General features: G+C 45.7%; 1 protein-coding gene across 2 annotated transcripts; it reads left to right on the forward strand.

Moving 5' to 3' along the window:
* The first annotated feature begins 35,126 nt into the window (after positions 1-35,126).
* On the forward strand, positions 35,127-450,594 carry KIAA0930 (KIAA0930 ortholog). Of its 2 annotated transcripts, none has more exons than XM_069228262.1 (10): positions 35,127-35,432; positions 204,540-204,688; positions 259,768-259,875; positions 269,190-269,267; positions 282,765-282,866; positions 301,466-301,606; positions 304,373-304,567; positions 358,953-359,118; positions 382,638-382,793; positions 446,099-450,594. In XM_069228262.1, exons 1-10 carry the CDS (start codon positions 35,291-35,293, stop codon positions 446,137-446,139), a joined length of 1,278 nt encoding a protein of 425 aa, XP_069084363.1. In that variant the 5' UTR covers positions 35,127-35,290; the 3' UTR covers positions 446,140-450,594. The 2 variants fall into 2 exon arrangements, with proteins under 2 accessions (XP_069084363.1, XP_069084365.1); XM_069228264.1 differs by lacking the exon at positions 35,127-35,432 and adding an exon at positions 90,352-90,445.
* The last annotated feature ends 126,122 nt before the right edge of the window (positions 450,595-576,716 follow it).

Raw genomic sequence — 576,716 nt, forward strand, 5'->3', positions numbered from 1 at the left:
AGCACCCTCTGCCAGAAAAGATGGGAGGACATTCGCCGCTGGAGCAAGATGGCGGAGGCCCAGCTGGGGATGGCCTCCCAACGTGGGAGGGGTGCCCGTCGCACCATGACCCCCCTGATGTTCCGGATCCTGGCGGTGGCATATCCGGAGTTGGATGGGCGCTTGAGGGCATCGAGCAGTCACAAGGGGGTGAGTACAGTCACATTCATCTGACTCTGCACGCATTACGAGGGGTCTGGGTGGGGGAGGTGGGCATTGGGTTCCCCTAGGCCAGGGCGAGCTTGGTAGGCAAGGTCCCTTGTGAGGCAAGTTTAGTGGATCCCCAACCCCACTAGTGGTTAGTGCCATCTACACCTAGTCAAGCTCCTGTGACTTCCATGTGTGCAGCAATCGGGCTTAGGCCTTGTGCCCCATGGGCATGTGAATAATCTAGGAACTATAAGTGCATGGCGTAGTGCAGAGGGCTGCTGTGTCTGTAGTGTCCGCCAATGGTAGTGGTGTTGCATGCACTGAACATGTCTTTCTTCTGTCTCCCCCCCACCCTTTTTGTGGTCTCCCTGTTCTTGTGTGCAATATCATCATCAGGCAGAGGAGCAGTGGCACTGGAGCAGGAGGGAGCTGCATCCCACTCGGCCCTGGAGGGCAAGACAACGGAGTATGACGCCACCAGTGGGACAGAGGGTGAGGGGAGCTCCACGGCAGGGACAGGAGGTGACAGCAGTGACAGCGACTCCTCCTCTGATGGGAGGTCCCTTGCGGTGGTGGGCCCCTCTGTGCCCCCCGCATCAACAGGTACAGCCGCCACCCCCCCTACCAGCACTGCCCTCCCAGCAGCCCCTCAGCGTCAGGAGGGTGGGCATCTCCTTCACCCCAGGCACCTCAGGCCCTGCCCCAGTCAGCCCTGCTGCCCTCAGTGAGGAGGCTATTGACCTCCTGAGATCCCTCACTGTTGGGCAGTCTACCATTCTGAATGCCATCCAGGCTGTTGAGAGGCATTTGCAACAAACAAATGCATACCTGGAGGACATTCATTCTGGCCAGGCAGCCCAACAGAGAGCATTTCAGGCTGTGGCCTCAGCACTGATGACAGCCATTGTCCCTGTGTTCAGCCTCCCCCCTCCAACTTCCTCCACCCAGACCCAATCCCCCGTACCTCAGCCTATCCCAAGCACACCATCAGACCAGCATGCACACACCTCAACACACAAGGGTGGCTCAGGCAAACATAAGTACCACACATCCCAAAGGCACTCACACAAGCATCATACCCATGCAGATATACCAGCATCCACTGCCTCCACTGTGTCCCCCTCCTCCACGTCTCCCTCCTCCCTCCCAGTCTCGTCTCCACTCACACCTGCATGCACTACATCTTCAGCCACTACCTCCATCACCCACACGCTCATCACCACACACGTGCACTCACCACCCCAACTTCCATTCACACAGCCCCTGTGTCCTCTCCCAGTGTGTCAGTGAGCCCTCCTCCCAAAGTACACAAACGCAGGCATACACCCACCCAACAGTCATCCACCTTCACCCAAAGTCAGCAGACGTACACCTCCTACAACCACTACCTCTTCCTCGACTCTCAAACCCCCTCCATCTACACATCCCAGTGTGTCTAAAAATCTTTTCCTGGCTAATATTGACCTCTTCCCTACACCTCCCCCCTCCATCCGTCCCCTAGGGCCAGGCTTTCCAGGTCCCAACCCAGCACCTCAGCCACCACATCCCCAGGCACAGTGGTGCCAGAAACTGCGGGCTATTGGAGTGCGCCAACCATCAGGGCTGCCAGTGTGCCACGGAGCAAGGGCAAGGACATTCCGCCACCTGCCAAGCTAAAAAAGTTGCCCACATCCCAGAGGGAGAAGCGGAAAACACCTGCCACCAAGTGGTCAGGCAAAACGAAAGGGGATAGTGGCAAGACAGCTGCGCCACCATCAAAGGTGGGGAAGGGCCAGAAACTGAAGGACAGGCCAGGAGAGGGCATGGTGGCACCGACTGAGGGACCAGTGTCGCACCTTCTTTCCACGTCAATGCCAACCTGTACGGCGGAGAAGACCGCCATCTGCACCGCCACCAGCACCGCCACCAGCACCTCTGCCACAGAGCCCGCCGCCAGCACCGCTATCACAGACCCCGCCACGAGCACCGCCGCCACAGAGCCCGCCACCAGCACCGCCGCCACAGAGCCCGCCGCAAGCACCGCTGCCACAGAGCCCGCAACCAGCACCGCCGCCACAGAGCCCGCAACCTGCACCCCGCCACAGAGCCCGCCGCCAGCACCGCTGCAACTGACACCGCTGTAAGCACCGCCAGCAGCCCCGCGACATCCTGAGCCAGTGGCACCACCGCAGACTTGGCTGCCATTCCCAGTGGTCAGTAGTCCGAGGCTAGTGGTGAGCTCCAGGAGCCTGGGCAGCTTCCATGAAGCATCACTTTCAGTGGAGAAAGGCATCCACTACCTCAGTCCTTGGCAGGATGAAGCACTCTGGGCACAAAGCCCCCTCCAGAACCAGTGGAGAATGACATCCTCTACCTCAGTCCTTGGCAGGATGAAGCACAGTGGGCACAAAGCCCCCTCCAGAACCAGTGGAGACTGTTATCCACTTGAGAGACTGTGGCTTTGCACTCCCCAGGGTAAAGCAGTGGGCAACCCACCCACTGGAAGGACTTGAGAGACTGTGGCTTTGCACTCCCAGGATAAATCAGTGGGCAACCCACCCACTTGAGAGACTTGAGAGACTGTGGCTTTGCACTCCCCAGGATAAAGCAGTGGGCAACCCACCCACTTGAGAGACTTGAGAGACTGTGGCTTTGCACTCCCCAGGATAAAGCAGTGGGCAACCCACCCACTTGAGAGACTGTGACTTTGCACTCCCCAGGATAATGCAGTGGGCAACTCACCCACTGGAAGGACTTGAGAGACTGTGGCTTTGAACTCCCCAGGATAAAGCTGTATCCGTACTTGTGTAGTTGGTGTACATATTTGTATATACTGAATTTGGAGTTTTGACTACTGTATTTTTATTGATTACAATCTTTCAAATCATTTCCTTTTGTCCTTACGTTCTTCTGGGGGGGGTTGGGGGGGTGTATATGTAATGTTGCAGCATGCATTTGTGTGTATGGTGTTGTGGGTGATGGTGGGTGATGGTGGGGGTGGGGGTGTTGCGTGTTGCGTGTGTGTGTCACTCTCTTTTCCCTCCTCCCTCCCCTGTGTTGTAGGTGCCATACTCACTGTGGTCGTCGCCGCCATCGTTGGAGCTCCTGATAGAGGAGCAGGAAGACCATCGCCGGCAGGATCTGCAGTTCTGGCTCCGTTATGGCGTCCTGGTTCCTCGTGGGGTGTGGAGAGGTGAGTGTTTTCCCTTCTGTGTACTGTTTCCACCGTGTTTTTAATCGCATTGGTTCTGCCCCAGAAAAGGTGGCGGATTGCCGTGTTGTGATAGGGTGGGCTGTACATTGTCTTCCGCCTTTCTTTTGCCGGTTACCGCCGTGCTGTTTGTTTGTACTGCAGTGGCGGTCAGAGTGTTAAAGTGGCTCTCTATGTTGGCGGTTTCCGCCATGGTCGTAATCTAATTTGTTTTCCGCCGGCCTGTTGGCGGTATTACCGCCGCTTTAACACCTACCGCCAGGGTTGTAATGAGGGCCTAAGTCTCTTCCCAGTAGAGATACGGGACTTGAATCACACACCACAAATCTATGCAGTCCCTGGTAATTTCCAATTTCAACCTGCACTGGTTCTGTGATTGGGTTTGTCAACTATCTACTTTCCACTCCCACAAGTTGAACTGTCCTACCTGAAAGAGGTAAATTCGGGTCTTCTATACTTCTCACTGTAGAGCATGTGGCTCCTCTATCCACTAAGAATGAGACCTTGTATACCATTACTTTTCCCTTCACAAAAGGTCATCTCTGATCTACTTCTAGGGAGGCTGCAAGCATACAAGCTCCTTCATCCGAACTATCACTCATCCATTCTTTGTTTATTTCATCCTCACTATAAAATGGAAATTGGTGCACTGTGTTAGTACTACAGTCTTGTCTCTGACCTGTGACCTGCTGAGTAAGCATCACCTGTTGCTGCTCCATCGGGGCTTAAGGTATCTGCATTTGCTGTCTAGGTACCATGGGAACCTGCTGCTGTATTGGTTGCAATTGGGTTAATTGTGCGCGTGGCACCTGCATTTGCTGCACCGGTAATAAATTCTGTCCTCGATTCTGAACGTTAGGAATAAATCCTTTAATTCTGGGGACTTTCACAGTTTGAATTGCACTGACATCACCTTGCTGAACAACACCATCCTGCCCCATCAATGGACACTCCCGCTTCCAGTGTCCCACGTTTCCGCACAAATGACACAACAACATCTTTTAATCCACTGCATGTCATTCTGAATGACTACAGTCCCTAACTCCGGACTACGCATCATGTCAACTCCACGTCCTCTACCTCTCACTTGAGGCTGAAACATAACAGCTCTGATTCCACTCGACTGGCTTCTCTCTCAATTTTGGGTAATCATTTGTAAATGACAGTTGTAGGAAGTTGGCTCTGTATTTACTATTTCAAAGTAAGAAATAGCATGCACAGAGTCCAAGGGTTCCCCTTAGAGGTAAGATAGTGGCAAAAAGAGATAATTCTAATGCTCTATTTTGTGGTAGTGTGGTCGAGCAGTAGGCTTATCAGAGGGTAGTGTTAAGCATTTGTTGTACACACACAGGCAATAAATAAGGAACACACACTCAAAGACAATTCCATGCCAATAGGTTTTTATATAGAAAAATATATTTTCTTAGTTTATTTTAAGAACCACAGGTTCAAGATTAACAAAAAAATACTTTAAATGAAAGGTATTTCATTTCACGCAGGTATCTTAGGAACTTTGAATTATCACAATAGCATGTACAGTTTTGGCAAAAATGGCAATAAGCTATTTTAAAAGTGGACACAGTGCAAAAATCAACAGTTCCTGGGGGAGGTAACTAATTGTTAAGTTCACAGGTAAGTAAAACACTTACAGGGTTCAAAGTTGGGTCCAAGGTAGCCCACCGTTGGGGGTTCAAGGCAACCCCAAAGTTACCACACCAGCAGCTCAGGGCCGGTCAGGTGCAGAGGTCAAAGTGGTTGTCAGAGTCACCAGATCCTCGGGGTCTGCGCACGTTCCCAACACGTCCACCACTGAACAGCTCTAAGACTCTGATAGATAAATCACAGAGACTGAGAGAGTTCAAGAGGGGAAGAGGGGATTAGGAAGGGAACAGCTGGGAAGGAGACCTACAGTAAGAAAAAAGGTTAGAACACACAATATGACCTGAAATCAATACTAGACTAAGGTTTTAAGCATAGTCATTCTGAAAACATGAGCAATCTAAGAATGAAGTTTAAAATGACTAGGTTTCAAGATGGTCGGATACCTGTAATGGAATCAAGATGAATTAAATGAAAACTTTCTTATTCAAGCATGAATCAGAAAAAAGAACATGCATAATAGAAGCATACAATATTACATTTAGAAACTCTGACCTTTTGTGTTTTCTTGAAATGTGTTCCTGAAATGTTTTCAAAACAGATTACACTCTTTACAGATATATATATATATATATATATATATATATATATATATATATATATATATATATATATATATATATTAAAAACTATGGAAGAATTGTGTTTCAATGACTTAATACTATATGAGTTCAAGAAATAAATCAGACACTTGCCAACTCGAATACCACCAAACAAATGTCCTAGTATAGTAGTATACAATGAACAACATAAAATAAACTTGAGGAGAAAATCACACGTCCTACTGACTTGAATGCCACCATGCAAAATGTCAAGAAATGGTAGCGCGTGATAAACAACAAGGTTTAAATCATCATGAAACGAATCGTGTGTTTTCCGATTCGTAAACCTTCATGCAAATGTCAAGAAATGGTTGCGCACAATAAAAAACAAGCTTTAAAATTATCTTGAATCGAATCGCACATCTTGCCGATTCATAGCCTCCGTGTAAATGTCAATAGATGGTAGCGCGTAATGAAACACAAGTTTTAAAGCTTCATAAAACGAATTGCGCGTCTTGCCGATTTGTAAACATCCATGTACATGTTAAAAATAGTAGCGCGGAATGAAACACAAGTTCTAAATTTTTAATAAAATGAATCACGCCTCTTGCCAATTCGTAAGCGTCCATGTATATGCTAAAAAATGACAGCGCGCAATGAAACACAATTTCCAAACTTCCACAAAACAAATCACAAGTCTTGCCGATTCACAAACTCCCATGTAAACACTACAAAACACTCAAGTGCACCTTTTCTGAGCTCAAAGCAATATGTTAATCAAATAAATAATTTGACCCTAGAATACGATAGTTCTGAAAATAAACGGTGTTGGGAATAAACCCAACTACCGTCTTACCGCCCAAGAACAAGATTCACCAATGAAGCATGAAAAGCAGAGGACTGGAAAATCAAATAGGCCACTGGGAAAGGAACTCTGGAAATAGCTGCAGTTCTGCACCGGGACCTCTGAATAGTGAGCACTGGGATTTGGGCTGGCTCTTCTTTTATAGAGTCTTGGCCCAGCCCACAACCACGCCCTGGCATGCTGCAGGGAAAGTCTCTGGAAGACCCTGGAAAGGGCCACACCCTAACACACTTTGAAAACCTGCAACAATACATTGCAAAGGAACAGTATTTGTAAGCATATTCAAAATCAGTCTTCAGGATTGAACTCTGCAATGCAAAAGGTTAAACCACAACATATCAGCAAAATGCATAAATTACAGTGTTTTGAGAATGCTGGGTTTTTGCATTCTAGTCGCCAATAGAGCGCGTAATGCTCTGGTGTTGACAGTACTCCCCTCTCCCAGGCGCGCTCTAGGGCCTGGTTTGACTGGATTAAGACGATGAAAGCATCTTACAAGTACTGGAGCATGAACATCAGAGGCGGAAACCCTTGAGTTACTTTCAGACCATAACCTTTCCATGAGATTAAGTACCATAGATTACGCCCTCTCAGTCTGGAATCCAATACTTTCTTGACTTCGTATTCTTCTTCCCCTTGTACTAGAACAGGAGCTGGATGAGGGTGGATCTTTTGGACTGCCTTTTTCAAGAGGGAAGTGTGGAACACTGGATGAATCCGTAGGGATTTGGGTAATTGTAGTTTATAGGTCACCGGATTGATTTGCTGAAGGACAGTATAAGGACCTATGAATTTGGGGTTAAACATGTGCTTCTTCTTGAAGTCTATATGTTTTGTGGAAATCCACACTTTGTCACCTGGTTGATATTGCGGTCCTTCACAATGTTTCTTGTCATAATGCCTTTTGTATTTGTGTTTGGCTTTTTCTAAATGCTGTTGAATCAGATTCTGGGTTTGATGCAAATGCTGAATGGTTTCTGACACAGCTGGAGTAAGAGAACTTTCTTTAGGAATTGTGATGGGCAAAGTGTCAGGATGATAGCCAAATAAACCAAAAAACGGTGTAACGCTAATAGAAGTGTGGAATGAATTATTATAAGCTAACTCAGCTAACCAGAGCATAGATGTCCAAGAATGAAGTGCCTTTTAAGCGAAGGCACGTAGGTATTGTTTCAAAGTCTGATTTAGGTGGTCATTCCAACCTCGGCGGTAAAAGGTGCTTACCTCCGTTCAGAAGACCGCCATAACACCGCCGCGGCCGCGGTAAACCGCCACAGTCATTCTGACCCACAACAGGCAAACCGCCAAAATACAGACATCCACAAAAGTCCACCACACCAAAGGGCAGCAGGAAACTGGCGATGACCAAACCTCCACCGCCACGCCAACAGAAATACGCCCACACTATCACGACACACGAATCCACGCGGCGGTCTTTCAACCGCGGTATTCCATTGGCGGTACACACCGCCGCGGTCAAAATACACACACACTTACAAAATACAACCACATTGGACAATTCAAAATGCACACACCTGAGACACATACACACACCACTCCCACACACCCAATTAAATATAAAACACACACCCACATCACCCACAAACCTCCACTTCTAGAGATTCGTGAACACGCACCGAGAAAAGACATCCGAGCACCCAGACGCCCAATTCACTGTCACCCAGCAATATTTGCACGCACTTCACACAACACAACAATACACATCACCACACTTAGCAGCACACAATCCACCCCACACATCACCCACACCACCCCATGGCACCGCAAAGACACCCCAGGTTCTCTGATGATGAACTCAGGGTCATGGTGGAGGAAATTGTACGAGTAGAGCCACAGCTGTTCGGGGCACAGGTGCAGCACACCACCATTGCCAGGAAGATGGAGCTATGGAGTAGAATAGTGGACAGCGTCAACGCTGTGGGACAGCACCCAAGAAATCGGGACAACATCAGGAAGAGGTGGAACGACCTACGGGGGAAGGTGCGTTCTATGGTATCCAGGCACAAATTTGCGGTGCAGAAGACTGGCGGCGGACCCCCACCTCCTCCCCCAGAATTTACAACATGGGAGGAGCAAGTCTTGAACATCCTGCATCCTGAGGGCCTCACAGGAGTAGGCGGAGGAATGGACTCTGGTAAGGCAAATCTTAACTACTTCTCCCCCCCACCCCACCTGCATGCCAACTCATACCCCTACCCTCACCCTCACCCCCATCACATCCTACTCCTTGCAACTTTCTCACCATCACAACCCACCCATCCCAACACCTAGCCCTGCATGCGTCCACAAAGCATGGACACCCATCACCTAAGCATGCCCACTGCACATACACATACAAACCCCCCCCCCCCAACCACCGTCACAACAGCCCCCACAAAGGAATGCCAGCACTGGGGTACACGGGCACCCACCCATTGCACGCTATGACACACACAGAAGCAATAACCATGCTTTTATACCCCTGCAGGACTCGAACGCCACGTCACCGCGCAGGAGGGTCCACAAATGTCCCCTCCACCCCCAGAAGAGGCCCACAGTGAGGACAGCAGCTCTGTCTCCCTGGATCTAGATAACCAGCCCGGCCCATCGGGGACCTCGGGACAGTCGGTTCCCCTCACACAGCCACAGGCCACAGTAGACCTTCCCCCCTCTGGGAACACCAGCACAGCACCCACCCAGCGGGCCCATACCTCTGTCCCCAGGACACGTCAATCAGCGGTGTGTCCACCACTACAGGGAACCCAGGCTAACCCACCACAACAACAACAGGGACCTGGGGGCAGTGGTAGTGGGCACACGGTCCAGGGGACAGAGGCCCAGGGAAACAGGGGAACTGGGAGGGCTGCTGTGCGACAGGGGGGGGACAGGCCCAGGGAACCCACTCTCCACGAGGCCCTCTCCTCCATCATTGGAGCATACCACCGCTCCCAGGAGACGATGGCGACGGTCCTGGCTAGGTTTCAGGAGATCCAGCTTCTGCAGGAGGAACAGTATATGGGGTTCAGGGAGGAACTAAGAAACATCAGTTCCGCCATGGGTACCATCGTAGTGGCCCTGAATGAGGTAGTCACGACATTGCGGAACACTGTGGCACCTCAAAGGGCCCCTAACACTAGCATGCACCAAGAACTGCCTACCACCTCCGCCGGCGCTAGTGGACAGGAGGCCCTGACACAAGACCAACAGGCCACCAGAACCCCACCCCCTGCAGAAGGAGAACCACCCCGCAAGCGAGCCCTGAGATCCAGGAAGAAGACAGAGTAAGATGTCAAGACCCCCGCCAGCAAAGGATACCGCCCTGATTGTCATCCCACTGTCCCACATTGTCACCCTGTCCAACCTTAAACTGCCCCTGCTCCACTTCCCACAGGCATTTGGACAATGCACCTGTGAAACTGATAGTCTGGACTCTGCCATGGACAATCCTCCACCATCACCCCTCACCGATTTGCAACCACCCATCCAATGTAGAGCACTTGAATAAAAACACTTATTGCACAAAACAATCTGGAGTCTGGCTGTGATTTAGAACAAATGTATTAGACATGACCGTGCCAAAATGTTCATTCACATTGTGATGGTAACAAACCGCTGTCACACAGCTGTAGTCCATGGGGAAACAAAGCAGATGTCACGCAGTGGGGCCCACAGCTCTGAAAACGGAAGGGAAAGTCACAACACAGTTACCATACACTGGGGGAAAAAGTCAGACAGTAGAGAGGTAGGAGTCATTAAGTAAATGTAATATGCCGGTGTCTACTCTTACCTGTGTGTCACTGAAAATACTGCTGTATTACTGTGTTCCTGTTCTCTATGTTGTCCTCTTCGGCTTCCTCCTCTTCACTCTCCACAGGCTCCACAGCTGCTACAACACCACCATCTGGACCATCCTCCTGCAGAAAAGGCACCTGGCGGCGCAAACCCAGGTTGTGAAGCATACAGCAGGCCACGATGATCTGGCACACCTTCTTTGGTAAGTACATTAGGGATCCACCTGTCATATGGAGGCACCTGAACCTGGCCTTCAGGAGGCCAAAGGTTCGCTCGATCACCCTCCTAGTCCGCCCACGGGCCTCATTGTACCGTTCCTCTGCCCTTGTCCTGGGATTCCTCACTGGGGTCAGTAGCCAGGACAGGTTGGGGTAACCAGAGTCCCCTAATAGCCACACCCGGTGCCTCTGGAGTTGACCCATCACATACGGGATGCTGCTATTCCGCAGGATGTAGGCGTCATGCACTGACCCAGGGAACTTGGCATTAACATGGGAGATGTACTGGTCAGCCAAACACACCATCTGTACATTCATCGAATGATAACTCTTCCGGTTCCTGTACACCTGTTCACTCCTGCTGGGGGGGACCAAAGCAACATGTGTCCCATCAATGGCACCTATGATGTTGGGGATATGTCCAAGGGCATAGAAGTCACCCTTCACTGTAGGCAAATCCCCCACCTCAGGGAAAACGATGTAGCTCCGCATGTGTTTCAGCAGGGCAGAAAACACTCTGGACAACACCTTGGAAAACATAGGCTGGGACATCCCTGATGATATGGCCACTGTTGTTTGAAATGACCCACTTGGTAAGAAATGGAGTACTGACAGCACCTGCACTAGAGGGGGGATCCCTGTAGGTTGGCGGATGGGTGACATCAGGTCTGGCTCCAGCTGGGCACACAGTTCCTGTATAGTGGCTCGGTCAAGCCTGTATGTCAGTATGACATGTCGTTCCTCCATTGTCGACAGGTCCACCAGCGGTCTGTACACGGGAAGATTCCTCCATCTCCTCGCATGTCCCAGCGGACGGTGCCTATGAAGGACAACAGCGAGCACAGAGTCAAGCAACCCACAGGTACGTAACCACAGCTTGCACATAGCACGATTCCCAATGCATTGAATGGCTTGTATGAGTGTTGGTGCATGGCCTAGGTATGTGTGACGCAGTTGGTAAATAGGCCATGTGGGCCCTTGAAATGGCGGCTGCCTGACCTGTGAAGTGCGACAGTGGGATGTGAGATCAATGCGCTGGCGTGGCACACCGCGGCGGTAGGTGGTCGAAGACCGCGGCGCTAAGCCGCATTGGTTAACATAGAACCCTATGGGTTTCAGGAGCCAATGATGATGTGCGCCGGCGGTCGCGGTACGCACCGCCGCGGGCGTGACCGCCATTTTCTATCTGCTTAATCACTCGATACCTGATCTTCGACAGGAGAGGACCTACACTGCAAGTGCTGCTGTGACCTCGGTCTGGAAGAGACAGTGGCTCATGCGATTGGGGAAAGGGCCCCTGCCTTCACTGCAGAGGAGTTGGAGAAACTTGTGGATGGGGTCCTCCCCCAGTATGCGCAACTCTACGGTCCTCCAGACCAACAGGTAAGTACACTGGGATCATGCTTAGTGGGCAATGCCTGGGTTGAGTCGGGTGGATGAAAGATGGTGGGGAGGGGAGCGATTGAGGCATGCATCAAACGACAGATGAGAGCATGTGCCACATGGCAAGGGTGGGGATGGGGGGCCACTCACATCGAGCATGCAGAAGGTGATGAAAATGTTTCTCTCCCTGTACATGTCACATAGGTCAGCGCCCACCAGAAAGTCGCGATTTGGCGTGCCATCGCCAAGGACGTCCGGACCCTGGGGGTCCACAACAGACGGGGCACCCACTGCCGGAAGAGGTGGGAGGACATCCGACGCGGGAGCAGGAAGACGGCGGAGGCTCTGCTGGGGATGGCCTCCCAACATAGGAGGGGTGCCAGTCGTCAATTGACCCCCCTGATGTCCCGGATCCTGGCGGTGGCCTACCCCGATTTGGATGGGCGCGTGAGGACATCACAGCAGACACAAGGGGGTGAGTACAAATACATTCTGCTGACTTTGCGCGCAGTGGAGGTGTCTGGGTGGGGGAGGAGGGCTGTGGGTATCCCTAGGCCAGGGCGATTTCTGTAGGCTAGGCCCCTCCGTAAGGCATGGCCCTGTGCCCCCGCCCCCCACCTCTGTAGGGTGCCAAGTACAGGTATCCATGGCCCTGTGTCATCTATGTGTGCAGTTGTCGTCCATAGGCTTGTAGGCCATGTCCCACGGATTGCGTAGTGGACCCCAAGTGCGCGGCGTAGTGCAGGGGCTTCTGTGTCTGTCTTGTCCGCCAACGGTAGCGGTAATCCATGCACTCAACATGTCTTTATTTCTCCTCCCCCCTTTTTTGTGGTCTTCCTGTTCATGTGTGCATTAGCATCATCAGGCGGAGGAGAAGTGGCATCGGAGTACGAGGGAGCTGCATCTCACATGGCCATGGTGGGCCATGCAACTGACTCGGATTTCACCAGTGAGACGGACGGTGAGGGGAGCTCCACAGCGGGGACTCGTGCTGATGTCAGTGACAGCGACTCGTCCTCTGAAGGGAGCTCCCTTGTGGTGGCGGCAACATCCGTGCCCCCCACAACAACAGGTACAGCCGCCACCCAGCGCACCAGCACCGCCCTCCCAGCAGCCCCTCAGCGTTTGCCCCCTGCCCGCTCACCCAGGAAGGTGGGCATCTCCTTCGCCCCAGGCACCTCAGGCCCTGCCCCTGTCACCCCTGCTGCCCTCAGTGAGGAGGTCATTGACCTCCTAAGGACCATCATTGTTGGGCAGTCTACCCTTTTGAATGCCATCCAGGGTGTACAAAGAGAGGTGCACCAGAGTAATGCATACCTGGGGGCTTTCATTCGGGTCAGGCTGCCCATCAGCGATCGTTCAACGCTCTGGCCTCAGCACTGACGGCAGCAATTGTCCCTGTCTCTAGCCTCCCCCCTCCAACTTCCTCCACCCAGACCCAATCCCCTGTACCTCTGCCTATCCCAGACACACCATCAGACCAGCCTGCACACACCTCAACACCCAAGGGAAGCTCATCCAGACATAAGCACCACACATCACACAAGCATTCACACAAGCAACATCCACATGCAGACATACCAACACCCACTGCCTCCACTGTGTCCCCCTCCTCCTCGTCTCCCTACTCCCTCCCTGTGACGTCTCCACTCACACTTGCATGCACAACATCTTCAGCCACTACGTCCATCACCAGCACACCCACCAGAACACTCCGCACACCTGCAGTCACCACCCCCACTACCATTTATACGTCCCCTGTGTCCTCTCCAAGTGTGTCTGTCACCCCCTCCTCCAAACTACACAAAAGCAGGCAGCCACCCACCCAACAGCCATCCACCTCACGACAGCCTCCAGCCCAAGCACCTGCACCCAAAGACACCAGACTTCACACTCCTTCAACCACATCTTCTTCCTCCACTCCCATACCCACTACACCTACCCGTCCCTCTCTTTCCAAATTGATTTTCCTTTCCAAACTTGACCTCTTTCCTACAACTCCCCCACCCCGTCCGTCTCATAAGACTCCAATCAGCACCTCAGCCACCACAAAACCGGGACCAGTGAAGACTGTTGTCCATGGACTGTGGAGTCCCCCACCCTCAAGGGCATCCAGTTCAGCTAGGAGCCAAGGCACGGCCAGCCCACCACCAGAAAAGCATCCTAAGATTGCCAGTGCCCGGCGCGAGTGACCAAAGACCCCAGGGACCAAAATCCCTACATTGGCACCATCAGGAAGTGAGGTGCCACCTGGCACACCGCCAAAGGTGGGAAAGGGCCACAAGCGTGCAGGGAAGGGTGGGAAGGGCAGCACGCCCGACAAGTCCGGCAGCAGGCCAGCTGGCCAGGAGGGCCCCACCAGCCCCATCCCAGGTGTGCAGGAGGACACACACAGGCCCGGTACTGCAGCCCAGGAGGGCCCCGCCAGCCACAGCCCAGCTGCCCAGGAGGACCCCGCCAGCCACAGCCCAGCTGCGCAATGAAGGACCGCCAGCCACAGCCCAGCTGGGCAATGAAGGACCGCCAACTCAAGCACCGCTGAACATGGCAAGGACTGCCAAGGCAAGCACCGCTGAACAGGGCAAGGACCGCCAAGGCAAGCACCGCTGAACAGGGACCGCTGAACAGGGCAAGGACCGCTGAACAGGGCAAGGACCGCCAAGGCAAGCACCGCTGAACAGGGCAAGGACCGCCAAGGCAAGCACCGCTGAACAGGGCGAGGACCACTGAACAGGGCAAGGACCGCCAAGGCAAGCACCGCTGAACAGGGCAAGGACCACCAAGGTAAGCACCGCTGAACAAGGTAAGCACCGCTGAACAGGGCAAGCACCGCTGAACTGGGCCCTTCATCTCAAGCACCGCTGAACTGGGCACCGCCGTCTCAAGCACCGCTGAACTGGGCCCTTCATCTCAAGCACCGCTCCGCTGGGCACCGCCGTCTCAAGAACCACTGAACTGGGCCCTTCATCTCAAGCACCGCTCCGCTGGGCACCGCCGTCTCAAGAACCGCTGAACTGGGCCCTTCATCTCAAGAACCGCTGAACTGGGCCCTTCATCTCAAGCACCGCTCCGCTGGGCCCTTCATCTCAAGCAACGCTCCGCTGGGCACCGCCGTCTCAAGCACTGCTGAACTGGGCCCTTCATCTCAAGCACTGCTGAACTGGGCCCTTCATCTCAAGCACCGCTCCGCTGGGCACCGCCGTCTCAAGAACCGCTGCACTGGGCCCTTCATCTCAAGCACCGCTCCGCTGGGCCCTTCATCTCAAGCACCGCTGAACTGGGCACCGCCGTCTCAAGCACCGCTCCGCTGGGCCCTTCATCTCAAGCAACGCTCCGCTGGGCACCGCCGTCTCAAGCACCGCTGAACTGGGCCCTTCATCTCAAGCACCGCTGAACTGGGCCCTTCATCTCAAGCACCGCTCCGCTGGGCACCGCCGTCTCAAGAACCGCTGCACTGGGCCCTTCATCTCAAGCACCGCTCCGCTGGGCCCTTCATCTCAAGCACCGCTGAACTGGGCACCGCCGTCTCAAGCACCGCTGAACTGGGCCCTTCATCTTAAGCACCGCTCCGCTGGGCCCTTCATCTCAAGCAACGCTCCGCTGGGCACCGCCGTCTCAAGCACCGCTGAACTGGGCCCTTCATCTCAAGCACCACTGAACTGGGCCCTTCATCTCAAGCACCGTTCCGCTGGGCACCGCCGTCTCAAGAACCGCTGCACTGGGCCCTTCATCTCAAGCACCGCTCCGCTGGGCACCGCCGTCTCAAGAACCGCTGAACTGGGCCCTTCATCTCAAGCACCGCTCCGCTGGGCCCTTCATCTCAAGCAACTCTCTGCTAGGCACTGCCGTCTCAAGCACCACTGAACTGGGCCCTTCATCTCAAGCACCGCTGAACTGGGCCCTTCATCTCAAGCACCGCTACGCTGGGCACCGCCGTCTCAAGAACCGCTGCACTGGGCCCTTCATCTCAAGCACCGCTCCGCTGGGCCCTTCATCTCAAGCACCGCTGAACTGGGCACCGCTGTCTCAAGCACCGCTGAACTGGGGCCTTCATCTCAAGCACCGCTCCGCTGTGCCCTTCATCTCAAGCAACGCTCCGCTGGGCACCGCCGTCTCAAGCACCGCTGAACTGGGCCCTTCATCTCAAGCACCGCTGAACTGGGCCCTTCATCTCAAGCACCGCTCCGCTGGGCACCGCCGTCTCAAGAACCGCTGCACTGGGCCCTTCATCTCAAGCACCGCTCCGCTGGGCACCGCCGTCTCAAGAACCGCTGAACTGGGCCCTTCATCTCAAGCACCGCTCCGCTGGGCCCTTCATCTCAAGCAACGCTCTGCTGGGCACCGCCGTCTCAAGCACCGCTGAACTGGGCCCTTCATCTCAAGCACCGCTGAACTGGGCCCTTCATCTCAAGCACCGCTCCGCTGGGCACCGCCGTCTCAAGAACCGCTGCACTGGGCCTTTCATCTCAAGCACCGCTCCGCTGGGCCCTTCATCTCAAGCACCGCTGAACTGGGCACCGCCGTCTCAAGCACCGCTGAACTGGGCCCTTCATCTCAAGCACCGCTGGCCCATTGGCGGAAGGGGCAGGCCCGCATCTGTGTCGGGCAGGGCTGCACGAAGCACTCTGGGCACTAGTCCCCCTCCAGTACCAGTGGAGACTGTTATCCACTTGAGAGACTGTGGCTTTGCACTCCCCAGGATTGAACAGTGGGCAAACCACCCACTGTAAAGACTTGAGAGACTGTGGCTTTGCACTCCCCAGGATGGCACAGTGGGCAACCCACCCACTGTAGAGACTTGAGAGACTGTGGCTTTGCACTCCCCAGGATATGGCAGTGGGCAACCCACCCACTGTAGAGACTTGAGAGACTGTGGCTTTGCACTCCCCAGGATATGGCAGTGGGCAAGCCACCCACTGTAGAGACTTGAGAGACTGTGGCTTTGCACTCCCCAGGATGGTACAGTGGGCAACCCACCCACTGTAGAGATTTGAGAGACTGTGGCTTTGCACTCCCCAGGATGGCACAGTGGGCAACCCACCCACTGTAGAGACTTGAGAGACTGTGGCTTTGCACTCCCAGGATATGGCAGTGGGCAAGCCACCCACTGTAGAGACTTGAGAGACTGTGGCTTTGCACTCCCCAGGATGGCACAGTGGGCAACCCACCCACTGTAGAGACTTGAGAGACTGTGGCTTTGCACTCCCCAGGATATGGCAGTGGGCAACCCACCCACTGTAGAGACTTGAGAGACTGTGGCTTTGCACTCCCCAGGATATGGTAGTGGGCAAGCCACCCACTGTAGAGACTTGAGAGACTGTGGCTTTGCACTCCCCAGGATGGCACAGTGGCCATGGAGGCCCCTCGTGGATCTGGCGTCGTGGACTCATCAGGCTGAGGTGCCCCCCTTCCCTTCCCCCTGAGGTGCCTGTAGTTTTCCTATCTGATGCCCCTGCAGTGTTCTCTCCGTTGGAGGCAGGTATCCTGTGTGGGCTTTGCCCATGTGTTTTGGCCCAGTGGCCCACGAACAATGGCTGATGGACATATCGGACTGGACAATTTATGTATATGAAGTTATAGATGTGTGATATATTTTATACTCAGTCTTACAATATAATTCTATATTTATAATCATTTCGTTTTGCCTTTGCATTCTTCCGGTGGGTTTGGGGGTGTAACTGTGATGTGTTGCTATGCATTGATGTGTGTGTTGTAGTGGTCGAGGGTGAAGGTGGGTGTGTCGCATATGTGTGTCCCCGTAATTTTTTGCCTCCCCCTCCCCTGTGTCGTAGGTGCAGTACTCACCGTTGTCTTCTGCGCCGGCATTCGTGCTCCTGGTAGAGGAGCAGGAAGACAGTGGCTGGTAGGATGTGTAGTTCGGGTTCCATGCTGTCCAGATTCCTCGTGGGGTGTATGGAGGTGAGCGTTTTCCGTTTGAAATGTCTGTTTCCGCCGTGTTTTTATCGGCGGGGCTACCGCCCCGGAAAAGGTGGAAGGTGGCGGATTGGTGGGTTGTGATAGGGTGGGCGTTATATTGTCTCCCGCCTCTCTGTTGGCGGTGACCGCCGCGCTGTTTGTTTGTCCCGCCGTGGCGGGCGGTGTGTTAAAGTGGCGGTCTCTGTTGGCGGTTTTCGCCAGGGTCGGAATTGCATTTTTTTTACCGCCAGCCTGTTGGCGGTTTGACCGCCGCTTTAACACCGACCGCCAGGGTTGGAATGACCCCCTTAGTCTCTCCGTTTGACCATCTGTTTCAGGATGGTGACTAGTAGATAGTGTAGATGTCACTTGGAGTGTTTTACACCATGTCTTCCAGAAATTGGAGGTAAATTGCGACCCTCGATCGGAGAGGATAATCTTTGGCAGTCCATGATAACGAATTACTCTGTTCAGTAAAATAGTTGCCAGTTCACTAGAAGTGGGCAGTTTTTTACAGGCAATGAAATGTCCCTATTTCGTGAGACTATCTACTACCACCAGAATTACTGAATGCTGTTGAACCACTGGCAAACCGGTAATAAAGTCTAAAGAAATGTGCTCCCATGGACAACTTGGGGTTGGAAGTGGATGTAACAACCCTTTTGGTTTTGAATGACTTGTTTTAATGCGAGCACAAACTTTGCAGTTGTTTACCATTGCTTTTACATCTTTTGTTAGGGTAGGCCACCAAAAATAACGTTGGATCAGTTCAAGAGTTTTAGGAGTACCTGGGTAACCTGCCGTAGGTATAACATGCAACCAATGAAACACTATCTTGCGAAGTTTGGTAGTGGGTACAAACAAACAAGCGTTATGAAAGGGTAGTCCTTGCTTGATTGACCTTTTAGGATCTGCTTGGGCCCATTTTTGCCATCTTTCAACAGTGAAAGAATTGCGAATTTCTTCAAAGAAATCTTCAGTTTTTATGATACATAGAACCTTGTCAGAAGCAATGATAGCTCTGAAGGCTTGAAATGCAGGCAACGTGGTAGACTCTTGACGGGACAAGGCGTCGGCTTTGCGATTATCTTTACCAGGCCGGAAAGTTACTACAAAATCAAATTCGCCAAAAAACAGCATCCATCGTAATTGCCGAGGGGTCAAAAGTCTGGCAGAACTCATGAATTGAAGATTACGATGATCAGTATATACTGTAACCGTGTATTTGGCACCCAACAAATGATGTCTCCATTCTTTAAAGGCGTCACGAATCGCCAGAAGTTCTTTTTCAGCAATGACATAGTTCTGTTCAGCTTCGTTCAACTTTCGAGACATATAAGCTACAGGATGAAGTTGACCAGTGTCTTTATTTCGTTGTGATAAGACGGCTCCTATTGCTACATCTGAAGCATCAGCTTCCACTATGAAAGGTCGATTTGCATCAGGATGACTCAAGACTGGGGCAGTGGAGAAAGCTTCCTTCAAAGTCGAGAAGGCTTGATCAGCTTCTGGGGACCATACAAATTTTTCTTTCTTTCTTAGTAGCTTAGTGATTGGAGCCACTGTCTGGGAGAAATGATTTAGGAACCTCAGGTAAAAATTTGCAAACCCCAGAAAACATTGTACATCACGAACATTCTTTGGGGTGGGCCAATCAGATACTGCTTTCACTTTCTTTTCTGCCATCACCATACCTTGAGGGGTAAGAATAACCCCTAGAAACTCAACTGTGGTAACGTGAAACTCACACTTGGTTAGTTTGCAATATAAGTGATGCTTTCAAAGGGCTGCGAGAATTTTCTTGACATATTGGACATGTTCATTTTCATTGTCTGAGTAGATCAAGATGTCATCGATGTAGACTATGGCAAATATGTCAAGATACTCTCTAAGAACGTCTTTCAAGAAAAATTGAAATGCTGCTGGAGCATTACACAGACCAAAAGGCATGACGGTGTATTCAAAAAGGCCATATCTTGTCTTGAATGCTGTTTTCCATTCATCACCCTCTCTCATTCTGACCAAATGATAAGCACCTCGAAGGTCAAGCTTCGTGTAGAATTTGGCTCTCTTTACTTGTTCCAATAAAACCGGAATTAGGGGTAAAGGATATTTATTCTTGATGGTGACTTTGTTGAAGCCCCTATAATCGATGCAAGTTCGATGTTCTCCATTAGCTTTTGTAACAAAAAACAAAGGCGAAGCTGCGGGAGACTTAGAGGGACGAATTAAGCCATTCTCCAAAAATTGATCTAGGTATTTTCGTAAATGTTGGTTTTCATGTTCTGACAGGGCATATACACGACAGTTGGGAAGTATCGCACCTGGGGCTAGATCAATTTGGCAGTCATAAGATCTATGAGGAGGTAGATTCTCTGCTCCTTTCTCATCAAATACATCTTTGTAGATTGAATACTGTTTGGGCAATTGAATTTCTTTCTCCGCGGCAGTAGCTTTGCAAATTTTTGGTACTTGAATCTTTTGGAGACATTATTCGTTACATAGCGCAGATGAGAACACGATTTTTCGTTCTGCCCAATTGATCTCTGGATTGTGATGAGTTAACCATGGCAAGCCGAGGATAATCCCACATTGGGGAGCATGAATCACGTCAAAGATGATTTTCTCATTATGTTTTTTTCTTTGATTCTTATCTTCACAAATCATTGACAAGGGGATAGTCTGCAGAGTTACTGGGCCTCCAGTCAAGAGTTTTCCATCGACTGCCTGGATGATTTCTGGGGTTTTCTTTTCAATACATGGGATCCCCCATGCACGAACCAATTTGATATCAACAAAGTTCCCAGTAGCCCCAGAATCGACTAGAGCCTTTTTGAAATAACTCTTTTTCTTGACCTGAACTCTTATTTCCAGTTTAAGATGCCTAGTTTGTGAAGGGTCCACAGTGACACCCAAGAGCAACCCTTCTCTGCATCTCGGGTGTTTTAGTTTCCCAACTCGACTGGTGTACTGGCTGCGACCTTCTGAACCAGACTTTGCTTGTTCTTTGGTTTGATTGGACAATCTTTGGCAAAATGACCCTTCCGCCCACAATGAAGACATTGTCAATTTTTTCTGCGTAAATCCTTTTCCTCTTTGGTCAAAGGTCTTCTGATGGTTCCAATTTCCATTGGTTCCGGCATTCTCTCTTTCGGAATTCTTGAGTCTATGTTATCATGAATACGCCATTAATATTTTTCAATCTTGTTGCGCGTTCCTTTACGTTCTGCTAAATGATGATCAAGCCTCAAAACAAGGTTTATTAATTCTTGACAGTCTGTCGGTTGTGGGTCAATTTGCGCTAAGATATCTTTTAATTCTTCTTTGAGTCCCTTGTAAAACAAAATCGCTTGTTTTTCTTCAGGCCAGGATGTCTCGGCAACCAATCGATTAAAATTGGCTAAATACGATACTAGATCTTGATTCCCTTGGCGTAAATCTAATAATTCACGATCTGCTGACTGTGTTACAGTTCTACGATCAAAAACTCTCTCAAACTCACAAACAAAATGTCTCCAGTTGTACAACAAGGGACTATCTTAACGCACAAGAGGAATTGCCCAAGTAGCTGCATCCCCAGCCAAATATGATAACAAGAAAGCTACTTTGGACTGGGCATCGGGGAAAGTATGTGGTCTGCAGGTGAAATGTAGTCCCACTTGAACCAGGAAAGATTGCGCTTTCTAAGGGTCACCAGAGAAACGTTCTGGAGGAGCTAAAGGAATTGCGGAAGGAACATTTAGAGAAATGTTTGTCGGATTACTTCCAGAAGCCTGAGAAGAAGTACCTGGCCAAAACACACCTGTGGGACTTTGTTCCTTCTTCTCTACCTTATCTTGCAACTGACTCACTTTCGCAGCTAATCTAGTTGTTAATTCTTTGGATGATACCATCTCTGCCTGGAGCTGGGTGATAGCCTTGACTAACTCGTCCAACGTGGCCATGCTGAAAACATACACAAACCAGGAGGATAATAATTTGTGGGCTCACTATTCTGTCAGAGTCACCAGATCCTTGAGGTCAGCGCATGTTCCCAACACGTCCACCACTGAACAGCTCCAAGACTCTGATAGATAAATCACAGAGACTGAGAGAGTTCAAGAGGGGAAGAGAGGATTAGGAAGGGAACAGCTGGGAAGGAGACCTATAGTAAGAAAAAAGGTTAGAACACACAATATGACCTGAAAACAATACTAGACTAAGGTTTTAAGCATAGTCATTCTGAAAACATGAGCAATCTAAGAATGAAGTTTAAAATCACTAGGTTTTAAGATGGTCGGTACCTGTAATGGAATCAAGATGAATTAAATGAAAACTTTCTTATTCAAGCATGAATCAGAAAAAAGAACATGCATAATAGAAGCATACAATATTACATTTAGAAACTCTGACCTTTTGTGTTTTCTTAAAATGTTTTCCTGAAATGTTTTCAACACAGATTACACTCTTTACAGATATATATATATATATATATATATATATATATATATAGTAAACACTATGAAAGAATTGTGTTTCAATGACTTAATACTATATGAGTTCAATAAATAAATCAGACACTTGTCAACTTGAATACCACCAAACAAATGTCCTAGAATAGTAGTATACAATGAACAACATAAAATAAACTTGAGGAGAAAATCACACGTCCTACTGACTTGAATGCCACCATGCAAAATGTCAAGAAATGGTAGCGCGTGATAAACAACAAGGTTTAAATCATCATGAAACGAATCGTGTGTTTTTCCGATTCGTAAACCTTCAAGTAAATGTCAAGAAATGGTTGCGCACAATAAACAACAAGCTTTAAAGTTATCTTGAATCGAATCGCACGTCTTGCCGATTCGTAGCCTCCATGTAAATGTCAATAGATGGTAGCGCGTAATGAAACACAAGTTTTAAAGCTTCATAAAACGAATCGCGTCTTGCCGATTTGTAAACATCCATGTACATGTTAAAAATAGTAGCGCGTAATGAAACACAAGTTCTAAATTTTTCATAAAACTAATCACGCCTCTTGCCGATTCATAAGCATCCATGTAGATGCTAAAAAATGACCTTGCACAATGAAACACAATTTCCAAACTTCCACAAAACGAATCGCGCGTCTTGCCGATTCACAAACTCCCATGTAAACACTACAAAACACTCAAGTGCACCTTTTCTGAGCTCAAAGCAATATGTTAATCAAATAATTAATTTTACCCTAGAATCCGATAGTTCTGAAAATAAACGGTGTTGGGAATAAACCCAACTACCTTCTTACCGCCCAAGAACAAGATTCACCAATGAAGCATGAAAAGCAGAGGACTGGAAAATCAAATACGCCACCGGGACAGGAACTCTGGAAATAGCTGCTGTTCTGCACCGGGACCTCTGAATAGTGAGCATTGGGATTTAGGCTGGCTCTTCTTTTATAGAGTCTTGGCCCAGCCCACAACCACGCCCAGGCATGCTGCAGGGAAAGTCTCTGGAAGACCCTGGAAAGGGCCACACCCTAACACACTTTGAAAACCTGCAACAATACATTGCAAAGGAACAGTATTTGTAAGCATATTCCAAATCAGTCTTCAGGATTGAACTCTGCAATGCAAAAGGTTAAACCACAACATATCAGCAAAATGCATAAATTACGGTGTTTTGAGAATGCTGGGGATTTGCATTCTAGTCGCCAATAGAGCGCGTAATGCTCTGGTGTTGACAGTGGCGCCCAAAACACATAGGCTTCGATGGAAATAGGGGTGCCCCGGTTCCAGTCTGCCAGCAGGTAAGTACCCGCGACTTCAGAGGGCAGACCAGGGGGGTTTTGTAGGGCACCGGGGGGGACACAAGCAGGCACAGACAGTACACCCTCAGCGGCACTGGGGCGGCCGGGTGCAGAGTGCAAACAGGCATCGGGTTTTCAATAGGATTCAATGGGGAGACCCGGGGATCTCTTAAACGATGCAGGCAGGCACAGGGGGGGCTCCTCGGGGTAGCCACCACCTGGGCTAGGCAGAGGGTCATCTGGGGGTCGCTCCTGCACTGGAGTTCGGTTCCTTCAGGTCCTGGGGGTTGCGGATGCAGAGTGGTTTCCAGGCATCGGGTTCCTTGAAGCAGGCAGTCGCGGTCAGGGGAGCCTCTGGAATTCCTCTGCAGGCGTCGCTGTGGGGGTTCAGGGGGGTCAACTCTGGCTACTCACGGGCTCGCAGTCGCCGGGGAGTCCTCCCTGTAGAGTTAGTTTTCCGCAGGTCGAGCTGGGGGTGTCGGGTGCAGAGTGGAAAGTCTCACGCTTCCGGCGGGAAACGTGTGGTCTTTAAAAGTTGCTTCTTTGTTGCAAAGTTGCAGGTTTGTTGAACAGGGCCGCTGTTCTCTGGAGCTTCTTGGTTCTTTTAGATGCAGGGTAGTCCTCTGAGGCTTCAGAGGTCGCTGGACCCTGGGGGATGCGTCGCTGTTGCAGTTTTTCTTGAAGTGGAGAGACAGGCCGGCAGGGCTGAGGCCAAAGCAGTTGGTGTCTCCGTCTTCTCTGCAGGGCTTCAGGTCAGCAGTCCTTCTTTGTCTTCAGGTTGCAGGAATCTGTCTTCCTCGGGTCTGGGAGCCCCTAAATACTCAATTTAGGGGTGTGTTTAGGTCTGGGAGGTTAGTAGCCAATGGCTACTAGCCCTGAGGGTGGCTACACGCTCTTTGTGCCTCCTCCCTGTGGGGAAGGGGGCACATCCCTAATCCTATTGGGGGAATCCTCCATCTGCAAGATGGAGGATTTCTAAAAGTCAGAGTCACCTCAGCTCAGGACACCTTAGGGGCTGTCCTGACTGGGGAGTGACTCCTCCTTGTTTTTCTCATTATCTCCTCCAGCCTTGCCGCCAAAAGTGGGGGCAGTGGCCGGAGGGGCGGGCATCTCCACTAGCTGGGATGCCCTGTGGTGCTGTAACAAAGGGGGTGAGCCTTTGAGGCTCACAACCAGGTGTTACAGTTCCTGCAGGGGGAGGTGAGAAGCACCTCCACCCAGTACAGGCTTTGTTCCTGGCCACAGAGTGACAAAGGCATTCTCCCTATGTGGCCAGCAACGTGTCTGGTGTGTGGCAGGCTGGCAAAGCTAGTCAGCCCACACTGGAAGTCGGGTATTTTTTCAGAGGGCATCTCTAAGATGCCCTCTGGGGGTATTTTTACAAATAAAGTGCACACTGGCATCAGTGTGCACTTATTGTGCTGAGACGTTTGATACCAAACTTCACAGCTTTCAGTGCAGCCATTATGGTGCTGTGGAGTTTGTGTTTGACAGACTCCCAGACACTATACTCTTATGGCTATCTTGCACTTACAATGTCTAAGGTTTTGCTTAGACAGTGTAGGGGCATAGTACTCATGCACCTATGCCCTCACCTGTGGTACAGTGCACCCTGCCTTAGGGCTGTAAGGCCTGCTAGAAGGGTGACTTACCTATGCCACAGGCAGTGTGAGGCTGGCATGGCACCCTGAGGGGTGTGCCATGTCAACTTAGTCATTTTCTCCCCACCAGCACACACAAGCTGGCAAGCAGTGTGTCTGTGCTGAGTGAGGGGTCCCTAGGGTAGCATAAGACATGCTGCAGCCCTTAGAGACTGTGCCTGGCATCAGGGCCCTTGGTACCAAGGGTACCAGTTACAAGGGAGTTACCTGGGTGCCAGGGTTGTGCCAATTGTGGAGACAAAGGTACAGTTTAGGGAAAGAACACTGGTGCTGGGGCCTGGTTAGCAGGCCTCAGCACACTTTGAAATCATAACCTGGCATCAGCGAAGGCAAAACGTCAGGGGGTAACCATGCCAAGAAGGCATTTCCTTACAACAGTATATCACTCCTGTGCCATGGGACATGAACAAACTGCCCTCCTGGAATCTCTCTCATCTGAAGCATCTTTACTGATTCCCTTTCTCTTTGAACTTCCTCTGACCTTTCTTGTGAATCCCGCTTCCGCTTATCTTTTTTCTTTGTCCATCTACATTCCCATTTCTCTAATGCTCCCCAAATCTGAGCACTTTGCAACAATTCCCTCAAATGTGCCTTAATTCCTGCTGATCTCGTGTTTGAAATCCTTTGCCTCGAAATCTAATCTGTAACTGCGTTTCAAATGCTTCGTTTTCTCAATCTATATGTCATGTTTCTCTGCTAGCTCTGCCAATTTCTGATGTATTTTACTCACTTCCCTTGTAATCTTTGGGCACAAATACCTTCTTCAGTGTAAGATTCCAGCCTGTTCACACCCATTGACCCTCAACTAGTTCGGTTGCTTCTATATTCAACCTCACACAATTTATTTGCTCTTCACCTTTGGATGCATTTTGAGGAGTGTTTAGACTGTCTAACCATTCACTCAACTGCTGAGCTGACAATCCCTGTAATGAAATGTTACTCGCATTTGGCTCTGGTAACTGTTGCACCACTGCACCTGAAGCTTGCGGTGTCAAATGTTTCAAACTCTGACTCGCATTCGGGCCATTCACTGCATCTGGAAGCGCTACAAGTGGACTAAGATCCATTAAAGGTCTAGATCCATTGAAAGTTTGTCCTGCAGACGACATCATCTGTACAGGATCACTCACTCCCCTCCTCACAAGACTCTGTGACATTTCATTCTGCTCTCCTGCATTTCATTTTTTTGCGCAAATAAGGGTACCGCTGGACCAACAGTAATTGGTAGCGATATTGCATCTGGAGCTGCCCTAACACTTGCACCCATGGGAATGTTACCCCCATTGCCTGGTTCATGACTGGTGTAATATCTGACTGAGCTCCTGTCATAGGTGTAAATTTCGGTAAACCCTGCGCCTGTGCTGGAGGCAACAGCATTGGTGTCAGTTCTGTCTGAACTAGCATTTGTTACAACTCTGTCGTCCCATTTCTAGGGGGCGCTGTAAGGGGACTGTCAGAAGCTTGGGAATCACCTTGAACACTTATCTAGAGTCCCTTGCTGACTCCTGTTTGTTTCTCTTTTGGCCATGGTATACTTGTGTAGTACTACAGTTGCTTCCTGTGAATGCAACTCCCATAATGCACAGCCTGGTAGTCAGGAAAACCTGGATTCTGTTTCCCATTGTTTTCTATGGGAGAAGTCCAGTTGTTCCTTTTCCCCGGATCCTCTCCTCCAGGACTTGCAACTGTCTGAAATTACACACACCTGAGACCTCTCCTGTGCAGCCCAGCTTGGAACTGCTTATAAGCAGCCATTTCCTCAAGATCCCCATTGTGCATTGGAGTTCGATTCCTTTGTGTTACAGACCCTTTGTTGGATGGTGTTCCGGTTTTGTTCCTGTTCTGTTCCAGCTTGATCCTGTTTCCTGTTTCTCTGCCCTGCTCCTGATTATTCCAGCCAGAGTCTGCTCCCTATCTCTTAGCCTTGTACCTGTTTGTTTCTTCCAGAACCTGCTCCCTGTTTGTCTGCCCTGCTCCTGCCTTGTTTCAGCCTGAACCTTCTCTCTGTTTCCCAGTCCTGTTTACTGCTCATTTCCTTCACTCTGTATTCCAGCCCTGTCCTTGCCTGTTCCAGCCAGAGCCTGCTCTCAGTTTCCCAGTCCTGTCTCTGTTTGTCCCAGCCAGAAGTTTGCGCCCTGTTTTCAAGTCCTAGTCCCGCCTTTGCTTCAGCCTGAGCCTGTTCCTAGTTCTTGCCTCTGCCTCTTAGTTTGTTCCCTTCTGTTTCAGTTTCTTCTTGGTTATTTGTGTCTGGTAAGTGTTCTATCAGTCTTCACCAGTGTATAAGTGTCCTCCTTTGTTCTGGGGTTGGCTCCTGGTTTCCAGGTGGCAATTCCAGCACCCATCCTTGTCCAGTGTTATACATTGTCTTTCGTGCCTAACAGTGACAGTGTGCTATTGCTGTTTTCTCAGGAATCGCCACTGTGTTTCCAGCTGGACCCATAAGAGCGTGTCTTGTGTATGTAAGTACTTTCCTTGTCTGTGCTCTAGGGTCCAGAGACAGAATCACTTCTGCTGCCTCCTTTCTATGGGGCTGGCAGGGTGGCTATCTGTAAGAGCAAACTGCACAGAGGCATTGACATTCCCTGTCACTGTGGGAGGTTCTACGCCTTACTCTGTGTACAACCCCAGCGTGTTAGTCCATTAGTAAACTGTTTCCTGTTTGTTCACACAAGGGTTGCTCTGCTTTTACTTTCCTGTGTATGTTCATAGCTGTCCTTTCCGTGTATGCCTTTAGCTGCTCTTCTTCCCCAGTATACTACCTCTTTAGGATATTAGGTGACCTTAAGGGGTGTCCCAACCAGAGTCCTGATCAGACCCGCCCGAAACCGTGACAGCATTGGCTTTGGAAGCACTTGCTCCCTCAGCACCATTATGTTTGAGACTATCTCAAGAACTGGTACATCTGGATAAATTCTCTGTACCAAAGGCGGATGTATCTGCGCTTGACCCACAGTAGTAGTTCCTGCATTAGGTGTACTCTGTACTACCCCTGGTATTTGTCCACCATCTGCCTGTACTGCTCCCTGTACTTATGCTGGAGCAGCTGTAGTGGCACTAGTGCCTGGACCCCCTGAATAGGTCATTAAAGGTGGAGGTCGATCTTTTAACAACTGTGTAATGAGATCCTAAACATCAGAATCTTTATCATCAACATAAGACTTTCTCTTTTTCTTTTTTCCTGCACTTTTATCCTCTTTAGCGTCATCTGCCTTTTCTGACTCATCTTCCTCCGTAATGGCAGGAAACAATTCAGCACACTGTAGTGTCTATGCTCTCCATCTCTTACGTTCCCAATCCCATCTAGCTTCAGTCAAAGATTTCTCTACTCGCTTCATTCTCCTTTTAATTTCATTTCTTGTTGCTGTCAGCCACCAGTTCCCATACCGCTAAAGACTCAAACTGTGCTGGTCTCGGTAACGGTTTCATCTCATATAATGCCATTCGCAATTGGTCCAGTATTCTCAAATTAAACCTCCCATGCTCTGGGAATGCTAAGGACCCTCGCTTCTTGGTTAGCTTACACCACTGCTTCAACCACAAACACAGTGCTACACCTCGCTCCTCCATCACAATGTAAGCCGGAGAATTTCCCGGTGGGGTCGGCTCCCCCACTGATGCCTTAATGTAAGAATAACCCTTCATCACACTTCTGAATGCCTTGAAAAACTTCATTTTATCTGTTCTGGTTACTTTAATTCAATAATGAAATGACTTTCCCTCCCGAGATTCCTTTCACCCGCTTACTCAACCAATTACCTCTTGCGGATGGCTGCCAATTCACTTGCGACTCTTCTCACTAACCAACCTATCCCAGTGCGGCACAACCTGACGTCAAACTCACACACAGCAGCTGACAAAGTCTTGCGGCTTGTCCTCCTCAACTCAACTCACACAACTAATGCAAATTATTTGCGAGCACTTACCAAAAACCAATAACTAAAACAAACCTGCTGGGTTGCTAGAAGAAGGGACACAATCGCTTCAGAGACCTTACGGATTTTCACTAATGGTTCTTTTTGCTCATGTAGCTATTCCTCTTTCTCAGTCTCCCACATTCACAAGCAAAATTCGACCCGCGAATTTTACTCTCAACTGATCAATGGGTCTGTCCTGGTGCACATAGAACTCACCAAATCTCAGTCAAAATGTATTTTACTCATTTATCACATACACCGGCTTGTTGACCATGCCCGATCAACCTACTAACTCAGACAAAATACAACATATACCCAAGTGTCTCCTACACTTGTCAATATACTCTGGAGTCTTAGACCACGCAGGGTCTGTACATCACCAACAACGACATGTATAATTTTTTAGCACAAAGCGCCACACACATGTGAAGTTCAACGACTTCCCTACTCTTATACTACGGAGTACGCACACTCCTACTAATCCTCAACTAGAGTATGCAGACTCCCTACTTACCTCACATACATCACAATTCACCTGCAATTTGCTTAAGCCTGTGCAAGCGCAAACTACCACTTTCACACTATCTCAAAAAACGCCCAGAACATACCCAACTCCACTAACAGGATCCAAGATCTGGGAAAGTCATTTCTGGGCTTAACGGGACATCATCTTTGCTACAATTACCATTTCAGAAAAACAAAATTCAACCCTCATAAAAATATGAACAACTAATCCTAACTTAAACTACTACCATAACCAATAATTACCACATAACAAGTTCCCCAAGGAAATTAACCAGAAACTGTTAGCGTGCCTGGTCCTTAGTAAGTAAACTTACAAGGGGACGAGTATAGGTCGATGAATCTTTTGAATCGCATGGAGTATCCTAGTCATGCAGCGACCATTGAATCAATAACTTACATCAATAATCAGGAAAACGCTATGAAACCACAACGTTAAGCCATACAAATCAAGAATAACCACCACTCAGAAAAGTATTTACAAGTTTTATTTCCCTATTGCTTACAATTCTAAATCATCTGTTAGTTCAAACTTTATTCAAATCAAATGAATTCATTAGTTAAAAGACATTATTTCGTAAAGAAAACATATGCGACAATGCAATACCATACGCTATGAATAACAGCATCAATAATGTAATTGAGCAATTAAGTTTGTCAGTCATTTGTCAACGTCACCCCTAACAGCCTACCTAACCAAGATCAGCATTAGCATGGGGGTCTTCATGCGAAAATAATTTAGAGAAATCATTAATTTGGAAAAATCGACCTAAGTAAGAATCTCTATAAACTGAGCAGTTGGTACCTAGAAGAAAAGGCATAAAAATCAACAGTCACATTTTCATACCTACCTTTCCAGGATGGATCAGCAACAAGTCAGTCTTCATCTTCAGGTCATAAATGAGTCAGCTACAGATCAGGCTCACAGAGTATGTGTAGGAAAGTACCATCTTGCCTGGCATGTTACCCCCATATTTCACTGTATATATGTTGTTTGAGTGTATGTGTCACTGGGACCCTGCCAGCCAGGGCCCCAGTGCTCATAAGTGTGCCCTGTATGTGTTCCCTGTGTGATGACTAACTGTCTCACTGAGGCTCTGCTAACCAGAACCTCAGTGGTTATGCTCTCTCTGCTTTCCAAATTGTCACTAACAGGCTTGTGACCAATTTCACCAATTCACATTGGCATACTGGAACACCCTTATAATTCCCTAGTATATGGTACTGAGGTACCCAGGGTATTGGGGTTCCAGGAGATCCCTATGGGCTGCAGCATTTCTTTTGCCACCCATAGGGAGCTCTGACAATTCTTACACAGGCCTGCCACTGCAGCCTGAGTGAAATAACGTCCACGTTATTTCACAGCCATTTACCACTGCACTTAAGTAACTTATAAGTCACCTATATGTCTAACCTTCACCTGGTGAAGGTTGGGTGCTAAGTTACTTAGTGTGTGGGCACCCTGGCACTAGCCCCACATCGTTCAGGGCAAATTCCCCGGACTTTGTGAGTGCGGGGACACCATTACACGTGTGCACTATACATAGGTCACTACCTATGTATAGCGTCACAATGGTAACTCCGAACATGGCCATGTAACATGTCTAAGATCATGGAATTGTCACCCCAATGCCATTCTGGCATTGGGGAGACAATTCCATGATCCCCCGAGTCTCTAGCACAGACCCGGGGACTGCCAAACTACCTTTCCCGGGGTTTCACTGCAGCTGCTGCTGCTGCCAACCCCTCAGACAGGTTTCTGCCCTCCTGGGGTCCAGTCAGGCTTGGCCCAGGAAGGCAGAACAAAGGACTTCCTCAGAGAGAGGGTGTTAAAACCCTCTCCCTTTGGAAAAGGGTGTCAGGGCTGGGGAGGAGTAGCCTCCCCCAGCCTCTGGAAATGCTTTGATGGGCACAGATGGTGCCCATCTCTGCATAAGCCAGTCTACACCGGTTCAGGGATCCCACAGCCCTGCTCTGGTGCGAAACTGGACAAAGGAAAGGGGAGTGACCACTCCCCTGACCTGCACCTCCCAGGGGAGGTGCCCAGAGCTCCTCCAGTGTGCTCCAGACCTCTGCCATCTTGGAAACAGAGGTGCTGCTGGCACACTGGACTGCTCTGAGTGGCCAGTGCCAGCAGGTGACGTCAGAGACTCCTTCTGATAGGCTCTTACCTGTGTTGCTAGCCTATCCTCCTTCCTAGGTAGCCAAACCTCCTTTTCTGGCTATTATAGGGTCTCTGCTTTGGGGAATTCTTTAGATAACGAATGCAAGAGCTCATCAGAGTTCCTCTGCATCTCTCTCTTCACCTTCTGCCAAAGGATCGACCGCTGACTGCTAAGGATGCCTGCAAAACCGCAACAAAGTAGCAAAGACGACTACTGCAACCTTGTATCGCTGATCCTGCCGCTTTCTCGCCTGTTTCCTGGTGGTGCATGCTCTGGGGGTAGCCTGCCTCCTCTCTGCACCAAGAGCTCTGAAGAAATCTCGTGTGGGACGACGGAATCTTCCCCCTGCAACCGCAGGCAACAAAAGACTGCATCACCGGTCCTCTGGGTCCCCTCTCAGCCCGACGAGCGTGGTCCCTGGAACTCAGCAACTCTGTCCAAGTGACTCCCACAGTCCAGTCACTCTTCAGTCAAAGTTTGGTGGAGGTAAGTCCTTGACTCCCCATGCTAGACTGCATTGCTGGGTACCGCGTGATTTGCAGCTGCTCCGGCTCCTGTGCACTCTTCCAGGATTTCCTTTGTGCACAGCCAAGCCTGTGTCCCCAACACTCTAACCTGCAGTGCACAACCTTCTGAGTTGTCCTCCCGCGTCGTGGGACTCCCTTTTGTGTCTTCAGGTGAGCTCCGGTTCACTCCTCTTCCAAGTGCCTGTTCCGGTACTTCTGCGGGTGCCACCTGCTTCTGTGAGGGCTCCCTGACTTGCTGGGCGCCCCCTCTGTCTCCTCATCCAAGTGGTGACATCCTGGTCCCTCCTGGGCCACAGCAGCATCCAAAAACCCTAACCGCGACCCTTGCAGCTAGTAAGGCTTGTTTGCGGTCTTTTTGCGTGGGAACACCTCTGCAAGCTTCTTCACGACGTGGGACATCCATCCTCCAAAGGGGAAGTTTCTAGCCCTCTTCGTTCTTGCAGAATCCACAGCTTCTACCATCCGGTGGCAGCTTCTTTGCACCCTCAGCTGGTATTTCCTGGGCATCTGCCCAATCTCGACTTTGTCGCGGCTCTTGGACTTGGTCCCCTTGTTCCACAGGTACTCTCGTCCGGAAATCCACTTTGGTTGCTTTGCTGGTGTTGGGCTTTCTTGCAGTATTCCCCTATCATGACTTCTGTGCTCTCTGGGAAATATAGGTGCCCTTTACACCTACTTTTCAGGGTCTTGGGGTGGGCTATTTTTCTAACCCTCACTGTTTTCTTACAGTCCCAGCGACCCTCTACAAGCTCACATAAGTTTGGGGTCCATTCGTGGTTCGCATTCCACTTTTGGAGTATATGGTTTGTGTTGCCCCTATACCTATGTGCTCCTATTTGCAATCTACTGTAACTTTACATTGCTTGCATTACTTCCTTTTGCTATTACTGCATATTTTTGGTATTGTGTACATATATCTTGTATAGTAGGAGCTTTGCATGTCTCCTAGTTAAGCCTAAGCTGCTCTGCTATAGCTACCTTCTATCAGCCTAAACTGCTAGAAACACCTCTTCTACACTAATAAGGGATAACTGGACCTGGTACAGAGTGTAAGTACCCCTTGGTACCCACTACAAGCCAGGCCAGCCTCCTACAGTATGAACCCAATATCAGCACCTCGGACAGCATCTCCTGACATCATTGATTTTCTACCCGCAATTCTGATTCCTCGCCCCTTATCATGACTTTTTATTATGGTCCCAGTCCATCCCCGTAATTGCTAATTGGTCAGTCAGCAGATATGACTGTAAGCTATAGTTTTGGTTTACTGAATCTACTAATTTTCATAAATCCCAGATCACAAGAAATGGATTGGTTCTTCATGCGATGCTCTCAGCATCCGGCCCTTCAGTCAGTGCCTCTATTGTTCAAGTCCTGGGAAAGTACATTTAGCCTGCTCTACACACAATTGTATCAAATTGCCTTCATCATCTCCTGTCCGCCTGTACATTGCAGAAAATTCTAGCTAAGTAACTTGAACTTCGAACGGGTCAAGGCTGCAGTCCACACTTTCCAGTCTTTTGCAAGGCATCCGATTTCTCCATGTTCAGAGTGTGCGAAGCCCAGTGGAACTAGGCCGTTAGTTCAGCTAACTTAATAATACAAAACAGAGGTTATGCGTCTCATTATGACATATAACTACATTTTTCTCATATATTTTCATTATTTATCACATTTTTAGATGTTTTAGTACACATGGTGACCATACCCTGAGGGCACATTTTTCAAACATGCACATTATTTTTCTATGATTCATTTCTCTATGCATTTTCTCATTAGTAGCAACTTATAAATCATTAATATTTTTCTTAATTAGCATATCTGCTTCAACAGAGACAAGTACTTATCTGTATGGGAGCAGCTAATAAAAGAGGAAGATGGTTGTTGCTGTGGTTAGATATGGTATAGTAAGATTCCAATATGATATATGTTCACTTTATGATGTATGTTTATTCTTTAAAGGGCTGCATGTTGGGGCAGCAAGCAATAAAGGACTTATGCATAATGAGAGCTTCCTTTCTTGTAATTAAATGCAAGGCATCCAATCAAAAGGGTAGTAAAGAAGCTATGATGGGGTTGGGGCAAACGCAAGAAGAGAAAAACCATACAGTAAGAAAATGAGATCGACTAGAAAGACATAATAAATAATGGCAAAGCCCACAATGAGTGTTAATAACAGCTTTAAAAAAACAGGGGAGACTTGGAAAGACTTCAGGTCATGTGGCAACTCCTCACACAAGACACGGGACTAATTGGCAGCTCCTTCAATATATTGTGTGTATCTTCCTGCGGGAGGAGAAGCTTGGGGACAAAGGGCGATATTCCGCCGCCATCTTGAAGAGGTAATTGAAGTATACACAACGCAACAAAAGTCATGCGCCAGGTTTACCTGGACGTCGCATATTCCCACGAAGAAGCTTTAATGAAGAGGGAGATGGGGTCGGAAAGAGATACCTATAGAAACTAACGTTATTTTTTTTTTACATTCAGCCATTTACAGCCTAGCACGCAATTATAACATTCTAGTTGGTAGGAATCGTAGAATGTGGTATGCAGCAGAAACTGTATTTAGTAAAGCACTTGCCATTATGCTTCCCAAAACCGTATTAGCACTGCTTTCATGATGGCCGACGCCTCTGCACCGGCGCCGGCCCGAATTTTAGTCTCACGTTTATTTCTCAGCTCTTCGGACCGACTTTGCCTGTGATGGGAACAATGAGACCTCACCCAGTCATTCATAGAAGTAGAAGTAGGACGGAACTGTGGCCACCCACTTTGGGCGGCTCGTGTTCTAGTGGTGTGTACATACCCTGGGAGGCGGAAGTGAGAAGTGACAGCGGCTCCCCGGCTGTAGACCTGCCGCTGTTGGCTGCAGGAGTCTATCTGGGTGAGATCACTTAAAGGGAAGATGAGCCGAGCCCACTGGGCGACGCCACTGCCGCGTTCGTATTGACATGCCCTCACCTCTGGCGGCAGCACCATGACATCTGTCCGGAGCCTCAGCCGGGTTGGGCTGCGGGAGGATGAGAACGGGGAAGTGGATGTATCCCTCCAGCAAATGATCTCTGCCATCGCGGGGGAGAGGAACCGCATCAACACCCGACAGGAGATCAGCGGGCTGGGTAAAATACATTTGACATAGTGACATGATAAAAGAGGGGCTGTTGAGTTCTGAGCGAGTGACTAATTGATCCTCAGTGTGAGGAACGGCGAAAACTAAAGAGTGAATGTTGCAAGATTGGGAAAGTGACGGCCGAGTCACTGATTGTTGGATGAGCGAGTGCCTGGAAAGTGAGTAGTATGAGACGATGGTACTGAGCGTAATTGAGCAGAGTAACTATCAAAGAGTAACAGTTGAGACCTTGTGTAGGTGAATGTTGCGAGACGAGTTGATGAGGAAAGTGACGGCTCGGGGAAAGAATTCTGACAGCTCAGAATCTCGTCTGGTGAGTGCCTCTGACTGGTGAACAGCCACAGCACTGACTCCTTCAGAGAGCGGAATCCTTGATGTCTGATTACTTGGAGATCAGTAAATGTTTTTAAGAGATCTAATTACTGGATGAATGACTGCACGGACAGCCCCCTGTGATAGAGCTGAAATGCATTTTTTTAATACGCCTTTTTATTGATGGTTTGAGGCCGAAAGTAGATGTCACATCGTATGGAACAGCGAACCAGGGAAAAAGAAACTTATTTGCGTATTTGGCTAACTAGAGCAAAGTGATGGATGGAATAATTGCATTCATGTTAGTCGCTTAAGAGTTGGCCTTTTAGGGGGCATTTACGGACAATTCTCTGTACTATGGCTACACCAAATAGCGTATATATTTTACTGAAATATCAGAAACAAACCGTGAGCCACCCAGCATTTCTTGAGAGAGCACAGAAAGGAAGTCTGAAACAGGTGTAGGCTTCATTAACAATACATGTGGAAACGTCCAAACATGATCGTTGTGGTGTGCGATCACCTACTGCTGTGCTAAAGAATGTGTGTCACTTCCAGTGAATCAGTTCAGGTGAGTGTCCTTGCTAATTACGTACACCCTCAACTGGTAGCAGGCATGAGCGACCATTCACAGTCCAATGGAAAGAGATTGCCAGAAGAACCCATATGTCCACATCAGGGCTTCAGTTAGTGGGAGAGGGGGCGTTGCACATTGCTTAACATTTGTCTTTGGCTCTCAGTATGCCCTGATTCCTGTAGAAGGCCCTCCAGCCAGCAGCCGACAAACCACTATGTTTTGTGTGTTTTGAATTCAGATTTTTAAGAGTCGAAAGGGAAAATCGAGCTGGGGTGTGTAATAACAGTGGAAAGAACGACGGGCTTGACAGGCTTTCTGTGAAATTTGGTCTCTGGAGTGTCTGTTGTGTTGATGGTTTTGAGTGGAGTAGTCAGTTTACCGAGACAAGAAGCGTGGGTGTATGATCTTTGTGCGTACAATATTTTATTCATGACACTGTTTATTTGATTGGATTTCTAGACACGAATCTGATGTACAGTACATGATTCATGTCCATAAAGAAGCGCATCTTTTCATCTGGCTCGCAGAGAGCAGGTGGCATATAATAAGCGATCATTCCAGTGGTAGCCTCATATATATTCCATGCATGGGAAAGCCGTGATTTCGTTGGTGTACTGTTGCATGGTGTGGAGCAGTCTTTAATAACACGATAATTGTGTTTGCTTTGAGCACACTTTTTGTGGTTTAACAACAAAAAATTCTATGTTTAAACTGCTGTGGGTTAAACCTGAAATACTCTCCCGGATAGTATCGTTTTGATGTGTTTCCCACGCCCGATCGCCTTTAATCAAATTACTAGAAACTTGGTGCTGCGTGCTTTGATTGATGTGATGGGTAAAACTGCATTCGTGCTTGTTGTCTGAAGGCACAATTTGTATACAGTAGATTTGCTGCTCTGCGATGTTGAGGGGAGTCCTGTGCTGCGTTTTTGGTGCTTTATTTTAAGCGTGAGCTCGCTAACACATGTTGTTACGCTTCACGGATTATGCCTGTCTTGTACAATTGTTTACTACGCCTTCTTGGAACGGGACCTCGCTAATAGCACGTTACTCATCCTAGCAGCATGACACACACGCGCTCTAACGCTGCTGCCTGGAAGACAGTGATGTCATTGCATCTCCTCCTGAGGAGCATTGAGTAGCGGAGATGTGCTACCAGTGTTCTCCTCCGTGCGCGCCTGGCGCGTCGTACACAGAACCTGTCAGACGATTTGTTCTTGGAAAACACTCGGAAAGCAAAATATGAAATGCTTCACAATTGGGAGCTGCTTTAACACAAGGCTTGGAGATTCCAGCCATTCGTCACTTGAATTAAATAAATCCCTAGGAGCGCACACGCAACCCGATTTTGTTTTTCTTATCCCGTTTGTTTCTCTGGGTACAAATATAAGTCTTAGCCTGAAGCTCTAGCATTATCACAAAGAACCGTATAATAGCCTCCGTGTTGTTTTTACAAATTGTTTCGCTGACCGTTCAAAATATTTGCAAGGCTTGTTCTTAAAAACAGTATTTTGTTGTTGTATATTAGTGATGTCAAACAAGATTTTAACTTTCCAGCTTTCTTTTTAGTACGTATTAGGTGATTCCTCAAGTGTTCCACAGCGAATACCATTATGTCTTAACATGTATGCTTTCAGAATTGTAATAAGGTAACATGAGCATTTGACACACAACAAAATCCGTTGTCATTCGGCTCTTAAAATGTTTGCTTTTGTTATTTCTAAAGTTTTATAAACTTTGAAAAAGTGAAAAGATGAGTCACCCCGCCGGGGTTCATACCTACTATAGTGCCCAGCCCATTGAGCTTTTACACATAAAAGTGCTTCAGGTACTTCATGGCCTGGTCCTCACTAAATAAAAACACAAAATAAGCATAGTAAATCCAGCTAGTATTGTGTACAGAATAGAGGACAGTGCAAAGATTTTGAAGGCTCTGAATCAGATCCCTAAAATTTTCTATCAGCTCTGGCTTCTTTGAGTTCAGTGTCAGCATAGATGTTACATTGCAGAGAATGAGGATTTGAGCAATAAGGAACATTTTATAAAAGGAAAATTTCGTAACTGGTAGATGAGTGGATAAATGGACATCCGGTACACTAGGATTATATTGTTAGAGACTAGTTCAGATGGAAACTGAATGGGTGTGCTTTCACCATTTTCTGAAGCTTGAGACCTTCAGTTCAGTTTTAATGAAGTAGGTAGGGACTTCCAAAGGTTAGAGACTGCTCCATGGGATTGTTGGTTCAAAACAAGAGATGCCTTGAATTTTATCATTGCCAGATGTAAATTGTTTTTCACTCTTAACTCATTGCGCTCCGTGGATGGTTAGCAGTTTGAGAAGGTAAGGGGTACTTCCTAGATGAAGGCGTTCTTCGTGCAGCATCAGATTTTTAAGCAATAAAGGTCTTTAAGAACTGGCAAGATGTGGTCAGTTTTTCCCTTTGCCAAGCCAAACCGTGCTGTAGCACTGAGAGAAATATTGATCTGAGTGAGCGAGGCTTGGAGGACACCAGCCAAAATGGTATTGCTTTGATCAGGTTAGGATATGGTCAGTGCATCAGCAGTTTTCAGTTGTTCAAAGGTCACAAGATAATTGATTTTCTTCAGTGTGTTGAGTAGGAAGATGACGGATTGGGCTATCCTGTTGATGTGAGATGATAATGATGAATTGTTGCTAATGATAAATCACAGGGATTTTACTGAGAAAGGGGAATGAGGATCAGAAGCCATCCAGATTGCATTTAGCCAGAACTGAAGGATCAAATGATTTATCTTGGATGTGATGAAGATGGCTTCTGTTATTTTTTTCAGATTAAACAGAAAAAGTTCTTTGACATTCACGGTTAGGCCCAGAAGTTGCATGAATGGTTTGCTCATGCTGCAGCCACATTAGACTTCTGAGAGACCCCTCCCGTTTTTATCAGTTTCGGACATACCCAACGCAGGAATGTATGTGTCAGGACTGTTTCCTACAGCACACCTAAAAACTGATGGGTTTCATGTGAATGGCAGTTAACCACATGGATTCAACGGGTGTGTCACATAAACAACTACAGTTACTTTTGTGTTGTGTTTACTGCAAATAGGAGGAGTGGTATATGGAAGTTCTAACGAGCTATGTGATACTGAGCTTGACAACCACTTAAAAGGTGTAATAATTATTTACATTTTTCATATTTTCTATTCTTCTAGTAGATTAACACAATTTTCAACTTCCCAGGAGACCTCAGAAATCCTATCTCTTCCCACAGTCCCTCTATTGTTTCTAAGAGTTAATGACACGCTCACGCTGTGTCTAGATGTACCTTTGTATGCCAAACCAACTTTAGAGATGCACAGTCAGTAAAACAGCTTCATATTATCAAATAAACAGCTTCACACCACGCACGTGAGCTGCACTTCCCAGTAGGGAGGATCCTTTTAGCTCTCAGTTGTGCTTCAGTTGCTGACTATTTTATACAAATCCAAACTGGTACTGATTGGAGGGCATTGAGTATTTTGTTTCGACAGTGGGATTTCTTGTGAGTGTGAGTCTTAGGGCAGACACAAGATGAATGAATAAATCATTTTTTATTGATTAGATTATTCAAAATAGTTGCAATAAATACCTACCATACAATATATTCAGGACGAATGAGAATTAGAGCCTGTAAACAATAGCGGAGCAAAGAAGACTATGGGCAGAATAAATACCGCTTCAGTGCTTTTATGTGTTGAATTTGTGACAATATGAATCATTACAGCCAATGAGGACATCTCCTACGCGTTGCTGTTGATATAAGCATCATTTAATTATTTCCTTTGATAAATGCCTCTTACAGGGCTCCTCTTGTTAAAGAATTAGGTTAGGGTTCCCTGGAGATATTTTTAACGTTTGTGTCCTAAGATACCTTTAAGAGCATTGAGAATATCAAGGGTGCTCCCACCCACTGTGAGGTTGAGCCCACCTGGTGGTAAGCACCTCACCAGGTGAGGACCTGATGATGAAGCATACCATATGGTTAGTATTTGGGTGAGGGTTCTATAAGAACTCATGTACTGTGCCTGGTGAGCACTAAGAAGCAGGACATAGTGACTGCTTGTTTTTAGAGACACACTCCACTATTGGTTTATCTACTTACATTATAGACAGGCCACTGGCATTATGTGATTCTGAGGCCACAGCTTTTTCGCATAACTAAGGATTTACCACATTTGCCACATAACCCATCCTCTGCTGCATTATCTGCAGATTGTAACAAAAAATATTTTCTAGCTCATACAGACCAAAAGTTACTAAAGATGTGGTGATATGTGTTTGCGCACATTGGAAGACATTTCACAGAGGTTAAGTGGATAGCTTTCAGTTGCTTATTTATGTATTTGGTTGTTAAATTGGTACTAATGAGGTGGAATCTTTGCCTAACAATATTACCATGTGTAAAATGACAAAATAATGAAGTATTGCTATAAAAAATGTGCTTCCTTATGCTGCATAATTTGCCTTTTATTGCTCCATAATTTAGTTAACCTTGTAGCATAATTTGGTGCTCCACTGCCACATAATTCCAGCTCCCACCTGTCTATAAAGAATGTCTGCTTGCGTGGAATATCCAGTGAACATTAGCTCAGGTGTGTTTCAATACTGTGTCTATAAAATCAGTAGCAAAATGCAGGAGATTTATAGGTCTGTTAAGTCTCTGATCTTGATAAGAGTTTGCTCTGGCAATGGAAGTAGGGTTTCAGAGGCTGCATTGTCCCTCAGGTCACATCGGAGTGGCAGCACAACAGGTCCCCATCAGCAGGCGGCTGGCTTTTTTCATGGTAAAATGGTAAAGTCCTTGGCAGTGGACAGTGGGTTGCGGAGTTGTCCCTGTCTCTCAGGTCACTTCGGAGTCAAGGCATGGCAGGCCAGCATCAGCAGAAGCCTCCTCCTGGGCAGTTGCAGCCTCTAGGCAGTCAGGGAGTTCTTCAGCTGCAGTGTGGTGGTGTCAGGTCACATTGTTCGGCACCCACAAGTCACAGCAGAGATGCTGGAGGTAGAATAGAGAACTAAACACTCAGCCACCAGACACAATAAGATGCTGTCCAGTCTACTGCTTTTCTTGTAAAAAGAGAAGTACTTTAGTAACTCAACAAAACGTAAAACAATACAAAGTAATGGAGTTCAGGTACAGGTTTTGTCCACTCATGGTGGGCTATAACCAAGGCAGTTACAACCTCCAGGCTGTCGGGGAAGTCTTCGGCTGCAGGAGCAGTGGTGTCAGGTCATATTATTCAGCAGTGGTGGCATCATTCCCCTCAATTCATAGCAAAGATGCCGGATGGCTCCCTGACGTTGAAGACGGTTGTTCCTTCATATAGTTTTCCAAATGACCCACATAAGAAGAATGGTGGAGGGGGAGGGAACTCTGTTTCCACTTGGTTTGGCACTGTGCACACTTAAGTCTACTTCTTTTGGGTGGCTCTGGTTCTACTTCTGGAAAGTCTCTCCCCATGCAGTGATGGGCACTTTACTTCTCTCTTTGAACAGACAGGCAAGCTTCCAAGCTGTAGGGAGACCCAAAGAGGTTCTTCAGCAAGCTGAGCAGACTCCAGCTGATGTCCCTCTCACCTCTGGGAGACTGGTTGTCAGACAGATACCTAGGCGTGGTTGGACAGCAGCTTTTCAAGTACTCTGCAGAACACTCCCTTCCTTAGTCAAGAAGTCATTTTCCAGATGGGAGATGTTGATCCACTCTTTAAGGTTTGGAACTGGTTTTAGATGATTCACTTCCAAATGTAATTTGGGTTACTGGGCCCAACTGTGGTGGGACCCGGCCAACTCTGGATCCTGAGCAGCTGGGCCAAGTACCCCTTCTGCACTTGACTCTCAGTGGCAGCTGTGGATGAGCAGTCAAAGGCTCCCTAGGGTAGAATGTAGATGCAGGCTAGTGAACACAACTCATAACTCACAGAACGCACAGCAATGTCAATAAGAAAATGTCCACTCAAATGTTTATTTTCATCTTATAAAGAAGTATTTTATTTGTAACTCCACGCATTTAAAGACATCATTTGACATTCATAAGCAATGGCAAACCCCTTGAGGTCGTGGCTCTAATGTTTCACCGACAAATCCCTGTCCTATCCTCTCCCTGTAATGTGGTTGAGGTTATCCCCCATTCACTGGTGTCCGCATCCAGGAAATCCTCACTAGTATGCCATATCCAAGAGTACCCTCCGACTCTTAGAAAGTAGTCAAAAGTCTCTTTGGCGTCACAGCACCTTTAGCAGTGAGTACCCCGCGGCCCGGTAGGCCTGTAACAAGTCTTACCCATTCCAGCAGCATGGGAGCGTTTAGTGCCTTAATAGGTGCCTCAACCACTGGTACTCGTGATGCTCCAGGCCTGCTCAGTCAGTTAAGTCTGCACGCGGAGACACAGCAACACCTGGCAGGCGCATGCTCTCCGTGAGCATGCATAGCTAGCTCCAGCAGCGATTGGAGGTGCTCCAGCATGGTAAGTTCAGTTCTCCCTAATGGGGGAAGAGGATTGATCCTTACACCCCATCTGGTCCAATGATGTGATAATGCACTCATGGAGTCTGAGGCAATCCTCAATGTTGATTTAGAACCACGGGTCACATCTTTCAGTTCTCGAGTGGTTGCCTGAACTTCGTAACTCACTAAGTACAGGCAGCTCCTCCTGGTATATGAGGTTGCTGCTGCACCTTCAGACAAGAAGCAGGTCTTCCCTGCACGGAAGTCTATACCACTGCAGCACCTCCTGGCACATGGTGTCCCCACTAAGGCCCTGCACAGGTCTTGACACTTGTCAGCAGTAAGGACTTCCATGACGGTCCCTCCTGGCATACAGGGTGGCCACAACGATGCAGTACAGGCTTCACTCTCCCTGCACGGTACTCGGCTCACAGCTATATTCACGGTGGCCCTCTTCTGGCATATGGCGGTTGCCAACCTGAATCTGCTGCTAACTTCTCATACCAAACGTAAGACTTACGAATAGCAGTATAAGGTTCCAACCTCTGATCAGCTCTATCTACACCTCTCATATGCTTATTATAATCCAAAATGCACACAGATTTGCGCACTTCAGCAACCTGGCCCCAAACAGTCACGGGGGAAGTACTCTCATCATGGATGGTACTTAGCATGTAGACATCCCTCTTGTATGAAAATGTCAAAGCTAGCAGCTTATCATTCCGCAAGGCACTGCACTGTCCCCTCTCAAGTTTTTTACAGACAAGCTCCCTTGGGTAGCCTTTCTGGTTACAACGAATTGTGCCACAAGCAACAGTGTCCACTAAACAATTCCTTGAACAACTGCACTCCAGTGTAGAAGTTATCTACCATATAAATGGTGACCTTTGTTGAACAGTCGTCTACCAAGTTCCCACACAATTTTCTCAGTAACTCCAAAAGTGGGAGGACAACCAGGGGGGTCAATACTGGAATCCCTACTAGTGTAGACACTAGTGTAGTCAGACATCATATACAATTTAATTCCATATTGTGCACTCTTGCTAGGAATGTACTGCCTAAAAACCAAATGACCCTTGAAGAGGACCAAAGCTATTTCTTTGCCTGGAACATAGACCTCTGAAAAACGACCTACAAAATGATCAAGGACAGGCCTAATCTTAAAAAGACGGTCAGAATCAAGATGATCTTGTGGCAAGGATAATGCATTGTCAACAAAATGCAGCATCCTAATAAGAAGCAAATACCGATTACGACTCATGGTTGCAGGAAATATAGCTGTTGCCATCCAGGGACCAGTAGACCAATAAGAAGCCAGTGACAGCTTTCTTATCAACCCCATCAAAAGAGTCAAACCCAAAAACCTTTTCATCTCCTCCAAATTTGTTGGAATCCATTGGGTAGCTCTAGAGTGTGGCCTAAGTCTAGCAGCGTTGTCCCTCAAATACTGCTCCGCATACAAATTAGTCTGCTCAACAGTCTCTCCCAAAAACACATCATCCACAAATAACTCAAAGAAATTGACAGGCAAAAAGTTCTCTGTATTGACTACACCCCGGGAGACCAGTAAAGGCAGGCAAGTCTGGTTGCTCCATGTTTGGGGCAACCCAGAGTTCAGGTCTTCTAACGGGAAACCTTTTAGCCCCAGGTTGCTGCACTAATGGCACATCAGTGACCTCCTCTAAAACAGGCCTTTCATCTGCACTGAGAGTGGCTTCCTCATCAGAAGACTCCTCTCCGACAGAAACTTCAGTGCCAGAATCTCTCACTTACTCCTCTGCATCAGATGCAGAGTCCATCTCACAATCATGAGCAGACAATGACTCAGAAAGCATACCAACCACCTCATGAGCGGTCATCCTGCGGCTAGCCATGATCTTTCCAACGAAAAGTAACTGGACAAATGCACCATCAACAACCAGCACTGCGTAAGATAAGTAATAACGTATAGCTTTTATTAGTAAGTTATAAACTCAAAAACTATGCGCTCACTTGCCTGAAAAAGCTTGACTCACCAGCAACTACTCTGCACAGACACAGCAATCACCAATGATAGCCCACTAAAAAGAAAGAAAGGAAAGCAAATTAGAAATAAGACAACAAAAATATCATTGTGCACAAATCTAAGGACAATTTCACACACAATCCTGCATTTAGTACACCACCTACAAACATGTCATTCGTGCATGGCAACAATACTCCTTTGGAGTAAATTGTTTTTACTTACCTAATACATGCGATTATGCAAACCGCAGGTCAACCACCGCCAAAACCGCAAGGAGCCACAGAAAAGAAAGCAAAAGCTTTGAACTAGAACAAAAAGGAGAAAAAAAAATTAAACACAAATGCAAATACTTCGCTAGTTGACAAACACCCCACCGTCAAGCATTTAGAAATTGGTGCCTAAGTGGATTCTGCCCCCCATAGGAGCAGATGGGCCTACTAAAAAATAGGCTTATCTGCCCCAGAGGGGGCAGAAAATACCTTTAGTAGTGTGTCCCCATGGGGAGCGACCCTTGCCCAAGGAGCCACCCCCCAAACAAAAAAAAAACACGCACACACTATCCCTCGTGCCTAAGTGGCTTCTGCTCCCCTTGGGGGCAATGAGCAACAGTTCTATGCCCCCTGGGGGGGGGGTGCCCCTTGCCCAAGGGGGCGCCTCCGCACATTAATAAACAAATTTAAACAATCCCTGGCGTTCCAGTGGTTTCTGCCCCCCTTGGGGGCCGTTCTGCCCTAAAAATAATAGGCCGATCTGCTCCCAAGGGGGGAGGAAATGGCCTTGGTACACGTGCCCCCCCAAAGGGGGGCGGCCCTTGCCCAAGGGGCCGCACCCCCATCCACTAACACACACACACTATCCCTGGTGTCTAAGTGGGGCAGAAATGGGCAACAGTTCAAAGCCCCCCCTTGGGGGGGGGGCGCCCCTTGCCCAAGGGGGCACCCCCCCACATAAATAAACATATGAATAAAAATCCCTGGTGTTCTAGTGGTTTCTGCCCCCCAGGGGGGAAGAAATGGCCTCAGCAAACATGCCCCCTAAATGGGAATGACCCTTGCCCAAGGGGCCGCTCCATGACACAAAATACATCAAAAACAACAACAACAAAAATCCCTGACGTCTAGTGGACATTGCGATCGGGCAGCAGGAATGCTCAAAGAGACACCGGGGGAAAGGAAATCCCTTTCCTTTCCCCCAGTGCCTCTTTGTTTGAAACCCCCCACCCGCCGGAGGAGAAACTCACCTGTTTCTCCTGAGTCGTACTGGAAGCAAATGGCTTCAAGTGCGACCGGCACCCTGTAATGATGTCAGCGCGTGATCGGTGGGGGGTCAGGGGCAGAAGAGGTGGAAGGGGGTGGGCTTCCCCTTCCATCCCTGCCTTGGGGGGTGGGAGGGAAGCCCACAGAGGGAGCGTTAGCGCTCCCTCTGAGCTCAGTGCAGAGGACATAATGGTTACGTCCTCGGTACATGAGCACTGTACCGGTGGATGTAACCGTTACGTCCTTGGCACAGAACGGGTTAATGGCTGGACCCAATCACATGAACTGAGTTCCACTAATGACTGTTCTTGCAAAAACCGGCCTGAACAAGTAGATTTATGTTAATGGATCTCAGGTTGCACTTCAGGTGTCGTTCAGGAATGACTGAAAATATTTTTGGCAATGGCCATCTCAAGCTTTTAAGGTGTTGCAGAGAACTTTTGATTTTGTACTTTGTGTCACTACAAGCCCATATAGTTTTGTTAACGGTCAGTGTAATATGAAATGTTTTATTTATATTGGAACAGAGACAGATTATTCGTTTTTACATGCTTGGAAGTGTCAGTAGCTCTCTCTTTTTATTTTAAGGCTCTGAAGTGGACAACACTGCCGTAGCCCAGTCTCACTAATATCATTTTGTTGGTTACTTAAGTTTGTTAGGATTGAGCAGTATCCTTTTCAGCATCATGCGATTAATTTTTGTTGTGGTTACTGCTATGGTGTGATGACGAATACAGAGATCCAAGTCAAACCATACACCAAGGTTTTCGTCTGGTTTTGCAGTGGTGAGCATGATAGTTCTGTTTGAGCAAGGATGTCTTCAAGGGAAGGCTGTCGCCAAGGGAATCTTCATTACTGATAATTTCAGTTTTTGTATCCGTTCAGGCACGGATACCTTGCCTTCATCCACTGATGATTAGCTTTTAGACAATGTTGATGCTTCTGTAGTGTCTCTTGTCACTGCCAACCTAAATATGCATATTATCTGCTTCATAGAAACTAGTTGGTATTTCAGTTAAGCCAGTGGTCTAATATGTTGAATAATAGTGTAGATGGAGAGGATCTCTGTGGGATCCTCCCCCTTTTGCGTGTGATGTTTTTTAGACAACGATGATGGACCAAGTTTGCTTTGCGTGCTTTAGTTTGAGAAGGAGTGACACCGTTAAAGAGCCACTCTTAGGATCCAGGACACATTTTTCTTGTTTCTTCAAAGTATTTTTGGTCCACAATGCCGTAAGCTTCAGTCAGTTCATAAAAGGATTAGTGTTATTGTGCAGTCGGCATTTTTTTCTCAAAAGACGTCCAGTTTCCAAAGTATAGGTTAAAAACGACAGGGGCATTTTTATCGCCTCCAACTGCATCGCTCTAGGAAAATCATGAGTAAGTTGCTAATTTGGTTTTGTGCCTGTGTGAGTCTGGTCATAAATTTGACCTTTTTTGCTTTCTCAATTGCTTAACAGCATTCTGTTGTGAGCTTTACATACTTCCCCTCCATTGCCACTTAGTTTCTCCAATGTATTTCTGTGTTTTTTATCTTCCTTACATATCTATGAGTTTTGATTTGAGGCTCTTACTGGTCGTTTTCTTAGTTGAACTTATTTTGACGAAGAGCCATTGCATCAAAAATTCTTGAGATCTTTCTTTGCCCATGGAAGGTCTCTAGGAGAACCTCTGGGTAGTTGTTGTTTACTGGGGGATGTTCTTTGAAAGAGATGAAGACTTTGTTGAACCTATTTGTACCAACATTTGTTCTGAAGCTATGGTGTTAAGGTAAAACAACAAAGTAGCAATAGTTCATATATCAAGACAAACTCATTACTGTAAAGGAATGTTGATAAAATCAGAAAGGAAAAGATAAATGTTTTACTTTATTAGCCTTTTTGGCATGTTCGCTCCCGCCTTTTACATGGTATCTGATGTACTTTCGACTGAAAGTGCACTGGGTTCCTGCTAACCAGGTGCCCAATGCCAGATCTCTTCCCCCGAAACGGCACAGTCATTTCCCAAATTGGCAAAACCTTTAGCACCCTCTGTAAGACCCTAGTAAATGGTACCCCTGGTATGTAGGACCTGGGGTACTAAAGTGTGCCCCTAACGGCTGCAGCACAAATTGCTCCACCCTAAGGGACCCCCCATCACGCACATGACAGCCTGCCATTGCAGGCTGCATGTCTACTTGCATACAAAAGTGAATACACAACATGGCACACAGCTTGTGTGCCATGTCCCCCAACACTGCATGCAGTATATGCAAGTCACCTCTCTAGCAGGCCTTACAACCCTAAGGCAGGTTGCATTATATTACATGTGAGGGCACATTCTGCGATGTCTTTGTCGCTTCTCAGACATATTTAGTGACCAGGGAAGCCATTTTAAGTACACGTGCATACCTGCGAGCATGTATTACGAGTTCCCCAGCGACATGATGGCTTCACTGAAGATAGGGGTCTTTGGTATCAAACATCTCATATTGGTGAACCCACACTGATGCCAGTGTTGGATTTACCAATACATGCACCCAAAAGGGCACTTTAGAGGTGCCCTCTGAAAACCTGCCAGCAGCCAGTGTGTTGACTGGTCCTGACCAGTTCAGCCACCTTAGCCACGTTTCTGACCCTTTAGGTGAGAGCCAGCCCTCTCGGAGGACTGAGACAAAAGCTTGCCCTGGGTGGGGGTTTGACACCTCCTTCAGACAGTATTGACATTCCTGGGCGGGAAGATTCAAAGGCCTGGCCGCCTTTGTAATGCAACCCAGGTCTCTCTAAATGGCGAAGATGACCAACCTCCCTGTCCTGATTCCACTTTGTGGCAGCAATATGGATGGGGAAATTAGTGTGATTAGGAGGTGAATTAGGAGGTGTGCCAATCCCACCCCTAAGGTGGACAAGCTGAAGTAGAATCCACTTTTTAAATGTCCCCATCTTGTTTTGGGTGGAATTAGATCTCTAGGGTCAGGGTTAAGCACACTTCCCAACAGAAGTGGTCATTAAGAGGGGGTAGTCAACCTAAAGGTGGGCAACCCTTTGGCTGCCACCTTGCTCTCCCTGTAACACCCTTAAATTGAGTATTTAGGTGGCACCCCTGAACCCAGAAACTTAGATCCTGACGACCTGAGAAGACCGAGGACAAGGAAGAGTCGCACCTGCAGAAGGAGAGAAAAGAAGCAGGTGACCTGGTACCAACCCCACCAGTCTATCTGCAACCCTCAACATACGCTTCACCAAAAAATGTCTCATCCTTCAGCTGAGCCCCCAGAAACCCCAGAGGACTGCCTGCCTTCGACATAGACTCAAGACTGTTGTGAGCAGAGGACCTGCTTCTCAACCAACTCTAAAGAAACGACTCCTCAGCCTCTGGAACCACAAGGATCCGACACGTGAAGTCACCACTGCACCTCCGGTCATTGACCTGACTGGTACTAGTGCCATCAAGATTTCACAGCTCCCCAGAGTCTGACCCCCATCATGGTTTCGCCCCTCCTGGACTCCCTGAAGTCACCTGCAGTCTCTGCATGCAGGCCCCCTTTCCCGCAACCTCTGTGGTGAGAGAAAGCAGATACGTAAAGCAACCACTGCACCCGTTGCCTATGGCCTGATCTCAAGTGGGTCCCTGGTATCACCAACATCCCCCAGCTCTCCTGAGCTAGAGTCCACTGTGGTTTCACCCCTCCTTAACTCCCTGATGACCCCTGCAGCCCCAGACTAAAGGAACCCCTCAACTGCGAGTGCTCCCTGACACAGAAACCTGAAGCCAAAGGACACTCTTGCATCCGTCGCCCCTGTCCCATGGAGAAGAGGACCAAAGGTTCACCTAGGTCCTCGAGCACCCCATGTTTCTTACCTACTTGTTGGTTTTCCCTGACTGGCTTCCTATTCAGAGTCTGCAGCTTATTTCCTCTGAGACCAATCCCTTTTGAAATATATTGGGCAACCGGTGCCGTAGTACACCTCTGCACCCGACCGCCCCAGTGCTCCCCAGATTGACCTGTTAATGTGATCCTAACCTTTGCCCAGTACCTGCCTTAATTCTCTGAGACTGGTCTTGTAAGTCTTCATAAAGTGCCTGTTTGCTGACTTTGTTTTCCTCCCATTGGTTAACGTTGAAGAACTCAAAAAATAGCACTGTGTCCATTTGTGCAAGTGTAAAGTATTTATGCTTAAAAATGTGCTTACCTTGTAACAAAGGTCTTGTTTTCAAAGTGTATATATAAAAAGCAGTGTTATTTTACCTCAATTGGTCTCAGATTTGTTCTTTGAGTGTCTCATTTATTGTCCCTTTGAATACAACAAATGCTTGGCACTACCCTTCGATAAGCCTTTCTGTTCGCCCACACTACCACAGAATAGAGTGTTAGTACTGTCTTCTTTTGCCTCTCCAAACCAATTGGGCATCCACTGGACTCGCTGCACAGGGTACTTCTTTTTAGAGCACCAGCCAGCTTCCTACAGTCGTGCAGGAAAATATTTCCTAGTGGATTGTCTGCACATTTAAACAAATAAAGGGAGTTAAAGAGAATAGGATGGAGAGAAAGGTGTAGCCTGTGTTTTAGTCAGCACAATTGTAAGGACTATAGAGAATGACACTTGGAGTATATTCCTTGAGAATTGCTTCAGCATTACTAAATCTATATTATTGTATATGGCTTATTTAATCAGTCACTGTTGTTCTGTTTCCTTCCAATAAAATGTTTTATTGTTGCTTTGGTTGGTGGATTGTTTATGCATTCAAATGAAATGGAGGGAAGTTTAAAATTAAATTGTGAGTAGAGGTACATATAGCATGACAGTACTACAAACCGTTCAGAATAGAACACTAACAGGGTTCGAAATCGGGAGAGGGCAGATATGAATCTAACTTTAGTAAATTAGAGTACCTCTCTGAAAGGACTATTGTGAACGATGGGGTTGTATAGTTGAGATCCATATAGCATAACAGATGTGGGGTCAAGGAACGATAAAACTCAAAGAGGTAAGCCACCAGGAGAGGGTAGTAAATGCCAGTATCTTTTTTCTTTTACGATTGATAGGTCTTTGAGGAATGCGACTTTCTGTGATTAAATGTTCTGTAACAGTTATGTTTCCCTTGTTTCAGCCACTGCAGGTTTCATTTGTAAAATGTTTTACATTTTTTTAATGGATTCTTATTCTTCCTCTTCCGTTTTGAGTGAGAAAGAACATATTTCGTTGTTGACCAACTACAGAATTTATTACATTGAAGAAGAATGATTCCGTTACGAATGGCGCGTGTACACAAGTTCTTTCCCTTTAGACCTGAACTAGTGCAGGTGCAGCGTGGGTCATCGCCACAGGTGTTATTCGTGGTTGCCTTTTGAAGCGACAACTGATGGATGAGATATGTTTCGTTTGGAAGCATTAATTGAGGATAGGTCAAGAGTAAATACGTTTTTGGTGAGTTTGTTATAATTATTTAACAGTTAGTTTGTGAAAGCATTCATGTGTGAATTGGTGGTAATGTTTGTTTATTTTTGCTTAGAAATCGGGTCTACGGATAATAAGACTCACATATTCATATGCTCAGGAGGAGGAATCATATACAGAAATTAAATTACTAAAAACTCATATTTTGAAGGAAGAGACAGTTGGATGAGTTACGATGTGATGAAATTTCAATTAAGTTCAGCGGGTGACTATGTGCCTTGAAGTATGGTTGAGCGGTGATGAGTTTTTAATGCCAATGTAGCAGCCATGTGCTTTCTAACCTCCAGAGTCGACGCTGAGGTTAATGGCAGGGTTAATTAAAGTACATTGAACTTGATTTGCTGATATTTTAACTGAAAGAAAACTGAACAGATTGATGATTGCTGAATTGAGATCGTGAGTAGATTTACATATAGCATGATGAGTCTACAGACTGGGCTTGATGGAACACTAACAGGGTTAGATAGTGGGAAAGGGTAGATATACTTTTGTTAAATAAGAGCACTAAATGATGACATTTTCTATATCCTTAAGCGGGTGGCTGTGTCTTTGAGTATGGTTAAGTGATAGAGTGCTGGGTGATGAATGCTTAGACTAATACAGGGGCAGAGGCGTGGAATTTCTATAGCCTAACACTGAGGACGTGTTGTGTGGGGTGGAGGACAACAAGTTTTCATGTTTATTTTTTCCCTGGGACAAGTAGGCCCAACCCCCTGCAGAACAAACCTTTTGGCTGCCAGTTTACAGGGAAGGGAACTGTCTGCAGTTGAGGTAATATTTGTGTCATATTTTAATGCTGTTCAAACTTGTATTTATGGTTAATTAATGCAAACCCTTTATTACTAGAATTAGCGCTCTAAATAAACGTTGTAAGGTCACACTGCACTTCTGACAGTGGTTCAGTAAAAAAAAGTGTACACACATATTTGAAAAGTTTAACAATATGAGGCTTTGTATAATGCTCCCAGAATGCTCTCTGATTAGACGCAGATGTCTGCAGAAGCTTGCAAGCAAGATTGATGATTCTTTGTATTCAAAATAAAATGTCCAGAAAAAAAATGCAATTAGGAAAAAACAGTTTTGCTAAATTACCGTGAAATATTAGGTAATATTTCTTTAAAGCATCATTTAGTAAAATGTCCTGATGCATGCTAGCATTTCCAAAAATATTGATACTGGAAAATCAGTAAAAATAAACAAGCACTGGCACAGCTAACAGATGTTTTGGTTTTGTTAATGTGTGTCTTTGTTTTGAAATGGCTTTTGTAACAATTTATTGTTGTGGGAGTTGCCAGGCCCTCACCATTGTAACCGACATTGTAAAAAAGCAAAAAAAGTTTTGGGGTCTCAAAAGCCACACATTGTCACAGTAGTTCCGGGCACTGAACACGACTACTTTGTGTGTTCTTATATGCTCCTTGCAGAAGAACAGTATGTTGTCACTCACAGCCAGCTGATAGATGGGTAGAGGGGAAAATATAATTGTAATAAAAACAAAATATCTAACCCCAGACCTCATTTAGGGCCCAATTCTTAAAGCAAGCCACAAAAGTACACCCATGGTATATTACTTTGCATTAGTGGCTTTCATGATTTCACAAGAATTTGCAGAAGTAGACCAAGAAATTGTACTCCTACAAAACATTTGTGAACTGTATTTTAGTGTGAGCAAATATGTTTGCTCATGGGAAAATACATTGAGCGTTAACAAGTTCACTTTCCCTCCAACCACTTTGTTCCCTACCCTGGAAGAACTTCTACTTCTGCCCTTTAGGAGTACATTTCCAACTTTTCTCAGTATGGAAAAAGATGAGAAGAGCTGGTGAAAATCCTTAAAACATGCAAGTTAGTAGGTTTGCACAGACACAAAGGGATTGCAGCCCTGGAACTACTGACGACTGCCTACTCCAACCCCAGTATGCAAATCTGCAGAAAGGTAGCAAACTAAGGAAATTGATATAGTAGGGCTTGAAATTGTTAGTATTCAAGCCCTACTGAAGTATTAGCCCTGGTATAATCAGAAAGGCTATTATCAGAGCTCTTATATAAAGAGTTTGCTGCCATAATTTGTCACCGCACTACATGGCACCAAAGGGGCGAGTAGATTTTTTTTACAGGACAAGTAGATTTAAGAAGCAACTTGTCCCATAGACAAGTACATATTTTATTAAATTCCACCCCTGCAGGAGCCACATGCTTTATGACCATGAGAATTGATACTGAGACTAATGGCAGATTTAATTAATGTACAATGAACTCGATTTTCTGACATTTTAACTGAAAAAACTGAGCAGGTTGAAGATTGATAAATTGGGAAACTGCTTAAAATACCCAGATCCTGCATTGTTGTACAATGATGAGAAATGATTAGGTATGACTATTAGTGTTGAGCAGTTATATTTGTTTGTTCTCTGAGCGTATGTATTTATTTCTTCATAGCCTTGATGAAGGGGTGGTCCCGAAATACTTGATGGTTGGCTGTATCTGTTGGAAATCTATGAAACTAGTTTTATTCTTGACGAAAGCTCAATAAATAAAAATTGAATATTTTAGACGGAAAAGGAATATGTCTGGATACATGAACTATTGATGACTTAGGGGGTCATTCCAACTTCGGCGGGTGGCGGAGGCCGCCCGCCAAAGTTCCGCCGCCAGAAGACCGCCCCGCGGTCAAATGACCGCGGCGGTCATTCTGACTTTCCCACTGGGCGGGCGACCGCCAAAAGGCCGCCCGCCCGCCCAGCGGGAAAGACCCAGCAACGATGAAGCCGGCTCCGAATGGAGCCGGCGGAGTTGCTGGGGTGCGACGGGTGCAGTGGCACCCGTCGCGATTTTCAGTGTCTGCTAAGCAGACACTGAAAATCATTATGGGGCCCTGTTAGGGGGCCCCTGCACTGCCCATCCCAGGCCCCCAGGGGCCCCACGACACCCGTTCCTGCCATCCTGTTCCTGGCGGTAAGAACCACCAGGAACAGGATGGCGGGAAGGGGGTCGGAATCCCCATGGCGGCGCTGCTTGCAGCGCCGCCATGGAGGATTCCTATGGCCAGGGAAAAACCGGCGGGAAACCGCCGGTTTCCCTTTTCTGACCGCGGCTTTACTGCCGCGGTCAGAATTGGCCAGGAAGCACCGCCAGCCTGTTGGCGGTGCTTCCGCGGTCGTTGGCCCTGGCGGTCCATGACCGCCAGGGTCATAATGACCCCCTTAGTGCTTTACCTCCTGTGAAAGTTTTATATACAAGACTGCACCTTTGAGGTGACAGTGCTTGGAGGTTGTGTGCACCAGGTTATTAATTCCTTTTCGACCCCAAAGTAGTGAGTGGTCTGAATTAGTACTTTTTTGTATTGTTGTATTCAGCTTTTGTATTAATTGTTCAAAGTAGTCAATCCAGGAGGAGGGTTTAGCCTTTAATTTCGAAATGAGCATATGGCATGTTAAGACCAGATCCAGTGTGTATCCATTCGAATGGATGGTTGAGGAAATTTGTTGAGGGAAGCTTTGTGATTTCAGATAAATCACAAGGTCCTTCATGAATGACTATAGGCCAACAGCACCAGTTTTAAAAGGTCCTCAAAGAAGGAGGGGCAGTGTACTAATTGATGGAAATTTAAAATGTTTATGAAAGAGTCTTTAGTGAAGAAATATGTACTGTTGCCCCTAAAATTAATTATAATCTGAGCCTGGAATATCAGCATGTTAGTGAATCGTGATGAATGAATGCTAGTCTTCCACCTTTGCCATTGGGGTTGTTCTTCATTAGAAGTATGAGCCTGATGAAAGCAGGGAATAACTATAGCTGTATTATTTTAATCCATTTGAGCTAGAAAAATATTTAGTTGAAATATGCAAATTGAGTGTTGTTATCTTCCTAGCCCTATAACTCCACAATAATGTTTAATGTCAAAGCCATAGAATCTTATAATTCCACTGGCCTTGACCATTTTCATTTTTTTTTCTATCTATTCATAAAATATTCTAAGTCCAGTCAGTGATTACTGTTAGCTGCATCTTTAAGATAATTTTACTTTCAACATTTTAACTGTAATTGAGTGTTTTTATGTTTTTACTGACATCCTACATTTATTGTCTAGTATTTCACTTAATAAATTCAATAAACACTTCCCTGTTTGAAAAACACATTTTCTAGCTAATTATCCCCAAATAAACATCCAATATAAAAAATGCTTAAAGCATAATGTATAGTATATTCTCAGGGTTCTGGTAACATTTACAAACCACTCGACCAGCTGCAAGTTTTTAATGTATTTACAAAAACTGAAAAAAATCATGGGATATCTTACGTCGGTTGCTGCCGAATGTGCACATTATCGAGGGCTACCACCTCGCTGTTTCAGACACTAGTTGCCCTGCCGTAATTGGTGGAGAGGTGCCAGTCACTGTTGGGTGGGAGGAGCCTGTCAGAACTTCCCCAGTATTTTATGGAGGCTACAGAGTGGATGCACAGGAGACGTGCACCACTGGCACGCCTAAGCCGCGCCTAAGGCAAGCCGGTCTGTGCCCGTCGCACATTGGTGTTGATTTTGCTCAATTTAAGCGCTGCTTTTGACACAGTGTCTCACATGATTACAGAGCATCGGTATTGGCGGGATGGCACTGTCTTGGTTTGCATCCTTCCTATCTGAACAATCTTTTCAGGTTGTTTCCCCTCCTTTTAACTCCAGCCCACATATTTTACAGCATGGTGTCCCGCAAGGGTCTTCACTAAGCCCTACTTTGTTTAATGTATATGTCCAACCGTTAGCACAAGTCATTGAATCCACTGGAATGACGCTGATGTCTTACGCTGATGATACACAGTTGGTACTTTCTCTTACAGATAACCCTCCACTTGATTGTGCCAACTTCCAAAAAGGACTACTGGCAGTGGCAGAGTGGATGAATGTTAATTGTTTCTGCCTGAACACTACCAAATACTTCTGTTGGGTAAAGGTACACACCACTCTGGGGAGACTATTGGTGGCCTACCCCACCTTGGGGTTCCCCCCCAACACCCAAACATTTTGTAAAAACTTGGGTGTTATCATGGACAACTGTTTGACCTTTGAGGCCCAGGCGTGCTGGGTGGTTGGCACATGCTTTGGGCTCTTAAGGAGTCTTAAACCTATTCTTGGTTTCTTTGTCTCCAGTACGCAATAGATTATCAACCAGGCTACAGGCCTATATCAGATGGATTATTGCAATGCCCTATATTTGGGTGTCATCAAATCGGTTACTGGAAGACTTCAGCTGGTCCAAAATGCTGCAGCTAGACTGTTGTTCTCTCTCTCCCAAAGTTCTGTTCAGTGTCTGGACTTTTATAGAAATTGCATTGGCTCTCTGTGGAGAAGCGCATATATTTCAAGTCCTTGTGTATACAATTCTGTATTCACAGGGGGCCCTTATCTTGTCTATACCAGTGTTTCTGTTCTGGCCCACCTGCGCTTTACGCTTGGCGAATCGTATTTTGGCTGAGGTACCTCATGTCAAGCAGGTAAGAGCCAATGGGCCGTTCCTTTAGCGTTACGGCCTCTGCTGCTTGAAACTCTCTACCTTTCCTTATTAGGAACATTAAGAACCACCTGCGCTTTAGGAAGATCCTGACAACCTGGCTCTTTTCTCTTTAGAATTATATAGGGTACTCTTTCTTCTTTGTCTACTTCCAGCAGTAGCAGTTTTGACTCCTGTTTCAGGCATAGCTCTGGGAAGCTCCATGCGCTCCACACATTTTTTAACATAACATTTGAGCCATAAAATGTATAACCACTGAAACTATCAAGTTAGTGGTATTGGAACAACGGAAACTATAACTTATTCATAGACAGACTCAGAGGAAAAGAACATGTATTTGGTGTATGGCATGGTGTGCGTAATACCTATGGACATAACTGCGTAACTTGAGCATTCTATTAACCTCTAGTGTGGGGCCAAAGGTTCACCTCCCATCATTGTGGTCTTCTGCGTAATGCACATAGACACAGCATTTCATGTTAATGATACCTTGCTACAGGGAATCCACATTTCTAAAACTCAATAGACGGGTGAGCAGTGGCTTATACCACAAGTAATACACAAGTGTAATGATTACAAAATAGCAGTGTTTAAAATCCTAAAGGAAACAACGATAAACGTATGCCTATAACAGACTGCAAGGCAAAGAAGAAGAATTCAGGAGTAACTTTGTGAAAAAACGTTTATAGATTAGGTTTTGAATGTATGGAACAGCCCCCAAGTAGAGATGGTGGAAACGAGAACAATAAATTGTAGAAGGGGCAATGGCATGTATAGTAAGGGTAGGCAAGTAAGTGGGGAACCTACATTGGTCTGACAGCTGTTGTGGGCTCTTACATTGTGTGTTTTATATCATAGCAATGTGCACTGAGCATGCTTCATTTACAAAAAAATGTAAGAGGATAGTAAGTCAATCCAGCCAACTTACAGCCTGAATGGTAGCCTCTGAATAGTTCTCAAAGTGCATGTGCTTGCAAAAGGTGTGTAACATATGTACTAAAACATCGAGTCTAGGAATACAGAGGCAATATCGATGTCAATATGTAACTGTGCAAAAAATGTATAAGACTGAGTGGTTTTGTGCACTAAAGTTACCATTTTGACAGGACATTTATAAAACCTTAATTTAGAAATGTGCAGTATACTTGACCCGTGGTGCTCTTCAGCCCTCGGGGTGGATGAGGAAGTGAGGGACTTTTCACAAATTCGCAAATTATGTGAAAAAGGGGTGGGTTAGTAATGTAAAATGCCCATCAGTATTTATTAATATATTTTAAAATGCTAGCCATTTTAATATTGATGTAAATGGCTTTGGGATCTTACATTCCTGGTTTATGGCTAGAAATGCCAGGGAGTCTAACTGAGCTGCTTACATTCTCACTGTAGATAAATAAAAACACTTTAATTGGGGACCAAACAAGTACCTGTCTGATTACATTCATAAGTGAATGTCTAAAGATAAATGGAGTCTCTTGCAGAATCACAAAGAGTGACTCACTCCAATATTCTCGGAGTGCAGGCTGAGGAACAAAAGCTCCCATATGTACTGAATAACTGACTACTTCAATAGTAGCCAATTAGCTGGAGTAGTACTATTTATAGGAAATGTTGCTGCTATACGAAGTAAGAAAATGTCTTTATTCCAGTACTTATGGGCGCTGCTTCCTGTTGGCCATTGACACTGAAATTCCCCTAATATGTATGTCCCCCTTTTGCACCTGAGGATTATCCATGGTTAAGCCGGGTCTGGTGGCTTAGTGGACTAATGCGTCCACTATAGGGGCCTGTGTTCGACCTCATGGTCACAGGTTCAAATCCCGGCAGGTTCACTCAGCCTTTCATCCAAAATTCTGAGGTCGATAAAATGAGTACCATTGAGTTGGGTAACAATAAACATCTGTTATTCAGCGCCAAGATGCCTGCGGGTGAACGTGCGCTTTACAAATACACATGTTATGTTATGTCCACAATTCCTCTCAGAGACCTATTTCACTCGAAGACCAATTTTAACATGCATCTGCTTGTCGCCTCTGTAGAAAGGGTACTTGGTTTATCTTAATGAAGAGGTGAGTGGTGAAAATACATCATATGGAAAACAAAATGACGTTTCGGTTAGACACAGACAGACACCCACACACACTTTTTTAATACTAAAAAAAAATTAAATTTAATAGCAGGCAGAAAATATTTAAATAGATACAGGACATCCATATTAGGAGTCAGCCTTCAAATTTAGTTCCTGGCAGGTAACGTTTTATTAAGGTAACTAAAGAACCATGGGTTTGATTGCATATTGGAGCCCAGTCTGTGTCTGTGGGCTTCCCCAAGACGATTGGTCAAGTCTATTTCAATGGTTCGCCCATCCACCTGCCCACCATTCTCTAAGACCTTACTGGAAACAGGGGAGGAGTATCTCAGCTGAGTCCCAATCTGTGAAAATCAGTCCCATATACATGTTCACATATGTAGAGCAAGCCTGTCGCCCTACTTCATGGATGTATTGAAGATACCTGTATATGAGGTCGGGGAGAGAGCAAAAACAGAAAAGACCATTGACGCTCTGCAGCCCGTGGTCTGGCCAAGACCAGCGGAGGGGGGTGTGGGGATAAGCGCACCACAGCCTTGAAATAGGGCCAGGGAGTGAAAAATAATCAACCCCAGGCTTACCACATTGCCAGGGAGGATTTTAGTGGCTGAATCTAACATATATTTCCCATCTTCTGACTTGTCCCAAGGTTTTCTTTTTTTCCGCTACTCTGGTTTGGCCTAGGTCGGGGGGATGGGCAATTCACATACCCTTCCCCCAGTCGTGCCCCAGGTTGGTTATATTTGATGCCCTCCTGCTTCTTTAGGGGCAGGGGTGTTTTTTGCACACAGGCGGCATCTGTTGGGTGCCCACTCACCACACTTGCCAAAGGTAATTGGGGATTGTTGAACTGCCATTTCACATCCCTCTTGCCCGGTGGTGGTGTAAATGCTTATCAGAGTCTGAAGCTTGCCTGGGCAGAGGAGACTGACTTTGGACTGAGCTTTAAAAAAAACACAGCAGCTCAAGCAGCTAGAAACTTGGCGACATCCTCTTTTCCTGCTGTCAGCTCGCACATCACTTTGAATAAGAAAAATCTCATAAGCATGATGCTATCATTTCACACCAATGGCTGCTCTAGTTTGAGCATGCAAATCAAGTTACTGTGGACCACTGAAATTACCATTCCTCTGTTGGTTGTTGATTTGCCCATTTGTATTGTTAATAAATCAAAGCATTCATTAATTATTTGTAACAAGCTGTTACACGGTATCCCCAATAAAGTTAAACGGGGTAGGATAGGCTCCACACTTTGCAACCAGGATGTTTTGGGACCTACGCAGGTCTGATCACAGTCGTCCAGTCTTTAACCCCTCTAGCAGTTTCCTTTATTGCAAAGATAACTATTTAGGTTCTCGCAGCCCATAAATCAAACTGTATCTGGTTACCAAACCTCTTCCACATCAAATCTTCGATCATCCACTAACACTGAGCTTAGGTTTTATAGCTCATGCTTCATGCCTACAGGAAACGTTGCAATGATGAAATGGCACCAGGAACCCAAGGAATATTTCTAGGAATGCTTTACAAACCAGCAACTAAAAACACAGTTTCCTTCCCTGCCTGCATAACCTTTCTGACCTTGAAGGCATTTTACTGCCACTTGTCATGTTCCATAAATCAATCAATACTCAGAGGTGGTCATAGCCCCTTCCTTTCCACATTGCTTGAGTATGTTCGAACAGTTTACGAACTTCTAATTTAATGCCACCATTATCTACTGAAGCATTTAGTTGTGATCCTGACTCTTTGATACTGGAGGCACAATACCAGCAAGTAACGCTGTTTAGAAGTTTCCAGATTAAGAGGTTAGCTTCTATTGTCCATAGGAAGGATCTGTTCGTATGACAGGCGGGACAGAATTTCTTGGGCTCTCTTTTTATTTTGCGAATCGGGTACACTTTAGCCATAATGTTACAGAGAATGGATCTGCCTCAGGTAAGGCGAGGGAAGGAGATGGCTCGAGTAGAAGGCCAGTACATTGATCCAGTGTGGGGTGTAGACCTTCGCTCATCATTTAGTGATAACATGGCTATTCTTTGCTAAAATTACATGTGTGCGATTGCTCACATGGGGTTTATTAGTTTGTAGCGGTTTAATAAATAATATATTTCATGCAGAGACCTGCGGTTAGAGCAGTTACAGGCATTGCTGCTAGGCAGCATGAAGGCCACTTTGTTGAGTTTACACACACTCAGGCACGCACGCGCTCTCACTGTCTTTAGTTGGTTAGACAGAGTGGATGCTTCTTCTGGCGCAGATGGGAGGTACAAGCCATAAGTATTTTTAGCTTCAGATCTTGATTGTCACTTTCTTCCAGTTTTAGATTTAAGCATTGTTTTTGGAATGTAAGCTCGTATCTCATAACTGTGACACTATGAATTCTCTTATGCTAACATATTCATATATTAATATGTAAATGAACGTTGTGATTGGCTATTATGCAAGTATTCTTAGGCACCTGAATTGTTGTTAGTTTTTTAGTTTTTTTTTTTAAAAGAAAATCCTGTTTTTTCAATAACTCTAGTTCATTGTTCGATGTTTTGGCGTCGCATGCTTGTGTTGACACCTGACACAAGGCACCGTTTGTGATCGAAGGGCTATATGTCCGGCATACTTGGCAAGGGCAGTTATTGCCTGATGGGAACCCGTGCTTATTGTGAAAAGCTTAGCAGAGCTGCGCAGTGCGATGCGCCAGTAGGTGAGCTCCTCTCTCGGCTCCGCCTCGCTGAAGCAATCCCCGTGGACACAGCAGTCACTCCCTAGGGATGGCTCTGCTAGTAGTGCAGAAATAGGAGAATTAAGGTCGTTTTTAGCAGCCCAGTCTGCAAAGTCCTAATCGGCTGAAGGGGGTGCTAACCACTGCACTCATGTAGGGGAGCTAGCGAAAGTTGGACATTGTTTAAAAAAAAATAGAATTTTAGGGAGACGACCAACATGAGTTACATCCCCTTGCAGTCTGATCAGAGAGGGCCAGATCAGCGATTGACTTAGCCTCCCTAAATCAATTTTAGTTAGATTTTGCTTCAAATATTTGCACTGCATCCAGATGTTGGCGATGAAGACACGGTTTTAAGAGAGGCACAAGTGAGCTGTGCGTTTTCTACTCTCAGCAAGACCTACCATCAGGATTGATGCAAAACCGTCCCTTAAACAAACCAGAGACGGCGGCCCAAGCGGAGATGCAAGCTGAAAATAGCAGCCCCTGCAAAGTCGATACTTCATTGCTGGAGCGGACTGTAGACCAGGCATTGGTGTGCACGGGCCACCAGTGCCACTGCCACAGTGCACTACATTGCCAGCACTCTTAACGTGGCAAACAGTGACTCCAGCCACTGCTCAGACTGCTCTCTGCACCGCAGCCCTTACTGGAACACAATGGAGAGAAGTAGGAGACCGACCACGCTGCTCATTGGCTGAAGTCCAGCTAGATGGAGAATGAAAGGAGGCTGTCTGCGGCACGACTGGGAATCCGATCGGAATTTGTACATGACCATGAATATTTTGCCATGAATGTTTTTTTGAAGTGATAGCATTTGAAAGTTTTCGAACAGACTGGGTGAATTTGGACATCTGGCCCATCCCACCTCCCAATTGCTCAGTGAAGAAAATTATTTCCTTTTGAGAACTGACTGCCTGATCTTCAGCGTGGTAAAACACGATCTTATCAGAAAACCGATAATGGCGTAAATGAGCTTTGCATGTCAACTTGTTATGATGCTGAGCAACATTAAAAAGCATTCCTGGTTTTGCATACTGTTTTTCCTGATAAGCTATCAGGAAAAACAGTATATGCAAAACCAGGAATGAGTTATTCATAAAAGCATCACACATTCTGAATCAGACATATAAAATGCCATCTTTTTCATGAACTGAAGCAAGTGTCTGCGTGAGTTCTTGCTGCTCCTACATGACGCGTGCAATTATTTCATTAGGCAGTTTTGTTGTTTTGTTTGCTGGGCAGAAAAGAGAGCGTGTGAGTGCAAAATACCTGTGTTTTAGGATAATGTTCGGTAGAACAGGCTGGAACCTAATGAAAGCTGATAATGTAAGATAGATCAGTAGATTTCCTGACTGCTGTGGATACAAGTGCATGACCTGCAGGGCGAAGGTTCGTATCCTGACTTGGCCGAGATAGATTTTCAGACGTGGGTGCCACTGAATCATGTAGGCTTTTCAATGAGCCTGAGATACCCCTAACAGCTTTACATCATGTTGTACTCGATCGTGTTGGATCCACCCCGCTACTAACAACCTTGCATTGGGTTGTACCCATCCTGCATACCAGTGCCCACATGATGAGCCTTAAATAGTTTCAGAACCAGGCTAGTGATCACAATACACAGCTCCTGAAAACTTGGGCCCATGTTATGTAACGGGTACACTGTCCCTGTCTGCGCCACGGTGTACCTTTAAATAGATGGCCCAAGCACGAATAGGAACAGTGTACCCAATGACAAGTAATTTGCTGCCACCAGGGCAGCCGGGAAAACTCACTTTCCGCCCCTCAAAGAGGGCAGACTAATGGGGGGCACTGACTGTGCACCACCCTTGTGTGATGCACAGCAGTCCGTGCACCGTATCAGTGTTTCTCTCATTAGCATGAGGCCATTCCCACACTGAGGGAACGCCCTCTGAAGGCAGCGCTGTCACTGTATGTGCACTGACGTTATCTTTACTACAGAAGAGGGAGCACAAGCATCCGTGCCTTCTTTGTAATAATTCAGTGCCACGGGGCGCAGAAAATGAGTGCACGTGTCCGCTGCACCCCCAGGGCGCTGTTTCTAATATGGCCAAAAGTGTTTTGGAAGATGTTGTTATCATTTCCCACTCCAAACTGTAGGAGGCTGGCCTGGCTTATAGTGGGTACCTTGGGGTACTTATACCTTGACCAGTTATCCCTTATTAGTAGATTAGAGGTGTTCTAGCAGCTTAGGCTGATAGAGGTAGCTATAGCAGAGCAGCTTAGGCTGAACTAGGAGACATGCAAAGCTCCTACTTATATCATATAGCACTATATCATAAGAAAACACAATACTCAGAGTTACTAAAAATAAAGGTACTTTATTTTAGTGACAATATGCCAAAAGTATCTCAGAGGATATACTCCCTTAAGAGGTAAGTAATATACACAAAATATATGCACACAAACCAAAATCAAGTTAGTAACAGTTAGAAAAGTAGTGCAAACAATGTAGAATCACAGTAGTATGCAATAGGGAGAAATAGGCCTAGGGGCAACACAAACCATATACTCCAAAAGTGGAATGCGAACCACAAATGGACCCCAGGCCTAGTGTAGTGTGTAGAGGGTCACTGGGAGTGTAAGAAAACACTAAGGGTGTCCAAGATACCCCACCCCAAGACCCTGAAAAGTAGCAGTAAAGTTACCCTACTACCCCAGAAAGACAGTAAAGTCGAGATAGGGGATTCTGCAAGGACAACTGACTGCAAAACACTGAAGACGGATTCCTGGACCTGAGGACCTGTAAAGGAAGGGGACCAAGTCCAAGAGTCACGCAAGTGTCTGGGGGGGCAGGAGCCCACTAAACCCTGGATGAAGGTGCAAAAGGGCTGCCTCTGGGTGGAAGAAGCCGAAGATTCTGCAACAACGGAAGGTGCCAGAAACTTCTCCTTTGGTCAGAAGATGTCCCACGGCGTGCTGGAGGATTCAGAGTTGATTCCACGCAGAAAGACCGCAAACAAGCCTTGCTAGCTGCAAGAGTCGCAGTTGAGGATTTTGGGTGCTGCTGGGGCCCAGGAAGGACCAGAAGGTCGCCCCTTGGAGGAGGAGATAAAGGGGGCGCTCAGCAACACAGAGAGCCCATGCAGAAGCAGGCAGCACCCGCAGTAGCACCTGAACAGGCACTTAGAAGATCTGAGGACGACGGTCGACTCAGAGCAACAAAAGAGGGTCCTACGACGTCGGAGTCCAAATCAGCGAGTTGGGCAGTGCAAGACGGAGTGCTGGGGACCTGGGCTAGGCTGTGCACAAAGGAAGTCTTGAAAAAGTGCACAGAAGCCCGAGCAGCCGCAGTTCACGCAGTACACAGGATTACTGTCTGGCATGGGGAGGCAAGGACTTACCTCCACCAAATTTGGACAGAAGGGCCATTGGACTGTCGAAGACATTTGGACCCAGCTCCTGTGTTCCAGGATCCACGCTCGTCAGGATGAGAGGGGAACCAGCGGACCGGTGATGCAGAAGTTTGATGCCTGCATTAGCAGGAGGAAGATTCAGTCGACCCACAGGAGATTTCTTCTTGGCTTCCAGTGCAGGGTGAAGGCAGACAGCCCTCAGAGCATGCACCACCAGGAAACAGTCGAGAAAGCCGGCAGGATGAGGCGCTACAATGTTGCTGGTAGTCTTCTTGCTACTTTGTTGCGGTTATGCAGGTGTCCTGGAGCAATCAGTGGTCGATCCTTGACAGAAGTCGAAGAGGGAAGTGCAGAGGAACTCTGGTGAGCTCTTTCATTCGTTATCTGGTGAGATACCCACAGGAGAGACCCTAAATGGCCCTCAGAGGAGGATTGGCTACAGAGAAAGGTAAGCACCTATCAGGAGGGGTCTCTGACGTCACCTGCTGGCACTGGCCACTCAGAGATGTCCAGTGTGGCCTCACACCTCTGCATCCAAGATGGCAGAGGTCTGGGACACACTGGAGGAGCACTGGGCACCTCCCCTGGGAGGTGCTGGTCAGGGGCGTGGTCACTCCCATTTCCTTTGTCCAGTTTCGCGCCATAGCAGGGCTGGGGGGATCCCTGAACCGGTGTAGACTGGCTTATGCAAGGAGGGCCCTTCAAAGCATTTCCAGAGGCCAGGAGAGGCTACTCCTCCCAGGCCCTTCACACCTATTTCCAAAGGGAGAGGGTGTAACACCCTCTCTCAGAGGAAATCCTTTGTTCTGCCTTCCTGGGACTGGGCTGCCCAGGCCCCAGGGGGGCATAAACCTGTCTGAGGGGTTGGCAGCAGCAGTAGCTGCAGAGTAGACCCCGGAAAGTTAGTTTGGCAGTACCTGAGCTCTATGCTGGAGACCCGGGGATGCATGGAATTGTCCGCCCAATACCAGAATGGTATTGGGGTGACAATTCCATGATACTAGATACTAGACATGTTACATGGCCTTGTTACGGAATTAGGTATTGACCTATATGTAGTGCACGCATATAATGGTGTCTCCGCACTCACAAAGTCTGGGGAATTTGACCTGAGCAATGTGGGGGCACCTTGGCTAGTGCCAGGGTGCCCACACACTAAGTAACATTGCACCTAACCTTCACTAAGTGAGGGTTAGAAATATAGGTGACTTATAAGTTACTTAAGTGCAGTGTAAAATGCCTGTGAAATAACGTGGACGTTATTTCACTCAGGCTCCAGTGGCAGTCCTGCGTAAGAATTGTCTGAGCTCCCTATGGGTGGCAAAAGAAATGCTGCAGTCCTGGAACCCCATTACCCTGGGTACCTAGGTACCATATACTAGGGAATTATAAGGGTGTTCCAGTGTGCCAATCAGAATTGGTAAAATTAGTCACTAGCCTGCAGTGACAATTTTAAAAGCAGAGAGAGCATAAACACTGAGGTTCTGGTTAGCAGCGCCTCAGTGATACAGTTAGGCAACACACAGGGAACACATATAGGCCTTAAACTTATGAGCACTGGGGTCCTGGCTAGCAGGATCCCAGTGACACATATCAAACCAACTGACAACACAGGGTTTTCACTATGAGCACTGGGCCCTGGCTAAAAGGATCCCAGTCTGACAGTAAAAACACCCTGACATATACTCACAAACAGGCCAAAAGTGGGGGTAACAATGCTAGAAAGAGGCTACCTTCCTACACGAACCAGTTGCAACTTGTAAGGACTTCCTCTTACTCCACTATCAGCAGCGCTCTTTTCCTGCTGGCAGACGATTATCTGCTTGTTATGTCACTTAACTCTCCAAACGTTTCTTAAGCTCCATAAAGAGATTTTATTTTTATTCAGTTGTCCCAAGACCCTTTGTTAGAATTTGGGTCTTTAGATGGCAGAGGTATGCACTGTGTCAAAGCAAGGACCACAGTCCTAGTCAGGGTAAGTCACAACAAAACCTAAGTTATCCTGTGTGCACCCTCTGGTAGCTGGTCTAGAGCAGGCAGGCTTGACGTAGAAGGCAATGTGTAAAGCTTTTGTGCAATAACTCATACAGTAACACAGTGAAAACACCACAGAAAGACTCCACACAAGGTTAGAAAAATAGAGAATATTTATCTGACTAAAACAAGACCAAAAGGACAATAATCCATCCAGTAAAAGCGGAGATACGAATTTTTAAAGATAAAATGTGGAAACGGTGCTTAGAAGTCACTAGCAGTCAAAAGGTTACTTGAGGTCGCGAGGGACCGGTGCAAATCCAAAATCCCCGCCAACCGTGATGGAGGGCAGGCTGGCTATAGAACCCAAGCAGGATCCGCTGAACAGTACCTTAGATGAAGTAAAGCGTTGACGCTGAGGGCATGATGCATTGATATTTTCCAAGCAGCCGAGTCCCTGCGTCGTCGTTGTGCTCCGTGTAAATGAATGGGATGGGTTGTCATCAGGCTGCACAGAGCTTTATTGGCGAGCAACGCAGGCTGGGAATCTGTTGTCGTCGGGCAGCCGCTGTGTCACTGTCAGGGAAGCAGTGCATTCAGTTTTTCTCCCGCACTGGAGGCGATGTGTTGCTTTTTGCAGAAAGCAGCTGTAGAACCCACTTCTGAGGACCAAAGCTTGGAGGAGGCATCTCAGGCAAGGTTAAGACTCACAGAGAGCAGAGTCCAGCAGCACCAGGAGAGTTGTAGGCAGTCTTTCATGCCCTGAGACTGCAGGAGAACGTGGGCAAGCTAGCAAGCCCTTGGAGAGCACTCTGGTGGGAAGGCAGAGTTCTTCCAGCAGGGTCAGAGAACAGCAGGCAGCAGGGGAACAAGCAGAAAAGCAGTCCTTCCAGAAAAGCATTCCGATGGAGTCCTTTGAGCAGCACAGCAGTTCTTCTGACAGAGGTTCAGTTCCAGGTCCTGAAGAGTCTGATTTGAGGGGGTCAGAGACCCAGTATTTATACCCTAAGGTCTCTTTGAAGTGGGGGAGACTTGGAAGAGTGGGTTTGAAGTGCACCAGTTCCCTTTAAGCCCAGTCCTGTTCACCAGGCTATAGGAGAGGGGTTATCAGTCCTTTGTGTGGGGTCATGCCAAAACCCTTTGAAGTGTCAGCCCCTCCACCCTTCCTGCCCAGGAAGACCCATCAGTATGCAGATGAATGTAGATGCAGTTGGGTTGTCCTGTGTTTGTGGCTGTCTGGATGGAATGCACAAATGTAGCTGTCATCCAGCCCAGTCCAGATGCGTACTGGAGACAGTCTTTAAGGCACATAGAGCAGTAAGAGCAGAGAAATACCTACTTTCTAAAAGTGGTGTTTCTAAAGTAGTAATGTTAAATCTGACTTTACCAGTAAAGAGGATTTATCATTACCATTCAGAAGACATGAAACATGATGTGGCTACTCCTTTCTGATCAGGAATTACAGCTTAGAAGTATATTAAGGATTTCCCAGTGCTGGCCTATGAGAGGAGCAGGCCTCACAACAGTGAAAAACGACTTTAGTAGTTTTTCACTACCAGGACATGTAAAACTTAAAAGTGCATGTCCTTCTTTTTAAGTACACTGATCCCTTCCCTATGCCTCGCATTGAGCCTACCTTAGGTGTTGACTTAAATGTCATAAAAGGGGAGTTCGGGGCTTGGCAAAGGGTTTTAAATGCCAAGTCGATGTGGCAGTAAAAGTGCACAAACAGGCCTTGCAGTGGTAGGTGGTAGACATGGTTAAGGTGCTACTTATATGGGTGGCACAATCAGTGCTGCAGGCCCACTGGTAGCATTTAATTTACAGGCCAAGGACACATATAGTGCACTTTACAAGGGCCTTTTAAGTAAATTAAATATGTCAATTGATTAGAAGCTAATGTTACCATGTTTAGGGGAGCGGGCACAAGCATTTTAGCACTGGTCAGTAGTGATAAAGGGCACAGAGTCCTATAACCAGCAAAAACAAGATCAGAAATTGGAGGGAGGCAGGCAAAAAGTTGGGGGAAGACCACCATAGGGTTGTCAAATCTAAAACCCTATTATTTTACCGCTGGAATATCACAATGCTTCTCCAGACCCATTGGTTGACGTTCATGTATTTGTTCTACTGGGGGAGCATAAATTTCCACTTGGATAGTGCCTTGATCTTAGATGTTTCTCTATAGAGACAGCACAGGGCTGGGAACCAGTCTAAATTACTTTACTTCCATTCAAATTAGTTCCCTTGGATTACACGTATTCAAGGTGATCACCTTATTTATTATTCTGATTTTTAACCACTTAAAGTCCTGAGCATTAGGACTAACTTGTACTCCTCCATTCCGCTTGGTAGCAATCCTCTAATCCCACCTCTGCAATACAAGGGTGCCAGACTGCGAGCACACAACCGAAACATCACCACCTTCTCTGACCTGTATTCCGAGGGCAAATTCATCCTGCCCTTCAAGACCACGACATCCTCGACTCCCACCACACTAGACATCGTCTTATATTAGCAACTCGGGGCCAACTGCCATGCATTACAAGGCACATTTCCCCCCCAAATTGTTCCCAGCGTTAGAACACATGCTTACCACCACCTCACCACGCAAATTGATTACCTGCCTTTATACTATAACGCAGTCCTCTGCAACCCTCACAGCACCACCAGCACACCTGGCGTGGGCAGCGGGCAAGGATCCCACTCATAACGAACAAGCAGTGGTCATTCTGCTGTGGTCAGCTGAAGTTGCTCTCCCCCAATTACAGATTGGGGTACACTTAATACACTTCAGATTTCCCTACCACACCCTACTGCAGCTCTATAAAATGGGTCTTACTGCGGATTTGTGCTGCCTCAAATGCGCTTCCTTCCAAGCTTCTTGCATTCACCTTGAATGTCAATGGCAGAGGATGACAGCTTCCTGGGAGGAAGTGTTCTCAACTATACACACTATCACAAGGAGCTATCCCCCTGCACCTCCCTGGTGGGCCTGTTAGGCTGTCAAGGACATACTGGCCAGCAACCGCCAGTCCGCTGCCATGCTACTCCTTCTGGCCAAATGTAGGGTGGCCATGCGCTGGGACCAGAAACCTGCTCCCACTACCCGAGCATGGCTGCGGGATGTTGCGTGCTGTCAGTAACAGCTGTCAAACTTCTAGGAGCAGATGCCCTTGCATTCCTGCCCTGGGAACCTTTTCTATCCTACCCACACCATGGAAACTCTCCCTCAAAGCAACCAGGAGGAACAAGTCCCAGAGACTATCTTGATCATGAGGGTAACCAAACATCTACCTTAGGGAACTGAGTGGCTTCTGCACCAAAACACTATGCCCCCTGCTAAACACTAACCCGGGCATGTGATGCTATTTGTGGCACCATTACATGATACAACAAGTGGCTGTTTTCACTTGTGGGCTAATGTTGCTCCTGCCTTTTCCTCCAATCGGGGTTACTGCAAATGGGAATGTTGTGCACATCTGCTTCACTGTCATGTACTGATTTATCTACTGTGATGTGTTCCCCTCTTCTTCCCCCACTCCAGTCTCCTCCCTTCTCCTTATCCCTCCCACCTTCCCCCTGTGAGGTTACGGCTGTTGTACTGTTCTTATTGCCATAAATGCAAATAAAAAGATATTTTAACAAAAATCCTGAGCATTGGGTGTCAGAGAGCAATGTACTATATCTACAAGTTGGTTGTAGCAGCAACTGTATCACATTTAAGAAAACACTACTGTCTGGAGTGAAGTGTGCATTTATAAAGAAAACTATGGATTATGGGTTTATGGACTATGAATTGATAGGGCTTGATATATGGAATATTATTATTGGAATTGTTAAAAATGTGCATGCTCGTGCTAACCTTCTATCATTATTAATCTGGTAACACATTATGTAAGACCATCATTTTAACCCTTTAAAAAGCACTGGAAATCCTTTACAGTATATCGTGTAGGAGTGGAGAGCCAGTATATTCATCCAATTATATTACATCATAACTTGTAGGTTTATAACCTATATCCACCAAGAAGAGTCTAGCAGCTTAGAGCCCTTACATTCACCAAGCAATGTCACATCATAACAGCACATAGATTTACAACATATGTCCACAGAGAGTAGAGTAAAGAAATTGAGTCTGTATATTGACTCAGTGAAGTAAAATTGTAACACATAAGTGTATACTGCATATGGTACTGCATATGGATACTGCATATGGAGTAGGAAGAACAGGTTAGAGTCAGCCCATTCACCAAGTGATGTCCCATCTTAACGTGTAAGTTTACAACATATCCATTGAATGCAGAGTAACAGGTTTGAGTCAGTGTTCATTCAGTGATGCCACATAATCATAGCCCTCGGGTCTACAGCATAAATCCACTGAGAGGAGAGAAAGAGGTTTAAGTGTGTACATTGACCTTGTGAAGTCAAATTATAACACATAGATTCACTACATATGCTCATGAATTGGGGTGTAACAGGTTAGAGGTAGTACTTTCAGCTCGTGATGTCATCTCATAACACATGGATACAACATATTTCTATGAAGGGGAGAGTAACAGGTTTAGGTCTGTACACTCACACTGTGATGTCACATCATAACACAGGTTTACAGCTTATGTTGATGTGGGAGTAGCAGGTTAGGGTCAGTACATTCTGCAAGTGATGTCACGTCATAATACATACATTTAAATCATGTATACATGGAGTGGCTAGCAAGAGGTTAGATTCAGTATATTCATCTGATAATATCACATTACAACGTATAGCTTTGCAACATATATCCATGGAGGGGACAGTAACAGAGTGAGCATATTTACCAAATGATGTCACATCGTAACACATAGGTTTACAACATATATCCACAAGTGGGGAGTAACATTTAGAGTCAGAACATTCATCAAGTGATGTCACATCATAACACATAGATATACAATATATCCATGGAGCTTGGAGTAACCAGTTAGAGTAGGAACATACATGAAGTGATGTCACAACATAATTATGTACAACATATCTCCACGGAGGGAAGAGTAATCGGTTTAAGTGAGTACATTCATGAAGTGATGTCACATCATAACACATAATTTTACAACAAATTGACGGAGAAGAGAGTAACATGTTCGACCCAGTACTTTCATCCAGTGATGTCACATCCTAAAACCCTTACCGGATCTTCAGTTTGTAGCCTCGGAGGACCTGGCAGCTATAAAATTTATCCAAGCAAGAGGCAACCAACACACGGATCCAACACTCACCATCTTCTCGGCACCAGATATCCCAAAGCGGATCTTGAAAAGAAAGGACCTATTGAAAGCCTGGGGCATTGAGGTAACCACCTACAAAGGAGACCGCTACCCAACTCCGTTACTAGCCTCACAATACCTGGGAACTCCCAAAGGCACATGGTCGGTTCTGAAAGGAGTACATCAGGCCGGCAGACCCATTGAAGGAAGGTGTAGTGAGGAGAATCCACCTAAGCACCCGCTGACAGTCCAAGTATGTAGAGAAGAAGGGAGGGAAAGAGTGGTCTTGGGGCAACAAAAGTATCCAGAAAGGGAACGGGTAGTGACGGTTTTACCCCCAAGACTGATGGGCAACAATTGAATTGGTAAGGATCAACCCGCACACGGCATTTTATCCATTTGCTCCTGGAACGTCGGTGGCCTACGGTCAAAACTGGAGGATCCTGCAGTAATAAAAATTTTCAGCTCCTTCGACATTTTACTCATACAGGAATCCTGGGCAATGGAATCAATACCGATAATCGGATTCATGGAATATCTTAGCCCAGCAACGAAAACAAATAGGCTTGGAAGGCCAAAGGGAGGCCTTGCCATTTATGTTAGCACCAGCCTTTTGGTAAAAATATCTGAGTATAAGGAGGAAGACCAACCTTTCCAATTTCTCCAGCTAGACGATTGGGGGTAAAACACTCAGGAGCCATTGATTCTGGTCAATACATACATCAATCCTAAAAATAAAAAAATTGAAACAAACAAACTTTTAACTCAACTATTAAGGATAAAAGGTACAATAAAATCAGCATTCTGGTTAATGTCCGGCGATTTCAATCTCGGCTTATTCCGCAACCCCAGTGAGGATCACATCCAAACAGTTGTAAGAATGCCCAGCCAAACCCTCCCAAAAAAACTTAGGAAAGACAAAATTGGGGAGAGTTTCATACGCACCTGTGAATTAGTGGGCCTCTTCGCGCTAAACGGACGGAAGTGCCCGGATATTCCACCGGCATGGACAAGATTCTCTGGGAAGTCGGTCTCCTATCTAGACTACACTTTGGTGTCCCCTGCTCTATATAAATTAGTAAACACCTTTACCATCATGGACCGCACGGAAAGCGACCACAAACCACAGGTATTTGGGATCTGTGCATCACCACAAAAACCGGAGAAAGTGGCAGCCCTAAACGGGACACTAGGCACCGAAAATCTAAAGCGACTCAAATGGTCCTCTGACACCATTGAAAAGCAGGCAGAAGAGGCCCTTCGGAAGCTAGAATCAACTATCACAAGTGGGGCAAAGTTGACAACAGTCTGGGAGAACTTTGCCCTCAACCTCATAAAAAAAGATTCCTTAAGTAACACGAGAAAAGGAGCACAATTGAATCACCGCCAAAGTTCACTTTTACCGCTGCCAGTGCGCAAAAGGAAAGCAGCAGTAGGTAAATTATTAAGGTCACTGCGTAAATGCCCAGATAATGGATCAATATTGACCGCCCTTAGAGAGCAAAGGAAATTGTATAAAAGGGATCTATGGACCTTTAAAAAAGGCCAACAGGAGGCCTTGTGGGCCAAACTACATTTTGCGACCAAAACATCTGACTCCAAAAGATTCTGGAAAATCATCAATACAATAGACAATGGTGCAAAAGCAGGCAATAACGCAAACATAACAGAGGAAGTATGGGTATCCCATTTAAAGTCACATCTAAAAGAATTGACCATCGAAGAAGGCCCCCAAATGCAGTCACATATGATTGGTGGGGATCCCAACACCCCTGAACCTTTGAAAGTTACGGCACCAGAACTATTAATAATCATTGGAAAGTCACGAATGGACTGTGCCCCTGGCCCCAATGGCTTACCACAAGCACTATTTAAACAAGACACAGAAAGATGGGCCAATTTCCTGGCAGCAATGTTTAATGACGTGATCACAACAGGCATTGTCCCGGCATCCTGGAAAGGCTCAATAATCCACCCCATATATAAGGGTGGGAGCGCGCTCTCCCCAAGCAACTACAGACTAATCGCTCTTTTAGACGTTGACCTCAAGTACTTTTCCTGCTGTGTGCTAAAACATCTAGAAGCCTGGATTACAGAGAACAATATTCTACCCTTTAATCAAACCGGGTTCACCAAGCACCAAGGAACATTAACAAATCTTATGGGGCTAGGCTTGATCATAAACAGAGCAAAAGCAAAGGGGACTCCAACTTATTTATGTTTTGTTGACTTTAAAGCTGCTTTTGACTGTGTCTCCCGCGGCAAAATGTGGGCCAAATTACTACAGTGGGGGCTGCCACTCTCTATTTTAAATGCCATCAAAATGATATACTCTGATACTTGGGTCAAGGTTAAATTGGGGGAAGGCTCTCACCTATCCAGGGCAGTCAAAACAACAGTGGGGGTGAAGCAAGGCTGTGTATTGGCTCCAACACTCTTCAACCTGTACATAGCAGATCTCCCCGCCAAGTTAAATGGTTACTCATCCCACTCTCCATCACTGGGCGGTCAACAAGTATCCAACCTCCTTTATGCAGATGACCTACTACTGATCAGTAATACCAGAGTAGGCATGCAGAAATTGTTAAAGGCATTAGAAGAATACTCAGGTTCTAATGATTTAGAAATTAATCATAAAAAATCTAAAATGATTACCTTAAACCGCAGGCCAACCACCCAAGGTAAATGGCATATGAATGGGAAAACCCTAGAGGAAGTAACATCATACAGATACCTAGGATTGGTGGTGGATGCTAGAGGTAATTACATGCCACAAAAAGAGGCTATAAAAAAACAAGACGCAGGCCCTTACTTATGCCTTTTGCAAGCTAGCAAATTCAATCTGTGGTCATGCTCTGAACCCATTAACAGCAGTAATGAGAGCGAAGCTACTTCCAACTATCACCTATGGGACCGAAATAATGAGGGGGATGGAAGTAGGTCTTCTGGATAAGCTTCTGCTAAAAACATATAAGCGCGTTTTTCAGCTGCCCGGACGTGCATCGCCAGCCCAGGTCAGACTGGAATTTATGCTGGTCAAACAGTCGTTAGCCCGACCGGCAGCATACATTAAATGCTGCTACAAACTGAGCCGTGCTTCAAAAGGGTCTTTAGCCAATCTAGTCTGGCAGGAAATTATCCTAGAAACAGGAAACCCCAACTACATAAGGTATCTAGAAAAAAGTAAGAATCTTATGAGCTTAGATGAGGTATGGAACCGGTCTCTACCCATCTCCACTTTCAATAAAGCAGTGAATAAAGCAAGTAAATTACAGAGCTTGTTAGAAGATAAGATCTGATTGGCCAAAAGGGAGCATAGTTGGTTGATCCTTAACTCCTACAAAACATTTAAAGAATCACCACTGATGGCTGGCTCCTACTCACGGAAAATAAAGCAATCCTTTCTCAGACTTAGGCTGGGTGAAGTCCCTACTTTAGACCTCATGCCAAAATGGAAGAAGGAGCGGCAAGTAGGCTCCCGGGAGTGCCGTCTCTGTCATCTAGCAGATGAAAACTTGATGCATGTGGTCTGCATTTGCCCAGCCCTGGCGGCCGAAAGGAGACTCCTACTAAAAAAATAATTTAACGGTTTAACAATTAGATCATGCAGACAAGCATTAATTGCAGCCTTTAACCCTTGAAATACAATATTGAACATTAGGCTGGTTCAGTTTTGGGAAATTTTCACTCTAAAAACCACAGCCTCTCGAAATAACCAACTCAGAGGGAGGGCGGAAACGATAGCGAAATCCCTATAACCCACTTTGAACATCTTAAAGAAGGGAAGGCTCCTAGGTAGTCCATTGGGTGTTTAGCTTGTGTCATAATAAAGTCTGGTACCAACAACCAGACTTAAGTAGGGGTAAATAAAATCGATAGAAGGCCTCCTCCCACTTTGTCCCATTTTTACCAATACCTCATTGGGCTGTCACTGTTTTCTTTATATTTCTTTGTGGAAGGAAACTTTATATACCATTTCATTTTAAACACAAGATTTTATTTTGCGTTGTATTTGTCTTACCTTCAATAAGTTTGTTCTGTTGCCCTATTATTAATGCCTTATAGCACTAGTATGTTTTTTTCTTAAAATTTTTATGTGGAAGGAAATTTTACTTACCATTTCACCCTAAGCCAAAGAACTGTAATTGTCTTTTTGCACTAAAATTGTTCTGTTAAATGTTTACGTGGAAGGAAAAGTTTTATGGTTTTAATTAACTAATAAACTTGTTTTTTACTTATCGTTGGAGAGGAGAGTAACCATTTGGAATGAGTGCATTCAACTCAGTAATGTCATGTCATATAACACATTGGTTTCATGGTGTGTACATTCACCAACAAAACACTTAACGTTACAATACATATCTACTGAGTGGCTTAAAACATATATCCACAGAGGGATAGGAGTCGGTATGTTCACCTGGTGATGTTAGATTACAACACACAGGTTTACAACATTCATCTTCGGAGTTGAAAGTAAAGGGTTGAAGTGAGTACATTCAACAAGTGATGTCACATAACTCGTAGATTTATAAATGTGTACATTCACCAGGTGGTGTCACATCATTAACACACAGACTTACAAAAGAGTACATTAGCGATGCCACACAACATATAAGTGTGCAATAGTTATCCACACAGAGAGGAGAGTATGTTTTGCTTTCACGAATGACTGAGCTGACAAAAATCTCTGGAATGCACTTCTCAGTTCAAAGAAGACATTTATTATTATTTCAGCATGAAGTTCCTAAAAAGGAGGTTAGCATGTTAAAAGCACACGTTTAAAAATGGTCACAGCAATGAAAGTAAAATATACCAAAATGATTCTCAACTGCAATGTACACAGCAAAGATATGTAGTTATGATATATTATGCAAAGCAAATAATGAAGTAAAAATTAATCACTGTAGGGCCTGTCCAGCTCTTCATCTTTCTCATGCCAGCAAGACAATGGCCCCTTTCGACTGCAAAAGAGAAAGAGATAACAACCCTCACGGGACAGATATCAGGCATCCGAAGGCAAGAATCCGGGGTATGGCCATCTACTCTTTCGTTGTCGCACCGGGTCTTTTAAACCTTAAAAAACCAGAAGGAGCTTTCTGGAAAAAAACCCTCATTTAGCAATTCAAACATGCTGGCTAATTTAGGTCAGAGTTGAAAGAAACAAGTTGGAACTGGCCAGTTTCCCAAGTTGTCTCCCCCAAGCCCACGCCATTCCCTGCTTGCACTATAAACATCAGTCTGGTACATTCTTATTGTGCTGACTGCCTAAGTCCCCCATAATATGTCCTAGCTCTTCGGTGAGAAAAAGAACGAAAACAAGCACAGATTACAGTGTGGAAAATCACGGGCAGCTTTAACATGGCAGTGTCTAATGCTATGATAAAGTGAACAGGCAGCTAAACTGAATACAAAATGTAGTCTGCAACTGGTGAACACTGGACAACTAATCCAGGTGCAAAGTGGTGGAACACAAAGTCAGTAGTCAAAAACACATATTTCACTACAGAGTAGCAGGTTGGAGTGAGTACATTTACCCAGTGATGTCACATCATAACCCATAGGTTTACAACATATAACTACCAAGTGGAGAGTAGCAGGCTTGAGTGAGTATATTCATTTAGTGGAGTTATAGTGCATTGTTGAGATGTTCAGCGATATTGATAATTTTAAGCCTCTTGCTGAGAAGCACTATGGCATGTCAGAGAAACTGCATGTCTCAGATGTTTACACAGCCTAATACTGAGGCAACAAGGATTTCGAAATTCTGACTGAATACAGCACAAGTGGGTTTGTGTGTTTACAGTCATCAGGTGGTAACAGATCATAAGTTCTTGTGGAGAAAGAATGTGACTGATCTTGAGCTCAGCATACGGAGGCCAAGAGAGTGACGTGATAGTTAACAAATGGTGGCTGAGTGACTCTGGAAGGATGTCATGTAGGAGGTATAAATTTTCTTAGGAAATGTTGCTGTTTCTCTTGAGTAAGGAGATGAACGGGGGGTTTATGAAATGTGCTGGGAGAGCCTTTCCGAAGGGTATTGAGCGTCTAGAGCATAAAACTGAGCGCATTTCCTGGCACTTTTACTAGAAAGGCAGTTTGATAACTTGTTAAGTATCTCTTTCCTCTCGCTACCTCCATCTAAGTCACAAACAGACCAGTTTGAAATATTCATTTGTCCAGAACTGATCTCTTTATGACCGAAGTAGAAGCCACTAGAGCGGCATGCAATCGGTCTCGCATTTGTGAAAGTTAGAGCTTTTGGCACTGAAAATGACAATGTTTTTTTACGTATGTGTTTTTATATGCAATGGAGGGATCATATTTGCATAATGCTATTGTCATTCATATGCCCTCGTGGTGCAGAGCCGTTGTACACATTTTATAAACTAAAATAAGGAAAACAGCTGATAAGGATGAAATTAAATGTTTTTCGCGCTGCTCATCAACCAGGTGTTGCAGTAATTCCCGCCATAATGCACTTCCCCTTCTGGGGAAAACAATGTGGTTGAAAGAAGGACGAGAAAACGAAAGAAGTGGCGGTAACGTGTGTGGATGTGACTAAAATCAATCTGGTCTCTTTGCGACTATGCTGTCTTGCTTTATTTAGTTTTTTTTATCGTTGTTGAAGCAGTGCCTAAAACTCATCTTTGTGTTTTAAAGCAAGAAGATTACTGCCTGTATGCAGCATGAGGGTGTTTAGGGTTTCAAGCATGTGCAGAAAAGCAGGTAACATTAAGCTTGCAGTTGTTGAAACACGTTTAAAATCTTGGTTTTAAACTCTCACAAAGGCATACAGCTGATAAGGATGACACTAAACTTTCCACTGGACCCAGCAGCCAGGTATTGCAGTAACTCCAGGAATGGTGCACTTCCCCTGGGGAAAACAATTTTTTTCAAAGACAGACGAGAAAACGAAAGAAGCGCTTCACTGGCAAACTCACTAAAGTCGTGCTAACGTGTGTGGGTGAGAATAAAACCAATCTGTCCACTTTGCGACCACTCTGTCTTGCTTTATTTTTTATTTTTTAATTTTTTATTTATTGTTCGTTTTCTGAACCTTTTTTTTCTCTCTGTCCCGAGGCTGCACTTTGGAATAGCAAAATGTCAGAAAAAGATTACATTTGCAGGAAAACTGTTCATTTTTTGGATCTGTTTCTTTTGGAAACAAATAAAGGAAAGGAGAGGAAAGGAAAGAGAGAGTAAGAGCTATTTGTTGAAGTCACGTTTTTCAGCAAGTGTAGCATTAATACGACAGATTAAAACTCTTTGGCATGACAGCTGAATGTGAAGGTGGCACCGTGAGGATTGAGACACTCTGTGGATCGAGGCCATGGATGGAGGCTACACCAGAGGCACACCTATTTATTAAGTTCTTGTATCTGAAAATGGCAGAAAAGGAAATACGGTCCCCCGGGGGCAGTGCAAAGAAACTCCCTTTCAAAACCAGCAGCGGTTCAGGAAGGATGGCAGCAATGACTGGAGGGATGGGGTGCAAACGAGGAGGCAACAGATGGCCAACAAAAAGGATCAATTAGTGAAGTCCGCTGAAAGGGAGCAAAGCACCCAAAGGGACACTATTCACCAACCAGAGCAAAGGAATTTGGAAAGGTAGGCCAAACAACCAACCAAAAGTGCTGGGCATGTTAAAAACCCATAGACTAAATACAACATGTCTCGAAGAAACAGCGCAAGTGCAGCCTAGGTGAGACCTAAAAACTGAAGGGAATACCATGCTCCTTTCACGATCTCTACTGAGGTCATAAACATATGAGTTTAATCCCAGAACTGTTCACTTGTCCCTAATGTGGTTTACCACTGATTAGTTACTGATTTTATGAGTAAAGTGTTTTGAGAGTTCGTTAAATGTGAAGGAAAAATGCCCAGATTAAGCTAGATATTCTTGTGAAACACATGTTGGCATATGATATACAGAGTGAGATAATTATTTCGAAATACTAAGAGGTATATGATATAATGGAATGATGCAGCTATTTTGGAACAAAAAGAATAAATAATATAAAAAGGTGTGAACAATGTGCGTTATTTTGAAAAAGATTACACATTATCATTAGAATATTCATAAAGAAATTACAGTATATCAGTGGGTCTCATCATTGACTACTCTATAACCCCCCCCCATCCCTTCCCCCCCACTGAACTACTACAGGAAGCCAGTGACAACTGTATAACTAATGTTATGGCTTGAATATGAAACAGTACACTAAATACAGAGACGAGTATACATCAAACCAGTACATAAACCAGGATTAAATCATGAAATATTTTATTTAGTTCACAAACAAAAAGGCAAAAACCAAATTTAACTTTAATGTGCAGGTTGGAGCTTTTCAAAAAGTACTTTTATTTCCTAAAGATTATGTGATATGCTAGACTCTAGCAAATAACTTTGTCTTGCTCTTGTCTTTTTTGCTCCAATGGATGTTTTTGTCTGTGTATACCACTGTGTCGATTGAGGCAGCCAGTTGTCCCTAATAGATTCTGTTTGCTGTAACTGAGCTGCTACATCGAATCAAGATAATGATATCACTTACTTGTTAGCCTCCAGTTTCAAATGCCTACTCATTTACAGTGTTTTAATTGTTTCAGTTTTGCTTTTTTTATGTATATGTCCTTTAATAATCTCCTACTATTATTTAATTTTATAAGTAATCATTGACCCCCTGAGTAGGTGTCACAGACCCCAAAGGGTCCACTGACTACAGGTTAGGAACCACCGCAATACATATTATGGTGTTCCTTTCCCTAGTGTGCAAATGTCTTTCTATTCACATACACCAACCCTTTTAACCCTCAATTTCTACAGGTTTAGTCATTTCAAGCTTTCCTATAATCTGAGCCCATCTCTGCTAGCCATCATGAGTCGCAAAGTAAATAACATTCTATAATATCTGTGTAGACTAATATTGGACCATATTCACAGTCATTCTATTTTCTTATTTGGTGATGGCATTGTCTTTGGGATCACATCCATGCTTCCAATGATCCCTTTGCAGAATCCCCACCACCAAGTCATTTTTGCCTGTATTAAAATGATTAGTGTTCCTCCTGACAGTCACCCTTTATTATGGAGAATCCGAAATTGAACATCTGGAACAAAAGGGCAAGCTCCCTCCTTTTTTTAAAATACGGAGTTTGCTGATTGGTTAAGTAACTTGTGCTTTGTTGTTTAGCGAAAAATCTTTGGCAGAAAAATCAGGTGGCAGTTTACAGACTGATAAATGTCTGTGGAAAAGAGAATCTCTCAGGTGGGTGTTAGAGGGGAAAGCAAGACGAGCATTGTTTTGCTGCCTGCATTGAAAACACAGACACCCACATACAGCTGGAAACCATCTGTCGGTGCATTTTAATCCATGCTGCAGTGTCACTTCAAATATTTTCCTTGCAGCGAGAGCAGAAATCACTAGCATCCCGCTCTTTCCCACACTACCAATTATCTTCATACTGGTTGAAAATCATTTCTGTGTGTTTGTGAGAAATAAGTAATGCTTAGTTAACCCGCCTATTTATAGAGACATGCCTTAGCGGGCTCAATAGTTCACGTTTTGAGTGCTGCGCTGTTGTCTTTGTTAGTGTTTGGCTGTATTGTTTAAAAAATGAAAGAAAAAATCATTTCAGCATACTGGAGATAAACACATATGTAATGTAGCTTAAAGCTGTCCATTGAATTCCATCTTTTCTTTCTTAATAAATTGCATGTTTATTTTTCAAATACTTTTCACTAATGAAGCTCGAATTTACAACCAGTAAGGAAGTGTCGGAACATAAAGGGAAATGCTTGCCAAGGCCTATTGTCCGTGACAGGGCCATTTAGTCCTATGTAGTATCCCAGGCAGCATGTGTATGGCCCTTCTGGATGTGTCATGCTAAGTACACCTTCTGCCTAAAACACCAGGTTAGTGAGTGCAGAAGATTACCCTTCTGGTTTAATGAAAAAGAAAAGTAGTTGCCTAAATGTGAGTAGTGGAAGGATACAAGCCTGCCAATCAGAAGAATCAAAAGAGGTTATGCTCCATGGGAAGGACAAACACAGGACGAGGGAAGGAAGCCGTCGAACAGGAAGCAAGCAAACAAGAGTGATAATAAAGCCAACAAATGGTAAGCATTGGGCCGGTTGTACGCCCACTGGAAGTTCACAGTAGATATCTCACAACCAGACAGCTTGTTCTGTCTGGTAGGTGAGCCTACAAAATTTATGGTGCTGCTGCTTTGATGTTTGGTCCTTTCTGCCCTAGTGCTGTTGTGAGGACTCATGAAAATGGTAACTGGAATTTGAGTAAAACAAAAATGTCATACTCTTTGTAACATTCAGTGATTAACATTACAATGTCATACGCATTTTTATTTTCAAGCAAATGAACATAAAAAAGAATGAATAAATGAAACCATTTATTAAGTGGTAACAGCTACCCAACTGGGTGCCATGGGGCTACTCACTATATGGTCCGAGCTTAGCACAAGAGTAAAACATTTTAAACATCTAAGACATGTTTTAAAGTTTCCCTCGGCCCTCAAAGTTCAGGCACAGCTTCCCAAATCTTGGGGGCTAAAACAGGAGAAGCCTCTAGCAGTCTTGCATCAGCAGAACATAGTGCTTGCCAGAGAAAATAATGAATCAATCTAAATTTTATGAAAAGCGTCACCTTATAGAATGTCCTGTGACAAAAGCAGAAGACTTTAAAACGTAATTGTTTTTGGTCCTGGAGCCTATGCAGCCTTTCGTAAGAGGTCTGCCATATGACCACAGGGAGGCAGACCTAAAGCAGTCCTGGAAGCTGCATTCTGGACCTGTTGAATACTCTGAATAGCTTTCTTTGGGAGTCCTAAATACAAAGAATTAATCACTTCACAGTAATAATCAATAATTAGTGCACAATAAAATAACTGCACAAAATACACTCTGTTGGGAACCTCTCTGAAGCATCCTTAAATAGTAGAAACATGAAGACCTGATAGCATTGGTTTGTTTAGTAAAAGATAATGTGCCGTCCATTATGATGCTGCTCCGTTTTATCTCTGATAACTTTGAACAAATGATTATGTATCCACCCTTAGACTGCTCTCAACCATTTTTAGAAATTCTGCACAAACACTCCTGAGTCATTTGCAAATTAAACTTCAATTTTCGTGTCGTCTAAATATGGCACTCCAAATCCATGGCTTTGAATAAAGTCTGTTAGGGGCGTCAGACTCTAAGCAGATGTAGAACCCTACACTCTAGAATTTTTGCCTCAGACATGAATAGCTTCATAAATTCTGATTGGGTCCGATTGGACAAAAGCAATTCAAGCCACTTTAGAGCTTGATCATGAATTCCTAGCACACTAAGGGCCTGATTACGGCCTTGGCGGAGGGGATTACTCTGTCCCAAAAGTGACAGATATACCGTCCTCTGTTTCACAAGTTCTGTAGACTATAATGGAGCTTGTAATACGGCGGGCGGCATATCCATCATGTTTGGGATGGAGTAATCCCTTCCGCCAAGGTTGTAATGAGGCCCTAAGTCTACAACAGAGTGAGTGGTGAGAAACTGTGTTGAAAGCCACACTTAAGTCAAACAAGATATGTGCTGCACTCCTCCCTCTGTCCAAATGCACCCAGATATCTTCTGTAACTCCGAGCAAGGCAACCTCCTGCTCCTGTAATGGGTGAAACCCGGGTTGGACAGAATTCAATTAATTGTTGGAGTCAATGTATGATGACAGCTGGAGATATTAACCTCCATTTCCAGTACTTTTTGGGAAAAGGCAGAAGGAATATTGAACGATAATAACTTAGCACCTTTGGATCTGCCTGCAGCTCCTTCAGCAATGGGACCACATATAGCTTCTATCCATGATTAGGAGACTATTGCTAATACCCCCAAAAATATTACAGTTCCATTCCCTGCAGGACAATTAAATCACTTGTCAACTTATATATAGAAGTTAGGCAAGCATCATTAGGGGATCCTGATTTATTCTTGGCCACAAATGTTCTTAATGCCTTCAGGCCAAATGCTTGCAAAAGGCCTAATGTTGAGTTACCAGCCCAAGCACCCTCGATTTCCTTACAGAGGTTACTGTAAGTCTTCTTCTCTATCAATAATGGGCACATTTTTAGTATTTTTTTCCTCACAATAGAAATAAATCGATTTGCAAAAATAAAGAGGGCTTGATCAATGCACTCACTGTTAAAGGTTAAACAATTTATTTTCCCACTCCAAATGCTTCTCTACCAAAGTTTTGTGCAAACTAGATAGTTGAGGAGAAATACGACCCCTTAGCATTCTTACCAAAAGTTTTCTATACTTTCAAGTTCAGAAGAGTATGAAATCCATACTGTGATCGATTTTTACACATTGTCTCTCTAAGAGTTAGCAGTGATGCTTCTCCACTGCCAAGTCTGAGGAACATCGTGTGGTTGGTAGAGGGGCCGTTTTAGAGTATACCTTCTTAACTGGAGTCGTGGGATCTAATACGGTGGCAATCCACTCCCCAAAGTTAGTGACTTTAGTCCCTATATTAGTGGTGACTACTCTTTTAGTCAAGACCAAGGGTATACAGATATACAACTGCCTCCCAGTGTTCATATGGTAAATTTCGAAGTCTCATTAAACGCCAAATAGAATCCTCAGTTAATTGCTGGAAGGGAAAGCTCTTGGGGTATCTGTGACAATATTGTCAGATGAAGAAAACATACTGTCTAATGTATGACCTTCTTGATTTTGTAGGTTGCTGTACTAACTGCTTTAGTCCTAAAAAGTACACATACCTCCGGTTTATCTTCCAGCTCGACAATACATTTACATTACCTGGCAATGCAGAATCTCTCTTTGCAGGCACAATATAAGTTGGGTCCATCATGGTGTGGCAGATTTCTGCTGATGGTCCTGGAGGGCGATAGACAAAAAGCCCTTTGGCAAAGGCTGTGGCTGTTAACATGTATCTGAGAAAACAGCATTTCAACAAACTCAAATGCTGTGTTGTGAGCCACAGGCATTTTTAAATTGGTGTGATAGATATTCACTAGAGGGCCTTAGTTCTATTTCCCCTATTTTTATTTGGAAGGCCATCTGCACTGGTTTGGCAATATCTGGACCCGAAGAGGCCTTGAGCCAAGACTCAGTAATCAAAAATATATCAGTTTTATTTATCTCAGTCAATAGAGTAATTGTTGCTGCGTGGCAGGGTAAGGAGTAAACATTTAAAAACGTACAATTAACTTTCTTAAAAGAACTAGAAAGAAACGTTTGCAAGGAATCTTCCTTGTGTGCCTCGGTCTTCTTTGGTTTACAAGCTTTTTATTAAGTGAAACGCCTCCCCTCACCTTCTCGGAATTTGTGTACCAGAGGGATTTCAAAGCTTACCTGGATTATTATAAATGGCATGACTGGTGCTACCGGGTCACAGAGGGGATTACCTTTGGTGGACTTTTGAAGCATCAATAATGCGGCGACTGGGTGGATGTGAAGCCAGTCTGTTTAAATAGAGAGCTGATGGGCGGCACATAATCACCTTGTAGACTGGACCGCCGACTGCACTTCTTCCAAAACGCAGAATGGTGTTTAGTCTAAGGTGGAGAGCCAAGCAGAATCTCCCGCTTCTTACTCCCACCCTATAGTGCTAATAACATGTAAAAATTGTATCAAGCCCTGACCAGGCCACTAATGTCCCTTGCCAAGTCCCAGTCCAGTTAAAAACCCTAAGAGTATCTTATTAATATATATCTCTGCTACTGGCAAAATAGATTATAAAAATCAAAGTTATTAAGATTGCACAACAAATGGAGCTCATATAACTGTATTTAGTATTTTAGTTTACACTGCCATGGAAAGGCTGGTGGAATGGATGTGTCAGGGGCCCCTGGGGTCCCCTGCACTCCCCATGCACTTGGCATGGGAACTGCAGGGGCCCCTATGTACAGCCCTGTCGCTCATTCCACTGCCCGAAATACCGGACGAGTGCTGCTTCACCTGCAGCACCGCCACATTGGCGTCAATGTTAAGGCCCTGTTTACGGAAACACTGTTTGTTTCCACCCGCCGGCCCTGTAGTGAACTCCTAATAGGGCCGGTGGGGTTCAGGCTGCACAGGCAGCCTGAAGGCGGGAAGAGAGGCCGCCTGCCGCACTCGTAATGAGGGCCATAATATTTGTAGAATGGTTTTACTGTCATAGCCACAGAGCCATCAGTTTTGCCTTCCCCAAACTTTTTTCCATGTGGTGTCCAATGTTAGTTGAAAATATACCCGTTTGAAAGTTAATGCACATTATTTTCACATTGGTTTTTATATTGGTTGAGAAGCGGTGCTGTAAGTATAAATGCCATAGGTCAGGGGTCTCTGACCCTTGCTGTAGTGAGAGCTACGTCTGATCAGTAAAAATCTAAGTGAGCTACTGAACTCACATGCATTGTTACCAGACACCCCCACACCCAGCTTCATTGACTTTAAGCCTAACGTTCAAAGACTCAGATACTATGGTTTGAAAAAAATACTTTGACTTGGGGCACTATGACAGGGCTGCCATGTGGGTCAGTGAGAGTGTTGTCTTTGTGGATGTATGAACATGTATCCATATGGATGGAATATATTTGCATGGGCGACTGAGAGCCTGTATTGTATGCACTTGCAGCATAGGATATACCTTTCACTATATATAGCACCGTTACATGTATAACACAAACATACACTCATGTTTTTTTAAATGGGAGAAATTTTAAATGCAGGAACATGTTCTGCAAAAATATTCATAATATGGAACATTTTTCTGCACTTTAAATTTCGCTCATTTAAAAAAAAAATGGTTGTATTTTTCAGCTATATGAATGGCATAGAGTCCACTGGTCAAGGGAAGCAAGAGGCTTGTTTTTTGTAAAACTTTGAAATACCAGAAAATTAAAATGAAAAGTTAACTTAATCATTTAGGTGACTTTTCATTTTAATTTTCTCCTATTTAAAAGCATTCAGAAACATCATTTTGTTCACAGCTCCAATATTGAGTTGACAAGGACTTTTATTGAAGACTTAAATATTTCAGTGCTTCAGTTGTTCACCTCTGTGCCCCTGTCCCAGACTGAGTCATAAATCTGACTGAGCACTGCTCATTATCAGGCCCTGCTACCTGCATCCTGAAGATAATAATGTGAAATAAACCCAGCCTTCACTAAACCCTTAGAAAGACTTTATGACCTTATGGTTATTTAAAAATGAACTCGGGCTGTGAGCTACTCTGAAGGTGTCTGGGAGCTTCTGGGAGCTCAGATAGACTGGTTGGAGACACTTGTCATAGGTTGTAGTCTTATAATTTAATTACCGACTTCTCATGCAAATCACTTAATTGCCCAGTGCCTAAAAAAAATGAAATGTATTTGTGTAATCCCCAGGTGATATAAACACTCTTGTTGATCATCTCCCCGCTCACCATGTAATCTATTGTGCTTCACTCCTACCTCGCCCTGTTGATGACCAGTAAATCACTTGAACTGTATTTCCATATACCATAGGGTGCCTCTTCAATGGACATTCATAGCTGTAGGCACTCTGCATCTAATGTCTGAGTCTATGGCACCATTTTTTGTTTCTCATGGACTTTTGGGCTGCTCCTTGTTTTTAGTTGTCACTATAACTTAGTGTGCTCGCTCGTTTTATATATGGACACTGTTGTCCTTTCTGAATCATTATGGTGTAATATTTCATAAATTGCTCATTTATGTGACAGTGTGCTTACTTTTTTTCAGTCATTTATTTGATGTAAAAATTGATGTAAACCAGCAGCTGCTTGAATTATAATTTAAAGTACACCTTGTTGGAACATTCTTGATTCAAAATAGCCAAGCACAACCTCTACCTGTTAATAAAGAGGATACTCTTTCTTCTAGCTCCCGTTACATGTAAGGTGTTAACAGTGTTTGGTTCTGAGGGTTGGAGGGCGAAAGGAAAGAGCAGGTGAACTGAAGATTACTATTACAAGATTGTTTATTTAATGCCGGTGCCATATAAGGCATCCACCACATTTTAAGTGAAATAACTCTTTTTTTTAAATTCAAATTTGAATGGACTTTCTACAGTAAAAAGTAGCACAAATATGATCATGTTCACTTACATTCATTCAAACCTTTTTTCAGATCTCATACAAAGACATCAATTATCAGTTTGGCTTCTGTAATATAATATTTCTGTAATTCCTTTTTGTGTCTAAATATTTGTCCTTTGCTTGTGAGACTGGGGTCCTGAACGATGCTATATTAACTGCATAACAAGCGTAACCCATCGCACAGAACACAGGATGCATCTGTAACTCGCGACCCATGGGTTCCAAACCTACAGGAAAGAGACATCTCAAAGGGTAATGGGTGGGGTAAAGATGACGAAAACTTAAAGGAAGAGGACAGGAGGGAGTGGATAAAGAGGGTAGATGGTCAAGTGCGGTGAAAGGAGAGGTATGACCCACCTATGGGGCCAACCGGATCCCTGTGGAGGGACAGGGCATAGTGGTCTCTCAGTATGAGTAATCTAGACTATTTTGTAACCAGAGTTTCAAATAAAGTCAAGGCTATCAACTAAGGTAGAGCGGTGATTAAACCCAGGATCAAGTTGAAGTTCCATCTGATCGTGTGGGCAACAGTATCCAGACAAGGCAAGCCTGCCATTTTGCAACATTTGCTTTCTTCTGTCCATGGACGACAGCTGATAAAAAGGCAGTGACTGATAAAAACGTGTCCTACAACTCCTTAATGGATCCAAGAAACTGTTGCCTATTAAGTGGTTATAGTTAGCTTTCTGTAGTTGCCTAGCCGCCATTCAGGACCACAGTGGCTTCCTGCAGTGTGTCGAACTTGCGTGAAGAGGTGAAGTATTTTTAGCCATGCTTCATAAAATCTCAAATGTTAAAAACCCAAAGGTTTATACTCACCCAACTGCTCACAGCTAACCTTGCTTTTTTCTCCATCACTGTCTTCAGGTTTACTGGAACTGACCATGTGAGAGAAAATGTCTGTTGAATGTGCTCCTTTCTTTGTTTTTTCAAAAGTATTTGGCATCTTGAGATCAATCTATTAGGTTCATTGTGACAAGTGACTGGCTTGGTTCCACTCAAAGATAGTCTCAGTCTTCACTCTTCTACTGATGCATTACTCAAACTGACGTTTTCAGCCTTAACTTAGCCCCTGGTAGAGAGAGAGGGTCGTAGTCCTTGTGTCACTCTGTGGCCCTGCCAGGTTGCCATCTCTGTCTGGATAAATCATTATGGTTGGGGAAATCATTATTGTCCGAAGGCACCAATGCAGGATCAGATGTGCAACAGCCTTTTCTGTCTATCAGAGTTCCCTCTATCTCCACAGCTCTGCTCTCTGCCAACAATCTAGGGCTTACTGGGTGACTTGGTCACTCCTACCCCTCTGAAATGCTGCTCCCATTTGATCGCTTGACTCTGAACAACAATGATTCCCTTTTTCACAGTAGACTGGGGGCATGGGTGTTACTGGTGTAATAAATTAAAGTAGCGGAGCTCCCTGAATCCGCTGTTGTCTCAGCGACATCTTGGCCACACCTTCATGAAAGTACTCTTAATGAGGGTCTTTTGACATCCTGGGCCATTCTACCATTTTAGAAAAACTGTCATCAGTGGCTGTGGTATCATTAGCCTGATCTTACTCCTCTTGATGTAATAATGACATGTTTTTGACTCTTTGTTAAAACAATAAAATTTAATTTTTGCTTGGAACCCCGAGCTATGAGCTGATTTTCAAGTTGCCCAATTATGTTTCTTGTTAATTATGTCTCTTGTTAGGCATAACCTATGGAAAAAAGTTATGTAGGAGTGGAAAACTTTATCAACCTCTTACAGTGGGTCTCCATTTGTTGAAGGATCTAAGGTAGAGTCTGGGTCCTCCCCTTTTTTTTATATTTTTTTTTTTACCCATCACTGTGAAATTAGGTCGTGAGCGGACGCAGAATGTGCTCAGCTAATGGTGTGTGTTGGAAGCACTTTGCTCAAGTGCACTTGGACCGAGATTGATCACAGCATGATGAAAGGGCTTTTTGTTGGTGAGTATTGTCAAAACAAATCGTTGCTCTTCTTGCTTCTGGTGAAACATTTTTACCAACAATTAGCCTATTTTTCTCTTATCGTGCCTGGTGAGTGTGTTTTTATTCAGGGTGTTTATCGCCCATACCGCCCTTTTGTTCCCTCACCCGTCCCCTTCGCCATATTTTTTATTTTTGAATTTACATTGCACATTGCATTGTTTTATTTTTTCCCTTGTTTAGCGCTTTGAAAACGACACCCCTTTACTTTCTTGTGCAACCCAGTAACATAAATGCTTCTGATGGATACAACTACCTGTGGATTCCTCACCTTATGAATTCTCCCATGCGCCAGCATCCGACGGAAAATCTTCTTCCCAGCTCTCCATGTCGACGAGGACGTCACAATTGCACAGCTCCACGCGACTCCGTCTGATATCACTGTGCCAATAAGAGGTCCTCGCCGGTGTGCTGACGTCCGTTCCCTTTTTTCTGTGCCTTCGACACTAACGTTTTTCTCCTAGCTTTCGCTACTGTTGAAGGTGTTGCATCTTGTTACTGGTTACAATCCTGTTTCTGGTTACAATGTCTCCTCCCAAGAAGTAGGGATTTTAGCCATGTCGAGAGTGCGGGGATTGCATGTCGGTTACTGACCCTCATGATGATTGCCTTTGGTGACTGAGCTCCAAGCATGACGTCGAGGAGTGTGTATCCTGCCAAAGCATGAATCCTAAGGCTCTGAAAGAGAGGGATGCCTAACTCTTTTTGGCCAAGGCAAAGAAGGGGCATAAGAGTAATCACAGGTCCTCTTCCCATACTTTGTCGAAGAGACACAAGAAGCAACGTCGTCTTGACTCTCGACGTCGTTCAGTTTGGAGCCGTTCAAGATCAAGGTCTCCATCTCAGCGGCGCCATACGACGTGAGAGGTTAGTCTGACTGTGACTCCACAACATCAGAGCCCTCAGGCTTCTCCGGCGCTGTCGGTTTTCGAGGTAGTTGCACCTCCGGAGAGTCCTCGATTTTTCACCTGCTGTACATGATTTGGATGTTCAGCAAGCGCAGGTGCAACATGGAGACCAGCGGTATCCTGCCTTCCTCCCACTCCTTTTCATATGCCTCAGTGGGATCTGAATCTCGTTTTAACTTTTTTTAATGGAGTCACCGTTCAAACTCATGCATTCTTGCCTGCTAAGGTTTCTAGTTCATAAAACTGTTTTTCTGGTAGCTATAACCTCGGCTAGGCGGGTTGGTGAGCTTCAAGCTCTTTCTGTTAAACCCCTCTTTACCTTGTTCTTTCTGGATAAAGTGGTGCTGAAAACCAGGGCGGCTTTCCTACCAAAAGTTGTCACTCCTTTTCATATAAGGCAAACCATTACTCTTCCATCTTTCTACCCTCCTCCTCACCCCTCGAAGGAGGAAGAGAGGCTTCACCGTTTGGACCCTAAAAGGGCTCTTAGTTTTTATATTGAGAGGACGAAAGACTTTCACCTGGAGGACCAGCTGTTCGTGGGGTATATTGGACAGAGGAAGGGCAGAGCAGTCCATAAAAGAACAATCTCCAGGTGGGTCATTCTTCATATCAAGATTTGCTACTCGTTGGCAAAGAAAGTTCCCTCTTAGGGTATCAGAGCCCACTCCACCAGGGCTAAGTCCGCTACTTTGGTCCTGGCAAGGGGGGTTCCGGTGGTGGATATTTGCAAGGCAGCAACTTGGGCGTTCCTCTACACCTTCGCAAAGCATTTATTGCTTGGACTCAGAGGTTAGGAGGGACGGCCATTTTGCACGATCTGTATTGCAGGATTTCTTGGTGTAATCAGTCAGGCACCCACCTCTGAGTGCGGTACTGCTTTGGGACTCTATTCATAAGGTGAGGAATCCACAGGTAGTTGTATCCATCAGACAAACAAGTTACTTACCTTTTGTAACGCTTTTTCTGGTGGATACAATAGCTACCTGTGGATTCCTCACAGTCCCACCCACCTCCCCGTTGCCTTTCTGGTTACACTAAGATGTGTGGTTTTATAGGTGTATATACATTGTGATGTTTTTCTGTATATATAAATGATAGTTTTGATCCTATTGCATCATGGTGGTTTTATGTATATATGTATTTATTGGAGCTATTGTGAAGTCGGTTTTCACCTGTTCGCCTCAAAGGCACGTAAAAAATGGGTGAAACTGACGTTAGCACACTGGCGAGGACCTCTTATTGGCACGGTGACGTCAGACGGAGTCGCATGGAGCCGTGCAATTGTGACGTCCTCGTCGACGTGGAGAGCTGGGAAGAAGGTTTTCCGTCGGATGCTGGCGCATGGGAGAATTCATAAGGTGAGGAATCCACAGGTAGCTATTGTATCCACCAGAAAAAGCGTTACCGAAGGTAAGTAACTTGTTCTTTTTGTATTTTAATTGCCATACTACGCTGTTTCTAGCAAGGACAACCACAATGAAATTAACACATTATCCAGTGTTACTGCAATACATGTTGTACTACTTTTGTCACAGTGCTCTATTTTTGTGTTACATTTGCATATGTAAACGGGTGTATTCCTGCTTTCCCTCATGCATGTGAGGCCCCACCTGCCCCCTTCCTGGCACCAGTATTTTATTGGTGCAACATGTAAAAAGCACGTATACATCCTTAAACATGGTCGTAGATAGCTATTTGCAGAGATCTCCCAAACGTCTACAGCTCGTTATTAGACAGCGTAGCCTTTATCTTGCTTCACAGGCTTTGTGAACCCTAAATGTTTCGAGGATTAAAGACTCACAAACTGCTGACTTTGATACTCCATCTTTATTTCATACACCGGCAGGGTCCATGTCCCAGTGGTGCCCATCAGAGGCCGTCTTGCTCGCTCACAAGGACTTACTGTGTGCATCTTCACAAGGAGGACAACAGCCATCCGGATAGCTGGGTCACGTTGAACCGCTCTCATTGACACAGAGTAATACAAACATTCCTTCTCTTACTCCCACCCAGTCCTAGATCTGAACATGTGGTATCACTTAGCTTCAGTGTTTCTTTCCTCATTGAGATTCTTAGGGTTCACCTTAGCTCACCTTGAGGTGTCGGCAGCATTGTGAAGAGGCACGACAAGCATATATAAATCTCTTATATTCTTGTGTCTCCTGCGGGTACCTCTGCTGTCTCTTTTTCTTTGTTTTCTGGCCGCAGCCTGTGGCTTAGAACCTGGAGTTGATATGTCTGATGCATGACCCACTCCTTGGACAGGGAGAGGGGTTGCATCTATGCCCTGCATCACCCAACTGAGTTGGCAGCCCTAACTCAACATGTATTGACCGCTTACTGCCACTCAGGTTTCCAGTTGATCCTGATTCCTGGTGACTTCTCTTCACCATCCGTGTTTGCTCTGTTTCCACAGAGCTGCTCTGGGAAGAAGAGAGCCTGGGGAATGTGTCCTCTGGTTTCAAACCAGCGAAGGTCTGGCCTTTTGAGTCTTTTCACTGCTGAATTCCTGTCTATTTCCGAGGAAACCCCATCCGAAGTTATGGATCCCCAAGATAAATATTCTCCTCTCCTTATGGGGCCTTGGCCAGAACTCCAGCACTTCAGGTCTGTCCTACTTGGCAGGTCCCCAGGTTTTCTCTCAGTGAGTGAAAAAACTCCAGTCGCTTCCTGGACGATCTCTCATCGTTCATGCACAGCAAATCACTTGCAGACACACAGTCAATCAGTATCCTGCAAGTACCTTTACACCCTACTCAGGCCATGTATAGAGTAAGCACCTCATCCTCACCAAGCATGGAGGTAGCAGTGTCCCTCTCTCCTTGTGACACTCTTGCCATGGTATGACCTCTGCACTTTCAAAATCCTGCACATACATGAGACCTGGGTCCTGATGTATTAAAACTAATTCGCAAAGCAGTGTGTGCAGTTTGCACAAGTGTTTTACAAATGGATATGCAACTTGTGTTGTGAACTAAGCATTAATTGGTCGTATTGCAAACTCCATTCACAGTGGGCTGACAAATTACTTGTCGAAGTAGTATTAATCAAGTAGATCACAATTTGCTTCCCACTATCACTGCTGCAAGGGGTAGCGGCACTGCTCTTGGATTCCCAAATGGTAAACAATTAAGAAAAAAAAAGACTACAATTGGGATCACAAACCACTGAACCATTTCTTTGAATTTCATATATAGGATTGAGATGCCCCTTTTATGTCCCCTCTTATGTTCAAGTTTGTAAAAACTTGTGCAATTGAGAAAGACTTTTCAAACAGGGCTTTTGTGCATTTTAAAAATCCCTTTTTGCTCTTGTTATTCCTGTGATTTTGTGAAACTCAGAGTTTGCAACTGATAAAGGACTTTCAGCTACAGGCCCCTATTTTACAAACATGCTCTTGCTTGCAAAGGTAAGTAGAGGGTATGTTTAGAGCAAACAAATGGAATAGTTCAGGCTGTTTACATGAGTTGCCGCATTGCTACGCACTTAGCAATGTCTTTCTCTAATTACTTCTCCAATGATACAAAGTTACTTCTAATTACTTCTCTAATGACACAAATCAAAAATGAAAATCTCGGGACAACAATTTATTTACAATGCTGCTGCTGATGAGAATGTATCTACTTTATAATCGGCTAACCCACCATAGAATGGAAAGGTAAAAAGAAAACAAAATGTAATACAAACTACTATTATTTCAGCTGGCTTGACCTTGATTTGTTACAGAAGCACGCCTAACTTATTAAACTACAAAAGTGTCTTTTTTTTTGTTTTTGTTTTGCAAAGCTGTCTGGTTTGCTAAAGACATCTTGTGGACATTCAGAAAGTTGACCTAAGAATGTATTTCGTCTGTTGAATACCATTGGCTTTGCGGTTTGTAACTCACACTTTCTGGCTTTCTGTTTGCTGCCTTTATTTGCTTTAGGCTCTCAAGGTTCAGTTCGCCCCTCCCGTTGCTTAAACCGTGTTTTCTGTATCCTTCCACCAACTCACTTTCTGTTAACAGGCCTTTAAATCTTGTTCTTATCTTGTCACATTTGCTGTGCATTCTAAGAATGAGGTCAAATGTCAGGTGCTACCTTGTAAAGACGCTTGTTTACTTTTCTTTTTTTGACTTCAAAGTGAGAGGATTTATGTGACAATCCTGTTGATTACTGGGGGTAGGAAGAGTTTTTTTCTAACAACGACTAAATTAAATGTGTAAGTATTTCAGAATGTATCAGAATTATGAATGCACAGTGAAGCATATTTTGTGTTATTTCTGAAGTGTGTTGGAAACAAATACTTTAATATGATCAAAACATTTTTAAACTAGGTTATGCAATTTCCACACATTTTCGTCTGTGCATTGTATAGTTTTATTAGTAAAACTGTATGTCTGTGCAAATGTAATTGTCATTTCAATTGATAATGTTTTGTCTGTAATGGCAGTGTGCTACCTCACCATGAATACTCCACTCTATGCCACTCCACTGTACTCTGCACCACTACACAACACTGCACTCTACTCTGCACCACTCAACTTTACACCACTACACACCACTACACACCACTGCACTCTTCGCCCCTGTGCTCTACACCACTCCACTCTAAGGCACTCTACTTTATGCAATACTGCAACACTGCACTCTATGCTCCAATACACTCTACACTCTAACACTCACCTCTATGCCCCTACACTCTACGCCAAACCACTGAATGCCACTCTAATCTACTCTGGACCACTGCATTCTATGCCCGTGCACCCTACACTGTTTTACTCTACGCTATTACACTCTATGCCACTCTACTCCACTCTCGGCCATTGCAATCTATGCCACTCTACTCTTAACCCCACTGCACTCTATGCCTTGCACTCTATGCCAATGCACTGTACACAGCTACACTCTTGTCACTGCACTGTACACCATTCCAATCTAGGCCACAACAATCTACTCTGCACAACTCCACACTGAGGCACTGTGCTCTGTGCCACTCTGTAACACTGCACTTTAGGCCACCACACTCTATGGAAGTACACTCTACTCCAATGCCCCTTACTCTGTAACACTCAACTCTATGCCCCTGCCATCAACTCCAATCTACTGTATGCCACTCTAATCTAGTCTGCACCACTGCACTCTACCCCACTTTAGTCTATGCCATTAGAATCTATGCTATTCTACTCCACCCTGTGCCACTTCAATCTATGCCACTGCAATCGTTGCCACTCTGTCCTTAACCACTGCACTCTGTCTATGCACTCTACACAGCTCTACTCTGCCACTGCACCGCACAGTACTGCACTCTACTCTGCATCACTGTACTGTATGCCACTCTACTCCACTTTACACCACTTCACTCTGACACTCTACTCTGCAACACTGCACTCTCCTCCACTGAACTCCATGCCACTCTACTCTGCACTACTCCACACTACTTTGCACTACTCCACTCTTCGCCACTGCACTCTGTGCCACTGCAATCTATAGCACTACACTCTACTCTGTACCACTTTGTGCTACTCTACTCTGCACCACTCTTTACCACTCTATTCTGCACCACTCTACACCACTGCTGTCTGTGCCACTCGATTCTACTCTGCTCCACTGACCACTGCATCACTCCACTCTGCCGCACTCTGCTCTGTGCCACTCTACTCTGTGCCACTCTACTCTGTGCCACTCTACACCACTCCACTCTACACCACTCCACTCTACACCATTCCATTCTACTCCGCGCCTCTCTACTCCACTCTGCACCACTGCACTCTACTATGCACCACTCTAATCTGTGCCACTGCCTTCTACGGCGCTGCACTCAATGCCACTGCACTCTGTGCCACCATACTCTGTAACACTCTACGCCAGTGGACTCTGCACAAGTCCACTCTACTATTTGCCACTCCAGTGTATGCCAGTCTTTGCAACTCTGCACTAAGCTGCTCCAATACATGACACTTTCTGCCACTGTCACTCTACAGCACTCTGTCACTCTTCGCCATTCCACTCTAAGACACTCCATGCCTCTCTCCTCTATGCCACTAACTTTTAGCCATGTTGAACAGCAGCCATGCTGGTGAACAACATGGCTAAAACCAGTGCTTAATTTCAGGCAGTGGTTTCCGGTGCGGGCACCAGCACTTCTTTGTAAGGGCCGGCACTTATTTTTCAGTCTCAAGCATTTACTGAGAGAAAAAGACACATATGGGAAAGAAAGAGGAAGACAAAAAGGAAAAAGCATCACAAAGGGAGAATGCTGCAAGAGTGAGTTAAAGGGGCAGGGAGTGGCTGTAAATGTATTAAAGAAGTCAGAGACCGATTTAGGATTACGCTGCCTCAGTATTCTGTTCTCGCACATTTAATTGCAGCAGCCACGTGTTTCAGAGGAGAGCTTTTGGCACTGGCACGTTTTTTATTTACAAATTAAACACTGGCTAAAACACATTGGCAAAGCCAATAACTCTTGCATAGGCAAGACCTACTGGCTTTACCAAGGCTTGTTATGTTCATCTGATGAGTTGGAATGCTGTATTGGATGAACCTCGTAATATTTGTCAGTATGTAGTATGTCTTGAGGTACTTCATTAATTCTTTAGGCTATTTTATATGAAAACCAGGGGCTGTATTCCAGTGCCCTGGGGATGCAACAGGTCTTTGTGCACTCCTCTTGTACCCCCATAGAAGGGGCTACCGATGCTTGTGCAGCCCCTTCTGAAAAGTGGAGCCAGAAACCAGACCTACAGCATACATTCTGTGGCCAATGGGTATATATAGCAGGCTCCTGAAGAGGTGAGATGAGCATAGGGTATGGCCTTGTTCCCTTAAGTCTGATGGGTATAGCCATAGATTATGCTAATTGGGCTCTGGGGCTTAGGTTGGTTGAATAGTGCATGCTTGGCTTGGGGGGTGATAGTTAACCACCAAAGTATGCTTAGCATGGCCAGAAGCCATGTCTTGTTGACTGTTAGAGAGGGAATTTGAGCACACAGCCTTACAAAAAATCAGGCCTTGTGCTAGAGCGTGATGGGTAGGATCCAAGTCCATGCCCAGAACGTTGTGCAAAGGAGCAGCTCCTGGCTGAACACCAGGCTAATGGGTTGTTTGGGGCAGGGGTGCTAAGCTGCTTCAGTGATGTAATGTGTGATGTCATGAGCAAAGCATTGCTGGGTTAGTTGTGGATTCCTTAACGATACTTGTAAAATGTCATTGTTTCTTAAGGTTGACTTTTGATTGCTTGGTGATGTTTTTCACATGATTGATCACGAGTACCTGATCTGATCGTGTTCATTGAAACTGTTGTGACGCTTTATTGGATGTGGTTATAGGGAGGTGGAGCTGACAGAAAGCTTTCCATTCAATACTGTTTTGAAACTAACGCTTTACTAAGTGTCATGGGAAAGTGAAGCGTTTAAAAGATATCTGTGCTGCTGAGTATGTAAAGAAAAGAGAAGAGTAATACTTGCCTCCTTAGGTTTAATTGAATTATAGACGTTTTTAGTGTGTGAGTCTGAAACAGTTGCTGATAGTGGTTTATTTGGGGCTGGGAAGTGGCTTGATAGCAGTCACTTTGTGCATATGGGCAGTGTACACAGGAATAATATGTACAACTTTTGTTCAGTAATGTACTATAAAAAAGAGCAACTTTGCCTAACCATCGCTTATACTGTTTATTTACAGTGAATGTTTTAATTTAAGTCAGTAGTAGGCAAGGAGGGTGAGCTTGGTGCAAATTGGTTCCAGGATGTGTAACCCAAGGAAACACATTTGCTCTTTCGCGAGATAAATGGGCAGAGAGGAGGTCAATTTTAGAATAAGAAGTGATATATGTTGATATGGAAAGAGCAGGGAAATTTCAACGAAAAAGGAATGTGTTCCTTCACGAGAAAGCATTAAGGTCATAGGATGATTACCACACTCAGCGGTTTCTAGAACTCATCACTTTGCAAACACATGCCTCAAGCTCTCGGGATTCTTTGGACTGTGTCCAGCGGTTTCAAGAATTCATCAGATGGCAAACATTCCTCAGGGTCTCGGGAACTTTGGTCTGTATCCAGCGGTTTCTAAAACATATCACTTTGCAAACACATTCCTCAAGGTCTCAGGATTGTTTGGACTATAGCCAACGTTTTCAGGAACTTATCACTTGGCAAACTCCTTCCTCAAGCTCTTAGAATTCTTCGGGCTGTATCCCCAAGTAAGGAGCGTTGAGTGTATTTCTCACTGCGAATTACAATTTAGGTGAGCTTTGAAAAGTATTACTTATAAAACTTAACACCTCAAACTGCATCATTATGCCTGAATTAATTGATCTGAATTCCAGTGTAAGGTTTAACTACTCCATTCGTTGTTTACAGACTTGCATCCCCCATTTGTCTCTTCGGTCTGCTGGTTATGTCCTAATAGTTGGAGGGCTAGATGTTAACCTGTACCTGAATTAGATAAATCACCAGAAACTGTTGGCCATGTATTGCACATTTCGGGCAGGGTGTTTGACAGCTATGACAGTAGGTGGAACTGGTGAGCCCTCAATGAATTACTGATCTTAGAAAAGTCCAGAAAGGCCTCGCCTCACCCTGTTGAACACACGTAATTGGTTGATAAGACCAAAATGAGTTCTAATCCAAACATTTAGTTGTGCTAATATCAGTAGAGTGGCATCTAAAATAAACAGCAACAATCAAAGAAAAATAACTTTGTATGTCATAACACAATAGAAAATATATTTCTACTACTGTCAGCTATTTGTATTTCTGTTTCATTTGTCATAAAGTTCACTATGTAAAGCCCCTTCCTACTGTATTTGTCACAAGATTTCACCATGCAAATCCCCTTTCTGCAGTATTTGACAGCTTCTGCGTTAACAATGTCTATTAGGTATGTGCTGGAACTAACTTCACAGGTGGTCTAAATTAACTGCTACCTAATCAAATGCATGTGAAGACAATCAACAAAGGGGTAGAGACAATGCCCCTCTCGCGATATTACTGTTTATTTTGTGACTACATGAGCTCTGGCACTACATGACTGATCCGAAAAACTAACCTGCCCTGTCCCGTCTACATTTCTAAAGAGCTCACACATGCTGTGTCTCCTTGCCTACATCTGCTGGTGTGGCACAGCCACGCCCCTCCGCCGGCCATCTCCCCTCTGCCTACTTTAAAAATGGGAGTCAGTGACCAACTGATACACTGATGAATATCAAATTTTCGCCTAAATAGTAGTTTGGACGTGTTTTTCCTCTGCACTGTACTTGTCTAATGACCTCAGTCGTTCTCTTCCTTCCGGATCAGTCATGTAGTGTGTCGGGAAATCTTGTTGTGACCCTTCCATGGCCCGCCAATCCCCCCATATTTGCTACAGCCGAAAGCACAATCTGCATTTGCGGTGTGACTAATTCTGTATGTGAAATTCACCTGTGAGGAATTTTCAACGGTAAATTGTATGTGCTGAATTATACTAAAATCATTCCAAATGTTTAAAGTCTGTGGCCTCCCATCAGCTACTCCCTAAAGTAACTGCCAACCCCCTCTGCAGAGCCCTCTGTTCCCAAGAGCTCTCTCTCCTGGCTGTCCACGATTTGCTGTAATCTTTCAAGCAATACAAATCTCATACACTTTGGCCCTCTTCGGAAAAGACTGCCGGGTGCCAAAGTACCGCCAGTGCTGGCGGTATGTTTGGCACCCGATTATGACATTTCCGCTGGGCCAGCGGACGGAAACAGCGTTTCCGCCTGCTGGCCCAGCGGAAAAGTCACAACAACATTGAAGCCGGCTCATAATCGAGCTGGCTGCAATGTTGAGGTGCAGCGGGTACAGCATCATCCGTTGCGCATTTCACTGCCCGTAATTCGGGCAGTGAAATGCGCAATGGGCTGTGCCTGAGGGACCCTGCACTAAGTGCATGGGCAGTGCAGGGGCCCCCAGGGGCACCCCGAGTCCCCATTACCGCCAGCCTTTCCAGGACGCTGGTTACCACCATGGACAGGCTGGCCGATGGGTACTCATAATTCCCAGGGCAGCGCTGCTTGCAGTGCTGCCCTGGCGAATTACGACCTTCAGGCTGCCAGCTGTCGGAAGCCTGGCGGTACCAGCAGTATGAGGGTGGCGGATGCGCCATGGTCATAATACGGCGGTTCGCACAGCCAGCCTTTTGGCAGTACTACCGCCGGCGGTCTGGGACCGCTGGGGTCATAATGAACCCCTTTGTCTCTATGAATGGGCCAGATCTCCAATCACATTACCTAGCAATAAACTGTCCGCTTTCATTGGCCGGCCATATGCCTAAACACCAGCTCGCCCTCCTAACCTGGTTATCAAGACATCCACTCGCTCAAGGTTTTGACATCTACTTGTGGTCACATTTGATGGGGACTTATGTATATCCTTGCCAGTTGTGTAAACATGACTGACTGGTACCCACCACACCTCACTACCAGCTGTAGAACTGGTACTTCAATGTTAGTATTTCTCCCTCCTTCATATTCCAGCTCTCAAAGCATCTTTAGGCGCCACTTGATTGTTAGAAAGTGCTTTACAAAATTGCAAAATAAAATAATACCACAGGCATTACCAAGTAATTAATTCTGTAAATCCGCCAATCTAGGAAAGGAAAAAGCTAGGAAAACGGGCATTCTTCTTTGTCCACACACTGAAATAATCTCCCACTCAATTTAAGACTCAACTCCTACCCCCAAATCTTCAAAATGAAAACTCAAGATTGTACTGTTCGCACTCCATCACCCCACTGATCCCCTAATTTCCCTCTCAGATCTAGAAACCTGCGTTTTAATTTATAAATTAACTTAAAGGCTGCAATTGTGCAAGCTCAGTACAGTTTTGTAATATAGAGTAAACCCACTCTAAAGGCTGTATCTGATGCCCGCCCGAAACTCCTGCCCTTCCACTTTCTTTCTCCTCCTTTTGTAGACGTCCACCCATGCCTCTCTACATAGTGTTACTCACTGATGACGGTAGCATGCTCCGATCTTCATAGCAAGCTTCACTAGCACTAAAAGCCTCATTGTAAAGCAGAGATCTCCTGGCATGACATGCTACAGTCGATAACTAGCATACTGTTTGCTACCATCATTATTTTGTTGAAATGGGTGCTAAATAATCCTAGAGGGCATGCACGTCTGGCATCTCCTTCATTAAATAGATTCCTCTTGTGTATCCCTTGGAAACAGTGGGCGAACACCGCGCATGGCCTCATGCCAGCCACCGAAAAACACTGAGAAAGCTAATTGGCAAGCAGTGTTGCTATTCGTTTATTTTGAAATAGAAGAACAGGCAAGGGAAGCCAAATGAAAACTCCTTTGCTATTTAAGTGTTCATTAGAGCAGTTAGTGTAAGGTGTAATTAAGGTGCCAGTGCCATAGACGAAATGCTCATTACAGACCAATCAGACTGTATAGCAGGTGCACACAGTGTGGAGTCTAATGGCTGTGCTTCGAGGCAAGATCAAGAAAGACACTTCCTGAGGTGTGCTTCCCTCCTCTCTTCCTCACTCCGCTCTTGCTCTCTTTTTCAGATTTGTTCTATCTTTCCTTCATTGGTCTTTAATTGTTCTATCAGGATTTAGAAACTCTTATATGGAGGTCAAGATTTGAAGTCCACAGTAGCTTTGTGTCACATTCATGCCCATATTTCTCAGGCCTCCGACTTGGGGTACGATCCACGACCCCAGGGTTCCCATCCTGGCACCCCACATGTATACCTCCTCTAGCTGCCAAAGACACCGAAGTCACCAGGTCTGTTGCCTGGCTTTTTACTGTATCCAGGGCAAACCACACTCACCTGCTCCACTTGGTGATTCTTGCTGATGCTTATGGATGCCATAAGGTGGAGCTTGAGTGCGACCAGTAGACTCCATGGAGATAGAGTGCCTACCAAGGCAGATTGACCCATCTCCTGTCATGTAAACATCCAACTCATCCCAAGAGGGCTGTTGCCATCAGGACAGACGCCATTCGGCCGCTGACACCTAAGAGATTTCTCTAACAGATAATTATTTCTGATACAGGGATATAAAAAGGCTTCGGTGCTTGAGGTCAGCGCCTTTGCAACACTGTATCCAAATTGCATTGACGTCGTCGTCCAGCTCTAGATTTTTTTTTTTTACTTTTCTTTTGCATTATTTTAACTTTCATGACTGGGGCTTTCTGCTTCTTTCTACTTCTTGTTGAAGTGGGTACCTGCTACTGACAGATTCTGTGTTCAGTTGTCGGCTTACACAGCCACTGCCAGATACTTCAGTGGCTTCAGGATTGGGCTGGACTCTCTCAACAGAACCATACAGCTCCTGTAAACCCGGATCCAAGTCCTTCCAGAGTAGAGTACTCATGCTGCATTCTGAGATAACACTCTCTTTTACTGTCCACCCAGAAATGATCAATTGCTGGCTGGTTGAGTACACCAGCCAGCCAATTCTTGCTTTTTAAGCTCCAGTTGACATTTTGACAACATAGGAAATAGAGTGTGCCTGGAAGTAGGTGGTCAAGAAATTGAGATAGAAATAAGGGGCAAATTGGGAGAATGGAAGTCAAAAACTTACACAAACCATGTCTGTTCTCCGCCAGAACTATAGCACATCTTTCTCACCTTCATGTGCAACAGGTAACTGAACTCCCTGGGGATTGTGTTACCTCTTTAATAAGCCTTCAGACGAAACACCAACGCCCTATAATTTGGAGATGTGCATTGTTATTTAATAAAATTTGGATATTAGCATTTTAGAATATATACTTTTATTGACTTGAAATTACTGAGTGATAGATTTGACTTTTCCTTGTAATATTTTCTCTAAAGTTTGTTTATATTGTCCGGGTATTGAGCAGGAACTGGCCCTACTTCTGACAGTACATGCATTACAAACGTGTATTAGTTATGGTTAGTCATGGTTCATCTTCCCTTTTAATTGAATAGCTATATTTTGGTGTGCCTATAATTTTGTCCCCCCATGGGCGCATTTAGGCCAGTTTTCTTGTACTTCCTTGAAGGAGGGAAAAAAGTTGAAAAAGGGCGGGTGAAATAAAGTTGTTTACTCAATCTAAATACCATCGGAAATTTTACTGGTGCTTATAGCAAACTTGGCATGAAATAGAACTTTACTCAGAAAGTGTGCTTTTCTTAGTTTGGTATAAACCCTTTCTGTAGTTTTGGAGATATAAATGTTTAGAAAAAGGGCTGGGTGGGCTGTAAAATGTTGACATTATTGTAGCTCTCTACAGTTTAAAAATGTGATTCTGAAAATTGTGAATCCTAACGTTTTGTGAAAAGTGATGAAGGGGATTTATTTCACTGTCTTGAAAATAAAGATTTTTGGAAAATAAACACAATTATGTATGTAGTATTGTAGTATTTCTATAGTGTAAACTTAGCCAAAAGTCAGTGGAGCAATGGCTGAGGCTCCATCATAGGTGCCCAGCCCCATTGTAGTGATGGAGGGGCACCCTGAGAAGAATAGAAAATGTCAGGAAAACTTTTTTTAAAAAAAGGTTCCCTGATATAAAAAAGCAATTTTCAATAAAACTATGGTCACACAGACACCATGTTGTGCTCAGCAAAAAAGGCACAATATTGAGGGAAAGAAATAAAATGTCATGAAAATCCCTGCACAGCGGGGAAGGCCACATGCAGCTAGATGGGTACAGGGCCGGGCTCTTCAGCTAAATCCCTTTGCACCCAACCGGAGACTGTGTGCAGCAGGATTGGCCACTGGTGATAAGTACTTGCATGATGGTCCATCTGGTGTTTTGATACAACCATTTGAAGATCTTTCGCAGCATGCATAGGACATGGAAGCAGCAGGTAAACGCTGCATTGATTTGAGCCGTCATGTTGAACTTGTCATCTATGATGATCCCTAGATTTGTTACGTGGTCTGTGGATGTTGGTCCTGGCTCTGACAGCCACCAGGTAGAGTCCCATGGATAGGTCTTGTTGCCAAAGACTTCAATCTTGCTGGAGTTGAGCTTCAGGCAGCTTCTTTGCATCCAGTCTGCTACCATGGTCATGCACTTGGTGAAGCTGATTCTGGTATTGGTTGTCTTGTCCGTCAGGGAGAGTATGAGTTGGGTGTCATCATTGTAGGAGATGATGGTGATACCTTGTGATCAGATGATGTTGGCGAGCGGTGTCATATATATGTTGAAAAGCATGAGGGCTGAGGGATGATCCCTGTGAGGCTTGGCATATCAGTTTCTTGGTCTCTGATGTGAATGGTGGCAGCTTGACCCTTTGGGTTATTTTGTGAGGAAGGAGCAGATCAGATCTATTGGAAAGCCAATCCTTGTATGCCAGTCCCATGGAGTCTTATAAGGAGAGTGTTGTGCGAGACAGTGTTGAAGGCAGCAAAGAAGTCGAGCACGATGGATGCTGCTATTTTTTCTCAGTCCAGGTTGATTTAAATGTCAGCGGTCGATGCGAAGCGTGCTGTTTCGGTGTTGTGATTATTTCTGAACCCTGATTAAGTATTGTCTAGTTGGTGGTGAAGTTCGAGGTGGTTTGTGAGTTGATATTGATGGCCTTCTCAATCACTTTGGCTAGAAAGAGGAGCACAGAGATGAGTCAGAAGTTGTTCTGTTGATTTGGGTTGACCTTGAGCCTCTTCAAGAGGGCGCAGATGTCTGAGAGTTTCCATTCATCCACAAAAGTGATGGGTATGATGGATGTGATCGTGATGAGGGCAAGGGTGGTAGTGATTGGTGATGTTCCCAGGTTGTAGAAGTAGTGGAGGCATGGGTCTGTTTGGGCCCCTGAGTGGATGGTCTGCATGATTGCCACTGTATTGTATCTGGTGAGGGTTGTCCATTCTTTTAGGTGGCCATCTGGTTGGTGGTGGTTAGGTTAGCAATGAGTTCTCTGGTGTGTTGGTGTGCAAAGGTGCTGTAGATGTCTGTGATTTTGCTGTGGAAGAAGTTGGATATGCTGTTACAGAGTTGTTGGGAAACAGCAATGTTGTTGACAGTGGCTGAGGGGGAGGTGAAAACCTTGACAATCAAGAAGATCTTGCAGCTGTTGGAGGTTCCTTTGATGAGGTCTACTAGTGCCTTTTTATGCTGTCTTTTTATTTGCTGGTGATACCGTCTGAGTGCAGACTTGTAGGTAGTTCTGTTGGTGGTGTCGTGGCTAGATCACCAGTTCCCTTCTAGTTGTTTACAGTATTGTTTGGTGTCTCAGAGGTCTTTTGTGCTTGTTGGGTTTGATAGGTGCAAGAGAGTACATGCACATCTTGAGTCCCTTGTTTAAGTTGTCGATGTCCTTGTTGAGGTTTTCTGTGGGGCTAGTTTGATCCATGCTGAGGGCGCTGAGCCAGGTGGTTTTGCCCCACATGCCGCTTGGATGGCCAAATCTGTTAGGGGTTTTGACTTGAGGTGTGTTGATTTGGAATTTGATGATGGAGTGGTCAGTCAGTGTGAGCAGTGTGGTGGGGATGCTATTGCTTGTGGTCAAGATGGGATCCAGTGTGTGTCCTGGTGTGTGTGTTAGTTCTGAGACAAGCTGGGTAAGTCTGATGTTGCTCAAGCTTTCGAAGAGTGCTCTGTATCAGGGGTCGTTTTGGTCTTCCAGGTGAAAGTTGAGGTCACTGAGGAGAATGTATACTCTGGAGTCGGTTGAGCGGACGTGGTGATGAGGTTGGTAAAGGTGGCTTGTGGTCTTGGTGGTCGGTAGGCAAGGGTTCCGTTTAGGCTGAAGTCTTTTGAGATTTGCACATTGAAGTGCAGGTGTTCTATGAGTGGGGTGGCATTCTCTGTGGATGTTGTACATTTGATGGATTCCTTGTACATGATAGCAAGTCCTCCTCCTGACTTGTGAAGGCGGTCCTGTCAAGCGATCTTGTAACCTACTGGTATTGCCATAATGATGTTAGGAGCCAGTGAGAGATTGAGCCAGGTCTTTGTGATGAAGAGAATATCAGGTGCGCTGCTGCTCTGCAGGGCCATCAAAACAAGGAACGTCACTGCCTGTCCAGATGGATGATGGGAAATTTAGTGATGTAATTTCCTGTGCAGATGGATGCTGGAAGATGCAATGATGTTACGTCCTGTGCTGAAGGGTGATGGGAAATGAAGTCTTCTTGTTTGGCTTTTTCTTGCACTCATTGCTATTGCCAGGATGTTATGATTTTTTTTTCTGTGTGTTCTTCCTATTACACTTAAATAGTGCATGCTTTGAAATGAGACATCTCCAGGTGTTTATAACAGCCATGAATGAGACCTCTGGAGTTCCCGCAGAGCCTGCCAGTTGGTCAAAAATGTGTTCAGAATGCATGGTGTCCACTCTTTGGCCTCCATACAGAGCGCACACAGACAACTATTGACAAATCCAACAGTCCAGACTGGTTTTAGGTGTACGTTAGTGATTGTATTTTACATCTGGATGCAATTACAGAAAGCTCAGAGAGGCACCAAAATACTGTTCGTGTGCACACTATGGGAAGCATAGAAATGTAGTTTACGTGTGTAAGCTACCCCTATAACTACATAGGCCATGCCACTTCTAGAGACACCCCACACGTTTTTCATCCCACTTAAAGCCCTAGTGACGTGTGCTATTAAATGAGACCTAAGTACGCCAAGAATTAAGTCATCTGTACCTTGCCAGACATCCGTATCCCACTTGCATTCTGAGTGATGATTGGCAATTGGAGCTGACTTCAGGCAAGATACAAATGGACGTAAGTACAAATTTATCTTGCTCCTGTGACAGGCAGAAATCGAGGCAACGGGAACTCGGCTCTTTTCGAGAGTGTGCTGCCGTGTAGGAGGTTCCATTTTAAGGGTCTTATTTTCTGCCGCTTCAAGCATACATTCTAATAGACCCGATTCAGCGGGAGACTGTCGTACGTGAGTTAACGTACGAGACCGGGAGGGACAGAATTGGTCCGTCTTCTATGTTTGGTCGCCTCATGACGTCACGACCAATCCGTATCGAGGACGGTCGTGACGTCAGGGGGCGGCGCGGCCGACACGGGAGAGAAGCGCGAAGAAGCGCAGCTGTTGCGCGCTCGCCGGGTCCTCGTGGGCCTTATTTCTTGCGGCAAGACAATAAAGGATATTACAATGCAACCCGGCTGCCTCGCATCCTTCATACCTGCCACTACAAATGGCGACGAGGGTCACAGCTTCTACCAAGGCCCACGAGTGTAGCCCACCTTACATGATGTTTCGTGAGGCCAGTGAGACGCGCTGATATCTTCTCACTGAGGACTACATGCAATCCCTAAGGTGAGCTGATGCCGGGAGCTCCACACAATTGATTTTGACGACTCCTACCTTCGAGGACCAGGCAGTAGGCCCGCTCCTGGGTTCCCTGTCCACGTATGTACATCTTCTGGGAGGTGTCCAGTGTAAAGCTGATCCCCGGCTATCCAGCGTGCGGGGCTATCATTCTGCGCTGCCCAGGAGCCTCCCATAGTGGATGCTGCACCTGTATCACGTGGTCTCTCCAAGTGTGGCACCCGCTTCCCGGCCATGTCGCAGACCGGTCATATCTGCGTGCCTCCTCTCTTCCTGGACTCTCCTGGTAAGCCATGCATGAAATGGAAAGGATGGCTGCGCGCATTTGAGAACTATATCGTCTCCATTGATGGTCAGGGGTATAGCCCCGAGCGGAAAAAGTCGTTGTTATTCGGACTGTTGGGGAAGGCTGGACAGGAGGTTTTCGATAGTCTGCCGGTTTATGTGAATCCCCATGGGGCCACAGCTCCACTGAACGAATACCAGGAGGCTGTACGGCGACTTGAGCTGCAGTATGCGGAGGAGTGTAACATCATGGTGGGGCGCCATAAATTCGCACTGCGGAAACAAGAGGAAGGAGAGACTATCGAAGAGTATATTGCATGTCTACGAGTTCTAGCCCAAGATTGTGAATTTGCGGTGATGACTGATACGTACATTAGAGATCAGGTGGTGTTCTACTGCCATTCGAAGAAAGTGCAGGAACGTTTGCTTTCATGCAGGAACCCTTCACTGAAGGAAGTGATAGCCATTGCAAAGGCAGTGGAACGCTCCATGGTGTCTTCCAAGGAACTGGCGAGCACTAGTCAGGCTTCAAATGTGTTCTATGTACAGGACAGGCGTAAACATGCGCCCAAGACTCCAGACAGGGCGGCGAGCGATAGAGGGGGAGGCAGGAGGCCGCTCGTTTGTTTTAGGTGTGGGTCAAAGGATCACTTAGCGGATAGCAGGGCCTGCCCTGCCTTGCACAAAAGTTGTTCTAAATGCAGGAAGTTGGGCCACTTTGCGGCAGTGTGTAAAGCCAAGAAATACAGTACGGGCATGAAAGTGAGCTCGGTGAGCGAGAGTGACACTGATGCGGATGCGGACATCGTGTTGTCCATTGATGGTGAGGACGGAAGAGTGAAGGGGCCCATTGGCTCCGTCATGATTGGTGCGGTAAAATTGCCATTTACGGCTGATTCTGGTTCCCCTCTTACCCTGATCTCTGATAGGACTTTTGATTCGAAATGGCAAGATGTACGACTGCATGAGACGGATGTGAGTCCAAAGGCCTTCGGGGAACACGACATAGTGATGAAGGGGTACTTCTGGGACTCCCTCACCTTTCGAGGGCGCACTGTGAGAACAAAGATATATGTGGCTGAAAAAGGGAGGAGCCTTGTGGGATGGAAGGACCTGGCGAAGCTAGGTGTGATGCTAGTTCCTGGGGCAGAAGATCCCATAGTTCTGAGAGATGATTGGGTCAATTATGTGCAGCCTGATGATTTGCATGAAGGATTAGCTGAGGTCCTCGAAATATTATATTCCGTTTTTGAAAACAAGGTAGGGTGTGTAAGAGGATTTGTACATGCCATACGGTTGAAAGAGGGTGCCCTACCAATTAAGCACAAAGTCAGAACGATTCCTCTTTCTGTAAGGGGGGAGCTGAAGGCTGTTCTGGATAAGCTGAAAATGGAAGGAGTAATAGAGGAAGCAGGTGCATCAGAGTGGGTGTCCGCAATCGTGGTGTCCAAGAAGAAGAGGACAGGGGACATTCGGTTGTGTGTAGACCTGCGATCCTTGAACAGAAATATCCTGGTGAACTGCCATCCCCTGCCCAACATTCAGGAGATATTGTCTTCCACATCAGGATCGAGGTTTTTCACCCTGATAGACCTGAAGTCTGCATACCACCAGGTATGTCTCACGGAGGATTCTAAGGAACTGACCACCTTTATTACCCCGTTTGGAGCATACAGATACGTCCGTCTCCCATTCGGCCTTGCATCGGCCTCGGGCGTCTTTCAAAAGCTAATGGACCTCCTCTTCTGCGATATGAAGGGAGTTGAAGCCTTCCAGGACGACATTCTTATACACACGGAAGACGAGAAGGGGCACCTGGAACTGCTAGGCAGAGTGCTGGAGGTGCTAAAAAAAAAGGGGGATGACGGTCTCCAAAGACAAGTGCAAATTCATGGAAGGGAAGATAGAATACTTAGGGCATGTGCTTACCCCAAATGGCATTGCGCCGAAAGATGATTTAGTGAGGGCCATACGAGATGCCCCTTGCCCAGGAGACAAAGACGCCTTGCGATCGTTCCTGGGACTCAGCGAATACTATTCCAAGTTCATGCAAGGGTACGCAACCACCGTGGAGCCTCTAAGGAAACTGCTACGGAAGAACGAAAAATATACGTGGACGCAGGAACAAAGCGCTGCCTTTGAATCCGTCAAGCAGGCAATCGCCGCGGCCCCAGTATTACAGCCGTACAACAAGGACCTCCGGAATGTAATCACGGTTGACGCTAGTGCCAAGGGTATTGGTGCAGTGTTTTGCCAATTCCAAGGGAAGAAGGAGAACACAGTTGCATTTATATCGCGGTCATTGAGCGAAGCAGAGAAGCACTACAGCACCATCGAGCGGGAGACGCTCGCGTGCGTCTGGGCCGTGGAGAAACTGAGGAATTATCTGTGGGGCAGGGAGTTCGAATTGGTCACCGACCACAAACCCTTGATATACATGATGGATGGTGAAGGACGTGGCAATGGCAAAGCCAGCTTGAGGCTCCTACGTCTACTGTCTAAGTTGCAAGAATATCACTTCACCGTCAGACACATCAAGGGGGGTCTCAACTGCAGGGCGGATTGCCTATCGCGCATACCGATCACGGATGAGGAGGATGATTCCCTGGATGACACGGAGTGCGTCGTGGCAATGGTTGACGCAACAGCCATGTGCGAGGGATCCATATCAGAGGAAGAATGGTTGACGGCTCAGGAGAAGGACGTGACTATTCGGAGGGTGATGGACCACATGAAGGCTCATTGGCCCCGATTCGGAACTTGCACGGGGCACTCAGGAGTTTCCAACAGATTAGTTCTGAACTCACCATCGAGGGCGGCTTTGTGAAGAGACACGAGCTGTTTGTACCTCCGGAAAGTTTGAGAGACAAGCTAATCAGGATTGCCCATAAGGGCCACCCGGGCAGTACCGCTACAAAGAATCTCCTCAAGCAGTACTACTGGTGGCCAGGGATGTGCAGCGACGTCAGCAGATTCATTGATCGGTGCGGACCGTGCTTAAGGGCCGATAAGCACTGGAAGACGACAAAAGGAGAGTTGCAGCTGGTGGACATTCCTGCTGGCCCATGGAACAAGATTGCCATTGATTTCGCGGGCCCATTTACCATGCTACCAGACGATTGTAGACATCTCATCGTCCTTACGGATTACTTCTCCAAATGGATTCACTACAAGTTCGTCAGGGAAGTTACCACTGAACGAGTGATCAAGGCATTGACGAAAATTTTCGCGATTGAGGGACAGCCGAAGATCATGGTGTCTGACAATGGCACCCAGCTAGTGTCCAGGCAGATGACGGATTTTCTGTCCAGGTTAGGGATTAAGCAGGAGAAGACCCCGCTGTACAGCCCGAAGAGCAATGGGCAGGTTGAGCGTATGAATAGGTTCCTCAAAGAGGGCGTGCAACAGGCAGTCGCTTCCAACATGAATGTGAAAGCGTTTCTGGCGGACAAGGTGCACACTTTCCATAACACGCCCAGTGAAGTTACTGGACACACTCCGTTTTATTTGATGAGAGGGAGAAGATGCATGAGTGAGCTTACCCCCAAATTCAATAAGTGGTATGACATGAAGGAGGAAATTGAGGCGGTATCTGATGAGAGTTTGAGAGTCAAAGCAAGAATAATGGCTAAACAGGAAAGCAACAAGCGGTACGCTGACATTGGGAATAGAGCCAAAACTAAAAATATAGCGCATGGGGATTGGGTATTGGTGAAGAAACCCAACAGGGTGATGAAAGGGGAGTCTGTGTTCCAAACCCCTATGCGTGTGCAAGGAGTGACAAGAGGGGCAGTCTGTCTGGAAGGAGTGGGGTGGCGGAGCAAGGACGACATAGTCAGGCTCAAGGCTGGTCAAGAGGAAATCATCATGAGAGGTAGTCGTGTGGATGGGGCCGAGAGCATGGACGATGTTGATGAGTGGCAAAGTCACGAAGCCAGGGATGTAGTCACTGATGACGAGGAGTGTGCGAATACGCCTTCCAGGCGAGGACGAATCGGACATGGAAGTGCAGAGCGATGTGAGAAAGCATGGCGTGGCTTGATGGATGCCGAAGGACAGAATGGTTGCAGGCCCGAATCTGCGGAGAGCGACAGTCACAACGTAATGGGTTCAGGCCGAGAGGATGCGTGCGCCGTCAGGGCGAATTCACCCCAGTATGTTACTCCGAGCAGGCCAACTAGGCATATCCGAGCTCCCAAGAGGTTCGAAGATTTTGTTATGAGGTGAAGTTCCTTAAGTTCTCTTGTTCTGTTAAAAGGGGAGATGTCGTACGTGAGTTAACGTACGAGACCGGGAGGGACAGAATTGGTCCGTCTTCTATGTTTGGTCGCCTCATGACGTCACGACCAATCCGTATCGAGGACGGTCGTGACGTCAGGGGGCGGCGCGGCCGACACGGGAGAGAAGCGCGAAGAAGCGCGGCTGTTGCGCGCTCGCCGGGTCCTCGTGGGCCTTATTTCTTGCGGCAAGATAATAAAGGATATTACAATGCAACCCGGCTGCCTCGCATCCTTCATACTTGCCACTACAGAGACTCTCTCTTTTTGAAGCAAAATGGCTTTATTATGGCTTCCTCGTGCCTGTAATTGCAGTGCTTCAGTGAAAGTCAATGGGAGAAATATGTTCTACCGATAATTTTGTCAAAATCTCCCACTTTTCTCTTCTCTTTTTGTTTGACTGCTTCCCCGGTTTTGAATTTGTGGTGCAGTCAAGCGCAGTTTAAGTTGGTACTTGCGGACTACACTGCCTGAGTTGTACATCTGAAATTAATGTTTAAAGACGAGTTATAGATTTCCGTGTTCTGGTGGCGCATATGTAGATCTTTCTCAATTAATTCATCTTTTTCGAAATTCTAGAGAACACGTCCATCAATTAATGTATTTTTAAGTCTTTTTTTATGGGGCTAATCCTTCACTGCCACGATTAGCCAAGCTATTGATATTGCGTTGATCTCGGAAACATAAAAAACTGAAAACCTCACCAAGAATGGGAACAAGAAATCCATCATCCTCTTGAAACTGCACAGCAAAGCTAATACACTGAACAAGTGCAGCATAGGACGCTATAGGGACACTACCGACTTCCCTCACCCATAGGTTGGGCATTTGCAGTTTCAGTAAAACATGCTTCCATCACACGTACAACTTAGATACAATACAAGTGCATGAATGCAAACGTCTCTGATGCGCCCAAAGCAGGTGAGGGCAGGCAGCAATAGCATAAGATCCAGTCACACACATCAAGTGCAGCCCGGCTACCAGTACTGCAGTCTCCCCTCAAATGTAAATAAGCTGAGGCAGCAGCAGTGTGAAATCCCCTTGCACAGAGCCTGACTGCATCTTTACAAGCTTCTTGGGCGAGACCCCAAGAGTTTGGGAACGATAGTTAGCCCTACGCTGTGCTTAATTTGTAAAAAAATAATAATAATAATAATAATAAATAGATGCCAGGAGGACACTGCAGCTTGCACCATCTCTTATCCCTGTCAGCGGCGCCAATGACAGTACCAACACAACTACTAACCGTCACACTCTTAAAAGTGACACTTCATCTTGTTTCAGGCCCCCAAAGCCATAAGAATGGCTTGGATGGCAGGCACTAGTCATTGTTATTGTATATTTTATTAATAAACAGCTGTTGTTGTGCTCATACCTAAATTAGCAGACAACGCCACCATGTGGCAGACTGTCATAAGCGCCAGTGCAAATAATTAAGTGCCGGTGCCGAGCACTGGAAACCACTGGCTCAAATTAAGCCCTGGCCTTACATCATATTAAGGAACATGTGAGCATTACAGTACTATGACCTCTGCCAATGCTAAGTTCTGATCAGGGGTGCTATAATAATATCATGATTCATGCAATTTTCAAACAAGGTTAGTGATACGTAATATTCAGGAATCTTACAATTTTCCTCGAGGATCACTAATTTATGTTATCTAACGAGGGCTGGCTTGTGCTGTCATTACAGCGTGGTTGGTAATATCTGGGGCCTTGCTCACTAAAGTTCTTTCTTCCTGCTTTAATATTTAGTATAATTGAGTTGAATGTTGTTATTCTTTCTTACACATTTGGTGCTTCTGTTGGTCCGTCTTATTAGAAGTGCCAGTTTGTGGTAGTGAGTTTGACGCTGCTGGACCTGCCTGAAGCATTTCCAGGTGCCCTTCCAGGTCCTAGACCATTGGCTGGCAAAGGTGTACTCTTCTTGCCTCGAAATCACAAGTCCTGGGCTCCAGCTGAAGGTCCAGAGCTTTTTGGCCTCTTTGTGACCTGGAATGGACTCATCACCTCACCCGATGACAATCAACGATGCATTGCTCTTTTAGTCGGCTCCGAGAGCCAGAGGCAATGGTGACAGTCTCCACTGATTCTCAAAGTGAAGCACCAGCAAGAACGTTCTTTGCACCAAACTGCGACCATCTGTGATGCCCAAGCTCTCCTTGTACCGACAATGGTCTTCTCGATCGACTGTTGTGCGAAGCTCTGGTGCAGCTCCCCGCGTGGACTTAGGCTCAGAAAAGGTAAAATCTTCAACAGGACAAACCTGGTCTCTATATCCAACCCTCCCTCCATTGCTGTTGTCCTGAACTTGTGACTTTGACACGGTCCCCTGCCTCTAGATAACCACAATTGGTGCTTTCTGCTATTTTATTATAAACTTTCAAAATGTGTAACTCTGGCTCTACTAGTTGGATTTTTATCATTTTCGTGTCATTGTATTTATTAAAATTAACTCTATATTTGTAAATTGGTTTGGGATTTTACTTCTGTTGTGTTTTCACTTTATTACTGTTTGAGTTCTGCATAAATAATTTAAGCATTGCCTTCAAGGTAAGCCTGACTGCTTTTGTGCCAAGTTACCAAAGAGTTAAGCATAGGTTTATTTAGTGACATTTGTGGTTCACCCTGCAAAGCTAGTGTTTGCTAATTCTAATTGCTCAATTTCTAATTGAGAAGGGTGATTTCCATCCTCAAGTATAATTTACAATGAGGCTAATATCAAGTCTAGAAATATACTTACTCTAGTTACCCTTCATATTCTTTATGTATGAATAAAAGTAAGAACTACTCCAGCTATTTTACTGAATTTTAATAACATATTGCTTTGTCCTGTATAATTAATAGGTTGACAACCTTTTTCTAGGTCCAGCTTTGATTTCTAACAATTCACAAAAACGAAATCATTTACAGAGGTTAGGTAATCCATATTCCTACTTCAGGGGTTTTCCTGTGACTAAGTAATGTGAAAGGAAAAGGGTACATTTAATAAAACAATGCAGTGAGCCATCATCATCTACTGTGAAATCCCTCCATGGAGATTCTGAAAATGCCTACCCAGAACACTAATGATCTTGCTAACTGCCCCTTCACACACCTTCCTTTAATCAGTACAATAATTAAGAAAGCAATCTCCATTAAGTTATAGGATATGTTCAGCAAGTACAACTTACTAAAGGACTACCACTCAGACTTCAGACTTAGCTGGAGCACAGAGACATTTCAGCTTATTCCCAGAAATCCCTACAAAACATTTGTCATTGCATGTTCAGTTATAGTTTCTTTATTCCTCAGTGCCGGCTGTTCTTCAACACAAAAAACACAGGTCGGTACCTCTAATCCTTTTAATGACCTCGAGTAGCCGTCCGGCTAAAATGAGAATCGCATATGCTGTGCATATACTGCGCTGCAACGCGGTAGAGTCGATGTACCCATAAAGTCGTGGACACAGACCATACATTTGGATTAGAAGTGCTTTCTGCATAGTCTTACCCCGGAGGTAACGGTCTTGAAAACCATGTGTTGTCTCTAATTCTACCTCTTTGTGTGACTAAATCGGATATTGACTGTGGTAGAGCAGTGCTCCACTCCTCTGAGTAATGGGAAATGAAACTGGTACGTCTCTGCGGTTATCCCTCCTAAAGTCCAACACCACCCCTAATGTCCAACAGCCACCTCCTGACTGTGCTATTGATCAGCCCAGAGCAGGTTTTGCTGTCTAGACAGCAATTAGGATTTGCTCAGTGGGATAGATTAGTGGGGCATGTGCCGCTCTATGGTACTGCAATAAATGAGGCAATCTGATTTCCTGTTTTCTTCTCATTAGGTGTTAGGGAAAATCGTTTTCTTAAATGACATTGATGGGATGGGAAGCTGGAGGAAAGCGTTTACCCTTTAATGTTCTTTCCGTTCCTGCAAGGGGGTGCAGCCTGGCACCCCCGAGAGCGTGCATCTGTAGCCCCAGCAATATGACTCACTTCTGTGGCTGGTGACTCAGGCTTCAGATCTTGTGACCTAAGTGTGCGAGTCCCTTTCGATTGTTCGGGATTGGGGGAAGTGGCGCCTCCATTGTGGGACCTTGGGCATAGCTAGCTTCTGTCACTCTTGGCCGACTTCTCCCTCCACCGGCCGGACGTACAGGCAGCTGACTGGCATTTACACAGGAAAAACTGCGGGCTCTATTCGCCATACGTCTTCAGGTTGTGTTGGACTCGTATTTGCTCTTTCATACTGTTGTCAGTCAATGTGTGGCTCACTGTGGCTTCCAACAGTGAAGAGGTGTAGGCGGGCAGAGCCAGAAGGTCATTGTGGAATGCACGTGAGAAGGAGGCTTTGACGAGGAACAACCGAGTATTTATTACTGGCGCATAGAGACCACTAATGGCTGCCGTGCTTGGCTTTTCTCCAGGTGCTGAATCAGTACAGGATAACTAGGTGATCAGACGTCGCGGATTTCCCCGAATAGTCCCGGTTTTCAGAGAACTGTCCCTGTGTCCCCACACTTTTCTTAATTTTCAGTACATGCCCCGGTTTTTGGGACAAAGGTGAAGTCATGCTGCAAAGCGGAGTTGTAGTAAATACTCTCCTTTCACCAGGCGCCTCTAAAGACTGAAAAAAACAAAGTAATTTATCAATATATGTATAGATCTATCCATATATATATATATATATATATATATATATATATATATATATAGATATAAAAAAAAATCACTTAAAAATACAAAGGGTACAAGGACGTTATAGTTAGGCTCACATTTTAAACATACCAAGCCATAGCAATTCACCTGTTATAGTTATCTCAAGTAACTATAACTCGTGCCCTAAGGTAACTATAACTCACGCCCTCGCCATGGACAGTTCTTTCCTTGAAAATTTTACTGCAAACATTACATTCATATTTTATTGATGTTATCAAAGATGTTGTGAATGCCGTAATTTGTGGGGTAATTAGTAGTCCATGGCGAGGGCACGGGTTATAGTTACCTTAGGGTATGAGTTATAGTTACTTGCGTGACAGTTTCAGTGGGTCTGTGAATGGGTGTGTGAGAGTGTGAGTAGGTACGTGAGTGTCTGAGTGTGCGAGTGGGTGCATCGGTGTCTTAGTGAGTGTGTCAGTGTCTGTGTGGGTCTGTAAGTGGGTGCGTGAGGGTTTCAGTGAGTATGTGAACGGGCCTGTGAGTAGATGCATGAGTGTCTGAGTAGGTCTGTGAGTGGGTGCATGAGGATGTGAGTGGGGCTGTGAGTGGGTGCATGAGGTTTTGAGTCGGTCTGTGAATGGGTGCGTGAGTGACTGATTGGGTCTGGGAGTGGGTGTGTGAGTAGGAGAAAGAGACTGAAAAAGAGAAATTGAGAGAGAGAGGGAGAAAGAGAGTGAGAGGGAGAGAGATGGAGAGTTTTTTAGGCCTGGATGAATGATATACTTAGAATGAGATAGTTCTTGAAAAATAGAAAATAAAAGTGTATTTGTCAATTAAAAAGAATGAGTTTGCCTTTTAGTATGAACGTTAAACTTCTAAAGTTTCAAAGAAATGAAAGAATGGAAATGACCACAGACACACCTGGACTAAACCCTCAACTTTCAGTGTGAGGGTCTGTGACCTTAACCATTATGCCACCAATGGCTTCTTACTTTAACCATTACATGGAGAGACTATTGCAATGTGTCTCTCTCTCTCTCTCTCTCCCTCTCTCTCTCTCTTCTTTTCTCTCTCTCTCTTCCTCTCTCTCTCTCTCTCCTCTCTAGGCCCAGTGGTCTTAGTTGGCTGCCCACATCCTGTGGGAGCTGACATTCCTACCCCTGGCAGGGTGCTGCTTTTAATAGCAGCTCCCTGCTTGTGTGAGCAATGTTTTCATCTGTCTTCCCAACATACATATTTGCGTGCAGGGAAGACCGATGCAAACTCTGCTTTCTGCAAGGGAGAGCTGTTTGACAGCTCTTTCTTGCAGAAACTGGACTTGTTTGCTTTTTTTTTGGTGGGAGCTGTCAGCTCCCACCAAGCAAAACCAAACAGCTGTGTCCCGGAGGTGGGCACCCCAGAACATAGGAGAAGCTGGCCCTGGGAGGTGGCAGTCCCCAGGGCCACCTGTGGCTCCTCAAGGGACCTTTGTCCAGGGAGTGGCGGTCCCTGGGGCTGCAGGGGGTCACGCGCCCCGCGCTATATGAATTGAAATCTCCAGGTAGGTGGTGGATCCCGGGGCTGCAGGGGAAGGGGCAGTGTGGCCCCCCACATTCAACTGGATAATAGCCATGGGGAGGTGGCGGCCCCCGGGCCTGCGGGTGGGCCACACTGCCCCCTGCATTGATTTGGATTCAAGTCCCGGGGAGGTGTGGTCCCCAGGACTGTGGTGGGGAGGGGGGTAGGCGCGCAGCCTCCTGGACATTACTTTAAAGCCCCAGGGAGGTGGCAGTCCCTGGTGCCCCCCCATTACAATTCTTTAACGCCCTGGGGAGTTGGTGGCTCATCAGGGCTGCGGGTGGAGGCGAGCACGCGGCCTTCCTGCATCAAATTAATATAAAGCCCTGGAGAGGTGGGGGTCCCCAGGGATGCGGGAGGGCCGGGTGGATCCCCGTACACATACTTTTTTTTTTTCCATCGGGGAGGTGGCAGTCCCCAGAGCAGCAAGCGGAGCCGGTAGGCCAACCCGCATTAAAATGGGAATGACTCCGGGACTTGGCCCACCCAGGGGCTTCAGAATTAGAAATCGGTCATATCTATATATCCACACTACACAAAAACCGGGACAGATCAGTAAGGCTAAAGCCTTTTCTCTCCCACTTTTTGCTTATCAATACCTGGTCACCCTAAGAATAACACAATTGTGAAGGGAAAACAAACTGGTTTAAAGGAAAGACGGTCTGACATCTGATTGGTCATGAATTAAGATATTCAGGGGCAGGACAGGTGATTTTGTGACGAATCATTTACAAGGATTCTAGATTAACATATGGGCAATATGTATATTTTTCAATAATCTGAATGATTTCTGTGCGCACCCCAGCTGTAGCCATATTGCCATGACTGATGTTTGTAAAATATGATTTTTATTATTTTTTTACATTGTTTGCCTTAATTCATTTACTTGTGTTGTGTTTCACTTTATTACTTTGAGTGCTGCACTAATACTTCACACGTTGCTTCTAAATTAAGCCTGACTGTTTTGTGCCAAGCTACCACACGGTAAAGCTAAGGTTAATTTGGAGTTTGCTTGTGCTTCTCCTTGACAGAGATTGTGGTTGCTACTTGAGTAGTGTTTCAACCCCCTTAACAAGTAACCCAATTTCCTACAACACTCTTTTGTTTCTTTCGTATGAGCGGTTGGCATGCCCGTTACAGTTTTCAAGTTTTCTTTTTGAACTTCTCAGGCAGTTCTGGCAAAAGTGTGAGACTGCCTTTACACAAGCCACAACAATGCACTCTATCGGTTTCCTTCCTGTTACTTATGTTATGTTGCTTTTCCTTAAGTTTAAACTGCCCACCAGGTTTTTTTTAAATTCTTTCTGCATTGCAAGGATGTCTAACTAAGGAGATGTTCTTTTTCACAGTGGTTAATAGTTTGATTCCTCCTATTCAGTATCAGCTTCTTCATCTTGTTTCCAGTACTTGGCTTTTCTAACTTTGAGTTCACAATATGGTCGCCTTCCTCCATCGTTGCTGGTTTTATTTCCTCTGTGGGAGTTCCCTCTCTCCTATGCAGATTTTTGTGGGCTGGTCTTTCCTTCATATTGCTACAACTCAGTGTTGCACTAGGAAGAGTTTCTGTCTCTGTTTTTAGTGTCCATCTCTTTTTGTCTCATCTACACGTTTGTCTCTTTTGTCACACCATGTGAGTCTTTAAACCACGTTAAAAAGGACCCCAAGCTGTGTCATTGGCTATAAAAAGTCCTTCATCGTTTGTCATTTGTTTTGATTTTATATATTTATTTTGCTGGCTTTGTGACATATAAATCCTGCCAGCTTATTGGCTTTTATCAAAATTATGTATGTGGCCTGAGTTTTCACCCCAGACTGAAGCTGGTACCAAAGGAAAGTGATTCCTTGCTGGGTCTTTTTAAGAAATTGGATTATATTTTTGAGTGAGTAACTGCCCACCTCAAGGAATAATTACAGCTCTTGTCAGGGTAAACCCACTGAATCACTAAATTAAACTGAGCTTGACCCCCTGATAGCTGTGGCACAGAACGGACAGGCTTAAATTAGGGACGATGTATAAAGGTTTTTGCAGTTCTAAAACAGTAACAAAGTCGAAATGTAACACAATAAAACTCTAAGTGTGAGAGAGGGGCAGGGCTATGCTCCAGCAAAAATGGCCACACTGTGAGGAAGCTCCAGAGTAACTCAACTTAATCCCCCCACCCCATAAAATCCGGTCAACAATCCAGCTACATTGCGCAGATTGAAGGAGCTTGTCCTGCCGAAAGATTTTGGGGGCTGGAGGAGTGACCCCGCATGTATGCACTCACCCGCACTAGGCTATCATGTGGGGTGGCAGTGACAGGCCGCACAGTGGGCTGAGGTGGGCCAAAGAGGAGTGGAGCGGGAGGGGTGCTTCTCACGGTCGTGCTGATCGGGCACATGCCGTGGGGAACACTGCAGGAGTGTAGGCCCAGCGGAGTGGGCAGCAGAACACTGAGCGCTCCTCGAGGTCCCAGAAGGCTTGGGACCACCGGGTGGGGGGGGGGGGGGGGGGGGTTGCAGGTTATACGGTGCTGGCAGCCACCTCCTCCACTCCACCCCCCTCTTCACCCCTGCCGAAATCTCCGGCGACTGACGTTGGGTTTCTAGAGCTGGATGGAGTGCTGAATTGTGCAGGGCATGGCGCATTGGAGATTATCAGGGTGGACCTCTGCTTTACATGGTGAGGAACAAGGGACAAACAGCTTTGCAAACCAATAAGATTGATAAGTACTCTCTCCCTAAGCCGGTGATGGAGACTGATGTGGGGGTTGAGGCAAGAGGGACTGGAGAGAGGAACCACACCGGAGGTCATGGCAGCCATCCATGACTTCAAAGGATCGTTGGAGCCCAAATTGGATGCCATGACGGTGGATGTTACACTCCTAAGAGCAGACCTTAAAAAATGTAGCAGAAAAGGTCACAATGGCTGAGATCTAAAGATCTGGAGAGCCAGGTCCAGTTCCTCACTAAGGAATACGAGAAAGAGGCAGCCAGATTTGATGACCAGGAAGGGAGGGCAAGAAGAAACAATATTCGGGGGTCCTTGAGGGGGCTGCGGGGCAGAGTGTTGAGCTTTTACTGGAGGACCTTACCACCAAAACGCTTCGCCCCAAACATCTGTCAAACTTCTTCACCATATAAAGGGCCCATAGGGCCCCCGTCCCCCAATGAGGCCAGGGGCCCCTCCCAGAGCCATCATTGTGAGGGTCCTTAACTTCTGCGACAGGGACACAATTCTGCAGGCAGCCAGGACGCGCAGTGATGTTTGGTATGAAAACACTGTTAAATGATTGTTTTTTTTAATTTCACGCGGAGGCGAAACTTCCAGGAGGTGGAAAAAACACTGCTGGAATGGGAACTGAAGTACATGATATTGTACCAGGCCCTCCTGCGGGTGATAGCGGAGGGTAAGACCTGGCATTTCACCCCGCCAGAAGAGACATGGGAGTGGTTGGACAGATGGTGCTGCATGAGCCGCAAAACCAAACGTGAGGAGAAAGCGGGATGTCACAGTGCTGGAAAGGAGGGTTAGGCAATGAATAGCCTCGATCCTGGACAGAATCGAGAACAACAACCACCTACATAGCATCAGTGGTCTTTGAAGGATGGGCAACCTGGAGTTTGGTGGGGTGGATATCTGGTACTCCTTCTACATATGAGGTATATGGGGGATCGGAGACCCTGTTTAACCTTGACCTAGACCTTTCTGTAAAGGGTAGAAAAGATTTGTTCGTTTACTGGAGAGGGCGGGACGAAATATATAATGTCAACATAGACAAGGCATTTAATACTGTTGATTTGGAACAGTATAGAAGGGATTTTACACTATTGTTTGCATCCACATGACGGGAGGGCAACTTGCGGCAGCGCTGGCCCATCTATGTGCATTCAAGTTTATGTATTGGTGACAGGCACTCCGCAGGTTGGATTGGGGAGGGTGGGCAGTTCTACACCTGCTTAGCGGGGTTGCAGTGTGGGGGAGAGTTTGTTTGTTGGGGGTTATTAGTGTATTTTGACTATTTGTTTTTTCAATTTTTTTTACTGTTGCTCAGACACAACACAATTGACCTGGTGGACAAGAAGATGTGGGATGAAGGAAGGGGAGGAATGCTCAGACTGCGGGCGATGCACTAATGAGCTCCAATAGTTTTCCTGGTTCCAGCAATGGCTCATTCCCTGCAAGTGTTGACGTTGAACGTGAACGGGTTAGGAAACCGAATTAAGCGTACAGTGGTCCTACACTATTTGCTGCAGGAGACCCACCTGAAGGGAAACCAGTATAAGGCGCTGGACAGATTCAGATACATCCTACTTGAGCATGCATGCTGTTCTGCTGATTCCAGGGGCGTAGGCATCCTTCTTAAGAAGTCAAAAACCTTTATCCCAACCCGTACTTGGTGGTATCCCCTGGGCCAGTACGTTTCAATATCAGGGACTTGGGAGTGCCAAACGCTGAGCGTATGCTCTAGTGCCCCCCAAAATTGCCGACGCAGACACTTACCAATGCCTGGGCCCTATTGCTGGATTTGCTGAATGGTATGGTGATATTGGGAGGATACCTAAACCTAGTAGCGGACCCTGCTGTAGACAGGGAAACAAAAGCCACAACGCAAGGGGACTCTGGGACACTGCAGGCCTTTCTGGATGCCCTGGGGTTGGTAGACCTATGGCAAGAGCATAATCATGGGGTGAGACAATTCACCTATTAGTCTTTGGCTCATAATAGCTACTTCCATTTAGATTATTTAGTCACTATACAGGCACACATAGGGAACTTCAGAGATGCCCTTCATGGGTCGCGAAGGATCTTGGACCACTCCCTGATGGCTGTGACACTTCTAGGCCCAGCCCGGATATATGTACTACCCACCAGGTTGAATCCCTGGCACTTAAAAGATAAGGGCTTCAGGGACAAGTTGAGGGAGAGGGCAGACCAATACTTTAAAGAGAATAGTGGTTCAGTGGAATCTGCTTGTGTCCTAAGGGAGGCGGTGCACAAAAGAAGGAGCACAGATTGCAGTGTGGGGTGCGGTGGCAGAGCAATACGGTTGGGCATATGCCTTGGCCACGCAGCAATAGCTATATGATGTTGGTGATAAAGCCACCAAACTGGTGGCATGGTTAGCCAAACGGAATCGGGAGAAGTCTTGGGTTGGAGACGGATTATAGACTGAGGGGGCGCGGCGAATGCCAAATGACGATATTGTGGAGTCCTTTGCAGCATATTATAAATGTGTATATGCATCTGGGACGCAGGAGATGGAGTTGGGCTGTGCGGAACTCCTGCAGGATATTGAACTGTCTCAACTGTCGGGGGAAGATGGAGGCCTTAGACGCAGCATTAACAGAAGACGAGATTGCGCTGGCCTTGAGAAGTCTTCATTCAGGCATGGTGGTGGGTCCAAATTGGTTGCCAGTGAAGATATTTAAATGAATGACAGATAAGCGGGCAAAACCTATGCTGGCCGTGTTTTTGGAGGTGAGGGAGAGGAGGGAGGTCTGCCGTTGGATCAGAGAGTTGCAACCATCGTAGTGCTTCCCATAAAAGGGAAACCTCCCACGGAATGTGGCTGATATAGGCCTATTTCCTGAAGTCAAGGTGTTGGCGAAAGCTTTGGGGCTTAGACTCAGGAAGATCATCGCTGACTTAATACATCCAGACCAATCTGGATTTATGCCGCTCAGGAGCACACATGTTAATCTGCCTGCAATGCCTCTACGGAGTCTTGCACTTGAATAAGTTTGAAAGCAGATGCAAATTAGCCTCCAAGAACTTCAGACAGGGAAAAGGTAACTTTCTGAAAGTTATTGTACCTTAATATTTATTTAAAATCTGATTTTACAATTGAATTGAATATTAAAAATAGTTAATTTATTATTTCCTCACCAGTCCCTTTTTTTAAATACAGTATGAGTTTTGTAGTCTATGCTCTGGTTTTCTGCATAGGACAGCTAGAATATTGGGTCTAGAAAAAGGCAAAAGATACAGGGTGACTATGCAGAAAAGGCAGATTTCCTACATTCTTGATTACTGTCTTCAGGCTGCAGACTCTTCGGTGTGTGCATGCTCAAGCTCATTTAACACAATACTTACTATATGGTGAGTTTAGAAGAGGATGTGACAGTTTTTGCAAAGAAGTTGCACAATTGTGTAGATCGTTTTAGCGGGTATTTCAGGACAAACTCACACATCTGCTTCTTTTATGCTTGCTTCTTGTACATACACTAAATTGGACATTCAATCAATCAATCAATCAATCAATTGGAGCGGTAGGGTGTTCTGGGGTGTGGTGGCGAGGTAGGAGAATGAGCGTCACCCTGTTCTTGTTTTTCTGATGCGGGGTACTTCGGCGAGAGAGAGCTGGGCTGAACGTAGGGTCCTGTGGGTATGTGGAAATTGAGTCGCCTGTTCAGGTAAGCTGATCCGGTGTCATGGAGGGCTTTGTGTGCGTTGGTGAGGATCTTGAAGGTGATTCTTTTCTCTATGGGGAGCCAGTTTTGTGTGCGCAGGTGCTGGGAGATGTGACAGAGTTGAGGTAGGTCGAGAACCAGTCTGGCGGTGGGGGTTCTAGATGTTCTGTAGTTTGCTGGTGAGTTTCTTGTTGATTCCAGCACAGAGCGCATTGCCGTAGTCCAGTCTGCTGGTAACGAGGACGTGTGTGACAGTCTTTTTGTGTTCGATGGGGATCCATTTGAATGTCTTGCGTAGGAGTCAGAGGGTGCGGAAGCAGGTGGATGCGACTGAGTTGATTTGGTGGTCCATGTTGAGTTTGGAGTCCAGGATGATCCCGACGTTGGAGCTTGGTTTGTGGGGATGGGTGGGCTTCTGAGGGTGGGGGGCTGCCAGGAGTCGTTCCACTCGTCGGGTTGAGGGCCCATGATGAGAACTTCAGTTTTCTCTGCGTTGAGTTGTACGCAGCTGCTTTTCATCCAGTTGGTGACTGCTCCCATGCCATCGCGAAGTTGTGTCTGGCTGAGTGGGGTTCATTGGATAGGGAGAGGATGCGTTGGGTGTTGTCAGTGTAGGGTATGATTTTGAGTCCGTAGTTTCTGACGATGGCAGCTAGCAGGGCCATGTAGATGTTAAACAGCGTGGGGCTGAGGGAGGATCAATGGGGAACTCTGCAGGTGGTAGGTATGGGGTCCAATGGAAGGGGGAAAGTCTTACTCGTTAAGTTCTGCCAGAGAGGAAAGATCAGATCCAGTCGAGGGCCTTGTCTCTGTTGCCGGCCTCGTGAAGTCTGCGTATCAGGGTGTGGTGGGAGACTGTGTTGAAGGCTGCAAGAGGTCGACCAGGATGAGGGCCGCAGTCTCTCCCTTGTCCAGCAGGGAGCGGATGTCTTGCGCTGCGGCTAGGAGGGCTGTTTCGGTGCCTTGGATTTTTCAGAAGCCAGATTGGGAGGCGTCAAGGATGTTGTGGTTTTCAATGAAAGTGGCAAGTTGGCTGTTGTTGGCTTTCTGGATTACTTTCGCTGGAAAAGGGAGCAAGGAGATGGGCCTCTAGGTCTTGAGGTCGGTGGGGCCGGCCGAGGGTTTCTTAAGGAGAGGGTTGATCTCTGTGTGTGTCCAGTCATCGGGGATGGATGCGTCTGCTGGGGAGTGGTTGATGGTAAGGCAGAGCTTGGGGGCGATGGTTTCATGGGCTCTGTTAAAGATATGGTGGGGCATGGTCCGTGGGGGGCCCCGTGGTGTATGGTCCTCATTGTCTTCAGTGTATCTTTGGTGGTGAGGGGGAGTCCAGTTGGTGATCCTTGGTTTTTTGATATCGGGTTCCGGTGGAGGGGGTTCTGCACGTAGGTTGCCCTCGCTGAAGTTGTCGTAGATGGTCTTGATTTTGCGGTGGAAGTATGTGTTGAGTTTGTTGCAGAGATCTTGTGAGGGTGGGATGTCCGTTGTTTTGCTGTTGGGTTGGGCGAACTCCTTGATAATGCTGAAGGGTTCCTTGCTGTTGTGTGCGTGTGAGGAGATTCTTTTTTGTATTGCTTTCTTTCTGGTGCTTTTGATGAGATGGTGGTGTGCAGTGGTGGCGGCTCTGAAGTTGATTTGGGCTTCTGTAGATTTGGTGTTTCTCCAGATTTTCTCAAGGCATCGACATGTGCATCTGGATTCTCGGAGTTCTGTGGTGAACCAGCTGCCTTTCTTGGCATGGGTGCTGTTGTTGTTTTTGAGGGGGGCTATGGTGTTGGTGCAGTCGGCGATCCATTTGTGAAAAGTGCGGGCTAAAATGTTCGGGTCATCATTGTCTGCGATGGTTGGGTGGAGTTGGCGAGGGTGGTGGTGAGCTGGTCGTCGCTGATTCTTGCACAGCTTCTACGAGATGGTTGGTATTTGGGTCTGAGGATGGTGGGTGTGCTGAAGGTGAAATGGATGCAGCAATGGTCTGTCCATGTAAGTTCGGAGGTGTGGCTGAAGGTGACGGAGGTTCCTGTTGTGAAGTCGAGGGTGTGTCCTGCTGAATGCGTTGGTTCCATCATGATCTGTCGGAACCTGTGTTGTGGAGGTTGTCTAGGAGGGATGCGGTGTTGGGGTCTTGTAGGTTGTGAGGTGGAAGTTGAGGTCTCTCAGCAGGGTGTAGTTGGAGGCTGCAATAGCTGGCATGGTCATACTGTCCGTGATGGAGTCAGAGAAAGGTGCGTGGGGCCCGGGTGGCCGGTAGATGAGGTTTTCCCTGAGGGTGGACGTTGGACTTGTCTGAAGTTTGAAGTGAAGGTGTTCCATCAGGCTTGTGGGGTTTTCGGAGTGTGTACTCAGTCGGATGTTAGACTTGTGGACGATGGTGATTGTCCCCTGCCTCCGCCCCCGCTAGGGGAGGCTGGGGCAATCTTTATGGGTGATCTTGTATCCTTGAGGAATGGCGATGGCAATGTCTGGGCCAGAGGTCGTGTTGGTCCAGGTTTCGGTGAGGAATGCGACGTCCGGGGTGGTGCTGTCAAGGAGGTCCCAGATTTCAGTAGTGTGTTTGTGGAGGGAACGAACTTTGAGGAGGATGCATTTCAGGATCTTCAGTGTGGGTGTGTTGTTGCTGGTGGGTTGTGCCAGGTCGAAGGACTTGGTGGTGGTGTAGGATTGGCGGCAGCGGAGGCAGCTGAAGGGTCAGTGGGTGTTGGCCGGTGATGAGGACCTGCAGTTGTTGTTACGTCCTGGGTTGAGTGCTGCTGGCGTGTAGATGTGGCGGGTGGGAGGTCTGGGGGTCTTGGTGCTAGTCGCAGTTGGGCGCACACAGGCTTGCCTTCGGTGCGCCTTTGACGCACCAGCGGCGCACCCGCTGCGCATCCGCTGCACGCGGCCCCCATTAAGTAGGGAGATGGGGGAGGAGAGGACAGCTGGGAGGCAGGAGCAGGAAAAACGGCACGAAAAAGGGGGGCGTGGGCAGCAGGGAGAGGGAAGAGCGAAAGTTGGGGAAAAAGCGTGAAAGAGAAAAATAAGAGAGAATGCAAGAAAAATAGGAGAATTAGAGTAAAATGCACAGAAAAAGGGGAATAAGATAGAAAAAAGCACAGAAAGCGCAAGGGCACAATACAGCAAGCGCAAAAGCGCGAAAGTGAGAAGACAGAGAAAAAGGAGCCGAGGGCCGGTGGACAGCCTAGCAGAAGAGCAAAGCTCTCCCACTAGACAGCAGGAATGAGGTGCAGGCAGGAGCCTGCGTGTGGAGGAGGGCTTCGAACTTCTGACCGGGATCAGAGTTCAACAGACACGGGCTGTACTTACTGAGAGAGCTACACGGAGGCAGAGCAGTTCACTAACCAGGTCAGTGGGGTTGCTCTTCCTACCACGCAGCGGCCGCCATTAAGTAGTGAGAGGGGGGAGTGGGAAAAACGGCACGAAAAAGGGGGGCGGGGCAGCAGCGGCGGGGAGAGGGAAGAGTAAAAGTTGGGAAATAGCGTGAAAGAGAGAAGCAGAGAGAGAATGTGAGAAAAATAGGAAAATGAGAGTAAAAAGCACAGAAAAAGAAGAATAAGATAGAAAAAAGCAGCAAGCAGAAAAGCACGAAAGGGAGAAGACAGAGAAAAAGAGTCTGAGGGCTGGTGGGCAGCACAGCAGAAGAGCAAAGCTCTCCCACTAGACACCAGCGATGAGGCGCACATTTGAACTGTAAGATTATTTACGTTTTTATATTAAATACAGTTGGTGCCCGTGTGAGTTGTGTAAATGCGGAGCATAATTCTTTGTACTATGCTTTCCACTGGTTTACTTCTCATCAATATTTCCATTCCAAATACAAAATTACCCCAGAACATAGTCCCCAATTTCATAGCAAGGGACAGGAATGTAAGGGTCAATGGTTAGATTAATTCTTTCTATGAAGGGTGTTTGGACATGGCTTTGGATGATGCCTGTAACGAAATTATTTAATTTTGTATTCCGTGACAACACACGCTCTGTTTTGTTAGACATAATAGCAAGTGTCCTTTTGCCTGGACGCAGTCTGGCCCCAATTCCTCTCAGGAATTGTTTTGGTGCCCGTTTCACTAGGCATTGTTTCTCATAACTCGTCCTCTGGAAACACAATTCAGTACATATTTCCTTGGGCACCATGCCTACTGATCTGATCTTGCTCTGTGATACCTATCCCTCTGGCTATAGTATCTGGTGGCCTGTGGATTAGGCATAATGCCTCTTGACCACAGTACCTCTTCGTTTTTGATAGGCACATTATTTTATGTCAATTAATATTTATTCTTATGGTCGCACAGAATTATTTAGGCTTTGAGAGGCCCATGGAGCAAGCGGGAGCTACCAGTTGAGACCTACTCCTGATGGCCCGCGGCCTGGTCTAGTATGAGCTTTGAGCAAATGGGCCAAGTACACTTTCAGCACCTAACTCTGTGTGGTAGTGTGGGTCGAGCAGTCCAAGGCTTCGTAGGGAGGAGGTAGGTCTAAGCGTGCACAGACTAACAACTCAAATTATGCCCAGTAACCACAATAAATAGTTCTCCAGCCAAATACTTGCTTTTATGTACAAAAGGAATATTTTTCTATGTTAGACCTGACGGTGGTAGTCACCCAAACGTTTTGCCTTCATCCCTGGTGAATTCGGGTTTTAAGTCACCGTTCTGAAAATGCCACTTTTAGAAAGGTGGCATTTTCCTGTCCTAACTTTCTGGTGCCTGCAGCCTTGTTTTCTGGGTCACATTAGTAGGTGTAGTTGGCAGTTGACTATTGTGTACCACACAATAGAGGTTCTGGGTATTGGTAGTATGAATTGACGCATGGGGTGTAGCTGTCACCTTTTACAACCTTTTACAAAGACACTGCCTCGCTCACATACAAAGGACTTCACACTCGCCTATATTTCCTGCAGACAGAGTGGGACCAGGGCATGGAGGAAGGAAATTCCAGACAGTTCTGTAGGGGGAAAACTCCAGCAGTTTCTTCCACTTCAAAGGGAGGGGTTAGTCCCAGAAGCAGTGAGAGAACCAGGGCTCTGCATAGCATTGCCATAATCAAGCAAGGCCAGTTACACCTGGTGGGGTCCGACCATCCCCCATTAAACCACCACTACCTTTGAAACTAAGTAGTAAAGTCGGAGATTGGCCATGCCCAGATCACCATCGTATGGTGCCCATTGGCAGTGACCAAGTGCCAGCCGAGGTCTAGAATAATGCCATAATGGTGGCGAGGATTTTGGATTCCCCGTTAATAAGGGAAATCTGCTGATAGTCCACACAGGAGGCGGATTGGGGCTGTCTCTTCAGAATGACCATGATTGCAACTGTATCTGTTTCAGGTGGAAAGGATCCGTGCTCGACTGCTTCCCGGTAGAGAGCTAACAGCCAGTGAATGAGTATTTAACTAAATGCTGCATAATATTCCAGGGGGAACCCATTAGGGTAGGAGTTTTCCCCGCTGCCATTGCTGATATTGTTATGCCAATCTCTTCAGCTGTTGGGGGTTGGCCTAGTTGGCGCTATGCTTCTCCTAAATCTTTGACATTTCCTATCACCAGTTCTGCTGATTGAAATTTTGGTGTCAAATAGTTATCAACTTTTTCTTTGTTTTTCTACATTGGTGTGGGATTTTTATTGTGTTGTGTTTTCACTTTATTACTGTGTGTTCTACATGATACTTTACAAATTGCCTCTAACTTAAGCCTGACTGCTTTTGTGCTGAGCAACCAGATGGTTAGGCACAGGTTAATTTTGTGACTTTTGTGGTTCACCCTGACAAGGATTGTGGCTGTTGCTTGAGAACCACTCACACCCCCCTCAACCAGCAACCCTATTTCTCACAATCTACTAACACAAAGTGCAACACAACACACTGCAAATAATATAAACAGTTTTCTTAAGACAGGTCTGCTTTTGTTACCCTGGGCAACTTTGCAGCCCCATTTATGGATGGTGGTTATTCCCCATTCACGAGTGGCACATGCTAGCTAGGCCCTTCTTCTGAGTTCAAATTTTAGAAGATCCACAAGGGCTTTGAGCAAAATTCAACTTGTCCCCACTCATGTCCAGGTTAGTCAGAGCAATTCTCGCCAGGGCCCGGCAGGCCAGTAATCAGTCTTACCCACACATCAATAAGGCAATAGCCCTGTTCGGATCCTAGTACTATCAAGGGCAATGGCCCTTCCTTCATGAGAGTACGGCACCAGAGCGGCAACCCTTTCTCTCAGCAGTGGCCCCCACCTGGCATTATGGGGGTCACACGATGCACATTGGCAAGCTTCTTGATCAGTGCGGTGGTCCAGTCCTCTTTGTGGCCACCAGTTAGTGTATGGGGGCCACACAGCACATTCAGATGGACTTCCTGATCAGCTCTGTATTCTTGGCAGACCAGAATCTCACATTCCACTCCTCGGATCCTCTCGGTAAGACTTGCACTGGGACTTGTTACCTCCGGTAATCTCCACGCAGAGCCCACTAGTCTTGGGTAAGGCAGAAGCTGGTGCTCCAGGCTCAAGGTGAGTGTTCTTAATTCTTCTAGGTGTTGTTTCCCTCACCCAACAAGGAAGACTAGCAGACCCTTAGTCTCCAGTCTGGGCCACAACAAACTTCTCCACGCTGATCTACAGCTTCAATTTGACAAATTGAGAAGCTCAAGCTTCCTTTTTTATAATAGATTTCCAGATACACTTGTGATTTAGTATCTCTGTTTTTGAAGATTGTGCTCTGGGGAAGGCCACTTTGAAGTTCCCCCTCCTTTGTTGTGCTCTTCCTCCGAAATGTCATCCTCAGTGAAATGTGCATCACAATTTACCTAAGAACCCCAGCCCTACTCTTTGAGATTCCTTATCAGACTAGCTACTTACTAAGATATGTCCAGGCCCATTTGACCAATGACCTCCTTTCAGAATCAAAGAACCCTGATTGATGTGCACCGAAAAGCTGGCTCTTCCTTCGTCCAGTGCCTGTCCCACCTAACTCTCAGGAATGCAGCAATCCACAAATCCGTCAGGGGAAAACATCTCCCTGCTCCTCCAGCAACCCCTGGGTCTCCCAAAATGGAACCCAGTGTCTTCCATGAGTTGTGTTCATTGCAAACACACTCACCTCTGTGCACACACATACACCCGTGTGTAGCCTTCAGTATTCTTTAGCTTCACACAGGCATGTATACATCCCAGTGCGCTCACACAACATTGAGTGCTATCTTCTATGTGCAGTACCAGCTCAAAATCCCGTATTTATCTCTGCATGTACACATAAACTTGCTCTATTTACTGATGCATTGTATCTTTTCAGAGGCACACATGCAGCCCAACACGCAATACATGTATCCAAGCAACCACACACAAACATGTGTGCTATTTCTTGGTGCACTGTACCTTCCCACAGGTACATGTACATCCCAGTGCTGCACACAATCACGTGCAGGCCAACTGTGAGTTAAGCACATAGCAGAGGGCCAGGAAGTGCCACTTCTATGACACAGGAAAAAAGTCTTGTTCACTCTACTAATCTTTAAAAACATGGTATGCTGCCACCACCGTGCTTGTGCTACATAACTCCAGTTAAGTTAAGGCAGTAGCTTAACACCACTTGAGTGTAGTCCTTTGTGCACAGTGCCCGGTCTGAGCAGACCGCAGTCCATGACACAGGCTTGGTTCATAGCACACATGCATTATCTGTGTTGATTTAGTACCACAAAATAGTTACTATGGATCCAGATATCACCACAACTGGGGCACTCAGTGCTGGGGTACACGTCAATCACCATGCAAGGGAGTTTTCCATCCCAACACTATTCAAGACATACACCTATATAGGTTAAAACGAAATCTGTGTGATGACGCAGAATTGGGCAATGAATATGATATCTCCAGTCTAGAGTCTGTTCACATTCCTGTTTACTGACTGTAGGAAAGTACCATCTTGCCTGGCATGTTACCCCCATTTTTCACTGTATGTATGTTGTTTTAGCCCTTGTGTCACTTGGATCCTGCTAGGCAGGACCCCAGTGCTCATAGTATGTGTTCCCTGTGTGGTGCCTAACTGTATCACTGAGGCTCTGCTAACCAGAACCTCACCTCAGTGTTTATGCTCTCTCTGCTTTTGGCACACTGGTACACCCATATAATTCCCTTGTATATGGTACTTAGGTCCCCAGGGTATTGGGGTTCCAGGAGGTCCCTAGGGGCTGCAGCATTTCTATTGCCACCCATAGGGAGCTCAGACAATTCTTACACAGGCCTGCCTCTGCAGCCTGAGTGAAATAACGTCCACGTTATTTCACAGCCATTTTTCACTGCACATAAGTAACTTTTAAGTCACCTATATGTCTAACCTCCACTTAGTGTAGGTTGGGTGCCAAGTTACTTAGTGTGTGGGCACCCTGGCACTAGCCAAGGTGCCCCCACATCGTTCAGGGCAAATTCCCTGAACTTTGTGAGTGCGGGGACACCATTACAGGCGTGCACTATAAATAGGTCACTACCTATGTATAGAGTCACAAAGGTAACGCCGAACATGGCCATGTAACATGTCTAAGATCATGGAATTGTCATCCCAATACCATTCTGGTATTGGGGGGACAATTCCATGATCCCCCGGGTCTCTAGCACAGAACCCGGGTACTGCCAAACTGCCTTTCCGGGGTTTCCACTGCAGCTGCTGCCAACCTCTCAGACAGGATTCTGCCCTCCTGGGGTCCAGGCAGCCCTGGCCCAGGAAGGCAGAACAAAGAATTTCCTCTGAGAGAGGGTGTTACACCCTCTCCCTTTGGAAATAGGTGTGAACGGCTGGGGAGGAGTAGCCTCTCCCAGCCTCTGGAAATGCTTTGATGGGCACAGATGGTGCCCATCTCTGCATAAGCCAGTCTACACCGGTTCAGGGATCCCCCAGCCCTGCTCTGGCGTGAAACTGGACAAAGGAAAGGGGAGTGACCACTCTCCTAACCAGTTCCTCCCAGGGGAGGTGCCCAGAGCTCCTCCAGTGTGTCCCAGACCTCTACCATCTTGGAAACAGAGGTGTTGGGGGCACACTGGACTGCTCTGAGTGGCCAGTGCCAGCAGGTGGCATCAGAGACCCCCTCTGATAGGCTCTTACCTTCCTTGGTAGCCAATCCTCCTTTCTTGGTAGCCAAACCTCCTTCTTGGCTATTTAGGGTCTCTCCTCTGGGGAATTCTTCAGATAACGAATACAAGAGCTCACCAGAGTTCCTCTGCATCTCCCTCTTCGACTTTTGCCAAGGATCGACCGCTGACTGCTTCAGGACGCCTGCAAAACCGCAACAAAGTAGCAAGATGCCTACCAGCAACATTGTAGCGCCTCATCCTGCCGGTTTTCTCGACTGTTTCCTGGTGGTGCATGCTCTGGGGCTCATCTGCCTTCACCCTGCACTGGAAGCCAAGAAGAAATATCCTGTGGGTCGACGGAATCTTCCCCCTGCTAACGCAGGCACCAAAAGACTGCATCACCGGTCCTCTGGGTCCCCTCTCATCCTTACGAGCGTGGTCCCTGGAACACAGGAACTCTATCCAAGTGACTCCCACAGTCCAGTGATCCTTCAGTCCAAGTTTGGTGGAGGTAAGTCCTTGCCTCCCCATGCTAGACTGCAAACCTGTGTACTGCGTGATTTGCAGCTGCTCCGGCTCCTGTGCACTCCTCCAAGGATTCCTTCGTGCACAGCCTAGCCTGGGTCCCCAGCACTCCGTCCTGCAGTGCTCAACCCTCTAAGTTGGCCTCCGACGTCGTGGGACCCTCCATTGTGACTCTGAGCCAGCTCCAGTACACAAATCTTCTAAGTGCCTGCTCCGGTACTTCTGTGGGTGCTGCCTGCTTCTGTGGGGGATCTCTGAGTTGCTGAGCACCCCCTCTGTCTCCTCCTCCAAGGGGCGACATCCTGGTCCTTCCTGGTCCCCAGCAGCACCCAAAAACCTCTACTGCGACCCTTGCAGCTAGCAAGGCTTGTTTGTGGTATTTCTGCGTGGGAACACTTCTGCAACCTTCAGCACGACGTGGGACATCTTCCATCCAAAGGAGAAGTTCCTAGTACTCTCCGTTGTTGCAGAATCCTAAGCTTCTTCCATCCAGAGGCAGCTTCCTTGCACCTTCATCCGGGGATTCCTGGGCTCCTGCCCCCCCGGACACTATCGCAACTCTTGGACTTGGTCCCCTTGCCTTGCAGGTCCTCAGGTCCAGGAATCCGTCTTCAGTGCTTTGCTGGTGTTTGTAGTTCTTGCAGAATCCCCCTATCACAACTATTGTGTCCTTTTGGGATAGTAGGGGTACTTTACTCCTACTTTTCAGGGTCTTGGGGTGGGGTATCTTTCTTACAGTCCCAGCGACCCTCTACAAACTCCCATAGGTTTGGGGTCCATTCGTGATTCGCATTCCACTTTTGGAGTATATGGTTTGTGTTGCCCCTAGACCTATGTTCACCTATTGCATCCTATTGTAATCCTACACTGTTTGCATTACTTTCCTTACTCTTACTTACCTGTTTTGGGTTTGTGTACATATAACTTGTGTATATTACTTACCTTCTTACTGAGGGTACTCACTGAGATACTTGTGGCATATTGTCATAAAAATAAAGTACCTTTATTTTTAGTAACTCTGTGTATTGTGTTTTCTTATGATATTGTGCTATATGTTATAAGTGGTATAGTAGGAGCTTTGCATGTCTCCTAGTTCAGCCTAAGCTGCTAGAAACACCTCTATTCTACTAATAAGGGATAACTGGACCTGGCACAGGGTGTAAGTACCACAAGGTACCCACTATAAGCCAGGCCAGCCTCCTACACTGACTATCAAAGGTGTGTGTGAGCAAGGCAGTGATGGGGTGTTTCCAAGCGCAGGCAGTTGGGTTGACCCTTATAGAGGTATCAACTGTGTTCTCTCGGTACCTCAAGTAACCCGCTTCTGAGTCGAGCCTGCATATTTTTTGACTATTAGTGTTAAGTTGCGGACACAGCAGGAATTGGGTAGTTTTGATAAATAACCTTGATATGGAAGTCTTCCATTTCGTCACACTTCTTTCTGGGAGGATGTTCTGTGAACGTAGAAGTTGAAATGCATTGTTGTGGATACTAGATCTTGTGGTCATTTAGCTATTCATATTATTGTGAGGACTTCTTTAAGGGCACCGCTTCTGGAGGCCTGTGCTCCCGGCATAAGGTTAATAACCAATTCAGTGGAGTTACTCTACTCTAGTGACAATATCTCTTTTGATTCCAGTCCCGGCATGTCTATGTGTAATTATTCCGTGAGTTCTACCATTTGTGGTGCGTTTTTAGAAGCCTGTCATGTTTCAATTACTCAGATGTACAGCGTCATTTTTTTTATGTGCTCACCACAGCTAAGTAAAGTGCTTCATGGGCTCAGGGCATCGGCGGAATCGCATAATTTTATCTTCTGTGTTCAACATTAAGACCTGCTCCAGATTCTGTTGTTTTGACTGCAGCCATAAGTCTCCTTGTCCCTATCACAAGCAATTACTGAGTCGTTGTCATTATTGCTAAAGGAAATTCAGTGTTACCGCGCTTGTTACTTAAGAAGTTGCAGAGGGTTGTACAACACTTCTGCAGTGCAGTAAAGTAAAAACAGCCTCCGGTGACCTTAAAATCCTCCGCAGCTGATAGCGTGCTGTGGCTGCGTGACGCGCAGAGGCGGGTCTCTTCCCCGTGTGACTGCATGGCGTTCTAAGCAGCTCTCTAACCTCCATGTCTCTGTGTGACTTGGAAAGACGGCTCTCTGCTCTAGCTCACTGCATTAGGTGCAAATGCAGTCCTCTCCAGCATGCGACCAACATGACGTGTAGGGCAGCTCCCTCTCCTCCACGTGTCTGCATGACGTTACAAGGCAGTCCTCTCCTCCCTGTGAGCTGTGACTGACATGGCGGACATAGCAGCCCTTTCCTCCGTGTGACTGCCTGACTTGGAAAGACGGGTCTCTTCATGTGACTGCATGAGGTGCAAAGGCCGCTTTCATCTCTATGCTGCCAACATGGTGCGTAGGGCAGCTCTCTCCTCCGTGTGACAGAATAACGTGCAAAGCAGTTCTTTCCTGTACGTGACCAGCATGACGTGAAGCGCAGCTCTCTCCTTCATGTGACTGCAGCACGTGCAAGCTGAGTAAAAACAGTATTTTGTGTCAGCATATGTTATTGCACATGCAAACATTAACACGTTCATAATAAGGCAGTAATAAGAAAGTACGGACATAACTGATTATAATTTTTTCACGAGCATATTTTTCAAATAGATGTTAGTCTAACTGCTCTGTAGTTTCAGGACTAGTTTATAACTGCCATCTCAGGGTGAACTAACAGAGCAGGCGTACATCGTAGGTCTTGCACAACAGGATGTTGTTCATTGGGCTGCTATGATTTCTTCGTAGAAATAACATTTGTCCCTTCCATTTGTGAGTTTCGTGGGCGATAGGACCCTTCTAGAAAACAACGCACAGAGTTGTCATTAGCTTGCTGCTGCTAAATACCACTTATTTCCATGCTTTCCATTTATTTGCTCTTGCATCTGTTCTGCCGCCACTATCTCCTTGGGGGAACTGACTTGTTGCACAGAAGCCCTATTCTAGACTAGAGATGGCCTTTGCAGTCCGAATGGTGGAGAGGATTTAGAAATACGGCCATGATGCATAAAACATGTATCAGTTATGCTTACACATGGCTTCAGTTGAAGAGATCACACTATTTGTATGGTTACTTTTCGCATTAGCATTTTTTGCTAACACTGCACTGTAGGTTCCTGTGTAATTTAGTAGAACCAAATACCTCGAGGCTGGTGTGCTGAAAAAATACTAATGACAAATCTACTCCAAATGTTTGAGGTAGTTTCAGTCTGTGTAGTCAACCTTGGCCATGACCAATAGAGCAGGCTACATAATGAGAAATCATCTACATTTTCCGTGCAACTGCCTCAGGTTAATTTTAAGCGCTTAGTCCCACCTTAGAAATGGGCAGCCACCTTTGTATCCATATCTTAACACATTATACACTTGACTTCTCAGAATTTTCTTGAGTAAGAAGCATATTGAAAAGGTTTAACTTATTGGGTTAAATGCAGATTTGTTGCATTTATCATCTATGCAGAAACAGATGTTAGCAATAACAAACCCCTCCTAGATGGGCGAGTCCCTGTGTACCCCCAGGCCGCTTGCATGCACCGATTTTTCCCTTATGACAACACATGAGTCCTTGCTGGTGCAAAAACGGCTGCAGCTTTATTATCACAAAACAGTCAAACATACTTTTCAAAATCATAATCCACAGACAAAGTCCTATGTTCTCGCCCTCATTGTTTGTGGATCCAGTTCCGTCTCTTCACTTTTTACCCAGCACTTCCGGACATCGCCCAGAGCAAATAGCCCCCTTTCAGAAAGGATCTAGCACTTCCTGTGACTTCTAGGCTGCACCTTGCTGGGGAGTGTTGTGGACGGCCCCTTTTCCTAACCTGGGCTGCAAGTGCCGTGTCCACCCACTGCTGACCAGCTGCTGACCAGCTGCTGACCATTGGCCTGCTCCCCGTGCTCCTGCCGTGAGGCATCCCCACCACTTTCTCTTTGTCTGTAACCTAGCTGCTCCAAAGACCTTCCCATGTTTAGTCGGAACAAGCCCATGCCTACTTCCGTCAAGTGAACCCCATCTGGCTGGTAATAGCCCTGTGTTTTGAGGTTGATGAGCCCATGCCTTACAAATTCCACCCATTTGCTTTGCACATCTTGAACATGGTAATGTTCAGCTTCCTCCTGGATCTTTCAACTGCCATGTTAATCCACTACTCCCCTCCATTTGAAGTGGGGTATGATCTCTGACCAAACTATCTCCTCAGGTCGAATGAGCCTAGCTACCACTGTCAGTCCAGTTATCATTGTCCTGAGTAGGTCACTATGCCCCATGCCTGCTAGGTCGTTCCCCCTAGATGCACTGCTGTAGCTTCAGGGCTCCCTTCCCGCTTCAGTGTGTTGTACAGTGGGCAGCAAGTGTTCCCAATGCATACCTGGCTTGACCATCCTGGATACCACTGTGTTGTGCAACTGAATTCCCATGTAATCCTTTCACGCCAACACCCGCCACTGCCCCCTCGCAACAAAAGAATGGCCCAGGATCCACACCCTGCACGCTTGTGCATGGGGGCCTGCATTGGGAAAAAACAAATCAGCTTAGATCTGGCTGAATGTAACCCCAGTAAGCCCTTGAGGCCCAGCGGCCAATCTCCTTGATGTGATCTGCATTCAGGCCGCTGGCTGCCACTGTTGTTGCAGTACCTATGCGAATGTTGTGCAGCGCGAAATCTTGTAGGCCTGTGGCCCCAATAGCCATTCTAACGACTGCATTAAATTGGAAGGGGTTGAGGTACTACTCATCCTTATGCCGGAAAAGAGACTGGTTGGCTGTGATGCCACTCTGTAGGTAGTTGCACATTCAGCAATTCACCATTCACTGTCTTCCAAGCAATACAGGTGTGTTTGCGTTTGCCCTCGTGTTCTGTCCTTGATCGGCATAGGTGAGAGTCTCATGGAGTTGTCTGGTACGTGCAGATCCCCTCCCTCAGGCACAATGTCCCCGGATTGATTCTAGCTGGAGTTACTAATTTAATGACCCTGTAAGCCCTGAAAAGTACCAGCAACAAGGCTGTCTTAGAGTAATATTTCATGGGCATAACTGCAAATGTTCTGAAGTTCCTTAAGTAGTGTCTGTAATGTGTTGAAACCTGTAAGCCCCTTCTATCTCTCTGCCTTAGTTGAAGGCACCCCCAGCCCTTCATGGCTGTCAGGTAGTAGATTTTGCCAGATCCCTTCTACCTGCAAGCTGTGCATGATAGGAAATTCCAGTAATGTGAGTCTACGTGGTCAGGTCGGGGCGACCAGCGTCCAGAGATCTTGCGGCACCACTGTCATGAGTGCATCCTCATGAGGCACCAGCTCTCTGAATTTTTGCTATTGAAAAGGAGGCACTACATCAGCCACCACATTTCTGCTGCCGGGGATGTGCCTTGCCCTGATCGCAATGTTCACCCTGAGCTGGCAGCCTACTAAATGCCTTAACATACACACCACTATCGGGCAGTGTGCTGTTACTTAACTCAAAACTTGTACCACAACCCACAGAACTATTTGCTTGTTGGCTAGCTGCTACTCCCAGCGGTTGATAGCAACTTTGATGAGAAAGAGCTCCAGAACCAACAAATTCTTGGTGATCCCTTTTTCATGCCATTGAGCTGGCCACCTGGCTGCAGCCTACGCTCAGTGCCTGCTTTAGGGCGGTGCGAGTGGTGCGGCCGCTCCGGTTGCTGACCTGGATTGGGGGGGCGCTGACCTCAGGGGGCGCTGGGTTTAGCAATGACTAACGAAACTTGCGATTCAAAAGCACCTTGTATGTCCTTGTGTGTCCAGCCTTCAGCAAACAATTAAAATGTTAAGATAACTCTTGTGAGTAATGTTCTTTCTTTCTTTCTTTCTTTCTAGAGAGAGAGAGAGAATGAGAGAGAGAGAGAGATAGATCAGAGTTTTGTCCAGTGGCAGCTTTGACTCGCCGTAAAGTAGCGCAGAGGGTTAATATGCCTGTTGCAAAGAACAGAACTATATTTTATGTGAACAGCTGAGTGGATTGGTAAAGCCAGCCTTTACATGCACTTTAAAACAAATGAATGCATGTGAGAGGGGCTATGAAGAGATGAGGGGCTCATTTGCTGGGTAGTAGAGAGTGAATCCGAGGAGGTGGTCATGGGGTGGGGGGTACCAAAAAAGCCTGTTGCAGAGGGCACCACCAGCGCTAAAGCCGGCCCTGCCTACACTGATCCCAAAATGGCACGAAGCCCTCGCCCCCAGCTGCCTCAGTAAAGAGCTCTAGTTGCTTAGCTGATATCCAGGATACCCGCCAAATCAGTGTCCCATTAAAATCAGCCAGGAATAATGCCCATTGATGGCGATCCTCTTTCACACCCTGTGTGAGTCTGACTCTGTGCTTTCTCCTTGTCAAACCTTTGGTTAATCATGTCAGCCGCCTAATGAATGGCTTCCCCTCTACAATCACGTTGTTGACAAAGTTGAGTTTGAATTGTGGCTTTCTTCCTCCCCAGTATTATCATAATAAGATGTTTTATGTTGTCTGTCTTATTTGCTGGCAACCTGCTCAAGCCCTCCACGGTGTCTAATTTGATGCTCGCGTGGTGGGGCATTCTGATTTTTCCTACCCTAGGAGGATCCCCAGTTCCTCTGCCCGTGCCAAAAACTGCCCCATCAAGTCTGCTCATTCAGAGGATCCTGGTATTCCAATAAATAAGAAGTTGTCTAGGTAGTGAATATGTCCCCAGATGGGTGGCGGGACCATAGCACCCATTATAAGAAGCAGCTAAAAGCCTCAAAATAGGCGTATTAAACAGTGCAGGCCATGGGCAGGCACTTGTCTTAATAAAAACCATTGTCCAGCCTGAACCCTAGGAAGTGCTAGCTTTCCAGGTGTACGGGTAGGAGGCAGAAGGTGATTTAATACCAGCCATGGCCAAAAGGGCCCCTCTCCCTCTTGTCCTGATCATGTCTATGATATATCATTGTCTGTCATGGCGTAGGTTACCGAGCCATTGCCCTGATTTAGCCAGTCATTTACGGACTCACCAGTTGAATGTGCTAGGTGGCGAATGAGTCTAAAATGACCCTCCTCCTTCTTTGGCACAAGCCCTAGGGGCAATACCACAGTCATTGAAAGGATGTTCTGTGAAGGGGCCAGCAACACTCCCCAGTTGGACCTCTTTATCAACCCTCTGCCTGACTGTGATGGGGTTCACCCAGGTTGACGGCAGGGTTTTACTAATGTGCTGCTTTAGATAGCCTTGGTATGGTGTAAGGAACCCCTCCATTAACCCTTTTGCCAATAATTGCCTCTCACTGGTCCTGGAATAGTGATTTAGTAAAAGTAACAAGGCTGTGTTTTTTTGGGATGTAGGTAAGTGTGTGGTCGACCAGTGCTCCGTTTCCTTAATCGCTACTACGGGGCCTCTAATTCTTGCCCAGGTTGTTTTTGGTATCCCCTGCTCCTTTGGCCCTCCTGCAATCGATGGCGGGGTGTGACCCCTCCCCCCACCGTTGCTACAGGCGTGCCTAAGCTTACAGTACTGTCCCCATTTACATTCGTCCTTGTCATACCTCCAGCAGGCCATGCTGCGGCCTTTTCCTGGCATTCCCCTCTGTACAGTTTTCTCTGGTGCCAAGGGGAATCCCATCCTGCTTCCCTTTCTGACCTGTTCCCTTGTCTCTCTCGCACTTGCCCCTTCTCTGACTGCCGAAGAAGAAAAAGGAAACCCACCTCCTACAAAGGTTCCAACAAGAATCCTAGAACAATGAACAACGTTGAGCATACAAAGAAAGTCAGACATATAATAGAGAAATGTTATATATAATATATAGAGATATATTTTATTATTGAATTAATCACAAATATCTGATTTATGTATGAAAATACGAGTGCTCTAAGGTCAAGAAGGGGAAACTCTCTCACTGCCAACACTCATACTCAAATGTACCACACACATTCCATCACTAAAAAAAAAGTACGTTAAAGAAGGAAATACATGCATAAATACATATATCATCAACTATTTCATTAGAGAAGGCACCATTATCAATACCAGCGTTTATAGGTAAATTCAATATAACCCAATGTTTTCCAAAAGTCTGAAGTTCATCTCACATTCAGACTTTTTGAAGAAAGATTCAAACAATGTTTACTCCTTATATAGTCCTTTACTGTATCGATTGTAGGCATCTTTTACTGCTGATGCACAGTCCAGGAACTTCCAGTTTCCTCCTCATGAACTAAAGTGCCAATGTACATTTCGGTGTAATGTGGCCAACAGGTCACACACCTTCCTCAGGGCACAAATATAGTGTCCAAAGCTTGTATAAAATATACGGAGAGAGAGGTTCCATCCATAGAGTCAGTCTCTAAACAAATTGACTGCCACCTTGTGGGTAGTAAAGCCCTCCACATACTGGTGTTCCCAGTCTATGATTACCCATGTTTGCATTTTTTCTCTGAAGCCCTTATCATAGTGAAGCCACGTGTCCCCCTGACACATTTGCTGTGACCTATGCATCTTTTGTTCATGTAGAAACAAGGCCGTGGAGTTTTGAGAGAATTTTCCCACAAAGTCGGATGTCAATATCCTAAAGGCCCTTAGCCAATTCTCAATCTTTCGCTCCACCCTGGGCTTCCGCCTTTCTCTCTTGTCCTCATCCTTTTTGTTGTACACTGTTAAGTTAAATCCGGCCTGGCAAACTTCTAACAGAGTGAATATATGTATATATTCTTTATGCCAAATCCTTTACTTTACTGACATTGGGATGGGGCAGGCTAAACCGGTCTCTCTGGCTATGATACGCTGGTTCCCTGGAGAAAGACTTATATATTCACTGATGGGGTTTCCTTACGCTGCCCAGGTGTACTGACTCATGCCCACGCCTTCGTATGGTCAGTGGTCACTAGGGGCATCGGCTCCCTAGCTGTGGTGTTGTTCGCTTCCTTGCTAGACTCCCCCACCATTTTGCGCCCATTGTGTTGATTCCCTGTACTAGTGTGGTTACCTGCTGACCGCTTTGGGGGTTCCGCTGCTTGCTGGCTGAAGTTTGAGTGGCAGCCCTACTGCTCGGGCGCGCCACAGGATAGAGGTTCCCCGGGGCCCAGCCATTGCCACCCCGCAGGGCAGCCGAAAGGAGGCAGGGTGTGCCCCCGCAGCCTGGGCCTGCCCTGCCGTTGCCCAGCATTATGTGGACCTGTTTGCTGTGCTCAGCACCCCGAATTGCATGCCATAATTAGCAATCCCCCCTGAGGTCACCCCAGAAGTACACAGCACTGTGTAGTCATTAACATGACCCCCTGTCCCGGCTGCACGTTTGTGACTCACCATTGTCTCCTGCCAAATCTGTGTTTTTTTCCACTGCAGACTTTCTGGCTTCTCGGTTTCATCAACAGGCGATGTCCGCCTTTTGTGTTTGCTGTTCTCCTCGCAGCCAGAAGCCCTCCCCACTGTGAGCTGCTGTGGTGAAGGGCTCCTCCTCCCCTGAGCCTTTTCCTGCAACTTCCCTCTGGACCCCTCCATGGTTGCCGCCATTCTGGCGATAAGCCCCCTGCTTCTAATACCCTGCTTTTGGGGCTTCCATGCCCTTTTGTTTTCTGCTTCAGCTGCTCCCCTCTGTTTTCCGGTGTTGTCTTGTTGTAGAACTCCCTGCATCTGCTGGTTCACCCAATCCTTGCAGCAGCTGGCCACTAGGCCCCGTGCTCAGCTCAGCAGCTCCTGTGAGTCGTTGTCTACCTCCCGGCCTCCATAGTTGTCTTAGACGTCCGCAACGTGCTTTGCCGGTCTTGTCTGCACATCCACTTCCTTTTCGGCACTCCAGTACCTGGTGGGCTTGCGCTGCTGCCTCCTGGTGCCAGCCATACGGTTGCCAGGTGCCTTGGTCCCGGGCATGGTGTCCTGATACTCTCGCCTGCCCCTTTGCCTTAGGCCCAGTGATGCTTGTGCTGTAGCAGTGTTTGTACACACCTGTCTTATGTGTCCACCGCAGTCCCAGTTGCTCCCCACAGCATTCACACAGTTGCAAATAGACCAAATGGTGCCTTTGTGTCGAGGCCTATGGACCCCTTGCACCTCCTAGCCATTGTGTTGCCCCGTTCACCCAATCTCTCAGGCTCCCTGACCGGGCCCCCCTTATCTCCTCCCGAGAATCTACTTGGCAACCAAACAAAGCAGGACCGAAGCTCCAGCAGGTCTGCGGGCCTTTCTGAGCGTGGGAAAGCTGAGCTGCTCCTGTGGGGTTCTCCCTTTGTTTTGTGACGAGAGTGCAGGAAAGCTGGGCTGCTTCTTCAGTGCTCTCCCTTTTTAGGGTCGAGCCTGCGTTGCACGCGCTCGCGCATGCGTATCGCAGCGAGGCGCTTTAGTTCTTAGAAAAAGGCTCAGAGCCATGTCGACGTCACGCCAGTGTGTTTGATTGGTTCGTGGGCTTGCCTAGTAAAATCTGCTTGCCTTCATTAGTGGAAGGCATCTACACGTCATGCCTTTTCCGGTGGTTAGCCCTACTCGAGCGCAGCGACCAAGTACAAAAAACATGCGAGGCTCACTGTTTTCTGTCGGATCGTGGACTACTTTTTCTCTATTTTCCTAGAGCAATTTCGCTTGGCAGAAGTCGAGCGCTTTACACAGTTAATTTAACTTTTTCCAGTTACAAACATAAAAGCACTTTTGCTGATAAATGAAAAGTCGGGTTAGGAGTTTACAACGCGATCAGCTCTAACATGAGCAAACGCAAGACCCGTTGCATTGCAAATGCTTGTTAATGTGAGCAAGAGCGGCAAGTGTGGGAAGGCAGAGCTGCTCCTGCAGTGCCTTTTCTTGTTTGCCGTAGATAATCTGGCTGCGTTATCGCTGGGGACACCTGGCAGTAGGCAGCGAGTGGAGCTGCTCTGGTAGAGCCACTGCTTAGCGGCAACTCCCTATGGCCTGTTTGTAGGCTGCCGGAACGCTGCACAAGCAGACCTGCCGCTCACCTTCAAGGATCCTCCTTGCCTAACCCAACAGTGCAGGTAACAAAGCGGGCACTCTGTCAACGTGTGGGCCCTTTCAGATGCAGGGGTTGCAGCAGCAGCTTCTTGTGCGATCAGGTGAGCCCCTGCAGTGCTCTCAGTCTTATTCCTCAGAGCAGCTGATGGCTGTTCCTTTCGTAGCATACTCACTCAGTGATCCAATAGCTGGCTCTTTCCAGCGGCAGGTGTCCACGATCGGCGGTGGTCAGGTCCAACATCGAAGGCTTGTGACCCCCTTGGAATTCTGGTGGCGCCTCATGTGGGCCCCGTTGTTTGGTCCCTTAAATTGATGCCGGCCAATCTGGCACACGCATTTTCCCGGGCTTCGGCCTTCCCGCTTCCTGGGTTCTGCCCATCGCTAGGGGTTTGTCGCAGGATTCTCAGTGATCTGGCTGCACCTCCCCAGCCTGTAAAATGTCTCGTCATTGCAGATAAGGGTTGTTCCCTGTACACCAGTATTACTGGAAGTGCTTGAAAATGTATTTGCATTAAAGCCGAGTAGTATCTGATGGTAAATCTGGTGCTATAAGGATCCCAGATCTGCTGGGCCTCAACTTGTCCTACACGTAAGACCTGCTCTCCTTAATCCGTGCTTGGGCTCCAGAGGCACCTCACGTATATTTAGGATTGTATTTGCATCATGGAGGACCATCTCTGACAGAAAAGGAGTATGTAGTGTGAAACTGCTGTACTTGGCAATTCACATAGCATATCAGCGTACCTAGGTTTGTCAGGGGTAGACACGGGCAGCCAGACGACTCTACAAAGATTCCTGAGACTGTCAAGACTATCTGTTTGGGCTCTACATTTAGTAGACTCACTTAGAATTCTTAATTACAGGGGAGACCATGGCAGGTCCAGGAAGACTGGATCGAGGCCACATTTTTAGAATAACCATTACATATGTAAATACGTGCGATTTAGTTTGTCTGTAAATGTATCTTTTGTGAATATCCAAAAATATGATATGGATTGTACCATCCTGGGCCTACTTTGTTCCTTACCTTGGGCACACGGACTAGGTGCACTACATGTTTACAAGTAAAAACCTTAACAATGAACGCCTATGTAATACATTTAATTTTCCCTTGGGTCCTCTTTATAAGAAACCCCCCGATCCTACCTCCTCTCTCACCATATGACGTTTCTACAGTTAGGTGTGAAGTTATCAAGCAGGGTCGCGTTTGTGCGCGCCTTGTCTGTCTTTATGGCAGCACCTTACTTTAGCAGAGCAGCTGAACTGATGCTCAGGCTGGCGCTGTCCCCCAACTCCTCACTCTGTTTCTGACTGATTGGCAGGGATTGTTTTCTCCTGGCTGTTGGATTGTGTACAAGGCCTGAAATTAGTATTCCAGTGAATAATCAGATGCCAGTCAGAGTGGTCTGGCTGGTAATTTGCAATGCAGAGTGTCTAGTTCTGCAGTAGCTGGGGAATCCCTGTCCTTGACAAGCCCACAACAGCTGGTTATTATAGAGCTGCTTCTCGGGAGGTTTATCGCAGCTTTTCTTAAGTTGTGATCGTTATTTAAAAACTGGTGTACTTTATTTGGAAAACTCTCTGATGAGTGCCTGTTATTTAGAGAAGCATATTATGTGCCTGTATTTATAGAGTGCTAACCTAACTACAAAGCACCGGGTTGCTGTAGAGCGGGGGAAGGAAGGAATATGGAGTGATTATTTGCTCGGTGCATGTGGTGGGGGTCAGGGAGTACCCTTTGGCGCTTGTGTCCTAGGCCAGAGTGTCTGGACTGTTCGACTTCTATTAGTTCCAGAAGTAGAGCAGGGAAAGAGCTAGTTGAATCTGTTCTGGGATGTCGTTCCACATTTTAGGAACAGGGAGAGAGAGGGCTTGTTGTCTGGCATTAGTTTTGCTTGAGCTTGACGATGTTGCTGCATGTGGTACATCGTTCACCTGTGATTTTGATTTGCTAGTCAGTTACTGTGGCCGAGTTACATTGAAGTTGATTCTGTCACGTGAAAGGAAATCTGGAGGATATTATGTCTGATAGCAGTGAACAGTTCATGGGAAGTCATGAATTGCTCCAAAAGAGGTGTGTTCAGCCTAGCAAAGGCGTGCAGGGATAATAATGCACTTCTGATTATGGCAGAATCCTTGTTAGCATATACAAGTATATAGCTGCACCATGATATGTGTGTTTCTAATGTTCGCGCGTACTAATGCTGACTGTACTCGCTAAAACCATGCTACTTCTGTTCTGCACATGAATAGCGCATAATAGAGACCTATAGATAGTCAGCTTGTGTGTTTATACTGCTCCGGGGAAATGAGGAAGAGGAGGCCATCTACAAATACTGTACTAAGTCTGGCATTTTTGATTTTTTTGTCCCTATACCGACCTTACCTGCGATATTACCTCCAGGAGAAATAGTGGCATCTCTGTCCAGCCCACCTTCAGCCGGATCCATAGGCTATTATAGGAAACCTTTCGACCAGAGGGATCTACAAAGTGTGACTAAACTCTTGGCACACATCAGAAGGGTTAACTCTGCAGAGGCCCCCTTGGTTCACTATTGTATGGAGTCCTCATCTAAAAGGGAAAATATTAAAGCAAGAAACAGGCAACGGAAACGTACAGTCCAATTGATCATTTCAAATGCTAGCATCTGTGGTTGCTGTGCATCCCACACCCACACAGGGTGATGACAAAATATTGTTATGACCCAGAAATCAGACAATGTCTTATATTTGTTTCCACTTTGTAGTGCATATCGTTGTAGAGCACTAACAATCCTAGCGACAAACAGGTTCATGAAGTGCTGGTCCGCTACAAATGGGGTTGTCAGTTGTCTCATCCAAAATTCCACTCGTGATTGTGTTCTGAGACTTTTGAAGAGCCAGATGCTGGCACGTTATGGATAAGATTTTTTTGTAACATCCGCTGTCGTAGTCCTATTTTTTTTTTAATAGGACAGTTGTGTCTGTTTGCCCTGATAGTCCTTTGTGGCTACTGCAGAAGACACCTAGACTACATATTAAGGGATTTTTTATATTTGCTATTTCAAGCTTATATCTCAAGGCAGAAAAAATACCGTCTTTTGCTGATTTTCCAGATTTTTTTAAAGGTTCTGTCATAAAAATGCCAGCTTTATTGGTAAAATACTTTGGAGGTGTTAACTTTAGCTATAATTAGTTTGTCTCTCCATTTGTAAAGAAACAACATTTCTCCTTGTGTATCCATTAAATCTAATTGTTCAAGAGTTAGCGGTCTTTGTTTTTAAAACTTCTTTTTATTTCAAACGAAGCTCAGCATCCAATTTTAACGCGTCAAGATCACATTTAATAACACCTCGTGCCAGGCACACAGTAGCATCAGGAAACTAGCCAACGTTACGTGACACCTTACTTTCATTATCCCCTGTGTCTATCCCTGTGGCTCCTCCCCCACCCCACCCCAGGCCCATAATGCCATTCCCGCTCCCCCCTGATTATCCCACTGTGTCTCTGTATGCAACCCACGTGGGCTATATTTTCTCATATTTCATCATGCATCCCCTGCTTCTATAAACCACCCGTTCTGCCTGCTGGCACCAGTCCAGGTCCCGTTCCCAGTGTGCTATCTGCGGGAGATCACTTGCTCCCCATCCCCTGGCTATATTTCGCTTGGCAACTCCGGCTGCCAATTGTAACCAGGGCTTCAAGTACCTGGGCCACCCTTCATCTCCCGTAATACCCATTATCAACCATTTTGCCTCCAGTGGTATGCGCAGCCCAGTTTCTTTACTCATGATTCGTATCACCCTTCCCCAGAACCCCTGAACCACCGGACATTCCCACAAGATATGAAAAAAGTATCCTACTTCCCCACAGCCCCTTACACACAGGTTGGAGTCACTACGTCCAATTCTATGCAGCAAGGATCTAGAATAGTATGCTCTGTGTAGGACCCTCAGTTGTATGAGTCCGAAGCTAGCCCTTATAGCTACCTCCCTAGGGCTTTGAACCTCCTCCTCCCAATCCTCGTCTTCGAGTGTTCCGAGGTCGCTCTCCCAGGCAGCCCGCAAGGTTCTCATAGGGTCTGGGGAGTTCATAATTTTCTTATGAGTCAGGGAGATAGCCTTACTCATCATGGGCTCTGACAACAGTCTATCTTTCTGGGGAGAATACTCTGGCAGCAGTTTCCCCTCCAGTATGTGCCTGTGTAGCGCGTGTCTAAGCTGCAAAAGCCTATAGCATTCAGACTGTCCCATCTCATACTCCCTCTCCAGGTCTTCAAAAGTCAGTAGTGCCCCCTACCCTCCATACATCCCCAAGGCATTCTATCCCAGTCAGCTCCCATTTCCTGAACCCTTAGAGTTTCCTGGCCTCATGGAACATTGTACTGTCCCATAGTGGAGTTCTGTTTGTAAGCTTACCTTCCCAGCCCAAGAATCTATTGGTCTCCCTCCAGGCTCTCACCATCGACTGTGTGTGGAACTGTAGTCGGTCCAACCGCCTTCTGCCATATAGCAGTGTTGGGTAACCTCAGCCCCCCCCCCATTGCCTCTCTGTCCATACGAAATGCTGGGTCATCCCCTGCCCCAACCGCCCAGTCATTAACTGTGCATAGTTGCGCTGCCAATAATAGGTATGTATGTCCGGGACCGCCAGTCCTCCTTCAAACACCCCCTCTGGAGTTTAACTAGTGAGATACGCGAGCTACCCCGTCCTATAAAAGTTTCCTCAGTTCAGTATTAATATTTTGGAACACCCCGGGCGGCACCCTGTAGGGGGTATTTTGGAGACCATATAGCAGCCACGGAGGAGCCATCATCTTAAAGAGCATGGCCCATCCCATCAAGGACACTAGGAGTCCCTGCCAGTGGGAGACATCAACCTGAAGGCGTCGTAGCTGCGAAAACAATTTTTTTCCAGAAATCTATTCACATTGCGTGTGACGTACATGCCCAAATATTGGAACCCTTCCTTTGCCACTGGAGCTATGCATCGTGTGGGCAATACAAGGGTGCCCCTCAACAGATCGAAAACCAAAGACTTGTCCCAATTGATCTGGTACCTAGAGTAATTACCAAAAATTTGAAAGAGCTTATCTACCATGGCGCCTGGTCGTGTAGCATATAGCAGAATATCATCTGTGTACAAGGCGATTCGTTCCTCCCATCCCCTACTGCCTACTATCCCGTGTACCAAAGGGTCCTGCCGTACTCAGACGTCCAGGGGCTCTAGCGTCAATGCAAAAATCATGGGTGACAGTGGGGCACCCCTGCCTCGTCCCTCTTTGTAGAGCAAAAGATAGTGTCCCATTCACCCGCACTCTTGGCATGGGGGACCGGTAGAGGAGTTGTATCCACTCACAGAATCTAAGGCCGAATCCCAGCCTAGTCAGGGTCGCAAACAGATACAGCCACTCTATACTGTTGAATGCCATCCTGGCGTCCAGCAAGAGCACCACCACCTCCTCGTGCTGCGGAGTTTGTCATATGCAAGACCCCATACAGGCATTTGAGGTTAAGTCTAGTGCTCCGCTGGGGCACAAACCTTGCTTGATCCGGGTGAATTATTGTTGTAATTACTTTTTTCAGTCTATTGGCTAAGACCTTCGAAAGGACCTTAACCTCTACATTCAACAACGATATGAGCTTGTATGAACTGCTGGTCTCTGGGTTTTCCCCTTCTTTGGGATTACTACTATAGTGGCCATTCTCTGGTCCATTGGAAGGATCCCCTCCGTCTGAGCTGCCTGGAACATTTTTAACGTATATTTTGCTGCATCTTTGGTCACACACTTCTATAACTCGACTGGTATGCCATTCGGCCCGCCCGCCTTTCCGAACTGTAACTCCTGAATGGCCTGGCCAACCTCTTCCTCTGACAGTTCCTCCTTCAACTCACCTCGGTCCTCCATTGAGAGGGCCTGCAGGGAGACATCCTTCAGCAGGTCTGCGCAGTCGACACCTAAAAGCTTGGCCCTGGACTCGTACAGCCTCTCATAGTACTCTGCAAACGCTTTGGCAATGTCCCCACTGGTCATGCATGTCTTCCCTGTCTCGTCTCGGACTGCCACTACCCAATTTCTCCCCCTATCTCTCCCTGCAAGCCAGGCTGTTAATTTGTTGGCCTTATCCCCAACATCGTAGAGACAACGCTGAGTGGCGAGCGCGTATGCTCTTGCCTTATTATCCGCCAGATCCCTCCGCTCCTGCTGGCGGAGCCTGAGCTCATAACACCGCTCAGGACACGGCCGGCCACCCGGGACTGCTGTTGCCCCAAGAGCTATAATTTCCGTTTCCAGCTCCTCCGATCTGAGGGATTGCTCCTTTCTAATCCCTCCTATCAGTGCCTGCACTAGGCCTCAGATTACTGCTTTGTATGCCTCCCAAAGGATAGCTGACAAGGTCACCGACCCATCGTTATCTTGGAAGCACAGAGTAGTCTGGTCTCTTACCCTGTGCCTGAAATTGTGATCTGTAAAGTACTAAGGGTCAACTTTGAAGGCAGTCTCTGATCCCTGTGAAACTGTCTTGCTTGTGGATGCAGCGTGAAGAGGTAGTCTATTCGTGAAAAACTGTTGTGTGCTGTCGAGAAAATATGTATATTGGTTCCCCCCAGTTTATGTTCCCTCAAAATACCTTTGGGCATCCCTAGAAGCTCCCCTCCAGCTCTCGGAAGGTGTCACTGTTTAGCCTGAGCGGTACGTAGAGCGAGCAGATATTTATCAGTTGGCCCTCCCAGGTGCCCGTCTGTAACACAGATCAACCCAGAGGGTCTGCATGTGTGTCGTCCGGGGTATATGCTACAGATGATTTGACCAGTATTCCTACCACCCTTGAGCTAGATGTGTAACCCGCATGCGCAACCAGGGAGTAACCCATTCGATCTAACACCATATATCTATTCCGCTTCTATTGAGTTTCCTGAAGCAGGATAAAGTCTGGTGTATGGCATCTAAAGTATTGTAAGACTACGGTATGCAAAATTTTACTTCCCAGGCCATTGACGGTCCAGGTCATAAGCCTGACCTCTGATTTACCCTTACATTCCATGTCGTGTCAAGGTGTGCCGCCCTTTCCCAATTCGTATTCTTGCCCCCACCCCTGTGCACATTGTGTAGCTGAGTAGAACAAGTAAAGGGTCGCAAACTGACCCAGAATAACATCCCTCATAACCCCCCCTCCCTGCTACCCTGCATTGTGGACCTGAGACCAGCCAACCACCCCATCTTTCAAGAGTGCCTGTCACCCTAGAGTGACCTAACTACTAAAGGACTGGCTGGCATCACCAATCAACTTTTTTGGACAGTATATGTGTGAGCCCAACACCCCTTATCTGATTTAGTTAACCATAGATCGGTTCTGCCGAACATCCAGTTTAGCACCATTCATACTGTAGGTGAATGACTGCCTCCTGGCAATCCTTCATCAATGCCCCTGGGCCCCCTGAGTCAATTACAGTTATTGACCAACTGCCTTACTTGTGTTTCTTCTTCACTCTTTGGCCCTCAATTGCCCCAGCCCCGAGTCTGCCAAAGCACCCTCTCCCTCCCAATACCCACCCCTTTGTTGCCACCAGTCCTCGGCAGGGTTCTGTTCTGATGTGGTCGGTACACGCTGTACCGTTGCGTCTCTGGATTGTTGGTCTATGGTCCCAGCTGACTTCCTGCTCCTTGGGGACATTTTCCCACCGGACGCCATCCCTCAATCCAGTTCCAAGCTTCCGCAGGCATGGCAAAAAAACAGGATTTGCCTTCCGCCACTACTCACAGTCGGACCGGGAAAAGCATCATGTATTTAATGTCTTTCGCTCTGAGTGTCTTCTTGACCTCATCAAAGCTCCGCTGCTGAAGATGGACTTGTAATGTAAAGTCTGGGAAGAACTGCACTGTGGTATTCTTGTAAGTTAGGTCTCCATGCGTACGGGCTGCCTGAAGGATGGCATCCCGGTTCCGGTGGTTGAACACCCTAGCTATGATAGTCCTTGGCGGGGCCCCTGGCTTGGGTGGGGGTATTGGTGCCCTATGCACCTGCTTGATGGAAAAAAATTGATAGTCGTTTCGGGTAGAGGTGATTGACTATCAAGTCTTCTAAGAAGAGGTCTACAGTGGGCCCTTCCGGGACCCCACCACACGGATATGGTTTCTCCTTGCCCGATCTTCTTGGTCTTCCAGCTTGGCCGACATGTGTGCTGGTTGTTTTGTCAGGCACTGAACCTGGTCTTCCAGATTTTTTGTTGTGGATTGCAAAAGGTGAATGTGTGATTCTGCAGATTTGACTTTTTCAGAAATTTTTTGTGAAATCCGCTCGCAAAAGATTGACATCCATCATTTACAGCATCCAACTTGGGCTCAAGCGAGGTCTTGAGATTTCAAATTGCTTGCATTATGGCTCCCAGCGAGGGCTCCACATCCCCTGACTTCTCCCCACCTTCATTATTCTCCGTCGTCTGCCAAGCCACTGAGTACTTGTCCATTTTGTTAGACTGTGTGTGAGTGTGGCTCTTCGGTTTCACCATTTTCCCTTTCCCCCTCCTTGTCCTTTGGAGAAGGTGTCTTAGGGGGCACCCAGGCCACCGGAGTGGGGGGAATGGGGAGAACCCACCACGCCGTTTATACTCCTAGGCCCTGACGGGGCGGCAGCCACACAATGTGCCTCCCAGACTCCGCCTGTAGGCCTCCAAGGGCTGGACAGGTCACTATTGCTCTGCTCTCTTTACTCCTTTCTACTCTCGGTCCCACTGCTCCGCCTCAGGCCCTCTCACTCTGCTTACCTGCGGTGGCAAATCATACCGCTCCCAGCGGCGCGTTCACTCCAGTCCAGCCGACACCCCCGCGCAGGCATTTACCGTCTCCTTCACCTGCTGCCGTGGTAGGTACCGCTCACTGTGTTGGACCGAGCCAGCCCCTCACTCTCCACTCTTCGTCCGCTGTCTTCCTTAGTATTTGGTTGTTCCCAGGCCCCCCGGCTGGGTGCGGCCCACGTCTGGGTCACAATCCGACTGGCCCTGTCATGGCCTTCCCCTCCTTCCCCTCCTCCCCCTCCGACATGATCCACCAGGAGAGGAGGGTGGGGGTGCTGTACCTCCACCCCCTGCCCCCCCCCCAGGCTGCCCTGGATCGGGCCTGGCACCCTCTGCCGGCGACCCGCACTCTCTCCTCCAACCGCCCCAGGGGTCGCCTCGCTCCCCTCAATTGCTTCCACCGCCTTGGTCCATGGGCTGAGCCGGGCCCCACTCGCTTGGTCGCCGCCGAACGCCGGCCCGTGCTACTCCGCTGCAAGTCGTCCTCTCTTCTGCAGCCCGAGCAGCTCACCGGTACTCCTCATGTTGCTGGCGGCCGCCACCAATCTCCGGCTCCTTGTGCATCTCGCTCCTTCACCGCAGTCGCTGCATGAAATCACTGTTCAGCCAGAATACTTCCGTGCTCATTTGGTGTATTATTATTATTTTTTTTAATAAATATCTTCTGTGGGGGCGATTTTTGTGCCGATGTAGTAGGATTCTGTGCGGATTACGAAGTTAATTACTTTAGCTCACCAGAGCTCCCTTACAGTGCGGCCATCTTGGCTGCTGCCAAGCCACGCCCCACAAGAGATAGTGGTCTTGGGCCCCTCATGGGACTTACCAGTCCTCCTTCTGACTGTGGGTCGAGAGCAATAAACACAAATTGCAAAGGGTCCCCACTGTGTCCTAAATTATTTTCCTGTCTCCTTGAAGAAGGGATTGGGTGACTATTTTGGGGGTGGGTAGTCATGGTTACATGTTTTCAGTTCTCTCACTAGTCTGTGGCAGTCATTTCAGGAGGACAGTTTTATCTCCTCGATCAGTATAATGCTGGTTCTGTTTCGTTTCCCATCCGTTACAATCCGATCATCGTGGCTGTTCAGATAGTCCCCAGATCGCAGTGTTTTTTGTCCTGAAAGGAGATCGCACAATGTATAGGAATTTCACGATTTTACTTTCCACCCTCATCATGTCTGCATACTTGATGGTAAATTTCACAATGTTGCTTTGTGGTAGGCAATAGGAGCGGTCCTATTTTGTTGCTTGCTTTCTTTTTAGTTATTATAGGAATGTGTAAAAAAGAGGTCATTTTTGAAGAAAGAAAAAAAAGAAGGCAATTAAAAGCTGGCTGGTGATTTGTTATGCTAGCCAGGAAGGAGTTGGACGGCCCTACTCCCAAAAGCTTGCCACCTTTCCCTGAAAGAACATGTTTGTATTGTCATGTTTTGCTGATCTGTACATTTGAACTGACATCACAATGCTTAAATTTACATAACTAATTAATTTCACCCTGCTGTAATGCTGTGGCTAGCAACCGTGCAACGAACAATACCAACAGATTAAACCCCTTTACAACTTGTATACTGATTATTTGTATTACGTTTATACCGCCTAGGTGCTGAAGGTGTAATTTATTATTGACGTGCAGTCACGGCTAACATCGGTAATGAGGAGGGGGGTGGCATGCGCAGGGGCAGCGCGGGAGCAGTCAAAAAATTAATTGAAAAAGAAGAACTTACCCGCTCCTCACCGCGCCGCACCTCTCCTCTGTTTCCTTGGGCTGCAGGCTTAGGCTCCTAGCCTGCTGTGCGGCCAATCCTGACGCTGCTCAGAGCAGCATCAGGATTGGCTGGGAGTGCCCTGGCTGGGCACTCCCAGGCAGACTGGGAGCCTGTGCAGGCTCTATCCAGCTCAGCAGTTGCTGGGCTGGAGAGAGCCTACAGGGCATGTGTGTTTGGCCGGCCCGAGACGGCCGGCCAAACACATATGTGCACTGAGGAGAGTGAACAGGGCACTCCCCTCGGTGCTTGTCACCCCCATTGCCCGCTCCTTCCACCACAAAGGGATAATAAACCTAGTTTATTATCCCTTTGTGGTGAAAGGTTTGCAGCTTCTGCTGCTGGCGGGGGGTGACGCTCCTCCGGCCTAATGGAGGAGTCACCCCTGTTGAGGTGCCAGGCATGAAACTGCTTGGTTTTGTCATGTTGTTATAATAAAGAAGCATGACATTGATGTGTCTTCAGGGTGCCATTGGTACCAAAACATTTGGTTGGTGAAATGAGAGGGGCTGTTGGACAGCTCGTTATTGGAGAGCGCTAATGTAGACATCATTGATTATCAGGCCACTACATGTGAATTATTTAGCTTCGGTCATGCCTGCTTTTGAGAGTCATGCCACATGTTTTGCATGTGACTAACTCCTCCTTGGCCTACTGGCCTTTTAGAGGCTCGTGTCTGACCTATGAATCGTTCTGACCAGCTCGAATGGGTTTTCAGTGGCACAAGCCTGGCACTTGACTGGCGGTTTCTTTAAGGGTGTGAAACATCTATCTAGAGAGAACTAGACATCCTTATCCAATCACTGTGGCTTCGCCTCCGGTTTCATAATGTATTTTGAGGTAGCTCACCTTTTTATCTACTAGTCTCAGGCCTTGGTGTCACAAGGATGCTTTTAGATTATTGTGTTGTATTACAGGAGTGTGTAACTGAATGGGCCATCAGTGGCTCAACCTAAATACGGATACCACCGAAATAGTAATCACAGATGCCAATCAGTATATCTAGCTTTTCAATCCTCTGCCCATCCAATTATGGTACATGCCCACAACCAGCAAATTAGTGAAAAATATTGACATAAAAATCGATGCCACAGTTCAAATGGACTCCCGGTTGGTCCTGGTTGTTTTCTCCCGTCTATTCTACACAAAGCGTTTTTGACAATCCTACCATTTGTAACCCAGAAAGTAGGCCTTTTTCCATTATGGCCATTATCGGTACCAGGTAAGACTATTGTAATAGTCTTTTTCTGAATTTGAAAACCACCATGACACAAGACCTGCAATATCTTCAAAACCAGGAAGCCAGTAATAATGGAAGGTCCTCATTTTAGTCATGCCACATCATTGATACGGTTGCATTGGCTCCCCATTGAACAATAGGTCATCTTGAAAACTTTATACATTGTCCACCGTATGCCACATTATCTTACTTCTTTTGAAGAGAATGTTTCCTAATAGGATACTCCTCTAGGATCCTCTAACATTCTTCATCTTTGCTTTCCTTAGTTCAGTAACAAAGGACTTTTTGTGCAAGCAACCACTTTTTGAACAACCTCCTCAAGGATCTCCAAATCACTTCCAATTATCGATAGTTTAGGAACTCAACCGAAATGTGGCTCTACCACTGATTAGTGTATTTACTTTTTTACTTGCTTCTCCATATTCTTAACGTGTAGCGCCATGAAATCTCCAGTTGCCGTACACCCTAGCAAAACCTACAATAAAATGAAACACTCGACTTTATTGGGGTAATAACAAACTATTTTATCCTATTAGAAGTAGTTGAAAATTGCTCTGGTATACGCATGAGAGGAGAATGGTAAACACTTGGATTTCAGTGGTCACTAACTGGGAAGTGATTCGTCAAGTTTAACAGAAAAGTGTCTTGTTATGCTTCATTCCATTTTCCCCATCAAGAAATAAACTCATTTTGTAGGTGTGAGGTCACTGAGTATACCTGGGATTCCTTGGTCAGATTGCCAGTGGTGTAGAAACACACCCAAATATTCCAAGACATGATAGTTACTTACTCTTACTCAGGTCTTTGAATATTTGGGTGAAGTTTATGCACATGGATTAATTGTGTTCACTTGCTCAGAAGATGTAATAAGGCATCGAAAGACTGGTACTTCCCACATACAGAACGCCAGTTTTCGTTTTGGAGAGAAAACAGTGCTCTCTCCTTTTCGAATTAAAGTATCTTTAATGTTCCACCTGCCGTGCATGGTTCTGTCGATATTCTAGGGCTGCTAACTGCCTTCAGGAAGCGATAATGTCAACAGCAGTATCTATCCAAGGAGAGCCTTTTAATTAAACAGGAGAGGAGTGAGGAGGTAGATGTATTCGCTTCCATTCATTCTGATGAGTCACTCTTTCATAGTCCGCTCTGATAAGCGTGTTCCATATTGTGAGGCTGAAGGCGGGGGTCTGTTGCGAAGGGCATTAAAAAGAGCTTCAAACAAAGATTAGGTATAATCCTTTTACCTTTGCTTTCTAAGATGCTCTTCATTCTGTAAAAAGGGCAGGCTCTGGGTGGTGCACCAAGCAACAATTTTGTTTGCAATGGATTACATGATACGTTTTTCCGCCTTGATAAACAAAATGGGAGATCATGGAGATCATCGTCAAACTGCAAGATGTGGGAAGAGCAGCTAAAAATAGTATGTCTGGCATCATTGCCTTCTGAAAGGATTCCGATATCGCAAGTGGGTAGGTGGTGTGTTTCATGCCAAAGTTATTTTGTTGTATTTATGAATGTACTGTCTCACTTGTCCTGGCTCTGATTTGCTTTCTCTTACTTCCATTTTTAGAGCACTTGGATTATTTTGAGGGTACAAATGTCCTAAACGGACAGACTCTGCAACTTCTCCTGATAAAAGTTTTTCGAATGAGCAGTACATCTGTTCATTTACAGTAGTTCTGTTTCAAGCCCCAAACACTCCAGGAGCACAGTCTATTTTGATTGCACTCCAAACTGTTTCAACGTTCCTTTGTATGCACTGACATAGTGGAAAAAGGAAGTCTCTTGGAATAATCTGGAGTAAGTAGTCCTCTTGGGTCTCTTCAGGGACCAGACAACTGTGCATTATAGTTACCTCAGGGCACGAGTTGTAATTACTTGAGATAACTCTTACTAAAACAGGTGAATTTCTATGATTTTGTACGTTTAAAATGTGAGCCTAACTATAATGTCCCTGTAACCTTTGTTTTTTTTAAGTGAATTTCAATGTTTTTTCTAAATTCTATTTCCTAACTGTAATGTCCCTGTAACCTTTGTTTTTTTCAGTGAATTTCCATGGCGTTTTTTTACAAAAAGTAAGTTTCATTACTATACGTTAATTCAACCACTGCCGCGCACGGCTTGGCCGCAACCTTGCGCCATGGTAACATTCTGTTTGAGCAGTAGGTTACAAGTTTATAACAGTTTCATGCCAGCACCATAATCCTTTGTTATAGCAAAATACATATCAGGTCTACTTCATTTGTTGAAATTATGTACTTATCCCAAACACCAACAGTTTTTCTTCTGTCTGAAAACCCAATTCACCATCACTTTAGTTTTCTCAAACTGAGCTTCACAATGTGTGGGTGTGAGAGCGTCTGTCTGGGAGTAAGAGTGGGTGTGAGAGTGCCTGTCTGGGTGTAATAGTGGGGGTGAGAGTGTCTGTCTGGGTAAGAGATTGAGTTTGAGAGGGTCTGTCTGAGTGTGAGACTGGGTGTGACTGTCTTTCTGGGTGTGAGTGGGTGTGAGAGTGTCTGCCTAGATGTCAGAGGGAATGTGAGAATGCCTGGGTGTGAGAGTGGCTCTAAGAGTGTCTGTCTGGACATCAGAGTGCATGTGAGAATGTGAGAGTGTCTGACTGGGTGTGAGATTGGGTTTGAGAGTGTCTGCCTGGATATCAGAGTGGGTGTGAGAGAGTCTCTATGGGTGTGAGAGTGGGTATAAGAGTGTCTGTTTGTGAGAGTGGGTGTGAGAGTGTCTGTCATAGTGTGAGGGTGGGTGTGAGAGTGTGTCTGGGCGTGAGAGTGGGTGTAAGAGTGTCTGCTTGATGTCAGAGGGAATGTGAAAGTGTCTGGGTATGACAGTGGAAGTGAGAGTGTCTGTTTGGACATCAAAGTGCATATGAGTGTCTCTCTGAGTGCAAGGGGATGTGAGACTGTCTAGATGTCAGAGGGAATTTGGGAGTGTCTGGGTGTGACAGTGTATGTCAGAGTGTCTGTCGACGTCCGAGTGCACGTGAGTGTCTCTGAGTGTGAGAGTGGGTGTAAGATTGTCTGGGTGTGAGTGTGAGAGTGTCCGTCTGGGTGTGAGAGTGAGTGTGAAAGTGTCTGGGTGTGTGAGTGTCTGCCTGGATGTCAGAGTGTGTCTCTCTGGGTATGACAGTGGTTATGAGAGTGACTGGTTGTGAGAGTGGATGTGAGAGTGTCTGGGTAAGAGTGAGTGTGAGTGTGTCTGTCTGGGTGTGAGAGTAGGTGTGAGAGGGTCTGTCTAGATGGCAGAGGGGATTTGAAAGCATCTGTCTTGGTGTGAGTGTGTGTGTGTGTGAGAGTCTCTTTTGGTGTGACAGTATCTCTCAGATTGTGAGTGAGGGTGTGACAGGGTGGTTAGGAGTGAGAATGGGTGTGAGATTAAATATGTATATATATAATATATATTTTTTTAAATTGACGTTTCCCAAAATCCGTGGATTCTTTCCGGGGCCACGCTGGGCCCCGCAGATCAATCCGTGGATCTTGCAACAAAATAATATATATACGTTTTTACACTATTTTAAAACCTTTATTTTAATGTTATATGACATATAAATACACCCCCATGTAGTCAGGGAACCTCTACGCTGACCCCTTAAGTTCATTTTAAGCCCCCATTTTAGCCCCTGGGACCACCCCGATGAAACAAAATGGCAGCCACAATCCTCCTGAGAGAGATATTCACTAAAAAAACAAAGTTTACAGGGATGTTATAGTTAGGTTTACGTTTTACCCACACAACACCATAGAAATTCAGCAGTGATTGTTATACTTATAGTGATACTTATATTAACCGCTTGGGTGCAGGTCACGACCAGTGGCCGACACCAGGGAGGGAGTTAATAAATCCTCGGGTGCGTCGCACCCGAGGATTATTAAAAAAAAAAAAAAATTGTCCCCTGGAGACACAGAAGGTTTTCCGTGTCTCCCCCCACCCGCCCCTGTCACCATGTTGATTTTACGTCCGCTTCCTGCTCCGATGGGGAAAACGGCCCCAAACGGCCTTCCCACGTTCGGGAAGGCCTCGTAAGAAAGGGGAGACTCTCCCCTTTCTTACGAGGCCTTCCTGAAAGTGTTTCCTGGCCCCTGATCGCAGCACAACTGCGATCAGGGGCCAGGAAACACCACTAGACACCAGGGATTTCACTTGGGGGGGGTCGGCCCCCTCGGAAAACGGGCCACCCCCACCCCCGGGGCAATTATTTTTTTTTTTTAAAGGTAGGTGCCCCCTGGGCAGGGTGGGGGGGAGCGTGGTCACTTTCGATTCGATTGCGCAACCCCCCCCCCCCCCGGGCTAAATTTTATTTAAAAAAAAACAGAAATGGACAGGGGGGTCTATATATGTAGATATATCTATGTAGGGGTATATATATGTAGATATATCTATGTAGATATATCTATATATCTACGTGGATATAGCTATAGATATATATATATATATCTACAGATATCTATGTAGCTAGATATATCTATATAGATCTATCTACAGATAACTATGTAGATAGATATATCTATATAGATATATCTACATGGATATAGCTATAGATAGATTATATATCTACAGATATCTATGTAGATAGATATATCTATATAGATCTATCTACAGATATCTATGTAGATAGATATATCTATATTGAGATAGATCTATATATATATATGTGTGTGTGTGTATATATATATATATCACTTTTGTCAATACATGTGTGGTTTTCCTGGGGGCTGGGATCGGCCCCCAGGAAAACCACACATGTATTGACAAAAGTGATATATATATATATATATATATATACATATATATATATATATTTGCCACCAGTTGTCTTGCAGTTTGCGTCTTCAAAGCAATGCACATACTTCAACTGACGCATTTCACCTGTAGCTTTTAGACAGCAATAAAAAAGTCAAGTAAGTATTGTGATTATGTTTCTGCTACAAAAGGATCATACTTTTGTCTAGTGGCAGTTTCTGATGGATACAACTACCTGTGGATTCCTCACCTAATGAATTCTCCCATGGCGCCAGCATTCGACGGAAATCTTCTTCCTAGTCTCTGCACGTCGACGAGGACGTCACTCTAGCCCACGCGACGCCGTCTGACGTCATACAGGCAATAAGAGGTCCTCGACGACGTGCCGACGTCAGTTCCCTTTTTTCCGTGCATTCGAAACGGTTATCTTCGAGGGAGCAACTGTTACTTTTGTGGTTACAGTGTATTTTTGCTGCGTAGTCTTTCGCTGTGGTAATAATGTCGCAGAGAAAGTCTGGATTCAAGCCTTGTCGTGAGTGTGGAGGCAAGATGTCAGTGACGGATCCTCATTCCGACTGCCTTTGGTGTTTGAGCTCCGACCACGACGTCTCGACTTGTGATTCATGCCAGCACATGAATCCAAAGGCCCTCAAGGAACGTGAGGCGAAGCTGTTTATGGCGAAATCGAAAAAAGAAAAGCATCACAAGAAGTCTTCTTCGCCAAGACATCGGCGTCATCGAGACTCCCGGCGCCGTAGAGAATCTCAGCGTCATTCAAGCAAGGAGACTCGTTCCAGGTCTTCGGATCGGCGCCGAAGGACATGGGAGATCAGTCCCACGGTTACGCCGCATCCTTCGACGCCGTTGCCCTCCCCGGCGTCTCCGACTTCACCTGGACAGGCGTCGGTGATTGAGGTATTGGAGCCTCAGGTGTTATCTCCGGCGTCGCAGACGTCGAGGCCGGCGTCGGGGTCGCCTCCGAGACAGGCACCCCAGTATCCGGCTTTTCCCACCCCTGGAGCCGATAGTTCCGCATTCTTGAATGCGATGTATGCCATCTTCCAACAGATGGCTCCAGGGGGTGCTCCGGCTGGGCCTTTGGCCTTTTCATTGGGTGATCCTGCGCCTCTTCGGCCGGCACCCTTTATGCCCTTTCTCCCTTTTGGGAACGTGGGCTCGGCGCCGGTGTCGGCGCCGGTGGCCGCTCCGGTGGCTTCAGAGGGATTGGCCCCGGGGATTTCCATCCCGTCGACGTCGGGATTTCGGCCTGTGACTCCGGTGGGTCCATCTGAGTCGTTAGGGCTCCAAGCTCCTTCTTCCACGGCCTCTTCCAGATTTTTCAGGAGGTTTCGTGTATTTGGGCGTGGCTCTTCCTCCTCTTCCTTTCGGGGAAGATATCAGCAACCTGCCTCTTCCCATCCCTATAGATCTTTTAGAGGGAGAGGTAGGGTCCGCACCAGAGGAGCCTCTCAGCAGCACTCTGCCTCTTCCTCATCCTCTGGCGGGGTGCAGCAGGGGAAGCAGCCTTAGGCTTCCACCATTTCCCACTCACTCCTCTCCTGTAGGGGGAAGATTACAGCATTTTCTCAACAAATGGAAGACTGTTACAACGGACACTTGGGTTCTCAGTATTGTGGGAAAAGGCTACACCCTTCCCTTTCGGGAGTTCCCGCCACTCATCCCGCCCCGCCCTTCTTATTGTTCAGAAGAACACCTCCTGTTGCTAGAACAGGAGGCACAAGCCCTCCTTTCAAAGGGTGCGGTGGAGTTGGCCCCAGAGCAAGAAAGGGGTCGAGGATGTTACTCAAGGTATTTCCTGATTCCCAAGAAGGATGGTCGTTTGAGACCAATCCTGGACCTGAGGATCTTGAATTGGTTCCTCAAGCAGGAAAAGTTCAAGATGCTGACCCTAGCACAGGTGCTTTTGGCGTTGAACAAGGAAGACTGGATGGTGTCTGTCGACTTGCAGGATGCTTACTTTCATATCCCGATACTCCAGTCACACAGGAAGTATCTCCGGTTTGTGGTGGGATCGCAGCACTATCAGTTTGCGGTCCTTCCGTTCGGTCTTACTACAGCACCTCGAGTCTTCACAAAGGTGATGTCGGTGGTTGCGGCAGAACTCAGAAGGAAGGGGATAGCAGTATTCCCTTACTTGGACGACTGGTTGATCAAAGCCAAGTCCCCGGAGCTTGTGTCGCATCATCTGCAGTCAACAACCCAGTTGTTGTTCGACCTGGGTTTTTCGGTGAACGAGCCCAAATCTCACCTAGAGCCCTCTCAGCGCCTCCTGTTCATAGGGGCAGTACTGGATACAACATTGGGTCGGGCCTTTCCTCCGCCTCAGCGGATTCAAGATATTCAGGATTTGGTTCCAATGTTTCGAAATGGAGCGGTAGTTCCAGTCCTCAAGGTCCTTCGTCTGCTCGGTCTGTTTGCCTCCTGCATTCTGTTGGTCACGCATGCTCGCTGGCACATGAGGGCTCTTCAGTGGTGCCTCCGAAGGCAGTGGTCTCAACACAAAGGGGATCTAGAGAGTACTGTCAAGATCTCCAGAGATGCTGCTGTGGATTTGAAGTGGTGGATTGCAAGCAACAATCTTTCACAAGGAAAGCCGTTCCAGCAGTCGCCACCAGTGGCCACAGTCATAACGGATGCTTCCACTCTAGGGTGGGGAGCTCATCTGGGGGATCTGGAGATCAAAGGCCTTTGGTCTCCAGAGGAACAGATGTTTCACATCAATCTGTTAGAGTTACGGGCTGTACGTCTGGCTCTCAAGGCCTTCCTCCCTTCCCTTCGTGGTCAGTCGGTACAGGTCCTAACGGACAATACTACCACGATGTGGTACATAAACAAGCAGGGAGGAGTGGGGTCGTACCTTCTCTGCAGAGAAGCTCTTCGACTATGGTCCTGGGCAAAGGACCATCAGATTTGCTTGATAGCAAACCATCTGGCCGGAGTCTTAAACGTGCGTGCGGACAGTCTCAGTCGCCAATTCTCGGCAGACCACGAGTGGCGTCTCCATCCAGATCAAGTCCATTTAATCTTCCAGAGGTGGGGGTTTCCTCGGGTAGATCTGTTTGCCACTCGAGAGAACGCGCATTGTCCGTTATTCTGCAGCCTCCAGTATCCGATGCAGGGAGCGTTGAGGGACGCGTTTCAAATAACCTGGTGCGGCCAGTTGCTTTACGCGTTTCCTCCCATACCCTTGATTCCTCGAGTATTGAGGAAGATTCGCCAGGACCGGGCTCTAGTCATCCTAATAGCTCCGGATTGGCCAAGGAGGGTATGGTACTCCGACCTTCTCCAACTCTCAATGTGCCCTCCGCTCGGTCTCCCTCTCAGGGCAGACCTCCTCTCGCTGTCGCAGGGGCAGGTTTTACACCCCAACCTCCAGAGTCTGCACCTACATGCCTGGAGATTGAACGGGGCAACCTGAGTTCTTTCTCTCTCCCGCCTGAGGTAGTGGATGTTATATTAGCGGCCAGGCGACACTCCACTAAATCTATCTACGCTAATAGATGGTCTAAATTTGTTGCGTGGTGTGGAGAGAGGCAGATTGATCCCTTACATGCTCATCTATCGGACGTTTTGTCTTTTGCTCTGTCTCTAGCGCAGAAAGGTTGTGCAGTGGCTACCATTAAGGGTTATTTATCGGCCTTGTCAGCCTTCATATGTCTTCCAGACCAACCATCTTTATTTAAATCCCCTATTGTTATCAGATTCTTGAAAGGTCTTCTAAATAAATATCCTCCAAAACCATTCGTTATGCCGCAATTGGATTTGTCCTTGGTCCTGACTTTCCTTATGGGGTCCCCTTTTGAACCTATGCATTCTTGCCCCTTAAGGTATTTGTTTTTAAAAACAGTCTTCCTGATAGCTATAACATCAGCAAGGAGAGTGAGTGAGTTGCAGGCCTTATCAGTAAAGCCCCCTTATACAACTTTTTATGGGGATAAGGTGGTGTTGAGGACCAAGGCTGCTTTCCTCCCGAAGGTTGTTTCACCTTTCCATTTGGCTCAGGCAAGTACTTTGTCCACGTTCTATCCTCCGCCTCATCCTTCCAAAGAGGAAGAAAGACTGCACCGTCTGGACCCAAAGAGGGCGTTGAGCTTCTTTATTGATAGAACAAAGGATTTCAGGCTGGAGGATCAGCTGTTTATTGGATACGTGGGCAAGAGGAGAGGAAAGGCAGTCCACAAGAGAACACTATCCAGGTGGGTTGTTCTTTGCATTAAAATCTGTTACTCTTTGGCAAAGAAGGATCCTCCTGAGGGCATTAGAGCTCATTCCACCAGAGCTAAGTCGGCCACTTCGGCCTTGGCCAGAGGTGTTCCTGTGGTCGACATCTGCAAGGCCGCAACTTGGTCGTCCCTTCACACTTTTGCAAAACATTACTGTTTGGATTCTGAGGTTAGAAGGGACGGCCATTTTGCACGGTCAGTGCTGCAGGATTTCTTGGTTTGACCATTTAGGCACCCACCGCCAGGCGTGGTACTGCTTTGGGACTCTATTCATTAGGTGAGGAATCCACAGGTAGTTGTATCCATCAGAAGAACGAGTTACTTACCTTCGGTAACGACTTTTCTGGTGGATACATTAGCTACCTGTAGATTCCTCACGGTCCCACCCGCCTCCCCGTTGCCTTTCTGGTCTTACCAAGTAATCCTTGAGTGCGCTCCTCTTGGTCTTCGAGGGTGCAATAGATGTTGTGTATAATATATTTATATATGTATATATGTATATATCTTTGTGTATATACTTGATGTGTATATATATTTTTTTTTAAAGAGAGAGTTATATATATATAAAAGATTTACAGCTATTCATGCAATGTTGTGTATTTTACAATGTTATGGGATGTTGCCTTGCTCTTTCATTGCATTGCCTGGTTGTTCTCATGCACGTAAAAAATGATTGGTACTGACGTCGGCACGTCGTCGAGGACCTCTTATTGCCTGTATGACGTCAGACGGCGTCGCGTGGGCTAGAGTGACGTCGACGTGCAGAGACTAGGAAGAAGATTTCCGTCGAATGCTGGCGCCATGGGAGAATTCATTAGGTGAGGAATCCACAGGTAGCTAATGTATCCACCAGAAAAGTCGTTACCGAAGGTAAGTAACTCGTTCTTTAGTGCCATAAAGAAGCGCAGAAGGTTTATATGCCTACTGCAAAGAGCAAATCTGTATTTTATGTCAATAGCTGAGTACATTAGTAAAGTCAGCCATTACCTGCGCTATAATACAAATGAAATGTATGTGCGGGGTGGGGGGCGGCTATGGAGAGATGAAGGGCACTTTTGCTGGGTGGTAATGAGGGAATCCGAGGAGGAGGAAGTGGGAGCACCAATAATGATTGTTGGACTGGGCGCAGGAGGTGCTAAAGACTGTGACGAATGGTATGTGACAAGGTGTTTTTTGAGTGTCTTGAAAGAACGTGCTGATTGAGGGAAGAAGCGCAGGTAAGGTGTCCTCCACTGTTGCACGTATCTCACACACATCATCGATTTTGTGACTGTCTATGTAGGCTAGTGTTTTAGAGCAACAGTTTAGCCAATAGCAGAGATGGCATCTTGATGGATGACTGCTGCCGTCTTTCGGGTTATAGAGGAATAGCTCTGACATAGGATCAGAGACTGAGACATCAGATACTGAGACAGCATCTGAGGGATAGGACAATGGCACAGACTCTAGGAGTGATTTTTCAGTCGGAGGAGTCCCATTCGATAACTCCTCTTCCAGTAAATTATGAGGGAGGTGATGAGGACAGTCCTGCTGTCCCTTCACAAGCACAGTCTGTGCAACAGGGTAATAGTGGGTTAGCCCAACCCAGAGAGCAGGTGAATGCGGCAGCAAGCAGAGAGAAAGAGAGTGCTCTCTTGGGAGCTCCCCAATTTAGTTCAGCCCCAAATTCCACCGCCCAAATCGTATTGTGGAGACATCAAAATTATCTATCACAAAACAAACTGGTTTTGTAAGGCAGGCACTTGTGTTTTGGTCCTGGGTTCGGCGGCCATATAGAGAAACATACTAAACCCAAACATTTCTGGAAACAAGACATTCAGGGGAGTCCACAGAGGTGTGACTTGTGTGGATTCCCCAAAGTTTTCTTACCCAGAATACCCTGCAAAGCTGAAATGTTGAATAAAAACTCTATTTTTCTCACATTTCTGTCACACAAACTACAGGAATATGCTGGGATCCACAAAATTCCTACCACCCAGTGATTCCTCACCTGTCCTGATAAAAACACTACCCCACTTGAGTGCCTATAGCTAGTGCCTGCATCAGGAATGGATAACCCCAGGGTCAACAGCTGCCTCATGTAAGGACCAACATTGACCGTTGTGTGATCTATTCCTGTCGCAGGCACCAGGCCTACCCACACAAGTGAGGTACCATTTTTATTGGGAGACTTGGGGGAACGCTGAGTTGAAGGACATTTGTGGCTCCTCTCAGATTCCAGAACTTTCTGTCACCGAAATGTGAGAAAAAGTGTTTTTTTTAGCCACATTTTGAGGTTTGCAAAGGATTCTGGGTAACAGAACCTGGTCAGAGCCCCACAAGTCACCCCATCTTGGATTCCCCTACGTCTCTAGTGTTAAAAAATGCCAAGGTTTGCTAGGTTTCCCTAGGTGCCGGCTGAGCTAGAGGCCAAAATCCACAGCTAGGCACTTTGCAAAAAACAGGTCTGTTTTCTTTGGGAAAATGTGATGTGTCCACGTTGTGTTTTGGGGCATAACCTGTAGCGGGCGCTAAGCCTACCCACACAAGTGAGGTACCATTTTTATCGGGAGACGTGGGGGAACGCTGGGTTGAAGGAAATTTGTGGCTCCTCTCAGATTCCAGAACTTTCTGTCACCGAAATGTGAGGAAAAAGTGTTTTTTTTTGGCCACATTTTGAGGTTTGCAAAGGATTCTGGGTAACATAACCTGGTGAGAGCCCCACAAGTCACCCCATCCTGGATTCCCCTAGTAGTCTAGTTTTAAAAAATGCACAGGTTTGGTAGGCTTCCCTAGGTGCCGGCTAAGCTAGAGGCCAAATCTACAGCTAGGCACTTTGCAAAAAACACGTCAGATTTCAATGTAAAAATGTGATGTGTCCATGTTGCGTTTCCTGTCGCGAGCATTAGGCCTACCCACACAAGTGAGGTACCATTTTTATCTGGAGACTTGGGGGAACACAGAATAGCAAAACAAGTGTTATTGCCCCTTGTCTTTCTCTACATTTTTTCTTCCAAATGTAAGACAGTGTGTAAAAAAGACGTCTAATTGAGAAATGGCCTGTAATTCACATGCTAGTATGGGCACCCCGGAATTCAGAGATGTGCAAATAACCACTGCTTCTCAACACCTTATCTTATGCCCATTTTGGAAATACAAAGGTTTTCTTGATACCTATTTTTCACTCTTTATATTTCAGCAAATGAATTGCTGTATACCCGGTATAGAATGAAAACCCATTGCAAGGTGCACCTCATTTATTGGCTCTGGGTACCTAGGGATCTTGATGAACCTACAAGCCCTATATATCCTCGCAGCCGGAAGAGTCCAGCACACGTAACGGTATATTGCTTTAAAAAATCTGACATTGCAGGAAAAAGTTACAGAGTAAAACGTGGAGAAAAATGGCTGTTTTGTTCAGCTCACTTTCAATTTTTTTTTATTTCAGCTGTTATTTTCTGTAGGAAAACCTTGTAGGATCTACGCAAATGACCCCTTGCTGAATTCAGAATGTTGTCTACTTTTCAGAAATGTTTAGCTGTCTGGGATCCAGCATTGGTTTCAAACCTATTCCTGTCACTAACTGGAAGGAGGCTGAAAGCACCAAAAATAGTAAAAATGGGGTATGTCCCAGTAAAATGCCAAAATTGTGTTGAAAAATTTGGTTTTCTGATTCAAGTCTGCCGTTCCTGAAAAGTGGGAAGATGGTGATTTTAGCACCAGAAACTCTTTGTTGATGCCATTTTCAGGGAAAAAACCACAAGCCTTCTTCGGCAGGCCTTTTTTCCCATTTTTTTTTTTAAAAACGTATTTTGGCTAATTTCTTGGTCTCCTCCACGGGAAACCACAAACTCTGGGTACTATTAGAATCCCTAGGATGTTGGAAAAAAAAAGACGCAAAATTGGCGTGGATAGCTTATGTGGACAAAAAGTTATGAAGGCCTAAGCGCAAACTACCCCAAATAGCCAAAAAAGGGCTCAGCACTGGGTGGGGAAAAGGCCCAGCAGCTAAGAGGTTAAGAAACTATACCTCGTAGCCCACAGTTACTTTCCAGCAGGAGTTATAGTTTCTTCAGATAAGTATAACTATACGTACAACTATAACTGCTGAATTTCTCTTTTTTGTGTGGTTAAAATGTGAACCTACCTATAACGTCCCTGTAACCTTTGTGGTTTTTCAGCGAATGTCTATGGGTTTTTTAAATCGAAAATAATATATAAATACTGTGCGTTAATACTGTCACCACCGCACACCGCCTTTGGTTCCCTAGATATCTATGTTTGTTTTCCTTTATTACCTCAGAAAGTACTGAACAGATTTGTAGCATATAACAAAAAGAGATAATTCTGGCCCAAGATCTAGCTTTTTGCCAAATTTGGTGTAAATTTGTTCAGCGGTTCTGGCTGTAGTAATGTTCAGAACTGCAAATTCCTCGTAGACATTGCATAGGGAAAAAGTGTTTTGGGACCCCCCCTTTTTCCTGGTCCCCATTTGACGAATCAGCTTTACAGACAGTAGCTGTACTAATTAGCCTATGAGGTTTAAAGATTTGTCAGGCAGTGCCCAAGTTATTAGCAAAACAACAAAACGCTTCATCTATTGGCAGGCAAAGGGGGTGTGGGGGAGGGGGCAGGATGGAGGGAGGGAGGGAGGGAGAGAGAGAGAGAGATTGATTTTTTGTTTAATTTTTTTCCCCTCAACAAAAATGCACAAAGGAGCACTCCAAAGCAGAATAATGATGGTTTATTGTTGCTTCACAATACAGCCAATGCGTTTTGACCACCAAGGTCTTGATCACAGCTGTTTGTCCCTTTTCCATCTTTACTTTTTATTACTATTTGCAGTAATCCAAATCAAATGTACACGAAAGCCCACTGTTTGACATAGCACATGTTTCCAATTTCATTTCACTGTTCATAATATATATTAATATGAACAATGACATCAAATTGCAAACATGTGCTATATCAAACAGAGGGCTTTTGTGTACATTTGATTTGGATTACTGAAATTATTAATAATGGCGAAGGAGGCATGTATAGGTTTAGCAAAACGACAGTTACCGTGATGCATTTGTGTGGTGAAAGAACCATAAAAGGTAAATATGAAAAAGGGACTAACAGCTGTGATCAAGGCCTTGACAAATTTGGAGCGCACTGCGGATGTACAGACCAAATCCCTCTCTCCTCCTCCTTCTTCTCCCCACCCCCCTTCCTGGAAGGTTGTTGAGTAATCCATCAAGGAATGGCCGAGAAAAGGGGGATTCCAAAATGCATTTTTCCCAATGCAGTTTTCCATAGGAAACTTGAATAGAGATGTAGCAAAAATAGCTTAATAGAATTATTCCAAACTTGGCAGACAGCTAGAACTTTGTCTTGAAATCATGCTTTTGGGGATTTGGTGTAAATCTGTTCAATAGTATTGAGAAATTAAGGTTCAAAATGTATGTATATATAGTAACTAACTGTAGGAAGCTGGCTCTGTGTATATACTATATCAAAATGAGATATAGTGTGCACAGAGTCCAGGGATTCCCCAGAGGCTTAACAGAGGCTAAAGCCGATAATACTAATGCTCTCTTTTGTGGTAGTGTGCTTGAGCAGTGAGACTTATCAGAGGTAGTCCAAAGCATTTGCTTTACACACACAGTCAATAAATAAGGCACACACTCAATGACTAACTCCAGACCAATTGTTTTTGTATAGCAAAAATATATTTTGTTACTTTATTTCTAGAACCAAAAGGATCTTGTTGCAGGTAAGTACATTAGCAAGTAAGTATCAAGCATATTTATCAACAGTACTTTGTTTAGGTTTGGCTTAGTAAACGGTTTACAGGCAAGTAACACTTTTCACTTAAAAGTTGACTGTGCAATTTTCAGAACAGTCCTGGGGGGAAGTGTTAGTGCAGTTTTGCGGTAAGTACTCGACTTACAGTTCCAGTCTCCGGGGGTTAAGATGTCCACTGGTTAAGGTTCAAGTTGACCCCAAACATACACCACCAGCATCATGAGGCCGGCTGAGTGCAGAGGGTAAAGTTGGTATTCGATTTAAAATGGAGACTGGGGCCCTCGGAAACAGATCTGCTAGCAGGTAAGTACCTGTGACTTCAGCGGGCAGAACTGGGGGTTTAGGTGAGCACTGGGGGGCCCACAGGTCAGCACCAAACACACCCTCAGTGGCACAGGGACCATCGGGTGCAGGGTGCAAACACAGCATTGGGCTCCCAATGCTTTTCAGTAGGGGGCCCTGGTGGTCACAGAGATGCGGTTGCTGGGTCCAGGGGGTCGCTTCCAGGAATCCTAAGGTTGGACAAGGAGGAGGGCCATCTGCTGAATGTTACTGGACTGGTAGTCGGATTCCCCAAGGCCAGGGGGCTGTGGGTGCAGGGGTACCTTTAAGCATCGTGAATCTTTGTCCGGTTCTTTTGCGGTCAGGGGGGTCCTCCGGACTTAGGCTGCAGGCTTCATCGTGTTGACCTGGAAGAGTCAACCCAGGGTGGACACAAGGTCTGAAGGCCTGCTCTGGACCGGTGGGCCACTTGGACATGGGCCGTGGGCGTTGGCTGCAGAGTGGGCAGGACTTGTGGATCCGGGGCAATTCTGGAGTCCTTTTGGAGGGTTTCTTCTGGACAAGGCCACTGTCCTCTGGAGTTCTTGGTCTTCTGGTAGGCAGGCAGCTCTCTGGGGGTTTGGAGAGGTTACTGGTCTTGCTGGATGCATCGCCTTTTGGTAGCAGAGTCCTTGAAGATGCAGACAGGCCGATAGGGCTGGAACCAAGTCAGTTGTCATCTGGAGGCTTCACTATTGGGTGGTCGGCTTAATAGACCTTCTTTCTTCTTGTCTTGAGGTCGCCAGGAATCTGGTGAGCTAGGTTCAGGGGAGCCCTTAAATCCTACATTTAGGGGCGTTACAGGGGTTGGTCAGAGGGCAGTAGCCAATAGCTACTGTCCCTGAGGGTGGCAGCACCCTTCCTGTGCCTACTCCCTTTGGGGAGAGGGAGGCACACTCCTAACCCTATTGATTCCTGTCCTCCAAATCAAGATGGAGGATTCTGCAGCGAGGGGGTCACTTCAGCTCTGGGCACCTTAGGAGCGGTCCTAGCTGGAGTTGTTACTCTTTCCTGTTTTACCTAATTTTCCTGTCGAAATTGCTGCCAAAAGTGGGGCTTTGTCCGGCTGGCGAGCGTCTCCACTAGCTGGAGTGCCCTGGGGCACTATAACAGGAGGCCTGAGCCTTTGAGACTCACTGCCAAGAGTCACAGTTCCTGCAGGGGGGAGGTGTGAAGCACCTCCACCCAGAGTAGGGTTTGTTTCTGGCCTCACAGAGCACAAAAGCTCTCACTCAATGAGGTCAGAAACCTGTCTTTTAGTGGCAGGCTGGCACAGACTGGTCAGCCTTACACTAAAGGGTTGGTTACAAATCAGGGGGCATCTCTAAGATGCCCTCTGGGTGCATTGTACAATAAATCCAACACTGGCATTGGTGTGGGTTTATTGTGCTGAGAGGTTTGATACCAAACTTCCCAGCCTTCAGTGAAGCCATCATGGAGCTGTAGAGTTCATGATGACAAATTCCCATCCCATTTACTTAGTATGGCCACATTGCACTTACAGTGTCCAAGCATGCACTTAGACACTGTAGGGGCATATTGCCACTGCAGCTATGCCCTCGCCAGTGTTCTAGTGCACTCTGCCAAAGGGCTGTAAGGGCCGCTATTGGGGTGTCCTACCTATGCCACCGGCAGTGGTTGGTGGGCATGGCACCCTAGGAGGGATGCCATGTCGATTTTTTCTTTTTCTCCCCACCAGCACACAAAAGCTGCTATGGCAGTGTGCCTGTGTTTGGTGTGGTGTCCCTTAGGGTGGCACAATACATGCTGCAGCCCTTAGGGACCCTCCGTGGTCACAGGGCCCTTGGTACCACTGGTACCTCTTACAAGGGTCTTACCTCTGTGCCAGGGGTGTGCCAGTTGTGGAAACAATGGTATAGTTTTAGGGAAAGAACACTGGTGTTGGGACCTGGTTAGCAGGATCCCAGCACACTCCCAGTCAAGTCAGCATCAATATCAGGCAAAAAGTAGGGGAGTAACCATGCCAAAAGGGGCACTTTCCTACACTAATGCATATCTTCTGTGTAGGGATCAATGACACAATAGCATGGTAAATCATACAGTTGACAAAAATATCCGATGAAAAATATAATTTAACACAACATTGTGTTCCTATTCTTATAATAGTAAGGCCAAAAGTATTGGAAAACATTGTGGACAGTAATGTCATCCAAAAGCATGCAAAAATTTTGAATTAGTAATACAAGTACAGTTTAAAGTAGTAAATGTTGAATATTATAATATATAAAACATATATAATGTAAATTAAACTCCAGTAATATTTAATACTATATTTATTTAAATATATAGTTATATAAACACACGTGTGTGTGTGTGTATTTATATATATATATATATATATAGTGCAACATAACGTATTTACATTAAATTAATTTTATATTTTAATATTTTATGTACAATTCATTTTCTTTTTAAAAATAGCATTAAATTGAAATGCGTTTAATTGAATTTGACTTCCCACCCTGTTCCACTACACATCCCAGCAACTAAAATATATCTGAAATAAATCAGTATGAATCTATTTACATAATTAATTCAATTAAATAATTAACAATTAAAAAATGATTTATATATTTTTAACTTAACTAACTTGCTACCCTATACCTCTACAAACCCAAAAACCTACTACTAAAATATAACTTACTATTACTAGCAATACAATTAAAAGAAGCAATTTTCAATTCAAAATATAACACTTAAAAATGTACATAATTAGTAATCAATTAAAGAATGAACATTTAAAACAAAGTAGCAATAAATTAAACATATTTCTAATTTAAATAACTTCCCACCTTCTCCCCTTACAAGTACTTAAGCTGAAGAAGAGCAGGTGTTCTATTGGTTCAGAGAGTGAATGAGCAATAAAGACGCCTTTAGATCTTGTTTTCATCTTGACACATTTACTGTCTGTTCAAGGACAGAGGTCAAAAGTCAGTTTATCATTTTACTAATTGTTGCTTATCTTATACTGGAAAATTGTGTTTGCGTTTTTTTCTCTTATTACAGTTGAAGGTATTTGTCAAATGAGGTGTCTGACAATCATTGTAAAACGAAAGCTATAAGATATCATTTTTTTAACATACAACATGTAAACAGCTTGTAGATGAATAGTACAAGTACTTCAAAATATTTCAGAAATTACAAAATAACTTTTTTTAAATTCAGAAGTGTGATGCAAACAAAGACTTAAATAGAAGCAAACCAAAGGAGAAAGTTGATTTCCATACATTGTACACAATATAGTTTGATCAGTAAAACTATGTCGGTGGGACATTTTGTGGCCATTTCAGCGGAAAATCTGATGATTGCAAATAAGTGTGCTGCCACTTAATGCTTCAGGTATGTATTTATTAAACGTGATAGTTTTAAAACATGATTTGAGAAACATTCCTGCCCCTGCCCTGATGCAGTTAATGAACTAAGAGGCAGGTCAGTGGTCATGTGTATCCTAATGTGGCTAGATTTGTATTGTATATGGAGCAAAGGTTTAGTCCACTAAATCAAGCAAAAGTGTTTTTTGTATAGCAGACATGCTAAACTCATGTATTTGAAGGTCCTCTCGTAGGTGATAAAGAAGAAAAGGGTGGCTCAGCAAATTAAAATATCTGCCCAGGACCAGTTTATGGGACAAGAGGATTATAATTAGGTTGTGTAGATTATTTAAGTCACTAGACCTGCAGGTCTAGTAACATTTTTATGATTTTTCGAGGACTGTTACTGAAAACTGTATTAAAAGCAACAATATTCCCCAAAACTATGGGGGTCATTAGGAGTTTGGCCGCCGGACGAGCCGAAGGCCAAACTCGCAGGTCGCCATTGTCATACTGATGGTGCCCACCTCCCCACCAAGCGTATTAGAAGGTTCCCGCCAGGCTGACCGATGAGAACTTTGTATTACGAAGTCCCGCTAGGCTGAACGGTGGAAACAGTGCTACAATATTGAGATCAGCTCCTTTAAGGGAGCCAAGGCAAATACCCTAGCACACCAGCACCATCGGAATGCGCACTGTCTGTGGCACGTGCGCTGGCTTTCCGACAGCCTTTCTCTGCGGGGTCCACGCCAAGAAAAGGTTGGTGGGAATCTGAGTTGTAATCAGCCAGGCAGGGCTGTGTTCAGCGCAGCCCTAGCTGAGTACAACTCCGACCACCATCACCTGTCGGGAACCATGTTCCTGGCAGAGACAGTGGTCCCCTGGCAGGGCCACCTGCCAGGGATGTAATGTGGCGGGTGTACTGCCACAATTGCAGTGGTCCATCTGTCACCGCGAGGCTGGCAGTCCTTGCACCACCAGCTTTGTAATGAGGCCCTATATTATTAACCTAAAAATGATATATTGTATACTATGATATTTTTACATCACAATAATTTGTTCCCGATATTTATGTGTTCTAATGTTATGACTTCAGTATTTTATTAAAACACCCCGCGGAGGATCCACAAGGCCAATGTAGGCAATCTGATTGACTGGCTTTACCTTGAGGCAAATTAAACCCCCAAGGCTAATATAAAATAAAAAATTGTGTAGAACTGTGGCAGATCCCAGGCACCCAAAAAAAATAAAAAGATGTTGTATGCCAATGGGGTGGAGGTAGGTTAGGGTTTAGTTGGCAGGCCCTACGCACAACCCTACACCTTAGCTCTCCCGTGGCAGACGGGGGTTAGGTGCAGGGCCTGGCCAAGCAGCGCAGGGGAGGCTTGAGCCCTTCACTCACGCAGCCGAAAGCCTCACTTGGCGGAGGGTTGGGTGTTGGCGGGGGCAGGCCCGGCCCTGTACCCAAACCATTAGACAGTGCACGGCATGAGGTTGACCCAGTAAGGTATGGTAACAAAATGGTACTTTATGTTTAAAAACAAATAGAAATTAATTACAAAAACTAAAGTTTAAGTGGCGTCATAGTTTGGCATGGTAATAATATATTACTTTCTATTAAACAAAACATAAAAATTCACTGAAAAGAACAACGATTCAAAGTTATGTTATAGTTAGGATAATATGTCAGTTAAAAAGTCCACTTTTAAACTGAAAAAGCACCGCAGTTCACCAGTTACATTTATTTGAAGTAACGATAACTTGCACCCTTGCGGTTTAATGACTGCCGCCCGGATTGCGATCTTGACGAGAGGTACAGTTTTGGTAGTTACATATATCTGCATATAATGACGTTGTCCTTGTGTCTGATTTTCCATCGGAAGCTTTAAGTATACAATTGATCCATACCGAGATTACAAATTTCTTCAGGGCCAATAAACATGTTTAAAATAAACATTTCTTTCTGAGTATGTGTAAGTAGGGGCCGTGCCTTTTAGCTATGTCATTTTACTCTGGCTTTGTCTCCTGTCTGCCTTCATAGGGTGCAGTGGGGGTATTCCGGACCCACCTGCATCTTCCCTGAGACGATTTACACATTATGCGACTCGAGAGCGTTGTATGCTTCCCGGCTCTCGGGTGAAGTCGCTTCAAAAGAGGAGCTCAAATAACGAGCTCCTACTCTGTATGGAGAGGGAGGGGGAGGTCAGGCTTGTGTTGTGCATCACCAAAACAACGCTTTGTCCATTGTTGCAAAAGAGAAGTTAAAAAGAATTACCTTTACTTATCCAGCAAAGTATATATAATGAAAACCTATGCTGGCTCCAATGGAGTTGGACTTTCGCTCTCAGTACAAGTTCTAGTACACCAGTACGCTGTGGAGAATGGCGGAATTGATTCAAGACTGGGGGCACGTAATGCCGTCATGCAGCACAGCTTCATCCAAAACGTGTAATCATCTGGTTAAGACCAATAAATAATGCCCCTGTCTTCTTTTAATACTTGGCGGTTAAATTATGCTGCAAAGGAAGCAGTACACGGCCATAAATTAGCAGGACAGGCCTTTATTTAGAGGTATAAGCCCAGTACATTTTCAGCATGCATCGTTTGAGGCCACTTAACACTTGTAATTGCTCAGGATTGTTCAGGCTATAAACCATAGAGACGCAGGATTCAATAAGGTAAATTTCTTTTGAGAGCTGCCTTTCTATTAAGTTCACCACCAGAAGTGTGAAATGCCTGTGTTCTAAAATAGCCCTGCTGAAGTGTCGGTCAGACTAAATGAAAACGTACGAGTTTAAATTCGGCTAATATCGCAGGTAGTAAGTAGGCTTTGAAACCAGTGGTCTGCATCCAGAAGAAGAGCTGTGGTGCCCCCGTACCGACGTGACACGTCACACCCGTCCTCGCGCTCTCATACCGGCCGCTGCGTTAGGATATAAATAAAGCTCGTCTGCGCTCAGACAACGCCAGACGCCAGTTGTGTCCTTGCCTCCCTTTTCGGTGTTGCAACGAGGATATCTCAGAGCTGCCCCAATTTTCTAGAGTAAAACCGGAACTTAAGCTTGTGATACTTGAACATGGTGCAGACTTCGCCCATCTGTCTGTGCTTCCCGAACGTAGTACTGTTTCCAAGCATCTGGTAAAATGCATCAGAGAGAGGCACAGAAACATAAATACTGCTGAATATTGCTAGAAGAGGATAATTTACTATTCTAATAACTGCCAATCTTTCGACTAAAGGGGCAAAGTTTAAAATATACGCCTGTCTGTGCGCATGTATGTAATGTGTTAATAGCTGCCCCGTAGCCTGTGGGCGCTGATGGGAAGCGTTAGAGCCCCTTTCGCAGGGCCACGGGGCACGGAGGGTCACCTGGGAAATGGGAAATAAATTAAGGGGAGAAGGAAAGGTCGGGTGGGGAGAAAGACAGAAGGAAAGAAAGAATAGAGCTCAAACGTACAACTCAGTTCATTGTGTCTTTAGCTCTTCGGCAAAATGTTTGTATTAACAGCGGACTCGTCTGCAAACATTTAGGGGGTTATTACAACTTTGGAGGAGGTGTTAATCCGTCCCAAAAGTGACGGTAAAGTGACGGATATACCACCAGCCGTATTACGAGTTCCATAGGATATAATGGACTCGTAATACGGCTAGTGGTATATCCGTCACTTTACCGTCACTTTTGGGACGGATTAACACCTCCTCCAAAGTTGTAATAACCCCCTTAGTCTCTTGTCCCTGGCGCGGGCTAAGACCCATGAATTACCTCCTGGTTATTGTAGCAGTTCAGGCTGTGCGGCGAATACAGTCCTGGATCCCACCCTCACAGCAGTGGCCTCTCTACTGCGGGTCCACGCTGTCAACCCTGCTTAAATTAAAGTTCACAGAGGTCATTGGTGAGGAAGATCTGCACTGCAGCACTTGTCTTTTGTGGTGGTGACTTTCCAGACCAGCTGCAGACAGGCGTTCTGGTGTTGCAGTCGGAACCTCCAGGCTGAAAGCCTCGCATGATATCTTTTTGACAGTTGTATCGTCTCGGCTGATCAGAGGGGAGCAGCTTTCACTCACATCAGCGGCATCATCAGTCTTATAAGCTCATAGCAAACTTCTGGGTAGACAAAGAATACTTGTTGTGATACAATCTTATGCAGCTCACATGGAAACTGTGCACAGGTACTGGGAGGGAGGGGGTTACCCGACACAAATCAGCCGTGGCTTTGGTCTCTGAGCTAGTCACATTTCACTGAGTGTTCCTCATACAGGAACACACGGGGCTTCTCAGAACTGTCCCAGTTTTCTAGAGTAAAACCAGACATTTTTCATGCAGGACTAGGCACACTCCTTGCCTCTCTCAGCAAACAGACAGGTTTACAGGCGCTTAAAGCAGACCCTCAGCACTTCTAGCAGAAAGTGCAGACTCCAGTTGATGTCTTCTCACATCTGGGAAGAATGTCTGCTGGGCAGACAACAACCCTGGTTGCACAGCAGCTTTTTGAATACTCTGATGAGCGCTACCTTTCTTGGTCAGGAAGAACTTGGGACTGGAATAAAGTGGGGTGGCCTGGCTCACACTTTTATATACATATTCCAGCCAGGGGAAGTAAACCCACTGTCTAGGGCAGTGGTTCTTCACCTTTGTGCCCCCCAGGTTAATCATTACCAGAATTCGGGGACACTAACTGAAGCATTATTGGAATCAGGGGACCCTCACTAAGTCATTATTAGAATTAGGGGACCCAGCCAAATTAATTTTGATGATTTGAACCACAAAACAATACACAAATATACAGAAGTAAGCATTCATCAAACAAATACACAAGTGACGGAATAGTTTATTTAATTCAGAAACAAATAAAACAAAACATTATTTTAATTAAAGAGTTGGAGCTTTTCTAAATTCAGCTGCCTCCACCCATCTTCCATAGGATATTCGCTTTGACACACTTGCACTGCTTCCACAAATCAATCTTAGGATACCAACTTAATTTTTATCTCCCAATTTCAAATTCCTTCGCACTTAGTATATGTTTTAAATTGTTCAGTTTTTAATTTTGCTCCATTAATTGTATACACTTTATTAGTCTGGTAAAATTATTTCATTTTTTAAGCAATTGCGGACCCCCAGAGTTGGCATCACAGACCTCCAGGGGTCACCAGACCACAGATTGAGAAATACTGGCCTAGGGTTTCAGAACCGGTTTGCTTTTTCTTTCTGTTTAAGATGTCATTCTCAGGCTGCTCTCCAAAGACGGTCTTTGTGCAAAGTGATGGCTCTCACATCTGTTAGCAATGGAGCTGGCTCCAAGCAGAAGTATCCAAAACATAGCCAGATGCAGAAATCTCACAGTTCATTGTTCCTGTCATAAGCCTTCCTGAAGCCAGCAATCGGTGAAATGCAAAAGGGTGGTCTCTGCTTAGAAACCTCCTTGCCTAGAACAGTTGAAACCGCCTTCCCTCCCTTCACCGCTGCCATCTGATAATTGGCAGTCCTCATGAAGAACTGTTCAACTCTCCTTTGCTAACAATGTGCTCATTTAATTTCTGAATGTATCCCTATCTTTATCCTCCCTCACTTCAACATACAAGAATGCACTTAAATACACTTCTGTTGTCTAGAGGAAGCTTTCCACAGCCCCCATTTTGTGTCATGTTAAAATCAGTGCCAACCCAAATGGGTCCCACTGGCGTCAGTATTTGGACTCACAAGATATGAGTGCAAGGTTCTGGATTTCACATAACAGCTGAACTTTACACGAGAGGAGCCAGTAGGATAGTCTCTCCTAACACATAAAGGCCTGGTCATACTGTAGATTCAAGAGACAGAGTACGATACCAACACTGCTTTTGAGATGCACCCAGGGCATAGGCAGTAGTCCACTATGAAAGCACGCTTAGTGCATCTCTAAAAGTCACACACAGTTTCTATAGATCACATTACCACAGACGGACGTAGGCCTCTGTGTATCGGCTAATTAGCATGAGGCCAGACTCAGATAAAGGTATACCGGTTTAACTAGCAGCAGGGTACTCTGTGGCAGGGTACAAAATTCTTTACCCCTCAGGAGACATTCTAGTTAGAGATGTGCCTTTGTTGCTGTCTGGCTGGAGCACCAGAGAATCTATGTTGTTGGCCATGGGTTGCAGCAGACAGCTAAAGCTAGTGGGAAGCAAGGTGAGACCCAGTCTGCTGCTGACATATGCATGGCTAGTCTGGATACCGAGAAATCTAACATGTATGCTATATTGTGCTGTAACATTATTGTGCTTCTTACCCTATTGCGGGCCGCCAAAACAAATTTTCGGACAGGTACCCGGCTACACCGTGGGGTACCATGTGCTTGGCAGAGTTCCATATATACTGTGCACCTGTTTAAAATAATTTTTTTGTTGTGTGAATCGCTAGAGAAATGATGTGGCATAACAGCTAGAGCTACTAACTTTGGAGCTGGAGAACTGCTCAACATCCTGTGATTCTGGGCAAATCACTTAGACCCACATCATGACAATGGTGGTATAAGCCGCCTACCGCCATGGTGACGGCTGCCAAAAGATCGCCGTTGCGGCTACCATCCGTCTGCCAGATTATGACCACAGCCGGACTTCCGCCACAAGAAGGGTGGAAATCCTGCTGTGGCCATGCTGGCGGATGGTGGTAAGGTGGCACTGCTACTACCAGCACTGCCACACCAGTATACCGCTGCCAGCTGTATCATGACACATGATATGGCCTGGCGGTGTTCTGCTGGTGGGCGCTGCTGGCGGTAGCAGTGCCCTGTCCCGTTCCCTGCCTGGAGACCCACTGGATGCAGGTAAGTTGGGCTTCTGACAGGGTAGGAAGGTAGGATGGTGGGGGGTGTTGTGTGTGTGTGGGGTTGTGGGGTTGTGTGCATGAATGTGTGTGCGTGAATGCGACTGTGTGTGTGTGTTGTTTGCGTGGGTGTATGCATGTGTGAGTATGCGTGTACAAATGGAAATGTGAATGCGTGTCTGCATGTCAGTGTGAATGTGTGTACGGATGTGTGTGAGAATGAATGGATGCATGCATGAATGAATGCATGTGTGCCAGTGTGAGTGGATGTGTGTATGCGTGGTGCGTGTCTGCGAGTGTGTGCGTGTATGGGGGGAGTGGAAGGAGGGGGGTGTGGATGGAGTTGGGGCCGTCTGGGGAGTGTTTGGGGGTTGGGTGCGCCTCCTACCGTTCACAGGGAAGGAATTCCCTGTCACTGGTAGGGCCTACCACCATGGTTTTCGTGGCATTGCGAATGCCATGAAACCATGGTGGTAGGCAGGCTCGAAATGCCGCTGGCGGTAAAATAGCGGCCGTCTGGAGGTAGGAATGGTAAATTGATGGGTTGCTGCAGCCAACCCGCCGGTGTCATAATGTGGCGGTATGTACCGCCAGCCTGCTAGCGATACTATCGCCACATTATCACCTACCACCTGGGTCATAATGACCCCCTTAATCTCCCCATTCCTACTAAAAATGAATGTGTCCTTGTGTAACGTAACTGGTGCTCATGTAAAGCGCTCCAATACCTTCAGGTCGAGTTTGCACTATATAAAAATAAAAAAATATTAAAAAAGCACTTATTTTGTCTTGGAGTGCAGCACTGAGGCAGGGTGATGGAAGAATAACCATGAGAGATAAGCTTGCAAAACATAATTCGCTGGTGGGTACAATATAGTCTGCTGGTCTCCTGTTATGTTTATGGTTTCTGTTACACTATAGGCAAAGGTTTTCATGGTCTATGTAATAGGTAGTCTAGTTGAAGGGCAGGGGAACAAAAAAATATATAGGCTGCAACACAGCACCAACCTAGCCAGAGGGGCAGCTGGATCCTATGTTCGTATACACCAAAAAAGGGATTATCTGAGAATGCCCAGTAACCAAATGACAAACTGAGCACGGTGAGATGTTGTCAAATAAATAAAATGATGCCAAATGGGCAAGAATCGAAGTTTGTTATATGAGCAGCAGTAAACACATTTTTGAAAGACTAGATACTCTACACAGGTGGTGAAAAACACCTCACAGTTAAGGAAAGAAACTGAAGAGCAATGAAGATTGCCAACCACAGTTATTAAAAAGCCCAGATTCCACCTATTCCTTGTAGGCCAAAGGAAGCCAACATTTTGACAAGGGTTTATCTTTCTAAGCCCCTCTCAATTTACCAAAGGCCTTGACCTTCTGGGTGGCTTTGAAAGCAGCTCATATCAATTTATTGTGATTTTAGAAGGCACTAGTACAAAAGGGAATATTTTAGATTAGCTATGTGTAGCCTGCCTTTATAAGCAGAGTGAGGTGCTCCATGTTTAGCATAATTGTTACACTTATTGTTTTTAGGGTATTTCTAATGGAACATGTGTGAGAACATTACTTCATGCTAATGGCAGATCGTAAGATACCACGCCACTAGAAACGCTGTATTTGTTGAGATTGTAACATCCCACAACAGAGACATCTAAGAACATAAAACTGGCACCTCTGCTGGATACGGGAATGGGAATAGTAGCTGTCTGTTGCATCTGTTGCATCCCTGTGCATCAGCTTCAAAGCACTCAGATGACAACTTTCTTGAAGCAAAAGAAGAATCCATAGAATGGAAAATGGAAGCAGCTGTCACAGCTAAGGGAGCTGGTAGCCTTGTTTCTTCTTCAAAAGTAGCAGATTGGAGTCCAGTCCTGAGGTTCCATCCCACTTTATACAGCAGTTGTTTCAGCTTTGAATAGTGCTCAGTCAGACAGTGTCTCTGCTGGCTGAAACCCTATGTGCAGCAACTTTCAGTGATTGCTTTGCCAATACATTCCTTCCCAGAATTGATAGGCTGTTGACCAAGACTGTGCTTGTGAGTTTCAAGCATGCATCGTGGTTCACAGAGACGTAAGGTGATGGACACCTTCTAACTCATGATATGGTCAGTTTGTTCATATCACAGTAAAGTTCAGACCTGCTTCAGCTCTTTAGGAATTCGTAAAATACCATGTTGCTTCCTGTCTTAAGTCTATGCTCCTCCTATTGAAGCATCCTTCAAACAGTTCATAGGTTCTTAATTATATGTGGAAGTCATTACTATAAATGTGGAGATATACTTCGTCAGGTTGAAAAGTCTGTCAATTCAGTTCAAGAAGCTTTATTCGGAGGCATAAAAACATCAATCAAAGCAACAACATCAATGCAAGATAAAATCCATATAGTTAACAGATACAAGAACAAAAGATTGTTAATTACATATGTATATAATTTTAGGACCAATATAAAAACAGAATACGCAAATCACAATGACAGCATAGTCCTACGAGCTATGGATTTAAAAAAAAAAAAAAGACCCATCATACGAAGCTGCTCCTTCGTTACATAACAGCAATAAAAATCTAAAGGCAGGGCTACACTGACTCAAATTTTGTCAGTGCCTTTTTAAAAACGGGATCAAATAAAATCTAGTATATTTTACGTATACATTTAAAACATTTTACATGTTTAGAAAACAAGTAAAATGAAACATTGATTGACCAGATACATTATCACAAGGGCAGGGTACACAATCTAGGTTCCGTACAAAACCTTCTGGGAAGCAAAGCAAGTATTTCATTGTGTCGGATTTAAAACGGAACAATAAGGAACGTTCCCAACGACTACGTACCCGAAATATATAATCTGTAGTACAACCCGACTCAGCCAGATTTAGATGGTCTATCACAGTAGGCTTCCCTACTGCATCCCTAAGCTGTTGGGATTCTGCATAGTTATGAAATGCCTGGGCCACAGTCCTTTTATTTACACTGGTGCATACCAATGGATCTCTAAAAATAGAGTGCATACGGATTTTGCAGTATTCCGCCTTCACATATGCTTTTCATGGGATAAACATCCCATTATCTAAAGACGGCAATCTGTTAAAATATCTTTTGATAAATCAACTTGAATTCTTCCAGGCTGAGCTCCAGTCTTGTCTGCCACATATGACAGCCCCCCGTCTTTATGGCAAATATATTGAGAGGCGGCTATCAGGACAGACAATTTTCTACAAAATCTATTTTCCTTGTATTGGATCTCCTTAGAATTCGAGATGCCCCACACCGCTTCTCCATACATGGCAATAGGTAAGCATTGTGAGTTATATAATTGCAAGAGTGGAGCAAGGGAGCAGTCTCCTGCCGGCTGAGGAAGGCTGCTTAGAGACCCTCTGGCTTAGAGGATTTAGTGCAACAATATCCAATACTGCTAGACCTCACACCACCTGCAGAGAAAATAACACCTAAATATGGGAGGTACTAGTACTACTTAGGCGCTGTAACCCGATGGACACGCTAGGCAGGGGCTTACTACTGGGTCTGCAAGACATAATATGTGACTTAGAAAAATGAGTATGAAGATTAATCGAGGCCATAAAGTCTATAAAATTGTTAATTAGCTGACACAAAGCTCTACGGGTGCAAGCCATGAGCACAGTGTCGTCAACAAATAGAAGTGTTAGCAATAGCAATAGCTTACCCTTTATTTTAGGGACATCAGATGTCGGGCGCACTAAGGAGGGACATAACCCATTAATATAAGGGGGAATAGGAAGGAGCCAGCACGCAGCCCTGTCTCACTCCACTATGAATGGGTTTGCCTCCTGACATCTCACACTGTGCGCTAATGCAATCCCTGGCCCTTGTGTCTTTATGCAAGAAAATGAACTAGTACTTTATCCAGTCCCTGATCAATTAAAAGAGCCCACAATTTTGACCGATTCACACCATCAAAGCTGAAGATAGGTCCATAAATGCTAGATAGAGTGGAGACTGCTTGGCAACTGTATATGTCCCCAAAATCACATTTAAGTTCAGGCACTGTTCAATGGTGCCCACCTTATGCCTGACTCCATATTGGTATGTTACACTACCCCAAATTTTAGTCGTAGTATCTATTAATGAGATCAGCCTGTAACAAGCCGGAAGTGATAGATCACCTTTTCCGAAAATAGGTACAATGATAGAAGAGCCCCATGAGTCAAGCAAGGGAGAATGGGCAAGATGATTAAAAACATTAGTCAGTAGCGCACCCCAAAAAGTAACATTTGTTTTTATAAAATCTATTGGGACACCATTGGGGCCCGGTGCTTTGCCTCCCACACTTTGCTTAATAACATCCTCAACTTTCCCCACAGGTGTCCTAAAACGTGACACAAGACAGGGATCAACAACAAATGTCTCAGAAGTTAAGGGTTCAGCATAAATATTCCCTAAGTGTTCTTCCATGACTTGCTGGAAATGTGACACGCAATTGGGCTGGAGACTTGTTATTGCGCTTCAGTTCTGCTGCGCAGGTCCAAAAGAATTTGCTATTTTTCTGCACAGATGCCTGGAGTAACTGCTCCAACTGATTTACAATTATCTCCTGCCTCCTTTTAGCAGTGGCTTTCTTATAGTTCTTGCGCAAAATGGCCACCATACTAGAATCCTTAGGTTTAAAAGCAAGGGCCAAGCGCAGCACCTTATTTGCTGCAGAGCATTCTGCATTAAACTACCTCGGTGAATTAGGCATAGGGCATATCGGTTTCAAAAGAGCATTCCTTATACAACAGCATAGATCAGTGAAGGCTTCCACTACATGTCCGTGGGGTCATTATTCAGAGACAGCATCACAGTCCCCATGTTTGCCTTTGTTATCATATTAAAAAATTGGGCCGTGTCCTGCAATTTCCATACCAACCTTAGATTATCAGAGCTGATCTGTAGATCATGTGCCTGATATCCATCCTAAATTTACCACTAGAATGCAATCTGTATGGGACTATGGTCACTGTAACTAGAAGGAATCAGTGTGCCATAAATAAGTAAATCCCCCAGGCTGTGCGTAACAAACACATAATCTATGGTAGAGGAAGTACTTCTACCATGAAAAGTTGGAATTGCATATCCTTTCAACCCTGCAGCATCAATTGTATTAACCATATCTAGTGGGTTAAGAAAGGGCAATAGCTCTGCACTGCGAAAGTCAGTGCCAGCAGACAACCCATATAACGTATCAGTGGGGGAAAGGTACACATTAAAGTTGCCGGCCAATCAAAGATGTACTGTCTGTCCAAACGTTATATGCTCATCCACTATTTTAGAAGCAAAACTAAATAGAGGTGGGATCTTCGTGTTAGGAATACCAGTAAAGTCGTTATTATAAAAATTCACAATATAAATGCTAAAGTCAAGCCTTACAAGTAAGGCTTGAAAACTATTACACCCGGTCTCTACCAGTTTTACACAACCGCCTAAAGTAACACTTACCCATATGGCATGTCCAGCAAAAGCCCGCCCCCTGCGAAAAGGTGTGGCTGGAACACAAAAACACTGATACCCATCTATCATTAAACGCAAAGTGTCCCATGTTTCTTGGAACAAAACAATATCCTAGCTCCTAATAAAGTTTATCCAGTCGGGTATGTTAACCTTAGCTTGAAGACCTGCCACATTCCAACTCAATATCTAAGTGGGGCGAGGCCCCCCTCTCGCCGTCCTAGCAGTACAAAGATTAGACACCGGGGTCTCAGTATATGTGGATAAAAATTCAGGCACATACATAGGCTTTCCCGCTCGTTGTCCCTCAGAGCAATCCCCGGCAACAGTTATGGGTAAGTATGATACTATTGCATCGTTACCAGTAGATGACAGTTGTGGTGCTATCAAGTCACCATGTCGTCAGTCATTGCTCTCCAACCCACTAAGTGATGAAAACATATTTGTACAGGGAACACTGAGGGCCCTGACTGAGCCCTCACACTGATCAAAAAAGGGCAACAGGGGGCTTGTAGAAATTCCCTAAGGGTATGGGAATGATCATAGTTTCAGATGAGCTGTGGCATTCCTTCATCCTTAGTATGTTACTCACACATGCTGGCCACTGAAAATTAACAACAATACAATCCCCTTCTATGTTTTTCTTTGATCGAACAAGCCAGCCCACCCTCCTCACCATAATGATCTCGTTCTGTTCCCAGGCATTGAATTGTTTGTGCTTACGTAACCAATGGGCAACCTTGTTCCGAAGTTGGTTCCAGGGCTCCTGCTGGCCAACCTTTAGAGAGGAAACCCCTGCCAGGACTAGGACATACTGAGAAGCTTCATGGGGGAGACTTAAAATAACCTGGCAGGAGCAGGACTACCAGTTGCCTGCAAGGGAGGAACGGAGGATGTAGGGCACGAAGGCATATACGGCTGGTTGTAGAAGTCGTGGCACTAGTACTTGCAGCTGAGGACTTCTGGCTATTCTTAGCCTCCGCAGGGGAGAGTGACACTGTCTCATGATAAGCTAGAGAGTTTACACGAAGGCTGTTGCCCACAACCTTCGTGGTGCTGCTTACCGCATTACACGGAAGTGCAGACATACGTTCAGGCATAACATTCATTCTTTTTCCCAACTCTCAGTTATTGGGTGTTGAAAAATGTTGTCTACAACCCCCTCCATCGATCTAGACAGTCCAGAAAAGGTTTGAGTTTCCCTGCCACAATATTACCTAGTTTATGAAGGAGAGCATCTGATGGCATATAGTTCTGAATTAAAATGTCACAAGTCAGAATTTCAGAAGATCACACTGGCAACTGCGTGGTAGACTTATCCCAAAAAGCAATCCACGCTTATTAGGTTGAGGGGCAAGCTGTTGTTGCTTCATATGCAACGTATTCCCTGGCTGCCATTTCCGCTTTGTCCCTAGACCAGCTGCATAGCCTGGGAATTACTTGATTCCGGTGCAACCCCCTCCTAATTTACTAAATCAGTTAATACATTACTATTGCTAGGAGGTGCATGTCTGGGTGAAAAATCTGTGACTGACAGAAAAACATCCTCTGGGGGTCATAAGTCTTCAACCACATCAGAAGTAAGAGGTATTGGCAGTGCCCCCTGCTCTATAGAGAGTCTTCACTCAGCTAGTTCTGTTTCATTGGAAGTGATCCCAAGTGCCCTTTCAGGCATACTGTCAGTAGCAATGGACGGGCGCATGATGGAAGCACCCGGCAGTTTTACGCTTCACCATAGTTGCCAGACAACAAAGCTCCCCACGCTGGACTGGTTTGCTCAATCAGCACCGATCCCCACAAATGTCCAAGTCAATGTAACCAATCTGTGCGGGCAACGGAGCGCACAAAGCAGGATGAATCCCAAAAAGATAGCAATAAAAAGGATAGGCTCCTGTTAGTTACTTTATTAATCACCTTGTAAATCGGCTGAACATCACTGCACGTCCTGCAGTCCTTATTCAGTAACTGGGCATGGATAGAGTAATATATGAAGTCACCACGTGGATCCAAACCACAGAAACAAGGGCCCAGCCTCCTCTAGGCTCTGATGGGCACGGACGGGCCTACCCTCGGCTCGCTTTAAGTGCTAGTGCTGGCTCCGCTCCCGGCCCAGCTGAGGCCAGTGCTGGCACGGTGCCCCCTGGGACCGAGAGCGCCACCAGGGAGTACCAGGTCACAAGGAGAGTCTAAGGGGCGTCTCTCATTCTGTCATGCAGGAGAACCTTTCTGTTTGATCAAGTGATGAGGAAAGAAGTGGAACATGGTGGTGCAGAGTCCGTGACAGTGAAGAGGTTCTGGTCCTGTGGTCCGAGTTGGACTTGGACATAAAATAGGTCTGGGCTCCAAAATAAAAGTGGGCCCCACAGCGAATCAGATAGCTACAACAGTGCCGCCCGTTTGCAGTTCGGGGCAGTTTAGAACTTGTCACGCGCTGTATAGATGTTTTACAAGGCAATGGAGACTGCGTTCTTTGTGCTTGTTGCACGAAATGTTAGTAGGAGCGGTGGGTGGGTCTTAAAAATATTTGGCTCATAAATCATGCGTGGCTGATTAGGTTCGAAAGTTGGACTAAAAATTAGAAACGTGTATTTCTTTAAAATAGGTAAACGTTTCACCTAAGTACATCAGATAATATCACTGCATTAAAAAAAAAAAAAGGTATAAAAAAGTGACCGTTTTTAAACATGCCCTGAGAAACCTTGTTGCTCCTGCCCTGACCATGATGCTATCAGCGAAGAAAGAGGCAAGTTAGTGCCTATATGTGTTATTGTACAAGTGGCAACATTATATGGTCTTGAACACAAGATAAGGTTTTGTACTGCGCACACCCTGACCTCGCCTAGTTGACGGTGCTCTGATATGAGATAATGATGAAACAGGAGGCTCCGTGAAACAGAGTAGGGCCTTTACGAACCTTAGCCCAACACCAGCCCTCTTTGTTGCCATCTCTTTCAAACATCCAAGATTAGTGCTTTGTCCTGAATTCTTGAAGGATGAGATCAGAGCATGGGTTTCCCCCATGTCTGACTCTCAGCCACCTCCTGTAGATAACAGAGCGTAGCTTCTATTGGTGCAGCAGGAGCAGTAGCACTGGGTCCCTGAGGGGCCCATTGAAACTTGATTATTGCTGTATTTCTCAGTTCAAACAGGAGTCTGGAGGCCCATTTCTTTCCTTCATGTAAAAATTAAAACGAGCTTTCACCAACAAGTGAAAAGACAATTTTCGAATGGCAAGTTAATTTTCTGTATGTATTCCATGTTTTAAAAGTGAAACGTGTAATGCTTGCGTGGACATAATTTTGTAAGTCAACCCACTGCACAATGAGACATCCTTTTAGGAGCAGCACAAAATGAAGAGGAGCATCTGCCTGACTGATGGTACTTCAAACGTTCAATTGATCACTGGAGTAAATTATTCTATTGTTGTTGCTGATAGGAAGTTAAGTATTCTTGTTGCTTAACACAAGGCCTGATCATGCGGAATATTCAAACAAGTTAGAGGAAGACCATTTTTATTTCATTTTCGGATGCAGCAGCCCAACCTCCAAGAAGGAAGTTCTAAATTTAACATGACTACCAGTGGCTTGTCTGCATTCTCTGAAGTGCGAGTACAACTCTGTGCAAGAGTATGCCAAGGAGTGACACGTTTACAAGGATTCCAACATGTAGAAGAGGAAGAAACAGTCAAAATCCCCGACTGCTGTACTGCTTAAACAGCGGTGTAAATTTCAAGAGGAATACACATAGTATGTGACATCAGGCCATGTTGGTTGTTCTTCCTGTCAAAAGATGAAACCAGCAGGTGGTCTGTCAGTGCACAGTAACACAGAGGACTTGCACATAAGTGTGGGTGTGTGACAAGGTTGGTCCCTCCAGTGACAGAAAAGATTTCCGACTGAAACAGTTGCGGAAGAATATTATGGAGCATAAGGTGAGCGCTGCTCTCTTGGCGTTGAAGACATTCTTAAAGCTAAGGAGGGCCATGCATCGGTAAAGGTAATACAAGAAAGCAGCAATGCCAACCACCGGGATAGCATATGCGTGGTGTTTGACACTGCTTACTACTTAGCAGACTAGGGGCCTGATTCTAACTTTGGAGGACGGTGTTAAACCGTCCCAAAAGTGGCGGATATACCACCTACCGTATTACGAGTTCCATAGGATATAATGGACTCGTAATACGGTAGGTGGTATATCCGCCACTTTTGGGACGGTTTAACACCGTCCTCCAAAGTTAGAATCAGGCCCTAGGTCACTAACTCCATTCACAGTCCACCCTATTTTAAGACTCCTTCAGACAAAGACTGGCAGTGCAGTGGGACACATGTGCACAAAAAAGTGACCGCAACTGAAATAATCAGCCCCCTGCACTGGAAATACAATGAAATATGGACTGTTATATCAGAAGCAGTAGACCAAAGATGGCAATATCTGTTGATGAGAGCACAACTGTTAGCAGTGCTTCCACTGTAATCCTCTGTCTTCATGGTCTTTTTGTAATTGGAAGTATCCCGGTAACAATCTTTTGTGGTCTTCTGGAAAAGACAAATACCCTTACTGTAAAGACAGCTGTCCTTAGCTATTTCAAAAAAGTTGTAATCACACAGTGTCAGTTACAGTTTGCAGTGTGTTCTGATGGAGTAGAAGTACTTTTTTGGGGAAAAGGAAGAAGTAGCAGCAGTGCTAAAATCAGAATTTCCTAATTTTCTAATATCATGACACTGTCTGGCTCACAGACTAGAACTTGCTGTGGCAGAAGCAGCTGAAGAGGTTGCAGGAGTAAATCACGTCAAGATTTTCATGGATTAATTGTATGCCATATTAATCATGTCAACCAGATGGCGCTTAACTTGACCACCAGAAATGTGTATACAGCTTCAGAAGATTTTAGAAAAATGTTCGATACTAGATGAGTAGTGTAGGAAAGTGTCACTGCTGGCATGGTTACCCCCCCCTGCCCCCACTTGTTGCCTAGTGTTGATGCCAACTTCGCTTGAAAGTGTGCTGCGGCCCTGCTAACCAGACCCCAGCACCAGTGTTCTTTCCCTAAAACTGTACTTTTGGTTTCCCAATTGGCACAGCCCTGGCACACAGTTAAGTCTCTTGTAAAAGGTACCCATAGCACTAAGGGCCCTGTGGCCAGGAAAGGTCTCTAAGGGCTGCAGCATGTATTATGCCACCCTAGGGCACCCCTCACTCAACCCATGCACACTGACTTGCAGCTTGCGTGTGCTGGTGAGGAGACAAAGATAAAGTCGACATGGCACCCCTCTCAGGGTGCCATGCCCACAACCCACTACCTGTGGCATAGGTAAGTCACCCTCTAGCAGGCCTTACAGCCCTAAGGCAGGATGCACTATACTACAGGTGAGATGCATGAGCAATATGACCCTTCAGTGGCATGTTGCTCATGCATCTCACCTGGACAGTTAGTCCATTATTAAGTGCAGTGTAGCCATATTGAGTATATGGTCTGGGAGTTTGTTAGCCCAACTGCTAGTTTCGGACTAACCTGCCAACCTACCACTTTCAGACATGTTTCTGACCACATGGGGTGAGTGCCTTTGTGCACTCTGTGTCAGAAACAAAGCCTGTCCCGGGTGGAGGTCCTTCACACCTCCCCCTGCAGGAACTGTAACACCTGGCAGTGAGCCTCAAAGGCTCAAGCCTCGGATTACACTGCCCCAGGGCACTCCAGCTAGTGGAGATGCCCATCCCTGACAAAGCCCGACTTTTGGCAGCAAGTCTGGCAGGAAAATTAAGGAAAACAGGGAGGTGTGACCACTCCATCCAGGACCACCCCTAAGGTGTCCGAAGCTGAGGTGACCCTCGCCCTGCATAATCCTCCATCTTGGTTTGGAGGACAGGAACCAATAGGGATAGGAATGAGCCTCTCTCCCTAAAGGGAGTGGGCACAAGGAGGGTTTAGCCACCCTCAGGGACAGTAGCCATTGGCTACTGCCCTCTGACCGTAACACACCCCTAAATCTAGGATTTAAGGGCCTGCCTGAAGCCAGCTCACCAGGTTCCTGGCGACCTACAAGAAGAAGAAGAAGGACTGCTAATCTAAAAACCCCAGGAAAGAAGAAAGAAGACAACAGCTGCTTTGGCCCCAGCCCTACCAGCCCATCTCCTGCTTCGAAGTCCCTGCAAAAAGAACAGCAATGCGTCCAGCAGGCCCAGCAACCACTGCCAACTCCAGAGGACTGCCCTGCACCCAAAAGGACCAAGAACCTCTGAGGACAGCGGCTTTGTCTGAAGAAACCTACAACCAAGGACCCCCACCTCACTCCGGATGCATTAGTCTTGAACACTGTGTGCCCGACGCCCACGGCCCATGTCCAGGTCGTCCGCCCAGCAAGAGAGGGTCCCCAGACGATTGCAAGCAAGTTTGCCACCCTGGGTTGACCTCTTCACTCCTCCACGGCGACGCCTGCAGAGGGAATCCCGAGGACCCCACCTGACCACGAGCTATGGACGGAGATATCTGATGCCTAAAGGACACACTGCACCAGCAGCACCAAGGCCTTGGAGAAATCGACCCCGGCGCCTCATTGTTCAGCAGCCGGCCCTCCCCACTGTCCGACCGGTGGTGTGCCTGAGACACCCCCCTGGATCCCACTTGCAGCCTCTGAGTGACCCCCGGGGTCACCTCATAGACCAGCATTGGAAACCCGACGTCCCGTTTGCAGCCTGCACCCGGCCGCCCCTGTGCCGCTGAGGGTGTGTGTTTGGTGCCTACTTGTGGCCCCTCCAGTGCTCTTCTAATCCCCCCTGGTCTGCCCTCCGAGTCGTGGGTACTTACCTGCTGGCTGACCAGATTCCGAGTACCCCTTGTCTCCATGGGAGCCCACGTTAATTTTGCTCAAATTTGACCTCTGCATCTGGCTGGCCCGTGTTGCTGGTGGTGGGTGTTTGGGGTTAACTTGAACCCCAACCGGTGGACTTCCTAAAACCTGGAGCCTGAGACTGTAAGTGTTGTACTTAGCTGTAAATAGATCTAACGTTTCTTCCCCCCAGGAACTGTTTGAAAATTGCAGTGTCCATTCTTAAAATAGCTTTTTGCCAATAATTAAAAAAACGGTATTACTTACCTATTTCAAAAAAAGTACTGTTGATACCTGTGTGAAATACAAAACTTTTAAGGTACTTACCTGCAACTTGAATCTTATGGTTCTAAAAATAGACTAAGAAAATATATTTTTACTATATAAAAACCATTGGTTTGAAGTTGTCATTGAGTGTGTGCTTCTTCTATTTTCTATGTGTGTACAACAAATGCTTTGCACTACCCTCTGATAAGCCTAACTGCTCGGCCACACTGCCACAAAGAGAGCATTAGTATTATCTACTTAGCCTCTGTTAAGCCTCTGGGGAACCCCTGAACTCTGCACACTATATCTCACTTTGATATAGTATACACATAGCCAGCTTTCTACAGGTAGCATCCAGTTACAGATCCGTGAAAGCTTTTGGAACTGCCCCCCTGCCTTGTGTAAACATTTTGAGTATGCTTCCAAAGACCTATTCAAATTTACAAGAGACCACAGGTAAATGTTTCTTGAAGAAGCTTACATCCTGTCCTTGTATTAAAGATTTGGGGGTATTGTGCGCTGCACTCCATGACCTAGCACTCTCTTTACAGAGGAGGGACATTATATTTATTAATACCCACAGGCATTTGTTCAGTCAAGTATGTATGTTTACTGCAGTGAAGGACTCAGTGGGCTAATTTGCTTTTGTGGCTCAGAGAGGAGTTGTTTAGGGAAACTGTGTTGCACTAATCAAAGGCAGCTCCATCAAAGTCTGTCTGAAAACCTTGATAAACAATGTGCCTCAGATTCTGAGAAAGAACCTAAAGCTAGGTTCAGCGTGCTAGATGCAGGAAACTTTAAGAGAGGTGCCAGCGCAGTTACCTTTATTGCTTCTCCAACAAGGCTCTCTCTTCTTGTATATACTATTTGTTCATACTTGTGGGTAAAACTCAGTGGTACTGTACTTGAAATATTTGACTCTAAGCTGCATGTAAAGAAATGGCTGGCAAAAGGCAGATAAGGTCTGCTGAGGAGAAACCCAGTAGAATGGATGCAATTGATAACTTTTAGGGATTTGGGAAATTCTGCAATAGATTTCCGCTATTTTATTATCCTGGGTTGAATACTATTTTATGAATTTGTTAAGCACACAGTTCTAGTTCTTTTGTTTTAGGCCTGCTCCTGATTGTGTAGGTCTTGTCCCTTTAACAGTTTTGCCAGGCCCCTTTTAGACCAGACCTCCCCCAGTTTTTCCGTATCACTTAAAGCCATCTATTTCAGGATACATTTTCCTACTCTTTCGGTGCCATCTTCTGTTCAATAATCCTTAGGTATATGATGTCTGAGATTGTTTTGCCTCTCTCTGTATATTCAAGAACCCAGGATATTTTCTCTTGAAATTGTTCGATGTTGGGGTATGGAGCCAACGTTGTAAGAGCAGACTCTGATCAAGCTTAAGAGCCTCATTACAAGTCTGGCGGTCTTTAGACGGCCAGACTCGCGGTGGCGGCCCGACATTATGACCCTGGCAGTCAGACTGCCACCACTGCCAGGAACAAGGTTCCCGACGGCGTGGTGACGGTCGGAGTCGTGATCAGCCACGGCAGTGCTGAGTTCAGCGCCACTATGATGATCATGAGTCCAGTTTCTGCCAGCCTTTTCATGGTGGAGACCCCACCATGAAAAGGCTGGCAAAAAGCCAGTGCAGGGGCCCCTCTGACAGGCACCCTCTGAATGTACACTGTCTTGTACTGACTGGCGGAAACCTCAGGCTTCTGAGGTTTCCACCGGTCAGCCCAGTGGAAACCTTGTAATTGACCTTGGGAGGAGACTGCCAGCTCCATGGCGGTCTCCTCTTCGCGGGGCTGGCGGGCTGACTGTCGGCCCGCCAACCTCATAATGAGGCCCTAAATCTTTGTCCTTATCTACCACCCTGCTTGTTGCTTTTCCAAATCAAGAACCATTGGCCAATGGCAGCACTCGTTAAGAGGATCCAATTCACGGAAATGTTTGTAACTATATCTAACACAACTGAAAAATGCATTTTCCTGAGTTTTTTAAAAACAGATTACCACTATACTTTTAAAAAGTGTATTCTGCTGGACCACATCAGTCCAGTCATCGTATAACCAAGTGGCCTTGGAGCTTAGCAAAAATCAAGGATCAGTCAGCTTGAGCAATAGCTAGAAGAAAGTAAATTTAGAGTGTCTTCTTATCTGTTAGCTATTCTTTTGCGCTACTTGCATGCACTCACAGCCAAGAAGCATGATAAGCATGTCATAGATTGGGATATTTAAAAGTTGTAAGCACTCATCCTGGAATGTTTCCTTTGTAAACATAAACACTGCAAGACATTTTTTTCCGCACATTGTTGCACCTTGGGTGCTTATGCTGTGTGCCTGTACATGATACCTTCTGCTGAATCAATGCCTGACACCCATATGAATAGTTTTTGCGGAATCCCTTTCTCATCTTCTTGTTGGGCTCCATTTCTGACTGTAAAAGTACATATCCCCAAGACGTAATGGTACTAAAGAAATCTCAAAGGACTACGGTCCCTATATCACTGTAGAATTTCCTCTACAGCCTTACAGTATTTCCTCTACATCCCTATGAAAATGTTCTTATTTCTGAGAAATATTTTTTGTTCTCCCTCTCTTTGTTATGTTCTTGCACCGTTGTCCATGATGATATTGGTTGTCCTGTATTGAAAGGACTTTTTACTAAAGTAGTTTTGACCTTCCATCCTGGATGCCAGTCTTCTCTTTTTGTTTAAACTCTTTTATTGTGCTTTTTTAGTTTTTTAAACGGAAAGTAATTTCCATTGTTAATAATATATCGTTGGTATTGCCAATGATACAGTAACTCTTCCAGAGCGAGGCTTAGTGAGCGATTCATACCTGCACAGTGATCATCTGGTTCTCGGGGTTGAGAAGGGTCCCCTTTCTCCATTTCTATCAGGTGTCAATTATCCTCTCCCATTCCATATCCATATTTACGGAATATATCTCAGTATTCAGCAGGGGGGACTCACTGGTTGCCCCTTCATCTTGGTCAAGTCTGTAGTAGGATGTCCAATCCCCCCACACTTTTTTGAGTTCCTGTGGTCATCCCCTGGCTTCATGTACTACTTGCTTTATCTCCACACAGGGTGGTATCTCCATCACCCACATACATTTAGAGGGCACCTAAGGGTTTCCCCACCTTTTTGCTATATCCTTCTTAGTTAGCGTGATCTCCCCATTGTGCAGAAGAGGAGGTACCTCCGTAGTAAGTTATTGCCACCCTGGATGCCCCAAGAGTAAACATTGTGGAGTGGATGGGTTGGATGCCTTTAATATCGATGTGAGTTTCCATAACCCCAGACGTCAGTCTTATCCTATCCTGTGTCTCACTGGCTGCTTCATTCCTTCCAACAATATCACTGTGGATGGAAAGGTGCAAGTTTGTCATTAATGTTATCATTGTAAGTGGGGCTGTTTCATTTTTTAATTCCAGAGCTTTCTGCATCTTGTTCTTGGTTGTACAATGTTTAGCATTGCTTGACAGTTGGGGGTTGGCCCTGCTCCCTGCACTCATCTTTTTGCTCTTTAGTGAACTTTGTTTTTCCTCCAAAATATGGTGATTGCCTTTACTAGTTCATGAGCTGTGATCCAGACAGTGTCATGATCTTGTTGAAAGATTATACGACTGCTCGGTAAGTTCAGCACTTGTGTATGGACCACAGGTTATCGGTTTGAGTTCATTTAAGTGCATTATCTTATTGTAATGGCATGTTTCCAAGTTACCTCTGACTCTTACTTTTTGCTGTTTTAAGATCTCTTGTTTGCCTTCTTGTGCTATTAACAGTGTGGATATATGGAACTTATATTCATGTGCCATGGTGAAAGATGTGCCAATTTGAGGGAGCTGCTTACGTTTAATGTCACAGTGTGCTCTGAAACTCTCAATATATGATTTGCTATTCTTTTATTACCTGCCATTTGTGAGAGACAGTATTCCTAGATCATAAGTAAATATTGTTAACAGTGGATTTTGGTGACTCTTAAAGAAATTCTACAATGTAAGAGGTTTTGTAATCATATTCTTGCTTTCCCCCTATGGGTGCTGTTCACTGCGAGGACTTTGTCTCAGCGCATTAACATGGCCTGACACCGCGCCATTGGGAGTCTAGCTAGCCAGTCTTTCTGGTTTGCTCTTGTACTCTTAACAATTACTCTTTCTTCACAGTGCAAAGCGGTTGATGTGAAATATAAAGATCACTCAGCTCTGCTATTTTCTGTACAGTCCTCTAACATTTTACCCTTCCAAGTTTTGTTTTTGCCTAAGCAAAATTCTTTAAATCTTGAAAAAAACACCTTATTCTTTGGGAACTGTTGCCATTGGTGTCAGAGTATTGAATACTTTGAGGAGGTGGTGTTATTTGTACTTATTTATATAGTGCACCAGTTGTGTGGGCACTTTTACATTGAAGCACAGCAAAGCAAAACCTGGACTATATCCAAATGGGAAGAAGATATGAGCAATCAGAGATACAGTTCATAACAGTTACGTATTTGCTGTAGAGTCCATAGAGCCTTTAGAAACTCAGTATTGGAGTTACCTGAAGCGGTGGACCTCAAGCTGCTTTTGTGGGATTTTGAGCATGGTCAAGGTTCTGAAACTGAGTGGCAGAAATTAAAAAACAGTTTGTGCTGTTGAAATTCTAAATTTAGCAATTTTAAGGAGAAGAATTTTTTTTACTTTTGAAATTCCTCGAACGACCTGAGATGTTAAGTAGGTCCATTAGGTAGGGACCGATTTTGTCAATAATAACAAGGTTGGCAATGTCGTTGATCATCAGGGCATTATGTACAGTTGGCTGTCCCCTTCATATTGGTGCAGGGCTATGACTGGGTTCTTTAGGATTAAGCTTGATGGCTCTGTGTACAGATTTAATTGTGTAGGTGCTACGATTGACTTCTGTGGAAAAGTACATAATGTTTGGGCTGTGGCAAAAGTGTTTTTGTCTGATTTTCACCATTTGAGATATGTCAGGGAAGAGTTGGAGCAGTCCCTTGCATTGCTCAAAGGTCTCTTATAGCCTTCCGTGACCAATTGTAGTAAAGGCAGCTGATATGCAGAGCAGCACAATTAAGCAGGAGATGACTTTATTTGGACTATGATATACTATACATTATCCAGCACTTTCTAATTGTTGTGTCAGTATTGAAGCTGGTTTCTATCAAGATCGATAATTAGCCAGCAGACTTTCATTTGAAATTACATTATTTAGCGGGTTGGTAACTCTTTTTCTTTGGTTTTCCCATGTCATTGTTGGGTTGGACACTTTTTGGTAGTTTGTTTGGGTGGTATCCATATTGAGCATTCTGAATTCAGGGATTATCTGACTAGTCTTTAGTGTAATAGCAATATTTCTGGGTCTAGGAAGATGCTTATCAAATTGCATCATTTGTCTTGAAAGTTTTGAAAGTGTTTTCATAACTGTAGTAGAGAGTCTCTGAAGAGGTTAGTAGTTTTGTAGAGGTGAGAAAGAGTCCCAGTTGTGATTGAAGTTAGGAGGTGGTGCAGTAGATGGGGTGGTTTTATAGAAATATCTAAAGGTATTGACTTTTATTCTTTTATACCAAGTGTATGTCATCCTTTGTTAGATTATGGGTTGATTTAGACTGATGTTTTTTCTACTTGAGTTCTAATTGAAAAGAGACAAATAAGAATTGAGCAGAATATACAGTATGCAGTAGAACTAGGATATGGCTTCCTCTATACAGAGCAAGAAGCCATTTCACTTGACTTCCACACCAGAAGACTAACAAATGACTGTCTAGTTACTTCTCTGATTTCAGACTCAAACATCAGAGGATGTAAGATCAGTTGTGGCTAATTAAGAAAAGCAAACATAAAGTAAGAGCAGTGCTTTCAAGAGTTTGCAGACATCATATTTGTGATTATTGTCCAATGAAAACCTACTGAGTGAAATTGAAGGGAATACTCAAAACCTTGTGGTCAGACTCCAGGCTCCAGACTCCAAAATCAATCTCCTGAGACTTCAAAATATTTGGCCAAGCTCTTCTGCAACTGCTTTTGTATCCTTACTTTATTTTATTATAACAACGTTCAAAGTAAGGCTGCAATGACAGAACAACAAATAGCAATATTAGAGAAAATAAAGCAAATTAGTATCAAATAACAAAATCTACTTTCGAAAATAAGTTTCTGATTACTGTACAAAAGTCCTACTTTCCAAATTAAGTTAATTGAATACTAGTTCCAGGTAATGAACTGCAATAGAAAATTAGCTGAGAGTATTGTTAGTTTTAGCAGCAGAAACTGGATTCAAGAAGAAGGTGTCCCCGAATCCAAATGTTATCTGCTTGACGTGACTCTTGACTAGCTTTTTCCTTAAGATGAAAATGTAGTACTTTTCTTCAGGAAGGCAGGTTTTTTCATGAATAAAAAGCATTATACGTAATTGTACAACATGTATAATTACACAGGCGGATATGCCTCTGCATAGGCTAACGAGCATTGGCAATTGTCAATAGGTCTGACTTTAAAGGAATGTTGTTTGGTGAAGCATTACAGCTAAGTAGCATGGGAATGAATATGTATTGGAGTTGAAGCAAGGAACAGTAGAATAATATTGGTGTAGGTTAAGGGGTCATGTAACAGTTGCACTGCCAAGCCAGACCTAAAACTACATGTAGGTCAATGACAGTCCTCCTCCCATCTGTGCTGCTGTGAAAAGAAAAACACAGTAATTTATCTAGACATCAAAGACACATTATAAGCATTACAATGTCATGTGTGCCCCTGCAAGTTCAAACTCAGGCAGATGGATAAATAAAATCATGACAGCACATCTTCTGCGCAATCAAAACATGTACTCAATGGTTTCCAACATGTGAGTCGAGCCAAAGCCATTTTCAAGTGATGCTCACATAATTGTCTGTCTACACCTGCACTGTCAAGCCAGACATTAAAAAGGAATTCACTAAAGATTTCCTGGAGTATGACGAGAAACGTGTGTCTGTCTTTGTTACATAGGTCTAAACAAAAGAGGCCTTTATAATGGACATGGAAGGACGGTTCTGCGAGAGGCATCAGACATTATTACTGTAACCGCCTTATAAGAGTATGGACAACCGATACAAAGCCACTTTCCCTTTTCACTTGTATTTCCTCATGGTGTCTGGCAGTCAAATTCAATGTTGTTTCTTTTTCCACAAGAAGATTACTACAAAAATAAAAGTATAAGGATGTGGTAATTTTGTGTTGACTAAGGGGCAAAAATGTAATAAGCTTCAAGGCATACTTAACAAAGAAGTACATTTTAAGTATTACCACAGACACAAAAATGATAAAAATATGTAGGAAATTCTGGTGGTGACTGCTAAAATGAAAATTAGTTCTGAGAGCATAAACCACATTCCCAGTACCTTAAAGATTTTTCATAGTTATTGTCTGTAGTGCGATGGGGTAGTACCTTTTCTCTTTCATGTCTGTTCACGGTAACAGCCACCCATGAAGTAGCCATCTGGTGTCATGTTGGTTTATACGGGTACACAAAAATAAACGAGTTAGAGCTATTAGTATTTTAAACTCCTAACCAAACTTTTCTTGCCACATAAACTGAAAACTAAAACAGTTTCACATAAGCAAGCTGACGGCCGCCATGAGTGCGAAGCAGACACACAAAAGGAAACAGAAGTTAGCTTGCAGTGAAACATATCAGCAAGAGTGCAATTATCTATGTAACCGGCAAAAGTGCAATTATCCATGTAACAGGGTTGATGTCATACAAAGAGCTCGATTACTGTCCAGCCAAATCGCAATGCTTATGAAATAAAAATAAAAAGTAGTCCAGAAACCATACAGAAAACATTGAGCCTTGTATGTTTTCAGTAGTGGCCAGTGCGCTCGAGGAGGGCTAAACACCGGAAAAGGCATGATGTATGCATGCATTTCACTAATGAAATTAAGCAAATTTTAAAAGGCAAGCCCACGAACCAACCAAACTGATGGGCATGACAATGGTGTGGTTAAAAGCCCATAGAGAGATTACACCAGGGGCAAAGCGCTTTGCGTGCTCGACCCTAAAAACCTAATTAATAGAAGACCTTGCTAGAGCAGTGGTTCCCAACCTGTGGTCCGGGGACCCCTGGGTGTCCGCGAAGCCTTCTCAGGGGGTCCGCGAGAGCCTAGAAAAATAAAAAATATTACCAAATATTGACAAATTAGGTCCCCAGCTTCCAGTAATGACTCAGACAGGGGTCCCCGGTTTCCCATGATGATTCAGTGGGGGTCCCTGGGTTCCATTAATGTTAAAGTGGGGGTCCACAGAAATCAAAAGGTTGGGAACCACTGTGCTAGAGGGGTTTCAGCTTATGAATGTATACTTTAGCTGTTGCGTTACTCCTCCAGCGCTAGCGACTATGAAGTAGTGGTACAAAACTGAAAAACGTGATATCACCTTTTTTTTCTTTAAAGATGTTCTATTTCGTTTATACTGTAGTGTACTCATATGTTAACTAGATTTAATGTCATTCATAAATAGATGAAGTGCCACAATGCGATGTTGTGACTCCTACAAAAAGTGTTACGAGTATTTGATGTTGGGGCTACCTTTTGAGTAAAAGAGCGCCCCCATAGTGATGACTCATTTAGGTCTCAATGAAAGGACTCAAACCCTTCTTAACAATGTTTTTCTTTTCTTTGCTTAGGGTGCTTCAAAGATGACCGTATTGTTTTTTGGACTTCAATGTATTCCATTTATTTCATGGAAAAATGTGCCTCCCGGCAGGATGACATGCTGTTCTACGTCCGGAGAAAGCTGTCGTATGTTGGAATTGAGGCCACTGAGGGAAAGAAGGTAAATTGAATTGCTGAGATTTGAAACATACTTGTCAAGCAATATATGAATGCTGATTGCATTAGGAGCCTGTCCACAAATGCCAGGGACTTATGACACTCGCACTTAAAACCAGACTCATTTCAGCTTCTCTGTCCATGCTTCTATGCGCTTGTCTTTCTGTGGGAAAATAATTGATGTAACAAATAGTTAGCCTGAAGAGGCTGAACCATTCGCTAATTTCAAGGCAGTATGTGCACAAGGGGATGCAAGCAACTGCCACACAAAATTAAAGGGTACCGCAACAAGTTACTGTATAAGAAGCTACGTGATACTAACACGCTGGAAGAACAGCTTTATATCATTATGTTTTTTATTTTTGAGTTTTATATAACACCTAATTTCATCATCATAGTGCTAGGAGAAACATGCATTGGCAAACCAAATAGGTGCCACCTATGTGAGAGCTATTGGCTTTGTCAATGTCTTTTAGCCCTGTTATAGAGAAGTGTGGCCGCTGGGCAGCATGGCTAAAAGTTAGAGACAAAATATGTGGTGGCCAGCAGTGGCCCATCCTAGTACTTTTTTTTGCCTGGTGGGAACTACAACCAAAAGGAGGAAGGTGTTGGGAGATGGGGGAAGCAACAACGTGGTTGAGTGGGTCGGGGAGTGGGGTAAGCCACAATGGGGGTGACGTGGGTTGGGGTGTCCGGGGGAACCGGGCAAGCAACATCATAGGAGGTGAGTGGGGAGATACAGCAGCAACAACGGGGGAGAAGGCAGGAATACTGGTCAGGCAACAATGTGGGAGGGGTATACGGAATGGCTCAAGCAACAAACCAGGACAGGAAATCAAACGGGAGAGGTACCGGACATGTCACAACCTTAGGGCAAGCAAAAACGAGCAGGATTAGGGTAGATGGGCTGCAAACACATGTACTTTTAGGGAGTGCTGCAAGTTAAATAGATAAGAAGCACCACAAAAAGCAAGCAAGCAGTGAAAAGGCAATGCACTGGACAAGGAAGTGGTACTTTGGACATGCTCCAGGGAGGAACAAACACACCAAGAGGAAGCGAAACCGGCACACGCTGACCAAAGAGAAGCAAGGAAATGAGAGTCACAATAAACCCAACTAATGGTAAGCAATTGTTGGACTCCAAGCTCCCTTTTAGTAAACAAAATGTCTCTCAAGCAACAGCGGACGAGACCTAACAACATTCAGAATTAAAAGAGAAAAAGAAGGGATAAAAAAATGCAAATACTGATCCTAGTTCCCACATCTTTCATTTGCTTCACTTGATGAGTCATCCGTCTAATTCTAAGGTAATCTGAATAACTCAGTTTTCAAGAGCTTCCTGAAAGGAAACAATTAGAAACAAATTTGAGCTGTGGTCTAAGAGTTCTAGCATCTTGGGCCAGGAACCCCTAAAGATCACCCTTTACTCTTTAGTCTTTTGAAAGTGCGTTGCTGAATGACATCTAACAAGGCCAGATGTAAATTCATGTTTCATATGTAAAGAAGTTCCATATTATAGAGGTAGTCTGGACCTATGCCCGAAAAGACTTTGGGCCTGATTATGACCTTGGCGGATGTGCTACTCCGTCACAAACGTGACAGATATCCCGTTAGCTGTATTACAAGTTTCATTATATCCTACGAAACTTGTAAAATAGCGGGCGGGAAAGCTGTCATATTTGTGACGGAATAGCACATCCGTCAAGGTCGTAATCAGGCCCTTTGTGTATAATACAGAGAGTTTGTTTTTTAATTTCTTCAGATTATTTTTTGTTGTTGTTGGGATAAACAAAAGAAATACATTGCATTCTTATACATGGCAATATGTTCCAATGCAATGCAGTGTACCATATACTGATGCTGTCAAAGTAACGTCAGTGACAGTAATGTATAAAAGTTAGCCAGATAGTGCATGACAGGAGCAAGAGAAAGGAGGGAAAAGTAAGAAATTAGATAGGAGACAAAATATGAAAAGAGAGAGATAGCGTACGCACACATGAAGAGTCAGACAATGTAAATGGTGTAAAATGATGTTCATGGAGGCTTCATCTTTTTCTAAAGATCTAGCCTTAACCACAAGTGTCAAGAACATTTTGCGCTAAATCCACTGTTAATGTTGTGTGCACTTCTGCTAAAACAAACCCAGGACTATCAGGAGTGATATGAAATGTTTTTGTGGTTTTTCCAATTTGCACGAAAGGTCTGAACACCAATGGGGAGGAATAAGTCTACGAGACAGTGGACCTAATAGTTGTATGATCCACTGTGAGATTTAGGTTGAAAATTTTATTTATGGTCTCTTCAGTCTGCTTCCAGTAAGGATTCATATGTTTACAGCAGAAAAGTTAATTATCTAAATCCCCAAGAGCTTCACCGCAGGGCCAGCAGAGGCCTGAGTCTGTTTGCCCAAGTTAGTGTAATTCTGTGGAGGACCAAATATATCTATGAATGGTCCAGTATTTACACTGGTAAAGTAGGGGGAAGATTTATGGCGAAGGAGAGAGTCCCAAATTTGATCCCATATAGTGGCCATAGCAGGGGTCAGGGGGGCATATATTATGGCAAGAGAAAGATTCTGCCCATTTAGTTTGATTAATTTGTTATTGGAATGTTTTTATTTGTAGCATTCTATGTATTATAGAGGCTGTGTGTAGATTGTTTGCTTGGTTTTCAAGCAACTTAATATAGTTTGCGTTGTGAATGTCCAATTTATCTTAGAGCAACTTTAATCTTTAGAAAATTTTAGCACTAAAAAAACTGGAGGTGATATCTCTTTGACAGCATAGTAAAGGAGAATGGGTTTTTGGCATCACTCAAATCTTTGATAAGCAGGACTCCAAGAGCAGCCCACTCCTTCCAAAACAACATGGTTGTGTCTATTTTTGAGATTGAGGCAGAATCAGATCCTTTTATCTTATTTTTGAAAAAGTTATCAAGGGTTTATATGGTCATATGTGTATCAGATAACAGGATATGAGTGAGGAGCCATGAGTTATTTTATCTTTAAAGTACTTATTAAGAAGTGAGGGCTAACTAGTTCATCAAGGAGGGTGAAAAGAGGAGTCCAGGTTCACCCATCAGGTTGCTTGTTTGACCAGGAAAGACGTTTGGTAGTAGATAAAGTTGTGGAGACCCAAGTCTCCTTTAATGTTATTAATTTGTAGTTTCTATAAAGAGATCATAGCATGTTTGCCCTTCCATGAAAAAGAGGAAATGTGTGCGTTGACGGATGTGTGGAAAGAGTCAGAAAGCTTCAGAGGGAACATACTTAGAATGAAATTAATTTGAGGAGTTATCATCTTTTTAAGTGTCTCCATCTGTCCCCACCATATGATATAGCTTGGTGACTACATATTTACTAATTTCCTGATCTTGGATAACAGGGTGTTTTCAGTATATAATCTAGTTTTGTCAGTTGATTTCAGGAATTCACTACCTAAGTATTTAAGCTTATAGGGTTGCCATTTCAAATTAACTTGGCTACCTGTGTATGAAAGACAAACCAGATTTAAGGGGAAAATTTCTGTGTTCAACGAGTGACCTGATACTTTAACATAATCATTAATAATAGGAAGAATTTCAGGCACCTCCTAGGAAAGGATATACCTTTTTATAGCATTATCATTTCTTATGGCATGGAGTAACAGTTCTGTTGTAAGAAGGAACATTAAGGGATAGGAAGCAGCCTTGTCTAGTCCCTAGCACACAATGAAATTCTTTCAGTAGTTGGCCTGCAATTTTGTTGCAGGCTGATCGTTTGTGGTACAGGAACATCGCCCTGTGGCTAAATCGGTCACCTAAACTGAATTTTTGTAGTACTGCCTTAAGAAAAGGCTATGATACTTTGTCAAAGGCCTTCTCTGCATCCAGAGCCATGACGTTGGAGGGAGAAGGAATCATTTTAGCCTTTCCAGTTATATGACAAAAAGCATCATAATTGTCTGCAGCTATCCTACCCTTTACAAAACCAGTCTGAGAAAGAAGCATCTGGAAGGGAGAATTTCTTTCCAAACTGAGAGCCAGTACCTTAGCGTAAATTGTACAGTCAGCATTGAGTAATGAAATCGGTCTATAGTTTTTGAGTTCCAAAGGGTATTTACCCACTTTCGGACTCACTACCACACGTTTTCTCTGAAGCTGTTCTGACAAGTTTACCTGAAGTTGCAAAATTTTCAAAGAGATCAGCTAGATAAGATAGTAGTATGTCCTTATAGCACTTACAAAGAGAGACTGAAAAACTGTCCGGCAAGGGGCATCCTTGCTCTTAAGGGATTTAATTGCTTTTATAATACTACCTTCCTCAGTTTCTTTAATTGAGACCCCCAGATGATTCAAATAGGAGACTGTGCAGGTTCATCTTGTCCATGTATTTTTGACAAATAACAAAACTCTTTGTAGGATTGTCTTTGTCAGAGTTACACAAGTCATGAAAGTAGTCTAAAATTTTGTTTTAAATATCATCATGCTTATCTCTTATGGCTGAAATGTGAATTGTATTTCTTGGTTCTTCAAGTGTTAGGACAAAGAGTTTGCCTGCCTTGTGCTTAAAAGGTTCTTTACCTTTGTATTGTTAGATCATACACAAGCTATTTCACTTAAAATCTTGTTGAATTTATATTTAAGTAGTTTTATCTTAATGTTAAAATGTTAATCTAGTGATAGGACACTTTCAGATTCTAATGTTTTATTGTTTCCTTTTAAGAAATCCAGCCTCATATTTATATTTGTATTATTTTTTGCCGCAATAGCTAATCTTCTACCTCTGATATTAGCTTTTATTTCATCCTAGACTGCTTCTGCAGAGAGATCCAGGATTTTATTGTCCTGAAAAAGTGGTTACTAGCCAGGAAAAAACACTCTTCAGTCTCAGGGTCTTCAAGAATGGCATGATTTATTCCCCAGGTATTGTTGTTGAGGGCCAGTTTGGAGAGTTTAATATTCAATGTAATATGAATTGGCTACTACAGTTGGTTCAGTGACAGGATTTAGAGTCATATGGAGTCGTATCATATCGAAGATTGAAATCCCCACCCAAAATAATATCACTGTTCAAGGGTAGCTCGCCCAGTTGTTTGTTAAGGGAAGACTAGGAGATGGATTCATCATCAGTATGGACATAAATGTTGACTATGAAGAGCGATAATAAATCTTTTATTATTTTAGAGATCTCGTAACTTCAAGCAATTACCTTGAGTACTTGTAGCATTTTTTGATAATAGCATGAATACCCCATTCTTCTTATTCCCTGCTAGTAAACAATGGACCTAAGAATATTTCATGCTATGACCCTCCATACATCCTGCCCTGGTTTCCTGCAGTAGAATGTGATGACCTTTTAGCTTGTGACACTAATCGAATACTTTCTTTCGTTTGATTGGGTAATTGACGCCTTTAGTATCAAGTGATATCATCTTAAGAGCTTTGGAAGGCATTATGAGGGAAATCAAGTCACGTCTATGTCGACAATACCTAGAGTACTATTTTTGTTGGTGTTCCCAGCTCAAAAACCATGATGTAAAAAGTTGTGAGAGTGAGCAATCAAGTGTGAGCCAAAGGGAACGCAAGAGATTACAATAAGAAAGATAGCCAGATAAAGAAGAGGGGCAAAAACAAAGAGAGAGTTTTGATCATGTGACTAACAGATGCCTTCAAAACCAAGAACCCCCTACAGATCTTGACTGCCACCTAAAAAAGAAAGGAAAAAACAAGGAAACAGAGCCAAACGCCACACGGGCCATCCCACATACAATGTAAGTCATAGTTACCCTGCCAACATAACAATTGTATCATAGGTAATGATACAGACATCCCTGGTTTTACAAAACAAGAGATAAAATGTGACTTTGCAGAGGTTGGAGATACCCTTATATTGACATCAGGTGCCATCCTAACACTATGTTCAGACTAAGCTAGGATACATTGCCACAAATTCCCTTGTGTTCTGGTAAAATGACAGTTGTACATCACTCACTTTAAAACATGAGAACCAACTTCTAAAGCTGTACTCTTTCATAATAAGACATACTCTCAAATGATCCCAAAGAGATCCAAGGTAGAGCATCAAAACATTGCCAATATTTTAACAGTATGAGATGAGTTACTGAATCGGGTTTGCTTTTATTAATTCCAGGTTGGTTTGGATGGTACTTTGCCAATCCAAAGCTGTAATATTGTGCCTGGGGTGGTAAAAGGCTGTTGTCATTTTTGAGCTCTTGTGAATGGCAATGTGCTAATCCTATGCATAAAGACTCTGCTGTAAAAATGGCAAAAGTATTTGTCTCTTTCTAGCTCAGCATAGATGGCACTGTGCTAATGCTATGCTTAAAACTTTGCTAGAAAAATATATTTTTGAGGTGAGGAGATTCAGAATGTTGCTGGTGTTGTAGGGTGCTACCTTAAAAGAAGCTGCTTTCCATCTAAACTTGGGAACTACCCATAGTTCCTTGCATCCTATTTTATGTATATTGTATGTGTGTACTTATAGCTTAGAGCATGCTACTGCAGAAAATGAATTTTTTGGTTTGCTAATAATTTTTGCGCCAGTTAAAGAATCTACACAAAGCTTTAAAAAAAGTTCATCCACTCCAGCTCTTTCCTGCAAAGTTTTGGGGTTATCTGGCAAGGGTGGGCTGAGAAAAACAGGGGAGGGTGGGAGCCATACAGATTTTCGAACAGCGCTACTGAGAAAAATTGTTGAACAGAATCACATCAAGTTTTGCAGAGGACTAGATATTTAGCCAGAAAAGTTGCTTTTTGATTTGGTGTAAATCGGTTCAGTATAGTTTGAGAAATTAAAATTCAAAACTGGACTGAACTGTGGGCATGTAGCTTCAAATAATAGAGAAATCTGATTGTCCGAAGTAGCTTTTTATCCAGTCAGCACTATTGCTCCCACGAGCCACATGGGCCTTGCACTCTTGATTGGCTGGCCACAAAATAAAGAGAAATGTTGTGGCTGCCTTTACAGGTCTGGGAACTTGATGCCAGTGATCTGAAAATGTGGGGTCCCTCAGGGGCCCTCGCTTAGTCCTACACTTTTTAATGTATATATCACTGAGTTCGCCTCATTGATTAAATCACTGACTTTACTTTAACCTCATATGCTGACGACGTCCGCTAGTCGTATCAGCTTTTAATAATGATCCATGAGTGCCTGCACGCCCTCAGTTCATGGAAGAGTAATCGTTGTTTGAACCTTAACTCACACAAAACTGAGGTTATACTGTTTGGAAATTTAGCACCAGCATGAGTTCCCCTCCTATCCCTGTGAACAAGGCTAAAAATGTAGGCATACAAATTGACAACAAGTTGAATCTAGGAAGGCAGGTAAATATGTTGTCTCCTCTTTCTTCACTTTTAAGATGCTAAAAAAAAATCTTGCCTATATCCTGATCTCCTACAAAAAAAACTGTCATCACTGCTTTAGTTCTATCAAAATTATATTACGCTAATGGACTCTACATGGGCTTGCAGGAACAGCACTTAAATAAGCTACAGATGGTTCAAAATGCAGCCGCTAGACTTCTCCTCGGAATTATAAAATTTCTGCTGATTTCACAACTAATCTGTAAGTTACATTGGCTCCCAGTAAGAAGCCTTGTTATGTTCAAAACCCTGTGTATAGCCCATAGGGCACTGCACAATACGGGCCCCGACTTCCTAAAGCATTATTTTCAGCGTACAAACCCGATAGACTTCTGTGCTTTGCTGAAACAAGGAAACTGGCAATCTCAACATGTAGGAAGACTAATTGGGATGGCAGAAGCTTCATCACAGGGACCGCCATGCTCTGGAATAGCCTCCTCCCTCAGATTAGAGCTCTGCCCTTGCTGAACTCGTTTAGAAAGGAACTCAAAATGTGGTTGTTTACCAAATAATCTGTTGGCTTATCCAGTCTTGTTCTAGTTGTAGCCGCTCAGTGCCAAGACACCTCAAGGAAATCATGTGCATTATAAATCATTTAACATAACATAAAAAACATAAAGTAAAAAAATAAGGTATAATATTGCAAGGTCTGGGTATGTTAAATCAGACATTATTACCCAACTTTAACATCACTTTAATCTTTGTTTATTTCAGTGATTTCCTAAGGTTTCATAATGTAAAATAAGATATTATTACCATGCCTAACTGTAAGTCACATTAACCTTTGTTTTTTCAGTAATGTGGTGATTTAGAGCAATTTTAGTGATGAATGTAAAGGATATGGAGATGATGACAATACCAAATCCTCTTCATGCGCAGGCCTATTCATGTGCTTGAAACAATATCCATATGGTGCTATGAGTAGGAATGTGGGAGTTTTAGCTCAGTTGAACCAGATCTGTGGCAGGGGAACACAATCTAGTTCATGTTAAATATCAAACATGGACGAGCCCAATGGACTACTGCATAGGATATTGAATAGGGTGCTTTTAATGTTGTTTGGAGATCAGCCAAGGTCTCTGGCATTGGAAATTAGAGTGTGTGGTAGTAGGTGCCCTTTAGACAGAAGCTATAGCAGCGGAAGCTAATTTGTATGCACATGGTGAAGTGATACAAGTTCTGTATTGCTTACATTTTATTTCGATTCATTTTTTGTACAAACATTTACAAATGAAATACTTTAATGTCTGCACAGTCGTCAATTTCGAAGTGAAAGACACAGACTACTATAGTCTGAGTCAGAGGCCATGCAGATAGTCTAACCCACCCAGCCGGTTTAACCCTAACATCTTATGTATGACATTAGATTTGGATTCTATATGTGGATCCCCCAATGGTACCACAATATTTGAGTATATTTTCAAAATGTAACACCCATACAATACAAATGAAACTCCAATAAAAAGGAATTACTAAAAGACAATTTTTTGTATTAGAATTTCTAAAAACTTTTATCTTTTAACCAATCCATTCTTCTATTCAAAAACTAGAATCACGTTAATTTTCTGAATATTAGTCACAAAACAGGCAAATTTTCCTAATCCATGTACTGAGCATTATTTGTCAAATTGATCCGTTTTCGAAAGTGTCATTATTATCTATATCAACAGCCAACCCTTTTTTTGCACTCTATGCATAGTCGCTTCTTCAAGGAAATGGCTTCAAACTTTGCACTTCTCTTCATTAAGTAACTGTCTCAAATATCACATTCAAGCTTCCAGCAATTACGAAACGACTTTCTTCCCCCTGATACAGAGTACATAAACATCCTTTACATATTTCAGTCAAACTTCTCCATGGGAGGCAGTTACAAAAGGAAGATCGTTGTTGTTTTTGAAGCCATTGCCCCAAAGAAGCAGTCATGAACGGAAACCCAGGGAAACACATGTTGGCTGTGTAGGTAGAGAAGCTCTTGCTGTCGATAGCAGGGATATGATATTACGTTTTGAAAGTTTAGCCACCTGCCCCCAACAATGTTGCACCATTTGCGGATCCACTTGTAGAATACAAAATTACATTAATTTCACTGCAGCAGGTGAAACATTTACCTTCAGTCCTCTCTTACATGTTTTAGAGTTGACCAAGATTGAAAGTCTTTTTCTGTCATTTATCCATTCGTCAGCCTTTTACCACGACACATCATTAAAGTGGCCTTAATGTGCAAGGACAATCAACAAGTCTTCTTTCTGTTTAATGAGAATGTCGTCCTTCACCACATGATGATCCACTGGTCTCAGGCCAGTGCGCCAGAGAGCTTTTTATTTACCTTGCCTACGCTGCAGCGAGACGTCTTGTGGGAAATTGAAATGCAAAGTATCTGCTTATCAGATGGAACATTTGTCTCATGCATTATTCATTGTTACAAACAGAGTGACACTTATGAGTCACTTAGGGACGAAAGGACTTTGAAAGCCTCATAGAGATGCCATTGAGGAGTGCCAGTGTGATACAAGAAAATCAAGAATGCAGAGCATCTATTTCGGAAATTGTTTATAGCTTAATGGAATGTTGGTACAAAGCATATACATCTGTGTTAGTGCACATAAAAAATACTCAGTCTGCAGCTACAATAATTGTATATCGCGCACTATATAGCTGAGGGTTTGAATCCACATTAACAGGATGCACTGTCCACAGTTTCAGTTTTTAAAAGTACCCAGGTGCACCCACATAAAAGGGCTTTCTGACAGCCCCCTTCATCCGTTGATGTGCTGCACTGACATTCACGTTTTGGTTCTACCCTCCAGAGCATAAAGCACAGGGCAGTGGATAAGCTTCCTGGAGCAATTGGCTCACTCTGCTGTGAGGGGCTACATTTTCCCTGAGCACAACATGCACATATTTGAAGAAGCTCCCTTCAGTGCCAGGAAGTGGGCAACCCATGTCCTTCATTTATTATAGTTCTTTTCTCCTTCCATAAACTTTGTGTATATATTTTGCAGGGGCTTGTAGCTTTCCAGACACTGCTACTTGGTTTACAACCAAGTTGAAGGTCTCAGCAGCAGTTCTTAACGGGTCTCCTTCATGCGGCAGTGCAGCTGGCAACTCATTATCTCTGTGTCAAAAGCTACTGGCTGGCCTGTGAGAAAAGGACCAAGCATATGGCGTTGTTCTACCACCGCTCTTTAATTTGGTTCAAATAATGGTTGTGGCTGCACAGGGAGTCATGGCCAGGTTGTATTGGATCTTCCTACGGCACATTGATTAGGCCATGCAAACGTGCTGCTGTGGTGCTGATGTGCACAGAGTCAAATGAACCCCCCCTATGATAAAGGATTCCAGTAGCCAGACTTCTTACATTCAATGTAATAGTAACTTTCTTACAGGCAGCAGTATAGTTCATAAATAAGCATCATTGTTAAAAAAAGAAGACGAAATTACCTTTTTTTTTTAAATACGTTGTTCTGAGCAGATGGTTCCAAACTATCTTCTTATATTTCATTGTATTCCCTTCCAACTGCAAAGTACTATTAAAATCGTATGATCAGAAACTAAATGAGCTTGGTAACTATCAGTCTCCAGGAAATCCGCTTGTGTTGTGCAACCCAATCATATTAAACAGTTATTACAGTCGCACTCCATGAGATCATGTTGTGTGCTTTAATGACTCCTAATAAGCTGATTTAGAACAATCTCCAATGATGGAATTATATTTGTTCAGTCTTTGAAGTTTATGAGCTTCTTCTCCACCAGAAAACAAAAAATTACCTGTTTAGAATAATCCCTTTTAAGATGCAATATATTCGCTGTGATATTTTCAGTAATTCCGAAGAAATGTAAATGGACAATTTAGTTCGTATACCACATAAAGTGAGAAATGTGGTGTAGCTAGCCCCAACTAAAGTGGTACAATAAAGTCTACATTACCAGAATGATACCCATATGATAGTGACTTCAAGTGGTATTCAGACCTGCATAGAGGTAAGAGGATGGAGTAAGTTATTTGAAATAAATGTGTGCTACTTTGGAAGTGTGAGTGTACATACTTTCCACTGGAGTGAGTAGAGTTATTTGCTTTGGATTTAAGATTCCAGACAGGGAATAGCCCTACTCTGATTATCATGCATGAGCTGGGCATGTTGCTAGGTTTGGTGGTTCCATAGAAAGTTTCTGATAGGGTTTGTGAGGGCCAGTAACCTAGGGCCATATGTACAAACACTTTTTCTCATAGACACAGAATGGGGAAAAACCTTTGCTACATCTGGCCCTTAGTTAGCTAGTGTAAATTAAGACACTTTACAGAAGTCTGTTATCATTTAAGTAAATTACTGTGTGGGTCAGTGAGTGGTTGAATCTATACACAATCTACCTCTGGCAAAGTTAGATAATTATTATCCAGTGGTAAATGAATATAATTTACTTAGTCAACAAATGTCATCCATGCATTAGCATAAGTGACCATAAATCAGGGCCACTGGAATTATATAATTTTGTGGCTGCTGTGTTTTTCACAAAATTATGGATTTGACACATTTGACACATAATCAGTCATCTGCTGCATAATTTACAGATTTGACCAAAGAACAACTGTTTTTAGCTCAAATAGATCAAAAGACACCAAGGGTCTCATTACGGCCCGGGCGGCCGGCAGTACACCGGCAGTGTATTATGAGCGTGGCGCATTAGCCACTTCCATACCGCCGGCCCCTCCAACTGACCGCCAGGCTTCCGCCAAGCGGTCATAATCCCCAACCGCTAGCCTGTCCATGGCAGTAAACACCGCCATGGGAAGGCTGGCGGTAAGGGGGACTCGGTGCCCCTGGGGCCCCCTGCACTGCCCATGCACTTGGCATGGGCAGTGCAGGAGCCCCCAGGCACAGCCCCATCGTGCATTTCACTGCCCGAATTTCGGGCAGTGAAATGCGCGATGGGTGCTGCTGCACCCGCTGCACATCAACATTGCCGCCGGCTCTATTATGAGCCAGCTGCAATGTTGATGTGACTCTTCCGCTGGGCCAGCGCCCAGCGGTAAAGTCATGACAGGGAGCCACATATACTGCCACATAGTGGCGCCCGCGGCTTCAGCGGTCTTTTAGTAAGTCTGCCAAAGTCGTAATGAGGGCCTAAATGTGCAGCAGCACTTTGCCACACAGTCTGAGGCTTTGTTCAAAAGTTGACTACTCACCTTTCCATTTCTTTTTATTATATTTGGATGTTAAACTGGTATGAGGGATGTGAAACCTTTGCCCAGACATTGTTAATGTATAAAAATGTCAAAAGTATTATCACTTAATTTGCCTGTTCCTTCTGCATAATTTAGTCAACCGTGCTGCATGATTTGAACCTCCTCTGCCACATAGTTTCAAGGGGCCTAACATAAGTACAATAATTTGCTCAGGAACAAGTGCAACAAAAGAGTAAACAATAACGTCTTCTTTAATGTCAAATACATAGATATTTTCTTTTTGATTTGCTTTACTAGGTAATATTATATTGGATGTCAAAATACTGCATGCAATTGGCAAATTCAAAACGTGTCTATAAGTTCTCATAGACATTAGGGGCCTAATTACGACTTCGGCGAAGGGGATTACTCTGTCCCAAATGTGACAGATATCCCGCCCGCCGAATTACGAGTTCTATAGGAAATAATGGACTCGTAATTCAGTGGGCGGGATATCCGTCACATTTGGGACGGAGTAATCCTGTCCACCGAAGTCGTAATCAGGCTCTCTGTGTCTTGTATGATAAGTGATCCATTCTTCTCAATGGTCAGAATAGCTGAGACCTCTTTCCTTTCCAAATGACACCCTAAGAAACACAATTTATTGAGTCATTTGGACTATTTAGGATGTGTATGAACATATTCAAGCAATGTGCACATAGTTAGTATTATGTAAATGATTGAATACCTAGGTTTGACTGATAGAAACAATTGTACTGCCACACTACACCTTTTGTGGGATCTAGACTCACTGTTTAGTCACTGGAAAAATGGAAGGTATGCTAATGAAAGCAATACTTAGTTGACCGATCTTAGAGTTCAGAGACTGTGTTCCTGGCATGGTGTTTGACTATTGGAGTTATAATTGTTAAGTTTTTCCATTCTAGGTATCCTCTTTTTGAGTTATATGCACTGACTATTTAAATATAAGTGTCAAATATAGAAATCTATTAATGCCATTATTCATTGCAATGTGATAATCAGATCTGCGTGCCTGTATTTATGGTACTTAATCTGAGTTATCCTCACTGGTCTGAATAATTGTTTTTCAGTTATGAACAAGGTTGTAATGGAAGTTGATAACTTAATTTCTTCACTATAATTATTGGAAGGTCATGGTTTCACAGAATGAATACAAGTAAAATGGTATCAGGGCCTTTTTCTGCTAATTGCTTATTTTTAAAAACTCAACAATGAACAGATAATGGTATATAAGATAAGAAGAGAATGTAATGGGTGAGAGAGGAACTTCCTGCCAGAAGACTGAGACTGGTCATGCAGAATTGCCTCACCTGCTTTTGCTCATCGCGGTCGGGAGGTGCATTTAAACCTGTGCTTGCAGGACTTATCATCCTGCTTGCCAAACCAGACAAGAATAGCCAACAATATTATTACATTGAACATTACACATTGTTCAAGACAAGTGTGCAGGTGTGATCCATCTTTGAAACTCAAATTAGTCCCTTTCTTTGGTGCTCTGATTAGTTTAGTCAGCCAAAGGGGTGAGGGTGGGATTGTCAATATTGACAAAAAGAAAGCTTTATTCATTAACCACTATGATGGTATATGTTTTGCCGTTCTTCCTCCTAGTAAATGTTGCAGCTACTATTCTGTTTGTTTTTATCATAGTTACTATTCATGTTGTGTACACTTTGATGGGCTTTAGATTTTAAAATACATCATTAAAATATATCAACTCTTTCCTTGTTTTCTTAGGTGTGCCTCTCTATTGTGAAAGAGGGTTTGGGTTCCACTAATCATCCCTGTAATATTTCATAGATTTGATCGTTACCTGAAACACATCTCACTCAAATACTGCTCAGTGGGTTGCAGTCACAAATGGCATTTTGTCTCGCATTTACACATTGACAAAGTCCTTAGTACCAGGAGGTTTAAAAAGCCTACGCTGGAGCTGTGCTCTGGAAGATCTCGAAAACATATCAGGAAAACAGCATGTGTAAATTACAGATTGGTATTCTTGCAATATTATATGCTAATTTTGAGTGTTTAAAATAGGGGCAAGAAGGAAGGAGTTTGTGCATGTTGAAATCAGTCACACTGATGAAGGTAAAAGGAAACCCTCTATTTCTGTGCTCCCTATTTTTTATCACTCACATACATGTATTAACCAGTATTAAAACACACGCCAGGGCCTTTCTTCCTGCGGGTGAATCATGCTACCATAGATATCAGGGAGATACGTTTAGCTCACCCCTCGTAAGGAAGTTGCTCTTCTTTGGTCAGTCAGAAGCAAAGACAGATCTTGTCACTGTTTGCATCATTAAGTTATTAACTTTTTTCCCTTTATAAATCCATAATGGGATGCTCTTGCAACTTGAATCTCTGCAGCTTCGTAATTAATAGAGGCGATTCTATCCCAAGTGCCTGGCGTGAAGGGGCCAATTGAGCAACCATATTGGTTGAGAATTCATTCTCATTCTTATTGAAATCTTCTGTTTTAGAGAGGAGTGTAACACAAGCTCATCTCCAGCTACCCCGTGCTCCCACGTCAGGATTAATAAAACAATGTACAAGAATTAGGGGGAATATGCATTGTTTGTTTTCAGATGTTACTGAAGGACCTCCATTTACTATGTGTTGGAAGCATCTTGTACATTTACAGAAAAATCATATGAGAATCAAACATGCAAGCAATCAAGAGAAATGAACTCATTAGAATTAGGATGAGGATAAATACTGGATTGACTTTCACATTCAGGATTCATAGGTAAATGCAAAAACTGTATCACTGCAGAATTGCTATTAGATGCATCCCAATAGCACCCATAACACATTTCTTCCAGAACTGAATTTTTAAAGCTTTTTTCTTCATTATTTCTGCAGTCAGTTAATATAAACCTGTGCATTTTGTACTTTATTTGAACTAAAGCTTACTCAGACCTAGCCTGTAAACTACATTTTTCTATTTGTTACCCGACTCCACAGCCTCTCATGGTATCTTGATTGTCTTCCTATAATTATTTCACTTCCCCTCCTAGTTTGGAGCTATAATTGCACTATATAAATAACAAACATAGTGCAATATGTTGCTGCAACTCGTTTTTTGGAATCCTTTTTAATGTTTTCAGATAATTTGTCTTTTTGGTCTACTATACATCCTTTCTCGGGTACAGACTGTGCTTTTCTTAGATGTCTTTTTTATTTATATCATGTATCTATTTGTCGTTTGTCTTTAATGAAAAATAAGAAAAGCTGACTAAAGTCTCCCAGGAACACCCAACTTTAAAAAAAACTGAGCCTTTAGCAGATCTTGCTTGCTAGACAAAGAACACTTTTTCCAGGGGCTCAACTGATGTTTTTAAAGAATGTGATGTTAGAAGTTGAGCATTGACAAGAAACTTGAAACACTGAAATTGAGACCTGTTCATATACTTTTCCATTCAAAGGAAGGGTGAACTATTTAGAACAATCTTCCAGCAGTTCTCTCCTCTTAGTTCTTCTTGCAGAGCCGTTGCCTCACCAATGCTGCGTCAAATGCTGACAAATCTTGTTTACCTTCTAGTTGTTCGACATGACTACAACAGTATTTATCATGTACTTGTGCCTCAGTTTTGAAGTAGCAGGTTCAGTCACTGCCGAGCTCCTCCATGCCTTTGAGCGCTTTGGTGCCATAGGACGCTCTGCACATGGAAAGATCGGTAGTGAAAGATCATTAAGATCTGAGAGTGATTCTTTCAGCTGCTGTATCTGTGGTGTTATACTGATTAGAACAACTGTTATATACTTTTGTTGGTCTTGAAGGGCCTTCTCTTTGAGACGGACAAGTTTTACTTGAATTTCTAGTTTCTCAGACAAAACTCAGTGCAGGCGTATCCCCTGCTGAGATTGCCTCAACAAGAGGTTAACATTAAATGTAGGCTAGCTGTGGGAAGTCAATATGCCTAGTCTGCGTTTTTGTGTGTGAATTGTAAAAGGATATTTATATGATATTCAAAGGTTTGGCCATAAAATATCCCAGCTATTCACTACCCAGACACTAGCAGGTTTGTTGAAGACTCTCCGGTTAAGTCTGAGTAAGCCTGCCTAGTTGACAAGCTGGTTTTGACACCAGAACATATTTGTTGGAAATGGCCTTTCTGCAGGGTCACCCCAAACTTTTTGCCTTCCTCTTTCTATCTTTCTGACCTCATTTTTGCGGGCTTTAGGACTCTGTGCACTTAACCACTGCTGATCAGTAAAACATGGTGACTTTGCTCATACCCAATTGGCATATTTAATTAACTTTTAAGTCCCTGGTAAAGGTGCACTGCATGTGCCCAGGGCCTGTAGATTAAATGCTACTAGTGGGCCTGCAGCACTGATTGTGCCGCCCACATAAGTAGCCCCCTAACCATGTCTCAGGCCTGCCATTGCAAGGCCTGCGTGTACAGTTTCACTGCCAATTCGACCTGGCATTTAAAAGTACTTGCCAAGCCTTAAACTCCCCCTTTTCTACATATAAGTAACCCCTAAGGTAGGCCCTAGGTGACCCATAGGGCAAGGTGCTATGTATGGAAAAGGCGGGACATGTACCTGTGTAGTTTATATGTCCTGGCAGTGTAAAACAACCCCCCTTCCCCCCAGTGCTCTACAAAACCCCCCTGGTCTGCCCCCCGAGGACGCAGGTACTTACCTGCTGGCAGACTGGAACCGGAGCACCCCTGTTCTCCATAGGCACCTATGTGTTCTGGGCACCTCTTTGACCTTTGCACCTGACCGTCCCTGAGCTGCTGGTGTGGTAACTTCGGGGTTGCCCTGAACCCACAACAGTGGGCTGCCCATGCCCCAGAACTGAGACTTGTAAGTGTTTTACTTACCTCCTAATCTAACCTTTACTTACCTCCCCCAGGAACTGTTGATTTTTGCACAGTGTCCACTTTGAAAATAGCTTATTGCCATTTTTACAAAGACTGTACATGATATTGTTTTCATCCAAAGTTCCTAAAGTATCTAAGTGAAGTACCTTACATTTAAAGTGTTTACTGTAAATCTTGAACCTATGGTTCTTAAAATAAACTAAGAAAATATATTTTTCAATATAAAAACCTATTGGCCTGGAATTGTCTTTGAGTGTGTGTTCCTCATTTATTGCCTGTGTGTGTACAACATCTGCTTAACACTACCCTCTGATAAGCCTACTGCGCGGCCACACTAACACAAAATAGAGCATTAGAATTATCTACTTTTGCCACTGTCTTACCTCTAAAGGGGAACTCTTGGACTCTGTGCACACTATTTCTTACTTTGAAATAGTATATACAGAGCCAACTTCCTACAGGGTGTATAGGAGGGGATGCTGTGTGCATACAAAAGTATTAAATTTGTAAACTGCAGTTCGGAATGGCGTTTGTGCAGGAAACAGTGGCTAGTTACAATCACCGTATGTGAATGACCTTATGTGGAGAAGATTATCAAGGTTGTCGAAAGTTCTTTACATGTTTCACAGGATCTAACATAACTTACCCACAAGACACATTTCCCTGTGGAAAGATCCCACAAGTGTTATAACATGGATATATTATGAAGTTTCCAAAACTGTGTAATTGAAATTAAAGAAATACATATCATCTATTTTGTTGCAGGTGCTTCACTGTTTGTATTTAAACAGCGGCGGCTCCTCCGTTAAGACGGAGGTGTGTCACACCCCCTCACCACCACCAAAACCTTTAACAAACGAAACAATAACAAACCATGTTTATTATCATTTTGTTTGTTAAAGGAGCGGGGCTACGGGGTGACGATCAGTGAGGGGAGTGCACCGTGCATTCCCCTCAGTGCGCATGCATGTTTGGCTGGCTGTCTCGGACCGGCCAAACATACATGAGCAGTAGGGTCTCTCCAGCCCAGCAACACAGTTGCCGTGCTGGAGAGAGCCTGCACAGGCTCCCAGTTTGCCTCGGAGTGACCTGACTATGCGCTCCCAGTCAATCCTAATGATCCTCTGATTTGCATCAGGATTGGCTGCGGGGCAGGCTGGGAGCTTGTGCCTGCAGCCTGAAGTGACGACGACGGAAAGAGGAGCTGCGCTGCGCCAACTGAGGAGGTACGTTTTTATTTATTCTGTCTTTTTTTTTTTTATTAAATTTGCCTTGTTGTTTACTTGACATTATGCCTATCATGTGGAGAGGTGGCAGAGGAATACGGCTTCTCGCCTGGGCAGTTCCTCCTCCTCAGGCAACTTGCCACTCATACCAAACACTTTGTGATATAACAGAGGGGTAACCTCCTACACACCTGTCACTGGCCGCCATCTAATTATATGGATCTACAGAACGATACGCGAGTTCATGCACACCCCCCTGACCACACTTCGGCTCAAATGGGAGGCCGATTTTGGTTGGGTGCTGCAAGACAAGGAGTGGGATACATCGCTATGATTCCTTTAATTTGTGTCCCAAAACTCCAGCTTAAAAAAAATATACAGTTTCTTATCCTTCACAGGACGTACCTCACCCTGACGCAATTGCATCGTTTTTCCCCCAAACACACGGCTAAGTTGCCCCATTGCCCTGCACGCACATTGTATGGCCCTTCCCGGCTCTCTGAAGCTAATGGCACTCGGTGCACTCCACATTACAAACCATCACAGAGCTCACGGACTTCAAAACTTGGGAAGTCACTTGAGACAAAGGTGCGAGTCTGCTTTGCATCCTTGGCGCTCCGCCTCTCAAAATGAACTTTGAGACTGCATTGTTGCTCCTCCGCGGCTCCTGCAATACCCACCTGGCACAGAGTTGTACGCAAATGGGGCACAGAGGAATATACCCTCTGGTATGAGGAGGTACACCACCTACGACGGCGAATTATATCCCCACCCCCCCATGCGCCACGCTGTTGGCACACTTCCAACAGGAGATAAATGACACTGCCCTCACCTCATAACCCCTAGGACCCAATACATTACTTGTTCCATGACAAGACGTCACAGCTGGAAATATCGCAGCATTATCTTCCATCCTGCGAAAGTACAGCAACCCAACCGACTGCCTGCCTCACTTGCTACGATACTACCACAATTTAATGTACAAGACTGCCCACCCCCATTACTTCGCCCCCCTGATCCCAGTTCACACACACACACACACTCTCTCTTTTTTTTTTTTTCCCAAATGTTTTATTGGGATGCACAATGCTTACCATAACTTTAGCACAACCCTTCAGTGAGATGTTACACCTTTTCAATACCTTTGAAACTAACTGTTATTACTTGAACTAACCTGTATGATTTTATTTCACTGATATCTAATTCCGCGGCTTGTATTTCACATTCGAAAATTCAATAAAAATATTTGAAACAAAAAAAATCATGTGGATGCAGTACATTGTACTGTTTCACTCTGTCTAAGATGTAGTAACACTTTCTGTTATTTTAAACACCTTTAATAATTAAGTTCAATGTACAGAATTGCACACGTCACAAAACAAAATTCTGCGTGATCACCAGTCACCTGTTTCTAAATAATGACTAGTGCTCCTGGTTTTAAGGTATTTTTTTTATTATTTTCACCTTTATTTATCCATTATTAGTTTGTTTGCCATGTTATCTGTATTTATCCTAATTTATATTGTGTCTTGTAAATAAATTATGCAGCAACTCATACATTTCCACGTTTTTCAACCAATAAATGTACACTCATACTGTGATGCCTGTCCAGTTTTGGCACATTAAGCATCCAAATATAATAAACTTATGAAGCCAAATAAAATTATTTGCATAAGAGCGCAAACTTATGTTAAACTATTCAGTTATTTAAGGAAATGTAATGTGTTTTTCACACCACATGCTCTCAATCTGCGTGACTGTTGGCTGGGAATTCAGTAACAGCATCAAGGAGAATCACTGAGAAGATGCTCAATTTTCTGTATTTTTCCACTTTTACAAATAAATACAGACCGGAAACACGTTATTTTCTGTCTGTATTTATCTGTAAAAATCAGTAAAAACGGAACACTGGGAGCCTTAATAATGATACATCATGTACAGTGTCCCTATAGACTCTAACACTGAGATATCTCAAACACTACAGTCTAAACACAGTTATCCTAGGCAGGGGACATTGCTACCCACTTGGAGCATAATGTCCGTAATAAACAAGGCAACCTCATCTTAAGTAGTTATTTGCTATAGACTGTATGAAGGGGACCCATACCTGTTCCAGCTTTGTGGGAGTGCCATGGATTTTGGCAGTCAACTTCTCCATAGAAAAAACATTCATCCATTTCGATCACAACAGCCTCAGAGATAGGTGAAGTAGAAGGAGGTTTTAAAACTGATCAACAAAGAGCTTAGTAACCAAACCATGCATAATTATTTTACCCATTGGGATCGTAAGTGGTTAGCAACCCTTTTCCTTGGTGAATCCCATTGCTGTGACTAAGGGCGTCTATGGTCAAAGATATAACCGTGACCTCTTCGATCATGGTCATTATTATCCTTCAGTATGTCTGCATGTAATGGTATTACCATCACATATGTGTCATATGACCCTAGTCCTGACAGCCTCTCCAGCAGCGCTTTGAGGAGTCAAACATTGCCCCCAGTCTGGCTGGCATGAAATACAAGTGCAAAAAAATCTTGGGAACATAGGGAGGACTTGGCAAATAACTGACCATGCCTCATCCGGTATTTCCTTACCTAATTTGGTCTCCCTTTAACCCAAATATTCATGTCCTGCAGTCCGTGTTTGTCACATAAAGCTGCATATAGTCTCTCTGTATACTGGACTGCACAGACAATGGATCTGTGGAAGTGTTATCTCTAGTACCCCAACTCTGCATTTATCGGTCCTAGACCAATGAAGATGTTGCACCGATTTCAAATTGTAAGAGGGTGTCTAATTAGTGTTCACTTCACAAGTCTCCTCAATTGTCATTTCTCTTGGTACAAACAAATGTCCAAGGTTGAGTGGGTTATTACTTCTCAAGGTCTAAAATATTAGGACTCATATCCGAGGAGAAAACATAGGATTAAAAGGTGTCGAGGGTGAGGGGTGTAAGCTAACACATTTATTCCTTACCACTACATTCCAGTATCTTAGCAATGTAATAGCTATTTGATCAGGGGCTGGCGACAGAATCTTGGAGGCAACCATTGAAGATATCACAGACCAGGCACATTCTGTTGTGCTCTACCTTGAGCCAGGATTTCTTGTGTGGTAACTACAACAGTTTTGGTTCAGATTAGCCTCTGTCATATAATCGTCAACATGACTGCATGTTTATTTAGGGTATCTTAAGCGGTTTAGTTGATTTATTTCCATACAAAGTTAGGAAGTGTCTTTTGTAAGGAAGGAACAGTGGAAAGAGAGCAGCAGGTGGGTGTCTGAAGAATGTCTAGCAAGCAAGGCATAAAGTTATTCTTAACACTTGCCACTCTGCCTAGCCAAGATACTTTTAATTGTCCCTATCTATACAAGTCTGTATTTAGAACATCTAGTACATGGAGGACTTTTACTTTGTAATGTAAAGTGAAGGTACCGGACTAGGAATGAAAACTTCTTAGTAAAACATGTTCTAACAGATTCATAACTCTCAATCCATGATGCCAGTACCAGGCCACAGCTCTCATCCCTACCTTTTACCCTTAGCGGTCTGGCATTGATTATCTGTTAGTTATTTTTTTTACTAGGATCCTCCAATTAATAATTGTAACGGATCAGTCTTCCAGCATTTCATAAGTATGCTATAAATGTGTTGGTATACCTAGTGCTACGACTGTGGGTTACTGTACGCCTTATGGAGAGTTGTCCTTTGATACCTGTGTCAATTTCCATTTGATCACAAGGGAAATTGCTAGATTACTTCCTGTGTGCAGGTCTGACAAGTAGGGTGCCATGGTCTTGAGAGTAGGGCTGCTTGTAATTCAGCTCTTGTAGTATCAGACATGGCCTGGGGTCAGGATCCCGGTGGTGGTTGTGTTGCATCAACGGTTAATATTGTATCCCTGTTGAAAGTGCATGTTTGGGATATCCTGCATTAGCAAAGATGCCAGTAACAGCACAAGACAAGCTCAGCGCTTTCATTCAAAGCTACGAGCCGAGAACCCCCCAGAAATCATATCTCCATCTGTGCTTCAAGCCTTATTCAAGGTTCTGTCCTCCTGCAGTTCTGTTATTTGTCTTTTGTAGACGGTGTGTACATTGAAAAAGGTGTAGGAGCTTTCACATTGTGACCATCGGGTAGTCCGATCTCACCCAATCTTTACAGTTGCAACCTGACACACAGCTGAGTTAGCCCCTTGAACGTGTTAAGTGGCAGATTTAGAGTTTGATGGAGAGGGTACTCCATCACAACTGCCACGGAGACTAAGTAAACCTGACAGTAAGGGGTTGTGCCACTACAAAATGCCCCCCCCCCCCCCCCCCCCCACCATCGGAGTTAACTCCCTGGGTGTGGCGGCCATTAGTCTTTTTTTATTTTCAAAAACAAAATCCTACTTTGGGATTTTGTTTTTGGAAATGCAAAAATATGTTTGACTGTACTATTATGTTGATGGTACAATCTGTCAAACTTTTAATACATTGATAGGAACCGATGTGACAGCGGTTCCTGCCAATGTTAAGAGTTGTCCACTGGACCGGTGGAAATCTCTAAATTCGGATTACATTACTTCATGAGGGCGACAGAGTATTTTACTTCATCACCCTGACGGAGTAAATAACATACTCCAAAGTCTAAATCAGACCTATTATTTCAATTGTGTTATATTCATATTTTTAAGTGTCTTGAACATGCATCCCCAGACAGCCTAGTTCCTACCAGTAGGCCAAAAATACAGTAAATTATAAATAACAGTTTCGTTTATGGACTCTCCGGAACAGCTCCAGTTTGAGCTAGTTAATGTAACTTCTAGAGACTGGGCAGTATTCATCAAGAGTGAAAAAGCTCCTGGGTAAAAAGATAGATGGCCTGGACTGGTACATTTCTGAAATATTTGTTTCCTGAAATGAGTCCTCATATCACAAATATGCTCTTGTCTGATGTACCTGAATACGCCAAACAATGGTTAATGCTTTTTCTTCCCATGGACCTTAGCAGAAGGATCATTTGTACTGAAAGTTAATTTCTTATAGTTTAATTATACGTAGCTTTTATAATTGCAGGATCAACCTTGCTTTGGTGTTATCAAAAGTTGTGTGTGTCAGTCTGACAACGATGGCACTCAGTTTATGCCCAAGTGGCACAGTGAAAATAGTTGTGCTAAGACAGATTTGTGCAACATTAAATTCTCCATTGCATGAAACCCCCTTTCTTATGTTATTGCACTGACTAATTTCTTATTTACTTCAAAACATTCTGCTATTATTTTGTTTATATAAAAACGTCCAATGCTAGGCCGTAAAGGGCAGTAGCCATGAAACCTCTAGTTATAGCCCTCCCCTTTCCAGGGTGAACCGCTGAATTAAATGTCCAAATATTGATCACTTTTAGAAAAGTGAGATTTCAGCAGAGTCAGCGAGCAGAGTCTACAAATTCATATTGTTCACACCCCATGCAGAACATTAAGGATAGGGATGAGTTTACATTGTTGACGAGGAGGGAGATGTTTTGTGAGAGCTGTGTATAGATAAAAAGCTTACTTGGAATTTGAGAACAGACAATGGAAGGAAATATATAAAGAGCACTAAAAAAGTACCATATCTATTGTTTTTTTATTTGAGACATATTCAGCACTTTTTTATTAGAATGATTCACCAAATGGTTCAATGGTTTCCATCAACAAATGACACGGGCTAAATTATCTGAGATTATTACACAACTTCCAGGCTTTTTAGGCTTGACATTTGGGTTCTTGACATTGTGAGTAACTGATTTGAATTTTTTAAACCCAAAGGTAGTGATTTCTGTTGGTTAAGACGAGGCTCGGACCATGTCATGATTTTCACAGGCCCTTTATTCTCCAGGAAAATTCGTGGCCTGGTGGCAAAAAAATGCTAAAAAACTGCAGTGGATGAACTCGGCAGTGTACTATAGTACTGCAGCAAACAATGAGGAGCCTGTCACTGGATGGTGGGGGTACCGGGCTGTGAAGCCAATAGGAGAGGCCACAACATCCCTACCCTCCCTATCTGACTCATTTGGAGCTAACTGGCTGAATGAGGTGTGCTGGAGCCCCTGTGTGAGTGCAAAAGAGGGCCCAAAGCCCTAAGACTTACGGCCTGATTTAGAGTTTGGCAAATGTGACGGATATCCTGTTCGCTGTATTACAATGTCTATAGGCTGTAAAGGAATCATAATATGGTGGACAGGATATCCATCGCGTTTGTGATGGAGTAACCCCCTCCGCCAAGATCTAAATTAGACCCTTAATGCTCTTGTCTTCTGGGAGTAACATTACTGAAGGTCAGTTGGAAGTTTCTGTGGATGGCTGTGGATAGCACTCAGATGTCAGACGAGAGGCCCACTGTATGAATGCCGAATATGATTTACCCAAGCAACTTCAGCTTCAAGGGAATTATCTCATTGAAAGACCCCCAAATCTGTATGGTATTCTTCCTATTCCCCTTTTTCCAATGCAACGTATTATGCATTTTAGCACTGATAACTGGTGACCCCTCCATAAACAGTACAACTGAAGAAACAAGTATATTGAGTCATGTAAACCGCATCTGCAGTGGAAATGCACACTGTCAAAAAAAACTGGACATCATGTACTACTAATGTAATATTAGGAGGGCTTCAGTCTAATAAGGGTGGCTTGTCTTTCCTAACAAACTAAGGGGGTTATTCTAACTTTGGAGGAGTGTTAATCCGTCCCAAAAGTGACGGTAAAGTGACGGATATACCACCAGCCGTATTACGAGTTCCATAGGATATAATGGACTCGTAATACGGCTGGTGGTAAATCCGTCACTTTTCCGTCACTTTTGGGACGGATTAACACCTCCTCCAAAGTTAGAATAACCCCCTAAGTGCTGATTCTGACTTGTGGTCAGACAACAGTACTGTTTTACAAGTTTCAGGGTGTACTGTAGTGACAAAGATCCAATGTGGAGATCAGTCTTTCCTCCTGATGCTCATTAATGCCTGTGCAGAGTTTGAACCAGGGAAGACGTGGATAGGCTCACATACGACCGCCAGAGATTGGAAAAAAAGACAATCGGAAATACTGATGCTTGGGGAGGTGTATCCCTCCATATGATGGGTACTGAAAAAACGAGGTAATTCATAGCTGTTGTGCTAGATCTCAATGGATGTCCAAGCTCTGGATAGGTTGGAGAAGTGCACAACCAATAGGAGCAGCAAACACAGCAAACACAGACTCGTACTAGGAAAGCCAACAAGTTAACCCTAAGATGCAAGACAGTGAAGAGGGCTCATCCATGATGGAAACAATGTTTCTAGAAATGACAATGTTGGTATCATGATGGAATTCCTTTAAAACCTTCTCCATGAGCCACAATAAAAATAGAAGGCTGGTCTGTCTATATGACAACATGGAACATGTAGATAGAAGCCTACCTGAGGCAGTGAAATCACTTCTGCATAATGTTGATCAGTTTACGGCAAACCTGGCTAAGGTGCAGCATTCTGTGCAGGATATGGCAGCTGAACGTTGATGTCAAAAGACAGACCTGGCCATTGGAATTTCAAATGAAGACCCTTAAACTAAAGTGCAAGGACTTAGAAAACAGTGCATGAAAAGACAGTATCAGAATTTAAAATGCACTTTTAAAAATGCATTATTCTACTCAGTGCTTCTAAATGTAGATTCCTTACCTTGTGAATATACCCCCATGTTTCAGACTGACTCTGGAAACTTAAAAGCAGGATTCCTGTGCGCTGGTAGGTGGCGGTGTGTGGCTACGCACTGACATTGTTCCACTCCGGAAGTGACGAGTAGGGTGCCACCCAGGTACGCTAACTTCAGTTCCTTTCTTTCCGTGCTTTCAGATGTGGATGTGAAGTATTGGTCACCAGATTTCTATGTTTTTTACCAGTGTGCATGGAAACAATTGCCATCTCCCAAAACAACATGAACGGTCACAAACAGATGTCTGTGACAGAGCTTCACAAGGCATGACTGCGATGTCTGGGGTCAGAGTACAACACAAGGTCTGCAACAACTGTACCCACATGCCAACCCAGAACTGGAAGGTGAAACGTTATGTTGCCAAGCATAGGAAGATTCCATGCCGTGACCTGCTGATGTTGAAAAGAAGGTCCTGCTCCTGAAATCATTCCAGCGGCAAGTCCACGTGCTGGACACAGTCTTCGGGTATGTCCACAAAAAGAAGCACAAGAAGTCAAAGTGTGAATCAGACCCTTACTGCATCAACTTGCCTCTCTGTCTCACTTCCCCAACACCTGAAGAGCCATTTCTGAGTTTTGTCCTGATACAACCGGAATTCCCGGGTCCATCAGCAACTCACAGCAAATAGAGGTCTTTAAGGAGGCCACGATGGACATATTTAGCAGGCTTCTGACACCCTCTGCATGCTTTCTGGCCCAAGGATCCGCAGTCGGGGTCCCAACGGCGGCTTTGCCCTCTGCGTTGTTCTCTTGAAACTGCTTCCGGTTCTGCACTGGCTATGGTGTCGACTTCCGGTCCGGTGCCACTGTCGGCAATGGTGCCTTTCACATCAATGCCGCTGTCAACACTGCCAGCACAGAAGAGGAGCTGCTACCTGTAGAGGTCGCAGATTGTCTTGTTTCGACCAAGGTCTTGCTCTGATTCCACTAGAGAACATCCTGTAGCCAATCCTCCTGCCACAGATACCTTTCCTTTCACATGCAGCAAACCTTCTATTTTACATCAGCTCTGTGGCTTAGATTCTGACACTAATGATGATGATGAAAGGGATGAATTCATTCAACAATACGATGAGGACAATTTGTATACTGAATTACCGGATACCAGTTGTCTGGACACCTCCCCAGACACTGGACATGTCTCTCCCCATGCTCTTGTCACATAAGAGAGTGCTTATTTTGCTATGGTCATGTGTCTGTGTAGCTCCCTGACCTGCAGCTCCTTACGATGGACATCAGAACAAACGTTCTGGGGGAGGTTCTTCAGCCTGGTCAGGCACTTACTGAACACCTTTTACCATTCAGGCCTTAATAGATGCCCTCCTGGAAACTTTGGCAAAGACATGCTTTCGGCCCCCAGTCAACAAGCAGGTTGCTGCCACAGAGCGGCACCAGGCAATCCTGACTTCTTTACCCAACACCCTACGCAGAGAGTCTGGTGGTCCTGGTGTCCACCAGCAGAGTCAATCCTAACACCTTTCCTACGAATCCTCCTGAGGATGAGTCTAAATGCATGGAGATCTTTGGCAAGCGCATGTTCTCATCTGTTATTCTTGCTTTAGTCTAAGTCACTGCCAGGTGCCTCCTGGGCCGATATAGTAATTCTTTATGGGATGCTGTTGGTCAGTCCTGCCAGAGTTCAGGGGCACTTATGGGCATCTTTAGCCTAAACCATACAGCTGCCGCGTTGCAGCAAAATTCTTCTTTTTTTTTTTTTTGCTTGAAATCTGTTTATTGAAATAATTTTTTCCCATAAGGCAAGGCAGCACATTGCATATGATTCATGCATTAATGAGAAATGCCCTTCACATTCCACACATTGCCACTGTAAAGCAACAAACAGCTGTTTGATGCAATGAACATAGGCATAGACATGGGCTTAGCAAGGTATGCATAGAGTGCACAACTAAAGAGAGTTACAAATGGGAGGCCCTATATTAGAATGTAAGTGGAATATAAAGAAACAGTGAGCATCGAAACCAAACAGAGGGGTAGGTATGGGTCGAAAGTGCAGGACTTGTGGCTGGCAGAATGGGGGGTGCCCTGTGTCAATATAAGCGGAGGGGCAGTGAGGCTAATGGGGGCACATAGGGGGTAAGACGGGGTAGATAACGTGTATGGAAGTGTACGGCAGTGCCTGTAAGCCAGCGTCTCCAGGGCAGGGAGTTTCTAGTCAGAGTGGCGTGAAGCAGGTATATTCCAGGCAGGTAAAATAGTTGAGCAAAGGTTGCCAAATGCTGGTGAGTTTAGCATCAGTGTAGGGTACCCTATGGGATAGGAGTTCCATCGACTTGACATGCCAGGGGCACATGAACAATTGAGTGATAGGTAGGGAAGTGGGTTTCTTTCAGTGTGGTGCTATGAGCTGTTCTGCAGCACTTAGCATGGGAGTAATAAGGCGCCACTCTGAGTGTGTCATCGCTTCCTATGCAGGTGGTTGGACGCCAAGGATGATTGTGACGTAGTAATCAGGAAGAGGGAATCTCATCATGCCTTTGATGTGGCCTCCAACAAATATGTAGTAATGAGAGAACATGACCACCAGATGTTGTGAAAATCCCCAGGGGCTGCACTGCAATGCCAACAAAGATCAGAGGAGGTGGGGTAACTGGTATGAAGGTGGGTCGGCGTGTAGTACCACCGCGTCTTGCGATTGTGAGCTGTCTCATGTTGTGTTATACTTCTAAAGGTTTTGTTGATGTCATGCCTTAGTGTTTCCCATTGCTTTTTTGAGATGGTCTCAGTAGTACTCATCTTGCCACTGCATTTGATACTTGGGCTCCTGCAATTGTGCAGCGGGCTAAAGCACCTGATAGATGCGTGATATCAAACTCCTAGTGCCTTCGTATGCTTTAACCAGGTGTTCAAAGGGGGTGTAAAGTTGCGTAGCTCCCTGTACATTAGAAGGGTGGAGTGTCCAGTTGTGCAGTTGACAGTATTGTAGACAATAGTTTTCAGGATTTTGAAGTCTGCCTTATATTGCTCAAATGTTTTATTGTTCTTTACCTCAGACAGAGAGAGGGTACGGCATTCCCTGTTCTCCAGCTAGGAAAGGTGTGGGTCTCGAAGGCCGGTGTAAAGTCCGGGTTACGAGCAAAAGGGGTAATGGGAGAGGGAAATGTAATGAGGCCCATTTTGAGAGCAATCTTATCCCAGATCTCGAGGGTGGTTCTCATAGGAGTAGCCATGTATGCAGTTATCAGTCGGGCACACTTCGGAAGCTAGGCTAGGTCCCACAGGGGATGGTACACGACCGCCCAGTACGTGCGTAACCAACGTTTCTTGCTTTCACATGCCACCCATTCAGAAATATACTGGAGATGGGCCGCCCAGTAGTAGTCTAGGAGATTGGGACATGCTAGTCTCCTCCCCATCCTTGGGGAGCATCAATAATGTGTTTGATAGCCTTGGGTGTTTATCCCCCCACCCCCAACAGAAAAAGTGTGGCTGACTCGTTGTAGGTGCACTATATGCTCAACTGAAATAGGCGTGCACAGCATTTGGAAAAGGTAGAGAATTTGTGGGAGGATAGCCATCTTGACTGTGTTGAACTGTCCCAGCTAGGACAGGTATAGCGGTCTCCACTGCTGGAAATGCTCCACAATGGATGTCCGTTAGAGTGACTGGTTTGCTTGCGTCCAAAAAGTAAGGGTTAGGGTCAAATGGAGACCTAGGTATCTGATGGTTCATGGGGCCATCGGAAAGGGGTCAGGGACTTCAAAGCGTGGAGATCTTGTTTGGGTAAAGTAAGGGTCATGGCATGATATTTGGACATATTTACCTTGAAACCAGGAACCCTCTTGAAGGCTATGAGGAGTTGCACCACCACGGAGAGTGAGGTTGCAGACTGGGTGAAAGTGAGCAAGAGGCCATCTATGCAGATTATCTTGTGTGAGCGTCCACCAAAAGAATACCCACAATCAATGCCTCTTTTGGTAATGGCCAGGGGTTCAACCCAGAGGGCGAACAGCAGGGGCGAGAGTGGGCACCCCTGTCTGGTGCCTCTTGCCAGCTGAATCGGTTTGCTGGCTATTGGCCCGAATAGTGGCAGTAAGGCAGACATAAGAGGCCATAATCTTACTAATCATGCCTGGCCCTACGCACATTTTATAAAGGATCGCACGGAGAAAGGTCCAGCTGACTATATTGATGGCCTTCTCTGTGTCTTGAGAGAGGATACAACAGGGGATATTGTAGCAGTGGAATTTCTCCACTAGATGAGCTACTCGGCGGATATCGTCCACTCCTTGCCGATTATAGATGGAGCCCAGCTTGTCGTGGTCAGCCGGGCAGCTACTGCTCCATCTGGTTTGCTAAGATTTTGGGGAAGAACTTAGTATCTGTATTCAAAAGAGCTATGGTGTGATAAGAGGAGCAGAGGGTGGGGTCTTAGCCCAGTTTAGCAATGAGGGCAATCTCAGTTGCTGCCATAGTGAGGGTCAGGCCTGTAACAGATGTAGACAAGTTATATAGGGTCAGTATTCTGGCTTCATGGATGGGGAAGACACTTGATAGAAAGCAACATTAGCCCATCTGGGCCCAGCGTCAAAGCTCTCTCAGAACTCAACTCAATTCTTCTAGGGTAATTGGGGCGTCTGGAAGCGCTGCATGGTGTGGCCTTGAAGATATCCCAGAGTGTATGGACCGAAATATTCAGAAGATCATTAAGATCAAAGTTATCTATGATCCCCTTCTGGATCTCTGCGACATCAACCAGGATTCCGAGTAGTTGTGGGGGGAAGTGCCAGCATGGCAGAGCCTGTCCCGAAGCTCCACCCCAGGTTCGTACAAGTTCCACGTGGGCGTGGTCCAAGAGGGAGATGTCCGAAATGGTTGCAGTTTCCAATTCATGAAGTAGAGAGTGGGAGAGAAAGCGGTAGTCAATGCAGGAGTTTGAGGCATGGATGTGTTAGAAGAAAGAGTAATCTCACGTGTCGGTGTGTATGTACCACCAGCGCATCAACTAGCCCCAATTCTGTAAGGTCTCGTTTGCAGCAGAAATCGCCCCTGTGCCCTGGAAGGAGGCAGTGCTTTGATTGAGCTGAGGGTTCCACACCAGGTTTAGGTCACCACCCGCTACACGATCACCCCTTTTGTCTTTCAGCTGTTCCCGCAAAATATATCTAAAAGAGGAGTCTTGCGCCTAGTTGGAAGCATAGACATTGAGGACAGTTAGAGGTCACAAGCCCCTTTGATTGGCCAATTTCAGGTAGTGGCTGTCATGGTCCTGAACAGTTTTCAGGACACTGGAGAAGAAACCTGCCTTGCACATGATGGCCACTCCCGCTGTCTTTGTGCGGGCACATGCCCAGAAGCGAAATTAGTATTTTGGGTATGACATACGAGGGCAGTCCTCCCACAGCAGGTGTCTCTTGGAGAAAGATAACATTGGGGTCCTGTACCCTGTTTACGCTTGTTAGACGAGTTGAGGCCCTGGGCATTGAGAGTAGTTCAGTATGGCATGTGGTAATCATAATGTCGGGGAGTGGAGGTAGTCGCTTTGTCCTCAAGACAATGCATATGAATTTTAAAACAAAAGGTGTGTGTCAGGTGTCGCCATCTAAAGTTTACCCTCCTCGAGGGCCTAGGGCTGGGATCAAGATCTTGATAAAGTGCAGCTGACAATGTGAGCGAATTGGGGGGCCCCAGTGTTTACATTGTGTCCACGGTGTATATGTTAGTGTGCAGCATGAGTCAGAAGATAGTGGTTCCACATCCCTCGGAGAGGCATTCAACCAAGTGGAGTTTGGAAGGAGGGAAAAAACAAACAACACAAGGCCAGCAGGGCCTAAGCTTCATTCAGGTTTTGGCAGGCCATCCAGCAGGACATATGGCCAGTCATAAGGGCACTATCAGTCTAGCCTCCAGGTCCTTATAACCCGCATGGGCTATGGTTGAGGTCCACAGGTGATGGAAGATGAGTAAGGTGGATATCTGAGTCCACACTTGGAAAGGAAGGTGAAATGAGTCTATCTCACCAGTGGATATTCATGTGGGGAGGGTTCTTTTGGCAGCAAGGACCAGTGTGCCACCCAGAGGTGCAAAGGCTCTGGTAAGGACTCAGCACTACAAGAAGCCACTGGTTGATGGGGCAGTGGAGGAGCTCTTTCCCATATTACATTATTGCATTAAGATGCTGGACAGTGTCCTGTTTGGCCTCCTGGGATGCAGAGTTCTTGCAGCTTTTGTCTGAGCGACGAGGCAGCACTGTGGTCCAGGTGGGGTGCAGGGCCTCTCGCTCGGCAAGCAGGGCAGCTCCATCTCAGTAGAGTAGGCTTTATTCCAAAGCAAAGCCACTGGCTTACCTTTGGGGGACTGACTGGATTGTCTTTGGCAGACTTGTGAGGGGGCATAGCCACTGTTTACAAAGTCTTCTGGTGCAGGTGGGTTGCAGGGCCTCTCGCTTGGCGAGCAGGGCAGTGACAGGTCTCTACCTTCAGAACCCGCTGGTAGTTCCTGAAGGTACTTCACCTCTGCCAGAGACTGTCTGATGCGCTGTTTCCCCTCCCAAAAAACAGAATGGCGAATGGGTGGCCTGATTGGTACCAAACGTTTAGCTGACACAATTTTTCAGTGATAGGCTTACAGTCCAGCCTGCGGCGCAGAGTAACAGAAGAGAGATCTTGAAAAAGCTGGATAGTATGGCCACATGATTACTTCTTTGTCTGTAAAGAAGTAGACCTGCGTAAAGATGTGGGGGCGCAGAGTAGCAAGAGAGATCTTGAAAAGGTGGATAGTGTGGCCACATGATTACTTCTTTGTAAAGAAGTGGACCTGCGTCAAGATGTCAGTGACTGAATGCAGGCACCCTGGTGCAGAGGCCACCCAGTGGGCCCTATCCAGTGCTGTAAGGGGAGCATCTCCATCACCATGAATCACCTGTAAGAGCTCAGCAGTGAATGCCATGATGTTGTTGCCCTCCACCCCCTTAGGCACTCCCCTAATACGAATATTGTTCCGAACACTTCTGTTTTCTAAGTCTTCCTGCATCATTTATAGCTCTGTTTGTTGTTCCTCACATGCTGCCACCATGCACCAGAGAATCGCCTGATCTTCCAAATGTGTGTTGAACGTGCACTCCAGTCAAGATCGTCCACGCGTCCCCCTATCCCAGAGACGTCTCGCTGAAGGTCTTGGAGGCAGGATTTAAAGTCTGATTTAAGGGAGCCTATTTTGGAACAGATTTCTTGTAGGAAGCGATCCATATAATCTTGTGATATGGGCACTAGTGCGCCGCCCACGCTAGAAGACGGGGGAATCCATTGTCTCCATCTCAGTATAGGAAGCTTTATTCCAAAGTGAAGTTACTGGGTTACCTTTGTGGGACCGACCAGATTGTCTTTGGCAGACGTGTGACGAGGCATAGCCACCGTTTATAAAGGCTTATGGTGCAGAGAGCAGCTAGCATCTCAAACTGAAGTCCATAGGTGTGTGTGGTGTGTATACCACTGCCCTACTGCTGCACCACAATGAGGCCACCCAGGAGTTCCATAAGGGTGAGGCTGCACAAGGGTCCCAAGGAGGAAGAGGAGTATCCCTGTGTTAGATTTCGTACCAAAATCTTATAAAGGGATCAGACTTCCAGGGCTGTTACAAGGCCCCTCAAAGTAAGTGAGAGTGCAAGTCAAAAATCCTCTCCGGGCACAGTCGGCTGGTGCTGATCCTGTGTCAGAAACTCTCTGAAGGCTCATATAGCATTTCGTGGGCCTTGGGCCAGGCTTTGAGACAGAGGATGAATGGAGCAGGGGGGGGGACACATTGCCCCCCGGCAGTGCTCTGATGACAGCGGTGCTGTGGCTTGTCAAGATTCCTCTCCACCATAGGGTTGTCAAGGAAGCGGGGTGGCACCAACCGCACCCTGCCAACAGTCAACCTTGTGTTACTTGCGTGTCGGGGCGACCCCGAGTAGGGAGGCTCATCCACATTTCCAGGACCCCCATCCAGTATCCAACAGATTTCCCATATAGGCTCCCTGCGCACCCCACCCATTAGGAATTGCCTGTTAGCCTATCTTTAGAGGTGTGGCTAGTGTCCATGTGCCAGCCGAGCTCCTAAAGCCTCCGGCTTCTAGGCTGTTGTCAAGTCTGTAAAGGGTCACCACTCCAATGACCATCAGATGTGAGGTCATGCCTAGCTGCAGAGGCGGAGACGAAGCAAGATGTAGGGGAGCGCCCAGCACCGATGCGAAGTCCACCGCCGCCGCCGAAGGCAGTGTGGAGCAATGAGGAATGAAGAAAGCATCTGCCTCACAACTGTGTCTCACTCGCTTCTGCCCAGTCGGGAGGTATCTGGCTCAGGGAACCTGTAAGGGGGGTGAGTGCTGAAAAGCTGGCCACTTACTGTGAGGTAGTCCAGTACCAGCTCCACTTGGCTGGCAGCCCCAGGGGAAGGGCCACTGTTTCTAAGGCTGCTGTCCCAAAGCTGTGTGGGACACAGTGCCCCCCCTTGCCCCTTGGGGGCTTCAGTCTGCTGCCCGATTCAGAGTCTGCAGGTGGTACCCAGGTAGGCTGCTCACAGGCAGTGCCAAGTCGAGGAAGCCTTCCAAAGACTCCAGGAATCACCACCAGGGCAGAGCAGGACTTTGATGTCGCCAACATGCTGCAGCTCCTTCTCTGCAACAACTTAAAGGTGTGTGTCAGGATCCAGTGGCGGCCTCGCCATTTACGCCGTGACGGTGTTGCTGGCATTGGCTTGGAGGTGAGGCCAGGACATGCAAAGCGTCTTGCTCCAGTGGTGGACCCCGACTGCCCAGGTCCGTTAGTGCCCCAACAGCCCTTATTTCGCCATCGCCTGTAATCCTGCAGCCTGGGCTGCTACATTTAAAAATGGCTGCAAGGAGCAGATCTGGCCCAATCAGAGCACAGGAGCCTTGGTGCCAGTGGCAAAACCGCAGCTATGGGGAAATGGGCTCCCCCAAGTATGGAGGGACGATTTGAAATCCCTGTTGCCGTTTGTGCTGTGTGAGTGCAGTCCTGATGCCAAGATGGTGTTGGAAGGCCTGCGGGATCCCAGAGTGAAAACAGAACATGTCTTTCTCCATTGCAAAATTCATTTTGTCTGGCCTCCACACAACCTGCTGTTAGGGTTGGGCAACAGACATGAGTATGGTGCTTTGGCACCACTCCTCGTTGAGGAGTCTGCCAGCTTCTTTGGGAATGTCCATTCATCTTTAATGTACATGCTGTTTGATGGCTCTTGCCTCTTTGGTGAGAAAGTGGACTCTTTAAGGAAAGTTGTGTCACAGCGTATTCCCTGAGACAATTTCCCCAACAATTTTGTGTTTTTGTGGTAACACTAGTGGTTTCCAATCCTACCAATGCCAGACCCCAATGCTGGTACAACAATCATATTAGCCATTTTGTGACCAAGGCTGTGTCTCCAAGAGGCAACATTCAGGGCATCAGAGACAATATGCAGCTCAGCCCCCTTCCCCTCTGGCAAAACACTTTTTGATACACCCCCTCATAGGAGAAGGATCAAATATGATCTCTAAAGGTAGCAGACAATCCTTTCAGATGGTTGGGTCCTGTAACATGTCAAGCTGGGCTGTGCCCTCCCATTTATTTCTACCCAGCAACATCTTCCATCCCTATCTGCGCAGATATGAGGTCTCTAGTTGGCAGTGGTTTGCACGCTGTCTAAGTAGAGACCCTCACTCTAGTCAGGCTAAGGGAGTCACACAGCTAGGATAACCCCTCCTCACCTCCTTGGTAGCTTGGCCCGAGCAGTCTGGCTTATCCCAGAGGCAATGTGTAAAGTATTTGTACACACACACAGTGAAAACACAGTGAAAACACCACAAAAGTACTCCTCATCAGTTTAGAAACCTAGCCAATATTTATCTGAGTAAAACAAGACCAAAACAAGACAAATATCCAACATACACAAGTAAAGATATGAATTTTCAAAGATTAAATCTTAATATAGTGCTTAGAAACACAATAGCTCCGACTGGGGCTATCACCACACCTTGACGGAGTTGTCTTCAACAGTCCGACACCACTCGCGAGGGAGTGCAGGCCGATCACGGAGACGCACTGACCCCGGTTACAGTCCCTTGGAAAACGATGGGGAAACAAACATGTTGCATGGAGTCGGGGAGGTGAGGCGTCACTGGAGCCAGTGCGGCGTTAGTTCCTTACTGCCACCGCAAGGTGAGGTGTTGGTTCCTTACTGCTAGGCAGGGGAGGTGAGGCATCTGTTCTTTACAGTTGCAGGGTAGGTGATGCGGCGTTGGTGGCGAGGCAGCAGTTTCCTTACAACAAGGCGGAGTCAATGAATCCAGCAGGTCAAGACGTGAGGCATCGACCGCGGTGTCGCGATCACACCACACGGGCAGGGGTGCTGTGGCAGATTTGGGTGCCACGGAATGCCACAGACGTCGGTGACACAGCGCTCCGGACTCATGCTCTGGCAGGACATCGAAGGCGTTGCGGTGGCTTCTGGCCTGCGGCGTCAGTCGCTGCACTCAGTGGGGACCATAGTTCCGGTGTAGTTTGCAACGCAGGGTCAGAAAGCAGCACTGGTTCCAAGGTCGTTCTGGAGATCGATGCACTTATTTCTTCCTTATTACACCAGAACTCACTCCCAAGGGCCCAGGGACTAGATTTGGCACCACTTGGCAATTCAGGACTCGCAACAAGAGAGACCAGGTGCTGGTATGTGAAGTCTTTGATGTCCCTGAGACTTCTTAATAGGAACCAAGCTCAGTCCAAGCCCTTGGAGAGCCTTAGGAAGCAGGATGTAGAACGCATAGTCCAGTCCTTTCACTCCCAGGACAGAAGCAGCAAACGGCAGGCCTGCACAGCAAAGCAGCAGGCAGAGTGGCAGTACCTCCTACAGCAGCCAGCTCTTCTTCCTGGCAGAATGTACTCAGTTCAGAAGGATTCTAACTATGTGGTGGCAGAGGTCCAGTACTTAGGCCCATTTCTGTCTTCTAAGTAGGCAAACTACAAAGAGAAGTCTTTGAAATGCAAAAGACCCTGCTCTTCCCTGCCCTGGCCCCAGACACACTCCAGGGGGTTGAAGACTGCTTTGTTTGAGGATAGGCACAGCCCTATTCAGGTGTGTCAGCTCATCCCACCACTCTAGCTTAGAAAGAACTATCAGCCTGGTGATGGGCCATCAGGATATGCAGGGCACACCTCGGTTCCCTTTGTGTGACTCTCTAGAGTGAATGCACAAACAGTGCAACAGTCACCTGACCCAGATGTGTATTCAGCAGACAGGCAGAATATGCCCAGTTTCTAAAAGTGGCATTTTCAAACTTACAATTCAAAAACCAACTTCCCCAAAAGATATATTTTTAAATTGTGAGTTCAGAGACCCCAAAAGTCCATATCTGTCTGCTCCCAGTGGTGAATTACACTCAAAAGATATTTCAAGACAATCCCCATGTTACCCTATGGGAGTGATAGGACTTGCAATGGTGAAAAGCAAATGTAGCAGTATTTCATTATCAGGACATGTAAAACACACCAGTACATGTCCTACCTTTTAAATACACTCCACCCTGCCCATGCGACTTCCTTGAGCCTACTTTAGGGATGACTTACATGTAGCAACAGGCAAAGTTTGGGCCTGGCAAAGGGGTGCACTTGCCAGGTTGAAATGGTAGTTTAAAACTGCACACACAGACACTGCACTGGCAGGTCTGAGACATGCTTACAAGGCTACTCATGTGGGTGGCACAACAAGTGCTGCGCTGCAGGCCCAGTAGTAGCATTTGATTTACAGACCTGGGCACACATAGTACACTTTACTAGGGAGTACCTATCACCAATATAGTTTACACAGGGAGCACTTGCACTTTAGCACTGGTCAGCATTGGTAAAGTGCCCAGAGTCCTAAAGCCAGCAAAATGTAAATTCAGCACAGGATCAAAAAATAGCAGGTTAGAAGCAAAAAGACAGGGGAAACCACGCCAGCTGACAGGTGTAACAGCAGCTGATGGAACAACACATTTGTTTTGCAGAAAGAAGTGCAGTCCCTTTTGTCCAAAAGGACTACAGAGGGAGTTCCAGCCTCAGACGTAGGAAATAGGTGTTACTCCGGTGACTTCATTGTGCTGAAGAAGATCGGAGGCCTTTGTCCTATTTTAGATCTCTGAAAACCCTCTGATGGAAGGAGAAATTCATGATACTCACTCTACCGCAGGATTTGTCTACCGTGACGAAAGTGATGATGGTGGTTGCAGCGCTCCTTTGTAGGTCAAGTGTACCAGTCTTCATGTACCTCGTTGACTGGCTGTTGAAGGCAGGCTCACCCCAGGCAGTAGTAGACTTCCTCCAGATGACACCAAACGTCCATAATGTCATTTAGGTTCACTATCAAAATGCCGAAGTCAAACCTGATTCCTTTCAGATGCTCCCATTCAACATAGCTATCCTGAATATGGGACCGGTTTGTGCTTTTCCTCTGGAATGTGGAGTCCAGAACATTCGGGCTATGATCCCAATGGTTCTTCCTCTGTTCTGGTTCTCTGTGAGGATGATGTTGAGGCTGCTGGGACTATTGACCCCTTTCATCGTGCTAGACAGCAACATGAGATTGCACATGTGGGCTCTGCAGTAGAACCTGAGGTCCCAGTGGGCACAACACTAGGGGAACCTATTGAATTCCATTCAGGATTCAGAGGAGACAGCAAAATATCTGCAGTGGTGGCTGCTAGACCGCACTCGAGCCAGTGGCAGACTCCTTGCTACCCCTCAGACCGACCGATGCATTACTACTGGATTGGGGAGTCTATTTGTGAGAAGTGGGGATCAGAAGAATCGGGTCTCCAGAGGACACCCACCTCATATAGAGATGCATGGCGATCTGCTTGACATTGAAGGGATTCCTAGCATCTGTCAAAGGGAGTCTACTACAGGTACTCATAGACAACTGGCATGTGGTACTGCAACAAGCAGGGCGGAGTGGAGTTTTGGATCCTGTGCCAGGAGCCTCTGCACCTCTGGAGAGTTTTCCAGCAATAGAGAGAACCCTGGGTCAATCTATATGCCTCTGTCAAGAACAATGTAGTGTCTGCATTTTTGTGTGCTAGTGTTCACAATAGGGCTTTATCTGGAACATACGTTATATGTAGAGTTGAGCTCAGAACTATCTTATAAATTTCTGCCTCGACCCTTCTTGGCTCAAGCTCTAAAGAAGATCCAGTTTCGCAGAGCTCAACCCATCCTAGTGGCTCTGGATACAGCCAGGAAGGTGTGGTATTCAGAGCTTCTGGGCATGAGCATTGTTCTCCTGAGAAAGCTGTCACTTCAGGAGGATCTACTGTCACAACAACAGGGCAGGGTCCTGCACCCAGGCCTTGACATCTCCATGTGCAGAGATTGAGCTGCAGTAGTTAGCCCAGACGCAGCCTGTCCTTTAGGGCGGAGGAGCCACGCCCCCCCACCTTTTGCCACTCATGAAGAGTGTCTGTCAGGCTGAACAAAGGTCAGCCTGATAGACACTCTTCATGTTCAGGTCAGACAGCCAGGAGCAGACATGCGCAGACTCCTGGCTGCCTGAGCTGAACTTTGCTGGGCTGAGGAGGTCACAGCTCCTATGGGCGTGACCTCCTCGGCTTAGCAAAGGTGCCTCGAGGCCCTCCCCCGGCTGACCAGGAAAGTGTCACCCATTGACTTCGACCTGGGCGCTTCAGGTTTAAGCCCTGAAGTGCCCAGGGTGAGTGTCAATCAGTGACACTTCGTCAGAGAGTGGGGTGGGGTCAGCAGTCTCACTGACCCCATCCCTCTTTGTGACGAGGCTGGGACTGCCGCCTTCCCTCATTGGCTGACCTTAGCCAATGTTTGGTGCGTGCGTGCATGTTTGAATGTTATGAGTGTTGTTAATGGATGTGCGCGTGTGTGTGTGTGTGTGTATGAAAGAATGAGTGTGTATGTGCTTCCCGCCTGCCCCCCTCCCTCCTAAAACTGCCTGCCGCCACAGAGTTAGCCTCCTTCGAACTTCCTCCCAAATTGTTTTGATGATATTCTGGCTGCCAGGTGCTCATCTATGAAATCGTACACCAAGCCCGGGACAAGTTTGTAGCTTGGTGCAGCAAACCATCAGATTAACCCAATAGCCAAGCTGTCCAAATTGTTTTTTTTTTGTTTGGGGCGTTGCCAAGCAAAGGTTTGTGTTGGACACTGTTAAAGGCTATTTTGCCAACTCTTTTGGCTTTTTTGAAGTTGCTTAATCAGCCTTCTTCGCTTAAATCACCTGTTATGGTGAGATTTCTTAAAGGTTTATATCATATGTTTCCACTGAAGCCCTTTCTGATGCCACAGTAGGACTTGAATTTGGTTCTCACTTTTCTAATGTGTACTCTATTTGAGGCAGTGCTCAGTTGTCCACTATGTCTTTTAACCCTGAAAAGTTTTTCGCGTGTGTGTCTGCAGGCACTATCAGTCAAGCCTCCTTATACAGTATAACATTTAATCCAGGGAAACTGGTGCTGAGAACTCAAGCTACACTTCTGCTGAAAGTAATACCACCTTTCCAGGTTGTGAAGGATATCACCCTTCTGGCATTCCTTGCCCTGCCTCTCCCCTGGAAAGAGGAGGAAAGGCTCCATCATTTGGACCATATAAGAGCCCTCAATTTATATATTGATCATACCAGGTGGACTATCAAGCAATCAATCAATCAGTTTTTATATAGCACAACTACTCACCCGTGAGGGTCTCAAGGCACTGGTTGTGGGTCTGGGCCTTATTCGAAGAGCCATGTTTTGAGGTTCTACCTGAAGATGGTGAGTGATGGGCTTTGTCTGAGGTGCCTGGGCAGGTTGTTCTGGCTCTTAGCGATCAACTCTTTGTGGGTTTCTCAGGTGCAAAGAAGGGCAGTGTAGAAAAGTACTCTCTCTAAGTGGATAGCCCTGTGAATAAAAAGCTGTTACACTCTAGTTAAGGACACGCCACCTGAAGTATTAATGGCTCATTCCACTCGAGCAAGGCTGTTACTACTGGATTAGTACTCGGAGTGCCTGTCCTGGATATCTGCCAATCTGCTACTTGGACATCTGTGCACACGTTCACAAAGCACTATTGTCTTGACATTTAGGTCTGTCTACATGGGCATTTTGCCTGGTTGGTCATGCAGGACTTCTTGATATGTGACATTTCACAGACCCTCCTGCTAGAGAGGTACTTCTTGGATATGTGCTCACAAGGTGAGGAATCTGTGGTTAGAAGTATTCATCAGAAGAATGTTCTTTACCCACAGTAGCACTATTTCTGGTGGCTACTGTAACCACAAATTCCTCACTGACCCTCCCACTTCCCTGTTCTGGTGAATGTGCTCTTTTTCCATCTAAAAAGGTCCATACTAAAGATATGCACACTGGTGAAGCCAATTTGCAGTTGGGATCTGCATCTCGGGGTACATACGGGCCTTCAAAATCAGCTGATGTCAGTGTGGTTGGGTGGCGATTATGTGCGGCTACACTTGTCACTTCTGGATTATAGCACATTAGTGCTATTCCACACAACACCACTTACAAGCACACTTTTGAGGTTCTGGATCCAGTCTCTTGCCTGTGGAAATTTTCACAAATTGAGGAATGTGCAGTTCAGTGGAGTATCTACCAGAAATAGTGTTAGCAGAGGTAAGTAAACTCGTTCAGCCTGTATATATGTGATTGTGTTCAATCCTTATTTGATCAAACACAACAATATAAGGAAAGTGAAACCCTGGGGGTAAAGTCCACACAGAGCGGACCCAATGAACCAGGGTAACGTCATCTTCCAGAAGCATTGTGGCAGAACTGCCATCCTACCCACAGAAATAGGAAATCCTAATGCAATAGTGAAAGATTTCCTCTGTAATTTTCTGGAAAGATAGACTGATCTTTCAAGAGGACTTGTCTCAGTCTACACTAGTAAACAGAAAACTATGCAAAGCATTTGTGGAAATTCTTTAAAAAAGGGGTAAGATTTAGGTGGATCTCTTCATGCGATGTGAAATAGAGTTCCAAACAGGAGGTAGGAAATACCATGTTGAGTCACTAGAGGAAAGCTTCATTGTGCTAGATATGCCATTGCTCAGCGAGAACACTTGTTTTACAGGCAGTAAGTGAGATTTTTAAAATAAGCAGATGCACACTATGCCTGCTTTATTAAGTGAATGAGAAGAGTGTGATGCTACTGTGGCAGTCCCATTATTGAGATTCAAAGTTAAAAAAAATCCACTGGCAAGTTCAAATTCATCTCCTTTAGAAAAGAGCTATTTTCATTTATTGATTTTGAGTTTTCCATAATATGGGTGAGATGCCTATTGTCAAGCAGGAACTTTTGGCAAGAGATTGCAAACCTGAGAGTGCAATTGTGAATCTCCTCCTAAACACCTAAGACAACTCTCCAGATGACAGGGTTGATAGAATAGAGAGAAAAGAAATCTGCGAGTTGACCCTTCCTGTGCAAGGTAACATGGATTCCTTCTTGCCAGGTCTGTTTGTCAATAGTGGAACCTCTGAAGCAAAAGATGTCTCTGTATGGAGGCTTGTGGGCTTCCTCTGGCCAAGGGGGTGAGCATGAAACTTTGGGGCGGCCTCTCTTGCGGGTTCCACTATTGATTATCTGAGTACTAACTTTTTCTTTCTGTAATTGGTAAACTCTAATAGGTATGGGCCAAGACTGGCGCTAGGAATTTCCACAAATTGAATTGAGGAGGTTGAGTCCATCTGAGGGGTGATTTATGTATTTGATTAATTTTTTTGGTTAGTTTTATAATATGTTATATTTACATTTATTAGGTTCAGAGATTTGGTTGCACGGGTTACAAAGCAGTGGAATATCAAAGTGCAGGCATGCATTAAGCTCTGTCTATTTTCTATGACTGGCGAGCGCCTGCAAACCATAACTCAGTATCCTGTCTCTCAAAATTAAGGGGACAAAGATTCATAATGATTTACAGTATGAAAAGGCAGACTTTGTTCTAATGCAAAAAACATATCTATGTAGGGATGAGTCACGGAGATTAATCTAAAAGCATTTTGAATTTCATATTCATGAATCCACACCCACAAAGCTCTGTGGGTGCCTATTTTCGTTTCTTGCTCCTTTAACTGTGTGGTCTTGGAGGGTGATGGCTGGAGAAGGCAGGGTGCTAAGGGGAAGGCAATATCTTGCATGGTGTATTGACTAGTGTTGTTCTCTGCACCCCCAATCAGTACCATAATTGTTTGTTAGAACAACAACATGTGAAATGACACAGACGTAGCTAAGGATGTTTTGTCTGGAAACAATAACATTGTGATGTACGTGTATATTATCAGATTCACCTTACTGAGTGGCCTTGTAGGGGGACATTTCAGGAGAGGTTAAACAGACTTTAAAGGAATTGGGGCTGGTGGATATATGGAGATTGAAACACTACATATAATGAAATAAATTACAGCAGGCCTGTCAAAAACTTAAAAGATGTTTTGCCCTTTATATTGTGTATGGTTAGGCAGGTGAAAATAGAATTAATGGACTGATAACTCTTATTAGGGAGTTATACTGGAGGAAAGACATGTATAGGTTGCAAAATGCTCTTACTAGAGTAGGTGTCTCTCAATGTATAATTTAATATATAGAGCGTAATTTGCCTAATACCCCTCTGCCTTGAAAGAATTGATCAAGGGGGGTGGGGGTGATTGCACTCAAAGTGGCTACTACAGTAAAAGGGAACGGGCTCTACTACAGACCTGGTTGGAGACAGATTTAAAGCTCTCTGAGATAAAGGATAATGACTCTGGATCAAGGACGGATTTGAAGGTGTCAAACACTGTGAGAGCTCAAAGTAAAAGGTACTTATTGTTAACAAATCTAAAAGGGCGCTGCTGGCCCTTAAGTGGAAGCGAATGAGTTGGAGACTTTTGATGAGTAAACTTAGGGCTAAACTAATAAAGACCAAATATATGACCTGAGAAAGGGGCGAGAGAAAAGGCAGTCATGTTTTGCACCTTCTATGCAAAATTATTTTTTACTAATAATAGTTTTGAAGGTGAATGCCAGCAAAAATAATTACCTTTAGTTGACGTTAGCACAGACAGAATTAAATTGTTAAGGTAATAAAAGGCTAAAAGCCAACCAGACTCCAGATCCTGATGGCTTGAGTGAAGAATTCTATACAAACTTTTTCTACAGGCTGTCACTGATATTGAAATAAGTTTCCTCTCATTTGCAAAGAATCATAGGGCGTCCTCGTCTACAGTAGACACTAATAAAATAGCAATCCCTAAACTAGGAAAAGATCCAAGTAGTCGGCCTATAGACCCATTAAGCTAGTAAACCTGGACTTAACAGTTTATTATTTTTTTCAAATATTTTTATTAGAGTTTAGTATGCATAGAATAAACACATTCCATAAATATAACCTAAAGGTGCAAAAAAGAGATCACACAGTTTATTGCGATAATCTCCAATGGGTAAAGTGGGATAACTTTCATGCGCGGTTCCCAGACTTGGTTCAGGGGAGTTCTTGTTAACTTGGTTGGGAATGCATAGGATAGTGGGGGGTATGTTTAGGAGGGGGCGGGCAAAGCATGTTTATACTTGGATGTGAAGTTCTTCAGTATGTTGGCTAATGTAGGCAGGATGGCCGTGGAAGTGACAGTGTGTGCTCCTTTAGTGAATCATAGGAAGTTGGGGAGAGGGGGGTTGCAGTGGTGCGGTGCATGGCAGCAATGCCGATGCCAGCGGGGTCGTGGAGCACACATTGTCATGGAAAGGGACTATTCTCGCTCGCCTCTTGGCAGAAGTGTGCCATCAGGGTGCCTCATTGGGGGTAGATCAAGCGCTCGCTTAGGTGTCTCACCTCTTCAAAATAGAGAGTCTCTTCTTCAGCCACACCCCACTTCTGCACTGCCCCCTGCCATTCTGCCTCTGGGAAGGGGGGAAGCGGTAGATCACCAGTGCAGTGTAATAGTATATTTGATCAGTAGGAGTACTAGAAATTCGAAGCGGGCTCCGATTTTTTTTGTCACTTTGTACATTTGAAAATTCCAAGTGAGCTGGCCTCCCGGACATCCAGCCCGGGGAGGACTGTCTCAACCCGTAGGGCGGAATGAATGGCGTGCCAGTAACCATGGAGAGCTGTGCAGGACCATAGGATATGTTTCAGGTAAGCATTGGGAGTTGGACAATGCTGACAGCTAGCTTGCAGGTTAAGGAAGAGACGAGTCTGCTGCTCTGGGGTTAGATATGCCCTGGAGAGTAGGTGAACTGGATGCTCTTAAAGCAGCAATTGCGGATACAGTTTTGGGGGTGTTGAATCACCCTGTCCCATTCTTTATCGTATAATGCCCTCCTGAAGTCTTCTTCCCATTTTTTCCATGGTTGTAGGAGGGAGGTAAGCATGAGCTCACGTATAGCTTTATAGATTCATGTCTGTACATAACAGTTTATATGACATTTTTAACTAACAAACAGTATGTCAATAGTACTTCTTTCCTAGAGAAGTAACACCAGGTGGGATTGGTAGTAGAATGGCAGACGTTTGGTATTGTCTGCAGACTAGCTCACCTTGGTGAGAAAAGAAGATGTGAGTAAGTTAAGGTTGGCATTGTTAGGGCTCGTCACTGAAGCAGCTTTCAGCAGGGTGAGCTGCTTCTTTATGGAGGGGGTGATGAATAGAAGTGGTCTGGGGCAGATATTTATTGATATCATCTTGGCAAGGGTCCAAGGACAACATTTTAAGGCGTTAGCAGATGGACATTTTTACCAGTTACTTCATTTGTACACGGACACCAGACAGGGATGTTCCATGTCTCCCGTGCTGTTTGTCGTATGACAAAAGACCTGGCCATGTGAGTATACGTGGGTAAAGCCATACGAGATATTGCCTTTGGCATCAAAGAAAACAATGTTTTTATTTGTAGCTCACATGAGGTTTTATTTACAGGACCCGGGGAGTTCATTGCCATAGTTACCAACAGTACTACCGAAATATGTATAGGTAACAGTCACTGGGTTTGTGAGTCTCTTCCAGTGTACGACGTGCTGACGAGCAACCGAGAAATTGGATGCAGATCCTGTGGCCACCGTAACAATCTTGGCGAATCAATTAAAAGCTGCGTTAAAGAAAGCTTCCTGGGCGTTCAGCTTTCGCTCGGATATCGAGAGGTGTAGCAAGAGGAGGGATTTTGTGAAAATACATAGTTCAGTCATGTTGAAAAAGGGGCAACCGCACATTACATGGAATTTACCACATGGTTTGAGGCGTTTTTTGATATTATTGAGGTTGGGGATGCTCCCCCTTAATTCCCTATTAGCAAAATGGTATGGATCTTTATAGGACTGTTATTTATGTAATACAGGGGTTCAGGACGTAAAGCACGTCCTTTTTTGTCTGTCCAGCACTTTGTGTACAGTGCCGAAAATGGTTAAGACCTTTATTCCTGTCCTATTCAATATGTTCGCCATCAGTTGCACTGCAGTCACTTTATTTGCCCCCAAATGAAATGTTTTGCTATGGTATTTTTTACTTTTTTTAAAAAAAGTATTTTACATTTGGTTGGTATTGTATGGTTGGTATTGTATGAAATTATTGATGTTTAGCTTTGGCCAAATTTGTTTAGCTATGTAATACTGTTTAGCGTTATCAGTACTATGTATAGGTTTTATTCAAGGTATTTATTAATTGCAAGAATATTCTATGAGGACCTCCACGGAGTTCCATATTCATAAATAAAATAAACATATAAACAAATATGGATATGTGTCAAGAAATAAAACCAATGGTGATAAGTTGTTATTATTGCCTCTCAATCATTCAGAGAAGGAAATTGCTGACCTTCAGTGCATGGTACTTTTTAAAGTTACCATCAGCACAATCAAATATTTATTATATGATTGACCTTTTCTAAGTGCAGCCTACATGCAGCAATGATTCCTGTTCTCTTCAAAGGCAATAAAGATAACTTAAAGATGACTTTTTATTCTTTTTATTATAGCATTATGATGATATATTTCTAGCAAAACAGACTACCTGGTTACTCTCTGCATCCCCTCTTCGTATTGCCCATATCATATCGGAATGTGTCTCTTCACAACAACTGTCATGTGAGGTTTGTCCCACCAAAACGATTATGGCCCTTATTATGACTTCAGTGTTCTTTTACATAGACCGCCGAAGCCGCTGGTGCCAGAAGACCGCCAGTGCTGGTGGTCTTCCGACCGCCATATTACAAGTACTGAGGGATTTCTCCCACAATTTGGGTGAAAATCCTTCAGCAGTCATGCTGGCGGTTGGTGGCGCAGAGGCGGTTCCACAGCCACCACGCCACAAGGACTCTCCCTGCCGTATTACAAGCAGTATAACGGTGTGGCAGTGTCCTGATGGCAGGGTGCTGCGAGCAGTGGAAGAGCCGGGTCCAGTTCCCTGGCGGACGACCTCATTGCCTGACAAGGTAAGTCGATCGTCCGACAGGGGGCAGGGGTGGGAGGATGGGGGGTGTTGTGTGTGTGAGTGGGTGTATGTCTCCTTGTGCGAATGTAAGTGTGTATGAATGTAAGTGTGTATACGTGTGTAAATGCATGTGTGATTGTTGAAGTGAGTGCGTGTTGGTATGTTTGTGTGAATGCGTGTCTGCTGGTGAGAGTGAAGGCGTGTATATATGCGTGTTTGTGAATGCTTGTATGTGTGCGTGTTGGTAAGTGCTTGTTGGTGAATGCATGTATGCAGGGTGCGTGTGTATGTGATGTATGCGGGGAGGGTGGGTTGGTGGTGCTGTCATGGAAGGGTGGGGTGAGGGTATGGGGGTGCTGTCATGGAAGAGGGGGGGGTCAGGGAATCGAAGGGGGGGTGTTGGAGGAGCTATCTCCCGGCGACAGGAAACAAATTTCCAGTCGCCGTCAGCCTTTCCCCCAGGGTTTTTGTGCTGGTGCTACTGTCGCGTAAACCTTAGCAAACAGGCGACTTGTGATACCGCCAGTGGTCTTCAGTGGACAGCCGGCCTGTAGGTGCTGTCCTAGCGCCCTGGCGGTATCAGCGGGGATGTGTGGCGGTTTGGCAGAGGCCAAACTGGTACACTCGTAATGTGGCGATCTTCACCGCCAGCCCGTCGGCAGTGAGACTCCCCCGACCCTGGCGGTCTTCGGTTAGAATTGTTTTTGCATTTGTCGCCCTAAGTGGGAAGGGTATGCCCAGACGTGGGTCCCGTGCTTCCCATGCCACTGGATTCAAGCTAGCCTGGCTGATGAGGGGTGAAACCCCGAAACCGGTCCCAGGTTGCTGTTTCCAGTCCAGGGAAGACCTGGCCTCGCAGTTCGGGCTGGACTGTTCCCATGGGGAACAGGGTCAAGACTGATTTGCATATGGCTGGGTCCAAACTGGAATGGCATGGGCAGCAAAAAAACGATGGATTAAACCCAGATCTGTGACTGGGGGTGAATGTTTGACAATGTTCAGCATTCCGTCCATCACTTGATGTTTTTGCATTTGTCGCCCTAAGTGGGAAGGGTATGCCCAGACGTGGGTCCCGTGCTTCCCATGCCACTGGATTCAAGCTAGCCTGGCTGATGAGGGGTGAAACCCCGAAACCGGTCCCAGGTTGCTTGTTTCCAGTCCAGGGAAGACCTGGCCTCGCAGTTCGGGCTGGACTGTTCCCATGGGGAACAGGGTCAAGACTGATTTGCATATGGCTGGGTCCAAACTGGAATGGCATGGGCAGCAAAAAAACGATGGATTAAACCCAGATCTGTGACTGGGGGTGAATGTTTGACAATGTTCAGCATTCCGTCCATCACTTGTTGTTTTTGCATTTGTCGCCCTAAATGGGAAGGGTATGCCCAGACGTGGGTCCCGTGCTTCCCATGCCACTGGATTCAAGCTAGCCTGGCTGATGAGGGGTGAAACCCCGAAACCGGTCCCAGGTTGCTTGTTTCCAGTCCAGGGAAGACCTGGCCTCGCAGTTCGGGCTGGACTGTTCCCATGGGGAACAGGGTCAAGACTGATTTGCATATGGCTGGGTTCAAACTGGAATGGCATGGGCAGCAAAAAAACGATGGATTAAACCCAGATCTGTGACTGGGGGTGAATGTTTGACAATGTTCAGCATTCCGTCCATCACTTGTTGTTTTTGCATTTGCAGAAATGAATAACCTAATTGTGACTCTCCAAAGGAAATGTATGCCGAAGAAGTAATGCTCCTGGTAGTTTCTTTCAGTGACCTGGTTTTGCGCAGCTCCCATATCTTCAGCCGGAAGAGAAAGCGCCACAGGCTGGATGTAAAAAGATTTTGCATTCCCACGTCCGAAAGTATAAAAAATATTCATGATAACAAAATAACTGTTTGTGTCATTTGGAGGCGGCCAGGGCTAGGACCAGCCACAAATTGACAGGGGTCATTCTTCTGGTGTATTGTCAGGCAGCCAATTCTGCACACCTGAGTTTAAGCAAATTATGGCTATTATCTATTGTAAATGATTTATTCATCTTGAATTTTCATTGTTATACTAGATTTTAGTGTAGACTGAAAAGGGGTCAGTTTTTATCATTCCGCTGTGAGATCATGTTTTGTTTTCTCAAGAGTGTTTATGTAGATGTATAGTGAGCTTGCATTTGTTTCCTATCATAAGTCCCACCTGATCATCTCTGACAGATTCTCTTGCCTTTGCCAGGAATATGCGTCTGGTGGAAATCCGCAAGGCTGCTATAGTCTCCAGTGCTACCTTTACCAACTTGTGAACAATGCTACAAGGCTAATGTTATTTTTGGAAATGCAGTTCTGCAGAAACTTGTTGTTTAGAATGAACTGCTGTCACCACAGTACTGTATTAGTTACGTGGTTGATATGGCATATTTCATTTTCAGCGCATTGTCACTTTTATCTACACGATGTTGATGCTACATCGATTGATGGCCTTAATCATCTACCTGCCTGCTATAATGCTTGATGCTTTTCAGTCTTCTCTGCTTATTTACTGCACAGTACGTGTAAATTATCATTGTTTGTTGTACACTGTGTTCCAGTCAATCCCATCTCATGTTCATTGCCACTGTTACTATTTACTGAATGTATTATTTTTGCATTCACTGCTGCTCACTTCCTAATACCCATTCTGCATCTAGTCCACGGTATATAATACTCAAAGTAAGAAAATAATGACAACATAGCTGTTTTCTGAGGCAAATTTGGGATTACTATGGCAATTTTTTACTCTGACGCTCAGTAATAAGTATGCATAGTATCCTCGCACCCTTGCCATCCGGTGATAAAGCAGGTTATACTGCCTCTGCTTATTTTATTAAGACCGTTGCCTGTGAAACAAGCATTGACAAAGTCAGTAGGCCTACATTGGGCCATAGTTCTGCTAGCGCGTGGACAGTACTAGGTAACTGGACACTGATGTGTTTGCTGACCAGGCTGCGCTATCTGGGGAAAGCAGAGCATGAACATGGTTGTGTCCAGCATTCCTTTAGAGAAAGCATGTTCACGTAGTCCTGCAGCTTGAAAAGACGCAATGTTTAATTCCTTGGCAGACTACAGTGACTTCAAGAAACTATTTTTTTACCATTTTGCACTGTTGAAGTAACATGGTTTTAATATATTTATGGAAGTTAGTTGTAACGCAGGTTATCTCAATAGCACTAAAATATCTCTTTCTGAGCTCGGTCCTTAAGGGAAAGGTCTGATGCTTTGCCAGTAATAAATAAGAACATGTAACAACTTGGCAACAATGTGACATAACTGCAGAGAGATAGAACCACTTTTAAAATTCTTATTTGAGAATTTAGCAGCTAATTCTCAAAATTGTTGGCAAACCACAAAAGTTTCACCGCCACCAACGGATTCGATTCTTGCTGCCTCGATATTTTGCTCGCATTCAAAACATCCGAAGTCGGACCCAGTTGAACGTCTCTCACAAGGGCGAGGGGCATCCCATGCAGCGCAGGAGCTTACCCTCAGGCGGGCCCAGTTCAGTCAAAGACCACACGAAGATGTGCGATATGGGAGGCACAGACTTCCCTCATCACATTTTGCAAGTGGGCCCCACCATTTTATATTATGCCACTGTCCTCTCTGTGCCTTTCCTCAGATGTAATTTTAACGCGACGTAGAAGTCTCTGAATGATTGCAATCCGATGTGGTAGTATATGACTGTGGTAACGTGACGCAGAAGTCTCTGAATGATCGTAATCCGCTGTGGTAGTATTTGACTGTGGTAACGTGACGTAGAAGTCTCTGAATTATTGCAGTCCGCTGGCTGTGGTAGTACTTCACTATGGTAACGTGCTGTAGAAGTCTCTGAATGATTGCCATCCGCTGTGGTAGTATTTGACTGTGATAACGTGATGTAGAAGTATCTGAATGATTGCAATCCGCTGTGGTAGTATTTGACTGTGGTAACGTGACGTAGAAGTCTCTGAATGATTGCAGTCCGCTGGCTGTGGTCGTACTTCACTATGGTAACGTGACGTAGAAGTCTCTGAGTGATTGCAATCCGCTGTGGTAGTATTTGACTGTGGTAACGTGACGTAGAAGTCTCTGAATGATTGCAGTCCGCTGGCTGTGGTCGTACTTCACTATGGTAACGTGACGTAGAAGTCTCTGAGTGATTGCAATCCGCTGTGGTAGTATTTGACTGTGGTAACGTGACGTAGAAGACTGAATGATCGTAACCCACTGTAGCACTATCCCCAGGTCATTGTGTTGTACAAGTAACAATTTCAAGGTATTAATGAGGTCTCTGCTAACAGAGCTGATGAACTGATGCAAAGGGTGGTTGTTACAAGGCGGCCCAGCTGGTGGGAGTGGGCAGCTCCTGTTAGGGCGAGACCAAGACGGATTTGCATTTGGCTAACAGCTGTCTATTCTATCTAGAGTGAAGCTCAAAAGCACTGGCTTGGTACTGAATAGACTTGTCAGTGGTAACAGTGATTCAGGCGTTTCCATTCGTTTGTTTTCTTCTCCCTTTTCAGAGTCGACACCTTTTTGAGAGCTTTTATAAAAATAAGTGCCAGGGCCCTGGTCAGGAGGCTGCTGCAGCTTGGTCAACCCGTTGCTCCTGCCAGCACTGCCAAATGACAGTACCAACACAACTACCAACATCACACTCTTACAAGTGTGACAACTCAGACTACTCCAGCCCCCCACAGCTATTAGAATGGCATGGGAGGCAGGTATTAAACATTTCTAAAGTATATTGAATTAATAAATAACTGTTGTTGTACTGATGTGTAAATTAGACAAACAGCACCACCATGTGGCAGGCTGTTATAAGTGCTGGTGCTAACAGATAAGTGCTGGTGCTGAGCACTGGAACACACGACCTCAAAGTAAGCACTGAGCTAAAGTAATTTGATAACATTTATGACATTTATAACAGGACCTGTGAGATGAGATTGGTACGTTGCCAGTGAACTTTGGTTTTGATATTATTTTTCAACCCGAGGTACCAAGATAATGTGTTTGCCATTTCTATTGTCTCCCCTCTGCCCTGCACTCTTGGTTAGTCCCATACCCTTTTTTCACTTCTGTGCATGGTTAGGGGAGGAAATACTATATAAGTACAACAACAGTGCAATATGATTACTAAACCTTTTTTTATCTTTAATCTGACTAATTTTCTGCCATCTTATTTTTACCTAATTAATAGCCCTGCATCTCATTGTTCATTGAACCGGGCTTGAACAGAGCATAGATTGAAAAATAATAAATGTTGTGCCAACTGTATTCCCAGAAGCCTGCACCCAGAGTTGACTGATCTTGGTGTTTCCAAATACCAAGGCTGCCTAGTCTGATTCCACCTCACGCCTCTTTATTTTTCGATCTGTTTTCCCTCACCAAACACTCCTTGCACTTTATTTCACTAGTGCATGTTCGTTTTCATCCATGCTTTCTCCCTTTTTTCACCTTTTTGTCATGTTTCTCTTCCTTCGCCTTTTAGTCCATGAGCCAGGCCCCACATTTAGACTATTGGTACCGTTGGGGGGGATGGGTTTTAACATGATGATTATTTTTGCAAGGTATGCATGCCTAGAGATGGAAAATATGTGATAGCAAGTCATCACTCTTTTCCTTTTGTCTGATATTATTGGATTACCAACCATAGCTGAAAAAAATTATGATTTTCATATTTTAAATAAATAGCATACAAATTCATCTTAATATGTGGAAATACAAATATAAATCCACCAGATTGGTTAAATTCAATATAATAAAACAATAGTTATGATTATTAATTGTATTAATACCAATATAGTCCTTAAAGTAATAACATTAAAAACATCATTGTATTCCTCATATATTGATATAGATTAAATGCATAATTTACACTTCAAATTTCAAATAATAAAAGTTGTCACATCTTACATAGGCAATGTATGTCATGAGTGAACATAAACACAATTTTATCATTCACATTTGTCGTCATCTTCTTCTTCTGAATAAGTGTCATCAATCTATGCGTCTGTTTACAGTGCACTTGAGGTCATTTAGACAGCAGACATGTTGGCAGTTTGAGGTTCCTAATGCAGTTGCAGGCTAATAGATCTAACACAGCCTGAGGTGCTGGCTGCCCCTCCATCCAGACCACTACCAGTTGCTCTGCTCCCTTGTGTTTTTCCAACTTCCACCCTCTCCCAATTGTACTAGGTGTCTGTGGATCATTTGGAAGACATCCCTTGCATATAATAGCTTGATAATTTGCACTTTCGGCATGTTTCTTCAGACAGCCCCTGCAAGGTGGAAGTTGATGACTACCTCACCCTTCTTTGCACAGAATAGGCGATATCTCAAGTCATTCACGTGATGAACCGAAGATGTTGCTGCATACAGCAAGTACGAGAATTGCTCCAATGTGCCCTTTAGTTCTTCAAAGAGATCCCATTTGTCTCCGAGCGAATATGTTTCCTGTGCATGTCCTGTGTATGTCTGTTGGCAAATGGGATTTTGAATGCACTTAGTTTTCCTTTTCCCTCAAATGTGATTACTGTGTCACATCCAGTAAATGTATGGAGACCTATCCATACGTTCACCGGATACAAACAATTTCACCAAGAGTTAAAGCTATTTTCCCCAATTTCAGAGACTCACATGTGTATTTTAGTACCACATTCCTCAAACAATTTAGGCATGATTCTGTCATGGAATCTCAAACACATCAGTGTCATCTTAACTTATCATTACTGCCTCACAGCTCTCATTAACAGTATGTGCAGAATGCAGCAACAAACAACCATCTGCTTCTTCGTGTGTACTGTTGAGATCGGGCACTTCGTAGCTCCTTTCAGATGTGATTTTGTAGCATTTATCTTCACTGTTCACAAACAGTGTTTTTTTCTCAAGTTTTACAAAATAATCTGGTTTCCTCCATTCATCAACAAGAAATGCGATGAGAGTTGTTTTATACCTTATGTGGCTTAGGAATTTTCTCCAGTGTCTGACAATCTGGGAAGGTGAGATGTTCTGTAACTGGTGCCCGAGTCCTTTCTTTTTTGTGTTTTCCTCTCACTTCCTCTGAGTGAAAGTCTGATGATGAAAATTAAGTGCTGTTCCCCAAAAATGTGTGCTGATAGACCCCCTGCAATCACCAGCTCAAATTAGGCACTGAGTTTGAGATGACTCAGGAGGACGTTCTAAGCTGTATATACTCATGAGGGAGCACAGATGTCTTGGTAGTTAACATCAGTGTTCTGGGACACTACAGACATAGATGTTGCAAAGTCATTTAACAAATGACAGTTTTGTTATCCACAGTTTCTGCATCCAATCTATCACGGGATTTGTAAGTGTTCTATTCACTGAGCATATTGTTTACTTCCAGCAGGTGGAGGTTGAAGTCTACCGGAAGGATTCCAAGAAGCTGCCTGGCCTTGGTGACCCTGACATTGACTGGGAGGAAAGTGTGTACCTCAACCTAGTTCTGCAGAAGGTAAAAAAAAAGTCTCTTAATCTTCCGTCAGTAATAATAACTAAACAGTTTAAGGTGAGTTTTGTTTTTAAATGTCTAAATATCTAGATATTTTAAAGACTTTGCTGTCTAAATGGCAAAATACTTAAATACTTTGTCCCTTTTTAGCTCGGCATTGGATGGCACTGCTCTAATCCTATGCTTAAAAACTTTGCTAGAAAAGCAGACATTTGAGTTGCGCAAATTTAGAGTGACGCTGCTGTTGTATTGTGCTCTATACTTGAGCTGCTCTCCACCTTAACCTGGGAACTGCCCAGAGTCCTCTCTTCTTTTTTCTGTCAGTCTAAGAGTATTGCATATATATATATATATATTGCTGTATATATAGCTGTATTCCCTGGGGAAAAAACACTGAAATTCACCATTTATAATTCTCTCAAGTAACTGCAACACATGGCGTACTATAGCTGTAACTCGTGCCCCACTATTCACAGTGTCTTGTCGATGTCATTTCAGATGTTGCAGTGATACTATCAATGATTTCATAGAACGTTATGAATGATGTAATGTGGCAGGCAGTTAGCATTGTATGGTGAAGGCACAAGTTAGTTACTTTAGAGCATGAGTTGTAGTTACTTGACATAACTGTTACTGGTGAACTTTTGTTAGTTTAAAATGGTATTATTTAACCAACATTTTCACCTAACTATAATATCCCATTAACATTAGTTGTTTAGTAAATTTCTATAGGTTTTTTAACATATAATAAGATGTCCATTGCTCTGTAGGATGTGGGGTTGAGCACCATATCCCTGCAGGCTCCCCACCCTGCATGACCTTTGCATCTGTGTGCAACAAACTATGTCATGTAGCAATATAAAGGATGTCATTTTAAGTAGGGCAGACCTACTGGCTTTGTCAAAGGTTCAGACCACTGAAATTTAAAGAGTCAGGCCTATAGGATTCACAAAGGATCAGCATATCAACAAGTATAAAGCAGACCTATTGGCTTTGTTAAAAGTTACTAATAACTTTAATCAAATGTAAATTTCATAAATTCACATATTGCAATGTTTAGAAATAGTTGATTGTCACAAAATATTGTCGATAAAGGAATTGCAGAAGACCCCCAGCAAGATGGAAAAAAACAACAACAGTAAGTCACCTGATTCATAAAGTACATAAACCCTGGAGAACTTACCATATTTTTTAAATCACTCTGAGCTGGCGCTCAATGCTCTTCTTCTGGAGTGCAGGGCCCTCTAGGGGTTGTTTTTATGACAGCATTTTGTGGGCTGAAAAATGTTTAAAAAAAGACTCCGACATGTTGATTATTTTTTTGCAAGTTTAGTACAATTGTTTTTGACAGTCACTCTTATTAAACATTGCATTGTGTGAATTAATGAACTATGCCAATAATTATAGGTATTGGTGATTTTTACTTTTACAAAGATGATAGGTCTGCATTATATATGTTGACATGCTGACCCCTTGATAAAGCCAATAGGGCTACTTTTTATATTTTGATGTTGTGACCCTTTGGCAAAGTCTGTAAGTCTGCCTCACTTAAAATAACACCTTTTATATTGTAATATTGAATAATAAGCCTGCGGGAGTGGGCAGAGGCCCTGCGCCCAACCTAAACCACGCAGCAGCGGGTTGAGTTGTGGCAAGGGACTGGGGCATAGCCTGGCAACAGGCCAGGCCCTGTACCCAGCCCCACACCACATAGGGCGATCAACATTTTATTTACATAAAAAAATTATAGAACTTCTTTAAACAAAATAAAAATGTTGAACGGACGTTACAGTTACAAATTATAATAATAGGTTACTTTACTTTTAAAAGAAAAAAAAAAGAAAACCTTAAAAATTCACTGAAAAAAACAAAGGTAAAAGGGGTGTTCTAGTTCGGTAAAATGCTAGTAAAAACATACAGTTTTGAATGAACAAAACCACTGAAAGTTTCCAGTTACATTTATCTCAAGAAACTGTAACTTATGCCCTAAAGTAATTATAACTTGCATCCTAGCCATGCACTACTAATTACCTCACATATTATATCAATCATGACATGTTCTATGACATCATTGATAGATAGCACCCCTGCAACAACTGACATGACATAATGTATGACATCACTGTGCATGGCGGGCACATGAGTAAGTTCCTTTAGGGCTAGAGTTATAGTTACTTGAGATAACTGGTGAATTTCAGTGGTTTTGTGTGTTTAAAACTGTATGTTTCAACTGACTTTTTCATCTAACTAAAACACCCCTTTAACCTTTGTTTTTTTTCGATGACTACATATATATATAGCCTCCTGAGCCACAAAGACTAATAACAAATTTTCATGTGCGCCATTTGGCGTCTTTTTGGAAGCCTTGTTTGTAATGCTGTAAGTATTAATTTTGTTGCATACTGTTTGGCGAGGCCTGTGCATCCTGGTATTACTCGATTTTTGGTGGCCAGGCCCATCATGTTCTGCTTCAGACCTAACATGTATGGACATAGGGTTTTGAATCTGCTCCATTGAGTGGCATAATCTGTGTCAGTTCACCACAGTCTTAATCCATTCGGTACGTCGGAAGGCTGGCAGCTGTCTCACGCCATGGTACTCGTGCATCGGACGGCTCCTGGCCATCCGACGTACACTGCACTAGAAATCCTTCTGGTACGGGCACCAGAGGGATTTCCTTTACAAAGAAACAGCCTCGGGAGCTGGAGGACAGCTTCCTCATCTCCTGACGTTGTTGCCGTGTTTTCAAGGAAATGACATCAGCACGTGCAGTGCCCTGATATAATTTTCCTGAAAACGAAAGTCACTTTCTCTGCATCGGTGATCGTGGGGCTATCTCAGCCCCAGAGCACCGATCCAGACAGGAAAGGTATAATTGGAAAGGGAAGAATCTCCCTGCTTGGGGTCGTCCAGGATCCCCCCCTCAGGCAGATGGGGGCAGAAAGTCCACTTTATATTTAATTAGTGGAAGGGGGGCTGCCTATCAGGCAATAGCCCCCGATCTGCCTCTCCATGTGGGCAAAGTAAGCCCGCTAGGCATCAGGAACTTTTTTTTTTTATTAGTGTAGTAGTGGGGGCTTCCCAGTATGGGCATGACAATGCCCCCAGCTCACCCCCCCCCCCCCAAAAAAAAAATGGGCACAGTCATTCCTGTGCTCGTAGAAAGCCTACTAGACACCAGGGACTATGAATGGTAGGGCTGCCAAGAAAGGGCATGGCAATGCTCCCACCCTCCAAAATGGGCACAGTCTTCCTGCCAACACTGCCCCCCGCTGACTAACGCAGTGGAGAGAGGAGGCAAGTAAAAGGAGATTTGACTCTTGGGTGTTGATTTCATATATCGCCCAGCAGACCTTAGCTAACTCCCAATATCGTTCCACTTGCAGTGGTGAACGGCTGTACTTTTTGGGCTTGGGTAAGGTGCTACTTACAAGATCCAGTCACTTGTGAAAAGTAGACATCTGGTGTACCCCTTCAAATGTACCCCACACCAGTTTCTTACCCACAATGCCCTGCAAACCTCCAACTTTGCCTGAAGTCACTCACTTTGCCTACATTTCTGTGATGGAAATGTCCAGGAATCTGCAGGAATCCAAAAAATGCCTACCACCCAGTAGGATGGGCTTCTTCTATGGGAGTCCCCACTAAGGCAGAAAGGACAGCCAAACTTGCGGTCCAGTAGGTAATTATCACCAGACATTTCCATACCATATGAATGAAGTCCCCCATAGGATCTTGGCACCGGTAACAAGTTGGTAGTTCACGGATACCAGCTTTCCACAAGCAGAGGAATGTCAGGTATGCCTGGTGCAGATATTTATATTGTACTAAGTGAACCCCAGCATATATTGCCAGTACTCAGGGAGCCAGACATGTGTCCCTTCAGTCTGTTTCGTCTAAGGGGCCAACTTAGCCCTCCTATTTCTCTTTCAGGGGCTCCAGTAATTTCTATTTCTCTTTCAGGGGCTCAGCACCACAAGAGATCTATATATCTGGGAAATCCCACCCCTCCCCAAGTGGTCCATGAGTAATCTACCTTCTAATGGGCTATATTCAGTAAGGTCCTCCATATCTGTTCGATAAGCAGATAGGGATGGCAGAGTTGCAAATAGCGAAAGAACTGGGAGTTCGGCATATGGAAGTCTGCTATAAGATCTTGGAAGGTCTGCATGTGGACTTGTTCCCAAATATATCCTATTTTTGAGATTTCTATGTTGTCCAAGCTCCTGAACCCCTCCAGAGCGGACACCTGGGCCAGCCAACTGCCCTCCAACAGTGGAGTCTCCAGTGTAAGTTTGTGGTTCCATCCCATCAAACACAGAGCGTCTCGTCATGTATTGAACAACACTTGAGTCATCTTCGGAATACAGGTTGGGATAGGAGCCTCATACGGGGTACCCATCACCTTGGCCAGGTCACCCCTATAGGTGGGACAATCCCATCCCCCAAGCAACCATTCATTAATGGGAAGGAGTTGAGTCGCCCAATAATACAGGCGCACATCTGCTATACCACACACACATAAGGGGAGAGAGGAACCACTCCTTGTCCATCCCCCCCAAATACTTAGACACATACACACAAAGTAAGACAAGGAGAAAGGTGGACACCTCATAAAATAAAGTTCTGCCCTGCCGATAAAACACATTGGTTTCTTAAAAATGTCTTCACCCACTTATTGTGGCATGCTTCATCATCAGGCTATTTCTTCTACATCCCAGCGATAACCAATGTCTGGGATGGGGCAAACAAGGGAGGGGTACAGACAATACACAAACATAAACCTCGGGATCATACTCACAGAACATATACTAAAACTGTCTCATGGGGACCATCATTTCATTTATTCATGGTTTACCTGGATAGGATTAAAAGTCTTTGTGCTGTGGTGGTGCCATTCGGGAATTATCACCCATTCACCCCTGCCATCTGTTATTCTGTCAACATGTTTCGGCCTTTTCACTATGCCCTTATAGGTCTGACAGCCTTCATCAGGACATAAGATCCCTCCAAAACCCTTTACCTTATTTAGTAGATTATATAGCAAAAGAATCTGGTGGACTCAATGTTCCCTTACGAGTGCACACATACAGGAATTACCTGCGGAAGAAGAAATAAACAAATAAATATATACAGACATAAAAACCAACGTGTTTTCACCCATAAGTGACATGCCCCCAATTGGGAATTACATTACTCCGTTATAGGCTGCTGGACAGGAGAATCCCTCCTCCGGATTCACCTTCATACATTACTCCATCACCTCTATTGTGATCTTGGCACCATCTCCACGGCATATACACCCAGTCAAGATCAGTGGCGAATATGTGCTGTCCATCGTGGCTTACTGAGTTTCATTACCCCTGTTTCTAAAACTGGAGTCCCAATCGGAGCGCCTCCCTGTAGTCATACACTGTTATCGAGATCAGAAAAGAAAGACATTATAATGCATGGCATTGTCATTTAAGTATTTGTTTAGTTTGTGCAATGTATTGTAGAACGTAGTACAATCCAAACTCAGTGCTCCAGTCATTACCATCTTATATATTGGATGCCTGATCATGCCACTATTATATCCTGCATATCATTTTTAGTAATCAACTTGTTTATCACTTGATTGTCAGCTAACACCAATCCTCAATATTTTGAACCATCCCGGTTACATTTACTGGTTGCCCCCTGTCCTTCCAAACTTTTCCTTGTATCTTATATATCCTTCACCACCATCGATTAATAAACCCCATCTTATATATTACGCAAGCTCTGCCTTATTCCCCAACTTACTTCCTCAAGGGACCGGCGCCTCCTCTCCAGCCACTCCGGGCTCCGTGTAGACGCTGCAGTAAAGAATGAGTCCGTCTTTTATCAATCAATCAATCAATCAATCATAGTCAGCTCCCTGTATCACGTGTTACCTTCATGATCATGTGGTCTGGTCTAAAGACGGATCCGCCGTCTTGGAATTGTTTCTAACCCACAGAAAACAAATCCGTATCTCAGGATTAAGTAGTTCCTTTGCGGCTCCGTGTAGACACTGCAGTAAAGAATGGGCCCTTTTTTATGACTCCTAAATCATGGTCAGCTGCCTGTGTCACGTGTTAACTTTGTGATAATGTGGTCTGATCTAAAGATGGACGCGCCATCTTGGAATTGTTTTTATCCAACAGATAACAAATGTGTTTTTCAGGATTAAGTAGTTCCTTCGCTGTAAAGAACATGCTGCAGTATTGGTCTTATAAAATGTCTTCCTATGAAATAGAGAGTAGTTTCTCAAGCTTCCTCACTAAAGAAAAAATGTCATGGGGACAGCGAGAGGGTGGGGAAGGGGGCTTGGGATCAGGGAAAGAAAAGGACAGGAAGAAATAATGTTACTATTAACTCCCTGAACTACATAATATGTGAAAGAGAGAAGGAAAGAAAAAAACAGATCTAATAAGAATGTCCCTAATAAAAATGTCCCCCCAAGAGATGCTACTGGGGCAATAGAGGAACTAGCTATAATGGGGACAGACATGTATTTAATCCCAAACTCATATTCATTACGGGATTGTTTTGGAAGAAACATGGAAGGGGAAGAAATCATCGTCCCAACAAGGTCTCTCAATCGCTAACACCTCTCAAAGGCTGTTTAATTGGTGCCATGGAATATCATCATTTAATCCCTTCTCATGGCTGCGGATTCGATAAATCCATCTTTGTTCAAGCTTGAAGAGGAATCCTCTTACATCTTTTATATTGTTTGAAATCGTTGGCTTGTCCAGTATGGTCTAGTTAAACTCATCAACACCATGAACAAACTCAAGGTAGTGTGATTTCAATTTTGTTATTGCTTTTTTTACCCCTAATATTACTTCTGTGTTCCATAATCCTCTCTTTACTTTCCGAACCGTCATTCCAATGTAAAGAAGGTTATAAGGACATCCAATAAGATAAATAACATTTTCTGAATTACAATTAGTATGCTTCATTTGGACCCATGGATATACTACACCCACATCCTCTGTTTTTGTATTTTTTGTAAGTGGACTGGCACTTTATGATCCACATGCTGTATGGCCCCTCACTGACGGTAAGTTCCACAGTCTAGGATCCTTGACCAGCCCTTGGTTTTGTGGAACTAACAAACTTTGAGAGGTTGATGTACTCAGGCCTGGCAAGGAGGTCACCCCCTCCAGGAACTGTACATGACTATACCATCTTAGGATACAGTGGTGCTGGTGTGCTAAAGTATCTGACATTCAACGATGGGAATCATCCTGAGTTCAAGTCTGTAAGTGGATCTGGTTGTGGTTGAGGTACTGGGTCAGCTTCCCCTGACTGGCACCCTCTTTCTTCCTGGGAATCTGTGGTGACATCTACCTCTGGGGTTCTGGTTTGTCCATCCCTCACAATGTTATCCTCTGATGCTTGCCCTTTGCCTTCTCAGGACCCTGCAGAGTGCCTGGGCGGGATTGACAGTATTACAGAGGGGTGGTGAGTTAAGGACAAGTGGTCGCTGTTCAGTAAGCCATGTTCAGGACTCCTTTGGGGAGTCAAAAAACAATGTTTTGGAATCATGAATTACTCGCACTTTGACGAGGTAGATGAGCAAGTTGGGAATTTGCATAGCCTGCAATTTTATTTTCACCTGGTTGTAGGACTTCTGTTGTGTTTTAACCATGCAGGTGTAATCTGGAAAAATTAGAAGGCATCCCGATTGAAACATCAGGTCCTTTTTAAGCCAGGCGCCCTTCAGGACTGCAATGTGGTGTTTGTACTTTAAGAACTGTGCTATCAGGGGCCTGGGTATCGCCCCAGGAGGGGGCTTCTGGGCGAGGGAGGTGTGGGCCTGCTCAAGGATAAATCAAAGGGATAGGCTCATTGGTTCTAGCCAGGACCGGATCCATTGTTCAAGGTTAAGTCTCTGGGGATTGGATCTTGGCCCCTTCGGGGAAGCCAGTGAAGCAGAGGTTGTTATAGTGTGCCTGATTTTCAGCATCTTCTCTGCCATCCTGGAGGGCCTTCACATCCCGGGAGAGGTGAGTCACTTCCGAGGAGAGGTGTCTGACAGTGTCCTCCAGCTCTGAGATTCTCTCTTCTGCTTCCGTAACCCTCTCCACCGTGTGGCAGAGGTCTTGACGTAGCAGGGTCACATCTGCTCCCATCTCCCCTATATCGATTTCCAGTGCCGTTTTGGAGTCGTAGATAGCTTGGAGGATGACTGAGGTGTTGTCTCCATTCGCCAGGGCCCTAGCCCCAAGTTCCTTCCCAGGGGTCCTTTTTGCTCCTCCCCTTGGTGCAGTAAATTTGTCCATTTTAGCCTGGCCTGATGGGCCCTTATCACGGCCCATGATGCCGCTGTCGATGCAGTTGTAAGAGTGTGTGGGACAAGACCGATGTTGGAGGAGCACCTCGCAGTGGGCATGGTGTCGACTGGGGGACTCACCCAAGGTTCCACTACTGGACGGGAGTGCGGGCCCGCTCGCTCTAAAGACAGTAGCCCAGGCAGCACAAGCAGTCAGTCCCAAGCCCCGTCCCACGAGGCCGTTGGTCGGAGATAGCCGTCGTCACTTGCTTGATCTTCAAGTCTGTCAGAGCGCCAAACCTCATGTCATGGGTTCGTCCCCACCACTCGCCCATCCCTTCGGTTATCACATCAAGAAAACAACTTGTAGTTGGGTAGAGGAGAAGGCAAGGGAGTAGGAAGAGAAGGATAGGAACAGGATGCACTGAAGAGAGACGTACGATATAGAAGTGAAGGGAGGAAGGAGCAGGAGGAGGTATGCCAGGGAATGAGCATGATGATGTATCATTTTCAGCCTTATTGGATCTCCTGCAGAAGAATGTTTTACGGTTCTTCCAGAATGACAGGTCTTGTTCATTAGTTCGGAGGAAGAGCATGTGGATGGAAACTGCTCCACCTGAAAAGGGCTGCTAAGGGGTCTGTTTGGTTATGAACTTAAGTGTTTGTAGCATGGAAGCTCGTGCTTCTTTGATGTCTGATATCTATGTACTTGGTTTTTCCCTCTATTTTACTCCTCTATACGATAGATTTATTTTGTATTAAGAATTGACGTAATTTCACTATCTCTGTAAACTAGATTAATTTATTGTCTTATTTTATCCTTTTTTACTTAAAGCTGTTAATGCTTTAAATATTTTTTACAACAAATAAAGTTAAACGGTGAGAATCAGCATAAGAAATGTGTCTTGACAGGTCTCCAAGTTGCATGAAGCCCACTGTGGGCAGGGAATTGTGCTTCCATATTGTATATTTGCACAGGTTCACTACAGAGAAACACACAATGAAATGTAATAAATGTTGGTCTTTTTCACAGCTGGATTATACTGTGACTTGCGCTGTATGCACACGATCTGAAGCAGGAGATATTCACATTCACAAAAAGAAATCTCAGGTGAGCATCTGATTGGACTTCCTATATATTCAGCATGCGACCAGCATACAAATTAAGACAAGCTTGCAAGGATGAATATTTTTGTCTACATGGTAAATTTTCTTCTAGCTAACAAGAAATCCTCTAGCGGTTATGGTTCTGACTCCAGAAACTAAGGGTGTACCTTTTCTCTTGGCAGGATCAGTTTTCAAATGAATGATGGCCCACATACCGTTTGTGAGGGTTTGTACAGTGAACAACTACAACTCAGTGAGCCCTGAATATCACAAGTAAAGAGATAAAACAGCCAGATAGCGCACTGTTAAGGGGCAGGTAGAAGAGAAGATTGATTACTAAATTTAGGATGTGCTAAGGTTTTTTCATAATGCACCTGAGATCTTGAAATAAAACGTGTCCTACAAACACTATGTAGCCCTGCTCTGTTGCCATTGTATAAAATAGTTTTATTTAAATAAAGACGTTACGAAGTACATGGCGTGGAACGTAACCCAGTACGCAGGTGGGTATCTCCACAGAACAACTCCGGGCTTTAGCGATAATACTTATTTTTAGAGTAATAAACATTACATACATGCAACAACAATTGCAATAATTTCTTCATGGTTTTTGTTGGGCACCAATGACATCTACATATGCAACTAAGCTCACAGAAGGCCCATGTGATTCCTTCATGGGCCCCATACTTTCTCAAATATATGCAGCAACCTCTCCCCTTGTGGAAAAAAAAGGGCACAGGGACCAAGTACTTGAGTCCAGTAATGGCCACCGCATCATCTTCTTGAGCTGTTGTTGCAGGCCAATTAGATTGCGAGGTTCCACTGTACCCCCATCAGCTGACAGAGAAAAGGTGCCTTCAGGAAATGAGATTTGATTATTACAATAAAATGTCGATCCTGCAAGGAGCCCTGCACGAGTCCCACAGGGCATAACACTTCAGTTGTTACTAACTTTTTCAGGAGATTAATCCCTTCATTAATACCCCAAGCACCTCACTAAACACACATTTATCACAAATTACTGAATGGATTTACTCCAAGTAATGAAAAGCTGAGTAAAGTTGAACTTTCTGCCAAATTTGGTGTAATTACGAACAGCTGTTTTTTTCTGTATTGGGAAACAAAGTTTCATGCAGAAATAAAAATTGGAAACTGATGTTTTGTGATTAGGACCTCCCTTTTCTTTTTTCGCCCGCTTGATGGATCAAAGTGAAACTTTCCAGGAGTTAACTTTCTTCATGAAGATTCGTTGAACATCACCAGAGTTATTAACTATAAAAAAAATGCCTCTCCAGTGGAAAGTCAGATCTACAAGAGTGCTAGTGCCACCAGTATTTAAAAAAAATAATAATAATAATAATATATATATATATATATATATATATATATAGAGAGAGAGAGAGAGAGCGAGAGCGAGCAAAAACGTTTGGTCGAAACGCGCTGGTGTTTTCCTTTCTCCTTGTAATTATATTTTTTAAAATGCCTTTCCTATGGAAAGTCAGACGTAACTATAATTACAGGGGGGCTAGTGCCATCAGTGTTGTTTGTCTGGACAAAGCTAGACCTCTCTGAAGATCTGTAATGATAGCAAAATATGTGTCAGGGGTTGCTTTTATTTATTCTAGGTTAGCTTGGATGATTTGTTACCTAGCCAAACTGTAATAGTGTGCCAAACTGTAAAAGGATTTCGGCATTTCACCACAAGGCGTATATGGCACTAGCTAGTCCTGTGTTTAAAGACCTTGTGTATAAATGGCATAAGACTTTCTCTAGCTTGGCATGGATGGTACTTTGCTAATCCTGTGCTTAAAAACTTTGATAGAAAAACAGACATTTGAGTTGAGGATGTTTACAGTGCTGCTGGTGTTGTAGGGTGCTCTGTATAGGAGTTGCGGTCCACCCAAACTTGGGAACTACCCAGAGTTCTCTGCTTCTTTTTTGCATAATTTATACAGCATTTTAAGCCTAAAAGGGTGATGTTTTGACGTGTGTGTCGACAAAAACAGTTTGGTCAATATGCGTTGGTGTTTTCCATGCTCCTTGCAATTCTATTTAAATAACATTTTGGGTAACTATACTCTTGGAGTGCCGCATACTTCGCATAAAAATAGTGGATGGATATTATCAATACCAACTCTGGTACCATCTAGAAAGAGTGGGCCAAGAGCTGGGAGACTGGATTGGTGTTTAAAAAAAGTGTTTTCATTTATTGGTCATGGGCGAACACGGATCATGCATGTATGTCATGACCAAGGCCTGTCTCCTGGATTGCAGCCTTGCTAAAGACTGGGAGGGACACACAAAACATTACCTTTGGGTGGTGAAAGGGTACTGCCTTCAGCGGGAGTTAAGCAGTATGGTGCTGGCAGCATACTGTATTTTCAAGTAATAATAATAAGTAGAGGGAAAAGACCTCCTTACCTGTGTCACTTAAGTTCTGCTTTCTGGCCTATTCATATAAAGACCCACTGCTATATGCTTACCTCAGCCTTGGCCTGCATTGGGGTATGTTTATGCCTGTGAAGTGCTGCATTACAGGACAGTCAGTGCACGAATCCTGTTCTTGGTTATATTCTTTCAGTCACCCTCAATATCTTTCTTTTTGTCTGTCGTTTTATTAACTATTACATGGAAAACTCTTACTCTCTCTATACCATATCCTCTCTCCGGCATCTCTCCCGATTACCCCGCCTGCTTTCTCACAGCTGTTTAATTGAACCACCTGATAGTTTTGGAATGGATGGAGCACAGCTCATGAAGGCATATGGCAAGGATTAGGATATGAGAGGTAGCCACCTGAATCATAAGTACATTTGAAAAATAGCTGCTTCGAAAGATGACGACAGACAGTATGTGAGATTTGCAAAATGCTTCTAGCAGAGAACACTCAAGAGAACACATGGGGACAACGAAGGTAGACGTGTGAATTTTGTCTAAACGGTACGGGGTTGAATGAGTTGAGATTCATGTTATAACGCACAACATGTGGAAGGTGGCAGTGTGAAAGGGCAGAGTGGTGAAACTGACTCACTGTACCACACTACAGTAAGGAGTAGGGCAAAAACAAATTAGCAGTTATTGATATTCTGACAAAGAGTTAAGATGCCACTGACATCGATTTTAGTATGAGATCCCCAGATTTCTGGCTTATGGGCTGTTGGGCAACCCAAACAAATATTACCTCTAGAATCGCAATTGGATAGACACATATGTCTTACATTTTTGGTGATTAAATAGGTACCTCTGGCCTGCTGAGAGGGAAAAGAAGAACTCCATTGTTCCAAGACTGTCTCCAGAAACTTCTGCTATACCTAGACATGAACAAGAAAATGACTCATTTTCCAGCGACACCCGCCACTTGACACAGTATGGGAGCCGTTCCTCAAATGATGTCAGCAGAATTTTAATTCGCTGGTTATCCCAGAGCACTTAAGATCATTAGTCCACAAAATTCACAGCTTATCCAAAGAACTGAAGTGCATGTTGAAACACAGTGACCTATAGAGGCACAAATTAGCAGATCTTCATCTTGGGTCCTGGAAAGGGAAGGAGGGGAAAGGGAGGGTTAGGGGAGGATGAATACGAGTTTGCTGGGGAGAGGCAGTATTTTTATTGGAACCTTTTTTGTATTGTGTACTTGAAGAGATTTTCACAGGCTGTAGGCGTTAGTCCTTGTAACTGAAAATGCTAATACAAAGATTTAAACCATAAATATGAGAAGCATTCTCTTTGACCTCTCTGTCTTGAATTACTTTGTACAACTAAAATATTGCTCCATGAGAAATGAGAGGGCTGTTTACAAGGTACATTGCATCGCTACAGTGAGGATAGGCATGTCTTTAGAAGGAGATGGGGAAGGCATGAATTTCAGCTATAAACTTAACTGCAGAAATGGGCGAAGACACACACAATTCAAGGCTTTGAGATTGAGGGATTGCATGGACGCTATCATCTTTATATCTGAGCCCACCCAACTACCTCTTCTGACCATGATCCTCAATATAGATGTTAAGCTAGTGGGAAACCTTGTTTCTGAGCTATGAATATTTTTCTTCTGTCCCAGGGCGGAGCACAGGGACATTAGTCAAGACCAATACAAAATGCATTACCTCAGGTGGTAGATTCAAAATATCCTGGCATGTAGAGCACATCCCTTGATCTCAGAGATAATAGTGGTTGTTTCCAAGTTATCTGAGGTGGGCAGGTGGGTGGATTTATTGCTCTGGAACATTGGTAACCTATGAGGATGTGCATTCAAGGTGGCATGACTTGTGCAATTGTGGATCTTGAACATAGCGGGGAGATTAGGGTACCATGTGGTGGCACCGAGTCAGCATTATAAACAGGATGCATCTGATTGCTATTAATGCTGTTACGGGTGCGCCCATCTATAAGTGTCGCCCCTTCATTTAGTGCTAGCTCCTCAACTACTGATGTTATTTGGTCATCTAGAGCCCCCATGGCCGAGGTTAGATAGTTAAGAATAGATTTTTGGCACGTGGTTCTTTAATATGTGGGGCTGAGGAGATAGTCATGGTCTTTCGCTTCCCTATGATTGACTACTGCTTATCGGCTGCTTACCGCCAAATTATCTGGTTTGTTTTAAAAATATAAAGGACAATATACAACTTGATTCCATAAGCATACGCATAGACACAAATGTTAATTATAATTCTGTTGGTGTAACGCTAGATATCACCAGGTTTTTGATTGCGCTAGTTGATGATTTCAGCCACCACTGCAAGGTACTTTGAGAGAGGGCAATCATATTACGCCACAAAATTGCCTACAACCAAATGCAGTTAAACTATGCTTTACCTAACAAAATGAGTGTTTGCCAAATACAACAGCCACTAATGAAAACTATGCCCAATTTACTGCTAACACCTCTCGCTAACACTCCTTGCAAAAACCACTGTAGGAAACACAAGGGTGCAGCTAGACAATATCAGGATGCTGTCTGAGTTCAGTGGATAACAATGCCGTTGGTCCTTATCCTTGTGGGAATAACGTTCTGCAATAAGAAAAAAAACAAGTGAGTAGAGGTGCTTGGTTATGCAGTACCTTATACCTGAATTCAGGGGCCAAGCGGGGTGGCCCGACTTCTTCCAGCCACTGATGGGCAAGAACAGGCCTGCCCTTGGCCTGAGCTTTGACTGGGCGAAGCCAGTGCCTGTCCCACGCGATGCAGGAGGGGAGGGGCAGTCCGAGCGCCTTAAAGCATGTCTCACAAAAGGAAGCTCTTCATGTGCCCAGGCTCCAGCAGCACAGTCCTGTGGGAGATTAAGTCCCCCTCTCCTCTTAGCTTGTGTGTCACTTAATGAGTCAATACCAAGCAGTAAGCAATGTAGGGGTAGGCCACGGAGGGACTGTGCAAATAACTCATGTCACAGGACAAAATCATACTACTGGCAGAGCCCACCAGGAGGCACATCATGCTTGAACATACAAAATCCAGCCTCAACAGCTTCATGACAGAAGGGTAAGTACCAGTACCCAGGAGAAAAACTACCTTTGCCTCAGGACACTTGCCACCAGGCAGCACCCAGTGCACGCCCATGGCTCAACAACACAGTAGCAGCAGAAAGCTACAGCCATTAAAGACAGCAGGACTTGCAGAAGAAACTCTGGACATTGGTACCAAAAGCTCCCAAAAGGATCAACATCAAGGGGGCCTGGAGCCAATGACACCACCTCATCTATCTCCAGACATGAGCACAATACAGGCCAACAGGAGACAGGTGTCACCTCAGCTGAAGACACACAAGGCGAAAGGGTGTAAGACAAGAAAACTAACTGCATAACCACAGACTGCCACCAATCGTTCACCTCACAAAAAATGGAACAACCCCCAACTTTGACCAGAAAAAAAAGAAACTAAATAGCAAAATTACTTGGACACTAGGGGAACGCTAAATTCCAAACCATTGAAAACAGGACAACAGCTTGGCAGCAAGCAACCCACAAGAGGTTTAATACTTAGAGCGGCGAACAAGAAGAACCAATTGCAATCAAATGTCCCCAGAGGTAAAGAAGCCCTTGCACCTAAGAAACAAGATCATCAAAGGGCAAATCCAGTAGGGCTTCCTTAATGTTCTTCAGAGAAGTCTGAGTGGTACATTTGGGCAAAATGATGCAGAGACCTGGGTGAACAATGGACCTGGCAAAAACATCTGCAAAATCAAAGCCAGATCAGAGAAAATGGCTAGCTGCGCCAAACCCATCGAGTACCACCTACATGAGATCTAAATGCCAGAGTTGAGGCAGGCCTTCCCTCCACTGCTTGAACTGGGACCCTGAATGCTTCAAAGAAGGGCAAAAAGGGTTCCTATAAGGAGGGAAAAATCTGTAGTTTTTCTGTCAACGTCAATAAGTGTGACTGCACTAACACCATAAGCAGTGGCGATTCCAAGCCTGTAGCCATGTTAAATAAGGTAGAATTAGAATTGAAATACTGGACAGTCTCCAGCACCGAGGGATAAAGAAGGTAGGGACAGAGTAAACAACAATGCCATCTCTGGTGCCAATGCTAGTGCTGAAAATGGGAAAGTTGAGGATTGAGATGCTGTCCTCATGTTCCCCAGAGAGGTAGCGGTTAAATCCAGGTTACGACTTATTCAACTAAAGATTCTACACCGAATCTATTATGACAGAGCACATCTATATAAAATGGGGAGGGCGGCATAAGCTGACTGTCTGCGACACATGGGTCAGGGGGGTAATTTCTTTCACACACTTTTGACCTGCCCAGTCATAAGCACCTTCTGGCAAAAGTTACTGTTGGAATTAGGGACTTAAGACTTCGATACCAGCTGACACTAAATGTATCCTCTTAGGTATCCCTAGTGATGTAGATCTCCCCCGGATGAAATTGCTGTTTTGTAATCAAGACCTGGTGATTGCCAAAGGAGACCTGGCCAAGTACGCGAGGGCATCAGAGGCACCGACTATAGCAGAATGGAAGCAAAGGACAGACTTGTATATGGCGACGGAGAGGAGGGTTTATAAGAGCAGAGGATGCCCTTGTAAATTTAATACAATATGGGGTGGTTGGATTAAATACTATAACCTTGATTTCCAAAATGATGCAAATATAGAGCTGCCTACTTGGTGCTGATAATACAAACTGCCTAGGTGATTTTACCCATGTGCAGTGTTAGAAATGGGGTTTTTGGTTGGCAGTCAGGTTGCCCTCTGTCCAAGCAAGAACCCTCACTCTAGTCAGGGTAAGTCACACACAATCCAAAATCAGCCTGTGCTCACCCTCCGGTAGCTTGGCACGAGCAGTCAGGCTTAACTTAGAAGGCAATGTGTAAAGCATTTGTGCAATAAATCATACAACACCATAGCATAACACCACAAAAATACACCACACAGTATTTAGAAAAATATATAATATTTATCTGGGTATCTTCAGGTCAAAACGATCAAAGTTGCAATACGAATTTGTAAAGATATCACTGAAATGTGATAGAAAGTGTCTTAAGTCTTTAGAATATAAACAAAGTCTCTTTCTAGCACAATTACCTGGTTTCTGGTGGAAAATCTCCTCAGAGGGCCACAGGAGAAGAGGTGCGTGGAAAACTGGTGTGTGCGTCGATTTCTCCTCAGCACACACGGACTTGCGTTGTTATTTTCCACGCGGGGAAGTCGGCGTCGTTTTCCGGCGCGTGGACAGTCTCTTTCTGTGGATCGCGGGGATTACCAGATGTCCCGGGTCTGTGCGTGGATTTTCCTGCTTGTTCTCCGGCTGCGCGTCAGTCTGCGGGGCTGCGCGTCGAAATTACGATCTCACGGCAGGCGTCACGTCGATTTCTCCTCTAGACTTCGATCTGCGGGGCTGCGCGTTGGAATTACGATCTCACGGCCGGCGTCGCGTCGATTTCTCCTCTAGAGGTCGGGCGGCGTTGTCCTTGCGAGGCCGTGCGTCGGATCTTCGATCGTCCCCAGAGCGTTGCGTTGATCAGCGTAGGAGTGCGGCGTTTTTCTCGCCGTGAAACAAGCTGTGCGTCGAAATTTTCGGCACACGGAGCGTCCAAGTAAAAGAGAGAAGTCTTTTTGGCCCTGAGACTTCAAGGAACAGGAGGCAAGCTCTATCCAAGCCCTTGGAGAGCACTTTCACAGCCAGACAAGAGTTCAGCAAGGCAGCAGGGCAACAGCAAGGCAGCAGTCCTTTGTAGAAAGCAGACAGGTGAGTCCTTTGAGCAGCCAGGCAGTTCTTCTTGGCAGGATGTAGTTTCTGGTTCAGGTTTCTTCTCCAGCAAGTGTCTGATGAGGTAGGGCAGAGGCCATGTTTTATACTAAGTTGTGCCTTTGAAGTGGGGGTGACTTCAAAGAGTCTCTAAGAAATGCACCAAGCCCCCTTTCAGTTCAATCGTGTCTGCCAGAGTCCCAGTAGGGGGTGTGGCAGTCCTTTGTGTGAGGGCAGGCCCTCCACCCTCCCAGCCCAGGAAGACCCATTCAAAATGCAGATGTATGCAAGTGAGGCTGAGTACCCTGTGTTTGGGGTGTGGGTGTGTCTGAGTGAATGCACAAGGAGCTGTCAACTAAACCTAGTCAGACGTGGATTGAAGGGCACAAGATTTTAGTGCAAAGAAATGCTCACTTTCTAAAAGTGGCATTTCTAGAATAGTAATATTAAATCCGACTTCACCAGTCAGCAGGATTTTGTATTACCATTCTGGCCATACTAAATATGACCTTCCTGCTCCTTTCAGATCAGCAGCTGCCACTTCAATAGTGTATGGGGGCAGCCCCAATGTTAGCCTATGAAGGGAGCAGGCCTCACAGTAGTGCAAAAACGAATTTAGGAGTTTTACATTACCAGGACATATAACTACCCAGGTACATGTCCTGCCTTTTACTTACCCAGCACCCGGCTCTAGGGGTTACCTAGGGCCCACATTAGGGATGACTTATATGTAGTAAAAGGGGAGTTCTAGGCTTGGCAAGTACTTTTAAATGCCAAGTCGAAGTGGCAGTGAAACTGCACACACAGGCCTTGCAATGGCAGGCCTGAGACAGGGTTAAGGGGCTACTGAGGTGGGTGGCACAACCAGTGCTGCAGGCCCACTAGTAGCATTTAATCTACCTGCCCTAGGCACATGTAGTGCACTCTGCCAGGGACTTACAAGTAAATTAAATAGTCAATCATGGATAAACCAATCAGTAGTACAATTTACACAGAGAGCATATGCACTTTAGCACTGGTTAGCAGTGGTAAAGTGCCCAGAGGTCAAAAACCAACAACAACAGGTCAGGAAAAATAGGAGGAAGGAGGCAAAAAGTTTGGGGATGTCCCTGTCAAAAAGCCAGGTCCAACATGTAGGATACTGCCACTCTGTACACCCTTAAACTGATGCTATTGTATCCTGTGACGTTATTTGATGCACTACTGCCTACTGTATTGTCTTCTGTTATGCGCTGGACACATGCTTATATTCATTTTGTTAGGTATCCCAAAAACACAATAAAAATATTTTTAAATAAAAAAAGTAAAATGAGAAAGCATCTGGCAGCCGAGCAAGGACCTCCCAGGCCAACCAAAGCCAGGACAGGAGCCTGCCAGTGGAAAACTCAGAAGGAACATTAGGGCTGGGAGGTGCACCAGAGGGAGCTGGAGGGTGGAACTTCCCCAACAAAGGCTGGGTGAATGCAGCCACCTGAGCAGGATCAGCACCGGGAAGGCCAAAAGATCATATGGGTATACCGGGCACAAAGTTGGACTGTAGCGGGCACTACTGCTAGGCTTCTGCTCAGCTGAGTAGGAGCAGAGTCTGAGGCTAACAGCAAGGTTGAGGTTGGGGAATGGGAATGCTGACAAATAGATCTGCCTCACAATCAAGAGCTGCAACAGATGGGGGGTGGACAGACCTTAAGCAGAGTGATGTGAAAGGGCAGCAGAGCCATCTCAGAAACACTCTGAGAACAAGACCTGAGGTTGAAATTAAACAGCCAAAAGCCCCTGGAGATGTGTGGTCCTTTGAAAACATTCAGACAATCACTAAAGGAATATGAAGACATGACCAGGTCAAACAGTCAGTCTACAACAAGACTATGTGCAAATCTTCCACCTAAACTCCAAGCTCTGCAACTGCCAGGACCTAACAAACAAAAGCACTCTTGATCTCTTTGAAAGAGCTCAGAAAAAAAGGAACTAATGTCATTGTACCAGGCGACACACTACTTATCTGAAGGTCCAGTGGGCATAGCATCAGGGGAATCTCCCCGACCTAGTGTAGATCTTGGAGGGAACTGCAAAAGACCTGCAGTTGTAGCTGATGAACCATGATTGAGTCAGCAGAAGTCTCCTCTCCCTTCCCCAATAGAGCTAACTGCAGTGACAGATGCGTCACTCCTGGGCTGGGGCGACCATTTGGGAGTGGTGGACTCTGGTCTCCGATGGACTATGCACTCCACATCAACTTGTTGGCGCTTCGGGCGATCCAGTTGGCTTTAAAAGCCTTTCCTCCTGCCATCAGGGGAAGGATAGTCCAGTTGTTCATAGACAACATCACCACCCTCTGGTACTGCAACAAACAGGGCTGGGTGAGGTTGTGGATCTTTGCCAAGAGGCCCTGCTCCTCTGGACATGGCTGGAACACCATAAGTTCCCTGGTTTCAACACCTGGCGGCTCTCTGAACACCAGAGTGGACAAATTCAGCCATCAATGCCTAGGGAATTGTGAATGGTGTCTCCACCTGGAGGTGGCGCAAGATCTCTTTCAAGATTGGGGAGAACCTTGGTTAGATCTGTTCTCTACCGCTAATGTCAGCAGTTCTGCACACTGGAGTTTCCAAGGTGGCTCTTGCTCAGAGACACTTTTCACCTGTATGCCTTTCCCCTGATACTGCTCCTGTCCAAAGATCTCAAAAAGATCAGGAATGAACGGGCCCAGGTCATTCTTGTTGCATGGAGAGTATGGGATCCCAAAGTCCTGAGACTGAGCACTGGTCTTCAGGCTACCCCTTTGGGAGGATCTTCTGTCACAGCATTGCAGAGTCTTTTACCCGAGCTTGCGCACCCTCCCCGTTCATGCATGAAGATTGAGATGCGACAGTTGACAGCTTTTAATCTTCCTGCCAAAGTCTGTGATGTTATCTTTGCAGCCAGTAGTCCCTTTATCAAGACACTATACTCCTGCCATTGGAACAAGTTTGCGACATGGTGTGCAGCCAAGAATATTGACCCTTTTTCTGCACCTCTTTCAAGTATTGTTGTTTGTTCTTTTCTCTGGTCCAGCAGGACTCTACTCTGAACAAAGGTTATTTGCCTGCCATTTCAGCTTTCTTGGGGCTGCTGGACCAATCTTCTCTGTTTCAGTCACCTGTTGTGACCGGTTCCCATAAGGGACTTCAACACCTATTCCCCCCAAAATCATTCCTCATGCCCCAGTGGAACCTCGACCTGGTCTTAACATTTGTCGTGTGTGCCCTTTGAGCACCTGCACAATTGCCCAATTCGTCTACTCACCATCAAAACAGCTTTCTGGTGGCCATAACAACGGCCAGGATGGTCAGTAAACTGCAAGGACTCTCTGTGCACCCTTTTTACACAACCTTCTAGCTAGACAAACTGATTCTCAGGGCCTGTGATTCCTTCCTTCTGAAGGTGTGTGTCATTTTCATGTAGGCCTGAATATCACCTTGCCTACCTTTTTTTCTCCGCTGCACAATTCTGAAGTAGAAGAGACTTCACCGCCTAGACCCAAAAAAACTTTGGTGCTCTACCTTGATCGTACAAAAGAGTTCTGGGTGAATGATCAACTGTATGTTGGGTATGTTGGGCAAAGAAGGGAAAGGCTATTCAGAACCGAACCGTCTCACAATGGATAGTACTCTGTATAAAACTCTGCAATGCATTGGCTAAAAAGCAAACCCTTCAGGCTTGTGCCCTCATTCCACCAGAGTCAAGGATGCAACCACTGTTTTAGCTCGTGGAGTCCCTGTCCTGGACATCTGCCAGGCAGCAACATGGGTGTCACTATACATGTTTACCAAACATTACTGTCGGGACAGTCAAGTCCGTTGTGATGGGCATTTTGCCCTTTTGGTCCTGCAGGACTTCCTGGTCTAATCTGTTTGCAGTCCCACCTCTGGGGAGGTATTGCTTGGGTAGCTATTCTAAAGTAAGGAAAATGTTTCTCGAAGTCTCTGTCAGTTGATCAAGTTACTTACCTTTGGATAACACCTTATCTGGCAGAGACTATCCAAATGCAAATTCCTTACCAACCCTCCCATCGTCTCTGCTTCCTCCTCATTCTGCAAACAAACTTCTGTATAGGGTTATCCTTTTGAGGCCCTTAGCACTGAACACCAGTGCATCAACATTCTTTGTGGCTGCTCACTCCTGGTGTGGGAAGTCGCAAAAAGAAACTGGATGTCAGCACTCTAGGTCAAATAGGCACAGCGCATGTCAGATTCGGCGCAGATGCTGCAACAGAGCCAAACAACACCACCTACTGGCCACAGAAGTACTGCTGGAAAATTTCTGGACCCATTATGCGGCCTGGGGAACATTCTAAGGTAAGGAATCTGCCGCTAGATAGAGTATCTACCAGATAAGTTGTTACCAAAGGTAAGTAACTTGCTCTACAACGTTATCGAATGTCAGAGATGCTGAAAACCAAGTTTGCGTAGTCATGATTGACCTCTTGCCTCCTATATCCACCAGCAGACACTGCATGTCCCTTTAGTTCACTCTTTAGGGTTCCTTTAAAAAAAAAATGTTTAATTCTTTTCGTTCATGATAAACAACAAGAGTGCATGAACACCATACTGACACAGCATCAGCTCATTACTCAAACAGTACAGATCCCGTCCACCTCCACTCCGCTCTTTCCCACTCTACAGCCATGTATTCAGGTTCCTTTTTTTAATCCGTTTCTTTGTCACTGTTTTTCCATCTTTCTCTGTGTCATTCTTTCCCTCTTTTGTGTTTTTCTCTCTTTTGCTCTGAGTCATAGTCTGATGAGGTGAAATAAGGGGCAGTTCCTAAAAATTAGTGCCTTTGGCCCGCACCTGCAACCACCGGCTCAAATTAAGCACTCCTTTGTTGCACATGCCTCTGATTTGAACATCCATATTGAAATCTGGATATTCACTGCAGTGACACCACTATTTGGTTACCCACTGTTCCGCCTCTCTCGTTGTCTATTTGGTGTCACTCAGATCACCTCGATGAAAAATATCCCCATTATTCACAATTATCCATCTTTAATTATGTATGTTATAATCTTGTTTATGGAATTAGTGACTGTAGTCCTTACTTTTCCAGGATTGCTACTTTTATATTAAATAGTCAGTGTTCTCAACTTGTTAGCGAAAACTTATTAATTACCAGGCAGTTGTTCCAACGTTTCCTAGCAAATGCAGATATATAAAATACAACAAAGAGTGTTACCTTACAAAAAAAATATATATATGTTGAAGCTGAAAACTGAACATGACTAATGGAAGAGAAGCTACTAATCACCATCACCATTTTCCAAATCGTTTCCAGCAAGTGTTTGCCTCTCCGAGCAAACATCCGATGGACAGTAAAGGAGAGGAATCTAAGATCAGCTACCCCAACATATTCTACATGATCGACAATTTCGAAGAGGTGAGCAAGCCTTGTTTGCCTTAATACTGGTCTGTCTTTCTGCTGAAACCGTTAAAATGATGCATCAAAATTGAAAAATGTATGAATGTGACAGAACTGGGTCCTGAACATTGGTAACTGTTACTTACTCCTTTTGGTGGCTTTGTTTTGCAGCAATTCAGCAGTTAAAATACATCTTGTTTATCTCTCTTTCTGAGTTGAGAGGTAATCCCAATTCAGCTATAAATGTGAGTTACCAGCTGAATCTGGAGTACAGGGTTTATGGGACAAATACACTCATGCCATGTCGATTTGTCCCCCATAGATGTTTCACAAGATTTATTGTGCTAAAATATGGGAGGGAAAATTTCGGGTTAATTAAAAAAAACTGCAGTGATCAGAAGCACTGATTTGTGAGGTAATTACCTATTCTCCAACCAAAACTCTGAATCCATTGTTATTCATGCACCTTCAAATTACTGAGTTGTGCAGATTCTTCGGGGTGCAGGAATACTACACCAGTAAAACTGTTTTTCCAGAAAGAAGGACTTCAAAACTGCTGTCCTTGTACTCCTGCATCTGGATGGTGGTAAAGCCACACTCCACAACTGGTACCTCTTAGGGGTATCCTGCAGCACATCCCATTCATGGCCTTAAGTAATATGAGTACATTACCCTCACCCTGATGACACTCCATTGGCTTCCCTGCTAGCCCATACCATCTTTAAAAGCAGCTACATCATATACAAAGCAATCACAACCAGCACCCCTACTTATCTTCTAAAAGAGCTCACTCTCTCCGGTGGTTCTTGGGACACCTGCATGCAGGACACCATCAGACTTCAGGCTAAGAAATGTAAAAAATTCAAAAAAACAAGACAACAGGTTTTTCCATCCATGTCCCAGTATCTGGCACTACATCCCCATATACATCAGGATCTCCCCAATGCTGCTCCAGTTTAGTGTCAAAGACACACCTCTTTAAACAACACTACATCAGAGTCAATTAACCGTCCACAACTCAGCTTTGTTTCCTATAATTTGCGACTTTAAGCTTCTCTTTGATAATGTACAGCACTCTGCTGCCTTTTGGGTAGGTTTGCACTAGAAAAACTGTATGCTTTCATACATAAAGTATTCCCCACTAACCCACCCACACTCACAAATTTAAAACCCACAGATCATGGCCGCAATCTACAAAATGATAACATGGAACATCAGAGGCTTAAATATGTCCAAACGGTATAAAGTATACAACTACCTCAAGCGCAGAGGGACACACATAGCCCTACTACAGGAAACACATCTGTTAGAACAGGAAGTTACCGCACTAAAAAAAAGATGCAGAGGCCAAATATTTGCCCCTACCTACTCGGCATTTGCCAGGGGAGTGTTAATATGGATCCGACCGGGGGTTCCCTTCCAGGCACTACAAACAACCATAGATAAAGAAGGTAGATACGTAGTGGTCAAGGGCAGACTAGACGGGAGGGTGGTGACAATTGGCAGCCTATACGCACAGAACCTAGATCAAAAAAAAATATTTGATAAACTATCGCAAGAATTAGGTCCGAGCCTCACAGGCCCGAAAATTCTCTGCGGGGATTACAACTGTATAGCCAACATACACCTAGATAGGTCACATCCGCCCTTACCGCACTCACAAACTACAAAAAACGCCAATTCCTTTACAAAATGGCAACAACATTGGCAATTAAGAGACTGTTGGAGACAGCTTAACCCGCTCTGTAGGGACTACTCCTATCATTCGATAACACATGACCTATACGTTAGGCTAGACACCTTCCTAATATCCCACGAACTGCAACAGGTAGTAATGGCAGCCGAATATTTAAGTCGTACGATATCAGTTCATAACCCCCTGATGGTATCACTAGCATGGAGAGGGGAAAAAACGCCGATCCCCACTTGTCGACTGAGGACAGAAACACTCGAAGATGAAGCATTCAAACACACCCTACATAAAAGCATTGAGGAATTCTTCACTATAAACACAGATACAGCCACTTCCAGAGCCCTTGAATGGGAAACCTTCAAAATTGTAACCAGGGGCAAATGTATTGGCGAGAGTATAGGAGTCCGAAATTCAATTGAGAATGAACTAAAAAAAACTTGAAGACTCCCTCAGAGAAGTAGAACGTAAGATCCCAACTCACCCTGAATTGACCCCCCTCATGACTGAAACTACAACTAAAATTACCGAGGCAAACACTAGATTGTCTCGCTTTGACTATAAGCAGTATATAAACCAACAACACGCAGAAGGCGACAAAGCCGGCGCCCTGTTAGCATGGCTAGCTAAGCCCCCCAAACAGCAAACCACCATAGTTGAGATCGAGACTCAATGGGGCGACAGAGTACATGGTCAAAGGGAGATTAATAGGAGATTCCTAGAATACTACTCAATTCTTTATGCCACACCTAAGGACACTATTAGTATCACTCAGGTCCAGGTACTAGAGGCTCTCACCCTTCCTAAACTAGGAGCAGAGGAATGCCTGTCTCTAGATGCCCCAATATCAATAGCAGAAATTAAAACAGTGATACAGGGCATGGCCAGGGGGAAAGTCCCGGGAACGGATGGACTCCCAATGGAGTTATATTTACTATTCCAGGATCTATTAGCTCCGAGACTTTGCGCATTATACACCGAAGCATGGCGCAACAATAAACTGCATCAATCAACCAATGAGGCCATAATGATTCCCCTACTTAAGCCCGATAAACCTCCCTCAGACGTTCGTCTTACCGCCCATTATCCATGTTGAACCTAGATTATAAAATACTAAGTCGGATACTGGCAAACAGACTTTTACCCCACATGACATCACTGATACATCAAGACCAATCAGGATTTATCCCGCAGCGCAGCACAGCACAAAACATCAGGCGCTTAGTTTCAGTACTGCATGCCTTACCCTCAACAATGCCTCAAGCAGCGATAATCCCTGTAGATCTAGAAAAGGCCTTCGATAGCTTAAAGTGGGACTACTTAGAACAGGTCATGCTAAAACTTGGACTAGGAGAGGGATTCACACGCTGGACAAAACTACTGAATTCCAACCCCACCGCGAGAGTACGTACAGGCAACACCATTTCCGACTCCTTCCCTATAGGTAGAGGAACCAGACAGTGCTGTCCACTTTCTCCCTTCCTGTTTGCTATAGCAGTAGAGCCCCTTGCACAAACAGCAAGATCCAAGAAGTGCTTTGAGGGTATTTTAATCAATAACTGGACACATCACATAGCTCTATACGCAGATGATATGCTATTATTCCTCAAAAACCTGGATATAGACTTATCTGGTGCAATAAACATGCTTGAAAATTTCGGTATCGCCTCCGGTCTCCGAATCAACTGGAGAAAATCCTCCACCTTCCCACTAACTAGGGACACTACAGAACCTGCAGATACCAAGGTCTTACCCTGGTCCCCAAATACTTTCAAATACCTAGGGGTCAACATATACCACACAGCAGGTGATCTATTAGAGGGAAATGTACAGAGGGCAATTAGAGGAATCAAAGCCAATATGCTCTTCTGGAGCACATTACCATTGACTGTATTTGGGAGAGTTGCCCTGCTCAAAATGATAGTACTACCCAGGTTACTATACTACTTTTCCACTATCCTGTTAATAATCCTGAAAAGAGTGTTCAAAAACATAGACTCCCTAATTGTGAATTTCATATGGGGTCCTAATAGGCACAGAATCGCTCTTAACACCCTCAGACGGCCCACTTCGGAGGGTGGATTAGCCGCACCAGACTTGGAAATCCACTACTGGGCAGGGCAACTACAATGGCTGGCTAAATTAGTCAGCGAACCCCCAGGCACAAAGGATTTACGAATCCCCCTAAACTGTCCTCTCGAAAAAATTATACATATAATACTGAACCCCAAAAAATCTAAACAACCGCTCCCGTTGGAATGGGAAACATCAAGACATTGCTGGGAACAATTTCTGAGACACACCCGTACAAATTCCCCATACTCTCCTGAGCTCCCCCTAGTAGCCTTAAATCCCACCCTGAAGGGATACATCGCAACACACACTAATAAACTGATAGCACACAACATCATGAAAGTGGGGGATTTGTACAGTAACGGTAAGCTCAGCTCCTACGCAGAGCTCCAGGAACAGTTTAATCTCCCCTCTGGCCTGTTCCTTACCCACAATGCCTTAGTTAACACCATCCACAAACTATGGGGAACAAAATCTAGTGAGCCAAACACACATGAAGGATGTCAGTTCCTCTGTTCAGTGGGGGACCAGAAGGGGGCAGTCTCTGGAATATACAGATCCCTACAGAGCGGTACCTGTGCACCAATGAATAAACTTAGAACCAAATGGCAGACAGACCTAGACATTATACTGGAGGACACTCAATGGACTAGAATCACCTCTCACATCTACTCAGTAACTAGGAATGCGAGGTTCAAACTGATCAACTTATATATCTACCATCGGGCATATCTTACCCCACAATTGATATCCAAATTCTACAACACGAGTAACTCTAATTGCCCCCGCTGTGCAGAACCTAAAGCAGACCTGGTACATATGCTATGGAATTGCCCGAGAATTAGCTCTTACTGGTCAAAAGTGTTCAGGAAAATATCCTCCAGCACAGATAAATCACTATCACCTACCCCAGTAGTGGCAATACTGGGGGACTTTCCTCGCCCTTCAGCTAAAAAAATAACCAATAGATTCACAGACCTGGCACTAATACTAGCAAGGACAGAAATAACGACGCACTGGAAGGACCCGGGAGGCCCCCAAATGGCAAGGTGGCAAATTGCGCTAGAGAAATGGGCTGGAACTGAAGGCTCGGTGCTGTTAAAAGAAGCCCTACAGGGGCAAAGGCCTAGAGACAATGCTATACATTGGGACTCCCTGCTGGAAAATTTAAAGTCTATGGATGCGCCCACATCAGAGGATAACAACTCTGACAATGAACCAGAAACTGAGTAGACCGTCACAATCGCAGCGCAAAAACACCATGAAACACTGACATAGCTCTGAACAGTAGAGAATTGTTGGATTAAGAGTACTTGAAAATGGACTGAGTGCACGGGGGAGGGGGGTAAGTTCTTATTGTTGGGTCTACTTAGTAAATTGTATCATTACAAGCTATAACCCCTTGTTAAAAACAATAAAAAAATAATTAAAAATGTTTTTATATTCCCCACTAACTTCAAATATTGATTAATCAGTAATGCTTATCTGCTATGTTATACATGGTCACCAGATGCGGGGATAATACTACATAAGCTTTTCACATAAGAATTACATTTCTGGACCACACTAGAAATGTGGACCTGTAGTGAAATGTGTGTTTTGACCACTGACTTCGTGTTGCACCACTTTGCACTTGGCTTAGCTGCCCACCGTCACATTAGTGATCACCAGTTACAGCCATTTTGTATTCACTTTAGCCTTAGCTTAATTCTGCCTATTGACTTTATCGTAGCATTAGCCACCGCCATGTTAAAGGCTGCCTGTAATTTTCCACATTGTAAACTGTGCATTCTGTCTTGTTTTCGTGCTTTTTCTCACCAAGGGCTTTGTTTGATAAGGATTTACTCAGAGGGCAAGGAATGGCCTTGCTTTGACTTGACATCTTGCGATTGTGGCCTAACCCAACGTGTTATTTTCAAAGCGTACCTAAACTAGCCAGCATGTTTGAATCGCAACAGGCAGGGTTTTTCCCAGAAAGCTCCTTCGTTTTTTTAAAGTTATAAAACAGACCCAGTGCGACAGTGAGAGATTCATGTTGAATGCCTGATATAGATTTCCCGTGAGGGCAGAGATCTCTCTTTCTCTCAGTCGAACAGGGTCATCGGCTTGCTGGCATGAGAAAGATGAAGCACCTGACAGGCCCTATGGTGATGCATTTTTATTAATTATTTGCTTTGCATTATAATATAGATACATGTATTTGCTGTGTATATTGCAGTAGAGAATCATTTTGGTATGTTTTCATTTCATTGCTGTGACTATTTTTAAACGTGTACTTTCAACATGGTAATCTCCTTTTAGGAACCTTGCGTAGTGAAATAATAAATGTCTTCTTTGGACTAAGAAGTGCTTTCTAGAGATTTTTTTGTCAGTTCATGTGTACTTCAGTTCGGTCATTAGTGAAAAGCAAAACAACCTCTTAAAGCAGATGTTTATTAGAGAGTGATTGTAGCCTTTAGACTTTCTGTGCATGTGGCGGTGAAGGCTGTAGGATAATAGGCTAAGGAAACATGGTGGTATAAATTAATGTTTCTTTCAACTCATCCACCTTGGGTAGCGCTCAAATGGGGGCCAATCAATCGGATAATTTGCGCTTGGATGTGTGACAGGCATTTATGCATGATCAGTCTGATCACCGTATTATTATTTGATAGCTTACTTCCCATCATAGCCACCAACAACATTTTGTTTGGATACTTTGGTTAGCAAAGACATTGCCTTTTTTAACAAAGGCAGCAAATGGGGATTGTTAAGCACTACTTATAGAGCTTAGCCGTAGGAAAAGGTGGAAGAAGTGAAGCATATTAATAAGATTTTCCTAAATCCAGGAAGATGGCATGTAAGATTTCATTAAAGACAATGAGGCGTGTATCATATGCATATATTACTAATCACTGTCTCCTGGCAGCAGCATTGAGAGGTGACACAATAAAGACAAATGGTGTCACTGGTAGTCTAAGAGTCTCTGAGCAGGAGCCATCGTCCTCTCTTATTACATGATAACACAAATGATAAGCGCTAACTTGAAGGAACAAGATTTGAATGACACAGGATGTACTGACCCAAGCTAAGGCAGGGTATTAAGTGGGGCTGCCATACCTGGAACAACTGTCATCAAGCGGAACCAGAAAAGAGGCCACAAGTAAGAATTCGGAACTACCAAGACAAAACAGCAACAATATGGAGTGGCACAAACATAGTGGGAAATCCACTTTTAATCACAAGACAGTGCAGGGGTACAATTCGCAAGTTTCAAGCCTGGCGAGAACCTTGGATATCATATGTTCAGCTGACTTCAATTAGAAGGGCCTGAAGGGGTTGCTTGAAACCATTCGACGGCCTAAGGATGTCCTCTAGCGAGGGAAGAAGGCTTTAATGGTCATGACAACACAAGCGGTTTGAGCCCAGAAGGAGGTGGTGTCAGTGCCCACAGCTGCCATGAGAAGCCTCACTGTAGCAAATTGATTTATTAGTCATGCAGGATGTGAGGCCTGCGCACAAAATAAGTCCACAATTTCCCTTTACTGGGGATCAAGCACCCCATTGAAGCGCTTGACTCTCAGAAATGTGAAGCAGAGCAGTCCAAGGACTGCTCAGAGGAGGTGGTGTGGGCTAATAATCACCATTGCTGACATGCAGTAATACCACTCAATAAAGGACTGTCCAGTCAGTGATTTTTCTTAAGGAAAAGGACATTAATTATACACACTACTAAATACTACGCATTAATTTACAAATATATACATAAGACAGATTGAAAATACCATATATGACATTGCGTTATCACAATTGATCCCTAAAGGGACATTACTCCCCCAAATCACAGTACCTGCCCACTTGTACCAGATAACACATCACAATATTGGGGGGGCATCATTTTAGATAAAACGGCTCTGCTGGCTTTATCAGGGGTTCACCATATGACAAGAACAACAAACCACAAGTTAAAAACACCATCTATTTGTATAGAAATGCAATCAGCATTAATAACCATATGTGAATGCAATTATTAATGTTAATAAAGCATATCAACGTTGATCTGTAATCACTATCAAAATTAATGTATCAATAAAGTATTTTCAAATATACATGACCTGTGTCTTTGTTTTTTCTTTTACATACTTTCAGGTTACGTATAATGCAACAATACAAACAAATGCTAGAAGGGCACCACTTTCTGGACACATAAAATGCAACCATAGACTCAGACCCTAGAGCAAAGGTCTTCAAACTGGGGGGCGGGCCTCCCTAGTGGGGCCTCAAGTGATCCAAAGCAGGGGGGTGCCAGGCTGTGGCCAAAAGAAGCATTAAGCAGATAACATGGCTTTGTTTTTAGGCGAAAAAACATGACCAGCATCAAACCACTCTGTAATGGGCCATCATTGACATGTTTTGTCATTTATATCCAAGCTGTAACTGTGTGCCAAAAGGGAAGGGACTCTAAATACTCTTCAAGACCCCCACCCACACTTCTAATAATCACATAGTGGATACTTTTACAAGTTAGTAAGGCCTACCTGACCAGAATAGTATGTTTGGCATCATGTATTTGATTGAATTTTTAAAACCGTAGCAGAACTGAACTACAATGTTCAAATAAATCAATACATATTTAAACATTGGCAATATAATTGGGAAAAATATGTAGGGGGGCCCAATGATATATCTATTTTTCCACTGGGGGAGCGTGACATTAAAAAGTTTGAAGACCTGTGCCCTAGAAGTTGTTGCAGACCATGTACCTTCCTTATATACCTTTAGGCCTTATTGAATTTAGCCATAGAACCAGCCCCTAGAGGGTGCTGCATTCCACTCCCTGGTGTAGAGCAAAGGTTCCAGCCTTTTGAGTGTTTTTCAAGTTAAAAGTTAAAAATTCCAGAGGGTTAGGGATTTCTGGACCCTACATTCGGCAGACAGGGTGCTCCATCATAACAGAGGCAGATATCCCGTCCAACGAAGTATAAATCCCATAGGAGACAATGAGGTTTATATTTCGGTGACAGAATATCCCTTACTGTTGTGATGGAGTAACCCGTCCGCCATATCTAAATCAGGCCCGAAGTGTCAGTTGTTAAGTATTACTCCTGCGGGGCTTCTGTAACTCCTACAGCCCCCACAACACTTTTCAAGTTCCCTGGTGGCGCCTCTATTTTCCTGGGGCCATCACAAGCCAAGACAAATATGCAAATCAAGAAGCCCTGTGGGTCATTATATGGCCTCCACCAGGAGCAGTGCATATTTTATTAGCAGCTCTCCCGCTGTGCTGGGCAGAGCCGCTAGCTTCTCCTTTGTGTTTCTTTTTGGTTTTTGGAGGGGGTCCCCGGTGCCATTGGAATGCTCCTCATGTTTGGTGCCACCAGGGAGCCCACTTCTGCATGGCCCAACCAGCTTCCAACGCAACCGGTTTCATCCTTACTGGCACTAGATCAGGCAGTTTCCCTTTCCCTGTCTGCTGTATGCATGCAGGGTGTAGAGACTTGCTGTGGCCACCCTGCTCCCCCAGACACTGGCATGGGGAGTGGGTGTAACGCCACCTCCAATTGGGAGAGGGTAGGGTGTGATGGCACCTTCCCGTCCTCTTTCGCTTCAGGGGCTGTGGTTGGGGTCCCTAAGCTTATGGAGATTCTGCAAAGGAGGCCTGATGCACAACCCACCATCGAAAAAATAAATAGATAAATCTTGCACCAACACTCTGACCATTGCCCGCCCGGGGGTAATTTGTAGGAAATGTGCCGGAGCGCCATACATTCTATTTTTGGGTAAAAGGTTGTCAACTTTTAAACAGCCGTAACTTGGGCCATGTTTGGCCTATCCTGTGCTCTTTTTTACTCCTGGTGGCAAGGATTTAACCACCAGAAGCAGTTTTAGCTGACCTAATCAGCTCCAAGGTGGTGTAATCTATAGGAAAGTGGTTCCACTGACTCCCTGCACCAGCTTTCCTCCTGGTCTTTGTCTCTGGGTGCAGACATCCAAGGCTATCCCCCCCAACAGGTCCCCAGGTGGTCTAAAAGGGGCAGCCTCACTGGCCCTTGAAGAGACCCATTGGTCCTAGGGTCAACTGGGGCAGAGTTCTTACTCCTTTTTGGGCATCTGGGAGCTCCTTCTTCCAGTTGTTTATGGCTGTCGTAGTCCCAGGGTCCAGCAGCAAGAAGCACAAACATCACCAACCAAGAGAGATTCTACCCCTTGTGTAAGAGTTTTTAAAGGAGGGGTGGAAGGATCTAGCAGCCAGGCACCCCTTACCAATCCTAGAGTGCCTCATCTCCCCTCCACACCTGTCCCAGCCCTCCTTCACCGCATGCTGGGACAATTCAAGATGGTGTTATCCAGGAGTCAAGTGTCACATCTGCTCCTGGGGTCTCAGCTTTGCTCCTCACTTACATCACTACTAGGGCTTTTTCCCACCAAATGTTGAAAGGGAAGCCCTTTCCTGTGTTGGGTCTAGTTGTCTGGGCTTCCTTCTTTGTTCAGTGGGCCTGGGCATTCCCAGTCCTGGTGCGGTGTGACAGATAATAAACAGATGAAATTTTTTATCCCCACCCTTCCCTGTTCAGGACCTCTTGTGTGGGGCTGCCTTTGTTCCTGCTGCTGGAGAGAAATGTAATTACATTAACACTGCAGGGCGACAAAAGGCCTGGACGCTGATCCTGAGCTGAGCCAGAAAAATATGACAATCCTGCATAACCCATATGTTGTACAGATATCCTCTTGTAAGGTCATCAGGTGATGTTTACATTCTGTGGATGACCGTAAAAGAGCATATCACTGCTGTGTTGTAAATTTGTGGGATGCTAGGTCTGTGCTGTACAGTATCTATAGCGTGGGACATAGTAGCTGCTGTTGCAGCATAGTATTAACAAGTATATGGTTTATTTGAGATGCGTTGAGTGTATTATAGAGCTCTTTAATTTGTTTTTCTATGATCAGGGCATGTCTGGCTGTAAACACACATGCCTCGCATACTCCTGCCATCTAGTGTTGGGTCCAGATGTGTGCAGGTTGTTTTTCTTCTAAGAAAGTCTTTCGAGTCACAAGGTAGAGTGAATCCTCCTTCTGGGTGACACTATGCATGGGCATCGACTCCACTGTTAGACTGTTTTCTCTCCGCCGTCGGATTTGGATGTGTGTGCTTGTGCTCTGAGTCGAGACCGTCGATACAGCCAGTATTGTTATCGATCACATTTCTCCCATCTGCACGTTGAGGTGGAACTGACCTTCGAGTTGATGCAACTCCATTACAGCCTCCAAAGGACTTCACTCTTCAAGGGTTTCATATTCATTCTCAATTAGCAGGATCTCCATACACTGTCCTCCTGGTAATGGAATAGACGTCATTCTGTTTCTGCACAAAATACAGTTTCTGTGCAAAATACACACAGACTGACTCCCATTAGGTCTATAACCTGTGTCTGTTGCCGGACCACAGGGAGGCGGATTGCAAAGGCTGTTGCATGGTTTGCTTGAAGATCATCCAGCACCCTAACTAGAAATGTAGTGGAAGACCACCAAAGACACTTCTGACCTCTTCGTCCAACAAGATGTCAGTGAGGAACAGCATTCACTGGCTTTGGGTGCTGAAGAGGAGGCATTTTTGGTCAAGACCAGTTCAGAATCCAACCCAGAGTTTGAGTTTCAACTTGCCAAAGTCACTGTGGAGACTCGTGCAGTAAGTACCGTACCCTCTACCCCTCATCCTTGAGTTAAACATTTTTTAGAACAAGAAGCCTTCAGACCACCTCTGTCTGTAGGCCAGGGTCAGCACCAAGTGTCAAGTTGGGGCACCCCCCCCCCTTCAGCTCATTGCCAAAACACCATGTGAAGCCAAAAATTTCACCTTCAACAACCTTGACTTCTGCCCAGACGTCGGTGCCGAGTCGACTGACATCATCCATGGCCTTGGCGCCAAGTGGGTCTTTGGCACCGAAACACAGACTTGGCTCGGAGCTGAAATCTTCAGTCGAATTCCAAAAAGACCATTGAGGCACCAGTGGAGCCTATTCTCCATAAACCTCAGGATAAATTAGACTCTGAGCAGCAGGAGATATAAATCTAGGCCAAAACCGGGCAGATTCTAGCTAAGCCTCCACCTACTTTTCCACCATGTTCCAAGAGACAGTTATCTTGTCAAGAGGCTTTGGATGTCCCTGCTCCACCAAAGTGGAAAAAGATGGACAAAGCCACCAGTCCTTTGCCTCTTCCACCACCCTCACCACCTCCGCTTCCACCTCCACTTCTGTTACCTAGACCACCAGACTTGCCATCTTCACCACAGTCTGTAGATCCCTTAGACACCTCCCCTCAAGGATCCCCTGGTGACGGTACGGGTCCCCCGGATACTAGGGATGACTCTTTTCACATACCACCTAACACTGACTCCTGGGACTCCTACCATGTTGGCTTCCCAATCCATGTTCCCTAATCCCAGCTACAACCTCTACAAATACAACCATATCTAGGAGCCATTCTAAACACACAAATTGAGTTTGCCTATCCCAGTTTGGCAAGAGTTCACAATTTCCAGACACTACAACCTAAATTTGAACCAGAAAAGCAGATAACATTGAAGGCAGTTGTGCATCTTCTAGGGATGATGCCTCCTGTTTCGCGAATGTGTCCCATGACCGTCTACACATGCGTCCATTACAGGAATGTCTAGCTCGACAGTGATGTCAGTCACAGGGTCAGTTACAGGATCTAGTGTTGGTAGGACACAGATTTATCACTCTCTTCAATGGGGGAATACCAACAACATGTTGAAGGGGTGGCCTCTTCTCGACTCTGTTCCTCACATAACTCTCACAATGGATGCCTCATTCCAGGGTTGGGGGTGCACATCTGAAAGGTCTCTATGATACTGGGTATATAGAACACTAAACACTGATGTCACCATATCAACCTCCTCAAGCTGTTCACCTAGCCTTGAAAGCTGTCCTTCCTCACCCCATTTACAAGGTTGTCCTAGTGCGGACAGACAACTTGACAGCCATGTATTACCTACAAAAACAGGGGGAACAAGATCTCTGTAACTTTCACAATTATCACAGACCATTTTTAAATGGGCTTTGTGTCACAACATTCAACTGACAGAGTATCTCCCAGGCATGGACAACAACTTTGCAGACTTGCTAAGCAGGATGCAGCAACGCGTCCACGAATGGGAACTTCACCCATAAGTCCTCCTCCCATACTTTCAGAGGCAGTGGTTCCCTCAAGTAGACCTTTTTGCAACTGTAGAAAATGCAAAATGTCCAGACTTCGCCTCCAGGTTCCCACACCCACTATCCTGACTAAAGCAGTATGGATGAGTTTGCCACGGATATTTGCCTATGCTTTTCCTCCTCTCCCTCTCCTTCCATTTATGTTTCGGAAGCTCAAGCAGATGTCTCTTACAATGATCCTAGTAGCTCCCACTTGGGCTCATCAACCCTGGTTCACAGCACTACTAGAAGTCTCTGTAGTTCCCCACAAGAAGCTCCCCAACAGGCCGGACCTTCTCACTCACAACAATGGAGAAATCATTCACCTAGATCCCAAAACTCTCCACCTAACAGTTTGGCTCATGAGGTCATGGAGTTTGGTTACCTTAATTTGCCACCAGAATGTATGGGCATTCTTAAAGAAGCCTGAAGACCTACCACGAGAGCTTGCTATGCGGCAAAATGGAAATGTTTAGTTAGCTACTGTCGCTCAAACAACATCGAACCTTTCACAGCTACGGTACAAGACATTGTCTGCTACTTCCTTCAGTAACGAAAGGCTGAGTTAGCATTCACATCTATAACATTACATTTCGCTACCATGGCTGTCTATCTGCAAAATGAGGAACACCCTTCTTTGTTCAAGATACCAGTCATTAAAGCCTTAATGGAGGGGCTCAAATTTGTTATTTCACCACTGGTTCCACCCACACCTTCATGGAACCTTAATGTCATTCTCACAAGACCCATGGGCCCATCTTTTGAACCCCTACACTTGTGCCCCCTTCAATTCCTTTCTCGGAAAGTGGCATTTTTAGTCACCATCACTTCACTCAGGCATGTTAGTGAGCTCCAGGTTTTAACTTTGATAGAACCTTTCTTCCAACTACACAGAGACAGCGTGGTTCTCCACACCAACTCTAAATTTCTTCTCCCTAAAGTTGTTTCTCATTTTCACCTTATTATTTTCTCCATCATAATGGTGACTTACAATGTAAATGTGAGTAAGGTGCTTCTCAAGGGAACATAATATAACACACAGGTTTTAATTTGCATTTAATTCTGCCATTAAGGTTACTTGGTAAGTAAATAATGTGAAATTATTAATTGTGATGAGAAGCAATTGTAATCTGTTTTAACCCTGGAGCCACAGAGGATCTATTTTCATTTTCAATGTATTTATTATGAATGACTTGACTATTTAAGATCATTTCACCCAGAAGCTTCTGTCCTGAACAAATCTGAATTGCATTAATGAGACGAGAACCTCTTTGGGAGTGCACTCAGTTCAGGACACTGTTTGATGTGTGAGGGAAATATCCAGTAGCAATTTATTTAGTGCAACTGTACTAATAAGCAATTAGTATGAAATATTCCCTAGGCATCAGACTGGAAGTACCCCTGCATTGGCATTGTCGTGCTGGAAGTGCCTATATAGGTGCCAGCCCAGTGGGCTGATGTCAGTTCTTTTCTTTCCATGCCAGTTATAGCTGATTTGTGAAGAGTTTATTCCTAAGCCACTTTTTGACTGTTTTTTCTCAACTTTTTATCGACACTTTTGAGAATTTACTCTTCTTGTGTGACAAGGATGTCCTGTAAGAAAGCTACTGGTTTTAAGCCATGTGATGCTTGTCACAGGCAAGTGTCGAGGGCTACTGCGCCATGCACACAAAGGCACTGAGGGAGTGTTCCCCAAAACTACTCTCCACCTGACGTCAGGCACCCTGCAATGTTCAAGATCCCGGTCGGGTGTAAGGCCCCTGAGCCGCACCCAACAGTCGAAGTCTAGATCAAAGTTGTTGGGTAAGCCCCACTGCAAGAAGTTAAAGAAGTCTTTGACTTCACTGTGCCCGTTCAAATCCTCGGACGAGGCTCAGGAGCATTGGCACTCCAGGCCTCGCTCCTCGGCAGAGTCTGCCCCAGAGTCACCTCTGCCCCTCCCTGACTCTCCCGGAACCAGAACTACCCCCTCCAACTGAAAGAGTTGTATGGGGCTATGCACCTTATATTTGGATGGCCAGACCTCTCTGGAGCACTTTTGGGCCCAAGGGGTTTGGGGAAGCCTCAATTGTATTCCCGCCAGCAGCTTTGCCATCTCCGCAAGTTGTACCTCTTGGATCTGGATTTGGACCAGTGCCGCTTGTGAGACTGCAACATTCCTCAAGGCCCACGTCAGTACTGACTCCCCACTGCGACGCCATCCCCATTGTCATTCCCAACTCAGACATGGAGCTGGATGGGCATTGTCCAGCTCTGTTGCCGACTGGGACCATGCCCTTTGAGTTGGAGCCAGTGCCTTTTTCTTTTGACAGGTCTGGAAAGGGAGACTAATGGGAGGGGTTTATATCTCAAGCTTTTGAGCATGAGCATGGTCCACTGGCCAGGCTGTCCTTTTGAAAAGATCTTCTCTTGCAGCAACAGAGGAAAGTCCAGCACCAAACTTGCATATCCTCCCCCTTCATGTGTGTAAATTGAGCAGCAACAGCTTTAGACCTTCCTCCCAAAGTCTGTGATGTTATATTATCAGCCAGGCATCACTCCAACAAAACAGTGTACGCCTGTCGCTGGGATAAATTTATGGTATGATGTACCTCCAAGACCCTTTTTTGCACCGCTTTTTCAGGTTTTACTTTTGTACTCTTTTCTCTGCTCTGGGCACAGTCAAGGGCTACTTAGCAGCCATTTTGGCATTTTTGAGGTTGCCAGAGCAACTATATTTGTTCAAGTCACCTGTTGTAACTAGATTCCTTAAATGTCTCCAACATATGTTTCCTCCCAGGCCGTTCATCATGCTCCAGTGGGATTTGAATTTAGTTCTGATCTTTCTGATGTGCACGCCTTTTGAGCTTCTACATTTCTGCTCACTGCGGTTTGTAACAATAAAAACAGCTTTCCTAGTGGCCATCACATTGGCCAGGAGATTAGGCGAACTGCAGGCACTGTTTGTGTACTCTCTTTATACCTCCTTTTATCCATACAAGCTGGTACTTCGAACACTTGCCACCTTCCTTTCAAAAGTAGTGACACCCTTTCATGTTGACCAAAATATCACGTTGCCTACCTTTTTTGCTCCACCTCATCCTTCTAAAGAAGAGGAGAGACTCCCTTACCTGGACGGAAAGAGCGTTGTCATTCTATCTTGATCATATCAATGAGTTTGAGGGTGGACGATTAACTCTTTGTAAGATATGTTGGAACTAAGAAGGAGAAAACTGTGCAGAAACGGACCATCTCAAGATGGATAGTGCTGTGCATAAAGATCTACTACGCATTGTCCAAAAAGCAATCCCCTGGGGCTTTCATGCTCTTTACTCCAGGGGCAAGGCTGCTACCACTGCGTTAGCTTACGGAGTCACTGTCCTGGATATCTATCAGGCAGCTACATGGGCATCTCTTGACACATTCACCAAACGCTACTACTTGGACAGTCAGGTCCGTCGCAATAAGTACTTTGCCCATTCATTCCTGCAGGACTTCCTGGTTTAAATCGATTTCACAAAACTATTTCTGGGGAGGAATTGTTGGGTATTTATTCCAGGGTAAGAAAACTGCGGCTAGAAGTCCCTTTCAGATGAACAGGTTACTTACCTTCGGTAATGCCTTATCTTGTAGAGACTGTCTGGCTGCAGATTCTTTACTGACCCTCCATCCTCCCTGCTCTGCGAGCTGATTACAGTGTGGGGGGCACCTTTTTCAGGGGCTTAGAAATTCACACCAATTGTTAGCGTTCCTTATGGTTCCGTGCTCTGGGTGTGAAAAATCGAGAAAAGAACTTGACTATTGTACATTGGGGTGGCACCTATATAGACACCACCCACTTCACTTCTGGCACTGCCAACTCGGAGCCCAACAACACCACCTACGGGTGTGCAGGGGTACTGCTTGAACATTTCCAGATCCAGTCTGATGCCTGGGCAATATTCTAAGGTAAGGAATCTGCAGCTAGTTAGAGTATCTACCAGATAAGGGTTTACCCATGGTAAGTTACGTGTTCTTTATTACTACAATGCAAAGGTCAAATTTGAGCTTATTCCCATAGTACAGCAAACATGTTTTTTGGGGTTTTAATATTTGCTTGTATCTCATTTCAACATCTAACTATAACATCACTTGACCATTGTTTTTTTCAGTGAATGTCTGGGTTTTTTTAACATAAGCCACCTAGCTATAACACAATATCGTCACTTTAGCCATTGTTTTTTTCAGTGAGCACTTTCATGTGACGTTAAATGAGACATGGTAATAATATCTTAGTTTGCATTAAAAAAATCAGAAATTCATTAGAAAAAAAACAAATGTTGAAGTGATGTTATAGATAAGTGAAACGGTCAGCTTAACCATAACTTTTAAACCTAAAAAACACAAATTCAACAGTTATAGGTATTTCAAGTAACTATAATTGACACCCTTGACGTGCATTGTTGTCGTCAATGGGGTCAGTTCAGTTGCCATCAGTAATATTACCAACAATGTCACAGAATATCTTGAGTGTTTCTGTATGCAAGGCCATAATCAGTGCATGGCGAGGGCGTGAGTTTTAGTTTTATTCAGGAGAAGGGCATACTAAGCCCCACTCCCTGAGTCTTTAGATAGCCCCTAGGACCCCATCCCAGAGACCATTTTTATTAGAATTAGGGGAAACAGATGTTCATCTGCCCTTTTTGGAGCCTTTAGAAGACTCCAGAAAACCACAACCCCAGGCCTGTTTTTATATTTAGGGAACGGGGAGTGTGGCTCCCCTTTCCCTGAGCCTTTAAGGAAGCCCCAGTGAGCCCCATTAACTGTGGCCAGTATACATTTTGTGAAAGAAAAGACGTATGGCCCCCTTCCCCTGGCCATTCAAAGCCCTTGGACCAAATCTCCCAAGGCCAAAGGTATTTTTAATTAGGGAGCCATCCTGTGGCCCCTGGTTCCATCCCGTAGGGCCTAATTGCAACTCTAAACTAACTATAACTCACACCCGTGCTACTACACATTACTAATTACCCCACATATTACACCACATAATACATCATGCAGGACATGTTCTATGACATCATTGATAACATCACTGCAACATCTGAAATGATTTAATTGATTAAAATACTGTCATTGGCGGAGGCACAAGTTTATTTACTTTTTAGGCACGAGTTGTAGTTGCTTGAGATAACTATAATTGGTGAATTTCAGTGGGTTTGTTAGTTTAAAGCGGTATGTTTTAACTGACTTTCATTTAACTATATTGTACCTTTAACCTTTTATGCAGAGAATCTCTGAAGTTTTTTTTCATGTAAATTAAGATATTATTACAGTTCCTAACTATATTGTCACTTTACCCTTTGGTTTTTAAATATACATACATATATGTATGTATATATATATATATATATCAATCACCATGTACAGATCTGTGAAGTATAATATTTTATTTATAATCGTTGGTAATCATTGGTGAGAGTGGGGAGGGAGTTGACGAGAGACAAAACTCCTTAAGTGGGCCATGCTGCCCCTCCACTGCCCTATGCTGCACAATTATAACAAATAGCGTATTATAAGCTGAAAAAAGATATGTCACGTTTACCATGTGTAATATGGTCCTATAGTGCCGTCTTTGACAAACTGATTTGCCAGCTTATATTTTGCTTTTGACCATTTGCTTTGAACAATGTTAATTGCAGGTATTTAGCGACATGACTGTTGGAGAAGGTGAGATGGTCTGTGTTGAGCTGGTGGCTAGTGATAAAACAAACACTTTCCAAGGTGTCATCTTTCAGGGATCCATCCGCTACGAAGCTCTCAAGAAGGTGTACGACAACCGGGTGGGTATTTGATGACTTGCACTTCCTATAGAATTTTAAATGACTGTTGGTTGTTTAAGATTTAGCTCTGGTATGGTCAAGACACAGAGAACAGTTCTTATTCTCCTCCTACCATATGAAGCATACAGTTCTCCTGAACCCTTGCAGTGTAAGGTTTACGCCCCATTTCCTAATACCAAGATCTTAAGTGGTAGAAATACACGTCCGACGTAGAAGCTGACTTTGTTATTATGTAATTCATATATAACCGGTCACACTGCATTTTCAGTACATAGTAAATATTTTTTTGCACAGAAAGTGCAGAATAAACAAAACCAAATGAGCGTTGCATTTTAATGAACAACTGTTACTCTGATACTGAAATGGACATTTGTCAGTCAGACATTTCAGTGCATTGAGATGTGGCATAACATGTGTAACTCCTTTAGAATTGGTCTAGGTTGGGACAGCCCCATTGGCTGAAACCCCATGTCTTTTTGCCCACTTTGAGAGACTTCTGCATCTGTCGTGCACCCGAATTTGGCTTATCGTCAGTTTTTCTTGGAACAGTTACTCTTTGGCACTGATGTTGGTTTGCGTTTTTGTGGCTCATGCATTGCTTGATTTTAACACTGTACATTTTGTTTTATGTGTTTCAAACTGTAAAATAGTTCACAGTTATTACTTATACAGGCTTAAAAAGTACAGAAGAAACACCTAAACAAGGTGGTGCTTCACACTAGGGCCTCCTTTCTGCCGAAAGTGGTTATGCCCTTCCATGTAGGCCAATCCATCATGTTGCCTACTTTTTTAGGACCCCCCACATTCTTCTAAGGAAGAGGAGAGACTCCACCTCCTCGACCCTAAAAGAGTGTTGGCATTCTACCTTGATCATACCAAAGAGTTCCGGGTGAATGATCAACTCTTTGTTGGTTATGTGGGTGCAAAGCAAGGTAGGGCAGTGCACAACAGAGCCATCTCCAGATGGGCCGTACTCTGCATTAAAATGTGCTATGCACTGGTTAAGAGGCAACCCCCTGAGGGTTTGCATGCTCATTCCGCCAGAGCAAAAGCTGTGACGTGGGCATCTCTGCACACATTTGCCAAACACTACCGCCTGGACAGTCCCCTCCTCCGCGCCTTGAGACCCTCACAGGTGAGTAGTGCGCTTTACAAAGTCCTGATTGATTGATTGACAGTCAGGTCTGTAGGGAAAGGAAATTTGCTTGTTCAGCCCTGTAGGACTTTCTAGTATGATCTTAGTTTGCAGACCAACCTCGGGAGATGGCATTGCTTGTATATCTATTCTCTAAGGTAAGGAATCCGCAACTAGATTTCTCTGTCATATGGGCAACTACTTTCTTCAGTAATGCCTTATCTGGTAGAGACAATATGTAGTTGCAGATTCCTTAATGATCCGCCCAACCTCCTCGCTCTGCAAACTGATTTCTGGGGACAGGGACTCCCTTTTCAGGACCCTGGTTTTGGCGCACCAGTGGTCAGTGTTCCTCATAGCTCTGAGCTTTTGGCGGGGAATGTTGTAAAAAGAAACTGACGTCAGTGCACAGTGGTGGCCATTATATAGGACCAACGATGCCATATCCAACATGGACAATGGCAACAACAGACTCAGAGCCAATTTATGCCACCTAACAGTGCGCAGGGGAACTCCTTGAGAAAAATCTCCAGATCCAGACTGAGGCCTGGGGAAATTCTAAAGTAAGGAATCTGCAACTAGATAGTCTCTCCACCAGAAAAGGCATTACCAAAGGTAACTTGTCCTTCTAAGTCAAGGGGTCAAAAAACTTTTTGGGAGAACCTAAACAGTTGCAGAAAATAATGTAAAGGCATGTACTGGCTTTCCAGGACAGGTGGTGAAAAAACAACGGTAACTGATGTGATTGTCTGAGAGATGACAGACTATACTCTGATTCTAAAGGCAATGAATAGGAATATCCAGAAGACTGTTGGTCTATAGTTGTTCAGCAGATGGGTAAATAGGAAGAGTGTCAGTGTATAACACTGTGATTTTTTTTTTTGTCTAGTTATAAAGGACCAGAAGGTCCTCTTGCTGCTGGAAGAGGTCCATTTTTGTAATGCGCTTCAGCGCCTTTTCAGGGGTAGCAAGTGTAACTTAAATTCAATTACAATACAGTACTATAGACCCAGGAGAGAGAGGCTCTTGTAGGAACCCAACTCCCCATCACTTTCATTTGTACTAGAGACCACATTCCATTGAGGCACTTCTGCTAAGCTACCACACAGCTAACGCTGCTCGTTCACTGATTCGTGTGCTACTAGAGAACCAATAGTCGTGTGTCACTGATTCCCGTACTACTAGAGAACAAAAACCACTGATTCATGTGCTACTAGAGAGCAAACACTCTTGTGTCATTGATTCCTGTGCTGCTAGAGAACCAACACTCCTTGGCCACTAATGCATAACTAGAGAACCAACACTCCTTGGCCAATGATTTGTGTGCAACGTAAAGACTGATACTCGTGTCACTGATTCCTGTGACACATTCCTCAGTAGAATAGAATAGAATTTAGGGCCTGATTTAGGTTTTGGCGGATGGGCTACTCTGTCACAATGCTTACGGATATCCCGTCCGCTGAAATATAAATCAGACTATTTCCTATGGGACTTATATTTTGGTGGACGGGATATCTGTCACCGTTGTGAGGGAGTAACCTGTCCACTGAGTTCTAAATCAAGCTGTTCATGTTTTACAGGTGGAAGAATATTGTACTACGGAACTTACGTTTTGTTTCATGTTTACGCAGGTCAGTGTTGCCGCCAAAATGGCTCAAAAAATGTCGTTTGGTTTTTATAAATACAACACCATGGAGTTTGTGCGAATGAAAGGCCCTCAGGGGAAGGGTCATGCAGAGATGGCAGTGAGTCGAGTTTCAACAGGCGATACCTCCCCCTATGGGACGGAGGATGATTCCTACCCCGGGTCACCTGTGCATGAAAGGGTAAGTAGAAAGAGTGGCGCTCAACAAAGCACACGTAAAAATAATGCTGCTTATTGTGTTATCTTTCTGGTCACATAAATCCTGTTTCCGTTAGTGACTGTTAATTTTGTCTGTGGAGACAGTAGTGACAGACTGTAGGCATTCGATAAATCTCTGCAGGAAAGTTTAGTGTAGCAGTATTCAGTAAGCATATCACAAAATGCTCCGATTGGCTTGTGTTCGTCAGTACTGAACAGCTGCAACAAATGGATGTAAACACGGTTTTCCCCCTAAAAGTACTCAGATATACTACATTTCTGTTTGCTTCCGATAATTTTTTTAACATATATTTTATTTGATTTTTTTAAAATGTATAAAACACAATCCAAACAAGAATAGTGAACGCTCCAGTGTCAAAAGTCCCCATCAGCAAATATTTTGCAATACGTAACCACCGCAAGTACTTGTCGTGCAAAAAAAGTTGGACCCATGCCACAGGCACCATCTTGGCCCAGTAAACAAAACTGCTACGTCATAGTGAAGCTCCTTATGTCAGAAAATCCTGCAAGACTAAACAGCCCCATGATTTAAAAAAACACGATGCCTTTCATTCGTTTACATTTCTTGCCATTTCTCATGGCTCCCTTCCCCTTACAAACCCCTACGTGCTCCCGTCCTTCCTCGTGCCTCTGTTACCCAATTACATCCAGGTTTGTATTGACTGGTAACTTCATTCTTTTGCCCTGTAAGTCTCCCTGTTATTTCTCGTCCCTTGTCGTTATCGCCCGCCACCCCTTCTCTGGCTCCGTCACACGGCTCTCGGTGTCTCCCTGCCCTTCCGCTGCAGACTCCCGTCTCTCAAGCAGCTAGCACGAGGACCGGTGGGGGTCTGTTTCAGAGGCCGTTTCCTCATGGTCTCGCCCGGGCCTTGATAATACAAAACCAGGAACTGCGCATTCTGCGCTGCTGGCTACAGAGGGACTCGGTAACGAGGAGATGAGTCAGCGAATAGAAAGGGAACATCAGTACGAGGAGCCCTTGGACTCCTACTGCCACTCCACCCCCTCTCGAGTTTCTTGCTGCTAGAATAACAATGTGGTTTTCCATAGGTCTGACTGCGAGTCGTACAGGCTTGCACCTTTGCGAATAACTTGTTAACACTGCAGATAGGTATTGTCAGTCCTTCTGCTGTATGTTTTGTGCAGTGCTTTAAATGGGCCGGAATTGTCCGGTACGGAGTACCGGCACTTTTTTTTATTTTGAGAGGGAGAGTACCTACACTTCTCAAGAAAAAAGTAATATTTTTAATTAGAGAGTACCAGCACTTCTCAGAAATAAGCAGGTACTCTGCTACAGAGTGCCTGCACTGCTATTTTTCCATTTCCAGCACTGGTTTTGTGTATTTGTAAAGCGCACTATCGCCAGTGAGCGTATCCTGGTGCTGAGTAGGTGTGTGGGCCTAGCTCTACCTATAGTAGAATGGTTAAATGAAAAGCCAGGTCTTCAGCTTCTTGTTGAGTTCAAGAAGAGAGGAAGAGGCTCTGATGTGGATAGGGAGATCGTCCCATGCTTTAGGAGAGATGCAATAGAACGCCCCTCCTCGTCCAGTTCTGTGTGTGTATGGGATGTGTGCGAGTAGGAGTCTTTTAGAGCACAGTTGTGTGGGTGGTTCGTGGAAGGAGGTGCAACTGTTCAGGGAAGTGGGGTCTGAGTTATGTAGTACCCTAAATGTGTGTGTGAGAAGTTTGAATTGAGCACATTTGTGTACCATGAGCCAGTGTTGTCCCCTGAGGTGTGGTGTGAGTGTGTTAATGTGCCTGAAACCTTCAGGTTAAATCCACGTCCTCAGCCAGTACGTTATACCTCAGAGCTATTTTGTTAGCCATTGTGTTGGCCTTCTTCCTGCTCTGCATCCTAACACACCAAAAACATGCAACTTTCAACACTGTTGGCTCTGACAGTGATATCTGTTAGTTTCATGAATAATCCAGCATCAGACCAAAGATACATGTAGATAAACTCATGCCAAATGTTGGACGTTATGTGCAGGCCGACATTGTCACTTACTAAGGCAAAAAGCAAGTACATGATAACCACAAGCTGGAAGTAGACACCAGCGTTGAGGGTGTGGCGGAGTTAGCATTCATCTTGAGTGTCTGTTTAGAACCTGAAATTGAGATTTTCCTAGCCTTGGTGTCTGAAAGGCTAGATTTTATTAAAGACACGGAGGCGAGTATTATGCAGTCTTTTCTTGCTTTAATTACAACAGCAGCCAAGCAAGAACTACAGTTCCCAGAAACAAAGAACCACAAAATGACATCATAGTGTAGTAACCAATGGGATATCACAATGCACTACTAATATCTTAACTGCGAGCAACAAGTCCTCTTTTCTTGATGCGAACTACAGAGGAGAAGTAACCAAAACAATTACATAGAACATAAAAACCAAAGTCATAAAGTCCATGCAGCAATCTTGAAGATGACGGAGACCGAAGGCCGACTGGGAGGAATAGTCGATGCCGATCAAGTCCAAGCTCTGTAAGAGACGTTGGTGTGCATCAAGTTGAGCCAACACTGGAAGAGGGAGTTGGCACTGGAAGAGAGAAACAGGGCGGGTTAAATCGTGGTGGGATAATACTCGCCTCCGTGTCTTTAATAAAATCTAGCCTTTCAGACACCAAGGCTAGGAAAATCTCAATTTTATTACAAGACCGGAGGCTCATATTATGCATGTTCAAAGCATTGCAATCACAGAATCTGAGACATGAGAAATCGGCTTACAATAAAAAGTTCTAAACGTATTTTCATTCGACCAGTCTGCAGACTTGAGAATATCCTGTAAAGAGGAACCTGCCCAAAAGGCGCGAGAGGCCATAGCCCCTCTGGCCGAATGGGCACCAAAGGCACTAATATCGATGCCAGCAAGGGACATAACCCATTTAACCCAGCGAGCCAGGGTAGGGGAAGACACAGGAAGGTGAGGTTTCTGAAAGGAAATAAGTAGTTGGGATGAAGAGGACGATCTCAAATCTGCAGTACGGGTTACATAAGTTTTTAAACAGTTTCCAACACATATCTTGGGTTGAGAAGGAAAAAATGGATAATTAATACTAGACAAATTGGTTTTCGTACGCCTTTTGATCTGAAACGAAACACCTAGGGGAGAAAAGAAAAAAGAAGTAACCTCTAATGCTCTAACGTCTGAGATCCGCTTGATAGAGACCAAACATAAAAGCATGGTTAACTTGGCCGAAAGCTGTTTGAGAGATAACAACTCATTATCAGGCCACGAGGTAAGAAAACGCAACACCAGAGTAACATCCCACATAACATTATATTTAGGAGACGGTGTATTAACATATCTTACTCCCTTTAACAATTGGCAGACAAGGGGATGCTCTCCAACTGGCCTACCATCAACTCTTTGATGCTCCGCAGAAATGGCAGATCTATACAAATTAATAGTGCGATAAGCCTTACCTTGAGAAGCCAGGGAAGCCAAAAAATTTATAATTAGTACTACACTCGCTGAAAAGGGATCTGAATCCCTGTCCAGACACCAGCTTTGCCAAAGGGACCAAGCTGACTTGTAGGCCCTGGAAGTTCCAGGGGCTCTGGCCTGCTGGATAAATTTAACAGCGTCCTCCGAAATTCCTGAGGCTCTCCAGGACGACCCGAAACCTTCCAAGCTATGAGGAACAGGGACCCGTCGAGGATCAATTGATGTTGTTGGCCCTGGGGGTTCAAGAGGAGATCGGGGAATTGAGGTAGCCAAATAGGCGGAGCGATCGCCAACTCTAATAGAGTCGGATACCACGGTTGGGTTTGCCAGAAAGGAGTTACAATCACCAGAATAGACCGTTGCCTGCGCACTTGAGCGAGGACCCTGGGAATGAGAAGGAAAGGGGGGAATGCATATAGAAGGGAAGACGGCCAAATCTGAAGAAAGGCATCTGTAGCCAGGGCTTGCGGATCTGGCCTCCAACTGAAATAGGAAGGAAGGTGAGAATTGAGGCGACAAGCAAACAGATCTATGGACATTTCTCCAAAGATAGAAGAAAGGTGACTGAACACTGAAGGGTGCAATTGCCAATCGCTGGAATCGTGAAGGTGTCTGGAATACCAGTCCGCTACTGTATTGAATTTGCCTGGCAAGAACACCGCCTTGACTGAAATCCGACGAGGCAGACAATATTCCCAAAGATGTTTTGCTAGAGAGGAGAGTACCTTGGACCTGGTACCTCCTAGGTGATTGATGTATCTGACCGCGGACAAATTGTCCATCCTGAGAAGGATGGTGCAACTTACCCTGTTTTTTGCAAAAGTGCGGATGGCAAAGGAACCTGCAAGCATCTCTAAACTGTTGATGTGCAAGAAGGACTCCTTCAGAGACCATGCGCCCCCAGTCGAGAACTGACCACATCTCGCGCCCCAACCCGTCCGACTTGCATCGGATTCTAATACAAGGTCTGGGGCGGCAGAGAAGATAGTTCTGCCGTTCCAGGCATCTAGATGCGTTAGCCACCACTGAAGCTCTTCTTTGGATTCGGCATCTAAGACCAAGGGATCCGAATAAGCGAGACCTTTGTGAAGATGACGTAGCTTGAGCCGTTGTAGAGCTCGATAATGTAAAGGACCTGGGAAGATTGCCTGAATGGAAGAAGCTAACAGACCTACTAGGCGTGCCAGATTTCTGAGAGAGATATGCGGAAGGGAAAGGGAGTGACGAATCTCCTTCTTGATCAATGATACCTTGTGTTGCGGGAGCTGCAACACCGACAGAGTAGTATCTATTTGAAAACCGAGAAACTCCAGTGTTTGAGTCGGAACTAAAACCGACTTTTGCACATTGATGAGAAAACCTAGACCGCGAAGCAGGTTTAGACACAGTTGAAGATGATCTAGAAGTAGATTCTTGTCCTGTGCCATCAAAAGGAAGTCGTCCAAATAAAGAATTAAACGCACCCCGTGAGACCGGAGAAAGGCTGCGACAGGTTTGAGAATCTTGGTGAAACACCATGGAGCAGAAGAAAGGCCGAAGGGAAGAACTCGAAAGTGGTAGAAAGAGTCCTGCCATTGGAATTGAAGAAACTTCCTGTGCGAATGATGGATAGGGACTGTGAGATAGGCGTCCTGCAGATCCAGTCTGACTAGCCAATCTCGATGAAGCAGAATGTCCCTGAGATGGAGAATAGTCTCCATCTTGAAGTGACGATAGATTATGAAGTTGTTGAAAGCCCTGAGATTCAACACTAGTCGAAATTTGTGATTTTTCTTCTGAACTAGAAAGATGGTGCTGAGGAAGCCCGAAGAGTCTAATTGAACAGGCTCTATTGCGCACTTGGCCAGGAGAGATAGGATTTCGACGCGCAGAAGCTCGTTTTGCTCTTGGGAAAAAACTAGGGGTATAGGGACGCGACCTTGAACTGGCATCTGATAGAATTCCAACAGGTACCCTTGAACAGATTGAATCACCCACGGATCTGAGGTGAGAGAACGCCATGAGTCGAGACACAGAGCTAATCTGCCTCCTACAGGAGGAAGGCCAGAAGCGGAAATACTTACCGGAGGTTTGGTCTCCCCTGTTGGAGTAACCTCTGGAACGGTAGCCTCTTGAGCGACGGGGATAGAACTTCGGTTTGTATCCTGAATAGGATTCAAGCTGTGATTGCTGGTTGAAGGAGTCTCTGTTGGAATATTGATTCCTGATGGAACGGCCGGCAAAGCGACTCCTGCCTTTGCCGGCCCTGGCAAAAACCCGAGACGAAAAAAAATTCTTCATCGAGAGCTGGGCCTTATCCAGTGAGGCAAAGGTGGACACATATTTGCCCAAATCTTTAATAAAAGAGTCTCCAAATAACAGGCCTTTGGCCAAAGGACCCTCATCTTTAGAGGCCAGAGAAGTTAATTTGGGATCGATCTTTAAAAGTAGACTCTTCCTCCTTTCAATAGAAAGCTGAGTGTTAGCGTTCCCCAGCATGCAAATAGCGCGTTGCGCCCAGTTTGAAAGGACCTCCGGATCAATGGGGTTATTATCCATTTTTGCTTCTTCCGCCAAATCAAAAATTCTGGTGAGAGGGCCCACCAAATCAAGAAGCTTGTCCTGGCAACCTGACCAGGCTCTATCCACGCCCTTTTTGGGATCCTTGCCGAATTTTGAGAAAAACATCAGCATGTTAGGATCAATTACCGGAGTTGCTGTAATATTATCCGGAAGAGAGGGACGAGCACATTCTGACTTAAGTTTATTACGAGCGGCTTTATCCAGAGGATGACGCAAAAAGAAGGAAACATAATCCGCCACATGTTCTGATGGATACCACTCCTTTGAATTTGGATGGACCATGAAGGAGGGATCAAATAAGGGCTCACCAGCCTGGTCTACCAAATCATGAGACACTGGGTGAACGTCACCACCGTCAGAAGGAGAAATTCTACGCCTTTTCTCCAGAGGCCCATAAGTAAATGGATCTCCTGATCCGTCCATATCGCCATCATGGCTGGAAACATTATCATCGTCATCCGTGTCTCGTAACTGTGAAACATACAAAGGGGAAGGAGGGGGACCCGATTTATAGACCTCTCGGGTGGAAGGACCAGAGGAAACGCCTTTAGACGACATTGGGAGAGTGGCCGCACGTTTCCTGCTCTTATTAAGAGGCAACTTGGAAGAAGACATCATCTTTGAAACCGAGGCTTCAAAATTTTTGGTAACCTCAGACATGGAAACAGAAACTGCTTGTTGAACAGAGTCCCTTATGAAGGACTTCAAGCTCTCCTGAAACACTTGGGAATCCTCCTCCCCAGCCATAATGTAAAAACACTAGTCAAAAAAAAAAATGAAAACAAGCAAATAGCTAAAGCACTGGGCACACAAGGGTTAACTTCTGAAGAAAAACAAGGGAGGAGTGGCTGAAGGGGCGGTACAAGCAAAAGGAGGCGTTTCAGTAGAAACGAAGCAGGCTGAACTGAAGTGGGCAGGGCTTCGACGATGAAGAAAAACGGGAGGAAACCGAGCCAATTGTGCTCAAATGCAGCCCCAAAACCGTTTGACAACACCGAGCGACTACCGACGAGGTATGGCGGCAGGAGAATGTGAAGAATCTGTGGAAATGCGAAACGCGCGAGCGCGCGTCCTCAACGGCCGAAGACGGCCATTGAGAGACGCGCTGTGAAAGAAGGAAAAAGACGCGCGTGCACTCAGAATAACAGCGTATGAAGTCAACAAGCTTAAAACCCTACCGGAGCGGTTAAAAAAGCTAATAACTTATCGAATAAATAATGCAGGTACTTATCTTGACTGCCAGCAGCAAGAAAAGAGGACTTGTTGCTCGCAGTTAAGATATTAGTAGTGCATTGTGATATCCCATTGGTTACTACACTATGATGTCATTTTGTGGTTCTTTGTTTCTGGGAACTGTAGTTCTTGCTTGGCTGCTGTTGTAATTAAAGCAAGAAAAGACTGCATAATATGAGCCTCCGGTCTTGTAATAAAATCAGGATCTTAGTTGAACGGACAGCCAGGATGGGCCCAAGGATAACAGTCTTCTACCTGGCATCATGAGCATGAATTTAGAAAGTCAGGAGTTTAATATTTTGTGTTTTTTGTATAGCTGCACATGTTACCTTTGAGGCTGTTCTTCAGCATTCAACCCATATGTACCATGGGAAAGTGTGGGGCTGGGAGGAAGAATAGTTTTTCTCAAGTCAAGCCAGCATATGTATTTATGTATGTAGGTAACACTTTTGTGGGTATAACAGCATTTCTTGGGTAATGGTGAGCTGAAGCATAGGGGTGGAAAGTTGTTATGCGATCTCAGATTATGTACTGTGAATCATAGGCATTGAGAGCTTGGCCAGAATGCAAGGTTGCTATCTTTCACCTGTGCCAATCACTAGGCGAAAGCTTGCTTGAACTGTTCTGTATTGCAGAGTCTTCAGAAGAGCACTTAGTTTTGTGCTAATATGAAGTCTGACGGAGCACTTACTGGCCCCAACACTTAACACTGCATGAACTTCTACTTCTACTCGCATCTACGCACTTATGCAGGGAGCTCGTAGACCAGGTGTGTCAAGAGCCAGACTAGACTGGCAAAGGGATCTAGGAATTAACATTACAGATAAGCAATGGCTATATTTCTGCTCAGTTACACAGACAGTCTCCCTAAACAGTAGACACAGGTTATTACACTTTAAATATATTAATAGAGTATACTACATGTCATTTAGACTTGCCAGAACACATTGTATGCACTTCAAGATAGATGATGCAGGGTTTGCATACCTGACTTGGTATTGCTTGGGGATTGAGGGCTTCTGGGAGGCAGTTTTTCAAACCCTGGAGGCCATTAAGGAATACACTTTACCCAGAGATCTATTATTGACCCTTTAGGATGTGACGGGGATATTCCCGGTGCAGATAGAAATTGGTAACAATTGACTTGTTATTGGAGAGGCGCAGGGTAGCTATGCAGTGGGCACATGGCCTCTTGCCAACAGTGAAGGAATGTCATAATGTATTGTAGTACTCATTCAGATGTTTAGCGGGAGCTGCTCCCCATCTGCAGTCGTTCACGGGATACATGGGGGTCGTATCAGGCTTATCTTTATAGAGTTAATGATGCTTATTTGGAAGGCTCTGGATCGTGGGTGGTCGGGGAACATGAGCCAACGCTAGATGCCACAACCGGATAGGGATGTGTACTGGGTTATGGAAACAACATGGAAATTTATTTTGTATTGTATACTTAGGTGGCTCTTAACATAATAATACCAAGATGTAAATGATGCTAAGTGTTCTGCTTTGCCTGTGGTATGAAAAGTGTTTGTTATCCTTGATTAGTCTTTCACTGGGGTTAAATACCTAGTCCAGGGTCCTTGTACTCTCTCCCTGGCGCATTTGTTACATTACCTTACAGCCTTGTATCTCCAAATGCCTTAACTATCATTGATGATATTAATGCACAAGTATATTAATGTTTTGATTACCATGGCTGTATGTAATTGCTGAATACTTAATAAAAAAGAACTGCAGGAACTTGATATGTTAGAGTTTTTTGTGTTAGCTGACCAGATATTTATTGATTGTATGTACTAGTGGGCAGCAACCTCTGTAGGTATACATAATGCTGCTTCAGTAAGCCTTTAGCATGTTAGGGTGGACTTAAAATGTAATCCAGAATTTCTCCTGGAGCCAACTGGGTGCTTATTAGGCTGGTTTTATATGCTGATGGTTTTTCAGATGAAGCCGCTTCTCACCACTCAGTTTGAAACTTTTTCCAACTTGCTAATATTTAGAGAGGATAGTGGGTGGACAGAGCTTGGCCATCAAACCTCACAGCTACCTTTCTGTGAACTCTGGACTGGTGACCTGTAATCCTGCATTGACCTGGGCATTTTGTAGCCATCTATTGTTGAGAGTGCCTCTAGAGGGCCCTGCTGGTTGGAGCCCCAGTGGTTGAGGCCTCAGCTTCTTATGTTCTCCTGACTGGCCCTGGTTTGTGCAGGATGCATTGTGCGGAGGTTGGATGGATTGTGCGGAGCACATATTGGGGTGGGAAGCCTGACGGAGATGGGCTTCTGAAGAACAAAGTCATGAATTGTTTCCCTGGGGTCTGTTATGATGCATGGCAACAGACCTACCTAAAGAGTGACGCAGCTGGGCTGATGGGCCCTTGGAGCTAGTGAAGCCTGATAGCACTGCCACTCAAAATTGTGGGCGCTGACACCTGCAGCTGGGTGACTTCCTTATGCTGAGTAGAGTTGGGTGGGTGCTGTGGCATCCTTTGAACCTTGTAATTCCCCACTAATGTGTAATGTGCAGTGTGTTGTCCGGAAGAGATGGTTACACAATTCAGCAGGCTTTGACAAGTGGAGGTAGAAGGATGTTGACTGGCTGTGGTGCGGCTATGCCTAGGACTTGGGCCCTACTTTGGACATTTGCGCCCTCTTCTTCCAACTAGGCCCCACTGAAGTAGAACCGATTTGCTACAAGTGCCTAGGAGGCGGTGTATTCCATGCAGGAGGGAGGTGAACAGAGGGCCTCTTTACCTTCTCTTTACCCCCTCTTCTTCTCCAGTGCTACCTTGTGGGGGGCACAAAGGAAGTCTTTGTGTAGACACGGGGACATTCTGGAAGGTATTGACCTCGATTCCCCCTAGTGGATCACTTGGGGAGGGGGTGTTCTATTGCAGTTTGATAACTGAGGTGCCCCTGTGCTGGCCTGATCCCTGGTCTCTGAGGCTGTGTGTGTGGACAGATGTGGTATGGGGATGCTGAAATCAGAAAGACTGTATAACCGTCCTTGGCAATGACCCTGTACCTTGTGTGGCTCCGCAAGTGTCATTGTCACTGAGAGAAGTATGACCCTGAGTCTACTGGTCAATGAGTGTAGCACCAGACTGAGATGTACATTTTCTGCCTCATCATTCATGGGTCGCAAAGTTGTGGCATGGTCAAGGTCAAAGGTAGCCCACCCTCTGCAACACAGTATTAGCAAGTACATAAAGCGTACAACTGACCCCAGATTGTGGTGTGGCGGCAGGAATTAAAACACCATTACTTCTGTAGCAACAGTACCTCAATCAGTCTAGGACACAGGAACGTCATCACATGCCAAACTTGGTGAGATTGTCCTGGATGTCTGTCTCCTCCACCAGGACACACAAAATGTCATACACTGTAAAACAGAGGCCAAGGGGAAGATCTTGTGGTCGGAAGACATGCTACAGGCCCTCCAGGGAAAAGTCAGACGTCAGTTGAAAATTAACAAACAGCTGGAAAACAGGGTTGCGAATGTCGAGAGCAGTTGTAGGCATAACAATATCATAATTGTGTATTTTCCTGAATGTCCTCATCCAGGTCATACTATACTCACCCCTTCTTTGCTCCTGCGTGGCTTTGGAAGGTTTGTACTGCTGCATAGAAGGGGCACGTAGATCTTTGGTCCCACACCAACCCGTCAGGGGCTCCTTCAGGCCTCTCATATTCTGGATCCTTTACCACATGGACCGAGATGCAGTCCTCCCGGCCACTCGCTGAGAATGAGAACTCTTCCATAATCCCTTGAAAGTCCTAGTCTTCCTGGATTCTATACTCCGTGTTCAGTAACAATGAAAGTCCTTTGCAGAGGTCAAATAGCTGAGAGTAATGCATTTGAGCTACATGTTTTTGTTCCCTGCTCGTGGAAGGTGCTCAGTGAAGGAAATTCACACTTCTTTGATACATCTGAATGTGTCTGGGACTGGCTTGGAAAATGGAAAGACTTGCACAGACTTTCTGAAGCTGCGTGTGGCGTTTGCCCAGGTGACAGATGGCTTTTGGTGAATGGTCGCCAAGGACGACTGGTGGCTTTCTGCAAGAAGGCTACAATCATACTTAAGATTGAATATGGGTCAGTCTAAAGCATAGGTCACTTTGTAAGGCGTTAAAGCTGGTTAACCATGGAAGGGCTATGGTTTATGTTAGCCATTAAAAAAGACAGAGAATCTGAATTCACCTTCCTTGAAGCTAAGGTGTTTGCTCTAGAGGGGAAGTTCCTCCTGCCGCCGAATGACATGCTACTTAGGAAGTTGGAGTCCACTAAGCTGCAGATGCTATCCTGTGGTGCAGCTAAACTGCCTGGATGGATTCAGAGCATAGAGTGTATGAAGCAGGAGACACAGCAGGCAGGCTGTTGTATTTACTGGCCACATGTATTGCAGCTTCCATAATTGTGTACACAATACGGATTACAGCAGAACACTTGCTTGCCTATACGTTTGGGATTCCAGTTGCCATCACAGATTATTATTCTCTGCTGTACACAGCACACCCTCCATCAGTGGTTGAAGCCTCTGATCTCTTGGGTCCTAAATAGTTAGGCCCAGGAGGACCTTTATATTCCTCTTAACACCCAAGGTAGATTGAAGGAGATTGCTTGGATGCAGAACGGGAAAACTCTGGACCCAAACGTCTTCCCTCTGGAATTCTTCAAACAGTTTGCATCAGTAGTCACCCCTCTGCATCCTGGTCTTTTTCAGTAAGGTCCAGACTGGCTGGTTCAAGTATGGCCTCCTCCACACTATCTTCTCACTGGTATTGAAACTTGGTGGACCCCCCGATCTGTGGTCTTCCTACTAATTGATTTCCATCATCAGTATGATGTCATAGTTTCCCCAATTCACTGGGACCACAGCAACTTGATGTCGGGGTGGGGTGAAGCAGCACACTGCATTGCCTCGGAGTTTAACTAGTACTAACCCCTGCTGAAGAATGCCCTGTTCTGAGCGCACTCGTGGATTTTGAGAAAGTGTTTGACTCTCTTAGATGTGATTTTGTTTCAAGTTCTGCACAAAGTAAACTTTCCCCCCAGTTCCTCTTATATTTTAAAACTCAAAGTGGCTCCATGGACCCAACTGAAGGTAAATAGTGTGTTGACAAAACCTTCCCTGATCAGATAAGGTACTGGACAGGGATACCCTTCCTTCTTTAGTTGCCGCTGACAATTGAGCATCTTACCCAGTGGATTAAGAGGGTTGGCCTCAGTCAGGTCTTTCAGTAGGAGGGGTTGATAGAAGACCACATCTCCCTATATGTAGACAACATGCTCCTCTTTCTCCGGTACCCCAAGTGGACCGGCCAGTGGTTAATGAAAATCCTGGACCTTTATGGTGGGGGCCATTGACCTCTTGGCCTATTGAGAGAAATTGATTAATATGCAGTAAGGGTGGGCCCTAGTTTATGGATTGGCAATCCTGGCTGCCAGTCCAGTAAGATAGTTTTAAATACGTGGGCATGCACATCTCACTAGATCTCCAATTATGCCGAAATCTCAATATGCTCTCATTACTGCCTAATATACACAATGACCTGTGTAGTGGGAACTCTTTCCCCTCTGACTAGGATTAGAACAGCATGGCTTAAACCGTATATCATTGCCAAAGATGTAGTATACGCTTCAGAATTATTTATAGGATACCCCCGTCAGCCTGTTTGATAACCCGTGCACACTTACTCCACAATTTCCTTTGGTGGGCTAACAGCCAAGAGTGTCCTTTCCAAAGTTCCTGCAGGCAGTCTTTGACGGGGGACTGGGCTCAGAGGGCATCCAACTTTATTGTTGAACAGCCCAACTCGTAACTATAAAGGAATGCTTTTTCAGTAGTAGGGACGGCTCAGCATACAGGCTCATGTTAGATGTTATTGGAGCGGATGGTGCGCACCACCTCCTTTACAGAGTTCTATTCCCAATTGTCTTTCCTCTGCCACGCCACATTGTAAGTTTAGCATGGTGCCCGGACGTGGACAGGTTGGGAAGATCCACTTAAATGGGAAACTTCTCATTTGCAAGGGCCTGGTTGTCTCACTCTGTGCGATTGGAGGACACCATAGTGGTGGACTGCAGCTGAATCTCTCAAGTAGGCAATGTCTGGGAAAACAGGCATATGAAATCATTCAAGGACCTGAAGGAAAACTTTTCATTACACAAAGTCCAATTCTTATGGTTTCTTCCCTAGAACCCTTGCAGGAGAAAGTGAAGAAAATAGTCCCCTAGAAGTAAAATTGGTCTGGAGCTGCTTGGAAAGCGAGGCATCTTCCAGATTTATAGCTCCTTAGTAATCAATGCTATTTACACTTTTATGAGTCTCAGTCTTTGTTAGGATCGCAATGTGGACATCAGTGATTACTGCGATTACAAAGAGGTGAAACTGGCACCCTAAAATGTATAATATCAGCCCACCTATTCTCATACAATTCAGCCATTTCCTCCCAGCATATTATGCTCAAAGGGCTAAGGAAAATGTGTGCAGACATCCTCAGACTGCACCAGATACCCCTATGTTATTGGCAACTTTATAAGTGTGTTCTAGGCATGCTCGGAATTCGAGAGAGTACTGGTTACAAATGAAACTCTCCCTATCAGTGTTAGTGCAGTGGCCTTTTACTTTTAACCCCAAAGTGGCACTTTTTTTTATTAGGGTCGAGCCTGCGTTGCATGCGCTTGCGCATGTGTATTGCAGCGAGACTCTTTTGTATTTAGAAAAGGGCTCGGAGCCCTGTAAACTTCACGTCAGTGTTTTTTATTGGTTCGTGGGCTTCCCTAATAAAATCTGCTTGCTTTCATTAATCAAAGGCACCCATATGTCATGCCTTTTCCGGTGGCAAGCCCTCCTCGAGCGCAGGGACCAAGTACAGAAAACATGCGAGGCTCGCTGTTTTCCATCGGGCTCGTGGACTTTTTTTTCTCTAATTTAGGAGCGCGATCTCGCTTGGCAGAAGTCGAGCGCTTTACATACTTGATTTCACTTTTTCGGGTTATGTACATAAATGCACTTTTGCCCGATAGGTGAAAAGTCGGGTTAAGAGTTTACAACGCGATCAGCTTTAACATGAGCAAACGCGAGACCCGTTGCATTGTAAATGCTTGTTAGAGGATGTGGGAGTTCCTCAGATCATCTGCATTGTGGTTGGCCTGGGTGGCTGGTAGTCAAATAAGGCATGGGAAATATGACAATTCGACCCTGCTGCCGATGTGTCTGCGAGGCACAGACTATTGTTCACACTCAAAGAAGTACAGAGTTTACCATTTCAGTATGGTAAAATCACCGCAGTATTGTGCACTTACAGATAAAACGCCGTGAAATGTGGAATGACAGTGTGGGGCTGATTTTCCTCGCTATGAAACTACGCATAACCCCCTTTTCCAAGCATTTACACCACATACATTTACCATCTGAACCAAGCAGGTGATAAAAGGTGTGCGGGCGCCTTTGCATGAGGCTTGGAAGGAATGTAGGGACAGGTTCTTCCACACTTGGTAGGGCCAGGAGTGCCAGTGATCAAGCAGTCCGAATCGAACGCATGAAAGTGTGTGTAATTACATTCTGACTGAATTGTAATCAGGCAGTATACGTGTTGCATGTCACTGTATGTCTATTATCCGATATATATGTTGTGTACACGGTCTGCTTGAACTGTTGACGATCCACTAAAAAAAAAGAAAATAATGTGCGTGCAGTGCTTAATTAGAGTCGGTGGGGGTCATCAACCTTTATTTTTGGGGACCGGCACTTATTTTCCTCATCAGATATTTGCCGAGAGCAAGAGAGTTAAAAATACACATCTGAAAGATGGAGGAATATAAAGAAGGAAAAGCTGTCACAAAGGGAAAAAGCCAGGACCTGCAAGCATGAGATAAAGGGGTAGAGAGTGTCTGGTAGTGAATTAAAAAGGCATGAGGTGGGTTCCAGACTACACAATCTTGGTATTCGGCGCTGCAAAGTTTAATTGTACCAGTCTTAGGCTTCTGTGCAGAGCTTCAGGCAGAGGCACTTATTCTTATACAAATTTAACACTGGTCTGATTAAGGTTACTGTGTGTGAACTCAGGTGTGCAGTGATGAGGCACTCATCCACTCCCTTCGATTGTTAATTCATAGAGTTGTTCGGATCGTTCTGTTGACCAGTGAAGTTAGGTGACAGTGAATAATTAATCCAGGTTCTTAACGTTGCTGAAAAGTCCTTGGAGCTGGTGCTGGGCCACTGCAGGGGACCACTTGGAAAAGCAATGCTCCGGTGGACTTTGAGGCACATCCGGTGGGTCTCCTTGATATGTAGATGTTACACAGCTGATTCTCGGTGTAGGGCCCAGAGAGGCTGGGGGAAGAGCAGATAGATGAGCCAAGAGCTGTGTCCAAAGGTGCCCTTGCAAGCAGGAGGTAGGTCACTTTGAGGGTCCCTTTTAGGTCAGCAGGGCCACTTTGGTGGGTGGTTCTGGTGGTTTCTGAAGTCCCTCTACTGGAGCTTTCTCTTGGTCCTTTTGGAGTCTGGTGTTTGATGTTGAGTGACCAGGGGCTATTGCACAGTTCAGCCACTGGAGGTTGCAGTGGCACCAAACTTGGCACACTTGAAGTTTTTTTCCTCACGGGATCCATCGGGTCAAATTTGGTCTGACTGCGGCGTCGGGTTCCTTCATCAGCAGCCGGTCAGTGAACTGGACTTCATTGGTCTTTTGGTCTTTGTTCAGGAGAGTGGTGCCTTCACTGTGGAGGGAGATCTTTGGCAGTTGTTAGAAGAGTGGAGGTCCTGTGGGGATTTTTAGAGTCCGTCCGATGTGCGAGCAACCCCTCAGCGGCGATTGTCGAGTCCTGGGGGCAGCAGGCAGGGTTTGGCACTTTTTTCCTAATGCTGCAGGACTTCAGTTCCCAAGCCTTGGGTCTTCTTTGTTGCTGGTCTTCTTGTGTCGTTGGAATCTGAATCTCTGGTCTAGGGGTGCCCACTAAATACTAAATAATTTAGTGGAAGTTTAGGGGAGTACCTAGTAGTGACCAATGTGTCATCTACCTTAGGTTGGCAACACCCCCTATGTGACCATTTCCTGTGGGCAGGGGTCACTTCCTTATCCCTTTATCCCTGATATGCTATTTTCCTACCATGCAAGATGGAGGAAAATTAAATGGATGGGGCACCTCGCATGCAACATCTTATGGGTGGTGCAACCCACATGGTGGTCACTCCTCCTGTCCTTTGTGTGTTTTACTGCCATTGCTCCCGCAAAAGTGGGGTTTTGCATTGGGGGCGGCCATCTACCCCTAGCATCAGGCCTGGGGGTCAAGTTTCGAAAACGGTAAGCCCTTTGAAGCTCACTAGCAGGGCAATGCACATTCCTGAGGAGGGAGGTGTGACACCTCCACCCAAGAATGGCTGTGTTCTGGGACCCAAAGAGCTAGAGCTCCCTCCTCAGGGTTCCAGAATCATGTCTGGTGGTGGCAGGCTGGTCGTCACCCACCAGCAACCATGCCAGTGTTAGTTAGCTTTGCAGGGGTCTCCTCTAAGGTGGTCCCTGGGTATATTTTGCAATAAATCCAATACTGGTACCAGATTAGATTTATCATTCTGAGGTGTTTGATACCAAACAACCCAGGGTTCAGAGTAGCCATCATATAGCTGTGAAACTCATACTGACCAGTGTCCAGCACATGCATTTAAATGGCTACTCTGTTCACTTACTGTGTCCCAGATTTGGTAAGGACACAGTAGGGGCATATAGCTCATGCATCTGTGCCCACACATACAGTATAGTGCACCCTGCCTTAGAGCTGGAAGGCCTACCAGAGGGGTAATGTACCTATATTGCATGCAGTGTATAGTTTACAGGGCACACAGGCTTTGTGCCATGTCGAGTTTGCATTTTGGGATTGCACCAGGACACTCAGCCTGCAATGGCAGTGCTGGGTGCATCTGGATGCATGGCCCATGAGGGTGGCACAACCTGGGCTGCTGCCCTCAGGGTCCTAACCTTAGTACCCCATGCCTTGGGTACCTAAGTGCCATTTACTAGGGACTTATGGGACTTTAAGTGGCAGATAAAGGTGTTGGCAATTGTATCAATACCTTTGCGATTTTAGGGAAAGAACACTGGACTGGGGATCTGGTTAGCAGGATCCCAGTGCACTCCAGTCCAAGTTGCATCCAGAACCCAGGCAAAAAGTAGGGGAATCTGCAACAGGGTGCCAGATTCCCATAGCGTAGATCCATTTACTGTGCCTGTGATCACACTTCAAAATGATAATTGGAAGGACGAAAGCCCTGATCATGGAATTGTGCACATGAACTTCTTGAATCTGGTAGGGTTCCGATGGTCCAGTTGAAATGAATTTTCAGTAGTTTTAGACAAATGATTGAATCCACTCTAAAGGAGTTCATGAGCTGTCTATCTCCTCTCTATATATCCATCAGTGGCATAGTTCACAGTGGCATGTGCTGTGGGGATGTCAAGAAGAAATAGTGCCACAAGGCAGACTTCTCGCTGGACATTATGGGGGTCATTACGACCTCAGCGGTCTTGCAAAAAGACCGCGAGGCCGCAGGAGACAGAATACCGCCATTGCCGGCGGTATTCCTGGCTCCCTATTATGACATTTCCGCTGGGCCAGCGGACGGTAACAGTGTTACCGTCCGCTGGCCCAGCGAAAATGTCACATCAACATTGCTGCCGGCTCGTAATAGAGCCGGCGGCAATGCTGATGTGCAGCGGGTACAGTAGCACCCGTTGCGCATAAATACGCGACGGGGCTATGCCTGGGGGCCCCTGCACTGCCCATGCCAAGTGCATGGGCAGTGCAGGGGCCCCCAGGGGCACCCCAAGTCCCCTTTCTGCCAGCCTTTCAATGGCGGTGTTTACCGCCACGGACAGGCTGGCGGTCGGGGACTCATAATCCCTGGGGATTATGACCGCCAGGCGGAATCCTGGCGGGATATTGGAGGGGCCGGCGGTATGGCCGTGGCATTTCCGCCACGGTCATAATTGCTGGTGGATCACTGCCAGCCTGTTGGCGGTGTTACCGCCAACTTACCGCCGGCCGCCAGGGTCGTAATGACCCCCTATGTCCGATCTGACCTTTGCAAGGGCACTTACTATTCTCATGAATCTAAAACCTGATTGGCAGTTGCAGGGTAGACTGTCTTGTTCTTCATATTGCTGTGCTTCTGTTGTGACTTCTGTTTGTAGGGTTTTGGAGTCCGCAGTCAGATTCGTCATAGAGGTGCAACACTATGGTTTTGGAGGGAAATGTTCACAAGGTAATTGATGGCAGGGTCAGACACTGAGGAACCCTCTTTAAAAGATGATGTGCTTTGCTAAAATCAGCATTTTCTCTAAGAAAGAGCCTTGCAAAAGTCCATTTCCACTGGGCCAGCGGACGGTAACAGTGTTACCGTCCGCTGGCCCAGCGAAAATGTCACATCAACATTGCTGCCGGCTCGTAATAGAGCCGGCGGCAATGCTGATGTGCAGCGGGTACAGTAGCACCCGTTGCGCATAAATGCGCGACGGGGCTATGCCTGGGGGCCCCTGCACTGCCCATGCCAAGTGCATGGGCAGTGCAGGGGCCCCCAGGGGCACCCCAAGTCCCCTTTCTGCCAGCCTTTCAATGGCGGTGTTTACCGCCATGGACAGGCTGGCGGTCGGGGACTCATAATCCCTGGGGATTATGACCGCCAGGCGGAATCCTGGCGGGATATTGGAGGGGCCGGCGGTATGGCCGTGGCATTTCCGCCACGGTCATAATTGCTGGTGGATCACTGCCAGCCTGTTGGCGGTGTTACCGCCAACTTACCGCCGGCCGCCAGGGTCGTAATGACCCCCTATGTCCGATCTGACCTTTGCAAGGGCACTTACTATTCTCATGAATCTAAAACCTGATTGGCAGTTGCAGGGTAGACTGTCTTGTTCTTCATATTGCTGTGCTTCTGTTGTGACTTCTGTTTGTAGGGTTTTGGAGTCCGCAGTCAGATTCCTCATAGAGGTGCAACACTATGGTTTTGGAGGGAAATGTTCACAAGGTAATTGATGGCAGGGTCAGACACTGAGGAACCCTCTTTAAAAGATGATGTGCTTTGCTAAAATCAGCATTTTCTCTAAGAAAGAGCCTTGCAAAAGTCCATGCTGGCTGTGGATTAATGCATTTTGTCTTCTATTTCCATGCAGATTCTCACCTGAACATTTCACTCACTTTGAGCAGATGAAGTGTACTAGTTAACATCTCTCAATACAGTGTTAGACCTCTAAGCCTTAGGATAGTCTTCCCCCAAAAGGTATGCCTTCCTCCTGCATTTCTGCAGATCTTGTTTTTGCTGGCCTTATGACTCTGTGCACTTTACCACTGCTAACCAGTGCTTGTGATCTCTCTTTAAAACATGGTAACATTGGCTTGTCCCCAATTAGCATATTTAATTTACGTATAAGTCCCTAGTAAAGTGGTACTACATGTACCAGGGCCTGTAAATTGAACGCGGCAAGTGGGTCTGCAGCACATACTGTGACACCCACTTAAGTTGCTCTGTAAACATGTCTCAGGCCTGCCATTGCAGTCTGTGTTTTCAGTTTTAAATTGCCATTTCGACCTGGCAAAATAAACCTTTGGCCATACCCAAACCTTCCTTTTTAATACACATTTGTCGCCCTGAGGTAGGCTTTAGACAGCCCAGAAGGCCGGGTGCAGTGTGTTTAAAGATTAGGACATGTATTTTTAGGTCTACATGTACTGGTATTGAAAGCCTTTTAAATAATTTTTTAGGTTTTGCCTGCAGAACTCTTGTGCTGTGCATGTGAACAAAATTGTTAACATAGATCTTAAAAAGGGCTAAAATCCTCCCCCTTGCTTTTCATTGGTTCCTGTGCTTGCCACGTACTTTTTCTCTGTTTCTATTATCTGTAGCATGCTGTTTTCTGTTCTTCCTTGTGTCTTTGATCTTATCAGTCTCCTGTGGGCCAAGTACTGTTTTCATCCGCTGTGTGGGACTTTAAAAAAAAAAAAAAAGATTTTTTGCCTGCACAGCAAATGCCCTGTGCTTGTTTTTTACTTTCTGCCGAGTGCATGGCTATCTACAGCTTGTCTCCATCCCTCATGTTGCCCCCACACCTTTTCCCTCCTCCCATGCACCACTTCAATCACAGCCATCAACCATCTCAACACATCCCTGTCTCGAACCTTGTGAGAGTGCAGCCATCTTGGAGTCAGGCAGCAGTCGCATTAATTCTGCTCAATTGCTACCACAGACAGCTGAGCTCCCCACTCTTTGTTGGGTGGAAAACCATTACATTCCGAAGGTGAGTGAGCTGTTGCAGCGCGGCTGCTGTAGTGTGTTCGGTGCTGTATAGCTATGCCCTGCTCTGGATGTTAACCCTCCTGCTGTCCCTCTAGTTGCCCCTGGTGTGGCTGCTCTTCTCCAAGGTGGGAATTCGGCATTCTCATAGCATTGTGCTGAGTTTGGACAGGTTGAGGGGAATGATTGCAGCTGTAGCAATCAATTGGGGGCCTCCATTCACTGCAGGAGCAAGCCATTTCACCCTGCTGGCTTGTTTCCTACTGCTGTTTGTTATTTCCCATAAATTCCCTGCAAGTGTTCCTTCCCTTCAAGCCCTCTGTTTGAGCCCCCATCCTACGTCCTGTAGGCTCTCGCTTGCTTACGCACCTGCGTCGGTCGAGGCGTGACCTGACCAGCTCCTCCAGGATCATCGGGGATTGTGCTGGTGATAGTGCAGTGTGACTCTGATCCGCCTGATACTTAGATTTTTCAGAGCTTTGTATCTCTATGGGGGTCCGATATTGCATGATCTATTTATTGATGTACTGTTGCGGACATCATTTTTTGTTGGACCGATGTTTTTTCATTTTCGATTTCGTCTGGTTATCAGACCACACATTGCATATACCTAGGCAAAACAAGTTATTTTTTCACACTATCTCATGTACATTACATTGTATATACCTAGGTGGGAGCACTCATTTATTAATACTACTCCATACAGATTACACAGTAAGATCAAGCAAATCAACATGGCTGCACTTTTGGCCATTAACATACCGTTTCCATAGTGAACGGACTAGTTGTTTAACGCAGCACCACATGGGTCGGGTTTATAACACAAAACCTCTGCTGAACTGCTGCTATCATGTAAGCGTACACTAAGGCCCTCATTACGATCCTGGCAGTCGGTGATAAAGTGGAGGTAATCCCGCCAACAGGCCAGCGGTAACTACCGCCAAATTATGACCATGGCAGAAAGATCTCTGAAAGACAGCAAATGTACCACACCGACCGACAGGGCGGAAACAACAGGTAGCCGCCTACAGCCAGGCGGAAGTCAAAGTTCCACCCACCATATTATGACCAGACAATCCACCACCTTTTCTGGGGCGGTACCAATGACATCAAAGCCTGGTGGAAACAGAGCTCAGAAGTGAAAGGACTCACCATTGGAGACACAGGGAAGAACCACGCCGCCATGGAACCAGAACTGCATGTATTTCTGATGATATTCTACGTTCTGCTCCACGACGAACACCAACGCTGGTGAAGACGATGACTGTGAGTACAGCCACCTAGCACACAAAGGAGGGGGGGAGGAGAACGAGAGTGACACACACACACGCACACCACACACCCCTTACACACACACACCATACACACACCCAGATACACAAGAAAACAAGTTAATCCACCTAAATCGGCTGAATAATGCAAGGACAACACAAATTTACCAAAGTGAATGTAATAAGATCAACAACGTATAAAAATAATTTTGCCAATGTTACAGATATCTACAAATGTACAGAAAAAGGGACACTGCCCAGTCCTCAGTTCGCGTGGGCCACAGGGCAAAGTCCAAGGCCCCACTTGTCACCTGCATCAATTTGGAGAGAACACTGCAGGGGCATCAGTTTGCAAATAGGCAGGCACCTCAGCCGGGAGCGTAAACAAGACCACTGGTTTTGGAGGGGGCAACATGCCCATTGCTCTAGGTCCAGGGGAGTGCAAGGCCACAGTCTCTCGAGTGGGTGTCTTGCCCACTGGTTCTGGAGGGGGCAACATGCCCATTGCCTGGTCCTGGGGAGTGCAAGGCCACAGTCTCTCGAGTGGGTGCCTTGCCCACTGGTTCTGGAGGGGCCAACATGCCTATTGCTCTTGGTCCTGGGGAGTTCAAGGCCCCAGTCTCTCGAGTGGGTGTCTTGCCCACTGGGACTGGAGGGGGCAACATGCCCATTGCTCTTGGTCCTGGGGAGTGCAAGGCCACATTCTCTCTAGTGGGTGTCCTGCCCACTGGTTCTGGAGGGGGCAACATGCCCTGTGCTTGGTCCTGGGGAGTGCAAGGCCACAGTCTCTCGAGTGGGTGTTTTCCCCACTGGTCCTAGAGTGGACAGGCCGCACAGCAGCCCATGGAGTCAGGATCACATTGCGTCCGCCAGAGGTGACTGCTGCACTGTGGTGATGGTGATGGTGGTGGTCATGGGAGGCTCCTGCACAGCCCTGCACCCTCGGATGGCTGCACTGTGGTGCTGGTAGTGGGAGGCTCCTGCACTGCCCCTGCACCCTCGAATGGCTGCACTGTGGTGGTGGTTGTGGGAGGCTCCTGCACAGCCCCTGCACCCTTGGATGGATGCACACCCATGGTTGGTGGTGGGGGTTCCGTAACAGCTGCTGGTGCAGGCTCCTTGCCCTTCTTGCCTGCTGGTGCAGGCTCCTTGCCCTTCTTGCCTGCTAGTGCAGGCTCCTTGCCCTTCTTGCCTGCTAGTGCAGGCTCCTTGCCCTTCTTGCCTGCTGTTGCAGGCTCCTTGCCCTTCAGTATATGTGGCCTGCAATCCTTTCCACCGCGAGTAGGTGCGAATGGAACTGGGCCCGTGGACTGTGTGGCGGAGTTGCTTGGCTGGGTTTGTGATACCCTGGCCATACTTGCAGGTGGAGGGTGGAGGGGGTAGGGAAGAGGTCTGTGGTGGAAAGGAAAAGTTTCTTAGGAAAATTGGGGCGGGAATAGGGAGAAGGAATGGGAGTGGAGGATGAGGGTGTGGTTGTTGGCAGTGTCCGTCTGCTGTATTTGGGAGCCGGTGCATGGGCTTTATGCTTTTGTGAGGTGGATGGCTGTTGGGTGTCTGAGTGCTTACGTTTGTGTACTTTGGGAGGGGGGGCAGACACAGTGGGAGAGGACACAGGGGACATGTGCATGAATGTTGTGGGGGTGTCTGCCAGTGAGGTGTGTGTTCTGCTTGGTGTTGTGATGATGCAGGTAGTGGATGATGATGTAGTGCATGCAGGTGTTAGTGTGGATGTAACTGGGTGGGAGGTGGAGGAGGAGGAGGGAGAGACAGGGGAAATAGTGGATGTTGTTGTGTCTGCAACTGGATGGTGTTTGTGTGAATGCCTGTGGGATGAAGTGTGGTGCTTGTGTTTGCCTGTGACACTCTTGGATGTTGTGCTGTGTGCATGCTCGTCTCGCTGTGTGCTTGGGATAGGTTGAGGAGACTGGGACTGGGAAGTGGTAGTTGGAAGGGGGGATGGTAGAAACAGGGACAATGGCTACCAGCAGAGAGGAGGCCAGAGCCTGGATCGATCTCTGTTGGGCCTCCAGTCCATTGTGAATGCCCTCCAGGAATGCATTTGATTGTTGCATCTGGGCTGCCAGCCCCTGGATCGCATTCACAATGGTTGACAGCCCTACAGAGATGGATATCAGGAGGTCAATAGCCTCCTCACTCAGGGCAGCAGGGCTCACTGGGGCAGGGCCTGAGGTGCCGGGGGCGAAGGAGATGCCCACCCTTCTGGTTGAGCGGGCACAGGCAACTCGCTGAGGGGCTGCTGGGAGGGCGGTGCTGGTATGGGGGGTGGCGGCTGTACCTGTAGCTGGGGTGGTCACAGAAGTGTCTGCCACCACCAGGGAGCTCCTATCGGAGGAGGTATCCGTGTCTGAATTGTCCCCTCCAGTCTCTGCCGTGGAGCTCACCCTCCGTCCCACTGGTGCCCTCAGCATTGGTGGACTCTGCCTCCTGGGTCCTGTGGGATGCAGCTCCCTCCGTCGTCGGTGCCTCTGCTCCTCCGCCAGATGATGATAATGCACATAAGGACAGGATGACAAAACAAGAAAGGGGGGAGAGAGACAAGGATACACTGGGTCAATGGCTGCACCAACTCAACCATTGGCATACACAGCACCCTCTCACACTGGGAACAGGCCTACACACTATGCATTGCACCACCACTGATATTGCTAGCCACCAAGGCATAAGGAGGGGCACACACCACCAACTGTAGCACACCTGGGACCCACGTAGCCCTGAAGCCCTGACCAGTAGTGGATGCTTACACCGCAAAGAGGACATCCACCCACCCCCCTTACACGAAGCCTTCACACACACAACTCCATGAGTTCATGCTACATGCATCGTGGCCACAGTGTACTCACCTGTTAGTCTGGAGGCCCATACAGCAGTCTGTACTGGGGTAGGACCCCATCTACCAATCTCTCCAACTCCTCCAAAGTGAAGGCTGGTGCCCTTTCCCTGGTCACACGGGCCATGGTAGGTTCCAGACACAGATCACAGCACCGCATGCAGTGTAGGTCCTCTCCTATGGAAGGTCAGGTGGCAAGTGAGGAATCAGATAGAAAATGGCAGTCACGTCCGCGGCGATGCATACTGTCACCGCCGGCATAGATCACCATTGGCCACTGTAACCCACAGGGCCCAATATTACCCAATGAGGAATTGCATGGCGGTTCCTGACCGCCTCCCGCCACGGCACACAACGTCAGCGGAATTACCTCACTTCCTCCCATCCCTCCACACAGGACAGGCGAATGCCATTTCTGGGGGGGGCGGGCAGCCCTATGGATTCATGCAGCGTCACAGGAGAAATAGGCACATACTGCACAATTCACACTGACCCATTACAAGTTTACAGATTGCAAACTCCTGTTGTGGGTCCAATGTTCAGTTTGTGACAGCCTCCTAACTCTTGTGTCCCATAGAGACCTACCGCTGCAGATGAATAGGAGATGAAGACATGCCCCGTGTACAGACCCTTGGTGGACTTGGCTACACTGGAGGACAGGCACATTATACTCACCTATAGACTGGACAGGGCCACAATCACAGAGCTGTGTGCCCAATTGGAGCCTGACCTTATTTCTGCTATCTGTCACCCCACTGGGACCACCACCCCGCCCTTGTGCAAGTGCTATCTGTACTCTATTTCCTGGCAACTGGTTCTTTCCAAATGATAGTGGGCTTGACAGCAGGAATGTCACAGCCAATGTTCTCAATAGTGCTGACCGGAGTGTTGTCGGCCCTGATTAAACACATGCACAGCTACATTGTATTCCCCCAGGTTGAGGATTTGGCCACAGTGAAGGCAGAGTTTTATGCAGTAGGACATATCCCCAACATAATTGTGGCGATTGATGGTACACATATTGCATTTGTCCCCCCCCTTCAGAATGAACAGGTGTTCAGGAATCGTAAGAGTTTCCACTCCATGAATGATCAGATGGGTGTGCTTGGCGGACCAGTAGATCTCCCACGTCAGTGCTAAGTATCCTGGGTCGGTGCATGATGCCTTTGTCCAGAGGAATAGCAGCATCCCTAATGTGATGGCCCAACTACAGAGGCACAGGGTGTGGCTAATAGGTGAGCCTTGGTCCCCACCCAGTGTATGTTAATGTATGCCTCTGGTGTTAACCTCATAGGATTGTGTGTGGCTAAATGTTGTCCCTTAATATTTTCAGGTGACTCTGGTTACCCAAACCTATCATGGCTGCTGACCCCTGTGAGGAATGCCAGGACAAGGGCTGAAGAACGTTATAATAAGGCACTTGGACAAACCAGAAGGATAATTGAAAGGACCTTTGGCCTTCTGAAGGCCAGGTTCCGGTGCCTCCATCTAACATGTGGATCCCTGTGCTGCTCACCCAAGAAGGTCTGCCAGATAGTAGTGGCATGCTGCATGTTGCACAACCTGGCCCTCAGACGCCATGTCCCTTTTCTGCAGGAGGAGGAAACTGGAGATGACCCTGTGGACAGTGAGGATGAGGAGGCAGAGGATGAGGATGAGGACAACAGAACATCATTTATACAACAGTACTTCCAATGACACACAGGTAGGACAGTATAACTTTACATTTCAATGGCTTTGGTTGTAATCTGTGTGGCAGTGGCATGCTGATATTTCCCACTTCTATGCCCACTTACTGTTCCCTCTGGCAATTCATTTTGCAGATGTTGGTGAATTGACATATACTCCGGGTGTGATCACTACAGCCAGCTACAGGTCATTAATCTATGCTCATCGTATGCACAGTTAATTTGCAATGTTTGTACCTGTTTCAAAGAATACATATTTGATATACATGACATATTCCAAGTGGATTTCTTTCAAAGGGTGTTTATTGAAGTGCTAACATATAGGGGGAAAGTGCAATGGGATGGGGTGATGATGGAGGAAAGTCCAGGGTATTGTTCCAGTCTGTTTGTAGCACAGGTGCATTGTCCAAGGGGACATAGGAAGGGGAGGAATGGCAGTTCAAGGTGGACAGGGTGACTGAGTGGGACACAAGGGTGACAATCAGGAGAGTCTAATTTCCTGGCGGGGCTCTTGGCAAGTGTCTCTGGCTTCTGTCTGGATCACAGGGAACGTTTGCAGGGGGAGGACTGCTGGTGGCCTGTGAGTCCACTAGCGGAAGTGGAAGGCTGTCAGATGTCAGGTTAGTGGCAAGGGCCCGCTGGTGTGAGACTGCCTTCCTCATACTGTTGGCCATGTCTGCCAGCACCCCTGCTATGGAGATCAGGGTGTTGTTGATGGCCTGCAAGTCCTCCCTGATCCCCTGGTACTATCGCTCCTGCAGCCGTCTGTTCCCCTGCATGTTGTCCAGGATCTGGCCCATCGTGTCATGGGAAAGGCTCCCAGGATCTCGGAGAGTACCTCCTGAAGAGTCGGTTCCCTAGGCCTGTCCTCCCACTGGCGCACAGAAGTCCTCCCAGTTTCCCTGTTGGCCTGTGCCTCTGTCCCCTGAACCTTGTTACCACTGCCACTGACCCCAGGTCCCTGATTGTCTTGTGTGCGAGGTGTGGCCTGGGTTCCCTGTAGAGGTGGACACACTACTAATTGATGTGTCCTGGGGACAGAGGTGTGGGTATGCTGGGTGGATGCTATGGTGGTGTTTCCAAATGGGAGAGGCTTGGTGGTGCGTGTGTGACTGGGCTTGGGTAACTGGCTGTCCAATGGTCCCTGATGGGCCAGGTAGCTCGTCCAGATCCTGAAGCCCAGAGTTACTGTCATCACTGTTGGCCTCTTCTATTGGGGGATTGGATAGTGCTGGCACCTCCTCTCCGCTGACATTGGCTGGGGTACCTGTGGGGATGTAAATGATGTGTTATGGTTTATGTGTATGACATATTGTACATTCGTGGCTTCCCCTCTATGGTTGGATTTGCCCTGCCAGCTTTCACTTGTGTTTGTTAGTGTATGGTGGGATTGTTAGTTCTCTATGGTGTGTGTGCTTTAGTGATGAGTGTGAGGGGTGTCCATGCATTGGAACGGCATGCAGGGCTTGGCATTGGGATGAGTGAGATGTGATGGTGGAGTGTGTGGGATGTAGTGGAGTGATGGGAGTTAGGGTGAGGGTATGTGATTGCATGCAGGTAGTTGAGAGTTGACTTACCAGAGTCCAGTCCTCCTCTGACTCCAGCCAGGCCCTCAGGATGCAATATTGCCAAGACTTGCTCCTCCCATGCTGTGAGTTGTAGGGGAGGAGGTAAGGGTCCACCACTGGTCTCCTGGATAGCGAGCTGGTGTTTTGCTGCTTTAGAACACACCTTCCCCCGTAGGTCGTTCCACCTCTTCCTGATTTCATCCCTAGTTCTGGGGTGCTGTCCCATGGCGTTGACCCTGTCCACGATTCTCTGCCAAAGCTCCATCTTCCTGGCTATTGATATCTGCTGCACCTGTGCTCCAAATAGCGGTGGCTCTACCCTGACAATTCCCTCCACCATGACCCTTAGCTCCTCCTCTGTGAAACAGGGGTGTCTTTTTGGTGCCATGGGTGTTATGTGTGGTGTGTTGGTGAGGGTGTGTTGGGTAATGTGTTGGGGTGTGTGATGTGGAGTGGTGAGTGAGTGGTGTAAAGGTGTGAGTAGTGTGTAGCTCTAGTTGTGTCAGTGGTCTTGGTGTCTCTCTGGTGGCAATGCTTTGTAATCGTAAAGGGTTGTGGGTAATGTTGGTGTGTGTTTTATAGTGGTGTGGGTGTGGTGTGTGTATGGGTGTCAGGTGTGTGTTGTTTTAATTGTCCAATGTGGTGTTGTTTTGTATGTGGATGTCCACTGTGAGCGCAGCGGTATGTAACGCCAATGGTTTACCGCCGTTGAATGTCCGCTGTGGTGATTTGTGGGTCATAATGTGATGGGCGTTGTTCTGTTGGCGTAACGGTGTGGGTTTTGATACTTCCACTTTATCACTGACCTTTGGACTGGCGGATTTTTGTAGGTGGCTGAGTTCTGTCGGATTGGTGCGTGATTGTCATAATATGGTGAACGGATATCCGCCGCCGCGGTGGTAAGTTGGCGGCCGTCAGCGTGACAGTAAGTGGGATTTACCGCCAATGTCATAATGAGGGCCTAAGTTTCCTAAACCGTGCATACATTCAATGAATGCAACGTCTTATAAAAGCTGCAGTGCAATTTCCCTGAATGCTTAGTGTTGGCTGAAAATGCTCTTAGTGTAAAATGTGGCTTGCTGCCACCTCGCAAGTAAGTACAAGTTAAATATTTTAAAGAGTAGTTATTAACATTAATGAACAGAAACAAAAATTATAGGTCGACGTTTATCGCACACTTTCATTTAGTTTGACATTCACTTTGGTAGTATCACACAAACATTACACGAAAACTAAGCACCCAGAGACAATTGTACATATTCACACACATCTGTTATGCTCGTTTTTGTTTTTTCGCACCAAGTTTGATTTTTGAACTGTAGGTTAACGTGCCGTTACAAACACACGGATTGTTGCTTCTAAGTGGTTTTCTATGAACCATGTCTCTGTAAATTGCACAAACATTTATGCGGCCCTCTACTGTTTTTGATTGATGGGGTTCTTAAAATCCGTTATATCACTGTGGTAAACAAAACCTAAAACTTTGGTTGGTGGTGGTGTGGATGGTAGTAATAATTGTTTTATGATGCAGTAAAACCACAGCACACCAGTAAGTGTACTGCAATCTCCTTTTGAAAGGATATTGAATATTATTCCCCATTCTGATGTGCTCAAATACTCGTGCTTTATTTAATCCTGCAGATTGCTGCCAATGTGTTATCCCATTTTAGGCGCAAACAGGACTGGGTCTAAGGACCAGATGTACAAAACCATTTGCACATCGCAAACAGCGAATTTTGCTGTTTGCGACGTGCAAAAAGCACATCGCGATGCCCAAACCCTGTTACCGATTCGCAAAACGAGACTGCGAGTCACAATTAGGAAGGGGTGTTCCCCTTCCTAATTGCGAGTCGCAGCGCGATGTTGTATTGTTTTGCGGTCGCAAAACAATTGCAGTTACCACCCATTTGAAATGGGTGCTAACCCATTCCCAAAAGGGACCCCTTCCCCTTTGTGAGTGGCATTAAAAACATTTTTTCAGAGCAGAAGGAAGGAACATCAACATGGAACAAAAAAACTAAAGTTCATGTGCACATTGTCTGGCTTGATTTTTAGCCAGTCAATATGCCATTTCGTATTGGACAGCCTCTGAATTACTTCACTAATTCTTTGATTTTTTTGTGCCTCTCTGCAAGAATAAAATAGGGTTTTAGCTTTGGCAAAGGGTTTTTTGTCACAGGTCCATGACTGATCTTTGGGCAAACAAAATAAAACAGACAATGCTATTAGAAGTTACTATAGGTCACCTTTCTCTGGGCCCAACATAGAAATACAAGCACAAAGAACTAAGGGAAATTAAATGCAACTTACTCACAGCATAATCTGATGAGGCCTGGTAAATAATCCTGCACTGGAATAAATAAAAGGGAGTAATGGTCTGCCTAACAAAATGATGACAAAGTGTACAATTATTTTATATTGCTGAATTCATCCCACTGTTTGAGGGTTTTAGCAGCATTAAGAACATTTATCAACCGTTATTCATGCACCACTCACCCTGCACAGAGAGCACTTTTCACCATTCTCCCTGCACTCACACACTGCTCCCACACCTCTTAACTTATTATGAATCCCATAGGCGAAACCTAATGTATTTACCAATGCTTGTTCACTACTGCAAGGTCTACCTCTCCGAGAGGATAACATTGGAGTTACATCATTACATTTAAATAAGCTGTGATTCCCAAATGGGAGCAGCTAACATATTAATGTTTGGTGTCTATGGAACTATAATGGAAAATCCTCTCTCGTGGTAAAGTCAGATTTTAGATTACAATTTTGAGAAAGTGCCTCTTTTAGAAAGTTGGCATTTTCCTGCCTTAGCCGTTTAGTGCCTGTAGCCTGTCCCTGGGGTATATGTCTGGAGCCCCACACAATAGAGAGCGTAGGTGTGCCTGGAAAGGCGATCACTGGTAGGACGGGAGGACAAGCTGGGCACAGCCATACTTACACTTGAATAGGCTGTGTCCCTGCCCCCACATAAGGGGCTGCATACCCTCTATAGTTAGTCAGGAGCCAGGACAGGCAGGATGCTTGGGGACTTCAAAGGCAAACCTCTAGAAGCTTCTCCCACTTCAAAGGCAGAACTGGGTTTAAATAATGGATATCAGGTACCAAGTCTTCGGTACACGTCTGGTCCAATTAATACTATACCAGGAAGAAGGACTGCTGTGCTGCTGAAAAGACTGCCCCTCTGTTGGACTGCTACTCTGAAGAAACTGTTGCCCTTCTGTGCTGATCTGCTGCCCTCTTGCCTGTGTGAAAAGGACTGAACCTGCATCTGTTGAACTTGGGACTCAAAGTGACTCCAAGGGCTAGTTGGTTGGCATCCTGACTGAGAGGCTAAAGGCTCCAACAACCATGAACCCAGCGACTGGACGCTACTGTCTGTGAGTTCTTCCCTGCCAAGTAATGTCATCCCCCAAGTCTTGAACCCTTGGAAATGTGCCTGAAGGTGCTCGTCCAGCTCATCTGTGGACTAAGCAGAACCAATGCATCTCCTCTCTTGTGCGGTGTAAATCCGAGCAGAACCAACACATCACCTTTGCTGCAAGGGTCTCCTGAACCAAAGGACTCAGCATCGACCTCACAGACAGCATCAGAACCGATTCTTCTATAAAGCTTTCCTGACGTTAGCCCTCGCCTCGCAAAATCTCTCATCGACAGCAGCCTCAATGACTACTCAGGTTCTCGCATCACAGCCTCACAGCTCATTGTAACTAACACATCACCTTGACTGTGCGGCGCATCCCCGAAAACTGACTTCGTATTGCAAGCTCTCGACGACGCAGGACCTCACATTGCAGCTTCTTAAAACAAACGCATCTCCTCGGCTGCGCAACTCATCCTCGGTGCAGGAGCTCACAATGCTTCACAAGCAGGATTCAAGGTACTCTGTTTAGCAGGCCTAACGAGGTCCCTGTAACTGTCCTGCACTCCATCGCGTTCGACCTGAAGTTGTGAATTTCTTCCAGTACAGCGCGACCAGTTATCCACTTTCTGTCTTCTGGTGCTATTTTTACTGAACCATTAAACCTGCCTATCTCTGGTTCTACTGATTGGATTTTTGTTGTTTTGGTCTTGTTGTATTTAGTAATACCCTATGTTTCTAAACTTGTTTGGGATCCTTTTGTTGTGGCTTTTACTGTGTTACTGTTTAAAGTGTTGCACGAATACTTCACACATTGCTTTTGAGTTAAGTCTGCCTGCTCTGTGCTGTGTGTGGGTTGAGCACAGGTTAATGTAGGTTTTGCTTGTGACTTCATCCTGACATTGATTGTGGTTCCTGCTTGAGTAGGGTTTCATACTGAACTAGTAACCCAATTTCGTACACACAGCTATAATTCTGTCAGCGTTTTTCACATTGTCAGCCCCTTCAGGTATGACGAGGCACATGCCAGCTGCAGTCAGCCCACTAGTCAGGAATGTTCCTATAGTCTTTTATCCTTACCTCCATGATGAGAGGATGGAGGGCGTCTGTTTCAGACTATCCATTTCTGAACTCTAGCTCCCGTAACCAGTCTCTAACAGCTGATTAGCAATATTCCATGATTATTTTTACTTTTCTGTGTGCTGGTGCAAATAGTCCCGTGGATGCACAGGGTAATTAATACAGGAGAGTGTTATTAAATAGGCACAGTACTATTCAAATATGATGTCATATACTACCTTTTCCCTTTTTATCTTCACACCTTAGATAAATATGTCATTGGAAAATGACCTTAAAGCCAACTCCTTTCAGCCTTGGCCCAGGAAGGGACCTGCCACTGGCAGTAGGCTATTGTATTAATAATGATGACAGCCTATGCCTCCATTAGCCCCTCCCCAGCACCACTGGGCCCTGTTGTTTCTAGCTGTGATTGATCAAAACGCAGGCTGCATTGAGCCGGCCATTCATCAGATGACCGCTTTGAGCGTAAACAATATATTTTAGCATGAATATCTCCATGTTAATGGTGGGTCGACGTCAGACTACACAGCTTCCAGAGACAAAATGGTAATCATGAGTTTGCATCTCAAAAGCTGAATACGCTTTCTCTCTGCCTCTGTTTGGAGTGAAAATCCACAGCGCGCACAGGCCGCCAGTGTTTGCGCTGACACTTATCATTTAGCTCAGTTGGATGAAAGCACAGCAAGAACCGTCTCTGTTGGATTATCTCTGCTCTCTCAGTTGTTGCTGCAGACGGCACATCATTGAACCCTTTTCTTCATTTCCCTTGCTCCTGACCGCTGATAGAATCCTATGATCATGGCTAAAAGGTGTGCCCTCTTCTTTTCAGTTCTCTGATCCTATCTGATTGCCTTTTCCTTTTGTTTGATGTCTCTTATTTACTGGAAACTAGGCTTCTTTTTTCAGTGTTTTCACCCAGATGTGACCTGAGCTACGGAGTGATACCTGCTGGAAGGGTTGCTTAGGTGCACTGAAGGCAAGATTACTCAGTTTATTTCCTACATAGATACACATGCATTGACAGCAGATCAGGAGTCCCAAGCTGATATAGTCTGGCTGTTTCACTCAAACACTGCTTAGTATCCCTCTTACTGTGATTTCATCCTTTTGCTTTTCTTTTGTTTTTGTTTTTTTGGTGTAATTTCCACAGGTTTGTATTGATGAATTTTTGAGTTCAAGTTCACGTCTCCCGATGACTCCCACTGTACTACACTTTCTAGCAGGCTAGTAATAAGCTGCTTTCTGTATTTCTAATTTCTTCTCTTACCCACCAACACCTTAGTATCTCTTTTCACATCAGTGGCAGTGAAACACCATGCGTGCAAAATTAACTCCTGGTTCATGGCGGGGGCTGTGAACATAGCAGAAGCAAGCCCTGTCTCTCTGATACTCCAGCGCTGCCCAAGAGAGATAAAACCAACTAAATACACATGCAGAGTAGACGTAATAGGTGTGGAAGAACCAGCTGCTGAACCAAAGTTCCTGTAGAAAGCCCCCCAGCAGTACATACCTCCAGTGATCAACGCCTCCAAAAATTCCATCCATGGCTGAAACTGCAGACACTCCAGGAAGCAAGTTGGCCAGGGAACGTGAAAACACAGAGGAGACCACTTGGGGAGGAAGGGATTATGGAGAATTGATCCTTAGCTAATGCAAGTAAGGAGATGTAGAGTAGTGAAAGCAACTGAAGAAGCCAAAGTTTAGCAGCAGGGAGTTGTTAGGGGGATAGGTGTGAGGACCCTCTGTAGACTGATCATTGACACCTGGTCTCCCTTGACATAGGGTGCTGAACCCAAAAAAGATGACAGACAGAAAAGAAATTTAAAAAAAAAACACTTCTCCAAGGGTGGTACTGGGCACCAGGAAGTCTCTGAGAAAATCTTTGAACAGCAATTGGTGAATACCCCGTTTAGAGGATTCCTGGCCCCAGACTTCCAAGTAGGCTCTAAGCAGAAAGGTTGGAATATTCCAAAACTTGGAGAATCTGAGAGTGGCACACAAGTGGGCAGCTGGCCAGCTTGACCCGAAAAACCATAAGCAAAGCGGGGATTCAGAACAAAAAAACTGCAGAGCCCTACACTCTGTGGGTGACTGGGGAATATGAGTTGAGGAGTAATTCATTAATCAAAGGTACCCTTGCTTATACAATAGCAACTAGTAGCCAGGCTTTTGACACACATTGCCAAAGGCAGATAAATCAAGAAAAGGACTGGTGAGTACAAGGACGAAGTACTCCTTCTAAAATAAGTTTAGCCTGGGACCAAAAGAACTGTACTAACGCGGTCTACACGAAGGAACCCAACCCTGCCCGCCTGCCTGCATGTCACATCGTGCAAGCCTTAAAGCACAAGGTGGAAGAGAATAGTTTCCTGATGCAAGGCATGGTGGGATCACAACAATGAGGACCATGAGGGGGACCTCTATTAGATAGTTCGCAATGGCACAGAAGAGCCAAGCAATCCTGACAAAAGTATTTTCAAAGCATGCATAAACATCTTTTTATTGAAGTTCTTAAGTTACAAACAATGTCATCATGTGATCGAATCATACAGATGCTCGTAAGTTTGGAAATAAATTTATTGTATCGTACCAGGGTTGTATCTCAAACCATATAGTGTAAAGAATGCATTTGTCCTTGATCTTAAAGCATGCTTGCAGGACCTATCGAAGGAAAGGAAGATCGATCTACAACTGGAAATGGAAGACGTTAAAAAAAGCCTTAGAATTAGAGGCAGTGCACCAAGATGTGGGATGTGGGCTAATTAGGAGCAATTGTGGTCAAGATTGGAGAATTAATGGCAACCATTCCACCAACATAAACAATGCAGAAGAGAAACTCAAATCACTAGAATCTCCCTCCAACAGAAATGCAAAGGCCTCAAAAACCTGGCCAGATGGGACAATATTAGAATCTGGAATGCTTCAGCGGTGGTGTAAGGTACTAATATTAAAAGTTATGTTTCATCTGTCTTTGGACAGATTCAGGGTTCAAAGGAAGGCAAAATTTTGGGATTGAAAATATACACAGACCAAATACCAGAAAGAAAGAGGACTCCACCCAGCTCCGTGACATAATAGTGAAAATCTCCTCTTACCCACAGCAGAAATAATTTCTACATATGACAAGGAAATTCCCCCACTGTTCGGAGACAATTAATATAATTTACCTACATGACTTGTTAGCAGCCAGTCTTGCTACAAGTCTCTCACAGGCTTCCCTCAATTACAAAGGGATACGATTCAGGTTCCCCTTCTTATTGGGAGTACAACTTCATGAGAGAGACCAGAATTACCGAATAATGACAGTCCAGGAAGGGGTTGCAGTGCTTATCCCTTCTCAAAACAATGCAGAAAGATACACTTAGGGAGGTTTAAGTCAAGGTAGTGCAACACCCAGATTCAACCATCCACTCCAAACAAAACCTGTGGCCTACTGATACTTACCAGGAACACATCTAGTCAACAGGGGACACATCATTTTGTAAAATGTGCACTATAAAAAGACATTATAACACTCGCTTCCATATGTAGGCACCTAATTAAGATAAAGAAAGTATCATGTCATGTTCAGGGATTTACAGAAATGAAGATCAAATTAAAAGGTGACTTCAAGCACAGAGTTATCAGCAACATCGACAGGACTGGAGCTGGCACTTGTATAACGAGAGTAATATCACCTGGCACTAGTACAGTGAAATGAGAGATAGCTCGATTGGACGCTTGAGCCACCAAGTGCTGAAAGACTATTCATCTTTCTCACATGTTCACAGTCCATACATACTTGTCAAGCGAATGAGGTGGAATAATCGGAGAGCTGATGCACGATTAATAACTCTATCAGACCTTGCACCACCCACAGTGACTTTGGAGAAAATGGAAGTTACACCTAGAGACAGGAAATGTTGGCTATGTAAATATATTTTACAAGACGAAGGGAACCGATATAGCAACTACCATTCAGGAATTTTTACAGTTCAGTGGCACATCAGAAACATCCAAAGAGACTGAGGGGAATGCATTAAAGGCAGTGATTTAGATGAGATTGATAAACCTTGCAACGGCTGAGAAAAGGAACAGGGCCATAGCACAGTGCAAACTAGAAAATGAACTGTACGACACAAAAGAGCAGCACAATCAATCAGGCACAGCAGATCTTCAGGTGGTCAAAGCAGGAGGTGACAATCACATGTCCTGCTCGTATATAGATCAGAAGTCCCACCAGCATTTAAACGTAAAGTGTATGAAAATGGAGCAAGACGCACACTTTGTTAACAAGTGCACTAAAATCCATAAAAAACAGGGACAGAATTTACAGGATAAAAACAGGCTATGGGACTATTAGACACATTATAGAGAAAAGGTTTTTGTTTGGGGATTTTGCCCTATTACTCTATACAGGGCAGAGGAGGAGAAGGCCGAAGCCCGAGATGAATTTCAAAGGGGTTTTGACTACATAGTGACAGGTGAATAGAGGGGTACTGGAGGCCCCTTTTTTGGGCCAGGAGTTCTGGCAGCGATGAAAAGCCTAAGATGATACAAAGCACCAAGACCAGATGGACTCCCAGGTGAATTCTATAAGACATTCATGCCATAACTGGTTCCATCGGTAAAGACATTGGGGGTCATTTTGACCTCAGCGGTCTTTTTGAAAGACTGCCGAGGGACCGCCGTGCTGAAGACCGCCAGCGGTGGCGGTTTTCTGCGCGGCGGATTATGACTGTTGGCAGCTCTCTGTCCTTTTTCGGACGGAGAGCCGCCAACAGCCATACTGGTGGGCGGCGGGGAAGTGGAGGTTGCTCCACCTCCACCGCCACGTCAACAGAACACCGCCTACGGAATCACGTCCTGTGATTCGGCGTGGCGGTGTTCTGTTGACGGTGTGGTGTCGGCAGAGCAGCCCCCATGGATCCCGTCCCCTCCCGGAGGATCGACCGACCAGGTAAGTCGATCGTCCGTTAGGGGAGAGGGGTGGGGGGAGTGCGGTGTGTTGTGTGCGTGCATGGGGGTGTGCGTGTGTGTATGTAGAGGGGGTGTGTGAGTGCGTGTATGCTTGCGGGGGTGTTGTGTGTTTGGGAATGAGTGCGTGTATGTCTGTGGGTATGTCTGTATGGATGTGTGCGTGTATGTTTGAATGTGGGTGTGCGTGTCTGACTGTGTGTGGATGTTGGCATGTATGTTGGTGTGTGTGCATGTATGTGTGTTGGTGGTGCCTGCGTGCGTGTCGTGTGTGAATGAGTGGTGTCTGATGTTGGGGGTCGGGGAGGGAGGTCCTGCGACCTTTTGGGGGTGGCAGGAGTGGTGGGGGGTGTAGGGGAGGGAGTCGGGGTGGGGGGCATGGGGGAGACCCCTATCAGTGCCAGGGAAGGAATTCCCTGGCACTGATAGTGCTTACCGCCATGGATTTCATGGCGGTTCCAAACCGCATGAAATCCATGGCGGTCAGCCGGGTCCAAATACTGCCGGCGGTATAGTGACGACCGGCGGGCTGGAGACCCAGGTCTCCAGCCCAGCGGTCGTCTCTGCCCTGGCGGGCGGAACGGAGAAGCGGCGGATGACCATGGCGGTAACCGCCATGGTCATAATTCCAAAAAAAAAGACCGCCAGCCTGTTGGCGGTCTTACCGCCGCTTCTCCGCCTTCCTCCAGGGTCGTAATGACCCCCATTGTTTTGATCCATAGTGGAAAAGGGAGCGACAACTACTTTGATGCTGCAGGGGGATATTATGGTTATCCAAACCCCTGAATGGGACCTCCCACTATGCCCTACTTTTAGGCCAATCGCCTTACGGAAGAGAGACAGGAAAATCTGCATGAATGTCTTAGCCATGAGGCTGGCCCCAAAAACTTCCCAATGTTGTACATGAGTATCAATCCAGATCCATCACAGACAGGCAGGCTTTCATTAACAATCAATGGACAGTGTATCTTGTTGAAAAAGAAAACAGAAAGAAGATAGCACTGACACTGCTGACCCTAGATGCTGAAAAACCTTTTGACAGAGTCAGCTGTATGTATATGTTCAAGAACGGTTAGGGTAAAATTTGACATAAGGGGCATGTAACAAAATGTTGATGTTATCATACACAAACTTTCTCAGAATGTTTAGAAGGTACAGGCAGAGGTGCCCTCTGTCACTTCTCCTTTTTGTATTGGCAACCCTTAGGGCTAGACCTTAGATAATCAAACAAGATCTCCTAGTCTATAAGCTCAAAATTTCTCTCTTTGTGACAATGTTTTGATATACCTGTCTAATCTATTCGAGACAATTCAACATCTCCTGGCGCTTCTGAAGACCTATGAAGATGCCTCAGGATAGAAGATTAGCACTGTAAAATCAGTTCTCTTGCTCCTGTCAATAGGGTTGAGAGCCAACGCATGATTACAGGCTATCACACCCTTTAGAATCACTATTGTTAAATCTCTTATGTGTTGGTGGGGGCCATATAACACTCATGGTGGGAGAGGCCTATACGAGGTCAATATCCCTTTCCTGGTAGAGCACATAAAAAGGGAACTGTGCAGGTGGCAATACTTTCCCATCTCCTTACTGGAAAGAATCAGAGCCATAATATAACAATACCACCAAAGCTACTATATTTATTTCAGGCCCTCCTGAAAAGAATAGAAGGCACAGTAGTTTCTGAGAATCTGCAAGGCAGTTAGATTTCTCAAAACAGGGGAATTCTACAAGGATCTTGCAATATATTTCCTGACTTCCTAGAAACAAGGGAAGACTCAGCTTCCCTGATGTACGGGACTACTGAAGGGCTTCTGAATTCCTCATAGTATAGGAATGGTCACTCCAGTAGACACAGACACGCAGGGGCTGAGCGTGGGTGCAGCGGACGTTATGGCATGTAATCTGGCTACCAAAGAGAGTCAAACCACTGCAACTGTACTACTGTCAAATCACCAGTACGATCCTGGATGCATGGGATAACATAGCTCTTAGAAGGGGATTGACATCGCCCCTCCCCACCCCCACTGCTGACCGCCATTCACAGTAATCCATTCTTGACACGGGGAACTCCTTCAAAGCATGGAGAGTGGGAGAATGCTGAATTCTGGCAGACCTATTTGACAGTGATCACATCAACTCCTATGATGCATGCAAGTGATTGTTAAAACAAGGGGATCAGGAACGAGTCAGATATTTTCAGCTGAGATATAGGACATGAAACCCCTTAAACAAATCACCTCACACAAGAGAGACAATAGATTCACCTGTGACATTAAAGAGCTGGTCTCACAGTTATACAGACTAGTTTATTATGTCAGACACCAATGGATATACGTATACTTGGCCAAATACAAAACAGTGATAGGCGGCTATTTCTCATGAGACAAGGGAGGAATGGTTGTAAGGTGTGACACGCACTGAGTCCACATTCAAGGTGGTGATGGGGTAGTATTTAACCCTAGACAAATTAAAGAATATGTTACAGAAGTGTTCAAAAGGTGTAGAGGGAGAGACCCAGTACTCCTACAATGGACCTGCCACTGTTATATCCATCTTCTGGAAGGAAGTTCTGGCAGCCATCAAGGACATATTGAGGTTCTCAGTACCAGCTTGACCCATCCATAACAATTCCAGGCCTCCAGTTGGACAGCCAGAAAGAGCCGAATGGGAAAACGTGCAAACTGGTATTCCAGTTGTTGGTTTGTGCATGAATAAAAACAGCATGTAGATGTAGACAGTCATGTGGGCCAACAAAGCCCAACTAGTATTCCAAAATATGGAAAACATTGATGCTGAAAAGCTGTTCCATTTACTACTGAAAGGCAAATACTCGTTTTTGCGGTATAGCAGTCTGTCCTGAGGTACTTAAAGAAGGACTGCAGGAAGTTTATTTGTCCTACCAGGCTCTGAGTATTACAGTTGTTTGACCGAAGAGACATGGGCCTCGAAGGCAGTAGGTAGAGGACTCCATTAGTGTCAGAAATGGCAGAGGCGTAGAACACAAAAAATCCAAATAGACTTGCACATAATTCCTTACAGTTGGATGCTTAGAGGTGGGGTATAAAGGCAAGGGAATTTAGTTTATGTACATTTCACAGTTTTATACATCAATGTGACACGGGGTGGCAGTTCCCAGAGATAAGAAAACAAACAATTGATGTAGTGTAGTTGGAACGAGGGGCCTGAAATACTTAGCATTTTTATGGCGACAAATGCACTGATTCAGCATTTGTGACTATATAAATGTTTTTTTTAGTATAGACTAATCCCGTTTTAGGAGTCAGAAAAGTTTGTTTCTGGTTCCTAAATTGAGTTTGCAGGCAGGGGCACCAGACAGGGGTGCACGTTGTCACTGATTCCGTTTGCGTTGGTGATAGAAGCACTGGTGGCGTGGGTGCATGTAGACTCCCCAGGTATGGGGATGGCCAGGAGGCTTGGGATGGGAGGAGCGTATTTCACTATATGCCAATGATATCCTATTGTACCTAACATACCCAGAGCAATTGCTCGCTCAGCTAAGAAATATATTTCAGATCTTTGGCAGGTACTCCAGCTTTGCTGTCAATTGGAAAAAATATCTGCTATACCCAGTGTGCATGTACGTGTGTGTGTGTGGGGGTGCAGGTGTGGGTGCTGTCTCTTCCACTGTAGGTAGAAGCCCACACTTTCAAATACCTGGGGTTATGGGTCATTAGAAATGCAACCTCACATTATGATGCAAACCTTTTGTTCTGGTTCAACGACCAGAAGGGGATATGAGACACTGGCATAAGTTGCCCCTGTCTTTTATGGGGAGGGCTGCTATGTTTAAAATGATTGCACTGCCAAAGCTACTCAGTAGCCTTCAAAATAGCGCGCACAAGATTCCACGTGCTTTATTTTCCGGAGTAGATAGGACGGTCGTAACGCTACTCTGGGCAAGGAGGCAATCTCGAATTGCAGCGAATGTCCTCCAGCGCAGTAAATACAACCATGGTATAGTCCTTTCACACATCAGGGAATATTAGGAGGCGGCGCAGGTCAGGGTGGTCAACGAATGGGCTTATTCTGACTGGGATGATCCTGCTTTCTGGCTAAATGGGAAGGGAACGAGAGACAAGAGCTACCTACACGTGCAATATGGGGGAAAGCTGGACCCACGTGTGGCACATGCGACCAAGCTGGTGGTAGAGATCTGGTCTAAATTGCACAGGGGAATGAAGTGGGACAAACAACTGACCCCAATTGTGGGAGGGGACAAGACTGCTACTGGTGACCGTGCTGCAGAGCCTTCGTGGCTGGGACATTAAAGGCTTTTCTGCACTCGTGGATGTATGGAATGCGAATGGCAGGAAGAATACCGAATGCCAGTGACACAATGGCTGAGGTACAGACAGCTGAGGCATGCACTCCGAGAGTGCATACCCGGGGAGGAAGAAATTCACGAGGAATCCCCACTGGAGGTGCTGTTACTAGATGATCGAATAGAGGAAAAACCTACGTCCCTGACCCAGAACACACTAATGAGAAATACACAGGGCGCTTTCACACGATTGCAGGATAGATGAGAACAGGATGTGGAAGAGATAGATGAGTACTGACAAACGGCACCTACCTACTCAGCACAAGTTGCAATAAAGGCAAGCTATCATCTGATCCAACTTGAAATATTGCATAGGGCGTACTACATGATGGTCTGACTTCACAAAATAGGAAAAGCAGTGAACACATTGTGCCTATGGGGTTGTGGGATGGAGGGCACACTACTACACATGATCTGGAGCTGTCCCACCTGCGTCGATTATGGGGAAAGCTGTGTGACTCCTTGAAGGAAGCTGTGGGGGTGCACCTGGACTTACAGCCCTGGGTTGCTCTACTGGGGATTTGGGGTCCTACAGATCAAACACGAGGTCAGTAGCTGGTGGTTATTTTGGGCTATGTGGTGGCCAAACACAATATTGCCCAGAAATGGTGCAATGGGTTCCCCCCGACCTCTGCATTGGGAATCTGGTATGAAACAGTGCAAGTTGTGACTTGTACGTAAAGGAAGTGTCAACACACAAGAGTGGGCGAGATGATGCAGCAGGAAGTTTATGCACCAGGCACTGTACCCAGCATAAAAACCCAGAGGTGACAATCTAAGTAGAAAGTGATAGGAGGGATATGACAGCCTGTGCTGAAGAATGTGATGTGGATCTGTGCACAACGGAGCTATGTCAAAGAGAGTGGGACAGGGTACGGAAAGGGAGGGAGGTGATCTGATTGTGGCTGCTTTTTAGATGTGTGATGTGGCAAGAGTGTTGAAACGCTGAATTATCTATGGATTCTCTGTAGGCGATGCACAGTTACAATAAAAATACAAACTCTATTAATAAAATAAAATACATAAAAAGTCACACCTAAATTGGGATTGCAAATGGATACCAATTCATTATCTGGAGAAGGCATTTTCTAGGTCTCCCTTCCACATGCCGAATCGTTATGCCATGTTTCAGTGTTGGACAATAAAATTGGGTCAAAAAATATTGAAAAGTTATAGAGACCTCAGAGGAGGTGGTGACCCATTCACTGTGAAATAATAAATAAAACAAAAGATCTCTGGAGAACAGGCAGTGATCTATGGCACCACTGCCAACCCTCAAACCAAAAACAAAAAGCTTTTTTTTTTTTTTTTTTTAATGCAGCCCCGTTTCTTTTAAGAAAAACAGGCCGCATAAAAAAGTTTGCTTCTATTTAAAAGCTATCACAGACATGATGGTCTTGTTGACCATAGCAAGACACACTCCATTGATGGCCTCCAATCATAGTGTCACAATTTGCAACTTACCTCATTATTATTCATACAGTAGGTCAGATTGTGACACACTATGAGTTGGAATTGTACAGATCGACCTATTAGCAATTTTCAACCAGTTATTCATGCATCTGTTTCCTAAGTTGAACTTTCATTGAAAATGTAATAAAAAGAATTTACAAACAAAGAAAAAAATTAACTCATGTTTTCTCAGAAACACATTTAGTTTAAGAGTTTTATAGTAATGCACTTATAAGCATAAGTAGGGGAAGGCAAAGTATACACTAAAATTTGATGGAGGAGATTCTGTTCCACTTCTAATCCACCTAGGCACCAAATTTCTTTTTGCAAAATGCCTATTTTCACTTTGCAGGTGGACTAAGTGAAGCAGTGTATTCCAGGCCTGAACAATCCTGGGAGGGTTCAGATATCCAGCAATTAATCATTGTGGTGTACTGCCAGTAGTTTATCCCAATTGCTTGAAGTGCTCCGAGTTAGTCTTGCTGAAACTACAGCCTATTACAGGAACTGTAATTGGCAACACTTTAACAAGTTACAACTACTCTTTATGTTTGGACCAATCTGATTGGCTGCTATGGAGAGAATCAGAATGTCACTTTCAAGCGATTAATGAAAGTTTATTACAAGGTGTGGTCCGTTAATATCTCAGTGATTTATAACCTGCTACAGGATTCCTCCTGTTGCAGGTGTTTTGTCTGACAATGCAGACGTTGATCATGCAAAGACACATTTGTGAATTATGCTGTTTCTGCATCAACAAAAATATATATTTTAACCACCTCAGTTATGTGCTGTGTCTAAGAAATTATTAGAACAGAAAGTATAAGAAGAGATAGGGTATGCTGAATAATGTGAGAAAGAGTCTGAACATATGGGGAGAATGAGTTCCCTTTGTAGTGTAACTGAGTTGCGGCATTACCATTGTGTCAGAACAAAAAAGACAAGGACAGGTTCCCCGCTGCCTCATGCAAGCATGGATAAATGATGGGGTTTTAAGCAGGGAGCAGTTAAAAAAAAAAATAAAAAAAAAAAAAAAAACAACGAAACAGTGGCCAATCAGATTGGCCGAAACTCATTATTGCCTTCATAATCTGAAGCCTGGTGTGCAGTCAGATGAGCCAAAGAGGACTTGTTGACGACAGAACATGCTAAGCAGAATGGACAGTATTTAGTACATTGGCAAACCATGTGTAATCGGGTGGTGTCTGCCTGCGCTTTTTTCTGACAGAACCCATTCAACCTCTGGATACTAAAAAGGCATTCTAGCATGTGTTTGGCGATTCCTAAATGCACTGTGAGAGAAATACTTTTAGATAACATTTCTGGGCATGGTTCTCTGGGCTTGATCTGACTTGCCACAAAAAAAAACTACTTTATGATGCAAAACTAGGGAAGGATGTCTTATCTGTCTCTTTCCCTTTTTCCCGGTAGTACATTTCCTCCTAATCATAGTCTGAATTGCAGGGTTCCATCGCGGTCGGCCTTAAACTTTGACTTTGCCCTGATCGAGGTGCAACCAGCTGACCCGATTGGCACTTTTTGTTTCTAGGTTCTAAAAAAACAATAATTCTTTAAAAATTCAGATCTCCGGTTCCCCTTATCCGATTTTACTCGTTTTAGTGTCATTTTAAAGATAAAATTATAATCTATTTTTATAAATTGGTTTTGGATTTTTAAACTGTTTCCTGTGTTTTATTTAATTGCTATTTTGTGATATTTGAATGCTTTACACTCTGTCTCCTAAGTTAAGCCTTGACGCTCGTTGCCAAGCTACCAAGGGTTGAGCTGGGTTTAATTTACTGAGTCCTAACTGGACCTAAGTGGAGGTTAGTGGCCTATTGCTAAGTGTACGTACCTACCTGCCCTTACCAATAACCCATTTTCCAACAGTTTGTCAGTTGGATTGACTGGAGTAATGGATTTATGGCACCTATAGGGCCATATGGCACCTACATGGGTCCCCCATGGGCTGCAGCATGTATTATGCCCTCCATGGGAGCCCAAGCAAACTGTGACTGCAGGCCTGCCATTGCAGCCAGCGTGAAAAGGTGCATGCACCCTTTCACTACCAAGCAAGTCACCACTCTGGTAGGCCCTTCAGCCCAAGGGCAGGGTGCATGTCTCTAAGTGTGTGGGCACCCCTGCATGAGCAGGGTGCCCCTACAGACCCCAGGCCAGTTCCTGGACTCTGTAAGTGCAGAGAAGCCATTTTAAGGTATGTATGTAGTGGACACTGGTCAACACGAGTGGTCCAGCTACATAGTGGCTTCTCCGAACCTAGGCATGTGTGGTATCAAACATGTTGGAATCATGCCACTACACTGATTCCAGTGTTAGTTGCATGATACCATGTACTCTGGGGGTTCCTTAGAGGATCCCCCAGTTCTGCCTGTGCAGCCTTACGGGGTCAAGCTGCCAGCCCACGCTGCTGCTGACCCCAGGCACTGTTCTGCCCTCCTGCTTGTGAGCCAGGCTGAGAAGCAGAACAAAGGATTTCCTGCAAGGGAAAGTTGTGAACACCTCTCCCTGTGTATTAGGTTTCTAGAGGCTGGGGTGGCCTCTGAGCACCACCAAACTGCTTTGAAGGGCACATTTGGTGCCCTCCTTTCATAATCTGGTTTGCACCAGTTCAGGAACCCCTGGTTCCCACTCTGGCGCAAAACTACACAAAGGTTGTCGAAGTGACCACCCCCTGTCCAGGTCCTCCCCTAGGTATGTGCACAGAGCTCTGCGGGGTGCCATTTAATTCTGCCATCTTGGCAATAAGATGTGGAGAGGCCCCTGGGAGCATCGGACTGGTTAGACCATGAAGATGATGCCCTTCACCCTCTCTGATAGGTAAGACATTGCAGAGAGTGACCACCCCTGGCCAGGGTTACTTAGGGCCACCCTCGCGAGAGGGTCCTAAGATTTGTCGAGCAAGACTCTCCACGGAACTCTCTGCAAGACATCTTCTGCTCCTGACCTCTGGAACCGCTGCTGGTCTTTGTTGGAACCCAATAAGTCTGCTTCTGGTGGTAAGGTTCCCATTGCAACATTGTTCATCCAGATCCTGCAAGAATTCTGCAACATCCAAGGCTGTGCATCCCCCAGAGTCACAAGGACTCTGTTTGCATCTGCACGCACAAAGGAATCTCCCTTGGAGTGAAGGTGTCACTCACTTGCATCCGCAGTCATCTGAAGACAACGTTGACCGGCTGGTGCAGTCTGCTGTCCACGGACATCTGAAGATCCTGTAACACAGGTGGTGAGCCTGTGGCCTCCTCTATGTCCTGCTTGTCTTCTAGCCAACTTGGGAGACTGTGGGCCCCAGTTCCTGCCACTGGACTGGAACCCCTGTGCACTCTGCAAACCGAAGATCAGCCCCTGTCCTTCAACTCCTGTGACGTGGGACTTCTGTCTTGTTGGGCTGGTAAGGCCTCCTTGTGACTCCCTGTGTCCAGCGCCTGTGGGTCACTCATGGGGGCTCCATTGACTTCTGTTGGCCTTCCTGTGTGCTGACGGCCAGCCATGACTCTCCCTCCTGGGTGGAGTGTCTCCTAGACCTTACTGGTCCCCAAAATTTGCAGACTCTTCTTTACTGCCTGTTTGCATTTGCCAATGCTTGTTGGTGACCTGGCTGGTCATTGACCCTCCTGCAATCCAGCGACCATTGAGGGACAGCTCGTAGGTGACTCCTGGGATCTTCTGTAGCTCCTGGATCCCACAGCCAGACTTCTTTTTCCACTGATTTGCAGGAACTCCACCTTCAGGATGGTGGGCATAGCCATCTGCACCACCTGGGCACCTCCAAAGGTGCTGGACTCTGTCCCCTTCCTTTCCAGGTCCTCCATGTCCAGACTCTGTTCCTGAGTTCCACCAGCCTGGTCCTCGGGTCATGACAGCAGCAGGACAATCCGAGGCATCCACTGAATTCAGAGAGAGTCCCGTCTCCCCTCTCCATACAGGTCCCTGGTGTAGGTACTCCTGTGTTCTGGGTATCCTGGGGTAGGAGCACTCTCCATCCATGCTCTTGTCTGCTGATTTCCTTAGGGTTCACTGGAAGGGTCCTGAATTCTACAAACTACAACCACTGCTCTCTGTGTTAGTCTATGGGACAATTAGGTGGGTAACTACCTTACACCTGGTTGCTGAGGGCAACTACTGTACTTACCTTTGGTGTTTCTAACTGTCCCCAGTCCCTAGCTAACTACGACACTTACCTTGGTTGGGGTCACTGCTTCACATTCCACGTTTTTTTATATGGTTTGCATCCCCCCGATAGGGCCCTGTGTATTTTATGCTATTTTTGCTGATTATTTTGTGTATATATTGTGTCTACATATCTCCAAAGGTAGATATACCAATTCTAGTTTAGTATTCATGCTGTAATAAAGTATCCTTTATCTTTGCTACATGTGTGGTTCTTTCTTGTGAGTGAGTTACGGTCTGACTATTGTGGTATTGCAAGTGCCTTACATTCCTCCTGGATAAGCTTTAGCTGCTCGCCTCAGCAACCCCTAAGGGTTGCCTGGACTCAGTGTAGGGGATAGCACCATATGTGTACACCATAAACGGAGGCAGCCTCCTACATTAACCCCTCTAGCAGGCCTAAGAGCCCTAAGGCAGGGTGCACTATACCACAGGTGAGGGCATAGGTGCATGAGCAACATACCCCTACAGTGTCTAAGTCCGTACTTAGACATTTTAAGTGCAGTGAGGCCATATTGAGTATCTGGTCTGAGAGTTAGTCATTACGAACTCCACCACTCCATAATGGCTTCACTGAATACTGGGAAGTTTGGTATCAAACTTTCCCAGCACAATAAACCCACACTGATGCCAGTGTTGGATTTATTGAATAGTGCACCAAGCGGGCATCTTACAGATGCCCCCCATATTTTACCCAGTCCTTTAGTGCAGGACTGATTGGTCTGTGCCAGCCTGCCAGTAAGAGACGAGTTTCTGGCCACATGAGGTGAAAGCCTTTGTGCTCTCGGTGGCCAGAAACAAAGCCTGCACTGGGTGGAGGTGCTTCACACTTCCTCCCTGCAGGCCTCAGGCCCCTTGTTACAGTGCCCCAGGGAACTCCAGCTAGTGGAGTTGCCCCCCCCCCCAAATACAAAGCCCCACTTTTGGCGTCAAGTCCGGTAGGAAAATAAGGGAAAGCAGGAAGGGGTGACCACGTCCATTGTGTCCAGAACTCAGGTGACCCCCTCCCTGCAGAATCCTCCATCTTAGTTTGGAGGACAGAGACCAGAAGGGTGAGGTTTGTGGCATCCTCCCCAAAGGGAATGGGCACAAGAAGGGTGTAGCCACCCTTTTGGTCAGTAGGCATTGGCTAATGCCCTCTGACCCCTGTAACACCCCTAAATCCAGGATTTAAGGGCTCCCCTGAACACAAGGCATCAGATTCCTGGCGACCTCACAAGAAAGAAGAAGGACTGCTAAGCTGAACCCCCAGCAGAGAAGAAAGAAGACAAGAACGGACTTGGCCCCAGCCTTACCAGCCTATCTCCTGCTTCAGAGAACCTGCAAAAGAAAGCGACTCATCCTGCAGGTCAGTGACATCTGCCAAGCCTCCAGAGGACTGCCTGTATCACAGAGGAGCAAGAAGTCCCATGGACAGGGGCCCTGTCCAAGAAGAAACTACATCTAAGGACTCCAGAGCCTCCCCAGATCCGCGAGTCCTGACCATTCTGCATCCGACCCCCACAGCCTGTGTCCAGCTGGCCCAACCGACTAGAGAGGATCCCCAGGCTATTCCGAGCAAGTGCCCATCTTGAGTTAACCTCTGCAGTCCCCCACGATGATGCCTGCAGTGTGAATCCAGAGGACACCCTGACCGTGACAGCACTGGACAAAGATGCCTGACGCCAAAAGGTACACTGCACCCGCAGCCATCTGGCTTTGGGGAACCCGACCTCCGGTGCAGCAACGTTCAGCAGGCGGCCCTCCTACTTGTCCATCCTGTGGTTTTCTGGAACCGACCCCCTGGACTCAGCCTGTAGCATCCAAGTGACCCCCGGGGTCCCGTCATAGAAAAGCATTGGGAGCTCGATGCTGTGTTTGCACCCGGCCGCCCCCTGCATGCTGAGGGTGTGAGTTTGATGCTTACCTGTGGCCCCTCCCCGGTGCCCCTCTAAACCCCCCAGGTCTGCCCTCTGAAGTGGCGGGTACTTACCTGCAGGCAGGCCTGACTCTGAGTGCCCCCTGTTTCCATAGAAGCCCAAATTAAACTTGCCTCATCTTTGACCTCTGCACCCGGCCGGCCCCATTTTGCTGGTGGTGGGTGTTTGGGGTTAACTTGAACCCCAACCAGTGGACTTCCTAACCCCCGGAGACTGGCACTGTAAGTGTTCTACTTACCTGCAAAACGTACTAACTTTTCTTCCCCCCAGAAACTATTCTGAAAATTGCACTGTCAACTTTGAAAACAGATTATTGCTGTTTATTTACTGTACAACTTACCAATTCCAATCAAAGTGGTATTGATACATATGTGAAATACTTATTTATGTACTTACCTGCAACTTGAATCTTGTAGTTCTAGAAATAAATTAACAAAAGATAGGTTTGCTATATAAAAACAATTGGTCTGGAGTTAAGTCATTAAGTGTGTGCTTCTTCTATTGTCTGTGTGTATACAACACATGCTTTACACTACCCTCTCATAAGCCTAACTGCTCGACAACCCTACCACAAAAGAGAGCATTAGTATTATCTACTTTAGCCTCTTTTAAGCCTCTGGAGAACCCTTGGACTCCGTGGACACTATAGCTCATTTTGATATAAGATATACAGAGCTAGTTTCCTCCAAAAATACACACAAAAGGAATAATTTAGCAAATAAGATTATATTTAAAAAAATCTCAAACAAAAATACTGATTAAATCAACTGAAATTATGGTGTATAGCTGTATTTTTGAAAAATAATATTTGAAAATAATATACTTATTGTGCCCCCACAAACTCCAGTTCCATTCTCCTGGACTTTGTGAGTGCAGGGACGCCATTTTGCGTGTGTACTGGACATAGGTTACTACCTATGTCCAACTACATAATGGTAACTCTGAACATGAGCATGTTTGGTATCAAACATTTTGGAATCATACCCCAATACTGTTGCAAGTATTAGAAGTAAGATTTCATGCATTCTGGGGGCTCCTTAGAAGACCCTCAGCATTACTTACAGGGTTTTCTGGGCAGCACAGCTGCTGCCACCCCTCGGACAGGTTTCTGCCTCCTGCTGCTTGATCTTATCAAGCCCAGGAAGGCAGAACAAAGGATTTCCTTTGAGAGAGGGAGGTAACAACCTCTCACTTTGGAAATAAATAGGACTGGCTTGGGAGGGGTAGCCTCCCCAGCCACTGGTTTTGCTTTGAAGGGCACATTTGGTGCCCTCTGTGCATAAACCAGTCCACAGCGTTTCAGGGACCGCCAGTCCCTGCTCTGGTGTGAAACTGGACAATGAAAGGGGAGTGACCACCCCCCTGTCCATCACCACCCAAGGGGTGCTGCTCAGAGCTCCTCCAGGGGGCCCCTGGGTTCTGCCATCTTGATTCCAAGGTTGGCAGGAAACTCTGGGAGGATCTGAGTGGCCGGGCCAGGCGGGTGACGTCAGAAGCACCCTCTGATAGGTAGTTACCTGGTTAGGTGACCAAGCCCCCTCTTTGGGCTATATTGGGTCTTCTGAGGTGGTTCCTCAGATTCGGCTTGCTAGACTTCTGGCTACTGGAAGTGCATCTGGACCCTCCAGCAACCGACATTGCTGCTAACTTGGAAGAAGACTCTTCTGCAATTTTGTTTCTCCGGCTCCTGCCAGCTTTGCAACATTTCCCCAGCTGTACATCTTCAGAAGACTGCAACTCTTCAGTCTGCACAAGAAGAAGAAGGAATCTCCCTTGGGGTGAAGGCATCACTCCCCTGCAACCGCAGGTACCTGGCTACAACAAAGACTAGCTGTGTGGGTCTCCCCTCATCCTGAGTAGCATGGATCCTGCATCACGGGTGGTGGTCCGGAGTGGTAACCTTGGTCCTCTCTACCAGCTTTCGCACTTTGGTGGTGGTAAATCCTTTCCACTCCACACATGACAGTACCCCGTGTCCTTTGCAGCTGCCAATGCTTGTTTGCTTAATCTCCAAGGAGACCTTCAGGCAACTTGTAGCTCCAGCCCCCAGCACTCCCTCCTGCAACTCCTGGGCCTCTGCGTGGTCCTCTGGCGATGTGGGAGCAACTTCTGTGGTGCTGCGTGGGCTGCTTCAGCAACTTCTGTGTCCCTGTCCTGTGGGACACCTGTGGGTACTACCTCTGCTCCTGTGGACCTTCTATGACGTGGATGGTCCCCTGTGACTCCCCCTCCTGGGTAGAGTCCTCCTGGACCTTGCTGGTCCCCGGCAGCACCTCTTTCCCTCCAACCACGAGTTTACCTTTACCAAGGTTTGTTGGTGGAAATCCTTCACCGACACCCATCTACAATCCAGTTTCCAACATGGGACACCTTTTGCACTCATCAGGAACTCCTCTCTGGCTTCTCTGCTCCAGTGCTGACCTGTCTTCCTTCTTCGTCGACCACTTCTAATGTCTACCTCTGAGTGGGTAGTATCTCCTACTCCAGCTGGACGCCACAGGAATTCTGGTTTTGGTCCCCTCTCTCCACTGATCTCCCTCTACAGTAATCCACTGCTGGTTTCTTGTATTCTGTTCTGGGTGTCTTCTTTTTTTTTTTTTTTCATCCTTTGGGGTGGTTTTGGGGAAATCCAGTGTTTTACTCCTGAATTCCTGGTTGCTGGGGGCTACTGTATTACTTACCTGTGTGGTTTCCTAGTACTCCCTGCTACACAATTTACTTACCTAGGTGGGGGCCCTGTGTCCGCATTCCACCTTCTTAGTATATGGTTTGGGCTTCCCCTAGGGCCAATATTGCTTATTGCTGTTTTGCATTGTTTTCTAATCTTTTTATGCCTCTTACTGTTTATTAGTGTATATACTATATGTATAGTGTATTTACTTACCTCCTATTGGAGAGTTGCCTCTCTAGTATTTTCTGAAACTGTGTGCCACAAATAAAGTAACTTACTTTTTGTACAATCGAGTGTGTTCTTTCTTGTGTGTAAGTGCTGTATGACAGTAGTGGTATTGCATGAGCTTTGCATGTCTCCTATATAAGCCTTGGCTGCTCATCCACAGCTACCTCTAGAGAGCCTGGCTTCTAGACACTGCCTACACTTCACTGAGAGGGGATACCTGGACCTGGTATAAGGTGTAAGTACCATAGGTACCCACCACACACCAGGCCAGCTTCCTAGACTATTTGTAAATCACTTTCAGAACTTTTTTCTCCAGATACTAAATGACCCTTAGGAGTCTATGGACCTATTATGTACAACCGTAGCCCTTTAACAAAGCTTTTACAGATAGCGCACCTCTAGATTTGGTGGTAGGCTATACTTTTTTATTTTACTAAAAGTCTATGTATAAGGGGCTTTCAGCCAGTCCTCTTCATTCGCTGATTTGTTATTGCGTCATTCTCATTTGTATTCCACCCACTACAGTATATATCATGGAGCAGTTGATCAACCCACTTTAGCTAACTTCACTGTGAGCAACTGCATTCTGGCCTTTTACAAGGAGCACACCCACACACAAAATTGTTCCCTTGAGTGCCTGGCACTAGAATGGCCACTTGTGCTTTTTGAAATTAAGAAAAATATTTTTGCTTTCAGACAACATTTTTTCTTTTAGATTGACGAGAACTTGGCAGCTCCCCCAACAATAAAGGTTTGGAAAAACTGTGACAGAACAAAACAAGCTCTAGCAAAGCCAGAAGGGTGGCCAATGCAAGGCCTATTGATTTTGCCAATGCTTGTTATCAGTGCATGCGTAGTATATTAATGTATCAGTGCATCTTTTTGAAAAAATCTAATACTAACCTAACTTGTAAAAATGACTTGTTGTGCTCAGTGATATTTAGGCTATGTAGTTTTTTTTTTTTTCCGCACACCCGATATTTGTTTGTTTCACTGTCTTTAAAACACCCTTACCCACTCCTATCTTGAATCTCAGGAACGTGTTTATAGGCTAGGCTTTCAGAAATCGCATCAGTAGTTTTTGTTAGGGTCGAGCCTGCGTCGTATGCGCTTGCGCATGCGTATCGCTAGCGAGACGCTTTAGGTATTAGAAAAGGGCTCGGAGCCCCGTCGACGTCACGTAAGTGTCTTTCATTCGCACGTTGGCTTGCCTGTTAGAATCTGCTTGCTTTGATTAGTGGAAGGCACGCATACATCATGCCTTTTCCGGTGGTTAGCCCTCCTCGAACGCAGCGACCAAGTACAGAAAACATGCGAGGCTCGCTGTTTCCTGTCAGGTTTGTGGACTACTTTTTCTCTATTTTCGCAGCGCGATCTCGCTTGGCAGAAGTCGAGCGCTTTGCATACTATCGACCCTGTTACACAGTTAATTGCACTTTTGCCGGTTACGTTCATAATTGCACTTTTGCCGATAGGTATTATTACGAGTGAACTGTAGCAGCGCGATTGTGCTGTTTTTTTCTTTTAACGCAAGAAAAATCTGGTTGGGAGTTTACAACTGGTAATAGCTGTAACTCGGACAAATGCGGAATCCTAGTGCATTGCAAATGCTTGTTACTCTTGCTAATGTGTTAAGTTTGTTTATCTAACCGAAAAAGCGGAGTCATTAAAATTGGCGGCTGACCACTAAGAATGTATTTTCGGTGGCTCACTATATACGAAAGAATAATGATATGAAGTACTACCCTGCAGGCTTGAAACTAGGTACTTTAACTTGCCCACAATACAAGCCTTGCTGCCTGTGGAATTTGTTGACAATAGATGGCAAGGATGCCTTTTGTACAGGGAGTGAAACTTTGTTACGAAAAATGAGAAATATTGTATTTTCACGCTCTGAAAATGGAAGCCACTAAATTTGCCTTTTCTGAAATGTGGATACCTCATTTCCCTGGTAGAGCTGCCACATGTTTAACATTATTGGCAACTGGATTATCTCTAAAACAGGTTTAAGCATCGGAAAGGTCAGTTTCATGTGAAACGTGCAGTTTTACTACATGGCTACAGTTGCAAGCTATTACATAATTAAAAAAACATAAACCAGTATATAATCATGGTTACTTGATGCTCTGAGAAATGCATGACTAATGCGAAGGGTGTTCCCGACCACTAAGCGGTACATTGAAATAGAATAAATAGAAATGTGTTTGATAAATTTGTTATTTCCCTTCTCAGGTCACGTCCTTTAGTACACCTCCCACGCCGGAACGCAACAATCGTCCATCATTTTTCTCCCCGTCTCTTAAGAGGAAAGTGCCTCGGAATCGAATAGCTGAAATGAAGAAGTCCCACTCAGCCAATGATAGTGAGGAGTTCTTCAGAGACGGTGATGACGCTGGAGGTAAGGGACTAGATGATGGTAGGATGATAGATGTACAGGCATTGCCAAATTACAGAATTAAGGAATTATATCACAGGCTTGTCAAAGCATGTTTCCAGAGCAGTAACTCTTCTCAGATGAGCACAACATTTCACATCAAAGCCAACTATTTAAAGAAACTGATCAAACGCTCTTCATACCTTCAACGCTGTGTTAACCCAACTCAGCCAACCACAAATAGTATTGCAGTCACCTGTGCTGTTGTCATTAATATTGCTAACGTATGCTGTATATAAACCTTAAAAATCCACAACAAATTAGAATTTACAGACCTCAACCTTTCCATCAATACCACTACGACCAACCATTAAACGGACACTTCACCAAGCTAGAACTACTGTTGCTTCTCCAAATCATGTTGGCCTCAAGGCCTACATCCTATGCCAATCACAGCAAATGTGATAAATGAGTTATTCAAGGCCTAACATCGTTAATTCAAAAAATCATCAGTTCTTTCCTAAAATATATGCCTATCATCACTAAAGTATGGTCAGATCACGCACCCACGCCAAAGAAAGCGACCCTTGACTTCCAAATCCTCTGACGAATCTTGAAACATAAATATATAAAAGGTTGCCCTATCTCGCATATCTGAAAAATGAGGCGTTAAATTCAGTGTGGTATCTGGCTAAAATGTTACAGAAGAAGTTAAGGTGAAACGTGTGGCCAGGAAAAGGTACAGGGATGGGAGGAGTTAGCTGGAAGACGTGCATAGAGAGGTAAGTGCAGGTTGGATGCAGACTGGGGAAGTGCGGGCAATGATGAGTACAAGCAGGAAATGGCACCAGCAGGTAAGAAGCTCAGGCAGCTAGCGGTTCAGGTTGGGGGCAGCGGAGAAAGGTACAGGAATGGAAAGGTGTGTGGAGGGAGAGATGAGTGCATGGGGAGGTGCACGCGGTCATGAAGAGGTATGGGCATCATGAGTTGCAGCCAGGGAGGTGCACACAAAAATAGGTGGTGGATGGCTGTAGTAGACTGACCGAGGTGCTTGCAGGTAGAGGTGGTTGATGCATGCAGGCTGACGGATGCGGGAAGAGACGGGTGCAGATAGAAATGGGTGTGGGATGAGTGTAATCAGCGGTCTGTGTAGGGAAGCAGAGAGATGGTGGTGAAATGTGCAAATCATGCCACATTCAATACAGAAACACCAATAATTAACAACAAAATACTTGCTGTCTGTAATTAAAATGTGCCACTTATGGACAACATGAGAGTTTCATAGAACGCAACCCTCAGTAACAATGTTCGCCTATTAGCTGGAAAAGAAATATGTGTGCGATCTCGTAGAATACTTTGAGAAGGTTGTAGTTTTCAGCTTTAGTTGTTTTCAGAAAGCCTATGTGGGTGCACGACTTGTTATAAAAACCCGCTGCAAATCTGGCGCTTGCTATTGGTTACAAAATGACAATGTGGCATATTAGTGAAACTTTGACAAATTGCCATTTTCTGGTGCATTTGTCAGAAAGTCTATGTGTGTGCTCATCTTGTTATAAAAAACGCTGTGGGTCTTTTTTTGTAATATTTTTGACAAATATGTTTTAGTTAAACCATTTCTGTTTACCCGCCATATTGAGAAATCCTTGATATTATATGCATGCCTTTATTGAGCTTTCTACACTGTCAACAAGACACCGATTATGGGATTTTGATATAGAATTTATGGCAATGAGGTCTTTGGAAAACGAAACCAATTCGTAGCCATGTCTAAAAACGAAAACAAGCGGTTCACTAAATCCCTGCGCCTAAAAGTGCACAACCTGAGTTGAATACTGCAGAGAAGTCCCTCAGGAGTTGGGCTGAAGTCGTAAGGTTTGAGTTCAGCTGAACCCCCAGGGTTTGTTGATGCTGTTGCCAATGTACTTTGCTATTTTAGTCTGCATTACATGTAGCTAGAAGCCATTTATTTCCAATGGTGCTAAGAGCAGTGCTGAATAAAATGCTTTGTGTCCACTCATATGACAATGAGCCTTAAAGAACATTATTAAAAGTATTACATTAGTGGAGCTCCTGGGCAACAAAAGGCCATTTAATCATGTGGAGGGAAGTGGCTGTCCGTGATATCCGACTGCAGTTGCCCAACACCCTTTTACTTTCCCACCATAATATAGAATGAAAGAGATGGCGATTAGAATTGGTGTTTAGCAGTGGAAAGCTCCACGTTGCTTTAGGCTCCCTGTGCTCGCACAGGTCTTGTGGTGTTACAGGAGGGAGGTGCTGAGACGAAGTGTGGATTCAGGGAGTCTGTATTTCACATCTGTATACCTATCCCCTTGTCTCCATGTGGCACTCCTCCCAGGCTATTACTAAACAGAATCTTTATACACCACTGCATAGGGTTTCAGTGTGTCAATGCAGTATCTCTGATGTAGCAGAGGTGTTGGGGCTTTTAGATGTTAGAACATTTGAAATGGTACCTTTGCCCATCATTATTATTAACCTTTTGTCTACTCAACTCAAACCTTAATTATCTGAGAACCTAGCTTCAGGCGCACGTGTAACGAATGGAGACTATTGGTGGTTCAAACGCGTTTTCATCCTTCACAGGACTAAGACACTTCCCTAAAGTCGATGGACCTTTTGACCCAGTAAAGACTGTAGTGAAACATATACCAACATTAACATCAACATGTCAATCAACAAATTAGACACCATGACCTATGTGGCCATGGAAGAAAAACTCTAAGCAGTAAAAGTTAAAATCTTTATTTTTTACAACCAAAAAACCAAAGTCATGTAAATAGTGCGCAAAATCAAATTGTAAAGATAAATGAAGACCATTCGCTGACCAAATCTCCGGAACAAATTTAATCTGCTAAGCATCAACATAATTAAACGTTCAAGAAAAATTACACATATTAATAGTGTAAGTACTTGAACATCAGTAACACATTTTAGATCAGACAGAGTATACATTAATCAAATTAAAATGCACAGAATTATAATCAGGAACTTTGGATACCTATGTTCTACCTACAGCTATCCAAATTAGGACATGCATGTGTGGGAGTGGGCTAATCATCAATCTTGGGCTGAATTTTAACAAAGAAAAAGAAAAATATGTAAGTGTCAGCATGCTAACGTCTAACAAAACAGGTCAAGGGAAAAATAACATTGCATTAGAATATACCTCTCCTTAGGACAGCAGGCAATTCAGTTTTCATCAGCAAAACATATCAGTAGTCCATTCAAAACCGCATTAGGGGATAGTGCAGAACATGAGCTGCACATAGAAATTAGGAAAGTCTGTGGGACAAGTTACCAGCATGAAATTCAGAAAGGGACACCCTCTAAACTTACTCAGTCCTCCCTTAGTTAAAATCCTACAAACAGTACGATTGGTCAGTTCGATGAGTCCACATTATGCAAAAGGGGCAATACCCAATTAGAATCTTAGCCCAAACTGAATCTGCAACTTTCGCATCCTTTCCCAGGACTTGGTTAGAAGACATCTCTCCTTTCCGTGTGACTCCAGTAATATAACAACTTTGTGCATCACTTGTTGCAAATCACATTCTCTCTCATGGCATCAATTATCTTCCTCCGCTCTCATGAGAAAAGCTCTGTTGAACAATAGTACTACTTTACATCCAGTTTGTAACATTCTTGATGTATCAATTCCTGGGTACAGTGAAATAAAACTTACACATAGGACAGTAGGACTCTTTACTACTTGTGAGAAGCAACCTAATGGAAAAATTCATGTTAGGGAAGAAAAAATAATTCAGCATTCATGTGACTACAAATATGAAAACATCAGGCCTAGTTATGCTAACACAAGAAATATATTACATTTATAACATCATTAATGAAATACACATAATATGCAAATTAATAACTTCTATGTTAATAATACTTCATCTAAATAAGCAAGAGCATTTTATTAATAGTTGTAATCTTTAAGACATCACATTAAGTATGACAAAGACGTGCTTTTATTTTTCTGCTCACATATAATTCTATACTAATAAATCATTAAATATCACAAATCTAATAATTTCTTTACCAACAGTTACTCTAAAATTGATTATACTTCAATATTGTATTAACTCATGTTAGCACGTTGTCAATTCTGGTAGGCACAATGTTCTTTCTAAACCGGGACACTTTCAACTTGCGTGACAGTGCAATTATGTGTGTGTTAGGCTTAAGAACATGAATATATATGTCACCAAATGCTGACGTCTGGTGCAATAATAAAATGTACGCTCCAACAGTGGATAGTTGCTATTGTGTCCTGCACTGTTTACTAGCACTCTCCTCCTGCTGTGTTCCTGAAAAGCATCTTATTTATTTGAAGGGGTGCTCCCACAAACCATTTGTTGGAGCATATTTGTATGTGAGCCAGTGAAGGTATTTTCCACTCTGCAGCATTTTACATTTCACTGTAGTTGAAGAAATGTTCTGCAAGTATAAATTACTTTGTGTGGTTCAATGTCGGAGGAAATGGAAAGGTAAAATAGCAGCAGCTTCTGTGAGTTTTCTAAAATCTGAACAGAGGCTGTGAAAAAGTTGATTTATAATTGTGGTGGATGGTGGTCAACCAGAAGCAATAAGGCCATCAACTTGTTAGCTCCAGTTAAAGATTTCAGAAATTTAAACCTAAGCTCAACCCCTGGTACAGGCTTAATTCACAAAAGTATGTACAGCATGTTGAAGTACCAAAACAGTAAAAAAAAAAAAAATCAAAAACACAACCCAATAAAAATCAATCTCCAATCTATAACAATAAAGAATAATTTCATTAATAAAATGGCACCAAAATAACAAGAATTAAATAAGGGTAACCGAAGATATGAATTAATAACGTTTTAAATCAAAATAGTGGCAAAAAGCCCAAAGGGCCATTGGGTGTCAATGATTGCAGTAGATCGGGACCTAGAGGCCACCTGAGGCTGACGGCAATGGATTGAGGGTAAGATAAACCAACAAGGTTCGACCAAGAAGGTGGTTTTACTTTTTGGCTTAGTCTTTTTTTCTCAAAGTCAAAATCTTTCAGCAGGCTGTATCTGAGCAGGTGGCTCCACAACATTAGATGAGGTCCAGGTGAATCTGTTGATTCTGGTGGGAAAAGCTCAGAGTGGGAGAAGTTCAAATTTCCATGCTCAGGAAAGTTCTTTCGCCGGCCATATATTTTGGTATCTGCTCCTAGTCACGATTTTTATCTTTGGACATAGTCTGTTTGTTTAACGTTCAGAATCCTCCATAGAGGGCTCCACAAGGCCATATACCTTCTCCATGACGTCCAGCTGGAACATATTTACTGCTGCAGAAAGAGTCCCAAGTGGGAGAGGAACCTGTTTCTTCAGCTCAGGGGCAACACACCTTGGGCTGATTGGCTTGGCAGTTCTGTCTAGGTCCTCCAGAGGTCTGAGGTTGCTTATTTTTTAAGTCCCAGGTTTTTCAGCAAAGTTGCAAGAAGTCTAGTTAGACACAGCCAAGGGTCCCAGGACTTCAGGAAAAGCACTTTTAGTTTCAAGACTCACTCAAGTAGAGGCCAACAGCAGTGTCCAGGTCTGGTCCAGTTGCCACTGGTCAGCTGGGCAGTTCAGGAAAAGATCTCTTGCAGCTTGATATATGCCTGTAGCTTACATAGGAGGTAAGGCAACTGACCTGTGAAGTCCATTTCTTTGTCCTGCATAAAAGTGGGAGCAGGTCCAGACTTTCAGGTCTCCTCACAGGTCTCAAACAGCAGATGCAGTCCTCCTTTTTATAATTTTAAAGTTGGTAGTGTTCTGAAGAAGGTGCAGAGGCTGCCACATTTATGCTTGGCACTAGCCTGTTTGGGGTGGGGGAGAGAGGGGTGAGTGCTGCCCCCTCCTTAATCTGTAGGGTAAAGGTTTCCAGAGGTAAACCTATCCTCTTTTGCAGCAGTTTCTGTGTGACCTAGCACACACAAATTCATAGTGCCCTTCTCTCACTAAATCCACACTGGAGAAACCTGTCTTTCCTTGTGCAGAGCATGTGTACCCAACCAGCGGTGTGGCCATGGTATAACATCTCCCATAAACAAAATGTGGTGATAGAAATAAAATCTGTATTATGAACCTACATAAATCTTGGATAGAACGTACGTCACTGCACAGAAAAAAGAAAAGAAGTATTGCACATGAAAAAAAAAAGTGTCAACTATGTGCCCAAAATCGTGATGTTCTGAACAGAGAGGATGTCAACAATTTATTCAGGTAGTTGGTTCTTAGCCATTTGAAGGTGTGGGTGCTATTTATGAAATAGTCCCTGTTCGAAGTACAGGAACTCCTTAGTTTTCAAAATATTTAAGATAATTTTTAGTTTTTTTCACTGGGCAGAACCTTTCACGTGTCTTCTACAACTTCACCTTTCTGTGTAAAAAACAGTTATTCAATCTTGCTTGTGTGATCCTAACTTCTTTCTGTTTTGAAAGGATAAGATCAAATACTGTTTTTGCCACTTAATTTTTTTTTCCGAAAATATTTTCGCCGAGATGAACGCATTAAAGATGTATTCCTTCACCAAGCCCGCTTGGCTAAGGCTTGATGGTAATCTCCCTTGTGATTGTGGTATTAGATGTTAAAATCCATTCTCTGGGCCTTAACTGACATTTCCGCATCTCCTACAATTGCTCGCTGAGGTGGGGCTAACTTCAAAGAACATGTGTTCTTCTTTCCGTTTAGGATGGACCTGAGTCTACTGACATTTTCCCATCTGAAGAGACATACCTTTTTGTTAGAGAAGACTTGTGAAGAGTCCATTGTTATTCCTTTTAAAGACTTTCCTCGTTAGCAGAGCAGAGGTCATTCGGGATTCTAGTCACTTTAAAAATGCCAGATATGTGACACGCCTAACAAGCCGTTTACATTCAGTTGCTTTATTATAGACATATTCTAAACTTTTTGTCACAGTGATGAATAATTGGGGTCGAGACCCCACAAAATGTCTTGGAGAATCGACGCACTTTGCATTTTTCTTCACTTTTCGTGTTTGCTTTTCCAGAAAGAGCCTCGAAGTGGGGTTTATTCGATTATTAGATTCTAAGAAAAGGATATAAACAGAGCAGCTGCTTCATCCGCTGACCGCCCGGCAGTCGGGGCATGGGCATTGTTCCAGCGAGCAGTGCTCTAGAATATCTAAAATGTTTAAAGTAAAGTATTAGTCTGCAAGTAACTGAAAAAAAACACTAATTTATGCTGCTTTTTTATGTTGTTTGTGGAACTACAGTCTTTTTAATCAAGGGAGGCAGACAGAAACCCCACTGTTAGTTGCTTTTGTGCTCCCCTTTTGCCCAGTACGCATTCCAATGACATAACCTTCAGCTAGTGGGTCATATACTTGAAATGCATTTCTCTTCTAATCTCTAGTCTAAATTTATTTTTATTTCTGCCTCTCTCGCTTTGTTTATGTTTTGAATCAAAGTTATTGCCATTTTGACATGTTAACATAATTATAAGCAAAATAGTAACAAAAGCAGGACAATTCAGCAAGTGACATTCCTGGAAATATAATCCTGTAAAACAGGTGCACATTTCAAAAGTTTGACATATCTTTTCCACTAAAGCAGCAAGAAAGAGATATTAGCAACCAGCCCTACCTTATTGGGTTTCATGAATGAATGATATTGAAGTAGCCCTTCTAACGGCTCCAGATTTTTTTATGTTTCTGGAGAAGTCCATTCCATGGGGCCCTCTTATAACATATATTTGTCCAGGCCCTTAAGTCAGTTGTTTATAGAAAGTGCTTCTTTGTGTCTTCAGTTTTGTGCTATGTCCCTTTTGGGTATCAACAAAGCCAAGTTGATAATTCGTCAGGTGATTTCAGGTTCTTCAACTACACAGAGGGCACTTTTGAGTCAAGGTTCGCCACTACAAAACCAGCTTAAGGGCTCCCAGCCTGCCCCATTCAGAACATGCAACTAACACGATAACCCCACACCAGGTTGTTGTGGACTTGGCTAGTCTCTGACATCATTGGATTCAGTGATGTCAGAGAATAGAAGGGAGATGTCCCGAGGATTCTCGGAGGGACGGTTGGGAATGGAAGAAAGCAGTGAGTAAGCAGCTGGCACTATTGTGGATGCTGTACAATAAAGACTTTACCAAACAAGTCTTGGATTCATGGACTGACTTGTAACAGTGGCGACGAGGGTCTACAGCATCCACAGAACCTGGCGTGTGATGGACTGACTACTGAGCTGATTCTGTGCTGTTGTGAAGAAGTGCTGCACTGATATTGCAAGTATTTCAGTGCTGCGCTGATATTTCTAATAGCCCAGCGTTGATACAAGAACGGTGATACTGCAGTTTTTGTTCCCTCCCTATGTTCAGCAAACTGAAGTGCCGACTTACAATTGTGTCGAGTGGCACTGCTGGTTGGTGTGCCGTGAAGTTCCTGAACTGCGGGCCCTGCAGAGAGAAGGTATTTCGCTGCATTCATTTTTTTATAAAGGCCATGGCGGTGGCTCGAGCTGTGTTGGTGGCAGTGGCTTGAACAGCGTGTGTCGGCTGTGTTGGCAGCAGTGGCTCGAGCGCACGGTTGAAGCTGTGTGCAATTTGAAAAAGAACAAGGAACCTCGCAGCGCGCTCCTAAGTCCTCGTGCGCGGTGCGCAAGAGGCCATAGCGGTGTTCTAAGAGCGGGCGGTTGAAAACTGCGCAATTTAAAAGAGAAGATACCTCGCAGAGCGCGCTCCTAAGTCCTCGTGTAAGGTGTGCCAGAGGTTTAGTGGCTTTCCAAGACTCAGAGCAATGAGACTCAGTGCTGAGGAGCCTAAGAGCAATGCGAACAACACGAGTCTCTCCCCTCCAACTATTGATTTCACACTGAAGCATCGCGAGATTGATACGGATGTCAGATCTTGCGTGTTTTACCAGTGACTAGACTGCTAACTTTCATTTTTCTGTACTACAGAACACATTCACATATACTTTGTGTACATTTTGCTTTTGGATATATATATATCTTATTGAATGGAAGGAAAGTCAATTTATGATTAACATAACTTTATGACTTAGGCACTTAGAGGATTTTGAGTATTTCACTGTATTTATTCATTATTAATTTTATTTTCTTGGTGCATATTTTTACACTATGTCTCAAATGGCTACTCTTAGTTTGTCTCAACCACCACAATTTTTATCTGAACGTGGGGAACCCGTTCTACCATGGAAAAAGTGGATTAATCTTTTTGAATCTTACTTGATTGGCATTGGTGGAGAAAAATTTTCACCAGCAAGAGAACAAGGAATTCTTCTGCATAATTTAGGTATTGAAGGAAGGAATATCTATGACAGCCTTGATTTAATTACGATTGGCACTGCAGATGGTGACCCCAGAGATGTATATGATATGTCAGTTATGATGTTGAAGAAACACTTTGATACCCGAATAAATGTAGCCATGGAAAGACATAAATTCTTCATGAGAGCACAAGCTTGAGATGAAAGAGTGGGGAATTACATTGCTTCCCTTAAGACATTAGCTCAGACTTGTGAATTTGCTGGTTTAACTGACTCTCTTATCAGGGATCAACTAGTAAGATGTACCAATAATCCAAGAGTACAAGAAAAGTTGTTAGCAAAAAATCCCTCTCTGGAAGAAGCCATCGCTATTGTGGAAAGTTTTTACAGCATGCTACTTCCTGGGTTAAGGAAATGAAGAACACCACCTCAAACTGTTTAGCTGATTCCTTGGTTAATTCGGCAGTAGCTAGAATTTCCACTCAAGAAGGTTTACAAGAAAGGAACATCATACAGAAATCAGTGGCATATCATCTGAAAGGGGCAGTGAAATGGGCAAAGTACCCAAACTTAAATGTTACAAATGTGGCAGCTCTGGACATTTAGCGAACAATCCAAGATGTTTTGCTAGGAATGTCAACTGCAGAAATTGTGGGAAGAAAGGACATTTAGCAAAAGTTTGCAAAAATCAGAAGATAAATGTGATAGATGAAACAGTGTCAAGTCAACAGTTGATCTTAAATGTGAAGTGTCCTGATATTCAAAATTCTGCTATAAGTAGTGACACCAAGTTAGTTATGCCAAAATGTGATGTAGAGATTGATGGTAAAGTTGTTCCTGTCCTTGCGGATTCAGGATCTCCTGTTACCTTAATAGGGGCTAAAAACTGGGAGACAATTTTTGGTAATGACCACATTGAACTTCTTCCCCCTGACATTAGCCCCCTAGGTTATGGGGGACAGAGGATTGATTTATTTGGCTATTCTTTGATGACAATCAAATTCAAAGGGCGTGAAATGGTAGAGAAAAGTTATGTGGCCAAACGAGGAGACAATTTGGGGTGGAGACATCAAAAAGATCTGGGCATTATTCTCAACCCAAATTCCCCTGAACAAGTCCTTTCCATATCTCATATAGGAAATGATGCCTCGATTATAAATGAATTTCCTGAGGTGTTCAGTGACAAATTGGGGTTGTTGGCAGATTTCAAGCATAAAATCATTCTTAAAGCTTCTGCTAAACCAGTGGTACACAAAGTAAGGAAAGTGCCTCATTTGATGTTGTCTCCATTGCAGGATGAACTTAATAGGTTGCTAAGTCTGGGTGTTATAGAGGAAATTGAAGCCTCAGAATGTTTGGCTCCCATTGTTTTGGTTCCCAAGGACAATGGTTCTAAAATTAGAATGTGTGTGGACTTGAGAGGTCTCAACCAGTGCATATGGGTAGATCGCCAACCTTTGCCGAACATTAATGAAACTTTAACCATGCTTTCACAGGCCAAAGTATTTAGTGTGTTAGATCTATCGGTGGCCTACCATCAAATTTTACTTCATTAAGACTCGAGACACTTAACTTCTTTTGTTATGCCTTTGGGAGATTTTCGGTTTATTAGAATGCCGTTTGGTTTAGCGTCGGCTGCTGCGTGTTTTCAAAGAGTGATGAAAGAAGTGCTTAAGGGTTGTAGTTCTGTCCTATTCTTTCAAGACGATATGCTAATATATAGTGAAGGTGAAAAGGAGCATGATGTTGCTCTCAGAGCAGTTTTGAGGAGATTAAAAGAAAAAGGGTTAACTTTAAAGAAGGAAAAAGTTGGCACAGTTTCCTATCTGGGGCACACCATTTCTGGTGATGGTATCAAACCTAAAGTGACGCTGGCTAAGCCTATCATATCAATGCCCACTCCTTCTGACAGAGATCAAGTGCGCTCATTTCTTGGTCTAGCGGAATACTACTCAAAATTTATAAGAAATTTTGCGAGTGTAGTCCAACCTTTAAGAGCCATGCTAAAGAAAGGTGTGGATTTTGTGTGGTCTTCGGAGTGTGAAGAGGTTTTTAACATTGTTAAATCCAGAATTGGAGAGATGCCTACACTGGGCCATTTTGATACCAGGAGGAAAACCTTGTTGTCCACAGATGCCAGCCTGAAGGGTTTGGTTGCAGTCCTCTCACAGTTGGTTGATGGTGAAGAGAGAGTAGTGGCTTTTGCCTCTCGTTCTCTTAGAGAGGCAGAAACACGCTACTCGGTAATAGAGCGGGAAGCTTTCCATGCAATTGGGCCGTTAACCATTTTAAGTACTATCTTTGGGGGTTACCGCTTGTAATTAGAAGTGATCAAAGGCCTTTGGTACAGATGTTTTCGTGCCGTATTATAGAGAACACGACTCCTCGTATGAAACGTTGGGTAGAAGATCTAATGGAATATAATTTCCATGTGGAATATCTCCCAGGGAAAGAAAATATTCCGGCAGATTTCCTTTCTAGGTTACCTTTGACGGACCACACTACAAATGATCAGATTCCAATTTTGTGGGTCAAGGAACCAGCTATTGATAAAGATGGATGGGAGTCAGAATGTGAGCGGGACACAGTTTGCATACTTGTTTCAGAATATGTTGTGAGGGGTTGGCCTGATTTGTGCAATTGTCCAGATGGTGTTAAAGCATTTTGGAATGTCAAAGATGAATTGAGCATTGTTGGAAATTATCTGTATAGAGGTGATAGGTTGGTTCCTCCAGTTGGGTTGTATGAGAGATTGATCAATTTAGCCCATGAGGGACTTTTGGGCAGGAACTTAACCAAATCTAGTGTCAGAGAATGCCATTGGTGGCCAGGCCTGGATAGACAGGTTGAAGCTATTGTAAAGAATTGTATGTATTGTGCAAGGAGTGATAAATCCAAAAGTATAAGAACTGCTCCTTTATCCCCGGTTTGTGTTCCTGATGAGCCATGGTGCAAACTAGGTTTAAATCTTGTGGGACCGTTTGAAACTCTACCTCACAATGAGAGATTTGTAATTGTGTTAGTTGATTGTATGTCCAAATGGGTCACTGCTAGTTGTGTAAGTGCTATGACCCCTAAAGTGGTCATAGAGTTCTTAACTGATGTTTTTGCATGTGAAGGTATTCCGAAAGTAATAGTCACTGATAAAGGAGTCCAATTTACTTCACTCAAAATGAAGAATTTTCTCAACAATTTGGCCATCTCTCACTTTCACACTGCTTTATATTCCCCTCAAGCCAATGGGTTGGTTGAAAAAATGAACCAGTTGGTAGTAGCTAGTGCACAGACTGCCATGGACAATGGCATTCCTTTAAAAACTGTTCTCAGGGTAAAATTATGGGCTCACTGGAATGCTCCTAATGCTGTTACGGGTATGTTCCCCCATCAGAATATTGAGAGGTAGATTGGCGGTTCGAAGCTTAATCCCTTTTGGTTATTAGCTGATAAGGAGTTTGGGGAATCACCTGTAGGCAAAGATACCATCCAACACCGAGTTATTGGGAATCAAGCAAAATATAAGGAAGCATTTGATGCTAAACACGGTGCTCATCAAAGGTTGTGGCACGTAGGTGACATGGTGTATGTTAAAAAACCTTTTTTGGTCAAAAAAGGGGGCGTCCAAGTTTATGGGACCGTATAAAATTGTGCAAGTAAGAAGGAATGTTGTTCTTGAAGGGGGTTATGTGTGGAGCATGTCGCGCTTAGCCAAATGTGTGAATGATAGACCAATGACTGAGAGATTATATAAGGAGGAAAATCTTGGTGGATCTGATCCAGATTCTGGAGAGAAGATTAAAAGGAGTGTAAGGAATAGAACAACTCCTAAATACTTAGAGGACTTTACATGTTAAAGAAGCTATGACAGGATCACACACCGTGTGATTACATGTTGATCACATATTGATTACTTACGGTCATTTCATTTTTATTTTCACTTGCATTAGCTGTAGCTGCATTTTTTGCCAATGAGCCTCTTTGTATTCTTTATGTTATTGTGTTTGTAATGTTATTGAAATATAGTTAAGTTAAGTTATTACTATTTCTATAGGAGGGAGATGTGTTGTGGACTTGGCTAGTCTCTGACATCATTGGATTCAGTGATGTCAGAGAATAGAAGGGAGATGTCCCGAGGATTCTCGGAGGGACGGTTGGGAGTGGAAGGAAGCAGTGAGTAAGCAGCTGGCACTTTTATGGATGCTGTACAATAAAGACTTTACCAAACAAGTCTTGGATTCATGGACTGACTTGTAACACAGGTGTTGAGTCTTGCCTTCCAGGTATGCATGTAAGACAATTGGAGAAGGAATATTTTTCAATGTGCTACAGTCTGTCTTATGTAATTGATTTATTGCAGGTAATTTAATCATATCAAGTGAAATCTCACAGAGAAAGCCACTTTTCTAGCCACCATATTTGCATGCTTCTCCTCCTTTTCGGACAATATCCCAAGATCAGCTTCCCATCTGATGTTCAGTTTTAAAAATGTGTCTGGATCACCAGGGACCAAGAGACTTGTTTGCAAAGTCCTAACTTCGTCTCTAGTTAATTGAACTCCAGGATTATGGGGGTTATTACAACTTTGGAGGAGGTGTTAATCCGTCCCAAAAGTGACGGTAATGTGACGGATATACCACCAGCCGTATTACGAGTTCCATAGGATATAATGGACTCGTAATACGGCTGGTGGTATATCCGTCACTTTACCGTCACTTTTGGGACGGATTAACAACTCTTCCAAAGTTGGAATAACCCCCTATGTCTGTTTATATTTGATGTGGGCAAGGACATGATATAGTTCAAGATATAAACAAAACCGAGTGGTTTATATCTCATACTCTGATTGTAATTCCGCAAATAGTTTAATGTGTCTGTGTGTCATTCAGTTTTGCTGTCAAGATGTAGTTCCATCCTGCCAATCCTTCCACACCCCCACATGCTTGACTCATGTTGCCACCCACAAGGACATCTCACTAGCAGATTGGCATACTAACACTCTCAGCACCCCTTTTTGTATTTTGAATCCTGTCTGCTTGGTAGCGGGAACCCTGCAGAAGACTTCCAGCATAGATAGCATGCAGGGGGGTATTTCCCATGAGTGCCCCATTCTGATCTCTAGGTTGTGATTCTAAGCAAACAAGCAATTATTTAATACAGTCAAGTATGCCACCCAGTAATGTGTCTTAATGTTAGCCATTCCATCCCTCCACATAAAATGACTGATAAAACTTTCACTTGGAAGTCCTTCTCCTCTTATGCCGGCTGCAGCGCGGCGAGGACAGCGACCTCCGACCCTACTTTGAGCAGGTAGGTCGCTTCCATCACACTTCGCTGCCGCCAGCTGCCACCTGTTCCAGACCAGACTTAGCCAGTATTTCCCTTTGTTTTCTGCACCCTCGTAGCCGCTGCGTCCCCGCCCCCCTCCCTCCTCGAATCCTTGCCTTCCGTCTCGGTTTCCCTGGTGGCCCGCCCCCCCGCTCTGCCATTGGATCACGCCACCCTCCTCCCAGCTGACACACCCTCCCTCCTTCCCTCTTATGCCGGCCGCAGCTCGGGCGCGCTGCTGGCGTGCCAAAGGCAAGCCCGTCTGCGCCCGTCCGCGCCGAGACCGCGCCTAGCGCCAGACCCCCTGGCCAACACGCCCTCCACACTACCTGTAACCATTACACCGCCGACGAACTCCATGCCTTAAACCCAGATCGTTCCTCCATCTGCTACCAATCCACACCAACGCACACCAGAGGACCTTTGGCTTGCAACGCCTGCAAATTCACCTGCAAGCCAACACCCGAACACCATACCAAAACAACAGACTGCCACCTAAGATGCATCCTGCTGAACACCCGCTCCGTCCACAAACATGCAATTGAACTCTGGGACTTACTGACCACCCACTCGCCGGACGTCGCTTTCCTCACCGAAACACGGATGAACCCTGCCTCAGAACCAGACATAGCAATAGCTATACCAGATAATTACAAAATCACCAGAAGAGACCGCAACAACAAATCAGGAGGATGAATCGCCATAGTCCATAAAAACACCATAAGAATCTCCACCAACTCCGACAACATCATCAAGTCCGCCGAGCACCTCCACTTCACCATCTACGTAAATGCCAACAACACACTCAGAGGAACACTGGTCTACAGACCTCCCGGCCCAAGACCACAGTTCTGCGATGATATCGCCGACACCATCAGCTCCCAAGCCCTCACCTCAACGGACTACATCCTCCTAGGCGACCTGAACTTCCACCTAGAAAATAACAACGATACCAACACCACAAACCTAATCGACAACCTTGCCAACCTCGGCCTCAAGCAACTTGTCACTTCACCGACCCACTCCGCAGGTCACACACTCAATCCCATCTTCTCAACCAGCAACCACGTTGCCTTCAGCCACACCACCGAACTCTACTGGACAGATCACTGATGCATCCATTTCTCCTACCAGAAACCAGTCACTCACAACCGCCCCGACGAAGCTGGAGCAAAATTTCCACAGACCAACTGATCTCCACCCTCGCCCAGACCCCCCCCGGGACCCCAGACCCCAACACAGCCGCCACCAACCTGCACCACTGGATTGAAGACTGCGCCAACACCCTTGCACCGCTCAAAAAACACCCTAACATCCAGCACAGAATCAAGGCCAGCTGGTTCACCCCAGATTTAAAGGAATCCAAACAACAATGCCGCAGAATGGAAAAAAGCTGGCGCCGTGACCCCACCACCTCCAACCGCATCACCTTCAAGGAGGCCCTACGCAGACATCACCAATTGATACGCACCGCCAAAAGGACCCACTTCAAAAACCGCATCAACACCAACGCTCACAACAGCAAAGAACTCTTCGGCATCATCAAAGAGCTATCCACCCCCAGGGCCTACTCCAACGAACCCTCGCCATCACAGGAGCTCTGCAACTCACTTGCATCTCACTTCCGTCGAAAGATAGAAGAAATCCACAACAGCTTCAACCCCATGCCCCACCAGCTAACTACAAACACCTCTGAGCCCTATGCGCCAAGCAACACCCTCCTCCTCCACACCTGGACCCCGGTCAGCACAGAAGACACCGCGAACACCATGGCCACCATCCACTCCGGATCACCATCGGTCCCCTGCCCACACCACATCTTCAACAAAGCCAACACCATCATCGCCCCCATCTCTGCCACACCATCAACAGTTCCTTCGAATCAGCCACCTTCCCAGAGAGATGGAAGCATGCAGAAATCAACGCCTTGCTAAAGAAACCCAAGGCAGACCCTGACGACCCCAAGAACTACCGACCCATCTCCCTCCTCCCCTTCCCAGCCAAGGTCATCGAAAAAATCGTGAACAATCAACTATCCCAGTACCTGGAAGACAACAAGGCACTCAACACCTCCCAATCCAGATTCCGCAAAACCCACAGCACCGAGACTGCTCTCATTGCTGCAACAGATGACATCAGGACCATGCTTGACAAAGGAGAAACAGCAGCACTCATCCTCCTGAACCTCTCCGCAGCTTTCAACACGGTGTGCCACCACACTCTCCGCATACGCCTCCACAACGCTGGAATCCGCGACAAAGCCCTGGACTGGATCTCGTCATTTCTCACGGACAGGACCCAAAGAGTCCGCCTCCCGCCGTTCCTATCAGAAGCCTCCAACATCACCTGTGGTGTCCCTCAAGGATCTTCACTCAGCCCCACACTCTTCAACGTGTACATGGCCCCCCTCGGAAACATCGCACGAACACACCACATCAACATAGTCTCCTACGCTGACGACACTCAGCTCATCATCTCCCTCACGAAAGATCCCACTACCGCAAAGGTCAACCTCCACAAAGGACTACACACAATCGCCAGCTGGATGGAATCAAGCCACGTCAGGTTAAACACAGACAAGACAGAATTAATCATCTTCGGCACCAACCCCTCAGCCTGGAACGACTCCTGGTGGCCCACCTCCCCAGGACCCGCACCCTCACCCACCTCTCACGCATGCAACTTGGGCTTCATCCTGGATTCCACACTCAGCATGACTCAGCAGGTCAATGCCATCTCCTCTTCCTGCTACAACACCCTCCGCCTGCTCCGCAGAATTTTCAAATGGATTCCCATAGAAACCAGGAAAACCGTCACCCACGCCTTGGTCAGTAGCTGATTGGATTACGGAAACGCCCTATATGCAGGAATAACAAACAAACTCCAAACAAAACTGCAAAGAATCCAGAACGCATCTGCCCGCCTCTTTCTGGACATCCCACGCTGCAACCACATCTCACCCCACCTCAGAGACCTACACTGGCTACCAGTATCAAAGAGGATCACCTTCAAAATCCTCATCCACGCACACAAGGCCCTCCACAACACAGGACCCGCCTACCTCAATGACAGACTCACCTTTCACACCCCCACCCGCAACCTTCGCTCCGCCAACCACGCCCTCGCCTACGTTCCTCGCATCCGCCGCATGACCACCGAAGGAAGATCATTCTCTCACCTTGCCGCAAAGACCTGGAACCCCCTACCACTCCACCTCTGCCTGACCCAAGACCTTCTATCTTTAAGGAAACACCTCAAGACTTGGCTTTTCGACCAGTAGCTTCCCCTCTCCCCCTCCCCCCCCCCCCCCAGCGCCTCGAGACCTTACCGGGTGAGTAGTGCCCTTTATAAATCCCATGATTGATTGATTGATTGATTGATTGATTCTCCCACAGAAAGGAGCACACGTGTGTGATGACACATCAAGAAGTCCCCAATATTCATATTTGCATAGTTTTGCTGGATGTTTAAATGCCAGGCAGGCGCATGTCGAGTCACCAAAATGCTAGGGGTTTTGGAATTGACACCATACACCCTTTGTATTTAATGACATCACAGTAAGTGATATCATATGGCCCAGGACCTTGAATCTTTGAGGACGTGATGTAACATGGCCCTAACCGCGATGATGCACAATAATTGACATTGCTGAAGTTATGTAGTAACTGTACGATTAATAAAACACAAACAAATACCTATTTTATATACCATCTTTATTAGGGTGCTGGCATGATTTTTGAAAGTTTTTTGTGTAATGATTGCCCTGACTTGTAGCAAACAGGCAAAGCAAGCGAAACAGACCTCTTTCATAGGGTGCTTGGCAGTGTTCTCCCCCGAAGAACATTTTAAAACAAATAGGGTCAAATAGGGCATTATAAAGCACAGTTACTAAGTAAAGTTTCAAAATATCCATTTGCTCTGAAATGGCACTATTTAAATATTCATGTACTTTTATAGTGTGCCAAGAAACCTGTCATTTCCCAGGATGTGACCCTGTCTTCAACAAAATGTAATTTGGGTGTCCCATATGTCAATACTTACCTCCTTTGTGCCAGGTCCATCAGTTCGTCATGGGAACCCCAACATGTTACAGGTGTCATCTTAGGCCAAAAATGACATACAATATGCCAGTGCTAGAATTTTGCTTTTATTGCCGGCCAAATGTGATCAGTGACGCTTTTATCTAAAAATTAATTCTTGTATGTTAGGGTTAGCATTTTGTCATGGTTGCTCCCCTCCCATATGCCACGGTTTTCCCCTCTTATAACAAGAATTAACCTCCAGTGTGCTAGCAACATTTTGCCACAGGTGCCCCTATGGCAAGAATTTCCTCAAGTATACCAACAGCAGCATTTTTCCACAGGTACCCGATATTCCAAGAATTACCTTTGCTGTACAAATACCAGTATTTTACCATGGGTGACCATTATTCCTAAAATTACCTCAAGTATGCCATTGCCAGTATTTTTGCCATGGGTGCTTCAAAAAGTCAAAAAAATATGTTCAGTATGCAGGACTAACGGCAGACTTGCAAGTATGAGATCTTCATTCTTACTCATTCTCACATTCAGTATTTCATACTCACTCACTCTCACACGTTCATTAGCATTGACTTGCACTCCTTCATTCTCACTCATTCTGTTACACTCACTCTTTTCTCACTCACCCATTCTTCCTCTTTCATAGTCACTAATACTCATTCTAACTCACTCAGTTTCTCACTCACACTCTCTTGCATTCACTCTTACTTCCTCATTCTCACTCACTGTCACTTATTCTCATTCTGACTCATTCATTCACGCTCGCTCATAATTTCTTACGTAATCACATTCACTTACACTCATTCTCACTCATTCTTACTCTCTCTGAATCAGTTATTCTCACTTAGTTACATCCACTCACTGCTACTCACTTATTATCACACACTCATAATCACACACTCCCTCATACCCATTCTTACCCATTCATTGTCACCCATTCACCCTGATCCACGTGCAGTCACTCACTCATTCTCACTCTCTGACTCACCCATAATCACTTACTGACACAGTTTCACTCCTTCTCACTTACTACCTGTGACTGACTGCCACTATAACTCCAGATACACAGGCTCTAACACACATGCATCCTATGTCACACAAACTCTCACCCTCAGGCATGCACACAACTTACATTAAAAGCATTCTTATTACTGGTTTCAGCAGCAAGAGAAGCTCTTCTTCCACCTCCGTTTGTTAGATTTTTTAATACACTAACAGTGAATAATATAATATTCACTAGTGTAATTAGAAAAAGGACAGAAAATAATTAGATGGGAGTCCCATGCTACCATAATGGTGAGCTGCCCCTGTGTTCTTGGCACTGATTTTGCTACCTCTGAGGCCAAGGTTTGCAAAAGCAGTGCCAGGAGTCACAAGTGCAAGCAATGGGTTGTAAATGTGACCCATAGTGACCCCTAAATTACATCCATGGAGCCAGGGTAGAGACACCACTTTCAAGAGGACAATTATACTTGTGTTAGTAATTGGAAGATCGTTCCAGCTGTGCATGTCAACTTTTAGGGAACCAAGCGGAGGAGAAGGTAACGTGGGCAGCAAGTGTCCTCCCTTCATGTCAGATAAACACCCAAGTATATGAGGCTGGTTCGCTTCATTTTTAGTTTGAACTGCCATGCCATTGCATGCTCACCCCTGAACTGGATACAGCATGGAATTGTACCAGTTTAACCGCAATTCAGAGTTCTATCTTAATATATTGAGTGTATCAACCAATATAGACTCCATCCAACGAGGGTACCTAAGGTACACAAACATGTCATCTTTATAAATGAGACACTGCATTAATTAAATAGATATTCCTGTAAGAAGAGGTGCACATCTATGGTACTCACCAGGTTTTGGGGATCATAGATGTTGCCGTTTCCCTGCATCTCTGGGTAGGAACACTTTCTCGGCAAACTTAGAGTGCCACCCCGCCCATATGAGGTCTAGTTTCTTTTGTAAGATTAACGTATTAAATCTAAGCTAAGTATTAAGTATGAAGTCTCCATTCTTAGCAGCCCAATCCAGACCACTTCTGGTGTCCCAATAAATTTTACTATTAAAAAACACTTTAGGCCTTGCTGTGCATAGGAGAATATAGTCCAGTTTAGCGGCTTTGAATGTCTTCTTTACTTCTTGTAAGGACGTTTGTTGTCCCGGTACAGCTTCATATAATTTGGAAATGTCTTAGCTTTTGATTACTCCGGTCCGAGCTCAACCTGCTGTTGCGCTGCTTTTAGAACTCATTCTCTGTTCCTGTAAATCTGGATCTTGGGAATCAGTGGCAGGGGCAGTACCTCATTTGGATGGAGGTCAAAGTTAGACAACAAATCCCACGACGTAATTTCCAAGAAAAGCTTCGAGGTTTTTTCGTTCTGCCCCTTTACGTGGTTATGACCACCCTTGTGTTCGTTTCTCCAGGCTCTACATTCATCAGCTTCAATTCTCTCTTCCAGGACCTAAGAAGTTTGTCAGGTGTATCAGCATAGGTCGTACTTCTTGCTACTGCTCAGCGTTCTCGAGTTTAGGGATACATCCCTTCTAACCATTGCATTTCTTGAATGTTGGTGAACAGCGAGGCATCAATACCACTTGACATATTTTTACTTTGAAGGAAGGCTTTGCTGTCATTTATGAACTTAAGGGTCATTTCTGTTGAGGCCTCTGGCCCAACCGGCTTGTCACTGTCCCCATCTCCTGGCAGCTTTAGCTACTGGGGAGAGATGTTCTGCCTCCCTCACAGAGGAAACAGAATGTCTCACAGGAGTGACATAGCAAGTGACCTGTGTGCGTTAATAAGCATACTTTGATGCCACTGTGGGCTCCTATACTCCCCAACAACCCGGTGCAGAGTCCCCCAGTCAGCCTCAGAGATGGTAAAATATATGGTCTGTTATGTAACCAGCGTTTTTTAGATTTCTTAAACAGGTCCGTTGGCCATGTCAATGAAGCATCTTGTGGCTAGCCACGCATCTTCAATTAATTTATATTGTTATTATAGAGATTAAGATAGATACCTTTTAACATACAGAAAATTGAGCCACCTCCCAACAGAAATGTTGTTTCCACCACTAACTCTAGGAAATATCCATAGCGCATGTCCCTAAGCCTCTAGCACCACGCCCTTCCCCATAGTCCCTCACCCTGCCACCTGCTCAGTACGCAAGCATGATGTGTGTGCACATCCATCAGGGGACCAAGGTGCCCCTAACTAGAATGCAACCTCCTAAGTCTCTTGCTTCTTACTCCCCTCTCCTGGCAGTGTAACTGATTGACTCCCTGAACTCTCTGTGTTCTAGCACTGCAGTCAGCTCACCAAGGCTTTCTGATCAATCAGCTAACATCCTGTCTGTGCAGCTGGACACAGACTCACTCCTGTTCAGTGCAAGGATACCCTCCCGAGTGATAGTGCCCTCTGCAAAATCTTCATAAAATAACGTCAACCAGGTTCAGCACAGTGTCAGCACACCTCTTGCATTACTATCACTTAGTCATGTATCTCCTGTTATTAAAAATACTTTTATTGGCAGCCATATGTAATGTACAGTATCCCACCTCTTTCTATTTCATCCATCAATTATCTTCATTCAAAGTAATACCAATAGAGTATTCAACATCACGTTTGCCTGTCTATACCTTTGTTTTAAAACCCTAATCTTTGAAATGTTGCTTGTATCTCATTAGTAAGACAATCTTGAGAAATTCTAATGCTTTCTCATTGAAAGTATTTAATTCCTGCTCAGTAGTACCAGTGCTATATCAATAAAAATAATTTCCTATTCAGAAGTGCTGGTACTATCCAGTTGAACATAGTAGAGTCTTGTGGAGCAATACCAGTATTATACAACTATTCCTGTAGTAATGCCCAATATTACAAGCGCCGTCCAGTTAAAATATGGATAGTCTCTTGGTATTCTGCAGTAAAAATAAAAAAATAAAAATCTTACACCTTGTTTCAAATTATCTTTATTGCTCTCATGTGTACCAACATAGTCTTTACCTATTTTGTACCTGTTATGAAGATCTGATGCTTCCAAAAATTAATAGTCCTTCTCCAGGTTTTGGAACAAAGATACAAATTGCATGCTGGTGTTTGCATTTTGGCAGAGGGCTAAATTCACTTTCAGGTTTAACTTTGTAACCTACAAACTGACGAACCAAGAACTGAATGTCTTTTAAATATGGCTGAAGTTGCAGTCACTGGTTACTTGACTAATTTATTTGTGTATTATAAGAAAACATTCAGGTGTGCCTAGGCATAATATCCTAGTTACATGAACTCCAAGTCGCTGTGAAAGTGAGGTATCAGGGCCTGGGTGGCTATCAACTTTAATTTTGCTTGAATTAGCGATTATATCATCACTCGCGCTCAGACCTGCAGTACCCATTAAGCGATTTGTCAGGTCGTTGTCTGTGTGTGGTGTGTTATGCAATTTTTTTTGACAAGGTAGTCCTTAACTCAACTCAATTCAATATATACGTTATGGTGAAAAACACTAAGTTAAATCTCTTCTGTTGTAATTGTTTTTAGATTTTTCTTTTATTTTATATGTAGGATAAAACTCAATCCTCCGAAATACGGTTTGTCCAACAAGGCCATTTTCAAGGCTCAACAAGTAAGACCAGGTCAGCGAACATCGTGACTGGATACTTGTTGATACTTGACAAAGTCCTTGTTTACCGAGACATGTTGTTGGTGCAAGTTGTTTCATAAAATTAATTGAAATTAAGTTTCTGAACAAAGACAACCAACAAATTCTAATTTGGAGCATTGCACAATATAAGTATTGGCTAGATTGTTCTCCTATGCGTAAGCTGTCTCTGATAGATTCAGGTTTTGACATAAGAAAACCCTATTTTGATTTTTCTTTGTAAAGTATTAATGCCCGTGATTTCCTTTTATCTTTGCAGATATGCACAATGCCACAAATCTAAGATCGCGGTCCTTATCGGGAACAGGAAGGTCCTTGGTTGGCTCGTGGTTGAAGCTAAACAGAACGGATGAGAATTTTCTACTCTATGCACATCTAACCTACGTCACTTTGCCATTACACCGTATTGTATCAGGTAACTTTCCGCTTCGTATAAAAATAGAGGCACTGTTTGCAGGGGTGGCTCCTTCGCTATGGCAAAGGAGTGTCATCCCACTGGCTGTGCCAGAAGCAGAAAAATAAAATAATAGTTTTCTATTGTTTTATTTTTCTGCTTCTGGCACAGCAGTGCAGGGAAGGGTGGGGCTGGGCCACGGGAGGTGGGAGGGAGGAGGAGGGGAAAGTGCCTCAAGTGCCCATGTGTGTTTGACCGACTGTCTGAGGCCGGCCAAACACACGCGCACTTAGGTTTATCCAACCCAGCTGCATACACAGCCGGGCTGGAGAAACTGCAAAGAACCCAGGCTTGTGTCTGAGCGGCAGTAACTGACGCTCAGACCAATCCTGATGCTGCTTACATGCTATTTATAGCATGTAAGCAGTGCTATGATTGCTGGGGAGCCTGTAATGGTGTCCCAGCAGTAAATCAAGGCGGCAGGTTGCGGCGGCAAAAAGCCTTATTTTTTAAATTATTTTTTATTGCCTTCCGGTCTGGAGGATTGGGCTGGACTATTCTTATGGAGTATGCTCAAGACTGATTTGTACATGGCTGGTCTCAGTCTAAAGTGACATAATGACCAAAAACACAATGGACTGGAATGTTGGCCCAGATACTTACGAGTGGCTTAGATTAGTTCAAGCTTTCCACCTACCAACGGTTTGCTTTCACCCTGGGTACTGTGGCAGCAATTCATTCCAGGAAGGAAATGCTGGCATGTGATAAGATGCAAAATGGCAAAGGTCAGCTTTCACCATATAGCCTCCAAAGATGAATTACTGTTTCTTGTTAATGAGATTAGTTAGCCAAGCACCTTTAGAACAGTGGTGGGTATCCTTAGACCTCTCATAAAGGGCGGTAAGGGCCTGATGTATGTACAGACAGTCCGCATATGCAGACTGTGGACTAACTTTTTGCGACCTACCTCTCATTCTGCAGTGCAGCCTGTGACCTGTCTGACCTATAGAAAAACAACCTGCCTGAACTTTATTAATTATACATTGCAGTGCTGTCACCTCGTGAATGGGGATTTAAAATGTACAGAGGGCCGCTGTTTTCTTTCCCTAATGGGAACTCGTTTATTTTAAAGCAGTCCATGCGCATGAAAGACACAGGTGCTTCTTTAAAGCAGTTTTCCATTTTGAAGGCACATCTGGAGGAGCAAACAGTTGTCCTCTGTGCAACTGGCTGCTCCCCATCGGCTGCCAGATACAGTTCTCAAAACGAAATCTGTCCCATGTGGCTAGTTGCCCCTTTGCACATCAGATGCCACACTTTTTGAGGTGATGGTGTCTGGTCTGTGATGTGCAGCTACACTTGCAGTTGCAAAGCATTGATACATTCCATTGCTGCGCCAAACTCAGACTAGGGCGTCCCTTTAGCATCTCCTCTTATTTGTGATCCACAATGGTTCATAGAAACTCTTTTACAAGTTTTTCTTGCAAAGACATTTCCAACCCATAAAAGGGCTTTGATACAGTTTGAAAATATGTTTTGCAGTCACAAACCCAACCTGTTTGCAAATCAGAGGCTTTGCAACCACAAACACATCTATGAATGAGTTCCTCTGCTTGGAATACATTGATGAGTCAAGTATAGCACCAATTTTTACACTTAAGCAGGAAGCACAGGTCAAGCGCTTGATGAAAACAACCCATGCTAACCAAACATCACTAAGACACTTATTGTAATTAATAATCTAATTCTAATCCTTCCAGAAAGGCTTCACTTCTGCTTGTCAGAGGTCCAGGGCTAAGTTTGAATTTTAATGGGACCAGCATCCTTTAAATCAGAGAGCACCCGCGGTGAGCAGAAATTCTAGATTTTCATGTGCCTGGCCCCCCACACACACACACTAAATAATTTGATATCTTTAAAGCTGTCAAATTAGGTTTCAACCCCATTATCCTGTGATTCTGTCTGTTTGTGAATTCGACAGACTCCCCAGAACGCATCCCACAAGTATTGAAACTTATGGAACCAAATGCCACCTGGTTATTTTCAGAGTTATAGTCAGGACAAGGTTTGGCCTCTACCTCCTGCGTCGGTTTGGTACCAGAATATTGAGTGCCGAATACCATGCTGCAGTAATATAGTAGCAAAATAATTGATGATAAAAATATAGAAAAGTTAGGTATATATAGATAAGTATAGATTTACTTTACATAACTCCATGTGTGTGTACCTTAATGATACATACATCTTCAAGGGGCGTAGATGTGGAGTTGAGAATAGTAAATGTATACTTGCCTATATAATCTTACCTGTACAATATTTTCATTGTCAGTATTTTGGCTACAATGTTTTGTAGCACAATATTCTTGTAGTCGATATTCTGTTATACAAGTGTTGCGCCAGAAAAAACTGAAGGCATTAACCTAATTCTGGGACTTCACAGCTAGGATGTTCCTCTGGAAATGCGGTGGCCCATGTGCAGCTGCTGCCCATTCTTCAGCATGTGGATTGGTTATGCTCATTGGGCCCAAAGATAGCTTACTTTCACAATAACCTTTGGCATAGCTATTAGAAATACCTCAGGTGTGCATTAGTGTCAGCATTTTTAATACACCTTGTGTGACGGCTAAGCACTGCCTGCCTATCTGTACCAAAGCTGTGACTTTTACGGTTGCCCTTATGCACTATGGGGCAATGCACACGCCCTTCATCAACATCTGGCTGATCAAGGCCCAGACACCTCTGCTGGCCGCTCCAGTTCAAGGACTGTTATGAATATTCTTAATTTCATGGTTTCTCCATAGACAAGTCATTAACCTTCTCAGAATCATCTTAGACTCCTCAGTTTGTAGCCTGGGCTCTGATTTTGCCTTTCCATGGAAGATCCATGGTTGACGACACATTTATGCTGTGGAACGCTACACATTTATTTTCAGTTAGAATTATGGTGCTCTAAACCCACCAATGTTGTTTTCACCAGGTTATTTCAGATTTTATATCAACCGCGGGTAGGTGCCTGTTTTCCTCCCTTTTACCAGCACCTCTTGGGCTGGTGATGATTTGCCTAATGTGGATGAAACTGTAAATTGACAGTGCAGCATTGTAAATTGGAGTGAAATGTCTATTGCAGATGGGTGCTACATTGTACAAAATAATCTGATTTCTTACTATCAACTAACAACATTTATAAAGTAATTTCGTTTTTACATAGAGAAATACATACTTAAACATGAATAGAATTCTGTTATGAACACTATTCTTTTGAGTATTTTTTGTTCTTTTGACTAATCCTTGTAGTATACGTTATTAGGAATTAGTTTTGCAAGACTAAATCTCAGAAGACTCCACATCTCTTCTAATTGTATAATAATCTATTGGCACAACATTCCTTTATTGAAATCCTATAAGCAGTCAAATATTAGGAAGCACTGATCCTATTTGGCTGAGATTATTGTACCCTACAAAGCAGGGAGTCATATTTAGTATTCCTAATGCCTCCAGTTGTTTTAAATCTGTGTGAACAGCCTCCGCGTTTGTGAACCCTTTGTTAATTCCCTGTTTTCCTTTTGTGGATCAGATAAACAACCCTTTAACCCAACCTTGAGTAGGAAGTCTGTTCAGTTTTCAGACATTGACTCTTTTAGCTGTGATACGTGTTAGTTCATTGAAGTTTATGTTGTGGTTTATTTAGATAATATTTTCAAAGCAAAGTTTTTGGTTCATGAGCCTTAGTACAGCTTAAGATCAGTTTGTGTAGCTTCTATCAAAAGTTTATCATTTCGTGAAAGCTTATTTAGGTGCATGGTGTAATACTCGTCGTGGCCTTGTCTGGTTGCAAATGAAGCATCTTCGAGGGAATGTGGGTCACTCTGGGATCGATTCTCCCGGTCAAAGGAAATCGGGAGAAATCCTACTGTTAAGTGTTTAATATACTAGTACACGATGTATATAATGAATTGCTGTCTCTATTTAACTGTTACCATTTATTTAAGTGTTCTAAATGATTTGAAAGGCAGCACATTTGCATTATGTAAAACCTTGCCGTGAAATACAACTTGAAAGATGAAGGCCTAGACCTGTTGCGTGTAGAAATTGTCCATTTTGTATGGTGTACGATGTGCATGTATGTAAACATATGGGCTTCCCCGAGTGTTTGGAAGAGCATAAAAGTCTCCAGTTTTCGTCTTTCAGAGGTTTTAAACTAGCTTTTAATTTTAGAAGCCCATATTAAGATGTCTCTAGTGAGGTGAGATTTATGTTCTTCACACTTTCCATTACTACCCTAAAAGGTTAAACATCAAAGTGACATTCAAGTAAAATGTTCCTCACAATCCTATTTAGATTAATGTTCACTCCTTCCTTGTTCTAATTTAATGTTCATTCCCTTCCTTATTTCAGGATAATCTTCTATTCTTTTCCTATTTCAGGTTAACGCTCAGTCCAATCCCTATTTCAGACTGATTTTCACTCCCTCTTCTACCCTGTGGAGCTTGTGGGGAAAATGATCCAGAACTCATCCATGGTCATTGTTTTAGGGGGCATTAATCGGTAGCATCATTTTTCTTTGAATGACCTTTGAGTGGAGCAACCCCAAGGGCTTGGAGCACAATAGACCTAATTTTTGCACCACTCATAGTAGTCAAGATGGACAGCATTAGATCTCTGGCATTAGTCACTATAAACATTGCCTCCTGCTCACCTTTTTTTTTATCAATTAATTTATCCTGGCATCTTAACTCAGCCAGAGGACTGTTTAAGGTAGTTCATAATTTTACTAACTCTAGAAGTGCCATCAGTGTCATCCCTCATTTGAAACGATTGTGTGCTTAGTTCTTTGCTGTGCGTGAGCCAACTGATTCATGGGAGTAACAGAGTAGCAGAGTAGAATCTGGTTATCTTGTTCTGCCCATCAACCTCCCTGGGGTATTCAGTGGAGAAGGTAAATTGCAGCATGCCTTTAATTACATATCTGTAGGTGACTCTGTTAATAATGATTGCTTAAATCCAGCTCACATGATAATGTAGGCTCTCTTTATGGGCTAAATCTATTGAACCGTACAGTGACATTGGTTTGATGTTGCTGTCAAAAAACCTAATTTCTCACAGGAGTGGTGCATTCGTACTGGAAGGAAGGAATAATGAAGCCTTTGTTGAAAAAGGGCAATTTTGGTATCACTGTAATACGTAACTATAGCCCCCATCTCATTATTCCCAGCAACAACTAGGATAGGAGAAAGATATCTCATGTGTCAACTTACCACATCCCTAGAGAACACCCTGCTGGAAATAAACCAGTTGTGATTGTGGCCTGGGAGGTGCAAGGAAAGAGCCCTTAGTATTGTACTGGGTGGCTGTAGGAGAGTTTATATGAAGGGCACACTACAAAGTAAGGTCCTTCATTTTCAGCTTTTTCTTGTGACAGAGAAGACTCGTATCTTAGCTCTCCCTCCTTCCCGCTGTAAGCGGGTGGCAATTTCTTACAATATTTTATATTTGTGCGTCACCACGCTCCAGTATTATAAGATCTCTTGGGGTGAAGTCAGTATGCTGTGCCAGTGATAGACAGCTGATCCATTGCCTTAATAGGCCTTTGTCCCAGTTTCAAAATACTATTTAAGCATGATTGTCTGCTTTCCATGACTGATTGAGAACCATCCTTCTGAACCTCAATAATAGCAAGGCAGAGGTGCTAATTCTGGGCTAGGGCAACCTATACACTCACTCTCTTTGGTCAGTAGGGATGGTTTCTATACTGTCTCTGGTCCCAAGGTTAAATGCTTTTGCTTTTCTTTTTCTTTTTTTTATAAGAAATTAAGCTTGAAGATGCAGATTATCTGAGTTCTTCCTGTTGCAAATAGAAAAGTTTAATCCGTGGTCCTTTGGTGGGGGCGCCAGAGAGTCCGAGATAAGATGGCCGCACTTTAGTGAGGTTCGGTTGGTCATGGCTCCCTATCCGTTAGGTATCCTTGTGTTGGACCAACATCAACCAAACTGATGGGTTGCCAGCAGTAAAGTAAGTGCCGTTGATGTGCTCACTGTGCCACTGGATTCAAGCTAGCCTGGCTGATGAAGGGTGATATCATGAAACCGGTCCCAGGATGCTTGTTGCCGGTCCAGGGAGGACCTGGCTTGGCAGTTCGGGCAGGACTGTTCCCATGAGGACCAGGGTCGAGACTGATTTGCATATGGCTGGGTCCAAACTGGGGTGGCATGGTGAGCAAAAGAACGATGGATTAAACCCAGATCTGTGACTGGGTGTGAGTGTTTGCATTGTTCAGCACTCCGTCCATCATCCTTTTGTGTGGACTGCTGGAAGAGCAGAAAAATCTTTTTTAAGCTAGACAGAGATTGCATCCCGCAGGCCTGTGGGCATTGCATAATGCATGGCAGCAGTCAAGTTGGTGGCCGCCGCATAGAAGCTGTGGCGTTGAGTGGACCAGGGTGGCTGTGGTGCTCGCTTGAGAATCTGTGGTGAAATGTGCTGCCCTGGTATTGCCTGCGGAGCATGGAGGAGCGGGCCGAGACCCCGGTGCTGTGAATGCTGGCCATGCCCCACGGTGGCCCGGGGGTAGAGGACCGGGACAAGCCTGGCCCTGGCTCCAACTTCCGCACCTGAGGTAAGATGGCTGGGGCTCTTGAGGATCATGCTGGAGCGGCTCCCGCTGCGTCAGGGACAGCTGCAGTTCGCGATGCAGGTGGCACAAGTGTAACCCGTGCCATTGCAGAATTTTGCCTGGGTCTTCCCCCTGCTGATGGTGGAGCACCGCCCTGCTACTGGCAGTGCCTGGGAGTGTTGCAGACCGGGCCAATGATCTAGTTTCCTTGCCCGCCCGATGGAGCCCGAGGCGCAGTGAGGACTGGAATAGGAGGTGAGAGGACGGTGTGGTCGCTGCGGTGTCCCCCCTCCGTCGAACCTTGCCTGCTGCTCTGCATGGGGGCAGCTGCGGCGTGCCAGGCCCTGGCCTCCCGGATCGGCACCGGCATTGGTATGGCCTCATATACATCCTGGGGTGTCACTGAGGGATTTGAAAGGTTTTGTTGCCAGTGTGGGGAGTGGTGTGCCCTGACTACATTTAATAATTGAGCCAGGAGAACTTATGTACTGTATCCGGCGGGTAGTGTGAGACGGAGGAACAACTAGAACAATACTTGTGCACTGGGTTTGGGACTGGACGGTGGCTGGTACTTGGGCCAGTGCCTGGAAGGGGTGATCCCGGGGGCTACTGTGGTTACCCCCCCAGGTGCGGGACCCAATTTATATACACTGCTAATTGGGGCAGTGCACCACTAGTCAGGGTCAGGGACAGATAACAAATTGGGCACCCTTCGCATCCCATTTGGCAGCCAGGAGTAAACTATTACTGCAGTATTTACGTGGGATCCCTGTTCCGTTGCAGTGTGGTGCTGCTCTCCTTGGGCTCCAAGCGGTGGGCTGGGCAGACTTGGTGAGAACTGTCTCTCTGCTAACATGGGAAAACTGTCAATCAGCAGTCACGGCTGAAGTTTGAGTCTTGATACACCACAAAGTCTCAGGCTGCTATGTGTGATGGTGAGTGTAGGAAAGAACCCTCTTTTTGGCATGTTACCCCCAATTTCTGCCTGATGTCAGTGTGTTTGACTGTGTTCACTGCGATCCTGCTAATAGGACCCCAGTGATTATGTTCTCTCTCCCCTAAATTTTGTCACTGCATACTGGTAACCCAGTATTTCATCCAAAATGTGCATACTGGTCACCCCTTATAAGTCCCTAGTATATGGTATCTAGGTACCCAGGGCATTGGGGTTCCAGGGAATCCCTATGGGCTCCACCCATAGGGAGCCCATGCAAAGGTTTCTACAGGACTGCCATTGCAGCCTGTGTGAAATGGTGCATGAACCCTTTCACTGCCGTTACACTCCACCAGGTCACTTATAAGTCACCACACAAAGAAAAACAAAAATCTAGACTATAAGGGTAGTGTTTATCACATATCTCACCTGATTAGGGGAGACTAGACATTAATCTTTTTTCCTCCCCTATACTCTCATTTTAATCATGACAAAGGAGCATTTTCTAATTTAAAAAAAAAATTGTTTCTTCCTTTAGTCATTTTTAACAGCACTCTTTTCGTACCAATCCCATATTACAGTATTCATCGACCGGCATTTATCTCAGTAAAATATCTCCAGCAAAGAGCCCCCTTGTGGGGCTCGTCAGGCATTGCAGTGCCGGCGTGACGAGGAGCAAAGCCCGATGATGAAGCATGTCACCTAGCGGTGAGTGAGGGCTCTTGTTCCATCCAAACTGGACTTTCAGGAACTTCTTTTCCCGTTTCCCCCCTTTTTTCTTTTTCGCTTTATTTAGCGATCCATCCCTCAGTGGAACTGTGTATTCTTTGTGTGGTGATTCAGATGGGAGTACTAAACACAGGGCCAGATTCTATTTCTTTCTTAAAATCTCCCAACACTCCAGCCCTTCCTTTTGTTTTTTGATGAACACTTATAAGTCACCCATATGTCTGGCCTTCCAACCCTGAAGGCTGGGTGCAGAGTACCTGTGTGGACTAGCAGAGGTGCCCCCACGTCGTCCAGGACCATTTTCCCAGACCTGGTGAGTGCGGGGACGCCATTTTACCAATGCACTGGACATAGGTCACTACCTATGTACAGCTTCACAATGGTGACTCCGAATATGGCCATGTTTGGTATCAAACATTTTGGAAGCATACCCCAAGGCCTTTGCAAGCAGTGGTTGTACGTTTCCATGCACTCTGGGGGCTCTTTAGAGGATCCCCAGTACTGCCATTACAGCCTTCTGAGGTTTTCCAGGCAGTCTGAGCTGCTGCCACCTCTCAGACAGGTTTCTGCCCTCCTGTTGCTAAAGCAGCTCGAGCTCAGGAAGGCAGAATAAAGCATTTTCTTTGGGAGAGGGGTGTTATACCCTCTCCCCTTGGAAATAGGTGATACAGGCAAGTGAGGGGTTGCCTCCCAGAGCCTCTGGAAATGCTATGAAGGGCACAGATGGTGCCCTCTTTGCATAACCCGGTCTCCACCGGTTCAGGAACCCCCAGTCCCTGGTCTGGCGTGAAACTGGACAAAGGAAAGGGGAGTGACCACTCCCCTGTCCATCACCACTACAGGTTTGGAGCTCAGAGCTCGTCCAGAGTGTTCCTGGGTTTTGCCATCTTGGATTCCAAGTTGGCAGGGCACTCTGGGAGCATCTGAGTGGCCAGTGCCAGCAGGTGACATCAGAGCCCTCCCCTGATATGTGCTTATCTGTGTAGCTAACCAATCCTCCTTTCAGGGCTATTTAGGGTCTTTCTCTTGGGTAGTTCTTCAGATTCGGATTGCAAGACTCCAGCAGGAATCCTCTGCATCCTTTACTTCACCTTCTTACTGAAGAAACTGCATCTGGACCCTCCAGGAACTCTACAAACTACAACAAAGAAGGAAAGATGACGTGTGCAACATTGTATCTACAGCTCCTGCCAGCAACTGCAACTGTTTCCAGGTTGTGCATCCTCCGAGGACTGCCTGTCTTCAGCCTGCACAAGAAGAAAGAAAAAGAAGGAATCACCCTTGAAGTGAAGGAGTCACTTCCCTGCTTCAGCAGGCACCCTTCTGCAGTGACGACCAGTGGCTTGAGTCGCCTCTCCTGAAGAAGTGCGTGAATCACAGGTGGTAGACTGAAGTGGTCCTGACGTCCAACTTTGGTGGAGGTAAAAGCTTGCCTCCCCACACAAGATAGTACGCCGTGCAGCATGTGTTTTTCAGTTGCCAAGGCTTGTTGGCATCCTTCCACGAAGTTCTTCATGCACCGTGCAGCTCCAGCCTTCAGCACTCTGTCCTGCGATGCACAGCTTCCTGCGTGGTTGTCCGGCAAAGTGAGATCCCTTTGTGTAGTGCTGTGTGGGTCCCCTTTTGCACCTTCTTTGTCCCTGTGTTGTGGGACTCCTGTGCACACTGCCTGGTCTTCTGAGGGTTCTCTGAGTTGCTGAGAGCCACCTCTGACTCCCCCTTCTGGGTATATTCCACCAGGTCCCTCCTAGTCCCGGGCAGCGCCACTTTCCGCTAACCGTGAGCTTTGCGGATGCCCAGGCTTGTAGGCGGAATCCAACGACGCAAACCAGACTACAATCATCCATCCGGCGTGGGACATCTGCCCCAACCAGGAACCCGCATCCGTCTTCTTGGGTGCAGTACTAACTGTTTTTCTTCACCAGTGGTTTTTCTTTTGCACCTTCATCTGGGTTAGCAGGGGCTCCTTTTCTCCCTGGACTCTTCAGTGCTTCTTGGACTTGGTCCCCTTCTTCCACAGGTCTTCAGATACAGGAATCCATTGTTGTTGTCTTGCAGTCTCTTCTAGTTCTTGCATAATCTTCTTGCTAGTGTTCTTGTGTGTTCTAGGAAAGTTACTGTGATTTACTCCTGCTTTCCTGGGCCCTGGGGTGGGTTCTATTACCCACCTTTGGTGTTTTCTAATACTCCCAGCGCCCCTCTACACACTACACTTGGCTAGGTGGGAAAGCACTTCCGCATTCCACTTTCTTAGTATATGGTCTCTGTTCTCCATAGGCCCATTTCTAACTATTGTGATTTTCACCATTTGCACTGTTTTCTAACTGTTTTTACAGCTATTTCTGCATACTAGTGTATATAATTTGTGTATTACTTACCTACTAAGGGAGTATAGTCTCTACGGTATTTTTGGCATTTGTGTCACCAAAAAAAAAGTACCTTTATTTTTGTAGCACTGAGTATTTTCTTTCATGTGTGTGAGTACTTTGTTACTACAATGGTATTGCATGAGCCTTGAATGTCTCCTAGTTAGGCCTTAGCTGTGCTTCCAAACTACCCCTAAAGAGCCTGGCTTCTAGACTACATTTAACTAATAAGGGGTAACTGGACCTGCTATAAGGTGTAAGTACCTTTGGTACCCACTACAAACCAGTCCAGCCTCCTACAGTGATCAAGAGGGAACAGTGCAAGATCCATCTCCCTTGGAGAAAACACTGATGGCCATGCAACAAAGTCTCCAATCAATCGATGGGAAAATCGATGCACTGAAGTTGCGCATGAATCATATGGCAACTAAATTCGAGCAGCAAGGCAATGGCATAACTGATGCAGAACATCGCATCTCAACCGCGAAGGATGGGCTGTCTTCTTTTAATAATAAGTGTTTGAAAATATAAAAGGTACTGGCTAAAAATGAGGATTTAAAAGCTCGCTAATGGCGAAATAATCTTCGAATCACAGGAGTGCCTGAAACTATGAATACTGGAAAACTGTAGAAGGCATGCTGAAGGACATTTTTGGTGCTGACCAGTTCTCCTCTGTCCTTATCCTGGAAAGAGGCTGCTGGTCGCTAGGCCGGTCCCGGGGTTGCCACCTCGTCCCATAATTGCAAAGTTAATTAATTAGCGTGACAGGAATACAGCGCTGTGGCTGGCGTGTGAAATGCAGCAGACAACCTATCTAGGAAATTAGGTGGCCTTTTATCTGGATTTTACTGCGTCCATCCAGGCTGCCAGACTAAAGTTTCTGCCAGTCAAGAAGAAGCTCCAAGCAATGAACATACGGTATGCCATGATTTATCTGGCCCGCCTGAGGATCTAGCACAGGAGTAGGCCGAAGGTGTTTGCTACGTCTAAGGAGGCACTCACCTTCATTAAAACGTTGCCCGCACTGGCGACCAGCGCTCAGCATCCAGATGACATCAGAACAAGAACATAAATGCGATGGGTGGTGATCAAGGCCCTCAGTGGTAAGACCATGGATGCTCTCTGTATGGCAGCTGTGGTATAGGATCGGACTTTAGGGGGGAGTTTGTTGTTCCGTCTCTACTCTATTTATGCAGTTTAAAGTTTTGTAACTGTGAGTAAGGTGGTGATTACTACTGAAAATATAGGGGTAATTTAAGATCACCTGACTGTTGTTCACCCTATCTACCGTTATCGATTTTTGATATGAATGACTGATTCTGGGGGAAGCTTGGTACAATTTGAAACCCTACAAAAAGTTGATCCACATCTAACGCCCTAGCCACCCTCCTCAGGTTGGGAGGAATGTGGCATCTGATGGCCCTCAGAGGGAGTGCCCCATTTGGCTAAGACCTGCCTATTAAGTTATTTTGTCACTAGGGCTTGTTCTATGGAATTTGACATTTAATGGTTTTTGCATGGGATTGGGGTTTGTCTCGACATATTTGGGATGCTGAAGTGGGTGGAGGAGGGATGTTTGTTGTTTTAATGTTTTTCCATTATATTGATGCGCTGTAAGGATTTTCACATTGCCACATTAACAGAGATAGATGTGATATACTTGTAATTACTGGATTGTCTTAAGGACTGTAATGTGAGCACTGCGTCCACAACACATATTATGTTCCTTACATGGAATGTTAGGGAACTGAAAATGCAGCCTGTATTAGCATATCTTGATAGACAGGCGGTGCAGGTGGCACTCCTTCAGGAGACACATCTCACTAGACACACAGAACACATGATTGGCTCTAGATGGCTGGTCTCTGGGTGGCTTCGTCATACTCATCCTATTCACATGGGGTTATGGTATTGATTAAAAAAGGTGCTCCATTCACTCTGACATTCTGAGACGGATAATCAGGAGAGGAGTATAATATTACAGAGGCAGTTATACCCCTGTAGAGATCGATCGGTCACTGCCCGGTGAGGTGGGAAATAAGCTGCTAGGGTACTCTGTTAGGGTATGCAGGAGCACAGTCTCATTGACTTATGGCGGCTAAGGAATCCGGAGGGAAGGAAGGGCACCTTTCACTCAACTGTTCACATTTCGTGGTCACGATTAGACTACTGTCTCGTAACGAGGGAGGCAAGCGCATGGACATAAAACCTTAGGCACTTGCCTCAAACGTTGATGGGCCATGCGCCTGTTCACTTAGAAGTTACTGTGTTATCATGTGTCCCTTAACTGTTTCAGTGGAGATTGCAAGCTATGTCACTGCCTGACCAGGTTTTTAGAGATGGAGTAAGAGCAGCGATTGTTGAGTATTTTGACAGGAATGTGGGGTCAGTGGAAGATATGGATATTCAGTGGGAAGCCTTTAAGGTGACTGTGCAGGTGTGGTCATTGGCTTACGGGCCGGTATCTTGCAGTCACTCCGTGTCCAGCTCAAGACCATAGCGGGCACACTTGTTACATTGGAGAGAGAGTATGAATTAAATCAGAACCTGACTACCCTTACAGAAATACAAGAGCAAGTATCTAAATACAATGACACAGCAGAGCAATAGGCCCGCCACATGTCCAAGCGATGGAAAGCCTGTACATATGGTGATGGGGTAGACCAGGGCGCACACTAGCCACTAAAATAAGAGACATGGGCCCAATCACAGGTAGTAGAAATTATGACCGCTGACGGCATGGTGTGCTATGACACACTGAGCATATTAGCCTCATTTACAAGGTTTTCTGAAAGCCTATAGGCAAAGTGAGAGCCGGCAAATGAGGCCGATATGGCACAGAACCTCGCAGGTATAGCACTGGCATGGCTGTTCCCTGGACAAAGAGAATTCCTGGCACAGCCCATAACGCTTGAACAGATTCTGGAGGCAATCCGATCCCTGCCTAGTGGGGAGGCATCGGATAGTGATGGATCACTAAGTGAGTTTTACAAAGAACTTGTACCTCTGCTGGCATCACATCTATGTGCGCTATACCAAGAAGCATATCGCAAACAAATCCTCCACTACTACCTTCAGAGAGGCCCTGATAGTCACGCTATTGAAGCCTGATAAGCCACCGAAGAAGTGAATCATATCGAACACTGTCCCTTATTAATACGAACACAAAAATATTGGCTAGTTCTAGTGGTTAAGATCTTAACCACTAAATTGCGACCTCTACTTCCCAATATGGTATTACCGGATCAATCCGGCTTCGTCCCGAAGAGGTCAACCACATATAACTGTGCACCGTTTTTGCAGTGCTTCACAGTTTTGAGCCCACGATTCAAGCTGCAGCGCTACTGCTAGATGCCGCCAAGGCATTTGACTCTGTCCAATGGCCCTACATGTTTGGTGTCCTCCATCGTATGGGTGTCCCGATGATTTACTGGAATTGGATACAGCTGCTATATACTGCTCCTACAGCACAAGTAAGGGTTAATGGGTATGTTTCTGGACCATTTCCCATATGCAGGAGTTGAAGGCAGGATTGTCCCCTATCCCCCCTCCTATTTGAGGTAGCTTTAGAACCTCTGGCGTGTATAACCAGGCAGAGGCATGCTGCTGCGGCGTTCTGCTTTCGACATAGCCTTAGCCATATCATTATATGCTGATGATATGGTTTTATATGTTAGGGAACCCATTAGAAATCTGGAACCTCTTATACGTGAATACATACAATTTGAATGGTATTCTGGGCTTGGTATTAATTGGGATAAATCAATTGTTTTTCCCTTAAGGTCTGATACCAAACCACACTCGATGGAGTACCCTCTCAAATTGTGCGAAGAACCCGTCAAATATGTGGGAATATCGATTCATAGGGACCCAGTGACAGTTATACAATGGAGCTAAGGCAGGGCTGTTTCCAGATTGGGGGAGCAAGTGGGTCGGTGGATTTGGGTCCCGCTATCTCTCGCAGATAGGGTAGCACTCACGAAAATGGTGGTGTTGCCTAAATTCTTATACTTGTTTATAAATGTCCCTATGCTTCTTACGCAGGCCTTCTTTAGGCAATTACAGTCTCTGCTTGTTAGACTAGTATGGGTGGGTAAACAGACTAGGATCGGCTGGGAAATCCTTACCATGCGACCAGGGAGCATTCAGAGCCCCTGATCTATACCTGTATTATTTATGTGCCCAGGCTGACGTTGCACATTATTGGTACTTCCCACCGAGATATGCTTCACATGTGGCTGTAGAGAGTGATGATGCTTTTCCCAATCAACTGACAACTATGGTTCTGCGCTCACACACGGAAATGCCCAGTAATGTTATAAACACGGTACATTGTAGCACACATCTGTGGAGGATGCTGGCGAGGCAGGCAATAGTGGAGCCGCTGTACGCACCGGCGTCCCTCCGTTGGGTCATCCTGGGCTCTCAGAGACACAGGAGTGGAGGACATTGGTCGTACTGAGGGAGGTCGGCCTGAACACGATGGGGGATGTTTACCCTGAAGAGAACTTGTGTCCGTGTCAGACCTTCAGCGACAGTGAGATGTATCCCCTTTGCTGATCTCTCTGTATTATAGGCTTGAGCGGTGGTTAGACAGTTGTATCCCAGGTTTCCTGTGGCACCGGCAGCTCTAGGAGGTCTTCAGACGTTGCTCACAAGTGATACTCGGAAACACTTGACCACAAGATTATATAATGCGTCCCAATGTGACAGATGTCCTCTACGATCTGATGCCTTTGACAGGTGGAATGCTGTGCTCAAGGTGCCCCTTAGTGTTAAAGATTGGGGGTTCTGCTGGGCGTTAACTGCTATGCTTACCTCAAATGGCAATCTCGGAATAATACATTTTAAATATTTGTGTCAAATGGATTATACACCAGTGCAGTTGTGTAGATTTGGACTTTGTGAGGAAGCAAAATGTATTAGGTGTGGGGCACCCTCTGCAGACTTCATGCACTTGGCGTAGGACTGCCCTCTGGTACGCAAATATTGGGATCATGTGACACAAATGCTAACTCCTGTACTATTGGAGAGGGTGGAAAGGATCCCGCAGATGGGTCTTCTGGGGTTTGTGAAGTAGCTGCAATCTGTAAATCATAGGCTGGCTGCAGTTGCACTGCTTCTAGCCAAGAGGAGAGTTTCATTATGCTGGGTGAAAAAGATGTCACCCAAACATCAGCATTGGTTGCAGGATGTGGTATACTGCCATGATCAGCTTGAAACCTATGCAACGGAACATCCACTGTCCTCCCAGCCAAAGGATATTTGGTCTCCCTTTACTGTTTATTTGCTTACACTGTCGGATGAGACCTAACAAATTGGCACTACTGACGCAATTGCTATGGGTTGGATTTATAATGTATGGTGCATGCATATGCTTCTGTATTACTGACAAGGTATTTACTGTGGTAATAATTGGTAAATGATGGCATTGTTTGTTGATTGGACCTGTATTGAAATGCATAAATAAAATAATAAAAAAAAGAAAATTGTCCTTTTGTTCCCCAACCCTTGAAAGAGAACTGAACAGGAGAGATGTAACAGAGGATGAGTCCACACTACCGACAACAAGCCAAGCATAGTGGAAGTACAGATAAAGGTGGAGAAACTACAGGTGGCAGTATTTGCCAACAAACTCTGAGTATGCTGAAGGCCACTCACTGTGTAACATTTGTTTCATAGGCATGCCAGAGAGAGGTGAAGGACCAAGCTCAGAGCTACCAAGTACTTGGGGAACTAACGAAAGAGCAAGCAGCATGGGAGAGAGCACAAGTGATTGAAAACATTTTGCAGCATCCAGGCTTGGTAGAGGCACCAGTCGGCAGGTGCCCAGAGGCAAGCGGCTGAGAGGAGCCCTCAGACACTTGGGAGACAGAAGATATACTGGGACATGACCTGAAGATTGCCCCTATGACGGTGGAAAAGATTGTCTAAGTATTCAGCTACTGAACTCCTGCATGCAATGTTTGCAGTTTGCAGGGATGGGAAGGAGCTATGGCTAACTTGGACAGGGTGTTGTTGTGGGAAAGCCCAACCCTCTCTGGGAAAACATATCTTAACACAGTTCCCTTTTTACCTGCCTGTCCACAGGGTACACCCTAGATTGAATTTGTTTCTTGGCGGGAATAGGAGTAAAGGTCCCCAACTCAGAATAATTCACATGGCGTGAGATCTGCTCCTGGAGTTCATGAACTGGGCTCCCCACCCACCGATACCTACATGATGATTACAGGTGAAGACTATGCAAGCACACATCCCATGCATAATAGAGGACTGAATAGATAATTACTTTCGGGAGAACAAAGGCACGGCTAGTATTACCATCACTGAATGGGACTCATTCAAGGTGGTGATAAAAGGCATATGGTTTAAAACTGTATAGAATAACTCTAAATGGGAAAATATCGACTGCAGAGCAACCTATTTGTGACTTGGACTTGTGTTGTTAAAGACCACTAATGTGTAAGCGACGAACAGAAGCCAAAAATAAATATGACATCCTAATAGAGTGGAAGATGGGAATAAATTACACAGAGTAACCAGACAACTCAATGAATGGGACAGAGCAGTCTGTTTGATGGCCTTGTTGCTGAAAACAGAAACTGCTAGAGTGCCAGTATGCATATCCTTTCTGAAACTGAGGAGACAGTTAATAAACAAGTAGGCATTAATGCTGCATTCACAAGATACTGTGAGGAACTATGGGCCTGATTTAGATCTTGACGGTATTAACGCCATTCCGCCGTGGTTGCGGACCCGAGTACTCTGTCAAGTCGATGGAGTTGTGACCGCCGTATTTAGATCTACTGCGAGTGAGCCACCGACTGCCTTGACTGAGTGCTCTTCCTAGCCCTCAGGCTGGCAGGCTCCCGTCGACCGTATTTAGATGTTACATTTCTGCAGGCAGTGTACTGGTGGCGGATCGCTGACGGAGGGACACCATTGCGGGAGCCAATGTACATCGTGCAATGGCAATGGTTAGGGTAATAAGGCAAGTAACACTCACACCCTGTATAATAGACTTATATGTCCACCTGCATTACACATTACACAACACATTACATACACACAATGATCCTTTGCCATTCCACAACACATAATTGCAGAAAAACACAATGCCATACATCCCAACACACAACATAAACACACTATTGATACTACACCCACATATAACACAAGCACAACTACTACCACAATGACACCCTAATCTACACAAACACACTCAAACAAAAGCACATCCCAACTACGACCACAACCAAACAACAACACTCACCTAAATGTTGCATACAGCATCACAACACACAACCGAACATACACAACAAACCTCAGACCCACATGCAAGTGGCACACATATAGACACAACCACATCACCCACTCCAGCTCCCTCTATCTCAGCCAGTCAATCCACTCCGCACACACACATACATGTACTGACTCACATACACAACTGGAAGCAGTATATTACGCTTACAGGTCCAATTGCAAAGTGCACACATGGACATAGTTTACAATTGTGATATTATTCTTTTGGTGCAAGCATTCATTTGGTAATGAATTCTAACTCCAAAATAAGAATTGCGTGTGATTGATATGTGTCATATACAGGTGTGTCCCCCTTAATGACGGACACAGATGTTCTACAAACATATGCATGTCACAGGTTTTTTTTTTCTTTCAATATTACCGTGACATGCATATTTCTGCTGTGGCCCGAGCTAATGTGAAGTGACCAAAGAACAGACACAAGTAATGCGGAATACTTACCTTCGAGTTCGGCGAAGACATGGTCGTGTTTCCTCCGTGGTCCAATAGCAGCAGCAACAGGAGGTCTTGTCCAGTCAAAAAACAGAAGTGGAAACAGGAAAAAAAGGTTATTATACCTCCTTTCCCTTCCAATCCACCATCTCAAGTGTGGTGGTAACACCACCACAGTTGGCTTGGTGGGAAGGCACATCCTGATTGGCTTGGTGGGAACAGTAGCTGGAGTCCCGTGGCCAGACACAATTCCCAATGGTGCCGCTGGCACGGTGGAGATTCCTGGCTGAGTTGGAGGGACTCAGGCGATCTTTCGCCTCTGGTCCCACCAGCATCTAAATAGGGTGGGCGGACCACCAAGGTGGAAGACAAGTTTCTCCGACAGAAAACCGATGGCGGTCTCGATAGGCCCTCTATGTCGCTCCTCCTGCACACTTGAAGAGAGTACTACAGAATATTTGGCAGACATCCCCATCCTGCGACTAATGCGAGAATACATACAACACTGGATGAGCCCATATCTCTAAGCAAAACTGAAAATGCAACCGACCAAGTGGCCAGGGGCAAAATGCCTGCCTTCAATGGACTGTCGACGATGTATTTTGAAACCTGTAGAGGGTTCCTGCCTCAGCCAGCTGGAGAGCCAGTGATAGTGGTCCTGCCAAAGCACGATCACCTGTACAAAAGTTCATATCATTACTTATACAGAATGTAAACTTCTCAGGAAACTTATGGCCAGTAGGATGCAGCCTCTTCTGCCTGTACACCTTGACCAAAGAGTTTTTTATACACAGGTGGAATGCTTGCAATAAACTTAGTCAGTTATTGCACATCTTGGATAGAATGCTGTCAGTAGGCAGATTATCTGTTGTCGCATCGCTATATATATATATATGTTCGATGGCATGTGTAGCTGCAGATACACATGCTGTGCATATCCCGCCATCTAGTGTTGGGCTCGGAGTGTTACAAGTTGTTTTTCTTTGAAGAAGTATTTTCGAGTCACGAGATCAAGGGACTCCTCCCATTTCGGCTCCATTGCGCATGGGCGTCGACTCCATCTTAGATTGTTTTCTTTCCGCCATCGGGTTCGGACGTATTCCTCTTCGCTCCGTGTTTCGGTTTGGAAAGTTAGTTAAATCTCGGAAAATTCGACGGTATTGTTTGTGTTCGGTATCGGGTTAGTTAACGCAGATCGACACCGAATTAAAGAAGAGCTCCTGTAGCCCTTCGGGGCTTCTATCCCCCGCCGGGGCCTGGTCGGCCCGATCGCGTGCGTCTTCAAGGCTCATGGAACAGCCCCCATTCCACTTCTGCCCCGAATGCCACAATAAGTATCCTTATACAGATCAGCATCTGGTCTGTAATTTGTGTTTGTCCCCCGAAAAAGTGGCATTGGAGCCGAAAAAGACTGTTGACAAAGTTTTGGTGCCGAAACACCCAGCTTCGGAGCCGAAAACAAGTTCCTACTCAGAAGAAAAGGGCCTTTCAACACAACTCCAATGCCATACATTTGGACAAGAGCTAGAAGTGGGGGAGCCAGATTATACACAAAGAAGGCTCCATATTCAAAAGGAAACAGGGAAAATAAGAACTCTCCCTCCTATTAAGATGAAAAGGAAACCTGCTTTCCAAGACACAGAAAAACAACCAAAAGCAAAGGTGGCAAAAGAAGTAACTCCACCTCGTTTTTCGCCACAACCATCACCACACCACTCACCACAACCGTCACCAATTGCGACCCCCCCTATGATGCAATCTCCAACGCACACAGGGATGAGCCAGGATGACCCAGATGCATGGGATCTATATGATGCACCAACAACAGTATCTGACAACAGTCCAGACTGCTACCCAGCAAGGCCATCACCACCTGAAGACAGTACTGCCTACACGCAGGTGGTGTCCAGAGCAGCTGCCTTTCACAATGTGGCACTGCACGCTGAACCGATTGAGGATTACTTTTTATTTAATACTTTGTCGTCAACACACAGTCAGTACCAAAGTCTTCCAATGTTACCAGGGATATTGAAACACGCGAAACAAGTATTTCAAGAGCCTGTCAAAGGCAGAGCCATCACACCTAGGGTGGAGAAAAAGTACAAGCCTCCCCTACAGACCCTGTGTACATCACGCAACAACTGGCACCTGACTCAGTAGTAGTAGGCGCAGCACGTAAAAGGGCTAATTCACACACCTCTGGAGATGCACCACCACCTGACAAAGAAAGTCGAAAGTTTGATGCAGCGGGGAAAAGAGTTGCAGCACAGGCAGCCAATCAATGGCGCATTGCCAATTCACAGGCTTTATTGTCAAGATATGACAGAGCTCATTGGGATGAAATGCAGCTTTTTATAGAACATCTTCCCAAGGAGTTTCAAAAGCGTGCACAACAAGTGGTGGAGGAGGGCCAAAGTATCTCTAACAACCAGATACGATCGGCAATAGACGCAGCAGACACAGCCGCAAGAACTGTGAATACAGCGGTCACTATTCGGAGACACGCATGGCTACGCACCTCCGGATTTAAGCCAGAGATCCAACAGGCTGTGCTTAATATGCCTTTTAATGGACAGCAGTTGTTTGGGCTGGAGGTGGATACAGCTATAGAGAAGCTGAAGAAGGACACTGATACGGCCAAGGCCATGGGCGCGCTCTACTCCCCACAGAGCAGAGGCACATTTAGGAAGACACAATTTAGAGGGGGTTTCGGGCCCAAAGCACAGAACCCTCAACCTCACAAGCCAGACCCACATACCAGGGCCAGTATCAAAGAGGAGGCTTTCGGGGACAATACAGAGGTGGACAGTTCCCTAAAACCAGAGGAAAGTTCCAAAGCCCAAAGACCCCTCAAACTAAACAGTGACTTCAGTGTCACAAATCCCCAACACATAACACCAGTGGGGGGGAGACTCACAGATTATTACAAAAATTGGGAGGAAATAACAACAGACTCGTGGGTCCTAGCCATTATCCAACATGGTTATTGCATAGAATTCATACAATTACCACCAAATGTGCCTCCAAGGACACACAACATGTCCAAACAATACTTGGATCTATTACAACTAGAAGTCCAAGCGTTACTACAAAAAGAGGCAATAGAACTAGTACCCAAACATCAGAAAGGAACAGGTGTATACTCCCTGTATTTTCTAATACCAAAAAAGGACAAAACTCTGAGGCCCATATTAGATCTCAGAACATTAAATATTTACATCAAATCAGATCACTTTCACATGGTGGCACTTCAAGACGTAATTCCATTGCTCAAACAACAAAACTACATGTCAACATTAGACCTCAAGGATGCTTACTTCCATATACCTATACATCCTTCCCACAGGAAATACTTAAGGTTTGTAATCCAAGGAGTACATTACCAATTCAAAGTGTTACCATTCGGGATAACAACAGCACCAAGGGTATTTACAAAATGCCTTGCAGTAGTAGCTGCACATATCAGAAGACAGCACACACACGTATTCCCGTATCTAGACGATTGGTTAATCAAAACCAGCTCTCAGAAACAGTGTCTTCAACACACAAAATACGTCATAGAAACCCTTCACAAACTAGGGTTCTCACTAAACTACCAAAAATCACACTTACAGCCGTGTCAAATACAACAATACTTAGGAGCAACAATCAACACAAAAAAAGGGATTGCCACTCCAAGTCCACAAAGGGTACAAGCATTCCAAAACGTAATACAAAGCATGCACCCAAACCAAAAGTATCAGGTAAAATTAGTGATGAAACTACTAGGCATGATGTCCTCATGCATAGCCATTGTCCCAAACGCAAGATTACACATGCTGCCCTTACAACAGTGCCTAGCAACACAATGGACACAAGCACAGGGTCAACTTCAAGATCTAGTTTTGATAGACCGCCAAACACACACCTCGCTTCAGTGGTGGAATCCTGTAAATTTAAACCAAGGGCGGCCTTTTTAAGACCCAGTGCCTCAATACGTAATCACAACAGATGCTTCCATGGTAGGGTGGGGAGCACACCTCAACCAACACAGCATCCAGGGACAATGGGACACTCAGCAGAAACAACTTCATATAAATCAGCTAGAATTACTAGCAGTGTTTCTAGCGTTGAAAGCATTTCAACCACTAATAGCCCACAAACACATTCTTGTCAAAACAGACAACATGACAACAATGTATTACTTAAACAAACAGGGAGGGACACACTCATCACAACTGTGTCTCTTAGCACAGAAGATTTGGCATTGGGCGATTCACAATCACGTTCGCCTAATAGCGCAATACATCCCAGGAATTCAAAACCAGTTGGCAGACAATCTCAGTCGAGATCACCAACAAATCCACAAATGGGAAATTCATCCCCAGATACTACAGACCTACTTCCAAAACTGGGGAACACCGCAAATAGACCTATTCGCAACAAAAGAAAACGCGAAATGCCAAAACTTTGCATCCAGGTACCCACAGCCTCACTCCAAAGGCAATTCGTTATGGATGAGTTGGTCAGGGATATTTGCTTACGCTTTTCCCCCTCTCCCACTCCTTCCGTATCTAGTAAACAAGTTGAGCCAAAACAAACTCAAACTAATACTAATAGCACCAACTTGGGCACGACAACCTTGGTACACAACACTACTAGACCTGTCAGTAGTGCCTCATATCAAACTACCAAACAAACCAGATCTGTTAACTCAACACAAACAACAGATCAGACACCCGAATCCAGCATCACTCAATCTAGCAATCTGGCTCCTGAAGACTTAGAATTCGGACATCTAGACCTTACACAAGAATGTATGGAGGTCATCAAACAGGCTAGAAAACCTACTAAAAGACATTGCTACGCAAATAAATGGAAACGATTTGTTTATTACTGTCATAATAATCAAATTCAACCATTACACGCGTCCGCGAAAAACACTGTAAGCTACTTACTACACTTACAAAAGTCTAAGTTAGCTTTTTCAGCCATTAAAATACATCTCACAGCAATTTCTGCCTGTCTACAAATTGCACATTCAACTTCACTATTTAGAATCCCAGTCATAAAAGCATTTATGGAGGGTCTAAAAAGGATCATTCCACCAAGAACACCGCCAGTTCCTTCGTGGAACCTAAATATTGTATTAACACGACTCATGGGTCCACCATTCTAACTCATGCACTCGTGTGAAATGCAATACTTAACCTGGAAAGTAGCCTTCCTAATAGCTATCACATCTCTCAGAAGAGTAAGTGAAATACAAGCTTTTACCATACAGGAACCCTTTATACAAATACACAAGCATAAAGTGGTTTTACGCACAAATCCTAAATTTTTGCCAAAAGTTATATCACTGTTCCACTTAAACCAAACAGTGGAACTCCCAGTGTTTTTTCCAGAACCAGACTCTGTAGCTGAAAGAGCATTACATACATTAGACATAAAGAGAGCACTAATGTATTACATTGATAGAACCAAACAATTTCGCAAAACAATTGTTTGTAACTTTCCAAAAACCTCATGCAGGAAATCCAATATCCAAACAAGGCATTGCTAGATGGATAGTTAAGTGTATTCAAACCTGTTATGTTAAAGCAAAAAGGGAACTGCCTATTACACAAAAGGCACACTCCACTAGAAAGAAAGGCGCCACCATGGCCTTTCTAGGGAATATACCAATGACAGAAATCTGTAAGGCAGCCACATGGTCTACGCCTCATACATTCACTAAACATTACTGTGTGGATGTGTTAACAACACAACAAGCCACAGTAGGACAGGCAGTACTACGAACATTATTTCAAACAACTTCAACTCCTACAGACTAAACCACTGCTTTTGGGGAGATAACTGCTTACTAGTCTATGCACAGCATGTGTATCTGCAGCTACACATGCCATCGAACGGAAAATGTAACTTACCCAGTGTACATCTGTTCATGGCATGAGACGCTGCAGATTCACATGCGCCCTCCCACCTCCCCGGGAGCCTGTAGCCGTTATAAGTTCATAAAAATAAACTTGTACATTTGTAAATTTGTAAATGTATCACTTTTAATCACACTATGTACATACATACTTACTCCATTGCATTCGGCACTATTACTATATACACAACTCCTACCTCCCCCTCTGCGGGGAAAACAATCTAAGATGGAGTCGACGCCCATGCGCAATGGAGCCGAAATGGGAGGAGTCCCTCGATCTTGTGACTCGAAAAGACTTCTTCGAAGAAAAACAACTTGTAACACTCCGAGCCCAACACTAGATGGCGGGATATGCACAGCATGTGAATCTGCAGCGTCTCATGCCACGAACAGATGTACACTGGGTAAGTGACATTTTCCATATATATAATAAATATATATATATATATATATATATATATATATACACACACACACACACACACACACACACACACACACACACACACACACACATGGCATTCAACACCTTGCTCTGGCCTTACTCATTTGAGGCGCTTGAGAGCATGGGATTGGGTGAGTGTGTAATAAGATAGATAAATCTCCTATATGCATAACCACCGGCAAGGGTCTGCACAATTTGGGTGGTCTTAAGACAGTGGTCTGTGCACAGGGATGCTCCCTTGTCACTGCTGCTGTATCTGCTGGCCGTAGAAGCCCTGCCCTGTGTGCTTTGTGAGAGAGGTGAGGGGAGAGGGCAGGGGCATTCAGCTCCAGCACAGGCATCATATTCTCTCTCTCTCTCTGATGATGATGCACTTCTGTTTCTCAGGAAACCGGATGCTAGTTATCACTGGCCACTTTTTTAACGGCGTAAATTACTTTGTATCTGAGCTGACTCAGGGTAAAATGAGCAGGTGAGTAGATATGGGGGAAATCATGCGTCCACTCGATGGGGGCAGACTAGGGGCCCCAAATGTTGAGGCTTATTATCTTGCTTTCCAATTGCAGTGGCCTAAAAGTTGGACGGTGGTGCCTCCAACGCTGAGGGAGCCGAGAACAAAGCTTGCCTTGGGAGCAGCACTGCACACAAGGCAGTGTTTGGGAACGTGATAGTGACTAAATCCCACTCAATAACATTACAGCAGTGGTTCCTGAAGCGGCAAGAGGTGACAGTGATAAATGCATCGGAGATTACTCTCTGGTGTCTTCCCAAGTTTAAAGAGTTGGTGAAATTGTATATAAGCAGCCGTGGACAAAGGCAGGGATCGACAGTGGTGAGGACTGTATGTCAACAGGTCATGCCACACTTCAGAAACACCTAAAGAAGAGTGGAGATTTGCACAGGCCAGTTTATCACTTCTAATCCGCTGACAGAGGTAGCTAGAATGGGGAAGAAAACTGAACCACCAAGCATAGGAGCACTATCGCAGCGGTTAATGCATGCAGTGAAAGATGCTTTAGAGATCTTGGCCCCAAAGAACAACTTCAGCATAAGTAGGGTCTCGGGATGGAAAGTGGTGTGGTTCTCAAAACAATTTGTTATGGATAAAGGTGATATAAAATTACTAATTATAATTGTAAAGAACAAATACAATGAAATCAATACTGACAGTGGTACACAGTAGTTGTGAAAGGGGAAATCCATCATCTGGAAACAATACAGAGCAGTGGCGTCCACCGCAAATCTCAAGAGAAGGGGCAGGGGGCGATAAATAAAAAAAGATATAATACATTTTTTTAAAGTACCTTTTTCCAGTCATCGCCGCCGCCGCCTCCTAACGCTTTGCTCCTGGTCTTCTTGGCACCAGCACAGGCTCCCCAACAATCCTGGCGCTAAACATAGCATGTAAACAGCATCAGTATTGGTCTGAGTGGCTCGGAGAGACTTCACAAAAAAGTAAAAAAATAATATCCACCGTGGAAAAGTATGGATAATGATCAAACGTATTTTCTCCCATTACCTTCCTGGACTTATGAAACCTAGTACAGAGCTATAATGCTATAGTGCAGAGTGCTCTCAATCCAGGAGCAGCATTGCCCACAACGATACCATTTCAAAATAAATGTGATACAGAAAATCAAAATGAAGAGGTAGCATCAGCACAGGTCAGGGAGCTTCCACTAGTCAAAGGAGCAAGAACTAGCCTGGAAAGCTGCCCAGCCAACTCCGAGCCTTGGATCCAGTGCTTAATTTGCGAAGGTGGGTGAAGGGCACCAGCATTAATTTTAAGGGGGGGGGGGGGGGCTAGGTGTATATTTGAGCATCACGCAGACCAAAAAAAAAAGAACAGCAGAAAAGGGAGGTAGAAGAAGTAAGAGAAAGATGGGGAAACCGTAGTAATTCTTTTTCTGCCGTCATGGGAATCGCACTAATACATAGCAGCGGGGACTACGTTGAATATAATTACTGCATATCCGCATGTCTCCCTAACGTCCACTCAGTCCCTAGTGTATGGCAGCTCTTTGAACAGGATCTTTTGCGCCTATTTTTAGCTCAATCGCCGCGATATGTGACGTCAGTAGATACCTGTTTAGTGTAAAGTACGCCTGGGCTATTAATTAGTACTTTTGTGTGTCTGATACAAACTACCGTTTTCAAAGGGTAGCACCATTATTTCCCATCTCAATCCCATCTTTTCCCCGCTCATATCAGCTTGTTGAGTGCTGTGTGAAGTGTAATCAACGATGATTCCAGCTTCGAAATAGGATTGTTGGTAAATAGGTACAGCATTTTAGGGAGGATAATCGTTTTGCTTAGTGCTATTCTGCCTGCTGTGGACAGAGGAATACATATCTGGGGCTCAATTTGGTATTTATTTTATCTATTAAATGGCCATTGTTGTCTCTAATTACAATTTCTTTGTTGCTGTGAATTTTTAGGCTTAAATACCTAATTGAGTTAGTGCTGTAGTGTAAAGGATACTCTGTGTTAGTGCCTACATTTTGGTTTTGTTTCAGTTTACTTTTTATGCCTGAGTACAACCATACTTCATAATTTCTGGTGTTGCTGGTTATAGGTGGACCTCAAGGTATTTAAGAAATAGTAGAACATCATATCAGCCTCCTGTTGGTAAATGCTAGACCTCTGTGTGAGTGATGCTGTCTTAGTCTGCCCACCGGTGACTCCATTGCAGTGGCAAACAGGAATTGTGACAGAAGGCACCCCTGTCTCATTCCTCTATGTAAAGTTAATGGTTGGGAGAGTTGATTGCTTATTTTTATGCGTACAGTTGGGGTCCTATACAATAAGTTTAATTGTTCAAGCACACACGTGTCAAGACCCATCCTGTCTAGCAACATTTTTATAAAAGTTATTTCAAGTCCCTCAAAGGCTTTTTCCACATCTAAGAAGAACCCAACAGTAGAGAGAGAATGCTTGATTTGATGAATTTGACCTAGCAGGACTGAACCCTGTTAGGTTGGGGAGCATTAGCCTCAGTATGGTAGATGTAAAACAGTTAACAATGATCTGTGCCGATATATTACTATCCAGGTTTAGTAATGAAAGTGGACAGCATGGTTGACACAGCTGTGGGTCTTTGCCAGGTTTTAGTTATGTTATATTTATTGTCTCACACATGGTTTCCAGTAGTGTGCCAGGTTTGAGAGCTTCATTGTATAATGGTAGTAAGTGTGGACTTAACAGCTCTTCATACCATTTATAGAGCTCAGCTGCTAGTCTGTCTGACCCAGAAGCTTGACCATCAGCCAGACTAAAGCATTGTGTATTTCTTCTGCAGTCTTAGAGTTGACTAATGGTTGCCTATCTTCACCTTCCACCCAGGCCATAATGAGTTCATCTAGGTATTCAGTGGTCTGTTGTAGTGGCTGATTGGGCAGCGTATAACTGGATGTAAAACTCTGTGAACACCTCCAAGATTTGTTTTGTGGTGTGCATGATTTTCCCTTTCGAGTCTCTCTCACTGGCCACTGTGTTGATATTGTAATATTCTCTAGCATGCAAGCCAGAGTTTTTCTCGGTCTTTCGCTCTTGCCATGGCTACAGACTACCCTTTTTTTTGTCTAAAAAACAATTTCTCTTTCAGTGGTTTTACGATATTCAGTCCAAGTTCAGTTCAGCCCTGGAGAGTTCAGTGTAAGACCCTACTTTTAGCTTCAGGTCTTTCAACTTGGTCTCTAGTTCATGCAGATATTCACAAAAAGTCTTCAATAATCCTGTGTGTTTGGAGATGCTTGCCTTTCTAGTAGTTGATTACCTGGTTACTGGGTTCATGTTAAATTCAAAGAATTTGTAATAGCATTAGCAATTTTGATTTTGAATGCTGTGTGTCTTGCTGCATCTGATGGGAATTTCCCTATCCTTACTTGTTGTGTGGCTGTATTTGGATTCAGCCTCAGCAATACTGGTGAGTGGTCTGAGAAAGTGCAGAGTAAGTTCCCTAGTCTGAAACCCTGCGTAACATTGAATATGAGCAATACTAGGTTAAACTCGCCCCATAGGATATTACGGACATCATGTTCCTGGCATATTTCTGGTATTTTCTCAAATGTGTCATAAGAGAATGTGTTGGGTTCACATACATTAGTCAGCATAATGCAGTTATCTTGGAGTATATGCCCAGGATCATAACAAATTGAATGGCGGAGTCGCGTATGGTGACATTGTGTTCATAATCTCCTGTTTTGCGTAATAGGTTGGTGACGCCACATGCTGTAAGATGCAGGATATTGATTTCTGCCCCTTTCTTAGCGGAACTTGTGGTGTATTTGTATCTAAGTGGAATTCCTGCAGTGGAGCTATGCCTACAGTAAGCCTATCCATGTACTCTTCTATTAGTCTCATTTTCTTGGGTTATTTCTCCCTTACTTAACTCTTTTGCATTAGTCATGAGGTTAATCAGTGCATGAGAGTGGGTAGTGACATATCCACTCAATGGCTATTATCTACATTCTGTTTTGTTTTTTTAATGTCGTATGGCATTGTTTCGTGCTTTAGTTGCAAAAATGTAACCATATAGAAACACCGTCCCAAACCTCTCACTGATTTAAGAATTTATCAGTGTACCCTATATATTCCAACGTTATAACAAGCATCATGTAATTTTCAACTAAGAATGAGTCACATGCTTTAGGCTAAGTGGTTGACCGTCCTTTATCATGGCCCAACATTACTTGCAAGTTTTCATGCATTTAGCAAACTTTGGTGCATACAGCATTGCATATTTTATGTTATTTCCACACAGTTTTCTCTTAATATTGCCAGATGCTTTTCTGGTCTTTCGGACTTCGGATATAAAATCCGGAGTAAAGTATCATTTAGCATCCTGTTAATGTATACGTCCCTTCTCCCTTGCCTTGCAACACACCAAGCCACTGTTGCGATAGTTCAATAGGTGAACAGGGAAGGGTTTTGAGTGGGTCTGGAGGACAGATAAACCCCAAGTACCCTGTCCATCCTCTTACATGCCAAAGTCAGTGACCTTACCTCTGTGCTACATAGCTGCTAAGGTGTCAGATTGCTTATGTGTGAAATTTTCATAATTTCAGTACAATTATGAGTGACATTCAACGACTGAGCGACATTTTCTTGTGAGCAAAATCAAGTAGTGAAGACGAGGGAAACATATAAATATGAGAAATTACACCCATCTGATAGAGACTTCTAGTTGCAGATTCCTTACCTTAGAATTTTCCCCCAGGCGTCAGCCAGCATCCGGAGATTTTTCTTCGAGCAATACCCTTGAGCGTCGGTAGGTGGCGTCGGTCGACTCTGTAGGCGTCGTGGTCGCCGTTATGATGTCGGGAGTAGTACATAGACGCCGCCCTCGTGCAATGACGTCAGTTCTTTTCTTTCCGCGCCACGTGCTGATCTGGAGAGAGCTACCCTGGCTATTTTTTGGCTGAATTCGACCATTTTGCCGAAGTTTTCGTGTGCGACGTTGGTGCGTCAAGATGTCCCCGAAGACCGGGTTCAAGCCTTGTGAGGACTGCCACCGGACGATGTCGGTGATGGATCCTCATCACGTTTGTCTGTGGTGCCTCGAGCGACCCGAAGTCGTGCTCCGAGTGTCGGGCCATGCACCCGAAAGCTTTGAGGCCAAACCCAACACAGGGGCTCCTGTGAACAGGACTATCGCTCGCCGCCATCGGCCCGCACCAAACAACCCAAAATTCCTCTCCCAACACCCCACGCCTGAGAGTCTTGTATCCAGGCTTCATCTTCTTCCGGCGCATTCCCTTCCGCAACCCCGGATAGGGAATCCAAAAGGCTGGAACAATTTGGCAAGAAGTTATTTTCTTCCTTGGTGGTTCCGGCCTGGGCTCGAAGAGTGTGGTATCCAGAGCTATTGAGCATGTCCATCGATCCTCCAATCAGATTGCCTCTTCGGTCGGATCTTCTGTCGCAGCAAAAGGGGACGGTTCTCCACCCAAACCTGTCCAACCTCTGCATTCATGTGTGGAGATTGAGCAGCAACAGTTGACGGCATTTGCCCTTCCACCTGAAGTCTGCAATGTTATCTTGGCAGCCAGGTGTCCATCGACTAAAATTTGTATACACCTGTCGTTGGAATAAATTTGTGGCATGGTGTACCAACAAATCTGTTGATCCCCTTTCTGCCCCTCTTTCAGAGGTTCTTCTGTTCATTCTTTCTTTAGCCCAGCAGGGCTCTGCTTTGGGCTCCCTTAAAGGGTATTTGTCTGCCATTTCCGCCTTTCTTAGGCTACCTGATCAGCCCTCACTCTTTAAATCTCCAATTGTGAGTAGGTTTTTAAAAGGGCTCACCCACTTATTTCCTCCCACTCCATTTATCATGCCTCAGTGGGATCTTAATCTTGTACGTACTTATTTGATGTGTACCCCCTTTGAGCCAATGCATAATTGGCCCTTGCGGCTCCTCACCTTCAAAACTGTCTTTCTGGTCACTATCATCTCTGCTTGCAGGGTGAGTGAGCTTCAGGCCCTTTCTTCAAAACCTCCATACTTGTCTGTACACCCTGACAAAGTGGTGTTACGCACTAGAGCTTCCTTCCTTCCTAAGGTGGTTACACCATTTCATGTAGGCCAGTCCATCACTTTGCCTACCTTCTACGCACCCCCACATCCTTCCCATGAGGAGGAGAAACTCCACTGTCTGGACCCAAAAAGAGCATTGGCGTTCTACCTTAATCGTACTATAGATTTCTGGGTGGAAGATCAACTCTTTGTTGGCTTTGTGGGTGCGAAGAAAAGGAAGGCGGTACAAAAGCATACCATCTCTCGATGGATGTTTCTTTGCATCAAAATGTGCTACGCTTTGGCTGAAAAGCAACCTCCTGAAGGCTTGTATGCTCATTCCACCACAGCCACTGCTGCTTCCACTGCGTTAGCACGCGGAGTTCCTGTCCTGGATATCTGTGAGGCAGCTGCGTGGGCGTCCCTGCACACCTTTGATAAGCATTACTGCCTGGATAGTCGGTTCCGTCGAGACGGCTACTTTGGTCATTCGGTCCTGCAGGACTTTCTAGTATGATCTTGGTTCGCAGCCCACCACCGAGGATGGCATTGCTTGGGTATCTATTCTAAGGTAAGAAATCTGCAACTAGAAGTCTCTATCAGATGTACAAGTTACTTACCTTTGGTAACGAAATATCTGGTAGAGACATATTCTAGTTGTAGAATCCTTACCGCCCACCAATCCTCTCTGCTTGCGAACTGATTTCTAGGGACAGGGATTCCCCCTTTCAGGTCCTTACGTCTGGCGCACCAGTCTCAGTGTTCTTAGCGGCTCTGTGCTCTGGCGTGGAAAGTCGTTAAAAGAAACTGACATCACTGCACAAGGGCGACGTCTATGTACTACTCCCGACGTCATCACGGTGACCACAACGCCTACGACACCTGCGGAGTCAACCGACGCAACCTACCGACACGCAAGGGTATCGCTCAAAGAAAAATCTCCGGATCCAGTCTGACGCCTGGGGTAAAATTCTAAGGTAAGGAATCTGCAACTAGAATATGTCCCTACCAGATATTTTGTTACCGAAGGTAAGTAACTTGTATATTTGAGCAGCGAGAAAGTCTAAGAAGCGCTTAATCACAAAATAGAGTACGGGGTTCTTGTAACGAAGGGAGGTCAATAGTGTACCAATTGTGACACTAGACCACCCGTAACCCTCAACTGGAGGTGAAATGTGGGTGCGCTATGGTGTGGAGTGTGGTCTGGGAGGGGGATTTCCTTTACGGACTAGGTGGTCTCGCACACTATATAGTGTCATGCTTCATCATATGACCACCTAGCCCCACCCAGGTAGGACAGTGCCACCTGGGCGGACTCAACCTCACTGTTATAGGAACAGGAGGGAGTGCGTAAATTAATTTAATTTCTGGAAAGGGGATCCAGCTATACTAGGGAAATAAAAACACCTACTCAGATACCCGGGTGAATTTTTAATAGAGGGTTCCGTGTGGTGTGATTAAAAAGAGAACTGGGGGACCGGAGTGAGAGCAATGACTCTCAAGGTCACCTATCTAAAAGAAGTAGCCGACATGTTTCTGCCCTTACAGACCCTACATACGAGGCTAGTGGCCTCTGATATCCTGGAGAGGGAGCGTCCCCTTATAGTCAGACTTGCATCAAAGGTGGGCGCTCTCTGTGCGCCTATACCGACCTCTCCTCAGGACCGCTAGCCTCGTATGTTAGGGTCCTCCCAAGGACTTGACTAAGGTAGGCCCTCCTTTTACCTCTTCTCAAATGTGATTTCTTTATTCAGCGTCCATTAAGCACATGCAACAGGGATCCAATGCCCTGATGAATGCCCAGAGACCCTCCATAGCTCTATTTCAAGGGCAGAAACATGTCGGCTACTTCTTTTAGATAGGTGACCTTGTGAGTCATTGCTCTCACTCCGGTCCCCCAGTTCTCTTTTTAATCACACCACACGGAACCCTCTATTAAAAATTCACCCAGGTATCTGAGTAGGTGTTTTTATTTCCCTAGTATAGCTGGATCCCCTTTCCAGAAATTAAATTAATTTACGCACTCCCTCCTGTTCCTATAACAGTGAGGTTGAGTCCGCCCAGGTGGCACTGTCCTACCTGGGTGGGGCTAGGTGGTCATATGATGAAGCATGACACTATATAGTGTGTGAGACCACCTAGTCCGTAAAGGAAATCCCCCTCCCAGACCACACTCCACACAATAGCGCACCCACATTTCACCTCCAGTTGAGGGTTACGGGTGGTCTAGTGTCACAATTGGTACACTATTGACCTCCCTTCGTTACAAGAACCCCGTACTCTATTTTGTGATTAAGTATTGTTTTGGGAGTTGAGTACGGTTGTGTTCTTCCTCTATCCCCTATTCTCCCATATACTCTCTCTTGGTGTAATGTGTTAAGAAGCGCTTAAACCTGCTGCAGGGCACCAGAAATGGAGGGGGACTAGTGCCCCTGTGACCTGATCATACTGTTAAACAAATGTTATATAGGTGGGCCCTCCTACAGGCAACATCCACAATGCTATAATTGTATTATTAAGTGTGAAAAGCAGACACACTAATGACCCATGCTTTGTAATGTGCAGCTGCCAGGGGCCCACTGGGCTGAAAGGGAATTAGCTTACCTCTCAATCAAGTGCCTTAGCCATGGCAGTGCAGCTTAAGCTTCTAGGAACGCTAGCAGTTCTTGAGCTGGGCAGGGGCTGATGAGTCAGACTCAGTCTGATCCGAAATATTTTGGAAGATGTCTTGGTGTGTTCTGCTGCGTCTAATGCCCCTGTCAGCCTCACTCTTGTAAACAGATCCTGCCTCAGCCAGCCTCTGCCAACTCTCTGGGCCCCCTGCCAATCAGTCAATCAAGCATCCGGCCCCAGGCCGTTCCGTATGTCCCATGTGGGACCAGGCATGAGTCTGTGCAAGGATATGAGGTCCCATCAACATGGATCTCAGCTGCCTAAATTTCATTAAGTGCAGCGGTCAGCCTACTCGCGTGCCCCCGCAGACAGCAGTGAGCACGGGCATTGGCAGGAGAGTGAGGCACACATACAGCCAGCCAGGATGATGCATTTATTTTAGAGACTTGACATTACTAGTTACTGCTCTCAACCCTAATAAAAATGTACCGAGCAGTTAAGCGGTGTCCGCCCGTTCGGTGGGGGCCCATGGCACTACCTGCTCAGTCGTGTAGAGAGCAGCACCAGATCACACCAGAAGGCTGTCGCAGAGCTACTACACCAGGGTCTACTGACAAGTGACGCCGCTGAAAGTAATTTGTTTAGCCAGTTCCACCAGTTCACTCCCATGTGATCGCGTGCTGTGGCTAGCGCTATTAATTTGAGCAAATTTTTGAAGGTCAACAAGCAGAGTTGCTTGAGGTGAGCATCAAATTTGTACGGGTTATCACGGCCATAGTGCCTCCTGCGGCAGACACTGGGCTCCTGAACCACTCCAGCGGCGCCGCCACCGCCTGCCATTCACTCAGCCGCCGGTGTTGGGGTGGGTCGTCTCCGGTCACGGCTGGAGAAAATTATTTTTGGATAATATTTTTACCCTGGTATGAGCAGCGCTGTTATTACCAATGCTGCAGCCTGCCATCTGTGCTCAGGCCGCCACGGGCACGCAGGACGTCCTGCCTAGTGTGTGTCACAAAACTCATCCTGACCTTCCCTTGGGCTCTCATTGGGCACGGACTCTCACGTCAGTCATGAATGTGTCAAACATACCGCACGGACAGAGGTGTAGAGTGAATCCAAATTGTTACATTGTTAATTTCTACCACTAGCAATGAGCTGCTCACTCTGAGCCAGCAGTCCCCTGGGAGCAGTGCGCAAGTGAGCGGCAATTCCAGATTTACTTTCAGTGCTTATGGTGCATGATTATTACTACCACTCACAGCTGAGGAGGTGCTATTATGTGTGACAAAATCAGTGGCAGTGACCGTGTCCATCTGTATCAGTGTCTCCATGCCCACAAATGTCCCTTTCCCATTTTTATGTTTATCTGACTCCCAGTGCCAGCATCTTCGCTTCAATGTCCTTCAATGTCCTAGTGTCACCACTCCAATGTCCGTGACCCCATGTAAGTTTAACTGTCTCAGTCAGTGTCTCACATTGTCTGTGGTTGTGGGTCAGTGATGGTCTTTTTAATATTTGATCCTGTGTTCCAGGGTCAGTATTGATGATCCTGCATTCTTGGCTCAATGTATCCCTGTATCGGCTCTCATGCCAGTGATTCTTTGTCAGTATCCCAGTGTGAGTGTCCACCCATCAGTATTCATGTGATGTGCAGGTTTTGGTATCCCGCTGTGTGTCCTCTCTGAAGTTTCCCTGTGTCAGTGTTTGTGCTCTAGCGCTAGCAACCCTGTATCAGAGCCTCCATGCTGGTGCCCTTGTTTTGGGTCACTTCCTAGTGTTAGAACTCTTACATTGTAGCATCCCTGTAACACCATACCAATGTTAATGCCCTTATGACAGCATCACATTGTTAATATTTGTAGACATGTCAGTGCTACTTGGTCGGTATCCACATGTCGGTGTTAGTGGATAAGTGTCAGTGTTCCGCTGTTTCCCCTATGTTTGTGTTCAAGTGTCAGTGCATGACCCAGTGTCAGCACTCGTGTCAGTGTCCCAAAGTCAGGTCCTCGGTTCTTCTGTGGTTTTCTGCATGTGCTAATATTCGAATCCCAAATTCTCCTTCCTCATCTTTCACCTTTGAAGATTCCAAAGTGAAATGTGAGGAGCTTGTACTCGTCGTTGATTGGAAAGTGAAGCCTGTTGAATAATCCCTCCTTTCAACTTTACCTTCTCTGTAAAACTCAGAGGAGGTGGTCAGACTTCATGTAAGTCAATTTTGATGGTGTTCTCTAAACTGTTGTTAAAGTGAAAACCACTACCTACTTCAACCTATCAAGTGCCTTGCAGCCCCTTGCAGCATTGCGAGTGAGCTAATCTGTAAGATCTAACTTTACTGGACTATGTTGATTAACTCATTCCACTCACAAGGCACATTTCCAGACTGCCTTAATTGGCCTCGTCACACCCCCTGTTGAAAAGAACATTTTGTGAACACCAACAGTCTAAATACTTTTCTCCCAGTTTGTGGAAAATGTGTTCCTTTCTGGGAAAGGTGTCAGAAAGGAGTTTAGCCTCTCAGCTCTCATGACATATCATGGTCAATGATCTTCTTGATGACTGTCAATCAGGTTTCCAGCATAGAAGCAGCATTGAAACTGTGGTGAATCCTAGTTTGTTTTAATGGTATAACGGGAGTTAGCTTAGCCTTTTGGCTTTCAGGCTCGTGCCCCTGTCATCTAGTGACTTTTAACCTACTTAGCTTGCTCAGCAGAGGTCACGATATGTCACCAGAGTCTGAAAGAACATCTGGATGCGACAGCAACCAGCGATTTTGTTGCAGTTGAAACAGCGGACGGGCGTGTACTCCCACCAGATAGACTTTATGATCTCAAGATCCAAATTGAGGGAGACGTGGAACGCACCATCGGTGTGATCTTTTGGGATGAAATTAATTGTGACATCCTATAAGCCGAAAGAGATTGGCCGCCTGAACACATCCGTAAGCTCCCACATGGGGAAAATGTAATGTTGCCTTGTTTCTCCAGTCTTGTTCCAGCAGCTAAAAAGGAATCCTACGCTGTCAGATGGGCTCTAGTACGGGCACCTGCATTATATCGCAATCATGTAGGGGGGGACAGGGACTCTCCACGTCATATAATACCCATCAGAACTACACCCCAGCCTCAGCTGCAATATCCAGTTAAACACGAGGCGAAAGCTCCAGTGAGGGAGATCCCCACTCAGCTGGAATATCAGGGGGTAGTTGAGCCCTGTGCCTCTGCCATGAATAACCCGTTATTCCGGGTTGCAAAGCCAGACCATTCGTATAGAATAGTCTTAGATTACAGACATGTAAACAGCCATACCTGTACATATGCTATACAAAATTCACATCGCACGGCACTAATAAATAACATAGTGCGCAAATAATATAAAACGACGTTGGATATATCCAACGGGTTCTTCTGCCAGAATTTAGCAGAAGAAAGTAGGGACCTGAGTGAATTCTTATTTGGCTCACAAAACTCGCTTTTGCCGTTTACGCCAGGGCTATAAGAACCGCCGAGGGCTGTTCTCAGCCCGAGTAACATCAATATTAGACAAAAAGAAAAAAGGGAGCACACTGCCTCACACTCAAGCAAAAAGTTAGCCCCAGTGCATCATGGTAAATGCAGTAACTTCGTTTTGTGCTGAAAAAGTAATCAAAAAGTCTTTCACCTAAGTAGGTGCAGCAAGTGCTGTGTATCTCTGGACACGTGTTTCTAAGTTTAGCCCGTCATCAGCAGAGAGCAGCCAAGTCTGTGGGGTTGCTTGAAATGCCGCCAAAAATCTTATCAGGTTTATGTACCACTCGCTGGCGCACAGGTGCCTCTCCAGAGCTCGTTAGCTCAAGGGAACAGTCATTGGACAAAAAGAAAAAAGGGAGCACACTGCCTCACACTCAAGCAAAAAGTTAGCCCCAATGCATCATGGTAAATGCAGTCACTTTGTTTTGTGCTGAAAAAGTAATCAAAAAGTCTTTCAGCTAAGTAGGTGCAACAAGTGCTGTGTATCTCTGGACACGTGTTTCTAGGTTTAGCCCGTCATCAGCAGAGAGCAGCCAAGTCTGTGGGGTTGCTTGAAATGCCGCCAAAAATCTTCTCAGGTTTATGTACCACTCGCTGGCGCACAGGTGCCTCTCCAGAGCTCGTCAGCTCGTTAGCTCAAGGGAGCAGTCATTGGACAAAAAGAAAAAAGGGAGCACACTGCCTCACACTCAAGCAAAAAGTTAGCCCCAATGCATCATGGTAAATGCAGTCACTTCGTTTTGTGCTGAAAAAGTAATCAAAAAGTCTTTCACCTAAGTAGGTGCAGCAAGTGCTGTGTATCTCTGGACACATGTTTCTAGGTTTAGCCCGTCATCAGCAGAGAGCAGCCAAGTCTGTGGGGTTGCTTGAAATGCCGCCAAAAATCTTCTCAGGTTTATGTACCACTCGCTGGCGCACAGGTGCCTCTCCAGAGCTCGTCAGCTCGTTAGCTCAAGGGAGCAGTCATTGGACAAAAAGGAAAAAGGGAGCACACTGCCTCACACTCAAGCAAAAAGTTAGCCCCAATGCATCATGGTAAATGCAGTCACTTCGTTTTGTGCTGAAAAAGTAATCAAAAAGTCTTTCACCTAAGTAGGTGCAGCAAGTGCTGTGTATCTCTGGACACGTGTTTCTAGGTTTAGCCCGTCATCAGCAGAGAGCAGCCAAGTCTGTGGGGTTGCTTGAAATACCGCCAAAAATCTTCTCAGGTTTATGTACCACTCGCTGGCGCACAGGTGCCTCTCCAGAGCTCGTCAGCTCGTTAGCTCAAGGGAGCAGTCATTGGACAAAAAGAAAAAAGGGAGCACACTGCCTCACACTCAAGCAAAAAGTTAGCCCCAATGCATCATGGTAAATGCAGTCACTTCGTTTTGTGCTGAAAAAGTAATCAAAAAGTCTTTCACCTAAGTAGGTGCAGCAAGTGCTGTGTATCTCTGGACACGTGTTTCTAGGTTTAGCCCGTCATCAGCAGAGAGCAGCCAAGTCTGTGGGGTTGCTTGAAATGCCGCCAAAAATCTTCTCAGGTTTATGTACCACTCGCTGGCGCACAGGTGCCTCTCCAGAGCTCGTCAGCTCGTTAGCTCAAGGGAGCAGTCATTGGACAAAAAGAATAAAGGGAGCACACTGCCTCACACTCAAGCAAAAAGTTAGCCCCAATGCATCATGGTAAATGCAGTCACTTCGTTTTGTGCTGAAAAAGTAATCCGTAATCAGTGAGGCAGTGTGCTCCCTTTTTTCTTTTTGTCCAATGACTGCTCCCTTGAGCTAACGAGCTGACGAGCTCTGGTGAGGCACCTGTGCGCCAGTGAGTGGTACATGAACCTGAGAAGACTTTTGCCGGCATTTCAAGCATCCCCACAGACTTGGCTGCTCTCTGCTGATGACGGGCTAAACCTAGAAACACGTGTCCAGAGATACACAGCACTTGCTGCACCTACTTAGGTGAAAGACTTTTGATTACTTTTTCAACACAAAACAAAGTGACTGCATTTACCATGATGCATTGGGGCTTACTTTTTGCTGGAGTGTGAGGCAGTGTGCTCCCTTTTTTCTTTTTGTCCAATGACTGCTCCCTTGAGCTAACGAGCTGACGAGCTCTGGTGAGGCTCCTGTGCGCCAGTAAGTGGTACATAAACCTGAGAAGACTTTTGGCTGCATTTCAAGCAACCCCACAGACTTCGCTGCTCTCTGCTGATGACGGGCTAAACCTAGAAACACGTGCCTGGAGATACACAGCACTTGCTGCACCTACTTAGGTGAAAGACTTTTGATTACTTTTTCAACACAAAACAAAGTGACTGCATTTACCATGATGCATTGGGGCTTACTTTTTGCTGGAGTGTGAGGCAGTGTGCTCCCTTTTTTCTTTTTGTCCAATGACTGCTCCCTTGAGCTAACGAGCTGACGAGCTCTGGTGAGGCACCTGTGCGCCAGTGAGTGGTACATAAACCTGAGAAGACTTTTGGCGGCATTTCAAGCAACCCCACAGACTTGGCTGCTCTCTGCTGATGACGGGCTAAACCTAGAAACACGTGTCCAGAGATACACAGCACTTGCTGCACCTACATAGGTGAAAGACTTTTGATTACTTTTTCAACACAAAACAAAGTGACTGCATTTACCATGATGCATTGGGGCTTACTTTTTGCTGGAGTGTGAGGCAGTGTGCTCCCTTTTTTCTTTTTGTCCAATGACTGCTCCCTTGAGCTGACGAGCTCTGGTGAGGCACCTGTGCGCCAGTGAGTGGTACATAAACCTGAGAAGACTTTTGGCGGCATTTCAAGCAACCCCACAGACTTAGCTGCTCTCTGCTGATGACGGGCTAAACCTAGAAACGCGTGTCCAGAGATAGACAGCACTTGCTGCACCTACTTAGGTGAAAGACTTTTGATTACTTTTTCAACACAAAACAAAGTGACTGCATTTACCATGATGCATTGGGGCTTACTTTTTGCTGGAGTGTGAGGCAGTGTGCTCCCTTTTTTCTTTTTCTCCAATGACTGCTCCCTTGAGCTAACGAGCTGACGAGCTCTGGTGAGGCACCTGTGCGCCAGTGAGTGGTACATAAACCTGAGAAGACTTTTGGCGGCATTTCAAGCAACCCCACAGACTTGGCTGCTCTCTGCTGATGACGGGCTAAACCTAGAAACACGTGTCCAGAGATACACAGCACTTGCTGCACCTACTTAGGTGAAAGACTTTTGATTACTTTTTCAACACAAAACAAAGTGACTGCATTTACCATGATGCATTGGGGCTTACTTTTTGCTGGAGTGTGAGGCAGTGTGCTCCCTTTTTTCTTTTTGTCCAATGACTGCTCCCTTGAGCTAACGAGCTGACGAGCTCTGGTGAGGCACCTGTGCGCCAGTGAGTGGTACAGAAACCTGAGAAGACTTTTGGCGGCATTTCAAGCAACCCCACAGACTTGGCTGCTCTCTGCTGATGACAGGCTAAACCTAGAAACACGTGTCCAGAGATACACAGCACTTGCTGCACCTACTTAGGTGAAAGACTTTTGATTACTTTTTCAACACAAAACAAAGTGACTGCATTTACCATGATGCATTGGGGCTTACTTTTTGCTGGAGTGTGAGGCAGTGTGCTCCCTTTTTTCTTTTTGTCCAATGACTGCTCCCTTGAGCTAACGAGCTGACGAGCTCTGGTGAGGCACCTGTGCACCAGTGAGTGGTACAGGAACCTGAGAAGACTTTTGGCGGCATTTCAAGCAACCCCACAGACTTGGCTGCTCTCTACTGTTGACGGGCTAAACCTAGAAACACGTGTCCAGAGATACACAGCACTTGCTGCACCTACTTAGGTGAAAGACTTTTGATTACTTTTTCAACACAAAACAAAGTGACTGCATTTACCATGATGCATTGGGGCTTACTTTTTGCTGGAGTGTGAGGCAGTGTGCTCCCTTTTTTCTTTTTGTCCAATGACTGCTCCCTTGAGCTAACGAGCTGACGAGCTCTGGTGAGGCACCTGTGCGCCAGTGAGTGGTACATAAACCTGAGAAGACTTTTGGCGGCATTTCAAGCAACCCCACAGACTTGGCTGCTCTCTGCTGATGACGGGCTAAACCTAGAAACACGTGTCCAGAGATACACAGCACTTGCTGCACCTACTTAGGTGAAAGACTTTTGATTACTTTTTCAACACAAAACAAAGTGACTGCATTTACCATGATGCATTGGGGCTTACTTTTTGCTGGAGTGTGAGGCAGTGTGCTCCCTTTTTTCTTTTTGTCCAATGACTGCTCCCTTGAGCTAACGAGCTGACGAGCTCTGGTGAGGCACCTGTGCGCCAGTGAGTGGTACATGAACCTGAGAAGACTTGTGGCGGCATTTCAAGCATCCCCACAGACTTGGCTGCTCTCTGCTGATGACGGGCTAAACCTAGAAACACGTGTCCAGAGATACACAGCACTTGCTGCACCTACTTAGGTGAAAGACTTTTGATTACTTTTTCAACACAATACAAAGTGACTGCATTTACCATGATGCATTGGGGCTTACTTTTTGCTGGAATGTGAGGCAGTGTGCTCCCTTTTTTCTTTTTGTCCAATGACTGCTCCCTTGAGCTAACGAGCTGATGAGCTCTGGTGAGGCTCCTGTGCGCCAGTGAGTGGTACATAAACCTGAGAAGACTTTTGGCTGCATTTCAAGCAACCCCACAGACTTGGCTGCTCTCTGCTGATGACGGGCTAAACCTAGAAACACGTGTCCGGAGATACACAGCACTTGCTGCACCTACTTAGGTGAAAGACTTTTGATTACTTTTTCAACACAAAACAAAGTGACTGCATTTACCATGATGCATTGGGGCTTACTTTTTGCTGGAGTGTGAGGCAGTGTGCTCCCTTTTTTCTTTTTGTCCAATGACTGCTCCCTTGAGCTAACGAGCTGACGAGCTCTGGTGAGGCACCTGTGCACCAGTGAGTGGTACATAAACCTGAGAAGACTTTTGGCGGCATTTCAAGCAACCCCACAGACTTGGCTGCTCTCTGCTGATGACGGGCTAAACCTAGAAACACGTGTCCAGAGATACACAGCACTTGCTGCACCTACTTAGGTGAAAGACTTTTGATTACTTTTTCAACACAAAACAAAGTGACTGCATTTACCATGATGCATTGGGGCTTACTTTTTGCTGGAGTGTGAGGCAGTGTGCTCCCTTTTTTCTTTTTGTCCAATGACTGCTCCCTTGAGCTAACGAGCTGACGAGCTCTGGTGAGGCACCTGTGCGCCAGTGAGTGGTACATAGACCTGAGAAGACTTTTGGCGGCATTTCAAGCAACCCCACAGACTTAGCTGCTCTCTGCTGATGACGGGCTAAACCTAGAAACGCGTGTCCAGAGATACACAGCACTTGCTGCACCTACTTAGGTGAAAGACTTTTGATTACTTTTTCAACACAAAACAAAGTGACTGCATTTACCATGATGCATTGGGGCTTACTTTTTGCTGGAGTGTGAGGCAGTGTGCTCCCTTTTTTCTTTTTGTCCAATGACTGCTCCCTTGAGCTAACGAGCTGACGAGCTCTGGTGAGGCACCTGTGCGCCAGTGAGTGGTACATAAACCTGAGAAGACTTTTGGCGGCATTTCAAGCAACCCCACAGACTTGGCTGCTCTCTGCTGATGACGGGCTAAACCTAGAAACACGTGTCCAGAGATACACAGCACTTGCTGCACCTACTTAGGTGAAAGACTTTTGATTACTTTTTCAACACAAAACAAAGTGACTGCATTTACCATGATGCATTGGGGCTAACTTTTTGCTGGAGTGTGAGGCAGTGTGCTCCCTTTTTTCTTTTTGTCCAATGACTGCTCCCTTGAGCTAACGAGCTGACGAGCTCTGGTGAGGCACCTGTGCGCCAGTGAGTGGTACATGAACCTGAGAAGACTTTTGGCGGCATTTCAAGCATCCCCACAGACTTGGCTGCTCTCTGCTGATGACGGGCTAAACCTAGAAACACGTGTCCAGAGATACACAGCACTTGCTGCACCTACTTAGGTGAAAGACTTTTGATTACTTTTTCAACACAATACAAAGTGACTGCATTTACCATGATGCATTGGGGCTTACTTTTTGCTGGAATGTGAGGCAGTGTGCTCCCTTTTTTCTTTTTGTCCAATGACTTCTCCCTTGAGCTAACGAGCTGATGAGCTCTGGTGAGGCTCCTGTGCGCCAGTGAGTGGTACATAAACCTGAGAAGACTTTTGGCTGCATTTCAAGCAACCCCACAGACTTGGCTGCTCTCTGCTGATGACGGGCTAAACCTAGAAACACGTGTCCGGAGATACACAGCACTTGCTGCACCTACTTAGGTGAAAGACTTTTGATTACTTTTTCAACACAAAACAAAGTGACTGCATTTACCATGATGCATTGGGGCTTACTTTTTGCTGGAGTGTGAGGCAGTGTGCTCCCTTTTTTCTTTTTGTCCAATGACTGCTCCCTTGAGCTAACGAGCTGACGAGCTCTGGTGAGGCACCTGTGCACCAGTGAGTGGTACATAAACCTGAGAAGACTTTTGGCGGCATTTCAAGCAACCCCACAGACTTGGCTGCTCTCTGCTGATGACGGGCTAAACCTAGAAACACGTGTCCAGAGATACACAGCACTTGCTGCACCTACTTAGGTGAAAGACTTTTGATTACTTTTTCAACACAAAACAAAGTGACTGCATTTACCATGATGCATTGGGGCTTACTTTTTGCTGGAGTGTGAGGCAGTGTGCTCCCTTTTTTCTTTTTGTCCAATGACTGCTCCCTTGAGCTAACGAGCTGACGAGCTCTGGTGAGGCACCTGTGCGCCAGTGAGTGGTACATAGACCTGAGAAGACTTTTGGCGGCATTTCAAGCAACCCCACAGACTTAGCTGCTCTCTGCTGATGACGGGCTAAACCTAGAAACGCGTGTCCAGAGATACACAGCACTTGCTGCACCTACTTAGGTGAAAGACTTTTGATTACTTTTTCAACACAAAACAAAGTGACTGCATTTACCATGATGCATTGGGGCTTACTTTTTGCTGGAGTGTGAGGCAGTGTGCTCCCTTTTTTCTTTTTGTCCAATGACTCCTCCCTTGAGCTAACGAGCTGACGAGCTCTGGTGAGGCACCTGTGCGCCAGTGAGTGGTACATAAACCTGAGAAGACTTTTGGCGGCATTTCAAGCAACCCCACAGACTTGGCTGCTCTCTGCTGATGACGGGCTAAACCTAGAAACACGTGTCCAGAGATACACAGCACTTGCTGCACCTACTTAGGTGAAAGACTTTTGATTACTTTTTCAACACAAAACAAAGTGACTGCATTTACCATGATGCATTGGGGCTTACTTTTTGCTGGAGTGTGAGGCAGTGTGCTCCCTTTTTTCTTTTTGTCCAATGACTGCTCCCTTGAGCTAACGAGCTGACGAGCTCTGGTGAGGCACCTGTGCGCCAGTGAGTGGTACAGAAACCTGAGAAGACTTTTGGCGGCATTTCAAGCAACCCCACAGACTTGGCTGCTCTCTGCTGATGACGGGCTAAACCTAGAAACACGTGTCCAGAGATACACAGCACTTGCTGCACCTACTTAGGTGAAAGACTTTTGATTACTTTTTCAACACAAAACAAAGTGACTGCATTTACCATGATGCATTGGGGCTTACTTTTTGCTGGAGTGTGAGGCAGTGTGCTCCCTTTTTTCTTTTTTGTCCAATGACTGCTCCCTTGAGCTAACGAGCTGACGAGCTCTGGTGAGGCACCTGTGCGCCAGTGAGTGGTACAGGAACCTGAGAAGACTTTTGGCGGCATTTCAAGCAACCCCACAGACTTGGCTGCTCTCTACTGTTGACGGGCTAAACCTAGAAACACATGTCCAGAGATACACAGCACTTGCTGCACCTACTTAGGTGAAAGACTTTTGATTACTTTTTCAACACAAAACAAAGTGACTGCATTTACCATGATGCATTGGGGCTTACTTTTTGCTGGAGTGTGAGGCAGTGTGCTCCCTTTTTTCTTTTTGTCCAATGACTGCTCCCTTGAGCTAACGAGCTGACGAGCTCTGGTGAGGCACCTGTGCGCCAGTGAGTGGTACATAAACCTGAGAAGACTTTTGGCGGCATTTCAAGCAACCCCACAGACTTGGCTGCTCTCTGCTGATGACGGGCTAAACCTAGAATTACGTGTCCAGAGATACACAGCACTTGCTGCACCTACTTAGGTGAAAGACTTTTGATTACTTTTTCAACACAAAACAAAGTGACTGCATTTACCATGATGCATTGGGACTTACTTTTTGCTGGAGTGTGAGGCAGTGTGCTCCCTTTTTTCTTTTTGTCCAATGACTGCTCCCTTGAGCTAACGAGCTGACGAGCTCTGGTGAGGCACCTGTGCGCCAGTGAGTGGTACATAAACCTGAGAAGACTTTTAGCGGCATTTCAAGCAACCCCACAGACTTGGCTGCTCTCTGCTGATGACGGTCTAAACCTAGAAACACGTGTCCAGAGATACACAGCACTTGCTGCACCTACTTAGGTGAAAGACTTTTGATTACTATTTCAACACAAAACAAAGTGACTGCATTTACCATGATGCATTGGGGCTTACTTTTTGCTGGAGTGTGAGGCAGTGTGCTCCCTTTTTTCTTTTTGTCCAATAACATCAATATTACATTATATTGATCCTGAGGTGTTATCCTATGTGGATGACATTTATCTCACAGACAACGACCTGAACATTCATCTTGTGAGAGTCGATCAAATAATTTTGGGGTTTGCAGAAGTTGGTTATAAATTCAACTTTAAGAAAAGTAAGATCGCCTTTCTCAGTGTACTGTTCCTGGGATATGAGATATCAAACGAAGGAAAGAGCCTGGCCCTGCACTTCCTAGAAAAGTGTGCACAACTGCACCCACCAAATACGCTAAGGAAACTTCAGTCTTTACTTGGTTACTTTAATTTTGGTAGAACGTACATTCCTGACTATACACAACGCATAAAGCCACTATATGACTTAATACGTCCATACTTTTCTGGCAGACACTGGACAGTTGAACATACACGCATCCTTATGGATTTTCAACAGGACATGCTAGAAGCCAAACACTTACACACGTGTAGACAACAAGAAAAATGTAGTCATCAGAATAATTGCTGGTGCCCTTGGGTTCACGTATGTCACTTTCACTGAGGAAGATACGGTGCCCATAGCATATAAATCTCATTTATACTCAAATGCAGAGCAACGCTTTGCGCCCATAGAAAAAATTCTTACTGTAGTTCAAATGGCTGTCATAAAAGAGAGACCACTTGCCCAGGGGAAACGCATCATTGTCGTTACCCCGGTGCCGGCACTAGAGGCCGACACCAAAGCGAGCGTTCTTAATGCAAAAGCATTACACCCACGCTAGATTCAGTGGGCAACTTCTCTGACCGCTACTGTTGTAGATTATATTTTTGATCCGAAACTTCAGACACAAGATTTTCTCCAATATGAACAAGAGTGCCCTGCTCCTCTACATCTTTTACCTTTAGACAACTATGATACTGTCATTTATACTGATGGTTCAGCCCAACCAGGTGTAGGTACCAAACATCAATACTCAGCCGCTTGCGCAGCCATGAGTGGAGTGATGAAGGATGGCATTTTCCACCCTCACAATACCTACACGCAGACCCTAGGGGACTGCACAGCTCAGTTGGCTGAACTTAAAGCCCTTATTTTAGCGCTAGAAAAAACAGAGACAGGAAGACTGACTTTGATAGTCTGTGATTCATATTACTGCGTTCAGTCTTACAATGATTATCTTAATCATTGGAAACTGAACGGGTTCAGAGATTCTAAAGGGAACACCATGAAACACAAGACATTGTGGGGGAGGGTGGCTGATCTTAAGGATAAGCTACCGTGTGTCCATGTAGTACATACATTGGGCCGCCAACGTGTAGGAGTACACATTATCGGTAATACTTTAGCTGACGAAGCAGCCAAATCAGCAGTAGCTACGGCTTCTGTGGCTGAAGTGACTCGTTCCCATACAAGATTGGATAATAAAACTGTAAACTTTGCACTTGTATAGCGCACTACTCACCCGTTAGGGTCTCAAGGCGCTGTACTCATACCGCTATGGAACCCCTCCTGGTTTTCCCTGTGAGGTGCCCACTCCTGGGCACCCCCAGGGTGAAGCCAGGCATCCAAGCGCTGTTGGGGCCGTTGTGGAGATTAAGCAAGCTATTGCCCAGAGTTGCAGAGTGGGACTCATTGATTAGATTAGGCACTGAGGCGAGAATTATCTGGTCCAAGGGAATTAAGCCCAAGACCTGCCGAAGCGGGACTTGAACCCTGGTCTTGAGCCAGATCTCTGCTTCAGGGTTTGCCGCTCTAACCATTGTGCCACACTTCTCCATAATGAAATAATGACTGCTGTGAAAGCTTCGGCTGACGGCAAGTCTCTCCCGAAAGGATACCCTATGAAATATTCCTACAAAATCAGTGCACAGAATGTTGCTTATGAAACACTTCCTGGGGTTGGAGATCGAGCAATTCCCAATGAAGATTAGAGATGAGATCTAGTAAAAGCAGCGCATGAGGGTGTCGCTTCTGCTCATGCTGGTATTTCGGCCATGGTAACACTCTTACAGAAAAGAGTCTGATCTTTATCGGTACATATGCAGTTGCGGCATTCCATTCGGACCAGGGCCCAGCATTTGCCTCTAAGGCATTCAGGGACACCATTGGACGATGGGTGTTGAACTCCATTACTCCTCACCATACCATCCCGAGGGAAATTCAGTCGTGGAGAGGCGGAACCGTAATCTAAATCAGTCCTTAACAGCTAGAGTATTAGGTTCTGGCCGCAGCTGGCTTCATCACCTATTTGGAGTCCAGAGAGCACTGAACAATCTGCCATTGGTTCATATTTTTTCCACGCCCTTTGATGCACATATGGAAGTTTGCAGAATGCCAATGGACTGAATACTTTGCCCAAGACTGAGGTAGATTTGCTACCTGGTTCACCAACGGAAGAAAGTGCCTTTTTCGCAGTAGTGTTGTGAAAGGCAGTAGAACTGCTAATTGTAAACTGTTGAAACTAAGACAAATTTATTAACTGAGTTACAAAACTTGTCAGATCCAATGTTGCCACTCAGTGAGGCTCTTACAGACACCCTTATGGCAGCATGGCCCAAGCTGTGGTCATCAGTCGACCTGTTGCTGGGCATCGTAGACTGGCCCCCCAGTGGTACCAATTTTCTAAAAAGTTATCCTAGACCTGAAAGCCTGGTGCTACAACTGCTGACAAGTAAAGTCCCTCCTAATGCATTTCTGACTAATCTTGCAAATAGAGAATAGAAACTTATTGGTGCTTTCAAAATGTAATGAGCCAATACAAGGATGCTCACTGCTAGTACTGATGCTCAAAACAGTTGTCTTGGTTTGCCACTGTCTCTGCTCTGCATGCGTGAAACACAGGCGCTCTCTTTTCAAATGCTCTAAATCACTTTCCTCCAGGACAGATTAGTACTAAGGACCAAGCAACCTTCTCACTCAAAGTTGTGATACATTTTCACACTGTTCAATCTATCACTCTGCCAACGTTTTTTGTGCCATCTCACCCTTTGAAAGAGGAGAGGGTCAGTTGACTCAAATGTAAAATGACTTTGAGTTTTTACATCAACCACACAAAATAACATGGTGCAGATTATCAGCTCTTTGTGAGATTTTCTGGTACACAGAAAGGGAAGGCAATACAGAAAAGGACCCTGTCAAGATGGAAGGTCCGCTGCATCAAAATTTGCTACGTGCTATCACAAGGCTCTGGGCTCATTCCGCCAAGGCCATTACAAAAGCATTGGCAAGGGGGGGGCAGCTTTGGACCTGTACCTTGCTGCTACGTGGGCCTCATTTCACATGTTCACAAAAGACTACTGCCTTTTTGCCCTCTCAGTCCTTCAAGACGTCCTCATCTGAGTGCATTTCTCTTACTCTCCAGCTCTGGAAGGTACTTTTGTATTCTAGAGATGAAGAATCTGTGGTTAAAAGTATCCATCAGGAGAACAAGTTACTTACCTTTGGTAGTGCTCTTTCCTGTGGATAGTCTGTCTGACCACATATTCCTGACTGCCTTCCCACCTCATCATTGTGTGGTGTTGACTCTTGAACATCTCAGTATTTTACAGATTATATTTTGGCACACTGTCACCTGCAATTTGTTCAAACAGCTCCACGGTGGAGGGCACAGAAGGAGAGAGAAATAGAAACTGATGTCAGTGCTTCAGAGCCATATGGTGTTAGTCTTTCTCCAGCTCTGTACCACTATAACCAAGAGTCATCCAGGTTTTACAAAGTGTTAGTATCTTAGTGTTTGTATTCTTGTGTCCCTGTTTCATTGTCTTGGTGTCACTGCCCACTGCCATTGTCCCAGCATCAATGTTTGTGACCCTGTCAGTGTTCCAGTGTCACTGTCCTCAAAGTAATAACCCCATGTCAGCGTCTACATCCCAGTGTAGGTGTCTCTGTCTGACTGTTACTGCCCTTGTGTCAGCATTGCTGTGGGATTGTCAGTGCTGCTGTGTCAGTGTCTTAGTTGCCACTGTTGGTTGATATCCTTTTGCCAGTTCCTTAATGTTAATATTTGTAAACCATGTCAATGTTTCAGTTTCACCGTCCCCTTGTCACTGTCCACATACCTGTGTTGGTGCCCCTGTGTTTGGTTATAGTGCCCTTAGCCTATTGTCAGTCTCCCAGTGTCAGTGTCTCCATGTATCCGCATCCTGCTGTCAGCAGAGCTCTTAATTTACCCGTAGCTCATTTAGTCCAGAGTTTTTCTTACCTTTCTGGGATTAGTAGTCCTGTTGACCCTGTTGTAAGATTGGGACTACACATCCCAGAATGCAAAGAAAAAAACCTGCACTGGACCATTTACTGAAACATGCAGCTGGGTAAACTGTGAGTACTGTGTTAGTTATCCATGTTAGTGCAATGCACTTGTCTCCACAGGCCAATATATGCCACTGTCTTCATATTGTAATGTAGTGTCAGTATTCCTTATGTCTGAGTGTCCTCATGGCAGTGTCCCAGTGAGAAACTCCCCCATGCCATGTCTCAGTCTTAGTCTTTGTGCCCCAAGTCCACGTTTCAATGTCAGTGTTTGCATGCGTCAATATCCTTGTTACAGTGATCATTTACCAGGGAGCCTTTGTCAGTGTGTGAGTGCATCTCCACCATGCGATGTTCACAGTCAGCATTCCAGTGTCGGTGGTCCGCACTCATAACTAGTACTCATGGTTAGTGTCCCTGTGCCAGTGACTTGGTGTCTGTGTTGATTTGCCTGCCAGTGCCCCTCTGTCAGTGTCTCCTTGCTAGTGATCTAATGCTTCTTTGTCGTGATACCCACGTCTATGTCCCCATGGCAGTGTTGGTGCTTCTGTGGCACTATGCAAGTGACTGTGTTGGTGACCCTATTTATTTGTTGGTACCCCTGTGTCACTGTGGGACCCCCGGCTGAGTGTACTGTAGTGTTCCAGATGTCATCACAGTTGAGCCCTCTGGAGGAATCTTCTCTCCCTCCATAGCAGGTATGCTAGAAGCTTTTGGCGTTTTCAGCACAGCAGTCATTATTCTCACTCAAAATTTCCAAAATTCTCACAGAATGAATAAATAAACAACAATCAACAACAATGGATCCGAGCGCAGCTGTGTCAAAGTGTGACTTCTCAGCTGGCTAACCAGTTGCAGCATAAACAATACAAAGTCTTTTCTGTCACCAAATACTCGTAAAGTAAAAAAAGAAAAAACCTTTTCTGCGCATCCTACACAGGAGAAAATCAGCAAGTTAAATTAAAAGAATCTTGCACGTTTGTGGCAATTGTCAATTACAAATTCACAATAAAGTAGACTCCTGTTCAATACACTTTGGTTACTATACTTACCCCATTGCACAGAAGAGCAGGTGGCACCTGAAAGAAAATTGGTTAATTTAAAAAAAATCTCTATCTAGTGTGATTACGGGGCCTCGCAAATCACACTACCAGTTTGCAGACAAATTCAACAATAGTATATTGAGATCTTAGATTATGATGGGTCTGATTACGTTATTCAACGAATAATTAAATCAAGACCTTTTCAGAGCAATCCACAAAATTGACAAGTAGATCAGAACCAAAGTGATCAAACCACCAACTGATCCAAGAATCAATAGTATTTAACCAAAAATCCCATATACAGCATAACAAACCTGTTGGACTTTTGCTTATGCAGGGTCATCCCCAGTCTTTTTGCCTCCTGCCTCCTATTTTTTTTCTGACCTGTTGCTGTTGGCTTTTCAACTCTGAGCACTTTACCACTGCTAACTAGTGCTAAAGTGCATATGCTCTCCGTGTAAAATTGTATGTAATTGGTTCTCCATGATTGGCATATTTGTTTTACTGTTAAGTCCCTAGTAAAGTGCACTAGAGGTGCCAGGGCCTGTAAATCAAATGCTACTAGTGGGCCTGCAGCACTGGTTGTGCCACCCACACAAGTAACCCTGTAATCATGTCTCAGACCTGCCACTGCAGTGTCTGTAAGTGTATTTTTACACTGTAAATTCGACTTGGCAAGTGTACCCACTTGCCAGGCCTAAACCTTCCCTTTTCTTACATGTAAGGCACCCCTAAGGTAGGCCCTAGGTAGCCCCAAGGGCAGGGTGCAGTGTATGGATAAGGTGGGACATATAGTAATGTGGTTTATATGTCCTGACAGTGAAATACTGCCAATTTCGTTTTTCACAGTTGCAAGGCCTGTCTCTCTCATAGGATAACATGGGGGCTACCTTTAAATATGATTAACGTGTAGATTCCCCTAGAGAGTAGATGCACATGTGGAGTTTGGGGTCCCTGAACTCACAATTTAAAAATACATCTTTTAGTGAAGTTGATTTTGAGATTGTGCGTTTGAAAATGCCACTTTTAGAAAGTGGGCATTTTCTTGCTTAAACCATTCTGTGACTCTGCCGTGTTTGTGGATTCCCTGTCTGGCTCAGTTTGATGGTTGGGTTGTTTTTCACCTCACACCAGACAGTGACACAAAGGGAGCTGGGGTGTAATCTGCATTTCCTGATTAGCCATCTCTGCTAGGAGGGAGGGGTGGAGTGGTCACTCTCATCTGAAAGGACTGTGCCTGCCTCTGACAATGCCGGCTCCAACCCCCTGCTGTGTGTCTGATGCCTTGCCTGGGCAAGGCAGGATTTCACAAGTAGGTGTGAGTCCCCTTTGAAGAAAGGTGACTTCAAAGACTAAAATGGGTATAAGAAGGGCACCCAAATCTACAGACTTTAGAAACACTTCTGGAACCAAGAGGAACCTCTGCCTGGAGAAGAGCTGATAGCTGAGGAAGACGTGCTGCCCTGCCTGTGACTGTGCTTTGTGGAGCTTTCCTGCAGTGCTGCTTCTGCCAGAGTAAGAGGGCAAAGACTGGACTTTGTGTGCCTTCCATCTTGTGAAGAAATCTCCAAGGGCTTGATTTAGAGCTTGCCTCCTGTTGTTTGAAGTCTCAGGGACCGCAAAGACTTCTATCTGCCAGCACCTGGAGTCTCTGGAGAGACTCCTGCTCTGACAAAGTGGTACCCTATCCAGTCACTGGGCCCTTGAAAGGAAAGCTGGTGGAATCCAAGGAAATCGACTTCGGACGACTTCAGACCGACGCCGCTGCTGAATCCGGTGACGCCGCCTGCACCTGACGCCGTGACCTTCGCTGGAACGTGACGCTCTTCTCAGGCCCGACGCTGCAGCAGCCCTGCTGAAGTCCGCGACTCCGTGGAAGTCGCCGCACCACGTCGTGACCGACGCCGCTTGAAGTGCACGGATTCAACGTTTCGCACAGACGCCGCGATTCCCGACTTCGCGCATCGGCTTGTTTTCACTCTTCACCAAAGGTACTGTACTTGGGGGTCTACACGACTCCGTGTCCGGCGCCGCTGGTGTCGGCTTGTTGGGAACGACTCCGTCACGACGCCGTGTTAACATCTCATTGAAGCATTTTTGTTTCTAAGCGCTATTTTTGAGTTTAATCTTTAAAAATTCATAACTTGACTTGTGTATGTTGGATTTTTGTTGTTTTGGTCTTGTTTTGTTTAGATAAATATCTCCTATTTTTCTAAACCGGTGTTGTGTTATTTTGTAGTGTTTTCATTAAGTTACTGTGTGTGTTGGTACAAATACTTTACACCTAGCACTCTGAGGTTAAGCCTACTGCTCTGCCAAGCTACCAAGGGGGTAAGCAGGGGTTAGCTGAGGGTGATTCTCTTTTACCCTGACTAGAGTGAGGGTCCTTGCTTGAACAGGGGGTAACCTGACTGTCAACCAAAGACCCCATTTCTAACAAAACCAAACATTCAAGTACACATCCCATAATCAAATCAAATCAAATCATTAACATTTATAAAGCGAGCTACTCACCCGTGCGGGTCTCAAGGCGCTAGGGGAAAAAGGGGGGGGTTATCGCTGTTCGAACAGCCAGGTCTTTAGGAGTCTCCGGAAAGCGGAGTGGTCCTGGGTGGTCCTGAGGCTGGTGGGGAGGTAGTTCCATGTCTTGGCCGCCAGGAAGGAGAAAGATCTCCCACCCGCCGTGGAGCGGCGGATGCGAGGGACAGCAGCGAGTGCGAGGCCAGAGGAGCGGAGGAGGCGGGTGGGGACGTAGAAGCTGAGGCGTCTGTTGAGGTATTCCGGTCCCTTGTCGTAGAGGGCTTTGTGTGCGTGGGTGAGAAGTCGGAAGGTGATCCTTTTGCTGACAGGGAGCCAATGCAGGCGTCTCAGGTGTGCGGAGATGTGGGTGCTGCGGGGTATGTCGAGGATGAGGCGGGCCGATGCGTTTTGAATGCGTTGCAGGCGATTTTGGAGTTTGGCTGTGGTCCCGGCGTAGAGGGTTTTGCCGTAGTCCAGGCGGCTCGTGACGAGGGCGTGGGTCACGGTTTTTCTGGTGTCGGCGGGGATCCAGCGGAAGATCTTGCGGAGCATGCGGAGGGTGAGGAAGCAGGCAGAGGACACGGCGTTGACTTGCTTGGTCATGGTGAGAAGAGGGTCCAAGATGAAGCCGAGGTTGCGGGCGTGGTCTGTGGGGGTCGGTGCGGTGCCGAGGGCCGTGGGCCACCAGGAGTCGTCCCAGGCAGACGGGGTGTTGCCGAGGATGAGGACTTCCGTTTTTTCAGAGTTCAGCTTTAGGCGGCTGAGCCTCATCCAATCTGCGACGTCCTTCATACCCTCTTGTAGGTTCATCTTGGTGCTGGCGGGGTCCTTGGTGAGGGAGAGTATAAGTTGGGTGTCGTCGGCGTAGGAGGTGATGATGATGTCGTGCTTGCGTACGATGTTGGCGAGGGGGCTCATGTAGACATTGAAGAGTGTCGGGCTGGGTGATGAGCCTTGGGGTACGCCGCAGATGATCTCGGTGGGTTCTGAGCGAAACGGAGGGAGGTAAACTCTTTGGGAACGGTTTGAGAGGAAGGAGGCGATCCAGTCCAGGGCCTGGCCTTGGATCCCGGTGGAACGGAGGCGGGTGATTAGGGTGCGGTGACAGACGGTGTCAAAGGCAGCCGAGAGGTCGAGCAGAATGAGGGCGACTGTTTCACCATTGTCCATCAGGGTTCTGATGTCGTCAGTGACTGAGATGAGGGCGGTTTCAGTGCTGTGGTTGGTTCGGAATCCGGTTTGTGAGTGGTCGAGCAGGTTGTTGTCTTCCAGGAAGGTGGTCAGCTGTTTGTTGACGGTCTTCTCTATTACTTTGGCTGGGAAAGGCAGAAGAGAGATGGGGCGGAAGTTTTTTAGGTTGCTCGGGTCAGCCGTAGGTTTCTTTAGTAGGGCGTTGACTTCGGCGTGTTTCCAGCATTCGGGAAAGGTAGCAGAAGAAAAAGAAGAGTTGATGACGGTCTGGAGGTGCGGGGCGATGATGTCGTCGGCTTTGTTAAAGATGAAGTGCGGGCAGGGGTCCGAAGGGGCGCCGGAGTGGATAGAGTTCATGATGGATTTGGTTTCTTCCGTGTTGATGTGGGACCAGTTGTTGAGGGTGATGGCCGTGGATGCCGGTTCGGTGGTGTATGGGTGGGTCTGGTGTCCGAAGCTGTCGTGGAGGTCGCTAATCTTGCGATGGAAGAAAGTGGCGAGGGATTCACACAGATCCTGTGAGGGCGTGACGGCGTTGGCGTTGGCGCTGGGGTTGGAGAACTCCTTGACGATGCTGAAGAGTTCTCTGCTGTTGTGTCTGTTTTTGTCCAGTCTGTCGGTGAAAAAGTTCCTTTTGGCAGCGCGGATCAGGTGGTGGTGTTCGTGGGTAGCGTTCTTGAGGGCGGTCATGTTGTCAGCGGTGCGGTCCTTGCGCCAGGCTTTCTCTAGGGCGCGACAAGTTTTCTTTGATTCTTTGAGGGTGTCAGAGAACCAGAGAGGTTTTTTGGTGTTGGTCTGTCGATGCGTGCGTTTGAGGGGAGCAAGGATGTCTGCGCAGTTGGAGATCCAGTTTGTGAGGTTGAGGGCTGCGTCGTTGGGGTCGGTGGTGAGGGTGGGTTGGTTGGCGGCGAGTGCGGAGAAGAGTTGCTCTTCGGGGATCTTGTTCCACTGTCGACGAGGGATGGGTTGGGTGCGGAGGTGGTGGGTCTCGTGTCGGAATGTGAAGTGGACGCAGCTGTGGTCGGTCCAGTGTAGGGCGGAGGCGTGGCTGAAGAAGACGTGTTTGCTGGCGGAGAAGATGGGATCAAGCGTGTGTTCGGCGATGTGGGTGGCGGTGTTCACCAGTTGTTTGAGGCCGAGGTTGGCGAGGTTGTCGAGCAGGGTGGTGGTGTTGGGGTCGTTGTTTTGTTCCAGATGGAAGTTGAGGTCACCTAGGAGGATGTAGTCCGGCGAGGCGAGGGCGTGCGGGGAGATGAAGTCGGCGATGGCGTCGCTGAAAGGGGCGTGTGGCCCGGGAGGACGGTAGACGAGGGATCCTCTGAGGGTGGTCCTCGGATCGGTGCGAATCTGAAAATGCAGGTGTTCAGCGGCGAGAGGGGTGTCTTCGGTGGAGGTGGTGACGCTGATGGAGTCTTTGAAGACGATGGCGATACCTCCTCCTACCTGGTTGGTGCGGTCTTTTCTGGAGATCTTGTAGCCTTCGGGGATGGCAGTGGCGATGTCAGGGGCCGAGGAGGCGTTCATCCAGGTCTCCGTGATGAAGGCGACGTCCGGTGCTATGGAGTCCAGGAGGTCCCAGAGTTCAATGGCGTGTTTGTGGACGGAGCGAGCGTTGACTAGGATGCACTTGAGGTGGTTGATGGCGCGTGGGCTTGTGGTCGTGGTTGTTGCGTGGTGGAAGGTGCGTTTGCAGGAGTTGCAGGCGAAGGGTCCATGGGTGCGTTTGGGGTGAGCTTGGAAGCAGGTGTTGGAGCGTCCTGGGTTGAGGGTGTGGAGGGTGGTGGGGTCGTAGCGGGTCAGTGGGGCTTGGGAGAGCTGGGGACCAGGGGTCGTGGCGCTGGGCGCGGGCCAGGCGCAGACGGGCTTGCCTCTGGCGCGCCTCCGGCGCGCCAGTCACACAGCCATATGAGGTAGGAGGGGGGGAGGGGTCAGGTGGGGGCGAATGGGAGCTGGGGGGCGTGCAGGAGGTCGCGGCGGGAAAGCGCGAGGGAGGGGGGACAGGTAGAGTGAGAAGAGCTGGGGGAGGGGGGGGAGTGTTAGGAGTTTTAGGAGATAAGGGAGAAAGATAGGAGTAGGGTTGAGAAGATAGGGGAGGGGGGGTTGTAGAAGTGGGTGAGGAGTGAGAGGATAGGAAGATAGGTAATAGAGGGGGTGAGGGAGGGGGGGAGATAGAGAAATAGATAGAGAAAATACAGGGAGTGCAGAATTATTAGGCAAATGAGTATTTTGACCACATCATCCTCTTTATGCATGTTGTCTTACTCCAAGCTGTATAGGCTCGAAAGCCTACTACCAATTAAGCATATTAGGTGATGTGCATCTCTGTAATGAGAAGGGGTGTGGTCTAATGACATCAACACCATATATAAGCGGTGCATAATTATTAGGCAACTTCCTTTCCTTTGGCAAAATGGGTCAAAAGAAGGACTTGACAGGCTCAGAAAAGTCAAAAATAGTGAGATATCTTGCAGAGGTATGCAGCACTCTTAAAATTGCAAAGCTTCTGAAGCGTGATCATCGAACAATCAAGCGTTTCATTCAAAATAGTCAACAGGGTCGCAAGAAGCGTGTGGAAAAACCAAGGCGCAAAATAACTGCCCATGAACTGAGAAAAGTCAAGCGTGCAGCTGCCACGATGCCACTTGCCACCAGTTTGGCCATATTTCAGAGCTGCAACATCACTGGAGTGCCCAAAAGCACAAGGTGTGCAATACTCAGAGACATGGCCAAGGTAAGAAAGGCTGAAAGACGACCACCACTGAACAAGACACACAAGCTGAAACGTCAAGACTGGGCCAAGAAATATCTCAAGACTGATTTTTCTAAGGTTTTATGGACTGATGAAATGAGAGTGAGTCTTGATGGGCCAGATGGATGGGCCCGTGGCTGGATTGGTAAAGGGCAGAGAGCTCCAGTCCGACTCAGACGCCAGCAAGGTGGAGGTGGAGTACTGGTTTGGGCTGGTATCATCAAAGATGAGCTTGTGGGGCCTTTTCGGGTTGAGGATGGAGTCAAGCTCAACTCCCAGTCCTACTGCCAGTTCCTGGAAGACACCTTCTTCAAGCAGTGGTACAGGAAGAAGTCTGCATCCTTCAAGAAAAACATGATTTTCATGCAGGACAATGCTCCATCACACGCGTGGCTGGCAAGAAAGGGTATAAAAGAAGGAAATCTAATGACATGGCCTCCTTGTTCACTTGATCTGAACCCCATTGAGAACCTGTGGTCCATCATCAAATATGAGATTTACAAGGAGGGAAAACAGTACACCTCTCTGAACAGTGTCTGGGAGGCTGTGGTTGCTGCTGCACGCAATGTTGATGGTGAACAGATCAAAACACTGACAGAATCCATGGATGGCAGGCTTTTGAGTGTCCTTGCAAAGAAAGGTGGCTATATTGGTCACTGATTTGTTTTTGTTTTGTTTTTGAATGTCAGAAATGTATATTTGTGAATGTTGAGATGTTATATTGGTTTCACTGGTAATAATAAATAATTGAAATGGGTATATATTTTTTTTTGTTAAGTTGCCTAATAATTATGCACAGTAATAGTCACCTGCACACACAGATATCCCCCTAACATAGCTAAAACTAAAAACAAACTAAAAACTACTTCCAAAAATATTCAGCTTTGATATTAATGAGTTTTTTGGGTTCATTGAGAACATGGTTGTTGTTCAATAATAAAATTAATCCTCAAAAATACAACTTGCCTAATAATTCTGCACTCCCTGTAGATAGGGAAATCGATAGATAGGGAAAAAGATAGAGAGATAGGAAGATAGGAGGAGGTGGAGAGTGAGGGAGTTAGATAGTGGGATAGAGAGATAGAGAGATAGGTAGATAGGAGGAGTGAGGGAGGTAGATAGTGAACGGGTTAGATAGGAGAGATAGAGAGGGGGATGCGAGTGGGGGAGGGGGATGAGGCAGGAGCAGGAGGGCGTCCGCTGGGAGAAGAGGACGGAGGAGGCAGAAGAGCCGAAGACAAGAAGAACAGAAGACAAGAAGAACAGAAGACAAGAAGAACAGAAGACAAGAAGAACAGAAGAACAGAAGAAAGGAAGATCAGAAGACCGGAAGGAGAGAAGAAAGGAAGACCGGAAGAACACAGAAGAACATAGAAGAACACAGAAGAACACAGAAGAAGATACAGAAAAACGAAGAACAGAGGGCAGAAGACCACAGAAGAAGATTATGAAGAAGAGAAGAAGAGTGAAGACGGGGGAAAGAAGAGTACAGAAGAAGTTTACAGACGAGGAGCGAGGAGGAAGAACAGAAGAACAGAGAAGAAGAAAAGAAGAAAAGAAGCAGGAGCAGGAGAGAGGGTGAGTAGCGCGGGGCAGAGCGAGGGGCTGGGAGGGGGGGGGTACTTACTGAGAGGTGGGTCTCAGGAACTCAGGAACCTGGAGGAGCTGCAGCGGCAGGTGGAGCAACCTTCCCTTGGGTCAAGGGTCGCTACCACTGTTGCGCAGCGGCCGCCATATGAGGTAGGAGGGGGGGGAGGGGTCAGATGAGGGCGAATGGGAGCTGGGGGGCGGGGGCGTGCAGGAGGTCGCGGCGGGAAAGCGCGAGGGAGGGGGGGACAGGTAGATTGAGAAGATCTGGGGGAGGGGGGTTTAAGGGTGGAGGGGGGTGAGTGTTAGGAGGTTTATAATGCATCACTAATACCATGAATGTTTATTACAAAAGTTCAAAAAGTACCCTGCAGAAATTGTAAAATGCAGGGGCAGTAAATCGCGCATAAAACATTGTTATGAAGGCTCTCTATAAAAGGTACAATGTAGAATAATAGGGAGAATCAGAAACAGACTAAGTACCAAATGTGCAGCGAGATCAGAAAGAGGTCAAACAGCATGCCTAGTGCAGAGAAATGTTCTCTGGCTCACTCCTAAAATCAAGGGTTTATGTAGGAAATGTCCCTGTAGAAATACACGGAAACTGCAGAATCATTGTGGTGTGTGTAAAGAAATACATTGTCAACCAATCAGAATAAGTATTTTTTTTTTTTTAAATCATCATACAGCCTTACCGAATATGCACTAGCTCACTACATGAATATTGATTCAGCCCCCTCTGTCCTAATGTCATCTGGAGGTGTTAGAACAAATTTGTTACATAAACAACAGTGAACCATTGTGAATGAATGTAATACTACCTGCAAGCAGAAGATCCTTGGAAAAATTTTACATTAGTGAGACCATGCTACAGACCCTTCTTTGAGAACAGTGTCATTCAGAAATAAACAAAATATGACTTTCTTAACTACATGCAGCAAAAATAATAAAGCACAAACAGTATGAGACATCTTTTTTTAACAAGGTGGCTTTGATGCCCAACTGAGGCCTAGTTTGCATAAGTGAAGCAAATGCACTTTAACAGGTCATGTCGACATTGTTACAAAAAGCGATAGCTCCTTCTCAGTATACACTTATCAACTGGAGTGTAGATTACTTGCTCAGCACATTGTTAATAATTCAAATTATTGATTATTACATGAAAGCTACAAGATAAGGGCTAGTAAGTTAACGCATAGGTCTATTATTTTAAATGTAGCACAGGTAAGTATCTATTTAATTATAACTTGACACTTAGTTTAGTAAAGTTATAATAACAAGATGATGAGAAGCTGACTGGTTTTCCAAATATTCCTTGCTATTGTAGGTCTGACATCTTGGGCGGATGAGGCTTTAACTAGAGGTGGACAAGCCAATGAAGAGTCAAGCCAGGCTCGAGCCTGAAGCCTGGCTTTGGCTCAGCTCAAGGTCCTGTTGGAATTTCAAACCCATAATGAGTCGAACATTGATGTGGCTTTCACCTGCCACCCTCTGTGTTAACCAGAATATGGCATTATAGCCAAAACTGCTGACTTTGGAACTGAGAACTCAGGTTTGAGTCTCTGTGTCGGCTTAAGATACTGCGATTCTGGGCAAACCATTTAATAGTCCTGTGCCTAAAAAAAAAAAATGCAACCTTCTGTATCGTAACTGACGCTCATGTAAAGCACTCTAGTACATTTGGGCCGAGTTTGCGCTACATAAAAACTGCAGGAAAATACACACAGAGATAAGAATATAGCATTAACATAAAAAGGCGAGACAAATTAATACCTATTTAGTACCTGATTTTTACAAAGTGAAACTAGAAAACCTGTATAATTAAATTGGGTGATCATAGGCACATATTTTATTTCACCAGAACTTTTTTTTCTTCATTTTCTAAACAAACTTTATTGTAGTTTTTTTATCATGTGGTATACAATCAATATCAGGAAGGAGTGGGTGGCCAACAAGAGCAGAGCATCACATTTATCGCTTATAAACTCAAATAAGTGTCCATCATAAGGTTCTATTGTGGTAATGTCCGGGGATCACCTAGCATAATAAGTAATAAAATAGCTTATTCAAGTTATGAAGCTCTGGTCGTCATGCAATTGGGCGTTTAACGATTCCAAGTAAAGATCCCATGTCATGGCGATTGGTGGCTTCCTGAGCCCACAGTATTCATCTCTGACTTTCCGCTGCACCCCAAAGCAAAACCTCCTCATGCCCAGTAGTCCACAGCGAGCGTGGAATGACTTCCAACGCCTAGTAATTTGTCACTTTGCCAACAGAAGGGCCAGGTCAACAAATCATGACAGGATTTTATTCTGTTTAGGGTGAGGCAATAATCCAAGGAGACTGTGTTCTACAGTATCCCATTGGGGAGTTCCTGTCAGGTCTGACAGTGAATTATGTATGCTGATCAAATAGGGTTTGATGGTGGGGCAAGTCTACATCATGTGCAATAAATCCATCTGTTCAGAAGTCGCGGCCTGTGGCAAAAAGAAGGGGCAGGGCGGCGCGGGGTGCATAAATAAAAATTAAATAAAAAATAAAATAACCACTTACCTCCTCTTTTGCTGGCGCGCCGCTTCTCTGCCCCTCGTAGCTCCAGGCTGCAGCCACAGGCTCCCAGCCTGCCTTGCGGCCAATCCTGACGCTGCTCAAAGCAGCATCAGTATTGGCTGGGAGCGCCCAGCCAGGGTGCTCCCAGGCAGACTGGGGAGCCTGTGCAGGCTCTCTCCCGGAGAGAGCCTACTGCGCAGGTGTGTTTGGCCAGCCCGAGATTGCAGGCTGTGAGGAATTGCCATTCTTTATCATTCAGAACTCTATTCGTGTCCTCTTCCCAGAGTGTGCGGAGCGGGCTGAGAGAAACTTGTATGTGTGTACTTAGTCCCCTATATAACCATTTAACCAAGTGCCGTCCGGAGCCCATTCCATGCTGTATAAATGAGTGCGCTTCGGGTTCTATGCCATTTGGAGCCGGACGTTTCCGAATGTATCGGGAAGTATTAGCGTGTGTTTAAAAAAAAGTGACATGGTTAAATTATAAGTTTGGATCAGGTCTTGGCATGACATTAGTTTCCCAGTGGTAAATAGGTCTCCCAATGTGCAGGGTACAAGCACCAGTGAAGCAAGTGGGCCCGTCAGTGTTGGCAACCCTTGCAGTGGTATGCTTGGCGCATACTGCGATGTCGAGGTCGGGTATCTGAGAGTCTGTCTCCAATACATAAGGGCGTTTCTCCTTCTTTCTTCATAATTGCGAATGAAAGTGTGAGTTCAGAATGCCAGCTGTACAAAAACCTATTAAGTATGATTTAATAGACTATAATCCTGTTCATAAGAATCTGGGCCGTATAAAGGGTTCACAATAAAGCTGTCTTGCCTCTTAGTTTACTAATGGCAGTGACTTAACAAAGGCCACCGAATCCCTCGCGGTGCGGGGTGAGCGAGCTTCAGGGGGGCCCCCTCAGCACAGTACACTGTGCACCTGTGGCAGGCCTTTGGCTGGGACCAGGTGGGAGAGGGGCCCATCCAGGTACTTTGCTAGGAGCCCCCTCAAGCTTCCTTATGCCACTGACTAATGGCACTGTAGCCAGGGCAGTGGCGGGGCAGGAATGATTCTAGGGTCATGTTTAGAAACTAGCACTATTATTAAGTGCATCTCAGTGCAGTGCTATAATGAGACTGTTCAAGGCGCCAACATATTAAACAAAAACACTTTTTTGAACTTTGACCAGCCTTTACCTTGTTTAAACGCAAAGCTTGTTGTGTGATTTACATAGCAAACACTTTCAGGGCTCTGCTCGTGCACGGGCTCTAACAGCCAGGCCAGGCCCTTGGCTCGGCTCTACCGCTCACCTCTAGCTTTAATGCTGTATGTTCGCGGTATTTTTGTAGTATTTGTAGTTGAGTCGTAACCTTTACTTTTGATTGTCATTATCTTTTTACAATTCTTCTTATTGCGGAGATATAAATGTATGTTTTATGTTCTTGTAGATATCCTGGAGGTGCGACAGAAGCCCATCCTGATGTCATAGCAGAGAACTGGCCTTGCCTTGGAACCTTGCTGCCAAGTGCCTCATAACCAGACCTGCGTTGGTTTTCTGTGACAATACTACCACCTAGTGTCAGGAGCACGTACGTGCAGAGAGAAAAAAAAGGGAAGTCTTCAAGAATACCAGCCAATCAAAAGTGCCTCTTTATTCTTTATACTGCAGTCGAAGAGAGTGCGGTCGAAGAGAATGCGTACTGTATTTCTCTTCATAGTGTTCTGGAAGAGGACTTAACAAAAAGAGAAAAGGGGCTGCGATAAAAATAACAACGTAAATGCTTTACGAACAATTTACTACGATGTTTACTTTATAACAGAGACAATGCAACAAAATGTACGTAATATGTGCTGACATTTATATATGCTTTGGTAAGAAATTGACTTAGAGTTTCCAAATGTACCAATGAACTTGATTTGATTACTGTACATAGACGAACCCGATCTGTTCTGTCACACTCACTTCCGGGGCAGAGGCTGTGTCAATCTGTTACTGTTGAGCGCGCGCTTGAGTGCGCCACAGTTCACCGAGGGTCCTTTCAGTTCTCAAGACAGTTTAAAAGTCTGGATCATGTTGCAATTCCGTATGTGTTGGTAACATACTGCTACAATGGGTGAAAGCGATTGTTTGGAAGAAATCGCTAGAGTTAACATACTAATGACCTGAGGGCCTCATTGGAGTTAGCAGCGAGCAGAGGGCATGGTATCAGAAGGTATGAACAGGCAGCAGTTTCTTGAGCAGGTGTAGCTACAACCAGAGGCACTAAACCCAAATGATTCCGTTTTAGACGAACACTATGACCAGTTAACCAGAGCAAATGGTTTAGGGGTACAAGAGGGATCACACAGTATTGAAAACACGAATATGCATTAAGGAGGCTTGCTTTTTTAGAAGTTCAGTACTGTTTTTTCTGGGCAACATCTTCACTGGTCTTTTCTGTAAAGTTTGCACTCCCACGACTGTGAAACCAGGGGAATCTCTTGGAGTGCACCTAGAACAGCACTGACAGGACGAGATCCAGTCGTTTGGTCACTGTCAGATTATTGTGCATGGTAAACTGTCAATCAAAAAGCGCTGTTTTTCAAAGGTGCATCCTCAGCTAGAGCCTATTCATAGACTTCCAGAGTTGGTTAACAAGATGTCGAAATTCCTCAAATTCTCTACTCTGCACAGACTGTCGGACGACATTGCCTGTTCATTTGTATTTAATCAGGTGGAATGTATCTGCTCTAGGTGAGACCACCCACCAGAGGGACCAGTGAGCATCGGACCTCAGCCTAGTGAAGCACTGAATACAAGCCTGTATGACATGCTTTCATGTTCTAGGAAGAGGCAGCTGAGCTGCCAGCCCGTGCATCTGACAGATAGCATACACAGTGATAGAGCAGGACAAAACGCAGGAGCAATCACTGTCTGGTTCAAATATAAATGTGACTGCCTCAGGGAAATGGGCAGATTGGGGTTTAAAAGAACCATATCTGCCTAATCATGAAATGTTACTGAACCTACAACTCATTCCCGCATTGCTGGGATGGCACTGCTTTAACAAGAAATGCAACATATAGTCTTAAGGTGCTTAACATTGGGTCCTATTCGGCTCTTGAATTTGATAAAGATAACTTTGTCACTGCATTTGTTTTGAGTCAAAGTGTGTGGGAAAGAGATTCTAGCTTGGGCTAGTTGCTTACAGTTGTAATCCAGTTGCGACTCAAAAGAAACAGCCACTCACCATGGTCTATTAAACTGCACTAAACAAAGTAACCTATTCAAAAGAGGTTTGGGTGTATGAAACCAAAAAGGAGTGCACGTGACTGAAGTCAGGTGGCTTAAGTCCAATAGTTCAGCTTTCTTTTAGATTGAATTGACGTAGACCAGCTGCTTCTTTAGTTCTGAATAACTGATTTTAAGTTTTGATAAAACAGACTCTAGAAACTTTATAGTAGGACACTAAAACAGTATTATGGGAGTGTGGCCAAGAGAGAAAAATTAGCCATATGCAGAACAGTAATTCTTGACATGCAGGAGCTGGTGTGACTGACATTTATAAAAAGCTTCCAATGTGTTGGTCTCACCACTTTCTGTAAACACAGAAACAGAATTTGTTGACAGATACGTCATGGGAAATGGTAGGCAATAAAAATGTACAATCACACAGTAATTTGGGCAGTCAGCACTCTTCTCAGAGGTAAGCAGTATCTTTCCTTATTAGATTTCAGACCTTGTCTGCATTTGGATCAGAGGTTGTCACGGCTCCTAGACTTTGCTGGCATGCGTGCCTTTGGTTCATTGATACTGATGTCTGTGCTTGGCACCAGATGTACCCATTCAGCAAAATGGATAGAATGATAATGGAAAGGGTAATAAAGAATAGGAAGTGCATTATTGTGTTGGACGGCGAGAAGCATCTGCGAACAGTTTATTCTAGCCTCCATTCAGCACTCCAGTTACAGTAGAGCAGCAGTGCAATTAAGGACACATTATCTTGTGCTGCTCACATTGCCTCTGAGTGTAGAGAAATAATGTTTATCTGTGGGGCAAGCATTTTCTGCCTGTGACGTTTCACCTTATTATTTAAGGTGCCAGACTTGTTCCAGGCACTATAGCTTTGCATCAATTAAAACTATTTGCTTAGACCCAATTGGTGAAAAGCCTTGAAAATATAATGCCAAAGCGCAGCAGCAAGGGAAGGACTCGTCTCGTGATCGTTGAGTACATCATTGCTGGTCCCTCTACGAACGACTCTACCAGTTGTCAACCCATATCTTGGCTTACAGCTCGGGCCATTAAAATATTGTGAGCTTGCATCCTTAGGATTGAAGTAGAGTTGAAGAGTATCCCTCTAACAGCTTCCACGTGGTCTGATTGGACAGACCACTGACATTCTTAGTGGTCCCTTTTGTGTAATGCGGACACAGTAAAACAAACAAAAAGTGGTAATGATTTCAAGAAGCACCTACCAGTTTCAGCCCTGAGAGTGAAGAAGGCAACAGAACCCAAAACCAAGACTATGACTCGTTATGTAAGAACAAGTGAGTGTCTGTACTTCTTCAAAAATTGTTTGTTGCGCCATTGGGTCCTATCTTCTTCGAGAACCTGATCCCCACCAGTGCGTCTTGCACACTAAGATGCAGTGTAATGTGGCATATCTTCTTTATGATGGGAGCTTTGAGGCGGCTGCCTGCCCCATCGAGCTTTAAACTGAACTAGGGTTTAGGGCGCATAGCAGCTTGGGAGTCAGCGTGCATTTTGTGGCTCTTTAGGGCGTATGTGTTCTCTTTCTGCCTCGGTTACCATGGCCTTTTTAGAAACATATAGGTTTGTGATGGGGGGATTCAAATGATAGAGCTGCTTTACAAATACTGTGATGTGCTACCAGTGATATAGAAGGTGCTACATTATTTGGAGTTCTTTTAGTCGCTTTGCTACAGTTGAACATTTTTTTGTATGGTCATTTCAGTATTTTTGTAAGGAATGAAAATGAAGATACTGCACAGTTACTTTGTGCTTGAAAAGAAAGACTTGGGTGGTTGTCCTGCTAGTGCCTCCTGCACTCGATAAAAGACAGACGGAGGCTGCCTTATTCTCGGCCGTGGCTGGTCTCCCACTAGCGTGGGAGTGGTTGAAAGAGGCCGAAAGTGGAAATAAATGAGGCTGCTCAACGCCGACGGACCGGAAGAGGCGGGGCTGCTAAGCGCCAACTGGCCGGAAGAGGCAGAGCGGCGGAAGGAGGCTGCCTGGTGTTCCGCGTGGGCTGCCTTTCCACTCATCGACGGAAGCGGTGGGCAGGTTGCGCAGGTCTGCCAGCTCCTTACTCATCGGACTGGACAGAAGTGTTCACTTGGGGTGATCACCACGCGTGTTGCGGTGTCCCCCCCCCCACCACCATGTTGCGTGTCGAATGACCCAGGCAAATGTATCAAGTGGTTTCATCCTTACTTTCCCATGCCAGCCCCTAGGTTGATTATTCTGTCTTTAAGACTGGACTTCTGTGGAGGACTGCTGATTCTTTCTCGGTCTCTTTTCTGTCGACGTTTCGCTTTTGTGTTTCCGGTTTTATGTCCTTTTTTTAGGTTTGTTTAATGAATGGCATTGCCTGGCTTATTAATCACGTATTTTCCAGCGTGGAGGATTTCTTTTTTATTTCCCCTTTTTTCTTTAATTTGTATTGGGTCTTTTTTCTACTCTTTATTTTGTGATGTTTTGTCTATTATATTCATTTCCTACCTCCTGTGTCATCGCTGTTTCTTAAGAATTCGTCCTGTGCTTTCATGTTTTCTTGTTCATTCTTTGCATTTCTTATCACTTCTTTTCCGTGTGTGTCTGCCGCAATCTTAAGTTTCTTTCCTGTTGTTGTGTATCTATGTTAAGTAATATGTTCTTTTGTAAAATTGTCTTCAATCATCAGGAAGGAGTGATGATCAAATAAACTTTAGTCTATGTAGACCCACTGCTTTCTATGCTCTTTGCTTAGGGTATTTGATTTCTGTTGTTTGCCTCAGTAGGTTTCACGCGGTCGCTTTGCGCCTGCCAAAAATCTGTTATTCATTGTCACGATAATGAGCATCCTTTTTGGAGGCAGAATAGGATAATTTCTCCCATTAGAAGTCATTTTCTTTCCCATTTCTGTCCATGATTGTCTTTTTTCCTTCGGATCAAATCAATATAATGCATTGAGATCAGACTGGGGAGGGAGAGGGAAGTTATTACTATAATAAAGACTTTGAGATAAATGTCACAGGACGGAAGTTTGCCTGGCAAATGGTTCTTGGAAATGGGCCACCACGCATATAGTCTTTTGTGAAATTGCCAGGCCCGCGGGTAACGCTGAGCTGTCAGACTGCGGCAGAGGCGCCCAGCAGAACCGAACAATCAGCACGCATTGCAGGGATTTGCAAGGACAATCAATGCCTTCTCCAGCAGGCTGCCCAATGGGGAACCAGCTCAATGCATTCCGCACCTCCAGAAAGCTCCTGTACTTTTTAACTATTCATCGATCCGCTTCCTGCCCGGGCAGGCAAGGAAACGCTGGGCATGCTCGATATTGGGCACAGGTAAACCAAGGCAAACACCTCATCAATAGTAGATTACATATACAATTGACAGTTCTTTTTTGTTTTTCACACATTTGATACAGTTCAGGGATACAAGTGTTTGTGAAATTGTTTCTTACTCTTGCATATGTCATTTAAATCGCTTTATTCAAAGCTGTGCCCAGTTTAGGAAACCCGAATCCAGGGAGTCTTGTCTGCAAGTGGTTTGCACTGAACGTGGGGTACAGTAACAATAGGGTCACACAACTGCTCCTTGGGGGCGGGTGAGGCATCCCTGTGCACTTTTTTCTTCAGCAGTTAGTCTTACTACAGCAGTTACCTTCAAGGTCAAATGGACTGCAAACCTAAGGATAAAGACATATTATCTATTACATATTACATATTTACATTCTTACATATAGTCACATCTCCCACACAGCCACTTGAAAGTTGACCTAGTGATTTACTTGAAAGGCCATTTAATTTCAGTTTTGAGGTTTTCCTTCTTTCCATCGACTTATTCTGACTGCTTCACCTGATCTGAGGTATATTTCCCTGTAACCCTTTCCTACCAATTTCACCTGCCCAAATTCTTCCACACACTTTTCTTCACAGGTCCTCTTGCCAGTCTTGCCAGTTACCCTTGATTTTCCATACTACACATCACCAGCACTTGTCTCACCATATTACTAATGAATTCTGCTGCCTCCACTAGCTGACACACTTCCAAAATCCAAATTCCTTCGTATTTATGATAAAATCGCCACCTCCACATTTCACTTATAATATATATTTCTTTTGTTTACTTTGGGTCTTATATTTTTTCTTGAAAGTGTCATAATCACTCCCTACAAGGTCTTCCATTGCATCGTGGCATCAATACGACTTCCAGCCTCTCAGTTTGGAATTGAATGCATGTGTGCACTTTTGGGACCAGAAAAATACTCCAGGTGCGTCTTTCTCAGGTCCCTTCTCTAGTCTGGCTTGTTCGAGGGAGAGAGAGGTGCGCTGATTCCCATTAAGCCCCAGGACACCTTTCAATGAACCATTAGTATAACTGTTCTGTTATGCGCTGCCTAAACATGTACTTCCTTTTATTCAGAGTTGAACTCCATTGCCACTTTCTACATTCTGTAATGAATTCACACTATCCAACACCTTTAGTTCTGGGTATTAACCAAATGGCCTACTACCAAAAGATGGTTTGCCAAATCTACCAAGAGTTGGTATGGTCCCATGGCATCAGTACCAGACGGTGTTGCCTCTGAACACCGAATGGAAGGATTAAAGGAGGTCTTCAACACTTAGTAACTCTTGTTGCACGCAGTGCAATTGCTCACCATTCTTTCTATCTGTACGCTCATCTCGACCACAGCTAAATCTCTTTGACACTATTTTGTGAGGGTGCCATCCAAATAGTTTGTATGTCCAATTTTAAATAACTACTTTCACACACTTAGTCACAAAATCCCGTTCTCTAGCTTTATCATGAACTTTAATTCCATAGCTAACCAGTCTCCTCCTCACTCTTTCAATCCTCATAGCCCTTTCTCTCGTAATTCAATATTTAGTTTAGCCGTAATAAATGCCCCTTGTTTTCCTTATTTCTTCAGATATTGATCAGAAGGAATAACATCTGCATGTGAAATAAAGAGGCCTTGCCAACCCATCTGTATGCAGCCAACCCCACACTGTATGGCCTTTGGCCACGCACAGGGAGGGATTAGCCTCAAGGCCTGCAGCCAGGCTCTATGGCTCACCTCCTAAAGGCAGTCAACCCCACTCCTTCAGCCGTGTGCCACAGAAGGTTGGCCACAGGGCCTGTCCCTGGATGCCCCAGCACCTTTTCTTTTTTGTTTTTTTTTAAAGAGGAGAGGGGCCTCTGGGCCCCCTCCCCAAACCTATTATGGCCCTGGGAACCCCATCACCTAGGGCCTTATTTTCTTTAAAGGGGATGGTGGGTCACATAATTCCCCCCTTCCACAAGCCCTATTAGGCCTTGGGAACCCCAAACCCAGGGACTTTTTTTATTGGGGGAGGGCAGCCATGTGACACCTCCTCTCCAAGCTTTATTAGGCCATAGAGACCCCACCCACCAGGGCCTTGTTAGGGGTGAACGCAAAGCGTTCCGTCCTGTGTTGTAATCGCTCTTTGGGCTTCAACCACGCCCCTGTCATGTCAGTCTCTTTCATTGGTTCGAGGCCTTGCCTTTTAAAATCTGCTTGCTTTCATTAGAGAAAGGCATGCATAAGTCATGCCTTTTACAGTGTTTAGCCCTCCTCGAGTGCAGCGACCAAGTACTGAAAACATAAGAGGCTCCACGTTTTCTGTCCGGTTTCTGGACTACTTTTTCTCTTTTTTCGCAGCGTGATCTTGCTGGGCAGAAGTCGAGTGCTTTGCATGACATCGACCCTGTTACATAGTTAGCTGCACTTTTGCCGATTACGTAGATAGTTGCACTTCTGCTTTTAGGTTTCACTATGAGTGAACTTTTATTTCCCTTTGTGTGTCTGCTGTGCACTAATGGTGGCCGTTAGCTCGCTTATGTGAAACTTTTACTTTTCAGTTTATATGGCAAGAAAAGTCCAGTTAGTTATGTGAAACTGTTTTATTTTCATTTTCAATTTATGTGGCAAGAAACGTCCGGTTAGGAGTTTACAATGCTAATTGCTCTAACAAACACGCGAGACCCATTGCATTGCAAATGCTTGTTTTGTTGGGGGGGCTGCATGGCCCCCCTCCCCGAACCTTTATTAGGCCCTGTGGACCCCATGCCCCTTGGCCACTATTAAAATTAAAGGGGAGGGGGGGCAGCATAGCCCCCCTCCTGAGCTTAGTTAGGCCCTGGGAACCACATCTCCCAGACCCACTATTAAAATGAAAGGAAAGGGGAGCCTAGTGCCCTTTCCCCCCCTCTCCTCGTGCTTAGTAAGGTCCTGGAAACCCCATCCAAGGCATTTTTAAAAATAAAGTTGAACGGAGGCGCGCTTCACCCTCTGCTGGTCTTGATAAGCCCTGGGGACCTCAGAGCCATTAATTACATTTATGGGGAGAGGGGGCATGCGCCCACTTCCCAGGGCCAAATCTAGTCACAGAGACCGAATCCCCCAGGGCCTGGTGCATTTTTAAAGGTGGGATGGCCATGACCCACTTGCCCAGACTGCTTTTGTCCCTGGGGACCTCAGTCCCTGGGTCTTGGCACATTTTTTTAGTGGCCAGGGCCCCTGGGATCCCATCCCCCGGGGACCAACAACATATTTGAGCAGGAGGAGGGCATGCGGCCCCCAGGCTGATTTTGGCCCTGGGGGCCCAATATCCCAGGGCCCAGCACCATATAAAAGGGGCCATGCAGACCCCTCCATGGGCTGATTTCTGCCTGGGGGCCCCATCCCCCGGGCACAGCCAACAAAGGGTCGGTGCCCTGGTGCCCACCCAGGGCACCCACCACACCGTTGTTGGGAGCCACTGGGGGATCCCCAAGGCCCCCCCCGGCCCCAACCATCTCCACGCATCCAGCAGGAACCAGCACTGCTCCTGCCCACAGGGAGCAGCTAATACTGCTGCTCGCTGCAGGAGGGAGCAATCTTTTCATCTGTTTCCCTGCCTCTTTCACTGCAGGCAGGGAAACAAATAAAAAGTCTGTTCCCAGTGGTGGTGGTTGCTTCCAATTAGCGGGAGATTTGAAATTGCTCCCATCAAGTGAGAGGAAACAGGTTTACCTGCCCATGTCGGTGCGGACAGAGAAGTAGGCTCCCCCGGACATAACCTGAGCCGGCCATGGTGTCCCCGGGGCCGTTCATGACTTGGGGAGGGGTATTCGCAGCCCCCTTCCCATTGCACACACGACCAGACCCTGGGACCTGAAATCGTCCCGGTAAGGTGGGGCCCTCCTTACCTGGAAAATAGCACCAGGTCCGGGGGATGATGAATTTGGCCTGGGAAGGGGGGCACACACTACCCCTCACCCAAAATATAAATATATTTTTGTTCCTCTGAAGACCTGGCCCACCCTGGGGGCTTAACAATAATAAGAGTGGAGACAGCACTTAAAAAAAAAAAAAAAAAATTACAGTAGATTGACAGGTTATCAGCAAATTCATTGCATAACAAAAAAAAAATGTTTTTGGCCCCAGACCGTCCTCCTAAGATGGCTGCCACCACTTCCTACTTCAAGTGATGTCAGCCAATCAGATCTCAGTTTAAGACCTGTCAGATCCACAGAGGATCCACTTCTCTAGATATACATACATCTTTTTACTTTAATAACTCCAAAACTACTTAACAGATTTACACCAATTTACAAAAAGCACTCTTTCTGGACCAGGATCTAGCTTTCTGCCAAATATGGTGTAATTCCATTCAGCGGTTCAGGCTGTAGTCCTGTCTAAAATCCTTATGCGAAATTGCATGGGGAAAACACATTTTGGGACCCCCCTTTTTTCAACCCCTGCTCAACTATTCACCCCTAAACTTTCCAGACAGTTGCTGAAGTGACTGGCAAACTAATTTCATGTCTATATATTCACTGAAAAAAACGAAAGGCTACAAGGACGTTACAGTTAGGCTGACATTTTAAACATACAAAACCATAGAAATTCAGCAGTTATAGTTAACTCATTTAACTGTAACTTGTGCTCTCGCAAGCACTTCTTATGGCCTCACATATTACATCACTCATGACATGGTCAGTGACATCACTGATGACATCATCCACAGACCAACTCACATCCACTCACACAACCACATAATAACTCACACACCCAGAGATACATCTATTCACCAACTCACACATGCACACAAGTCACTCACCTGCTCAGATACACAAACAACTCACACTTTCACTCACCCACCCATAGAACCACTCACACAGCCACTCAAAAACCTATACAACCACTCTCGCACCCACTCACACATCATCACACACACACCCACTGACACAGCTATGCGTTCACTTGCCCACCCACTTACACAGCTATGCATTCACTTGCCTACCCACTTACACACACATACTATCACCTAACCACTCACAGAAAAAAGGGTGGTCCAAAAACACGCTTTCCCCATGCAGTTTTCCATAGGAAACTGGAACACTGATATACAGCAAAAATGGCTGAATGGAATTACATCACTGACCCATAAGCTTGCTTTTTGTGATTGAGTTTAAATCGGTTCAGTAGTTTAAAAAAAGTTAATGTTCACATTTTCTGTATACTTCACATTGTGGAGGATCCTGCAGCTCAAAAGATATGATATGATTGGTTTCCACAACATTAACAACAATGTTCTGGCAGCTATTTTAGGACTTCAGGGTCAGTCTCCTGTCCTAAATAAAGAATTAAAAAACCATATTCCATGTCCCCCTTTGCCTAGTGGGGGGAATGGATTCCAGAGGGAAAGGGCTAAAACATAAATTTTTTTGTAGTGGTACTGCAAAATCCACTGCTCATTGATACCGGTTAAAAATAAATAAATAAAAAGCGCAACCTCCTGCTCTTTTCAGTTTTAAGCCCCCCGTGGTGGGCAAAGGCCAGGAGGATGGCGGATGTGGGGGGTCACTGCAATGTACTATTAAAGCTTAGAGGGTGTGTGGCCTTCACAGAGCCATTAAAAGGCCAGAGGGACCTCATCCTTTGGAGACAATTTAATTAATTTGGGGAGGAGGGTTGCACCCTCCCTTCATCAAGCCATTAAAAGGTCCTGGGGACCCCATGCCCTGGGGCCAACTCTCTTTTTTTTATTTATTGGAGAGGATGTGTGGGCCCCCCCTTCCATGAGCCACATAAAAGCCCTGGGTACCATATCCCCGGAGACCATAGAATTTGTTGGGGGAGGAGGGTGTAAAGCCCCATCCCCTGGGACCCAACAGACTATGTTCCAGGGACCCCATCCCCCGGGACTTTGTGCTGTTCCATAACCCTCCACTGCGGGTCTTTGGCCCTGTGCTCAGTCCCCCCCCAGGGGATGTCCAGCCTCCACAAGCGATCAATCCCTCACAGATATCCAACCCTTCACTCTGTCAGCCAGGCCCTGCACCAGCCCCCCACCACTCCCCCCCCCCCCCCCCCCCCCCCCCCATTGACAGCCCAAACCCCCTGATGTGCACAGCCTTTACCGGTGCACATAAGTGAGTTTGCCATGCGCCCGACCCACTCCAGGCAGCATACCTCAATGGTATGGCCTGCTTCCTGCCCAGTGGTGGTTAGCTGCAGAATTGTGTTTATGACATGACCTTTTTTTCTTTAAATTTTTTTCAGCTCCACAGTTGTGGCCTTGATCTGTACTGCGATACAGGGCCTTATACCACGGTACCCCAATCTACAATATATATAGTTTTTAACTTTTGGCCTAAGGGATGGTTCCTCTGGGATCTTCCTCACATGACCCTGGGTATCAGGGTGTGCCCACCGACCCACTTATGTGGCCTTTGATTTTTGTTTTTTTAGGACTCTGGAATTGAGCCTCAGAGTCCTTTAATGGCTGGCACAGCAATATTGTCCTTATTGTGGCCATCCAATCAGAATCAACCAATTCACTTCAAATGGGCCAATCAGAGCATATCTGGACTGCAACGGTCCAGATATTGCTAACACTTTTTACCAGCGTTGATGCCTTTATGCCCAACCCGAGCCCCTCTACAAATGCTAATTTTTCAAACACAGATTAACAAGTTTCTGCCAAATAACAAAAATGACTCTGTCTGAGTAAATGTTTGCTAAATTTGGTGCAATTCAGCTGTTTTTTCTGTATTGGAGAGTAAACTTTCCTATGGGGATTATAGGAAACTGGGCTTCTTTGCAGATTCCCCCCCATTTTTTGTCTCCTTTTGCACTACTAGGTACTGCTTTTCGTCTCTGACAGTGCACTGAGGCGTACCAACCAGACATTTGTGCCAGTTGCTCCTTCCCTCAAAATATGGTATGTCTGATTGTTTTACAGTTGGCACAGGACTCTAGCACCCCTGTACGCCTCTAGTAACCTAGGGCATAGGTACTAAAGGGGGTCCCTATGGGCTGTAGCATATCATATGCCACCCTAAGGGACCCACACACAATTGGACACAGCCTGCCATTGCAGCAGGCCTTAAGAGCTCTAAGGCAGGGTGCATTATAAAACATGTGAGGGCATGTCTGCATGAGCAGATCTGCCCCCGAGTGACCCAGCTACATGATTGCTGCATGGAAAATAATGGTGTTTGGTATCAAATACCTCGCCTTAATAATTCCACACTGATGCCAGTGTTGGACTTTTATGACATGCACCTTAGACGTGCCCCCCAAAACCCACTAGTCCTCTTGTAAGCTGGCTGACTGGTATCAACTGGCGTGCCACCACAGACTAGTTTCTGACCCCCTGGAGGTGAGAGCCCCCACTCCCAGAGGCTAGAAATATTGCCTGCTCTGCCAGGAGGTGTTATCCCCTCCCCCAGGAGGATGGTAGTAGATCTTCATACTAAGGCTGGGGACTTCAATGTCCCTTCTGCCTCTGATATGCAACCCCAGCTATCCCCAGACCTGGGAGAAGCAACCCACTGTCCTGAAGCCCATTTGGCAAGTTGTGTTTCACTTGCAGGCTGGACACACCCCTAGAGGGAGGTAGCCTGAATTGAACTTAAAAAGGAGAATTCCACCATCTGGTGTGTGGTGGAATTAGGAATCCTGGGACAGGGTGATGCCCAATCCCCACAAGAAGTGGTAATCTAGGGGGTGTAGTGACTCCAAAGGTATGTAGCCCATTGGCTACTATCCTTCACTACACTCAACACCCCTAAATTGAGTATTTAAGGGACCCCCTAACACCAGGAAGGCAGAGATCAACATTAAGGGTCTGATTTAGATCTTGGCGGACAAGTTACTTCATCACAATTTTGACAGATATCCTGTCTGCCGACATATAAATCCCATAGGATGCAATGAGATTTATATTTCAGCGGATGGGATATCCGTCACTGTTGTGATGGAGTAACTCATTCGCCACAATCTAAATCAGGCCCTCAGTCAAGACTCAACTACAGGGAACCGAGGAAGACAGAAGCAGGACCGAGGAGAACAAGAACTGAAGACCTGCACCAAAGATTTTTGAACCTTTATTTTTTAGTTTTCAAACAACTTGCAGCAGTCAATGAGTTGTTACACACGGTACAGTTGAGGTCTTAGATTTTAGGTTCCATTATCTGCATAGTCATATACACTTATATATTTCTCAGCAGTATCCGATGTACTGCACCACATGCATGCCCCGACTGCAGCCCTCCTAGTTCCCTCCGCAGGCCCCAGTGGAATCTGCCTCCCCACCCGTATGAGTAACTGATTCATCATTACTTTGATAGGTCATCCAGGGCTGGGACTAGAAGGCCACGCACATTTTCCCCCACGCCTGGAGGTGCTCCTTCAATTTCTCATCCCGCCTGCACTTCCTCATGTGAGCCTCTTCCACCAACGCCCACTCCTGGACATCCCCATGCTAGAGGTCTATCAATGGGGCCCTGTATCCCATCCACATGATTGCCACGCAGCGCTGGGCCAGTACCAAGGCCAGCTGGAGGAACTTATAAGCCACCTGTGAGAAAACAGGGCTGATTGCAGAGGCCCCCTAACTTTTTGCCCCAATTTTTCACTTGTTGCTGGTGTTTTCCTGACTCTGATGGTGCCCTGGGTACTACTAACCAGTCCCAGGGCCCGTGCTCTGTATAAAATATCTATACAAATTAAGCTAATTATAATTGGCCATGTCAACCGACCTATAAGTCCCCAGTATATGGTAGGGCATGTAGGTTTAGGGACCCCAGCATAGGTAGTGCACCGCTGAGGTGCCCAGTGTCATTTTTAAAGGCAGGCCTGCCTTGCTGGCTGCTTTTAAACTAAAGTTATATGCAAATTCACTTTGGAATTAAAAGTACTTCCAAAGTATTAAACTACCTTATGTTTTTACAAATATGTCACCCCTAAGGTGTGCCCTATGTGCTCCTAGGGTTGGGTGCCATTTAACTATAAGTAGGGACCTTATAAAAATAGTTTATAAGTCCTGGTGAGGAAAAACAGCCAAATTTGTTTTTCCCTCACTGTAGTGAATGGCTTCCATAGGCTAAAATAGGGAGACTTTATTTTAAATAATGAAGTACCCGTAAGTGTCAGATACCTCATGTTTGGTATATAATTATTTGTTATGATAAATCTCACAACTTACCATTGCTGGATTTGATATAACTATTTCAGGTAAAGAGTTTTAAACTCTATCTGAAAAGTTGCCAGTTTCAGCTCTGTAGTGCCCTCCTCTCATTGGCCAGCCTCTGGCAGCCTGTCCAGGCTGACTTAATGAGGTGTGAAGTGGTCTGCCCTGAACACAAAGGATGTGCCTCGGGAAGGAGAACTAACTCAGCAGATGGGGAAGCAGGAAGGGGGGACTGCCATACTGGTCTTCAAGGCAGGAAACAACATTTGGAGCATCCCAGCACCTCCCCTGCATCCTGCAACCCCGGACAATTAGGTGCCCTCTTGATTAGATTAGGAGAGGACAGGAGAGGGGTGTGTTTAGGATTTGTAGCCACACCAGTGGGTGGGCTCAGCCAGATGTAACCTCCAAAAATCAGTTTCAGCCATGATGGATTTTTGAAGAATGTTGCTCCCTGGGATTGATTTTTGCCACACTTCCCAGGAAGTGTTTATCACAGGGGGAAGGACCCTGCATCTGATTGGAGAACCAAGAACCCCTGTTTTTCACCCAGGAGCAAGGCTAAATGTGGCAGAGCTGCACCCACACCTCAGATCCCTACCAGATCCCTACAAGGAAGAACAACAGGAGAAGAAGTACTGCCCTGCTGGACCCCTGACTTGTACCTGGACACTGCACTCTGAAGGACTGCACCAGCTGCACACCTGGGCTTCACCAGAAGAAGGACTTTGCCTGGCTTCAACTGGTTCAAGGAGGGACTCCCTGTATGCTACAGGTGAAAAATTACTAACCAGAGTCCCCTGCATCAAATCCCGAAGAAACAGACCAGCTGACCACTGTCCAATGGCCGTTTTGGAGTTTGAGTGAGGTGCATTGTGGGAGGTGTATTCCGCACCCTCAAGGAGCAATTCAGAGCTTCTGGAACCTTGAGGTGAGCTGTGTACTCCAGAAGAACCTTAAAAGACCATCTGGAAGAAGAGCCAGAAGTTTGGAGAACTTTTTGGAAAATGTTCCATGGAGGGACTGATTCGCCGTGGCAACTCTAGCCGGCTTGCTTCAACCGGGACCCGGCCTGACTTGCAGGTTCGTCCCGCTGAAGAAAATCTCTGAAAAAGTGACTAAGTCCGAACCTAGAAAGTTGACCGGGACCTCCCGAGCAGGGTATCCAAAGAGGGCTCCAGGGATGTCGGATCAAGATTCAGGTTTGGCCCGGTCGAAGGATTTTCATCTCGAAAAAATCGTCTAAGTCCGAACATAGAAATCTTCACCGAGGGCTCCAGTGACGTGTATCCGGGGAAGGGCTCCAGGGAGGTCGGATTGTACTGGTGACTTCGTCCCACTGAAGAAAATCTTCAAGAAAACTACTTAGTCTGAATGTAAACTTTTGGCAGAGGCCTCCCACTTGCTGTAGCCGAGCAGGGCTCCCATCGCGGTCGTCCTCAGACTTTGGCTGTACCCTGGTCGAGTTGCAGCCAGATGACCAGATTGGCACTTTTTGTTTCTAGGCGCTAAAAAAAACACGAATTCTTTAGAAATTCATATATCCGGTCTACCTTATCTGATTTTATTAGTTTTGGTGTCATTTTAAATTTGTGTTTGATTTTTAATGTGTTTTGTGTTTTACTTATTTACTGTTTTGTGATTTTTAAATGCTTTACACACTAGTCTCCTAAGTTAAGCCCTGTCTCCAAGCTACCAAGGGTTGAGCTGAGTTTAATTTATTGAGACCTAAGTGGAGTTTAGTGGACTATTGCTAAATGTAGGTACTTACCTGTCCTTACCAATAATCCACTTTCCAACACCATACTGCTGTGTTTGGGTTTCTTGATAAAGAAAAGCCTGTAGGCACTGCAACGGGGTGCAGTCCACGGGTATTCATGTTGTTCTATTTAATTCCTCCACTACCTGTGTCCAAGGCCTTGACATGTCTTTTCTCATTGCCCTACGTAGTAGCGTTATAAGGTGTCACCCTGACCCGCAGTTCAGAATGATATCCAACTTGTGTGTAGTTTGTGGTGTGTCCACATATGAGGGACAATTTCCTTTTGCAACTTCTGCAATTCCAGCATAATGTAGGAAGTTCCCTGGGCCCAACACAAAAGGCCTCACATGCTTGTTCATATGTAATGAAGTACTCACCCGGATATAGGTCTCCCATCAAGCCACAACTGCCCTCCCTCCATGCCTGAAAGTATATTTGATTCATCATGTGACCAATTAGTTTTAGTATACATATGGGTAGTTCCCTATCAAATGAGTCACTCTTTAGTGCTGTCTCAACAAAGTCCTGCCATATTTTGACATTGTGCCAAACTACATTAAGCCTATCACTGGTCACCCCAGCACCCTCCATAAGGATTGCCGGAAGCTGTTCCACATCCACGGAACCCTTTAGGATTCGCCCCTCCCACGTGCTCCCACCCATGAACCAAGGAGCCACATATTGTAGGTGGGAGGCCCAATAATATAGAAGCAGATGTGGTAACTCTAGTCCTCCATCTTCATATTGTCTGGTCACTGTGGTCAGTGCTACTCTGCTACGGCGACCCGCCCAGAGCAAAGAGATGAGCAGTGAATTTAATAGTTTAAATATCCACCTAGGGACATGACAGAGCATATTTTGTAGTGTAGATAAGCACCTAGGCAACAGTCCCATTTTTACATATAGCCAGCCTGCCCATCAATGAGAGCGGCAATGTGTTCCAGAAAGTGATTGAGTGTTCCAGGGCATCCAGCACCCGCTCAATGTTGAGCTGGAGTTGTTGCTGCTCAGTATGAGCCACCTGGCACCCCAAGTAACGAAAGTGCGCTGTCTCCCAATGCAGACTCAACTGTGGGAGTTGGTCCTCTGGAGTACTGGCCAGGCCAGCTATTGGGAATAGTAAAGATTTATTTCTGTTGAGTCGGAGCCTGGACACATCCCCAAACCGCTCTAAAAGCCGCAAAAGTATGGGCACTGCTACATGTGGGGAGGTAATATAAGAAAAAGCAGCATCCACATACAGGGAAACAATATGGTTAGCAGCACCTGCTCGTATGCCTCAGTCTCTAAGACTATGGCATGCCCATACTGCCAGGGGTTCTATGGCAAGTGTAAAAAGGAGGGGGGAAGGGGACAGCCCATGTTTCGTCCCACTTCCCAAAGACCATGCCTCTGATCACGCACGACCCACACGCACTCTAGTGACTGGATTAGTGTGCAATAGTTTAACCGAGCCCCGATAATACGGGCCTATACCCACCAATTCTAGCACCTCCAGCAGGTAGCCCCAGTCCACCGTATCAAAGGCTTTTTCTAAATCTGTTGATACCAAAGCCATTTCTACAGTTCTTGGCTCAACTTTGTGAAGGATGTGTGTTAAGCGTTGCAGGATCCTACCTTCTTTGCCGGCCTGGAATGAATCCGCACTGGTCCTCATGCACAGACTGTGACATATGGGGTACCAGTCGGCTAGCAAGCAATTTTCAGAGAATTTTAACGTCTGCATTAATCATTGTAAGTGGCCTATAGGCAGTTGGGTCTAAAGCATCTCGCCCAGGTTTCTGAAACATACAGATTTACCCTTCCCTCATTGTAGGGGGCAGGATCCTTTTTTCATACGCTTACCAAAAGAGCTCCAAGAGGTTCTGCGTCATTGTAGCTGAGAAGGCTTACCACACTTCAGTGCGGAGCCTGACGCTTTCCCGGTGCCTTAGCCTGCGAGAGCTGTCCCAGCACCGTTCTCAAGTCCTCCAAGGTAACTGGGGCGCCTAGCTCATCCATGGCCTGCCATGACAGCCTGGGAAGGCAAACATCCCTCAGAAATGGAATGTATGTCACCGGCGCTACAGCGTGGTCCACTATGCACACACTGCATAAGTGCCGACGAAACACCCCCAGGAGCCTGGCCCTTGTATTGACCCTAGCGCCATCGCTGGACATTAAATGTGTGACCACAGGGGATGGGTTCTCCCTCTGTAATATCGAGACGAGCAAGCGTCCTGATTTGTCACCCTCCCTGGGTAACCACTGCCTATATTGTCTGAGCTTGTACTTATCCAATCTGTCCCATATATCGGCTATTCATCTATGCAGTCGTATTTCTCCAGGGTGTGCCCCCATGACCGCTGAGTCCCCAGTCTGCAAAGTCGCCAATGAGGCTTCCTCCGAATCCAATTCCCACCCCCAACTGCCTCTGTAAACTGCACACGAGGCCCATACAGGTGCCCCTCAACTTTGCCTTCAGTGCGGCCCACTCTGTGGCCCTACTATTTGTGGCACCCCAGTTGTGAACTACATAATCTGTCAGTGCTGCTGAGATAGTATCCCTGCCCTCCTGGTCCTCCAATATGTCAGGCGACATTCTCCAGGATCTACCCTCTCTGAACGGTTTCCCCAATGGCATCATGCAACTCACTGGTGCGTGGTCTGACAAGAAACGTGCCAAATGCATAACCATCATATCTTCTACCCGTGACAGTCCTGCAACAAGAATTCTAATACTGTGCGTATGATTTGTGATGGAGTAACAGGTGTATATCCTACGCGTGGGGTGGAGGTGTCGCCAGATGTCCATAAGACCTAAGACAAGAAACTTGCCAAATGCGTTACTGTCATATCTTCTACCCGTGACAGTCCTGCAAGAAGAATTCTATTACTGTGCGTTTGATGTGTGGCAGAGTAACAGGTGTATGTCCTTCGCTTGGGGTGGAGGTGTCGCCAGGTGCCGCTCTAGGAGGGGTCCTATCTAGCTCTGAATCTAGGATACAATTAAAGTCCCCTAGCCAAAAGAGCGGTGCATCAGTTTGCTGCACTAATAAATCCTGGATGCCATGGAAGAAGGAGTCATCCTCTGTGTTTGAAGTGTATGTATTTAGTATTGTGAGGTTGTGCCCATCTAACGTTCCTTGTATGAGGATTAACCGCCCCTCGGGATATGCTTCCATATATGTGAGGGTGAAGGGGATCAACGGGTCAATCCAAATAAGCAACGCCCCCTGGATAGGGAAGGATGCATGGTATAATTGTCCCCTCCATTTCTTTCCCAGGTGCGCGGCCCCCTCTTTGTTCTAGTGCGTTTCCTGTAGGCATGCTATGGCTAACCTGCTCTTCTTAATAAAGGTAAGGACTCTGTGTAGCTTAATGTAATTCTCCAACCCCCTACATTCCATGTCAGAACTTTCAAATCAGGCTCCACCATAATGTACTCCATATTGTTTGATCAGGTCCCTCCCTTTACTACAATAACCTCTCCCAACTCTTGCAGTACTTACAACATAAACAACAATAAAACAGACCTCCCCCACCCACGTACAAGGATAATTCAACCAAGCGTTCATCCATGCCAACCTCAATCTGTGCCAAGACTCACACAGTTACCCAACCAATCCAACATCAATTGGTATGTCAAACAACAATGCAGCGTCCCAGTCGACAGCCCTCCCATCGTTTGTCCACAGTTGCCTTGTAACTTTCCGTTTCTCAGTTCAAGAGCAATCCCTGTCTATTTCTTGGTGGCAGTTATTATACTTTTCACATATAAGTAGATCCTCACCCACCCTCAACCAGGATCTGCGTCTGCCTGCTGTTTGTATCCATCCCATTGGCAGCCCATGCCACCAGTTGCACTCCCCCTCCCACTACCCCTCACTGCCCACCTTAGAGTCCATCAGTGTATCTGGGAAAATGTCTGATATAGGGATAAGTTCTTCTACGTCCATGCCATCTACATCCGTTGTCATGTTCTCCTCAGGCCCGGATTCCGCGGCCTCTCTTGCACTGAGCTGTAGTGTCCCATCTTTGTGCACTGTGACCCTTCACTTGGGAGTGATTGCTGTCCACGACCCGCTGATATGTTCCATCTCTCCCTCTGGTTCCCAAGGATTTCTTGGGGTTTCCTCCAGCCTGTGATGAAATCCCCTCACCTCGCACTTCCAGCCTCTCCCATGCTTCACTCGGGGTATCAAAGAAGTGGGCCTTTCCCTGAGCAACCATTTTCAATTTTGCAGGGTACAGGAGCATGTACTGAAGCTGGAGCGCTCTCAGGTTTTTGTTTGACTGCAACAAATGATTTACATTGATCCTGTACCTGTTTGGTATAGTCAGGATAAATGTTTATTTTACTGTTGCCATATGTCGGAGTAGGTCGTTCTTGAGCTGCCCTAAGGATACAATCCCTATCACAGTAGTTAAGTATTTTTGCTATTCTGGCTGTCGGCGGCGGTGGCGGCGGCACCAGCACCCTATGGGCTCTTTCCATCACGAACAGTTCAGAGTGTCCCATTCTCAGTGCACACCCAGTCTTCTGGGAATTTTTCAGTGGAGATCCCCTCCGTGCGTTCCGGGAATCCCAGCAGTCATATGTTACTGTGCCGGGGCCGGCCTTCCGCATCTTCTGCTCTTCTCTCCAAGGCCCTTGTAGTCACGGTCATCTGTGTCATTTGCCGCTTAAGCATCTTCCTCTCTCCCTGCAGCTCCACGATATGGCCTTCAGCAGTCATGACTTTCTCAGCGATCTTTTGCATGTCCACTCGCAGTAGATTGATGTCAATTGACACCTCCTCAATTTTGTGCTCCAGAGCTGTTCTGGAACCCTGGATTGCCACCAGAATCTGTGCCTGGAATGGTTCCCCATCCCCATTAGGGTCACTTCCAACCCCATCTGGGCCCGACTGCCTCGTCAGTGTTTGGGTCGCCTGATGTGGTGTATTGGGTGATAGTATTCATAGTGGTCATACGGGCTGATCTTTCTTTGCCCCATGGTGCAATCAAAGCCGGAGGGCGCACCACCGCTAAGCGAAGGCTGACCTCCTCCCTCCGGAGCAGTTCTCTCAAGGGGCCCCAGCTACGACAACACACTAATGGGGATCTCTAGCAATGGTGGTCCCCACAGGCCAATGGCACGCGTCCCACCTGGGTTACCCCCTCCAATTTTACGCTGGTCAATGGAGCGTCCCCCACATGTAGGAAATTCCAGGCTTGAACCACAGGATGCTCCAGTACGCCCCGATGCAGGTGTTACAGTCCAGTCATGATAGTGCTTCACTCCAGTCCCTCTGTCCAGCCACAGTAGGGGGTCGAATATTTCACTCCCTGGTCTTATATTTATGGCTAGGAGGGAAGACGCCAGTGTCTCTCACCTCCACCCTGCTACATGCCAGGGCACCTCCTTGCTCCGTCTACCTGCATCAAAGATTGGCTCAAAACCCCATCAGGCTGCTTGCACTTTGGCCATTGCTGGGTGTCTTCGCCAAGAGCTAGACACCCTCCCAAAACCCTTGGAGGACTGCCCAGCACCTCATCAACTGAGAAAGATCTCCCTTGGAGCAGAGAAGCTGCATCCCTGCATCTGCATGCACCGTTTGCAAAGTCTGGTACTTTGCCTCATTAGCCATCGGGCCCCATGAGAAAACGAGCCTGGAGAAGACTGGAGCTCAGCTCCACTACTTCACTGAAGTCATGACCCCTCCTAGAGTCTCCCTGCACCTATATCTAGGGGGTACTGAACCCCTTGCAACAACCAGGGCTTGTTGATGCTCCAATCCGGACTCCAATAGCACCAAAGCAGACCTACCATCAAGGTACATCAGGATCCACATTGCCATTCAGGAGAGTGGCCCCACTGCCCTCTTTCCCCTCTTCACCAGATCACCAAGACCCAGAACTAGTCTCTGACCACAGCGACTGACGCCTCAAAGCAGCACAGCAGCTGATCCCCAGAGCCCAAGTCTGAGGGGGTCGATGGTGCCAACTGAATCATGATCCTACCCTTGGGTTTTTCCCCAGTTGCCACCTGCAGCCTGTTTCTGCAGGAACCTAAAACCGTGAGGATCTTCAGCAGCATGACAAGACGCCTCAAACCCCCTCTGCACACAAGCTCTAAAGCCCAAAGTCAAGTGGATAGACTGTGTCCCTTCATGCCCAAGACCCTCCAGACCGGGGCCCCCCTTTGGGTTCAGCCGGACTGGTCACCCAGTCGCCACTTGTAGACTCTTTTTCCCAGGACCCTTTCCCATTAAAGTGAATGGGACACCTTAAGCTGTAAGGCACCTCTGCACCTGGAAGCCCAAGTGCCTCCCGAAATGATCTCTTGGTGCTGCATCCGACGTTGCTGCATACTCACCTTAACTCCCATGAAGACTGGTGCTGTACGTTGTTGCTAAGTGCCCTTTTGCAGTATATGTATATTCCCCATAGGATAGCATTTCCACTTGCAGCCTACAGTATAAGTGTATTTTACTTTCACTTAAAAATGTGATAACTTGAAAAGTACTTACCCTTTCAGGGTGATCATGGTGTCTAATTTATTATAAAAAAATCTGTGTTATTTTTATAAAGTGGTGTCAGATTTCTTTATTGAGTGTATGTCTCGCTTACTAACTGTGTGTGCAATAAATGCTTAACACCATCCTCTGATGAGCCTAACTGCTCGCCCACACAACCACAAAAAGAGAGCTTTTAGGGTTATTATTTAAATCCCTGACAGCCAAAAAGGTATCTGCAGAGTGCCCCCTTACATTGGTACACTACATAGATTGCCAGCTTCCTCCCTCTTTCATCTTGGTCGCAGCTTGATGAATGAGTGTGAACACTTATGGATAGTTATATGCAGACTTGTCAGACATTGCCAAAGTTATTAAAGAAACAAAAATACCTTTGCTGTGGAAACTTTGCCCTAACTAAAAGTATGTGTGTATACACACACACACACACACACACACACACACACACACACACACTCTATCTCTTTCTTTCTCTCTCTCTCTTTTCTCTCGCTCTCTATAGTTATGTTTGGGTCAGTCTTTTTATTGAAAAGGCATTTTTTTGTTTTGCTTATAATGTTGGTAATTGATAAATTTGCACCAAACTTTCAGAAAAAAAGTTCATCCACTTCGAGTTTATTATGATAAGATTTCTGCATATCTGTCAAGTGCGGGGCAAAAAGTGACATTTTCTATATCTGATATAGACTTATAGTGACAGATTCCTTGCCTTATTATTATCCCCAGGCCTTATTATTATCCCCAGGAAATGTTTTCATGAGCAGTACCCTTACGCATCAGTAGGTGGTGTCATTCGTCTCCGTGTGGCGTTGTCGACATCGGAAGTGATGTGTGTGATGCCTATATAGGTGCCACATCAGCGTGCTGTTATCAGTTCTTTTCTTCCCACGCCAGTCAGTGAAGTTAAAGAAGAGCTACCCCAGTCACTTTTTGACTGACCTTTTTCGACCTTTTGTCAAAGATTTTTTGTCTCCTGGTGTGGCAGGGATGTCTACAAGCAAAGCTGGTTTTAATCCCTGTGTTGCCTGTGTCTTGAGCCCGATCCCAACACTAGTCGATTGTCACGCCATGCACCCCAAGGCCTTGAGGGAGCTGTTCCTCAAGCTCCTTGCTGCACAACATGGGACGGTCTCGAACCTGGTTGAGAGGAAGGTCCTGGAATCAGTCGTGGAGTCATCGATCATTGTTGCAGTTGAAGTTGCGCAGACATTTGGGTAAGTGCCACAAAAAGAAAAACAAGAAGTTGAATAAGTCTTTGATTTCACACCATCCATCGAAGTCATCCGACGAGGGGAACATCGGCTTTCTAGGCCTGGGTCTGTGGTTGAGCCTGGGCCTCAGCCATCTCCACACCTCCCTGAGTTTCCTGCAGCCGGTGTGATCACAGATCAACTCACTCAGCACCTCATATTTGGGTGGCCTGTGTCCCGTTGGCACGCCCTTGGGCCCGTAGGATCGAAGGGCCCCTACTGGTTTTCCACCTGTGGGTTCGCCCCTGGCACTATTCGGGCCCTTTGAATCCATGGTTGGGTGAGTCACCCCAGGTTTCCCCCACCAGTGGTCCCACTGCAGATGTCACCGACACTGCCAGTGCCCACTGGTGGCCCTGCCCCATTCTTATCAGATTCGGACACAGCCGACTGAGCCCTATTACTATGGGCTAGAACTTGGGGAAGAATGGGAGAGCCCACAGGACCCTCATCAATATCAGCCCCTAGACCCCAATGAGGACAGCTGGTGTGAGGATTTGGCAGATGCCAGTGGACTGGAAACCTCCCCAGATACTGGCTTGGTTTCTCCTACAACTGTGACTATGGAGGAGGGAGCCTCATTTCCAATGGTGGTGAGGAGTGCGTCTGAGGTCCTGGACCTTCAGCTGCCCTCCCTGGCTGTCAAGACAAGCGTCTTGATAGAAGTGCTTCATCCAGGTGTCACCCCTTCTGAACTACTCCTCACTTTTAATGAAGCCCTCACGGATGTCCTACTTAGGGTGTGGTCCAAGCCCTGCACAGGGTCACTTCTGAATAGGACAACTGCCACCATCACACCACCCCAGGGGACCTCAGTTTCCTAACCCAAACCCCCACCCTGGTGGACGAAGCCTCCACTTTCAAACTAAATCTTGGTGCATTCCCTACCACTCCATCAGACAAGAAATCCAAGATACTGGATATAATCGATAAAATCTGACCCCTGTGTTCTCCTGATTGTCTGAAAGGGCTATTCTCTCCTCTTTGTGATGACCCCTCCACTCGTGCCACCCACTTGCAAAAGGCTGACAGTGTCTCCTTTCTCCTCCAGGAAGTGGTGACTCTCTGGGCCAAGGGAGCCATAGAGAGGGTGCCGGCATGAGAAGTAGGCTGTTATTGCTATTCCCACTACTTTCTGTTGCCTAAGAAGAATGGAAGCATTTGTCCTATCCTAAATGTAAGGTTATGCTAAAGTATATGTCTAATGGGCTATACCCAATTGAAAATGGCTAACTTACCAGCAGTGCCCTAGTCAATTGTACCCTGGTGCCCAGGGCATGTAAGTTAAAGGGGTGCCGGAGCACTTGCAGCACTGATTGTGCCACCCTGGAGGTCCCCCATGTAAAGCAAGTCCACCAGTCTGCCACTGCAGACTGGTAGAGCAGCCATGCACTGCTAACCATAGCAAAGCCAGCGCTTCCCCTGGACATGCGTATAAGTCTCCAGTCTGGCTGGCCTATCAAGCCATAAAGGCAGGGTGAAACATATGACACAAGCCAGACATGTACTTTGCATGTCCTGACAGTAAAACAAGAGAAACAACCGTTTTACTGTGGAAAGACTTGGTCGTCCAGTTGGCGAGTACAGGGTTACACGCGAACCCCTTCAGCCGTGCTAACTCCTGAACAGTTAAACCAAATTGGGCACTCCAAGATCTCAAACAACTTGTTCCATTAAGCCTGACTTTTATCTCAGAAAAAAATGTATGTAACTTGTTGCTGTGTGCAGCTTTAACAAAGCTATCACTTTGTTACCTTTAAAGCTCCTGTGCCTTCCCGGACACAAACTGAGCCTGTCCTGCGAGACAACCTTCTGCCCTCCTGGGGAGACATGCTAATGATTCCCAGGAAGGAGAACAATGAAGGATTGATTGCCAGGGAAGTGTCACCTCCCTCCTGCAGGAAGCCATGAAGGTGTTAACCCTAAAAGACAGGCTTCACAGGTAAAGCCGCCTTTGAAGTGCAGATGTAGGACATCAGAGGGGAGGGCTGCCCCATTGTTGAGGTAGACACACTGGCATGGGGAGCAGTGCAAAAGATCTGCAGTGGTGATTAAAAAACTGCGATTGGGTGAGCGGCAGACCCCTCTTCCAAAAAGATCTGACTGTAGTGACAGATGTGTCACTTTTGGGCTGGGGCAGCCATCTGGGAGAGGTGGAAAGCAGAGACCTCTGGTCTCCTGTGGAATCCAGGCTCCACATCAACCTGTTGGAACTCCGAGCGATCTGACTGGCATTGAAAGACTTTCTAGCCTTCATCAAGGGAAGGCTATTGTAGGTGTTTATGGACAACACCACCGGCGCTGCAACAAACAGGGTGGGGTGGTGTTGTGGCCCCCTTGGTCAAGAGGCCCTGCGTCTTTGGATATGGCTGGGACATCAGGGCATTACTGTGGTGGTTCAACACCTGGCAGGATTTCTGAATGCCAGAGCAGACAAACTCAGCCAAAGAGAGGGGAAACCAGTTGCCAAACAAGATTCCCCAGGGGCGTGTAGCCCTGATGTAGCCACTCCCTGGGGGTGAGCTTTGGATGTCTGTACACCAGGAGGGGGGTCTTGTCATCTTGGGAGTGGGCTTTATGCTGCATCCTGGGATAGCCAGATGCCACACTCCATTGGAAGTTGTCACTAGGTGAAAGGGAACCCGGGTACCCTGGTACTAACCACATTCTGCCCTGCGGGCACACCTCTGCCACCCAGACCTCAGATCTTGACTGACTCAGAAGGACTGCTTGCTGGAACAAAGGACCAGCAAAGAGAGGCTGCACCAAGAAGGGCTGCACCTGCTGCACTTGGTGGCTAGCAGAGAGAAGCTGTCTCCAGAGCCCAGTCAAGCCAGGGCAACTTTAAGGGCCAGCTGACTGACTTCCTGTTGGCAGCACAGGGACACAACAGCTGAAGAAGACTTTTGGGGCAAGTTGGTAGCTCAAAAACCTCACGCTGCTACCACCATGCAGCACCAAGGACCAAGACCCAATGCACATAGTTGCTGTTGGAGAGTTGATGGAACCCTCAGAAGGAAGGTTAACAATCAAGGAAGGATTGACCGGTGACCGTGACAATGGACGACCGGTAGTCCAGTGGTGGCTGGACTTTGGCCAGACCTCAGAGAGCTTCGTGGGACTGAGGAATCCCTGCAGGAAGACCCCTGTCGACTGCATCACATCCACAGTATCCTTAGATACTTTGGGGGTCATTCTGACCCCGGCGGTCAAGGACCGCCGGGGCCGGGGTCGGCGGGAGCACCGCCAACAGGCTGGCGGTGCCCCGCAGGGCATTCTGACCACGGCGGTTTGGCCGCGGTCAGAACACGAAAACCGGCGGTGTCCCGCCGGTTTTCCGTTGCCCTGGGAATCCCCCATGGCGGCGCAGCTTGCTGCGCCGCCATGGGGGATTCCGACCCCCTCACCGCCATCCTGTTCCTGGCGGTTCCGACCGCCAGGAACAGGATGGCGGTGAGGGGTGTCGTGGGGCCCCTGGGGGCCCCTGCAGTGCCCATGCCAATGGCATGGGCACTGCAGGGGTCCCCGTAAGAGGGTCCCACTTTGAATTTCAGTGTCTGCTTTGCAGACACTGAAATTCGCGACGGGTGCCACTGCACCCGTCGCACACCTTCCACTCCGCCGGCTCCATTCGGAGCCGGCTTCCTCGTGGAAGGGTGTTTCCCACTGGGCTGGCGGGCGGCCTTTTGGCGGTCGCCCGCCAGCCCAGTGGGCAACCCAGAATGACCGCTGCGGTCTTCTGACCGCGGGATGGTCTTCTGACCGCGGGATCGTCTTCTGGCGGTCCCAGCCAGGCCGGCGGCTACTGCCGCCGGCGGGGGTCAGCAGAATGACCCCCTTTGTCTCCTTCTACTTTAGTATCCCTTGTCCCTTGCACCAGGATCACTCCATGGGAATCCATTACAACACAGATAAAATGCCTGGAACTGTTGAAGGACTGCTTTTTCTCTGGAGGTAACTATTCTTGAGGACTTTGTAGGAAGCTGGCTCTGTATATACTGTATCCAAAATGAGGGATAGTGTGCACAGAGTCCAGGGGTTCCCCAGAGGTTTAATAGAGGCTAAAATATATAATACTAATGCTCTCTTTTGTGTTAGTGTGGTCGAGGAGTTAGGCTTATCAGAGGGTAGTCAAAGCATTTGTTGTATCCCCACAATCAAGAAATGAGGCACACACTCAATGACTAGCTCCAGGCCAATTGTTTTTATATAGCAAAAATATATTTTGTTACTTTATTACAGAGCTCAAAGAACTTTGTTGCAGGTAAGTACAGTTGTCAATAGGTATCAAGCATACGTATCAAATGTGTTTTGTTTGTTTGTTGCAGATAAAGCAGTTTACAAGTAAGTAACACTTTTCCATTTCAAAAGTTGACAGTGCAATTTTTTATAGGAGTCAATAGAGGCCTGGGGGAGGGGTAGAGTGTTAGCACAGACAACAGATAAGTATACGACTTACAATTCTAGTCTTTGGGGGTTAGGATATCCACAGATCGAAGTTTAGGCTGACCCCAAAGGTGCACCACCAGCAACACGGGGCCAGCTGGGTGCAGTGGTCAAATTTGGCATCGGGTTTACAATGGAATCCTATGAGGACTGGGGGTGCTCAGTAGATTGCAGGTAAATATCTGTGGTTCCAGGACACAGGTCTGGGGGTTTAGGCCAACACTGGAGGTGAGGGAGGGGCACAGGAGCACACCAAGCACACACCTTCAGCAGCACAGGGGCGACTCGCAGGGTGCAAACACAGAGCTGGGTGCCCAATGCTTTTCAATGGTGAGGACCCTGGGGGTCACGAAAGATCCTGCAGGCTGGATCCAGGGGGTTGGTTCTGGGACACCAGAGGCTGGACAGCTCGCTGGACGTTGTTGGACAGTTGGTCGGATTCCTCAAGACCAGGGGGCTGCGGGTGCAGGGGTCTCCTTGGGCGTCAGGAATCTTCGTTGGATCCTGTCATGGTCAGGGGGGTCCTCTGGATTCAGGCTGCAGGTGTTGGGCAGGAAGGGTCAGTGCAGGGTGGACTCACCTGGGGACCTTCTCTGGACCGGTGGGCCACCTGGATTCAGGCTGTGGGCGTCGGTGCAGAGTGGGCAGGGCTCGCAGATCCGGGGCGGTTCTGGAGTGCTTTTGGAGATTTCTTCTGGACAGGGCTGCTGTCCTTGGGAGTTCCTAGTCTTCTGTTAGGCAGGCAGTCCTCTGGGGGGAGGGTTTGTAGAGGTCGCTGGTCCTGCATGATGCCTCCCCTTTTTGGAGCAGGAGTCTGAAGCTGCAGCCAGGCCGGTTTGGCTGGGGCTAAGTCAGTTGTCAACTGGAGTCCTCTCTGCTGGGGTCAGCTTAGCAGTCGTTCTTCCTTCTTCTTCTTCTTGCGGTCGCCGGAAATCTGGTGAGTGAGGTTCAGGGGAGCCCATGAATACTAGATTTAGGGGCATGACAAGGGTCAGAGGGCAGTAGCCAATGGCTACTGTCCCTGAGAGTGGCTACCCCCTTCCGGTGCCAGCTCCCTTTGGGTAGTCAAGAGGCACATTCCTAACCTTATTGGTCCCTATCCTCCAAAACAAGATGGAGGATTCTGCAGGAAGGGGGTCACTTCAGCTCTGGACACCTTAGGGGTGGTCCTAGCTGCAGTGGTCACTCCTCCCTGTTTTACCTAATTTTTCACCCGACCAGCTGCTAAAAGTGGGGCTTGGTCCAGGGGGCGGGCATCTCCACTAGCTGGAGTACCCTGGGGCACTGTAACAGGAGGCCTGAGCCTTTGTAGCTCACCACCAATTGTCATAGTTCCTGCAGGGGGAGGTGTGAAGCACCTCCACCCAGAGCAGGCTTTGTTTCTGACCCCAGACAGCATAACGGCTCTCAACTCAAGGGGCAGAAATGTGTCTGTTCGTGGCAGGCTGGCACAGATGGGTCAGTCCTGCATTAAAGGGTTGGGTAAAATACAGGGGGCATCTCTAAGTTGCCCCTGTGTGCATTTTACAGTAAATCCAACACTGGCATCAGTGTGGGTTTATTGTGCTGAGAAGTTTGATACAAATCTTCCCATTCTCCAGTGGAGCCATCATGGAGCTGTGGAGTTCGTAATGACAGTGTCATAGCCCATATACTCAGTATGGCCACACTGCACTTACAATGTCTAAGAATGGACTTGGACACTGTAGGGGCATATTGCTCATGCAGCTATGCCCTTACCCGTGGTATAATGCACTCTGCCTTAGGGCTGTAAGGCCTGCTAGAGTGGTGACTTACCTATGCCACAGGCAGTGGTTTGTGGGCATGGCACCCTGAGAGGGATGCCATGTCAAATTTACCTTTTTCTCCCCACCATCACACACATTCTGCCATGGCAGTGTGCTTATGTTTGCTGAGGGGTTCCTTAGGATGGCATAATACATGCTGCAGCCATTAGAGACCTTCCCTAGCCACAGGGCCCTTGGTACAATGGGTACATTGTTACAAGGGACTTAACTGTGTGCCAGGGCTGTGCCAATTGTGGGAACAAAGGTACAGTTGGAAATAACACTGGTGCTGGGGCCTGATTAGCAGGGTCCCAGCACACTTTCAATCAAAGTTGCCACCAACACTGGGCAAACGAAAGAGGATGAGACTAACCTTTCCCAAGAGAGTCTTCATTGTCTAAGTGGATGTAGGAAAGTACCATCTTGCCTGGCATGTTACCCCCATATCTCACTGTATATATGTTGTTTTAGTCTATGTGTCACTGGGACCCTGCCAGGCAGGGCCCCAGTGCTCATAAGTATGTGCCCTGTATGTGTTCCCTGTGTGATGACTAACTATCTCACTGAGGCTCTGCTAACCAGAACCTCAGTGATTATGCTCTCTCTGCTTTCCAAATTGTCACTAACAGGCTAGTGACCAATTTCACCAATTCACATTGGCATATTGGAACACCCATATAATTCCCTAGTATATGATACTGAGGTACCCAGGGTATTGGGGTTCCAGGAGATCCCTATGGGCTGCAGCATTTCTTTTGCCACCCATAGGGAGATATGACTATTCTTACACAGGCCTGCCAGTGCAGCCTGAGTGAAATAATGTCCACGTTATTTCACAGCCATTTACCACTGCACTTAAGCAACTTATAAGTCACCTATATGTCTAACCTTCACCTGGTGAAGGTTGGGTGCAAAGTTACTTAGTGTGTGGGCACCCTGGCACTAGCCAAGGTGCCCCCACATCGTTCAGGGCAAATTCCACGGACTTTGTGAGTGCGGGGACACCATTACACGCGTGTACTACACATTGGTCACTACCTATGTATAGCGTCACAATGGTAACTCCGAACATGGCCATGTAACATGTCTAAGATCATGGAATTGTCACCCCAATGCCATTCTGGTGTTTGGGAGACAATTCCATGATCCCCTGGGTCTCTAGCACAGAACCCGGGTACTGCCAAACTGCCTTTCCGGGGTTTCCACTGCAGCTGCTGCTGCTGCCAACCCCTCAGACAGGTTTCTGCCCTCCTGTGATCCAGGCAGCCCTGGCCCAGGAAGGCAGAACAAAGGACTTCCTCTGAGAGAGGGTGTTACACCCTCTCCCTTTGTAAATAGGTGTCAGGGCTGGGGAGGAGTAGCCTCCCCCAGCCTCTGGAAATGCTTTGATGGGCACAGATGGTGCCCATCTCTGCATAAGCCAGTCTACACCGGTTCAGGGATCCCCCAGCCCTGCTCTGGCGCAAAACTGGACAAAGGAAAGGGGAGTGACCACTCCCCTGACCTGCACCTCCCAGGGGAGGTGCCCAGAGCTACTCCAGCGTGCCCCAGACCTCTGCCATCTTGGATTCAGAGGTGTGCTGGCACACTGGACTGCTCTGAGTGGCCAGGGCCAGCAGGTGACATCAGAGACTCCTTCTGATAGGCTCTTACCTCTCTTTGTAGCCAATCCTCCTTCCTAGGTAGCCAAACCTCCTTTTCAGGCTATTTAGGGTCTCTGCTTTGGGGAATTCTTCAGATGCCGAATGCAAGAGTTCACCAGAGTTCCTCTGCATCTCCCTCTTCACCTTCTACCAAAGGATCGACCGCTGACTGCTCAGGACGCCTGCAAAACCGCAACAAAGTAGCAAAGACGACTACTGCAACCTTGTATCGCTTCATCCTACCGGCTTTCTCGACTGTTTCCTGGTGGTGCATGCTCTGGGGGTAGCCTGCCTCCTTCTTGCACCAGGCGCTCTGAAGAAATCTCCTGTGGGTCAACGGAATCTTCCCCCTGCACCCGCAGGCAATAAAAGACTGCATCACCGGTCCTCTGGGTCCCCTCTCAGCACAACGAGCGTGGTCCCTGGAACTCAGCAACTCTGTCCAAGTGACTCACACAGTCCAGTGACTCTTCAGTCCAAGTTTGGTGGAGGTAAGTCCTTGCCTCCCCACGCTAGACTGCATTGCTGGGTACCGCGTGATTTGCAGCTGCTCCGGCTCCTGTGCACTCTTCCAGGATTTCCTTCGTGCACAGCCAAGTCTGGGTCCCCGACACTCTAACCTGCAGTGCACAACCTTCTGAGTTGTCCTCCGGCGTCGTGGGACTCCCTTTTCTGACTTCGGGTGGACTCCGGTTCACTCCTCTTCTAAGTGCCTGATCCTTTACTTCTGCGGGTGCTGCCTGCTTCTGTGAGGGCTCCCTGAGTTGCTGGGCGCCCCCTCTCTGTTTCCTCATCCAAGTGGTGACATCCTGGTCCCTCCTGAACCACAGCAGTATCCAAAAAACCCTAACCGTGACCCTTGCAGCTATCAAGGCTTGTTTGCGGTCTTTCTGAGTGGGAACACCTCTGCAAGCTTCTTCACAACGTGGTACATCCATCCTCCAAAGGGGAAGTTCCTAGTCCTCTTCGTTCTTGCAGAATACCAAGCTTCTTCCATCCGGTGGCAGCTTCCTTGCACCCTCAGCTGGCATTTCCTGGGCTCCTGCCCACTCTCGACACTGTCGCGACTCTTGGACTTGGTCCCCTTGTCTTACAGGTACTCAGGTCCGGAAATCCACTGTTGTTGCATTGCTGGTGTTGGTTTTCCTTGCAGAATCCCCCTATCACGACTTCTGTGCTCTCTGGGGGTTGTAGGTGCACTTTACACCTACTTTACATGGTCTTGGGGTGGGCTATTTTTCTAACCCTCACTGTTTTCTTACAGTCCCAGCAACCCTCTACAAGCTCACGTAGGTTTGGGGTCCATTCGTGGTTCGCATTTCACTTTTGGAGTATATGGTTTGTGTTGCCCCTATACCTATGTGCTCCTATTGCAATCTATTGTAACTTTACATTGCTTGCATTACTTCCTTTTGCTATTACTGCATAATTTTGGTATTGTGTACATATATCTTGTGTATATTTGTCATCCTCATACTGAGGGTACTCACTGAGATACTTTTGGCATATTGTCATAAAAATAAAGTACCTTTATTTTTAGTATATATGTGTATTGTGTTTTCTTATGATATTGTGCATATGACACCAGTGGTATAGTAGGAGCTTTACATGTCTCCTAGTTCAGCCTAAGCTGCTTTGCCATAGCTACCTTCTATCAGTCTTAGCTGCTAGAAACACCTCTTCTACACTAATAAGGGATAACTGGACCTGGCACAAGGTGTAAGTACCTCTGGTACCCACTACAAGCCAGGCCAGCCTCCTACAGTGGAAAGCCTGGAAAGTATCTCTGCATCAGTTTGAACAATAACGTGAGTAACAAACAAGTATGGTTTCCACTTTTCAGGAACTAAAACATAGCAAAGGCCTCCCTCTCAATGGCACTCCAACACTGTTCCCTGGGGAATAACCTCCTGCTAATGAAAGCAACGGGCTGGTCATGGCCATCATTGTTGATTTGAGACACGACTGCTCCTATCCCATGTTCAGAGGCATCTGTTTGCACAATGCACTGCTTTGAGTAGTCTGGAGCTTTGAAAAGTGGTGCTGAACACATTGCCTCCTTCAGGGTGTCAAAGGCCTTTTGACAACTAACAGCCCATTTTACGCTCTTGGGCATTTCCTTAGAGGTCAGTTCTGTGAGGGGTGTCACAATGGACCCATACCCCTTCACAAACCCCCTGTAATAACCAGTCAAGCCAGGGAATGCCCGGACTTTAGTCTGAGTTTTGGGAGCTTCCCAGTCCAGAATTGTCTGAATCCTGGGCTGTAAGGGTTAACTTCGCCTCCACCTACAAGGTGTCCCAAGTATAACAGTGCCCTGCCCTATCTGGCATTTGGATGCCTTAATAGTGAGGCCTGCAGATTGCAGGGCCTGCAAAACCTTCCCCGGGTGGACCAGATGTTCCTGCAGGAGGAGCTAAAGACAGCAATATCATCTAGATATGCTGCACTGAAGGCCTCCGAGCCAGCAAGGACTTGATTCACCAGCCTTTGGCAGGTGGGAGGGGCATTTTTTAAACCAAAAGGCATGACAGTAAACTGATAATGCCCACCAGATGTAGAGAATCCAGCCTTTGCTTGTGCTCATGGTGCCATGCGAATTTGCCAGTACCCTGCAGCCAAGTCAAAGGTACTGAGGAACTTTTGCTGCACCTAATGTGTCTATCAGCTCATCAGTCTTTGGAATAAGGTAAGCATCTGTCTTGGTGACAGAGTTGAGACCTCTGTAGTCCACATAAAACCTTATTTTTTTCTTTGCACCCTGGGATGAGGTTTGGGGACTAAGACCACTGGGCCAGCCCAGGGACTGTCAGAGGGCTTAATGACCCTTAAATCCAGCATCTTGTTGACTTCAACTTTGACGCTCTCCTTAACTTGATCAGACTGCCAATAGATCTTGGATTTGACAGGCATGCTGTTTCCTGTGGACACATCATGGGTACACAGGTGTGTCGGTCCAGGGGTTAAGGAGAAAAGCTCTGCACACTACTGATAGACTTGCCTGCAGTCAGCCTGCTGTTGGGCAGTGAGGGTGTCTGAGTAGACAACTCCATCAACTGACCCATCTTTAGGATTGTGAGAGAGGAGGTCAGGGAGAGGTTCACTGACTGCCTCCTGTTCCTCATCAGTAACCATCAGCATGGTTACATAAGCCCTGTCACAAAAAAGCTTGAGGCGGTTCACATGGATCGCCCTTTTGGGTTTCCTGCTAGTGCCCAAGGGACTTATTTGTGTGTCAGGGGTGTGCCAATTGTGGAAACAATGGTACAGTTTATGGAAAGAACACTGGTTTTGGGGCCTGGTTAGCATGATCCCAGCACACACTCAGTCAAGTTAACAACCAAAAAGTGGTTGTGTAACCATGCCAAAAGGGGCACTTTCCTACAGAACCCCCTCCCAAATGAAAGAGGATGACACTAACCTTTCCCAAGAGAGTCTTCATTGTCTAAGTGGGAACACTTGGAAAGTCCATCTACATTGGCATGGGCAGTCCCCAGTCTATGTTCCACTGTAAAGTATATTCCCTGTAGGGAGATGGACCACTTCAAAAGTTTAGGGTTCTCACATTTCATTTGCATTTGTTTTGGTGCTGTTTAAATGCTTAACAAGTGTTCCTCTGAATAAGCCTTTCTGCTCAGTGCCACAACTCCTAGTGTTGAGTTGATGGTTTTGCAAATAAAACCTACTGGACCTAAAATGGTTGATAAGTGTACTACACGGTAAGGTTGCACAACCACACCATATAATACATGCCATTTCCTCAATCTAGACCTGCACCATCTGACTTTCTTTGTGAAAAAGGAGAAATTTAAAATGTTCACACTTGCTCAATTCCTGTCTTATTAGACACATTATTATAGCTGTGCATGGCATTGGTGCTTCGATCAAGTTGTCCCTTCGGAAAGATCTTCTGTTGCAGCAGCAGTGGAGGGTTCTGTACTTTGCCTTCATGTGTGGATATTAAACGCGATAGGCAGCAGCTTTTGACCTTCCGCCAGAAGTCTGTAATGTCATTTTGGCAGCCAGGTGAACCGTCACAAAGATGGCCCCTTTCCGCCCCCTCCGCCTCCTGCTTTTCTCTGTCCTTCTGTTTATGTTTCTCTTATCAAGAAGGGCTCTGCTTCAGGCACCTTACAAGGCTATCTTTCAACCATTTTAGCGGTTACCAGATCAGCTATCCTTTCTTAAGTCACCAATTGTACCTAGGTTTCTGAAAGGTTTCTGTGGTATTTCTGGATCATTAAAGGTAGAGATTCAAGTTGACACAGCAGGTTTGATTTGATGCTGGTGTATTTCCAGTTTAGTCCATAAAAGAAACTTCATCCACCACCAAGATACTGAGCCTCCACTCTCCACTCCCAGTGCTTCCAAGACTCCAAACATTCCGGAGAGTCTAAGAACACAAGGGAAAGAAGGGGAAACAGTGGGAGAAACCAACTAAGAGAAAGATATAACTAAAAGGAACACAATACAGATAAAAGGAACAATTCTGTAATAAACTCAATAAAGAAATAGTGTAACACACCACACTATCTTCCCCCTAAAAGGAAATTATTTATTTTTTTTTTTTTTTTTACACTTTGACAACTCTATTCAAATTCCAAATACGCCCATCATCCACTTTGATAGCTCCTTTAAACACTTTAGTAACTTTAAATATTTTACTATATTGAGAAAAGCTTGTGCGATTTCTTTTTTTTTGGTAACTTAATCCTAACAGCATCATCAACTGCAACAACAAGTGGTTTGACTGCTTTGCGAAGATCATGTGTCCACTTCCTCTTCTCCTGCAAAGTCTTCTCTTTGGCTACAGCTAGTTCTTTAACTTTCTCATGATTCAAATCCTTTCCAATATATTTATTCACCCATGAAGGACTTATGTTGGTGTTAGGCACTCTTTTCTTGAACAATACAAATGGGGACTGACCAGTACTGGAATGTGGTGTATATCTATAACTTTCAACCTTAGATTTGACAGCTTCTATCCAACCGCATCCTGTCAATTTAGCCAATTGAATGGTTTCCTTTAACGTCCTGTTAAAGCGCTCAACCATACCATTAGTTTCAGGATGATATAGAGCACTTTTCTTATGCAATATGCCTCTAGATGCTAGAAACTCACACATGTGCTTAGAGATAAATTGAACACCATTGTCCGTTATGATGCACTTGGGATATCCTTCCCTTGAAAATACCCCTGCAAGAAAATTAGTAATTGACTGAGATGTTATGTCAGAGGTAATAAAAATTTCCGGCCAGCGAGACAACATGTCTATTACAACTACAATGTACTTAGAAGCAGAACCACAAACCACAGGTCCCATAATATCCATTGCAACATCCTCCCACACTTCATTAGGAATTTTTCTAATTTCCAAAGGACGAGACCTACACTTGAGCGTTTTATCTGCAAATTTGCATTCGACAACTCTCTCTAACGCTAAATCCATTCTCGGCCACCAATAAAATTCTCTCAAACGTTCCTTTGTTTTGCAAATTCCATGGTGGCCCAAATGAGCTAGATGTAACAACCTTTCTCGTAAACCAGATGGAGGCACTAGTCTCCCACTCCTGAAAACCAAACCATCCTCGACTGAAAGTTCATTCCAAACCTTTTTATACACATTCTCTTCGTCACAATCAGCTGGAATGCGATTAGATTCAATCAAATCCTTCACTCGCCTTAAACTAGTATCATTACTAAACTCCATTAACCATTCATCTTCTGTGATACAACCATCAGTCAAAGTGCACACTTTAACATTCTCATCAATCCACCATGTGCTACAATCTGTATCTTGGTCCCAGCCAAATGACCTTAGTCTTGACAAACAGTCAGCTGTACGGTTCTCACACCCAGGAACATATCTGACAGAAAATTGAAAGTCTTGTAGCCCAACAATCCACTTGCAAATACGTGAGGAAATACAATCTAGCCCTTTCTTATCAAATATTTCTTGTAAAGGCTTATGATCGGATTGTACAACAAACTGAGATCCCCAAAGAAACTGTTTAAACTTCTTTATAGCCCAATAAATAGCCAAAGCCTCTTTTTCAATGGTGGAATACCTCGACTCTGCTCCCCTCAACGCTCTGGAAGCAAATGCAATAGTTACATTCTTACCATCATACTTTTGCTTAAGAACACTTCCTAAACCCTTATCCGAGGCATCAGTTATGACACAACATGGAAACCCTGGACGAAAGCTGCTGAGGCATTGAGCATAGGATAGTGCACTCTTTAAATCCTCAAATTTTATGGCAAGACCGGAGGCTCCTATTATGCGTTTCTTTTCTTACTTTAATAAACAGCAGCAGTCAAGAAACACTACAATTCCCAGAAGGCCAGGGAACACTAGCCAATGGGAATAAAAATGTAGTTCAAACAGTATCAGCCAATCATATCACATACATATGCATTATGACATCACTTGACTGCGAACAGCCCTCTTTTCTTGCTGCTCGCAGTCAAGTTAAGTACCCTTTTCACTTGTCTTACGCATATTTACATTATTTAGACGTTATTTTTCTATTTAAGTGTTTATTCAGGTTAATGGTGACCTCCAATGAGGTTTTATTCATGACGCTCGTGTCGTTAATTGTTTTCTATTGTAGTCGGCAAGTTGCCGCATTTGTGTGACGCGCGGCGCCTCGCGCGCTCCGTTTTCCAACCGTTTGAAGTCTTGACGGTTGGTCTGGAGCGCTCAAGGCCTCGCAGAAAGTGCTGCGCGTCTTCTCCTTAGCCCGCTCTTACCGCGTTAGTTTATTTAATTTGTCCGACCCATTATCGGAATTTCCTGTTCCCGGAGCTCTTGTCAGCACGTCCTCCAGCCGTCTACGCTGTTCGCCGAGCCTACAATTTCCTGCTCTCCTCGTTTGGCGACGCCCATAGGCGGGGCCAGCTGCTTTCCTGAAACCTCTCTCCTGTTAACCCCATAACTGCCAGTTTTTCTCCAGTATAATGAATCCTGATAAATCCCCAAGTTTGCAAGAAGTGGATGACATTAGGCAGGAGCTCTCTGCCTTCATAAAATCTTCTGTGCAACAAGCTGTAAATTCATCCATCCAAAAAAGTTTGAATTTTCCCTTTCTGACATGTTTTCTCGTTCTATGTCGGCCCAGGCTGCGGGGGAATGCAGTCAGTGCCTCCCTTCTCCAAAAAACCCCAAAAAAACACGGAAAACGGCGCAAAAGATAAGTGAGTCTACCTCACATGTGGCAGAGGACACGGTTCCTCAAAAGTCTCCCTCCAAGGAGTATAAAAATTTGGACATTGGGAAATCAAATTTAAAACATAAATCCAAATCAAAAAATATTATTGCCCCTTTGATAATTTCGTCTTTTCCTGATTCAGACGATGATGGGTCGGATCTGGACTCTGTCTCCAGTGGTTCAGACGACGGGGACGACGCTGCTGTCTCCCCTCCTCCTCCTAAGAAATCTAAATTGACCTTGTCCTCCCATAAAAACCCGATTCCCCTCCTTGACCCTGAAGGTTTCCCAATGTTTGACCCTTCAAACATCCTACATCCCAATTCCACCGAATGGGCCCCTGCTGACCACGTTGCACAATATGTTTTGGCTAAAATCTTCTGTCCTTTAGACAAACAATCCAGAGCCAAATTAAAATCTGAGTGTCCCCGTCCCTCCTTATCCCACCAACTCTCGGTCACCCCTTCCATTGACCAACCCCTCCTGACATTCTTTACCAAAATGGGCAAGGATCCACGCAAGGGAGTGGATAAGGCGTGGGCCTCCTGCCAAGATAAATTACTAGATATTTTGGGGCCCCTAACACGGATTTTCGACATCGCAGAAGCAGCCAGAATTGACGGATCATTTATTGATCCTGAGGAACTTTCTCTATGGGTTCAACGTTCCTTCTGCCTCCTGGGTAATGTAAATTCGGCTATCACCCAAGAGAGAAGGAAAGGTCTACTTCTGAAACTCGATCCCAAGTTAGTCCACCTAGTATCTGTACAACCCAATATCAACACTGATGGTGCATTATTTGGAGACTCTTTCATAAAAGACTTAAGCAAATATGTAGCTACTTTCACATCTTTGGACAAGGCTCAGCAATCGCTGAAAAAGATGTTTTCTCAGCGGGTTTTTGCAAGGGCCGGCAGAGGAAGGAACCACTTTGCCGGCCGCTCCTACCCCAACCAAGGTTCCAGAGGATATCATTACGCCTCCTATCAGGAGTATTGCCCACAGTTCTATCCTCAACGAGGCAGAGGTTTCTGCTCCAGAGGCGGCAGGAACGCCAGGTCGTCCACCCAACCAAGTAAGTCCTTCACCTCCTTCTATTCCATTGGGCGGGCGTCTCAGTTTTTTCCTAACAAAGTGGGAGAAAATCACGGCAGACCCCTTGGTTCTCAACACTATTCAAGGTTACTCAATAGAGCTATATATAACCCCAGTTCAATCCTCCTCCCCTCCTCTTCCTCGTTTTTCCTCAGACATGACCCTACTGATTTCTGCCGAAGTCCATTCTCTATTGCAAAAACAGGCTATCTCTCCCACCCTTCCCGACCCATCAGGTTTCACCAGCTCTATTTTTCTCGTTCAGAAAAAGAACAAAAAGATGCGTCCTGTCATAAACCTCAAGGGTTTCAGTAATTTCGTAGTATATCATCTTTTCAAAATGGAAACCATCCTCCACCTAAGAGACACCCTGCTCCAACGGGACTGGATGGTCCGATTGGATCTTCTGGATGCAATTCCAGTGGGCAAACCAGTATTTTCATTTTACCTCTCTTCCCTTCGGGCTATCATCGGCACCATGGTGCTTCACCAAGCTCATGAAGCCGGTAGTAGCCTTTCTCAGAGCGCAGGGGATCAGACTTATCATCTACCTCGACGACATATTATTAATGAGTCAATCCCCTCAGTCTCTCTCAACTCACCTATCCGTGACGTGCTCCCTCCTATCAGAGCTAGGATTCATCATAAACAGGGAAAAATCCATACTCATACCTTGTCAAACTATAGAATTCTTAGGCTTTCAGATCAACTCAATTTCAGCCACTCTCAAGCTTCCCTCCGCAAAGATAAAAACCATAAGGTCAGAGATTCTTCAAATTCTACGCAGTTCCCAGATATCTCTCAAAACGTTGGCACGAATTGTAGGTCTCCTATCTTCATCAATTCAGGCCATTTTTCCTGGACCCCTTCATTACAGAGCTCTTCAGAGATTGAAGATTCAGCATTTACGAAGAGGTCTCTCTAATTCAGACGTCATTCCTTTGGATATAGACGCACGCACAGAACTCCAATGGTGGATAGGCCATTTAGATGCTTGGAACGGAAGGACTATCTTCGCATCAGCCCCAGATCTAGTATTAGAATCAGATGCAAGCCGAACCGGTTGGGGGGCCCGGTGTTGACCAGTCTCGACTGGAGGCACATGGTCGTCAGAGGAGTCCAAAATGCATATCAATTGTTTTGAGATGCTTGCCGGTTCCTTTGCGATCAGAAGCCTCGCAAAAAACAAAGTCCGTTGTGCCATTCTTCTCAGAATGGACAACATTTCGGCGGTTCGATATATCAATCATCTCGGAGGCACAAAATCCAAACCATTGGCGGAACTCGCCAAGGCCTTCTGGGAATACTGCCTTTTAAACCACATTTCGGTTCATGCAGAGTATCTTCCGGGATCTCTCAATACAGTGGCAGATTGGCAGTCTCAACATCTTCGAGATTCAAGCGATTGGAAACTTCACCCTTCCATTTTTCAGAACCTTCAGAAGTTCTGGGGTCCTCTAATAATCGATCTTTTCGCATCCCGTCTCAACTCTCAGCTTCCCCAATTTTACAGTTGGCGCCCAGACCCTCTAGCGTTAGCTTCAGATGCCTTTTTACAGAACTGGTCTTTTTCCCTCAATTATGCTTTTCCTCCTTTCCTCATGATCAGCAGAGTATTGGCCCAAGTCAGGCGCCAACAGGCTTCTCTGGTGCTCATAGCCCCCTTCTGGCAATCTCAAGCTTGGTTCCCAACCCTCTTAGAACTGTCAATAGATTTCCCTATTTTGATTCCGTCCTTCCCGGCTCTTCTTCTAGACCCTTTAGAACGTCCTCACCCTCTCGTTCTAGACAATGCATTGACACTCTCTGCATGGAAAGTCTCGGGCAATCCAGTTTTTTCCCTGGCATTTCGACAGAAGCTTCACGATATATCTCTCAATCCTGGGCCCCAGGTACAAAGAAAGCTTATCAATCAGCCTGGCCTGTTTGGCACAGCTGGTGTCTGGGAAAACACATCGATCCCATTTCAGCAGATGTGATTTCTATGGTAAATTTCTTAGCAGCAGAGGCTAGCAAAGGTAAGGCTTTCCGTACCATCAACTTGTACAGGTCTGCCATTTCCTCCAACCACTCTTTTGTCAATGGGAAACCAGTCGGAGAACACCCTCTCATATGCCGTCTTTTAAAGGGAGTAAAGTTTTCCAATCCGCCTCTTCCAAAATATAGCCAGTTATGGGATGTTAATATTGTTTTGAAATTTCTGTTGTCATGGCCTGATAATCTCATGCTCTCTCTAAAAATGTTATCTGCAAAGTTAACCATGTTACTGTGCCTTGTATCTATTAAACGCCTCTCAGATGTTAAAGCGTTAAATATTTCCAACCGTCAATTTACTCCATCTGGAGTTTTGTTCACTGTGGTTCGACGAACCAAGACCAATTTATCTTCTGTGTTTTACCCATATTTTCCTGATCATCCCAAACTATGTGTTGGTCAATGTTTAAAAGCGTATGAACAAAAGACTGCAGATTTGAGAATTCCTTCTCTTTCCCAACTTCTAATTTCCTTTAGGAAACCTCACAAACCTGTTTCGGCCGCTACTTTAGCCCGATGGGTCAAATGGCTTATGTCCTTGGCGGGTATAGATACCTCTATGTTTGGAGCTCATTCCTCCAGGGGTGCTATGGCTTCCAAAGCTTTTTGGGCGGGGTCCCGTTTAGAGGACATTCTCAAGTCTGCAGATTGGTCTAATGACAATACATGTAAAGTTTTTTACTTTAAACCTGTCAATAATGTTTCATTGGATGTAATTAATATGCTTTAAACTCGCATAATAGGAGCCTCCGGTCTTGCCATAAAATGTAGATTTTCCTATTCCCATGACGGAAAGTCTTAATTTTATTAAAGACTCGGAGGCGAGTATTATCCCTCCACTTATCTTAACTTTGTTCATTTTTTCCCACCCTTCTCTAGCTCCATTGGCCATCACTCAACCTTCTACATAGAACTTCCAATGGTTCTGCAGCCTCTGCTTGCCAAGATTTCAAGACGCCAGTTACTGTTTCAGTTGCTACGGATCAAACTTTCCAGAATTCTTATTGGTTATCTTGGACTTTGAACTTTTGTTCTGATGTCTTATCGTTCCTTATGGCAATTCTTATTTTGTTCACGATATTTCCTTTGTTTAATAATTGACTCTCTCGCAAGAAAAGAGGGCTGTTCGCAGTCAAGTGATGTCATAATGCATATGTATGTGATATGATTGGCTGATACTGTTTGAACTATGTTTTTATTCCCATTGGCTGGTGTTCCCTGGCCTTCTGGGAATTGTAGTGTTTCTTGACTGCTGCTGTTTATTAAAGTAAGAAAAGAAACGCATAATACTCGCCTCCGAGTCTTTAATAAAATTAAGACTTTCCGTCATGGGAATAGGAAAATCTACATTCTTTCCTGCACGCTTCTGACCATACAAAATCAACACCCTTCTTTAGCAATTCTCTAATACAGCAAGACCTACTAGCAAAATTGGGGACATACGTAGAATAGAATTCCACCATGCCTAAGAACACTTGCACGTCTTCTTTTTTTTCAGGATCAGCAAAATTAACCACAGTTTTGACTAGATCTTCCTTTGGTTTCACACCTTGAGCAGAAATTACATGGCCTAAATAAGTGATATCTGAACATGCAAACTTGCATTTCTCTCCCTTTAGTGTGATTCCCTTACTACAAAAATTTTTCAAGACTTCTCTAATCTTAGAAAGATGTTGTTCAAGGGTGTTAGAAAAAATGAGAACATCATCTTGAAAAAAACTAACACCATCAGTTTTGCCAAGAATATGGTACATTAATCTTTGAAATACGGAAGCAGCAGAGCACAAACCAAATGGCATCCTATAAAACTTAAACACACCAAAGGGAGTGATAAATGAAGTCAGCAATTTAGATTCGTCACACAATTGGACTTGGTGATAGGCTGAACTCAAATCTAATGTTGTGAAATATTTAGCCTCCCCTAAAAGGCTGACCATTTCATTGATGTTAGGTAATGGAAATCTGTCCTCAATCACAGGCTTGTTGAGTTGTTCAAGGTCCACACAAAGTCTAATATCCCCTGATTTTTGTACAGCAACTACAATGGGAGCGATCCATTGTGCAGCTTCGACTTCTTCAATTATGCCCTCAGATTGCAACCTTTGCAATTCAGATTTAACTTTGTCCTGCAAAGTGAAAGGGATTTTCCTGACCTTGCACACTACTGGTTTTACACCCTCCTTAAGACAAATGCGATGTTTGTATCCTATAATGCACCCCACTTTAGAGGTAAATACGTCAGGAAATTCACCCATGATGTCATCTTTGATGCTGCACACACTTTGAACCAACACCTGAGGAATAGAATTGGGATTCAATATAATGCCTAGCATCTTCTGATGTGGCCAGCTTAGAATTGTGTCGCCAATAACTGGAACATATATTTTCCCAGTAATTGTGTTCCCTCTGAAAGTTATAGTAGCTTCAAAGTAGCCCTTCAGCTCTATAGGTTTTCCACCATAACTGTAAGGAATGATGTCAGGATCCAGTAGAGAAACTTTTCCCTTAAAGTGCTTAGTAAAATCCGAAACTGAGACAAGAGAAAGTTTCGCACCCGAATCCATCATCATTGAAATAGATGTTCCGTTGACATCCACAAAGTCTGAAGGATACTGACAACTGATATTAGCAACACAATTAACATCATTAATAATCTGCAAAACAAAATCTCGATTGTCATTACAATCAATTTCCTGAACTTTGACTTTAAACTTTGTTGATGATTTACAATATTTAGCAAAGTGTCCTTTCTTGGAACACTTGTTACAGGTAACAAGTATTGCAGGACAGTCTTTACTATTGGCTAAATGAGTTGTAGAGCCACATCTAAAACACATTAGTCTCGTCCTAATGTTAGCTTGAAATTTGTTACTAGTTTTTGTATCAAGAGCTTGGACATCCATTGCAACATTTCTCGATTTCCTCAAATTCTCAATACAAGCCATTGAATGTTCAACTTGCTTTGCAATAATTAACACTTCATCCAATGATGGATCATTCTTGGCCCATAACGCCTCTCTTACTTTGTCACATTTACACTCAAGCATGAATTGATCTCTAATGCGCTCTTCTAGATTTTCTCCGAAGTTACATGATGAAGCTAGTTTGCGTAATGCTGTCACAAAGTCTTCAATAGATTCATCATCAGTCTGCTTACGTTTTCCAAAGTAGTAGCGTTGTAAAATGATTGAAACTTTAGGTAGAAAGTGCTTGTCTAGTCTAAGTAGCGTAGATTCGAATTCATTCAGAGAGTTGTCACCTTCTGCACCATCTGAAGTTGTAATTGCAGGTAAAGTCTCCAGGATTTCCAGACCTTCCGCACCAAGACAATGTTGTAACACAGAAGTCTTCCTTTCAGATGACAAATTGCTGCCGCAAACGTGCATGTAGTTCAGGAAAACCTTTTTCCATTTTTGCCACGGTATAGGAGGTTCTCCAGGAAGGGCAAGAAAAAATGGTGGAGGTGTAATGTTCTGCATAATATCTTCCTAATGCAGAAAAAATTTGTAATACAGAAAACTGAAGAGCCACGTAAAAGAAAAATATCCAGGACAGATTAAACTGCAACAGAGTGGAGCAGGCCAATATACAATTGGTCTCTTTGTTAATTCGTATGCTAACAAAAAACAAATCACTCCTCAAGCACATACACGGTCCGTCTCCTAAGGTTAACAAAATGCTTGAACACTTACTCTGAAATGTAGCAGTTGTAGTGGCAACAGTAAATATGCACAACTCAAAACCGGGTGCACGGCAGAGCGAAGAGTTGTGAAACAGCGCGCGTTTCCCGAGAGCGCGGCAGGATAGAGAAAGCGTTTACGTCGCTGTGGCAACAGAATACCAACACTACAAACACACGCGCTTCTCGTGAGCGTGGCTGAGTCGAGGAAGCTCGCTTACGCGTCGCTGTGGCAACGGAGCTGTAATACAACATATGGAGAGAACGCGTCTCCAGGCACACGAGCCAAGAAACGGTTGCCACAGCTTACGCGTAGCAAAATCATAAACAAACACTAGAAGAAAAACTGTGTAGCTCCAGAAAACAGCACAGAAAAGATATGAGCCACCTTAAACAACAAATTTTACAGTACCTTTCTTTTTCCTTTATCGGTAGAGACTGAATAAATTAAAGTGTTGAAGTTTCCAAAATAAAATCTCAGAGATCTTGACAATCAGGGTATCCCACCTTCGTTGCCAAAAATGTGGTATTTCTGGATCTGGTTTCAAGTTGACACAGCAGGTTTGATTTGATGCTGGTGTATTTCCAGTTTAGTCCATAAAAGAAACTTCATCCACCACCAAGATACTGAGCCTCCACTCTCCACTCCCAGTGCTTCCAAGACTCCAAACATTCCGGAGAGTCTAAGAACACAAGGGAAAGAAGGGGAAACAGTGGGAGAAACCAACTAAGAGAAAGATATAACTAAAAGGAACACAATACAGATAAAAGGAACAATTCTGTAATAAACTCAATAAAGAAATAGTGTAACACACCACAGTTTCCAACACTTGTTCCCACCTTCACCCTTCATCATGTTTCAGTGGGACCTAAATTTAGTTCTGACGCTACCAATGTGTGCCCCTTTCAAGCTGCTACACAACTGCCTTATCAGGCTTCCTACTATCAAGACAGCCATTCTATTACTAAAATCATCTGCCTAGAGTGTCACTGAGCTCCAGGCTTTGTCATCTAAGCCTCTGTACCTCAACATCTTCCCAGACGAGCTGGTCCTTCACACTAGAGCTTCCTTCCTATTGAAAGTTGTCACTCCCTTTCATGTAGGCCATTTGATCACCCTGTCTACCTTTTATGTTCCCCCCTCATCCATCAAAGGAAAAGGAGCAACTCCAGTAGCTGGACCCAAAAAGAGCATTGTTGTTCTACCTTTACTGCACAAAAGAAATGCGGGTGGACAAACAACTCTTCGTGGGGTATGTCTTAGCCCAGAAAGGAAAGGCGGTGCAGAAATAGACCATGTCTCCATGGATTGTGCTCTGTCTTAAAATCTGCTGCGCACTGGCCAAGATGCAATCCCCTTGAGGATTTGAGTGCTCATTCTACCGAAGCCAAGGCTTCCAGCACTGCGTTAGCATGCAGAGTTTTGGTCCTGGACATCTACCAGGCAGCACATGGGCATGTATATGTACAAATTTACCAAGTATTTCTGCCTGGACACTCTGGTCCGGAGGGACAGGCACTTTTCACGCTCTGTCCTGCAGGACTTTTTAGTGTGAAATAATTTCGAAGACTCACCTCTGGGAAGGTATTACTTGTGTATGTATTGTAAGATAAGGAATGTGCAGCTACAAGTCTCTCTCAGATGAAAAAGCTACTTACCTTCGGTAGTGCTTTATCTGGTTCTGAATACAAAAAAGCCTGGCAGAATGGAATTACACCAAACTTGGTATATAAGCAAATCTTTATTGAAGGAAGTGCCTTTGCTTGGTTTGGTGTAAACCTGTTTAGTAATTTTTCAGAGAATAGTGTTCCGGTCTGGACTTGATGAGGTTCACTTTTAGAGATATCTGGACTGTTAACCTATGGATCCTTCACAGACTCCAATTGAAATAAATAAAGCCACACTGGACTAGGGCACATTTTCTCCCATCATCCACTGTGGATTTGTGAACTCATCTGTGGATTTGCAAGCCTGCTAAGCTCTGAATTGCTGGCCATCACAGAAACATTGGTGTTGCAGCCTCCTAGCACAGTCAGCAGAGCACTCTGTTGGAAAAAAATGAAAACAAAAAGGGCATTAGGGAGCAGGGTTGCACTATTTTTTTTGTGTGTGATTGATATATATATATATACAGCAAGGTCCGGAACCAGGAAGCCATATCCCAGCAGTCCAGGTCGGGTTCCGGAAAGCCCATAAAATGCATAATTACTACTCTTAGTTCAAGGATAACCAGGACGCCTCCGAAGTGCTATAATTACATATAAAGTTTATTCAGAAAAAATGATTTCCCCTCGAAGGCGTTTCGGCCGTAGCCGTGGTCACGGATGGAGTGGGTCTGTACTATATATGATTAAATAACCAATACAACAGAAAACGGACATCAACACAAAACTCCCTGGTATCACTCTGGCAGTGGCGGCCATCTTAACATGTCTTGATCGTATTTCATAAACAGTATTTAGTCACAGATTCATTACTAATTTCTATGTAATTTAATGGAGAATGTGATGCAATCAATCAATAATCATGATTATTTGTTCATATATTACATAATTCATAATTCAATCATATATTGGTCCATGTTAGACACTTGATGTTAAGAATCTATATTCAGAAATAACAAAGCTGGTAAATCTCAAATAAGCACAATCATACTTACAATGCTTTAAATATATTAAATGCACAGCATGGAACTAGCCCCAGTGGGCACTGACCATTATTCAAGGTGCTTCACAAGACCAATAAAATATTCAAATATATTATATATACAGCACTCCACCACTGTCTCCCCTAAATCAATAATTTTCTCTGTTCATATACCTCATTAATCAACTGAATATGATCTTGTACTGCCACGCACTTCCTACACTGACACCATTAATGTGCACAGAGATGTTCTTTCCAATAAAGTGAATACACCCATAATCAAAACAAATGAAATAAAACCATCAAATGTAACTCATCCTAGTATGGCTCATAAAATCATTATTTAACTTCTCATCTCAACCCAAATGTATACTCATTTCCTCACTGGAGTTCAACCCTGAGGGATCAAGTGTATCAAAATGTATTATATATTTAGATTCCAAAATTTTCAATTCTCATTCTCTATTTCCTCCTCAACTATTTATTTTAATTTGATCAATCACTACAAATCGAAGTAAGTTTTCATTTCCAAAGTGCACATCATGAAAATGTCTCGCTATAGGATAGCTCTTATCATAATTCTTAATGGCTCTTCTATGTTCAAGCACTGTTTTCTTTGCAAAGTGGATTGTACTCCCTACATAAATTTTATTACAATGGCATATCAAACAATATACACAGTATGCAGTATTACAATTGTAGTTTCCTTTGATGATATATTCCCTCACCCTGCTCTTCATTTTCAACTTCTTGCAGTTAACACTGTTTCTGCATGCATTACATTGCATGCAACAGTAGAACACAGATGGTACCATATTAGTCATATTGTTCTCACGTATCACAAAATTATGGCATAAACCATCTTTTAAAGACCTGCTCTTTCTAAAAGTTACTTGTGGTATGTCACTTAGACATTTACATAATACTGGGTAAGACATGGCAACTTTTGCTCAAGATATTTTTCACATTAAACGATTGATTACTATATGTCGTGAGAGATCTAATTGTTGCCATTTTTTCTTCTTGGTCAGCACACACCTTATATAATTGGTCTTCCCTACAGGTCTTCTCCACCTTTTGTTTTGCTTTTATAAGGACCTTGGTGCCGTATCCTCTTTCACTGAATCTTTCACACATAACTTCACATTCTTTTTGATAGTCAGACATGCTACTGCAAATTGGCTGTGCTCTTAACAACTCCCCGTAAAGAATACTTTGTATTAAACTGGTAGGATGCGCACTACGGGCATAAAGTAAGTGTGTTACCAGCCTTCTGCTTCCTCTGTAGCTTAGAGTGAGAGTATTATTCCTCACCAACACTTCAACATCCAAGAATTCAATACATGTTGTACTATGCTGTTCAGTAAACTCCAAATTAAATTTGTTCTGATTCAAATCCCGAACAAATCTCGTAGCTGATACTTCATCTCCTTTCCAAATTACAAAAATGTCATCAATTAATCGACACCATAAAATCACATTCTCATCACATTCTTTCATTGTGTCAGACACCAGTTCCTCCCACCAGCCCATGAATAGATTAGCATAGCTAGGGGCAAAACAGGTACACATTGCAGTCTCCTTAGGTCGCCTGTATATTTGGTTTTCGAAGATAAATAGATTGTTCTTCAAACAATAACCAGTCATATCACATAACATCTCAGTATGGAATAACAGCGAAATAGATCTTGCTTGCATATAATGCCTGATCACTTTTAAGCCCAAATCATGATCAGTACTAGTGTAGAGACTCGTAACGTCCAGAGTCAATAATAAATAGGCATCTTCCCATTGTATCCCCTCTATAGTTTTTAAAAAATGCGTGGTATCCTTGACATATGAAGGTACTGTTTCTACAAAGGGGCGAAGATAATGATCAATGTACTTAGAAGTATTCTCCAGAAGAGAACCCATAGCTGAAACAATTGGTCTCCCTGTTGGATCTGATTTATCCTTATGTATTTTAGGTAAAAGGTATAATATAGGGATTTTTGGATGGTCACATTTCAAAAATAGATATTCCTCCCATTCTATCAGACCCCTCTCTCTTGAATCAATAAGCATCTCAAAGTATTGATCATTCATTTTTTTAACATCATCTCTACTGGTCTTCATATAACAACTGGTATTGTTCATCTGCCTTTCCCTTTCTGCCAAATACTTGTCAACATCCAGTACAGCTACATTGCCCCCTTTATCAGATTTCCTGATAACAATATTTTTATCCTTCAAGCTTATTAAAGCTTTATACTGTGATCCAGACAGATTCTTTTTCTTCATATTACTTGGTTTATGTCTTATTTTCTTCAGTTGTTAGTTACTTCACGCTCAAATACTTCTATTGCATCACATTGGATAGCTGGCAAAACGGTGGGCTTGGGTTTAAACGTACTCGGGCATGTTTTATCTAAGCTTATGCCCAACACTTCCAAATTCTTAATCGAATCTTCATGAGCTACAGAACCATCATGTAGATCAGTCAACCTATGCAAAATTTCAATATCCGAAATACAAAGTTTACTCAAATCTTGATTGCTTTTTGTATTTTCACAATCATTAACCTTGGTATGATACCATTTCCTTAGCTTTAATTTTCTAACAAACTTAAATGTATCAATTCTAGTTTGGGTATAATCAAATTTACCGGTGGGGCAGAAAGAGAGGCCCTGAGACAGAAGCCCCTCTTCTTCAGCAGATAAATCTCTGCTGGAAAGATTGACCACATTCATTATATTCACTTGCGAGCCCGGGTCGCCATTCCCATAGATCTTGTGTTTTCTCTTGCATCTTCTCTTTTTTGCTTGTCTGTTCCTCTTCCTTTTCCTCTTGTCCCTCTCCCTTTGCCTCTCTGAAAATAAGGTTCTTTGTGTTGTTCTGTCCTTCCTTGATTGAGAAGTTGAAATTGCCTCAAAAAATTAGATCAATTAGCAGCTTTGTCAGGTACTAATCCTTTCGTCAACACGGAATCGGATACATCTCATAAATTACTGTCCGAGACATAATTCTCCTCTTGTTCCCTTGGAGGCAAACCTTTCGCCTCAGTATCTCTGGGCACTTGCTCTGATATTTCTTCAGTGTACATATGATCGTATTTCCGGTGAAAAGTAAAAATTCTCCCAGCCTGATAGTCCTTAAAGTCTTGTATGAATTTTCTCCGTTTTTTATTTGTAATTTCTTCTTCAAATTTAGAGAGCTTCTTCTCCAAATTCTTCATAAATTCATCCACCATCTCCTGTGTAGTAACTTTTAACAATTTTCATCATATTTAAAGAGCTCTGTTTTGAATTTTCTGCCCATTCCTCCAACATTTCAGGGTCAGGATCCTCATAAGTTGGTATTGTTTAAATTCTTAAGCCTCTAGGTACCCTTTCCACCTCAATATATCTTTGTAGGGACTCAATTTCCCACCACTTTGATAGCTCTTTTTTATGTAGTCTTTCCAATTTATCATACATTATTTGCAATCTCACCCCAGACCTTATATTGCTGGGGCCTGATTGATCAGGCTGAGTTTCCTCCATTTGGAAAAATAATAATTTATTAGCTTTTTCTTTCCGTCGAGCCTCTAGGGAGGAAGCCATATTTCTCCAAATCCAAAATATCCTGTATATATGTATTAGGCACTTCAAATGGATGTGGATTTGAAGACAAATCTGCCTTCCATATAATCCACTCTGCTATTGAAAGTCCTTTTTATGAACGCCACTAAAATATTGTATTCAACCACCTTTTTATGTTGTAATTTTCTCTTATATATTGGCAAACCTAAACAGGCAGTGTGCTTGGCTGTTCTTCCACTTTATCACATCTGTTGCATAGAGAAAATCGGAGCGTGTGTAAATTACAAGTCTTATATATAAACACGCCGCTAAAATATTGTATTCAACCACCTTTTTATGTTATAATTTTCTCTTATGTAGTGGCAATCTTAAACCAGCAGTATGCTTGACTGCTCTTCCACTTTGTCACATCTGTTGCACAGAGAGAGTTGGAGCATGTGTAAATTACTAGTCTTATGTATGAACACGCCCAATTACTATTGGGGTTGATCCTCGTGCCATTGAGTTTCTTAGTACCACTGTTTTTAGATTAACCCAATAACGTAAAGAATATACTGTCCCATCTCCAACATCAATGGAAAACGTCAAATGGTACCCCCAAAATCAGATAAGTAGATGTTCTTTAGTCACCAATGCTCCATATTACAACCGGGATACTTCCCGTCATATAGTGTAAGTCAAATCTCAAAACATTGTCATTGCGTTCGATCAAATGACAGTCAAAACACAATCTAAGAAAATCAGTCAAAACACAGTCTAAAATATACATCTAAAACGCTTCACATACCAGCCAAATTGTTGCCACGCGGTCACTGTTTCATCCCATCACTCAAATGCCTACGTTGCCACATGAACAAATTCTTAGTTTTATAATCGGAAGAACTACAGTGGTTGAAAGTGTTACCAATGCAGTCGCCTCCGCACTCAAATGCTGACGTTGCCACATGAACAAATTCCTCATTTTGTAATCCGATGAACTCCGGTGGTTGAAAGTGTTCCCAATGTAGTCGCCTCCGCACTTTCAAAATAAGTACTTACAGCGAGGTCGGGAACACGGAAGCCATATCGCAGCGGTCCCTGTCCGGTTCCGGAAAGTCCATAAAATGCACAAATACTCCTCTTAGTTCAAGGATAATCAGGACGCCTCCAAAGTGCTATAATTACATATAAAGTTTATTCTGAAAAAATGATTCCCCTCCAACGCGTTTCGGCCGTAGCCTTGGTCACGGAGTGGGTGTGTACTATACATGGTTAAATAACCAATACAACAGAAAACAGACATCAACACAAAACTCCCTGGTATCACTCCGGCAGTAACATGTCTCAATCGTATTTCATAAACAGTATTTAGTCACAGATTTATTCCTAATTTCTGTGTAATTCAATGGGGAATGTGATGCAATCAATCAATAATCATGATTATTCGTTCATGTATTACATAATTCGGCTTTGTTATTTCTGAATATAGACTCTTATCATCAAGTGTCTAACATGGACCAATATATGATTGAATTATGAATTATGTAATATATGAATGAATAATCATGATTACCCTGATTCTCAGGCCCATTTCGTGGTGAGGGAAGGGGTGGAGGAGGGGTACAAAGGTAACCTCTGTCAAAAGACAAAAGAGTGAGGAGCTGGTCACAAACTGAACATCGTCCCCCACTGAAATGGCGTCTGCCTGTCCTGTGTGGAGGGACAGGTGGAAGTGAGGTAATTCCGCTGACTTTGTGCGCTGTTGCGGGAGGTTGTCGGGAATCGCCATTCAACTCCTCATTGGTTAACATTGGGCCCTATGGGGTACAGTGGCCAATGGTGATGTATGCCGACAGTGACGGTATGCACCGCCGCGGACGTGACCGCCATTTTCTATCTGATCACTCACTTGCTACCTGACCTTCAGCAGGAGAGGACCTACACTGCTTGTGCTGCTGTGACCTATGTCTGGAACCTACCATGGCTTGTGTGCCTGGGGAAAGGGCCCCTGCTTTTACCTCAGCGCAGTTGGAGCAACTGGTGGATGGGGTCCTACCCCAGTACAGACTGCTGTATGGGCCTCCAGACCAACAGGTGAGTACACTGTGAGCACGATGCATGTGGCACGAATGCATGGAGTGGTGTGTGTGAAGGCCTCGTGTGGGGGGGTGGATGGATATCCCCTGGGCGGCGTGCAGCTTGTGTGCGGGGCCATGTGGGCAAATGGTGATGTGAAGGGCTATGGTGGGACATAAGTGTTACAGGCAGGTCGGTCTGACTGAAACCATTTCCTGTGTGTATTTCTCTGCAGGTCAGCGCCCATCAAAAGAAGGGTATATGGACCTAGGAGGCATAGTCCACCGACGCTGAGGGCAGCAGTGGGACGGAGGGCGAGGGGAGCACCACGGCAGAGACTGCAGTGGACAGTTAGGACATAGATACCTCCTTAGATGGAAGCTCCCTGGCGGTGGCGGACACCTCTGTGACCACCCCAGCTACAGCCGCCACCCTGTACCAGCACCGCCCTCCCAGCAGCCCTGTCCCAGTTGGCCCTGCTAAGTAAGATGGCTATTGACCTCCTGAGATCCCTCTCTGTAGGGCAGTCAACAATTGTGAATGCCATCCAGGGGATGGCAGCCCAGATGCAACAGACTAATACATTCCTGGAGGGCATTCACACTGGCTTGGGGGCCCAACAAAGATCAATCCAGGCTCTGGCCTCCTCTCTGATGGCAGCCATTGTCCCTGTTTCCACCCTCCCCCCTCCAACTTCCTCTTCCCAATCCCATTCCCCTCAACCCCAACCTATCCCAGGCACACAGGCAGACAAGCATGCACACAAGAGTGGCACAGGCAAACACAAGCACCACACATCATCCCACAGGCACTCACACAAACACCATCTAGATGCAGACATACCAACATCCACAATTTCCACTGTCTTCCACCTCCTCCACCTCCCTCCCAGTTGCGTCTACACTCACACCTGCATGCACTACATCCTCATCCACTACCAGCATCACCACCACACCTAGCAGAACACACACCTCACTGGCAGACACTTCCACAACAGCCATGCACACGTCCCCTGTGTCCTCTCCAACTGTGTCTGTCCCCCCTCCCAAGGTGCACAAACGCAAGCACTCAGACACCCAACAGCCATCCACCTCACAACAGCATCCAGCCCATGCATCTGCACCCAAACGCAGAAGACTCCTCCTACAACCACTCCCTATTCCTCCACTCGCAAACCTTCTCCCTCTTCCCGCCCCAATGTCCCTAAGAGGTTATTCCTCTCCACCATTGACCTCTTCCCTACCCCCCCCATCCTTCACATCTGGTCAGGGTGGCAAAAACCCAGGCAAGCACCTCAGCCACCAAGTCCATGGGCCCAGTAGTCTCCACACCCACTCGTGGTGGGAAAGGATCCAGGGCACCAGGCAGCCTCAAGGAAAGGATACCTGCCCCAGCTGCAGGCCGGAAGAGCAAGGAGCCTGCCTCAGCTGCTGCCAGGAAGGGCAAGGAGTCAGCACCAGCAGGCAAGAAGGACAAAGGGCCTGGTGCAGGGACTCAGACGGAGCCCCCACCACCAACCATGGTTGTGCAGCCACCCGAGGCTGCAGGGGATGGGCAGGAGCTTCCCCCCACCAGCAGCAGCAGCACCACCACCACCAGTGGGCAGCAGTCCGAGTCTGCAGGGGGTGGGCTGGAACTTCCCCCCCCTGCAGCAGCAGCACCACCACCAGTGAGTAGCCGTCTGAGGCTGCAGGGGATGGGCTGGAGCCTCCCTCCAGCAGCAGCAGCACCACCACCACCGGTGGGCAGCCGTCCGAGGCTGCAGGGGATGGGCTGGAACTTCCCCCCCACCAGCAGCAGCACCACCACCACCACTACTGAGCAGCCATCCGAGGCTGCAGGGGATGGGCTGGAGCCTCCCCCACCAGCAGTTGTAGCAGCACCACCACCACCACTGAGCAGCCGTCACTGCCGGCAGACGGTATGTAGTCCTGCCTCCATGGGCTGCTGTGCGGCCTGCCCCCTGCAAATCCTGTGGGTATGACACCCAGCTGAGAGACTGTGACCTTGCAATCCACAGGATCAAGAGCACAGGGCAAGATGCCCCCTCCAGTACCAGTGGGTAAAACACCCACCAACCCCAGCCTCCCCAGGATCAAGAGCACAGGGCACTATGCCCCCTCCAGAACCAGTGGGTAAGACACCCAACAACCCCAGCCTCCCCAGGATCAAGAGCACAGGGCACGATGCCCCCTCCAGAACCAGTGGGTAAGACACCCACCAACCCCAGCCTCCCCAGGATCAAGAGCACAGAGCACAACGCCCCCTCCAGAACCAGTGGGTAAAACACCCACCAACCCCATCCTCCCCAGGATCAAGAGCACAGGGCACAATGCCCCCTCCAGCACCAGTGGGCAAGTCACCCACTTGAGAGACTGTGGCTTTTCACTCCCCAAGACCAAGCACAGGGCATGTTGCCCCCTCCAGAGAATGTGGGCAAGTCACCCACTTGAGAGACACTGGCCTTGCACTCCCCAGGACCAAGCACAGGGCATGTTGCCCCCTCCATAGATTGTGGGCAAGTCACCCACTTAAGAGACTGTAGCATTGCACTCTCCAGGACCAAGCACAGGTCATGTTGTTCCCTCCAGAACCAGTGGTGTTGTTCCATCTGCCAGCTTGGGTACCCCCATCCCCCTGAGGTGCCCGCCTATTTTCCAACTGATGCCCCTGCCGTGTTCTGTCCGTGTTGGCCCAGGTGACAAGTGGGGCCTTGGGCTTAGGCCTGTGGCCCACGCACATTGAGGACTGGGCAGTGTCCCTTGAACTGTACATATGTATATACCATTACATTGTATTTTCGTATTTCTACTGTGTTGTTATTATTATACTCAGTTTTGCACATTCCTGTTGTCCTTGCATTGTTCCTCAGGGGTACGGGGTAAATACGTTTTATTACTGCAGCTGATTGTGTGTATGGTGTTGGGGGTTGGAGTGCGTGTGAGACTCTCTTTTTCCTTCCTCCCTCCCTCCCCTGTGTGCTAGGCGGCTGTACTCACCGTGGTCGTCTTCGCCGTCGCTGGTGTTCGTGGTGGAGCAGGATGTAGAAAATCATTGGATATATTTGAAGTTCGGCTCCATGGCGGCGTGGTTCTTCCCTGTGTCTCCAAAGGTCAGTCCTTTCCCTTCTGTGCATTGTTTCCGCCAGGCTTTTGATGTCGTTTGTACTGCTCTGGAAAAGGTGGTGGTTTCCAGAGTCTTAAGATGGTGGGTGGAACATTGACTTCCGCCTGGCTGTTGGAGGCTACTGCCGTGGTGGCTGTTGTTTTCGCCCTGGCCGTCAGTGTGGTAAAGTGGCTGTCTATCTGAGTTCTCACCGCCATGGTCATAATTTGGCTGTAGCTACCACCAGCCTGTTGGCGGTATTACCGCCACTTTATCACCGACCGCCAGAGTTGTAATGAGGGCCAAAGTTCTTAAAAGCAAAGGTAATCATAACTTCATTAGAACCTTTACCTTGTATTTGTATGTAAATAGCTTAAGGTACAGACATATAAAACAATATTCAAATCTCACATAAAATATTATTCTTGTATCAATCAGAATATATATACAAACAATGGTACTGTTATTTTATTGAAACTAAAAATTACCCTACAGCAGTGGCAACATCACAATATTTCATATTACATGACAATTCCAAGGGTTCCCCTCTTTTGAATATTATATTTTAGAAACGTAGATCTTAAAAGGCATTTCTTGTGTAATAATGGCATAAGACATCATAAGAACATACACATTTGTACACTTGAAACCTCATTGGGCAGATACAAAAACAATTTACCTCTAAGAAATTTCTATATAATAGTATAAGCTGGATTGTAGTTGTTATAGCTTTTAACAACAAACTAAAGGAAAACACTGTATAAACGATGACACTTTTTGAATTCTATTATGTTAGAAATGGGGTCTCTGGTTGGCAGTCAGTTTGCACTCTGTCCAAGCAGGGATCCTCACTCTAGTCAGGGCAATGGAGATACACACTTAAGATAACTCCTGCTCACCCCCTTGGTAGCTTGGCACAAGCAGTCAGGTTTATCGCAAAGGCAATGTGTAAAGTATTTGTACCAGCACACTCAGTAACACAGTGAAAAAATTACAAAATGGACACCACACCTGTTTAGAAAAATAGGTAATATTTATCTAACTCAAACAAGACCAAAACGACAAAAAATCCAACATGTACCAGTCAAGATATGAATTTTCAAAAGAATAATAGTCTTACTCCATACAAAACAATAGAAACGTTGATTTTACACAAAGTAACTGGTTTGATTCAAACTTAAAGCCGCACAGGCGAGCGTGCGTTGGAAAAGTCAGCGATGCGTTGATTCCCTACTCGCAAGTGAAGCCGTTTGTTGTTTCTTCTCCGGTCGTGTCGGTGATGCGTCGTTTTTCTCTCCTGCAAGAGAGCGATGCCTCGATTTCCAGACGGGTACCTCGGATCCACGCAGGTTCACGATGACTTTGACACTCAGTGATGATGTATGAGAAATCAGGTCGCACGGTGTTGGGAAACCATGCTACGTGGAGTTTGTGTTATCAGAAGTCGCACGCGGGTGTTTTGTCGTTTCTCCAGCCGCAATATGTCAATCTCCCAGCCGCGATGCAGGTGGAGCATCGATTTTAGCCGCGAAGTGGGTGGCACCTTATTTTTCGCCCGCGTTGCAGGTGGTGTGCCTAAATTTTCCCGGCATGGTGTTCTGTGCGTGGATTTCAGTCCTTGTTCTGCCAACTTCACCTCTCAAGGGCACAGGGACTGGATGGGGCAACACTTGTCAGGGTAGGAGTCTCAGCAGAGAGTCCAGGTGCTGGAAGAGAAAGTCTTTGATGGCCCTGAGACTTCAAAACAGGAGACAAGCTCAATCCAAGCCCTTGGAGGTTCTTCACAAGCAGGAATATACCCCAAAGTCCAGTCTTTGTCCTATTTCAGGCAGAAGCAGCAACTGCAGGCCTACCCAGCAAAGCACAGTCACAGGCAAAGGGGCAGTACTCCCCCTCCAGCTTTTCAGCTCTTCTCCTTGGCAGATGTTCCTCTTGATTCCAGATGTAATATAAAAATCTGGGGTTTTGGGTCCACTACTTATACCCCTTTCTGCCTTTGAAGTAGACAAACTTCAAAGGAAAGTCTCTGTTGTTCACAAGATCCAGCCTTGCCCAGGCCTTACTCCATACTCACACCAGGGGGTTGGAGGATGCATTGTGTGAGGGCAGGCACAGCCCATTCAGGTGTAAGTGACCACTCCTCCCTCCACTCTAGCCCAGATGGCCCATCAGGATATGCAGGCTTCACCTCAGCTCCCTTTGTGCCACTGTCTAGAGTGAATTCACAAACAGCCCAACTGTCAGTCTGACCAAAACAGGGAATACACAAGCAGGCAGAGTCACAGAATAGTTCAGGCAAGAAAATGCCCACTTTCCAAAAAGGGGCATTTTCAAACTGAGAATTTAAAAACAAGCTTTACCAAAAGATGTATTTTTAAATTGTGAGTTCAGAGACACCAAACTCCACATTTCTATCTGCTTTCAAAGGGAAACTGCAGTTATTTAAAGGCAGCCCCAATGTTAACCTATGAGAAACCGAATTTGGCAGTATTTCACTATTATGACATGTAAAACACATCAATACATGTCCCACCTTTAACATACACTGCACCCTGCCCATGGGGCTACCTAGGGCCTACCCTAGAGGGGCCTTACATGTATAAAAAGGGAAGGTTTAGGCAGGTCGAATTGGCAGTGCACGACTGCACACACACACACTGCAGTGACAGGTCTGAGCCATATTTACAGGGCTACTCATGTGAGTGGCACAATCAGTGCTGCAGGCCCACTAGTAGCATTTGATTTACAGGCCCTGGGTACCTGTAGTGCACTTTACTAGGGACTTCCTCGTAAATCAAATGTGCCAATCATAGAAAAGCCAATTACACATACATTTTACACAGAGAGCACTTGCACTTTAGCACTGGTCAGCAGTGGTAAAGTGCCCAGAGTACCAAAAACAGCAAAAACAAAGTCCAGCACACAGTAAAAACATCGGAAGCAGAGGCAAAAAAGACAGGGGAGACCACGCCAAGGATGCCAGGTCTAACATATGAGAACATATGAGGACTTTAAAAATGACCTATTCCAATGGACTGACTACCAAGTATTAGTATGAATCCACTATTTCTGGTCTGTCAGAGCCTAAACACAACATAGCTACACCTTTGTTGACCAAGCCCATAATTTTAGTTTTACTTATTTTTAATCACAAATTCGTAGGCTGTAGTGATCCAATAAAGATGTCATCTTTTACTGAGACTTGTTGGAGGGATGACTAATGCTACAAGATCAGCAGCATACTTGAGACAGCAAATTTGTTGGTCCTTGAACTTTAGTGGAAATTAATTCATGGAGTTTACAAAAGATGGAAGGTTGGCAAGAACATCGGTCCAGTGTACAAATTTGCTCGAGGCCATTTCTTTTCAATATTTTGGACGTCAGACGGGTTGAATTAGCTGTTGCCACCTGTAGCCACGTTTTCATGCGAAGAGGCTCGGTGGGGTTAAAAGATTGTGTGAAGTACCCCGATTCATGAGATTACCCCGAGGCTGCAATGTTCACAAACCAAATTATCTGGCTGACTTCTGGATCTATGTTCTGTTTAGAGCGGCATCAAAACCATTGTAAAGTATAGGGAATCAAAGAAATGGTCATTAATTCGGTATATCATTCTTTTTAGTTCACATCTTTATTTTGAGCGCTTGTCACCTCCCCTCCCCTGCTGCCTATTTGACAGAATCTTTGATCGGATCCTTGAGCGTTGGTATAGGGAACACCCGTATTTATACTTTTTTTAGCGCCGCATTTGCGCCGCTTTTTGACGCAAAACGGCGCAAACCTACAAAATACAATGGCATTTTGCAAGTTTGCGCCGTTTTTGCGTCAAAAAACGACGCAAATGCGGCGCAAAAAAAGTATAAATACGGTAGGTGACTTTGTACCTCTCAAAAACAGTTTATGGGTTTGTTTCTGGGCATCTCAATTTGATCTGAAAGGTAAACAACGTTACTATGTCTAATTGCTTATTTATACAGCGGGCAGGAGTAATTGTATCTAAAGTATCAGCCTTCAAATGATACACAATGAGCGTTCACTGCTACCGACTGTTCTTTACCATCTCATTAAACTTGACCGACTTTCACTACTTGTGCTAAACAAAATAAAGCATTAGTGTCCAGAACACAGATGCTTACTCTAGTGTTATTTTCAGCAGTGTTATTTATTTGACAGGACAATTTTGTACGAGTATTAGCTACCGATGAGATTCTAGAATGCAATGCTTTATTTGAGCCGGTGTTTCCGTTGCTGGGCACTGGCACTTAGTTTTGGGGACCAACACTTATTTTTCTGCCTCAAGCATTTACTGCGAGCAAAAAAGCCTTATATAGGAAAGACGGGTGAAGAGAAAAACGAAAAAGCTTCAGAAAGGGAGAAAGCAGAAAGCTGCAATAGTGAGCTGAAGGGACAGGGAGTGATTGTAAATGGCTTAAAGAGGCCCGAGATGGCTTCAGAATTACGCTGCCTCGGTATTCCGTGCTGCACAATTAATTGCAGCAGCCATGTGTTTCAGAGGAGAGTTTGTGGGACCAGCACGTATTTATTTTCAAAATAAGCACCGTTATAATGTTATAATGGATCATTGTCTTTATCTGAAAGATAGTTCGCAGAGTGGTAAGGGAAAAGGTACCTGTCCGGCTGATCTTTAGATTCCCAGTTAATAATTCAGTTTTGCCAGTTATAATAACATCAATAATGTGATCATGCCGTCTAGGTGAAAATACTAAGTTAGGTGTATTCCCTACACAACAGATGAACACAACTGGCAGTGCTCCTTGCTCATCACAAGTGCCAAAGTAGAAGCTAAAAGAGTTTACTTCATTGTGTTACTTTACATTATAGGGAACAAATGTGAATCATCTAGGAGGATGAAGACTCCTCGTATAGAAACTGCACACACAACAAAATACGCACTCATTCAGTACAGTACATGCACACAAGTATGAAAAATCATGTATGTGAATTTACGATAAATCATCTTGAGGCAGAGATTCAGTTAAGATTCGGAGGGGTAGGAAGGTAGTTACCACACACTGGAGATTAAGGGCCAGACGTATCAAACAATTTTGCAGTCGCAAATTCCGGCCGTTTAGAATGCAAAAATGCCATTCAAGATTTATGAAAGGCATTCGCAGGGCAATTTCAAGGAATCGCTAAAGTAGCAATTTCCTGAAATTGCGACTCCATTTAGGGAATCGTAAATTGCGATTTTCTAAATAGGAAATCGCAAATAGGGAATTCCTATTTGCGATTTCCAAAGCACATGTATAATGCATTTCCTAAATGCGAATTTGGCATTTAGGAAATGCAATTACTACCAAATTCAATTTGGTGGTAAGCATGTGCAATTTTTAAAAATGCATTATAAATGCATTTTTAAAAATGACATTTAGCGCACACATGCCCACAAATATTTTTTTGGGGTGCATCAAAGGGGGCCTTAGGCCCCCAGCACCCTGGGGTTTGCATTACCTAATTTGAGAATTCCTAACAGGAATTCGCAAATTAGGTAATGCAAAACCATTCGCACCTAGGGGCCTATAGGCCCATAGGGATGAATGGAGTCCCATTCCCTAATTGCGATTCTGTAATAGTGATTGCGATTTTTAAGAATTCACTATTACCGAATTGCAATTTTCATACATCCCATTTTGCATTTCTTAAATAGCAATTTCTTAAAAATCGCTATTTAGGAAATGCAAACCGGGACTTTGATACATCTGGCCCTAAAATCCCACAAAATTAAGGGATTGGCTGGCAGACTATTTTTGTTCCAACTAAGAAATTACAAAGATAAATGGCAATGAGCGGAAGATGATTTTCCACACAGCTTGTTGGCATTTTTGACTTTGTATGATGCCTTTTGAGTTTTGCAGTGCTCCTGTGATTTTTAGTGCCTCAATGATTTATTATTCTTTGATATCTTGTTTAATTTTGTATTGCTGTTTTCACATGAGAGTTTGGTATCGTCAGGAACTTCAGTAGCATCGTTTGTCCTGAAAAGCTGAGAAATGTGAGTTTCAATAGGAAAAAGTTGAGTATCTTCGATTTAGACTGAATGCGTTTTTTCCTTCTATAACATATCGGCTATTTGGATTGGCCATATCCTGCAAGTGTTAAAGAGACTCAGGCCCATATATATGGGAAAAGGACGGAGTGCGACCTGCACCAAAATTTGCAGCACTGCGCTCTGTCATTTTCCCAACGCAGGGATGTGCCGTATTTAAGTGAATACGGCACACCCATGTGTTGTCCCCTGCGCTGGCACTAAATTTAGCTGCAAATGCAGACATCCTTGCACTATCGTACAAGGATGTCTGCGTTGAGGGATGTGATTATTTATGTGCAGGAGGTGTTCCTTCTGGCACATACACAATCACTAATGGCACTTTGGCACTTCTGTGTGGGCTGCATAATGCAGCCCACACAGAAGTGCCAAAGCGTCATTTTCAAATGATTGTTTATGTACAGGAAGGGACACCTTCCCGCACATAAACAATCATTCCTGGCAATTTGCTCTTTCTGTGCGTGCAGAATGCAGCACGCATAGAAAAAGCAAAAAACGAGGAGGGGTAAAAGCATTCCTTCTCGTTGTGCCTTGCAATGGAGAGTTGTGACGCTCCAGTGGCGCTAGGGCCTCATACATATGCCACTTAGTTTTTTTTTAATTTACAAACTTTTAAAGAAAATCTTGTAACATTTTTTCCGAGATAACTAGTGACATTATTCAAAGTATAAAAACGGAGAACATGAAGAAAGTATTTTGCATAGATGCTCCTGCTGAAAAATAGTTAGGTACACTCAAGCAGACGTTTGTTGAAGTATCAATTTTGGAATATCTTCATACGTTAAAGAAGTTTAGGGCCAGATGTATCAAGCAATTTTGCCGGTCACAATTAGCCCATCGGGCCGTTTGCAACCAGTAAAAGTCTTCTGGCCATGTACCATCCCCGCAACCCGACAACATGTTGCATACTTGCAAAATAGGGACTGCGAGTCGCTATTAGGAAGGGACGTGCCAAGGGTGTCCCTTCCTAATAGCGGGTCGCAGGGCCATGTAAGAATGTTTTGCGACCGGGAATGCGGTTGCAAAACATTCTCAGTTACCACCAACTTCAAGTTGGTAGTAACCCATTTGCAAATGGGAAGGCGTCCCCAGGAGACCTCTTCCCATTTGCAAATGGGTGTGCAAACATTTTTGAAGAGCAGGGAGTGGTCTCACAGACCACTGCCTACTCTTCAAAAATGAAAAGAAAACTTTTCAGTTTTCTTTTTGTAACGCATCCCCTTTTTCTTTAAGGAAAACGGGATGCATTACAAAAAAAAGACTGCTTTATTTAAAAGCAGTTACAGACATGGTGGTCTGCTCTCCCCAGCAGGCCACCATCCTTGTGATTGTGGCCATTCCCAAATGGGTCGCAAATTGCGACCTGACTCATTAATATCAATGAGGCAGGTCTCTTGCGACTTATTTTAGAATCGCAAGCAGTGTCAAACACACTGTCCTACATCCCAGTTTGCGATTTCTTAATACCGAATCTTTGGGATTCGCTATTAGGGAATCACAAATCACACTTTACATACATCTGACCCTTAGTGTAGAAACAGATGCCCCTGAAAAAGCAGGCAGACTCCTTTTATTACAAGAGCAAGCAGATGACGGACAAACACCTGCCTTTCATTTGTCTCATGTTTTTTCATAGTCACAACAGAATTGGTGGGCTTAGCCATGAATTTGACATTTTTGATCTGCATTAGAGAATTATTTGAAAAATTAAACTGGTCATGGAATTTGCAGTATTTAAGAAGGATTCAATACAGAAACACACAACAAGCTAGGTGGACATTTATCTTTGCACTGTACGATTTTCACATAATTTATTTTCTTAGTTCAAAGAATGTGTTAGCGGATGCTTTGTCCTACGTCATCGCGCACTTGTGAGCAGACTGTAATTCCTCCTCATCATCATGTTGCTGAATAGTTCAGTTCTTGTTTTAGATAAGATCAGGATGGCACAAGACCATATGTATCTAAAGAGTGTAGAAGGCCTTCATCTAAATACTCATTTAGTTCAACAAAATGAACTGTTTATCAGCCAAAAGACAATTTTTATTCCTACTAAGAAACTACAGACTGATGTTATGAAGATGTGTCATGACTCAGCTATTTCTGCAGAAGGAGGAGATCTACTGTGGATTTTGTTCTATGATCTTTTTGGTGGCCAACTGTTCATTCTCATGTCCAGGAATGTTTGTGCTTGCCCTGTTTGTGTCCAGCATAAATCTTAACACTCTTAGCTCTTTGGATTTCTACAGCTGTTACCAGTCGCTCCTCAACCTTGGCATACAATTTCTACAGATTTCATAACAGACGTTTCTACCTTCAGAAGAGTCCCGTGCAATAATGACTACAATGAGGAAGGGGCCTGGCTAGGCCACCAAGATGGTGGTTGTGTTTTAATTCAGCTCCATCAAATCCCCAAAAAACCCTGCTTGATACTGCTTTACCCCAAAGTAATTAGGTATAGTACCCAAAGCATCAATGTGCTGACTCCTTAGTGTACAGGTGACTGACTCCATTGTGCCCTCTAACAGTGATGGTGCATCTAGAGATGAGAGTCAAATTGGTGATACCTAACTGGTGCTTCCCTATTGTGAATCCGTGGCTTGAGTAGTGACTCTGTAGGGCAGTGGCACCCTATGGCTGCGTGGACCTGTGGAAAGGAGCTGAAGGTTGCTCGACTCTGGTGGGTGCGGATGGAGGTTTAGCCCTGAGGCATCACGGGCAAAGGCCTGGCAAGCCCCAATGGTGCATGGAGGCCCAAACTCAGGACAAGCCGTGGCCTGGCCTTGGCCTTACCCCTACCACCTGTAAGAAGTGCTGTGGGCCACCTGGCCTCAGATGGGAAGATTGGGTGTCCCTTGCCCATCAGAGACAGTGGCAAAGTGGTAATGCTGCGACAATCTAGAGAGGACACTGCTTGCCACCAACCCTCCTCCTCCTGAACAGCTGAATGACCAGATATCCCAAGGGAGCCTCCTTTGGAAGAAGAATACATTACACTTGTTGTGGTCTACTAGTGGTGCTGGACGAGGCATGCTTTTGGCTGCTGGGGGGAAGTTGACTGGCTGGAGGGGGTGTGTTGCTGCTGTTGCTGAATCCTGGGCAGCACAGTTGCACTAGACACAGTGGGTCACTTCCCTCATCTTCCCTGTGTGGGGGACCAAATTGTTGAGTTGTACATGGACCAGAGCACATTGTACAGCCCTGAAATTTACAGAGGAAAACACTGAACAGCCTGTTAGGGATGCTCTGGTCACAGGGAAGAGTCGGATGGGCAAAGACAAGGCTCCAGTGCCCCCTCACCATGAGAGGATTGATTAATTAACAAAACAAGCTTATAGCACTCCGACTACTGTGGCATGGGGATCTTTGGTGAGAAGCTGGGGCCTGAAGTGAAGACGTACAGACCCTAAGCTGGCACTGGATAGCAGTATCAAATTAGTGGGCATAGTGATGTCATTACTTCAGAAAGATCTGAAAAACATAGCCGAAAGAGTGAACATCATGTCTCTACAATGGAAAATAAATGTCACTCCCTTGCAGCAGAGCTGCAATGTATTACTAGTGTTACTCAACAACTCTTATACTGAGCTGAAGACACTGAGGGCAGATCTAGATGTAACAATCTGACGCTGGTTGAAGTCCCTGAAGGGCAATTGGGGCAACATCTTGAGAAGATATTGGTGGATTGGCTCAGCTCCTGGATGATAGAAGAAGCTTGTCAAAGTGCTTCGTAGTCAAGAGAGACCATGGGCCTTAGCCGTGAGGCCTCTGCTGGGTGCATCCCTGCGGCCCACGTTTGCCTGACTTGAATTATTTCAACAGAGACGGCATCATGCGGGCTGCCTCACAGTCACCTCACCTCCAGTGCAACGCTACAAAAATGTTGATATTTCCAGTTTACATTGCCCACTTACAGCAGCAGGGGAAATTGTTTCTGCAGTAAAGGTCTAACTGCTTGTGATGCAGTAAACTTATGTGCATTTATACCCGACTATGTAGACAGTGCTTTCCAAGGCAAATCCCTTTTCTTGAAGTCTCTTGAAAGTGCAGTGGACTGAGTGAAGTAGAAAAAGAGCCTTGCCTCTACCAATAATGTCTTGAAAACCCCGGTTTTGTACACAGCACCCAAAGAGTAAAGATCCAGAAGATGGTGGTGAGGTGGGGAGAGCCATGCAGCGGGACACATCTAACCTTTCAAATGAATTCAACAACAGATGCCAGCAATGACAACGAAACTGGACAACACACGATGGAGAAAGTATCCGATGGTGCATGTGCTTGCTGATGCAGTCTGGCAAAAGAGATTTGGTACCCTAGAGATGCTGTTGAAACTCAACTTGGGTTGCAAATGGATATACATCTGAGAATGTCTTCAGGGTAATGGGAACACTATGCTTACATGGGGTACGACCTAGCAAGAGACTGACACATATGCATGTTAAAGGGCCACAGTTTTGATGTTGCTGTTATAAGTGTTATGGTAACAGATGTTATACGGGCAGATGTATTGGGTTGGTGGAGTTGGGGGTGGGAGTTAATTGTTAGACATGTTAAATGTTTTGTTTTATATGATGCTGGGAGTGCTCCTGAAAGTGTCTTCCTGCATATTCTAGGACAGCAAATGATTCACACGAGCAATGTCAAATCCCATCTTGTTATGTAAACGGCCTCAATTACAAGATTCACAGAGAGCTGGTGTCAGCCAATGTTAAGCAGCACCACCCAGACGTGCTTCTAGTCCAGGAGAGACCCATTTACCAAGCACTAATTGCAGGGTTTTGAGTTCGACATGGGCACACCAAGTGTTAGCTTCAAACATATAACTAACTTTGTGGGATTTACTTGTGCTACAATTATTCACAGTAGACCACATTAAAAACCAAATTCAGTTTTGCTCATTTTCACAACATGGAGTGTAAGGATTGACTGCGTTAGTCCCTTGCCTCCAGCCCCTTAAACATACGCAGGTATTGCAGAAAGGGTCTGTCATGGATATGTTTGTAAGGGTGAAACCAGTCCATCCTCTAGAAGGTGAAGACCAAGGCCCCAGTTGTGATCACAACAATTTAAGACTGCTGCTATTGCAGGGTCCACAATCACAGATTGTGGTTGTTGATTCACCTCTGCACCATACTATCCTGAGTGAGCTTTGGTCCTGGAACGGGAATTAACACGCGGAGACCACAATGTACGATCCCTTTGCCACATGTATAGTCCTGAATTCAGGCCTCCGAGGAGACCACCCCAGCCGACCCATAGTTGACAGCCAGATACTCTACATCATCGCAGCCAGCCTTGCAATTAAAATGGCTTCTGTTCTTTTTTGTGCATCATTCCTGGGATCTCTCTTTACTTTTTAAATAAGCAATTGGCTAAGAAATTACGAGGGCAGCCCATTGAAGCTGATCTTCTCGAAGGTTGATAAGGCCACACGAAAATGTTTTGAAAAAAATAGTGCTAAATTGTGTACTTTAAGTCATCAGTGTCAAATAGATAGGCAAACGTGATAGTTTCTAAAGACAGTTCATGGTGGGCATCGCTGAATTATTCAATTATGTTTATTGTATGCCTGCAAGTCTAGCCTTGCCCAGGTGTTTTGGGGGACTCCTACCATTTTACAAGATGTATATGGCCTCCCCTTTCACTTGTGCCTCTTGAAGTATATTCTCAGTCACATATTATATTCTGACAGAAAATATACATAGAGGGCATGGTTATAAAATGAAAGATTGCACAAATCGCAAACACTCAGGAGACAGCAGTGCTGTCCAACAGACCCCACGGGCTCAGACACTCATGTTACAGCGACCGCACACGCTCAGAGGTGAGGTTTTCATACGAGTACATTGATGCTACTGGCTCTGACTTCAGACCGCGTTCCTGATGAGCATGCCATGACAAGTTTTGTCAACAAAGATTATAACGTCTCGACATGAACCATAAAATAGTCATTGTGGCGAGTGCCGTCTATAACCGAGGAAAAAGCATCAGCAATTTATGTCCTCAGTTCTCTATGATCTATCACTCAAACATCAGCTTTACTTATGAAATTGAAATATAGGAACGCTGTCCTCAACCATCAGATTGACATTTCTTGAAAAGAAAACATTTTGATCCCAAATAACACTTTTTTTCATTTTGTGTAAAAAGAAACTCACATTCAGCAAACGCCTGTGCGTTTTTACATTATTATTTCACCAACATAATAGATTTTGATTTTTAATAAATCCACAAATTTGGTCCATAAGTACCAACTTGACATTTTCAACAAGAACATGTATTAAATCCAAACATGGACAAAATATGCTTCACTGTCCATGTATTACAATCAAATACCATAAATGCCCATCACGTACTAGGTGGTTGTAGTCAAATATTAGGGATTCCATCTTTAAGCCAAGATGCCCAGCAGAAATCAGCTGTGGCCACTGTTCTGCCAGTGATGGCCACCGTTATGCTAGTGATGGCCACAATAATACCAAGAATTCTGACAATATTTCCTCGATAGTCACCTTATTCCAGGGACGCTAATATTTGAGGAGTGGTCACAATCGTGCCATAGGTGCCCCCAATTCAGAAATAAATATATTTTAGGCCAGGTCCACCCCAATGGCTACCATGCCAGCAATACCGTAAGGAAAAACATCTTCCTAGTGCCATGGCCCCTGGATGCCCTGAATGGTCACGATATGCCAAGCTAGTCTACCCTATGTCAGAGTCTCCAGAATTAATACAATGCTCACAGTATGCTATGGAGGGTGATCCTAACCTCTACCCAGGGCCACTGGAATTCTGCGATTCTGCGGTTGCACTGTTTATGTATTCGTCACATTTACCTCATAACCCATCATCTGCTGCATAATCTGCAGTATTTAACAAAAAAAAGTTTCTAGCTCAAACGTCTCAATAGTTACTAGAAAGGTCGTGACGGGTTCCTGCATATTAGAAGGCACTTTTGCAAAGATTCAATGGTCATCTTTCAGTTGCTTATTGCTGGTTGTTAAACTGACACTAATGACGTGAAATCTTTGTCCAGACAGTGTTAAAAATGTATACATTAGAAGTAATACTATCACAAAGTTTAAGACACTATGGCCCATATTTATACTTTTTTAGCGCCGCATTTGCGTCGTTTTTGACGCAAAATCGGCGCAAATGACGCAAATACGGCGCTAAAAAAGTATGAATATGGGCCTATGTCTCATAATTTGGCGTTTATTGCTTCATAATTTGGTCAACACTGCCACATAATCTGGTTCTCCCCTGCTGCATAATTGCAATAGCCCTGCCTGTACTTACAATAAAAACTATTTACTAAGGAGGGTTCACCATGATGCATACAATGTCTGCCTCAGCCTCTACCATGGTGACAATCTCTTGTCAACCTCTCTCTTGTTTGATCACTATACTCCTTACTTTCTGTCTCTTCCGTTTTCCCGGTTTTTCTGTCACATGAAGATCATACTTTTATCTCTCTCTGTTTTCTTTTTTTAAATTCCGAATCACTGTTTCTTTCATACGACTACATTTCCTCATTTTAATGCTTCTCATCGTTATTTTTTTCTCCGTTTTTCTCCCTTCTATTTTTCCCTTATTCAAGGTTTCAAGCCTCCATATCTCCCCTTGATCCAATTTTTATGCTTCTAATTGTGTCTCCCTGACATGCCTTTGATTCCGAAAAACTCCCAACTTTCCTCTATTGTCCACCCTTCTCTCCTACAGCCTTTTTTCTCTTTTTGGTCTCCTGTTTTTTCTTCTGTTTTCACTGTCTTTCCGTTCCCCATCTTCCCTTGCTCCTTTCTCTCTGACACCATCCTTCCACTCTTCCTTCCATAACGCAGTCCACTCTTTTAACCCCATCCTCTGCTATGCGCCTGCATTGATTTTTTTTGGTTCCATTCGGCTATCTCTTGATGTAACCCGCTTATTAGTTTCGTTTTTCTTTCTTTCTTTTTCTGCTTAAATTGTTCTCTTCAATGTGTTTTCCTTCTTCACTGTTCTTTCTTTTGCACGTTTAATTTCTTTTTACAGTTACTGTTTTTCTTTTCTATCTCTTTGGAGTTATTTCAGTCTTTGTTTCTTCTATTCATCCTCCTCTTTTACCATCAGCCAGTCTTTGTGGCTCATATTTATCACAATTGACTCGTGTTTTTCATTTTCTCTCTTGTTTCCTATGTTTTTTTTCTTACCTCCGACTATAATTTGTTCCTGTTTGCTTCTTTTGAAACTGCCAATTGCTTTATTTTCCTTGTTTCTTGTTCACTTTTCTTTTTACCTCATTTTTCTTTCCTTCTAACTCTTTTTCTTATTTTCATCTTCCACTTCTTTTGTTCCAGCCCCCTCTTCATTCCATTCCCTCTTTTCTTTCTTTACTACTCTTTCTCCTTCTCAATCTTTCTTTTCACCTTCTGCTTTTTTCTCTCCCCACTTCATATTTCTAAGTTTCTCTCCGATCTTATTGCTTTCTTTCTTGTTTGCAACATGTCATTTGCCTTCCTTTCTTTTTCAACTCACTTCTATTTGGCCCTTTATTGTTTTCCATATTTCCGTATTTCTTTCCCACTCTCCATTTCCTTCTTTCCATCTGTCTGTCTGTCTATCTATCTATCTATCTATCTATCTATCTATCTATCTATCTATCTATCTATCTATCTATCTATCTATCTTCACATATTTCACAGCAAAGAGACATGGGCTAAGATATCTGCTACCCCTTCAACAAAAAGTGTCATTCCAAGCAAGTCACTGTCTCTACTTAATTTGATTGACGTATCTAGCAGAATTGGGGCCACTTTTCTCAGTGTCTGCAAGTGAGGAGTGGTGAACTGTGAAACAGTCACTTATTGAAGTTATCGCGGTGTGTGGCTCTGGCCCTTCCAGATGGGCGTTAGGGTGACTCCCCGCAAGAAGCCTTTGTGAAAAATACAGTCAAACTATGCAGTGTACTGAAAATGTTTCTAAAGAACTTATTTAAGAATCCATACGTTTTACAAGCAGATCTGATGGGCTTCTAATGGGAAATCCCTACACTCAAGTATCTGTACACAGATCATAGAAGCATTATTTATTTGCACCTGCAAATGTGCCTTTGATAACACCATTAAATGTTTCAGAAAGAACACACATTTCTGTGAGTTTAACTGCACACTATACATACATATGATATGTGACTTTCAAGAAAGGTCCCAATATATAATTTTTTATACTAGTTTCACTGAGTCCTGCCTGACTTCTCAAAGTAGAGTGTAATGCTTCCATTTTCTTACGATAATGGCATTACTCCTAGTCCTACTCCCTCGCCTTCCTTTTAACCAATGAGGCCTCCTGCCTCCCCCCTAGACCCTCCCTTCCCCTTTCAAAACCCCCCCCACCCTTATCCCCTCCTGTACAAAAACCAAGCCCAAGCTGCAACTCGGACAGTCCGTACCAGGAGGGTGGGAGGGAACGGAAAAGGAAGGCGAGGGAGTAGGACTAGGAGTAATGCCATTATCGTAAGAAAATGGAAGCATTACCTCCCGTCCCTCCCTCGCCTTCCTTTTAACCAATGAGACATAGCAAGAAACACACAGGAGACGGACATCGAGTTGCAAGACCTTTATTTTTAACATCCTGCACCAAGATCATCCCACAAATCACCTCATAGAGGATAAGACCCGGTGACCTAACACCGACTCCAAACTACCCAAGTCCGACAGCCTGTAATGATGCACAAACGTCGAAGGAGAAGCCCAAGTGGCGGCCCTGCAAATTTCCACCACAGACGTCCCCTGAAGCTCCGCCACCGTAGCCGCCATGCCTCTGGTAGATCTCCCCTGAATCCCTTGAGGAGGAACCACCTCTTTCAAGGAATAGGACAATAGAATTAAAGATCTCACCCACCGACTCAAGGAAGCCGTGGAAGGTTTTTCACCTTTGCGAGCCGGACCAAAATTAACAAACAGTGAATCCCCCTTACGAAAAGGAGCCACCACCCGCAGATACTCTAACAAAACCCTGCATACATCCAACGAATGCAAATGGACCTCCTCCCTTGAGGAGGGATTCGGACAAAATGAAGGAAGGATGACCTCCTGCCGTGAATGGAAAGAAGAATTGACTTTTGGAATAAAAGAAGGCACCGGAACCAGAACCACCCTATCGTGAATAATCTTACAAAAAGGAAAGGAACAAGCAAATGCACCCAATTCCCCTAACCGACGAGCCGAAGTAATGGCTACCAAAAAGAACGTCTTCAAAGATAGATGGCGCAAATCACAGTCCCCCAATGGTTCAAAAGGTGGCTCCGTCAACACATCCAAAACCAAGGACAGATCCCATGAAGGAAAAGAACGTACCGGGCGAGGAAATAAATTAATAAGCCCTTGAAAAAATCTAGGCATCAAGCGCCCTTCATCCTGAAGATTACGCCATGGTCCCCTGAAAGCCTGAATAGCTGCCCACTGTACCCGAAGAGAAGCCACTGACAACCCTAAATGAGCACTGTCCTGCAAGAACTGCATCACCTCAAAGATAGAAGCGCAGGTTGGATCCAACTCCCGACTTAAGCACCATGACGAAAACACCTTCCACTGTCGACCATAAGAAAGCAAAGTGGAACGTCTCCTTGAAGCCAGTAAGGTAGAACTCAAAGCCACAGGCACCCCCAGACCTGTCAATCCCCGTCGTTCAACTTCCAGGCCGTCAAGTGCAACCTCCTCAATGACCCCAATGGGAGGCAGGGAAACACCAGGGGAGACGGACAAAGGGGCAGAGGCCACATCCTCCCGTCCGCCATCAGCCTCAACAACGGGAACCAATTCGCCCTCGGCCAAAGTGGCGCAATGAGGATAACCCTGGACCCCAGATCCCTCACTCGTAACAGAAATGCCCTGAGTAGTTGAAAAGGAGGGAACGCATACAAAAGGCCCTGCGGCCAAGGACACGACATCCCGTCCACCTCCCATGCTTGGGGACACCGAAACCGGGAGCAGAAGCGACCCACTTTCGCATTCCCTGCGGACGCAAACACATCCAGCACTGGAAGACCCCAAAGCCGAACCAGACGCTGAAACAGAGACTTCCGGAGAGAGAAAAGTTGAGAGGAAGGAATCACTCTGCTCAGCAGATCCGCCCGAACATTTACCACCTGTAGGAGGCTGGACTGGCTTGTAGTGAGTACCTAGGGGTAGTTGCACCTTGCACCAGGCCCAGTTATCCCTTATTAGTGTATAGGGTGTCTAGCAGCTTAGGCTGATAGATAATGGTAGCTTAGCAGAGCAGCTTAGGCTGAACTAGGAGACGTGTGAAGCTACTACAGTACCACTTAGTGTCATATGCACAATATGATAAGAAAACACAATACACAGTTATACTAAAAATAAAGGTACTTTATTTTTATGACAATATGCCAAAGTATCTCAGAGTGTACCCTCAGTGAGAGGATAGGAAATATACACAAGATATATATACACAATACCAAAATATGCAGTAATAGTCTTAGAAAACAGTGCAAACAATGTATAGTTACAATAGGATGCAATGGGGACACATAGGGATAGGGGCAACACAGACCATATACTCCAAAAGTGGAATGTGAACCACGAATGGACCCCAAACCTATGTGACCTTGTAGAGGGTCGCTGGGACTATTAGAAAATAGTGAGGGTTAGAAAAATAGCCCACCCCAAGACCCTGAAAAGTGAGTGCAAAGTGCACTAAAGTTCCCCAAAGGACAAAGAAGTCGTGATAGGGGAATAAGGCAGGAAAGACACAAACCAACAATGCAACAACGCTGGATTTCCAATCTGGGGTACCTGTGGAACAAGGGGACCAAGTCCAAAAGTCACAAGCAAGTCGGAGATGGGCAGATGCCCAGGAAATGCCAGCTGCGGGTGCAAAGAAGCTTCTACTGGACAGAAGAAGCTGCGGTTTCTGCAGGAACGCAAAGGGCTAGAGACTTCCCCTTTGGAGGACGGATCCCTCTCGCCTTGTAGAGTCGTGCAGAAGTATTTTCCCGCCGAAAGAATGCCAACAAGCCTTGCTAGATGCAAATCGTGCGGTTAGCGTTTTTGGACGCTGCTGTGGCCCAGGAGGGACCAGGAGGTCGCAAATTGGACCAGGAGGTAGAGGGGACATCGAGCAAGACAAGGAGCCCTCTCAGCAGCAGGTAGCACCCGGAGAAGTGCCAGAAACAGGCACTACAAGGATGCATGAAACGGTGCTCACCCAAAGTCGCACAAAGGAGTCCCACGTCGCCGGAGACCAACTTAGAAAGTCGTGCAATGCAGGTTAGAGTGCCGTGGACCCAGGCTTGGCTGTGCACGAAGGATTTCCGCCGGAAGTGCACAGGGGCCGTAGTAGCTGCAAAAGTCGCGGTTCCCAGCAATGCAGTCTAGCGAGGTGAGGCAAGGACTTACCTCCACCAAACTTGGACTGAAGAGTCACTGGACTGTGGGAGTCACTTGGACAGAGTTGCTGGATTCGAGGGACCTCGCTCGTCGTGCTGAGAGGAGACCCAAGGGACCGGTAATGCAGCTTTTTGGTGCCTGCGGTTGCAGGGGGACGATTCCGTCGACCCACGGGAGATTTCTTCGGAGCTTCTAGTGCAGAGAGGAGGCAGACTACCCCCACAGCATGCACCACCAGGAAAACAGTCGAGAAGGCGGCAGGATCAGCGTTACAGAGTTGCAATAGTCGTCTTTGCTACTATGTTGCAGTTTTGCAGGCTTCCAGCGCGGTCAGCAGTCGATTCCTTGGCAGAAGGTGAAGAGAGAGATGCAGAGGAACTCGAATGAGCTCTTGCATTCGTTATCTAAGGAATCCCAAGAGACAGAGACCCTAAATAGCCAGAAAAGAGGGTTTGGCTACCTAGGAGAGAGGATAGGCTAGCAACACCTGAAGGAGCCTATCACAAGGAGTCTCTGACATCACCTGGTGGCACTGGCCACTCAGAGCAGTCCAGTGTGCCAGCAGCACCTCTGTTTCCAAGATGGCAGAGGTCTGGAGCACACTGGAGGAGCTCTGGGCACCTCCCAGGGGAGGTACAGGTCAGGGGAGTGGTCACTCCCCTTTCCTTTGTCCAGTTTCGCGCCAGAGCAGGGCTAAGGGGTCCCCTGAACCGGTGTAGACTGGCTTATGCAGAATTGGGCACATCTGTGCCCAAGAAAGCATTTCCAGAGGCTGGGGGAGGCTACTCCTCCCCTGCCTTCACACCATTTTCCAAAGGGAGAGGATGTAACACCCTCTCTCAGAGGAAGTCCTTTGTTCTGCCATCCTGGGCCAGGCCTGGCTGGACCCCAGGAGGGCAGATGCCTGTCTGAGGGGTTGGCAGCAGCAGCAGCTGCAGTGAAACCCCGGGAAAGGCAGTTTGGCAGTACCAGGGTCTGTGCTACAGACCACTGGGATCATGGGATTGTGCCAACTATGCCAGGATGGTATAGAGGGGGCAATTCCATGATCATAGACATATTACATGGCCATATTCGGAGTTACCATTGTGAAGCTACATATAGGTAGTGACCTATATGTAGTGCACGCGTGTAATGGTGTCCCCGCACTCACAAAGTCCGGGGAATTGGCCCTGAACAATGTGGGGGCACCTTGGCTAGTGCCAGGGTGCCCACACACTAAGTAACTTAGCACCCAACCTTTACCAGGTAAAGGTTAGACATATAGGTGACTTATAAGTTACTTAAGTGGAGAAGTGTGGCTCAATGGTTAGAGCGGCAGACCCTGAGGCAGAGATCTGGCTCAAGACCAGGGTTCAAGTCCTGCTTCGGCAGGTCTTGGGCTCAATTCCCCTTGACCAGATAATTCTCGCCTCGGTGCCTAATCTAATTCATGGGTCCCACTCTGCAACTCTGGGCAATAGCTTGCTTAATCTCCACAACGGCCCCAACAGCGCTTGGATGCCTGGCTTTGCCCTGGGGGTGCTCAGGAGTGGGTGCCTCACAGGGAAAAGCCAGGAGGGGTTCCATAGCGGTATGAGTACAGCGCCTTGAGACCCTAACGGGTGAGTAGTGCGCTATACAAGTGCTAATTTACATTTTTACAAGTGCAGTGTAAAATGGCTGTGAAATAACGTGGACGTTATTTCACTCAGGCTGCAGTGGCAGGCCTGTGTAATAATTGTCAGGGCTCCCTATTGGTGGCAAAAGAAATGCTGCAGCCCATAGGGATCTCCTGGAACCCTAATACCCTGGGTACCTCAGTACCATATACTGGGGAATTATAAGGGTGTTCCAGTAAGCCAATGTAAATTGGTAAAATTGGTCACTAGCCTGTCAGTGACAATTTGTAAAGAGAGAGCATAACCACTGAGGTTCTGGTTAGCAGAGCCTCAGTGAGACAGTTAGGCATCACACAGGGAACACATACCTATAGGTCACAAACTTATGAGCACTGGGGTCCTGACTAGCAGGGTCCCAGTGACACATAACAAACATACTGAAAACATAGGGTTTTCACTATGAGCACTGGGCCCTGGCAAGCAGGATACCAGTGAGACAGTGAAAACACCCTGACATACACTCACAAACAGGCCCAAAGTGGGGGTAACAAGGCTAGAAAGAGGCTACTTTCTCACACCACCCCCCGAATGTACGTAGCCCTGAGAGAAGGAACCCACTCCTGAGCCCACACAAAAATCTCTCTGACTAAATTGAACAGAGCCCTCGACCTGGTCCCCCCTTGCCGATTGACATAAGCCTTGGCCACTAAGTTGTCTGTGCGAACCAGAACCGCTGATCCCCTCAGGGAATCCTGGAAATGGACCAGAGCCAGGAATACCGCCCTCAATTCGCGCCAATTCGACGACCGACTCGCCTCCCAAGGGGACCAAAACCCCTGATTCTGAGCCGACCCCATCCATGCCCCCAACCGGAGAGGCTGACATCCGTTGTCACCACCACGGGTCTCAGAGGTGATAAAGACACCCCTACCCTCAGGTGGTCTGCATCCAACCACCATTGCAACTCTCTGTGAATCAATCCGGACCCTGGAACCCTGTCCTCCAGAGAACCGGACCCTGGTGCCCACCTTCTCAAGAACCATGTCATCAAGCACAGGAGATGGAAACGTGCCCAAGGAACCAGAAATATCACCGATGCCAAATGACCCTGCAGCCGCAACCATAGAAGATCTCGGGGAGCAGACAGCAACAATACCTTCGTTACCAAAGCCTGGAGTACACCCAACCTTTTTTCTGACACAGTCACCAACCCTGGAAGTGTCTGAAACCGAGCCCCCAGAAAAACTAGATCCTGGGACGGCACTAAGTCTGACTTCTCCCAATTGATTAAAAACCTGTGGTTTTGCAGGACCCCCAGAACTTGGTCCACCTGCCTCAGCAACAGGTCTCGTGATTGAGCATGAATCAAAATGTCGTCTAGATAAGGATGCAGAAACACCCCTTCTGAATGAAGCAAAGCCACCAGAGGAGCCAGCACCTTTGTGAAAATTCGAGGAGACGATTTTAGACCGAAAGGTAGAACGCAAAACTGATAATGGTCCTGACCCACAGCAAACCTCAGGAACTTTTGAGAGGATCTTGCCACCAGTACGTGTAGGTAAGCATCTTGTAGATCCAGTGACACCAGAAAGTCCCCTTGCCTGACCAATGGAAAATAGTCTGAATGGACAGTATGCGGAAATGCACTGTCCTGATCCAGGTATTCACCTCCTTTAGATTGAGCACCGGTCGAAATCCCCCTAAAACTTTCTGCACAAGAAACAAGACCGAGTAAGTGCCCAGGCCCCTTTCGTCTAGCGGAACGGGGGAAATGGCTCCCTTGACCAGTAAGTCCCGCACTCCGTCCAATAATGCTCTTCTCCGTGACCCCTCTGAAGGCAGAGGAGTGGGACGTACCCCTGAATCTGGAGGAACCCTCACAAAATCTATGACATAACCATTGGTCACAATGTCTAGAACCCAATGATCGTTTACATTGGCCTCCCAAGCCGAAAGAAAGTGACTCAGTCTTCCCCCAACCGGCCCTCTGCCAGGCCCACAGTGATTGTCAGGACCCCTTCTTGAAACCACACCGGGTCGCAGGAGCAGACTTCTTAGGCGAAAAACGCGGCTGAAAACTCCTTTTCCTAAATGAAAAGGATTTAGCATCCCTAGTAGGAGAAGCTCTGGAATGCTTCTTCCACCCTTTACCCGAAGAAGAACCCCCTTTATAAGGTAAGGCATGCTTCCGCTCCTTAAATGCCTTGGAAAGCATGGATGGCAATTGATCTCCAAACAAGTTACAACCTTCAAACGGCAGTCTCAACAAGGCTGCCTTTTCCCCTGGATCAGCCTTCCAGGAACGCAACCAGAGGGACCTACGAGCCCCAATCAAAGACCCAGACGCCAGAGCCGAAGTACGGACCACATCAGAAGACACATCAGCCAACAATCTGGCCTGCTGCTCCATACCAGCCAGGAGCTCTGAACATTCCGCCCCTTCCTGTACAGCCACCGCCAGTTTATCAAAGTCTTGTACCAATGACTGTGACGCATAAGCAGAATAAATCCCTGCCCTCAGCGCCAGATTCTCCGCAGCAAAAGCCCTCTTAAGACCTGAATCCACTTTACGGTCTGTGGCATCCGTAGGCACACAATCCTCCGGATTGGCTGCCGTTTTGCCAATCAGCGTAGCCAAAATAGAATCCAGGCGTACTGAAGGAGGTAAAACCTCCTCACCCTCAAGCAAGTAAAGTTTCTGAAGGAATCTTGGAACCTGAGCCTTATCCACATCCTTCCACTCACGAAACACCATATCCTTCACAGGTCCCTGAAAAGGCATGGCAAACTTCAAAGGTGTCTGATATTGAGGAAATAAATGAGAATCCGAGTTTGTAGGTTGAAACACTGGGAAACCCAAATTGTCCCGAACATGTGCCATCACTTCCCACATTTCTTCTCTGGAAACATATTTCCCCCCAGATGACGTCGATGGGGCCTCATCCTCACTCTCCGATGAGGACTTCCTTGCTGCTACCGATGAGTGCGCAGGCTTAGGCTGACCAGTCCTGGCCACGCCTGCTTGCAGTGCCCTGGTAACAGCCACCTCAATCATATCCTGCACCTCCTCTCTGGACATGAGGGGAGTACCCCTGTCTGGTAACTGTGAGGTCTCAGGAGTAGCAATGCTAGCCTCACCTCCCTCCTCCGAGGAGGAGGAAGATACAATCCTACGTCTTTTTGCTGGAACTTTAGGCATGATAAACCACCAAATAACACTGACTCTCACCCCAAAAAACTACCCTGTATATAGGCACCTGGTCCTCCCCCAACAGGGCTCCACCAATCCCTAAAAAGGTCAACTACTGTGGCCAAATTCATAAAAACCACAGGCAGAACGCCCGTCCTACCTGAAGAGCAGCTCAAAATCGAAGTCCCTCAGTTCCCCGCGGCTCCGCGGCGCGGAAACCCAGAAACCGACGCCCCAGCCACAGAGGGCCGGCAGACTCCGTCAGCCGGCCCCCAGTACACGCCTCCCGAGCAGCCATGCTGCTCGTCAAAGACGCGACCCAGCCGGCGCACTCCTCGCGGAGCTCCGCGTCCCGAGGAGTGCCTCCACCGACGACCTCCAGGCCCCGCCGTGCAGGTAAGAAAGGGAAAGAAAACCGTCTAGCGTGGGCTAGACAAAAGAACAGGAGGGGATAAGGGTGGGGGGGGGGTTTGAAAGGGGAAGGGAGGGTCTAGGGGGGAGGCAGGAGGCCTCATTGGTTAAAAGGAAGGCGAGGGAGGGACGGGAGGTAATTGTGATTATGGTCTTTGTTGTTTGGCTCCATAAACCTTCATATAGCTTGGAAATGGATTGAATATCACTGATAGGAAGATTGACTGATTTTTTCCTCAAATAGCAAGTAGTCACAGGTATTAGGAGTGAAACATTCACACACGTAATAGGTACAGCACAGATACAATTACAAGCTTCATAAACGAGTTGCAGTTTGGGGCAGCTGCGCAAGCTTCCTTCAAACAAACTAAACTGCTAAATTGTATTCAACAAGCAGCAACAATACAAGTTTTCCTCACCCAGGACAGGCAAATCATCATCGCTATCCAAAGCGAAAATATCCCCAAGCACAACAGGCACAGCACCGAAGCAACTGTGCAAGCCACATTCCCTTGGAACTGAGAAAGCACAGGCATTGGGCAAATCTTGATAAGAAAATAAAGGAAGCAGTGGTACAAACCGTTCACAAATCAATTAGGCGTACTTTAGAAAAGAGTTATTGTGTGGTAAAGAAGTGGGAGTGGGAGACTCCCTGACACCTCATATCAACTGCATAGAAGTATTTTTGTGCGGCATTCTCAGAAAAAAGGTAACCATTAGGAGGTCTTCATATACACGTTTTAATGGAAGGACGGTGAACTGTAAAGCTCTTAAACATGTTCAAAATGGGAACAAACACACAAACCACGTACACCATGTGGACGCCTTCACCACAAAAACCTGTTCTTTCATCAAGGTTGGAAATCTGCAGATCTCGGACTCCCGCTGCTATTCTTATATTCTGTAAGATGTCTCTATCTCTTTTTACATGAAGCTACAGATATGTCCCCTTCGCAGCCTCTTCAATCTTTGCTCCGTAACAGCGCCAGGATACACCCCAGGGGGTGACAGTTCGCGCTTTATAAATAATAAAATCAATACGATTCAATTCAGAAACCATAGGGGACTACACAGCACTTTGAAGAGTGAGCAGCAGAGCTCTCGGTCCAGTCAGATCTTTGGTCTGTGAACTGCAATAGCTTCTGGTTACAAAGGGCGTGATGAAAGTGACATGAGAAAAGGAAGCTTGTTATGGTTTAATATGCATCCAGTCCTTTACTTTTCCTTGTAGATGATCTCACTTTGAGTTTCAAGAACTCATTTCACCCTCTAACCGCTCCCAGACATGCGAGTGCCCCATAAACTCCCAGGCCGCTAGCATGCACCCATCCTTCCCTTAATGATAACACGTGAGTCTTTGGTGGTGCAAAGCAACGGCGGTTTAATCACATAAGAAGATCAAACATAACTGTTCAAATTGAAACCCAAGCATATACCGACATTATTTCCATAGTTGTTTGAGGATCCAGTTCCGTCAGTTCAGTCCAAACAGCACTCCCTGACAGCGCCTTGTATGATACCCCATTTCACCAGGGATCTAGCACTTCTGCGACCTCTAGGCTACTCTTTGCTGCCAAGTGTTGTGGATGGCCCTTGTGCCTAACCCAGGCTGCAAGTGTCATGTCCTCCCTCTGCTCACCCCTTGCTGACCATTTGCCTGCTCCCTGTTCGCCTTCCGTGAGGCATCCCAAAGGCATGCACTTGAGCGGCTCATCCTTTGGCTATTGTGCTCGCCTTGCTGTTCCTCTGTGCTGTCTCCGCCATGCTGCCTGTGGTTCCTCGACCTCAGTCAGCTCCCCCCACTTGTTCCCAGACTGTTTGCCTAGTTTAAACCTAGCTGCTCATGAGCCACCCCTATGTTCAGTAGAAACAGGCCCATGCCTACACCCGTCAAGTGTACCCCTTCTGGTTCGTAGTAGCCTTGTCTTTTAAGGTTGATGAGCCCATGCCTCACAAATCCCCACCCATTAGCTTTGCACACTTTAGACATGGTAATATTCAGCTTCTTCTTGGACCTTTCTACTGCTGCGTTAGTCACAGCTCCTCTCCATCTGAATCGAGATATGATCTCTGACCAAACTAGCTCTGATGGTCTAGGGAGCCTGGATACCGCAGTCAGCCCGGTTTTCATAGCCCTGAGTAAATCCCTGCACCCCAAGTCAGCTAGGTCGTTCCCTGAGATGTACTATTATTGCACCAGGTCTCCCCTCTTCTGCAGCATGTGTTGTATGGTGGGCAGCAAGTGTTCCCTTCGCATGCCCACTTTGCCAATTCAGAATACTGCTGTGTTGCACAGCCACATTCCCTCATAATCCTTTCACACCGACACCCACTGCTGTGCCCTCGCGATGAACGAATGGCCCAGAATCCTCACCATGCAAGCTTGTCCGGTGGGGTCTGTCGTGAGAAAAAACAACTCAACTTAATTTGGCCGAATGTCGCCCCAGAAGACTCCCATGGCCCACCGGCCTATTTGCTTGAGGCGCTCTGTGTTCTGGCCGCTGGCTGCCGATGTTGTAGCAGCACCCATGCGGAATAAGTGTGGTGCAAATTCTCTCAGTTGGAGGCCTGTTGCGCCAATGACCATTTTAACGACTGCGTTAAATTGGAAGCGGTTCAGTTATGAGCTGTCCTCATTCCGGAAAATCAGCTGGTCAGCCTGAATGCCACCCTGCAGGAAACTACTGTAGTGAGCTGGGTTCTGGTTGCAGTACCACTCCACATGTTTTGCCTGGTTTTTAGATGCAACTTTGACAGACATGCACAGGGTTCCTGCTAACCATGTCCCCCATGCCAGTATCCCTTCCCTAAAACAAGACACCTGGTAACTTGATCCTCAAGTGACAAGGCCCTTCAGCCCCTGTAAGTCCCTAGCAATCGGTACCCTGGGTACATAGGGCATGGGTACTGAAAAGGGACCCTCAGAGCTGCATTACAACTTGTGCCATTCTGAGGGACCTAGCACCAACCTTATGCAGACTGCCACTGCAGGCTGCGTGACAAGGTGCTCCCAAAATTGAAAACACAACACGGCACACAGCCGGTGTGCCATGTACCCTAACACTGCATCTAAAATATGTAAGTCACCCCTCTAGCAGACCTTCCAGCCCTAAGGCAGGGTGCATTATGTTACATGTGAGGGCATGTCTGCACAAGTAGATATGCCCCTGCTGTGTCTTTTTCGATTCTCAGAAATCATAAGTGACCAGGGAAGCCATTTTAAATGCATGTGCTCGACACTGGTCACTATGATTTTCCCAGCTACATGATGGCTTCTCTGAATACAGGTATATTTGGTATGAAACATCTCAGATTACCCCTGACCCCATCTGAGGTGGGTCACTGGTGCCAACAAAATCCCGACTCCTAAGAGCTCAAATCCACCCTGGGTCCACCCCTGCCAGACTCCCCAACAACGGCAGTAGCCTCAACACACAGGACCCCCTGACCGCAAATGCTCCCGGATGAGAAAAATCAACGCCTAAGGACACCCCTGCATTTGTCGCCCCTATGCCTTGGAGAAAGGGACCAAAGGTGCACTCATGTCCTGGAGGACCCCAAGTCTACTACCTACCTGCTTGTTGTTTCTGACTGGCTTCCCAGCCAGAGCCTGCAGCCTGTTTGTCACAAGGTCCAACCCCCATAGAGAACCATTTGACACCCAGCGCCTTACTGCACCCCTGCACCAGGCTTTCCCCGGCGCTGTCTGGTGTGACCTGTTGGTGTGGTTCTGATCAGTGCCCAGTGCTTACCTTTGCTCCCTGAGCTTGACCTTGTAAGTCGTTATTAACCCTGTGTTTGCTGAACATTGTTTTTCTCCATACGATAACATTGAGAGAACTCTGTACTGTGTTGATTTCTGAAACTGAAACTAATGCTTATAAGTCTACTTACCTGATTATGAAGTTCTTGGGTTTGAAACATATATAAAAGAAGTGTTATTTTTCTAAATTGGTCACAGATTTGTCTTTGAGTGTGTGTCTCATCTATTGCCTCTGTGAGTACAACAAATGCTTAGCACTACCCTCTAATAGGCCTAACTGTTCGTCCACACTACCAAAAACCGGGCATTGGTCTTATCTACGTTTGCCTCTGCAAACCAATTGGGGATCCACTGGATTCTTGCACGGTGTACTTCTTTTTAGTACACCATATAGAGAGCCAGCTTCCTACAACTACGCATGCAGCAAACCGGGCAGCATTTGCTGTCCTCCAAAAAGTACAAGGGTGTGTGCTTGCCTTTGCCCTCCTGGTCTGTTTTTGATCTACATAGGTGTACTGTCTAGAAGCTGTCCCCCCTTCAAGCACGATGTCCCTGGATTTAATCTGGTGAGAGTCACTAATTTGCTGACCCTATAGACCCCAAAAAAGGCCAGAGAGAATGATGCCCTATAGAGTAAAAGTTTGTGTCCCTGTCTTCAGATGTTCTGAAGTTCTCTAAGTAATTTCTGTAAGGTGCTCAAACCTATGCTGTGCCTCCTATTTTTCTGCCTAGGTTGAAGGCTCCCTCATCTTTTCATGGCTGCTCTACAATAGAAGGTACTGGCAGGATCCCTGCTACCCGCCAGCTCTGCATAATAGGATACTGCACTAATGAGGGTTTGCGCGCAAGACCTCGTTCTTCCTCTTGAGAAGGCCCACTGTATAAATGACTCCACTTCTCTACTGGTCCCCTCGCCACACCCTAGTGCGCTTGTTATGGCCTGGAACGTCTCTCAGCACTTACGGTATTCGGTATCTGTCTTGGTGCGAGGGCATTTTCTACCACCTTGGTCATGTCAGGTCAGAGTTCATGCAGTACCGATCTCATGACAGGGTCCACATGAGGTGCCAGCTCTCAGAATTTTTGCCACTGAAAATGAGGCATCGCAGCAGCCACCACATTTTCGCTGCTTGGGATGTGCCTAGCCCTAATCACAGTATTAGCCCTGAGCTGGCAGCCTAAGTAGCATGCACACTATTATCGGGTAACGGGCAGTCCCCACAGAATTACACAAACTTATTTGCCTGTTGGTAAGCTACTCTTACCATATGGAAAACACAACTATGATGGGAAAGAATTCCAGCACCGTAATTTTCTTGGTGATCCCTTTGCCAGCCAGCAAACTGCCACCCGCCCTGATCCTAGAATGTCCCTGATGCTTTCACCCCCGGCTGCATTGGTAAAAAGCTCTAGTTGCCCTGCTGACATCCAGGGTTCCTGCCAGATCTATGTCCCATTAAAATTGACCAGGAATATTGCCCATTGACTGAGAGCTTCCTTCACTCCCTGTATCAGCCTGACCCTGTGCTGCCTCCTTGTCAACCCTCTGGTTAACCATGTCAGGCAATCAAATAAATGGCCTCCCCACTGGGATCATGCAGTTGGCAAAGTTGAGTTTGCCTAGTAGTTGCTTCATCTCACTCAGTGTAGCTTTTTTCTTCCCAAGCAGTCTTACAACAAGCTGTTTCAGGCCAGCTACCTTAGATGCTGGCAGCCTGCACAAACCTTCTGTGGTGTCTAATTCTGTGCCCAGGAATGAAAGTTGCATGTTTGGGCCCTTTGTTTCCTCCTGTGTCAGAGGCACCCTAAGCTCCCCTGCCAATGCCACAAATCCCATCATATCCACACATTCAGAGGAGCCCAATTTACCAATAAATAAGAAGTTGTTGAGCTAGTGAATCTGCCTCCGAACGGATGTCGGTGCCTAACACCCATTCTAAAAAGTTGCTAAAGGCCTCAAAAGAGGCACAGGAAATCATGCACCCCAAAGGCAGGCACCTGTCATAGTAGTAACAGTCATCTAGCTAGAATCCTACCAAGTGATAACTGTCTGGGTGCAGGAGGAGGTGGAAGGCAGTTTCAATGTCAGCCTCAGCCAACAGGGCCCCTTTCCCTATTGTCCTGATCGTGGCTATGACATTGTCTATTGTGGCATAGGATGCTGAGCAACTATCCTGATCTTTCCAGTCATTGAAGGAATCATCCGCTAAATGTGATAAGTGGCGGATGAGCATAAACTGACCTGCTTCCTTCTTGGGTACAATTCTGAGAGTTGATACCACAAAATCATTGGAAGGAGGCTCTGAGAAGGGGTCGACATTCATTCCCAAGCGGACCTCTTTTTCAAACTTCTGCCTAGTGCTGAATTAGAGTGCCTTGGTATGGTATAGTGAGCCCTTCCATGAAGCCTTTCACCAATAATAGCCTCTCGATACTCAATAACCGCAGCACGGCTGTAGTTTTTCAGGGTGTAGGTAGTTGTGAGATAGAGCAGTGATTTGTATCCATTCTTGCTACTACTGGGTCCTTACTTCTTGCTAAGGTTGCTTTTGTTGTCTCCTGGTCCCTTAGCCGTCTTGCAATCGATGGTGGGGTGGAACCCTCTGTAGTTGCTGCAGGCATGTCTAGTAGTATAGGACTGCCCCTATTTACATTTATTCTTGTCATACTTCCAGCAGGCCGTTTTGCAGTCTTTCCCTGGCTTCCCCCTATGTACACTTTGCTCCAGTGCTGTGGGAAATCCCGTCCAGCCTTCCTTTCTGTCCTGTTTTCCAGAAAGATGTCTCTCAAAAACTGACTTTCTCTCTCTGGCTGCCACCATATTGGCTGTAAACCCCTCTGCAGCCTGTTGGTCCCAGTCTATGATTGGCCATGTTTGCATTTTTTACCTGAATCCTTCATCACAGCGGAGCCAAGCATGCCCTTGATATCTTTGTTGCACCTCTCTCACACTTTGCTCATGCAGAAACCGGACTTTGGGGGAATGTTTTAACAAAGGCGCATGTAAGTGTCCTAAAGGCCCGTAGCCAATTCTCAATGTTTCGCTCAACCCTCGGCTTCCGCTTTTCCCCCATATCCTCATCCTTTTTGTAGTGCACTGTTAAGTCTAACCTGGCCTATTGTAGTTCTTAAAGAGTGAATATATTTATATATTCCTTATGCCAGATCCTTTCCTTCACTGCTAATGAGATGAGGCTGGCCAAACCTGTCTCCCTAGCTATGATCGGCGAGTTGCCTGGTGAAGGTCTTATGTACTCACTATAGGGTTTTCCTTCCCCTCCACCAGCTGTTCTGACCCCAGCCCAAGCTTTCATGGGGTCATTGGTTGCCGCTGCTGGCCCAGGGTCTTTAATTGTTATGCTGCTCACATCCCTGCTAGCTTCTCCTGCCATTTCTGTGCCACTCTGTTGTTCCCCTATACTGGGATGTCCCGCAGCTGTCCCATTTGCAGGCTCAGCTGCCTGTGGGTTGCTCAAGGTTGGTGAGGTCTGACTGGACGCCCGCTGCACTACCCCTGCAATGGTACTAAGCCTTGCCAGAAATAGGAAGGAGATAAGGGGTTCCTGGTGCCAAGGCATTGCCACCATGGCCCGCAGGCGAATGGGTGTAGGCTGTGCCCCCACGACCCAGGCCCGCCATGCCATTGCCTAGCATTGTGTGGTCCAGTCTGCCCCATCAATCCGAGCCTCGAGTTAGCCTGCTGCCTTAATGCCCTGCTGCTTTCCGTACCCCAACCTGCATGCCATAATTAGCAATCCTCTCTGATGTCACCCCGGAAGTACGCAGCACTGTGCCAACAATAACATGCCTCCCTTCCCCCTATGCTGTTGTGCGCTTGTGGCTCACTATTGTCTCCAGTCACATTCATGGTTCCCTCCTCTGCAGACCTTCTGGCTGCCGCCGGTCTAGCTACAGACGCCGTCTGCCTACCGTGTCTTCATCACTGTCAGATGCACTCTCCACCGTGGGCAGGTTTGGTGATGGGCTCCTCCTTCCCTGAGCCTGTTCCAGCTGTTTCCCTCTGGGCCTTTCCTGGGGGGGCGCTATTTCGGCTACAAGCCTCACACCTCTAGGACCTTGCCGTTGGGACCTACTTTCCCTACCGCTGCCTGTTTTTGCAGTTCTCTTTTACTCCCCAACATTGTCCAGCTGGAAGGCCCCTAGCACTTGCTTGCTGATCCAGACCTTGCTATGGCTGATTACTAGATTATGTGCTTTCCCCAGCAGTTCCTGCAGGTCGCTGTCCAGCTCTGGGCCTTCATAACTGTCCTGGTTGTCCACAACACGCTTTGATGGTCTTGGCAGCCCTTCACCCTCCTCTTCGATCCTGTACCTGGCGGGCTTGCGCTTTTTTACAGGAAATGTAGAAAATGCACATGAAAATATCACGCAACAACAGTCATTGGCAGAAAGCGCTACTCAGATGTATGAAATAAAAGGACACTGCAGGCTCAAATATAATGCTGACTGGAATAAGGTAAAAAGTACACTTGAGGACTCTGAAATAAGTAACTTGAACAGTTTGCAGTTAAAAGTTAACTTGTGTTTATCAAATAAGTAGGTATTTGCGACTTTGGGCATACAGGCTCAATGACACATACCTCGTGTTTTCAAAAAGATTGTAAACCTGATTAGACAATGAGTGCAGGAAACCTAATCAACTCAGACTACACAAAGGTCTTAGGGTTGCAATGATAAGGCACACATAGTATTACAATTGTATTTGATGCAGAAATGTATGTATTCAAGAGTGAAGAATGGTTAGTTTGTCGAGCATTGTTAAAGCCGCATCAGAAGAATGTGTGAGTTTAGAATTAAAGGGTTATGGGGTCAAGGGTGTTCAAATATTATTCTGTTTCAATCTATGACTGGCCAGTCAATCATTATTTACTGTCTTGTAACAAAGCATTGTGTGATTTTATATATAAGAGGCTGTCTGTGCCACAACAATTTGAGACCAGCTGCCAGCATGTGTAAGTAGTGTCGGTCTCCGTGTCATGACAGTAGAGGGCTGTCTTTTCATTGCCAAAGAAAAGTTAGTCTTTTTTTGCATCTTGAAGTTTTTATTTACCCTGTAACAGTTGGCGAGACAGCATAGGAGGTCTCATTTTTTTTCTTCTTGCTGACACCGAAGGACCACCTACCCTACCCTAGAGTATTGCGCATCTTTGACTGGGTAAGCGGATGCCATGGTTTCTGGAGCTCTACTTGTGCGTGGTGCTGGGGAAGATTCCGGGGACTGCATCTTCTAAAGGTGATGGCAAATGCGGACTAACGTTCCATGCTTTTTGTTTACTATGTGACTTATTTTCCTAGGCAATGGTAAATAAAGATGTAGACATGTAAGGTTATAAGACATATAAGGGTAAGATTGTGTATGTGTTGCACAATGTCAGGAAAGGCGCAACATAACTGGTTCACTTTTTGTTCCTAGCGAATAGGTAGAAGTTGTCATGTGGGTAATTTGAAATTCAAAGAAAGCCTAATGCAGGTTTCTTGTTGACATAGAGGGAGAGCTGAAAAGCTGATGTTGCTAAACTTTACCTCCAGATAGGACCTAAACACTCAAATTACTGTCCTGGACCTAATGTATGAAAGTTATTCTGCGGTGGTCTGAAAGATGCACAGTTTAAAAAGGTTATCTTTTCTCAGCACGGAGAAAAGTAGCCAGGGGCGACCAGTTGCATTTACCATTTTAGAATAGAATATTGTTGATTAATAGGTCGCTGCATAACCGGTTAACTTGTTATTGCTAACGACGAGTTAGATGTTGTCAATTTGGGTAATTTGAAATTTGGGGTTCCAATGCATGTCTAATGATTTGACATACAGGGACAGCGGGAAGGCTGGTGTTGTTAAAATTTACCTCCAAGTACAATCTGAACACTCAAATTACTACTCTGTATCTGACATGCAGAAGTTACTCTATGGTCTGAGAGATGCATAGTTTGAAAAGTTATCCTCTCTAGGTGCAGAGGGAAGTGACTAGGGGTTGCTGGTTGTATTTACCATTTAAATTTAGAAAAAATAGTGATTCATACTTAGGAAATAGTTGATGTGTTCATATTTTTCATGCTGTGGATGAGTGCGTGTGTGTATGAATGAAGTGGCCACTGTGTGATGTTGATGTGTAAATTTGCATAATGCTCTTTTATTTGGAATTGTATAATTGACAAAGACACACAATTTTACATTTTCCTGCTTTTAAAAATATGTGTGTACGAGTTAAAAGAGTTGTAATAATTGAAGGTTAAATTTAGACAAATTGGGAAGATGAGTAAATATGGAGACTCCCTTAGCACATATGCAGAACATATTTCCCCATAATCAGAGAACATTACAACAATGTTGTTTAGAATGTCCAAAGCTACCCAAAAGCATACGTATCCCTCGCCAAAAAAAGGGACATTCGATGATAAAATATTTGAGCATATTGTTGCATACATTAGGAGTAGGTATGAGGGAACCAAATTACAAAAAAGAGAAACTATTCTAGTCCACTGGCAAGAATTTTAAAAAAAATCTAAGGACACCTTAAATATGAATACCCCTATTACCTCATCTGTTTCCCCACCCCCATACGATTCTAGAAGTATCTCGCCCCTCGTGAGATAGTTGCAAAATGAGAGAATAGTTGTCAGAGTGTTGTGCCATATGTTGAGAATTTAGTGGATTGGACTGAATGATTAGATTTACAGATGAGACGACGGCCACAACAAGGATCCACACGATATGGCGAATACAGAAGACTGAATTATTTATGGGGAGAGAGACCCAGACTAGGATTATCCCTACATGCTGAAGTGTTTGCATATATGGCAAACATATGCTAAACAGCATAATCCCCAGCTTTCTTCCACTTCCTTTCATCAGATGCCCCTGATACATAGGGGACCTGGGGCACCTCATTATGTTCCATGGCCACAAATAGACAAGGAAAATCTTAGAAATTTGTTCACAGAGGAAGCAGGGAAGCAGATTAGTGCTTTTGAAAAATAAAATTGCAGGTATTACCTTTGCAGTAGGGGACATACAAAGTCTGCTTAGTTCTCTTATAGGAGATGAAACAGACCTTGTTTTTCAAAAGGCTGGAGTGAGAAATGTTACCCTCAATGAAACTAGATATGATGGGTCTCCACTTAATTTAGTAGGAACAGCGATTTGGGACCAGTTGAGGCAGATATATCCTGATAGGCCAGATATTGGATCTCTTATGACTCAGTCAGAGCAGCCAAATGAGGATCCTGCTCCGTTCCTTAATAGGATGAAAGAGAAATGGATCCAAGAAGTAGGCAAGGGTTGGGACATAACAGGAGGAAACACTGTATTATCATACAACATGGTGAAAAAAGGGTTACTCTCTGATGTACACAGACCTGCCAACTCACACGGTGCCACTGTGTGACACATGATATTGGCTCCCTCCACACGGTCTCCTGGTGAGGAGCCAATATCCCACGGTGGCAGGGAAAACAAGCTGTAACCACTGTAAATAGGCCTTATTCATACTGCTACACAATTCCGAATTACATTAAAGGAAGGTGCTATCTTGCCCAGAGTGAGACGTGTTGGGTCGTGTAGATGGCTCGTGCCGTTGTCATGGGTTCCGTGCAATGGAACGAGCGCCGGGGAGAATGTGGAATGTGGGAGGGTTGGCAGTTGTCGAGAAAGGTGGGCGCGGGAGGAACGGGTGAAGGAGCTGTTATACGCATTTACTTGGAAATAAAAGATTTACCTTACGTCCACGACTCCGACCTTTCAGTGGCGACGAGGGTACCTGAGGACAGCCCTCCCACATTATAACCAGCTTCTTCTCCCCTTCGCAAGAATTCTTTGTTTTTCCTGTCACTGCGGATTACTTCGGCTACACATTGTCGGCGCAGGAAATTACAGAAGTTCCGGGACACACATTTGTCAAGTAAGAACCAACCGTGGAGGCAGGCTCTTATCGTCAATGGTGGTTGGCTATTCAATGCCGGACGCCATTTTGTGGTTGGCGGTTCAACGCTGTTCAACGTTGGTGGCCATTTTAAGTTGGTCGCGCATAACTGATCTGCGTGTCACGGTGACACGCACACCTTTAGCGGCCATCTTAAATTGGTTCAACTTATATTAGAGGACAATTTACGAACTCGGCGCTTAGTGACGGTAACCATAGACGCCTGGCAACGCGTCTACGCTTTGGCACGAATCCTGTGCTTAGCAATAGTAACCATGACGCGCTGAGCCTGTGTGTCTTCGACTGGGACACGGAACTTGCCTCTTTACGCATACATATTAAAATGCACCAATCCATTTCTCCACCATCTCCATTTATTCCCAATCCTGTTTCCTCTGATTCTGATTGGGAACAGTGGAAGGAGGCTTTCGAAGCGTATTTAGACGCCCTTGAAGGTGAAACTTTCACCCATAAAAGAAAATTTGCAATTTTTGGACATTGTTTGGGGAGTGAAGGTCGCAAAATTCTTAAATACACGCCTAAGGTCACAATTCTTATAATTGAAGGTGAAGGTGATGGCGTAGAGGACGAGTATGAAACTGCAATTAAATCTTTGGACATGAGGTTTGTCAAGTGTAAAAATGTTACATTAGAAAGACACAAATTTTATAGGAGAGTTCAAGCTGAAGGTGAATCCGCTTCCAATTATGTGGGTGCCTTAAGACTTTTAGCAGTTTCATGTGACTACAAAGAATTCGAGGAAGAAATGATCAGGGATCAACTCGTAGAAAAGACTAACAACAAGAAGGTGCAGGAGGCTTTGTTATCCACGGCAAATCTCACCCTGCAAAAAGCATTAGAAATCGCCACCAGGATCGAAAGCACTGTGTCTTTTATGGAACAAATGTCCATTTCTGAAGATAAAAATCCACGACCAGATGTGCTAGCAGTTAAAAGTTTCTATAAGAAAGGGAACAAAAAGAACAGCAATTCGCTTCAAGCTACATTTAGCAAAACTGAAAAGAGGTTTAGCAATAAATCCCTAGAGTGTTATAGGTGTGGCAGCACGGCTCACTTGGGAAATGCAAAATTTTGTCCAGCCGTTGATAAGATGTGTGCCATATGTTATAAAAAAGGACATTTTGCTAGAGTGTGTAAGTCTACTAAAGCAACCAAACAAGAATCAAACAAAGTCAACAGTGTTGTCTCTAATAATCCCCCTTCTTCTAGTAGTGATGAAGGGGAAGTATTTGTTCTTAACGATAATGATTTGTTAATTAGTGGCTTGAAACTCAGTATGAAAAGACCCTTTTGCCTAGTTGAGATAAATGGCATCCAGATTAAAATGATGGCGGATTCCGGTTCCCCTTTCACACTTCTAAGTGAAGCCAAGTGGAATGATCTATTCAAAAGTCAAGGACTCATTTTATCTCAGTCACTAATTCGACCTATAGGGTATGGAGGGAAATCCATTGAGGTGATAGGAGAATTCAATGCTGAACTTAGATTCAAGAATAATGTTACATCTTCTACAATGTATGTGGCTAAGGATGATGCGTGTCTCCTTGGGTGGTTTGATCAGGGCAAATTGGAAATAGTATTAGATCCTAATAACCCTGATCAAGTTGTAATAAGGAAGGAATACATGCAGGTATCTTCAGTTAAATGTTATAAGTGGGAATTCCGCTATCCAGAAATTTTAAAAAACGGTGTGGGTTTGTACAAGGGATTTTCTCATACGATCAAAGTTAAAGTCAATACCCAACCCAAAATCCATAAGGTGCGCAAGGTTCCCCTCACTTTGAAGGATTATTTCAAAACAGAATTAGATAAGTTGTGTGCTGAGGATATAATAGAACCGATCTAATCATCTGATTGGGTTGCACCTGTAGTTTTGGCCCGTAAGGCTAATGGTTCACTGCGCATGTGTGTGGATTTGCGTGATCTTAATGAGCAAATTTGGGTGGACCAGTACCCTCTTCCCAACATCTCAGAAATGTTATCGTCTATCAAGGATGGAAAAATATTTTCCCTACTTGATGTGACATCTGCGTACCATCAAATTAATTTACATCCGAGTTCTAGACACTATATAGCCTTTATAATACCTTTTGGTTTATTTCAATTCAAGCGGATGCCATTCGGTTTGGCCTCCGCGTCTGCTGTTTTTCAGAGGACAGTAGAGAGTATGTTCAGGGAGATGAGTGGAGTGAAGGCATTTCAAGATGATATTCTGGTTTACGGTAAGGATATGTGTGAACATGACGAAAGATTGTGTCAGGTGTTGGAAGTGTTGAAGTCGAAGGGAGTGACTCTTAGTCCTAGTAAGTGTTGTTTTGGTGTATCCTCGGTAAGTTATTTGGGTTTTGAGTTGTCAGGGAATGGTATCAGACCCAAGATGAGTTTGGTGAAAGAGATTGATGATTTTGGATGTCCAGAAAATAAGGACCAATTAAGATCCTTCATGGGTTGAATAGAATTTTATGCGAAATTTATACCTAATTGTTCAGATAAAACTTACAATTTAAGGAATTTGTTGAAAAAAAATACAAAGTTTTTGTCGGATGCCGACTGCAATGATGAATTTGTAAACATAAAAAGAGAAATTGCTCATGCCATTCCTCTGAAGCCTTTTGACACCAATGATTATACCATCATTATGACAGATGCCAGACAGAAAGGTTTGGGTGCTGTTTTATTACAAAGAAGGGAAGGTAAAGAGGAAGTTGTAGCATTTGCATCAAGGAGTTTGAGAGGCGCCGAAGCAACATATTCAGTGATCGAGCGTGAGGCCCTAGCTTGCTGGTGGGGCATAAGTTATTTTAGACAATTTGTGTGGGGTACTCGGTTTACTGTAAGAACCGACCATAAGCCTTTGTTGCAACTATTTACAACTAAGGGTGCAGGAAAAGCTACGCCGAGAATTGCCAAATAGCAATACAGGTTGTCTGAACATAATTTCAAGTTGGAATATGTTCCGGGAAGGAAAAATATCCTAGCTGATTGTTTATCAAGATTAACTAGCACTGATACTTCTGGAATGTCTGCTACAGAGAATAAATCTGAGGGTGTGGATGATGAAGTGGTTGTGTGTTTAGTAAACAAACAATTGGATGGCGCTTTAGATGAACAGGAGTGGAGGAATGCATGTGAGAAGGATCAGGATATCAAGTCAATCATGCAAGGGGTTGTTGTAGGATGGTCACAATGGAATCCCGAAGAGGATCTAAGTAACAAGTACAAACATGTATTTGACGAATTATCTGTAATCGATGGATTGTTATTCAGGTCAGAGTTGTTAGTAGTACCCGAGGGTATGAGAGGAAAAGTCTTAAATTTGACACACGAGGGTCACATTGGCATAAGAGCCATGAAGAGGAGGATCAGAGATAGTTTCTGGTGGCCTGGCATGGACAAGTGTGTGGAGCATTTTGTAAGGGATTGTGGGGGTCATTCTGACCTCGGCGGTAAAAGGCGCTTACCGCCAGTCAGAAGACCGCCATAACACCGCCACGGTAATTCTGACCCGCAACTGGCAAACCGCCAAAAACCCGACATCCACAAAAGTCCGCCACACCAAAGGTCAGCGGGAAACTGGCGATGACCAAACCTCCACCGTCACGCCAACAGAAATACGCCCATACCATTCCGACCCACAAATCCCCGCAGCGGTCTTTCAACCGCGGTATTCCATTGGCGGTACACACCGCTGCGCTCAAAATACACACACCTTTACAAAACACATCCACATTGGATAATTCAAAATACACACACCTGAGACACATAAACACACCACTCCCACACACCCAATTAAATATAAAACACACACCCACATCACCCACAAACCCCTATGACCACAATTGCGACTGAAGGACAGAGAGAGACAGGACAGAATAGAGTACACCATCACACAGAGGCAAATCACAACATCACCTACACAATATCCACGCACAAAAAACCATACACCACCACACTCACCACACTCTACAACACATACACCACCCCTCACCTCATCCACACCACCCCATGGCACCCCAAAGACACCCCAGGTTCACTGACGCAGAACTCAGGGTCATGGTGGAGGAAATAGTTCGGGTAGAGCCCCAGCTCTTCGGGGCACAGGTGCAGCACACCAGCATTGCCAGGAAGATGGAGCTATGGTAAAGAATAGTGGACAGGGTCAACGCTGTGGGACAGCATCCACGAAATCGGGACGACATCAGGAAGCGGTGGAACGACCTACGGGGGAAGGTGCGTTCCATGGTATCAAGGCACAACATTGTGGTGCAGAAGACTGGCGGCGGACCCCCACCTACTCCCACAGAATTCACAGCATGGGAGGAGGAAGTCTTGCACATCCTGCATCCTGAGGGCCTCGCAGGAGTAGGCGGAGGAATGGACTCTGGTAAGTCAAATCTTCACTACTTCATTCCCCCACCCCACCTGCATGCCAAATCATACCCCCACCCTCACCCCCACCCCCATCACACCAACTCCTTGCAAATGGCTCACCATCAAAACCCACCCATCCCAAAACCTAGCCCTGCATGCGTCCCCAAAGCATGGACACCCATCACCAAAGCATGCCCACTGCACACACCCATCACCCCCACAAGCCACCGTCACAAAAGCCCCCATAAGGGAATGCCAGCACTGGGGTACACGGCCACCCACCCATCACACGAAATGGCACACACAGAAGCAATAATCATACTCTTATACCCCTGCAGGACCCGAACGCCACCACACCGCCACAGAGGGTCCAGAGATGTCCATCCCACCCCCAGAAGAGGCCCCCAGTGATGACAGCAGCTCTGTCTCCCTGGACCCAGATGACCAGCCCGGCCCATCGGGGACCTCGGGACAGTCGGTTCCCCACAGACAGCCACATGCTACACCAGACCTAACCCCCTCTGGGAACACCAGCACAGCTCCCACCCAGCGGGCCCATGCCTCTGTCTCCAGGACACGTCAATCAGCGGTGTGTCCACCACTACAGGGCACCCAGGTTGCCCCACCACCCCAACAACAACAGGGACCTGGGAGCAGTGGTAGTGGGCACACGGTCCAGGGGACAGAGGCCCAGGGAAACAGGGGAACTGGGAGGGCTGCTGTGCGACAGGGGGGGGACAGGCCCAGGGAACCGACTCTCCAAGAGGCCCTCTCCTCCATCATGGGGGCATACCACCGCTCCCAGGAGACGATGGCTACGGTACTGGCCAGGTTCCAGGAGATCCAGGTACTGCAGTAGGAACAGTACATGGGGTTCAGAGAGGAACTGAGAAACATTAGTTCCGCAATGGTGACCATCGTCGTGGCCCTTAACCAGATAGTCACCACATTGCGGGACCATGTGGCACCACAAAGGGCCCCTGTCACTAGCATGGACCAGGAACAGGCTACCACCTCCGCCGGCGCTAGTGGACAGGAGGCCCCCACACAACGACAGGCCACCAGAACCCCACCTCCTGCAGAAGAAGAACCACCCCGCAAGCGGTCCCTGAGATCTCACAAGAAGACAGAGTAGGATGCCAAGACCCCCGCCAGCAAAGGATACCCCCTGATGTCATCCCACTGTCCCACATTGTCACCCTGTCCAACCTTGAACTGCCCCTGCTCCATCCTTCCACAGGCATATGGACAATGCACCTGTGAGACTGAAAACTGGACTCTGCCATGGACATTACTCCACCATCACCCATCACCGTTTTACAATCATGTTCCTAAATTTAGCACTTTAATAAAATCACTTATTGCACTTAAAAAATCTGGAGTCTGCTTGTATTTTGAACAAATGTATTAGACATAACGGTGCAAAAATGTTCAGTTACATTGTGATGACAACATACCACTGTCACACAGCTGTAGTCCATGGGCAAACAAAGCAGAGGTCACGCAGTGGGGCCCACAGCTCTGAAAACGGAAGGGAAAGTCACAACTCAGTTAACAGGAACGGGGGGAAACTCAGACAGTAGAGAGGCAGGAGACTTTAAGTAAATGTAAAATGGCGTGGTTGATTCGTACCTGTGTGCTACTGAAAATACTGTTGTATCACTGTGTTCCTGTTGTCTGTGTCGTCCCCGTCGTCTTCCTCCTCTTCACTCTCCACAGGCTCCACAGCTGCTACAACACCACCATCTGGACCATCCTCCTGCAGGAAAGGCACCTGGCGTTGCAAAGCCAGGTTGTGAAGCATACAGCAGGCCACGATGATATGGCACACCTTCTTTGGTGAGTACATTAGGGATCCACCTGTCATATGCAGGCACCTAAACCTGGCCTTCAGGAGGCCAAAGGTTCTTTCTATAATCCTCCTAGTTCGCCCATGGGCCTCATTGTAGCATTCCTCTGCCCTTGTCCTGGGATTTCTCACTGGGGTAAGTAGCCACGACAGGTTGGGGTAACCAGAGTCACCTATTAGCCACACACGGTGTCTCTGTAGCTGTTCCATCACATAAGGGATGCTGCTATTTCGCATGATGTACGCGTCATGCACTGACCCAGGGAACTTGGCATTTACATGGGAGATGTACTGGTCAGCCAAACAGACCACCTGGACATTCATTGAATGATAACTTTTTCTGTTCCTGTACACCTGCTCACTTTCACTGGGGAGAACCAAAGCCATATGAGTCCCATCAATGGCACCAATGATGTTGGGGATATGTCCAAGGGCATAGAAATCACCCTTCACTGTAGCCAAATCGCCCACCTCAGGGAAAACAATGTAGCTCCGCATGTATTTCATCAGGGCAGACAACACTCTGGACAAAACCTTAGAAAACATAGGCTGAGACATCCCTGATGATATGGCCACTGTTGTTTGGAATGATCCACTTGCCCAAAAATGCAGTACTGACAGAACCTGCACCAGAGGGGGAATCCCTGTGGGTTGGCGAATGGGGGACATCAGGTCTGGCTCCAGCTGGGCACACAGTTCCTGTATAGTGGCTCGGTCAAGTCTGTATGTCAGTATGACATGTCTTTCTTCCATTGTCGACAGGTCCACCAGCGGTCTGTACACAGGAGGATTCCTCCATCTCCTCGCAAGTCCCAGCGGACGGTGCCTAGGAAGGACAACATGGAGCACAGAGTCAAGCAACCCACAGGTACGTAACCACAGCTTGCACAGTACACGATTAGCTATGCATTGAATGGCTTGTATGATTGGCAATGCAAGGCCTAGGCCTGTGTGACGCAGTAGAAATTAAGCCATGTGGGCCCTTGAAATGGCGGCTGCCTGACCTGTGAAGTGTGACAATGGGATGTGAGGTCAATGCGCTGGCGTGGCACACCGTGGCGGTAGGCGGTCGAAGACCGCGGCGCAAAGCAGCATTGTTTAACATTGAACCCTATGGGTCTCATGAGCCAATGACGATGTGCGCCGGCGGTCGCGGTACGCACCGCCGCGGTACGCACCGCCGCGGCCGTGACCGCCATTTTCTATCTGCTTAATCACTCGAGACCTGATCATCCACAGGAGAGGACCTATACTGCAAGTGCTGCTGTGACCTCGGTCTGGAAGAGACAATGGCTGCTGCGACTGGGAAGAGGGCCCCTGCCTTCACATCTGAGGAATTGGAGAAACTTGTTGATGGGGTCCTCCCCCAGTATGCGCTACTCTACGGTCCTCCAGACCAACAGGTAAGTACACAGGGAGCACGTTGTATGGGCTATGCCTGTGTTGAGTGGGGTGGATGTAAGATGGTGGGGAGGGGAGCGAATGAGGAATGCAACGCACGACAGATGAGAGCATGTGCCACATGGCAAGGTTGGGGAGGGGGGGCCACTCACATCGACCATGCAGAAAAGTGAGAGATATTTCTTTTCCCACCCTGTACATGTCACATAGGTCAGCGCCCATCAGAAGATCGACATTTGGCGTGCCTTCGCCAAGGACGTCCAGGACCTGGGGGTCCACAACAGACGGGGTACCCACTGCCGCAAGAGGTGGGAGGACATCCGCTGCGGGAGCAGAAAGACTGCCGAGGCTCTGCTGGGGATGGCCTCCCAACCTAGGAGGGGTGCCACATGGCAATTGACCCCCCTGAAGTCCTGGATCCTGGCGGTGGCCTACCCCGATTTGGATGGGCGCGTGAGGACATCACAGCAGACACAAGTGGGTGAGTCTCAGCACATTCTGCTATATTAGCGCACAGTGGAGGTGTCTGGGTGGGGGAGGAGGGCTGTGGCTATCTCTAGGCCAGGGCGGTTTCTGTAGGCTAGGCCCCTCCGTTAGGCATGGCCCTGTGCCCCCACCCCCCACCTGTGTAGGGTGCTAAGTACAGCTATCCATGGCCCGACCTCACCTATGTGTGCAGTTGTCGTCCATAGACTTGTAGGCCAAGTCACAATAATTGAGTAGTGTACCCAGAGTGCGCGGCGTAGTGCAGGGGGCTTCTGTGTCTGTCCTCTCCGCCAACGGTGCCGCCAATGCATGCACTCAACATGTCTTTCTTTCTTCTCCCCCCCTTTTTTTGGTTTTCCTGTTCATGTGTGCATTAGCATCATCAGGCGGAGGAGAAGTGGCATCGGCGCAGGAGGGAGCTGCATCTCACATGGCCCCGGAGGGCCATGCAACCAACTCCGAGTTCACCAGTGAGACGGAGGGCGAGGGGAGCTCCACAACGGGGACCCGTGGAGACGTCAGCGACACCGACACGTCCTCGGAAGGGAGCTCCCTTGTGGTGGCGGCAACATCCGTGCCCACCGCAACAACAGGTACAGCCGCCACCCATCGCACCAGCTCTGCCCTCCCAGCAGCCCCTCAGCGTTCGCCCCGTGCCCGCTCGGCCAGGAAGCCGGGCATCTCCTTCGCCCCAGGCACCTCAGGCCCTGCCCCAGTTACCCCTGCTGCCCTCAGTGCGGAGATCATTGACCTCCTCCAGACACTCATTGTTGGGCAGTCTACCCTTTTGAATGCCATCCAGGGGGTAGAAAGGGAGGTGCATCGGAGCAATGCTTACCTGGAGGGCATTCATTCGGGTCAGGCTGCCCATCAGCGATCGTTCAATGCTCTGGCCTCAGCACGTACGGCAGCCATTGTCCCTGTCTCCAGCCTCCCTCCTCCAACTCCCTCCACCCAGTCCCACTCCCCTGTTCCTCTGCCTATCCCAGACACACCTACAGACCAGCCTGCACACACATCAACACCCAAGGGCAGCTCATCCAGACATAAGCACCACAGATCACACAAGCATTCACACAAGCAACATCCACATGCAGACATGCCAACAGCCACTGCCTCCTCTGTGTCCCCCTCCTCCTCGTCTCCCTCCTCCCTCCCTGTGACGTCTCCACTCACACCTGCATGCACACCACCATCAGCCAGTACGTCCATCACCAGCACACCCACCAGAACACTCTGCACACGTGCAGTCACCACCCCCACTGCCATTTACACGTCCCCTGTGTCCTCTCCCAGTGTGTCTGTCACCCCCTCTTCCAAACCACACAAACGCAGGCAGCCACCCACCCAACAGCCATCCACCTCACGACAGCCTCCGTCACAAGCACCTGCACCCAAAGACAGCACACTTGACTCTCCTACAACCACATCCTCTTCCTCCACTCCCATACCCACTGCACCTACCCTTCCCATTGCTCCTAAAAAGTTTTTCCTCTCCAAAATTAACCTCTTTGCATCACCTGACCCACCCCCTCCATCTCGTAAGAGTCCAAACAGCACCTCAGCCACCACAAGCCCTGCACCTACTAGGACCATAGTTCAGGGCTATTGGAGTCCACCAGCTCCTAGGGCCGGAACATCGGCCAGCAGCAAGGGGACAGCCAGCCCACCCCCTGGGAAAAGAACTAAAAAAGGGAAGGGCTGGCGCGACAGGCCTGAGACGGCTGCCCCCAAGGACACTACCCTTGCACCGTCACCTGGCACATCCACAAAGGGAGGCAAGGGCCCCAGAGATTCGGCGAAGGAGGGCAAGGGCAGCAGGGCGGACAAGTCCGGCAGCAGGCGAGCTGCCCAGGAGGGCCCCACCAGCCCCATTTCGGGTGTGACGGAGGACACCCACGGGCCCAGGACTCCAGCACAGGAGGGCCCCGCTAGCGAAAGGTCGGATGGTGACTGAGCGGGAATTATTGGCCAGATCTGGTTCCCTAGGAACACAAGACAAGCACCGCTGAACAGGGCCCCGCCGTGACAAGCACCGCTGAACAGGGCCCCGCCAAGACAAGCACCGCTGAACAGGGACACGCCAAGACAAGCACCGCTGAACAGGGCCCCGCCGTGACAAGCACCGCTGAACAGGGCCCCGCCAAGACAAGCACCGCTGAACAGGGCCCCGCCAAGACAAGCACCGCTGTACAGGGCCCTTCATCTCAAGCACCGCTCCGCTGGGCCCTTCCTGTCAAGCACCGCTCCGCTGGGCCCTTCCTGTCAAGCACCGCTCCGCTGGGCCCTTCATCTCAAGCACCGCTCCGCTGGGCCCTTCCTGTCAAGCACCGCTCCGCTGGGCCCTTCATCTCAAGCACCGCTCCGCTGGGCCCTTCATCTCAAGCACCGCTCCGCTGGGCCCTTCATCTCAAGCACCGCTCCGCTGGGCCCTTCCTGTCAAGCACCGCTCCGCTGGGCCCTTCATCTCAAGCACCGCTCCGCTGGGCACCTCCGTCTCTGAACTGCTCCGCTGGGCCCTTCCTGTCAAGCACCGCTCCGCTGGGCCCTTCCTGTCAAGCACCGCTCCGCTGGGCCCTTCATCTCAAGCACCGCTCCGCTGGGCACCGCCGTCTCTGAACTGCTCCGCTGGGCCCTTCCTGTCAAGCACCGCTCCGCTGGGCCCTTCCTGTCAAGCACCGCTCCGCTGGGCCCTTCATCTCAAGCACCGCTGGCCCATTGGCAGGGCCGGATCTGTGTCGGGCAGGGCTTCACGAAGCACTCTGGCCAACATGCCTCCTCCATAACCAGTGGAGTCTGTAATCCACCTGATGGTCTGTGGCTTTGCACTCCCCAGGATGGTACAGTGGGCAATCCACCCACTGTAGAGACTTGAGAGACTGTGGCTTTGCACTCCCCAGGATGGTACAGTGGGCAATCCACCCACTGTAGAGACTTGAGAGACTGTGGCTTTGCACTCCCCAGGATGGTACAGTGGGCATGGAGGCCCCTCGTGGATCTGGCGTCTTGGGCTCATGTGGCTGAGGTGCCCCCCCTTCCCTTCCCCCTGAGGTGCCTGTAGTTTTATTATCTGATGCCCCAGCAGTGTTCTCTCCAATGGAATCGGGTCTCGTGTGTGGGCTTTTCCCATGTGTTTATGCACATTGGCCCACGAACAATGGAAGGTAGCCAATATGTGCCGGACTTTTGGGCTATGTATATATTGTTCATGTTGTAATATATTTTATTTATATATTTCATATTTCACTTAACTTCAAATATGCTATAATATACTTCACTTTTAATGATCAATTTATTTTGTCTTTGCATTATTCCGGGGGGTTTGGGGGTTGTCACTCTGACTTGTTGCTCTGCATTGGTGTGTAGGGATTTGGGGGGGGTGGGGGGGGTGGGTGTGTCGCGTATGTGTGTGTCCGTAACCTTTTCTCCTCCCCCCTCCCCTGTGTCGTAGGTGCAGTACTCACCGTTGTCGTCTGCACTGGCGTTCGTGCTCCTGGTAGAGGAGCAGGTAGACAATAGCTGGTAGGATGTTTAATTCGGGTTCCATGCTGTCCAGATTCCTTGTGGAGTGTATAGAGGTGAGCGTTTTCCCGTTCGTAGTCTGTTTCCGCCGTGTTTTTATCGGCGGGGCTCCCGCCCCGGAAAAGGTGGCAGATTGGTGGGTCGTGATAGTGTGGGCGGTACATTGTCTGGCGCCTGTCTGTTGGCGGTGACCGCCGCGCTGTTTGTTTGTCCCGCCGTGGCGGTCGGAGTGTTAAAGTGGCGGGCTGTGTTGGCGGTTCCCGCCAGGGTCAGAATTCCATTTTTTTTACCGCCTGCCTGTTGGCGGGTTGGCCGCCGCTTTAACACCGACCGCCAGGGTTGGAATGACCCCCTGTATGTGTTGTGCTGTCAGTGACAAATCTCAAATCACAGCACCCAGCCCGATTGAAGCTGTAAGAGTACCAGACAAGCCATGGAGTAAGATAGCTGTTGATATAATTGGACCTGTCAATTTATCATATGGATCTCAAGAGTACGGTTTGGTACTCATTGATTATTATAGTAGATGGTCAGAAGTCAAGTTTGTAAAAATTCCAGATTCTAGTAGCGTGATCCAGTGGTTGGAAGGTGTTTTTGCAAGGGAGGGAATTCCAGATGAAATTTTAACGGATAATGGAAGCCAATTTACTTCTGGTCAATTTGGAGCATTTGTGAATTTTTGGGGTATTAAACATTCAAAGACTTCCTTGTAACGGACTTGTAGAGAGATTTAACAGAGTTCTCAAAGACAATATTCAATTATCTAAGGCTAGTGGTTTGCATTGTAAATCTGAATTGGCAAAGTTGTTGTGGGCTATACACACCACTAACAATGCTGATACACTAGTGTCTCCTTTTGTTTTGTTGCGTGGTCGCATTCCATCATCCAAATTAACCAGAGGTTGGATGGGGCGTTTCGAAGCACCTTGGTATAGAGTGGACAAAGTGATGGCGAAACGGAGGGAAGCCCAACAGAAGTACATTAAACAGAGAAATGTTCAGAGGGTGCAACAATCTCAACACCGTAGATTTGTTTGGAAGGAAGGAGATTGGGTGAGGGGGAAATCTCCGAGAATAGGGGTTAAGGGCCAATCAAGGTTTAGTGGTTGGAGGAAAATTGTACAAGTTGGCGATAGTGCCGTAAAGTTGGAAGACGGCAAATGGTGGAACAAGGACAAAATTTCCTTGACCAATACTAGTAAACACAGAGGCTTGTTAAGTATGTCGGGTGGAAAAGATGAACTGAACTCTTGCAAGGGTTCTATCAGCCAATGTCCTGCTAGAATAATCAATCCACCCAGTCAACGTCCTGCTAGGGTAATCATCCCACCTAGAAGATTTAATGACTATGTTTTGGAGTAAATTTATAGATGTAATTGTGGGCGAAGTGCATTATATGAATTTTTGTCATGTATATAGTTGTTGATAATTCTGTACTGCAATATAATTCTTGCAATCTTGCAATTTATGTGTATGTTATATTTCGCATTCCAATTATCGTTTTGTTAATTTTGTTGTAAAGGGAAAAGATGTGTTGGGTCGTGTAGATGGCTCGTGCCGTTGTCATGGGTTCCGTGCAATGGAACGAGCACCGGGGAGAATGTGGAATGCGGGAGGGTTGGCAGTTGTCGAGAAAGGTGGGTGCGGGAGGAACGGGTGAAGGAGCTGTTATACGCATTTACTTGGAAATAAAAGATTTACCTTACGTCCACGACTCCGGCCTTTCAAGACGGTATCCTCTTTCTAAGGAAGCAGGCTAGGCCTTGTTAGAGCAAAGAGTAATTTACCCTGGAGTGTCTCCTTACAACACCCCTATTTACCCAGTTAAGAAGCCTTAGGGCAATATTTGGTGCATTGTTCAAAGACCAGCGCCCCTGAATGATGTAGTGGTACCAGAATTTCCAATTGTTCCTATAGGAAGCTGGCTCTGTATATACTGTATCAAAATGAGATATAGTGTGCACAGAGTCCAGGGGTTCCCCAAGAGGCTTGACAGAGGGAATAATAGATAATACTAATGCTCTATTTGTGGTAGTGTGATCGTGCGGTTAGGCTTATCAGAGGGTAGTGTTAAGCATTTGTTATACACCCACAGACAGTAAGAGAAACACTCAATGACTCAACTCGAGACCAATAGGCTTTTTATATAGAAAAATATTCTTTCTTAATTTATTTCTAGAACCACAAGATACAATTAGCAGGTAAGTACATTCAATGAAAGGTACTTTGCATAGTTATAATCAGGACTTTGAATGGAATAAAAAATGTACACAGTTTTTCTTAAAATGACAAAAAGCTATTTTAAAAGTGGACACTGCAATTTTCAACAGTTCCTGGGGGAAGAAAGTACTGTACAGTTTTGGAGGAAAGTAATCGACTTACATGTTCAGTCTCCGGGGCATAGGTAGCCCACCGTTGGGGGTTCAAGATAACCCCAAATACCCAGCACCAGCAACACAGGGCCGGTTAGGTGCAGAGGTCAAACAGGAGCCAAAATAACATCGGCCTATATGGAGACAGGGGATACCTTGGTTCCGGTCTGCTTGCAGGTAAGTACCCGTGTTGTTGGAGGGCAGACCGGAGGGAGGGTTTAGAGGAGCACTGTGGGGGGGGCCCAAGTAGGCACCAAACACGCACCCTCAGTGGCACGGGGCGGCCGGGTGCAGGGTGCAAACAGGGCGTCGGGTTCCCAATGGAACTCAATAGGTGGACCCCAGGGATCACTTAGGCGCTGAAGGCAAGGCACAGGGGGGGCTCCTTGGGCAAGCCACTGACTGGACTGGGAGGAGGGCTGCCTGCTGGTCACTGCTGCAATGGTGGTCGGTTTCTCTCGAGTCTGGTGGCTGCAGCTGCAGTGCTTCTCCAGGCATTGGATATCTTGACAGTCGCGGTCAGGGGGGTCCTCGGTATTCTCTCTGCAGGCATCATCGTAGAGGGCTGGAGAGGTCAGCCGGGGTGGACACTTTGTCGGAATCGCCTGGGGATCCTCTCTAGATAGTTGGACCACTTGGACACGGGCCATGGGCGTTGGGTGCAGAGTGGTGTTGGACTCACGCTTCTGGAGTGAGGTGGGAGTCCCTTAGAAGTAGTTTCCTCTTCTTCTTGTTAGACAGGTCCGCTGTCCATGGGAGTTTCTTGGTCCTCCGTGATGCAGGCGGGCCCCTGGAGGCTTTTCATGGGTCACTGGTCCTGTAGACCTCGTCACTTTTTTTTGCGGGTATCTATGAAGCAGGAGACGGGCCGGTAGGGCTGGGGCTGAGTCAGTGGTGAAATCCTGCCTTGCCCAGGCCAGGCCCCAGACACTCACCAGGGGGTTGGAGACTGCATTGTGTGAGGACAGGCACAGCCCTTTCAGGTGTAAGTGACCACTCCTCCCCTCCCTCCTAGCACAGATGGTTCGTCAGGAAATGCAGACTACACCCCAGCTCCTTTTGTGTCACTGTCTAGTGAGGTGCAACCAGCCTAACTGTCAAACTGACCCAGACAGGGAATCCACAAACAGGCAGAGTCACAGAAATGGTATTACGCAAGAAAATGCTCACTTTCTAAAAGTGGCATTTTCAAACACACAATCTTAAAATCAACTTTACTAGAAGATGTATTTTTAAATTGTGAGCTCAGAGACCCCAAACTCCACATGTCCATCCACTCCCAAAGGAAATCTACACTTTAATCAGATTTAAAGGTAGCCCCCATGTTAACGTATGCGAGGGACAGGCCTTGCAACAAGGAAAACGAATATTGCAATATTTCTCTGTCAGGATATATAAAACACATTACTATATGTCCTACCTTAACCATACACAGCACCCTGTCCTTGGGGCTACCTAGGGCCTACCTTAGGGGTGCCTTCCATGTAAGAAAAGAGAAGGTTTAGGCCTGGGAAGTGGGTAAGCTTGACAAGTCAAATTTACAATTAACACTGCACACACAGACACTGCAGTGGCAGGTCTGAGACATGATTACAGAGCTACTTATGTGGGTGGCACAACCAGTGCTGCAGGCCCACTAGTAGCATTTGATTTACAGGCCCTGGGTACCTCTATTGCACTGTACTAAGGACTTACTAATAAATCATATATGCCAATCATGGATAAGCCAATTACATACACATTTTGTAAAGGAGCACTTGCACTTTAGCACTGGTTAGCAGCGCTAAAGTGCCCAGAGTAACAATAACAGCAAAATCAGAGTCCAGCACACATCAACAACCTGGGAAACAGAGGCAAAAAGTTAAGGGTGACCACGCCAAGGATGAAAAGTCTAACAGTAATGACAAACTCCCAGACCATATACTTAATATGGCTACACTGCACTTACAATGTCTAAGAATGGACTTAGACACTGTAGGGGCATATTGCTCATGCAGCTATGCCCTCACCTGTGGTATAGTGCACCCTGCCTTAGTGCTGTAAGGCCTGCTAGAGGGGTGACTTACCTCTGCCACAGGTAGTGGTTTGTGGGCATGGCACCCTGAGAGGAGTGCCATGGTGACTTAGCCTTTTTCTCCCCACCAGCACACGCAAGCTGCAAGGCAGTGTGCATGTGTTGAGTGAGGGGTCCCCAGGGTAACATAATACATGCTGCAGCCCTTAGAAGCCTTCCCTGGCCAAAGGCCTTTGGTACCATGGGTACCTTTTACAAGGGACTTTACTGTGTGTCAATTGTGGGAAAAAAGGTAAAGTTTTTAGGGAAATAACACTGGTGCTGGGGCCTGGTTAGCAGGGTCCCTGCACACTTTCAATCAAAGTTGGCATCAATACTAGGCAATAAGTAGGGGGCAACCAGGCCAACAGTGGCATTTTCCTACACAACCCCCCCAAACGAAAGAGGATGAGGCTAACCTTTCCCAAGAGAGTCTTCATTGTCTAAGTGGAAGAACCTGGAACGGCCATCTGCATTGGCATGGGCAGTCCCAGGTCTATGTTCCACTATAAAGTCCATCCCCTGTAGGGATATGGGCCACCTCAAAATTTTAGGGTTCCCACCTTTCATTTGCATTAGCCATCTGAGAGGTCTGTGGTCAATTTAAACAACAAAGTGAGTACCAAACAAGTATGGTTTCAGCTTTTTCAGTGACCAAACCACAGCAAAGGCCTCCCTCTTAATGGCACTCCAACGCTGCTCCCTGGGGAGTAACCTCCTGCTAATAAAAGCAACAGGCTGGTCAAGGCCTTATCATTGGTTTGGGAGAGGACTGCTCCTATCCCATGTTCAGAGGCATCTGTCTGCACAACGAATTGCTTAGAATAATCTGGAGCTTTAAGGACAGGTGCTGAGCACATTGCCTCTTTTAGGGTGTTGAAGGCCTTTTGACAGTCAAGGGTCCAGTTCACCTTCTTGGGCATTTTCTTGGTGGTCAATTCAGTAAGAGAAGTCACAATGAGCCCATATTCCTTCACAAACCTCCTGTAGAGTACCCAGTCAGGCCAATGAATGCCCTTACTTGAGTCTGGGTTTTTGGAGCTTCCCAGTCCAGAATTGTCTGGATCTTGGGTTGTAAAGGCTGCACTTGGCCTCCACCTACAAGGTGGCCCAAGTGTACAACTGTGCCCTGCCCTATCTAGCATTTAGATGCTTTGATAGAGAGGCCTGCTGCTTGCAGGGCCTGCAAAACCTTCCCCAGGTGGACCAGGTGATCCTGCCAGCTGTAACTAAAGACAGCAATATCATCTAGATATGCTGCACTAAAGGACTCCAAACCAGTGAGGACTTCATTCACCAACCTTTGGAAGGTGGCAGGGGCATTCTTTGAGAGAAGGGCACAACCGTGAACTGATAATGTCCATTAGATATTGAGAATGCTGTTTTCTCTTTTGCTCCATGTGCCATCCTAATTTGCCAGTACCCTGCAGTAAAGTCAAAGGTACTCAGAAATGTGGCTGCACCTAACTTGTCAATTAATTCATCAGCTCTGGGTATGGGGTGAGCATCTTTCTTGGTGACAGAATTGAGTCCTCTGTAGTCCACACAGAACCTCATTTCTCTCTTTCTATCTTTGGTATGAAGTTTGGGGCCCAAGACCACTGGGCTAGCCCAGGGACTGTCAGAGTGCTCTATTACCCCTACCTTCAGCATCTTGTGGACTTCCATCTTGATGCTCTCTTTGACTTGGTCAGACTGTCTGTATATTTTGTTTTTGACAGGCAAGCTGTCTCCTGTGTCCACATCATGGGTACACAGGTGTGTCTGACCAGGGGTCAAGGAGAAGAGCTCAGCATACTGCTGTAGGACTTGCGTGCAGTCAGCTTGCTGTTAGGCAAAGAGGATGTCTGAATAGACAGCTCCATCTAATGATCCCTCTTTAGGATCCATTGAGAGGAGGTCAGGGTGAGGTTCACTCTCTGCTTCCTGATCCTCATCAGTAACCATCAGCATGGTTATGTCTGACCTGTCATTACAGAGTTTCAGACTGTTAATATGGATCACCCTCTTGGATGTCCTGATAGTGCCCAGGTCCACTAAGTAAGTGACCTGACTCTTTTTCTCAAGGACTGGGAAAGGGGCCACTCCATTTGTCCTGAAGTGCCCTGGGATCCACAGGCTCCAGAACCCAGACTTTCTGCCCTCGCTGGAATTCAACCATGGCAGCCTTTTGGTCATACCACAACTTCTGGAGTTGTTGGCTAGCCTCAAGGTTTTTGGATGCCTTTTCCATGAACTTGACCATCCTTGAGCGAAGGCCAAGCACATAGTCTACCACATCTTGTTTAGGCTCATGGAGAGGTCTCTCCCAGCCTTCTTTAACAAGTGCCAGTGGTCCCATTACAGGATGGCCAAACAGAAGCTCAAAGGGGGAAATCCCTACTCCCTTCTGTGGCACCTCTCTGTAGGTGAAAAGCAAGCATGGCAGGAGGACATCCCATTTCTCCTTTTGAGTTTTTCAGGGAGCCCCATGGTCACGTCCTTTGATGTCTTGTTAAACCTTTCAACAAGACCATTGGTTTGTGGATGCTATGGTGTGGTGAACTTATAAGTCAACCCACACTAATTCCACATGTGTTTGAGGTAAGCTAACATGAAGTTTGTACCTCTGTCAGAAACCGCCTCCTTAGGGAAACCCACTCTGGTAAAAATACCAATTAGGGCCTTGGCTACTGCAGGAGTAGTAGTCAACCTAAAGGGGATTGCTTCACGGTATCTGGTAGAATGATCCACTACTACCAGTATGTATTGGCTCCTGGGCTGTGGGAGGCTCAAGTGGACCCACAATGTCCACACCAACCCTTTCAAAGGGGACCCCTACCACTGGAAGTGGAATGAGGGGGGCTTTGGATGGCCACCTGTCTTACCTCTGGCTTGACAGGTGACACATGAGCTGCAAAACCCCCTTACTTTCTGGGACATGTTGAGTCAATAGAAATGGTTCACTAATATGTCCCATGCCTTGGTCTGTCCCAAATGCCCAGCTAAGGGGATGTCATGGGCCAATGTGAGGATAAACTTCCTAAACTCTTGAGGCTCTACCACTCTCCTAGTGGCACCAGGTTTGGTTTCTCTTGCCTCTGCGTAAAGGAGTCCATCCTCCCAATAGACCCTGTGGGAGCCACTGACATCTCCCTTCTCCTATTCAACAGCTTGCTGTCTCAGGCCTTCAAGAGTGGGACAAGTATTTTGTCCCTGCCACAGCTGTTCCCTGGAGGGTCCCCCTGGGCCCAAGAGCTCTACCTGGTAAGGCTCCAGCTCCATGGACTCAGTTCCCTCAGGGGATAGGACATCTTCCTGGGAAGTGAGGTCTTGCTTCTTGTGCTGTTCAGAGGCTGGTCCCCGAGTCCTCTTACCTTTTCTCTTGGAAGGTTGGGCCACTATTCCAGGCTCCAACACTTCCTTTTCACCCTGTGCTCTGCTGTGTGCTCTTGTTTTTACACACACCAGTTCAGGGATACCCAGCATGGCTGCATGGGTTTTAAATTCTACCTCAGCCCATGCTGAGGACTCCAAATCATTCCCTAGCAAACATTCTACTGGGATTGCAGAAGAGACCACCACCTGTTTCAGGCCAGTAACCCCTCCCCATTCTAAATTCACCATAGCCATGGGATGGACCTTAGTTACATTATCATCATTGGTAACTGGATATGTTTCTCCAGCCAAATACTGTCCTGGGGAAACCAGTGACACTGGCACCTGTATCCCTCAGGGCTTCTACTGTTGTTCCATTTATCAAGAGCTGCTGCCTGTATTTTTGCATGCTAGGTGGCTAGGCAGCTAGTGTGGCTAATATCCACCCCACCCTCAGAGACTAGAGTAGCTTCAGTGTGAACCCTGATTTGCTCTGGGGACACTGTTGATCCCATGGCTATTTCAGTACTAACTGGAATAGTGCTAGTGGGACTTTTCTTGGGACAGGCTTTGTCTCCAGTTTGGCACCCGTGCCGTTTACAGTTGTGATACCAGGCCTTCTTTGGATCAAAGTTTTTACCCTTGTAACCATTTGTGGACTGTGAAGAGGCTCTCGCCCACCCTCCTGAGCAGGTTTTTGGGGCCCTTGAGAATACTCTTTAGTTTTGTCCTTGGATGTCTCACCACTCTTCCCCTGGCGAGGCCTTGTGACCCCCTTATTTGGTCACCCCCTGTGGAATCCTTGGTCACCCTTGTCTTGACCCAATGGTCTGCCTTCTTTCCCAATTCTTGGGGAGAAAGTGGACCTAGTTCTACCAGATGTTGATGCAGCTTATCATTGAAGCAGTTACTTAACAGGTGGTCCTTCATAAACAAATTATAAAGCCCATCATAGGCATGCACTCCACTGCCAGTTATCCAACCATCCAATGTATTGACTGAGTAGTCAACAAAATCAACCCAGGACATGCTTGAGGTTTTGTGAGCCTCCATGAACCTAATTCTGTACTCCTCAGTTGAGAATCCAAAGCCCTCAATCAGGGTAGCCTTCATGAGGTCATAGGATTCAGCATCTTTACCAGAGAGTGTGAGGAGTCTATCCCTACACTTAACAGTGATCATTTCCCAAATTAGAGCTCCCCAGTGAGATCTGTTTAACTTTCTGGTTGCACAAGCCCTCTCATCACCTTCTTCATACTTCATATTTTGAGACAATCCCTTTGGGGATTTTTAGGATATCAGTATTCTCTCTGCCCATATTTATTTAGCTGCCACCATTTATGGGTGTTAAACCCATTTCTGCTCGCTCCCTTTCTATAGCTAGGAGTTGTTGCTCCAAAGCTAACCTTTTGGCCACCCTTGCTAAAAAGATGTCCTCTTCATTGAGGCTGCCCTCAATGTTCCCAGAGGAACTAGACCCCCCTTGCAAGATCCAGTTCCAGTGAGTTCTATTTTTGGAGACAAGGGTATGGGGACCCTGGTATCCCTAGTTAGACGAGGAGGGGGAGATCATCTGCCTCATCTCTAACATCTTCCCCTTCTGAGTGTAGTTCTTCCTTCTCAGTAGGGTAGTGCCTGGTGCACTCTGCCAAGAGCTCCTGGAACTTGACCTTGGTAGGGTTGGAACCGGTTCTAATATTTTTCAACTTACAGAGGGATCTTAGCTCTGTCATCCCTAGATGGAGGTAAGGAGTGAGGTTGAGCTCCATCACTATTTCCTCTGAGTTGCTCATTATGCTACTAAAGTTGGGATTACTTTTTAGGCACTAAAAAACGAAATCCTAACTTTTATAAAACTTTTAAACTTAAAAAAGAGATGCTAACAGGGACTTAAACAAGGCCCTAGCAGACTTTAAACATTTGGAAAAATAGTCCAAATTCAAAAATCAGTTTTGTAGGTAAGTAATCAACTTACAGGTTCAGTCTCTGGGGCATAGGTAGCCCACCGTTGGGGGTTTAAGATAACTCCAAACACCCAGCATCAGCAACACAGGGCTGGTTAGGTGCAGAGGTCAAACAGGAGCTAAAATAACGTGGGCCCCTATGAAGACAGGGGGTACTCCGGTTCCGGTCTGCTTGCAGGTAAGTACCCACATTGTCGGAGGGCAGACCAGGGGAGTTTAGAGGAGCACTGGGGTGGAGCCCAAGTAGGCACCAAGCATGCATCCTCAGCGGCATGGGGGCGTCTGGGTGTAAGGTGCAAACAGGGTTTCGACTTCCCAATGGAACTCAATGGGTGGACCCTGGGGGTCATTTAGTCGCTGCAGGCAAGGCACAGGGGTGCTTCTTGGGCAAGCCACCGACTGGTCAGGGAGGAGGGCCTCTTGCTGGTCACTGCTGCACCAGCGGTTGGTTTCTCTCGATTCTGGTGGCTGCGGGTGCAGTGCTTCTCCAGGTGTCAGATATCTTCATTCCGGGCAGTCGCGGTCAGGGGGGTCCTTGGGATTCCCTCTGCAGGCGTCGTCATGGCAAGGTCAGCCCAGGGCGGACAATTGGTCGGAATCGCCTGGGGATCCTCTCTGGATAGTTGGATCACCTGGACAGGGGCCGTGGGTGTTGGGTGCAGAGTGGTTTTGGACTCACGCTTCTGGAGTGAGGTGGGAGTCCCTTGGAAGTAGTTTCCTCTTCTTCTTGTTGGACAGGTCCGTTGTCCACAGGAGTTTCTTGGTCCTCAGTGATGCAGACAGTCCCCTGGAGGCTTTTCAGGGGTCGCTGGTCCTGTAGAACACGTTGCTTTTCTTTTGCAGGGTCTTTGAAGCAGGAGACGGGCCGGTAGGGCTGGGGCGGAGTCAGTTGGTGTCTCCTTTTCTTCTCTGTGGGGTTTTGAGCCCAGCAGTCCTTCTTTTCTTGAGGTTGTCAGGAAGTTGACTAGCTTGGTTCAGGGAGCCCTTAAATTCTAAATTTAGGGGTGTGTTAGGGTCAGGGGGCAGTAGCCAATGGCTACTGTCCCTGAGGGTGTCTACACCCTCCTTGTGCCTACTCCCTTTGGGGATGGGGGCACGTTCCTATCCCTATTGGTCCTAATCCTCCATAACAAGATGGAGGATTTCTCAAGGAGGGGGTCACTTCAGCTCTGAACACATTAGAGGTGGTCCTGGCTGAGGGGGTGATGCCTCCTTGTTTTTCCTAAGTATCCCTCTGGACTTGCTGCCAAAAATGGGGGCTTGTTCACAGGGCAGGCATCTCCACTAGCTGGGGTGCCCTGGGGCACTGTAACATGAGGCCTGAACCTTTAAGGCTCACCGCCAGGTGTTACATTTCCTGCAGGGGGAGGTGTAAAGCACCTCCACCCAGGACAGGTTTTGTTTCTGACCACAGAGTGCACAAAGGCACTGACCCCATGTGGTCAGAAACCTGTCTCAAAGTGACAGACTGGCACAGACCGGTCAGTCTTACACTAGCAGTTGGGCTAACATACAGTGGGCATCTCTAAGTTGCCCGCTGTGTGCATTTTTCCTTAAATCCCACACTGGCATCAGTGTGGGTTTATTGTACTGAGAAGTTTGATACCAAACTTCCCAGTATTCAGTGAAGCCATTATGGTGCTGTGGAGTTCGTAATGACAAACTCCCAGACCATATACTTAATATGGCTACACTGCACTTACAATGTCTAAGAATGGACGTAGACACTGTAGGAGCATATTGCTCATGCAGCCCATGCTCATGCTGCTCATGCAGCTGTGGAATAGTGCACCCTGCCTTAGGGCTGTAAGGCCTGCTAGAGGGGTGACTTGCCTATGCCACAGGCAGTGGTTTGTGGGCATTGCACCCTGAGAGGAATGCGATGTCGACTTAGCCTTTTTCTCCCCACAAGCACACACAAGCTGCAAGGCAGTGTGCATGTGCTGAGCGAGGGCTCCCCATGGTGGCATAATACATCCTGCAGCCCTTAGAGACCTTCCCCGGCCACAGGGCCCCTTGGTACGGTGGGTACCTTTTACAAGGGACTTAACTGTGTGCCAGGGCTGTGCCAATCATGGGAACAAAGGTACAGTTTTTAGGGAAAGAACACTGGTGCTGGGGCCTGGTTAGCAGGGTCCTAGTACACTTTCAATCAAAGTTGGCATCAATACTAGGCAAAATGTGGGGGGTAACCATGCCAACAGTGGCATTTTCCTACAGTTCCTAACCCGTCTATCATTTTGAGGACATTGTAGGGAAAGTTATTGACTGTAACAGTATTGATATGGCTACTCTTCAATAATTGTGTATGGTGACCTCTTGTTGAAGGGGAGGATATAATTGGATTTAGGGAACAATTGTATTTGGCTCTTTTACCTAAAAGGACACACCGAACTACTGTTGTGGACATCAGATCATGTAACCAATTTTCTTGCCTTTCTTCAAGTTCTGTGGAAATCTCCCACTTGGGGTCAATCTAACTATACTAACAATTTTCATTTAACATATATATGCAAATTTTTCTTACACCATAGATACAAGTGTTAAAAAAAGATGAAGTACCACAGAAGCATACAGTATGGCATATATTTTAAGCTAATCAACTTTGCAAAGTTAATATCTAAACAGGAGACTAAGAAAAAGAAGCACGCCAACTTGAGGTCGACCTCCCAATTGTGCACATAGGAGCCAAAGTTTTTGTGAGAAATTTCACTCGTAAATTGAGAGAGCCACACTTCGATGGACCGTACATGGTGACTATGGCGACCCCTCAAGGTTGATGTCAGAAAACCCTTGATTTAGTGCACACACATTTGTCTAAACCCAGTACCTCATTAAAACCTATGAACAATGTAAATGGAACACGGGGGGAAAGAAGATTGTCATAGTAAAAATACCCCCTCCACCTCTGTTTTTGGATAATTCTTTTTTTGAAAGAACAGCACAAAAGATTTGTATTTTTATTTTTTTGTTTCTCATTTGCCTCTTGGTTCTATCCTTTCTATTTTTCTACAACCATGAGTTCTTTAATCACAGTATTTTAAATGTACGAAGGGAACTTTCTTATTATAATAATGTGACACGTAATGCCTGTATGCACTTATAAGAAAATATGTGGTTGTGGCATATATTGAACATAGGTTTGGAAAATACAACTGACTCTTGTTTTGTGTGGTCCCTAATTTCTCATGCTACTGGATCAGATAGGCTATATGTAACAAGAGTGCCCCCACGTACAGCCTTATGTTTATTACATCTTTACGTATGTTGGATTAAGGCCAAAAGGGATTGACACATGTTAATGTAGCATATCTCTTAGTTAATGCTATGAAATATGATGTTTTAGCAGAAGTATTGTACATTCTCACAGACAGACATGACATCAAAGAAGAGATATCACGCATGAGACAGTCAGGTTATCCAACTATTGCAGATTGGATTCAGATGGTCCTATATCTAGGTTTTCTACGAGTAACATGCCTCCTTCCTGAGTGTAACAGCTATTTAGTAAATCCTTTCCCCCCAGATTGTGTCCATAGTCCTGGATTTAGAGTCACTAAATCAAGCTTTGCCCACGATCAATGGCATCCTGATATTGAATTTTCCTGTATGGTTATATGTTCATGGAAAGGTATTGATATTGGTCAGGATGCGATAGGGAAGTGTACACATATCTGGGATGAAAACATTTCACTTTACACTTGGATACATAGCACACTGAACCCTCAGACTATCATGAGACTAACTTCTCTTTTAGAGGAAATGTCACTGTTGATGTGGGCCAAAATATTGGTTGTAAGACTACAGTAGATAACGCCGACATGCAGGGGTCCACCTCCAGCCTCATGGACTATTATTGCAGTGTGGAGAACTGCTGTACGCCCAGTTGCCACCAAACTGAGGTGGACTCTGCTCCATTATGACTTTGCCCACTCTGGTTTTGATAATTCCTGGAATTAATCCGACAGTTTTGCATGAACACCCCAGGAGTCATCCAACGACCTTGATGCATCATTATCAAAGGAAGAGAACTGCAGAGTATTATGGTACAAGTATATGGGGTGACATTCTTCAGGGGTATTGTTTGTTCAATGACACACAGCTATTTTTGGGAAGTATTCTGCCATTTGTTCAGGCCAAAGCAACAGCTCGATTGTTGCAGATAACTCGATGTTAACTTCTTAAGATTATCAACACTACCAAGGACGAGTTCATTGAGGTTAAAGAAGAGCTGGGTGCGATGAGAATAATAGTGATGCAGCAACACTATGTACCTGACTTTATGGCAGCCAAGCAACGGGTATATGTTAATAAATTGGAACAGCATGTTGCACCTTTATTCCAGCAAATGATGCAGATAATGGAACTTTATCTGAAGCTATACGCAACAGTAAATGGCTGTTTTTTCATTGCAAAGGAAGAGTTTGTCTTTTTTCAATTTTTCCATCTTTATTTAGCCTGCAACAGCAGCTCCCTCCCAATGCTTGATGTACAGGTGCCGGATGTTTTGTTCCGGGCATAGTGTCCTCCTACTCTCACCTTACCCCTTTAAACCTGGGTTCAATAGTGGTTGTGCTGCTCCAAGGCTTGTGCACACTTGTTATGTTGTGCCACCTGTGGCTTCACCGCTCACGGCTGCAAGGAGAAGGGAAATGTAGTGAAAGGAAAGCACTAGTTCTGGCTTGAGTGCCTAATACCAAAAGTCACAGAGGTTACGCCTAGCAATGCCACAAAATAAAATGATGGACGGAGTGTTAAAACGTTTTAAACACTCCTCCAGTCACAGATCTGTGTTTAACCCATTGTTATTTTGCTCACCTCGCCACCACAGTTTCAGGGTATTACCCCTCACCAGCCAGCCTAGCTTGAATCCAGTGGTGCAGTGAGCAAGGGACCCACATCTGGGCGTACCCTAGCCACTTAGGGCGCACATAGCAATACCACAAAATAAAATGATGGACGGAATAGCAATACCACAAAATAAAATGATGGATGGAGTGTTGAAACTTTTCAAACACTCACCCCCAGTCACAGATCTGTGGTTAACCTGTCGTTAATTTGCTTACCACCACAACCTAGTTTGGACCCAGCCAAATGCAAACCAGAGAGGTTGCACCTACTTCATTGCAGACCACCTTCCTGCCACCCAAAAGCTTAATAATGTGAAGTACAAATGGTGAGCCGTCTTGAGTATAATCACAATCTCAGCAGATTTCTGTGGACAATATCTTCATGAGGGACCTATTCCCATAACCTGACTTAGGTTCCTTGAAAACAAAAGTAACATAATTTTGTTTTGTTTCCTTCAGTGTACGATTGTGAATGGCTCAAGAGAATTGAAAAGTGCAGCTGAATGGGAATTAGGGGTGCCTCTTCACTGTCTCTTTTACCACCTCTGTCCCTGATGCTATTTTATCTCTGTGAAACCTGTTAGACTTTGGGTGATTTTCCCCCAAGCATTTTGCCTACTCCCCTCCTTTTTTGCTGAATGGTTTTTGCTAGCCTTTTTACTCTGTGCACTTTACCAGTGCTAACATGCTTGTGCCCGCTTCCTAAAACAGGATAAAACTGGTGTAGAACTGAATGGCATATTTAATTTACTTATAAGTCCCTGTTAAATGGTATACTATGTACCCAGGGCTGGTAAATGCAATGCTACTAATAGGTCTGCAGCACTGACGGTGCCACCCACTTAAATATCCTCTTAAATAGGTCTCAGGCATGCCATGTGCAGACTGCCAATTCGACTTAGCAAAACAATCCCCTTGCCAAGCCGAAACCCCACTTTTTATTGCATATTAGTAACCCTAAATTAAGCCCTAGATAGCCCATAGGCCAGGGTGCATTGTATTTAAAAGGTTGAACATATACTTTTAAGTTTTACATGTCTCGGTAGGGAAAAACTCACAAATTCATTTTTCACTGCTGTGAGGCCTTCATCTCCCATATGAAAACATTGTATTACCTTCTGGACCTGTAGAGAGACTCTCAGAGGACTGCATTGCTGCCTGTAGCAAAAGTGACGGATATCCCGTCCACCGTATTACAAGTTCCATTATATCCTATGGCACTTAAATTAAGGCATTTTGAGATGGAGTAATCCCCTCTGCCAAACTCGTAATGAGGCCCTAAGTCTAAACCTAGAAATCTTCACTGCAGCTTCATCAAGTGGATCGCCAATGATGCCCCCTCTTATTCAGACACCTTTTCTTCAGACATTTTGCTTCTAAAATGCTTCTAAGTCTGAAAGTAAGCGGAGACCTGGCCTAATCCAGTTTATGTATCCAAACTGCACTCCATTAGGGTTCGCCACAACTTTTGAGTTTACCCTGCTCTCGCGCGAGTAGGTGTCCGGGTTGATGCTTTGATTGTTTAGACTCTATTTTTCAAGTTAAACTTAAAAAATTCATAACTCCGGTTCTAATGATTGGTTGTTTGTCAAATAATTCATTACAATTCACTCTTATTCTAAATTGGTGTGTGATTTTTCTTGTGTTGTTTTTTCACTTTATCACTGTTTAAGCGCTGCATAAATATTTTACACATTGCCTCTAAGTTAAGCCTGTCTCCCTACCAAGCTAGTACCAAGCTACCAGAGGGTAAGCACAGGTTAATTTAGTGACCTTTTGTGCTTCACCATGACAAGGATTGTGGATAATGCTTGAGTAGAGTTTTACCCCCTCAACCAACAAACCAGTTTTACACATTCTCTCCATTACCGATTGCACCGCTCTGTTGTACTTTAATCACCTCTCTCTTTTTACTTCATCACTCCCTACAGACTCTGTCCCGCCCTTTCTTTTCCATTCCCCTGCCTCTTCTTTCCCATCTCAACTGTGTGTTGGCCTAGCTATCTTTAACTGCTGCTTTGATCTCTCTTAGCCAGAGTACTCAGTGACAAGAGGAGACACAGACATGCTTGTCCTATTCACGGGGCACTGACTGGCAGCAACAGATGAGCAACACGTTTGTAACTACTTTCTGTCATGGATTACACACCAGGGGTAGCTGCTAATTGTTTTCTTTTATTTTTGCCATGATATTTTTCTACAGCATACGTGGCTGAGAGGCTCTTATGGGATGGGGAAGCCTGACCCCCAAGGCTACACAGCCTTTTGTTATTCTCCTGGATCTCGTGAACTTTGGCAGGTCAGGCCTGGACTTTTGTAAGTGCCTATGTTCCCTCAACATTAATAAAAGCAACCTTGGGGGAGCTTAACAGCCTTTTAGTACAGGCACCACCTGAGTGCTAAATGTTCATTCTGCTAATAGGACAGCCATCCTCTCCAAATGGGTGCAATTGCTGGGTCTCTGTGACATGTGGTGAAGGTGGCACCCACATGACAATAAACCTTATACTCACATCTATGTCCCTCATTCGTCTGTATCACCTGTGTTTTTATACCCTCAGCTGACATGGTTGGTGTGCACACTGTTCAGATACTAAAAGGGGTTTATTAGACTATCCTTCTGTTGCAATAACACTTGGCACTTACAGTGAAGATCGAAGTGGTAACTGGGGGTTAAACACCTAGTTGCCAAAGGGAAAGCACTTTTTCTTGGGGGAGAGATTAAGACCTATTTTGCAATCAATATGGGATTGGTGGTTACCCTATAGTTGGAAGCATTTGAAGCAGTAGTCTGGGACAGTTGAAATCCCTCCACAGTGGAAAAATAAAAGAGCAGAGTAATTGATGGATGCTTTGGAGGGGGGTGGTCAGTCACCAGACTAGAACAGAACATATTCCTGACTCAGGATGAAACTTTTACTAGGAGGTTAGAAGCTGCTAGACTAACACTAAAACAGAGACTATTGGACATGGCTAAAAATAGATGACTTACCAATATTGAATATATGAGTTAGATGACAAGGCTAGTAAATTATCTACTATAGGGAGCTTGGGTCTGGTTGCAGTATCCCCCCACACATTTTGTCTGGTTTGGATGTGCAACTTTGACTGAAGTGTACTAGGTTCCTGTTAACCAGGGCCCTAGTACCAGTGTTCCTTCCCTAAAAAAAGACACCTGGTCACTTGATCCCCAAGTGACCAGGCCCTTCAGCACCTCTGTACATCTCTAGTAAATGGTGCCCCTGGTACCTAGGGCATGGGTACTGAAGAGGGCCCCTCAGAGCTGCAGCACAACGTGTGCCACTCTGAGGTACCCAGCACCAACCTTATGCAGACACCCATTGCAGGCTGCGTGACAAGGTGCGCCTAAATTGAAAACACAACATGGCATACACTTGTGTGCCATGCCACCTAAAACATTGCTTGTAATATCTGTAAGTCACCCCTACAGCAGGCCTTCAGCCCTAAGGCAGGGTGCATTATATTACAAGTGAGGGCATATGTGCATGTCTTTGTCAATTCTTGGACATAGTAAGAGTACAGGAAAGCCATTTTAAATACATGTGCTGAACACTAGTCACTATGAGTACACAATTGCTTCTCTGAAACTAGGGATGTTTGGAATCAAACATCTCATAATAATAAACCCTCACTCATTCCAGTGATAGATTTAACAATACATGCACCCTTAGAGGTGCCTCTTGAAAAACTACCAACTGTTGGTGAGCTCACTGACTAGTTCTGGCCAGCCTGCCACCAACCAATGAGAATCTGATCTCCCAGGGGGAGTGCCTCTGCTCTTGAGAGGTAAGAAATAAAAGCCTGTCCGGGCTGGGGTGTTGGCTACCCTTCCCCACAGGATGACCTACATTTCAAGGCAGGAGCTTGAAAGAAACTCACCGCCTTTGAAATGCAGAACTGGCCTTCATCAGAGGAAGATGCCACACCCTCTGCCTCAGGGCCCATCTGGCACCTGGGTAGGTGAGAATATCAACTATGGAAAAGGCGTGTCACACTTGCAGACTGGGAACACCCCTAGGATGGCCAGCCTGAAGATGAGACAACTTAGGAAATTCCGCCATCTTGCATGTGGTGGAGTTTAGGACATCTAGACAGCGTGATGCCCACTCCCCACAGGAAGTGGTAATCAAGGGTGTGTAGTAACCCCAAGGGGAAGTAGCCATTGCCTGCTAGCCTCCACTCCCCTTAGCACACTCTAAATTGAGTATTTAGTGGGCCTCCTGATACCAGATCATCAGATCTTCACTGGACACAAAAGGAGAAGTGGACAAGAAGCCTGCTGAACCCAGGGACCAACGAGCACGACCGACTTGGTGTCAACCCTGCCGGCCTGCCTGCTGCACGTGGCACTCGAGGAGCAACTGACCTGTCTTGCCACTGCAACCTCAAAGAAACTGGGAGAGCAGCCAGTGTTCCACAAATCACCAAGAAGAACCCCCTTGCAGTAGAGGAGCTGCTCCCCTGCATCCACTGGCACCCAAAAAAGAACTGCGAGGATCAGGACCACTATAAACCTGACTCCGGACATCACCACTACACCCGAGCTGCCTAGCTCGAGCTGAAGTATGCCAATGGTGTCATTGTGGTCCCCAGGCCCTCCAGAGACAAAGCCCACCCTGTGCCTGCCCACTGTGGACTTCCTGATGGCATCTGCAGACTGTTTCTGCAGACCCCCCCTACACTGCGATTGCCTCTGGTGACAGTAAACCCGACGGTCCAAACCACCTCTGCACCCGGATACCCCGGACTGAAGATATAGAGACCACAGGTGTCCCTTAGCCCCCAGGCTCTTGAGACCTAAGCCCACCTGTTGGTTTTGTTGCACTGGCCCCCCAGTCCACACCGACAGCCTGTTTCTGTGGGCCCCCCAGCACTGCGACCACCTCCGGTCATGATAAACTCAATGGTCCAAACCACTTCTGCGCCTGGATGCCCCCAGACCGAGGAGAACAGGACCACTGGTGTCCCTATGCCCCCGAGCATCCCAAGAACTGAACCCCTTGGTGGTTCACCAGGAATAGACTCCCAGTCCACCCCTTCAGCAATTTTGTGACCAAACTGATCCCCATAGACTTACACTGGGCACCCAACACTGAACTGCACCACTGCACACACCCCCCGTGTGCTGCCCTAGGTAACCTGTTGATATGGCCTTGGCCCTTGCCCCATACTGACCCATAAGTCCAGGAGATTCGTCCCATAAGTTGCTGTATTATACCTGTATGCAGTGGTCGTTCTTCCTCCATAGAATAACATTACCACACCTGAAAATTGCACTGTCTCTACTCTAAAAATTCATAACTTGAAAAGTATTCACCTGACTCTGGTGATTTTGGTATCGATGGTTACATAAAAGTATGTGTTATTTTTATAAATTGGTGTCAGGTTTCTTTATTGAGTGTGTCTCTCACTTACTGCATGACATTCTTAGCACTACCCTCCGATATGCCTAACTGCTCAACCACACTACCCAAAAAGAGAGTTTTTGAGATTACGTTTCTACCTACATCTACTGACTAGTCAACCATGAATCAGATGCCTGAATAGTATCTGTGATTAAAGATCCTTACAAGCGGTTGGTGTATGATGCCCATGCACCACCCCAAGCTGAATTAGAGAATCCAATAATTAAGGACCTAATGATCAACCCTATGCCTCATGAGCATTCTCTTGAGTTAGAAGGCCCAATAACTCTGGAGCAAATACAAGAAGCCATAGTGACTCTTCCAACAGAGAAGAGCCCTGGCCACATGGATTCCCCATGGAATTCATGTGGCTCCCTATTTACTGGAGGGTCTATGGAGAGATGCTCTAAGCTGGTGTGATTTCGTAAGTTCTGAGGGGAGCTACAATTCTGGTAATCCTATAGTCTGACAAACTGATGACTGAAAGCCAGTCATATCAACCAATCTCTATAACAAATATAGAGACTAAAATTCAGGTTAACACAATGGTAGGCAGACTGGCTAAAATGATTGCATCTTTGATCCACCTTGATCAAAATTGCTTGATGCCTAGACACAGTACTCATCTTTGCCACTCTTAGCACCACTAAATCTTTGCCAAAAAGGAGTTTACAGGATCTTCAGCCTTGATATTAATGGCTTTTGATATTGTTCAATGGTCCTTTTTGGTGCAAGTGCTTCAGAAAATGATGTTTGGCTTGCTATTCCTTAATTGTGAACAATTCTTGAATACTAGGCCTTGGGTGCAAGCTAGAGTCAACATGGGTGCCAGCTAGAGTCAACTGGGCACTTTCCTCTCCCTTCCCAGGCACTCAACAGGATTGTCAACTTCCCCTCTCTCTTTTGGTCTTGTTATTAAATGGCTGCACAATGGCTTCAGAGAGATCTCAGATTTGGGTGTTTAGATGAGTAAACAGTACCATAGATAAAGTTTCTCTCTACACCATTGAATAACTGATGTGTTCACAGAAGCCTCGGTGCTATGTCCCCAGATTAATAAGTGATAAGGGGCTTGGTGCTGTTCTGACACAAAAATCTAACAAAGGCATAGAAAGCACAATAGCATTCGCATCACGTGCATTGACCCCAACGGTAGAGAAGTTTTCTGTAGTAGAAAAAGAGATGTTGGCTGCCATTTGGGGTATGGAAAGATTTAGGCAGAACTTGTGGGTGTCAAGGTTCACCTTAAGGACTGGCCATAAGCCATTAGTAAAGGTTTTAACACCTCAGGATACAGATAAAGCTATGCCCTGCATTGTGAAAATGACATTAAGATTAGTAGACTTTGTCTATGACATAGAGTATTTAACTGGTCATAGAATAAGGTAGCTGATTTCCTAAGTTGTTCACCATTACCAATGGGTAATGTTTGTAGGAGTGAATCAGATGAATACAGTGTGACCCTTAAGGATGATGAAAAAGTAGTTTCCATTGAGATAGAGAATGACGTTCTAAAAAAAGCGGATTGGGTAACAGGCTATGGTAAAGATGAAAAGGCAGTAATGGAAGTTGTTACCAAAGGCTTCCCAAGTAAAAATAAGTTACCGAAGGAATGTCTTAAAAGGTGGGAAGATGAATTGTCATTAAGTGAAGATGGATTTCTCATGAGAGGTGACAGGATGGTCCCTCCAAAGGATCTTAGAGAAAAAATTCTCAAAATCACTCTTGAAGACCATCTTGGCATTGTCAAGTCTAAAGGATGGATGAAAATGTCATATTGGTGGCCAGGTTTAGATAGTGACGTTGAAAGAATGCTACGCGCTTGTGAGATGTGTGCTCATGAAGACAGGTCCTTAAAAGTTTTTAGACCAGCATTAGGTGAGAATGAATGCCCTGATAATCCTTGGGAGGAGTTAGCCATTGATTGGATTCATTGGGTGTGCCCAGGTATATAATGGTCTTACTGGATCTTTACTCAAAATGGCCTGAATTTAAAGTGAGTGGAAATGTTAATACGTCAGAAGTAATTTTATTTGTGTCTGGAATATTTTTGAGAGAGGGTACCCCTAGGTCGATACTGAGTGATAATGGTCCACAGTTTGTGTCTGATAAGTGGAAAAACTTTCTAGTGAGTAATGGAATCAAGGAAAGGCACGCCCCGGTGTACCACCCAGCAGGTAATGGAGCTGTAGAGTGATTCAACCGAGTTATAAATTCTATACAGGCAGCCATCAATGCAGGAGTGGATTGGGAAAAGGAACTAGCAAGTATGGTACGGGCTTATAGGACGACCCCTAACCTTACTGGTTACAGTCCCTTCAAAATACACAGGGGAAGAGAACCCTTCAATAGTGCTTGGATGAATTTGAAGGTACAGAGTAAGTGGTCTCCTGCCATGGTTAAAAGCAATATATTGAAAGCACAAAAGGTTTACAGGGAACACTATGACCAAAGGTATAGTATGAGAGATGTAAAGCTGCCATCTAGAGACTGGGTGAAGGTAAAACAGGGTGTGAAGACGAAAAAAGGGAGACAGCAAGTTTTCCAGTCCTCTTCAAGTAAAGAAAGTTTTTGCATGCTCAGCCTTATTGATTGATGGGAAGGTATGGCACATGGGAAAGATGGCAAGATGTAGCAAGATTTTAATGTGGAAACATGACAACAATAGGCATAGTGGGTCATCAGCTGACTATAATTGGTTGTGGTCGGAGGTTGATTGTGATAAAGAGAGAATGGAAGGAAGGAACGGAAGTGCAGGGGAAGACATATATGGAACAATATGGGTTGATGGAAGAGAAGAAAATTGTGAATAGAGAGAGGAAGAGAGTGTCCCAAATGAACAACCTGAACCACCTCCAACTGCATCTAGCCGTTGTGGTAGATCTATTGTACTACTAAAAAAATATGAGGATTTTGTTGAGGGAAATCATTTTTCATTATTTAATATTCTATCCAATTTTGTGAAAGATTCATTGTATATTTTGTATAGGGTATATAACAATGAATTAATGTAGGAATGTTCATTATTGTTTTCCATTTATTGTTGAATGCATTCTGGGTAAACATTTGTTAAAGGAGCAGGATGTGTGGTATATGGAAGCTGACGTGTGCCGAAGTCTGACCGATTCCATTGTAGAATGGAGTGGAAACTGTTAGATACAGCAGCTGGCAGCAGGAGCAGTACGGGATAGTTGATGTAACCTGCTCTCTTAATAAAAGTAGAGACCACATACTTTATCATCGGAGTCTTCTTCAACACATGTGATGGGGGGCTGGGAATGGCAGATGTTCATCTCTATTAATTGGCATCACAGCTGGCTCCAGTTAACAGGGATGGGTGGGATCCAGCCTTCATGTTTGAGACTGATCTACTTGGGTGACATAATCTAGAGACTTAGGCCCATATTTATACTTTTTGATGCATACCAGCGCCGGCGCTAGTTTGCGTAAAAAAATTTAACGACGGCTAACTCCATTCCTACGCGCCATGCGAGTGCCTTATTTAAGGATTGACGTTAGCCGGCGCTGCGTGCTGGTCAGAGTAAAAAAAAAATTACTCAAACCAGGCAGCACCGACGTAGGGGAAAATGGGGGTTGTGCGTAAAAAAATGGTGCAAGTCAGGTTTGAGTCAAAAATCATGGTTCAAACAGGACTTGCACCATTTATTGACGCACAACCCCCATTGAAATGACTCCTGTCTTAGCAAAGACAGGAGTCATGCCCCCTTGCCCAATGGCCATGCCCAGGGGACCTCTGGGCATGGCCATTGGGCACAGTGGCACGTAGGGTGGGCCCAAATTAGGCCCCCCCATGCCACTTAAAAAAATAAAAAAAATATTACTTACCTCAACTTACCCGTACTTACCTGGGATGGGTCCCCCCAATCCAAGGGTGTCCTCCTGGGGTGGGCGAGGGTGGCAGGGGGTGTCCCTCGGGGCAGGGAAGGGCACCTCTGGACTGCTTCCATGGTCTGAGACCATGGAAGTGAGCCCACAGGTCCCTTAACGCCTGCCCTCACCCAGGCGTTAAAAAATGGCGCACATCGGGCTGTGCGCCATTTTTTAAGGCCTGCCCCCTCCTGTGCATCAAAATGACGCAGGAGTATAAATAAGGCGCACAGGCCTTAAAGCTATTTTTTGGACGGGGACGCCTACCTTGCATGTCATTAACGCAAGGTGGTTTCCCGCATCCAAAAAATGACGCACACAGAGATTTTTATGATATCCGCGGGGTCGGGTGTCAGACTTTAAATATGGGACAAGGTTTGAGCCAAATGTGCGTCTAAATTTTTGACGCACATGCGGCGCAAACAGAGTATAAATATGCCCCTTATTTTATCTAGGGCCTACCCCGCTGTCTACCTGATATAACCAATGCCCCCAACGATGAGCTGGGACTAAGCCTCAAAAACTGGTGAGAGCCTGCTGTGGAACTTGTCTGACTTGTGAGGGTCTAGGGTTCAGATTCTGAGATCTCATTGGTATATTGAAGTTAAGGGATCTGGTGCCAATACCCGTAATAAACATTTTGAGCAGTTGTCAGTGGAGTACATCCTACACCATTGTCTGTTTCATAAATACCTACAACTGTGCCTTGCTCTCAAAGTTTGCAATAATAGCTTAGACCCACCTCTGGAGTTTACGTCCTCTAGACCCAAAGATTATTATGTCACTTTTGGATGGAAAAGGGATTTCAAGGATATACCATTTGCCGGTTGTTAACACTCCTGATCCAGTGTTTGAGCTGAGAGGGCATTGGAAAAGGGATGTTGGTAGTCTAATCAATGAGTAATTGACCAAGGCTAAAGTGGTCGCTAGAAGTCTTAATGTTTCCTCCTGCCTCAGGGTCATACATTTTAAATACTTTCATTATTTTATTAGGACCTCCAGAAGCTTTGGCAAACAGGTAAAAGGCACAACATGTGTTGTCCCCTTCAGCTGGGTGGGCTACTCTGGCACCTTTCTCCATATAATATGTGATAAACAGATATTGGTGTAGATTTTACATAAACTTGAGGGATGTACTGAACTTTCAGAACTCCCTAGACCCAAAAGAAGTGACTTGTGGGATTGTGTGAGAGTGGGATTGATCCAGCAGCACACATGCCCTCTTAGCTAATAGGACAATTGTTGCTTAGAGAGACTTTGCTCATCACTGGACTCAAGATAGTGCCCTATCGTTCACAAAATGGTTACTGGGCCTGGACTATTGTGATGAGGTCTAAAAACAAGCATACAAAGCAAGGGCCTTCCAAAAGAAACATCAAAAGATGTGGGGTGCATAGTGGAGACACTTTCAAAATATTCTTCCGGATTTTTAAACTGTGTAACAATAACTATTGTTTTTAAAACCAACAAGACCTGTTGTGAAAGTGTGTATGGAGTTGTGCTGCATCACCTGTCCCAGACTGTAAGATGATTGTTCAAGTCTTTGAAAAATGAATAAAAAGAACTATAAAAAATAATGATTACAGTAGATATGTTTCAAATATGGCTCATTTTCTGCTCAGTCAAAATGACCAACAGCTGAAGAAATAGGCTGAGATGTTCTGACTTATTTTGTGTCTTCCTAGATTGCCTTGTACTATCATCTATGATAGAAGTATTGAAAATCTTTTGCATTTTTGAAAATCTCTGAATAAGGCACCAGGAAACAAGCTTTGTCTTCTGGTTATCTACCAAAATCTAAGGGGCAAACAGAGTGAACTAATGGAAGTTTGAAGCAGTATTTGCAATGCTACTGCAATGCTGGTCAAGACATTTGGCTTTTTATTTGCATTTGGAGGGCGTTTCTTAGAATAATGCAACCCTTAGTGTCAATGAAGTATCACTTTTCTTTTGTACAGAAGGATTTCCTTCAAACATATTTCCATTTTCTTCTCACCTTTATCCTTTGGTTCCAGCAATTACTGGTTATAGAAGCATACACCACAATTATTTGGTCATCAAATTAATCCTGTGGCTTTTAGGTTGAAGTTATCTCATACTAGAAAGAGTTGAAGCCATATGGTTCCGATCCTTATCACCTTACATCTGAACCTCCACCTGTTATTGAAATTTTGGGATCAGCTTCAATTTTTGATTTATTGGAGCATTAGCCTCCTTGTGAGTACTCTTGGGAAGATGTTTCTTCAGTTTATGTCCTTTGCTATTTCTGTGTTTTTTTCAGCTGCACTGTAATAAACCCCGAAATTCATGAGATGGGCCTAGTATTACGCCCCTACCAAGATCTGTGCTGCAGGCAGTACCAAGAGCTTACCAGAGACCACTTGAGTTCAGAGGGCAAGAGAACTTCCCATGTGCTTTCCATCAATGCTTTGTAAGATGCTGCAGTCATTTTAGCGCTGGGATTGCTCACCGTTTGGATCATTGAAGAGCGTTTGCCCTTGCCGAAACCCAGAGAGGCTTTCTGCAAGTTGTAGTGAGCATGTAGGGCAACAGCGTGACTTCAGACTCCAGCATAATGTGCAGAATGACAAACATGGGCTTCTTTTTCATTATTGTTAATCAGATGCTATGGGTTCCAGGATAGGGATAGAAACTAAGCCTTTAACTGCCTTTTC

The sequence above is a fragment of the Pleurodeles waltl genome, chromosome 4_1 (assembly GCF_031143425.1).
Source record: "Pleurodeles waltl isolate 20211129_DDA chromosome 4_1, aPleWal1.hap1.20221129, whole genome shotgun sequence".
In the NCBI taxonomy this organism is placed as follows: Eukaryota; Metazoa; Chordata; class Amphibia; order Caudata; family Salamandridae; genus Pleurodeles; species Pleurodeles waltl.

Coding starts and splice junctions, on each gene's coding strand:
- KIAA0930 (XM_069228262.1), top strand. CDS start 35,291: ATGACATCTGTCCGGAGCCTCAGCCGGGTTGGGCTGCGGGAGGATGAG. Junction 35,433..204,539: donor ACAGGAGATCAGCGGGCTGG/GTAAAATACATT, acceptor TTCTTTGCTTAG/GGTGCTTCAAAGATGACCGT. Junction 359,119..382,637: donor AGACGGTGATGACGCTGGAG/GTAAGGGACTAG, acceptor TTATCTTTGCAG/ATATGCACAATGCCACAAAT.